Below are 449,526 nucleotides of genomic sequence, written 5' to 3'. Positions count from 1 at the left end.
TATTTGAACTCTGCTGCTCTTGTAGTAGGATCAACACATTACAGTATTTTTGTTTCTGTGTGTGCTTCTGAATCCGACTTTACAACATATAATATATAGATTGTTCCATAAAACAGTTAAAAAAAAAACAGCTATGATATCTTCATTGTAGCTTGTAAAGTGGAAGGGATCCTAATTAGTTATAGTTATTTAAAATAATAATAATGCTTTTTATAAAAAAACAAAAAAAAACAACAAAACCCCCCCCCAAAAAACAAGCAAACAAAAAAAAATAATGGTATCATGCCATGGAGACTTCAGGATTTTATACAGTACCGTGCAAGTCTTAAATGAGTCCTCAAGTCTTTATATTTTGCTTCCAGAGAGCTGGTCTTTCTTAAAATTTTCTGTGATTTAATCTGTGTATCTGTGAAATAATTCTCCAGAGCAGGCAGAATTCAGAAATTGAGAGCAACAGCGGTTGAAAGTGTGCAGGTAGGTATTCCAGAAGCCAAACAGAGAGACAATGTAAGGAAACTGGAAACAGGATTGCAGGTTATTAGTAAGGTAAGCCCGATGATCTCAACGGAGAAGAAGATGATCTGGTGGAGATCTGCTGCTCATCCTGCCTTCAAATATTTCAGGGGTTGTTTGTTATCATTTAGAGCAGGTGTGAGAAGGATAAATCCCAGAGCAATTATGCGGCCAAAGGCGGGTCCATAACTCCACCTGAAACTCAGAGATTCATTAGAGGAAAAAGAAAACATAAGGCAAAAAATACCCCAGCCTGCCTCAGCCTTGACACGACATATGACAGATTCAAGCATCTCAAAACAGCTTCTCAAAGGATGAACCAGTGTGTGGCTACACATAACAGACAATTTGACAAAGAACCAATTTAATATTTTTAGGCATTTAGTGCAACAGCCTGCAAGTAACAAATGCTTTTTTAATTTTGTTCAAAATTTAAAAAATTCAAAAAAACACTGTTTTACAGCCGTAAGGTTGCATTTTTGCACCAACAAGGCAATTCACAAAGAAAACTTGGCATATCTTAGGATGGTGTGCAGTCTGTGTGTAAAAGAGTTTTAGGAAATTGGACAAAAAAATGTCTACAGCAGATGAACAGTACAGTGAGTGTTCACAGCCATCTGTAAAGCAGGGTGGAGGTTTTGTCAGGTTTAGTGTTTCAGACGGTGGTTTTGAGGTATCTTGTCAAAATCGATGGAATTACGAATGCAGTAAAGTACCATCAGATTTCGATCCATCATGCAATACCCACTGGAAAACATCTGATTAGCTATGGTTTCAGTTTTCACGATGATTCCAAACACACTGTCAATACAGCAAAAGCATGCGTGGATTTAAAAAAAAAAGAAGAAGAAAAAGAAGCCTGAAAACTATTCCTAAAGATTATGTCAAGAAAATACCAAAAGCCTGTTCTAAAGACAGTTAGGACTATCTTTGTGTTGGAGAATAAAGTCATACCAAATAGAATAAAACGTTACAATTTTCTATTATTGCCTTATACAGTGCTGTTGATGGAGCTCTGTATGTTTTAATAATCAACTGCACCTACTTACAATTATCCTAGCAATATATTTGCCAAAGAAATAAGGGTTGGCTCAAATCTTTTGCAAAGTCTACATAACAGCCTCAGTTGAATCTCTGCAAGCTGGTCTACAGAAAACTTGAGGGCCTCACAAAAGTCTCTCAATGTAAGGTTGTAATAAGGCTGTAATAATTTAGGAGATACTTAGTGTTGTGTTTATGTTTAACCCTGCTTTAGTTTCTAAATCTTGTGAACAGACGCAGATGCAGAAAAATATATTTATGAAGCATTTCCTTCAGCAGTACTCATCTGTACCTCTTGCCGTCCCAGATGTGCACTTAACATGAAGCAGAGGGACAGGAAGTGTCATAAACGATTCACGGACAGTGCACTGAAGGTAACTGAGACAGAATCTGCAGTAAAGCACTTTTGAGACCTGGGAACATGAGAATTATTCCCAGATTTCAGATTTAAAAATATTCACTTAAAAGAATACTCCACTGAATCATCTTCTGAAAAGTTTGAAGCACGCTGCTCTGTGGGGACTGCTGCCTTCCCTTTAGATTCGATTTATAGAAGTTTCATTGGATTTAAAGGGCAGCCAAGAGGCATTTGTTTAAATCAGACATAGGGCTGTTGATTATAGCAAAAATCATAATGATCATTATATTGGAAATCTGTATTTTATTTAATTACTGATTGTTTAATGCCATTATGCTCATATACTGATGACATTACATGGATATGCTCAAAAACAATCTTGGAACAATGGTTTTTATTAGAACTTTTAATATTATTTAACACAAAATCAAACTGAGGGTTGTGGGGAAGACATGACTGTAGATAGAAGAGTGAGAACCAAACCACTTCATCCTTCACTACTGGAGGTCTGCAGGTGTATGGAGGCAGTGAGAGGCCCACATGGCAGTGGATTTGCACATCTCAGAGAACCTGCATGTTAGCCAGAGATTTAGAGTGTGATCCACAGAAACTATGTGGCAACTTTTTTTAAGTTTCAAGTTGTTGTTTTTCTTTAAGAAGTTGGCTACACAAGAAAAAGTTAATTGTCTTTCATTTTAGCAAATGCCACAAAGAAACATATGTTTACATTATAACAAGATGACCTCCAGCAGATATGCTAATTATGATTCTTGCTGTTGGCAGCAGTGAAAGTATGATGTTTTTCATCATACAGAGGAGGAGGTCAGTGGAGTTGAATGAATGTTTTATTGACCCATCTAGCCACCCCACCCTTTTAGACTTTGTGTCTCCACAAACAAGCACTAGTAAGAAACTAGTATATACTGTATGTATATGTGCATATAAACACTAAGTCTTTGACTATTTCTTTTATTGGCTCTTACCCCCCTGTAGTTACTATGAAGAGCAGCCAATCGGGGGAAGGAAAGGGTAGTAAACTGATAGGCTGCACCAAGGCCCAGTATAAGGTAATATCAAGTATCAATTCAAAGCTAACCCTAATGAAGTAGCTTTAGAAGAGAAAGATTTAAAAATAAGCAAAATACATCCCCTTTAAAGTAAAGATAGAATTCTCGTTTAAAATGAGAAAGACCTTCGACTTGAATCCTCATAATGCTGCAGTTCTTGCTCGGCACAGAAAACATTCAAAATTAGGTAAATAGCATCATGCACAACAACTATATTCAAAAAGATTCAGGGAACACTTGTCATCCTTAAATTTCATAGTCAAGGTAATCTAATTGCAGACACACAATAAAAAAAATGCCTGAAGGTGTCGTAGAAATAGCTGTCGCGCTTTTAGGTACATAAACAATTCATTGTGTGTGTATACTTCAGGAGCCTGCGGTGTATTTATGTGAGCGAGTACACAAGAGTACGATAACAAGAGCCCACGCCGTGAGCAGTAATCTGCTAACACAGTGGATTGAGTTGACTCTGCAGGATTAGCAGTGGTGTGTAACACAACACACTCTTAATTACTGCTATACAGTCATGTTCAATGTAGAGGAAGAGACAGAGATTGAAGAAGAGGGGGCACCCTTTTAATTGCTGTAATACATTCATGCACAAGCAAAGGAAAATTAAAAAGATGAAAGAGGAGCAGAGGGTGTGCTTTTTTTCTCTCTACTGTCTGAGTTTGGATATTAATTCAGACTGTACAGCCGCCTGTATGTGCACACAGAACTCAGAGCTGTACTAACCTGGCACACACAAAATACACACATACGTCACCAAACTATCTGTGATCGAGTTGTTCTGTACTGCAGCCACAAGTGGATGAGGCTGTTCTGTCATTGTCATCGCCCTCGTCCTATCAGCGTGTCAGTGTGTGTGGGTGTGGGTGTGTGTCAGGGGCGGACGGAGAGAGAGGCTGCCAGTTGTGGCAGATCGATATCACTGACTGAGAGATCACAGGAATGCTTAGTGCCCATCAATGACTGCAGTGTGTGTGTGTGTGTGTGTGTGTGTGTGTGTGTGTGTGTGTGTGTGTTATGCAGTATCCCACAACAGAGGGGGGCAAACGGGTGAAGGATGAATGGTTTAACAGACAGATGAGTTGATGAATCCTTTTTTCTTTCCTAAGTTTCCTCATCTCTCTCTCTCTCTCTCTGTGTCTCCCTCTCTTTCTGTCTGCCTACCTTGTTCTCTGTCTGAGTATCTGATCCAGCTCACGATGATGCAGTTGCAAGAGTGACAGAGATTTTACGTCTTTATTCAGTTGTTCATATTGTCTCTTTCTTTTGTGCCTATTGTTTGTGTCTTGTGTTCTGACCCTTCTCTGCTCATCACATCTCAGTTTCCACTAGCTTTGCATTTCTGATTCATCTTAGAGTTGAATGAGAGAACGTGCCAGTTCATTGTTATTTTTTTAATTCAAAATGTGATATCCATCATTCTTTTAAGCATCTGCTATGACGTATTCCCATTCTTGGCTGACTGTGCAGAAACAACGGTACACTGCACAAGTGTGCAGCTACATTAGCGGCATTAATAGCTGTCAAAAAAAGGGCATATGTGTGCCTGAGGTAAATGCTAAATGCTAATATGAGAACATAATTACACTGCAATGTTAACATCCTGGTGCTCAGCAGGGTACAAAGTTTCACCATTGTACTTTAATGTGTTAGCAAGCAAATATTTGCTAATTAGTTCCAAGAGTACAGCAGAGGCTAACACACTGGGCTAATTAAAATTCCAACCTGCTTGCTAAATCAAACATAGGATTTTGTGCCCGTCCATCTAATGGATAGAGACTGGTTGAATGAAACTATGAAACTCGCAGTACAAGCATTAAGACTTTAATGTAAATACATAAATATTATCCAATAATATCTGTTATTGTTCTGCCAAGATGCAGTTAGAGCAATATATGTTTTGATATAAACACTTTTCCCCCCCTTTGTACCAAATATAACTGTGTCACACCGATGTGATAGCTACATCGGTGTCCAGACCCTCAGGTTTAACTGGAGGAATTAATGATTAAGGATTAACAACTGTTTTCATAGACAGGGTCTACAAACATATTCATAACTATGTACAAATGAGAGAATCAATCCCAGCATTTCTGGGATCTGTTTAGTTTGGAATCACCACTCAAACCCCGGGAGGAACTCGGCCTATACCCATAAAGAATCCACACAGAGAACATGTCCAGTCTGGACTTCTTGCAGTTAGGCAATAGTGCTAACGACCACACCAATGTAGTAGTAGCAGTACATGCTTTTCACAAAGATTAAGTCATGCAGGTCTAAGTACATGCAGCCGGTACAGTGAAACTGTAAAACACCTCAAGTACAATTGGAATTGTTTCTTAAAAGCTATTTCTTTGACATATTTCTTCAGAATTTAAGCAGACAAAAATCTGGAGATGAATGTGGTTAAAGCACCACATGGAGTCCTGAGAGATCTCAGAAAATAAAACAGCTAATCCTTAGGCTCCAAATACAAAACTGATCTATCAAAGACAAAGTAAAAACTTTTTGAGTCACTAAAAGGTAGTGTGGTTTATTCTGAAAGAGCAATAGGGAATGGCGTAGTCATCCACAGAAGAAAAATAGTGGCGGCTTATCACAGGATCCTTTCCATGGTGAAAACCCCTAAAATTCAGCCAGATGAAAAACACTCTCCAGGAGGTAAGGATATCAAATCCAGGTCCATCATAATGAGACGATTTCACATGAGAAAATAAAGCAGGTTCACCACACGGTGTAAAGTAGTGATTAGACTTGAGAACAGAAAAGCCACATTAGACTTTGCCAAAAAAACATCTTTAAAAAAAATGCAGGTCTATTCCATATAGTGGAACTCAGAGCAGCCAAGCTTTGAATGGCTTATGGTCAGAAACAGTAAGTATTTAAAAACGCAACTTTTAAAAGTAATCTGATGTGGGAATACATGGTTCCAAGTCCCGCTGAGACACTGCGGTTTGTTGACGTCTGAAGAGAGAGAAATCACAAAGACGTTTCCTCACATTGATGACTGAACAGGCATCAAGTCAGGATTATAGATTTTTTTTCTAACTACATATAACCCCATGAAAACAGGGGAGTGTTTTGAAAAACAACAACAGTAAGTCTTTATTCTAAGCACATACTATTAAATAATTTTCATTTAATAAACAGCTAAAACAGCACACGTGTAAGTAGTAGTAGCTGCTTTCTCTGTCTGTTTATCGAACATCCCGACAAACTAGCAAGTTAGCTTAGCTAAAAAATAAAAATAAAAACAGATTAACTGTGTCCCAAAGCCAAGGCTGATAGTACACTCTTTCAGATATTATCAAGTGCAACACTATGTCTCTTTTCTGCTGTCGATACTTCACTTCAACCCACCTCGTGTTTGGGTTACTCAGTGATACGATGAGCCAGAGATCAAGAGCTGCTCATCTACAAATCAAGACTGAAGTACAGAACATTTTCTGGCTATTGAATACATTACCTGCCGGGGGGAAAGCTGGTGATGGTGGTAGGGGAAGTGCTTAATGTTCTTTTTGCCTGAACTGTTGTTAATAATTACGGTTGATATATTTGATGTGCTTAAAACAAATGTGAAACAAAATTAATATCCTAGAAGGACAGTGAGCTAATTCATCTGCTTAGAGCAGCTGAAGATTAAAGGCTTCAAGTGCTCTTTAAGGAAGTGACACAAGAATGCTTTATTGCCTTTCACTGGAGAGTTAGAGAGCTCTGAACCTTAGAAACTTTTTATTTTTTGATAAAGTCAGCAAGAATACACAATATTAACTACCTATGGCCTCAGTCCAGATCCTGCACATCCATCAAACTCTGAGTTCTTTGTCTCTCTATTTTACATTCTGTCTGTCATGCCTCTTCCTCATTTACTTCCTTTTTTGTGCCACTTTGCATCGTCGGACTACATCCTCTCATCATTGATCTCCTGTCCACCATCCTACAGCCAGAGGTGTCTTTCTCTTTGTCTGTTGCTCTTTTTTCATTTCTCTCCCATTTTCTCTCTTGCCTTTAGTCCACCCTGCCCCAAACTGGTTGCAATCGAATCCATCTCAATTCCAAAATGAACTCTGCTAAATAATTGAAAGTTCAATTCCAATATTGTGAATGAATACCTGCTACGCAACAATAGGCTGTTCAAATTTCTCTCCATCCAGCCCGTCGCTTTTACCCCCACTGTGATTAGGTTGTTTCCCATCCTCGGTGCAGAGTGTACCGCTCTGTGGCTAATTGGCGAGTTCAATCAGAGAGACAAATGAAGACAGGAGACACTGACCTTTGAGAGGTAGTCACTGCTCTCCTGTCTTTTCACCTCTCTGCACTTTTCTCCTCTTCTTTTTCCACTCATTTTCTGCTACATTTTGGACTCTGCTTTTTGCATCTTTCTGCTTTGCTTCTTCTCTCTTATAATTTCCATCTCCTCTCTCTTGTAACCTTTCCTTCATCTCTCATCGCCTTCTTGTCTTCTGCCCTCCTTTTCTTTTCTTCTATCCTCTTCCCTCAGCGGGAAATGAGTTGGCAGTCATTCCAATTTATTTTGACAACTTATTCTCCAGCTTGTCAGAAGAAAATTACAGTGCATACATGCTCGCAGACATTTTTCTGTGTGTGCTCATACTGTATGTGTCTGTTTTCACTGCCACATATAGCTAAAAACCCACTGCTTCCCACACCCAGCTATTCAAGGAGGGAAAGAAAGGCAATGGTCCAGAGCAGAACAATGGTTGCCTCCATGGTGTGGCGGAGTCGTTTATCTGTTTGAGGCCCGAGTATGTCCCACTTGTTTTCCATCTGACCCGCCAACCGTGACTGATGGTGCAACCACACCACGTGGGGGTCTACATTACAGCATGACCTCTCTGTGTCAGGCACACTTGCTAATGGCTGCTGTGCTGTCGTTCATCACAGCAATGGCCTGGGAGATGTGAATGATCGGGCAGAGGCGTGAGCATATTTATGCATGTACGCACATGCAGACGCACCACACCGCTATAAACGCAACACCATGAAATTCCAGCAACGGATGAATCATTTCCGAGTTCTCACATATTCACTGTTACAGTTGCAGTGTTCTTGTAGGACAAGGAAAGACTTTGTTTTCTTTTGTTTGTTCGTTTGTTTCTTTGGTAAACCATGGATTTTGCTGCAGAGATTTAAATTCACTCAATGCTTTTTCATAGTGTTCAGTGATTCAGCTTTGTTATGTGATTTTGCTATTTTGACCACTTGCAAGTTGAAAGTTCATAAGAAAGCCTTTTAACACTTGCCTCTTCATATTTTTAAATTAACCTGTCTCTGCCTGTAAAAACTTCTGATGAGGCGACAAGGTGACCCCAAGCACACAAACAAACAGGCGCATGCCAGTAAAACACTGAATCTGCTCCTTTCAAGAATGTTTCAAAGACGTCTAAAAAGAAATTTTATGTCTGATGGCGTTTCGCTCAGGCCTTCTGCTTTTAGCTGATGAATCTGAAAACAGCCTTTTAACGTCAGACTCTGAATATACAGCATCTATCATTCTTGAAGCTCCAAGAAAAGTAGCATTGTCCAAAAAATACTTGAGACATGAGCGACTTTCAAGAACTGTCAGCTACAAGACATCCCACTTTTACCATTAAGCAGTTCTCTCCTGTTTTGAAATGTTCAGAAGCAAAAAAAATACAGACAGAATTCAATTAAAGGGATACCTTTACATCTCATCTGCATATTACAATATCTTAAACAGACAACCAAAGAACTCATACCGCCACAATCACCTCCCTCACTCACTCTTTTGTGGGATGCCAATGTTCACATTTTGGACAGAGTAGATAGATGGTTTGAAAGAGGAGTGAAAAGAAGAACATCTATGTTCACTGTGAACGACCAGCTTTGAACAGAGGCGGTGGCTTACAACACCAACTGTCTGCCATCTATAATCCACTCATATCCTGGGCCATTTGACCTCAATAAATCACATGACATGCTGGGGCTAGGTGTCACAAAAAAAACCCTCAAAAACCTTGGCTGATTGTGACCCACACCAGTTTCCACACCTCGCCTAGCGTGATTAGTTAGAGGATCAATAGGTCCATGTCCCTCTTTGGGGACAGTCCCATAGGGCTTAAAATCTGGCACTCTCTACCGTTTGCTCTTAGAACTGAAACTTAAAGAAGTCCAGATGCTTTTCTTTCCAAGCTCCTTAGGCTCCGATGGCCTGGATGACTGGGAACCTTCACACCTCCCTAGCATCTCCAAAATGACTTTTCAAGCTGGGGTAGTCTGTTGCCATCAGGAAGTGCCTATACCATGGACGAGTGCATGCCCTGGAACAATTTTTAGTTGGGTGGTACACATAAAATTAATATCCAGATAAATGCCAGACTCTAGAGTTTCCCAGCAGTATTGCAGCGAGATAGTAACTTGGTCTTAGGTTCTTTCCTCTTTCTTTCACCTTTGTTCTCCTCAGCATCTCTAGTTTTTCCCATCATTATATCAATCTAGATAGCTAGGTCTGTTTTCCATTGTTAAGCTTGCACTCACTGAGTGTAAATAATTAATTAATGTTTTAAATATCTGAAATATGCAGTTATTAAATAAGGTTTTATTTAAAATAAGAGAAATAAGACAGTTTGTGTTAAAATGCTTCTTTGTCAAGCATGCAGCCCTTTAACCTGACAGCAACACTAGCCTGTATCTGTGCTCCTCTCACACTAGGTCTGCTTGAATTGATACCATTAAATGTTTTTTACTTTGACCTTGAGCTGACACTGGCAGTGATTATAAGTATTTTCTTGTAGTGTCAAGCAAGTTGCAAGGGTAAATCGAAGTTTCACTTGCAATGGTCCCAATGTACCTCTTTTTCACAGTTTAAGAAAAAAATACAGTCCTTGATCCCTGATCCAGCCTCCCAGAAACACCAAGTTGAGACACTTAATGGCCTCGCATGAGGGGATAAATCCATGCTTCTGTGTGTGTGTGTGGGTGTGCATGTGCTTGTGCATGTGTGTGTGCATGTGCTTGTGCGTGTGTGTGATGAGTTCAAAGCCTTTAGTCGCACAGGGATAAAGAGTCAATTTGGTCAGGGGGACATCGAACCGTTTGCCCTGTAGATTGCCTTGTTAAACAGCACTTGTCTACCTGTCAAAATCTCTCCAGACCTTTTATCTGTCTACTCCAATAATATCAGCCACTACTAGAACAGCATATTAGCAGAACAGTCGCCTCTGAACTTCAAAGTGCTGTGCTCTTTTTTGGCTAGACATCACATTGCTTAAGAGCCCCAGGTGCCATCGGTTGAGTTTTTGCTTCCTTTTTTTCCCCTCTCACGTTTGAAGTGCGTTCAGTTGGTCCCACAGCATTTTGCATCTATTGTCAGATTGCACCGAGTCTCTCGCTGCTTTCTAACGTTGGCCTTTTCTCACTGATTGCTTCCCTTCTACCATGAGATATCTTGTCTAAGGAGCAATCAGGGGAGACAAACTCGGCACTGGATTTCACGGAAGCTCAGTTCTTCAAGGTGCATCAGTTTTTCTGATTTTATTTGATTTTTAATCCATTTTGTTTTCACACTTTCTTCCTTCATCCAGTCACATCAGTTACATTTACATATTCTCTTGCGCTGAATGTCTGTCTGAAGTGTAGGTGGCATGTGTGCGTGAGTGTGTCTGTCTTGTGAATGTAAATGTGTGATATCCTGTTCCTCTAAATACACCGCTAAAGCTATTGCTCATCATCTCTGGAAAAATGAGCTGAATAAATATGATAATGAAAAGAATGGCGAGATAAAATGCTGCAATAGATCTCACTTTATTACAGACACTGACTTGTTAGTCTCTTGCTGCACTACAAAATAACAAATGTGTGTATGTTTGATGTGAGATCTAATTAAATTATTTCTTTCTTGACTGTTTATGGCTCCATTTTCTGTTTTCTTAAATTTTCATCATTGTTTTTCCTTTTCTTCCACACTCTGTCTTTACTCTGGAATCTATTATACTTGTAAACTTAATGTGTATTGAATCGACGTCTTCTTATCCTTGACTGGCGTCCAGTCAGATGCCACTGGTGTCGTGCACATTCACAGTATCCTTTGGAGTCTCTGCAATGACACATCGACTGCAGGGGATATTGGAGCCAAGAGATAACAGTAGGATTTTTGAGTGCTGGCAGTGAAGTAGTACATTGGAAGTTTGTCGGCCAGGGGGTTGTGGTTAATGTCCCGTTTGGGAGTGCATATTTGTGTCGCTGATTAATTTGGTTTTCATCCACCTTTCTTTCTCTTTTCCTTGGTGGTTAGGATTAGATGCCAGTTGCTACTTGATTAGGTATAGGCATCCAAAATGAGGGATGCATCGATATAATATTTGAATTGAATATTGGCCTGATCCTGGCTCTAAATGTTGCTCTGTAAAGCACCTTGAGGCAACTGTAGTTGATATTTGGCATAATAAAATAAATAAAGTTATGACTGAATTATGTACAATGCTTCGGCAGTAGTGCACTTCTTGCTAGCAGTAGAGCTAGTATAGCAGTACATAACATGTTATGTTATATCAGAATTCATAAATAAAATGAATTGGGACATCTTTAATGAAAAGTTTCCAGTTAGGTTTAAGAAATGGTTTGGGTTTTAATTAAAATGACCTCCATTCAATTCAATTCAGTTTTTAAAGGTAAAGGTAGAGTTAAATGAAAGTCTTTGCTAGAGGCCATATACAAAGCCAGAATGGCAGCCCTTATTCTGAAGAGCTAATATTGCACACAAAAATTTCCTGTTTCTGTTGTCAGAGTGGACCGACACAAGACGTTGTTCTCTGCACTGCCGTCTCATTTTTGTATCAAACCAAAGAGCCAAGCAGGAGGAGAAGGCATTTTTTTTTATTGGCAGAATATAATACGAATCCCTGCATGGTATTTTGAAAATGCCTCATACAGCAAGTGATGTCTGAACACTCACTGTACCTCTTCACAATGCACGTACCAACAAGAACAAATTGATTCTCAGGTGCCTTCCAGATAGAAAGCAAACCATTTTTCACTCCATATGTAGCACAGATTGTTATTCAGCTTCCATTATAGTACAGTACAGAGTGTAATCAGTGAAAATAGCCATATTCTGGCAAGCTGAAATCCATTCCATTTTTGCACCAACAGCTGTCTATGGCCTAAGCAGCTGGCACCTTTTGATCACTCCTGATTTGCGTTCCTCTGTGAAATGAGACGTGACCATTACTCTTGTCTGTCTGCTGTGGACTGCCAGCAATATTACCTCTCATATTTGCTAAAAGCTCTGTGTAAAAGTACATTTATGCGACAAGGTCCTGGCTATCACCTGCTTTGCACTTCAGAGCCATGGCTTCCCACGAGAGAGATATCAAAGTTATGCACATTATTATTATTATTATTATTATTATTAATAATAATAATAATAATAATAATAATAATAATAATAATAATAAGATTATTATATCTTTTGTAGGATATACTCAGAAGTGCTCATTTAAAAATGTGTTCACTTTGTCTTATTTATTTATTTTTTAAGCACAAAACCTAGTGAACCTAGTCAAGAAAGAATCATGATTCTGGTTAAATAGGCCTAACAATGAGTTCATTTTCAAAAGCTTGTCTGCAAATGTACTAAGATTGATGAAGCATCAGATGACACAAAGACCAATTTGGAAAAATATCAAAACAGGTGAACCTTGAAATCTGGGCTCACGAGTCCCATTTGCAACACAATGATGATGCTGCACACAGACAATGTTTTTCTGTTGCGCTATTGACTTGTGGACATTTAAACAGAGTTTTTTTTGGAAAGCACTCAAGAGGAAAGGAAATATACTGACACGATTGTTCAAATATTTACAAATGAGCTCAGTATACTGTACCTTTGTTACACTATTCTGAGCCAAGCAATGTATTTTCACACTGATGTGCACTGTTTGGTGTATGCACTGACATGAACTTGTAAGTCAATATTTTGTATGACTACATTCAACACAATCTTAACTCCCTCAAGGAAGCTTTCTGGTAAGTAGTCTTCAGGAATAGTCCAGCTGCTTGAAGGGCCTTCCAAAGCTCTTCTTTGGATATTGGCTCCATTTTTGTTCCTTTCCTGGTCAAGATGATCCCACACTGTTTCAATAATGTTGAGGTCCAGGTGCTGGGGAGACAAGTCCATGACTGCTTGTGCTCCACTGTGTGTGTTTGGGTTTTTTCTTCTATCCAAGTATGTTTTACTGCATTAACAGTGTGTGCTTAAAAAATAAAGCCATGCCAGTCAGACACTTTCCAAATGGTAGTGCATTGTGGCTCAAAGTCGTAGGTTTCTGCATTCATAATTTCATCAATTTTGACAAGATCCCCAACACCAATAGCTGAACGAAGCCCCAGATATCACAGAGGATTTGGCTAGTCTGCCAAATCTATGATTTAGTGTTAATAGTTCAGAATATTTTCTGTTTGTCACAGTTAATTGGTCCTTAAATACAAAATGAATTCAAAATATTTATTATGCACATATTTTAGACATATTTGAATTCATTTGTTAGTATATTGACTAAGTATTTTTTAAAACCTCTATTGAATAAGACATTTGACAGTTTGGAATTGTGGTTGGATTCAATGAAAGACTTTCAACCCTGATCCATGTCAGCACAAAAAATAAGAGTTTTTGAGATTTACCTCTGATAGGCTTTTGATTCATGCTAAAAGTAACTTTAGGAGACATTTCAGCTTTGGAAATGATCTACTTGTGAAGTTATTGGAAAATTCCCCTTGGACATCATCGTCTCTTATCTGCTGTTGGAAACAAAACTTTGAAAGGCCCCACAAGCCGTGTTTAAAAAAAAAAAAAAAATGTTACAGTCACTTTTGGTTTAGCACCTCTAATGGTCCCCCCATTGTGCAGAATAATTAGAGGCTTTTTAAATGTCATAGAGCCATCAGCATGATGCTGTAATTAAAAAAGAAAACCCTTTATGAGTGTCATAATGAATTGGCAAAGTCATTATCATCATCGCTAAACAGGCTTTGTTCTTCCACTGGCTGCGTGTGTGCGAACATTCTGTCATTTGTTTAATGAATCACATTGGACTGTCTGTCCTTGGATAAAGTATAATGATAGTTTGATACATTAAATTGTGAATATTTGGTGACATGTTTTTGGTTCATGTCGTTCCCCATATTCTTTGCCCTTCATTCGCTGTTTGATAGTTATTTTGTTGCATTCTCTGAAAAATTTGCAAATTTTAGCAAAGTCACATAAATTCTTTTGTAAATTACTGAATCTTCCTCTTCTCCTTCCTTTGAATGTTCCCTTTAAGATTCACCATGGAGCTTCATCTGCTTTCATCTCACCCCGTTCTTAGCATTCTCCTCTGTCACATCACCCCTCTGTATGTCCTCTTTCACTACATCCATGAATCTTCTCTGAGGTCTTCTTCTTTTCCTCCTGCCCAGTAGTTCCATCTTCAACAACTCATGTCCAGTAAATATCCACTATCCCTCCTCTGCACATGCCCAAAACATCTCAACCTTGCTTCTCTAACTTCTTCAGACATCTCAAGTTGTGCTGCCACTCTGCTATGCTCACTTATAATCTTGACCATGCGGGTCACTTCCAACAAAAATCTTTCCATCTTCACCTCTGCCACCTCCAGCTTGGCCTACTGTCTTTATGTCAGTACCACCATCTCAAAACACCATCTCGAAGCAGGCCTTGCTTCCATCTTGAAAGTTTTCCTTTCTCTTGTTGCTATCCCTCTTTCACAAATCACCCCAAAAATCATTTCCACCATTTCCACCCCGCCTGCGTCTTGCACACGGCCCCTGGCTTTGGATGTTGTCGACCTGAGGTATGTAAATTCATCCACCGTCACTACATCTACGTCTCGTTGCATCTCTGTCTCCCTCTCATCCACACAAGTGTATCCTGTCTTGTTTAAATGCATTCCTCTTCTCTCCAGTGAATACCTCCACCTCTTCAGGCTCTCTTCCACATCGATATACGTAGACCAGGTTAATTTACATTTATCTTTACTGCTCCAGAAAGCAAATGCATTGTTTCTCCTTAGCAGCTAACCATCTGTTCCCCAGTGCCCCAGAGTGGATTACTGAAGAACATATATGAGTAAAGTATGCACAGGGTATGTAAAGTACTCTCGAGAGTGCACATTAAGTCAGTACATGCACCACTTCAACACCCTGGAGAAATTTTTGTTGTTTTAATTAGTGAACACTGCTCCTCCTCATCAGCCCTTACATCTTGATGTTGATCATGAGATCTTATCTTGCCTCGTTTGAGCTTTGATAGAAAGATAAACAACAGTGAGTGCTTTAGCCTGCTGAAAAGAAATTATCATCAGTAGAAAAAATAAGATTTTTAGAAACATCTATGAATTATATCATTTCATAAATGGCAAATGCTACAAGCATTTCTTAAAAGTTGTATACAAGTTGTATATATCTGTGTATCTTTTATTCTAAAGTCATTTTAATGTAAAAATCTACATATTGCTAATGAAGAGATCCCATACTGTCTTTCAATGTTCTTGTAACAGTGACAATAAAGGTCTGTCTGTCTGTCTGTCAATAGCTCAGTGTCTCTTATATAAATGCCCGTCAAGTGGTAACCCAATGAAGCCAAAGCAAAAGCACCAAAACCCTCAAATTCTCACTTAAGACTGGCTTCAAAAACAGGTTATGTTTACAGTCCTTCATGTTCTTTAGATTAGGAGGAAAAAATGATTGAGTGTGCTGCTATTTTCATTATTATTCATCACTTGGTCACTCTGACTTACAGGGACATATAGCCTGTAGCTGTTGATCTATCTGACATTTCATATAATTTGCAGTGTATAACAGATGGTCCAAAAAGTCTGTAGAAATGCAATGCTAGACTTTATTGTTTTTTATTTTCAGTATCATAAAGAAGAAATTTGCAGGGTTTTTTTGCAATACATCCATGTATGCATCTTTCTATTTAGGGTTTTGCGTTTTAGTTGATAACTTTAGCTGCCTCTCATCCAAAGATGATATAATGACACAGAAAGATGGCCAGAAAGCTAAAGTTGAAGCTTCAAATCAGGGACTCCACAGATCAGTGGGTGATATTGTGGTGGTGACACTCATCTTATACTTCAATTTAAGTAAAATTATAAAATAAATTTCGTGTGCACTGGAAGGTTAAAAGTCCTTTTATAAATGGCAAAATATATCAGTCATGAGATTTGATAGTGTTATTTTATAAATATGCCTACATTGTACTGTATTATTTGAGGAACCGCTTCTGAATTGTGTGAAACGCACATAATGAAGAGCAACAGAATGCATTAAAATTCAACAATGTAATGCCTCATTTCGTCACGTTGCCTTGTTAGTCCACTTTAATGCTCCAAAAGGAAAGGCATGATAGAAATTTCAGCCATTTAAGAGAGCCATTGTATGAGTCCTTTTCATCACTGTTCTCATTCTGTCACAACAAAACTTTTAAATCTTTATGCTTATAATCTTTGGAACCTATGAAGCTATTCATAGCTATCAAGGTTTTCCTTGTATGATGAACACCATACCAACCATCAGCAGCCCAACACAATGTCTTTCACTAAAACCAGAAGTAAATTTTTTACCCTCTCATAAGAAAAAAGAAATGATAATTTTTACCTTATTCTTTCTCTCCCTAGGTAAAAGGCTGGCCTTGATGTTCTTAGAATAATAGGCTTGTCCCCTGAGCTGGAATGCAATCTCCTTTCAATACAACATTTAAGATTTTTTTTTTCCTTAAACATTCAGATAATTTTGACAAGCATTAATCTAGCTTTGAACTTGGTTTGAAGTTTTCTGTAATTGATTTCTGTGGGCAAGTACTGAACTTGCCTACAGACAACTTTCCAGAGAGAGGATCGCCCAATACAAACCAAAAAAACCCAGCTTTCTACGATTGCACAGTGTGGTTGTTAGTTAAAGTGAGTTATCTAGATTCACTCTTACATGGATGTCATGGGTGAAGTATTGCACTATTTTGAAATTACAATAGAGAATATTTGTATGTGTTCAATTGTGCACAGAAGCTTTGTGTTATAGGTAATGGCCTCTGAGCAGTTGTAAAGCTGGATAATTATGACACACTTTTTGAATGAATTTTAATTTGTTAATGGCTAAAGGCTCTCAATCACCTGTAAATGACTTATAATGAAGTTTAGAACAAAAGCGTTTTAGTGCCTGCCAGAGTAATTAGTTTGCTTAAAATGAAATATACGTCCAAAGGCTTTAATACCCTTTAAAGTCTCCATCAGATGTTCAAGGTTGCTAACCTATCTCAGTCGCAGTACAGTAGGTTGAAATGACCGGAATGTGACAACATTATGTTCACCTATGTCATTTATTAAATACACATAGACAGGAAAGATGTAATAACATTGGTGAGGTGACTCTTGAAATTGTATTTGATGGTAAAAATGTTCAGTTCCAAAAAGGACGATAATGGCCTGTAATAATACAATACAATACAATGCAAACACTGACATTTTTGTCCATCAACAATCACTGAATTTTGCAGTAATTTAGGGTATAAACACACTAAATTACCCTTTAGGGTAATAACACATTTCAGTAGTGTAGGCTTTGTTATTATGATATAGTATTTATCAGATTGTAAGAATAACACTAATATATCCCAGTTCCAGCAAGCATATGTACCAACACCTCCTCGTGCTGGCTGTATTGACAACCAGTTACAAATTTCGTTCGACTAACAAAGACCAAAACTAAATATATTTCCTGCAGCAGGGCCATGGCCAGGCTTTAGAAATTGATGAGGTCCAGAATTTTTTCTCTTAATGTATATTTAAGGTGTAGTACCTGTGCTCCAGTGACCAGCAGAGACTAGGTCCTAAAGTTGCAATGCAATAAAAAACAGAAATTTTAAAAACTTCTTTTGCAGGAGCAACTGTGTATACAGAAATATGGAGAATGTGGTGCCTGAAGCAATGAAATACAACAAAATAACAAACAGCAAAATAAAGAAAATTTAGAATTATCTTTGTACTTCTGAAATCACTTTTACTGTCTTTTTTTTTTTTAATGACTAAGATCCAGACGAATGCTATTTTGATTATTTGGATGTTGGTCAAATAACGTAGAGTCTTGGGACGAGGGGGGAAAACTAGGAGGGGGACCTAGAAAACATGGCTATTCACAAATTGGTAGAGCAAGAAGACAAATTCCTGGCTTGTAGCTTATCTTCATATTATCAAACCAGCTCTTTTAAGCACGCCAGTACATACTGTACTTTCATACATACAGATGTTAGGCCTTTTACTGGTTTCAGTCGAGCACAGCTGTGTGTTCATGGGTCTTTTCAAGTTTATGAATGCTAGAGGTGTGAGTAACTATAGTTGAATATGGGTATTTGGACCCAAATTTCATTAGATATAGTTTTGGTTTTAATTGTCACAATTATGTACTGTATGTTGGTATTCCTATATATATAACAGCATAAATTCCAAAAATATATGTCTGGCTGAACTGATTAATCTCTTCCTGGACTGCCTCACCCGAATGCATTACTGTATGTTTTTAACCAGATGGCAGTTTAAGAAATAAATAAATAAATAAAAGGATTTTGCTTTCCTGTGGATGGTGAATTGAAAAAATATGATATTCTAGAATATAAGTCTGCTTCCATTATTTAACTCCGTCATTACAACCTTCATTCATCATCTCTTGCATCTTTGTCAGTACTTTGATCTATTGCTATTTTCACTTACGATGCCATTAAGTGTTGTTGAGAGATCAGTTGGACACAAACAAAAAGTCTCTATCTTGAGAGTGATAACAAAGCCTGCAAGTAGATGGGTTCAAAAATGAATATCTGTGTGCAAAGAGGAAATTAGCAATCAAATTAACTGGTTGCCAGCAGTCATGTAAAAATGTGTAAGTATAGTCAGACGCATCAACACAGTACTTACTGTACTCATATTATTTTAGGACACAGGAGGTCTATCGAGAAAGAAATTTTAAAAAAGAAAGGAACTTATATTGCACAATTTACATTCATTTGTATGACTCACGTCTTTTGTTACAGAACCAGTTATTTAATATATCAGTGAGATATAAAGGTTTTCATGCCAAAGAAGCTGGAAATGTAAGCATATGCTGAGAGGAGACCGAGCGTTCTCTATCGTGGCTCCTAAGCTTTGGAATAATCTTCCTCTTCACGTTAGGCAATCGACATCAGTGCTGGTTTTTAAATCCAGATTGAAAATGCATTTTTATTCACTGGCTTTTGACTCAGTGGTTGACTGACTTGTATTTTATTGTTTTCGCTATGTTTATTATTTTATCGTATTTATTATTCTTATGGTATCTATTATGTTTCTATTGTTCAGCACTTTGGTCAGCCTTGTGTGTTTTTAAAGTGCTATATAAATAAACAATGATGATGATGATGATGATAAGCAACATGTAACCTAAATTGTACTATACCACCATACTCACCTTAATTAATGCTGCAGTATTTTATTTAATGATGGTTAATCTTGTTTTTTAAACACAGTTTTGAAATAAAATTAATTGCATATATGGCATTACATTTTCCTGTTTAGCGCTTAAAATAACACTTATACAGTCTCATTTTACATCATCATTTTGCAGTTCTTAAGAATTGAAAATAAAAGCACACTGGGGAAATTTGATAATAAAATTAAAGTTTATGATATATTACAGAGATGAACTAATTAAATAGAAATCCAAGCAATTTTTCTGATTTCTGTACAATATTTAAGAGAAATTCTTGGGTGGATTTTAGTGGTTACTTCAAAAGTTACACATTTGAACAAATTTGTCTCGTAAAAGGCTTTTGACATTTCTGTTATTTCTGGTATCATGACGACGAAAAACATGCCACTATGGTTCATACCGTCAGAAATGATGACAGTTTTGTTTTCATGGCATATTTTGTCTTCCTTCAGTAATTTTCTTTATTCCTTTAAAAAAAAGTAACAGCAAAAACAGACAACAGCAAATAGCCTGGGAATATACATGCACGCGCACGTGGCTCGTCACTGTGTGAGTTATGGAGGTAGATTATCTGTGTGCTGCGTGCGTGTTTGCATCAGTGACCATGTGATGGATAAGTCTCGTTAAACTTTGATTGTACTGGATGCCTTCCTGGCAGGGACACGATAAGAGTGCAGATGTGCTACTTGTTGTTATTATTATGTGTGATTCTGTGCAGGTATCTGTGTTTGTGTGTGAAAGTAACCCTCGTGTCATGCATTGACTGGATAACAGATGTGTGAACAACACTCACAAACAGACACTTCAAAGGATCTGTGGAAGTCAATGAATCAGTCTGTGTTTGTGTAGCACAGTCTTGTGAAGCATTTCTGATCTTTCAATAGAATAGAAAAGAATAGAATAGAATAGAATAGAGGCGTTATAGGCATGATTTGTGACTTGTTAAGTCGGGTGTAGTATAAAAAACAATATCATAGGCTACGTCCTAGCATTTCTCCTGTGAAAAGCACTGCTTGTCTCCACAGATATTTGAGTTCTTGCTGCTCAGTTTATTTGATGTGCACACTGACAGTATTTGTTGTGCCAAGCTAGGGTTTGTTCAGAATTTTCACATCCGTTTTCCGCTTCACACAGATGAGTCTAGGTAAGGGTTGATTGCCTTCTCCATCTGATGCCAGTGAGAGAGTTCATTTCTCTGATATATTATTTCTGCTTTGAACCTCCAGTTTTTTATTCTCTGACCAGGAAAAGTGGGTGCAGAGTACCAAGATCACACTTATCAGCTGTGAGAATTTTTGTTGACATATTTGTCTGATTTATTGGTGTATTGAATGGCATGCCATTTATGTGGATGTAAGACTGAAATTAAATGAAATAATTTTGTAAACTAATATTATTGTGAACAACATGAAGGACAACTTCACTTTGTTTGACTTCTTTTTGGTAAATCGCTGAAGATGAAATGAAAAACAAATTCATTCACGTAAATACTGCATTGTACTTAAAAAATATATCGCACGCTGCAGAGAAAATTAAAAGAAAATGACAATGTAGAAGAGTTACCCCCAAAAAGGGTATAAATTGCAACCATGTTTTCATTATTTAAACAGGAGACAAACACAGTTTTAATATATTATTATATTATTTAAGATAATATCTTAATATCTAAGATACTACCACTACCCATCACCTCTGGCAGGGTCTGGGCTGCCAGTTGGCCTTTCTACAGCAGTTAAGGTTTTTCTGGGCTGCGGTTGCTAACGCCACACCCAACCCTCCTCCTTTTTCATCCAGGCTTGGGACCAGCAATGGTGGAGTTAAGATAAACATAAACCCTGAAGTTCCTTTGACAGAGTATATCAAAACGATTTACCTCAACTGTTTCATGTAAACATCCCTCAATTTTACTCAGTCATAAACAGTGTTGTGTTAACTGCATTGTAATGTTTTACTTATTAACCCACTGCAATAACTGATTACTTTTGAATTGTGTAATGGATTACATTAAATTTGAATTTCAAAACGTACACAACAGTGGCTTTTGGGGGTCAAGTTGTTCATTGTATTAGGAGGAGGGTTGATATCAGTTTGATCTCTGTACATCCAGGAGAGCGGAATGTGGTTGGCGCAGGTGAAGGTGTATGTGGAGGTCAGCCTCTGCCAGAGGAGAGCTGCATCTCTAGGGACCTTAAAAGTTGTCTAATTCATATTGTGTCTTTGTTGCTGTCTTGTTAATGCAAGCCATTTGCAAGCCATTCAGGAATGAGTTACTTTTGTTCAGAGTTGCAAGACATGTCTTCACTATGAAGACTCTATAGAGTGCTACATACGTTTAACCAGGGCAAACACTGGCTCATTTGAATAGTTAGGAAAGTAATTTAAGTAATTTATACATTTTCTTACATTTTCTTGCAGTCCCTCAGAGTTGATGTAAGTCAGGTGGTGTAAGGCAGGCCTTACATCTACTGTGGGAGTTGTGTAGTCGTGTCAGATTTTTTTTTTGTTGTTGTTAGTGATTTACTTTGGTGATCAATGCATATGATTATAATCATTTAATAATGGCCAAACTGTAATTAAAATACAACTTTGCACCATTTTGTTGTGACAAAAAATTTGAACTAAGAAATTAAGGTTTACTTAATGAAATCTTACTGTGCTAAACATGTCTCACTCTGTGGATGATGCACTGAGGCAATGAGAGAAAGTAACTACAACTGTAAGTAGGGATGAGAATCGAGAATCTATTCCTAGTATTCAAATTGTTAGTCTACTTGCTAGTGGTGTGCAATACTGCAAATTTTGGCATCGATGCGATACTAAATAAATACAGGGCCTGTATTGCCGATACCAATACTTTTAACTTACAAAGGCAGCTTATTTAGGGAAGAGCAATGTGTGATGATTTATGAGATGAATCACCATGAAATTGCAAATTCTGATTTTAACAACCACTAAATCACTGTGATTTTTAATTTCCACAATAATTAGTTAACACAACAAAAGACACCCTTCAGCTTTTCAAGTGTTTTGAAACAGTTTTTTTTGTTGTTGTTTTTTTGCAAAACGGGGGGGGGTTGTAAATATAAATATGGTAATTCCTGTTTATAAAGCACTTTGGATCAACTTCTGTTGTTTAAATATGCTATAGGATATAAATAAAATAGACATGACAGTCAACACAAAAAGATTCAAATATTTTTCATAGTACATGTGAGAATAATTTATTTAAATCAGTTCAGTGGGCTTCATGCTGAACTTAGAGGCTAGAAACAAAGTATGGATCCTATCACGATAGTATCGATCCAATACCAATACCAGCGTTGGTATCGATACTATCGATATCTGCATGCTTGCCTATCGATCCTGCTTATGGATTCTTGCACATGCGCTACAATCAGCTGATTTCAGTTGTCAGAGGAGGAAAACAGTAAGGGATTTTACAGTGTTGAAATGGACATAACTTTTATTTTAATAGCACAAAAGAACGAGGCTGCGATGTGCAGACTGGATCCAGGACAGAAACAACTGCATTATGTTGCTAACACAACTTCAACTCTTTGCAAGCCCTGCACAGCCAGCATGCTAACGCTAAGTTAGGCAAGAACCCAGAGTCACGCTAAAGCTGAGTGACAGCCCAGGACCGAGGTCAGGTGAGCTGAGGTGAAGCCAGCTCCCGCTGAACTTCATCAGGTAACAAACGGAGCAGTCAGGCTGCAGCCTCCGCTTCAATCTGTTTTTTTTTTTCTATTTATATATCTAAATTGTAGAGTAAGGCGCTACAATAATACAATCTTGTTCATGTTTCTAAAGTAGAATCACCTTGGAGATCTCTTTAAAGTCTCTTTGTGCTGGTTTTATTTTTGCTTTGTGCTCATACCTAAATATCAGAAGGAGCATCTGTGTCCTCATAGGTTAGAGATTTGTGTTGGTATGTGGGACTGTAGCTTTGGGTTTATATTGTTAAATGGTAATTATGAGACTTCCTCTTGGGAGTAATTAAGTAATGTACTGCATTACTTTTATGAAAAGTGTTAGTTTTTTTCTGAGTAATGACCTCTCTCTATGTCGAGTCTGCGTCTTAGTGTGATGGTTTCTTGTTCCTGTTTTATTGTGAAGGTCTGCGTCTCATGTGAGTGTGTTCAGTTTTACCTCTGTCTCGTCTTGTTGATTATTCCCAGCTGTGTCCACCACCTGTGTGTAATTCCCCTGTGTTTCTCTGTGTGTATTTAAGTCGTGTCCTCTGTCATTGTAGTTGCTGGTCTGTCTGCGTATCCACCATGTTTCATCCGTGTGTTCCCTGCCGTCATCATCATGTACCATCGTCTTCCTTCCTTCCTTCCTTTATGTTCAGGTTCGTGCTCAGTAGTTTAGTTGTCCCAGTATAGTTTAGTTCTCCGTTTTGCCGTTTGCCTCTTTTTGTGTTCAATAAATCACCTTTACACCGTCACGACTGCCTGCGTTTGGATCCTCCTTTTCCTTTTCTACACGGCTCTTTTCACTCGCCATGACAGTTTGTTAATTTCCTTCTTTTGCCTTGTTCTCACTTCCTGTTAATTTTGATAATTAACTTTTGCGTCTTACTTTTTTACTTCCTGTTTTTGTTCTTTTCCTGCCTTTCTGGTTGCTATTTCTCATTAGTTTTCCCAGTATTCTCTCATTTAGTTTCCTGTCTCTGCCTCAGTCTTTTGTCTTCTGTTTTTTCACGTTCTCTGTTTTTTTGCTTCTTACTTTATTCCTCCTCTGTTTGAACCACATTACTGGATTTTTGTCATTTCCTGAACTGTCAGTTTATTGCAGCTCCAACGATTTGCTCCAACCATCTTTGTCATTTGTGACAATGTCCTGCATTCAGGTCGTCACTTTCATAAAAAAATATGTCAACACGTATCTCGGATCCAAGTTTCATAAACATGCGTGATAGAATCTGTCCTATCTGAAAGACAGTGTGACGAAAGGGCGATTTTAAAACTGTTGTTTTTAGCACAAAGCAGAATCCTTACCTTCCCACACACAAAAAGGGGAATAACAAAAAAAAAAATGTTACAGTCTGTGCATTACTGAAAATTATTGCCTGTCTTGTGATGGGATCACATTAGAACTACATATGACAAAGTTTTATGAGTATATCTTGGAGCGCTGTGTGCTACCACTTTGTCTAAATCTATATAAAAATATTCCAAAGCATTTAAGACCACTCATGTGGTAGCTCCAACTGCAATAGGTGTCCCAGAACGTTTTACTATAATAACACCCCAAATCCCCTGAACAACAAACCGCTACACTATTATGGCCGGTAAAAAATCTGCTTAGGCCTGCCTCTGGAGAAAACGCACAAAAACTAATCAGGAAATATTATACAGCTCATAAAATAGTTAATTTTACTGGATACATTGATGGCTTTTTGTACCACAGCCCATGCCTTATCACAAAGCTTTCATTAAATATCCTTTTGAATAGTTACACAATTTTCTTCCCTTTTCAATAAAGCACATCAGAAGGGAAATGGCCTGTTAAAGTGTGACAAAGAGCACATAATGATAAAAAATAGAAGAAAACTAAATGGAATAAAAGTGCTGAGCAGTAAGAAGTGCTAAGGAGAGTTTTTCTGAGCACAGGGGACATCTGCAGGGTTAAAGAAACAATAGAGTTTATTTGGAGAAGGAACGCAACAGTGAGACACCCAAATGGGAGAAAGGGTAATGGATAAAATGTTGTATTGCATCAGTGTGGCGTCACCTATAGTAAAAACAGTGCAGTGAGATTCATTGAGGTTCTTTTAAATGACAGGTTGCCCAAAGCTACCCATAGATATTTGTTTGAAATCTAGATAGACCTGTATGTCTGTGAAGGTTCTCAGTCATCCAGGTCATCCTAGTCAAAGGAGCTTGGAAAGAAAAGCGTCTGGACTTCTTTAAGTTGCTTGAAGACGTTTCACCTCTCATCCGAGAAGCTTCTTCAGTTCTAAGGTCAAATGGTGGAGAGTCCCAGATATAAACCTAGTGGGAGAAACCCCCCACAGAGGGACAAAAGGACCCCCTGATGATCCTCTAATCGCCTGAGCCAAGGTGCTCAGACAGAAACTGGTTCACCCGAAAGACAAAACGCCAAAACACAGACTTAACAATGTGGTGTATGCTGTACAGTGCAGCGAGGAATGCTCAGACCTCTACATTGGAGAGACCAAACAGCCACTTCACAAGCGCATGGCACAACACAGAAGAGCCACCTCCACAGGACAAGACTCAGCAGTCCATCTGCATCTTAAGGATAAAGGACACTCTTTCGAGGATGCCAATGTTCACATTTTGGACAGAGAGGACAGATGGTTCGAAAGAGGAGTGAAAGAAGCCATCTATGTCCACTGTGAGTGACCATCTTTGAACAGAGGCGGGGGTTTACGACACCAACTCTCTGCCATCTATAATCCAGTTTTGAGATCCCTTCCCAGACGCCTTAACGCCCACTCACATCCTGGGCCATCTGACCTCAGGAATTCGCATGATAAGGTGGGGCCAGGTTTCACAATGAACACACCCGAAACTCTGGCTGATTGGGACCCACACCCAGTTTCACACCTTGGCTCAGGCGATTAGAGGATCATCAGGGGGTCCTTTTGTCCCTCTGTGGGGGGTTTCTCCCACTAGGTTTATATCTGGGACTCTCCACCATTTGACCTTAGAACTGAAGAAGCTTCTCAGATGAGAGGTGAAACGTCTTCAAGCAACTTAAAGAAGTCCAGACGCTTTTCTTTCCAAGCTCCTTTGACTAGATAGACCTGATTGGTATGCTAGTTAAGCAAGTAGCTTGCTAGGCCCACAAGCAAGCAGTTAAAAAATTACCTTGTTTTTTTGTTTGTTTGTTTTCTTTCTTTCTTTTTGTCAAGCCCTCTATAACTGTGAGAGGATTATTGAATCAAAGAACAGAATGAATTTCTGTCTCACTTTCACTTAAGGAAATGATAAACCATGCAATATGCAGAACTTATTGGTAAGTTAGACTCAATATTATTGTTTTAGACGCTTACACGCTTAAAATTTATTAAAATTAATTAAATGAATTTGATATTTAATTTATCATCCAAATACATATACTGTCTTTTGTCTCTCCCTGACACATGTTTTCTCTGTGTGGTTAGTCATGCTTGCAAGTTCCTTTATATTTAAAAGAAACGTATGACTCATGAACTCTAAACTATTTACTGCAATCCATAAGCTTGATATTGCTAATCATGTCTGATCTTATCTATTAGGTGACTGTGCATTAGGTGACTCATGCCAAGATAGATAAACAGCATAATTAGATTTTTTTTCTTTCTCTCCCACTCTGCAACCGTTTGCTTTAACCAAACTTCAAACAGCAAGTACAACAGTACAAAAAATGCAGTTGAATATCGGGCATGAACATTGTAAACATGTACTTCCCGACTCAGTTGTTTCCACTTAACCAATCAAGTCAGATGAATCCACTAATAGCAGCAATGTAAACAGGAGACAGAGAAAGGAAACGCCAAATCTGTGGCACACATGGGTTTACAGATAGCCTCTATGATCATGAACTCGAATGGACTAGAAAAGTAGAATGTTCTGGTGTCGATAAATGTGCTTGCCCAATCATGCGGATAAACACACAGCCCTAGCCTAACCCTGAACAGGTTGCTGGAAGTCCAGAAAACCTTTGGCATGTAATGTCAACTCTCATTGAACAGTGAGAAAATGTAAATGTGAACTATAATAGCTACTTTTTTATTAGCGTTATCATGCCTTGATACTAGGTCTACAGCAATTTAAACATCAAACCAGCAAGTAGTGTTAAAGCGATTGTTTGAATATAAAGGTATTTCTCAGGGTGTAAGTGCTCAATAGTTACAACAATCCACCAGTGCTATGTCAAATGGCAGTTTTGGCAGCATTGTTTCATTTAAAGTGGAAAAGAGAGGACAGGCAGTTTTGAGATCATTTTAACCGGGCATTGGGCAAATTACACCGGGGCCCTGCACTGACATACACACACATGCATGAGCACACTGTGGGAGACAGTTCCATCTACAGTTTCTTCCAACTCGTTTCAACTTTGTAACAAGAAAAGATTCAGCTTGCCCTGTTCTGTGGCTGAGTTACAAATAACCCAACCACACAACCAGCACATGCCACATGTGCACGCGGTGTTCTGCACTCGTGTTGAATCTTGAAGCTAAACTTAAATCTTCAGCTTCTTTACCTTTAAAACCAAAAATCAACTTTTTGCATTGTACTTGAAAAAAAAAATGTAATAATACAAGTGAACAAAAGTGAACAAAGACACGCATAAAGGGAAAATTTGTACATAATTGCACATACTCAAATATACTTTAAACACCTTTGAATGTGTACAACCTGTGTAATCTCTAGCGCCTTATACGATCTGCATTTTTACTTACAGTAGATTTTCTCGCTGATCTCAATACAAAGGTCAATGATATTACAACATGAGTCTTTTTTTATGATGAACAGGTCTCCACAATTGGAGAGATTATCATTAGCGCATCTATATTCACATCTATTTTCTCAAAATTATGGTCACTAGTTTTTGAAAAAGGACCCAAATACCAATATAAATAATTAAGACAAAACATAAGACGATATGAGTTGAGCTATAGGATACAACATCACTTAAAATGGGTGAAGACAGGAGATAAAGGTAACTGGTTTATAATCCTTCATTTAAATAAATAAATAAGTCGAAAAGTTTGCAAGAGATTCAGTTTTTCAATTTAATTCAAATCATTTTTGTTTATATTGCACCAAATCGCAACAACAGTTGTGTTGTGCATTGGAAAGAGTTCCTGGTTTAAACTTGTAACTTGCTGTGATAGCCAGTCATTTGACTTGAGTTTAATATGGCCTAAAAGTACAGTTTAGCATAGATGGTGGCAGAAATAGACCAGGTCAGTAAATGACTTTAATGTTGCGCCTAAAACCCAGTTTTCAGCATTGAAGCTTTGTTCAGTAGAGGTTCTTTTAACTTGAAATTTGACCAAATTCTCTATGAAGTTACTGTGGCTGACCTCCTGCCCTATTCATCTGCTCCGTGGAGCTTCATGTGGCTTCTGCAGTATGTTGCATTTGATTCAATTAAGTATTTTCTTGAGTGTTTGCAGTCACATCTACCAACCTACTAAGAATATTAAGTAAATAATAAGATACCATCGTATTTTTTGGACTCTGACCACTAGGTAAAGAGGATGAAATGTGTGCTGACCACACTGATAAAGAGATCAGCTCACTGCTTGAGTTTTTCATCCATCCATTCGCTTCCGCTTCTCCTTTTCAGGATCGCGGGGGGCGCTGGAGCCTATCCCAGCTGTCATAGGGCGAGAGGCGGGGTACACCCTGGACAGGTCGCCAGTCTGTCGCAGGGCTAACACACAGGGACAGACAACCATTCACGCTCACATTCACACCTAATGGCAATTTGAGTTATCCAATTAACCTATCCCCACAAGCTGCATGTCTTTGGACGGTGGGAGGAAACCGGAGTACCCGGAGGGAACCCACACAAACACGGGGAGAACATGCAAACTCCACACAGAAAGACCCCGGCCTGATGTTGGAATTGAACTCAGAACCTTCTTCCTGTGCGGCAACAGTGCTAACCACCGTGCCACCGTGCTGTATGAGTTTTTCATAAATTATATGTATGTCATGTGTCTGACAAATTTGGTTGCAGAAAAATAATCAGAAAGAACATCTATAATCCCGTTTTTGATATCTCAAAAAAGACATGAGGTTATCATCAAACAGAGCAAGAATAACAAGCTCACTCATAATTACTGAGGGAGTTTGATCAATCTGATGAAGCATCTTGAGGAAATTATCATGTTTACCACATGGTAATTACCAAGTGGCTGTTTTGATGCTTATGTAAATTAATTTATTAAAAACTGATTAACAAAACTGATTGAACAAGTAGACTCCAGCTTACATCCTTTAATCATATCCTTGATGAACTCTGAATCATTACATAACATTGCAGCTTCAGAGGACTCAGATAATGAAACTGCCATCAGTGCACCAACTTGTACTCTTTCAGTGAGCAAGCTGTGGCATTTGAGGAGTTATTTAAAAACTGCTGAAAAGTAACTGACATGCAAAAACTTATTTCGACATTAGAAGCAATAAGAAGCATATTAAAGCCTTACTCTGTCATAGCTCACCCACACGTTTTATCCCTAAATGTGCCACATTGGGCTTCCTTGTAAGACTGTGTGGTACATAAAGGCCACTTTGTCCTTTCATCCACAGAAATATTTCAGTTTTATTTTACTGAAAAGATACATTTGTAAAAGAAAAAACCTTACAGGGTTAAGACGCAGTATTCAGGAATTTTGAATTACAGTATTTACATGTAGAGACTCAAAGGAGATACCCACATTTCTTTTCTGACAAGGTCTTATCAGTCACTGAATATCCTTTCTTACTCGGCTGAGCAACCAGTCACTGTGTACATGTGATTTTATGTCAGCATGGACTTGGACAAAACACTATTTTGTAATAAAATGCATTAGTGTGATGGTGACCACATATTAATACCCTTCTCCTTGTCTTTTATTCCCTTTTCTTTACCATTGTCATTGGGTCTGGTAGTTCAGAGACATTATTTGAAAATTCGGTAGAGCTCCAGCCACCTTCCACTTAATCAGCGCTCTGTTTACACATATAACACCTGTGTGCGAGTGCAGGTTCCTCACAAAATATGAAGCTTATTGAATCATTAGTCATGAATTATTACTTTATTTAATACGATTGCCATTTTAATTTACAAAGCTTGTTTCAACCTTAGTGGGTGGGAGTTGTTCATGTTTCGGAAGTAGAAGATAATCATTTTTTAAAACCAAAATTATGGTTAGGGAGTTATTAAAGTCAAGGCAGTTGGAAAAATGAAAGTTTTTTTGGGGGGGGGAAGAATGAAACCACCTTGTTATAATGGCCATTTGGATATTTGCTGTGTTGTCATGAGTCAGATGTACTTTCGGTGGCTAATATAAAAATAAACTGCTGCTAATGGGTGCTTGAATACTTGCTTTTGATGTTGTTTCCCCCTGACTTTAAGTAGACCTTTTATGCTATTTAGACTTGTTTTTCCTTTTCTTTTTGATGGAGCTGAGAGTTGTTTGTGTGCGTGTGGGAGTGTGTCAGTAATTTTAGGATTAGAATCCAATCTGTTTCTTTCCACAAGCCCCATGGCTGATGGGAGGTCCCTGTTGCTGAGCTAAATACAATGATTGTTCAAGAAGATAAAATGACATGCTGTCTGAACCTCCCACTGATAATGTCCTAAAAACACCCTCTCTGCCTATCATTAAGTCCACTTCCCAGAGATTAACAGGGGTAAAACAGATGATTTCCCCACTGCAATCCTGTGCTAAATGTTAAAAACACATTTTATTCTTTTAGTGTGGTCTCTCAAAGTGACCGGTGTTATTCATGTGAAAGCGATTGTGAGTGAACGCTGTACCCAAACATCCGACTGGTTGCATATTCATCATATTCATCGAGTGAGTAGAGATTCAGTTTTGGGATTGGGAACTTTTGGTTAAAAATGTGGAAATATAAACCATCTCAGCTTCTCAGGCTGACAGCCCTCTCGCTCACAGCGGTGATCATCACGCTTGAGTACAGCTCGCTGTTACTAACTACTTTTCATACCCCTTAAGCTGATTTTTGTTTCTTAAAAAAGGCCTAGCACAAAAATCTATGGGCAGTTTCCCACTGCTCTGAGGCGACATCTTGCTTTCCTGGCACAGGAAGAGCAAGAGTCTCTCTCTCTCTGTCTCTCTCAGCTGTGTTCATTTAGAGAGCAAGCAGCGAGGCTTCAAAGAGACGGGGAAGAAGTAAGAAACGCTCTGTTGCTTCAAACTTTTCTGGGTGAACATTATACATGTAAATGCACCACCACTGTCTTAATGTGTGGTGATTTTTGTCGCTGTTTTCAAAATGCGATTGTGCTTGCTGAGTGAAATTTCAGTGATTCGCTTTTGATTACTGCCGAAGCAAAGGACTGCAGTCGGGGCAGCCCCAGGGACGATAAGATTATCCTTTAAAGTATGTGTGGAAGTTGTAGTCTTACTCTATCCATCTAATCAGTATCATCCTCATCAGTCATAATAATTATCATCATCATCATCATCGTCATTGTCATAATGATTTTTATTATTATTCTAGTCGACTCTGGGATCACTATATGCACCAGCAGTGCAGTCATTATCATCTTCATCGTCTTCATTCTGTTCCATTTGTTTTGCATCTTCCGCGCACACGTTTCCTCCCACCCCGTTCCTGTTCCCAGCTCACAAATCCCTTTATTAAATCAAATCCTGTGGCTCCTGGAAGCTGCAATACAACCAAGGAGTGGCTAAACCCCCAAAGGTCACAAAACTCTGTGCATCCCTGTTCGCTGCCTGCTCGGTTGTTTGTCAGTGTGTATGCATGTGTGTGCCTGTCCGTTAGCTGCACACAAGCCAACTGAATTTCCCATGGCACCTGCATACTACTTAGCCAGAGGGAAAATGCTGTGTGCATTTATGCTTGTGCAGGAAGAGGTTATAAGCTCAGACCTATAACAGATTAAGGCTGCATGGTGCAATGGTTAGAGAAATGAGAGATACACAATCCGGCAACACTAAGATGCCATATGCCTAGCAGCCATGCTGAGTCTACCCTGACACAAGTGTGTAAACATAATGTCTTTAAGGTGCCATATTTCAAATGTGCGGTCATTTCTCTTTTCCCATCCAGCCTTACTTTTTGAAGATGCTTCTTCCTTGTTTGTTTTCATCTTCCTTTTTTTAATCCCTTGGTTCTCCTTTCTTCCCCTCTCCTGTCCCTTCCTTCTCTTCCTTCCTTTGCTTTTCATGTCTATTTCTTGCTCTCTTTCCTTTTCATCATTTTTTCCTTCAGCTCTCTGGCCTCAGGGTGGTGAGGGTGGCGGGTATCTTATTACTCTGTCTTATACACTAGTTCATCCAGCAGCAGACAAACGCACACATGCACATTCTCTCACACAAACACACACTGTCCTGAGGCTTGAAGGCTGGTCGTCTTTGATTGAGACTAATGGTGAAATTACACAGACTGCTGTTCTAAACAATAGTCTTCACTCACACTTATCTGGGGCGATGGTACGAAAATTGGAGGCTGGTGGGGGGTTGTGTTGCGATCAGTAGTGCCAACGGTTGCTGGAGAAAATTGGTGCTGAGGAAGGGGGATGACATGCATAACATGTTCCCTCCAACTGTGGTGCATCACTCCAATCACGTCTTCCCTTTCTTGAGGTCATACATACGTTTAGTTTAGTTTGTTAATCAAAAAGCAGTCTGGAGTAGCTGCATGACATCTAACAAATTCCAGCCTCCTTACATATTCCTCTAAAATGCCACATGTAAATACGATGGCACGGTGCGGCAGTGGTTAGCGCTGTCATCTCTGATGATTTAACAAGGTGTGCCCTGCCTCTCACCTCTCTGACTTTAACCTTTTTTTTAAACTCAGCTAATCTACTTAACCAGGGCTATTTGTTGGTGACTGATTTTGTTGATTTGACTGATTGACTGAGACTGTAATCAAACCCCCAGCTCTCATCAGATTTTATGTGAAATATTGTGGAATTCTGATTGGCTCTCTGAGTCATTCATATCCCATTTCCCCAGCACTTTAGTCAATTATAGGAGCAGAGAGGGAAAAAAACAAACAAAAACCTTTATTTAAAATTAACAAAACAGCTGCAACTTTGGCAGGGATGATGGGCCACATCACTCAAAGTTAGAGGCTGAATGAGGGGGGAAAAAAGGAAAAAAATGGATTTCAGGACCTTTAAAGTACATCACGGCCTGGCTCAGAGCCATAGTGCTGAATTGCTGGTCCCCCGTGAGCCGGAGTTCAAACTCAGATGCTCACGCTGGGATCTTCGAAGTATTTGGTAAATCCTGGTTCAAGAATAAAAGTGATTGGGTTTTTGCACTCATGGGCTCTGAGCTCTGCAGCGCCCCGCCAGAGGATATGAAGCTCACAGAATCTGTAACATTTTTTAAATGACCTTTCAAAATCCATCTTAAAAAATGACACCCTTGGTTGCTTGTTGAAATGCCCAAAAGCAAATCTAATAAATTTACATTTGACTGAGCAGGCAAATACTGACTGTGAGCGCAAAGAACGGACAAATATACGTGTAAGACACAATGGTCATCATCCAGTTTCTTTTTTGTTTCATCAAGGATTGTACGTATCCTTATCTTAACTTTTGCTTCCTGTAAGTACTGTCCATACTGGCTTAGCATGATGTTAAGGAGAATGCACACAGTCCACAGTCATCATTCTGTACAGAAATACTTACACCATCTGTATATATACCACATTTCATTTGATGCTTCAGTGGTCTAGGCCCGTCAAAATAAATTAGATATACTGAAAATGTGACCTATAGTTTTTGTTCTCATACTGAATTTCAAGCATGGAGCAGAAAGAAAACATTATATTATTAATAGCAGTAATCGATGAGGTGGTTTGGCCGTGTTCAACCAATGAGAGGCTCTGGGGAAGAGCCCAGTGAGACTGACCTGGGTACACCTCAATATCACTCTAAAATGGCTAATGTGTCTGGGTATGGGCGTCCAGGTACACACCGGCTCACTCCTTGGTGGCTGTTTATCGGGGCCTGGAGCCTGGGGCTCGCTCGGGCCACTTCGGGGGTGGGGTGCCCTCGGCCTCTCGGCCTGGGGCTCGGTCGCTCTGGCGCTGCTGGCTGCCGGCGGAGCTCCCGGGTATGTCACTGCACCCCCCCCCTGGCTTCTGCTCCGCGGCTGCTGAGTGACCCCTCATCTGGGACTCTCCTCAGCTCTTACTGGGACAGTGGCGCGGCTGCCCCTCTGTTAGTCTTCCTTGGTCTCTTGTGTTCTGGGGGCCTCTGGATGTCTGGAGTCTTGATCTCCTCCATACCTGCTTCATGCCCTGGAGGACGGGGCTGTGCCCCCCCCACACCCTCTAGCAGATCATTACATGAAGGAACCTTTTAAAAACAAGCGCGCTCATGCTCACAGGTGTACACACGGGTGCTCACACACAAACTACACCCTTTTTGGCTCCTACCTCAAAGCACACTGTGCGCTGTCGATATTACGTGCTGCACAATAATGTTTAACACATAATAATGTCTCTCTTCTCTGCTGTTTTTCTTTCCCTCTTTCTTTCTCCCTTTTCTTTTCCTCATTCAAGTCTGTCCCGTATCTATTAAGTGAAAATAAAAAATAAAATAAACAATAAAAGGTGAATCAAATAGACCATTACGGCAAGGCTGGGATGGTCCATTTGGTAAAGTAAATCCGTTGGGCATCTTTCTTCGCCTTTAGACAATAATTCTGATGGCAAAAGAGCCAAACGGGACAGGAATAAATAAATAAATAAAATAAAATGGCTAAAGAATGTTGTCAGCGGCCTTGGCATCTTTGCTGGATCCAAATAAGTGTTGATGGATATTCCTAATGTTGTTTTGAATCACTACAATAGACATCAGCATATGCGCATCATAACTATTTAACAGAAACTATGTAACAGTGGTAACATGAAAGGAGAAAACAAAGAACAACAAAAGAGGGAGAAGAAAGGAGAAGAACAGATAGACGAGCATTTTCACCTGGCTCAATGCCCTGTACACGTGTGTGTGTGTGTGTGTGTGTGTGTGTGTGTGTGTGTGTGTGTGTGTGTGTGTGTGTGTGTTACAGTGAAGCAGGAGGGGATGTGATCCATCCAATAGACACTCCCAAACATTTTTTTTCGTTTCCTACAAAGACTTCCTCTCCCTTCCTCTCGGTCCTTGTTTTGCTGTCATGATTTCACAGTCTTCACTGTGTATTTACTTACCAACTGGAAAACACACACACACATACTCATATATACACAGAGGCATGGTGTTTTGTGTGTTTACTCCCTGCCCTTCTCTCAGAGGGAGAAGTGCAGACTGAGAGTTTGTGTGTTTGTGTGTGTGTGTGTTTTCAGTGGGTGGGCGACAGACAGATGAAAAAGGGAGGTGACAAAAAAGAGGGAGAGAAAGAGAGAGACGTGTCAGGGAAAAGAAAGCATTGCGGAGTGTGAAGACGGCAAGAACAATGATGCGGTTTGTGGCTATGTTTAACTCTGTGTGCGTGTACGTGTGTTTGCGTGTGTGTTTGTGTGTGTGTGTGTGTTTGACAGTCCGTTTTTTCTTCCCAAGCAGGCATGGCCCTTTGCCTGACAGCCTCTCTCCTTCTCTCGCCCTCTCTTTTCTCCTTCTGTTTGACCACTTGTCTGACATTCTTGTAAATTCTTTGTCAGCTATAATTACAGCAACCCTGAATTAACAATGCAGTTTTTTATCAGAGCTGCAATGGATTGAACGCCATTCACAGGACGCTGTGTAAAAACAAATAAATTAAAATACATCATATAATATTTAGATTTAAATTAACATGTCAAAGACTTATTTGAAGCATCATATAACCAGTGAGATATAGCATTGAATAATCATATTTGACATCATAGTTAAAAATGTTTAATGTGACCAGCTTTGTGTGTCTGCAAATGGCCTGTTCCTTCCAAATGTTATAAGATGCAAATATAATGTACAGCATAAACTTGTAAATGTTTTCAAAATCCAGCTTTTGCCATTTGAATTAGATTCAGCGCTTGATTACAGCAATTATGAAAATTTGTTTCTTTTTTTTTTTTGCAATACTTAATCATTCACAAATGAAACTACGAAATGAAAGTGGGCAGCATCGCCTGCTTTGAACAGAGATCTCTCATCTCTATTTTAATTTTTCATTGCAAGCAGTTTGCCATTTTCTCTAGTATTGATTGAGGCACCAGTTCTTGCTTGCAGAGTTTGAGTTTTCACCCCATGCAGTGCCCATGCTGCTTCTGCCTTTGTCTCTCTCTCACTCACACTCACACACACACACACACACAAACACACACACACACACACGTGTGTTCTAGAGTTTCCACAGCAAAATTTTGAAGTGAAAGATTTGACCTGCATGTCGCCTTATTTTGGTTTCGGTCATCAACTAAAGGAAAGCTCATTTCCTTTATTCATTTCCAATAGAATAGCTTTGCATGAGTCACCCATTCAGACCATTTACAGTCTGAACCTAGCCTTTTACTTCCTCTACATTTAAGTGGCACGTCAGCATGATTGTGACTGGCTGCCCCTCATAAACAGAACATGTTTATGTTTATGGCGTGTGTGCTCACAACAAGTGCGATGTACCTGAGATGATCATGTTAGGCATGTCCACTTTTGCTGACATCACACAGACACAAAAGTGGAAAAAAATGTCAAATGTAGGATATAGAGCACCCATAATCCCATGCCTTTGATTCACTTATACGTGTACATAGAATGAGCTTATTATTCAATCTTAAGTGGTCATAGGTACACACTGTGACATACTTGTGACTTATAACACCCACGCACATGTAGCTTTGTGAATAAATGAATTCTCCAAAGATTACTTTGACGAATTTGCTATGTGAGATTTATACTGCCACTTTGGAAGAATGACATTTCAGAGTGTATTAGCCAACACTTTGATACTGTGTTTTAGAGATCAAGCGAGGAGTGTGAGGAACAGGATGTGTCAGTAACGAGCAAATAGGACATTGAGACTAAGCCACTCTTCAAACAGTTTCAGGAGATAGAGACAAGAAGCAGCTCGCACGGTGGTGAGTCCATCTTTCAGTGGAAGGAGCAACAGTCAGACACCAGATATCTGTCTCTGCAAATATAGTGAATCATCAGAGTTTGCGCGTATGTGTTTCTGACTGCTGGAGTGACTTAGGTCATGAGTTACGATGGCTGTATCATTACATGAAATCTTGCTTTCACGCAGTTTGAATGCAAGTGTATCTAACCAGGTCTTTATTTTCAGGGTCCAGAAGTGACTGGGGTTCACTGTTGTCACAATCGAATTGAAAATGTATTAAAGTGCCTCGGGTGTCTCGCACAGCACTCTGCTAAACAGAGATATGCTGCACATCTCCCTGGGTAGACTGGATGCTAGGCTGTGAGTGTGTGTGTGTGCACATGTAGGTCTGTTTGTGTGATTATGTGTGTGTGTTTGCACATCCTTATGTCTTTGTTTAAAGAGTCTGTTTGTGTGCATGTATGTGTGTGTGTCTGTCTGCGTCTCCAGAGTTTTAAGTGCCTGTAAACCATCCTCCGTCTCAGTGGAATTGTAATGGGCTGTCAGTGGCTCAACATCCCACGAGGTTTATGTGTGTATTATTATTATTTTCCTTCTGTGTATGAGAGTGACAGAGAAAGAGGAAAGCAAAGAGGGAGAGGGTTCTTTGTAGAGAAGTACACTGGCCACCCTGCAGAATGATCCTAATTGACAGTGATGGCCATTTCCTCGGGGACACAGAGCGAGAGACTCGGTATGTGTGTGTGTGATTGAGTGTACTGTGTGCTGATTTGTATGTGTTTGCACTTTGCACTGTCTCAGATGTTTAAAGTGTTGACTGTATGCAGGTTATGTCATATTGTGTATATGTTTAATGGCAGTTTAAAGTATTCTTAAGTGCTTAATATAAATCATCATCTTTTCAGTGCCATTAAAAACAGGAGGCAAATTGGAATCATTGTATGCCTGTAGACACCAATAGTATTTTCTGATAAGGATCATTCAAAAGCTTTTGTTCTTTGTATATAATTGTTTTATGGTTTTCATTTTTAGTCTTTTGTAATTTAGTTCTTTTATTTCCTCTTTAAAGCTGAAGTTCACTCACACACACACACTTATGTTTGTACTTCATCACTTTTGAGGGCTATTAAATGGCTGCAGGAGTTTAGAAGTGATGGATGGATGGATTTGCTAGCCTTTTTCTATGATTCAGAATTGAGAAAAACAATCCTGATGTGCATGTACTAGGACTGTCATGGAAACGCACTACATGGGGTTAAATCAAAGCATCTTTGCTTATTTGCTCCTAATCCCCAGTTTTATTTATAAGCACACGCTTATATAAATGCATTTGATCCATTATAAGACCCAATTCCAGTGTTCCAGTGGGACTCCATGGTTCAGTTAAACCTAATTCCTAGATTAAAAGTGAAACAAAACTAGACCCTTAGACGGCCCTTTGAAACAAAACAACTTATTCGTTTTTTTCAATGTCCCAGTTCTTAAACAAGAAGACAAAAGCATGCACAAAGAAAAGCCAAGCTTCAACCTGCTCTACTCGACTGCAAAGCTGCAGGATTAGTTATCTGGAAGCTGAAGAGAAAGTGAGAAAGAGAGAAAGGTTGTGATTGGAGTGAAATGACTGAGAGTAGATTACAAGCCACAGCGGGTGAAAAGCTGTTCACACCACTTCTGTCTTTCATCATTAATTCGGTGGAGGTGAAATCAATGCTGCTGTTTGTTTTCACCTGTGTAGTTCACTCTGTTCCTAGACTTTTTAAGAGTATGGCTATCTGTCCTAGGACATAATGATAAAAATGTAGTGTTTTGATGGCTCATTAAGAACCCTCAGAATGTCCTGGGTTTGAGTGTTCATCAGTTGGCATCAGGCTAAGAATATCAAGCACAACCTGGTATAGAACAAACACAGAGAAATAAATGATTACCTCTGCATGAGCAAATCTTTTATGTGGCAACAAGGAAAAACACTGGAGAGAACTACTTATCTGTCCCAAAGTGGCCCCGGATTGTGTTTCTGACAACAGATTTACATTTGCTAATCTCTTTTAGGATCCTCGTCTTCACTCTCCTCTCTGTCATCCTGAGTATCTTCTCTGTAGCTATGATGTGCAACATGGTGTGTGGGCTACTTTTACGTTTACTGCCAATTCCATTCTGTTTGCTTGTATCCTCATTGTCATTGTTTGTTTTTTTTGGGGTTTTTTGTCCCGTTTGGATCTTTAGCCATCAGAATTGTTGTCTTAAGGCCAAGAAAGATGCCAAGCGGATTTATTTTACCAAGTGGATCATCATGGCCTTGCCATATTGGTCCATTTGATTGACCTTTATTATAATTATGTATTTATTTTATTTTCGGTTGCTACAAACAGGACAGACATGACTGGGGGATAGGACAGGGAGAAAGAATGAAAGAAAGAGAGGGAGAGAAAGAAAACCAAAGGGGAGAAGAGACGGTGAGAAAGGGGGGAAGAAAGAAAGAAAAACAAACAAAACACCTGGATCACCTGTATGGAGAAAAAAACAGAAGAGAAAGCAAACAAAAAAAAGAGCAACATAATAAAAAACAGCACCATTACAATAAACTAGCTAGCAGTAGATAACAGTAGATACTAAATATTAAACGATATTGTCATTTTTCCCTTAAATCTACAAGAACTTTATTGTTGTTGTTTCCTATTCTTTAAAGTCATGTTTTTTAAAAATCTGTTTTCATATATCCCCCCTCCCTGTTCTGTCTCCAGTTGATTTTTTTGTCTACGTTGTTATATAGAGATTGATAGAGATGTGATATAAGATTGTGAATTCTTTGCCACCTGCATGAACACACCTGCATGATCTGTAAATGATCCTCCTATTGCGAAAGCTAATTGGAACTGTCACCCTGTGATTTCAGGCTTAATTTGTGCTTAAGAGCTTGATGTCTGTGCTTAATGTCTTACTCAGAACAACCACATCAGTCAAGCCACACATTTGTACGTCTATTGTCGCCGAGGAATGTGTGCATCTTGAAATCCCGAAATACTGACGTCACTCTGTAATGAGCAGGCCTGCTTTTCAGCACCACGGACAGTGACACAGTCTTTATAAGACGCTGTTTGGAGTTTTCTAGTGAAACTCCAAAACTGTTTGTGTCACATTAATTCTTGAGCTTTAAAAAGCATCTCTCTAATAAAATGTTTGCAAAACAAACTGTACACGTGCCTAGTTGTCATATTATTCCATATATGGCATGGTATTCAAACTCAAACTTTTTTTATATAAATATATATATTCACAGCAGGAAGCAGATTTGACTGTGAGGGTAATGCTATTCCACAGTTTTGGAGGCAGCCACAGTTTAACTCTAGAGCGACAGACAGTCAGAAGGATCTGAACAGCTTCTAACTGGAAGCTGAAGTTGGATATGTAGGAAGGAGCCAAACCATACAGGGCTTTTTAGATAAATGGGAGGATCTTGTATTACTACTGATAGACCAGTGAATTGATGTGATGTGTTTTATATACTGATTGAGTGAAACACAAGCAAATTTAGTGTTGCATTATGTAACACGGACTATTTTAGAAGTCACAAGGAGATATTTTACCTATAGTTTACTTTGTCAGTGCATGCTGGGAAAGTCTACAGCAAGGTGGCATAAGAGGGAACCGAGAGACAATTAAAATGAAATGCAAATGTAAATGCTAATTTTATTATTTGGAACTTTGGAGTGAAGTTTGGATTAAAGCTACATGACACGTCCAATCCACAATGTAAGTCATAAGAATAAATCATGTAATAATAAACAAGATATACTATGTTCCTTTGTTGTTGGGCCAATCTTTTTCTGGCACCTGTGCCTTCAGCTCAGCACTGGTTTCAAATACTCTATATTAAAAACATTGGCATTCAAAAAGTGAATCAAAATACCTAATAAACGTGGGTTGTGAGTTGTCACTGCTCCTCCACAGCATCATATTATGTAAGTTAAATATATATATGACACTTTTAATAACTAAGTGGCATTCAAGTCTCAAGCTTAGTCCCAGGTTAAGTTAGGTTGATATAATTTCTCAGTTTCCAGAGATACATTTGCCACTTTAAATATTTAATTCTTAAAACACAATTCAGCTGTTGACATTTTTTTAATGTACCATGTATCACGGTCAATTAAAATGAGATGGGCTTCCTTAGTGTTAATGCAATCATACATTTGTCTTGTATGTGCATACCTTAACACTGGCAGATAGCCATATGATCTCAAATTGAAACCACGGATTTACTCAACAGACACATGCTTTGACTGACAGGTAATCCTCTGAAGTGCAGTGGAGAACAGGAAAAAGCTCAAGAGCAAAAGGCACTCAGCCAAAGCAAGCAATGATTCAGTGCATGGAGTAAGCAAACCCACTGAAGAAAAGACAAACAAATGATTAGATTAGATAAAAGTGCATCTTGTTATAAAATAGAATCACCAAATGAATGACTTGGCAAGTGATTAAAGATGAGCAACAACTTCTAACCCAGATCAAAATAAGTGTAGTGGATGGTCACACGTAGATTGATTGTTCTTAAATATGAATGCAGAAAACTGTTGTGTGAGTAGGTTTTGTTTGGGCCGTGAGTTTGGTAAGAGAACCTGCAAAAATGTGCAGTTTAAGCAAGCTAGATTTCATTCTTTGAATAAGTTGTTGGCTTTGTATTTAAATGTATTGCGTTGTTGCAGTCATAAATATGGATGAACTAGTTAGAGACTGTGCCTGTGTACACCAGCTGCTTTGGTATACTTTGCTCTGCGTGTGTGCATGTGTGTGTGTGTTTGAGTGCGCTAGAGGGTGCCAGCTGTGCCAGCAGTTATAGTTTGCACTTGAGCTTTGTTGGATAAAACTGAACCCTGTTGTCCTCACATCCACTTAAATGTACACAAATTCATGTACACTCCCACAAACAAGCTTTCCTTGGCAAAACACACAAACAACACACACACACTGAGGGTTCCTCCATGATGACAGATACTCATCGCCCACAGCGGAGTGTCGGTCTGACGACTTGCCATTTCACATCACTCTGCAGAGATGAGTGGGACACAAAAATAAAATTGCTCCAAACCATGCAGATGGAGAGGCAGATAGACCCACTGACATGGATGTAGATGTTTATAATAAAACAAGTTTCATGATTTGAGTGATGCTGATGCTATGACACAGCACATCTATTCTAGGCAGATACTGTGGGAATGGAGACATAGATCCCTGTAGTCTCTGTGAGGATGTCAAAGCTGGAGGCAAAAGCAGGATCATAGCATGCTGAAGATACGAGTCAGCATCAGAAAAAAAGGATACTAAATACTGAGGGCGCTTTACCCTGTCAGCACCAGTCACATTGTAAATTCGCAGCACGGTCTCTCTGTTTGGCTCAAGGCTGCTAAATAAGCCCCCTTCTTCAGTGCCGGTTAGCCCGGGGTTAAGTGGGTTAAATTCTAAAATAGTCTTAACTCTGCAAGGTGGCTAATCTTGGATCACAGCAGGGTGAGCTAAGCTGAAGTGGACTTGAATCTCGGTTATCCACTTTCAGATGTGCCAGGTAGACACAATAGTCAAGTGCTTTAATCTCCGTCAGCGGCGGATGGAACCTTTTTTGTGAATTCGGTGCTGCGAGAAGGCTTTAAGACGCGCCTCCATCTAACACTCAGTGAGTGATGAGTAATAAAATCAACTCCAAGCCAAAACGGACTAACGAGTGTAAACAAAGCCTGACCTTCTTCAAGCGCTGAGACATCTGATACAGTGGGTTAATTGGATACGTAACCTGGTTCTGGAAACACTTAGTTAATCCATTCCCTGAAATAATTTCACACATACTGTAAGACTCGTTTTTCTCATTTCATTCTCACACTTATATATTTAAAGATTATTTTTTAATATGTAAACATACAGTATATATATTAATATGTGATATTTGGTTTTGTTATGAAAAATAGGTTCACAATAAAAAAAAATACTTTAAATTTTTTTTTTAAAGTGAAAGTTCAACAGTCATTTCAAGGTTCTGTATACTGTAAGGTAAAGACTCTACAAAGTGAGAGAGTCCCCAAGGATCAGGCAATCACCTGTAAGCAGCACTTTGCTTTTTACAGGAGGAGACCTAACGCAGAACAAAGCTCAGGGAGGACCGGCCATCTGGTGCCAGCAGTTGGGGTGAGAGCGGAGAGAAAAGGGAGACAAACAACAAAAGGAACAAAAGACAAACTTAGAGGAGAGCAGACAAAAGTAATGGCAGCAGTTAATACACAACACACGGGGAGAGAAAAGAGCAAAGAGGCGAGGGGCGCAGTGCAATGTTTGAGGTCTCCCAGCTTGAGGCTAGATGAACTAAGAGAAGGTTCAAGATCATCTGGTCCAGCTATAACTATAAGCTTTATAAAAAAGAAACATTTCAAGTCAAACCTTAAAAGTAGAGATGATGCCTCTATCCACAAATCAAGCTGGGAGCTAGTTACACAGGAGAGGAGCCTCATAGCTGATGGTACTTCTACTTCTATTGTACTTCTACAAACACTAGGAATCATAACAATAAATGACTGGTTGTTGTTGGGAAAATGTTATGCCTAAACTAATTGTGCAGAATATTGTCATATTGTCACTATCAGTGTCTTTACCTTTTTAGCTTTAACTTTAGATATCCGCTGTGAGTCATCATTTTATATAATGAACATTAGAACCTACTGTAGTGCATAAGTGATCTAAGGTCGTGTTTCATGTTTAGATGCCCCGAAAATACATTTTAAATCTCTTTTTTTCCCCCAATACTTTTAACATTTCTTTTGAAACACTGCCTGAATAGTTTGCCAGTGTCACATTATAAAAGCCTTAAAGAATACTTATTGGAGTTGCAGGAAATTCAAATGTGTTTATGTGCATTTGTATTAAGGTATATAACATAATATATACACTGTTATGATGTTCATAGAGATCTGCACTGGTTGCAGGTCAGATACAAATTAGAAGAACAGAAAGTCTATTGTTATATAATCAGATGAACATTAACTGCAGGTGTTTCATATTTTATATATTAGATTTCTTAAGCAAATGTTGTGGTGTGATAAATAATCTTTATTGGATGGTTTGGATGGGATCGTCTGTGGCTCACTTGATGTTTACTCATGCTTTTAGGTATTTTAAACTTCAGTGAGAGGTTGAATGGCATGCAGTAACCCTTACCTTGCTTTACTGGGCTCCCCTCAGACTGATACAGTCAACATGGAGCCCTGAGGCTTCAGGATAGATTAGGATGACCTACAAACACTAGAAATTGCTCCTGAAACACGCACAAACATGGCAAATACACACTCAGTAACCTCAAAGTGCTGATTAGCGTCAATGTTAGAGTAACGAGAACAGGGCTTTGTGGAAAAAAATAATTAAAATGTGCTTCTAATTAGTGACAAGGATATGCTTGAAAATCATGGTTAGAGAGGATTATATTCTTATATACCTTCACCCTGAACAGAAGAGAGAAAAAGAAAAGGCATACTGAGCTAGAACTACTTGTGATATATTGTGACCTCATAAGTCATTAGCTGGATGATGGGCAAAAAAAGAAGTCCACAAATGTTCTGGATTCCTTAACCCTCTGTGGCAAACCACATTTTTGGTTATTATACTGTCTCTTTTTAAAATGTATTATTTAATAACATCAGAAGCATAATTGTTGAATAAAATTAAGAGTTGAAGATGGTTTGACCCCTGACGAGCACTCATCTCAGGAATCAAATTCACAGGACGAGATTTTTTTTTCCTTTTTTAAGACTAATCTTATTTTTACACATATTTAACCTGAAATAGCTATTATGAAAAATGTCTACTTAAAAATATGAATATCCAAAAGAGTTTATTTAGCTGAGTTTGATTTAATTTATTTACTAAAACAGCATTTTTTACTTTGTTGGGCAATGATGGTAAAACAGTGGGACTGCTTATTTGAGATTTTTTTAGTGCCTTCCTGCTCCAAAACACTTTATTAAAATGATCAGTTTTTATCAGGCAGTCGCAGAATTTGATAACCAGCTTATCATTTTGAGTCAGAAATGACCCCAAAAATCACAGAAATGTGATATTTACCTGACAGATTAATCAGTGTCACATGATTCATTCAGACACACAAAGTCACCTGTGCATGGATGAGCGCATGCGCTTACACAAACACACACAGTTATGGTTAAAATCACCCCCACCACCAAATAAATAAATGATACCAATGGGACAGAGGGCCAAAGTTATGTGGATAACATTTTGAGGCAGCGCATGAAACTTAAATTGTTTTTCCCACTTGAACTCTGGACACTGTCTGGAGGATAAGGTCTGCGCTTTTATCGAAGTAGCCCTTTTTCAAATCTAGCAGATTTTCTCAGATATGTTCTCAATACTATAAATACAGCAGAAGTAGAACACGGGACACATGACACCCACTCGCTTGCTGTGATTTCTCTGGCCAACATGAGGTCAGTCAGACATTACACAGTCTTTGTGGAGGAGGTGCAAGGAGGTGACAGCGGGGAAAAAAGTTCGAGTTAAATGTCCAGTGTAACTGATGCGGTCATTCACATACAGCTCGGCTGGATAATGGCCTTATTTGTTTAAGGCTGCAGTGCATGTGGATAGTGCAGATTTCACTCCCACTCGCTCAGATGCTGCTAAGAGACCTTAACAAAGCAGATGAAATCCCGGCGTCTGGTATGGTCACCTCTTTGTGAGGAGGGAGATGACACTTTGAAGCCTGCAGCAACAAAATTCACCAACAATGTGTTTTTCAACTTCTCAAGTCATCTTGTTATTTGTTTTTTCTTACACAGTTACAGCTGAAATAAGACAGAATAAAAGAAATGGATCATTTGAAAGGATTCTCAAACATGTTTTTGGATCATTTTTGCACTGACTGACTGGATTGGACCCAAACTGCAAACTAGAGGAACAGCTAAAATTAAAACGAGGAAAATATTTTTCTTTGTTTGTTGCTAGGGGCTAGAAAGATAACATTTGTCTAGTTGTCTGGAGATGAGGTAAATAGAGGTAGAGGACAGAGGTAAATATGTTGCATTTCTTATGAAAATAAAAGCAGAACTTTGTATGCTGAACTCCACATTTTCCTCAGTAAAGGAACCGATGAATAAATACTTTGTTCAGTCTGTACAATGCTGCATGTGCAGGAACATTTTCTTGATTTGAATAGTCTTGCCACCTCTGTAAAGCAGCATAATTAATAGAACTAGAAAATGAACTATATAGAGGGTGCTTTACCGATAATGAATACCTCCCACTTTTCCACATTTCAAGTGTTGAAGAAGGAGTGTTGGTTTGTCTTCATAGCTCAAGCATCTATAGGTCTGCTGCCAAGGTGTGGGTTTGTGACTGAACTATCCCTCCCCCACCCCCCTTCATTTACTCAAAAATAGAAAAGGGATAGAAAGAAAAAGGTGAAGGGAGAGAACGGAACTGTAGTGTGTTCCAAGTCAATTTCTCCTTCCTCAGATTGACTTCAAAGCAACATGACTAATCCTCTCACGCTTGCTCGTTAATAATCCGTTTAATAATCCGTTTAGCAGCTTTTCATGCTGTGCTGTTTGTTGGCATTATGGGGCTGTATAAAATGAGGAGAGCAGTCGTGGCGTTTCACTCAAAGGTGCTCTCTCCACCCCCACCCCTACTGCGCTTAATGACACACTTTTAGTTTTTTTATAACTGCGACTGTGCACCAACACAACATGGGGTCTCAGCTAAGCTACATATAACTGACTTATACCTGCAGTCACTGGGCAGGAAGATTTTATGATCAGGGCATAAATGTTAAAATCTACACTAGTAGTAAACATTCATACAAAGGATAATAGATAATTGAGATAATTGATTACATAGTTAAGCTATAACTAGTTAAGCTTAACCAGTCAGCTCCATTTCTCTGCTGTCTGACTGAGAACGTTGGTGGACCAAAACCTTCATCCCACACTGAAGGCCTGCACCATCTGACTTAAATGTCACCAGCTCATTTAATAACATTTAATCCCATACATCTCCTCAGTAGGTGCCCTCCTCTACCCTCTGGTAGAGTTGTTATTTAGCAGAGACCAAGACAGAGATCATTGAATGTCCCAATACTTTGTGAAAATCTGTTTTGAAAGCCTAATGTTTACATTTTGCACCTCTGTCATCAAAAAGTCTTTGGAGTAAAAGTGCGTCTGTGGGCCAGCAGTGTAGGTTGCTATATTATCAGCTATTACCAAACTGCATTGCACAAAATTTCACTCACCAAAATAATACTTTTTGGATGGGCTGTTCGAAGTACAATTAATCACGTAAGCCATATTATTTTAATTACTTGAAAATGTTTCGTTGGGCACCAAAACCTTCATCGAGAACACCCATTTGGCAACTTTGATTAGTGAAGATAAAGGCAAGCAGAAATCTCGTTGTAGCAATGGAAAGAAAAAACAACTCAAAACTTAGCTATATACAACGAAATGATTTTTTGTGCCAGGCGATATATTTTAACATGGAAATCTAAGGGGATTGATAACTTTTAGAGTAGCAAGTGGCCACGTGAGGAACCTTCATACTGTCATCTTTTTTCAGCCCTGGAAGAGTGCGTGTGAAGTAGTGCGCATAGCGACCGCAGCGGTAACTGTTGTTGACACTTTGTAACATCAAATAACCTGTGAAAATGAAGGTAAACGTTGTGACAAAATGAAAGTTAAGCTGAAAGATGGGTTTCAAACTTACAGCTCCATCATCACTCAAGCATCCAAGCGTAGAGTTTTGTTGTTTTTCTAACTTGGAATACACTGCTTGTTACTTCCATTCAGCAGGGTGGAACGATCACAGCTGACTGAGATGACACCTACAGTAGTAGGCAGAGGATGCTGCCTAGTTTATCAAACTGAGTACAACTGATGACCTTTCACCAGGCTCATATAATTCGAAACAAGGTGCCCGATCTCACTATCGCTCCCTCATTGAATAAGTGGAGGTGCAAGACTATGAAACAGTTTACATCAATTAATCATAAGGTGCTTATCTGCAAAATAAAAACGTCAGTGTGTTATGTTCAGTCAGTTGCTTATCCTGCGATGACCTCACAGAACTCACAAATAAAACAGTAGCCTCCATTTAAAGTTAGGGGAAGGATGTGATATTTTTTTAAATGCATGTATACAAAATGTTTTGTCACCTAATACTCGTAATTTTGTCAGAATCATAGAGATGGTCTTGGGAAAGCTGGTGAACATTTATACGTGAATAAACCCACATTCATTTGCTTTCTGTTTTTTTCTCAATTGAGCTGTCTCCCAGTTTTCTTCCTTTTTCTGCTATTCTTTCCTCTGCTCTCCCTCTCCATTTATTTTTCTCACAGATGGAACTAAGCCAGCCTCAAGGTTTTGGACTGGAGTCCATATTTTCATAGAGTACGCTTTCAACTGCCATTCCCAGTGAGCCCAAACAAGTGGGTTGCCAGATCCATCATGGTTTTATCTCTCATTATCTGTGAGACTCCCGGCCCCCTCCACTAGCCTTCTGCAACTGCTGGAACTGAGTGTAGATGAGAGATGAAACGATTAACTCCCATTTTCTGTAATCAGCAGAGAGAACTTGACAGAAGAACCAGTGCAGAAGAGAGAGAATATGGAAATATGTAGCTCGTCCTCCCAATTTCTGTTCTCTCGCTTTGCCCAAAGACCAAAAAACAAAAAGTCTACAGCCACACATGGTGAAGCAGGAAGACAGATGGAGGGATGGATTATAATGTCTGTATAACTCGTGGCTATCAGAAGTCTTCTGTTGCCATTTTAATTGGAATCCACATGATCCATGCAGCATCTTGATTTCCACTCTTAATTTACAGAGAAAAACACGAAATTATTACCAGACAAAATGGACTTGCAATGGTGAGTTCATTAATAGATTAGCTGGCAAGTACTTTGATAATAAATTCATATTTTTTGTGTTTTTTGCAGTTTGTTATGTGTAATTAATTGGAAACCTTTGGATGGGAGCTGCTCTTTTAGCTCTCTGTGTAAATTTATAATAATCATTTTATTATTTCTGTGATTGTATTAGTTGAGCAATTAATTCATTTATCAATGAAATGATCAATACCTCGTAATAGTGTATTAGATGTGATAGTTAACTGTTGGCATGACAAAGACCTATTTGTGAGAGAAATGAATAGTAATTGCCCAATTTGTTTTCATTTAAAATTAATTTGTTTTAACAGCTTTCAGATTAATTAGGCTACGTGCTGGAAGACTGCTACAGATTGTATAGATGAAACCGCTCGTCTCTTTTGCTGATGACTACAGGATATGTAGGGGAAAATAATATATTACCTGTCAAATTTATAAATTATGCTCAGTGGATTATCCTGTGGAAACTTTGCAGACTGCCCATTGAAACTGATTTCTGTTTTTTATTCTGGGCTCTGCTTTAGAGAGAGGGTGAGAAGTTCAGCCATCTGAGAGGGGCTCAGAGTAGAGCTGGTACTCCTTCACATTGAAAGGAGCCAGTTGAGATGGTTTGGGCATCTGACTAGGATGCCTCCTAGACGCCTTCTGGGTTTGGAGTTCTGTGCATGTCCTACCTGCAGGAGGCCAACCCAGGACACGTTGGAGAGATTATTTCCCTCAGCTGTTCTGGGAACATCTCGACGTTTCCCAGACAAACTTAAGAAAATGGATAATGGCAAGTCTTTATTGACGTCGGAATTCAGACAAAAACAAAAGCAAAAAAGATAGTACTTGTTTTTGTTTTGGTCTCTGCTGTGCATGGATCCAAGGCAGGTCTGTTTAATGAAATGGTTGATTTAGTGACAACTGGAAAGCAGGTTTGTGTTGAGTGATGGCGAGCAGAGGACATGCATTGTCTTTGACTGAAGTTCTGCAGTAGGGCCAAGCTATATTAAAACCTTGTCTGCTGAAATAGCAGTACTTCAGATATAAATTAAGTTGCTTAGGGGCTTGAAAACTCATTTACTGACTTTATGGTGTGTCTTCAAGGGACATGATAGATTAGGTTGATGACAGCAGTTGATTCTTCCGTTCAGTCACTAAGTAAGGTGTTGGGCCACCACATCCTGCAGAACAGTTTCAGTGAGACTCGGCATTGACTTTACAAACCTCTCGATTGGGGGTCGAGGACTTAGGATTGACTTGAAAGTAAATATCTGCTTCTTTTGATTTTGTTGCCATCAACACATAAAAAAGCTAAAACATGAATGAATAAATGAATAAAGTTTTTGATAGGTGAATTAAAATACAGGAAAAGAGATTTGTACACTGCCCTAAAGAAGTTGTAGCCGTTTGCTGTCAGCAGGGGGCAGTGTCAAAAGCAACCAATCTGTTGGCTAATTTTCATGTTTGTGCTCTTGTCCGTCCAATAAAAGGATCCAAGATGAAAGCAGCTGTTGTGACATGACAAGTTCCCTTTTGAAGCCTCAACGCAGGCATTTCCGCTGTAGTTTTTGAAACCACGATTTGGCAAACAAGGTGCAAATTAGACTGTGAAATTTTACACTCACTGGCTAATGACTTTCAATCACAAATCCACTAGACTTCTATAGGGCTGAAAATCTTCTCGCCCCCACAAGTATTGCCCCCTGGTGGCCATGGAAAAGAATGCAGGTTTAGGGCACCTGCAGATTGGCTTCACTTTTCAGACCTGGAAGTTACATCCATCTTTTATACAATCCATGCAGAGCCTCTGCTGCAGAGAAGGACAAAGTTATCACAAAAACAATAGAAAATAGCACAGATCTCACAATACCCTTACATGGAAATCACCCCCAAAACACACAAATTCAAAAGACACGGACAGAATTCCAGAGATGTGCTATCAATTGTCCCTGATTTTTGTTAATTTCAGTTGAAAGTACCAACTGCTCCAGTTACTGCTGTTATAACCAAACTTTTAGCAAAAGTTTACCTCTGAATTTATTTTAATTCTCTTACTCTCATAAATATGTTTCCATTTTAGAAAAAAAAAAAGGACATTCATTTTCAAGAAACTGTACAAACAAAAATGCAAAACTTTGATTAAGTAAGCTCTGTGGTAAGGAAAAAGACACTGCTTTGGTTTAAGGCTAGGGTTAAGATTTTCTCTGTCAGCTGACATTTTGCTTTTAGCAAAAATAACTGGAATAACATGAGGCTTGAGCTGTGTGTTTGGGACCGACGGCAACTGCATTAGCAAGCTTTCCTCCGAGCACTTGGCTCTGTCTGAACAGCTGTTGCTTAAACTTTTACCGAATAAATGCAGTGACTTTGATATCAGTCCATTTTTTGTGCTAAATGGTGAGGCAAAGGCAAGATGCAAGAGAGACAAGAGGCTGAAGGTTGTAATACCTTCTGAATCCCAGTGCACCTTAATAGGACTTAATAAAGCCAAAGATCACAGACATTACCTCAGCTGAACTGTAAATCGAGCTCTGACGCTTAAACACACACAAACATCTGCACACATCCAGTGTTTTGGCTTGCACGTGTCTGCCCTTAAGTTAATTAAAGGATTTAGTAGGCTAATTAGTAGATTGTTAAATAGGGGACACATGGTCTTCCTATTGTGCTCCGAGGTTTGCGTCACCTGAGGTATCAAGACTAATCCCTTCTAACTGGAGCAATAGAGAGTAGGTTGTAAACAATAGCTGGTATCACAGTTGGTAAGACAGTCTTAGATCCAGATGGTAAGTAGAGTAATCTCAGGAAGGGATTGACCAATTATTGGCTTTGGGAGGATAATGCTAAGCTTGTGTACTTAATGGAAAATTCATTGAAACAACCCTTTGAACTCTTTAACTAACTTAATTTGATTTATGGTGTGTTATGGAACTATAGTGAGAAAAGCTCTTCACTCATGTAGCAGTAACCTTTCAGGTGTGAAATGTAAAATAAGAATGCATTAATTATACAAAAGCTGAACGTATGAAGACCATAGATGAGAATACATGTTACAGATGGTATGGTTGTCAGTTCCAAAGTGTATCCTTTTGCAGCAAGTTTTATTTATATCACCTTTTAACTTTACCCTTAGGTCCAGGTAAAGAGACACTGTGATGTTCTGTACTATCTGTTCAATTAGGTAATGAGCAGCCAAGCCATCTTTGAGGACTGTGCAGTGGCATAAAATGAGACTTGAAATAGAAGACTCGGTCAGGTTATCCTGCCCCAAAAAGGCTCTGAGCGTAACCTTTCAGACCTCTCTGAAGTAGTGAGACCTCATCCAGCACAGGGATTTATTAAAAAAAAAAACAAAGGCCTCTCTATAGTGTGCGACAAATATCTTTACATTGGCCTCGCTGTGGGTAATGAACACCAATTATTTCTTCAGTAACCTGAAAAACAATTTGACCACAGGATGGATAATCTCTATGAACAGATGTCTGCATATGAATGTCCAGAATCTAAAGGAAGAGGATAAGATTTCAATTGTAGTCCGTATATAGCCCATATGCTACTGGTGGATCATGTTTATGCAGGTTGAAAGAAGGTAAAGACTCTTTGGCAAACAAAAAGGGATTACAGTTTCCCAAAATGAAATTTGACAAATACATTTGTTAGTAGAAGAAGAGAAAGTCTTGACCTGGATTTTGATGATATCAGAGTGCATAAGAAGATAATTATGTCCCCCTTATATACATGTTTATCACTCTCCATAGGTAACAAAGCCATGCATTTGTTATAAGAATCTGTGTATAATGTTTGCAATCGTACTTATATTTAGGTTAGATAAATGCGTTAATGTGTTTTCTTTGCCTTTATATATTTCTTTCAGATTTTGGTCACTGAGGAGGAAGTGTGGGTTTATCAGAACAGACGTTTCCTTGGATGCGCATTGCTGATAAGATCAGCGAGACTAAACCTAACCAGTAAATTTATTAAAGTAAAGCCATAAAACTAAATCAGTAAGTTCAAAGATGATAAAGTGCCATTTATAGAGTTCGGGGGAAGTTTTCACTGGGTTGTAAACTGTGATCAATTGCCAGAACATTAGTCCAGCAACATATTTTTAATCTATTTTTATTGATGTAAATATGACAATTAACTGTGATATTGATTCCAATTGACATTGGCCAGCATTAGATAATAGCATTGGTTTTCAAATTAGCTGTTGCACTTCTCTGAATGTGTAGTCACTCTAAGTGTTCGTGCAAGCTCATGTGTGCATTTGTTTGAGCTCAGTATTGGCAGTGTGTAGATTTTCAATTATGAGTAGCTTTGCTGGAAGAATAAACAGCGAAACTATTGGCTAACCATTTGTATCATTTGCAATTAGTGTAAGAACTAAAGCGTGCTTTTCCTCACTGTCTTGCTCTGTCTCTGTCTCTCATCCCTGGCTTTAATTGGCGTTTTTGTGCAAAAATGTAAAAAGTCACTAAGATGGCAACAGCTTTCCATTCAAGGAGATTATGGATGGAACAGTTACCAGTGAGAGCAAATAGCCTTTTGTAATCCTCGGAGGACATTTAATTAACTGGCCTTCCTTTCAGTTACTTTTTTTTTTCTGTCTTGCTTTCTTAGTCTCTCTCAATCTGTTTCTCCTTTCCTTTTTCTTGCTTATTTTTTTGTCTTACACCATTTGTCTCTTCTTTTTTTTTTTTCAAAGATGTGAAGGCACAGCGCTCATGCTTGCAGACACACACTCACAGGTATACCAAAACTCTTTTCTTCAGTGGGTTGAAGGCTGGAGTAGTTAGTTCAGCATGTTAGCACTAAATGAGAGAAAGCGAGAGCGAGAGGAGGGGTAAACTCCACATTATGCTATCAGTACTGTCAGCATAATGTAGAGCAGGAGGGGGAGAAGGATGGGGAGAAAATGAGGTAGCAGAGTTAGAAAGGTGCTGATTGAGGTCACCGGAGGAGTGCAGATGAGAAAGGAGGGCTCTCTTTCATTCTTCGGCTGTTAAATTAAGTACCTTCACATTCATATTGACATCTCCAAGCTCACTCATTTATGTAGTGATGTAACATATTTACATATAGACTTAACCTGATTCATCAGTTGCATCATATCCACTTAAAAAAGCCTCTCTGGCTGGTGCTGTACCTTGGCACTTTAAGGCTTCATATGAGTCATAACTGTGTTCTTGTTTCACAGAGATATTAAAGGCTTTTCGACACATTTTATTATGACAGTTTGGTTCCCGTGATGCACTGTTTATCCTTGGTAAGTCGATGTGCTGAAGACATGTGCTTTGCAGTGAATTGGTGTAATTTTTTCATGTAATTGACTTCATAGTGCACCCCGCTGCAAAGCAATTCCCCAACAGAAATTTCAGAAGTGTCCCAAGTTGATCCCAAGGATGAGTATTGAGGCTGATCAAGGCATATTTCAGTGATCAGGTCATCCTCAAATAAAGCAGATCTTAATGTGATCCCTTCTTTTTTTTTATTTCGGCGTATGTTTTCCACCTCTGCCTGCTAGTCTTTCTCTACTGCTCTATATCTAAGTAATAGCCAGTCTCTACACTGCAAGCACTTTACTTAGAGAGTGAAAACTGTGGTGTGAGTCTGAAAAATTATTTTCTCACAGTGCCCACATTCAGTTGGCATTATATCTACTAGATCAGGAAGTAACAAAACCTGCCTACTCATTAGCCTATTACAACCCGGTGTTTTTAAACGAAAAGCCACCTGGTCTTTGCAATGGTGGCAGGCATTGGAGCAGTATTGCAAAGGTATCTGTATGGCCATCTCTGAGAATGCTCCATCGTCTGTTTTCAACAATAATAGGAAGGATTAAAACATTTTTTCATAGTCCTTTGTACCAGAATCTGCCAGAACAGGGTGAAGAGTCCAAATCTGTGAATATTTAGAGTGTTAAATAATGTCATCATTTGATCTGCTGTCAAGGTTACTTGTTAATTTAGTATTTGCCTCGTTTGAAAATAACTCATCCAGGGTAGGAGGCAGACACCAGTTCTAGTGTTAGTCCCAACCTTGGATGAATGGGAAGTGTTGCATCAGGAAGATCATCTGGTATAAAATCTTGGCCAAATAAAACATGCAGATCTAGTGAAAGCATAAGATTGGGTGCCAATCTTGGAACTGTGGTAGTGGTAGTATGTGAGGGTGGTGCAGGACATGTATGAGGACAGACAGACAGTGGTGACGTGTGTGGTTGTGAGTAACAGATGGTTTAAGTTGGGGTGTGATTACGTTATGAACTTGCTCTGCTTGTTTGTAATGATGATGGTCAGGTTAACAGATGAAGAAAGGGCAAGAGTCTCTTTGGACTGTAATGTTTGCAGACAACATTGTGATCTGTAAATAGAATAGGGAGCAAGTGGAAGAGAGCCTTTAGAGGTGGAGGTATACTCTGGAGAGGGCAGGATACATGTATTCATGTTTATTCATTCGTAGTTCTTGTTCTGCTCTTTAGCCTACGTGAGCTCACAGCTCCAGCACATGAACTAGTTTAACTCTTCAGTTTGCCCCACCTGACCAATATTAGCTAGTTACTGATATATTAGTATTTGTAAGGAACAGTTTACATGATTTTAACCACCCTTTCATTGTGTTATGAGTTTTGATGTTCCATAGTCTGTCCACCAGAGCACATTATGAAACTTCCATGTTTCCAGTGCCATAAACACAACAACCTGCTGACTACCAGCTAACTACACAGTAAAATCAGTATCTGTATATGTGAATCGACCGTAAAAGTCCTCAATCGGTGGAGCTTGACCTGAATCATATCACGGACTGACGCAACAGCTGTCCACACTCTCAAAAGGGAAGCGGAAATGGCAGTCAGTGCTCATTAGCAGTGATCGAACTTTGAAAATAAGAGCACGGTGATTTTATGCTTTGGTATTTTTTGTCTGTAAATATAAAGTGATTGTGGGAGTAACTTTAACTTGCCACAGACATAACATTAGTATGAATTTGAGTCCATTTTTTAATGAAGCCATCACTAATGATGCTGTTTTGCCTTTTCTTTTGTATGCCAATTTGTGTGTTTTTTTGTTTTGGGGTTTTTTTTTTTTTTTTGTCCTTTTTAAGCTTCAAAAGTCAAATAGTGAAAAGGGCTGCACGACATTACAGCAGGGGATCGCAACTTTTGTTCAACTTTGACCACAGTTTCTGATTTTGGTTCATGTTAATTGAGTCGTGTTATGATCAGAAGACAAACACACACAGCTACCATTTTTCATTAGGGGGTGACTGACTCTACATATTCTGTATGTGGTCTGAGAACAAGATGAGATGAAAGCACTGTGGCAGAATGAAATTTAGAAATCCTTGGACTAGGTTGGTGGGCATGGAAAAGCCTTCTATGGCACTGTTAGTAATTGCAGGTCCCACTGTTTCTAGGAATTGCAACATGTCATTAGATCCACTAAGATGCATCAGTGATGGGGATGGCAATAGCACCATGCTGTATCTCCCAATGTTCTCCTTTAGCCACTAATCCACTGATGATTGTTATTAGTGAGAAAGGCGTGTGCATGTGTAAGATGCATTCAGGCACAATGCTCTGTATATTAGCTTGGTGATTTATTGTCTTGGATGTGCTATCCCTTTTTCTCAAAGCTGCATTGTCCTTTTTCCAATTAATTTTGAATCTGTTATGGCCTCAAAGACGAAGGAAGAGAGAGAGATTATCAACAAATACACCGATTGAACCACAAAGTCAAGTGGTATGCTATATATTTTGGGGGGCGATATGGCTGCTTAATTCTGCTCTTCTGTCTTCTTTTGATGTCTTCTTATATTTTTCTTTGTAACACCCCCCGTCATCTCTAATGCCACTGATTTATGCAATTGCTTTTTCGTGCTTTTCTTTTTTCTGTCTCTACTTAATTCTTCCATCTTCCACTTTTCGTTGTTCTGCTGTTTCTATAACAACCGCAGGGTCATTTTTCAGTCTCTGCGCTTCACTCATAATCCTGTTCATGCGACACTCGGCTCTTATTTTCTTGCTGCTTTTTCCTGCTGCGCTCTATATATTGCTTGATTACACCCTCTCGTTCTGAAAATATATTTATGTCTTAATGTCTTTTTCTCTGTATCTTCTGTCTGTCCACTTTGCATTATTCGGTGCACAGTCATACGCGCAAAGGACTTTTCTCACCTCGCTACTTGTTTTTGTGACGCCAAATAGGAATTAGAATTTTTTTACAGCAGGTATCAAAGCAGACACAAATGAGACCAAGTCTTTGGCTCCAGCCCTGAAATTACTCCTCTGCTTCCCTGCTGTGACCAGCTAGCACTGATGTGTGCTGTGCGTTTGTGGGTGGAAGGGTGGGTGTATTGATGAGGACTGTACGGGGCCTCGCTGTGTTTTACCACTGTCACTATGATTGCTGTTTACTGTGGATGCAGATTGCACGGCACTGATTATGATTACTAGTTGAAATGTGAAGATGGCCTCTGCAGTTTCTTTTGGATTACATTTCCATTGTCTGTTGTTCACATGGGACATTCAAGAAGGGAACAGAGGGAGATGACAGCTTAATATAAGAAAGTGTAACTGAATAAGATGATTTTTGTATTTATTTGTTTGATTTATGTGTCTGAACATGGCTTTTGCTTAAGCCTTAGTTACACCAATCTGAAATGTATAAGCTTCAAACCTCTTAATTATAACTGTAAGTACAATATAAATAGTTTATAATAGTATGGGGTGTCTATGAAGAAGTCACTATTAAAGAAATAAAGCCAAGAGACAAGGCTAAAATATTCCAGATTAGACAAGAACAGGATTGAAAATGAGTGACAACAAGTGTCATTGAGTAATGAATCCAAATTGTGGCATTTTTGTGTCAAATTGTCATCAGTATGTGCAGAGGACGTCAGGACAGAGGTATACCAGTGAGAGTCTGCCAGCTTTGGAGGCTTGGACATGATTACAAATAAAATTGAATTGAATTGTTTGGATCTTGATTTTGGTTAGTGGTGTTAGGGAGCTTTTCAAAATTGGAAGAATTACGAGAACAGACGACGATGATACCAAACACCCTTCAATGCAGTAAAAGCATACTTGGATACACAGCCATGGATTGGCCGCCCCAGAGCCTGGACCTCAATATTTCTGAAGCTGTATGAGGTCATTATGACAGAGAACAAAACAAAAGGCAGAAACATCCAAAGAACATCTTTGAATGTTCTTCAAGAAGCCTGGAGAACTCTTCCTGAAGACTACTAAGTCTAAGACTACTAAGAACTTGTAAGAAAGCTTGTCTCAGAAATTTCAGGCCGTGATGAAGAATCAAAGTGGTCATAACAAAAATATATTGTTTTTGCCTTACATCTCCATAAATGTGTCTACATATATTTTAATAATTAGATGCACCTGTTTCTCATGTTCTTAGCAACATATAGAGAAATCAGTGCTATCTCGAGACTGTAGTATTATAGTATTATGAAGTATTACTGATTAATCTATACCTTTTTTTGTTTGTTTTGTAAAGAAAAAGAAAAAAGAAAAAAGTTTAATTCCATTTAAATAAATAATACTAAAAACACATGCTGATGATTTCTGGATATCAATCTTCTGGATATCCATTAAGTGCATCAACATGCTGGTCAGCAGAGGTTGGGCAAGAAAATGAATGAGCTAGATTGATGATGACAGAATAGATTTTAACAGCGTGGGAAAGTGGACATAACCTAGCAGCCTTAACACCAAGAAAGCAGATCAGTGAACACAGATCTTCCTTACTGACTATATACAAGAACCTTATTAAATTAAGTTAATAATGAGTTTACTTTTGTGTTTTTACATAAAATGATTCATACTTTAAGTAATGCCATTTAATTATACATTTAATAAATTGTGCATATATGTCTGGTTCTAATTAAATAACAAATCATTTAATCAATTTATTTTTGGCACTTTTGGCGTTCATTAGTCCAAATTGATAAAGTGAAATTGATTGAATTTGACCTGAGCCAGTTAGTCTGCAGCACTTATTGGAAAGACAACTGTGTTTCCGTCTGAGTTATTAGTGGTTGGTAAAACAGAAGGCTGAATGTCTGGTTTTCTTTGGAGTCAGTGGTTATGAAAGAAAAGAGCAGCAGTCAGAAGACAGAAAGGAACTAAATAAATACATACTAATGAAGGAACCTAGCCAATGGCTGCGCCTTCGTGGCGTAAGACTACATGAAACATTAACCTAAAAGAAGTAAATTATAATATGTAAATGTAACCAACAAAAAAATGAGATAAAATGGGACAAGCTCTGAAAAGATTTTATAATGCTCAATTATTCATCTTTTTGTGTGTTTCTCACGTTTAGTCTTTAGTGTTTCATCTAGGCTAACAGATGGGTAATGAGGTCAGCTGCCCTTCTTCTGTTTTAGATATACGTGTACATATGTGTGTGAGAGAGAGCCTCAGTGTGATCATTTTAAATCATTCAGCTATCAATAACATTGCAAGCTGCATTCATAAACTGTGTGTGATGCACAGGCACAGCTACCTGCTAATTAGTGCTAAGTAACTAGCTCGGTTTCACTCTCCAAAACTGAAGCACATACTTTTTGGATGCTTTGTACCCCACAGCAAATTATATTATTTGTCACATACTTCTGTTAAAAATGCTCCACAAATCACCACAACCAGAGGACCAGTTCACTGGAGGTGAGACCCAGCAGACAGCTACCTGGTTCTGTCGTCTATGTTACCTCATCTGACAATCAAAATTTTATCAGTATCTAAATAAATAAATTGCTGTAGTAATAGAGCCAGAAACTGTTTTCTGTACCAACCCGTATACTTGCTTTTAATTCTGTTACTCTAAGTTGGGCATTTTAACATGGGAGTCATTTTTTGGCAATTTTTCAGCCCCAGAGGTTGGTTTTAGATTAATTAACACTTCCTGGAAGGCGTCATCACACTTACACCAGGATAATAAGTTGTCATAAACACTCTTCTTCTCTCCAGTCTGTCTTCTGCTGTTCATCTCCATGGTCATCGCTACCCGTTACCTCTCTCACACACAGACACACACACACAGTGACAGTAGAGGATGCGCAACCATAGCTGAGTGTAAAATGCAGCTGAGACACTCAGATTGAGCTGCAATGAAACAAGGGCAAATAAATTACATAAATGTATGTTTATGCTTGTTGCCCTTTGTTCGTTACAGGGAGCTTCTTGGTATGGAAATACTCCGCTGCATATTTTAAACCTAGTATTTGACTTCAACTAAAACTGCCTTCTTATTTTCCTTGTTCTCTAGGTCCAGAGTGGTACTTGGTCAGAGTGGAGTTAACGGTGACGGATGTAAATGACAACATCCCAGATTGGAGCATGGTTCCTGCTCCCTACCTTGCTGTGGTTTCCCCTGATGCCTCTGCAGGTTCCCTGGTCTACAAGCTCTTTGCTGAGGATGGAGATGAAGGCAACAATGGTGAAGTGGAGTACTTTTTGTCTGACGGTAGGTTAAATTGCTTCTTCTTTTTTTGCCTGCATAGTGTGTTAAAGATCGGGTTGACTGTTTACAGCGTCACAACAATCACAAAACAGGGAGGCAATAATGTGACGGAGGAGCTATGGAAGTGACAAGCTAACAGTAAGCAGCTAATAGCAAACATACAACTGCATTATTATATGAATCTTGTGTTTTTGTGTACTTTTGCAGTTTTTATATTTGATGGTTTTCTTAAGGTCCAGTGCATTTGACCTCGCAAGGCCACCATAGCCGACAGCTATGAGGGATTTCCGTAGTAGACAGCAAACCGCAGAGCATTTGGCTTTTCACTAATCACACTGAAAAAAGTAGACAAATTATATGCAAAACCTTTGAACAAAGAGACATTTGTTGGTGTTGGTATTTTTAATAAAACAAAAGTCTCAGTTGCATAAATCATTTGCTTGATTTAAAATGTTTTGTTGTTTTGATCAGTGCTTTTTTTTTTTAATGTTCTGTATGGTGCAGACTCAAGTATACACTCTCTTTGAGCTGTTGCCCTCTGCAGTGCTGAGTTTTATGCGCACACGATTCTCCAGTGTCTTGTCTGTTTTTTTTCCACTGTGCAAAATAATTGCTTTTGTTATTGTCTGCTTTGTAATGATTTCTTGTCTCTGTTTTAGAATCTGTTTAAAAAGATGATTTTTCAATTTTCCTCATGGGGATGCATTGGAATAACCTGACTGAAAAATTATAAGAAAAAACATAGACATATTATTGTTAATATCTATGCTAAACCTTTCAATTTAAATGCTCAATCCCACCTCTCAAAGTTTAACTTCTAAAAATGCAGTATATTTTGGATCAAGGTCTTATTGAATCCTGTTATTCTGAATGCAGGTCATGAATTTTAACACCCCAGTTCCTGTGGTTTTTGCATTTTCCTCTCAGCAACTTTGAATACTGATTGTCCAGTCATCTTTTTTTATTGGTGAATGCTTAGCATGCACTTAAATATTTCTGACAACTTTTGAAAGCAACTTTTGTGCAAAGTGTTTTGCCCTGTGGTCCTTTTCACTGGATGATCTCTGTTGTTGTGTGTTGCCTTATTTGCTTATCTTGTCTTTGGTGTATTACCCTTCTGTATATGATCAAACAAATCGTCCCCAGGTGGTGATGGTCGTTTTGAAGTGGACAGGAAGACTGGCCAGGTACGAACTACGGGCCTTCCCCTGCAGCGGGACAGGGAATACCTGCTGACAGTGGTGGCTGCTGACCGGCTGGGCAGCCGCAGTGCTCCTGCTGTCATCTCTGTGGTTGCTGGACCCCGGCCACCACAGTTTACCAATGCCTCCTTCACTATTGCAATACCAGAAAACACCCCTGAAGGACAACCGTGAGTTTACACACATTCATCCACTGAAATCCCTTACAGGACATCTACATGAAACAATATACATGACATTAACTACACACACACACATCTGCTGTTTTCCTTTTACTATATCATGATTAATATTCATGATGAAAAATATTACTATGTGTCTAAAACGACACAATCATGATGGGCATTTAATGTGTACACTTTTATTTATTTATTCTTAGATACTCGTGTTTTACAGACTAAATCCATACTGTGGCTCATTTAGCCTTTAGCATGTGTAGCACAGTAATAGGATTACCTTTAAATATTTATTTGCATACACAGTAAGAATAGGTAGTCATCGACATTTCTGCAGTCGCATTCTTAGCAGAAAGCTCTCTCTGGTGCCACATAGGGCTGTAACTTTTTCCATCATCTATCATCATCAGTGAGCATTAAACTTGTCATTGTACCAATCACAAAATAGAAATAGTATCTTCTGTGCAACTCAGTGATGAAAAATATAGCTTTGCTAAATATATGTTTAGATAAACTTAAATAATATCCTTAAAATTAAAAAATGTCGACCATGGCATTAGTTGAGTTGAGTTGAGCTCAGCTGCAATCCTGACAGATCAGCTCATCTCGATGCCAGCCAACATCAGCTTTTCTCAGCTAATACCCTTCAATACATCCACTTATAAAGGGCTCTCGATTAATGTTTCTTTAGCCTGGCTTGAGGTAATGTCCATCTGTAAGCTGCTTTGCAACCCAACTTAAGGCAGTGGGTAGGACTAAAGGTATCTTAACCCTGTAATGCCCTTTGTATGAGTTTCTGAGACCTCTATCTCATCAACATGATCAATACTTGCCATAATTTCAAAATGTTATGGACAAAACTCTCTTTTTTTTGTCTAAAATTTACATTGTTGTTAACAAAAAGTTGCCAAAAACATCCAATGTGTCAAGTCCATATAACATCTGTGGACAGACTTTAAGGTGGCACTTCAGTCATTTCCCTTTCAACCTGGGAGAGACAGACAGGCTCTAACAGAGTCCAAATGACTGTAAACTACAGTGGATCAAAAATACAACTGGAAATAAAAGATTTCAGTTTCTGATTTTTTAATACGCTTAAAAAAGACTCATAGAAACATATTTTAATATTCTGATTTTTATCTGATTAAAAATAAGGCAAGAATAAAAAAAGCACACAAAGAGCTTATGTTCTGACTTTCATTGATCAAATTAGCACTAATGTCCTTATTTTGGCTTCAGGGTCCACCTGCAGTCTCTTTACAGGGACTGACATATTTCTTCCTTCCTTCATCGGGGAAATGAGCACATTTATAATAAATACAGTGGTGTGAAAAAGTATTGCCCGTTTCCAGATTTTTGGCACATTTTTCACATTTACATGTTTACATGTTACATGTTACATCAAACATATAATATTCAAAGATAGCTTGAGTAAATACTAAATGCAGTTTTTGGATGATTTTGAAAGATATCCAAATCTACTTGCCCCTGTGTGAAAAAGTAATTACCCCCTAAACATAATAACTGGTTGTTCCACCCTTGGCTACAAGAACTGCAATCAAGCATTTGTGATAACTGGCAATGAGTCTTTCACATCGTTATGGAGGAATTTTGGCCCACTGTTCTTTGCAGAATTGTTTCACTTCAGCCACGCTGGATTGTTTTGAAGCATGAACGGCCTGCGTAAGGTTATGCCAAAGCACCTCAATGGAATTTAAGTCCAGACTTTGGCGAGGTCACTCCAAAACCTTCATTTTGTTTCATTCTTTTGAGTCATTCTGAGCTGGACTTGCCTCAGTGTTTCAAATCATTCTCCTGCTGCATAACCTGAATACAGTGGAGCTTTGAAACTGATGGCTAAATTGTCCTTCTGGGTTTTTTGGTAAAGTGCAAAATTCCAGACGAAGCAATGGTTTTCTAACTGGAACTCTCCGAGGAAGCCATATTTGCCCTGTATCTTTCTCATTGTTGAATCATGAACACTGACCTTAACTGAGGCAAATGAGGCCTGCGGTTCTGCATCTGCCTGCAGATGTTGTTCTGAGTCGTCTATGTACTATTGGAGTAATTTTGGTAGCCCAGTTACTCGTGCAAAGTTTTCCTCATTTGTGGACAACCGCTCTCATTGTGGTTCATTGGAGTCCCAAAGCCTTAGAAATGGCCTTGTAACCCTTTTTTTCACTGATAGATGAAATGAAAGTGACTCAGTTTCTCATCTGTTCTTGAGTTTCTTTAGAATGTGGGATGATGTGGGTAGCAAATACTAGCATTTTTATAGCTGTATGTCTCCTAATACCTCTCTTAGCCTTTTCAGGAAAAGGGCCGCCTTATCTATGGAAAACTATTCATCACTCAAAAATAAAAAACACATATTTTGAATACATTATTTCAAACAGCTTATCTACCTGATAATTTTGCAGGTTTTGCACATGAAGTCAACTGTGTTCTTTTTCTCCATGTCTTTCCAGCTTCTTGGCAACACCTGCTGTGTCCTTCCAGAAGAAACCAATCAGCTACAGTCTGCTTATCAATCCCAGTAGTCTCTTCTCCATCTCAGCAGAGACCGGTGAAATCAGCCTGACGCGCCCTATTGACTACGAGAGCGACCAACATCGCTACTTGCTATTGGTGCGAGCCAGTGAGGGGATAGAGAGCATGAGCAGTGCAGCCGAGGTTTGTGTCTATATATATATATTTATATATGTATGGGTTTGTGTGTGTGTATGTTGGTGAGTTTGAGATGTAAATTTCAAGAAAAAAAAGTCACATTTTCGATGCCAAATTCCTTGACTTCATGGTCTCAGAAGATTGGAGGCATTTCACATCTGCTTGTCAAGTCTTAGAAAGTCTGTAAACAATACTTCAATAAATATTTAATTAAAAAAATTGAAAAATCTGCTGTCAAAAAAATGATGTAATATCAGTAATTGTCTTCACACAGTATTGCTTTCTTTGAGCTGCTAATATACAAGCCACAGCCACCAGAATTGTACACCCTGTGCACTGATAGTTTGTAAGACAGCAGTTGAATTGTGGTGATTGTGATTTGTGTAATACTTTTGCAGACAGTCAAAATCATCACACATGTTCATAAGCTGTCAGAAGCATCCTTGAGCAGAAATACTTGATTCGTGCTGTGAAAATGTGGCCATAGTTATTGATTCCCAGTTGCTTCATAGATGGTAATCATTGTGAATGCTCCACTTGAAATAATAGTGTGCTTCGATGTTTCCTGATTTACACCTTTTTTAATTAAAGGTTTTTTTCTTTATGTGGCATCAGCAGTAATGTAGAATATATACCAGACTGTCTCATGAAAATCCTATCTGGAAAGGGAAGCTTTTGAATTTATCAGTTGATGTATGTTCTAACCTTTGACTCTGGTCGTTAATACTGGGTAACGACCACGAGCATAAGGTTGGGAATAAAAGCAGCAGGTGGGTGGCTGGGCTCAGCCTTACAGATGGGTGTGAAGGCTCAGACATCTAAAGGGGGTTCGCAAAAGAGTTTGTGCTGCTGCGTTTCAACAAGAGACAGCTGAGACGCTTCTGCTCAGGATCCCTCCTCGGTGCCTCCCTTTGAAATTTTCTGGGCATGGTCAACTGGAAAGAGACCCAGGAACACCTAGGCATCCCCCAGGAAAAACTTCAAATAGTAGCAAGGAAGTTTAGCCCGCTGCCACCTCAACCCGACTTGGAGAAAATGGGTACAGATGGACGCACTGACAGATGGGCAGATGGCCTCCACCTGAATTTATCAAAAAAGTTATCTTCACCTTGAGAGACATGTCTCTGTTTTTGTGAACACTGTTTCCTGTAAAACGCGAATAGATTTGTCTGGCTGCAGTGACTGCTTTGGGATTCCCGATGACTTCCTCACGTTGTCAGGAAGTGAGACAAAACAGCGGCTGACCGCTGCAGGCGCTGATGCATCTGGTCTGGTTTCCATCATTACTCTGGCCTCAGGCTAAAAGATGTCCTGCTGAACCAATCTGTCCTAAACTGCTCCACTTTGGGCCTCTTTGGCCTACAGAGCAACAAAAGCCTGTGTGGAGAAGGAGAGCGAGGAAAAAGAGTGGGTGAAGATGAGAGGATTTTTACCGAGAAGAAAAATACAGTTGGAAAGAAAAAAGGGAAGAAAATGGCAGGTAGTTTTGTATTGTACCACAGCCTTCTTAGCCCCATGTCTGCCCAAGAGCTCTCCCTGTGTTCAGTTTGATCAGCACTCAAAAGGCTTCGCCTTCTAGACGCTGCAACAGCCGCTTCTTTGTCTCTGCAGTTTAACGGAGCCAGACAGAAACTATGCTTTGTGTGATAAATGGTGAACATAATGCCGGTGATGTGCCCACATTTGATTCAATTTCCGTTTTAAGACAGTTTGGCTTGTTGTCTGGCATTTGAAGTTAGAAATATGTCTCAGAGCATGCCTTTTGATACAGAAAAATTGTTGGTACTGCTTTGAATTTTCTCTCATACATTTTTGTCGGAAATACTTTATGTGATGGTAATCGGTACAAGGATTTTCCTGGCCAGTACTGGGTGCTTAGCAGTCTGTATCAGCAGCGGAAAACTGGTGTTGTGTAGGCTAATCTTGTTGACAGTGTAAACCTTTTACAGATCCTCAGTGCTTTATATGAGCTATAATTCATCTACGCTTGCCTCCTGAACAAAATTACATTATCACTCTTACATCACAGTTGGATAATGGAGGGCTCAATACATACAGCTTAAGTTGTTTTTTGAGGTGTGATTATTCCAGACAGTGTTTTTCTGACAATAAGCTGCATGGTACTTCAGGATGTTTTTTGCCATCTCACTTGTTAGACAGACAGCGGGCCTCTGAATCAGTACGCTGGCCCCCGTGCACCGTCCTGTGACATTATTGAGGGCGGTGCTGATTGATAGTAGTTTAAACATTAATGTTTTAACAAAGCAGGGTTAAGCAGAGACTTCATTCCAGTTAGACTTTAAAAAGCTCTTCAAAAGCATGTTAAGTATAGAAAAAATTCTGCTTTTGCTACTTAAGGCATTTGAATTTAAGATTAAAAGACAGCAAGTACTTTTGAAGGCCACTACATGTGGGATTTGTCGTTATATTTTGTCCTTTTTAAAGGATCTGGAGCTTTTGTAGTGAAATGATCATTTGTTTATAGCTTATGGGGTTTGACTTAATCCAAATCTAGATCCAGGAATTTGCTGAAGGAACTTTTTTCATCGCAAGAACAAATTTCTTGCCACCCCCCAGATCCAATAGGTTATCTAATGTATGAAAGTAGCCTATTATTGAAAAACGATATATTATATATTATATTATAAAGTAAAGCTCTTACAATAATACTGAGGAAGTCTTCTTTTGCTAACTATCTGAGTCAAAGTTTTTTTTGAAGAAAGCGCCATCTCTTGGTGGCACCGTGCAATTAAATGAAGGGGGCGTGTTTAGAGCGAAGCTAGGCGGGGCTCTGAGTGGCTGAGTGTTGGCTGACAGTAGCTGTCAGAATTATTTTTTTTAAAAACTTATCAAAAGTTCCAGAGTTATAAAATGAAGTTATGCAAACACCATCTAGTGATCGCGGCTGTCAATTACAAGCCAATTATTTTTGATCCAACACTGGAGTGGATGTTTTGTACATTCTGAGGGGGGAACCCCAATTCATCTGATGCTGTATCTGTTTACATACGGTTAAACTCGGGTATATTGTAGTATACCACATATATACTACCACATATCACACCACATATGTTCATGTGCTCATTTTTGTCAAGTGCTGCACAAGAGAGGAATTTGCTGTTGACATTGAATGCATGCCTGGATGTGATACCACAGTGACTCTCCCCACACTGGCAAACATGCAGCAGTCAGCATCTTCAAAGGATGCACTCATGTGGAAAGGGAAAAAAAAGTGAAAACAGCTAAAATGGCAAAGGGCAGACAAACGGTTTCAGGGCGAGTTCAGGGTTTGTGTTACAGACTGCTAAATGTAACTGTCACTTTTTATTATAGTGGAACATGTAATCAAAATATTTTCACTAACCTGTCACTATGTGTCTGTTTATTTAGTTTATCACAGAGATGCAGACAAAAACTAACCAAAGTTCATCACGAGCGTCACCATGCAGTGGCTGTCATGGTCTCAGTGATAAACTCCAACTCACTGGATTCATCTGCAGCATGTCAATTTTAGAGGTTCATAATATACTCTTGCTCTTTCTCCCTGCCATCTGCCTCGGGAAGGCCCATATTGGATTTTGCATTAATTAAGACATGTTCTCTTGAGATAAGTAACCAATCGAATGGCATACGGCTACTTGTGACCATGCCAAAATAAACATATTCTGATGGCATTTTGGTTGTAAGCCTTCTGTTTGATTTTAGACAAGTATGAAGCTGTCCTGAGATTGCAGACATGTGTTGTACTTGCAAAAATAGTGCCTAGCAACTCAAATACTTATCCACAGAAAGGCATCTGTTAGTCAAAAAATTTCATGTGTATAAAGTATAGAACTTTATGATGGAAGTTGTTCTTTTTTTAATCTTTTTCTGTGACACTGTTTCCCAGTAGCAGGTTAAAAAAATCACCTATTAATTTGTTTTCCATAGAGGACTGCCAAATAACGCACCTCTTTTCTGCTTTTGATTTTATTCTACTTTTCAGAAATCTGCCGCCCTCTATCAAAATAAGAAACAGACGTGCCGTATTTTTGTGCACTGGAGTCACTGAGCATGACTTTAATTTGCAGGTAGTTTCCAAGTTTCTCCCTGCAGGAGTGATAGCTCATCGGCACCATTAGTTACCTAACCAGCCTGAGACCTGCCTGCAGCTTCCCAAGTGTGTGCACGTGTGCACATTCCTGTGTGCGTGCGTTTGAGCCCATCTTGCTTTATTACAGCTGACTTCCTCTCTCTTCTCATTCAATCTTGCCTTTCCTCAGCCTTGTATGCACATATACTCTACCATTGTATATCCTGCTTATTTCCTGTCCAGCTAGGGCATAGATTTGCTCATTAGGACATGCAAACGCACACATCGAAACACCCAAAAAAAAGGTTGACAGTTATTGGTAAATGCGCACAAATCACCTCAGGGAGTTGACATGGGCAGATTTTATTTTGTTGTTCATTGCTTTGCGGCTGATCTTTGCTGAAGGATTAACTGATATTACAGAATTTCATCTTACCTACCAGGACTTAATACCAGTGGTATTTACAAAGCACTCACTGTGTGTATGCGATTGTGTCTGTAGGGTGAGTGTGTATACGTACAGCTTTGTTTGGGGAAAAACACAAGAGGGACTGAGGGTCAGAGGCTTGCCTGCCAGCCCATGTCTATTTATTGCTCTTGGACTTGAAGCAGGCAGTCAACATCTGGAAGGAGATGCTTTGTTTGCCTTTATATCCCAAACGAACTGAGCAGTATTACAGTGCAAGGCAAACGCCTTCATGCTCACGCTAAATAAATTCATCCTTGCACACTACTCATTTGTTAGCTCAGTGCTTACAAGAAACTCCACGGGGTTCCGCTCTCCACTGACCAACAAGAGGGACCACAACGCTAGTTCACTTGCAGCTTCTTCCCTGTGGCGAGGTCAATAAACCACAGGAATCAGGGTCAGGGCATGGATTTGGAGGAGGTTGAGATGAAGCTTCCTTTTGGTTGGAGATGGGGTTAATTTGGGTCACTCACACATGAAAATGACTCTGAATGCAAAGAAAACCAATTTTGGACAGTGCCTGAAGTAGTAATCCCAGATTTCAAATTTTCATGACACTGTGCCAGTATGACTTTGAATCTGCAGCATTTCTGCTGATTGGCTGAGCAGCTTTTACATGTTCCTAGACAGAAGCAGTCTGAGATTAGAAATGCAAATGCTTCATTGTTTTAATTATGTTGTATTATTTTGTATTTCATGAATTTATTTTTTTTTACCAGAATGCTTGAAAGGAATTTCAACATAAATAGCAGAAAATACACGAATAATAACAAACTGTCTGACCCAGTTCATGTGGACATGCTAACTTGCTTTAGGACTTGACTTGTACTTTTTCCCTGAGAGTATTTAACATGCCACACACATTTTACTGGCCCGATGCCTACTAGAGAAGATGTAAGATGTGCAAGGCATTCTTTTTCTTTTCTTTTCTTTTTTGTTCAGTTATGAACAAAAGAGCTTACAGGAGCATAAGAATTTGTTACATATGACCAGTCGTGAGTAAAACGGGGAATTCTGTACAAGAAATAAAAACAAGAAGAACTGTTTCATTTCTTTAAAATGTGTTATTGACTGTTTAAATGTTCAGAAACAATTTGAACACATAAATTAATTTAATCTTAGCCTCTTTTTCCTTCTTTTCCTCTTCCCTCATCGTCACCCTCTCAGGTACGGGTAGTTATTACTGATGAAAACGACTGCGTTCCTGAGTTCCTCCAGTCAATTTACAGCAAGGATGGTGTACCAGAGACTGTGACAACAGCAACCTCCCTGCTGCAAGGTAAGACAAGTCTCAAATACCTGTTTGAGTACCATTTATAACCCACCAGCTTCACTGAGTGCATTCTTTATTTTTAGATTCACATTATTAATTTAAAGCTCAACTTACTACTCTGTATCAGTTTCTTATATGCAAAGGAAATGTAACATTGCACTGCCTTCCCTGACCTACAGAAGTAGGTTCATCTTATTTTTTAATTCATCTTCACTGATAAACAGCTCCCGGTAATGTAATTTCTGATGCACTAATCACAATGTTATTAATCTTTAATGTTATTAAAGAAATCCTGCAATGGTGTTTGTGCATTTTTTTTCACTGGGCTGAATTAAATATTTCCAAGTAAAACTCTCAGAATTGCAAGGACCTTTATTACGTGTGCCTGTATTTGGTGACTTTTAAAAGAAAAAAAGTGAAAGAAAAAAATAACAATCCGTGTTTTACTTCTTGTGTTACCAGTTAAATTTAAGCCAGGTGCAGCTCAGTGGGCAAACACGTGCCTCTGTGGGAGCTGTGATATGCAAATGTTTGAGAAGCTTTGCTGTAGCGGCTTTCAGAACAAAACAAGAGTGCCTGCGCTTCTTTAACATTCATGTATTTTGACTGGTCAGGAAACAGAGTAGGTACTTGTCAGCACCGGCATCACTGCTACTTTCATCAGTGCAGCTGCTGCAGCCTCTCCGTTCCTGTAATAACCCAAAGGGAACGCTTATGTTTCATCTCTTTGTGAAGAAATGGTGATGCCAACTGTTGTGGGTATGTCACAGTGACACTTTTACTCTGCCAACACAACTGACAACAGAGTTTTTCCGTCTTCTCTCGGAGACTGTTACTTACTGTCTCCTCTAAAACATTGCTGCTTTTTTATTAAAACTTAGACATCTGTTTGTTTATAGCGCTAAACAGATCAATCTTTAGCTTTTTGAACAGGTAAACTTTAAACAGGGCAAGAATGAAAATGCAAGTATATTTTAATTGCTTACAAGAACTGTGTGAAAATGACTGTAGGTATGACACCGTTTTGGAAATGTCCATTAGCTGTGAATGCAGGCGGGAAGACTTTGGATTGAATTCATATTAAAGAAAAAACAAACAAACACAAGACTGTGTGTGTTTTAGTGTTTTTTCTAAACATCTAAGAACAGCTAAGACCTGTAAAATCATGCCGTATTCTGAGAAAAGTTACTTGTTTTCAGGTGAAAGTTAACAGCAAACATGGTTTTTGTATGAATAAACAAAAGAGGTGTTAAAATTGTTTACATTGCTTGGATATTTTGCTCCTATGCTTCAATTTGCAACATTGTCCTGGAGAAAATAAGCTGAATTTTACATGTAACTAAAACAATAATATAGCCTTTACAACTTTAATCTGTTTTCCAGCTAGCATACTGAAATGCAGTCTCAAAGGTTATAATGATATTAATTTGTTAACCTGTTGCTTACTTGTCATCTTGAGGCAATGGGCAATTTTTAAATTTTGCCGCTCCCCGGCTGATATCCAGGCCAAAGAATCCTGTTCCATTTTCTGATTTATGAGTGTAAATATAATTTTAAAAGCTAATAAAAAGTTGAGTCATTGTTAAAAATACATTTTGACAAATGCAATCCCAACTTTGGTCTTCAGATTAATTTACTTACCCACATGCAGCTGAGATCTCCGACACCACTGGCTGGAATGCAACCCCAAACCATGACACAGCCTCCACCGTGTTTTACAGATGGCTGTACTCACTGCTGTACCTCTCACCTGACCTCCATGTACATATTGATGACATTTTAAACCAAAAATGTCAGATTTAGATTCTTCGCTTCATTAGATAAGTTATCACTGACTTTCAGTCTAGTTCTTGTGTAACCTGGCCTACTTCAGCCTTTCCTCCCTGCTTTAGTTCCTTAAGAATGGCTTCTTGATAATCACATTTCCCCTGGCACCCTTTCTGATCTTGTAGGTCTTGTGTCAGATCATTGCTGAATTTTTTTTCCTGGTTCTTGAGGACGCGACTTTCTCCTTGTCTGCTTCACTTGTCCAGTTTCCTGAGATCACCACAAGTTTTATATGAAATATTATGGCAGTTGGGAAGGAGCCCCACAAGAAAATAGCTGAGGCAACAACTGGAGCACATGTGAAAGATGTCCAAAGTGGTCCCAGTGATTATACAGTAGGAGCACTGGGAGCTGTAACCCTGAAAATGGAAGAGCGGTGTAGAAAACATGCAGTCCAGCTCAGAAAATGTACAGAATCCTGAAACTCACAGGACCAGAGCTTGAGAATTACTTAGACAGTGTTTTTATTTATTTATTTATTTATTTTTAATGCTTTTAAACATGCAGATGTGCTTTGTCATTATTGAATGTGAGCAAGTGAGAGATGAGTGTCCTTGCAGCACACCAGTTTGCTATGCTTTGCAGCATTTTGTCACATGATGAAAATATGCTGTATATGAAAAAAGTGCAAACAAACACAAAGTGAGAAGCTACGGAGCATTGTTCGACTTTACTACATCACCAGTGTTTGTGTGCAAGAAGTCCACAAATTAGATCTTTGGTTTTCTGCTCAGCGTTGGAGCGATTCAGTCCAACAAGGCACTTGATCAGTAGAGCTTCTCTGACCAAGGTCTTAAGAGTAATTCAGATTTATTCACAAAAATAAATAAATGTTATTTATTTCTAGCGAACATGGAGAAAGTAAATGAGTGAATGGGGGAGTGAGGTGCGCACTGTGGGAGAGACGCAGCAGGCCCTTAGCTCGCTGCCATTAACAGGTGCACCAAGGGAGGCGAGAAGTTTCCTCCTGCTGTGCTGCTGTGTTCCCACCCATTTCCATGCTTGTTTGAACACTTGTCAATATTTCCGTGAGTGGGAAAAAAAAAACTCCACAAAAACAGTTATCACATTTCTGCACAGAGATTCCAGTGATTTCAAAATGCTTCAGGATTATGATATAGCAAACCATCTATGTGACCTGTGCAATTTTCAGTCGTAAAAATAGACTGTTGCTGCCTAAATTTAGTGGGATGAAAAATGTGTCGTACAAATTGTAGCTTTCCCAAAATAATGAACAAAATTGCCCTAATACATGGTATAATTAATACAGTTAATTTTACCCAATCCACTTCTGAGTACATCTAAGACTGAGCAGCCCAACTTCCTGAAATAAAGACATTTTTCCCCCTTCACTTAATTAAGTGGGTTAAAAGGCATAGTATAAATTAAATGAGCAGGGAGAAATGGGCATCCAGCATCGTTTTGCTAAATCATGTGCTAGTAATCCCATAATCACTTCCATCGTGAGAGTGGACAAATGTGTACTTTGCCAAGTTGGAAATCAACTGCAGCACAGTGTACCAAGCAAGCCAATTATCTTGCTTTCCATAGAGATCTGAGGATCCCGCTGTCTCCATCTTCTGTACAAAATCATAATATGCCAGAAAGACACGAGGGATGCAGTTAAGAATGTATAGAGGCCTGTTAAACAGTGCAGCGATGCTAGTGCAACAATGCTGATTCAAGATTACAGAGGACTTACTGATAAATAGATGCTTAAATGTTTTCCTGAAGAATAGAAATCTCTACTTAGTAAATTAAATATTGACTCATATGTGACATGTGTTTGGCTACTAGTGTTGCAGTTCATTTTCAACCCACCATCACTGAATGAGAGGCTGCTCAAAAAGCAAAACAGCTGTGTTTCAGTTTTTCTTCAGAAGACTGCGCTACAGAACCAGGTGCAGGAAAAACACACATTTATTTTTATCCAACTTGTAAAGCGTAGAGAAATCTAAATAAAAGACTAACATTTTGGTAAAAGGAACAATATTAACAACAATAAGAAGAAGAAGAATTGTAGAATTTGTCTGGACAGAAATGTTTTTTTCCCACACTTGATTCAGCTGTGTATCAAAGATTATTCCTAGAAATCAATCTGACATAAAACAAAACACAAGAAACCACTAATGATGAATACTGACTATGCTAAAATGTGACACAATCATCCATTTAGTGTTAAATCTATACGGGGCCATCTGTAAGTGAAAACTCATCTCTAGGTATTTACAATTTTTGTGTAATGTTTATTGTATTATTTATTTCTCCGTGTGTGAAGTAATAAGAATGAAAGTATATACGAAGACCCATTCATGTATTAAGCGATTTCTCTTTTGACCATTATTTTCTTTATCAGACTTCAATCTTGTTCTCTCAACAGTGGCCTTAGTGATATTATCATTTACCTGAATCCATAAACTTTGCTCAGATAGCAAGATTAATGCTATCTAATGGTAGTTTGATTTTACACTTTCAAAGTCATAGTGCATTTGTAATGAAATGAAACTGAAATGATTGACAGATATATCAAACTTAATGGGAAAATATAGCAAAACCAAAAACACAAACAGGATGGTGTAAATGGAACCTCATGGCTGATTTTCTTTGCCTATAGTACTCTCATTGTTAAATTTACTTTAACTGTACCAAAGAATCACATTTCCCATTTGTGTTTTGTGGCTTTTGTTTTTTTTAATGGAACTGAAATATTTTTCATTGAGTTTAGCGCTTGTTCAACATAAGGACACATTGAAGGCCACAGCCCACAAACATTTTGAATATTACCACAGCACTTTGAAAATTCAGCGAATCTCGTGTACTCACACACGAAATGTCTCTGCTGAAAAAATGATATAAAACGAATCCTGCAAATAAACACTGACAAAGTTTATATACCTCCTTAACGAACCCAGATACTTTGTTTTGCAGGCATTTTGTTAATTGAACGCACTTCAAACTGTTAATTTGAAGCTAGTTAGAGTTCCCCGAGGCTTTATAGCAATAAAGAATTATGGTTTGTTAGTGGAAGCAAACAGTGGCATTGTTTTTATGTATGTGTGCATCTATTATTCATGTGAGCATATGTGTGTGCGCACGCATGTGTGCGTGCACTTCTGTATGGGCCCTTGAGCCAAATGCAATGTAAGGTGAATTGGGGAATTGAGCTTTTGATGGTGAATGTTCTTGTTAGTGTAAAATATGCTTATTCAAATCCCTGGTGGTCTTTTCAGTTTTAGCAAGGCAGTCAATTTGTGGCTAGGCGAGTCCTGGCTCCATGGATTCCCAATATGTGATGTGGAAGCAGAAATGTTGCAAAATGACAGTCCTTTCAGTGCATTCTGGGCAAATAACGCTTACTCCCGTGGCTTAAAATTGTGGCACTGGAAGCGTCAGTTTGAACACATAGTGTAGCATGAGAATTGAGATATCAAGTGCATATGGTTTGGATGAAATACCAGAAACAAACTTTTAAATAATTAGAGAACTCGTTCTGCACAAACAGTTTCTCTGGCGACTTAATTCAATATGGTACATTAGCTAAAGATAGTTTGTTATAAGTAGTAGTTTCGATGGAAGTTTCTACTTTCATCAAAAAAAACATGAAAAAAGCTAAAGCATAGTGATGTGACGTTACCATCTGTGTTGGTTTCCACAGGACAGCTCAGGCAGTATGTCCGTCTTTATTTTTAAGGCAGTACAGACAAACTTGGGGCAATAGCAACATATGCAAGCACCTGCTCCTCCTGCACAACTTTCATTATAAACGTGTGCACTAATACTGCAGACTTAGTAAAGGCCTTCATCTTTTAACTTTTCGCTTTTGCACAACTTTTATTTGTGAAATAAATCTTCTGCAAGTCCTCATATTTTTACATTTGAATATACAGTGTATTCAGAAAGTGTTTCTGCCCTTTCAAGGTTTCCACATTTTGTTGTTTCGGGCACATCTCCAAAGTGATTCACTGTATTTTTTTCCCATTAGCAATAGAAGTGCAGAACTTCTAAATCACACAGCAGTTTTTTCTTTATGTGTTGTACTAATGAATTAAAACATGAAATATTGAAATAATCCAGTTATATATATATATAACATCACAGATGAACTCTTATGCATCCTGCTTCTGAAGGTTATTGAATTCAATAAACCTGGTGAACAAAGTCAGACATCTGCTGATATGCTATGTTGTATTTCTTGAAAACTTGCAGAAAAAATAGAGCAATCCTGAGTAAACCTTTTTCACGGTCTCAGAATGGAGCTGGATCTTAACAAATTAAATTAAAGACCTGAAGCGTATCAACAAGAAAACACAGGAGGAGCTTTGGGAAGATGCTGTGAAGTTCCTGCAGTGGCCCAGCTAGAGTCCTGACCTGAACCCGGTAGTGAGAATATCATTGTAGAGACCTGAAGGTAGCAGTACAATCCTTTTAGGATCATAAACAAACCGACTAAGATGATTAAGATACTTTAACCACTTGCTGGTAATGAACAAAAACACAAATCTTCTTTCTTGTTCATTTTTATTGTGTATAAAGGAAGAAATTAACAACTGACTACTGCTTGAATCTCAAACATATATGCAGATACGTGAAAATGTAAGTTATACATATATGTCACAAAAAATGAGAAAGCAAGAAAACACAGTTTCCATCCAGCTTCCCTCCTTTCCTCTTGTGGATATTTAACAAATTGGTTTTCTAGTCTGCACGGTCAGTCTAGCTAAATCACCAGTGGTAAATCCAACCTTTGTCGTCTTTGTTTAGTCCTTCTGAACTCTGTTTTTTCTATTCTCCATCTCTGTGTTCTCATCTTTAGTTTCGGCCAATGACTGTGACTCGGAAGAGAATGCAGAGCTGACCTATTACACCCTGAGTCCAGACTTCACTATTTCCCCTCACGGAACAATCTTCCCCGCGGGACCTTTAGACTATGAGAGACCTAATCATCTGTATGAGTTTGTAGTCATGGCCATTGACAAGGGGGAGGTTCCTCGTACGGGCACGACTACGGTACGGATTAGGATGGCAAACGTCAACGATGAGGCACCTGAGTTCTCCCAACACGTGTAAGTAAGACTTGTGCTTTATTGTTTAAGAGAAAGAGAGATAAGCTCTATATTATTCTGTGGCTGATTCCTGCCTGCCTGCCAGTCAGGGTGAAGGCAGGAGAGGCTGACAGTCTTCTGGTGACAGCATGATGTTTGGTGCAGATACCGAAGGACCAACTTTGCTGTGTACTCATTTCTACATTGCCAAAGGCAAACAATCTCCTGCAGTGTCTCTTGGTTAAGTTGTTGAGTGTAGGCTGCTGCACATACACTTTAGGTGCAAGCTGCCATTCACTCTTTTGAGGTGCTGCATACAATTGAATTTTCAGTTGTATTGTTGGCACAGGGGCACAGAGTTTCTCTGCATTTTCTTTCTGCAACTTGTTCAACAGAGGATTTTATTTAGCGCTGAAATAAATAGTCAAAGAGTTGAACGTAGGAAAGGCTTGATGTTTGAACTGCTCTTTGCTCCCTGGTTCCATCCTCACGAATGCACAGATTTGCTTACTTTTCCTCTTTTTATGGCACCAAAGTGAATATCTCTGGGGCTTTAAAACAAGCAATTTCTAAACAATTATGCATTTAATTACATTTTTTAAAACTATGAGAAACAAACCTGTTGAAGCTCTTGGGGCCAAGACAAAAATATCGCCGTTATCTGAGGTTTTCTTTTCTCGGTTTAATTAAATGCAAGCATTCCTGTCCTCCTTTCTCTGATACACTTGAATTTACACTTCAGATTCAGTTAAACTGGTAACACCTGTTCAAAGTAGAATTAAATGAGGTGAACTAAAGAGCTGTGGGCTGAGGTTTTCAGTCAGCACTGATCCACCATCAGGTCCACATCTACAACATCTTCCTCTTAGAATAACTCTCCTCTCATGGTTGAGTTGCATTGATTCAGCTCCACAATTCCCTGCTGATTTCAAATAGAAATGGATCTATATGCAGTAATTCTTTGGCAAAAATATCTATTGCACATTCCTAAACATGCTGATTTGAAGCCATCTGTGATCAAGTCATTTTAGATTAAATCTGTCACCGGTGTTTCTGTTTGTGCACACAGTCCACTGATACCAAAGTAAATAAGGCAACCAGAACTACTTCTCTTAGAAGTTGAGTGAGCGGAGAGCTTCCCAGTTCAGCATCACAGCTGCTGTTAGCACACCCCCCCCCCCTCCCGCTCGTGCTGCTGTGGTGTCTGCATCTTTTAATTGGTTGATTTTTCTGGCAGAGAGCTGGGCAGATTGGTGAGGCAGGGTCAATCAACCATGCCCACCAGCACCCTCAGGAGGTCCTGAACCCTAACTCTGTGTGTGCGTATGCTTGCGCCTATATATGTGTGTATTTAGTAATTGAGAAGGTCCCAAGAAAGTGAGGTTTTTGTATGGACAGATTGATGTGGTTATAAAGTGCATTCATCCATCGTGCATCTGATATGCATGTGTTTATGTTGTTTATAGAGGAAAGGGACTAGTGTGTGTGTGTGTGTGTGTTTTGGGTTGTATTGACTTACTGTCAGCGACAGCCAAATAATCCATCAGTTCTTCCTCTGTAACCCTGAACCCTCTGTCACAACTGCCCTAAAAACAGTACTTGACAATCTATGATTCATCATTCAGGCACGAACAGAGCTCCAGAGTCATCCATGCAGGCAAACACACTGGTACAAATACACTTAAATGTGCACACGTGATGGCATCTGTTATGTGTTTGATGAAACAAATACAGTAAGGCTAGTTTAGTGGGATTATGCTTTTGATAAGATTGCTTACGTTCCCTCTGTTACTTATGTTTCATTTGCCTGTGTGCATGCAGGAAAAATGTGCATGTATGTTTAGTTACATGTGCTGAGCAGAAAGGAAAAAAAGCACAGAGAGGGGTCATTAAATATATCATTATCCAGGCAGAAAATGTGGCCTATTTATATTGATCCTCGGAGTCAAAGGGAAGCGATAATGAGCATTCATTTCTACACGTTTTGCCAGTCTATAATGAATCTAGGTTGCAGCTCTCGAAAAATGATGTGACCACTTAAGAGTGGAATTTATTTGAATTTCTTTTCTTAATTACACAATGTGTTGATCTTTGTTATTGACTTACTAAAACGAATGTGATATTTTTTTTCATGTTTATATATTAGACCTCAAGATCCTAATATACATATTCTATATGTAAAAGTGGCTGCAGCTTTATCATGTCACCCACTCAGTTTGAAGTCTTTAGTTTATTTTATTGAGCATATTTGGCTGAGCCGATGGAAAGTTATCAGCTCCACATGACTAAAAACTAGAATTTTACTCAAGAAAAACAGAGGCTTTGTGGAAAGGCTGGCAGTGTAATTAAATGCTAAATAAATCATATTTAGTCACAAAATGTCATTAAAAATGCTCTGAAAGACACTGCCGCTGTGGTGTAACTGACTCTGCTTTAGTAACTTGAATTAGCTCGGGTGAATTTTCATTCTCCTGGAAGGATAATCTAGTGTTGGTGATCTATGGAGCCAACCTGAATTGGCTAATAGAGAAACACTTTTTGGCACCAGAAGTTGCCGCTTGTAAAAATAAATATTCTTCTAGCTGATTTAGTTGAAGTAGTTGAGATTAGTTCAAGCAATCAATCAGCTAACACGTCTAAGATGTTAATTCAAAAAATGGTTTTTTGAGTTTTAGCTTGTATCTCATTGTTCAGCCTTCTTGATTTCCCCACTTACCGATACACTTGTAGATTGGCAGATCTTTATGTGGCACTGCTTTACCTCTTGCAAAGGAGAGTTTACATCAGAAGGACTTCCTGCGAAAATAAAAGTTTAAAAATTGAGTGCACTGTAGTGACAGCTTGCTCCAAACAGAAGCCAATACCGGTATCTGTTGGCTGCCAGGTAATGAGCCATAACACAAGGACATAATTGTAGCACATGGTGTCTGTATTTTATTGTCTCGTGTGCTGGTACTGTATCTCTTGCTTCGTCTGCATTGAACCTATCCCTGCACCCTCTGCTTTTTGGACTATATTACACTCTGCAGCATTGAACTGTTTACTTCATATTGGTTAGGGAATGTATGGAATGTATTACACACCACCAGTGGTTGAACAAAAAAAGAGTAATTTGTGGCTATAGGAGATAGGGCTGTTCGATATAACGATATATATCGGATGACGATATAAAAACATCTATCGTTTCATTTTACGCTATCGTTTGTTTCGTGGTGTCGCAAAATAAGCTGTTTATGGCAATATTTTTTATGGTTTTGATGTCACTGTAGTGGCTATATTAATTTCTTAAAGTTCTCTCTTTCTCTTATATTTAATATAACCACACTACAGACGGACAAGTGTCTGTTTTTATGTGTTGTGGTTAGCAACAACGACGGTAACAGCATCACGTGTCCGCTTGTTTATGTTCCACGTAAACCTTTCACAATAAAGCTCAAGATCATGTTGAGACTTTTCAAAATAAACTGAACCACGTGAAAGAGCAGATTATTTACAGATGAGAAGTAAAAAAAAAGAGGCCAGGTGCTAAAAATAAACCTTAGACTCAAACGTTAGAACAGGCTGTTCCCCGCAGCACGCCGTGTAATAAATGCTCACAAAGAAAACGGCGGCCGTTACAACTTATGTCTAAAAATGCATCGTTTCATGCATCGGTTAAAACACTCGACTCCAGCTACATGACGCGCAGCAGGAAACACTTCACGCAAGTCGAGCTGCCCGAGATTCACAGAATTTACAGAAAAGTCAAGTCAAGTCAAGTCAACTTTATTTGTCAATTCTGCCACATGTACAGGACATACAGAGAATAGAAATTTCGTTACTCTCAAACCCTAGTGATTAAAAAATGCAAATAAAATAATTAAAAAGTAAAAATTTAAATAAATACAATACAATTTTACGTATAACAAAAAAAAAGCTATGCAATATACAATATACAATATTCAAGTAAGGAGGCATAGTAGTGCAATGTTACATTGCACTACTGTTACATTGTTACATTTACAAATGTTACATTTACATACAAATGTTACATACAAATGTTACATTTTTGTGATTTATATCGTTATCGGACGATAGAATTCTTATATCGGGATATGAGATTTTGGTCATATCGCACAGCCCTAATAGGAGATCATGTGGACGGTCCTCACAATGTCCACACGCAAATTTGCTTAATAGAGTCCCAAGTGCTAAAGAGACTCCCCATAGACTTCCCTCATGATTAAAAACTCCTCCACATAAGTTCCAAGTGATGAGTCAATGTGCATACACAGTAGACAGTCATTCAGCAAAGAATGAAAAGCGAGCAAACTGCTACCATTTTATATTTCCTAAAGAGATAATTAGACAGAACTGAGAGTGAACAGAAAGGGTGTGAGATGTATGCAAAGTTTTTTTTTTTCACCATGTTAATTTTATTGAATGATGAGATAAACGTCTAAGAAAAAGTCAATAACACGGAGAGCAGAAAAAAGTGTTGTAATTTCCCCTTAATATAAAGTTGCTGTAATGACTGAAGTAACTGATATACTGCTAATTTATCTCCTTTTTAAAATGCACTTGCTGTTTTTTTCTTGTTATGATATATTGATGTGTCTCTCTGGTGCCATCTCTTTATAACTTCTGCTCAGGCGTCACCTGTTATTGTTCTGGGAGATTTCTCCCTCCAAATTAGATTTCTCTTATACAAACTTATTTCTCATTCTGCCTTTTGATTTCCCCTATTGAATTAGTAGAAATGATGATAGAGTCTCCACAGAGCAAGAACAGTGCTTCCTTGGAGTTGAGGTCATGTTGAATTTAAAGCAGACATTCACTGTAGGTTGTATGAAATAAAGTGTTACCGTGAAGGTCAACATGAAGACACATTGTTTTTGCTGTTTAAGCATCCAGTGGGAATTCTGTATTTAAAATAACAGCAATTCATGATTAAATCCTATATGTAGTAATGTTATTCTTTCCCTCATCTTTTTGTTACTTAGTCATGCTCATTTCAAAATAATGAAAAGACAATAAAATGTATAAATAAAATTGAATTGAATAAAACATGTCGAGGAAAGCACTCAGAAAGGGAGCATTTGCAATAGAACAAATATACGCTCATCAACCACTTTATTAAGGAAGTTCAAACTGAGCATCAGAATGGAGAAGAAAGGTGATTTAAGTGGTGCCAAAAACAGGCTAGTCTGATTATTTCAGAAACTGCTGATCTGCTGGGATTTTCCCACACAGTCATCTCTTGGGATTAGAGAGAATGAAAAACAGAAAACATCTGGTGAGCGGCAGTTCCTTAGGTGAAAATTCGCTGTTGATGCCAGAGGTCAGAGAATAATGATGAACCGATGAGTCTTGATTTAGATGGTAGGGTCAGAATTTAATGTAAACAAGATGACATCATGGATCCATTACCCAGTGGTGACACTTTTGGGCTCTTAATATGTTAAGAGCCCAAAAGAGTAATGTTTTATTCCTTTATTTATCCAGGTAAAAATCTTATTAAGATTAAAAACCTCATTTCCAACAGAGACATCAAGGCAAGAAAAGTCAAAAAAGTTGCCGGCCACGTCCACATCCCGTTTATGAAGAAAATGTAAATGTCTCCTTGAAGGAGGGTAACATACCATGTCTCAGTTCTCATTGTGTTCAAATGGCCTCCACAGTCACCAGATCTCAATCCAATAGAGCACCTTTTAGCATGTGTTGGAACAGGAGATTCACATCGTGGATGTGTAGCCAGCAATTCTACAGCAACTATGTGACGCTACCAAAATCTCTGATGAATGTTTTCAATACCTCACTGACTCTATGCCATGAATAATTAAGGCAGTTCATAAAGCAAATGTAGTTTCTATCCCATTACTAGCAAGATATATCTAACTGAATGGGCACCGAGTATAAACATTTCTACTTTCAGATTCAAAATCAGCTTATCAAGCTGAGAGATCTGAATATGCCCCTAAAGCATGTGGGGTACCAGGAAATCACTTAAACAGGTTTCAGATCATTGTCAGTCACCAGTGTAAGTAGGCTTTGATATCAGGTATCTTTTTTTAAAAGTCCCCCTGTAATTATACCTATACATTACATTTTCACAGTTGCCTTTCATCACTGTTTTTCCCCCTAACTCTAAAATGTAGTAAGAATGGAGCTAAGTGTGCTTTCAAACACTGGACCACAACACAGCAAATGTGAGGAATATTAATACAACATATTCCCATTTCTAATCCACCACTTTTATATTTATTAAAAAACAGAATCTTTGTATCAGCAGTTGGAGATCCTGCTTACATCATGTTATTACAAACCCAGTAGGATTGCAACAGACCATCAGCCATGCATTCAACACTGCTTTCCTCTGAGGTTCTGACTGGAAATCAGCTTTTTGTTGTTGCTGTCAGAACTCAGGTATCAGCTCTGCTCATCTTTGCATTTCTATACAGCAGTATGACAGAGTGGTTATTAATATAATTACGTACAGATGAATGGGAATTTATACAGTGGGCTAAATAAACACAGCAAGCAGCAGTTGGAGGGATCAGCGCACCCACACACACACACACACACACAAACTCTCCATTATCCCGATGTCCCCCTTCCTTTCTTCGTCTACGATTTATCTGGATAAACTAAACTAAAACTTCAGAATTAAATTCTGTAATTAATTTACACAAGTGACATCAGGCATCAGCCTAAGGGACGCCAACTATTCTCCCCAGATCAACACAATAAAAACAAACCACATTGTAAAACAAAAAGTTTAAAAAGTAATTAGTGTGTCGGTGTGTGTGTGTGTGTGAGGCCTTTTTCATTTAATTGAAACATCGATTGGGCCAAATTGGAGTTGCGGTAGAGCCCCAGCATGATTGCAAAATGCATCTTATTGTAGTATAACTGCTTCTCTTTGTATTCCCTTGCAGTGATCTGGCCTCTCCTTTCTCTGCCCTATATTTTTTACAACACTCACAGAGGCAGTTGTTCATGCAGTGGACGAGCATCTGCATGAAAGCGTTTAGGGTTAGACTGATTTAAGTGTCACCAAAGATCAGCTTAGAATTTGTCCTGAAAAGAAAACTCAGAAATTGCCATAACAGTGGAATATTACTTCTATATGTATTTATGAACTTTACATCATTCTTAGCTCAATATATTAACTTTAATGGCTAGCAATGTACATATAGGTCATTCTTTAATCCTGTCCAGGAGGAAAGGGATATGCATTGTTTAGTGATGATCACTGTCTCATCAAAAACCTCTGTACAAGTTTTCAATATATGTAAAATAATCATCAAAAGCTAAGAAATAACTACTGAATAAACTTACTCATGAGATTACTTTCTCAAGTTCCATTTGCAAATGATAATTGACAAAGTTTAAAAGTCACTTAATCTCTTCTCAATAAAGGTTGAACCCTATAAACATATTCAGTTTTGCACTAGAAACAATAAAATCCTTTGTGGAGAGTGTTTAAAGGAAAACCAAAGGAATAGTTCAGTGCTTTTTTTAAGGCAAGAAATGTACTCCTGTTTGTCTGTACTAATACTAACTTCTTAGCATGAAAAGAAATGTTGCCGAATTGAAGATTTGCACAGTTGTTTACATTGTTTTTCTTCTAATCCAAATGATTATTTAATTCCTCCAAAATCATTTGGTCTACTTTATTCTAATTTAGATGTATTTATAGAGTATTCTTGTTTTGTTAGTGCTTTTAAACTGATTGCGATTGGAAGGTTGGCTCTATGGAAATGTAGCCACAGATGGTTGAAGTTTCAAAAAGCTGATGTGCTGTGCTGTCAAATACACACCGACATCAGCTATTGTAACCATTTCGGCCTTGTTGTAATCATAAACCTGATTGTAAGCTGCCTACATTTGAATCCATAATGGTTACTCTGTCTGTATCTGAAATGCAGAAGTCGAGTTCATGTAGGGAGTCAGGACAAAAGAGGTTTACTAGACTCTGTGAAGGAGTCATGCATAAATTCAGCTGCACAGACATCAGCTGTAATTTTGACATCAAATTGCAGACAGAATTGCACAAGTAGGCCTCAGTTCTTTCCGGCTTTCAGGTGAGATAAATACAAGCAATTATCTAATGATCTTTCAAATAGCTTCCTTAGACCACAAGTGGAAGCCAGTTGATCAATGTGGCCTATGTGCTCTTAGAGACTGCATAATAAAGAAACAAAGCACAGCATCTCCCCTTACCTGACTTGAGTATTGATCTGTAGGGAAGTGCACGGCTTGTAGAGTATGAGCTGAAATTACTCAGAAGCTGCAACAACACTTTACAAACGAGCAAATGAGTGGCACATCAGATATCTCCCCAGGCAGAACTAGTCCAACAGAGGCAGAAAGACTGCACTGACAGAATATGATCAGTGTTCATCTCCAAATAAAAGTACCTTGTTTTCAGTGAAAAATAAATAGTCCACCACTAGAGTGACAGGCGGATATATTTTTAAATCAGCCTGTCACAGTTACTAGACCTGCATTTTGAATGTGCACACTCATGTGGGCAGGCAATGAGTCATTGATGAATGACAGCAGAAATAGCAGATCTTTGAGTCTTGCCTTTAAGTGCACACACAGATGAGGCAGTAGCTGTTGGTTAGCAGTCTGTGGTGATAAGGACTTCTCCTTAGTCTGCTCCTTTCTGGCAGAGATGGTGCCCTGTGGGGAAAAGTGTATGTCAAATATCCCGAGTGAGTAAATAATATATGAAAGGACTTCACAATGTGACGTAATGTCATTTTTTGTGCTGCAGGTAGTCTGGGATGCTATTATTTCATACCTTCCTAAAACAAGGGTCCACCAGTTCACTCACTAACTTTAAGTTGGCCAGGTGTATGGACTTCTTTAAGAGACAAGCTCTAGCTGTTACAGTAAGTTAGCTAATGCAAGCTAATACATTTGATTAAGCAATCATTTTGCTCATTTTGGGCAACTTGTAAAAAATCAATTTAAATGGCGTCAGACTTAAATTGTGACTTTATACTGTTTTACTTGTTGTCCACTAATGCCCACTAATTAAGGTAACTTTAAACATCCATTGCTACATATGAGTAAATATGATTTGATGCATGTCACAGTGCCCATCTCCCTCCTCTCGCCTCTCTTTTGCACACACGCAGCTCTACTGTTTTGTCAGAGCCACCGCACAATTAGCGACTGCAACTGGTTGGACGACATTAATCGAGTGCAACAATAAAACTACTAAATCATAATGCTATTTAACCTTTCTGCTGCACAGCAACCTGTCACTAGCTGGATCTGCAGCCCAGACAGTCTATGCTACACTGGAGCTAAAACAGACCCTTGACTAATTCCCTGAGGTGTACAGCAGCTGCGTGAAAGTGGGACAGATGGCATCTTGTAAAGCCAGAGTGGCTTTTTAGTAATCTTGAAGTTCTAGAAAATGAAAATATGGTTGTATTTTAATATGACTGGCATATAACCCAGTCACCTTAGCATGTGTGTGTGTTAACCTGCAACAAAACAAGGCTACGCCCATATTGTTTCTGAATACTTCTGTTTAGCTGAATAGGAAATAATTTGCTAGGAACACTCGTCTTCTTTCATAGATTCTCTGAAGACCTGTAGATAGCTGATACTGCAGCTGACACAACCGGATGAATGGAGATCCAGTTTAAACGTTACTCTTCTAAGACGCAACTTGGAAATGCTGCTGTGCTCTGTATTTGCAAGTTGTAGACAAACAGGATGAACACGGATGAAGCTGTTTGCAAATACTGCATCTCATCTTTCCTTTCCTAGAAAGAGAAGTGTCTATATGAAAATCACACCATCTGGATTTCCAAATACCATGTTGGTATTTTGGTTGTGACAGAAGTCACACAAATTAATATCTGAAAATACTTAAACAATTAAAACAAAACTGTCTGCATGCCAGAACACCAGTAAAACTCAACAACCAAGTACTTTGTCAGATTTTTCACACATTATCGGCTGCGATTTTCAGACAGATTAAAGGCTGAGATTATGATTTTTTAAATTATCACTATTATTTCTAGTCAGTTAAATGAAAAGTGCATATTTCTCCCATTTTTATTTTTATTGTATTGTTTTAATCTGAGTTCAGCAAGCTGCCAAGCCTGTAAACTCACATGTGAAAAATGTAACTCATCTTTGAAAATTTGCTTGAGACTCATCGTCTTCATTTAACCACCAGTATGGTTAATTTTTATAATAATCATGAGGTCTTCCATTAAATATTTGCAGTTTTATTTATTCAGATGTTTCTAGTCTTGATGCCAAGGCAGTTCTTTATGTAGCACTAACCATCCAGAGAAGGTGGCATACACTATGTAATGATCAGCTATTTACATAAAGGCAGCTGAAATATGTTTAAAGAATGTAGAGGGTCAGTTTCATCTTAACAAGTTGAAAGGGTCAACCTTTCAAGAAAAGTTTTGCTTTCAAGCACATCGAGTGGTTCAGAGATGTATGAGCAAGGCCATAGAAGGGTTCAAAGCTGAAGTTCAAAGTGTTACACAAAGCTACAAAGATAAAACTGAAGCAGAATTTCATAGCAAAAAGCTGCACTGAGCTTGGTATGTGAAGCCTGTTAGCAAATATACATCAAATCAAATTAATAACTTATACATGCACATGCAAATATACGCTTTAAACTGATTCAAATGCCTTGACTTGCATCAGTGTTTCCTTAAAAGGATTGCTCCTTTGTGGGGATGAGCGGTCTGAGGCAGTCATCACGTGCACTATAAAGCAGATTTTTTTGCTTTCTCAGTGACTGTGTCCAAGAGAAGCACCGCTACGGTGTCATACCACTTTTCACAGTAAAGACATTATCAGCCAGACACCAAGCCCAAAAAGTTTTTGATTCATCAGACCAGAGAATCATTTCTATTGTGTTCAGAGTCCTTTAAATTCATTCGGAAACTCCACACAGTCTGTCATGTGGCTTTAACGCAGAGTGGCTTCCGTCTAGCTGCTTCACCACAAAGGCCCGAGTGATGGAGTGCTGCTGAGACGGTTATCCTTCCAGCAAGGTCTCTCATCTCTGTAGAGGACTTATGAAGCTCTGTTAGAGTGACTGTTGGGTCCCTGGTCACCTCTGAACAAGGACCTAATTTTCAGAGTTTGGCCAGATGGCCATCTCTGTAGAGTCCTGGTGGTTTTTCCATTTCACAATTATTGAGACCAGAGTGTTCTTGAGAACACTCTGAGCTATAGAGATGGTCTCATACTATTGCACTGATCTGTGTTTTGCCTCAATTTGTCACGGACGTGTAAATAGAGTTCTTTGGACTTCATAGCTTAGGTGTTGGCCCTAACATGCAGGTCAGACTGCGGGAGCTTATACAGATGTGCAGTAGAGATGGACTCTAGGAGAGTTTTCAACATCTCAGGGATTAATCATGCAAATGGGATGTGTCTAGGCCAGATTCTGAAGTGCCACAGCAAAGGCACAGTATTTGTAAAAGAGAGACCCTTTTTTGAGTTTTTCCATTAATCACATCCCTGTATGATATTAATTGATATGTTAGATGAGGCCTTTGTCTTTGACCTCATGGTTAGATATGCACACTTGCTTATAAGGGATGCACCCTTAAATGTTTAAAAGCTTTAAGCAGAACTGTGAAAGCATTTCTGTCTAAGGTGATATTTATCCTTCACCTCTGCAAGAATCTCTTCTTTGCCATTTCCCTTGAGCGACAGACGTGCAGACCTTTGAAATTTGATTAGTGTTCAGTCACGAGTGTCCTCTGCAGTGTTGAAGAATTTGTGAGTACTGTGCTGACAGCTACTCATGCCTGCTCAGTCTTGTTTTATTGTAGGAATAATCATAAGATTACTTTCTATATGTAAGTTGCTATATGATTCTTTTTTTTATGCGAGTTGCATCTAAAAGTGAATTTCTGAGTTATTTCTCCTCCCCTGTATGCTGCTGCTCAGGAATCTGCTGGCTTACATATTTGCATCTGCTCAGGGACTGATTAACACCTGGGGCTCAAGGAGGAAGCAATTAACTATCTGGTATGACATGGAATGTGCAAAGCTGCATTCAGAAAATAGATTTCTCTCATTAAACAAGTGGCCTTTAACACACCTCTGTTACATGTTGTTGATTCACTGTGTTTGAGAGTGGCTCCAGATATGTTCCACTGTTATTACTGCTGACTTAAAACTGAGAACCACTTACACAGTCAGGCCCTTTATGGATGTAGCTGTAAACATGTGATGAAGCCCTCTTTGGTGACAGTAGGCAACACATGGTGACGTAATGCCGGGCAGGAGGAATGAGCCATTTTTGCTTATTATACAGTCGAATATAGACAAAATGTTTTGAATGCTTAACCTGAAAAAAATGGAAAATGCACTTTTTCCTTAACTTCACATTCTTCCAATTGTTGCTCTAATTTTATCTCCATTCTTTAAACAACAATGTAGCAAACCTGCGAGCAACAATGTAGCAAACCTTTTTAGTGTTTCCTCAGCAGTTATGGCAAGTAGGGCTCATCATTTTCACAACTAAATTGCAAATACAATAAGAGATCTATGATATGTAGAGAAGGTGGTGCATTTGGTTGATAATACAGACCGTGTGTGACACAGTTACAATTCATATGAGTCAATATTTTTTATGAGCTTCCTTATGAACTGTTTTTTTCTACGTGGCGGATTGAACTGCTGGTCCTGTATGGATTAGATGAAATAGATTTGAAAATTGACAATGCAGCTGTTGAATGTATCTCATTTTCACCATGTGTGTAGTTGAGGTGCTTATTGTGCTCTTGTTTTTGTGCGTTTTATCAGATATCGGACGTTTGTCTCAGAGGACGCAGGCCCCAACACATTGGTTGCTACGGTGCTGGCAAAGGACCCCGATGGTGATGGGATCACGTATAAGATCACCACAGGAAATGAGGAGGGCAACTTTGTCATTGACAACCAAAAAGGTTTGATAACTGGACTGTTTGTAGTTTTCATTCGATCATTAATGTTGGATATTCTTTTAACAACTGCTTGTTTCCAAACTCCATATTTGTATTTTTGAAAACTGCTACATGATTCATCCTTCAAAAGCAATCCTTATTTGTCCTACACTGGGCCGTCTTGCAGCCCCTCAGTTCATCTTCTGTCTGAGCAAAATGGTTTATTCATCTTGCCCCTCCCCTTTCTTCTGATAGGCTGCAGCTAGAAAAGAGGAGGTTGGAACTGGAAGTGGGTGGGGCTTCTGTGCTGACCGACAGAGCTGTCTAAGGATATCTGCCTTGCAGTTTAAGTTTAACAGTTTTTACCTCACAGAGATGCCTTACTCTTGTAAACTTTCAAACTATCTATGTTTAAAAGCAGACACATAACAGAAAATAAGGAAAAGCAGAATATTTTTTTTCTTCTACATGTAGATTATGTACAGAGAAGAATTAAGAACTTATGTGCAAACACTCCGCCCTTCAAATATGTGTTTCATATGAGTTTTCTCAGCACGGTGGCACGGTGGTTAGCACTGTTGCCGCACAGCAAGAAGGTCCTGAGTTCAATTCCAACATCAGGCCGGGATCTTTCTGTGTAGAGTTTGCATGTGCTCCCCGTGTTTGTGTGGGTTCCCTCCGGATACTCCGGCTTCCTCCCACCATCCAAAGACATGCAGCTTGTGGGAAAATCCAAATTGCCATTAGGTGTGAATGTGAGCGCAAATGGTTGTCTGTCCCTGTGTGTTGGCCCTGCGACAGACTGGCAATCTGTCCAGGGTGTACCCCGCCTCCCGCCCTATGACAGCTGGGATAGGCTCCAGCGCCCCCCGCGACCCTGAAAAAGGAGAAGCGGAAGTGGATGGATGGATATGAGTTTTCTGTCCCTCCTCTGTGGCACTGTATTTGAGACGGTTTCATTGCCTGTCTTTTTTTTGTTTTTTTAAAGCTCAAGGAGACTACATGTTTGAGATAAATTTACCTGCTCCATGGTGGTGCATGATGAATTATTTTTATCTTGCTGCTTAAGATTTTAGGGGAAGAATCCTAGAACCTCAGGCTGCTTGGGGCTCTGTTATTATTTTGCTCTTCACCCATTTAGCACAAACCCTGAAACATCCACAAAGTGTTCTCTTTCCACAGTTATTTTCACCTTGCTTTGCAGTGTTTCTTCCCTGCTCTACACTGAAAAAAGAAAATAGTTGAACCAACTTAATTGAATTATTTCAATTGGTAACACCAAATTTAATTAAGTTCTTTGAAATTAAGTTAATACATTAAATTAACACAACTGATTTAAGTTACATGTACTTAATAAATTAATTGTTGTCAAATAAACATTTTGCATTAATCCAACTTAAAATTAAGACATTTCAACTTAAAGTTTTCAGTTTTTCCAACCCAATAATTTGCATAACCCAAAAGTAAAATATTGCTCTTTGCTAACCTAATAATGTGGTTTAGTGTAAATTACTTTTTGTAGTGACTCTAAAATGAAATTTTAGTTTGTATAATAAAGCTTAAATCAAAATTTTAAGTTGGCTGAAAATATTTTTCAAAAATTCAAAATCCAATGTTTTTTTTTTTTTTAAATGCTTTATTGTATAAATGTAATAAAGTATTACCTTTATGGCAACCAACACAGCTTTTGGTCAAATACATTACACATTTGTCCTTTTTGAAACACATATGCACAAAATGCAAGTAACGCTTAGTAGGACCACAAAGTTGTCAACAAAGTGTAAAGTGCAACACAGTATTACACAAATATCAATCTTAACACATACAGTGTCAACTATGAAAAAGTGCCCCAAGAGTATACAGAAACTACTCTTCAGCTATAGCCAATGAATAAATATCTGAACAGTGTAGCTGACCAATGGGGATGAAAAAATATAAACACTCCTTTAGAGTTTTAGAATGTCACAACAGTTTGTTGTATAACTGAGCACATCAAACCTGAAATTCAACCTTTCCCTTGAAACGAAGGCAAATATGTCTGAAAAAAAAAATAAAAAAATAAATAAAATACCATACAAAGTATGTATAAAAGCACATTAAATTGGGGTTTGAGGTCTCTTGGAGCATAAAAAAGGCCCAACATCCAAAAGAGACTACATATTTTACATGCTATATGTCCAAACACAGTTGTTCCTTCGCATTATGGCACAAGGCCATTTGTCGGTCATTGTTCTGTGCCATTACTGGGAGCTTTGAAGTTTGATATACAGATTTTGGACTTTGGGGGACATCTTGTGCTGATCAAGCTGCATGAAGATTTTTTGGAGCACTTCAAAAGTGAAGCGAAAGGGTTTTGGATAAGCTAGGTTGAGTGCATAGATCAAACCTAGAAGCAGGGCACAAGCTGAGGCAACTGAAGTTAGTTCATGCAACACTTCCACACCCTCAATGACAATGCCAATGTCTTCAGGTGGCTCCTGCAGTCCCTCCCCCTCCTTCCGAATCACATACACTGCCATGGTGACCTCGTCCAGGTCCCTCTGAACATCATCTGCTCCACAGTCCTACAGAGGGGTACAAGACACAAACACAAATCATCATTAGCCTCACTTCTTACTGTGATTAAGTGTTTGGGTGATGTACCAATATGTGTTATGTGCTGGGCTATTTCTTGGCTGGGTGTCATCACACACCAGAAACAGCAGAGAGAGGTGTATCAATCTGACTCTAATCAAATTGTAAGCAAGAAAGATAAGATTTCCCAACATGTCAAACTATTCCTTTGAACTTGAATAATCAAGTAAGCCCGTCTTACTTAAAACAAAGTCAATCCAATATGTAATGTGTTGTTGCTGGGAATTACATAATGTCCAATATGGTCATGATAATAAATACATGTCAGCAATCCCACTATGGTTCACGTGTTATGTTTGTTCTAACAGTTAACTTTTTTTGTGTCCCTTTGACAAGATGTGCTGACAAACTGTTGAAACTTACAAGGTATTCCTTGATCAGGCCATCTGCATCTTCTCCCAGGAAGATGGTGAGGGCTTTCAGCACACATTCCCTCCGATGATTAATGTCCACAGTCTAGAACAACAAATGTTGATTAATTTTAAACTCTAAATTTCATAAGACAGACATCCTTACTCTTATTGCTTAACTTACATGTACTTTATTTAAAAACAGTAATTCACAAGCCCAGAGATTCATTACAGAAAGAAAAGGGGATGAGTTCAGTGGTGTATTTTTTGAGTCGCTAAAAACATTCATGCATATGAAAGCCATGATTAGCATTGGCCTGCCCATATTGTCTTTATGAAGGATTCAGATATATTTTGACAGCCCTCTTAGTTACGAAGCATCTTGTTTGATGGTACAGATTTACCTGGTCCAATGTGTCCAAGATGTTCGCAATCTTTTGGCGTGTTGCTCCTCCTTTGGCACGTATGACTTTGATCAGCTGACTTGAGTGCATGTCTAACTGGGCCATGAACTTCCACTCAAGAGGAACAGCCATGAGCCTCTGGAACTCTGTATTTATCTAAAAACAAAACACAAATGACAGTAGATATTGTATTATGGAACAAAATGCTGAAACTGATTGTATGCCAAAATGTCTATATCCCAAAAAGTATAACATATATGGAAATTCAAAATGTAAATTCTTTCATTAAGTTCAGTGTTATAAAATCTCAACCAAATCAAGTTATGACCGATTCATGAAAGTTAACTGCAATAAATCCTGAAGCATACAGACTTCGATCACTTCAGTTCCATTCTTACCTCTTTCTGTGTGAAGAGTGCAGGCCATCTGTCCTTCAGTTCCTGAATGCTTGGTTCTTGGTTTACCACCTCATGTCGTCTGTAGGCAAACGTGTTAGCCATTTTGTCTGCGATGACCCTTTCATTGTCCCTTATCCCGATCTCTGTCAGAAGTTCTAGTCTCACTTTTTCCATGCTGTCCAGAGTCTCACCAGTAGGAAAGGATGGATAAAAGTTAGCTTCAGAACGTTTTGGCTTCTTCACTTTTTTAGCAGGGAAAGCATCTGTAGTAGCTTTAGATTTCCGTGAGTTTACACACAGCTCTGGACACCCCTGTAATTTGAGCTGGGTCCTGTAGTTTGCCATTTTGTACTTCAGTCGTTGTTTCCAACCGTAGCAGCCATTGAATGATCCAGGTTCTTTCAAACATGGGTGCTTTTTGATAAGGGCCTCTGCAGCTGCGCAGAAATGTGCATCCTCTGGATAGGCCTTGTAACGGTAAATTTCTTCTGCAACTCTTTTCAGGATATCAGACAGCATTCGGGCGCTTAAAGTCAACATTTTTTGGCTCACACGGTACTCAGTATTCCCCCTCTCTAGCTGTAGCTCTGTGTCATATGAAAATTGGGGAATTGCAAAGTCTTCTGGCCACTGTTGTGTTCGAGATGACATAGATTCAGGGGATGAGAGGATAATTGTGTCATTTGATGCCACCGAAATACCGTCATCAGACTCAAATGAAAGAGACAGAGATGAAGTGGACTGATCGGCACTGATCAAAGGTGGATTTGTTTGCTGGTGGATCACTTTGATTGTCCCCAAATTCCGAAGTTCGGTGGTAGAATTCAGATTAAAGAAGTCGTTGCCAAAGTCTTGGTCCATGTATTGCAGTCTGAAGTTACCTTTTAACCCAAAGGTAGTCTTTATCGTGCTGAGAAGGTCTTCAAGTGACTCTGGGATGCCATTTGGAAGAGTCAGCTTTTCAATGTTGTTCTCTCCTAAAATCACCTTCAGTCTTGCAGGTGTTGAACCAGCCATGGTGGTCTGAGAACAAAGCACAAGCACAGTTAGTGAGGATCAACATGTAAACCACTGACATTTCCAATTAGGAGAATTTAATGTCAAACTAAAGGAAAAGAGAGAAGGCAAAGAGAGGAGGAAAGGGGAGGAGAAAATGAAGAGGAGAGGTGGAGATCAGCTGAGGCAGCGAGGAGAGAAGGCAAACCGAAGAGGAGAAGAGAGATGGCGAGAATATGGGAGACATTGAAGAGAAGAGAGAAGGAGAGGAGGTGAGGAGAATATAGGAGACAACAAGGAGAGGAAAGAAGAAAAAGAGAAGAGAAGCAGAAGGGGGGAGAGCATAGGATTAGCATTCACTGACTGGAATCCAGCAACCTGCATTAAAAAAATGACATAACTGATGAATTGCCAATGACATCATCACACCACTTTGGCTTGCAGTATAAAATAAATATGTTCTGAGAACACATTAGTATTGTATGGGTCTGGGTTTTGTTTTCCCACTTAAGAAAATACTTTATCATATTTTGAGGCCTCACCATTTAAACATGGACATATCTTTTCAAGGTGACAAGACGCATTCCTCTAATTTTGTAGTCTGCCAGTGGGTAGGTATCATGCAGTTCTTGTGGCTCAACAAGTTCCACTTCTTTGCTTGGTGATGTTTTGAGATCATAAGCTCTGTAGTGTTCCATATACCATCCGCTAAGCTTTTTCAGAATGAAGATTAGTTTGTCCTGCAGTATCACCATTTGGATGATTTCACCAAACTCTGGCAGTCCTCCCAGTGAGCCGTGGATCAAGATCATCCCACACTTGTAGATTATTCCATTATATGCTACACTTTTAGCCAAGCACACATTGTCCATATCTGGAGACTTCTGTCTCAGTGCATTTGAGATGTCCTTGTTAAGAACATCAATGTGAACAGTGGAAACATCTGTTACTTCCAGTGGGGGTTTGGCAAAGCTAATTGCATGCAAATGATATGCAATCTGATACTGATGTCTCTGTGAAAGGGAAAGAAGTACATTTTTGAAGCATCTGATGTTCCTTGCAACTCTTTTAAAAAAACTATGCTTTGCTTCGAATCGCATAGTCCATAGTGCAACCAGTGGCCCAAACTTACGGATCAAGTATGGATAATGTTCCAAGTAGTGGTGCTTTGGTTTAAGATTAACATCTGGGAAAACCTCTTGAAACTTGATTCTGTGCTCGGAGATCTTAAAACCAAGATATGCAATGGAGTCCTCAGTATGAACAGGACTGACAACAAGATCAACAATGTCCTTCAAGTCTGTTAAGATGTGCCAAGCAGGCTCCTCACAGGGTACACTCTGCCCAACGAACAAAGGCAAAAATCTGATAAGACTCCAGTTCTCGTGTGCATTCCCTCCTACACTTTTTTTGGATGCAAAACTGAGAGCCACAGGATGAGGTTGATTTGTTTTGTCAGCCCACTTAAAGTTGAAAGATGATATTGCTTCATTCAATGTACATAATGTGAAATACTTTTTTTTGATTAACAAATTGAGGCAAAGCGCAAGTTCAAAAGGAACAATTCCCTCAAAAAGATCATGTACAACATCAGGTGGAAACCCAGTGGTAACATCAAAATGTGAGAGGTGCTTTGACAAAATACACTTTGATTTCACACCATAATAACTGGGCCATTTGTTTTCCTCAATAATTCGTAAATGATCTGCATGAATGTCTTTTGTTCTTAAAGTAAAGACTTCACTTCTGACTTCAATAGTCTGGAACTCTGATGTTTCTGCAGTGCAAAATCTACATACATATGTCCCTGAGAAATTTTCAAAGAATCCAGCAATACTGTGTGCACCAAGGTTGTCGGCAACAACACACTGAACAGTGCCTTTTACTGTTCTGCCCAACTTTGACAGAAATATCCCACTCTGTTCCAAAATGACAAGATCATTAATTACAGGTTTTAACACTTTCTCATACCCATAGCACTTCAGATCATTACTTTTGATTAAAGCAGCCAAATAGATTGAGGTTAAAGCAGAATTACAGCCTGGTGGCAAATTACCCAAAACCCAGTACAATCCACAAATTTTATGTTTCCTCCGTGATGTACCAAGGGGATTACATATTTCGAATTCATCAATGTATAATATCAATGAAATGCTTTCCTGCTTGGACAACAGTCCATTTTCATGGAAGAAGTCACCATCGAAGATAGTTTTGTAGTGCACAGAAGTTTTTTGAGGCTGATTATCTACAATATTCAAATTAACAGCCTGATCCAAGATTGTCTGGCAGTCAAGAATATGCTGCAAAGACTTTAAAATTGAAATATATTGGAATGACTTGTTATTTTTTCGGTCAAGTATATATTCCACTGGTTCCACTACTTTAAAGTGGCTCTTATAGTATGCTTTTCGTCTCCAAGGACTGGAAAGTGGACCTTTATCTCCAATTGCTTTTTTTACAGGGTTTGTCTCACAGAGTACACTGGCTAGCTTTTCAACAACTGACTGGTCAAATTGGCATCCGTTGTCTTGTAATACTTGGCTAATAGTCTTTTGGGTAATCGCCACAGAAACAGAACCAATCAAATAGTTTAACTCCTGCAAAAGCTCATCTACAGCTGCATTAGACACAAGAAAGATGTGTTCCAACTTAAGGAGCACTGAAGCAATTTTAAGCTCAATATCCTTCTCTAAGTTTTCAGAATACCCATTGTCAAAAGCAGAATTTAAATTTACATCACTCTCTATAATTTCCACATCTGAAATATCACTGGCAACACTGGCACAAGATTCATCAACAGAACTTATTCCAGGCTTAAATGTGTTCACTGTACCAGAGTGTTTTCTGTATTTATGACTTTTGAAGTTCTCATAGACATTGGTTTTATATTCACAGTTTTGGAACACACATGTTACAGTCTCCTTATTTTTAAGATGCTGATAGATATGTTGAAAATATTCTCTTTCTGTGGAGAGTTGATTATGGCCACAAATATGGCAAGTGAATGTGGACGCAGCTTTGGAGACTGCTTGTTGGGCAGGGTGATTTCTTGATAGATGGCTCAGTAGGGCGTTCCAAGTCTTGAACCTACATGCACAATTTAAATAAGTGCATGGATATGAGTGGCCTCGTCCGTAATGCCTATGAATCAGTTTGTAGTGTTTGAGCAATTCAGATCTTTTTGTTAATGTTGTCCCACAGTCCTTGCATCTCCACATGAAGCATAGCACTGGAGAAACAAAGAGACACACTTTACTGGGTGTATATAAATAATTTGAGAAAACACAGAGGGAGAGTTGGGCAATATTACAATGGTGATATGAGACTAGATCTCATCTCAGCTTTTTGCCACATTGCCCAACACAAAGCGAATCATTTAAACACAAAATGTATTCATCAAATGTAGCCAGCCCTCTCTAATTAGATTTTAAAGGGATAAGTTCAAAACAAAAGTTTAAAAACAAAACCCTAATGCCCATAGGTACATTTTTTTTTTGCAATTGTTTTATATATATAAAGCCGATTCCTGTTCAGTGTAAAACTGAATTAAGTTTAAATGAGCAGTATTGGGAAGGTTACTTTTAAAATGTATTCCATTACAGATTACAGAATACATGCCCCAAAATGTATTTTGTAACGTATTCCGTTACATTACTCAATGAGAGTAACGTATTCTGAATACTTCGGATTACTTAATATATTATCATGCTGTTTACAACTACATGAATGTGATTTATTACTATTACTGAAGGTCCGCGGCTCCGAACAGTAGTAAAGGAACCTCTGGCTAATACGTGGGTTCCGTGTCGGGCTCGTAGCCGAAAAATAGCTTTACTTTGTTGTCTAGGCCAACTTTGCTAGCGAGAGACAGAGAGAGGCGTTGAAAGGCTGCTCCAACAGAACTTATTGTTTCGGAGGAAAACACGAACACGGTGTACAGTCGAGTCTTAATAGCTTACTTACAACTGGGCTCGTCAGGCACTCTTCTTGGCTGCAGTGGTTATTATTATATTTACATGCTTCCAGCTCCCGTTTCTGCTTGATGATAACTCGTACTTTTCCACTCTCCCTTTTCTCCCTCCTCGCGCTCACAGACCCATAACGTGTATGGCAGTCCATTCTCCCTGCAGCACGGACTACACTACCCATGAGGCTACATTCTTTAGGGCTATGTCTGTAACACTCTACCTTTTAGCTTAGCACAACAACAACAACAACAACAAAAAGGTGCTCTCTCACCCAGGAAACACAGTCGCAAAGAGAGCGCGTCACCCTGTAACCATGGTAACCGTAACGCTGCAGCCTGGAACAACAGAACGTAGCTGTCAAACAAAACCCAAACAGTCCTGACCCGCGACAATATGAAACAGGAAAGTACCGCAGTGTAATCCATTTATTTCAACAAAGTAAATGTACTCTAAATACCACCTTTTTAAACGGTAACTGTAACGGAATACAGTTACTCATATTTTGTATTTTAAATACGTAACGGCGGTACATGTATTCCGTTACTCCCCAACACTGTAAATGAGACATTACTATTTTGAACTTGCATACCTTTGTTGTTGATGAAGTGAAAATACGCAAGTTCACAGGTAAAACGAGCTGCCTGGCACGCCTCCACACAGGAATGCCCCTCTTGAAGTAGTCACTGAGCTGAGAAGAAGTTAGGTCAGAAGGTGGCGATGGGGCATCACATTGGACACCAAGCCAAAGGTTGTGGCACTGTTCAGGGTTCCAACCAGAGGTGATGTAATCTTTCTGCCATCAGCAGACACCCCTCTGGAGAGGTTGACAGGAAGGAAAGGAAGCGCTACCCAAAGTCCTAAAGATTAAAGATATGTTCGAGTTAGTCTGTCGATCTTTCATCATGTTTACAGTGTTCATCTGCATCTATGTACTTATATATGTATTCAGACACAGACCAGAAGTGTGCTAGGTCTACAAGAAATCTGATGGCTGTATTTTCTGTGTTCAATAGCGTAATACTTTCTTCTATGATTTCTAATTTTGATTTTCTGCCGCACACCATCTCCCTCTCACACGGCTGATCCGTGCGTGTACGAGCGCCGCACGCACCCTTTCTCCTCGCCTTCTTAACGTCATGTACATTGAAAGCAATGCAAGCGGCAGTAAATGCATGCTTCCTGGAGCCACCACAGCTAAACTTTACCTCCTACATCACCCGTGGCCGTGACCGCATGAACTATTCGCGCCGACAGGCATACTGCGAACAACCACTCGTGTATAAATGCGCGCGCCCGAAGTAACGTAGTCTGAAGAGAACCGCGGTCCAGCTTGCCGCTATAATGTGCTAATGCTAATGAATAACTAACAGTAAGCCAACACCGACACACTGCATGAATACACAACTTTAAGCTAGCATTACGATATTAAAACAAGAGAGTACCGCCGGCAAACTACTAACTTAACCTACATGTCCAAGCACAAACTACCAACAGGTCTGACATTTCGCTAATGTTAGCAGGGCTGAATGATAGCGGTTTGGTCAGGTCAATTTACTAAACACTTAACAATACAGTTGGAATATTTTTATATCTAATATATTAAAATATGTGTTCTACATTTGACTTACCTTCAAGGACTATGGAAAAAGTAATATCTTCGTTACCTTATTGACCAAATTGTTCACGAGGTCCTGCCTGCAGCCAAGTGCCTCTCAAATTGTTGTTCTCAACCGCAGGTAGAAAATTCTGGAGAAGGCGGAGACGTCATGACATCAGACGCACTGCGTCACGAGAAACCTAATTGATGCAGGTTGACTCTAATGAGAATAGCAGGTTACATGTGTACTGAGGGAACAACACGTAATAACAAGTTGATATACTCCACAAATTTAGACTGGCTCCACTAAAGCAGAAATCTTAATGAAACTGACTCTTAACTTTACGTAACTTCAACTACTGCTGAAATACACTTTTTAGAGTGTATTTACATACACCATATAAATATAAAAGCTCTGTATTTTGTCAAGTGTGGCCCCAGGGGGTCTTGAAAATATGCTTTATAGTGTGTGTTTTGGTTTAATGTCCTTCACCACAGCTACTGTTCAGTGGATGAGGATGCTTCACTGGCGCTCCTCTTACTGCTAGCAGCTTTGTAAAAGATATTGAAATTCTGACAGGTCGTGTCATAAAGACATTAGAATTACCAGCCAAAGTGTGAAGACCATTTTCACAGTCCCTCAGTAACAAAATACCATCTGAAGTTTATAGTCACACATCTCAACTTCCTCCGAGGCAGGTGCAGTAATGCCAGGAGCAATATGAAATGGGAAACTGTGTTAATGACACAGTGTGTGTTTTGTGTGTGTCCGGGAGCTGTAATAGTGGCAATTTCATTGCGGTTCGACCCTTTTTGTAAATTGAAACCCCCTTTGAATCTGCATTTCACATCACAGGCTAATACGATGACTTTTACAAATTCAATTACTCAACTTCAAGGCGCAATTTCCTCTGTTCACCTGCAATGACATTCACTGTCAGCTGATAGAAGCGGCCATTTTATCAAGCAAAGAAAAGATTTGTAGCAATAACTCGATTTCGTCACCTATCAGAAGATGACTCTTTGCCATTTAGATTGTTGGCTCTGCTCGGGTTTTGTCACACTGACCTAATTTTTGCCGTCATCAAAAGTTCACTTTTTAATTCAAGTTTCTTTCAGGCTTTCTCAAACTGACAGCGTGCGAGGTTTGCTATATGGGAAAAGTTAATGTTGACACCTCGCAAAAACTAATTGAGCCAAATTCATGACACTTGGTGAAGACGTGCTAGACGTGCATGGACAGTGGAAGTCTCTAGACCGGGATCACGTTCCTTAAAACTGACAAAAAGGGGTGTTAGCTGAATTTCATTCCCAAGTGCCCTTCAAGCTAACCTGTTTTCATGTAAAATAGATGCCAATGTCTCATATACACATTATTTATAGTTGGCATATACTGATCAATTTAGCCGTTATCAATTTCTTCATTTTCATCTCTTCTCTTAAGGTCATTCTGATCAGAGGCTGCTCACTGACCTACTCGGCACAGCACACATTTATACTTGTCACTGTAAACCAGCACAAGCAGTTTCAGGACCTTCAGCTGAAGAGATGAAGCGATAGCTGTCATTTTCAGTCTTCTCTTTTTTGTTTTTAGCTTCTTTTCAGATTTCAGATTTAATTTCAGACGTATCAAAATGTTTTTCTAGAAAAGGCTAGGGTTTGGATCTTTATCTGAATTTGAGTTTATGGCACATTGGGCTTCTGCTCAGGCTAAAGGTGGGGAGAGTTGAGAAATATGATACGATCAAAGGATAAAGTTACAAAAATAAATCAAACACATTAAGATGAGATTAAGATAACTCTTTATTGTCATTGCACAGTCATACATAGTACAATAGTACAATAAAATTGGAAAACTGTCCCACGTCGGCACTACATACAACACAACACGACACGACACATCACAACACAGTAACTTAAATTAGTGATCAAATGACGAATAAGTGTATGTGTATTGCACACTGTTATTATTCCATACTTCCACGTTCCTAAAATAACCAGTAAAATGATAGAAATCATGTTGTTTATTATAAGTGTGCACTTATACTCCGAGGGATACAACTAACTTACACTACCAACATTTTTACTCTAGTACAAAGATGCATTGACTTGTTCGTGGATGTGAAGATGTTTTGCTTTGCTTTTTTTGTTTTTGTGATTTAGAAATACAGTATGGTATCGGTTTTACTTTTTATTTCAGTCCTTCTCAAAGCTTGTTTCTTTGCAATTTGCAAGTTGTGCTAATATTAGCATCATAGGTAAAAAAGGAAATCTTTGGAAAATGCACATGCATTTTCACAGTATGATGATGGTGTTTGGTGTGTCCACCTTTTGGCTTTTACTGGTTGAAAGCATCAACTCGGTAGGCATTAAATTTCACTGAATATGTTCATGTTAAGCTAGGATTATTTTGCAATGTTCCAGAAGCTTCTCTGATGTTAGGAGTGCTTGGCTTCCCCAGTTTTCAGGCATCGCTGAAAACGTTAAGTGGAGTTGAGTTCAGGTGAATGTGGAAAAAAGTCCATAATGGTCGGCACTCTCTAGTTTTCTTTGGCCTTCAAGTAGTGAAGCAAAGCGATTTGGGGCATTTGGGCTCATTATCCTGCTGCAGTATCAATCCCTTTCCACAAGTATGAGGTGTATGGCTTGAGAGAGACTTCTCCTTGGTCTGCATGGAACTGATTTGGTGCAGGAGTCCTAGTGTAGCCAAGCACACCCAGATTCTGAACATTCCTACTACAAAATTTCACTGTGGATTTACTTTAGTCTCCTTCTGTCTCCTTTATATATCCTTTTATGCATGGTTACATATTTTTTTTTTTCCTTTTTTTTTCTTCTTTAATTTTATTCAAATGCTGTGACATGCTGGCACATCTTAACCCACCTCAAGCATCTGGCCTTATTTCCCCGAGTGGTTTAGAGCTGCTACTCATCTTCTCCCTTTGAGAGAACTTTTACTGATGCATTCTTTTAATTTCCTCAAGTACAAACATATTTTAAGTAGTGTTGTCAGCGTTAATCTCGTTAAAATGACGTTAATGCCATAACCGCATTAACGTGGCAAATCACCGTTAGTGAGTTAATGCGGATCGCCCCGTGCGTGGGGCTGCATGGCGTCAACGTGTTAGCGCAGTCAGTTCGTTGACAGTGCCGTCCAGCCCCATGCACGTCATTTTAACGAGATTAACGCTGACAGCACTAACTTTAAGTCAAAGTGACTGATTGTGACAAGGTCCTGATGAGTGTATCATGCCCACTTCAAAGTCTAAATTTGAAACTCTGCTTTAGTTTAATTACATATTTAACTGATTTTCAATGCAGACAAATTGGATGAGTTAAAAAAAGAAAAAATAATGTATTACACATTACTCATTATGTTTCTTAAAAGTAATGCACTATTTTTCTTAATTACTCATCAAAGAAAGTAATTTATTAGTCTGCTCATTACATTACTTTCACGTTACTGCAAATGAGCTGAAATACTTGCCGACAGTGCTAAGTTAAAGTTAAAATCCATCTGAGATGTACAGGTAGAAATGGAGCCTACAAGCCTGACTACAAACTTTGTCACTGATTTTGTTACCTGTGGAAAATCAGGCTTTGGCTGCTGCGCTGGAGTAAACACTCAGCTTTAACAACATTCTGGGTTCTTGGCTAGCTTTGCATTAGCATGCTGTCTGTACAAATGCTTGCAAAGAGCTGATATTGTGTTAACAGCGATAATGTAGTTGTTCCTTTCTGGAGGCAGTTTGCAATTTACAATTGTGCTCTAGTTCTTCTGTGCATTTAAAAAAAATGTCCATATCACCTCTGCTGAAAAGTTGCAGACGGATTCTTTTCTTCCTCCCGCACACAAACTCAAATCAGCTGATTGTAGCATGTCTGTTACATTTTTTTCCCTTTCTATCCACCTAGCATGCAGATAACATAAGAACCTTTGTAACGCAAAGACAGTATTGTAACTGTAATGTAATTACTGGATTTAGTAATTCATTACTTTGGAATGTGTTTTCAGTGTCTAGCATTCTTTTTTTGCTTGCTTCAAACCAGTTTAGTGGCTGGAATAAATGAGACTTTGGGACATTAAGGATGGGGATGCTATTTGGCGAGTGTAGCTGGAGCAGGAAGACAGTGTTTGACTTCATATCCATGCTAAAACCACGCTTTAAATTGTTTCAGAAAATCTTTAGTTTATGTTTGACGTCATTATTTCAAGTTTAGTTCTGATCTTCAGAATGCCATATTCAGCATCATTCTGCAAATCTTTGAGGGGATGTGGAGAATCAGATTGTTTGTAAGGTGTTACCAGAAGGAATCAATTACCTGGATCGCATATACAAAAAAATCGAAAAATGCATTCTGCATCAGTAAACTAACTAGACAGTTGGCTAACATATAAATGATGTAAAAAAAAAAAGTCAGTATACATGGAATCTCTGTGAACATATTTCTCCATATGAATATGATGAAATTATAGGCAAGAGGCAAGACTTTTGTTACTGGAAGATTTCAGGACTGTGTTCTATTTCTAGTCAGGGTAGCACTGACATTTAAGTTGCCATATGGGCTATGTGGAAACAGAAGAAGCACAATGTGATGTCAGCTGTTGTCTGAAAAGTATTTAGCTCTTTAAATTTATCTGCATTCATAAATGGTGACCAGCAGACAGAGCAGGAAACCTCAAGTGGAAATGGGCTTAAAAAATGGGCCTATTCGCCCAGAAGCTCACACATCTGACAATAGCCAATGGGTTGTAAGATTGGGATAGGTGTAACATACGTTTTCTTCTGCAGAAATCCAACTCGCTTTGAGCCTGCTGCAGTGTCCGTCCTCTGTGTCACTATCATATTACATTCCTTTAATAAGCCCATCTTTAGCTGTGATGGATTTACAGTAGATCCACACTATGACATTACACAGTTTGTCTGCACCAAAGTGTGTGAGCCAAAGTGTGAAACCATAATGCTTGTAATATGATCCAATATCTAGTTTCAAAGAGCCCAATATTTGGTCATTAAAAGTATTTTATGATTCTTATAATGGAAGGCGAGCACATTGGATTCCGCCCACCCTCTCCAGCCCATCTCATTCTCCCTCGGCTACTGATGAAAATCGTTTATTGCCTCTTCTCCCCTCTTGTTGCCAGCTCCCCCCTCTCACCACCTATCCTAAATGTCCGACAATCATTCAAGTGATTATTTTCCTCCCTTCCGGCAGGAGCAGCCTTGGCGGACTCCCTCTTCATGTTAATTTGCCTGTAACTCACCCCAGAATACAGTGTGTTTCCCTGAGATTTAAGACACCCATTAGGATGTGAGCAGGCCGGTCAATATGATGATCACGCTCTTCCTATTAAAACCCATAAATACTAAAACACCCGCTCTGTTGGATGGGAGGAACTATTTATTGACAACTGAGGGGAAATGCTGCAGCCAATAAACATGCTTCTATCATTTCCCTTTTCCCCTCACAAGTTTTATGGCATTTTGGAAGACAGTATTTCCTACAGAAGGAAACTCAGTAGCTGAGTTTGTTTTCAGTGAAGCCTCTTAGGTAAGTGTGTCATAGTGTTGTCTTGTTTTATATCTGTTATTTATTCTTTCCTCTTGAACCGCTTGCCTTCTGTCTATTGTGTTGGGTCTGATTCGCTGACCTGTGTGTGATCCCAGCTTTATGTAACAAACCCACATACTTTTGCCCTCATTCTTCTCCCTGGTCCCCCCCGGCAAATATATTGTTATTCTCTCCCTCGCTATTCCACATCTGACTCTTCTTTAAAGCTTCTACGCTTTTCATCTCTCCTGGCTCCAGCCTGGATTTTGTTGCATGATGCCGAATGGAGGAAGTGCTTCCACTCTCCCTCTGTCCTCCATTCCCCACCCCACTGTGTCCTTTGTCTGCTGTGTCTCACTCACCCCTTGCTTCGTCCTCATCCTTCCTCCCTCCTGGCTGCCTTCATGTGAAGTGACGGATGCTTACTGACCCACAAGGAAACATCTTCTCCATCTCCAGTAGGCTATGATATGTGCTGGCCCTGTTAACGGCAGCAAACACACACACATGCAGAGAGTGTCAAACCCATTGTAGTTTTTTGAGTAATACACATGCACATGTACATAAAAATTTTGTGTATATGTACAACAATATATAAAATAAATAAGCTCCAAATCTGACAAACATATACTTGCATGGTAAAATCCATAACTGCAATATAAGCAAACCTGAACATGGACTCAGAAAATCATGTGCAGATGTTTACATGTATGAATGTTCAGGATGTGTAGATCTACATACAGGCCAGTGAACACTACCAGACACACACATGCACACCCTGCCATTACCCATAATGGCACAGGGACACAGATCTCATAGATTAGAACAGACGCTCACTGTATGTTTTGTTCTTAGAATGTCCTAAAACCTTTTCCATGTCCCATTTTCAACCACTTACCCAGCATGTGTTTCTCTCATCTGAGGCTTTTAGGCCCTATTAGATGTTTATGCCAACCCGAAGCAGAGTAAAGCAGGGATGAGACTAAGGGGCGCCTCCGGTGATCCCTATACGTGTAACATGGTGAGCGAGCTATAGCCTCTCTCTGTGTCTGCCCGCTGCCTTTACTGAACTGGTCACATTTATCTGGCCCTCTGTCTCAATTCATTAAGCATGAGTGCACTACGCAGCACTGTTGGAGCAGTGTGGGTGGAAAGAGAGACAGAAGAGTGGACTAGTGCTTACACTCTTAATGCATCCTTCGCATTGGTATACATGTTTTTGAAATGTTTACTTCACGGTCTGAAAGAGTCCCACTTTCTGATATCAGGAATCTGCATACATACATACATACGCCATTTCTGCTGTTAGTATGTTTGCCTTTACCACTGCAAAGCAAGGGTTTATTTAAGGACATTAGCAAATTTGGGGGGAAATGCTCAGATTGTAAGACATGAAGATGTCTTTCAACAATGAAAAACAATTGATGTAAAATCATGTCTAAGGGTTTCTTTGAATATGTCCAAAGCTTGTAAAGTCAACCAAATCTGGTTTTAACCTCTTGGCTATTCTGAGTGCCATGGCCAATTAACAGGAATTCGGGGTCTCCAGAGGATGAATTGTAATGACTTTGGTGATTGCTGGGGCTCTACTTAACGAAAAAAATATGTCAGCCTTTGCCAGCTAAATTGGCACTCTTAAGTGTTATATTAACAGAATTAGCATTTAAATAGATATATGCTTTATTTATCCTTTGTGCCCAGTTTTCATCAACCCCAGTTGGTTGCTCTTTTTGTAACAAACAATTGTTCTAATTTTAGTCTCATTGTACCTCATTTTTCTTTATTTTCTTTGTATTTCAGTCTCTCGTAAGCCAATTCTACAATGCAACCCCTATCAGCCCCAGCCACGCACCGTACAATAGCCTATTTGGGTTGGAATAATGAGAAATTCAGAGAAAACCATCTAGGTTACTGTCTTTTTAGAGTATGAGCAAATTGCTTCTTCTTTTTTTTTTTTTTTTTTTTGTCCCACACAGTAAAGGTGTTCATATGACAAGGTGGAAGGTTTAGCCATGAATACATTTAACTTCTGAAATGGCCAAACTTCAGCTGGCAGTCAGAAATACAAGCATCGGATAACCTGCCTATAATTAAAACACTTTTGCTGGTCTTGAACTACAAGACCAGCAAAAGTTGGGCTTGGAATACAAGGAAACAACCTTTCCTGTAATAATTGTGAGGGACTCCCAACTCATACAATACTATACTAAAGGCTTGCCTCATTGTTGGGTTTGTCCATGTCAGTATGAATATTTAACTTCATAGTAAGATGGAGAATTTCCTCCTTTCCCAACGTTTTTCTTTCTTTTTTTTTTTACAACATGAAAAAAGGGGGACAGTTAAATGCTTTTTATTGTAATTACCAGAAATATTGGCATAAAGGTATGGCCTTTTTCAAGAAAATTCACTGCCCAATCAAAAAGCCTGACTGTTCAGTTTGTTGCTGTGCAGCTCCGTGACAATATAATGGCTGGTTGTAAACGATGCCCTTATCAGTTCGTGAATTAATTCAAACGAAATAATAGCTAAGGGAAGAGCTGGAGAGGTGAAGACTCATTGAAGTACCCTTTAATTACCAACCAAGTGCAAATGTGTGTACAATGAAGTATGTATTACTGTTGTGTATTTCTCATTAATTAACGGATTGAGTTGGAGCTAGTTTTCTGACACTAGTTTAATTAATCTTTAACAAGTTAACATATTTATATACATTTCTTGAGCAAACACACTGAATGCACTGTTCTTAAAATGAAAATCCGATGCATGTGGGAAGTTTTTAGAAAAATAGTCACAATTCTCGTGGGATTCGTCTGTGGGATTTTGTTTTGTGGTCAGTTTGTTTTACATGGTTATTGAATTATAGTTTCAACTTGGTCTGTTGTTGTTTTGCTTCCTGTTAGTTGTGTGTTTACTTCAGGGTGTTAAGTTTGCAGTCGGGTCCTTGTACTTTTCTTCTTTTAGTATTTAGTCAGCTTGTCTTTCACTGTTTCATTGTTTTGGTTTCATTATGTCCTGAGTGTCATTCATTCCATTATATATGCAGACTTCACTTCTGGTTATGGACGTTACTTAGTTCCTTCAGTGTGTTGTTCTGTTCCTTTTTTTGTCTTCTCCCTCTAATTTCCTTCATGTTTTCATGTTTTCCTGTTTCTGTAATTGTCACTTCCCGTTTTACTTTGGTAGCTATTTGTCCCTGTGTCTTACATTTAGCTTTTCTTCCTCTACTGTGATTGTGTTGATTGTGTGCACCTGTGCCTCACTTCAGCTCTGTGTAATCATCATTAGCCATTAGCATGTGAGCGTTAATATGCCTTCTCACATGTGCTTTCTTTGGAGTTTGTTCCCCGTTTGTTTATCAGCTTGAGTTTGTCACTCCCCTCTGGGCTTTGTGCTTGCTCTGAACTTCACATTGACAGAATAAAAGGTTTTCTTTTTCTTTATTAAGTCTAAGCCTGCACTCACTGGCATTTCAACATAATTCCAGCATTATTAGTTTGATTTTGACATTTCTGCATGTACCTCTGTCCCCCCTCTTCTCTTTTTATATGAGCCATTTCTTACTTGGCTTAAAGCGTAAAACTTTCCTTTTAGATAAAACATGTAATTAGGGCTGGATCAGGTGACCCTGAATCCTCCCCTAGTTATGATGCAATAGGTCTAGGCCGCTGATGGCGTCCCATGATGCAGTGTGAGTGGTTTTGTTTTCACTCACTATGTGTTTATACAAGTAGGATTGTTGTTGTTTTTTCTCTGTTTTCTCTGTATTGTTATAGGATCTACCTTACAATATAAAGCGCCTTGATTATTAAAATATAATCATATATTATATGATATATTAAAATTGAATTAAATATATTTCTGTTACAGGTAAAAAAAATCTAAAAAATCTTGTCAAAATTACATATTAAATGCTTTTTGGTATTTGCATCGTATTTGCACTGGTAAAAACAAAGGAAGCTAAATGTTGCTTGTCTGACACTAGGTTAGTTTATCTTCTGATGGGGTTTTTTCAGTGCTTTTGAAAAGATATTTTACAACAATGCAGTCTCTTTACCATTTCTGCACTGACAGGAACCCATTTTGCAGTGTAAGGTGTTTATTACACACATAATTAGAGTGAAAGCTTTGTTTTTCTTTATCTCTGAGTAATCGTTTTCCATTTCATTTCATTTTTCCCTACATTTTCTTTCCTGACTATTGTTATCTCTTTTCTGCACACACACACACACACACAGGCACTTGCAGACACATGCACCTACATGTAGCCTTAAACATGAACATCCATGCCAGGGAACCAGCTATTGTGACAGAGACCTCCTCCATGGAAATCTTTTGTGAAACAGCACGCACACAAAGACAAACAGAAGCGACATACTGTACATGTGCAAAAATCAGCTTGTATGGCATTAACTCTGATAGAAAAGAACACTTTCTCCTCTTGTTCATGATTTGTTTCTGGTGCCATTCATTTCCAGAGAGTGTTCTAGAAATCACTTAGTGCAATTCTTCATTCTACATGTCATACATGTCTGCGTACTTCGAACACACACTCACACAGACACACACAAAATAAAATATACTAAAATGAAAATCGCACATCTCCTGTGCACATCTCCATTTCATCTGTCCTGTTGGTCTGGTAAACACACAAGGTTGTATGGTGCACATACATGTACATGTGTGTCTATTATAAGTGTGTATATATGATTCCAATTGCAGTCTCTCTTGGGAAATCGCAATCAAATAAACACATGCCTGCGATAGCACCTGCCCCTGCCTCTGAAGATAAGAAGGATGTAATAAGTGTGTCCACATTTTGAGCCCACACACTCGCACATAAACACACACACAAAGTAAACAGAGCACCAAAGGGTGAGATGAATACAGAGTGGAAGAGAGTCATTCAGAGCAGAGAGTGGGATGCAGATGAGACGCCTACGCCGGACTGAAAGAGAGGGTCAGTAAGAGAAGGAAAGACAGAGGATGAAATGGAACGCCAGAACCAAGGTGCTAGAAGGGAATACCAATCAATCCGACTATTCATATGTTGTGTAACCATAATTAATGAAATATCCCTGAGCTCAAAAGTGAAATTAGACAGTCTTTGTTCACTAGTGACGTCTTTCCCCTCACGATTTGGCTACTGTTGCGTTACTGTTTTTATTTTGATTTTTTGCGAAGATTTTTAAATGATGTTCTCGGCTGTTTTACTTCGGTGCCCAGTATGATTTGATTACTCATTCATATCACTTTCCTGCAATATTGTTCGAACTCCCAGCCATCTAATGTAGTTTAGCATTTTTCTAAATAAAGTGCTCATTTGTTTAAAGACTATAATATCAGGCAGCAAATGTTATTTTGGTGAGTCTATTGAAAGTCTATTAAAACCTCAGGGAACGCTCTGTGTCTGGTTAAAAAATACTGCTGTTGAGATGAAGTGTCATTTGTGCGAGCGAGAGGCAGGACAGAGTTATTTTGTTCTGTCATCGTCCACAGTTGACCTTTCTTATATCGGACAACAGATATTGACTACTTGTGGTGGTGTGTGCTGGTTGCCATGTGCAGCTTTCTTGGGTGATGTGAGCTGGTTGCATTGCATGTGTTAGAAACGATTTATGTTGTAAGCTTACGTTAACATTCGCTGTTTGTGTTGGGTATAAAAATGCAATTGTCAAGCTACACTCTTAATGCCAAGTGGTAACTTAGGTTAACACGTTTCTTAGTCATGCACATGTCCGTGCCACGGTGTTGTTGTTTTTTTTGCACAGTTGGCTGTGAAATGAAAATTATACAACACATTTGTAAGATGTTTTAGTTTAAGATGTTTAGGCCATCATATTTTCTAACCATTGCAAGGTTAGAAAATATGATGGCATAATCATAATCAACTGTTGTGGATATTAATGAGATGTTATTATTGTGAAATGTAAAACAGATGATGCTTTTGTTGGTGTTGTAGGTGCATAATGGCTGAAAACTGAGTCATTTTAGCCCACTGGCTTTTTAATTGACACCTCCGTAAAGCTCTTTGTGATTGGTATGAAAAAGCACTACATAAATACATTTTGCTTAGTTATTTATATTGCAAAGTAGCTGCCAGGCAGCCCAAAGACGACATAATATATTGTTTTGTGGATAAAAATTAGATGTTACTGTCATGGAATGAAAATGATGCTTTTATAAGGCCTTGTGAACGCTAAAAGCACGTCATTATAGCCTGTTGCTAGATGGTTGCTAGGTAACATGATGACATTATAATATCTGATACAGATAAAAACCTTCAGGGGCCTAAGACCTACCTATGTGCCATGTTTGGTTGCTCAACTCCAGATTGTGTAGGGGGAGAAAGCAACAAAGACAGAGAATTTGTCTGTAAAGTGTCACCTAAAGCTTCTCAATGTTGCTTTCAAATGTACTGCTATAAAAACGAAAAGCTGAAATCAAATGTGTCTGTCCTAAGAAAGTTTTTGAGTTTACCTCCAATCAAGCTGGCTCACTGTATCACCCAAAACAAGGAACATACAAACTTTGTGCCTTTGTTTGGTCTCCAAAAATGTTTCTCCGTCAGTTCAGCCTTGATTATCATTTTAAGCCTGCGTGACATATATATTGCATTAGAAATGTTAACCCAAAATTTGGGGTCAGCCTGGTAAAATCTGTTCTGTTAAGTTTACATTAAAATCTAAAAGAAAGCTAACTTATAGTTGTTGCTAATAAGATGATATGTTTACACTCATTTAGGCTCATTTGTAGCCTGAAACAAATTCCATCACTGTTATTTAATAGCTCTCACTCACTGCCAGTAAAAAGTTGCCACAGTGATTTGGCCACTCGTGCCAGCAAACAATGGCTCGCTTAACAACTAACACATCAGAGACCTTGATGTGTGTCTTTGTTACAATATAATTATTTGCACTGTAAGTGGTCTTAATGTTTAGTTCTGCGAAGTAATGGAGACAGAGCACAATTACGTCTCACCCACACTGGAGAGAAACTCATCTCTAGAATGTGTTTTTCTATTGCACGAAGCAGAAGAAGCTGTTACAGTTTTTATAAGCCCTGGTTTTTGTAGTGCATAATGGTGAGGCCAAAGAAAGAAAAGGAAAGCAAAGTAGGAAAGGAAATGAGGAAAGGTGATAGGTAAAAAAGCATTAAGTACTGTCCATTAAATCCTGTCGTGCTGTCAAACATGCCATGTTGTGTAATAACTTAATTACCTTCCCTGATATGTGGCAGCCGTTCTTTGTATAATTAATCTATTATGCAAATAGAATTTATTACATTTTAGCTCCAGGAGAAAATAAATTAAAAAACAAACATGTTACCAGTTTGGGTGCTATAATGACTTTATACTTTTTCAAACTCAAAATTGAACCAGCTGAGTGTAATGAGTGTGACTGTGTGTGTGTGTGTGTGTGTGTTAACCACTGTCATCGTTATGTTTGGTTGCAGGCTTGATCCGGCTGCGCTCCAGCCCACCACCTCGCCTCCAGGGTGTTGAATATGTCCTCAATGTTACAGCCACGGATGACAATGCCTCAGGCGGACCTCAGGCCTTGTCATCCACGGCTCAGGTCATAGTTGGAGTGGACGACGTGAATAATAACAAGCCTGTCTTTGAGAAGGTAAGATGATCCCTCACCCACAGTCGCCTCATTAAATGTTGTTTAGTCTTTCTCTTTCTACTGGTTTGATAACAGCAGTGGGAGGGGCTCTCCCAAATCATACCACTAACCTAGGACAATGGCAGGAGAAAGAGTAGTCACTATGCAAGGTTTTCTTTTACTTTCTTCTAAATATATCTCTGTCTCACTCTTTTCTTGTTGCGCCTGCCTATCCCCTGTAGCTCTCCTCCACTCCTGTTTCCCTGTCTTTGTCTTTCTATCTCCTCTATTCATTAGCCTCTATCTCTCCTCTCTGGAGGAGCGATTAGTGAGCTTGACCCTCATATCTGCTCTCTCATCTCTCTCCTACATCATCATGGTCTTTTAATTAAAGCTTCAAGGGACGTGGGAGAAATCCCGACCGAGCCACTCTCGAAGTGCTACATCTCCTCCTGCTTTTTTTTTACTTCACTAGCCATGTTTCAGTTTTAAATGGGATGACTTTTCAAGGCCCTTGAGGTATCGCGAGCCAAGATTAGGAGTGGGGCCATGCTGAATAAACCTGGCTCACTCTGTCATGGGTGGGGGTGGAGGCATTTTTCGTTCCACTTCAAGAAGAAACAGAGGGACAGGCAACAAAATGAGAGCCAAGAGAGACGACAGAAAAGAAGAGAGGGATTCCTGGTCTGCATTTTTTTTTCATGTGCACTGTATGCTCAATTGTCTCTCTCAGGAATCTTCTGCTGGCATCATACCGTAGTCTATGATTCATTCTTTTTTCCCTGCTGGCAGAAAGCTGTGAGCAATGGACAGACAATCCCCAGACACACCCCCAAACGACTCTTCTAAGTCAAAAAGAATTGAAATGATGAAAGCACACAAACCTGGAGTTAAAAGAAAAGAAAATGTAGCAAATAAAAATTAATGATCACAGAAAAAAAACATTTTAGTGTCTAAAAATAGAGAAAAATAAAAGGAAATTCTGGGAAAAACCCTGCTGTACATTAGCGTTTCAGTTAGTGAAGACATCCGAGGTTCGCTGGTGGTTCCTGTGTCACTAGAAGCCAGCAGCAGGACACTGAAGCAGAAAGGCCCTTTTATCTTGTTTTGATGCCCAATCTTATGACATGCTGTAGCCTCTGTGGAACTCAGGGCTGGATCAGTGGACCAAGACAGAGGCAGCAAGAGGCTCGCAGAGAGGTAGTGAAACAGAGAAGCAAGATCTCACAGAGTGGAGGCTCCAGCATTTCCCAGGAGCAGAAAGTTACATAAGCTGATTAGATTTATTTTTAAAGCTTTAGTACTTCTCTGATCTGCACTCATATACAGTGTTTTATAGAAGCAGAACATATTGAGTAAAACTGAATAAAACACAGGACAGTGCCTGTCTCAAAGGGCACGGTTTTAAAAACAACAATAAAAAAAGGAACTCTGGAGCAGCGTGGTCAAAAACAACCAGCCAACAAGCCAACTTTGAAAGTGCTGATTAAGCAACTTTTTCCTCCGTAAGCACATACCAAATCCCATCCCACTGTCATCTATTCACCCGCCCACCCGTTCTACGCTTCTGCTGGGTCACGCAGCAGCACACTAAGTCTTCCACTTTTTCCTGCTATATCCCAAGTTCCCACTGCCCACACCTCCACTGTCTCCTTTTATTGTAAGGGAGCAGAAGCTCAAAGGAAGAAGTCTGCCACATCCATAGCAGCCTTCATGTCAGTACTGCAGTTTTATTTCCTTCAGTGTCATTACAGAATTTAGTGTGTGCTTTTATATTCATCCAGTCCTCGATGGCCAATGCCTTGCCTTCTTGGTCAGTACGTATTTAGTAGCTTAAATATGGACTCCATAATGAAACAGAGAGAACAAAAAGTGTGAGTGGTTCAGAGAAGCAGTTCATTAGCTTCAGGGCTCAGGACACACAAGGTTTAAAACAGTTTTATTCTGATGATCATTACAGTTACTTATGTAATTGCTTATAACAAACAAGTGACTTTTTTATTTGTGATATTCTGAAGTATACATGTTACATGTATTTACAGAGCTGAAACCTCACGTAAATGCAACAGAAACTAAGTCCTGTTACGAAGGTCTCACAGTATGGTCTTAAATGATGGTCATTCACAAGTACTGGCTCACGACTAACCTAATTCTGATTTCTCAAATACAAATCTTAGCTAAAAATGTAGGGTGGCCCGACAGCCGGTCGGGCATAGCGGAAGGCTTCGCTGCTGCTTGCGTTTGATGAATAAACTGACTCACCTCTACAGGCTGTTGGGTTTGTTTTTGTAGCCAAATCTTCCTTTTCAGTGATTTTTTTTTTAACTATTTGTATCTCATTTCCTCTTAAGCAAACAAAGCCTGCTTGTCACTCACAATAAATTGTGGTAGTTTGAAAAAGCTAAAGAAAAAAAGTTGCACATTTCAGTGCATTTTTTGACATCTCTTTTTTGTGTTTAGGCTTATTTTTGTGTTTTTCCATACGAAGTCTCTCATCTGACCTCCTGAGGATTCGTTTCTTGTCGGCTAACAACTTTTTAACTAATGACACTTTGACCCTTGTGATAAATTAGATGCTTGTAGCCAGACCTTCTTATCTTCCTCAAAGTCCCAAAACAACCTATGTAAGCAAACAAATTTGGAAGAACAATGAAAAAAAGCTGGATGATGGAAAAATGGGTGGCAGTGGAGATGAGCTAGAAAGAATGAGAGTAGGCATGGAGTAAAGGTAACAGGAGACAACTTTAACAAAGCCCTCCTGTAATTAATTAGGTGTCAAAGGAACACATCAGCCAGCAGCACTGAGGTATTTCTCTCTTTCCTCTGTCTCTGTAGTACATCAACATCAATGCTCCAGTGAAACAGGTAAAAAAAAAAAAAAAGAATTTTTGATGGATAAAGAATAAGCGAGAAAGTTAAAAGACCACAGAAAAAGATACAATAAAGATAAATTGAGCAAAGCAGAAATGGTGCTTAAATTGAGATACTAAAGCTCCTTATGTGTCTGACAAGTTCTGTGATTAACAAAATCTTTGAGCTAGCCAACAGGGAGCAGCTACCTTACAACACGCAAAGAACTGACAGCACTGAATAAATCTCTATGATGACTCCAAGAATGCATGCGGTGTTAAACAGGGAGTAGTGTTAATGTTTTAGAGTTGAATTTTAAAGTATTCACTTCCTGGGTATATACAGTATATCACCCTTCCCTCGGGAAACTCCAGATCCTCCAACACTTAAAACCTAGGACAGCAAATGATTCATAATTTAAGTGTATTCTCTGTTTTTCTTTCATATTTAGCAGATCCTGCACATTTTATAGCAAAAAGACATGTCTCTAAAAGCATTTTGAGAGGAAAAAAGAACACAGTGCCATAAATGTTATGCACAAACTCTTCTGCTGTTCCTCTTGGCAGTTTTATCTGCAGGGAATTATTGCTGTAATAGCTTCGACATGGGTGTCATAACTGTTTCTGTTTAGTTGCCTGCTATTTTATTTTCAGATCTCTGTTTGTCACGACATATGGTTGAATAGTCCAAAAAATTACCTCCTACCTCTTTTTCCTAATCACATTACCTTGATCTCAGTGCAAAACATCAAGGTGACAGGGAATCTATAAGTTGTACCTTGGGAAAAGAGAAGTGTGCTGTGCAGAGAATCCAACAGCAATTATAATAGAATCTTTAGAAATATAATGTTGGAGCTTGTCTACATTGAAAGCAAATGTTCGGAATATTTTTATGTCCATCTTTGATCCAGTTCAGTTCATCTCTCTTTCAAAAGATACTCCAAACACACAGGCACACAGATGATGTGCAATCAAAAAGTTCTGTTACTGTAACAAAAGAAAGCCTTATTAAAATTCCCTCTTTGTTCTTAAAGGTCTAAAGTCTTTTGAAACCATACACCACCCTCGGAATTTCTGCTACGTTTGCATCGATCCTGAAGTCCTATTTGGACTTACACATGTGTCTTTTCAGTTTCTTTTCATTGATCTCAAGCTTGCACGGAAACATTAACTTTGGTATCAAACCGACCTGTCTTTCATATTATGACTCATACATTTGTTGTCAGAAGTTTACATCCATTCATCGTGGGCATCAATGTCATGGTAATGTGTGGCTAATTTTAATCTCTTTGAACTCTTCTTTTTCCAAGGTGGAATGATTTTATAGCATACATCTTTAACGAGTTGCACAAGTTTTGGGGATTTTCAACAATGGGAAAGTCCATGGAACTCAGTGAAGATTAGGAACTGTAGATTTATACAAGTCGGGAAGGTTTCTTTGAGTCATTTCTAAACAACTGCGGATTCCAAGATCATAATCTCAAACAACTGTTCAACAGTACAAATTTTTGGGATGTGTCACTACTTTGCCAATATATGGACGAAAACCATAACTGCCAGCCTCAGATGAAAGGAAAATGGTTAGGATGTTCAGGAACAACCCAGAAGCCACTAAGGCTCAAGCCTGCCATGGTCTGAAAACTGCTGGAAGGTTTCACCAAGTTTTCAGCGACCCACATGGACAACCAAATGCCTGTACATATTCTACCAAGAAGAGGGGTCAAATATCCAGGCAGAATTATCTCAATAGCTTGCTTGTAGCTACAAAAAGTGTGTGGTTGAGGCCTGTCTTCCTAAAGGCCATTTAACCAAAGATTAGTGTTGGTGTATGTACATATTTGAGCCTTTATGTATACTTTTGTCCCATTTTATACGTAAGTACATCCAATTTTTGTTGTCTTAAAGTAATTTAAGATGCATGCTGAACAATTATTTCACCCCGGAAAAAGAAAAGTTCAAAGAAATCACCATAAGTCCCAAATAGCCGTGACGTTCCCCCCCAGTGTATGTAAACCTTTATTGCAACTTAGTCTAAAGAGCTTAGAAAGAAAGCGACTTAGACTGCCATGATGGATAACTGAGAACCTACACAGACATCTTATGATTTCTTGTTCCCTGAAAGTCTTTAGTGCATGAGTCCCATGTCCAAGCCCAAAGAATTCCCTTTCAGATTAGCAGCATGATGGCACATCTTCCCCAGAACCCACTGGGTGTTTTTTTGTTTTGTTTTTTTGTTTTTTCACCCCACCATGAATGTGTCGTCAAGGGTCAGACTGTCAGGCCTACAGAGCATTTAAAACACATTTGTTGTTGTTGTTTTTTAATTCACATTGTAGGGTCAGTGTTTTGATAGACCGTAGGATATCTAGGGCACTCCTGGCGTTGGTCACTACGAGGCTTCCAGGGCGTGATCCACACATGTTGGGAGTGCTGGGTTCTCCGTATATGGACGTTTTTTGTGTTTTCTGTTTCCTTGAACGCTGCTGAAGGCTCTTAGCAGTAAACATGCACACTGTACACCAAAAAAAATCACATTTTTTCAAAACACAAAAGCAACAACCAACACATTGCTAAACTGCTTTTGAGAGCGTTTGCCTAATGGCATCTGAGATTTGTTCCACCACCCCGGTATCAACCACTTCCGCTTTAAACAGGTTAAGCAAAAGCTGATATTTTTTAAAGAAAAAGAAAACTTGCTGGGCACAGGCTTCCCACTTTCTTTCCTGTGGTTATTTTCAACATTACACTTTTTGTCCCCCAGTAAAAGACCACTGTAGTAATTTTAAATCTGTCCTTTCAACATTTAACTTCCCACACACTTTTGCTGACTGTTTGGATGGAATGGCGTATTGATCTAAGTTTCTTCACACTTTCACTCCTGTGGTCTTCTCTTCCTCCCACCTGTCCTCCCTGCCTCACTCATTCTCAGTGTCAGCAGTACCGTGAGAGCACATCCGTCCTGGAGAACCAGCCAGCGGGGACGTTTGTTCTGCAGGTTCATGCTGTGGATGCTGACGAAGGCTCCAATGGCAGGGTCACATATGGCTTCATGCACAAAGACTCTACTGTGCCTGCATTTAGTATACACCCAGAAACCGGTACGGAAACACACAAGCACTCGTGTGCACACACATACACATGCAGGACAACACATATGCTTTTATCCCACGTGGATAATATTTTACAACATGTTCCTTTCAGTCTGTCAGTCTGTGGTCGATATTGTGCAGGGAATAAATGGGAAAAGTGCTGGACACGAGCCACTTTGGGTTTTTGATTATTAAGCTTATTTCAGGCATGTTTCAGCTTGATTCATTATATATATAAAAATAGTATCTGCAGATTGGACTGAATTGTTATGCAGCTTTACCTGTTGTTGAGTAAAAGTTATCGTGCATTAATATGTTTATATATTATGGAGCTTTTTATTCAGTAGCAACAGTAGAGCATGAGATATTGTAAATTACATTGCTAAAAATTATTTCTAAAATAAATAATAAAGACAATTCTCTTTGGACTTGACGATAACTACTCTTGAAAAAGTCTCATTTTCTTTCATAATGTGCCTCTCATCTTCCCTACTGTGTTTAAAGTTTAGCTTCGAGGCAGGCAGAGGCAATCATTTTAGCGTTAAATTACAAGTACTCTGGGGGACACGAGACCAAGCAGTGTTTGCTATGATTCAGCTATCTGATCGACCTTGTTATCTCTGTCTTTCTAGGAGTAATTGTGACGGCCAGGAAATTTGACCGCGAACGGCAAAGGGAGTACGCGGTGACAGTGACTGCCACTGACCAGGCGGCTGACCCGCTGATTGGCATTTGTCAGCTGAACATTCTCATTCTGGACCAGAATGACAACAGTCCCAAGTTTGAGAACCTCAGATACGAGTGTCAGTAGATATTAGCTCGACCTGCTGCATCGCAGAATGAAAGCACATGCATATAGATTAAAAACAAGATTTTTTTTTTTTTTAAAAAAAACATTCTCCCTATTTTGACAAGAAAAACTGACGCTAATGAGCTAACAGTGTTGGTGTTAGTATTCCTATGATGGCAGAATTTTTAGTATTACAGAGATACTGCTACTCAGAATTGGAGCTCTTTACTAATTGCTCATGTATTCAGTTTTTCATGTCACTGGGGAATTTCTTTTGTCTTTGTTTTCTGCTTTCTGTTGTTGGTTGTTTAAGCTTCATATTTGTTGTCAAATTGCTGAATCCCTTTCTTAATTAGTTTTGTTTACTAAAGTTTGTCTACAGTTTTTATTGTTTTTTTGTTTTTTTATTGTTTCAAGTTCGAGCTTCTCTCTTGCCTCTGTGCTGATGGATGCAATATCAAAGACTACAAATTAAGGTCTCTTGAGCCACTGAATTGCAAAGCACTCTTCTTCTTCTTCTTCTTCTCCTACAGACTTCCTCCGTGAGGATACTATGATTGGAACTAGTTTCTTACGGGTGGCGGCTCATGACGATGACTTTGGGACCAATGCAGCCATCACATACTCCATGTCTAATGAGCAGCCAGAGTACCTAAGGGTCAACCCACTGACAGGCTGGGTGTACGTTAACCAACCCATCTCGCAGGTACACTTTAGCTATGTTCTGGATACCATTTGCTCTTTTTAAAAGGCTTAACTCGTACAGTTTTCCGTTCCTATGGAAGTCCATAATGAGATTCCAGATGCATAGCAAACACATGAATAACCTATGCAGCTACTTATCTTGCAGGATTCCTTCGAGCTTCAAGCTCAAGCTATTCTAAATGATAGAAAAACTCTGAAATTGTGAGACTTCCTTTAATAATTCTACTGGAGAACTATAAAAAAGGCAGCAGGGAACTTCAGATTTTAACTAAACTAAGCTACTTCTCCCAGTATCCAAGTACATTTGCATTCCAGCCCTTTATTTGTTGACCGTGAGGGGGCAGAAGTCCTGTGGCCAGCAGCAGACCGCAGCCCGCGAATGTGATAATGTCTTCACTAAGGCCTTTTTCTTTGCCTGCAGGAGAATTTCTGTTATTTCTCTCACTTCACTGCTTCTGCCTGCTTCACTGCCAACAAGAAAAACAATCTTGGTGGGAACATGAACAAGCAATAGAGGAAATTGCCACGTAGCCTGTGCAAAACAAGTCTGCACCTCAGATGAGTGCTGTAGTGATAAAAGCCCCAAAATCAGCGGCGCACCATCTTCCAGTGCCAAGACGAATGAATGTTTGTAACCTCTGCACCTTGCATCTTATACTGACCTCTGGAGCCAAGCCAGTATTTTTGGTTTCACTGGATTGTTCGCCAGAACATGGCTCTGTTTGAAAATATAAACTTCTTTTCCTACTAATGAGTACAAATGAACAGATCATTTCCTCTGATTGCAGTGGATAAAGCTAATTGCTCTTGTAAGGGTTGCAAAACTCCATTCCCCTCCGTTGCTCGACAATGAGCCATGCCCTTCAATCAATACACTTATCTTTAAGTATGTTTACCCGAATGCAGCTTACCGTCGATTTCATCCTGCACTGAAGTGTGGAAAATGGATTGGTTGCTGAAATCAGTTTGATCTAGTTTCACATTGTTCTTCCGTCTGTAAGGAAGCCACGATTACGCACCCCTCGGTCACACTGAATACAACATCTTGTGACTTTCTCTCCCCCTTCTCGTCTTTTTGCCTGTGTGGACTTCTTTCCGCAGAGGACCTACATTACCAGAGACATTGTGGCTACAGATGGAGGAAACAGGAGCAGTTCAGTGGAGCTGGCTGTCACCATCACCAATGTGAAGAACCAGCCTCCACAGTGGGAAAAAGACAACTACAACGTAGTCATACCAGAAAACACCGTCCGGGACACACCCATCGTGGTATGTTGCTCCGGGGTTGCACAGAAACATGTGGGTTTGAATTCAGTTCAGTGCAAATTTATTTATACATTAGCAATTCTCACCAGTTGCTTTGGGGCTCTCTATATGTAAGGTAAAGATGAAGAGGTGAAGACGAGCTAATATCGGAGAAACATGATCTCTCTTTCTAGTCTCTGGTACAGCACAACAGATAAATCGGCCTTAAGCTTGGAGAAGTGTGCTCTGCTCTTCAACCAGTGTGGATAAAGCTGAATGAGGGAATGCAGTCTTTGCCCCTCCCTCATTACCACTATAAAATGCCCTTGATTTCTTGAGATATGAATGTGTGTAGCTGTGTCATGCACTTCCTACAAAAGACAACTTAAATGAAAAAATGAACGTTAAAGAGATGGTTGTCTTTATTTGTGGTGAAAGAATGCACCAGAATAAACAGTTGCAGCATTAAGCTTGAGAGAGATTTAATGAATGAAGCTATAACCAGACATACAATATGCAAAATAAATTAGTTGATACTGTGTAATCTAATCACTAAAAAGTAATGGACTGGCTTTTATATAGTTTTATAGTTTTCTACTCTTACTGAATAATAAAAGCACTTTCTACTACTCGCTTTATCACACATGTATTCATACTGAGCTTTATTCTGTTCCTCTAAACACACACAGACACACACACACTCATTCTGATGGATGCCCAAGGAGACTTGCACATGCAGAACGGAGGAGTCAGGCTTCCTCCAGAGCACACAAATAGATTAGATATCAGTACTTACACAGTATGTTTTTATATATATGAATTGTGTTGTGTTTATGTCAAGTACATGTGAAGTGGGATATGTACATGTATGTAAAAGATGCGCTTGACATGCCATGAATCCATATTTATACGTTAATCATTTTATTTTTCTTTGTTTGAAGGAGTACTTACTTTGATTTTAAAATTCAACGTTTTGTTTTTTGTCTTTTTTTGTTTTAAACTCATCTAGTGTCTAATTGGCAGTCGGGCTTTTCCTGCTCGTTTTTCGGGGGCAATTATCACATGTATAATGCTTGTGTTTTCAGATTCTTTCTGTACACAAAGCCCTGCTACACTGTAATCCATTTTTCATGGTAACAATTTTTTTTTTTTTCAAAAAGTTTTAGTGGGGATTTTCTCAGCGGGCTTTTTACTTTGGTCTTCAATAATAAAGGAGTTATGTGGAAATACTGCTTTTATGCACAAGTATAAACTGGAGAAACTGGAGAAAAAAAGGCCCAGTTTTAGTAAAAATAAAGATAAAAGATTGTACAGACTATGAAACAACATTAAAAAAAAATCATTGTTTGGCATCGTGGCATCGAGCTTAAAAACATATTATGCAAAGTTTGTGGATTATTGCTGACCAAAGATGTTTGTTGCATGTTAATCCTGATGTTATCCCTTCCTAAACGTGTCTGAAGAGAAGAGCAGAGGCCCGTTTTGTGTCGGTCTTCCCTCACAATCTTTTTACAGCTTTGATGTGTTTTTAAGGCATTCAGTCGGTCTTAATGGCGAGCAACAACAAAAGAGTGTAACTGTGTAGGAAGTGTGTGGGATGCCAGTGCAGCTACAGGTTTAGGAACCGCAGCTACAGAAAAATGCAGACATTCAAAAGACCCTTAAATCTGTTGATTCATTGCTTGTGTGGTTCAGATGTATCCTGTCAACGGCACTTTGTTATTTATGGACATGGCTTTTCATGCCATTAACAGTATTTTCTAAGAGTCTCTTGGAAGCAGTTTAATCCATTAAAGTTTATGATGAATATTCAAACTCAAAGGGTTGAAATAAAAAGACATGGGAGAATACTTTATACGGCACTGTGTGTGTTTAATTGTGTTTGTTCGAGATGCTGATAAAGGGAAGCACACAGAGCGCGGTCCCTGCGGTATGGAGTATAAATTGAGATGGCAGATCAGTGTTGATTTGACCGTTGAGCAAAGATAAAATGACTCTCGGTGGGTTGTTAAATCTCTGCCATGGACATTTTGAGTTTTTATGTCCTAAATCGGGGCATATAGTAGTCAGACATGTTTGCTAGTTCCGCATGCCTCGCAGGGTGTCTCATTATTGTAGCTGCCATGCTCTGCAGGTTGAATGGATACAGCTAGGTCACCCATAGGCAAGCCGCATCGTGCCCGAAATGGCATTTTTGATTTTAATTGGGGTGTATGTGGCATCAGCTTTGAATAGTTTCTCCTTAATTAGTTTATGGAGAAAGCAGAATGAAGAGCAGAGTGTTTCCCTTTCATCCCACAACATTTCAGCGGGTTGTTGTCTAGTGTAACAGTTTGAGACTTTCTATTATTTTAGTGTTCATTATTATGGGCCGTAAAAGGCTTTTTTCCCATTTGGGCAGATCGTTTTCCCCCTATTTGTAATGCACCCTTCAATTGGAGCTCAGCAGTAGCTCTTTACACTTCCCTTCCTGTCCTGAGGGTCACTGCTGGAATTTAGCATTTTTCCAGCTCTCAGAGTTCATAATTGGAAACATGTAAAAAATTTGCCAAATGCAAATTGCTGTTGGTTTTCTGGATTTCTGTGCTGTTGGTCATCTCTCAGGTAGAATCGTTATGGGTGATTTCCAAATATGAGAAAATGAGAACGACACGTGGAGGCAAATAAACCCAAACCTTGTTGTGGGTATTAAATGTGAATTCAGTCGTTTATTTGGTAAGACAACTTCCAGGGAGTCAGAGTAACTCATTTATAGTGACACTTTATCTAATGGGAACAAGGAGGAAAAAAAGAAGTTCATTAAATCATTTATTGTGCAGTTTATTGAGTTTTCTGAGGAACCACTAGTGGACTTTGACCATTTCAAAGGCTACACTAAACTTCCTTCTGTGGAGATTTTAATATTTATGTGACAGCCCCTCTGTGGTGGTGTCACGCAGACAAAAAAGTGAGGTATCCCATTGTTTTGATATTTTTGCCTTTATTGTTTCCCTCTTTTCTTATCTTTGTTCCAAAAAGACCATCAAAGCCACTTCACCTCTTGGAGATCCCAGAGTAACGTATAATTTGGAGGATGGCATGGTCCCAGAGACCAACATGCCAGTTCGCTTTTACTTGACCCCCAACCGAGAGGATGGTTCGGCATCTATCCTGGTGGCAGAGCCCCTGGACTTTGAGACCACCAAGAACTTCATGCTGAGGGTTCGAGCTCAGAATGTTGCTGCTGTACCACTGGCTGCCTTCACGACAGTCTATGTCAATGTCACTGGTAAGCCCTCTTTTATTCACGCTTTCTTTTTTTAATTTAGAATCTCCAAATGTAACATGTTTCATTTGATATCTCATGGAAATTGTCACAACAGTCGCCCTGTGGAATAATTTAGCCTTCCATGTGTCACATTTTATTTATTAAAACTTACTGTTTTATCAATAGATGCCTTTAATAAATGCCCGTTAAGTGAACAGTAAACATAAGCAAAACAATGTTGTTAAAACATGGTATGATTAAAGGTACAAGGACAATGTCACACAGATGCATTAAATCAGAAGCAGGTAAGAATTTAGCGAGAGGAAGTTCAGCAAAGGAATGAATTTCTGTTCTGTGACAAAACAAAAAAATGTCAGTCGAGTCGTTTTTTTGGTCGGGCTGCGTAAAATAAGCTCCAAACAGAATTAATTTCTCGAGTTTTCGAGTTTTCGAGATATAGAAAAATAAAATCAAGAAAATACTTGATAATAAGCGTCATTATGCATCTTTGGGAAATAAGTCCAAATAACTCCAAAAGTATCATATTTTCTAACTTACCATCAACACAATTGGTAACATTACTAGTAATTTCATCAGTTATTAGTTACACAGTCATTTGTTTGCAATAAAATAACTTAAGTTGAATTTAAGATCGCGCATGATGCCATTTAAATATCACACAGTTAGGTAATGTATACTATACTCCTCACAGTACAGTGTGCAATGAGACAACTTGATAACTTGTAAATACAGATAGATCCTCAGCACAGTCTTTGTTTTTAAAATCATGTCAATGTAGATTTTGTCAGTCAGCATTGCACTTCCAAAAATCCCAATTTGAGCGGTGCAGGGCAGCGACCTCGTTAACGTCAACATTTCATTGTCAATTGTTATCTGACAGTAAAAAAAAAAGAAAAATAGAATAGAATAGAATAATACTTTAATTGTCCCACAAGGGGAGATTTGGTTGTAACAGCAGCCAGAAATAATATGTATAAATAATAAATATGTCCATAGGAACAAATGTGTTATGAAAAAATGCAGCAGAGGGAAGGGAGAGAGTAGCAAACACACATAAACAGCTTGCACAAAGCCAGCGGTGGCACATAAAGAAATATGAGCAGCACACACCTAGTACTGCACTTAAAAATGAGTTCATGACTACTTTGCCCACACTCTGTGGCTATAGAGTCAGCACAGAACAACATGAAGGTGATGGTTTGGTCATTTGTTGGTTAAATAAGAGTTTTTATTGTTTTACTTGCTGTCACAGTGACCTTTTTTATAATTTACCAGAGCCATAATGTTTCTGTTAAACCCAGCAGGCTCTTTTAACACTAAAAACGTGAAGAATGCAGTGTCGCTGCATGACTCTGATGTTTAGTTAATGTGTTACAATACCAGTCGCACAAACTAAACTTAGGCGGAAACAGGTTGTGTATTTGATAGTGAAAACAGTTATTTGCAGCTCTACATGCATGTTGCTGATAAAAACATTGTTTCTTTTGAGCATTCTCATCTTCTGTGGTATGCTTTGACTCGGTACAGTAGAAAAGTTCAGTTCAGATTATTATTGTTGTCTTGTTATTCAGCATTGATCTGTTGTTGTATTGGTCCTTTCTAAATTGAGGCCACAGAAGAAAATAAAGACTGAATAGAGATGGCAGGGCAGCCGAAGTCTGCCAATTAAGCTCCAATTTTCCAGTAGAGTTGTTTAAAACTACACAAATCCAAATTATTTTGAAGAATTCGACAGCTTTTGGGAGTGAGCATAGATATATACATATATATGCTTAACCCCAGTGCCTCGCTGCCACTGCAGATCTCACCCTGTCACTCAAAGCTCACATTTTCCAATGAAAGGTCACTCTTCTCTATCATTTTTATTCTACCATTATTAGTTTGGTCTGTTGCAGTTAATAGTAATGCCCTGCTGACCAGACACGAGCTATGAATTCCCTTGTAACATGCATGCATGAACACACACACACATATACACACATACACATTCTCCATTTCGAACTGGTCTTAATCCAGTAAGAAATAATTAATTCTCACAGACCCTCTCTTTCTTTTTCCCGACTTTCCTCTTCTGTTTTCGCTCACCCCTCCTTCCCCTTATCTGTCTTAATAAGAAAGCTCTTTGACTTCTCCAGAGGCAGTCAGTCTGAGGAAGTGAGGGAGGTCTAATGGATTTAAGGCCCCATTTTTAATTCATAGATTAAGACATTTGCTGAGAAGAAAGGAGAAAGAAAAAAGGTATATGAAGCAGCATTAGATTTAATGTGTGGCTCTGTTCAAGTCATTTCTGTAATGCTTTTGGTCTTAAATCAGCTGTGTTAAAATCTGGCTTCCGCTGTTGAGGAAAACGTAAGCTCTCGTCCTCCTCACTGGTTCTTGGTACTGCCTGCGTTTCAACTTTTGGCTTATAACTTTCTGTCTTTCTTTTTGTTATGGTTCAAGGTAAGTGATGCGAAAAAAAAGCCCAGTTTTTTTGTCCAGTATTGAACGCTCTAATGCACGCTTTGATCCTCATTTTGTCCCAAACTGGGGAAAAATTGTTGCGATATCGAAAACTGTGCAAAGACATAATTGGTTGCTGTTACAGTAAATATAAAGACTAGCATGATTACGCCACTTTATGTCCCACTGTGCTGATACTCATCCCTTATGATGATGAGAATTGGTTGAAAGCAGTTACTTTGCAAACCAGTTGTTTCATTTTTGTTTTTTAGAAGATTTTATGGCATCATAATCATGCGAGATTTGCCCGTCTTTAAGCTGTGAGCTTACAGTGAGCTTACAGAGAAACCACAGATGGTTTGGGTAAATTGGCATACTTGACTCGTAATTTGCTTACTTTCAAAGCCCCTCAGACTGCAGCTTGTTTTTCCTTTTCAGTGCTTTCTGTGTTTTGTGTTTCATTGATCCAGTAGGTTGAAGTTAGTCTGTGGTGGACAGTAACAGACAGCTGGTTCATCTAGTCACCTGTCAGATATTGCTTGCCCTTTTCCATTTTCCAGATGGTCTTTTGTAAGAAAACACTTGGCACCAAAGGGCAGTCAAACCAAATCCTCATCTGACTGGTTTTTGGGTTTTTTCAGTTTTCATGACTTTATATTATGTTTGCATTATAAAGTGGAAAAGAGCCACTTTGGTGAGATGCTTCAGGTAACAAACCAAACAGCACTGCACAGAGGTTTCTAATACTCTGATAGAAGTTATCACAGATGCACTTATTTTAGATTTGTCACAATGATTAAAATGTGTTTTATTTAATTTATTTCTTTTTACAGATGTTTAAAAACAAAGTGACCTTTTTCTCTTCACTTTTGTCTACAGCAGCAGTGCTTTGCAGCAGCCTGTTAATAGCAATGCGAATTGTGGAAAAAAATCAAGCTAATTACAGAGCAAAATAAAATGAAGTTCTAATTACAAACAGATTGTTTGAAAGTTTGTTGCATGTGGCTCCATGTGACCTGACACTGACACGAAGGCTGCTTTATTGTGCTGGAGCTAAAGTGGTTCTAACACAAATTCCATTTACAAATGATCAAAATTTATAGAGTATTTCTGAACATCTGGGGGTTTTTTTTGTTTTATTAAAAAAAGAAGTATATAAGTGTAGGTTTAAAAGATCTTAATTGTGCAAATAAATGTAAAGCAACCAGGAGAGGAAGAATATGCTCTGTGCATTTGGTGCTGCCCAGAAACACTGCTGCCAAACTGCAGTCAAACGCTAACATGTGGAAAGTAGGTAACGAAAAGTAGTGAAAGAAGCCATCTATGTCCACTGTGAGCGACCATCTTTGAACAGAGGCGGTGGTTTACGACACCAACTCTCTGCCATCTATAATCCAGTTTTGAGTTCCCTCCCCAGACGCCTTAACGCCCACTCACATCCTGGGCCATCTGACCTCAGGAATTCGCATGATAAGGTGGGGCCAGGTTTCACAATGAACTCACCCGAAACCCTGGCTGATTGGGACCCACACCCAGTTTCACACCTTGGCTCAGGCGGGATCAGGAGGATCATGAGGGGGTCCTTTTGTCCCTCTGTGGGGGGGAAACTCCCACTAGGTTTAAATCTGGGACTCCCCACCATTTGACCTTAGAACTGAAGAAGCTTCTCGGATGAGAAGTGAAACGTCTTCAAGCAACTTAAAGAAGTCCAGACGCTTTTCTTTGCAAGCTCCTTTGACTACGATGACCTGGATGACTGAGAACCTTCACAGACATGAAACGAAAAGTATTTTTGCCAGTGAATCACCAGTTGAATAAACATAATTAGAATAAAATTACTGTTGTTTCTTTAGTTGTTTTTGAAGGAGAAAAGGGAGCTTAAGTTATTGTAAGCAGGTGAGGATGTCAGAGGTCTGTTGTGCTCATTTCCAGCTCTACATTTCCTTTTTTTAGACTCAAGTAGCTTTGCATGACTTGCTGTACATAATAAACATAGTTTATCTTACACTGAGCGCTGCTGTAGCAGTTCATCTTGTTTGAACCAAGATTTTTTTGTTTTGTTTTGTTTTAAACTTCTGTGACTTTTATGCTATACATAGATATTGTTATACCCAGGGCTGCACATAAGTGGTCCGCAAGTGCGCGTTCGCTGTCAAAATAAAAGACGAGCACCAGATAAGAAGTTGCAACGCGCATTTGCGTACATAAGATTTTCTGGAGGAGGACGGACATTTGCTCAGAACTCTTAAAGCTCTGTAAGCAATTACTTTGGTGTTCCTCCACCGCAAAAGAAGAGCGTATTCCCGGAAATTCAGAGAATATGCGCTTCTTTTGCGGTTTGAACTCCTTCTGACGTTTCTTTGGCGGTTGTTGCAACTTCTTATCTGGTGCGCGTCTTTTATTTTGACAGCGAACGCGCACCTGTGGAAACACTTATGTGCAGCCCTGGTTATACCTTCTTTCTTCCTCTGAAGCAGCAGTGATAATCAGTGTGAAAAGTAAGACTAGCTTGTCCCCTTCAGAAAGCCCATCGCTTATCTGTGACATTTCTGTTAAATCCAGTAGATCTCAAATGGAGAAGCATTTTTATTTAACTCTGAGCACTATCTGTATTTCTTCCCTCTCCAGATGTAAATGACAACGTCCCTTTTTTTACTTCATCCATCTATGAGGCCTCGGTCACTGAAGGAGCAGAGTCGGGAGCTTTGGTTTTCCAGGTTTCAGCTAATGACCTGGATTTGGGCCCCAATGGCAAGGTGAAAACAAATCCACACGTTTCCACACAAATCATTGTAAAGAGTAATGATGCATCCTTGGTTGAAATGAATGTTTTTGAATTTCTGCTCTGTATTATTTTCATTCTGCTTTTCATTATTCAAGAGGTCTTCTTCCTTGCTGTGCAAATTTGCACTAATTAACTCAGTTTTAGCATCTGGCCTTCTGTATAATTGTGTCTGCCCCCACCTCCCAGATCTCTTACTCCCTGCTGGAGGATCGCAGTGGGGACCATCAGTATTTCCGTATCGACCCAGAGCTGGGGTTCATCTACACTCAGGCCGTATTTGACCGTGAGACCAAAAGCTCGTACCTGTTGGAGGTTCAGTCTGTAGATGGATGGGAGTCAGCGCGGCCCGGCAAGCATGGGCAGCCCAACTCTGGTAAATAAGACCAACACTACACAGAACATCTTGTAACTGGATCTATAACTAAGTTGTGATTCCTGTTGTGTTTTTGCTAAGTTTCTTCAGCTGACTCTTAATAACAACAATTATATAAAGCTGCCAGGTAGGACCTAGGTTTAATTCCTTCAGCTGTCCACTAGTCTAGTTATGATATGCACAAAGGAGAAAATCATTTGAATGTAATATTTTGCAGGTTTTAGTTAAATTGTTAGTATGTGTGACAATTTCATTTTGGAGAAAGAAAAGTGTGCATTTTTTTTTTATTGGATAAAATGGATATTAACAAAGTTTATCTTTGAGGAAATAATTTGCAGTTGAAAAGAGGTGATAAATCGCAATCTATGGTATTGCAATACTCAACATATTGCAAAATGTTAAGAATCACAATAATATTGTACTGAAGTGACAATATCACATCATTCGGGGTCTGTTTAGTCCCACCTGTACTGTTAGCATTGACTGTAATACTGCTAAGAAATGTTTGTTGCACTGAGTGAAGAGCAGGTGAAACAACATTACACCAGGAAAAGTGTTTAGTCAGAACCTATTTATGCTAATGACTTTTATATAACCTGCGTGAGCTCAGACTGTAGAAATGCAAACCTATCGATGTAATGGATATGAGTCGTAATCTACTTTGTGTTTGTGTAGCGATGGTGGCTCCTCATATAGTGACTGCAAAATAGAGCGAGCACAGAGGAGGAGACGGCTGCAGATAGCTGCTCCGTACTCTTCAGTCTGAAGCTCCAAATCTTCATTGAAGGCAGCAGTAATCTCTGTTTTCCTTTCTGTCGCTTTCCCACATCTGCTCATCTCTCTCTTCGAAAGGACCAAAGGCCATCTTTCTCTTTCCATCTTTCTCTCTTGCACCCCGTCTCCCTCCATCTCTCTATTTCTCTCTCATTTGCTGCCAGATGAAATGCATACATGCGCTGGCTGAATATAGACGCGAAGAAACGAACAGATGTTGAGACAGATGGGTGGATGGAGAGAGGTGTTGAAAAACAGCAAAAACACACCAGGATGTATTTTTAATAAATATGATCGTAGATTATTAACAGACCCTCTCTCTCGGTCTGACTCACTGACATTTGTGGCAACGTAAACAGAAGTTAAATATTAAGAAGAGGAGAGGCGGCAGGAAAGCTGCCAGAGTTATTTATTTGTTTCTGTCATATTAATAATAAATGAGGTGGCATGAAGGAGGATGGATGACAGGCAAATTAACAGATACTTATCACTGATGCAAACACCCACAAGTGAATGTAACAGAGATGTAAAGTGGGAGGAGCTCTGGTTCCACATGATTTTCATGCGACTGACAGTGGAAGCACTTCTCGCCATCAAAATTCTGGAGGCGCCACGAGTGTTGGTCTACTTACTTTTTCTCTAAAAAAGTAATCCTGTTACTTTACTGATTACTTATTTTCAAAAGCAATTAGTTACTTAGTTACTTTTTAAAAACATTATACACAACCTGAATGCGTAATAAAGCAACAGGCCTTTCAGCCCAATTCTATTTTTTCATCATATAAAATTGAATCAAATGGAAAGCCTCTTTTTAGAAATTGTTTTATGAGTTTTAATCTTTTAATTTTATGCACATAGCATTAAGCAAAAATTGCATCATATGCAACAGTCTTTGACTTGAAGAAATTCTATAACTTTTAATCCTATTTTCTGCATATTCCAGCATATAAAATAAAATAATGTTTTGTGTTTACACTCTTTCAAATAGATGCAAGTAAAACACAGCGAAAAATAAATAAAATCAAAGACTCAGCGGCACGAAGTCCTGTTGCTCTTAAATTTATTTTCACTTGTTTAGCAGGAGTGGGGCAGGTGGAGCTTTGCCCAGTCCAGCAGCGGTCTGTCAGTGGGGGGGATCCGGGGTGTTTCTCTGTGAATTTCACATTCCCGTGGCAGCGTGCTCGGTACTTGCTCGGATTTGAAGTTTAAATTTTCACTGTAGAAAGAAGTTTTCTTCCCATGCAGGCTGTACAGCGGATGCTAATGTTTTGGTCACTTTTTATGGACTAAAACTTAAATTAATGTAAGTACATCCACGCTTTGGATTACAGTAACGCTTTACTTGTAACTGCCAGCAAGGCAGGTTTTTATTTGGATAGACATATGCAAAATGAAAGATACATTTCTCAGTAGCAAAGATGGTTTAAACCAGGGGTGTCCCACTCCAGGCCTTGAGGGCCGGTGTCCTGCAGGTTTTAGATGTGTCCTTAATCCAACACAAAATTATAAATGGCTAAATTACCTTCTCAACATGTCTTGAAGTTCTCCAGAGGCCTGAAACTAATCATTTGCTTCAGGTGTGTTGACCCAGGGTGATATCTAAAACCTGCAGGACACCGGCCCTTGAGGCCTGGAGTTGGACACACCTGGTTTAAATGAAAATTGTCACATTAGTGATCATATTGGACATTATTTAACGGATAAAGGTTCATTCTCACAGAAAATATAGACTTGAGAAAAGTATTTGGTCCCGAATAAATAAATAAATAGTGTAGGCTCTTGTACAATCATATTTTGGGAAAATCTAGAAAAGTGTGGAAGTGCCTTTAGCTAACTTGATCTCTGACCTCAGTAAACATTTTACTGATGATTTTATTGCCTTTATTATGAGTTTTAAGTGCAACTGAAGACAGCATGATGTTCATTTCATAATTTTAGATCTCAATTAGATTAAAAGCAGGCTATGTTTTAGGGAACAGGTAGCTTTGAGTTTCAGGCCCATACATTGCTTATCCTGTCCTTTGGTAGTTCAGTCCCTGGCTGTTCCAGTCTGCATGCCAAAGTATGCAGACTGTTTGCTGTCTGATGCAGCCATCAGAGTGTGCGTATTGGATAGAAAGCACTTAGGTAGAGCATAGGTAAAAAAAAAAAGAGCTTAAATGAATGGGTGAAAGAGGCAAGTTGTATAAAGTTCTTTGAGTGCTCAAGTAGAATATGCATTTTTATACATTCAGTAGTCAAAAAAGTCAATTTATGACTGCTGAAAAGACAAGAGCATTAACAAGCCTTAATGTGGACTCAGTGTAACTCATCTCAACTGGAATTACAAGGAATTACAGTGCTTCCTCTGGTCCTCAGAGAAATTCAGCCATAGTCACAAGTACAATCTATGGCTTACAGCAAAAAGCAGCTTTGAATGATTAGATTGGTGGATGTTCGGAATAAGCTTTATATAAGATAGAAAAAGGAGCTTATATTGCTTCCCCCTCTAAATTGTGGCTTTGGTGTAGTAGTACATCATCCATCCATCCATCCGTCTTCTTCCACTTGTTCCATTCAGGGTCTCTGCTGGTCTGGAGTCTGTCCAGCTGTCATTGGCTAACAAATGGGATGCTATGTTATGTTATGTTTCGTAAAAGAGTTTTATCACTTTTATACCAGTGAAGACTTTTAGCATTTCAGGTAAGCAAGGTCAGCATATCGGGTAGCAACATCATCCCAGCACACATAAATTGCTTTGCAACACCAAGAGATGTTGCAAACTAGAGACAACAGACAGTCAATTAGTCAGAAGGGATAATTCTGATTAACACTGTTTTCACAGGCACAAAGCTGCTACTCGCAACTCGTGTTGGGGTGGATTTGGGTTCATAGTTTTAACACATGCATGGCACGAAAGTGTGAAAACGTGGATGAGTGGGCATCATTAACAGATGAGAGGGAGGATAAGGGGATGACTGCTACATCTGCTTTTCCACTTCCTGTATTCATGTTTCGCCTCTTCTTACCTTTTTCTCTCCGACAGACTCCGACACTTGAAAAGCTCTGGCATCTGTGACTTGCTTTGTTATAGCTCCAAGGGCTGCATTAGCTTGCTATTTGTGCCACGAACTGTATACCAACTCTTCCACCCTGGTTTAAATATTTTATCTCATCTTAAAGCTGTATTGCAAATTATGCTCGTTTTGATACAGATATCAAAGGAAATATGGTGTGTTGGGTTGCTCAACTGCTGAGCGTTACACTGATCCCCCCAGGGTGCTTCATACTCTGCTTCAGCCTGTGGTTGCATGCTGTAAAGAAGCAGAACCAGCTGAATTTACCAGTAACACAGAGTGAAAATGTGGAGACAGATGGCAGATATAAAAGCACCGGAAAGACAACAATTATATATATATATATTGTGAATGCATGAAGAAAAGTCTACCTTTTTATCTGCATCACTGCAAATGATAGTTTCCTTTTAAAAAGGTGATGGAATAAGAACAGCCTCATCTTAATAATAGTGTCTCTGTCTTACTTTTTTTTCCAGACACAGCATACGTACGCATTTTTATTAGCGACGTCAACGATAACAAGCCGGAGTTTGCACAGGCCTCCTATGAAGTCGATGTGGATGAGGACGCTGATGTGGGCTTTGCCATTCTCACAGTCAGCGCCAACGACGGGGATGAAGGTGGGTGGCACGGATAAAGGATTCTGTATGTACTTGTGCATTTCGGAATTTTGGGATATGTAGGAGTGATGATGGCGATGGCACTGTATGTTCAATATTGAGCACATTTTCTCCAGCTCATTGCTGAAGTGTTTTGCTTTCCCTTCACCAAAGAAAAACTTTCACCCTTCACTGCTTTTGTGTAACCCCCTATTACTTTGAGGAAAGGTTTGCAGTGTAAAACATGTAATAAAAAAAAACTGCAATACGAGAGTTTGAAACAGAAAACTGAACTCTTTTAATAAAACCTTTCAATGGTTTCAAAAAAAACAACATCTTTACTGTAGTCAAGGATTCTTATTCTTACTACAGCCTTTAAATTCCATGAAGTCTGCTATTAATCTTGTCATTTTTTAAAAGTCATCAGTGGCAAATGGGTTTTATTCTAAAATAAACACTGTTTTCATTTGAGAAGGTGGTCCTGAGTTGATGTACCAGGTACTTTTAATTCCAGACATCTTAAAGACTGGTTCATCCTTTCACTGAACTTCCCTAATTAAAAACACTAATTATGGAGCCATGTTAGGATATAAGAGCTTTCCAAAGTCCCAAAATGAAAAAATTTATCTTTGTGGGGGAACACGCCAAGATACTCAGCTGTCATGGCCAGAGGCAAATGTCAGCTCATGACAGAAAAGACAAGACCATAATTGCACTCAGGAAGAACACACATCTCTAACAGCTAATATTTAATGCATGTTTCCTGAAGTGGTAGTGACAGCAAGGAACAAAATGTACAGATTGTAAATAAAATAAAATATTAAATGCTCACTATAAACAGCCAAAGCTATTTACAGTGGTGGGTGACTGAAACCGAGCTGAAAGAGAGTCTACGAGTCACGTTTGGACTTACTTGGGCAGAGAGAGGCGTGTGGGAAACAGCTCTTTTTTGGCTATCAAAGCAGAGTGAATTAATGCCTTTGAGATAAAGAAACTGAACTGGAGTTTAAAAAATTTATAAAAAGAGCTTGTATGTAATACCGGAAAGATTCCCTCTATATTTATTTAACACTGTTTCATTTGACTTTTGAACATGAAAAGTTGAAAACTGATACATGTTCATCATCATAAGGTCAAAGGGGACCTAATTATGTTCATTTCTAGCTCCATATTTTTATTCCTGGATTCTTGGACTAGAATAGGTTTACATATCACAACCCCTCAGTTCTGAAATAAACTGTAGTCATGGTAAAAAGTAGTAGTACACCTGCTTTCACTTCAGGTTTCATATCGGGGGGAAATAAAAATGATCTAGTCTTACCTGGTCTGTCTCTCTCCATGTGTTTGCTCCATGTGTTGTCCAATTATTTGGATTTTCTCTGTATTATTGTAGGGTCCGTACCATACAGTATAAAGTGCTTTGATGCACTTTGGTGCTATATAAATAAAACTGAATTGAATTAATAAAAACTAAGCCAAAATGCAGAAGCAGTGTGTGAAAAACTGAGTACGCCTCTTGATATAACAGCTTGTTCGAAACACTTTTAGTAGCAATAACTTAGAAGTGATCATCTTCTGTGTAACCACAGCATTTCAGTCGGGTTGATGTCTGGACTGGGCCTTTGCAGCACCTTGATTCATTTCTTTTTCAGCCATCCAGTTTGGATTTGCTGGTTTTTGGGATTATTGGCCCATGGCATGAGCCAACTCGGGCCAAGCTTCAGCTGTCGGCCAGGTGGCCTAACATTTGACTCTAGAAGACTTTGGTATACAGATGAGTTCATGCTCAACTCAATGACTGCAAGGTGCCCAGGTCTCTGGCTGCAACACAAACCCAAATCATCACCCCTCGACCACTGTTCTTGATGTTCTTGTTGGTATGAGATGTTTATGCTGATATGCTGTGACTGCAAACATGGTACTGTGCATTATGTGTACTTTGGCATGCAGACCGGAACGGGCAACGATCGAATCCAACAACCTTCCCTTTAGTAGATAACTTGCTCTGCTTCCCAAACTACAGCTGCCCCAATATGATAGGGTTGTGCTGTTCCTCTGAAGTTGTATTTACCTAATTTTCCGACCTGCAAAGAAGTAGATTATTTTTATTATGTCCTGAAGAACAGAGAGAGCTGTGTATAATAGGTCCTCATTAGAGTAATAAATGCAGTTTTTGCAACCAACATGAATTTTCAGCCAACACAGGCCAACTGTATTGATTTATTTCCATATGATGAGATTAACATTGACTTTTCTTTTGTGTCCATATGTAGGGTTTCAGTTCTTTACACGTTATTTAATTCAGTTTTTACTAATGTATTAATAAGTGACTAAACTTAGTAAATACATTAGAAACATGGATATAACATAACCAACAAGACAATAAAAGCAAGCTGGCTGACTTGCTACAGTGTGACCGGTTAAACCAAGAAGAGCATAGTACTTTTAAAAAATACCTCTCATGTAACTTGCATAAAGCCCTATTTTATAACTCGGTGTATTCAGTTTTGATATCTCTTTTCTGTGATAAAACTTTAATACCAGATTTACAAATATGCCCCTGTTCATGTTACTTTTAAACAAAAAATAGTTGTTTTGAACTTTTTGAAAGGCAGAAAAATATCATCCGTCTGAGAAAAAGAAATAGAAACACAGATGCTAGAAGCTCTTTATAGCTCGTAGCAGCTATATAATAAATTTAACTTTCTTCCTTTTTAAGATCTATTGAATGACAAAGAAGATTCAAAAAATTAAAAAGGAAACCTTCAAACGAAAATGTAGCAAGAGGTGTTTATGAATATAGTATATAAACTTACCTGCGTCTGGTTTCATTTGGCCTGGAATTTGCACAGATTTATTTCTAGTGTTATTCATCAAAGAGCTTTTCACTTACAAGCCACACCCACACATTGACTCACATTTCCTGCAGTTTTATTTGTGTTAGTCTGATCACTGCTCATTTGTCAGCAAGCTTCCAGCAATCTGCCACTGTTGACTCAAACAGGAAACACAACTGCTGCAACTGAACTTGCGTGCAGTGATTTTTTTTTTTTTTCACCGCAATCCAGATGTTGTAGCCAGTCTTCTGCCTTAACTGTCGTTTATAATTGCACCTGTAATTCAAATTGAATTCATAAAATGTTTCTGCCTACACTGACAGGCCCCACTTTTCACTTCTAGGCTTTTTTTATAAACATTGTGCACATCTGGAACATATTACGTGCCAGTTAGGGATCGCCCAGGAATCTGAAGCAGTGCCTGTGTTACAGACAAGAGAGGAAAATTAACTGTCAGGGCTGCATTAAAAAGGGGGGGGCTGACTCTTTGGGCTTCCATCATGATTCAGACCACTTCAGTTTCACTCAGCGCAGAAATGGTGTTCGTGTATTTACCAGTGGTAGTGTTTTTGCCGATAAAACGTCCAGTGAATTAAACCTGTAAGCAAGTCGCTCACAATCCTTTTTAAAAACCAAAGCTATTCACTATTTAGATTTATTTATCATTAAATAAATTTTTCTTTTCCAAAACGGTAAAAATAAGCTTTAGAGAAGTAATTTTAAATTTCTGCTCATCAGTGCTTGCCTTAATACACACACACACACACACACACACACAGAGCAACAGACTGCTGGAGTTCAGAATAAAGTTACCACCACAGGGAGCTGTAATGTGTGTGCATGCTTGATTTTTCTTCTTTCCTTGCGAGGAGTGCAGAATGTTAAGTTAATGAAGAAGGAAAAGAAGGAGATTGTTGAAGTGATTTCTACACTGCTGCCAGTAATGAGGACAGAACGATGCCTGTTCATATCACACAGCTAATATATAGTAGTTAGCCACAGTCATTAACAGTCCATGTAAAATAATTGCTGAAACCACTAGAGACAAGTGCAGTTTAAAGATGTAAAATGTTTGCATAGTTTCAAATGGCAATTTTGAACCTCTAGCGCACACTCTAGTTAATGACTCCTTTGATTGTCTGACATCTTTAAGAATGTTTAATTTCACTAAATAGCAAATCAAAAAGAAATAATAGCTACAAAAGTTCTTAGTGACACAAGCCCACTGGCAGTAGTACCCCCTTTTCTCACTCCACTGCAAGAACTTGAGACATCATAGTCCCTAAACTGTTTTTAAGGCCTCTTTTAGTAATTGCAGTTTTTTAGGTACTTTCCCAGACTAAGAGGAAGTAATACAGTGTACGATGGCTGGTCAAATACTTGACTGCAGCAGCAGCAACTTCCATTAAATAAAGTGTTAAACTTGACTGAAACACTGGCCATGTTAACAAGAGCACTTACCATTCTTGGGGAAATGAAGAGGAGGAGGAAACAGGATTACAGAGAAATAAAGGTGAACGACAAAAGGTGGCGTTTCATTACCAGCTGCAGAGTTTCTGTTTGCAGTGCAAAAGCAAAGAGAATCAAAAGCTGTAGTTTAAGGAGAACCTCCCCAGCAGTTACTTACCCCCAACGCTAGTTTCACCAAGGTTGATGTTTTTCTCTCTCCATGAAAGCTGAGTGCTGTTTACCTGGTGACTCGTGTCGCTGAATGTTCAATACAGCATAATTGAATATTTACTTTGATACTATTTTGTCTACATTACAATGACTTGAAAAGTTTGTTAGATCAAATATCAATTTAAAAAATCTCAAAACAAATCCCAAAATGGAAAATACTTTAAATTTGACTTTATGTTTTGATTATTGTATTTGTCTAGCATAAGATTACATAACAATAACAATAAAAATAGAAGTAGTTATGGTAGTCTATGGTATTAGACAGTGAAAAACTGTAAAAAGGCATTCATTTGAACTGCCAATAGGTCAAAAGTCAAAGTCAGCTGTATTGTCAAAGACCATATGTACAGTCATACACACAGAATTTGAAATTGCAATGCTCCCATGGCCCTCAGTGTACACTAAAACAATAAAAAGATAAAAATAAAATAGGAGTCTTATGTACAACACAATGAAAAGCTACATTTCTACATGATCTTCTTTGTTTTTACTTCCTTAATTAACAAATTAAGTGAATGAATTATAATAAGATGATAACATTTTGAGTAATTTAATGTTTTAAGTGACCGTGAACACTTTGCTTTCAATTGTAGGGTTTATTTATACCATAAATGGTTAAGTTTAAACAGGACTGCTTAACATAACTTGTAGTATTATATATGCAACTAAAATGATTTTAACAAACATATGTACTGCAATTTTAATCTGCTGTGGAAAATTGTATGAAAATGAAATAATGTTTTTAACAGCGACATATTATTTTTGTTGAATTCTGAATACGTCGGCGCTCCAAGTCTAAAATCTTTTTGTTCTTATTTCCAAAATTCTTTCTCTACCTCATTTAATCAATGCAAAGCATTTTTAATGAAAATCTATTAGAAGCTGATCAACAAACGTTCCCCTAAATGCAATTACGGATAAAGCCAAGGTCTCAACATCGCAATCGCTGTTGCATCTACCACCCTAATGTTAATATGAAAGGGAAAGGAGCACCCTCTGAAGACGAGATGGGATTCACAGCTTATTAATGAGATGAAAGTCAAGGAAGAGGAGAGGAGAATGCTCTAATCCAGATCGTTTTGTACCGTCTGTCTGTTTTCATTTTAAATGAGACATTAGGGGATGTACGTAATTGCATCCTTTCGGTTCACTCGCATTCTCTGTTTTTTTTAGTTTGTCTGAATCTCTTAAGTATTTAGGAAACCGCTGAGACCTAAAGGGGGAAAAAACACAGCAGAGGGAGTGATACAGCGGTTAAAACAAACAAACAAATGGAGAGAAAATTAATGTTTTTCCCAGCTGTGCCAATTTTAAAACTCCCATCTCCCTAGGTGCTGTATTTCACTTAAACTGTAATATACAGACAACAAAACACAAATCGAGGAGAGACAGACGCACAAATCTGTGACTCCAGAGGATGTTTTCTGGACTTATCTTAACCTTAACTGCTTATTCCCTGATCCAAGCCTAAACCTTAAAACACATATTAACCTTGATTTAATCATTTAAATGAGATGGATTTGTTTTTGTCCCCTATTAGGAAGAAACGTATTCATAATTTAACCTAGTAAAATGATTTACGCCCCCACAAAGTGAGAAATACTTGGAGCACACAAAAAAAACACAAAGACGAGTGTCAGGCCATTTTACCTGATTTGAATCCAATAGAACACCATTGGGGCAATTTGGAGAATTCCCTTATGAAGAAAGTAAAAGAGCATCAGAGAGAAGAAAAAAATGCCTCTAAGGAACAGCAAAACATCTCTCCATAAATCAGTGAAACCCCTGAAAACACAAGAAAAAAATGGAACATCCACAAAGAGGACTGAGATATTTCACCGCAAATAAAGATATAAACTAATTTCTTTTGTATCTTATATTCAACGCAACATGGGACACATCATGTAGATCATATTGTGCAAGACTCTGTGTAATATCCACATAAGATTATCAGCGACGTGGTAAACAACCAAAGAAAGTCCAAAACACTTAGTGGCGACTGGTGAAATAACCCCTTGTACACTCTTCTTAACTTAAAAGCAAGCAGCAGGGTATGGCTGATAGACATATGACAAGATGGTCATTACATTAGAGGGTTACCAAGGCAACCCGAGCCTGAGACATCTGCTAACAACAAGCTATCAGCTACAAAGTGATGTGCGATGGGCAAAATGCTGCCTGCATAGACATCCCTTTGGTTAAAACTCTAGTTAAGGCCCTCCTGTGTTACATAGTTCTACATGTGGAATACTCTCTGGTTTCCTGAATTTTGAGATGTTTTTAAGTAAGTTTCTATAATTATCAATTTAACAGTGTAAAGCTTTTTGCAGACTGTCAGGACAGACACTGTGTTTGTGTGTTTTTTGTGTTTGTTTGTTTTTTGTGTGGTCCAGATACTGTGATTGTCATAGAGACCTAAATCTGTTTACGAGATTTCATCATGGGAGTGTTTCTTCCTCATGAGGGGGAACTCTTTAGAAACCTCATGTGATACTGGCAGTGTGTTATGAATTAGCATCATGCACTTATCTTGCTGGTTTCTGAAGACTAGAAATTAATCCTGTTACACAATATTCTGGGACACACACACAGCGATCCACTATTTTGTATTCATGAAATGCAACCTAGTAATGCTACAACCTCTGTGCATTGCTATCTGGACTTTGCAGTCAGCAGGTTCTCCTGGCCGGGTTTAGGCCAAAATCTGGACTCCAACACAACAAATGTATCTTGGTGTAATCTAGTAGTTCTCAAACTTTTTACATTGTTCCCCACGTGGCAGGAAGAAATATTTTCACGCCCCATCTAAACAAAACAATAACAGAAAAGAGCGGATCCAGCTGACTCTGCCTCCGTTACAACATACTACATACTAGACGTGGGAGTAATAAACCGTTGTGGTGAAAAATAAGTGTTGTTACATTACCGTTCAGTTTGTGGGGTTACAACAGAAAATGGTACATTGATTGTTGTCACGTATTATCAGACGGGATTATTTCAATAAACCAAACACATTTTGTCTGATAATTATTTGTATTCTTCTTTAACTGTACAGAACTAAAACCTCCAAAATTTCAGGAGTAGTTAGTCATTATCAGAGGTGTTTGTGAACTAAAAATCAAGAATGTGGGATACTGTTTGTCCGTGATTTGGACAGCCCAGTGCGTGCTCCCGACGAAGGGGAAACAAATTCTGTCGTGGATACCTACTTTGGCACGACCTCGGACCACAGATTCGCACCTTTCAGTACACTCTGCAGCTATCTGTTGCAGCAGATCCACATAACGTAACTGATGCAAATGTCTTTATTCTGCCGTAAAAGTGATTCTGATGTTAAACATTAGTTCCGCATGACTTTTCTGCCAGGTGATTTGCGCCCCACCTGTCAAAACTCTGGTCAAACTCTTTGAGAACCACTGGTGTAATCTGACCAGAGAATGTGCTCCCGATATTCATCAGGCTTCTTTTCATTTTCTTTGGCAATATTTAGTATTGAAGTATTACATCAAAGCACTAGAGAGGGTTTATTTCTCAGACTATTAAGATATTACGCAGTGTCATTTAAACTCTGCAAGCTGCCAGAAACATTCATGTTAGGTCAATGTTTGATTCTAAATTGACAGTGAGATCGTTTATAGATTAGAGCTTGATTGAATGTGGGTTGTACTCTGAATTGTACAAGCCATGTTTGTGGTCAATACGAACTCTTATTTGCACTCGTTGACCTGGTAAGTCTGAAGTTATTGTTTTATGTATTGTTTTTTTAAATGATTGAACAAGTAGCAGACTGCCCATAACGTTATTTATTTGGAGGAAATCACTTTTGATTAGTGGTACTAAAGCTCTTTCCGGACCTCGTGATTGCTGCCGCAAATATTTTGCTCAGATTGTGGCAGTTCTTTCCAGTGTGGAAACATAATGTAGGTCCATTGGGTTAAAACTGAGAAAATTCTGAAGTTCAGAGGTAATTTTTACAATGCAGATTTGTAGGGTTTCTGTCTATACAGGTTTTCTACTTATTGTCTCCTGTGTGTACGACCTGTGAGCACAGTTAGAACTCTGTTTAAAAGAGACATAAAAAAGTACTTTATATATTGATAAATGGCATTTTATGTGATCTTGAACTGGGTGCACTCACTTTTGTTGTATTTTGCTACCTTTATATGAATTCCCACATGCGTCTTTGTTAATATAAACACCACTGTCTGAATTCTGTTCACATTCCTCTGACAATAAGTTTACTTTGACTTCAGTAAGTCTGCTAACGGTGAAAGGTTTTATTCTTGGCTGCACAATAGGTGTTCTTTAGGACACAACTTTTCCGAAACCATCGGTATCATGGAAATCATTCATCTTCAGTTGAAAAGAGAGCTTAGTGTCATTTCCTTGAGAGTTATGATATTAAGAAAATATCCACAATTCGGCATTTATACAAAACCACTAAACATCTTTCAGTGCAATGTTACTTGAATGGCCTGTAAATGGTAAAAGGCCTGTATTTGTATAGTGCTTTACACGACCAGTCATCCACCCATTCACACACTGGTGATGGCAGCTACATGTAGCCACAGCCACCCTGGGGCGCACTGACAGAGGCGAGCACCCAAGTCCTAACACTTACTTTGATGTCTTGTGCAGTTTGTTCCCATCCACGCTCACAAGCAATACACACTACTTCTACCAAAGACTGCGCCCGACATAGAAAGTTAATAGATAACATTAACAACAACAATTAGGAGATGGATTGTATTTATTGGTATTTTTTGCAGTTTTCTGGCTTTGTAACAATGTTAACGCCCTTAAAAGCAATTTAAATCCCACTGTTGTCAGATTTAATAGCTTAAAAGGCTGGATTGCTATAATCTTCTGATTGATAATTGATGTTTTGTGATCAAGTATCTGGGATCCATCCAGGAATAATTGGTAGTACATTTGCATGCTGCACTTTTTAATTATTTTTAGTGAACAAGTGTATTTTTTAAATATCCCATAAAGAAGAACAAGTATTTGATTTAAAGTCTTCAGTTTGAAGAATAAACAGTATGCATAAATTTCTCTTCTTAAAAATGAGTGAATTTCTTTGTAGTTTGGAAGGATTGGTAGAAATAATTGGCACGTATCTATTTGTATTGTTGGTAAAGGTCATAATTTATTTTGTGATCAAATTGTTAGAATCAGAGGTAACCGTAAAGCCTTTTTCTTTTCTGTGAATGGCTCTAAAATATCTGATTTTTACTTTTTAAGAGATTTCTTGTCACGTGGATGAAATTCTTACATGTTAGGCAATGGCAATCACCTCTGTAAGGACGGACGCTGGCTCCTTTTCAGATCTAAGACTTAGTATCTGAATTCTGTTCTGTCAGCTAAAGCAGGCTGCTGTCTGTCCCTGTTAACTGAGACAGATCTTGGGTCTAGCAGAAACCAGCAGTACCGAATGAAATGGGTACTGCTAGCCCGTGGGGGATCAAGTCTTCACCAAAGCTCTTTCTTTTTACAAATACAAAAACTAAACTCCATAACTTTTCTGCTCTACAGCTCCAAAAAGATTTACTTACTATACTTTGGTTTATTTCTACTGTCACTGTTAATTTGTCTTCATCCTCACACTGGTTTGCAGGTGGAAACGCTAAGCTGCGGTACCAGATCACATCAGGAAACACAGGAGGGGTGTTTGATGTGGAACCAGAGGTGGGCACTATCTTTATAGCCCAGCCTCTGGACTACGAACAGAACAAACGGTAGGAACACACTCAGAGAAGAATCCTCCAAGCCTGCTGAACGATTGTCCATCCCTGACAAAGTTGAAACTTGTGTTCAGGTACAAGCTTCATCTTCTGGCTTCAGATGGGAAGTGGGAAGATTACACGACTGTGACAGTAAACGTGGTCAACAAGAATGACGAGGCTCCGGTGTTTACTGTTAACGAGTACTACGGCAGCGTAACAGAGGAGCTGGATGGTTCTCCAGTGTTTGTGTTGCAGGTACAGTCCAAGCTTACTAGTATTGTTTCTTTATCTATACATGACTAGTAAGAGAAGGAATAAACTATATTCCACATAAATATGTTCACTGATGCATTGCTGCTGAGTTTTGTCAGTTTATTTATTTGCCACTTTGAGCTACAAACATGAACATAAATAGCACTACAGGCCAACAGAGAAGACAGTATTTAAGTTTGAGGTGAACTCTCCTTTAAACCTCTCACGCTTCTCAAAAAAAGAGTAGAGGCTATGCAGCAAATAATGTCACAAAGGTTGTTTAAACAATGCTGTGTTGGTACTAAGAGACCCAAGATAATATGCCCCACAACATCACAGCACCAGCACCACCCTTACCCACTCATACAAGACAGGATGGATCCATGTGAAAACTGACTCATCGGATCAGGCTATAGCTTTTCAGGTTTCTGTTGTCCAATTCTGGTGAGCCTCAGTTTCCTGTTCTTAGCTGACAGGAGTGGCTCCCGGTGTCTTCTGCTGCTGTTGACCAATCAGAGATGCACTTCTGCATATCCTGGTTGATAAAATGAGTTGTTGCGAGTTGCTGTTACCTTCCTATGAGCTCATATCTATCTAGTCAATTTGCTTTGAGCTCTGGCTGCTCTAGACTAAGTTTTCTTTATTTATTTATTTAGTTATTGTTTGTGGATCTGCATGATGTCACAGAGAGAAGATATCTTCATACAACCTTTGATTGTTAGCACCGAAGCCCCACCAACCATGTCAATCAGTAGAAAGTTGGCTTAAAGAGAGATGAGCCAAAGCAGCTTGTTTTAGACGCAGGGTGAACTTAAGGGGGTGAATAAGTGAGGGTTATTTTAAACAATGAATTATACAGAGTTACTCTGGTACAGCCCAAGCATAAAAATATGCAGCTGATACTGATCATAACAGGTTCTCTTCAAAGAAGCAACCGGAGACATTTTTTAACCAGCTCCTGTAGCTAATATTAAGCAGTGTTTTTAATTTAATAACATTTAACAGCTGCCAGAAGAAAAACTGAATTTTATTTTCTACTGCTCTCTGGTCCTCGGAGGAGTAAGATGTCTAAATAGAAAGTCTTAGGTAGACCACAACAGTAACACAGGTAAATCTGATGTCATTTCCCTTTTACAAACCCACGTAAAACTCAAACTGTTTCTTTTGTTTAACTGCATATTTGTTGATTATGTTGAAGGAGGTATTTGAGTTTTGTTGACTATGTGAGTTATTAAATTGTACATGTGTAAACATCAAGTTTGGGTTTCACAAATGTCTCTAATATGTGGATTTAATACTCGTCTGCAGAAGCACACATACATTTTTGCTCTCAGTCATTCTGCAATTACTGTGTTAAGTTAAAGCAACTTTGGCCTGACCTGATGTTACTGCTGCTAATGTGTTGAAGATGAGCAAAATGTGCAGACAGAAGAGGGGGAGGAAAGGTGAGGCTTGGGGTTAAAAAGATGGCCCTTTGCCAGATTTAAATGCCAGAGAGTACAAAGCTGCACAGGGCACTTATGGAGTGCTGTGAGTCGTGATATCACAACCAAGTCAGCAACGGTGTAAAAGCTCCGTGATTGTAAGATTGTTGCCTCGCCTGGCTCACTGTGCCTTTCACATTGTAGGTAACGGCAACTGACCCAGATAAGGACGCTGACCAGGAGGCCCTGCGTTACTCTCTCCACGGCCAAGGTGCAGACAGTGAATTCATAATTGATGAGGTCACAGGGAAGATCTATGCCCAGCGGACGCTTGACCGCGAGGAGCGCGCTGTCTGGCGTTTCGTTGTCCTGGCCACAGATGAGGGCGGCGAAGGTCTGACGGGTTTCACAGATGTCATCATCAATGTATGGGACATAAATGACAACGCGCCCATCTTCACGTGCGCTCCCAGCTGTCACGGAGAAGTAGCAGAGAACTCAGCAGCAGGGACATCGGTGATGGAAATGACGGCGACCGACCTGGATGACTCAGCTGTGGGGCAGAACGCTGTGCTCTCTTACAGGATTGTGGGTAGTTTAGATGCCACTAATGCGGAGCTGGGCGGAGTCCCCACCTTCTCAGAAATGTTTACCATCAATCCCACCACAGGCACCATCACTGTAGGCATAGGTGGGCTAGACCGGGAACAAGTTGAGTCCTACCTCCTGGTGGTAGAAGCCAGGGATGGGGGAGGGATGGCAGGAACGGGAACTGCTACTATTCTGATCAAAGATGTGAACGACCACGCTCCGAGGTTCACTGATCACTCCTGCCTGGCAAGGATTTCTGAGAACGCAGAGCCCAATGCAGAGGTGGGTGGCTGGTGTTGCTATCACAAAAACAATACTCCTTAAGACAGCTCAGTGTTCGTTTTCTTATTGGTGGAGTTGTTGCAAAGCAGCATTCCCAGTATATGCTATCAGTTATTTTTCTAACTAGTCTCACACCGTTTGTCATAGATAGGCCATTCATACCTCAGAACAGCTGTCTTGATTGTGTTCTGTGTGCTTCAACTCAGAATAGACAGCCAGCTATCTCTTACTTCTTTCATGTTGGCTTAGTGTCAGAATTACCACTCGCTCACCACTCTCTTGTATGTTGAAGGACCTGAGTTCAAGTACAACATGAAGCATTTTTCATAATGGCTTTTCTTTATTGTGTTTACACACTAACACGTTTTTCAGAAATCATTTTTTCCTCTCCTTTTAATTTCAGACAGAAAACGAAATATTTTCCTGTGCAGAAAATTTTTGCAGCTTTAATACAGCAAGAAAAATGTCCCTGAGCAGTGAAAGGGACAAAAATTATTACAACCACTCAGTTTATGAGTGTGTTTCAAAGCCAACCTCCTTCAACTTTGTTTGGCAGGTTCTATACTTTTATACTTTTTGGCCACACCAGGGGCAAGCCGCACATCGAGTCCAACAGCAGCAACAATCCCAACAATTCCTATTGTTGGAATAGTTGCTGGTGCAATTCCTATATTTAACATCTGCAACAAAAGCATCCCAGATCTTTTAGTGTCGCCTTTTTTAGCTGACACTAAAAGATCTGAAACAATAAAACCAAAGGCATCAACAAGCACTGAACTACAACATTGTGGTAATTTGTTTCTTAGTGTGTTTGAAAAACAAAAATAAATAACAAGAAAACATGCAAGTTTGGCTGCATTCCATTGTGACCAGATATAATTATTTTTTGGAATCAAACTTGCTGAATGGCTCGTGCATTATGAGAATGATTGGATTCTGGTATCTTCACAAATCTTGAAATTAAATTCACATTAAAACTTAACACCTAATATTCATCTGACAAGCTGCAGGTTTCATTCGTGTTTCTTACAGAAGATTATTTAACCAGCCATGACTTTTAATCAGACCTCAAAATTCATAGGTTCAGAGGTGAGTTCTTTGTTTTCCTAAGTGGAACTAGTTTGCAGTAGGGTTGTCTTAGAAAAGCAAGAAACTCTTGATCACCAGTTTTACATGAGAGATAGATGCTCAGAGGAGGGAACTGCTATTCCATTGTTAAATGGGCCTTTATATCAACGTTTTCAGTACAATTCAGTTTTATACTGCACTGCATTATGGGAAGTCCTCTGTGGGGATGGGGCAGGGATATTGATAATCCTATTCTTAACAAATTAACACAGTCGGGAGTTATTTTTGCAACCTTTCCTGTATCATATTGAAAATGATGGATAATTTGCTCTTGTCAGAAATGTGCAGAGACAGTCATATCCATGTTTATCGTAACTACATTCAGAAAACCTGGGTTATCTTTATTGTTCGGAGATTTAGCACTTTGCTTTTTATTTTTTTATTGTCAAAAATGTAAATAGCCAGTTCCCTTAACACAATGTAATTGCTGGTTGTAACTTGTTCTAAGGTCTTGGATCTTGCAGCAGAGGACAGGGACATTGGTGAAAATGCCCAGCTGACCTTTAGTGTTGTGTCTGGAGACCAAGAGCAAAAGTTCTATATGGTCAGTCACAAGCAGGAGCAGCGCGGCACCTTGCGGCTTAAGAAACGTCTGGACTACGAACGGCACAGCGAGCAGAGGTTCAACCTGACACTGAAGGTACGTGGAAGGCATTTCAATTACAAAGGCTTTCACTATTGAAAATGACTTTGATTCAGATTTCTCTCTAATTCATTGGATTCCTTTTCATAATAGTCATGTGAACCTTCAGCTGACAGTATGAAACATGTGAATGGAAGATGGAAAATTACATATTTAAGGTTTTAGAAATAAATTGATTTTTAATCAGCGTTTAAAGTTTGGCTGCATTCACATGCAGAACAATCCTGGAAAGTTTTGAGCTTTGTCAAAACTGATGGGAGGACAGGCTTTTAGAATTTTGTAAGCAATGATCATAAATCTCTTAAACCAACCTGTCAGCCCTTCCATCAACAGCTAACGCAAAGAGTTGTGAAGGTGAAGACAATAGCATAAAGGCAGTCTGACAGTGTCAGTGTCATATGTCAGTTACAGATAAGAATGAGAAAAGTCCCCCAGGCAAGTTTTTATACTGGTAGAACTGACAGAAAGTTGCTGGAAAGTAACCTCGAATTCTAAAAGGATATAAATGGATATAAGTGTTGCACACCCAGAGGAACCCAGAGGAACCCAGAGGAACCCTCTATCTGCTTTTTTATATTTGATGATTTAAAAAAAATTCACCAATGCTTTCGAACTGGCCATTTTGAAGACAACTTAAGCTGCTCTTCCTTTATGATATGAGCCAATCCAAACACTTCCTCCTACATATAGTAGTCTTAATTCTTTTCTTTGATTCTTAGAAGTTACAAAAATACAACCAAATTACACTGGTTGTGTCACATAAAGCCTTTTTACTGTTAACATTGCGGTTTTTGTGTGTTTTCTTCGATATTTGCAGTCAAGCTTCTCACAGAAACTACTGCAACATGCTAATTAATGTTTTTAACTTTCCCAATGGTGAATAATTGGCTTCATACTCTGATTTATTATTTTTCTTTTTACGCCTCCTTAACCTCTTAAAATTAAATTAAAATTAAACTCTACTCTTGTTTGGTTACCTCGTTAAGGGCAGCAACATTTTTGTTGTCCTAAACAAACAATCCATAAGCCACATCCCAATAACAACTTTGTCAAAGTGATGCAAAAATCTCGTGGCATGACACTTCTTCTGTAAAAAAATGAATGTCTTTATTTGCTTTTGTCTGATTATTTTTGGTAAACTGTTGGCTCTGGAAACTTGGAAATCTGCTCGGGAAAATAATTGCAATAACAATAACTGTTTAGTGCACTGTGAAATTATTTTGGCTCTAATTACAAGAAGTATCGAGTTCATGATCTTTGTTATTATGCATGTGTGTGATATTTGTGCGCTTCCTGTTTTAGGTTGAAGACCTGGACTTCTCCAGCCTTCTGCACTGTGTGGTGGAGGTGGAGGACTATAACGATCACGCTCCTGTCTTCATTCCACACTTCATGTCACTTGCTCCACTACCTGAGGACATTGTTGTGGGAACCAGTGTGGCCCATTTGGTAGCCAGCGACTCTGATTCAGGCCAGAACCGTGACATCACCTATAGCTTGTCAGAGGACTCAGACCCTGAGGGTCTGTTCACCATTGATCAGTCCGGTCTGCTGTCAGTGGCTCGGCCTCTGGATCGGGAAAGGATACCCCAGCATCACTTAGTTGTCATTGCGACTGATCACGGTGTTCCAGCTCTGACAGGCAGCGCCACAGTTCAGCTGCCTCTGTTGGATGTGAATGATAACGGGCCAGAGTTTGAAGCAGCGTACTCTCCAATAGTCTTTGAGAATGTGTCTGGACCGCAGGTAGGTTTAATCCCGTATAGCATACTGTACTATTATGTATAGATTTTCATAAAGACGAAGCAAATGATAATGATTGACTGTGTGGTTAAAAAATCTTCAGTGAACAAAGCTACAACCCCTCATCCTTTTTCATCTTGTTTAGGTAGTAAGGTTGAACCAAACGTCGACCCTCCTTCAAGCTGTGGATCACGACTCGCCTGAGAATGGCCCTCCTTTCCACTTTGCCGTCCCCCCAGAATATCGCTACAGCAACGATTTCTACCTTCAGGACAATCTCAACGGCACAGCCACGCTAACAGCTTTGAGGACATTTGACCGCGAGCGCCAGAAAGAGTTTCTCATTCCTATTATTATGAGTGACAGTGGAAGTCCAGCCAAGACGGTGACCAGCACCCTGACTGTGACCATCGGTGACCAAAATGATCATGCACACGTGGCAGGGGAGAAGAAAATTTTCATTAATAGTCACAGGGGTGAGTAGGCGGTGGTGAAAAAGTAAAACTGAATGCATAAATGTACTTGTTTTTCACCAATTAGTGTGTTTTCATAATATTTGGAAGTCATTATAATTCACATTTAAATCCAGGTATCTGCCCAGCCCGACTCTGTGCTATCAACAATCAGCTTGGGTGTCCTTGAGGCAAAACCACCTTTTTCTGGCATTCACAGATTAGCTGCACGACACCGATTGGAGGGTTTATTTGAAAATTCCCTTTTGTCTTTAGGGTGTTTTGTTTTACTTTGTCAAATTAAAAGTCTGTCTCTTTGTGAATTTAACATTATTTGACAGACGGAGGTCGGTGGGAAAGTTTTAAAATGTCGCTCAACCAGCATCTACTTAATAAAACAGCCTTTATCTACTTTTTAAAGCACATTTTGAACTTTGCCCTCAAACTTTTCTCTCTCTGTAGGTGACTCTCTTAGTGCCAGCTAATTAATTCCTAATCAGTGAGCAGTAATTAAAACACACAAACAGACACACACACTGTGTTTATTGTGTTTTTCACCTCCGCCTCAACTCTTCCATTGTCACTACATCATCATTCCCCACATGACCACTATTTAGTTGCCGTGACTCCCACGGTGCCGTTCTAAGGGTCACAAAGGCAAAAAGTGCTCGATTTGACACACAGTTAATTACACTTTAAATGTTTATTCTCTGACAGCGTACTGCGTTTCTGGTCTGTCTGAACTCAGGCAGTGAATCTCAGTCCATGTAGTTTTCAGACTTACACAGGCTTCACGGCACACTGCGTTGTCAGTTAGGTTGAGTTATGCATTAGAAGTACACGTCAGGCAGTTAAGGCCTTGCTGCCTCTCTGTTGATAGGTACAGTACGTCGCTTTTGTTTATATGCTTGCACTTGGATTAGCAATGCTTCATCTTCTTTTGCCATTCAGAGCTACAAATGCACATTTCAGTGGTGTTGAACTCTTCTCAAAAGTTAAGTTTCACAAAGGCAATACAGCTAAAATTCAACATGTCAAGGTCTGCCTTTTAAATTTTGAAGGGTACCCTGTGAATAATTCCCACATGGTACAGTGTGAGGAATTGGAGGAGAAAGAGTAATGACAACAACACTTCTTTCTACTTGATTATAATCATTATGCATTCAAACAGCATTTTCTCTTTTGCATTTCTTTCTCCCAGTGTCACCTGCAATGTCACTTCTCAGTTTTGCTGAGACCTGAGTGTCTTTGGATATTTTGCTGTTTCTGCTGTTTTTCACTATGTTTGTACATTGTTGATTTTGTTTTCCTGTGTTTGAAAAGCTACTGTTTGTAGTGTTGTGATTTCAAGGCTTTTCCGCTTTTTCTTTATTCTAATGAATGTAAAACACATGAAGCACACACACTTAAACACATGTATATATCAATGCAAAAGCAAAAACAGAGGGTTATCCTCTAATTCTGCGACATATTTAGTGCTGCTGAATCATTCTCACGCAGACTGATTAACGGATGCATTTTCTCTTTTCAGGCCGTATGCCAACTACAGTGCTCGGAAAGGTCTACTCTCCTGACCCAGATGATTGGGACAACAAGACGTATGTCTTTGAAGGACATGTGCCAAGGTAAATTAAAACAAATTAATTCAATGGGTCAGCAGTTTCTAATCAGAAATGTGTCATAAGCTATTTTAAATGAGTGCGAATGATGGCAGGGCATCTACTCTTTCCAAGAAATGTCTAACATCCTGACGTCAGTGATGCAGGAGTTTCTGTGTGCCAGATTACTTCTTTCATACCCTGAACCAAGTTGCCTTTTACGGCTAATCGGCGGCACCTCCTTGTTTTTTAGTCGTTAGATTGATTTAGACATTTAAATAGTGCAAAGCAACAACTCCCGGAGCGAAATATCCATCTTTGTTTATTACCATCCTATTTTTCTATTACCATTACCATCCTGTCCAATTTTCTTCCTCTGATTCTATTTCCTCAATGCTTCTTCTCAATTTCTCTTTCCATTTTTGTTGTTAATGCATGTGTGTTTTCCTGCCGTCGGATGACGATGTTCTGTTTGTGCCAATACTCTGCTTGAGAGTTTTACTTGCTAAAAGTGACACTGAGCCACAACGCTTCGCACTTTGACAATCTCCCACACACATGCACAGACGAGTCCCGAAGTGACACTCCGGTACCCTGTGACACCTTCGTCTTCATCTTTCATGCTGTGTTGAACTCAAAATGACAAACTTTGCTACTTTTTCTCTCAAAGTCAGAGTTCAGGCTTTATGAAGGACTGGGTGCAATATAAGGTATCAGAACTTCACGACAGCTCTCATCTCTTCATGGTTCAAACCCGACTTAAGTTCAGAACACACCGTTGTGCTTTTCTTAATACATATCATACTATAGTGCACTCACCTCTGCTTTTAGAGTTCTGTGCAAAATTCTTATATTTTGCTTAAAATTAGACAGGCTAACATTGGACACTGGTTGCTTTTTCACTCATTTTTAGTCCAGTCCTTGTACCTGACCACATAAAAGTGGCTCCTAACTTAAGGGATGAATTGATGTTGTGTCTACATGTTGTGTCTCTTAGAAAACTAAGCAGAGGACTCACTTTGTGAATAGCAGCCTGTTGCAAAAATGCATAATTTGTTCCCATTTTCTTTGTTGTCTAAAGAAAATGCCAAATGTAACACAGTTTGACAGGTGTAAAAGAATATTTTTGCAGCAATAAAGTGATTCCCAAAAAGCTATAAGCTGAAAACTTCACGTCTTGGCAGTCTGTCAGTTTATCCTTAAGATGGGTGAAGAGTTGCAGGCGTAAAAAACATCTGCAGCAGATGAACATTATCTGACAGTCATGTTGATTATACCAAATACCGACTTTTAAGCTTGTTAGAATTGTGCAAACTCTGTTTTTGCCTTATACATGTATGTTTGCAGACTAAATCTGTTTGCCATTTTTCCAAGCAAAATGTGGTGGAGATGAGAGGAGGTTCAAGACCTCTGCAGAATACTGTGTGTTTCTATTTCAGTTCACCAAACAGTATTTTCAGTGTTTGGGTGTGGATGTTCTACTGTTTTCTACTGCGTTGTTTAGCTAAACAGTGCGGGGTAAAAAATAAATGTTCTGGTGGAACAATGTTTTCCACAAAGTGGAGGAGTACAAACATACTCTGGACGGGGGTACCAACATATATGCAATCACATGTTTGTCTAACAAGCAATAACTAATAGGACGATGTGTTAGATAAACAAAAAAGTTGAAATCCAGTCGCTACTTTAGCATGATTTCTAAATAAAAACTCACTTTTTTGCCAAATGTATGGCCAGTGGTTAAAATGTTTTGAATTTCTAAAATAAACAGATGATAAAACAAGATAATAGTTTAAATCGTTAGCCAAACAGAACAAACAGAACCAATAAAATAAGTCTTAAAGCTGTGAATAGATGATTGAAATTGAAAGCTAGGGCTGGTTAAAGTGTTTTTTGATGAAACAATACAAAGTATGCTGAGTAAGGCTGTCGAAGCTGTTTGTGTTATACTTTGTCAATGGTCCTGGCACACGTTTTGCACAGCCGGCTACACAGAGAGACCTGTGCTGTTTGTGCAGCTTGGAGGATTACTTGTTTTGATTAAATTTTAGTTGTTAGTTGTGATTTTCTTTCATTTTCATGAAACATTAAGGACACCTGAAGTGGTGATGCAAGCACTAAGATATCAAACTAATTCCAGCATACAGCTGGTCTGCCTGCCAGTCCAGGGATGATTCAGTTTTGCTCGTTTGAGTTGGGTTAATGATCTCTAGGTGAGAGATGGGGTGACGTTTTATGTAATGTGTGTGTAGACACAGTCATCTGGGGTAGCATTGTGCAAAATGGTAAGACACCAGAAGAAAGACAAGTGTTGGCACCAGAAACAACCTGTAACAAAATAGTTCACATAAGGGTCAATGGAATCAGGTTTCAGCAAATTCAGATGTACTAAATGAGGAACCACTGATAGTTAAACCAGTTAAAACAGTAAAATTGTCTTTCAGTGATGTCAATCCTGGAATTAAGTGCTAGACCTAAGACGTGATGAATGCCACAGCATGTGCTGTAAAATGAGTTAAAACAGCTCTTGTCTCCACAAGTGGTTTATTATTTGATTTGCCAAGGTTCTGCTTTGGATTTCCTCTCTAATTAAACTTGAATGAGCTCATTTACTGTACAAAGGGAGCATGGAGACAAGGACCAAGCAAAATTGCTTCCTTGCATGTCTTTGTGCCTATTAGTCAGTCTCATTTTCCCCCTTGCCTCCCTCTCCCTAATGCAACGTCTCTGCTCACTTTCTATTATTGTCCCAGAGGGCAATTGATTAACAGAGTAAACACTAAAATCCAGAATAAAAGTCCAGGCTGAAAGGGATGAAAGAATATTTATTTTGGACTGTCTTCAGCTTGGACAGTTGTATCAGAAGTGCAGCCAACTGAAAGAGGAAAAAGTGTGCATATAATTTGAGCTTTTATGTTAGGTAACATATTCATAAACTGTTTCATTAATTCACACTTTTTACGTAATATTAGAGTAACAGTTTTGTATACAGGAGATCACAGTTTGGTATGCTGATCCGTGTGCCAGCAGCATACCAAAACAATCATGTTGGAAGAATCAGTGAAATTCCAGATTATGTTTACTTGCAACATTTCTGTAAATTGAATACCATTGTCATCGATGTTCCCTCTAAGCTGCGCGGGTGCGCAATTGCGCATTGCTGGCACAGTCTCTGCGCACAGAAAATCTGCGTTGCGCACAAAAAAAATCGAACCTGAATTGAAATTAAAATTAATACATTAACATATCACAACAATAACATCATCACTTCTGTTTGGTATGATGACATTAAATGTCTTTAACAGCGTGTGTTGTTGCAAATGCCTTCTCCGTGACATGTTATTTACAATTTAGAAAACCTTAAATTTTCTAAAGCTTTTACTAAAGTCTGACTTTTCTTTCTAATAACTCCTTTTTGGAGTATTACCTCTTATCATAGCAAATAAACATGTTAGAAATTTGTATATGGCCCAGTCACACTCAAGTAAAAACGAGGACAATGACTGGGAAAAATCAGTAGTTGTGTGGTATTTAATATTTCTACGTTCAGTGACAATTTGCAAGCAGTTACGATGACACACTGGATGCCCAGAGGGTGACTATCCGACTCCCTCAATCAGAAGGAGGTTCCACTGTTGACGATTTATCTCGGTTAACTGCTTAATTTGCAACTTAAAACCATTCAATCATGAACTGATAGCAGGGTGACTTTGTCTTAACGCTGGTTCGTTTTGTTTTCACCATTTCAAAAACAACAAGGTCACAAGTTTAGTTGTGTGTTCCCTCCAGCCACTGTTTTCCCCAGTGTGATTGTAGCATTAGCCAGCCTGCAACGAGTCTGCAAGTATTTAAAATAAAGAATCCAACTTCCAGTTCCTGCTATTTGATATATGTGCCATTCCATCGGATTAAAGCTACCGTACCTAAGGGCATGAACTACAACATAATTCTTTAAATACTGTGCTGTACACTATACAAACCATAGACATTAGGCATTCAGTCATACTTTCCAGTTAGATATTTAACCCACTGATAAGTGAAAATTACAGTTCTTTACAAACTCTCAAAGACATAAAGCCATGTGATCAGTGCCTCTCCATTGGTGAATCATATAGATTCAGCAGCTTGACCCTCTCAGACTCTAAGCCATTAGAGAATAGTTGAGACTGTGTAGCGCAGTCAATGCACCGTGTTTACCTGCACTGAAATGTAATGCTGCAAACACATCATTCAGTCTTAGGTGATTGTCTCAGCTGTAGCTAGGAGGTTGGTGCATTTGTTAGCTACTTGAATGACCTCCACCTTCACAGAATGCATTATATTACTAGTAATTACTTCTTATTTAACTGCACCGGTTAGCAGCTTGCTTTTGAGGGATGTTGGCTGAATACATGAAAGACAGGTTTCAATGTGCAGTTAAATGAGGGTGACAAACTTCATCACCCCTGTTGAGCGCTCGTCTTATGTGAAATGGCAGAAAAGCATCTGAATGGGTTCCTTTTCTGATTTGGGTGCTTGTGTTTTATTTCTTTCCATCAGTTACTTTATTCTGAACAAGCGAACTGGTTTCCTGATCATCAAAGAGAACGCCCCACCAGGCACCTACCAGTTCCAGGTTCGTGTGTCAGATGGAATTTGGCCAGATGCTGTCTCCACTGTTACCGTACACGTGAGGGAACTCCGAGATGACGCCATCTACAACTCGGGGTCACTTCGCCTGGCAGGTAAGATTAACTCTGCAGTGACACGTGAACATGCTCCCTGCTGTCTGAGCCTCCAAATGAGTAGTTCACTAGTTCTCGTAGTGTCTGAAAGTAACTTTCTGACCAAAACATATTGTAAAAGGAAAAAAGATCTACCAACCTACCATGTAGCCAAAGCAAGAACATGTGTTTTTGTATCATATTCAGTACATTTGTTTGAGAAATAAAAGATGAAATTCTCAGGTACAAATTTATTGCATGCTTTAATTCTCTAATCAGCTTGTTTAGGTTAGGGGTGTGGATTGATTTGCTAGGATTAGGCAAACATGTTAGACTTTGGTAATGGCTGTGACTCATGAGATAGAGTGAGTTGTCCACCATTTGGAATGTTGGGGGATCAAGTTCCCCACTTACTCCAGCCACAAACTCTATATGTTGTCTTTTATCTGGTTTTTAATTAATGTAACTGTGGCCTGAAGATAAAAAAGTTTGTTGGATTGGTGCTGTTGGTCAAATAAATCTTGTAATGACCAGATATTTAAATATCTATGGGTTTTTTGTTATTTGTAAGGTACAAATGACTTCTGTCACTGTCTCTGGAGCTAATAGTTCACTAATTATGCAGTATATAAAACAGTAAATATGCATCTTTCGGCTTGGTACAGCAACTTATTTACCGATCAGAAAGTCAGGGGATCAGTCCTCGACTCCTCCAATCCACATGCTGAAGTATCTTTGTGCTGGATACTGAACCCTGAGTTGCTCCCAATGCATCCATTGAAGAGCGAGTGTGTGTGAATGTTAGAAAGCACTTAGGCATAGAAGCAATGTATTAGGGCTGCCACGATTAGTCGACTAGTCACGATTACGTCGACTGTCAAAATCGTCAACGAGTGATTTAATAGTTAAAGCGTCATTTGAAGCTTTGTAAGATCCCAAAAGACGCAGGAATAAGTAGTAGGATTTAAGAGTGTAATAACGGACTGAAACAGAAGATGGCAGCACTGCATGTACAAGGATGCCAGCTGCCGTTAAACCCCGAAGAAGAAGAAGAAGCAGCTCTGTCCCAGAATTCATAGCGCAGCCCAGCTCAGTTGTCAACAATGGCGGCAGCTAGTTAGTTTTAATATTACTCTTATTATTCTTTCTGGGTCACAAAATAAACGTTTAACATATTTTCAAAGAATGTAGCTGTGTAAACCTCAAATATCTGCTCAGTTTATCAAGACACCACATATTTTCAAAAGCGCTCTGACGTTTTCGGAGACGTCTGTTACCCACTAGCTCGATAGCTAGCCAGGGGCTAGGCTCACTAGAGCCGTGAGAACACCGGACTCCCAGCAAATCGTTTTCAAACCCACCGCCGTCTTTCGCTACTCAGGTTAAACATATATGAGTCACTTAGATAACTTCAAAATGTTATTGTTTGCCTTTTTTTAGTATTTTATTTGTTCCTGAGTAAATCGGTTTGGTTGAGATTAAAGTTATAGTTTTTACACAGCTGAATAAACGTCAAGCAGACAGCTGATTATCAGAAGTGTGAGATGCTGGAGAATTTACTCCGGTGTCCTGTTATATTTTAGATAGCAAGGAGTTTATTAAACTTCACCGAAACAATCTGCAAATTTCATTCAAATTTAATAAACTATCATCTTGTCTTTATTTTTAGTTAGCACAAACCTTAAACGCTTAAAGCTGTAAGATAATGATAGTTATATAAGAGCAGATGCTGCTGGTGCAATAAGCTGTACGTTTTACGTCCAATGGATGATGATCTGATTAGTCGACTAATCGCAAAAATAATCGGTGACTAGTCGACTATCAAAATAATCTTTTGTGGCAGCCCTACAATGTATGAATGTGTATGAATGTGTGTAACTGCGTGAATGAGACCTGCAGTAGAAAGAGCTTTGAGTGCTCAGCAGAGTAGAAAGGTGCTATCTAAGTCCCAGTCCAGCACCATACTTCCTGTCTTGAATAAATTCAGTGAAGATGAGACAATGTGTGCAGAATGCTGTAAATCACAATTAAGTTAGAGCTGTGAACATTATACCCTGGAGAGTATTAACTTGATCTCCCCCTAAAGAGACTATAAATCCATATGCTTCTGAGTCTGCAAAAACCTGTACTTGACTAATTTACACTTGAGCTTTGGGGTTTTTAATTTTCCACTAAGTTGCATCAGTTTTGTTACAACATATCAAAGTACGTGACACATTTCGTTATGACCTACCAAGCTCACATTTCCATCTTCGTACTTGTCATCAGCCTGCATTCTTTCTCGCTCTGATTGATGGTCTGTGACAGTCACACTCTACATTACCTACAGTAACAGGTAAAACCTATACTAATACCAACTAAATAATATTTTGGGGAATATGCTCATTATTTGTAGACTCATCTCCAGGCATACAAAATGAATGCAGGCTGATTACTGTTTGTTTCCAGTGTTTCCAAAAATTCCAACGCTCCAAGGTAAAGATGTTTTTTTTAAGTGAAAGATTACGCCCATTATTAATTCCTCTCGTCTGACTCGTGGGATCTCAGTTGTTGTCAGTGCTCGCACAGAGAAGCCTATTTCCATTACTTATGCTGGTAAAATAATTAGTCGAGGTTTTGCTCAGCCAGCACATTCTCTTCACATGTTCAGCAGCATCCATCATTACCTGATGTACGGCACATCGGCTGTCTGCTCAGAATTAAATTCGCTTTAGAGAAATGGGACATGGCTGAAGGATTTTTATGATTTCCGAGATATTGAAATAGAAGCAGACAGAGAGGCCAGCGGATGCTCTCCGAAGATGAGAGGAGAGCAGAGGGAGAGAAGGAAGAAAAGTGTGGAAGCGAGAGTCGAGCATAAAAGGATTTTCTTCTCATTCTAAAAGAAGGTTGAGATAAATTAATGTGCACAGAGAAGGCACGGTGGAGAACAGCTGGCACACGCATTCCAATATTTGTAGAAACGTAGACTGTGTGTTTTTTAAGATGAATAATGGAAACTGAAATGAAATAATTGCACAATTAAAGTCTCCATGTAGTTATTTGTTTTTGTAATTTTCACTCGTTTAATTTAGAAAAATACACTTAGATTTGTCAGCAACTTCTCCCTGTAGGGTGCGCCTTCACTGAAGATTTTTAAATGGTTCCACTGTCATCAAAGGGCTCTTAGCTGTAGAGTGCATTGATTTAATAGACCCTGGTTCTATCATAGGGACTTGAATTGAGAGCCAGAGAGCACCAGTGTCAAACACCACTCTGAATACTCTGTCAAAACTACTCAAATGCTTTTAACCTGCAGTTCAGCAAGGAGCAAACTCACGAAACATGCAAGTTAGTGGTTTCATAACAAAATGTAATACAGGGATTAATGACTCTGAGATCATCTCGAGTTGCAGACTGCACACTGGCAACACAGGTGTGTGCGCGCGCGTGTGTGTGTGTAGGATATGCAACAGTAATTTCCAGGTTTTTTTTGGCGCTTTGAAGTAAACACTCTCATTGATTCACAGTCTCAAGGATTATGAAAATATTCTACTTATAGCATTACTTACACCCTCCTTGACATTTTAAATCCCATTTCAAGAACAAATGTGGAATTCAATAAGGGTGCACAAAGAAAGGACTAGTTAAATCTGCCTTGCTGAGATTAAGGCTCCCTCTCAGTCCCCCTGCTCCATTTCTCAATATTGATGGAAAGGTAAAAAATGTAGTAAACAAAAAGTCCTTGAAATGTCCACATAACACAAGCAGAGAGTAAAATGCACGGTGCTCAGGGGGGAGCAGAGTGCGAAACACACGATGAGTAACTGCTTAAAACCAGCTGATGCAGTTTTCCAAACATGAGGACTTTATAAACTATTCCTGCCAGGAGAGTTGTCCTGTGGCAGATGCGTTGTTGAGAAGTGCGAAAGTCCTCGCTCTCTCTCTTCTCACGTCTGTCTACGCTCCAGGGTGCCTGTATTGTGGGATCAATATGCAGAAATTGGGAAGATATATTATTTTGTTATTATATGTGAGATTCTGGAGACTTCCTTCACTGATCACACTGTAGTCATCTAATGCTGCCCCAGTGAATGGAGGTTGTTGTTCCACGAAAAAATAACTAAAATTCAATCATGAAAGTGCATTTTCTGTTTAATGAACCAGATAAGTAGGATAGGGAAGGTGACGAGGTCTCATACAGCAGGCTGTTACGCTAACAACACTTCCACATCCATTTTCTGAATTAACTCATGACTTTTTTTTTCCCAATTAAAGGGTCTGAAGAGCTGATAAACCTGATGTCATTAGATTGGCTCTACTTATGCTGGAAGAATTTAAATTTAAAAACTGAAAATGCTATTACACATTAAGTGTTTAGATGTTTAGCATTTAAAGATGAAAAATGAAGAAAAAGTACAGTCGATTCAGACAGAGTGTAGTGAGATGATTGCACGTGAGAGATAGTTGCAACTGACCCTCTTGCATATGCATATATAGATGCAAAATAAAGGGAGGAAAATATTTAAATCAATCTAGCAAATTGCTTCACTAACATTTGCAAAATGTTTTACTAATTGCACCGGCATTTACCGCCCTTAAAAAAACGGGGGAGGCATAGCAGAGATTTAGATGTGTGTGCTTGAAGAGGCATTTCTCCACTCGGGTCAATTTATTTGGAATGCCAGACAGAGATGTGATAGAAATGTAGAGATTACCAAGCCATCTAATTGCAAGTTTGCTCAGTGAAGTCAGGAATGACCTGGAAGCTCCAACCAAAAGGAGCCATGCAATAGCAGTAGCAAGAAACATCCAAATCTTCGTTTTTTTGGCATCGTGTTCTTCTCAACATACTGTGGCTTCTGTGACAGGAATTTCACAGCCTGTACGATGACATTCAGAGCAAGATGGCTAAACAACAGAGAGAAAATGTTGACGTTGGACCCTGAAAAAAAAATTCAGGCCCTGGATGGACATCAGGCATAGGAAGTCTAAATAGCAGCCCTGTTAGGTATTGAAATAGTTTGAGGTTGTTGTTTTTTGTTTGTTATCATCAAACCTGTCTGATCAATCCATTTACATTTATAATCTCAAAGATATTTCTCCTTAATAAAGTTTTGTTACACTTAAATAAACAGCAGAATGTTAAATTAATAAAATGCTTATAATTTCAGGACCATGGACAGCGCAAAAGCTGTGCTCACTCAGAGTATAGAAATAAACGTTTGTCTGTCAGACATTTCCAATTTGTTTTGTCCCTTGAAGGATATATGTTGTCCTAATACAAGAATGCTACAGAGCCCAATGTCCAAATATTGTCATAGATCTTACAGTCCTACATTGAAGCCTGTTTCTATTATAACAACTCTTTCTGCCAGAATATCTAAATATCATCTCTTAGTTTTCAACCTCGTGCTAAATTGCGGGATTCTTGGCAGATTTGACATGTCATTGGAATGAACTGACTGCACCTTTGTTTAGAACACAAAACTTTTGTCAATCACCATGAAACTATTTGGGGATTGCACTCACACGCTATTTTGCACCGCTTAGTAAATGTGACCCTTGGGCATTTACCAGGCAGTGAGTGGAATGAAAATCCTTTTCGAAGCAAGTCTCACCACTCAGCATTCTGAAATGCATTTGTGTGTTTATTTTGGTCGTTATTCTGAATCATTATCTATTTTATTTTACTTTTAAGCTGAACATTTATTACGTTTCTTATAAGACAGGAAAACTGTATATTATAGGTAATAAATTTGCACACTACACTGCAGCCCTAATCAGCACGTTCCCAGAAAAGTGCACACTGTACAGCACCATACATACACACCAGTATACAAGTATAAATGCAGTGACGTTGCCCACTATGGCATGGGCTGTATGGCAGCTCAACACAGGACTATACATCAGGCTTCAGACATATCTGCAGCACCTTAATAAGCCCTGTCAGCATGTACTCCGCAGCGGCTGTGGCTGCTTGCTGCTATTATTAATTCTTACATACTTCAAGAGTCTCGCTTCCCAGAAAACTAGACCTGCGTCACACATAGGTTCCCTAAAATGAAAAGAGGATTACTCCACCTCTGATTTCAGCCTTTCTCATCAATTAACCAAGAGCACAGTCGAAACAAGGATCTAGCTGATGCTTCAAAGCATCAGCTGTGAGAGGAAGCTCTGTTCAGTCAATTGCATGCTTTGTCTGATGTTTGAGCAGGAAGCGGCAAACATTTCTCTGCTGATTGTTCATCATATAGTCATTTGATAACGGAGATTGTTATTTTCTTCCCATAGGTCAGTCGGATAAGCCGCGCACTGTAATCTTGTGGTCAAATGGAAAAGTCTGGCTTGCTAGAGATTAAACTCAACCTTGTTGTTCTGATCCTGGGAAAGATAGTGTGAAAGTTTACCTTCTGTTCCCTTCAGCTGCTCCTCTAATCACTGAAAGGAGTCCTGAACTGAAACTGGTTTAGAATTCATGAAATCATTTGAACTTTTTGTCAGTCATCCACAAGAAGTTTTGATTTTTCATATACGGTATGAGAGCTTGAAGTTAATCGTGTATTTCAGTGGCTATGATAAAGACAAATAATGACTTTGAGTACAATGAAGCCAACAAAGAATTATGTTTAAATGTGCTTAAATAACAATATGCTTTTTTTGTCCTTATTAATACTTTGTGTGTTATTATGTTTGAAAGAAAAACCGGTAAATCTAGTAATTATATAAAAAGTGGTGTGTTTTTATATAATTACTAGATTTAATCAGGATTTCCAAAACATTTACAGCATTTGTCTTTTATGGAAGATACAATGCCACCAGCCTCTCCTTGGTGTTTTGCTTTATCAAAGCATTTTGTTAAAGAAAACATTCTTGGAATCTTACAAGTAATCATGAGGGCTTCAGAAAATCCTCATTTGTTTGACCTCTTCTGAAGGACTGCAAAAAAGACAAAGCCACAGTTAGTTCTCACTCTTTTGTCTCAGTTATTCATATAAAACTTCATCATATAAAGTAAGTATTTGGCCCTTTTGTGTCTATTTAAGGGACAGCTGTGGCTCAGAAGTTAGAGCGTCTGGCTCCCTCCCCGCATATCAAAGTGTCCTTGGGCGAGATACTGAATCTCGTATAAACGCCTCAGATCCAGCCAAATATGTGATAGAATAAACTGTGTGAGTGTGTGTGTGCGCGAATGTGGCATGTAGTGCAAAGCGCTTTGAGTGGTTGATAAGACTAGGATAGTGCCATATAAACGCAGTCCATTTACCATTTATTTGTGTAAAATCACAAGCCTTGAGGCAGGAGGGCATCTGTGCACCGCCTCCAATGAAGCCTCTGGGAAGGAGAAAGCAGAAGTCAGTTGTGAGGTTGGATCAAAGCCAGGTGCAAAGGCTGCCACACTGCGTTAGGAGTTACTACCCTCTCCCCCCGCCAGCCCCTATCCCTCCTGACTGTCTCTCTGTCTGCCTGTGTCCTTGTTTCTCCCTCTGGACTGACTGATGGGAGCTGACATTAGCCTCGATCCCTCACGTTGTATCCGCTGAGCCCATTCTGAGCCCCCTGTCTTGTCTCTTAATGCCTAGGCTCTGTCTCCTTCTCTACGCTCACAAACCTAATCACCCTGCCCACCCCTTTTTATATATATGTGTGTGTGTGTGCGTTCTTTTACTTCGTTCTCTGTGAGATGAACTTTGAGTCTCGTAGTGCTGATAACAATGAAATTAGTTTGGGTTTTCTTACGTAGAGCAGTTTGTTAGTCCTGGTCCTTTGTGTATTGGCTCCCATCTACATGTTAACTTGCACAATTGAAATGTTTTTGTTAACAGCTCTACCTGCTTAGACTCTGGCCTCAAAGATATTCCTTCCTTTTAAGCATTTGCCTTCTTAAGCTCAAAATTCTCTGGAAAATACCCACTTGATCTAAGAGTTAACCAAAGTCTGAAATATATTTTTGCAGTTCTCTGAGATCTTAAGCTGAAATTCCATTAGTAAAGGTTAAACACATTGAGACTGACTGAGATTACATATATGAAACGGCCTTTACATTTAAAAGCTATTTCATGTGGTAATATTTCAAAGTAATCTAAACTAACCAAAGCCTTGAGTTTTGTGTAACCAAACAGCCCAAACCCATCACATTTTGGTGACTATTACTATTATTATTATTATTAGTTATAATCCGAATCTGCTAGATTAGAAAATTGTTAACAAAAGGACTTCTGGGATGTCATGCTAGGAGAAGCAGCCTGATTCTCCTGCTGTGGGAGAGAAACCTTTCAACAAACAGCCAAACAATTAATGCAAACTGCCTTTGAGAAAACCTACCATGTCTGCTCAAACCAAACAGGCGGGAAAAGAAAGCAAAGCCACAAGAAAAGGATGATAAACAAGACCAAATGGACACCGGTGAGACATGGATTGAAGAAAACATGGCTGCTGTGCTAACTGAGTTGCACAGCTCATGAAAGAGCACACTCAGGCCTCCCTAGACACAGAGGCCACTTTATTGAGGGTGGAAGCCACTCTATGCGATGTGGAGTGTACTGGAGTGTACAACAAAACTAGAACAAGAAGTTGTGAATATTGAACAGAGACTGAGTGAAGTAGAGGACAAAATACTCCAACATGTAAGAGCTGTTTGTTATTTAGGACACAGATAAGAGAAGTTATGGGTCAAGTATGATGACCTGGAGTCAAGATCAAGATGGGACAACCTACACACGCTGTGAAAGAAGACGGGGAATATGAGAATGAAATGAGTGATCTCTTAACAAACCTCCTGCTCACATCACTCGAACTAATGGAGGATGTAGACCAGTGTCAAAACAGGTCTCACATCCCAAACCACGAAGCTGAAGCACTTTGCCCCTCCAAGATCCATTACAGTGAGATATTTCTGACTACAGAGCTGAAGAAAAGATACTCGACTAAGCTTGGAGAACACGGTGGCTGACATATCAAGAGTTTTTGTACAAAACCTTGACTGTTATGGGAATGTGGACTGGATAATGGTTATACGTATAACGTCAGACTCACATGTCAAAGGGAAGGGTTGTTGTTCAGAGAGGGGTCAGCCAAGGTGGTCGACTCCAGTTCTCTGCTTTAAATATTAAACCTAAATTAAATATGGCAGAATTACAACATTAAAGCTGTAAATGATGATCCCTATTCCCTAACTTAGAAAGGTTATCGGATCAGTCAATCGAAATCTCAGACACTGATGTTGGTGGGACACTGGCCTACATTTAGATTTCTGGTGTCATCGTGAGTTCAGATAGGGATCGTCATAACCTCTGACATGTTTCAAAGCTAACTATCGAAAGCTGATGGGTGAAATAAAAGCCAGCCTAAAAACATGTGGGACAAGTAGAAACGGTACACATGAATGGATTACCTAGATTACTCGTTTTGTTTCGGTCTTTATCTGACCTACATTTAAAATAATAAATAAATGACTATCTAAAGTCATTTAGAAAAAAAACAAACAAACTGGAATTGAATTTGAATACCTGAGAAAAAAAAAATTGGGCAGCCCAGCTCAAGTCAGTGGTTACATGAATATCTCAAGATAACGAAACCAACTGGGTCAGGATGGAAAAGAGTGAGGGCTCCACATATTTTGGATATAATCCCATTCAAGAGTGAAGATATCGGGAGAGGAAATAATTCATGACAAGGTAAAAAAAACATCCCCACTGTGAGAAAAAACTAAGATTCTCAACTTCAGCTTCCAGCAGGTGAGGATTGCACATAACTCTCACTTTATTCCCTCCCGACTAGAAGCAGGGTTTAGAAAGTGGGAATAAAACAGCTCGATACTCTTGGACCAGATGTTTGAAGCAGAAGACCTGGTGTTCTTTGAGCAGCTTCAGCACAAATATAATAAATATGATCGTCCACCACATTATTTTTCAGCTGTAGAGAAAGGCAAAAAATGGGTCAAGCTGCATGCCGTGCCATTAAAATATGAAGCAATTTGTTACCATTAACACCCCCCACCCGCTCCAAGCCCTTGTCACACATCACACATTTGTGAACATCTCAGGTCAGTGGTGGAGGGACTGTGGCTTGGTAAGAGAACACACACAAAACTATCAGACTACTGCCAACATATACAAAATGAATTCATAAAGAGAAGTGTCCTTAAACCATCTTACTCTGTATGTAATGGGCCAACTGCCAGAAGGATTAAAAGGCGACAATAGGATATTCCTACTGAGAGTCTTTTTATTAGTTGATAAGAAGATGATCACAATCTCATGGATGCGGCCGCAGCCTCCCACAGTGGATCGATGGAGGGAGAAGGTTAAGAAGGTTTGCTGCATGGACAGCATACTACGAGATAACAACTAAAACTGGATATATTCTCAATAAAATGGGTCCCAGTTGTCTCTTGTTTCCTCATTTGAGAATATTTTTTTCCTCTTCTGTTTTTGGTGCTAGTGTTGTTAGGATTGTTGAATGCCATAATTTGTTTGTTTAGGTTTCATTTCTCTCATGTCATGTGACTACGGAGCTAAATATGGACATTACACTCTGTTGCACTTATGCTGTGTGTGTGAAAAAGAGACGTGATTGGTTGGACGGTCTGATTTCACTTGATGAATGGAAATAAAAAGTTCAAAAAGAGAACAGAAAGTTGTTATCTACCCAGCAGGAGTGCCACACGGAGCTATCTCTCTGACTCTTTTACTCCTTTATTTCATCCAAGCTGTCTAAGCTGTGTTTCTCAGGCATTTGCAGCATCCTTTAAACCTGTGGGCTCCATGAACCTCATCATTCCCATCATTGTTCATTGTTGATCTGCTCTTTCTCTACGTACAGGATGAGGTTATTACTTTATAAAACATCACAAGTGTTTAGATGCATAAAAACTGTCCATATTTTGAATAGAACATTGGTATGAACATGGATCTGAGTTAGAGTTTAGCTCAGTGGAGCAAAAAATTCAAGTTATTTAACACAAGATTTTCATTTTGTTGATTTCAGTCCTGACACATAGGATCTGTCCATAACCTTCAAAAAGTATATTTTGCTTATTCTAGCTCTGTATTAATTTGTGTATTGTCTGTTATCAATATCCAGTGTTTTTCTACACACAGACTTTAATTGGCTGCACACTGGCTGCCAAAGTATATTTTGTAAGTCATATTTTAGCTGTTACTTTCTTGGTCTCATTTTGAATGTTGAAGGTTCACTGGATTGTGAATAATATATGTGAATGTTTGATAGAGTGCACTGAAGTGTAGAAGTGCTTGTATGAATAGGTGAATGAGGCTCAAACAGAGTAGAAAAGCGCTATATAAGAACTAATCCATAAAGTTGCTGTTGTTCGTCTGCTGGTTTGTTTGGCTGTGGATATGATTTGGCTGTTAAGGCTGGTTGGAACAAGCTAAACTGATACCAATCTGGGCTTTTTTTAGTCTGTGTGTCGAATTATTTCTTGACTTTCTACTGCATTTGTTGTTCTTTCCATCCATTATCAATTAGTCGCAGTGAATTCCTGTACACTGAAAATTCTGCAGAGATAATTTTATTCTGTACTGTTGGATAACATTGGTACTCTGCTGAATTCTCACTGACTAATGCTGACTGCTTTTTGCAGGTGCGTACAACAACACCTGGGTGTTAACATTAAAAAACAAATAATTTTAACTTCAACTTTCCCAATTATAATGCTGTATGGGAAGCTTTAAATGCGGTGCTCATTTAATCTCTATAAAGGCAAAATTGTCCGTGCCACTCCTTCAATTATTTGCATATACACAGTGCCAGCTTCTGGTTATTATTCATGATTGTTTTGATCCAAAATCTGATGATAAGTGGTGTCTCATGGGAGTTGCAGGGCCATCTACTGCCAGAGATTTGGTTACTGCTGCCCAGATATTCACTGTGTTGGCCAGGTTAATGCTCCTACCTGACAGACTAAACGTCTGTGTCGGTGGAATAATCTGCTAGGATCGCCTGTCCAGTCTTTGAACATTTGTACGAGTCTTTGGGGTAATTTTTACATTTTGAACAACTGGAGTCAGACTGGCACTGAGAAGCAAAAGAAGAGTAACATTTTTCCCTCAAAAGTTCACAGCATTTTATGATTAGAACCGAATACAAAATGAGCAAATCCGTTTATTGACAGGAACTGAAATCGAACTCCTGAGCTCTTTCTTCACCAACAAACATACTGCAGGCGCACTGAAACAAACACACAGGAAAACAGACGCAAAATAACTTACAAACAAGTGATTTTATCAGATACAGTAAGCCTTTTGAAATAATTTATCATCATAGCTCTAGTCTGGAGTGCTGTGGACTATTTTTTACTTTAGCAGTTTGAAAATAATTGGATTTATCCTTGAGCAGGGGCGGAAATAATGAGGCCACTTACAGTTCCAATTCTCTGTGTGTGTATGTATGTATTGCTCAGACATCACAGCGAAGGAGTTCATTGAACTGAGGGGGAAGCAGCGGAGCCGCTACGAGCTGCTGGTGGACTTCCTGTCTGAGATGCTCTCGGTCCCACCTGATGATGTCAACATCTTTAGCCTCATGGACGTGAAGGAGCGAATGCTGGATGTTCGCTTTGCTGTGCATAGTGGCCCATCTTTCCTTCAGCCCGAGAAAATGCATGGTTACCTGGCCGCTCACAAGCAAAAGGTAGGTTATTCTTTGTCTATTTTAGGCTTTTCTCGACACTGACACTCAGTTTTCTCATAATAAAGGCCACTCAGCCTGATTATTGGCCGATCTGTTGACAACACAACCTCTCGAATGGCGCTCAGGTAATCTAACCAAGTGTACGTCAGTGAGCAAGTGCACTGCAACGCCACTTGAAGGGTAAGACACTCTGACATCTCACATGCACGTGAGTAAGCCTCCCAAAATTGGGCTGTGCTCTCTCACTGTATGGCTGCAGTTGTTGGTTGCAAGCACAAGTTTTGCCTCTGGCAGTGTTTTGGCTGACGTCTACATTAAAATCTAACATATCAGGTAGCAGTCAAAATCTGTGACGTTTCCTCAGTTTGCTGGATGCATGATGCGGGCCTGACAGTCACAATTCTAGACAATACAAAGAAACCAACCAACCAACCTAACTGCAGCAGAGATAAAACAAGTGGTGTGTCAGATTTGTCAGATGAATTCACCCGGAGCCGCAGATGGTGACTAACAAAACAACCAGCTACCTAAAGTACAGTACTGCATATAAAACACTCCCCCTAAGCCTGTCGCACAGGTGCTGTCACCAGATCTCCACACCACTGATCTGTCATCGGGTTTAGTTTAGATTAGGTTTATATAATAACATATTGTGTTAAGATAACCAAAATATCACTGCTTAGACCTAGTATTCTTACTGTGCCTGGAACTGGAAATATATCCAGGTCAACATTAGATAGCTAGCAAATGTTAGCTAATTAGCCCTAATTAGCACTGACTTCTTATTCATTTCCAAAATGCCAGCATAACTGACACACCCAGTTCAAAAACACACGTAATTTTCTGTACTTTTGTATGTTTCCACCTTGCTGGCGGTGTAACTGGAGAGACTTTGCACAAAATGTATTTAAAGCATCACCGAAGTCGGCACACTTGTCTCCTGCTTTGGAAAAACACATTTGACCTGATTTCTATGCTCAAAGCCTTTATGAGAGAAAAACATATAGTTTATCTTCTATGCCTCTGTAACTATACCTGACTGTGGTTTTCCCTCCCCTGACCCACCAAATGCCAGAGTGTGGCTGTGTTGTGTACAGCTGTGTCATTTGACACCTGTAGCACACACTGTGCCCCTGAGACAGAAGGACCTGTCACGGTACAGCAGCTGCCAATCCAGGAAGCAAAATGATAACATTGCTGCTTGATGGCCATGTAGGTGCTGAGAGAAAGCACGGTGTATTCTGACTTGGTGATGCTCATCAGGCTACCTATCGAAACTGCTAGTTGTTGTCTGTAAACAATAAGCTGTCATAAATGGGGGGAACCTGTCTCACCTGCTTCCACAGCAGTGTAGGCGGTGCTGACATGCAGCAGTAATATTCACCAAATACTGCTTTCTGCTGTGATCTCTATTGCTTGAAAACAACTCCACTTTGCAGCCCTGACAGGCCAATTGACCTACAAAAAACAGCCCCAGTGCAGCAGTTGTCTGTATTTCCCACATACAGTTTAAGTGAAATAAGCTGCTTTCTGTGGGTTGTGATTTTCTGCCTACAGCTGGTTCCAATCATAAATTCCTCATAACCATTATTAACCCACTGATAGTCTGTACATAGGTAATATTCATTTTTATAATCCTGATTTTTATGCTGATGATACCTTTGTATATGTGTTGACTCCACCACAAAACTGTACTCCCCCAAATGAAAGCTGCTTTTCAGGGCAGCACACCTCCAGTTGAGTCCATAATATTTGGGCTTTTTTTTTTCATTTTGCACATTTTTAAATGAACCTTTTTAAAGACCAAGAGCGACAGTGTTCACAATCCTATCTATATTGGACAACATTACAAAAAATAGTAAACTGGGAAAAAAAATATTATGCTTGCTTATTTTAGAGACAGAAAGATAAAGAAATTAATCTTTATGCTTGTACCGCCTTTAAATGACTGAATACTGTCCAATATGGTGCATTTTGATTAATTACGCAGCTATCACCCCGACCTGTTAAATGAAAAAGACGAATGGTCTTAATTGGCAGCAGTATATCTGTGTTTTTATTTATTAGAACACAGATGCTCACTAATCAGTTCAGATATTCAACTTTCTTAGTTGAGGTCAGAGGCAATTATCCAATAAAGGGAGAGTTTGGACTCACATTAAGACTGATAACTGGGGAATACTGGTTTCTGCTATGCACCTAAATATTGTGAAAGCTGAAAATATTTCTCCCTGTTTAAGTTAAGGTGGGTTTTGTGTGGAGCGGAAATAACAGTTTTAAGTAAATGAATTTTCTTGAGTCTGCGTTGATGTAATTTGTTCAGGTCTCTCTAGCAAAAGAAATCTCGATTTTTGGCACAAATGAACTTAACCAAGTAACAAGTAAAAACAGATGCTCATTTGTACTGACAACTTCATTTATTTACTCTGCAGCACATTAGTGGTTGTGCATGACAAGAAAACAGGCTGGCACAGCCAAGTGAGCATCAAACGTGTCTGAGAAATTGATGGATTTAGGTCATTTTCATCTACATCATGTCTCATTAAAGTGAAAGCAAACCTCGTAGGGAAAGACACCAGCCTTGACATCCAAACTCTTCAACTTAATTTCTTTTGCACAACACGTCTGTAAAGGATGTTTTTGACTGGCAGTTTTTATAAGTGCAGGGTTATAAGATTGATGCCCTTTTTATTTATCGTACATTAGCCTGGAAATAAATATGTGACAAGGCTGATGATACAAATGGTGTGGCAGCATCTGTTGGGCATTAGTTAGACATATGATTTAAAATGCTGAGTGAAGTTAACATTTGGTTCCTCCCATGAGTGACCTGTTGGTTATACGTTTTTACCCACTAAAGCACCATTAAAAAATTTAATCTGGTTCCACCCAGTTGCTGTAGCTCAACAACACACGTTCCCATTCGAAACTATATGAATCAATACATGCATATTGTTTATAAGCAACAACTTAGGCTGCTGTTGTTCATGAAAGCTTTGCTGCTTTTAATAATTTATAGTTTAGTCCAATCACTCCCTGACAGATATAAGCAGCAGTGATTCATAAAGCAGTGCTATAATTAGCAGTCCAATATTAAATGCATTTGAACAGATTCTGCAGTTCACATGCTCAGAAAGCTTGTGTTATTCAACACACTAGTAAGTGACAGAGTGGTGACTCGAACAGAGTAGCTGTACTGAGTGATGCTTTAAAAAGGTGTCTGATACGTTTTGTTTTGATGACATAATAATTAAAAAATGATTTCAATAGCAGAGATGAAGTATTTGAACCAACCTTCATCTCCACAACCATCCAATCCAACAACATTCTCAGGGCTATGTGGATGACACATAGTCCTGTCTTACTTTATAAAAGTCAGACATGAAGCTGTTTGTTACCTTTTTTTATTTGGTATTGTCATTTGGTATCTGAGTCTAAGGTTCTCCCTAGAACGTGAAATTAAAAGGTTTCCAGTGGAGTTTTCACAAAGAAATGAGTTATTAGATTGTTGTATCCTTGACAGGTTTTCTTCTTCTCCGTTGTCATATTTTTGCAAGGTATTGAGCTTACGGTGTATTCTTCCCTGAAAAGATTGTTGAGGGTAGTTGGTGCTATGTAATCCATCCATTCTTAACTGCTTATCCAATTCAGGGTCGCTGGGGGACCAGAGGCTGTCACAGCTGTCAAAGGGTGAGAGGTGGGCTACAGTCTATCAGAGGGCTAACACAGGAAGACGGACAATCATTCAAGCTCACATTCACACCCACAGCCGATTCAGAATCACCCATTAAATTAACATGCATGTCTTTGGACTGTGGGAAGAAGCCTGAAAACAAAAAGCAGAGAATATTAAGTAATATTTGGCCTTATCACTAGGCTCCATTACAAGGTTCATGAGGTGATTAGCAGTTTTACTTAGCTCCTGAATGTCTGATTGACAGTGGCATGCTGAGATTTCACTCAGTCTGTTCATGTCAAAATTTGCCTTTAATAGTTTAAGAAAACAGTTCATATATTTTTTGAAACCTTAACGAAATCAAGATTGAAAGCAAAAAGCCCATGATACTGTTGTGCAGGTGCCAGCACTGAGTCTGACATGGACCTGATTCGAGAACAAATTTTTAGGCTGGAATCAGCTGGTAATTCAACACAAGTGTTTGGTCGAACCGTTCTCGTGTATCCAAATGAACCAGATCCGCTGTGAACAATGTAGAGTTTAATTTAACCACTCTGTGCGCAGCAGGCGTGAAAACACCTCGGGGTGTGATCACATCTTGCGTGTTTCTCAAAAGGGCGTTCAGTGTTTGCACTTTTCTCCAGCAGATTGCTTTTCAACTGTTTTTAACTTGTGTACTGATCACATGGACTGTGAAGAAGTTACAGCTAAATACTGGAGTCAACCTTCCTATAGGCATTTGATTTCTATATAGTGGCTTCCTGAAACATCATAAATCTTTGTCTCAGTAAAGAGGGCAACGCTTGCTAATTGCGAGAAGTTATTATTTAGTTACATGTTTCTATTAAACTCACTAATGTCATAAATGTGGTTGTGTGGTTGCCATCTTTCCTTCATGATCATTTTTAATTTAACCTTTATTTATAAAAGTAGTCCCATACCACATCCACATCATTGTGGAGGTATTTTGGCTCACTCTTGTTTAGCAGCTTCGCTTTACTGCTTGCTTAGTGTTGCATGGTCGGAGCTCGGGGTGAATTCATCGGAACGTCCACTCCTGGAAAGACTTCTGTTTTTATAAAAGTGGTCACACTTATTCACAATTACTTATTAAGCTGCGTTTGATTAGGCTGATACCTGTCCACATATAGAAGAGGGGAAAGGTGTATTTAATTTCTCACACACCACATCGAGTCCTGTGAAAACCTTTTATTGTGCCTGTAAATGCTGGGATGTTGCAAAGCATTATGCTAAATCTCCACTGTTTGTGTGAATCAGAAAGAAATGCTGTTGTTTTGTTCTAAAATGCTTTGCCCGTAAGCGTATTTTTGTCTTTGTTTGTTTCACTGTGATCTGTAAATTGTAAAGCACGCGTGATTGAAGTAGACTGACTGAATGTGGAAAAGCCGCTGAGCCATCATCTCAGGTTGTTCGTCATCTGCTTTGTGAACGGGCGGTGAGCTTCGTGATTACACTTGTGCTTATTTACATGAAAAGGAAATGAAAAGGGAATGTAGTGTTTTTAATGGTCAGGCTGTATGTTTCTAGAATGAGGTTTATGTCCTTACTTTAAACTATCTCGTTAATTTAAATAGAAAAAATGATACAAAAACGTTGTTAGTGGTTCATTTAGAACAGATGTTGCTTTCCTGAGCTCAAGGTCATCTTGTCCTCTTGTTTGACATTTCTATAAACATGATTTCATGACAGAGATTTCATTCCAGAATGTTATTGCATTCCATTTTATTTTGCTTATACTCGACCCTATCTTAGCCTTTTGGACCAAATAAACATGCATAATTATGTTGCATTTGGCCTCCCGTACTAATGTACTGAACAGCATGTCAGTGTGTTGGATATACACATGTACATTTTAACCAGTTCAGCACTAGGACTTGACTTGCTGCATCAGCCTTCCCAGTTTGTAACGCCAGGGATGAGTATATTTATCCAAACAATCCACTTCTGGTTTAAAGCCCTTTTTTGTGTGATGCCATTTATGGTGTCCAAAGTTTTACCTCAGCCTTGTGTAAGAATTCAAATCATTTCTGGTATGTGGGACACGGGAAGGTGAGACCTGATTTTGACTGTTGTACTGGATTATTTCTGGGCCAACCAGGAAAAGAAAATATATTATACTTCATGGTCCATGAGTATGGAAAATCCATTTAAATCCAGCTTAATTTGACTCTAACAGAAATACACAGTGTGTAATATGCTTGTAATTCAGTACTCTGGCTATTGCACAAAAGAGAGGAAGAGGGGGGAAACAACAAAAAGAGAAAAGGAAACAGAGCTGTACTTTGTTGTGTACAGTTATATTTCTGTATTTAATCGTATATTGTATTTCTAAATTACATTTATAGAAAGGAAAGGTTGTATTAAAAAAATGCATTCCACCACTGCAGAAAAGGAGGTGGTAAAAAACAAACATTTTACTATATCACACTAATGCCCCCTGGTCGCTAGCTTCAGTCAGACCTCATTTCACGTTTCAGAAGTCTGAATGGAAGTAGGGGACCTGTGTGTGTGCATGTGTGTGTTTGAGAGAGCCTGAACCATAGACGTTGAATTGTATGCATTTCACAGCACAGAGAGCTGAACTGGTGTCCTCGGAGGGAAAGATGAGCTAGTTTGGATTTGCATGTGTGTGTCTGTCAGGGAGAAAACCGTGAGAATCCAGCTGTGGTCACGGTGGTCAGCTCAGGTCATTCGCCACACTCAGCCCTCAGCCACGTTCTTTTCATTTAACCTCTTGTTGTTTCACGTGACTATCAAAGGATGGAAAGATTTGCAAGTGTACTAATAAGTTTCCAGGATGAGGAAAGCAGAGAGGGAGAGAAAGATGTGTAAGTGGTGAGGTAGCCGGGGCTTTCAGGTGTGATTTGTGAGGAGAGCGCGGAGCTTTTCATCTGAATTCAGCCAGGTTCTCCGGAGAAGACATTGATCAGAATGAGATGTGAAGCGTGGCGAGAGAGGATGAACGAGAGTCGGAGAGATTGGGGAGGGTGGGGGAGATTGTGAGGGGGTGGAGCTGGATGAGAAAGAAAGAGGGAAAGGAGGGGGGGTGTAGAAGATGAAGCAGTTCTTATTATTAATGTTCTCAATTCTCCTGTAATGCCTCAGAAGTAGGAGGGTTTTTTAAAAAAAAAAAGTCTTTATACCCTCTCTATTTCTGCTTGCTCTACCTCCATAATGGAAGTTATCCGTCAGTGTTTTCAATCCATCACGCTCTACTTGACTGCTAATGATACTACACTGGTTTTTGACTTTTTTAAAAAAATCATCGGTATGGTGCTCAGATACCAAGGTTCATGTTGTCATTATAGTAATGTGGCCCCGAGGGCAGGGGAGAGGACTGAGGGAACTTCTTAATGCAGTGGAACAATAGTCCAAGGAACAATAGATCCCTTTGGTCCTTTATTCCTTGCTATACACACTGTTCTGCCTTTGAAATTCAGTGCATGTCTCAATGGAGACCAGATACAAAAGATGGAGCACGCTCATGTCTGTGCAGCCATTTAGGCTCCTGGGGATGCAAACTCCAATGGAGAGTACAGTAGTGTTCTTTTAAAATAAAATGTCTTTCAAAGTAAAATGATTTAAAAAAGAATGACAGATCGGCGCACGCTGCAACTGCAAAGAAGTTTAAAAAGTTGTGCATTATGTATAAATAAGAAATATTGGATGAGAGAGAGGGAAACATCAAATCTCTTCTTCTTTTGTGAGTATTTTGAAATGCCTTGTTGGTGTGCCAGAGTAACAAGAAATACTAGAATGAGCAAAGCCCTCCATCTGGTGCCGCTGAATAGGACGAGACCAATGTAGTGATTTCCTGCACACATGGCTGTGTAAGACGCTAGCAGACAAAAATTATTATAAAGTTATTTTCAGCTCACCCACTGCTTTAAGAACCAACTGACAGCCAGCATGACTCTGACTCCACCGCAAAGCACCTTATCCCCAGATATCTTACTCCTCCTCATACTCCCTGTGTCTGGCATTCCCCTCTCCATTGTACCCCTTCCTCTCCTTTCCCTGCGGCATAGTCTGCCTCTCACAATTTGATTTATGCGCTCAGTGTGTCGCAAACACTTTTGCTAAACTGAATACATACAAACATACAGTCTCTGTCTCGCACCTCCATTTATACCGCTCTCCACCAAGTTCAAACCATGTCATCTTAACCGTTTGTAAAAATGTTTGAACATCTAAGCTGTAGAAACCAGCACATGTAGTTCTCTTATGCAGGTCACGTTTCAGTCTACTGCAAAGGATGACGTTTGCCCTCCAGTTCCAGCAAATATTCAAGACAATTAGAACTTTTTAGCAGCTACACTCAAAAACGTCCGCCCCTGCTGGATTCCATTACGATGTCACGATGGTACACAGTACACAGCAGATGCCGTTTTGTTCAATCCGAGTTGCATGCTGTGTTTCAGATATATTTTTTGAGATCAAAGGCACAGCTTGAAACATAAAATTTTGTAAAGCTTAAATTGTTTTCACTTATTACTCTAACAGAAACCTTGGAGAGGACAAAAAAACAATAGCTACTTTATCCTCATTACTGTACTAACTACATTCATTTCAGTGGAGGAATATGTCAGTTGTTTATCTTGTCAAGATATGATGACTGATATGGTACACCATTGTACACATTCTGCTATTTTTGTAAATGTTGAGCATACAGAGCCAACAGCTCTTCCACCAGTGTCCAGAAGTTGCATACGTATGTCTTGTTTAATTAAATATACATAACAACTTGAGTCTCGAGTCACTCGAAAGTTTTCCTTTAAAGCCAGGCTGCTATTTTTTTTTAGCCTTAACAAGGTGCTGCACATCGCTCAACATAAACATACAAATGGATATTGTACACTTAAAATTTGAGAGTGTGCCTGGAGGAAAACAACACTGGAACCATTGATAAGTTCAGCTTTAATATATTTGCTACATGCCAACAGGTTAATTAAAAACATTTCCTCATGTTGATTGAAAACCTGCATAATGTTTCCTGCAAACCAAATGAGCTTTTGCAAATTTTGTATATAGAAATTACATTTCTTATATGATTTCCTGGCAGATAGATAGGGTTGCCAAACCATGTTTGGCTAATAGTCTGTCATGATACAGTGCACAGTGACACAGACCAAGGGCACAGGAAATGGGATTCAGATATCCATAGCTATATATATGTGTGTGATCATCTATAGGCCCCTTTTATTGAGCTCTCATGCAGCCAGCCTCCTTTCAAATTAATTTGCTGTAAGAATGCATATACCTTCAGCAGCATTAGATGAGAGAAACCAATGAAGAGAAGCATTTGTGTCTGAGTTGCTATGAAGTACAAAAATTAATGACACAGGTAGTTTAAATGAAAGAAGCGAGTTTTGAATGGGAGGACATTACTGCTAATAATGTCAGATGTTATGAGACATCAGTCAGAAGTATAACTGATCCATAAAACAAAATCCTTATCAAAGTTACAGTCCCTGCAGCACCGCCTGGTTAATCAGTGCGATCGATTCACACTGACTAAAGTCCAGCCAGCCTGGAATATTGAGCATAAAGCGACCCGCGTTCATATTCAGTACCATCTACCCCCAGTATGTCTGTATGTGTGTGCTCGCCCCTCTTCATGAGCACACAAATGTGTGCACAAACTCAGTTGACCTTTGTCAGCTTTACCAGTGAAGGTCGACTCATCCAAAAGCATACAAACAACATACAGTTTCCATTTAATTTTCTTTCACATCACTTTATCAAATTGCTCAACCTGGAGAGTCATAGTTTCCCCTCTGCTTCATCACCGTTTAGCCCACTTTTCCAGGAGCCAGCGCAGGAAAAATAACTCAATTTCTTAGAAATGAACTGCCGTCGGTAATCCGAACACACTCACACACCGAGTTTGCTCTTATCAACATTGTTCCCAACTGGTTGTGCATCCAGTCAGACATCAGATGTCCAACTTACATCTACATGAAAATGAAAAAAAATAACTTGATCAGAAAATTATATATAACTACAATTATTTCACTGAAAAGATTCAATCAGGACTTTTTGGTCTAGACAGTAAACATAATACACATTGAAATACTTTAACGGGTACACAGGCTGCAGCATAATTCGATCGGTTATGGCAAAAGAGTCCAAACACTTTAACGTTAAAGCTGGTTTGGAATCAGTTCATTTTCTCTTGCAAGTCGAGGGATTTGCAGCCAGCGTGGCATAACAGATAAGCTTAATTTTACTCATCTGTTTCCAAGGAAATCAGTTTTTACATTCTTGATGTTTTTTATTTCAATTGGCACGCAGCTCCACAAATACATCTAGCTGTCAATCAAAGTAGATTATCAGGTAATCAGGGTGCAGCTGAATGTATGAGACCCCTTCACTCATCTGGTGTTACACAGATTTTGCTTCCCGATTTGGGCTGACATCTAACGACTAAACTTGGGTTACATTTACCCGTGTAATTACTTTAATTACTTCTCACCTACATAATAGTGAGTGTTACTGAGAGCTAAAGTTTGTCAAACTAACTTTAAACTTTACTTCAAATTATAAATAGCTCACTTTATACAAAAGTCAGGCCAACATTATCCCACACACACACTCAAAGGATTTAGTCAAACCTGACCTCAGCCACATGTTATTCTTGAGTGTGGCTGATGTGATCGTCACTGCAGCTGCTTCATTGTGAAAGCTGTCAACACTGTCAGTACTTACCATACAATTTAAGCGCTTGGATGGGTGTGCAGAAAGTGCAAGCATATTCTCAGAAAAGTAGGCATATTCTGTGAGGAACTATTAAAGAGACCAAGTGGTGTTTCAGTATGTAGCTGTTAATGTTTTTGTGTTACATCGTAGATGGCAAAGTGCAGAGGTCTGGGTTCATTACCAGACAAAGGTCCATGTTACTCGTCTTTGTCCATTGATTCAGCCCAGTCGGCACTGTTTATGTGCGGGAAGTGGGTGAGGTTTTGTTGCCTCTCTAAAGCGTCCCCTACCACTTCATGTCTGTGCAAAGGGAAATGCACCCTGTTGTGCTATTTACAGACTCAGAAGTAGATGTCCAAAAAAAATCCATACCATTACGATGCCTGCTGTGCTTGGAGAGATAAAAGTTCGACTAAAATTTTACCCTGTGCTTTTACCGTGACATGACAGTCTGCCTGATAAGTGCTCTCTTCTTCTCTTTCCATCCAGCTCCAGTCTTTCCTGCAGGTCAGCGTGTTCCAGGTCCGGGTGGATGAGTGTCCCAGCTCCGAGTGTGGCGGGACAGGTGGCTGCTCCAACACTTTGAACGTGCGGGACACGCCCACAGTGGTGGATTGTGGGACTATGAGTCTTGTGTCTGTGACAGTTGAATCCACAGCGGTGTGCTCCTGCCCAGGCAGAGAACAGTCCCATCAGCCCTGTGCCACATATCCCAGAAACCCCTGCTACAACGGTGGAGTGTGCATGGACACTCAGCATGGCTACAGGTGAGTTGTTTTCCTCTGCTTTGTTTTTAATCTTCTTTTCCTACCTCATCCCAGCTGTCACTGCAATGATCTACGAAAGGTAGACCATTGCAATGCTCCTCATATGGGATCATTACACTGCTGGGATTTCAATCTGCAGTGTTGTATAGTCTGTAGTTTAAAATATTAAGTACACTGAGATTACTGAGCATGTTGAAAATTAACTTCAAAATGCAACAAATTGTTCAACCTTCACAGTTTCATTATGACACTCACAAAATCTTGTTGCTGAGTGTCCTAATGTAGCAGCGTACGAACTTTAGCAGGTTGTTTTTAGTTGTTTAGAAATATGTTCAGGTTAGTAATAAATTCCCTTTAATTTCACTCAGAAGTAAAAATGATAAATTATTACATCCGTGCAGTACTTGTAAAAATCGAAATGGGCTGCACAGTGTGCACATCATTACTGACCTTATGCTAGTGCAATTTTTCTCCTATCACTACATTTGTGCCTAAATATAAAGTGTAATTAGATGAAAAGCTTTTCTGACTGTGCCCTCATCCATGTCACTTAATGACCTTTATTTCTCATCAATCTCAAATTTTCGTTTTGGAAGGTGGCAAAGTGAGATGTTCACTGTCATTTGGAATAACTGGAGACGTGATTTGGAAATGAAAAAAAAAACATTGTGTTTTTAAAGATGATTTCGCTGTAGAGGAGCATTTTGTTTGTTTTTATGCATGTGTATTTTCATGATATTTTTCATATTTTGCGACCAAAAGGGTTTATTGTTATTAATTTTACCGTTCATTTTCTCTTCCAGCTCACGTCCTTATATTTGTGCAGATTTTCACCGCTTTGTTGAAATGGAAGTATTGATATAAAAACTACAGAGATAATGTCCTACTGTCTTTACAACATTTCAGAGGTGTAACAGAAAATGACTGACAGTAACAGAAAAATATTAATAATAAAAATAAAATAATAGTTAAAATTAGCATAGCTTTAGGGGACCTATCAGGACAAAACCCAGCAGACGTTCTTTAAATTGTATCTTATGTTTTGTTGGGTTTTGCCAACTGCTGATACACTGTGACTAATCAAGTGCAAAGAGATTCAGTTCTTGTTGGTGATTTTTTTTTAAATTGCATTGTGAAAGTTAATTATTCTTTGAAAGTTAACTTCTCAGGAAGGAAGGCCACTAACTGAACTAAATAATGATAAATCAATAAGATGCTTGCATAAAACTGCATAAAACAAAAAAAAAACATGGCGATGGAGGATCAGACAGAGTCATATATATTTGTCCAGTTGCTCTGCGGTATTGTATACATCCTCCTACTTAGGGCGATCGTGGCTCAAGAGTTGGCAGTTCGTCTTGTAATCGGAAGGTTGCCGGTCCGGTCGTTGTGTCCTTGGGCAAGACACTTCACCTGCCGCCTACTGGTGATGCTCAGAGGGGCCGATGGCGCGACATGGCAGCCTCGCCTCTGTCAGTGCGCCCCAGGGCAGCTGTGGCTACAACTGTAGCTGCCTCCACCAGTGTGTAAATGTTAGAGTGAATGAATAGTGGAATTGTAAAAGCGCTTTGAGGGTTTCGAAAAGCGCTATATAAATGCAATCCATTATTATTATTACGTCCTCCTACTTGCTATATAGGCCAAACATCCTACTTATGATCTCAGAACAAGAGGACAAACAGGTTCTGGGTAAACGGTTTACCTGGTTGCTTTGATTCTGACAGTTTTCAGTCTTGTGGATTGAGGGAAATGGTGAAAAATCTTTTGATGGACCAATGTTGTAAATTTCAGCAAGGAGACTTAAAGATGTAAATATTGAAACCAGCGCACAAATTTGTAGTGTCATTTTAAAAACTGATTTTTTACACCTAAATAATGCATTCAGAGGGAACTTTAGCAGCTGTGGTATATCACACCTGGGTATGCTATGTATTCATGTCAGGATGGGTTGTATTAGAGACTAACTAACCACATGTGACTCACTGTGTAATTTTTTTTTAACAGGTCAAACTCTATGGCATAGGTTGTGCGGAGGTTTTGGACACACAAGCATAGAGACCTAACGCATTGTTGGTTCTGGTCTTTGAATTTGATGTTTGTTCGTTTTGTTTTTTTGGTCATCCCTTTCTTTCTAACATTTCTACTGATTGGACCGTCATTATGAAGAGCTCGCATTATAAACCTTAAAGTTATCGTTTGACAGATAAGGTCGGGTCACGTTGTACTTCCATGTGATTTTCAGTGACATCGGAACAATGATTCTTCCAAGCATGAACTATTGGAAAGGCATTCAAGAATGACTAATCTCAGAAAATTAGAAATGCGATCACATGGCTAATACACAGGTGTGGTTGTAAGCCTCTCCACTGCTTTGCTAATCCCCCTGTTTGTTGAGGGTCAGCCTGGAGAGCAGACATCACAGATATAAAGAAATCCCAAGCATCTCGGGTTGTCATTGAAAAGCGAGTGCACCGCAAGTAAGCCTGTTCTGAGGTTTGATTGCTCTCTCCTGGCATTGAGATCAGTCAACATCTTGTAGGGTTGCTTTATTTTTTGCCAAGGTTTTACTTCTGCCAGACATGAAGAAGTCCCAGTGCTGCAGCTTTTCTACTACCTGAACTACAGACTAAATAAGTTGTAGAGTGTGGGATGTATGGCAGGAAGTCAGGTTCCAGTTTGGCTGCTGTCTTGTCTACAAAGAAGTTGAAATGCCAAGAGAAAGACAGTGATCACTTATTACATTCAGTCAGCATAAAATCAGTAACTGATTAATTTCCAGCTTTCAGTGATGTCTTGCCACAGTGCAAGAAAACAAGAGCTTTTATGAGGGGAGAAGATGGAAGCTGGATGGAAATTAAAGGCTTGATAATAACCTATAAACATATGCTTTTGAGACTGTGATGGAGAGATGAAGGCAGAGCTCCTGTGGTGTGTGTATAACTACATTCACTCATGCAGTCCTGACTTTAGACGCTAACTCGCAAAGGACGGTGATTAAAAATGTAAAGGAAATTATCATATCAAAATAAACGCCTTGCCCGGTGCCACGGAAGGAAATCTTTATTTTGCACAATGGCAGCAAATGTTCCAATAATCCCATAACTCCTGAGCTCTTAATTTAAACTCCCAGCCCTTTTCTCACTGAATTTCCCCATTAAGAGTGTGCTGTTCCTCACTGGTGGGTTGCAACAGTAGGTCATGCTGAATTAAAATGAATTTGCACATAGTGTTTTTATTCATGCTAAAGGGAATTCTTGAACCTTGTAACAGCTGTTAGAACTAACATACATCTGCTGGAGGAATTTTAATTTTGAGTGGGTATGTGTTGGCAGGGTTGCCAACAGCAGCTACAGTACGAGGCAAAGAGACTTACACCGAACATGTTTGAGGCCTTTCATTTCCTTGACCTTAATTTCTCATCTACCAGTTTGAATCTACTCTGTAATATTTTGTTATTTTTGTTATTTTTACATCATTGTTGTGGTTCTTTCTACATGTAGTTGTTTCTGTGACTGAAAAGCGTGCTTCATTGGGCCGAGATGAGGTGACTGGCTTGATCATCGAAGAATATCCCTTTTCTTTGCCTTGAGAAACTCTTGGGTTGCTTTTGCAGTATCCTTTGGCTCATTATACATTTGCACATCATCAGATCAGTTTGGCAGCATTTGGCCCAATCTAAGCAGAGACTACAGCCCAGTACACTTCAGAAACTATCCAGCTACCATCAGCAGTTACATCATCAGTACAAACTAGTGACATAGTTCACTGGCAGCCATGTTTGACAGATGATGTGGTATGTTTAAAATCATGAGCATTTGCTTATTCCATCATTCTGGTACAACTTCATCTTAGTTTCTTCTTAACAAATGTTTTGTTAGAGCTGAGCAGCACATGTTTTCTGGTCTAATCTGCCTTCCTTCTTGACTGTAACGAGTGGTTTGCACCTTTTTGTGAGCCCTCTGAAGACGTGTCTTAAATTCTAGACTTTGACATTGATATAGTTAAGTCTTCGAGCGTGTAATTAACTTGGCTAGATGTTGCAGAGAGTTTTCCTGAGCAAAGCGATCGTCCACTTTTCTTGTTCTGTAGTCTTCCAGACTTAAGATGTTGCTGAGTTGGTCAGTGCGTTCCTTCTTTTTAAGAATGTAATAGATTTTATTTTGACGCTCCTAAAGCTCTTACTCTCTCTTTGATAGGTTTAATTGGTTTTTTCAGCCTAATGACAGCCTCGTTCATTTGCATTGACCTCTCTTTGGGCCTCATATTGACAGTTCTGGTGAACGGTTGCCAAATGCAAGTTCAACATTTAACATCAACTTCAGGTCTTTTGTCATCTTAATTTGTTATGGATTAACAAGAGAACCAACCTCACTTAGCCATAAATCTCCTTTTCAGTCAATTGTGGGGGCCGAGTATAAAAATGTCTGTTTTCCTTAACAGTTGACACAAAATTTGTGTTGAATTCCTTGAATTTAAGCTGAAAGTCTTCAGTCACATCTTGATTATCAACTGTGGAGCTCAACAGAGACAAAGTTATTAAAATGTCATAGTATTTATAGGCCTATAGGTTAAAATACATTTAATGCAGAATAGCTGCAATGGCATATGATGCTTCCTTCCAACCACAACCAGATCTCACTTTGGCCCAGGTGGACCTTGTCTGTCAAAACTATAATATTAGTGTTTTTCCTAAACATGCTTAGCGATTATGTGGTATATGCAAAGAAAAACGTTATATAGACTAAGGTGGATGTGAAAAGTGATCTAGATTGTTAGAACTCTGTTGTTTTTGACTGCTCCCTAATTGGTGGGGCATCATGCTGTTACCTGGGTACTACACCACGGAGCTTAAGTGGAGCAACGAACAATGATGTGTCAAGGTTTCTTGTTAATTAAGCAAAGTCTGTGAACTCGTTCAGGCTGGCAACTCTGCCAAACACACTAATATTCCTCACTCTTCATGTCATATGTCAAAGCACACCCCTCCCACCTTGCATCGCTGCCTGCTGTTTCAACCCCTCCACTACCCCAACACCCACTTGTACCTTCCAGAGGGGATATTTACTCATCATTCCCCCTATTTATATGGACTATATTTGCAGTGAGTGATGAGCTCAGAGCTTTTACAGCAAACTCAAACTGCATCCTCCTGCTCTAATAATTAGTTATCTAAAACACGAGTTGTCTGAGTGAACTGTTATTGCTGATGTGCCACCCAATTTGCTATCAGTGATTCTTTGGCAGAAAAATAATCTCTACCAACACTTCACTTTTACATTGCAGAGCACGATTAAGGCATATTAGCCTGTCAAAACCTTCCTTGATGGCTCTGCCATGTGATCAGGTACAACACTACGGTTTTTCTAAAAGTTTTGCTCTCTTTATCCGTGCATTCAGCCTGCTTTAAGCAATCACACTGTATTGAACTGCTCATTTTCTCTAAATATTCATACGCTTCCCACACACTTTCTAAATATCCTGCTATATTCTTGGGTTTAAAGAATTTGAGTGAAAAGGACTTGGGACAGCAGGAGACAGTTTGACAATTTCGACTACACAAAATAACCTTATTAGCACCAAAAGGCTCCAACATGACGCTCTAGTCTGTATGTGTCTGTCTTGCTTGCGGCAACAGTTCAACACTTGAATGACTGCTGCATTCATCCTTTCATACAAATGTCAGCGCCCAGCTATACAGCATCTAATTTTGCATACGGGCACTCACAGCAACAGCAAAATGGAAATCATCCAGATTTGAGCACGAGTAGCAATTGGAGTAAGACAGGAAATGATGTGAAAATAGAGCAATGGTTTTCTGTTTTGACGTGTTGACAGGGAAGCCACTGTCATGGGATGACACCACAATGTCAAGCAGATGTACAAGGGATAAGGTGATGGGAGATTGCTTGAAATTCCATCTGTCTGGGTGAGATAAATCTTCCACACCTTCTGTTCCATAACTGTTAAGATGGGTCAGAATCAGAGGACAAATTTCCCCATGAGGAATATTAAAATATACCTCAAATGAAACCCTGGGTGAATGCGTGGACATCTTAAGAATTTAGAGTTCATTAAACTGCCTTTCTCTTATCAGAAGGTTTTATAATATGACCATTTAATCCAAAGCCCGAGTATGTGACAATAAAAAACAACTAACCCACACTGAATATACTTGAGCTTGAGTTTTTCAAATATAGAATCACTTTCTCAAATTTAGCATAAACCGCCATGTTTTGCAACATTTTGGTTAATAATATTTAGTTTATACTACTTCCCTACATGCTTAGAGGTTTAGCTATGTGGCCTTTCCCCCAAGCCACAAGAAAAAACGATTTTCAGAGTATTTTTGCGGAGCACCAGCTCCTGTGTGCTCCTGCATCGCTTGCCGTTATAAATAGAAACAAACCTTTCACAACCTCCTGCTAGATGAAAGATCTTGCATGTTAGCTGTCACATGCTGCCAGTTCTTGTTTCGAATCCCCAGCAAACAAGTGAACTGAAGGAGAGGGTCTTCATTAGCATAAATCACTCTGTAAACAAGGCCAAAAGCAGGGCGAGAACATTTCAGCAAATCCTTTCAACTACAAACACCGATGACGAAATAAGCTCGTTGGTGCGTCTGTGGTAGAAGAAACATGATGACCCTGTTTAAACTTCGCGTAATTCAGCCTGATGCCGTGCGTAGCCTCAGACTCGACTCTTTAATGGTGGAAGTGAAGAGCTACGTGCAACCAATTAAATACAACACCAGTGTGTGCCTAAGATTTTATCACTGTCTCAACTGTGCCTCCGTGCAGACTTTGAGTTTTGTGATGAAATTAGCAGTCAGTTCGCGCTGTTGACCTCTGTAATGGTTAGATGTTAACAAAATAAGTCACATCTAATTGTTTATCAAGGGTTAAAATGATGTCAGCAGCACACTCCTCCTGGCACATGCTTGTTGTGTTACCATATTCCACAAGCAAAGGTGCAGCACATCAGAAAGGATAATGAATGTTGCGCTTCAGTGTGTTTTTTATTCACTATGCTGGAGTGATAATTAGGAGCAGGAATTTCCAGCAAAAATACTGTACACTTTTAATTCATTGTTGCTATTCTTCAAAAGTCACATCCATCCATCTTCTCTGGCTTACTCGAAGTTGAATTATAGTAGCGAAATAATCAGGATATTTCCGATGTCTGTTTGACCAGCAGGTCCTCGTGTATGATCCAGAGAGGATTCCAGGTGGGGTGAGATTAATAATCATGGCAACAAGTAGTAGGTGTACACCAGGATCTCCTCCAAGTTGGGTGCATTCGAAAACTCTCCAGGAGAAATGCACAACCTGATCAGATGGCCAGACCACCTCAGCTGACTCTGTTTGATGGGAATGAGCAGTAGCTCTTCTCATCGCAATGACTGGAAAATCAAACCTTTTCCGTCTGCCTCACCTCTCTGCTCACATTAGCTCACATGCATTACTGCTACACTCTTCCTGTCGCTAGTCGACAACATCCCAGAGACTCTAAAACTTTTTCTCTTCGGTCAGCAGCTCTTACCCAGCGTAGTGGGAGCAGCCACAGTTTTCCAGTAGCCTCAGAGGTGAAAACTACCATTCTGACTGTTGCACACTTGGCCACAGACTTTCCTGTCGTATGCTAAAGATCATGTTTTGATGAAGCAAAGTGGAATCACGCCCATGAATAATACAAAGTGAATACTTTGGTTTTAGTCTTGTATAGAGAGCTTAATTCTAACATCTGACAGTGCTCTAGAATAAAATTATAATGATCAGCAAAATAGATTACAGATGTTGCACACTGATGACATACATATGTGCATGTATTTGACCTTTGGACATCACATAAAACAAAACCATAGCAGCTGCTGTTACACATGTTCTCTGCTTTAGAAAAACACAACACAAATATTCAGGTACAGCCATATGAAAACACACAAATCTATGTGCTCTGAACATACGTGACGGCAGACGAACATAAAGCCTCATCACACACGTGTCCTCTAAGCTTTCTTGCTGTGATTTGTGGAAGTTAATTTTACCCTTCAGCTTCATTTAATTAGAAGCAGCGAGTGAAAAGGGCAGGATTTGAGTCTGGCTGGCTCGAGCCAGCATGTAATGTGGCTCACCGCTGGACCCGAGCAGGATGCCTGGCTGGATCCCTGTTAGGCGTAATCCCTGGATTACTCACATGCACACAGACACGCACACACGCTTACACAATTATTAGCTATTCCTCTCACTCTTAGTGTTAATCTAATCCACAAATAATGCTGCAACCATTCACATATGAAGAAACCTGTATTTTTACTGCTCAAACAAATAGTTTTGTCTTGTGGGTCAGAAACAGTCAAATTAAGGTTTTAATCAGGTTCATTAAGAATCAAAACATTTTCTGATATTACGTTTTTTAATGCCTGGCTGCAGGTGTCCAATCTTTGGCCAGGTCCAAACCAAAGCATCACTGAACACTGATTTTTCATTTGTACTGTTATCACACAGCGAGAAAGTTCCTGGTTCAGTAGCAGTTGGATATATTTTCTTTCATGCGTCACTTTTGTAATATTCCAATGAGTTTCCAACCCTTTAAAATACAAACAAATGATCAATGTTGCAGAATTGCATAGATTCAAACATTAAGCATTCACTGTAATCTTTCAAAATCTCTGAAACTCAAGAGAACCTGTCTGGGAGGGTATACTGTAGGTTCCTTGAGTAATCCTGGTTCTCAGAGTAGTACGAGTGAGATGTCATGCTATGGGATATGCCTGTTTATTCCATTTAGCTCATCATCAGTCCTGATTGGCTGGTGAGTGCGATGACCACAACAGGCAGAACCCCCACTCTTAGGTAGTTACTATGTTACTATGAAGACATTATTCGAGATAAGCACCTCTTCTCACTTTGCCCAGCAAGATTTAGTCAGTTTGATTAGTCAGACATCTCACTCGTGCTGGTCTGAGAACCGGGGTTATGCAAGTAACCTAACATTTTCATTCCTAGCATTGTTTCAGTGTCTTACTAAGAGATATGGAAATGAGGAAAAAAGAGACAAACAGGTCACAGCTTCTGCAAACTTAATCTTCAGATGAAGTAAAAGGAGGTGTGGAGCATGTTGTCAAGATATTAGGCATGCATGAACCAACCATCTTAGGTGCAGAGACTGGCCTGGGCTTCAGTGACACCACAGCCTGCATAAGTGCCTGAATATCACTGACACGTAGTATGCCAGAGGCGATTTAGAACACATTTCAAAAGTGATTATTTGAAGCTTTAGCCATATGAGAGTCTGTCATTGTCATGGTGTATAAGACAAATAATACGGTGAAGCATAAAAGGTTCAGCTTTTCAGATTGCAATCACAATAAAAGGGTTTAAATTATTGCCCCCAGATCTGGGTTTGCATTGCATATTTACATCAGCTGTAGATGCCAAGAAGTTCACAGCTTCTTTAGAGAGCCTATAAACATGATTTCAGTCATGTTTGAAAGCTGAACAACAACAACAAATCTTTAATTCTCACCTGATTTGCAGTCACAAAAAGTCCACCATATTTAACGTTTCATATCACATCTTCTTGCATTTTTTATTTTTTTATTTTTTTGGGCTCCCCTTCACACATATACTGTCAGAAAAAACACATTTCTTCAAACTATCTCTTATTATTTCTTATTGTCTTCAGATGATAACCTTTGACATACTGACATGCAGTAAAATTAAGAGTTATACACGACAATTCCAGCAGTCACGAGGGGTCACTGAAAGGTTCAAGAACAGTTTTGTATTCCACAAGCTGTGAACTGTCTGAATACATATGGGATTCAGGAAGCACTCTCCACAAGCATCATCAATACACCAAATGAGAAAATATCTAATGTTGTTTGTTCCTCCAGTAATGTTCCACACGTCGATTTTCCTCCTGTGTACATTTGTGTTGAAGCGTAGCAGCACTGACTGCTTGATGAGCTGTGTATACCTTTTTGTAGTTGTGCTTCGTTAGGCTTGTGCTTTCCCACTCTGGACATATTATGGACTTATAGAACTTTCAGTTGAGTAAACGTGCTTTACATCCAAACCTGGATACATAATTCATGTTCTATGACTAAACATACTTTAATCAAGTGTAAACAGCGCGTTTCCTGGTATTCTGGAGACTTTTAGACTCTGAAAAGACGACCTTTTGTAACTGTGATGCACATGTAGACTTTCTATTTGGTGTAACAGCAATGGTGGATTTAGTGGATCTGTCATAAGGCTGAGGGGAGTGAGCAAGAACTGTTCCATAACTTGGTGATCAAGGCTTAAAACTGAGTGCATGATTAAATGCTGGCTCTAAAGTAACACGTTCTGCATCTGTTTTATGAAAACTGAATGCAAGCCAATGCAGAAATGCAGGAATTGCTTCTTTGTGAAGTATCAGCCAAATAGATGACAGAGAGAGAACAAGGCAAAGCAGCTGAAGCTGCCAACCCAGAGATGCAGATGATTGTCGCATTTTCAATCACGTTAGAGTACCTGAGCTCTGTAACATCTGATGTGTGATTCTGCTGGTTCAGAAGTGGGAGCAGCAAGACAGTGGATGTCAGGAAATGAAGATAGAAAGGAGAAGAGAATAGAAAGGAAAAGGGGGATTTGGGAAAGGCTGGGGAAATGAGACAGAGTTGGATAAAGGTGAAGGGAATTAGGGGGAAATGGGAACACATGAGAGAGGGAACAGTGGTAAAGAAAAGGAGACTAGAGGATCAAAAATGGGAAAGGAAGTGCAATGTAGCAAGGAGAGGAAAGAGGAAATGATAAAAGAGCACGATAATGAAAATGGGAGCAAGGACAGAAAAGAAGAAAAGTGAAGGGGGAAGAAATAACACATGCAGATAAGATAAGAGTTAATAAAAGATAGAGTGGCTGTAGGATAGTTTTCTGCTCTTGGGGCTTTGAGATATGACCCCAACGCATACACACACACACACAAAAAGATTACAGTCCAAGATTGAAGGAAGAACATGCAGATAATCGAGGCACTGGGATTAATAATGAGATCTGGGAAGTGAGGGGGTTGAGTGGAGGAGTGGGATTACGGCTCCCGGCCCAGCGTTAACAAACGCAATTCCCAGCAGACAACGAATGAGCAAAACAAAGCTGCCTTAAGAGGATTGGAGAGCTTCGCAATTGTGTCTAAAACTATGCCTCGGATTGTCTTGTGCTCAGAGAATTAGCGTGACATCACCAAAATGAAAATGCAGGCGTGAATGTTTTCCTGGTACCTCCAGTCTTACACGCCAACAAAACTTTTGAGTATGAGTGACTTTTTAAAGCCTAAGGGGAAAAAACCAATAAGCAACAAATAAATAAAAAGGTATAAAATCACAGGTAGCTTCTTCCTTCTCTTATTTACTTTTCTTACAAGTGTTTCTTACCAGTGAAGTGTTGCAGAATCCTTATTGGTCCGTGGAGTAAACTGTTCTTCCACAGAACATGACACCATAGGGTGTTAGTGCGACCTGCTGTTATAAGCAGTAACCTCAGGGGCTGAAAAACCAAACAAATGTGCCAAAAACTGCATTTCCTCTGATGGCATTTTGAAGCTGGCTCTATAAGTAGAGAAGTCTCCTTAGACTGCCGTGTAAAAGTGGCCAACGTTACAGCAGAAATGAAAATGTTTTCTGCTCGGCACTAAAAATAAACAAATGTTTGGCTTCTGAAGTTTACGCTGCCTTGATTGACAGGTGTCCTGTTACAGGGAGGAGGAGCTGGTCGCTCTCCGATTGGCCTTGTAGCCACTAAACTGAGTCACAAGACGTGACTTCTGCACTGGGCTTGTGGAGGATTTTATGAACCACCTGCATTGTATAATTGTAGCACTTCGAATTGTCCACGCTAGCATTTCCTGATAACGTAGAACTTCACCCCCTCATCACCTGATTCCAAATTCCTTTTACCCTGGAAGTTGGATCATTTATCAGTGAGTGATGGCAAACCAGAGTTGACCACATTCCAGTTGTAAAAGTCAGAAAAATTCTTGTTCAGACTCAAACCCGTACAGACGTGTTTGAAGGTAGCATTTTCAAATAAGAATGTCAAACTGTGTTTTTCAGTAAGTGTACAGAATGTTCTCTTGATAAATCATACAAAGCTACTCTAGTGATAAATATGTAGGTAGAAAGCACATGATCGGACCCCATTAAAATGGCAAAATTGGGCGTTCTTTGGTGAAGATGTGCACTTTTAGAGTGGAGAAAGCCATTGCATTGCTTTAATGTGGCATTTAATGTTCGATAGCTAGAACTGTAAGGGAGATACATTCAGGCTTCATACTTGGACTATAATAAAATGCATATGTATTTGCACTTATAAACAGTGCTGCAGCACCGTCACAGATAGAGCATGATTTTTGTTCAGTGTATTTAACAAGTCACAAAAAAGCTACATTTGTAGTACATCTTAAAACTTCTGTTGTAAGTTTATGCGTGCTGCTGGTACGCGACTGCCCCGACTTTCCAAGTGGGGGAGTTTAGCTGAAAGATTTCGACTGTGAACTCGGAATTTCTGACTTCCGGCTCAAAACACAGCACAGCATTGATATTGTAATTTGGTTTGGTTTGATCAAAATGCATATAGAACTCATGGTCATACCCATCTTTTCTATAGCATGTGGCTTTAAAGTGGAAGCTGAAGTGTTTTTGTGAAGAGTAGATGTGTGCTAGTGCTGTCACCTTTAGGTGGATCAGAGCTTGTCACCTGATTTGAAATCAAGCTTTACACAGATGTGTTTGAACAGCTGGCATTTCCAATTAAGAATGGCAAATTGTGTTTTCAGTCGGTTTTCACTCTGTTTTCAAAATCTTTCTCGAGATGAATCATTCAAAGCTATTATAGTGATAAATACAGTGGAAAGAGCATAATCGGTCTCCCTTAACATTACAAAATTCGGCACTAGCTTCAGTGAAGACATGTTCTGTCAGAGTGCCCTTCGAGTTGAAAAAGCTATTACATCACCTTAAAAAGGCATTTTATGTTTCATAGCTATGATGGTTCTGATTCTGCGCCGCTTATAGTGAATTCAAGCATCCTTTTCTCAAACTGTGAAGAAAACCAGGGCCCGGATGAATAAAACTCTGCATACAACTGACACTATTTACCCACAAAGGCTCAAATGTGCGTGCACCTTTTTGCATTTGCATTTCACACAAACATACACGTGTGCGGGAAAAGGTGTATGAATAGCATTTGTGCATCTGGCTCTTGGTGATTCATGGAGATTTCTTGTACTTTAAGGTTGGCCAATGTTCAAGTCAGGCAAGTCAGCACTACCCGTCTTGCGGCAGAGTGTAACATCTTGTCGTATATTACATTAGCATTCGTCTAAAGTGTTTGTTTGCCTGCTTGTGTTCCTGCATCTGAAGGCAGTGAAGTGACACATGCCTCCTGTATTTGTACAGGTGTCATTTATTGTATGTGGGCTGCTTGATTTCTGAGTCTGCATTTGTTTGTTTGCGTGCACATGCATTCACGTGTCCTCTTTCAATTCTGGAGAAGAGCAGAGGCAGAAAAATGAGCAAGAGAACGAAGGAACATTTGGATGAGAAATGAGCTGTCTGCGGAACACTAAGGAGATGTGTGAATGCAAACACATAATGGTGGAAATACACATCCTGTGTGGGCTTGTAGGATCCACCAGGCTCAGACTCAGAATATCTTGAGAGGCAGCTGAAGTGTGAATAACATAAACCAATGAAAAACTCACTTATTAGGAGGAAGAGAATTCCCCTGGAGAAAGGCATTGTTGTTCTGTTTGTGTTTGTGTGTGTGCGCAAATTTGGAAGGCAAGCTGGGTGTACAATTTTTATATTTCTTAATTGCTGGCAACATGTGGATTGAAAGAAGGGAATTTTTATTTTGCTGAAAAATCCATGACTTTCCCGTGAGATTTATTTCCAGCTACTAAACATGAAAAGATGAAAGCTTTTAAAAAAAAAAAAAATCAGATAAATAAGAGAAATTGATTCAGGAATATGTCGAGTTTAGATGGTAAAATGCACACTCTGAAAAGGCGGGGGAAACAGATGGCTGCGATAATATAGTCCCATTGTTGTTTGGGTGTATGCTTTTTTTTTACATTTCACTGGTGATTACAGAGAGTAATCACCACTCAACAGAGTTGGACATGTTTTTATGTCAGAGGAAAAATTCCTGATTATTTCGTACTCATTTTATGTATTTATAAGATTGTTCATGTAGACAAAGAAGATGCATATAAGTGACATTTGCAATTTACAGGCTAAAGTGCTCCCAGAGAGAGAAGGTGAGAGGTGACATTTTGACAGGAAGCAGTGGTACAAATGAGTACTTGAATATGTGGAAACACAGAGAGAGGAGTTTCGTAGCGATGTTGTGATTCTCCCTGTGGTTTTGCCACTAATGAGAACATCTGCATCAGTGAAACATACGAAATGAGAGAGCGAGATAGCCGAAGGGGAGCTTAGTCTGAGAGGGGAAAACAACTAGACTTGGAGACACGGAGAGCAGACGTGGTGCAAAAATACTTGAAAGAGCTAAATATGGTAAAAGGTTCAAAAAGGGGTTGAGAAAGATCGGGGTAGTGTTTTAACTGAATTTTCACAAAGCGGGGAAAAAAATCGGAGCCATCTCTTTATTGCATTCACTAACTCGTGTCATTTCGCCTCTTGATTTCCTCTTTGTCCCAAGGTGCCAGTGCCCAGCTCAGTTCGAGGGGCCTGAATGCCAGCAGAACAAGCACAGTTTCCATGGCAACGGCTATGCCTGGTTTCCTCCCATGATGCCCTGTTTCGAGAGCCATGTGTCGCTGGAGTTCATCACGGACGTGGCTGATGGCCTGGTGTTGTACAGCGGCCCCTTAGCGCAGCTGCAAGCCTGGGACCACGAGGACTTCATGGCTATAGGTAGGAAATGTGTTTATTTCGTGTTCTGTGTTTTCATTACTGGGGTCCAGTAAAGGAAAAATATTGATGCCTGAGATGACTATATTAGGGATCTCATTGGCTGACATCATACATAGCTAAGAGTAGAAAAAACTGCTGGGAACTCACTAAGAGCAGCTGAAACCTGGAGGGATTATTCGTACAAGTGCCGGCCTCATTATTTGACCATATTTAAAATGAATATCACAAACAATACAGAAAAAATAATATGTCCTGCCACATTCTGAGATGAGGAAGACATTACTTTTGCCTTTTATCATTACTTTATCATTTCTGGAGCAGCAGATAAATCCTGCAGATTGAGCTTCAGAACAAAGAGCGACTGTTTTATTCTTCCGCATTCTCCCCATCTTATGAACTGTGGTATTAAAAGTGCATAAATCATATATACTTCTCACCTTTTAGCATTATTTCAGACTCCCAAGGTTGCATTTCAGCAATTCTTGAAATAATGATGGCACTTTCAGCTTTGCAGTAATAAAAACTGTTTTGCTTAAGGGGGGCTTAAAAGTTAAGGTAATAGACATTTTTAGATGAGGTAAATAATGGAGGGATTTAGTGTGGGAGGATTAAGAAGAGGAGGTATCGTTTTTGTGTAGCTTTACTCTAAACAAACAAAACAGAATCCAGACTATGACTGTGAAACCCAAATGGAGGTGCTTTTCCCCCAGGTGGTACGTCTGTGGTTGCCAGCGGTACGTGAGAAATGTGAACTAATTAAAAAGAAATAGAAATAGAAACACCTAAGTGCATTTATTTTTTTATTTTTCCTTATGTAAATCATTGATATACTATCCTAAGAACAAAATACCTCTTGGGTAAACGGCGTGGTGCGGGGAAAAAACTAGAGACAAGCATCAGCATGTTCTCGTCTAGATGCTGTGTTGAGTTGAATATTTCAACTTGTGTGGTTGAATTTTACTGTTCATCAAGGCAAGTTGGATATGCACTCATCATTAGGTATGGCAGGAATGCTCAGTGCAAGTAAACAAGCGTCTCCAATTTCTGGTTTAATTCCCTGTGTATTAACTTGCAGTGCACTCAGGATTAGACAGTGACAGTCATGCATACACAATCCTGCTGTTCACTGCAGTGATGTATAGCGTGAATATTGGTAAGAAACTTTTGAAAATAAGTGTAAATTGAGCTTTATCAAGGTTTCATCTCTTAAGGGAAAATTGTGTCCCTTTGTTTTGTTGCAGTGGCAATATTCTTAAACTTTGAAGACAATAAATCTTCTTGACTAGAGGGCAGTAGGCAGGGATTATAGACAGATGGAAACAAAGAACAAATATCTTGTACATGTTGGTATATTTAGTGTTTTAATCTGAGAGACTAACACCTCCTTGTCTCTCTTGCTACTCCTTTCGCCTCGTATTGCTCCTCTCTCTTGGGAGAGATGCTGCTGTTCCATCACTGCCAAAGTAATATGTGTGGGAGGTGAAGTCCGCCTGGAGAGCCGGATGAGTTGTGTGTCTGTGTATTTGTGTGTGTGTCGAGTGTGTATTTGATGAGCAGGTTTGCAGTGTAAATCCTGAATTATTTCTTTAGCCTTTGTTGGTGTCAGAGGATCTGTGTGCGTTTGAAAGCCAGCCAGTTTGTGGGTCCTAAAGACTTAGGATTAGGTTAGTTGAGTTGTTAGTGGAGTCGGTGCACAGTGTGTAATTAGAGTCAGGCTGTACATATTTAGAGCTCTAATTAACTTGGGTCAAGGTTGACCTACTGCATGTAACTAATCCATGGGCAAGATTAGACTGTGCTGAAGCTTAATATTCCTGCATCACAGTATGCACCAAACTGCGTTATGGTAAAGAGCGTTCTTTACGGGGGGTTATTTACAGTATTTGTAGATGCACTGATGATCAAGATGGCGCCGCGGATGGCAGCCTCGGTACTGCGCTCTCTCGCACTTTTCTTGTTTCTGTTTATTTTCTGCGCTTTTGGTCACTCAGACCACATCACTTTCTCCAGAGATCAACTGCTAAACATCAGCCAGTCGTCTCACGATAGTTCTTATCCATTTTTCACAAACCTGGAAAAGTTTTAATTTTAGTTGGAGTTGGAGGCGCAGCAGCTCTCTGTGGCTCCTGGAGAAGACGTAGACGGGGGAGTCGCGCTGGTGAAACTACGTCGGCGAGGATTCGGCACGGCACTCCCCTCCATTCACCTCGCGAATCTCCGCTCTCTTCCAAACAAAGTCGACGAATTACTGCTAACAAGGACTTTGCACGCTCTGCTGCCCTCTGCTTCACTGAAACCTGGCTCAGTGAGCGAGTCCCAGACGCTGTCTTAAATCTGCCGGGCTTCCAACTCCACCGGGCGGACCGCGAAACGGCGCTCTCAGGGAAAACAAAGGGTGGTGGAGTCTGCTTCTACATTAATGAAGGTTGGTGTACTGATGTCACAGTGTTACAGAAACACTGCAGCCCACACTTGGAAAGTTTTTTCATCAATTGTAAACCGTTTTATTCACCGCGGGATTTTTCTTCCTTCATGCTGGTCGGAGTTTACATCCCTCCTCAGGCCAACCCGAATAACGCACTGTGCGAGCTGGCTGACCAGATTACCACCCTGGAAAGGAATTCCCGGCTCTCAGCCAACGACCCAGCGTCAGTGTGGAGGGGCCTGCAGTAAATCACCAGCTACAGCCGCCCCCCACCCACTGTTGAAGCAAACAAAGACCTGGCCAACGAGTTAAACACTTTCTACTGCAGGTTTGAGACGGACAGACTCCCATGCCTCACCCTCCCCTCCCCAGAGACATTGCTTCAGACATTGACCCCCAACACACCTTCCACCTCTCCCCCCTTCACCCTCCCCAATCCAGACTCAACGACCTCCATCACACCTCTCACCCCCCTTTCCTCCTCCCTGAAACTCAGAATACACACTGAGGATGTGAGCCGACTATTTCAGAAACAGAAGCCCAGGAAAGCCCCTGACCAGACGGTGTCTAACCCTCCTGCCTCAAAACCTGTGCTGAACAGCTGGCTCCCATCTTTACTTGCATCTTCAACAGATCCCTGGAGCTGTGTGAAGTTCCCTCCTGCTTCAAACGCTCCACCATCATCCCTGTTCCCAAGAAACCCACCATCACAGGACTGAATGACTACAGACCTGTCGCCTTGACGTCTGTGGTCATGAAATCCTTCGAACGACTGGTGTTAGCCCATCTGAAGGACATTACAGGCCACCAGCTGGACCCTCTGCAGTTTGCCTACCGGGCAAACAGGTCGGTGGATGATGCAGTGAACATCAGGCTGCATTACATCCTGCAACACCTCGACAGCCCGGACACTTATGCCAGGGTCCTGTTTGTGGACTTTAGTTCGGCTTTTAACACCATCGTGCCTGAACTTCTCTCCTCCAAACTCTCCCAGCTCAGCGTGTCACCAGCTACCTGTCAGTGGATCACCAGCTTCCTGACAGACAGAAAGCAACAAGTGAGGCTGGGGGAGATCACCTCTGAAACCCGGTCCCTCAGTATTGGTGCCCCTCAAGGATGTGTCCTCTCACCAGTACTGTTCTCCCTCTACACTAACGACTGCACCTCCAAGAACTCGGCTGTTACACTCCTAAAGTTTGCAGATGACACCACTGTCATTGGCCTCATTCAAGATGGTGATGAGTCTGCATACCGGCAGGAAGTTGAGCGGCTGGTACTCTGGTGCAGTCAGCACAATCTGGAGCTGAACACTCTTAAGACTGTAGAGATGACAGTGGACTTCAGGAGACATCCCTCAACTCTGCCCCCCCCTTACCATATAAGACAGCCCTGTGTCGACTGTGAAGACCTTCAAGTTCCTGGGTACCACCATCTCCCAGGACCTGAAGTGGGAGACCAACATCAACTCCATCCTCAAAAAGACCCAGCAGAGGATGTACTTCCTGAGACAACTGGGGAAGTACAGTCTCCCACAGGAGCTGCTGGTCCAGTTCTACACTGCGGTCATTGAGTCTGTCCTGTGCTCCTCCATCACAGTCTGGTATGGAGCAGCCACTAAACAGTACAGGAGCAGACTGCAGCGGACTGTACGGGCAGCAGAAAGGATCATCGGCGCCCCCCTGCCCTCCATCCAGGACCTGTACCTCTCAAGAACCAGGAAACGGGCAGGGAAAATCATCACAGACCCCTCACACCCTGGACACAGACTTTTTGATCTGCTGCCCTCTGACAGACGGTACAGAAGCCTGCAGACCAGGACCACCCGACACAGGAACAGTTTCTTTCCCCTCGCCATCTCCCTCCTAAACAGTTGACCTGTCACACTGCTCCCACTGCCAGACTGCAACTGCACCTTATGTACATTCTGTAGTATTCATTCCACCTCCTTTCTGTATTTTATGTATATAAGTTTAGATTGATTATTTATAGTTGGTTTACACAGCTTTGTGTATGTATGTGTAATGTATATATAGACACGTGTGTGTGATTTACATTGCTGTGCTTGAGAGCCACCATCTACCGGAACCAAATTCCTTGTATGTGTCTGCACATATACTTGGCCAATAAACACGATTCTGATTCTGATGCGAGCTAGATATGTGATCATTTTGCCTGTAATCTCCACGCTGGATTTTGAATTGATACTAATAATAATGTCAGTGTTACCATTAAAAGTATAAATCCAAGTTCAATAGAATGCGGGTCTCACCTTCATGAGTTTGGGCATCGTTTCTTTTGGTTTTTGTTTGAAAGAAGTTGCTGATACTGTTGTTTTTTTTGGGTGGGGGGTTAGTTAGTGAAAGTTGTACTCAGACGCTGACGGACATTTAAACCATGTATAACTGGCGAGTGTAGAGTAGCAGAGGTCTTGTGTCTGGCAGATTTCTGAGGGTGTTTTCACACATGTAATACATTTACTCTGGTCCGATTCAGTTGAGGAGTAGCTTAACTCGTAGCTTTTTGCCACGCTTTGGTTTATTTTCCAAGTGGACGATATTGCATCATAAACCATGTGAGAATGTTGCGTCTGCTCAGTGGCCCCATGTGTCTGGGGCAGAAGCAACAAAAGTAAATACAGGAAGAACGTGCTGTGTTCTGCACTATTGGAGAACACAGAGAATTTATGTTAGTCGCTAGCTTGTACAGACCTTTGCACATCTATAGGGCCTTACCGCATTGAGAATACAAAGCATATATGGCTAAGGGACATTTTTTTTAGCTCACACCTGTAATGTACACCAGGTTGTTTTTCTGTGGACCAGAGTTGGATCACATTCACACCATAAACGCACCGCGCTGGAGTTCATCCAAAGGGTGTGGTTGTTTTTGTCCGCACCCGACTGCAGTTATTGTGTTCACACCTGTACAAATGAACCACTTCAAGTGGAAAAACAAACCAGAGTTCGATTTAAACGCACTAAACTCTGCGGGTGTGAAAAAACACCCTGAGGTATTCGAGAGCTAGACAGCCAGGAGGTAGTGGAACCGAGGAATATATTGTCAAAGCTAGTTGTTGGACTGGCCTTGGTCATTTTCAAAATTTTAAAATACCACCCAACCACAGTTCACGTAGTATGTACCTGTACCTGTCGCCTCATATTATGTAGAGAGCTTGCAGCAAATTCTCCTTGGCAGCTTCATTATTTGCTCTGAGAACAGACTTCTCCATCTGCAAACTTTCCATTTAGATTCATGCACCATGTAAGGGAAATGTAACATTGTAGAAGTCAAGATAATATTTTGAGGGCTACAAAACAGGTTTGCAACCACGATACAGGATCCTTCAACCACCACTAAGTTAAACCGCTGTTGATGCACATATCCAAACAGATTTGTACTGTCATTCATCAAATTTCCCAAACCGAGTGAAAGTCATTAAAGCTTTTCAAGTCTGGGCTGTATTTCTGAAGGAGGTGGCCTTGTTCGTCTACTCGTAGCTTGCATATTTCAGTTGTGGTTGCTCTACGCAGCTGAACCAAGTAATGGGTGATGTTTTTCTAGTTTAAAGCAAAGGTTCTCAAAACCTTTGACAGTTTTCTACCAAACTTTGTCTTCCACAATGTCTGACACTTTACTGCAGATCTGACATTCACTCTTTTACACAACTGCTAGAAACCTCCTGTTAAGGTAAGGAGAGCGAATACTGACGCTATACATTGATTGATAGCAACTGATGATTGGCATTCAGTGGGCTGTTTATATTCCAAATGTGATGCCCAGTGTTGACTAATATAAGCCACTGTATTTCTATTTCTATACACATCCTTTCCAACCTTTTGTTTTCTCCCACTCTGACCCCAATTTTTTTTATCAATCACTTACAATACACTAACATCCAGGTTTAATTTTAATGAAACGAAATCCTCAAATGAAGAGCAACAACAAGCTGTTCTGTGTTCTCCATGTAAAAATCCCATTCAGCTCCATGTTCTTGCAGCACTGGCTCTGTGGCTCCCCAGTGGAACCCCCTTATCACTTTGAAAACCTGTTTGAAACAGTCCTTGATGTTTATATCAGCACATTTATTCTAAAAAGGGGCCTTCAATTAACATTTAACATTTTGTCTTTCAGACAAGTTTGGGAGTTTACAGCCATTTTCAGATAGTAGTGGATGATTTTCCAGATAAACACAATTTATCCTTTTAGCTTTTGCAAAATAAACATTCATAAAACGACCACTTCCTGAACTATTATCGATAATACTTAATAATCCACCCACACCGAAAACACAAAGAACACATTTACCAGCTGCAGTCGGGGGAAAAACCTCAATAAAATCTGATATAATGATCATTGAATTGGCATTGCAGGATTTTTAATAAAAAGGATCACCATATATAGTAATAGCCAGCCTTTCATACACAAACTGTGTACAGATGTTTTTTCTTCAGCATCACCTACATATCAGACAGAAATGAAGGAAGTGAGAATAATGTCCAAAAATGCATGTCTATATACCATGAAAATTATTATTTCGATGACTTCACTGTCCTTGTGTAAATTAACTGCACTCAAAATAGGAAATCTAACGTCCAAAAGTAAAGGAAGCTTGCATTGAAATATAATAAACAATGAGCTGCCATGAGCACATTAACATAAAGCACAAAGCTGATGAGAAGAAAGGGACAAAAAAAAAGCACCATTTTAAGGTGACACAAACTCGCTGACTGCACTATGAACCTGATTTCTCGAAACAAAAAAAACTTGTTTTGTTCAAATATAATTGAAAGAACAGCTTCGAGCATCCGCTTCTCCCGCTGATGCTCAAAGCGCTAAACTGGATTGATGCTTAATTACGAGAGGAATCAGAGAAAATGGGATGATTCACTCCCAAATCGGATGCGCTGTGGACTGAATGCTGAAGGTCTCATTCTGACATGAATCCATTATGAGTTCAAGAGCTGCTCAGAAAATTACATCGTAAGGTTGGAGGGATTCACGCCAACTAATGCAGGACTGAAAATGTAGTTTGAAAAGAGAATTACAATAATAAGAAAAGAATTGGAAGAAAGAGGGGAAATGTGCATTTGAAGGATCAAAGCGAGGACAATATGAAATGTCAGGTGGATTCAAAGGAGAGTGCTGCATAGCCTCGTTTTTCTACTCATGACTTTGTATCGCGCTAATATAAAGCCAGGATTTTCATTTTGAATGTATTGCTTTTGTATGTGTGAAACAGGCTTGTTATTAAGCCTTGTTAGGGCTGCTGTCCATCGCGGTTGATCAAATTTGCCAGTGCTTCACAGAGACACACACGCAAACTTCCACTTCAGCTTTTTATTGAGATGCTGGTTTGCTGTTCCAAAGCCACCCACTCATCCGCCCTTTATCCCGCCGGAGGGCAGCTGTAGCAAGCCAGCCCTGCTGTGTAGGCCAGAGAAGGTGTAAGGCACTCACACACATAAATGCACACTGGGAACATCGCCGTGTACTACATCCAATCTTTGGCCACTCAGGGAGAAGAGATTACATGGTTATAACACAGAGTTGGTGGAGTTAGTGCGTGTACGTGTGCAGGGCTGAATAATACCCATACCTAAGCTGACCTCTTCTGTTCTAGCTAAGACCAGAACATTGGATGTTCCATTAAATCCATTTACCTTTGCTGGCATGTGAGCTTAAAATGTACATAAAGGCATTTTAAGCTTAGGACGACCATGTTGAATAGCAGCTCAGGGTCAGTTTGTTCTACGCTAAGCTCCGGTTGCACGTTTTCATGCGTGGAGCTCATCCAGATTTCCAGCACAAAAGAGCAGCAGTCAGAGAACAATATTTAGTTTTGCTTAACAATGCTTTACAGATACTGTATTCAGGAATAACCTTTTCAAATAATTAGTCAAGAGGTGCTTCTCGTGCCACGAACAAACACCAGCTGTGCGGCGCTGCTTTTGCGTGAAAACAATTTTTCTGGTTATTTTAGGACCTGCTTCGGGGATGCTAGTTAATCAGTTATTTAGATTGCAGTGCATGTTAGAGCGTGCTGTAAAAACAACATAACGAGATGCAAACATAAAGCCGGTCCCTACGGTAAACTTTATTTGCACACTGTTGAGTTGAACTGCTGAGCTGAATTTAATTTCTAAGCATTAAAACTATACCATTAGCAAATAACAGCACAGGGCAGACACAGAAGACTTGCATCAGTATATCAAACACATAAATGGTTGTCACTTTGTATCTATCTATCCATATATACTTCTGGTTCATGGGGTGCTGGAGCCTATCCCAGCTTTCGTAGGGCGAGAGGCAGGTGCACCCTGTCACATAGAGACAGGCAACCCTCACATTCACACCTGTCTCCAGTTAACTGAACCCCATGTATGTTTTTTGGACTGTGGAGGAAGCTCGGGTACCCGGAGAGAGCCCACACATATGCAGGGTTGTAATGCGAACTCTACAATAAATGCCTCAGGCTGGATTCAAACCCAGGACCTTCTCACTGTGATGCGATAACATGCCGCTTTCTCCATGAAAGCCTGACTGGGAAGCTGAAAAAACAAAACACAAATCTATGTCCCAGCTGTGAAAGAAGAAAAAAAGATTTGGGTGAGCGAAAATTGATATGAATCGTTTTCTGTGTGTGTATTTATAGGCTGGCTTCCTATTATTTCCATTTGACATTACAGATTTGACAAGTGTGGCACTGTCCTCGCTGCCCCTCCACCTGTCTGACTGACATTTACTTTGACATTGTCTGTACCGCTTGTCACCGCTTCACAGCGTGACCCCGCGGTTATCCAATCTCTAATATACTTATTTACCTCAATGCACCTCTGTTACACACGGCTACAATGGTTGCGTCAAAGGCAGATTATGTGCCCTATTTTAATCAAGCACAACAAGTGCAAAGCAGTAGGTTCTCGGCACGACTGTGTGAGCATCTCTAAGCACACCTGCTATTTTGGTTCCCGTATGTGCAGCAGCTCAAAGCTCATATTGCTGAAAGAGTTGTGCCAATCACAGTGATGCATGGCAGCAACAGCTCAACAAATAAAGAAACAGCCTTTCCAGGAAATCATATTTTGAAATGTGCTTATTTGCTTTCTTGTATAAGGACTGGAAGCTACTCTGGCTCTCCAGAGAGAGACTGAACTATTTCTCGATGGGTTCACCGAGTGAGTTTTGGAGTCGCCGCTAGATTGACAGGCAAGTGAGAGGAACCAGGAAATCACTGCACCTGCCAAGATATTGTCCCACGCAAAACCCCAAGAAAACTACAATTACAGTCTCGACATTACAGGTGACACGAGTGGTATCAATCATCTGGCTCAAAACACAAAAAGAGTATTTTCCGAAATGTCAAACCATCCGTTTAACGACCCACGTTGCGTTTCTATATGTTGCTTGAAAGTCCATAAAATTTAATGTAATGTGCCTTCGAGTCTGGCAGCTTGACAGTTTTATTAGCGCTGCACATATAGCGGCTCTCTTAGCATCAGGATCCGGCGTGATCAGCAGTGCCGCAGTTTGACCTCGGCTGTTATTAGGAGATTGTTTGTTGCGGTAATGATTTGTGCCCAGTGAGATCAACAGTAAATGACAAACATGACTGCAAGCGTCTGAGGTGCTCAGACAAACACACAAAACTGCTCTCCCACTCACAGACACACAAAGTGTTCCAGCCAGGGGGCTGCGCTTGTCCAATCGATAGACAAATTAACAACACAAATTAAATGTGTGCAATTACAATGCCCTTGCGGAATGAGCAAAGTTGGCCGGCAGGGAGTCAGATAAGGCTTGCCGAGAGTTTGTGTTTATTTCAACTTTTCTCTTGAACCAAGAGGAGCATATTGTCTCGACTTAATATAGATGTGTATTTGTTGATATTGTGCTGCTATACCAAAGGAGGTCTGCATGATGAATTAAAGCCATAAATACAAAAGAAAATGGATTGAGCGAACAGCAGCACACATAAATACACAGATTCGCTTTGGCATTACCTTCAATTTCCACAGCTATGTAGCAGCACCCCCCAGCCTAGCTCTACTGTGGCTTTCAAATGGGAACTGCTGCTGGATGTGGAGATCCAATATGCGTCGGCTGTGGGGCTAGCTAGCTAGCTGACAGATCGTTTATACAAGACGTTCTGTGCTATATTCTCGCTGTTTCGCCTGCTGATTTGTACACAGACTGACTTCTGTGGGAACTTGTGTACATGCGACTGCGTTTGTGTGTTTGTGTGTGTGCGCGCCTTTTAGGAGGGGGGTTATGTGTGTAGCGGTGTGATTTGTAATGCTGTTTATGCAGTCCATATGCTCTCGCTGTGACTCCTGTGTATCCTCGGGCCGTCAGACGAGGAGGACATTTTTCATATTTAAGAGCCCCCCCCCTCCACCTCTGTGGGAGTTCAAACCCGACTTGCACACAAAGCATACACTTTCTCGCCCTCTTAGTCTTTCTTTCTCTCACTCTCTTTGCCTCTTGTCGCTCTCAGAGTAGGAGGTAATGAATTACGTATGAGTAGCAGAAACGAAGCACGGTTATGTGGATGAGCCCTTTAAGAGCAAAGTCTTGTCTTAACCCCTGGTACACCCAGAGCATTTAAAAAGAACGCTGGTCCCTATGAAGATGTTCCCATCTGGCCTGCCAGCCCGCTGCACTTCCTGCTAACCTCTCAATCCTTTTCTTCTTTTCCTAACCGGCTCTGTTTGTTTGTCTCTGTGTTACTCTTTCACTCAGTGGGCTTCTGTTTGCCAGAGCACCAAAGGAGAAGTTCAACAGTAGTTCTTATGCTACAATTATGTTGGGAACAATAAAGATTTTTATTACTATGTTATTTTATCAGTGACAGATAAAATAGTAATAACTGCATATCCAGTGACTCTTTACTTAATATGCAGAAGACAGCTGAGGGATGGAGTGTCTTCTTCACCTTGGTAGGTATATTCCTGGAGACGAAAGTAATCACACAGTGTGGTGTCTCACATCATTCAAGTGACCCGTGGTCTAATTTTTTCAGTGTAGCAGCCGGGACATTTGTGACCTCATAGATGATATCATACTCTTCCGTCAGCTCGCAACAATATCACCAGTTCCTACAATGTAGTTTATAAATAAACCAATAAAAATGCTTTAACCTCCTAAGACCCGAACTCATTCATGGCATGCATTTTTAATTTCTCTTTGATATTTGGGCATATTGGGACCTGATGAATGCAAAAACTACGGAGCCCCGCAGGGGACATGGGAGAAAAAAAAATTAAGACTGACTTTTGCGAGATCTCGCAAAACTAACTCGGGATCTCGCAAAAGTTTTGCGAGATCTCGCAAAACTAACTCGGGATCTCGCAAAAGTTTTGCTAGATCTCGCAAAACTAACTCGGGATCTCGTAAAAGTTTTGCGAGATATCGCAAAACTAACTCGGGATCTCGCAAAAGTTTTGCGAGATCTCACAAAACTAACTCGGGATCTTGCAAAAGTTTTGCGAGATCTCGCAAAACTTTTAGCCGCATTCTTCGGACGCCGGCTCGAAGCTGACCGGGAGGTCGAGGCACGATGTGCCGGGAAAGCGGTATTCCTCCCGGCTGTAGTAGGTCAAGACCTACTACAGCCGACCTACAGAGGTCGAGACCTCCCGTTAGCTTCGAGCTAACGGGAAGAATGCAGCTAAAACTTTTGCGAGATCTCGCAAAAGTTTTGCGAGATCCCGAGTTTGTTTTGCGAGATCCCGAGATAATTTTGCCAGATCTCGCAAAAGTCCGTCTTAATTTTTTTTTCTCCCATGTCCCCTGCGGGGCTCCGTAAAAAACAAAGAATTACCAGATTTTTTTTTTACCTAATTTTTGTTTCTAAGAAAAATGAGAGCCACATATGAGGATATTTGTTTAAAATTTTGATAGAACAATAACAGTATAACGTCCTCGTAAGTGGATATCAGGCCCTTGTAGAGCAAAATTGAGTATTTGGTCTAAATAACCCAAAGTGTGGTGTCCACAAGGTTAAATGAGCTTCAGTTCAAAAAGCCAAGATTCGAGAATGTTGTCAGAGATCAAAGATCGCAGAGGTTAACCATGGAGTGAAGCATCCACCTGTGCTGAAGCTTGTACGCCTGTGACAGCGGGTGCTGCACTAGATTTCCTAATTGCTTTTCCTGTTCAGGCTCCAGCTTTTCTCACATCCAGTCGGCAAGAGGAACGGCAGACTGTATATAAAAGACAGTTGTAGCCTCCAGGTCTCCAAATTGAAGTCAGTGGAAAAGTGCACTAAAATTTCGATTCTCTTTAATGGCATCCATGGGGTGACTCCTCTGGTTGCAAAAAAGAAATGTAATTGTTTGAAAGTCTGTGAGAAAACAAAACTATTACTCACTTCTGACATTTTGAGTATATGGGATCAAACTAGTATGTCCTTTTTAGCAGCAAAAAGAATGCAAGGTGAAGGTGCTTTTATTGTGAAAGCGGTCTAGGAAGTGAGGACAGTGGCACAGGTTTGTAGCAGATTTTGGGAAACATCAGTGGTGAATAATCCTGACGTTCTGTGGTAGAAATAAACAAAAGGTATTCACACGCGCTTTGATTGATGTTAGTTGCTCATTAACAAAAACAAAGAATAATTCAATCAAATAAAAATCTTGACTTCTGTGATGATTTTAAAAGATTAAAGCATTTTTTTGTCTGTTTTCTCTGCTCATTACTTTCTTCTCGCTGTTGTTTTGTTTGCATTTTCTGCCCATCTGTTGTCACCTTCTCTCATCTGCTACTTTCTCCCAGCTTTGTCCCTGCTGTCACTTCCCCCCTCCCACCATTACTTTTTCCTCGTGTCCTCTCCTTGCGTTTTTCCTCCTCCTTTCCCCTCCCGCTTCTCTCCCATCCATGCTTCTTATTCCTTCTTTCCTTGTGTTGCGTCTTCCCTGCGTTACTTTCTTGACACCTCTGAAGTTTGTTTTATTCTCCTGAGGAATGTCACGTCAGTCCTGACAGGTAGGCTTCTTGGCAGCGGCGGACAATCAGCTGGTCAATCTGCAGTTGAGCTTGTTTTGGGTGCCTGTTTGTGTGTGCACTTTTCTGCACCTGCCTCCACCTGTGTGTGTTTGTTTGTTTTTTAATACATTCACAAACTGTTTTTCTGTTAGGTTTATGCAGGTGCCCTTTTCTGGCTGTCACTGTATTACCAGCTTGGACTTATCTGGATGCTGCAGTGTTGGAGGGTTTGGGGTGAGCATTGGCATAAAGATAGATTCAAGATAAGAAGAAATTCCCCTGAGGGTGGGGATGGGGCAGTCTGAAGAATTGCAATTGAAAGACTTAGATATGCGAGATAAAGAAGAAAAAAAGTTGAAGGGTCCCAAGCAGGACAGTAAATGAGAAGGGAATGAATGAGGCAGCTTAAATGTCGGGGAATGAGCTGAGCCTAAAGAGAACAATGTACAAGTTAAACAAAGGAGGAAAGCTCTGACTTGAACTGATATATTGAATTTACACTGTTCTTTTTGGTGAATTGTCTGGCCTTGGCCAATGTATTAAAATTAATTGGATCATTCCTGAAGTGTTGCATCTACTCATCCTGCAGCTCAATGTCCAGGAAATTGAATGGGAGTTGAGAGGAAAAGAGAGGCCAGCAACAAACTTGCTCTAGCTGACTGCGGTTTGAAAAATGAAAGTGCCAGGGCTTTGTTTTTCTTTTTTCCTATATGAGAGGTAGCGTAATGAAGAATGGGGCTCTCATCACAAAGCCACATCTCAGGCTTGGCAAAGCAATTATAAAAGACCAGCTTATCATGTGCTCACTAGGACCGAATTTCAACAAGTCCTCCAAATAAATAATGATATTGGTCGTTCAGAATGGCCTGCGCAAGCGTTCCACTTTAAACATGTGGAAAGGCCAGTGTGGCTATGGCTGACCTACAGGAAGCTGAAAAGGAGAGTTTGACTCTCTCTTGGTATGTATGTGTTTCTTTAGGTTTCACTTTCAGCAGCTGGTTTTACCCACTGTTAAGGTGACCTAACGGAGACAGGTACTATAGACTGAAATGTTAATACAGCTAAACTACAAAAATAAATAGGTTACTTTATTTGCATCTATTATGTGGAAGACAAATGTTGTATACAGTATTTTATTTTGAATGCCAGCTTTCCAATCTTTTTCATTAAGCAGTCTATACAATAAGCCAAATGCATCTTCATTAATTCCTTTTTAAAAACTGTTATTTAAGCAGCTCTGTCTGGTAATGATGGTGTTCAGCAGGGATGCAACTGTAGATCAGGACTTCTTTTTATGAGCTGGACAATTCTTTAGATGTTGACCGCAAACTGGAGTCATTCTCCGGTGGTGAGGGACATGCTGTGCAGAACCCATATAAAGTGAGATATCAGGTCACCTCTTGCACTCTTTAGGTTTAGGAAAAGATTTGTAGAGAGAAAAAGACACTTTTAGAAGGGAGCTGACAACACACTGAAAAACAAACCTATTGAATCTCCTCAGTAAAATTGGTAAAACCGTTTGCATTTGATTGTTTTTTAGTATATTTTGGACCATGTTTTCAGTAAAGAGTACCCAGACCTAACAGCTAAAATACATGCTAATGTCAAATGTAATGTCTAACATTCCTCAATAAATTACACAACTAATAACATTAGCTCTTAATCTCTTTGCAGTGATAACTGAGGAAACGTCCTTCTTGTCACAATGGCCGCGGGCCGATAGCTAAATTGGACTCGATTGCAGATAACCACAAACAGAGACGGCTCAAACGTTTTGCAGTGTTTATTATTTAGTCAACCAGTGAATTCGTGACAAGGAGTTGCAAACGAAGTAGCCGTGGGTCAGTAGGGGGGATGAATGGGGATTTAGCAGGTTGCGACGGTTAAGAAGCTGTTGCGTTGGTGATTGGCGTGAATCTCGCTTTGAGGGAGAGGCGGTGGTAGTCCAGGGGAGTAGTGGAAAGGCTGGCAGACCTGAGTTCCGCTGTGTCCAAGGCAAGGTGGTGAGTGAGGCTGGAGGGCAGGCAGGTGAGGGTCCTCGTATTCCTTATGAATATGAAGATAATCCAAGGCGAGCTGGGGTTGAGGGTGATGACAACGAAGGTCCAGGAAATCTGAAGCACACGAAACCAAGGTTAACAATGAAAAAGTGGCACGCGCATAAAAAGCCGCAGAGTCAATACCAACGTGAGATCGTTGATGAACTGGCAGTGAAGGAGAGTCTGAGGGGACCTTAAATCCTCAACCTGATTGCCCTGAATCAGTCTCAGGTGTGCAGGACTGCAGCAGGGAGATGGCTCCGCCCAGGGGTGGAGACCAAGGAACTCAGGTGCCTGATAGCACTTTCCAGTCGAGTCTCCAGATCCTGACACTTCTTAATTATTTTGACTATTTTTTCTTCATTACACCGTAACAATGTGGCAAGTTGGTGCAGGTGAAAAGCAAATGTTAAAAGTTGCTATACCGGGAATTTAACCAAGAACTAATAGTTCAATTCCCAATGCTGTTGGCTTTTGTGCCCATGTGACATACACTGTAACCAATTAGCTATCTGGTTACTCCCAGAGTTTATTTTTAACACTACAGTTAATGAGTCTCACTATATTAATGCAAGGATGGTCATCAACACACCGCCACTCTACATTCATGGTGTCAGACACGTGGCTACTCAAGAAAGCCATCGTCTATCATTGTTCATCAGCATTGCTAATAACTTTACTTATTTAAGGAGAAATTTAGGTTTGTTGCAAAAAATCAGACACAGGCTCCAGATGTAGATGTAAAATGTATTTACACTTATTAAATATTTTATGTCATTTTCTGACAAACATTACTTGTGTTAAAAAGAAGAAGAAGAATCTGCATGGGTTGCATTGAACTCTCTGGCATCTTTTCAGTGATAATGTTTTTGCACACAAACATTAAAATAATCACATCTGAATACATGTCATAAGTGAGGCTGATAAAAAAATAATAAAATAAAAACAGTGCTGCACAAAAGCACGGTAAAAAGTGAAAGCTGTCAGTAGAAAGCAATGGTGACTTATTTGAAAGTGGCACAATGTAAAATGTCAGTTACCGTGAAGAAGTTAATGAAAGAGTGAAGCAAGTCAGGAGGTAAAAGACACAGACAGGAGATGAAAGAGTGCTGATAGGCAGACTGACATCGCAAGAAATGCAGCAAGAGGGATGACGAAAGCAGAGCTGAAGTCAGACACACACGGCGGATTGAAGAGCGCTAAGAAGGGAATTTGATTTTTGTCAGCCTCTTTTGACTTCAAACTTCAACTGACTGCAGCGTGAAGACAAATGTCAGAGTGCAGAAGTTGTGAAATTGATGCCAGAGTTTTTTCTGTCTTAATTATAATCCTAACATATACTGAAAGTACTTCACTTCGCCAGACTCGGAGTTAACAGAGAAAAGCCAAATGGGAGTATTCTAAATGAACCCTAAGAACAAATGCTTTAGTTTAAATTAAATACCTAATTCTGGCAGTGGGTGTGTGGGATTGTAGCTTAAGGGGGAGGGGGGGGGGCAGTGGGTAAAACTGGGAATAATAAGTTGTTGGACATGAACTGTGACGGCCTATTATTATTTTTAATTGAATATAGCCAACAGAGACATGCTGCCGTATTGACATGAGCCATAATTTCAAAACATAATTACGACATATTTTGTGAAGTCGCTGCAGTCACATTTGTAACTCTTTTCACTAATTTCTAATTGGATCGTACTCTTCATAAGTTTTTTTTCTCACCGCTGGAAAGTGGAAGTGCAGACTGTGGACTAATGGGACAGTAAAAAAGTTCTTAATGTGATGATCAGCTTCATAAGAGTCATGCACGAACGTGACCTACTTTTCACGAGCAATGTCAGAGACAGTATATAAAAGAAGGAGGTAGCTATGGTGGCATCACCCTCTGGTTTAAATGTGTTATGATCAGCAACATCCTGGATTTCTTAGAGCCAGAAGTGACCATATCAGCCAAGTGTAGCGAGTTTTATAGTGTTCCATATAACTTGTACACAGTTTAGTGATTCATATTAGGTGGTGGGGGGACGTCTAGCTGATGACACCAGCTATAGCTATCTGTATCAGGAGCTACCTGCCAGTCAACACAGCCACACCTCTGTGAATTCAAACTTTACAACTGGATTGGTTATATATGTAATTTAGTGTATTTTTAAATGAACCTCTAGTGCTCATTTCAGGAAATGTAGTTTTGGATACTGCTTCACCCAGAAGTTGCCATTTGAACATTAGAAGTGATAGGAACGACGATGAAATGACCCAGATTTATCCGTTTGCCTTAATGAAAACAGACCCCGGAGACTCTTTGAACACTGTTGGAACCATTAGAGGCCTAAAAATACTTCAATGAGTGGATATATCGGAGACCTTTTTCCACTGAGTCAATAAATTGACATTTAGAAAGTTGTGGGTGAGAGTTCTGATGCAGACTAAGTACAAGCTGCTGTTACGTGAACTAAGAAGTCCCTTCAGTCCCACAGTATAAGCAGATGTTTAGTGTTCACTGTTATGTGTCAGCATGAACTTTTGAAGTTCGGCACGCGTGATGATGGATTGCCAATGCCGGTCGGTCTCTTATTTCCTTACACATGGTGCAAAGCACACAGGCAGTCTTAACCACTTCATTAACTTTTAATTTCCCATTTGAGTAAGTCAGAAAATAGAATGTAATAACTTTTGTCTGATGTTTGTTGACTGCCATGAAGAAAAAAACTAGATCACAGCAGCCTCTGTGCAATAATCCTCATTAGAGCAAATATACAGAGACAATATTGGCAATTTGGTACATTATGTTGGGGTGCATTCTTTAATAAATAACTTTTCATACACCACTTAATTCTTTGGCATACATTATCCTGTTACAGTGGTTTTGCTGCTGTTTTCGAGACTTCAGTACCACCACCAGATTGGTTGTCAACAGAGCTAAAAAGTGCTCATATTGCAGCTCTGAAAACTAATTTCTCAACTCACCCCTCACCTATCATCCCTCTCGTTTTCTTTCTCTGTCTAGAGCTAATAGACGGGACCCCCACCTTGAAAATCAACCATGGCTCGGGCACAGTGGTGCTACAGTTGCCAGGCAACGTGAACGTGGCAGACAGGCGGTGGCATCGGCTGGATGTCCGCAGCAACAGCAAGGTGGGTCGCTCTCTCCATTTAACAGCAGCCATCATCTATTTAGCAAATAAGTTCAAATAAATTCACATCGCACTGAAAAAATATTTTTTTTATCCAGTTTTAATGAGATTGTTTTTGTTTTGTTTGTTTTTTTTACTTTTAAAGGCACATCTAATATTGTCATGCACATGAAACACGTGAATTTGTAAATATGGATTTTTCTTTCTTGAATATAATTTGTTCTTACCTTTACCATACATTGCATTCACCTTCTGCAATCATGTATAAATGTCACTGTCTTTGCATTAGGGGATATGATGCAGTAAGTAAGCTGCTCCTTTAGTTGTGCAGATTGTGAGTAACAAGCCTACAGTTCATTTATTTAAGTAACATTAGCACCAGAGTGATTCTGGGTTTTTGGCCCACGTGCTAAGTGATGAATCAACCCAATGTTGGTTGAAATATACTGGCTGCTTTACTTTGTATATACATATAAATGCATGCGATGTGTTATTAATCTTGGATAAAACGACAGTAGTGCGGTAATTTTTTAAAAACTTACCAGAAATGTATTGCACAAGATAGTTAGCAGTTTTACAGGAACACCCCGCGCTCTTCTGGTCGCTCTTCTGGTTAAAATATATGATGCACACTTTTGAAATTACCCCAAACATCAGATAACAGCCCAGAATAGTCCACTAATATTCCTTCAAAATGTCCTTGTATTCAGAAGATTTAAATTGGCAATTTCTTGGGAATACTTGTTAATTTCTTAACATATAAATGCACATGACAAGTGCCATTCAAGTTGGAATTATTGTTAATTGTTTGACAGTCCAAAATAAAGACTACATGGCCAGCAGGAAGGGGATGGTCATAGCTGGACCACTGATTGTGCCAGAGTCTATAAGAGAGTGACTCTCTGGCTCCCCTGAATAGTAACCTCAGTAAACACTTATACATTTATGGTCTCATTTGCTAGTTTAAAGTTTTATTTTATAGAGCATTAGTGCTCATCGGGTAAATTATTCCCCCATTTAAAAATAAAATACATAACAAAAGAGTGTCCCCATATCTCATCGAGAGGGAGAGACCAAAAATATTGACACTGAAGCTCTAACACGGGAGTTCATTGTTTTATAGACCATGTCTCTTTTTTATTTACAGTCTTTGGGCCAAAAAATTTACACCATGTCTTTTGAACTGAATGTTCTTTCTGGTATATTTGATAAAGCTGCTGATTTGTATGTATGATCTCAGAGATGAGGTTATATATTTAGTATATGTCCTAGACTTTAAGCATCGCCCATTCGGCTCCACGCAAACCTTTTTAATATTGTTATTTTCCAGGAATCTAAATGGGGAAGACGTCGTGATTAAGTATTATAAAACTGTCTGCAGTGTAGAGTACAAAGGAGGATAATTGCAGACAGATGATTGCAGTAGCCCTCTTGCAACATCTTCTGCCCCAAATAATTGCAAGTTAATTAAATTAGTGTGAAATTGGACTAAATCTTTATGTTGTTAAGATTATTCCGCATATTATTTGCCTGTCGTATATCAATGACAGTTCCTGCTTCTATTATTAGATGCTGTGACATAATGAAAGCTGCAGTGTCACTGTAGGCTTTGGGCGCCTGGCTGCATCTCAGCCTTCTTTCATCCCAGCATCCCACTTCAGTACCACTTTAGAGCACTTCAGTAAAAGCACAGGACTGAGTCACATTTTTTTACACACACGGCCAGTGTGAAGCCTTTTCATATTCAGCTCCATCAGAGGCCTCTCGAAAACCTAAAATTGAATAATTACACTTATGTCACCCTTAATTTATAAATGGCTTAATTTAGCTCATTACTCAAAGACCTGCAATGTTCCACAGACCGCCCTTCAAAAACACACTTATTACGCTGCCTTGAGTTCAGATTATAAGAAAGGAGACGCCGTCAGAGAGCGTTCACTCTCGCTACTCACTAGTGTGACTAAAATTTGTGTCTCATTTATGGCTTTTGCCAAACTATTCAATTTGGTAGAAAACACCAATTTTGTTCACTGTTTTTTTTATTTCTTTTGAATGAAAGGAAAACAGCTTCAGGCTCAGCTTCCCATCACCACACGTACAAACACAGGGAAATTTGTTCAATATTGAGAATGAGAGCAGCCAAACGAAAGCATGCAGTGAGACTTTCGGGTAATGCGATAGCATTATTCGGAATCGCGTGAACACTAGAATGCATTCAGACTTTTGTTATTACAGCGAGGATTATTCTGCACCACAATGGTATTATTCTAAATCACATGTGAATCTATTCATTTGTCCTGAATAGTCAGCTGCGGCTTATCCAACCTGGTTGTGTGACAGCATGAGATCCAAAGCAGGAAGGACAGTGCTGTTGTTGGGAGATTTACTCTGTGATTCAGCAGCCAAGAACCAAGAGCAGTGTTTTTGTTTTTTTGTTTTCTTCAAATTAAGTAACATTTGTGAAAATGATAGATCCAAAGAACCATTGTCTCGCTGTCCTTCATTAAGAATCACATTGATAAATAAGTAAACCACGGTCTGCTAACAGGAACATGACTTGATTAAAGTAAAATAAATTATTTACATAAAATCTGCAGCGTTAGCTGTTGATACAGAGTTTGTATTAATGTTTAATCATGCAAACACGTGCTGTTTACGTTACTTTATCGCTGCATGTAAATCCTGTTTTAAAGTGAAATTATTATTATTATTATTAATGATGTAAATATGAGAAAAAACGTGCCAAAATCGTACTGGAATGAATGATGTAGGCATCATATTTGGAATCTGTTTTCACACAGAGGTGATACCAGCAGGTGTAGAAACAAAACAACACATAAATGCTGTTCTATGCTGCCTGGTGTGTTTGTTAATCATCTGTAGTGAGTGTTATCCAAATCACAGAGTATTCTTCTTTTAACTGATTTATAACTTTCAATATCTGACAGAAAATAGAATTGGTATTACCAAGCATAATGACATTTTTTCTGTGTGTTCCTGACGTATGTCTGAAAGCTTTTATCGTGGATGTGTGAAAAGTAAGTTAAAGGTGTTGTTTTAGCACACTGATGACTGAAACTGTGCTGGCACATACTGGCTTTTTATCCAGCCGAGTAATTATAATGATTTCAGCGCCAACTTTTTTGGAAGGTTAAGGCAATGGACCAGATTTCCCCCAAAAAATTATTTTCAGCCCTCTTACATGCTTTATTCTTTTTTTTCCTGTGATGTGAGCCATCGGGTAGCGTGTGTGTTTGGGTTAAAACTTTACTAATTACCACAGGAAGGAGGAGGCATGTTTACTGAGAGGTAAACAGCAGATGGAATAAAGAGTCTAGTTAACTGGAATAAGCTGCTGTGGCTTCTGCTTAATCGCATTCTTGTTAAGGCAAGTCCACATGTTTAAGTTGTCATGCAGCAGAGCAGTGCAGCATGCACTAATGAAAGAAATATGAGTCAGATGCCCTTCTCACCATGGTAATAATGCTGAAAGTACGCTCGTTACAGTTCAGAGAAATGACTTATTTGTGATTTATTGAAGCATTATTTGAGTACATCGTGCGCTGGTTTGTTTTCTCTGCAGGAAGTACGTTTCACCCTGGATCGATGCTCAGGGGCAGCGGTGAAGGAACTGGTGGGTAGCTGGTTGACCTCTCAAGACCACTCTTCCTGTGAAGTGATGGGTGTTACGCCTAACACCGACAGGTAAAAAGAAGCACCTGAACAGATGCGTGCACACCACAGACTTTCTCACTGCCTCAGACTTGGTTTGCTTGTAATTTGGCCCATGTGTTAGCAGGCTCCCATTTTTCAACAAGACTGCAAAAAAGAAAAAAGTGTCCTTCAAAGTTCGATTCTGCTGCTTTCATGGTGGCTTGATTCTACTTCTGAATGCTCCCCAGCAGTGGTTGGTTGTTAGTGCTGGGTGACCGTCTCCACCGAAGAAAAAGCTAAATCGCAAACATTTGCAGTTTCTTTAAGTCTTGTCACTTTGCATGGTGAAAGTTACAGCTGCGTTGGTCATTTATTTTATAATGAGAACTAAATATTACGCTGTAAAATGAACGTATAGCCGGATGAGACTGTATGCTCTCTCTCTGCCATAAAACCTCAGAATTATTTTTGCAAAAGTAACAACGAATTTAACCCAAAAAGAAATTATACACCAGATTTAATAGAAACTGTTTGTGTTGTCTTTTATGAGTTTATATACAGAACATGTGATTAAAAAAACAAAAACATATTTGTTTCATGATAAAAAGTATGAAAATCTACCAGTAAGCTTTACTGTAATTGTAAAAATGATAATTATTCAAAACTATTTGGCTCAGTGTCACAAAATCTACAACATTTACATTTGAGAAAATGCGACATCCCATTGTTTATATGGGATGTCATATGCATATATACATTTAAGCCAACGGCCCCCAACCTTTTTTGTGCCACAGACCAGTTTAATGTCAGACAATATTTTCACGGACCGGCCTTTAAGGTGTCGGCGATAAATATAACAAAATAAAATGATACGACCAAGACAAAAATTGTGGTATTTTGTAAATATAATAATAAACGTGAATTCACTTTATTAGCAGCGTCCTCCTGAAATGCGGCAACAACATTGAGAGTAACATCCTCCTCTCTGCCCCTTAATGCTCTCTGGTCGCTATGGTAACGCCTAAATATTTCTTTAAAAAGACACAACTACAACACGGGAAAACACCCAGAGAAACCGAGTTAACGATAAAAACCCTGAAAACCATAAATTTCACACCCGAGCCTCAACTCTCGTGGCCTGGGATCAGTCCGTGGCCTGAGGGTTGGGGACCGCTGATTTAAGGAACTGCAAATGTAAAGAACTGTCCAAAGTTTTGCAGTTAGCGTTGCAGCCCCATAGACCATCGAAGTATGGTATTAATATTAACAACTAATTTTACTGTTTGGCTGTAATTGTAGTGCTCTTATCAGCGTTCTGTGTTTACCAAATGATTGTTGCCATTCCCCTGCGTCTGCCTGCTGTTTGGACGGGGTTGTAGCCCCAGAAACATTAACTTAGATGAAAAATACTCTTGCTGCTGGACAACGAACGTCTTGCTGTGGATACTCGTGACAACACCGACAATCAGAGATGGAGAATAAGACTGTTGTTGTTGTTTTAGAGCAGCAACTTCTCTTTCATAAAGAGACAGAAAAAGAAAATAAGGGGCATCCAGAAAAGTAAAAAGAAGATTTACGCCACATTTTAATTAGGCGACTTAGCAGAATGAACCAGCAGATTTTGTTTGCTGATAACATGTTCGATTTCCTATTTTGAACTGCAAACGGCTGATTAAAATAAGACTGTTAAGTGCTAAAGCAGCAGGTTCAGGCTCTTTCTCATTGCTGCAAAGTCTTATAGTTTTCTGTTTCATCCTTCCTTGCTTTTTGAATGCTTCTGTCCCGCTGTGTGTTTCAGACACCTGAACATGAGTCAGGTGCTTCAGCTCGGCGGTGTGAACGAGGACATCCCATACATCTACCCCCAGCTTCAGCACAAACACTTCACCGGCTGCGTCCGTAACCTCATCGTGGACAGCAAGGTAACACACTTTATAATACAATGGCACGCACGCACACCCATACATAACCACACAACCATTAGCACACCAGTATGCAAGCAAAGTTAAACTCACACCTGCACTCCAGCTGATAAATGGATTAATAACAGGCTTCGACATTCACAGTCCCCTTGTGCCATGTGAGAGATGGGTTTTTATGCTTTTAACTGTAATCTCAAAGAAATTTCAAATGTTACACACGTGCACTTTAAGAGTGAAATGGAATATGAACCTTTCCTCTCCTGCCCAGTCTGACATCAAATCGAGACTTTCAAGTAACCAGCTCTGCCGGAGTTAAAAAGTCAAGGACTCTATACTCAGCCATGACAATCTGAGCCCAGCCCCAACAAAATCCAAATCATTTCTGTATGAACACAGGCTTCTCTTATGACAGCCTCGTGTGAACCTGCAGTCTTCTGAAGCCTGAAATTTTGGTTAAAATTGCACGTTTTGCTACAGTTTTTGGTTATGAATCAAATAAAGCTGTGACTGCTAAATTTTGCCCCTGTCTATCTAAAACTGCTGAGCCTCGGCTGCTTTAACTGGTATTTAGACATAAATGTCAGGCTTTTCAGACTGGATTGCCAAAGATTGTGTGAGATGTGGGTTCCCTGATAATCAAAACTCACATGGCAGAAAATTAGAAATTAAATGGGTCTGCTTGGAAGATATTTGACTTTCAGCTCCAAATAGGTTATGTGTTACCTATTAAACTTTTTTAAATTACCTTTGTTACTCGCTGCTTGTGATAATGTCACATTCTCACTCTGCATCTGTTCAATAGTGGCATTTACTGTATGATTTAGACTTTGTTTAAACTGTCCTCCACAGTTAGATGTGTTTTCAATCTGGTGGAAAAGTGTCATCAGAATTTTGGGCAATATTGTCTTAATATCTGAAGGTAACGGGGGGCATAGGATACTTGGGTAGGGTGGTGCAGACAAGGATTGTGGAGTGTGTCTCACATGTGCAACTGTTGGGTAGTGCTAGTCCATCTCTACCATGGCATGTCTTCAGGTGCTGAAGGGTGCCCCAGGTTGTAGATGGCTTGTTTACCTTGGGAGGCCTGTGTGGTATTCAAAGGGTGAGCAACTAAACTCTTAACACCAACCGACATCTTCGTTGCGCCCTGCTGGAAGCAGGTGGGCCAATCTGATCCAGAGACGAGCACAACTAGAGGCATCTGTTAATAACCACCACAGTTAAACTTCCTCTGTATAGATTTTGTTGGTAGCAGACCTTTCATCATCTTTCCTGGAGGTGAAGCTAACTTGGATTGAGTTTGGGGTTAATGGAGGTAAAGCTGTAAAGAAAAGGTGTGCACTTGATTTCTAACATTGTATAGATTTACACAGGCAACGTGTTCTCTCATATTGGTTTCTGTGGTATGCAATAATGTGAGGGTGTCGGCTGCCACCTTGTTAGTGGTCAGATGTTACCATATTTAGATAATACGGTAGCTATGGTTGCTGGCTAATGTAGCTAGTGCAGCTAGCTAATGTAGCTAGTGCGGTTAGCAAGTTGCATCACACAGACAGACAGCCATGTTATTTGTCAGATAGCTCTCAGTCAGTTCAGTGACTCCAGTAAAAAGAAGCAATCCCTAAAAATAGCCATTCACCTATAGCAGCCAATCAAATCATAGCTTTGTAACAGGGAAGTCTGCAGGTAGACTCACTTTTGTAGGCAGTTTCAATGTCCATTAGGGGAACTTTGCAGTTGTGGCACTTTGGCGTGTGCGTCAGAGGTTACCGTTTGGACAAAAGGAAAGACTCACTTTAAAAACAAAGGAAATAGTAATTTCTTTATTCCAATTATCCTTTTTATCATTTTTTCATGATTGCTGGAAGCCAACAGTGTTTTTAAAATCAAATAAAAATCACCCAGTTCTGTTTTGACTGCATGTTGCAATCTGCTGCAGCTACTAATTTAAATTAAGTGAGAGAAGTGAACAACGGGTAGTAGCGTATTTTTGCTGGACCATTTCAGGGAAGTTATTCAAATGTTGGAGTGGAAGATTTTGACTAAATGCACACTTTTATTAAAAAAAACATCACAGGAAATTTATGTGGACAGGCCTGATGTGCTTTTAAATGCAGATGAGCAAAATAGTTTTTCTCCTGCTGATTCCGCTTCCATCGCATTATGCCAGCACTGCGTATGATGGATTTCTTTCTTAGAGTTAAAGCACATAAGCCCCACATAATGGACGTGGAGGAGATCATATTTCTAGGTATAAAACGGAGATTGGTTTGTACAGTTTAAGATTATATTCTAAATAATTTATGAAATTATATTTCACTAGTCATAACAGAGTATATTATATGGCTCAGTGTTGAGAGAATTACTGTGAGACTGCTGTTCATCATTGTCTGGATTATGGTCACTCTCTAATGTGCGTGCGTGTGTGTGCGTGTGTGCATGTGTGTGTGTGTGTGTGTATAGAAGTAGTGAGGACCGGGAAAACACTGAAAGCTGGCTCAGAGTGGGTTATTTGTGGCTTGCCTTCAGCCGGGTACACATGAGCATTTAATGCGCTAGGACCGCTGAGTTAATTGATTAGCCCGACCAGCCAACCAATAAAAACAGTCAATAATGTGAGCCTAATATCATGAGCCAACTACTACACAACCTCTCTGTCACTTTAGTCCAATACATGTTCCGTTTAATGAGGTCAGTGTCAGCACAAACGGGTTCATTACCAGGCATATGTCGCTCTCTCGGTGTCCTGCAGACACATCCTCTGTTTCCAGCATTAAATAGTAATTGGTTGTTTGCTAAAAAAAAAACAGTCATGATGCAGAAGTTTTAAACACATAAAACTGTGCAACTGACAAGTTTCCATCATTTAGTGTGTGTGTGTGTGTGTGTTTCCTTCTTTTTTCTTGTGGTCCACTCATATTCTAAGGACTCCTCTTCAGTCTACTAATAAGGCATTTCTGTGTATGCAGGTGTGTCTGTGTGTTGCTAAGTAATAACCCAGGTGTTTTGTGGGAAAGAGCAGTTATTATTCTGCACACTTATGTTTAAATGAAAAACAACCTTGGCCAGTCAATTCAAACATCCTTTCGTTCAGCACTCCGGTTAGGTGTGAGGAGCCACGAGGCCTCTAGGGGTGGCTTTTAGAACTGTTGTCTCTATAAACACAATTTATTTGTATCCATTCAGTAGACAATTTAAAAGCTCTGTTAAGATGTTGAATCTCAAGAGCGGCGATATTAAAGGATATAAGTCTGTCTTTCTGCAGTGCTGAAGGCTTGGAGTTAGTGTGGTTTACCTTAGCCAGGGATGTAGCAGGAGGCTGCACAAACACTGTGTACTAATGAGAGAAATCTGCATGATGTGTGTGGGCGGACATGAGTATAATAAATCCCCAAAAGCATGCAACAGTAGGCGTGCTGATGATTAATAATGTTGATGGACATGTTCCGGCATTGTATGATTTTTATTTTTTTCCTTTTCCTCTGGTGTTGTTGTTCCTTTCCTTGCAAAAATGTTCCAGTGTGTCATGTTTGTTGCTATAGCAACATCATCTGTTTCTGCATGGGTGTGAGTGCCTGTCGATGAGGTAAAAAGGTAGCTGATGTTGATATGTCCTCCTCACCGGCAGTAGGGGTGGGAATCACAGACGAGCTCACTGCCGCGGCACGATGTGAACAAAAGCAACGTTATCATGACTTTTAGTTTTTATGTACGAATCCAAAACTAACAACACAAAGCAGGGATTAAGAAAAACAGCCCAAAGACAGTAAATGCAATTGCCACAGTGAAGTGAAGGCTACAGCGCTACAGGCCTGACTGCTCACCACTGCCTATTAAAATTTGGTGTCTCGGTAGCTTTAACGTCACTTGTGTTAGCTCAGCGTTGGCATACTGTCTGCACAGATGTTTACAGAGAGCTGATGTTGTGTTAGCAGCATATTATTGGGGTAATCGTGGCTCAAGAGTTGGGAGTTCGCCTTGTAATCGGAAGGTTGCCGGTTCGAGCCCCGGCTTGGACAGTCTCGGTCGTTGTGTCCTTGGGCAAGACACTTCACCCGTTGCCTACTGGTGGTGGTCAGAGCGCCACATTGGCGGTGGCGCCAGTGTCCGGCAACCTCGCCTCTGTCAGTGCGCCCCAGGGTGGCTGTGGCTACAATGTAGCTGCCATCACCAGTGTGTGAATGGGTGGATGACAGGTTGTGTAAAACGCTTTGGGGTCCTTAGGGACTAGAAAAGCGATAAACAAATACAGGCCATTTACCATTATTGTTTCCGTTTTGGATGCAGTTGCATTTCACCATTGTGCTCTTGCCCATTCATTAAATAAAAACAAAAGTAATGTCTGTACCTCCAGTCCTCAAAGCTGTAAGATCACGTCACCATTTTCCTCTGTATCCACCCGCTATAAGGCTAATTGCTCATACAGAAAAGCAGAGCTACATGTTTGAATCTTTGTACACAGGCGGAGTGAAGGCAGCATCAGGAACTATATACTAATTGTCCTTTATAAGTTATTTATTTAGAGAAATTAATAATGTATTTACAGAAATAACACTTTATTCCAAAAACACCTGCCTGCAACCTGGAATTGGCTAATCAGTCAAGCCTTAATTGGAACAAAATCACAGTTGACCATGGTCAGCTAGCATTAGCATTAGCTTTGCCAAAGCTGCACAGTTATTTCTACTGAAGAGTAGCAGCTCATCCATAACATCATTCTTTCAGTTGTTCTCTAAAACCCTGTCTGGGTTTAGTTTGAGTAGATGGGTTGATGTATTCTTCAGTATTTTGGGAAAATCTAAAGAACATCTTGCCTGCCTATATGTATGTTAGCTACAGTCTGCGGTAATGTGCACACAGGTTTAGTTCATATGTATAAAACTCTCAGATCACATTGCTAACAGACTCAGTGTTACTGAAAGTAAGGAGCTTCTTATGAAACCAAGCTAGTAAACCAGTAGAGAGATTTTGGGAGCCAGAAAAAGCTATTCAGAAGCTGCTGAATTTTTCCACAGAATCTGCAAGGCCGCTGAGCAAAGCAAACGTGGTTCATTCTCATGTCTTGAACATTTTTTATGATAGTTTTAGTATGAAAATCTACCAGTACAAAGGTACAAATTTAAGTAAGTTTTTGGCATGAAAAATTCTCATCGCAGTTCCCATTGACTAAATTAACACTGCATACCATGTTGTCTTAATTAAAACCAGTGAAGTGTGGTGCATGGCTGCATGTAACCTAAACAGGAAAAGGTGAATGAATTAAAAGGATAAATGAGACTGGAGTAAGCCCGGTGGTAATAGTGAGGTTGCGTCCAGGTAAAAAGGCAGGAAATGATTTCCTTTTAATATGCTTCTATTCTGGAGCTACCTCTCTGCCTCTCTTACCCCTGCTGTCACTCACCTTTGTCCGTTTTCCACTTTCTCCATCCTCGTCTTATCATTATTCTGCTTTCCTTTCTCCCTTCAGCTCTCAGAGTAGCATTACAGCTTTAAGGTTTTCTGTGCTTTTGACATATCTGTCACTACATTGTTAAGTAGGGAGGTGTGCAGTTACAGCACACTGACTAATAGCTTTTTGAGTGCTACTAGCTATGATTCGAAACTTGATTTACAGAGTTTCTCAGCAAAAAGTTTACCTCAAAACAGAAGTTACAGAACACCGTGGACAGATGATGTTTTCTCATTTCACCAAAATATATATTCAGCAAAAAAAGTTCTGTATGTTTTTAGGAAATCATAGTCTAGATGTTGCCTTGTATTGCATTGCATTTTGCTTTTGGCAGGCATGGACACTGGGAGCAATTTAAAGTAGCTAAAATATCTTCTTTCAGACAAGTGAGGGAGTGAAATAAAACCAACATGTAGATGGCGAACTAATAAAAAAAAAAAAAGAATTTTTAACGATATTAAACGACATCATCTTACCACATGTTGTAAATTTGAATTCAATACTTATAAAGACTCATTTCATGCTGTTTAGGTGACATTATGCTTGACTTCTGCATGTCATTGTCAGTCATCTTCATTATCACTTCCTCCAAGGTGTGACTGAAGTGCTTCAAGGTTCAGACATTTTGGGTGAAACTTCACTCTTTGCACAGCACACTCCAGCTGCATGCTTTTTCATTTAGAATGTATTTTCACTTTGTGTAGGTTGAGACATTTTTATACCAAACACCTGAAATTAATCGTGGCAAATATGGCATCCTGCTGCGTCTCTTTGTGGGGGTGTGACACTGTTCTCAGCTCACGCCGTAATTTGTTATTCATGAAGAAGCAGCTGTATTTTTAAGTTGAGCTCATGTATCAGCCAGTGCTGTGCTCAGAGACACACGCATGCACACATACTGGAGCGACACCGATGCTCAGTCGAATCAATGGCAGACACGCCAACATGTCTTTCTGCTTTAGAATGCAGATGTTTGTCTTTCAGTCCTTGGCGATCAACATGATCAGCTCAACCCCAGAAAATTGTGGAGCTGTAGCATTTAAAGGTCAACAACCAATAAGAGCCCTCTTTGCTGGAGGTCAGAACCAATCAGCAGCTCCCTGATGGCATGATTCATTTCACTTTACAATCTTTCACATTCCTGCATCCTCTCTGCAGCACAAACACTCATAAAGTTTGGTCCTGGCAGGGAGGTGACTGAACATATTAATGTATTTTATGACATCCGATTGTAAGCGTTCAAGGTTCCTCTGTCCTTTCAGCTCTCCCTGTAGGTGGCCATGCTGTTTCTCTGGTCAAGAGTTTGGTTTCATCATTGTGACGAGAGACTCTGAGAGACAAAGAGATGACAATTTAAAGAAAGAGACTGTCTGAGTTTATGTCTTTCAGTGTATTTTAGAGTTTTCTTCCTCAATCGATTCATTTTCATTCTCTTTGACTTTACTTACCTCTTTCGAATATTCCGACTCTCCCTCTGGCTGCTGACCCTCTTATACGTCTGTCCCGTGTCTTCCCTAATCCCATTTTCTCTGCTGTCACTTTGCCTTTTTGCCTTCTGTATGTAAGCTACTTACTTCTTGGCACCTCTCCCTATTGCCTTCCTCGCATCTCAACTTTTCCACTTTTTCTTCCCTCCTATTTCCGCCTCGTTTTCCTTTTTGCTTTCTTGTTGTTTTTCTTTGTTTATATTTTTCCAATTTCACTTCATATCCAGTTTCTCCTTTCTTCAACTTTACCTTCTCTAAATTTACTAATCCTCCCATCTCCTCCCCTGTATCTCTTCCGTTCAGCTGTATGATTTGGGCTCCCCGGCCGACTCGCAGTCCAGCTCTCCAGGCTGCCTGACCACAGATAGCAGCTGTGTCAACATGGGCTATCCATCCTGTGGCCACCGGGGTCGCTGTCACGGTGAGTGGGGCTCCTTCAGCTGCCAGTGTATACCCGGATACACAGGACACCAGTGTGAAGAAGGTATGCCAATTTTTTATTATTTTTGTTTTACATTATGCAATAAAATGTTGTTCTTGACTGTAACATTAAAAAGAAAAGAAAATCATCCATGTGGCCTCAAAGATCATTTACTCCCTGTTGACTATGTCAGATTACAGTATGTGAAACGAACACATATTTGGTCATTGTCGGACAAGGAGTTTGTGCTATCACAAAATCGCTCTAAATGCTAAAATGCACACGTCCTTCCCAGCTTATCACTTCAGCTGTGTCACATGGTACAGGCTGTTTCCTCCAACAGCTTCAAGGGATCCTGAGCAGCTTTATTTTCAGTGTAATGTTTTGGTCTTCAAGGCTATAGTAAACATGGCTGTCAGAAATTTTACGGTTAACATTCCCATAAATATTGTTGACGAGAACCCCCTGTTTTGTTACCGGGTAACCTAGACTGTAAAACAGAATAAAAGCTGTGTGGCTCCAAGGCCACAACAACTATGGCAAAGGACGCAGCAGCTGAGGGTGAACCAAAGCATTTAATAAATTAGCTGAGGATGCAACTACAAACATGGAGCACTTCAGTTAAGCTGTTTTCACACAAGCAGCCCTGAACTTTTCCAAGAGCTATCCAGGGGAGCTGGATATGTGAACAAATACATCCAGGCTAGACGTTTTCTTTAACCTGCCAACTCCCGTATACAAGGTTTGTGTTAATGTCAGTTTGTGCCTGTGTGTGTGCTGTGCAATTAACACTAACAAGTGGGTATGATGTGTGGCACCTACCACGTGCTGCATCCTGGCAGCGCCACGACACATCACATTTCTAGATGTCTGAACACATGTGAAAGCGGACTATTTCCTGCTGCGTGTTGCATGTGTGAAAGCGCAACTGTGGAAAATAACCCAACTTTATTCACCCGGAAATGCCAGAAGTTAATGTTTTAAAATAGTTTTAGTGGCATTCAGTTCATTTCAGTTTTATTTGCACAGCACCAAATCACAACAGTCTCCTGAAGATACTTTATTGTAAGGTAAAGAGCCTAAAATAGCAGAGAGAGACTCCAACTATCAAGTGACCCCCTTTTATCAAGCACTTGAGACAGTGGGAAGGAACAACTCTATTTAAGAGGGACATAAGACCAGCTGAGAAACATAATCTCTCTCCAACATGTCCTACGGGCCTCTTTAGGTTAGACATGCCCGAAACACATCTGTAATCCAGGAGGCATCCTGGGGAGATCCCTATATCACCTCCTGAATGACTGAGCTCTTGACCCTAACTTTACGGTTCAACCCAGACACCTATCAGAATGAGGTCTGTCTGCTCTCTTGTACGTTGTTCTTATTCTTTCAGTCACTCCCAGCAGCCTGTGGCTTTAGGTGAGGGTCAGAAAGTCAACAAGTAAATCGACAGCTTTAGCTTCACACTCAGCTTTCTCTTCACCGTAATGAACAGCGTGCCAAAGCATCTGTTAATCTCCTGCTCTGCTTTACTCCACTCTCACTTGTGAGCAAGACCCTGATATACTTGAACTCCTCCACTTAATGTGTCAACTAATCCTTAACCTGAAGTAGGCAGTTAACCCTTTTCTGTCTGAGAACCACAGCCTCAAACTTGTAGTTCCCGATTCTCAGTCCGACTACACTCAGCACAGCAAATTGTCCCAGGCTGAGCTGGAGGTCACTACTGAATAAACCCAGCAGGGTCACACCATCTGCAAAAAGTAGAGACGAGATCCTGAGACTACCAGACCTCACTGCTGTCACTCATTGGCAGCGTCTATGAATTCTTCCATAAAAATTAGGATGTGCTGCGTTGACTTTTAGGGTTTAAACTAAACAAATTGAATAATGGGGGTAAGTAGCTTTGTGAAGCGATACCCGGGACATCGCCAACTAGCCATGACAATGCTCCAAGTGTATCGCAGATATATAAATGCAGGCAAGGATGACTCAAGAAGACGCTAACGGCACTCCATCAGTTTCCAATCTCAGAAGTACACTGCAGTGTAATTTTTGTTTTACTCACCAAGCAACCTACCCTGCCCCTTGGCCTAAAGAAGATGGCTTCTTCTGAGCCTCTCTGTGCTGGTCGTGTGGTTGTGGAGACAATTGGCTTATTGCAGACTTTTATTGGACTGAGATTGGCTCTTTAATGGCTCAGGTCCTACGTGGCCTCTCGCACACATCCTTGGAGTTGAGGAGGACACCTTCAGTCATGCTTTCTGCTGATCGCAGCACACTAGTCCAGGCTTTACGGTCTTGTTTGGTTTCTGCCTCCTATTTCACAGTGAGACTCAGACACGACTCGAATGTAGAATCTGAAATCGTAACAGGCCAAGATTTGGTGTGCAGTCTGTACAAATGGTTCTTTTTTTCTGTTATGTCTTATATGACAAATAGCGCTCCGGTCCTTAACAGATTAAACCATCTGTGTTTAACATGCAGCCCAGTTCCAATTTACCCCGGTGGATTGCTTTGCAAAGTAAGAAAATTACAAGGAAGTCTCTTTTTTTTGGAATAAATCTGCAATGCGATGCAGTATTAACTGAACTGAACGAATGATAGTGAGTCACTCTCATCTTGTAAAACAAAAACTTGCAAAATTCACTATTAATTCTTTTACTCTTTAATTTAAGTATTTGCCCTGTACTCTGTTGGAGTCTACATGGAAAATAAAAAAAGAAGAGGAAAGGAAAACAAATACCCTCACTTCTACTTCAAAGTATTTTGTGTATTTGACAAGCCATCGTTGAATAACGTGAGACTGTTGGTGTAAAATTGATGGTGTTGTTATGTTTTTATATAAACAGCCTGTGGCCTTGAGAGGCAAAGTAAAATTTGAGATGGAGTTTTGGGAGCTTCAAGAGGACATGGCTGATCAGCTGCATATTCCATGCCTAGAAGCACCCCAAAAAAAAAAATTGATTTGACATTGCCTTCAAGTGAGCTCTCATGAACCACTCGACTTTGTCAAAGTTACAAGGGAAGGAGACAAAGAAAAGGAAGAGGTGTGAAAGCGATAGAAGAAAATTTCACTTGCGTACGCCGTGAGATGGAAGAATGGCTTTGAGAGTTTTAGGTGTGCTTGGTTTATTCTGAGAGGCACGCACAAAATCCACTTCTGTGAAAACTTCAAACTCTTAGACAGAAGAACCCGAGCTAAACCAAACATGCATATTCTATCTTGTGCATTTAACATATTCTTTCTGTCCCCAGCACCGGACTTTTTAAAACTGATTTAGCTGAAGTGACTTGTGGTGTCTTCTCTGTGGAGGAAAGCAGCATCCAGACTGTCTAAGAATTATGTTTTGCACTTGAAATCCTGTTTAAACACAGCACTATGTGGCTGACCTCTGTGTGTGGTTATGTGTTTGTATCCACCAACACCAGAGGTCCCAGAGTACTCCTTTGATGGCCACAGTCACGTGCGTTACCAGTTGGCGTCCCCGCTGCCTGCCCGGAGGACATGGATCCAAGTCCTGGTTCGAACCCGTAAACACAGCAGTGTCCTTTTCAGTCTGATCTCAAAGGAGCAAAGTGAATACTTACGTCTGGAGGTGAGTGCAGGAAGATGGAGTCATCACTTTTCCTCACTTTCAGAATTTTTTCATAGCAGGTTGTGAGTTTAGGTTTGGCTTTGTTGTGTGGAAAGCAATTTTATTTTACGTTCTCGCTTCATGAACAGTTTCAGATTCTGCTCTACTCTTTATCCTGTAGCAACTGCAGGCATTTTCTTTATCCACCCACTGCTCTTATGACATGCACTTTCTCTTGCTATAATGATACCTATGCAACAGACACTTTTTGAAAAGAGGTAAAAGCAACAAAAGTAACAGTTAACATAATTTGTTTCTGTAGCCATGTGTGAATTCATCGTAGTCTAAAGAGCTTGGAAAGAAAAGCGTCTGGACTTTCTTGAAGATGTTTCATCTCTCGTCCAAGAAGTTTCTTCAGTTCTAAGAGCAAATGGTGGAGAGTCATGACCATCTGTCTTCTCTGTCCAAAATGTGAACGTTGGCATCCTCAAAGGAGTGACCTTTGTCCTTAAGATGCAACATCCGAGTCTTGTGCCGTTGAGGTGGCTCTTGTATGCTGTGCCATGCATTCATGAAGTGGCTGTTTGGTCTCTCCAATGTAGACACTGTACAGCATACATTAAGTTTGCTTTTTTTTTTGTCTTTTGGATGAACTGGTTTTTGTCTGAGTGTATGGCTGGGTCTGAAGTACACTGGGAAGTACATTGAAGTCTAAGGAGCTTGGAAAGAAAAGCATCTGGACTTCTTTAAGTTGCTTGAAGACCTCTCATCCGAGAAGCTTCTTCAGCACACTGAAGTACAATCCCAGCACTACTCCTTCGAGGATTCCAACGTTCACATTTTGGACAGAGAAGACAGATGGTTTGAAAGAGGAGTGAAAGAAGCGTCTATGTCCACTGTGAACAACCATCTTTGAACAGAGGCAGCGGCTTACAATCCAGTTTCCTTCCCAGACGCCTTAACGCTCACTCACACCCTGGGCCATTTGACCTCAGTAAATCACATGATAGGGGGGTAGGTTTCACAGTTGGTTCACCCGAAACCTCGGCTGATTGTGACCCACACCCGTTTTCACATGTGATTAGGTAGAGGATCAATAGGGGGTCCATGACACTCTTGGGGGCCCTCCCATAGGGCTTAAAATCTGGGACTCTCCACCAGTTGATCTTAGAACTGAAGAAGCTTCTCGGATGAGAGGGCAAACATCTTCAAGAAACTTAAAGAAGTCCAGACGCTTTTCTCTCCAAGCTCCTTAGATTCCCAGTGAAGTTTGGTAGGACAATGAATCTATTTGCATTTTATACAAAGCTATCACCTGAATTTGTACACTGTAGGGACAACTCACGTAGGATCAGACTGATTAAATATTTAAAAGTAAATAGACATTTATGCTCATTTATCATGGTCACTTATGTGAATTCAAGACCTAATGAGCCAGACAAGTCAACAAAAAGTGAATGAATAAATTAAAGGAGGCACACAGCTTTCAGTGAGACGCTTTGGCCAACCACACAGATGTGACAGGAGTAAACAAAGTAAACAACTTTTTGTTTTTTACCTTTGACTTCTTGGGGCCCCCACCTAAGGCAGTGAGAGGGAAATCATCACAGGTGTACATCTCCTGTTTCCAAACAACATTTCCTTTCAGGGGCAGATAAAAGACATTCGAAACAACCAGAAACAGATGTATGTCTTTACTTTACTGTTTTTGGTTTCTCAACAGTTTTTTTTCCAGCTGTTAATATCCAGATGTTCACTTGTTGTTGTTGTTTTGTGTTGTTGCATGTCTTCTTTTTAATTAATGTTTTCCATCCATCAGTTTATAAAATGAAAACAGTCACATCATTGCACTACGCTAATCTTAATCATCGATGGAACATATTAAACCTTGGCCGGGCCTGTAGCGGCTTACCAGTATATACAGAGGACGTCTGACTTCTGACACTTGTTTAGAATAATTGGTTTGTGTGCAAACAACTGCAAATTATTATTATTATTGAATAATGTGAATAATTATTATTATTTGTCAGGAAAATGGGAAAGAAGTGCAGCATCTGATTAAAACACTTGGAAACATACACAGAAATACAGCATATAAAGTAAAGCCAGACAGAAACAGCCTGAATTCTCTTACACAAGCGTTATTTAGTCTCTTAAATAGTCTTTAGGAATCGTTCTCCAGCCTTCAAAAGGCTTCTTTGGGTGATCACACACTGCTTCAGTAATGTTGAGCTGCAGGCTCTGGGGAGGCCAGTCCAGGACTGATAGTGTTCTGTTGTGTGTTTGGCATCATTGTCATGCAAGAAAATAACGCTGTTGCCAATCAGATGCTTTCCAGATGTTATTACTGTACATGGTGGATCAACATCTGATTTCTCTGTATGCATTTTCCACCGTGTTTTACAAACGAGTATAGATGCTCACCGCGCACCTTCCCAGTTCTTTACTCGTGCCTTTCCCTGTCTTTTGCCCCACACTCAAACCACACGTATTGATCAAACATCTGTGTCTTAAATGATGATGATTATCCATACCATGGCAGCCGTTTAAATCTCCTCTGATCTCCATCTGCCTATCCTTTCTATTCATCCATTCCCACACTCCCTCCTAAATATCACATTGCTCCATCAGCACAGCCACATGGGGAGCGAGTGCACATCGTTTATCTACCATAAATAGTGCATTTATTCCTGAGTGCAGAGCAGTGAAACATTGGAAACCCTGCTGAGTTCTTGGTGGAAACATAACCGTTTACTGCCTGCTAAGATTATATTTTTCACTGTAATAGTTTTGATTGCTTTTAATCAGAGGAAGAAATTAGTATGTGTTACTCTTGGTTGGATACACTGTTACATTGTGAGGAGCCCCTTCTGTTTGTGTATGGCTTCACATCCAACAGTATGCTTAGTAAAAGATATTACAAAACATATTAGGCTCTCTTCTTTAAATGACTTTAGTCTCTCTGATTACTGATAAAGTTCCTGTTTTTTGAACCACTGTTTTTTGTGCTGTAACAATTTTACGTGCATGAAATTCAATTGAATTTACAACAGTAGCCTCAAGGCACTTCATACTGTGAGGTAAGGGCCTTACAATATTAAAGAGAAATATCAGACGAGCCCAATGAGCAAGCACTTGGCGACAGTGGGAAGAAACAATGCCTCTGACAGAACCAGGCTCGTGGAGTGACAGCCATCTGCGGTGCAAACTGGATGCCCTGGTGTTGTGTGTGCAGTACCGTCAACTTCCGTGTGACCGCTTTCAACCGGAGGACAGTTGCATAGGTCACCTGGTGGTGGAGGGGAATCTGCCTCCAAACAATCTTGGTCTGACTTGGACTGACTGCAATCACTCTCAGGCAGACTAATGAAGGTGTGCTATTAATTCATGTTTAATTTATAAACATAGACAGGTTTCCAACACTGCACCGATGAGCACAACTCATCTGCAATGTGTCTCGATAATCGCGATAGGTGGATAGGGGATCAGCTCTGTTGGTTTCCAACTGGTTCTGTTCTGGTTGTATTGCTGTATAAAAGCTGTCTATGTAATTTTGACGTTCTGCAGCAACTTCCTTCAGGAGTTTCTTTTCATAGATGGCAACAGATTTGCAGCTTTTTGACGAGTTTACACGGTTAATCGCTGCATTATCACAAACACGTTGCGTGTAATTGGCAGTATGACTCAATTATTGCTGATCTTTTGCCATTTTGATGCACCAAAGTCATTTTGTAGACTAGAGCTGATTGCAGGTGGTCACGGGACTGGCCCCCGTCTTTTAAGCCATTGTTTCTCAACCTTTTGGAGCCATGGCACATATTTCACATTGGAAAAATCACGTGGCACAGCACCAAACAAAAATGTCACAAAAAGCATGATCATTTTTCCCCATAGACCAGGCACAGCGGAATTGGCTCGGTTTGTCCCCAGTATACCTTTGTTGCCTTCTTCTGACCACTACTCATGCTAGGAATTTTCTCCGGGACCAGGTCAGACTGACTACTTTTCCTTTTCACATATTTATCTATTGCTATTACGCGCTGTGTCGTCTCACAGCATGACTATTATGTAATTTCCTCTCTGTCTTCTTCTGTTTTACCTGCAGTTGGCAACACATTTAATTAGAGCAGGTAGTTGTACTGCCCTCTGGTGGAAGAGAATGTAATTGTTCTCCCCGTTACTCACGCCGATCGCTTAGAGTACTAATCAGGTGGAACCAGATAATCTTCCACGGCAGACCTGATCATTTCTTGGGAAACACTGTTCTAAGCAATGATTTCAAAGGCAACGAGGTTGCACATCCATTGGACACTGTCAATAATAATTTTGGTCATACCACAGTCTCCAACCAGTGTTTGCCCCAGTGTGACTGTAGTGTGATGAGGATGGTTCAGGGTCACCTGATCGAACCCTATCAGATTGTCAAAATGGAAAGTTTTAAGCCTAATGTTAAAAGTAGGGAGAGTGTCGACCCCTCCAATCCAAGTTGAGAACTATTAGCAGCTCTAGGAACCACGAGTGAGCCTGCAGTCTGAGAGTGAAGTGCTCTGTTAGGATGAAGTGATACTATGAGGTCTTCAAAATATGATGTGGCCAAATTATTGGAGACTTTGTATGTGAGTTGAAAGATTTTAAGTTCAATTCTGGATTCAACAGGGAGCCAATAAAGGGAAGATAATGATGTTACTCTCTTCGGTACTCTTGCTGCAGCGTTTTGCTACCTGAAGGCTTTATAGAGAGATCTGAAAACAAACTGATAATACTGAATTATCATTTATAATATAGTTCAGCCTAGGAGTAATACATGCATGAATTCACTTTTCAGCATCGTTCTTTTCACTACTTTTAGTGATACTGTCCAGATTAAAGAAAGCAGTGCTGCGTATTTGTTTAACGTGCATGTTGAAGGACACATCCTGATCACAAATGACTGCAACCTTCCTTTAGTGCTACTATAGGCCAAGGAAATGTCATCCAGAGAAGGTATCTGCTTCACAGATAAATATTATTTAATAAAATCTACATTGCAATGAAAATGTATAATATTCCTTTAAAAAAGCGCACATAAAATAAAAAGGGTGTAATAAAAAGTATTCAGTGACTAAGTTTGTGCGTGAGGAAATCATCTTGCAAATATTAACACACATAAGTTATTTTAAAGCTTCACTTACTTGTTTCCCATGTTTTGAATTTCTCATGGTGAATAGAGCAACAGGGAACATCAGAAGTATCTGAGGTAGTTTGCAGCCCTGCCCTGAGTGAAGGAGGATCTTTAGGAAAGGATAGCCACAGCCTCTCTGTTCTCTACCTAACTGTTGCATTTGGGATCCATTCGTGATGTTCATAATGTTGAAATTCAAACCTAGAAGACAGCCAAGCATCTCTTATTACTCAAACAACATCGGACGTTAGAATCCAAAAGGAAGAGTCACCGTGAAAAAGCTTTACTCTTTTCTTTTCATGTAGAAGCTTCAGTCAGCGCTGACCATGGTCACAGAGACAGCTTTATATCAAATATATAGATGTATGTTATTTAAATATACAAAAAGTAGGTATAATAGTTTGCAGCCCAAGAATTTTAAGAATTGGAACTAACTTTGATACATGCAGATATTTCACATAGACGTAGTCAAGATATTAGCTTATTTGCTGATATTGATTATGACCACACTGTTACTTAAGTACTAATTTATACTGCAATTAAACAAAAACACACAAGAATTATCTTGTGGGTTTTATATAAAAACATTATATTAAATTATTCCGTGGCAAATTTAGTCATTTCGAATCTTTCATATAAAAAGAAAAGTATGAACCATTACACTAAGTAATTATTTTTGAATTAGCTCACGAGCTCCAGCATGATTTTTGGACCATCGGCCTCGACTTAACCAACCAGGAAATTCCTGCGCTCAGTGTTTGTGTTCGTGTCTTCAGAATTAATATTCATCGTAAAGGGAGCGTTGCTCCTCTCTTCAGTCTCATTACCTCGCAGTGAGAATGACCCATATTTTGGCTCACTGGGATCTTTGCTTTCTGTCACAGTGAGTGAATGCACACGAACACACCGATTCTATGGCACTAATCTTCTATTGACTACTGAGATAAAATGAAGTAGACGGGAGCTGAATTTCACTCGGTCGTACTACATTACGCATAGCAGTCTTTTGCTGTATATCACAAAGTGGGTTCATATCACAATTACTACGGTAAGGAAATAGTCTGAAAACTTTAAACTTATTTATTTTTAGCTCTTTTTTTGCAATTTAAAACTAAAAGACTGATGTAGATTTTACCCTTTCACCGCTTTAATTTTCACTTTTTGCCAGCTTTGTTAGATATGCTTAAATTTAATTATACCTAACCATGGACATAATTAAAGATGTTATTATTGGATTCTGTAGTACAGTGCAGATTTTATCCTGCACATTTTCTTTCCTGACTACTAATGTCTCAAAGGTAGATGAAATATTTATTATTCTTTTCAAACTTTGCTTTTGTGACCAGCACGATGACATTTGCAAATGTGATTACAAATTAATCACAGGTTATAAAAACAAACTTTAAAAAGACCTTTGAGGCAATAAGGCAAAAACTTTTATTACCCAGGAATGAGGAAAAAAATGTGTATGTGCTTCCTGAGTAACAGCTTGGGGAAAAGTGCTGACACCTTAGCCTCTCGCAATTTATTTTTTAACATAAGTAATTGTTATTGAGAAAGTATTGGAGGGCCGTGGTGGAGCTCGAGTTGCAATCACACTATAAGCGTAGTCCAGTGAACCATGCACGCCTGCTTTTTCAGGTGGGCCCACCCACGTCGCACAGCAATCTGGACATTGGATTTCAAATGCACTCTGGCTTAGTATAAGTGCTCCATGAGATGTTTGAACCAGGCATTAACAGCTCAACATGACTGATTAGCGTACCATCACAATAAGTGGCTCAGCCACTGTTATTCATCATATAATTACACATGTAGTTGCTCTTAATAAAAAAGTTTTCATAGATATTCATCAGACTTTGTATTTTACCACAAAGCTCGGTTACCATGTCAGTAGTGTGGCTGCAGAAAGCTGCACCACTCGAGCAGTCACTCTGTCATCCAATCATCCTGCTTTGTCTCTGGTTATATTCACGCACTGAGTTGCTGCACGAAACTTTATAGGATCAGCCCGTCTCATTGACGGGTCTATTATTAACATATTGAGCTCTCAAGTGGGGTGGTAGCAGAACCGAAAGGGGGTAAAGGGCAGGTATTACGACATGGGAAGACAGAACCAGCATGAGATCATTGATGTTTGTATGACATCCCTAGCAGTTCCTTTCAGATTAAGGAAAGAAGGAGCTCATAAATGACAATCAAAGGTCATGTCCTTGTTGTAAAAACCAAAAGCTGCTTTTTCTACACAGTCCATGCTGCATAGTATCAAATTTGCATCAACTTGCAGTTTATTTCTAAATGACAGGCTATTCCTTACTGCTTGATGGCTTGATGACTGATTAAATAAGACATTAAAATCTTGCTGGGCAAGAAGATGCTTTGCAGTTTTAATGCTTCATTAAGTTCACGCTGTTTGGCTCATTTATTTTTACAAGGCAGATTACCTTGACCGCAGGATGACAGACAGAATGACATCCTGAACTAAACTCATCAGTTGCACAGCCAGTCACTTTCACATATGAAGAATTTGTGATTGATCACGTTATAAAGAATAGAATATGCACTTCTGTTTAAAATGACCTCGTTTAGTGAAGATCATGTAGATTTTTTCCTAAAATTGACACCAAACTGGAGCTCGTGGTGTTCGTGGAGAGTATTAAACATAAATTAAAGTGATCTGCCTTTAAGCTGGTAAAAATGCAAAACGATGCCATTTGCTCAACAGTTTTTATTTTTAATGGCAAAGTTGATGTGTAGTCCCGAAAGCATCTGACTGCAGATTAGGTCTCTGCAGACAAGCAGATATGGGTGCAGAAGGGCAATAACAATTGTACGAATGCAAAGTGGAAGCTGGTATTGAGCATCGAATTTCCTTCTATTCCCCAGTATAAATAAAGTTGAAGAAAAAATGCCTTCACTAGTCATATATGCACACAATCTACCTTCACACACCATTATTTAATCATGAGAACTGGGGAGATTAATGCATCATCTGCACATGTCTGCAATACTAAAGGCTGCGGCGCTGAGAGCAGTCTGTCGCAGGAAGCATCTGTGGGGAATGGAAGGGTCCCTGCAGTGGGACTGTTTACTGAAAAATGGAGTTGCACACCTTCACACACACCTAGTGCAAAAACACAAAGACACACTATCAAATGCACTCAGTCACATACCACCCAGGGAGCGGAGCAGGAGCCAAATTGCACCACTCCGTTCAGCTTTAATTGGGGGTAAAATCAGGTGGCAGTGAGTGTGTCTGGTTAGAAAGCTCTGCCCCAGTGGATTCTGAATATAATTAATACTTCATCACAGAGCCTTGAAATGAGCCACGGTCCTCCAACTAAACAACCTTGGAGCCATCCAACACTTTATCCAACTGAAGAAACGACCGTGGGATTGATGGAAAATCCAAAGATGGGCAGAGGAGGAAGGACTGACGTGACAAAGGGAAAAGGAGGAAAAAGAAAGAAGACTGCGAGATCAGTAGACAGCTACAGAGGGAGCTGGCAAGCGATGGCTGTTTTCTTTTTGACAAAGTTTTCCTCCCCAAAAACACTTGTTAAATCTTTATTTGTCGAGAATGAATGAGAGCGTTAATGGTAGCCACCCACTTCTCCTTCACATCTCACTTTCTTTGTCTCAGTTCCTCTGCCCTTTTCATCTCAGTCCTCTGTTTATGTGGCAGCAGTGGCAGACAAAGATGGAGGGGAGAAAATTATGCTCAGTGGGACACTTGGAGGAAACAGTTTGAAATTGAAATGAGGACAACCCACCCACCGCCCAATCCCTCTTAACACTGCATATGGACATGTTCTATCCTGGTTTTCTTCTCCTTCTAGCTGAGTTTCATACACACACACATGCAGACACACAGCTTCCTGGACTGAATATTGCTCTGTGATAGACATGTGGTGAGCATCACAGCCGAGCCAAAATCTTCATCTCGAGATCTGAGCCTTGAAGAGAACAGCTTGTTGTGTAAACACGGGGGAAAGTGCTGGTGTTCTCCCTTATTCTCCTCTCATCCATGAAGTCGCTTTCTCCTTTTGTCTCTCCCATTCCTCACAAGATTGTACTGGACAATCTTGTGTGTGTGTGTGTGTGTGTGTGTGTGTGTGTGTGTGTGTGTGCGTGTGTGCGTGTGTCTGTGTGTGTCAGTGCTACAAATCAACAAATTGCAAGTTTAAATGCCAGCTTTCAATGTTCTCTCATTTAATATTTATTCTAGGCCCAGAGCAAAAGCAGAAATGACAATTACCTTTTTCCCAGGGTGTTTGTAATTAAATGGTAAGACACATGTTGTCACTGCTTAGGGAGTAAAACTGGCCGTAGGCGTTCTTGTGGTAGAATCCGATTGCTTGATATGAGAAAGGTTTACCTGAATGCACGTTCTGGTCATACAGTCATTAAACTGTGTTGGGAAATTTCTGTTTTGGGAATTATTTATTTTCCCCACGTCTAACCGCCATGGAATCGATCTGGCTTATTGGCCTACTGGCCAAATTGTCCTATTGATCCAATCTTTTAACATCCTTGTGGAATCTTTTCTTTCTTTTGATCCATTAGCTTTAAAACCTGAAATTTGAACTCAGGTCAGCGCAACATATTTTCCCTCTAATGGCATCCTGCCATTAAGAGAGTTCCTCTGCCAAGGAAAGATCTCTTTGTTTCTTTGTCTGCAAGAGTACACAAAAACCAGGCTGAATTTCATGACCTCCCATGAGGAAAAAAGCCATTAAATTTTGGTTTCTTGGCCTCAGTTTCAATTTGTTTACTGGGATTTTGAAATCCATGCTGCTCAGACTTCTGCCAATGCCCCAAAACAAAGAGGCTCTATGTCATTTAGTTTATGCCCACTAAGCACTGAAAAGTACACTTGAAAGGTGCTCGAAGATAGACAAACGTCAGCTTTGCTTTGCAAGAAAACTGTTTTCAGAGGAATCGTTTCGCAGGGAGGTTGACTGATAATCCCTTGAGAGCAGGTCTCTGTAAGGAGAGATATACTTAGTGTTTTCACATTAATTACCTCCCCCAAGCAGGTTTTGTTTTTGATAGCGTGTGTGTGCGTGCGCCATTCTATCTGTAAACGTGATCGCTCAAAAAGCTTTAATTGAGGTGCAGAGTGGTCATGGTAACAATCCATTAAACTTTTGCTAATATCCACCGATTTTTTTGCTCAAAAATTGACAAAAAGTGTAAAAAGGCCAGAGTATGACCTCTGACCTCTCCTTCAAGGCCAAAGTGATAATAATGGTAGACAGATCTATTTATTTAAGTTCTGTTTCTTACTGTGATTGTTTGTATTGACAGCATATAAGCAGGGAATGATATATGGGGATTCTAAATATCACATTACTTTGATCTCTGACATCTTCTTTAAGGTCAAATAAGTCCAAACGTTGATACAATGTTTTTTATCCAAAATTGTACTTAAAATGCTACATCGTCTGTTTTATTGGCAACATTTAGGACAATATGCTCTTATATAGGGATTCTAAATATGAAATTATAGTTTACATCCACATTTTATGTCACATTTGCACTTCACATCTGCGTTCCTTTCAAGCTGACCTCAATATATGTCATGTCCTTAAACAAAGTGTCATGAGAATTAGTTAGAAACATGCTGCAGTATAATGTTATGTATGAAGCTCAAGTTATTCATGTCCAGTTATTTACAAACCACTGGCTACTATCCATTTCCTACTCCGACAGTACTCCTATGTAATCAAAGTAAAAATCCGTCATGTTAGTCTGATTTTAATGCACTAAAAACTTACCTTTGAGAAGAACAAGAAAACCCCAAATGAATATGTAGTACAAAATATAATCCTGTTTGCTTAAAAATCAGAGAGTTCCGAGGCAAAAACTGCTGCTGACTGAAAAGAAGGACTTGTTTCATTTGCCAGAAATCATCTTTATAATCCCCAAGACTGATTCTGTGGACAGATGAGACGAATTTGAACTTTTCTGACAGTTACATTTGACATAAAACTAACCTCATTGGATTTGCTGCTTCAGAGCCTGGACGAATTCCAGTAATCGATGAAACAGTTAATAGTGATCGGTTCTGAATTCTCGGGGTAAATGTTGACATGTTCTAGCTTTCTCATAGTTGCGAATCAACTGGCAGCTACACTTTTGTGGAAACAGTTCAGATCAGAAGATGAGGCTCGAGCTGAGCAGGAAGAGGATAACATTTTAGCCACATGCTGGTGGCGCTGTGTCTTTCCTTCACGTGTTTGCTTCTTTGGTGAAAGGAACTCATCTCATCGTTATTTTTGTTCAAGATGGCAAATCAGCATGCTGGCTTCCACAAACCAGAGCCTGCTCCTGTGTATAATTATTGGAATTAGTGTAATTTTACAATACAATACAAGTTTATTTGTATAGCACCTTTAAAAGACCAGCGGTACACCAAAGTGCTTTACAATAAAAACAGGAAATTTAAGACAATAAATAAAAGACTATTAACAAAGTACCACATGTGTCATCAGGTTAAGGGCACTAATTATACAACAATAAAAGGGAATATAAGAACAAAGTTACTAAGAACAGATATAGCTAAAAGATAAAGTACATAGATAAGAAATTGAACCAAATATAAAACAGGGACGCTAACTAGATGGAAAGCTATGTTGAATAAATGAGTTTTTAAACGGGATTTAAAAGATAAAACGGAGTCTGACGCAGCGATAGGAAGCTTGTTCCACAGATTCGGTGCAACCAGGGCAAAAGCACGGTCACCCCTCGATTTAAGTCTAGATCTAGGCTGAGCCAGGAGTAATTGGGCTGAAGACCTGAGGGCTCGCCCAGGGACATATAGACTAAGAAGATCGACAAGATAACGAGGGGCTAAATTATTTATAATTTTAAAAGTGAGCAACAATATTTTAAATTCAATGCGATATTTTATGGGTAACCAATGCAACTCAATAAGAACTGAGGTGATAGAGGCATGCTTTCTAGTGCCAGTCAGGAGGCGAGCCGCAGCATTCTGGACAAGCTGAAGTCTGTGAAGGAGAGCGGAGTGAAGACCAAAGTAGAGGGAGTTACAGTAATCCAATCTAGAAGTCACCAAAGCATGAATGAGCTTTTCAAGATCTTTATGAGGGACATAGTGCTTAGCCTTAGCAATAAGGCGAAGTTGGTAAAAGCTAGATTTGATTACTGAAGACACTTGTTTGTTAAATTTGAAAGAGCTGTCCAGCAGAACCCCTAGGTCACTAACTGAGTCAGGGAAAGAAGTGGCAAAGGAACCAAAGGTATCAGCTGATTTTACACCAATTAGTGCAGATTTATGAATGAAGTATTCTTTTTTCTAATAAGTAATCTCAAAAAAATGATTGACTGTACCTTTAAACGCTGAATTCATGAATATTCAAGTACTTTTCAGTTATATGCATCCCTGTGAAAATCTACGTACACCACATGATTGACCAACTTGTTGAACCACCTTTAAAAGCAATCATTTGAAGTGTTATTCTTTGTGCGGCTTTGTCAGTCTCTCATATTGTTGTGAAGGAATTTTGGCCCACTCTTCCTCACAGTGTTGCTTTAGATCACTGGCTTGTTGCGTGAACCAGTTTCCACCAAGCTTTGGTTGTTAGATGGTTGCTACTTCCTCTCTTACGTCCTGTGGAAACAGTAATGGCGTCCTTAGTTTTTCAGTCTCCTGCTGGATTTGTAAGGCTTATATTAATCCTCCTGTTTTCCCATTGCAGATCTTTCAGGGCCTTCTATGTGTTTTCTACAACCTTGGGGACGGGGACTACAACCTAACACTGCCCACTTATCGACTCGACAATGGTGAGTGGCACGAGGTCTTCCTAGATCGCCATGACAATGAGATGACACTACGAATGGATGGCGGCGGAGGACAGCGTGAGGTTTCAGGACTGCAGGGCCGGAGCCGAGAAATCATCATTGACCCCACTGTGGTGATGCTGGGAAACACCTTCCCTTCAGGCATCAACAAGAGCTTCCAGGGTAGGTGGTTACAGCATTAATCTAATAATACTGTCTCTCGGTGTCTGTCAGTCATGTAGATTTTGGATTTGTAACTTTTTTACGAGCAGAAAAAAAAATGTCTCCAGACACCAGGGGCTGAATATGTACGTATATAAAAACATGCATGTATTTTTTTTTCTACACAGACTGACATTTGTGAAACTAGAGCATGTGTGCACACTGGAAGAAATAAGTTTACCCATGCTTTCTCAGTTTAGCTGCACCACCTCTGAGCTTGAAAAGATTCAATTTTCCAGAGAAATCTTTGGGGGAAAAAAAATCAGCTTTTATTTGTGCCCTCCATCGACTTCTTTTACTCCTACAACAGTGCTGATGTGCAGGTTTTCTTAGTAGCAACACGTATCATTCAGAAGAAGACAGCAGTGTATAAATGTTGACAAGGCTGTGGCGACATATACAACCAATGTGGCGACCACACACCAGTAAAAACACTAGATGAGAAGGACCAGAGCTTCACTATATGGCCCCACCTCCTAATCTTAATCACCTCGCCACACCGGCTGCCTTTACAAACAATTGTGAAAGAACGGGCTGTTTTAAAGAGCTCTGGGAACTTGATGGTATGGGCCTCCATAGCCTACAGCACCTGTAGGTGTAATGTGCAGGTGGCTAAGAACGTTTGGTCATACAGTGTAGCTGGTTACCAGCAACTGAAGCTTCAAAACAAAAGTGAAGGGATTGTACTACAGTAAATTAATTATATCGTCTTTTTGATGGATGAAAAAATACAACATAAATAGCAAAATATACTTGACTGTCATTAAGAGGACACGGCTTTAGAAGATAACATAGAAAATAGTGCATGGACACATTTCTGCCTTTGTGCCTGCAGAGGATTTTAGATGTGAATTTACATTATTTTATGGGTCTGGCCCCAGGTGTTAAGAAATGAAAATCTGAAATTATTTTGTATCTTTGTAATATGAGCTCCTAAGTAGCACTTCCCAGCCAGGCTTATAGTAGTTACTTTGGATTCAAACTCAGGAGCTGTGGGGTACGTCTGCTCGGGAGAGACCGAAGCACAGCATTCTGCAAGGACAACAAGAATATTTTTTGAGTGACCCTTAGAGCAAATCGATACCGATATCTCAGTAATCACTCGGGTCGGCGTTGGCATTTCTAACAAACCTGCTCAGCGCAGACTCTCAGAGACTGATTCTCCAGATGTGGACAGATGCCCGACGGTTACAGTCTGTTACTTTCTGCTCTCCCTCCGTGTATTTATAAATTGTCACGTTTTACGACCTCATTTCTATGAGTAACAACTGTAAAATATGCTTTGATGATTTGATGGATGAAAATATTTAGCTGATAGGTTTTGTTTGTACTGAATAATGGACCTATATTTCATTTTATAACACTAAATTAATGGCTTCACTCTTCTTGAATTGAACTGCAGTAGTGAGATTTTCTGAACTGCGGCACGCTAATGACTAAATATTTAAATGTCATTTTTTTCTCATTTCTGTAAAGCTGCTGCTTTTTCCTGCCATCCTAAAAATGAAATAGCAGTAAAACAGTGTTTGCTCTTTCAGGGTGATTTATTACTCTGAGTTAAAGAAACCATACATAGTCTGAGTGAAAGAGCAGCATATTGATGTCGTGCAGATTTGTGCAAAGTTGGTGGTTCTGTCACAGTTAAATAGACTGTGATTAAATTGTCTTTGGTCATAATACAAATTAAATAGGTGATATTCTTCCAGTGTATCCATATGTGTTCAGCAATGGCACAGTCCCAACACTGTTAATGAGGGAAAGATGTCTATTCCCCAACCAGTTGGTGAGTGGTTGCTGGAGGTCAATGGCAGTCGAGCAGACCTAAAGACTGGTCAGTGACGCTCACCAGGAAATGCAAGTTGCAAATGTTTATCCCCCAAATAGTTACAATATAACACTACTATAAGTATAATTGTGCTACAGCAAAGCTGGTGATACAAGTCAAAGTTGCAGAGGAAAAAGTTTTTAAAACCTCTCTGTGGTACAAAAATTAGCAAACCTTTAAAGAAGTTGAAATTAATCTGCGCATTTTGTCGAGTCTTACTTCTAGAACTAATTTGTTTGAGTTGAGGTGTTGTTGTTTCCGTCCCAAGTGGGTTGTTGTTATAGCGTAGCTGCATTCCTTGTCCCATCAGTAAACTGCTCAGTGTTATTCCAAATCCTGAAAATAATTAAAAACATTTTTTAATTGCTAAGGTGGTAAACACAGAAAAAGAAAAATGTAAAACTTTAAAGAAATGTAACCATTAATTTTGCCTTTTTCTCAATAAATAGTTATTGTGAAAAGTTTGAGGAGAAAGTAAAATTCCCCCAGGTTACAGAGTCCTTTTTCACAACACTAACTGGGCTGTGTAAACTGGATTGTTGAGTACCATTAACTAACCTAGTAATTGCTTGTTTCTACTTTTTTGTAGGGATGTTTCTCTGTACAGAAAACAATATATATTTATGTTCTGCAGAAAACAAAAGTCAGTCATAAATTTGCCCACAGAGTTTACACAAATCTAAGGCAGATGGATGTGAGCAGGGCTGAATCATTAAGGGTTAACATCTTCTTCTGGGAATGGAGGAAAAGGTTATGGCATACAACAATATAAATCTTCCAGAATTTCTCTGATGGATCGCACCGTGGCAAAATAACACAGAAGAATTGTTGTTGCTCGACACCATCTAAACACCATCCAGGCTCTGGTGTATATAATTTGTCTGAGTGTGTGGAAGAAAGAGATAATGTGATGTGTTTGATGTGTCACAGGGTAAGGTGAAAGGGGTGGTGTTTCATTCAGGCAGTTTAGCAAGTATTTCTTCTGAGGAGTGCTGCCAAAAATAGGTTGTTTTATCTATTCATACGTGCTCTTTTCAAGAGAGAATTGTGACATTTTTATGTATTACTGAATGATTGATATGACACTTTAATGGTTAATTCATCCAAATGCAGTTTTATTGTTAGCTGGGACGATGGCCATGGTCCCTACAGCTGTGTGTGTGTGTGTGTTGTAGTTTTTCCTGTGTATGTGCTATAGTGTGCGCGAGTGGGTGTGTCAGATTACATTGATGTTATTCTTACAGCTATTTAAGGTCCACTTTTCCAAAAAGCTTCAAGACTTCTAAACACAACTAGTCAGATGTCTGTATATATAATATATTAAATTACATCAGGTTCAGAACTGGACTCAGGATAACTTACTTAAACCATAAAGCAGCAACGAGCTGAACTCAACAAACTGTTTTTAATGCTGATAAAGGGAAAAATATATATGCTGGACAAGGATTTAATCCAGAGGACTACACAGAACAGGACAAGGAAACACAGTGCCATGTGGGAAAGAGGCAACAAACACAATAAGTACACATCAGGTAATTAAGAAGATGGAAAACACCAGAGAACACAGCTGCAACAAATCAAGTAAAATAGACAAGGAAGGTTAAACTCAATACCAGGCACACGAGACGCTATTAAAATAGAACAGGAACTAAGAAGCTGTCATCAACTGAAACAAGTATGGAACTAAAGGCACAGAAAACAGGAAACTCATAAGTGTAAGTAAGATAAACATAGCACTTCAAACAGAAGGCTATGGAGCTCACACATAATCCCATCATAAAACCAAAAACTCAGAGTGAACCTTCTGAGCTGGAGCACTTAACTAAAGGCATGCAATTCAACAAAAGAACTCACATCAAGCAAGGAAATAATGAGAACTGCAGACACAAAGAAAGAACAAAAAGCTAAATGTGAACACTAAAAAATACAGGATCATAAATAGGATAAACGAAAGCACAAAACTAGATACTAGAAACTCAAAACCTGGGATCCACGCCGCAGGGACCCTGACAGGAACAGCTTTTTAAGTTAGCTAAGGACATGACAGCAACGTTTTACAGCGCAAAACTCCAAAGGATTTCACCACTGACGGTATACGTATGATATCATTAAAAGACTGAGAAATCTCTATGCACGTGGTCCAAGGACACAAACTGCATGGCATCGTTTTTGATTCAGTTCAGTTCACTTTTATTTATACAGCACTTAATGACAACAACAGTCGCCTCGAGGCACCTTAGCCCTTCATGCTGTGTTTCAGTAAAAGCAGGGATGGTTCTATCGTGGAAAACACTGAATGGCCTCAGGGACGTGTATGGAAAACCATTGCAAGTGAACACAGTTCAGTGCTGCATTCAAAAAGTAAAGTTAAAAAAATTACTATTCAAAAAATATATACTATGAAAATCTTAATCTGAAACTGTATATGGAAATGATGGATGCTTTCAGTGTTGAGTTCAAAATACAGGTGGAATAAAGTGCCCATGGGATGGGTGAGCATCACATGTGGGACGGCTTCATTAGCACTAAACAGTACACACACTTTTTTTGTTATATTTGTTACACTTTTGTTCCATTTTTCTCAAAGTTCCTGTTTTCAGGCTCAGCCGTCCAGGCGCTCTTTTAATTTTAACCTCATTTGTGCCATACGAACATGCTAACAGTTTGAATAAGCTGAAACTGCTTTGTGCTGTTTGTTTATTTTACATGGAACAATATCAGCTCACCTTCAGTGTTATGAATTCCCACACAAAAGGGGGCATTTATTTATTTTTTAACGTGGCCTCATTCTGAACAAACAGATCTGAGTTTTTTGTGCCATTTGTCTAAATTCAGTGTCTGGCCATGACTTTGCAGAGACGTGCTGGCAGATGTCGTTAAAAGTGGTTCTTCACATGCTGAAATTTTATATGAAATCTGTCTCAGTGAGGTCACAAGTCATCATCTAATCACTCCCGGCTTTGACGTCGCATCCTCGTCTATCTCCCTGCAAAAGCAGCAGCAGGCATTTCTTCTTGAAAAGTGGAGTCCGATTTACTCTGCTGCATGTTAGCTTGAAGCTGTAAGAAATACAACTGTAGACGCTGACTCCAGCGGTCTCCATGATTACTTCAGCACAACAACATCGTCCATTGTTCCTATTTGGATCAGTTGAGGACCGTAACCCGTTCGTACTGGAACCTGATGTTGGCACAAAGGAATAATGTGAACAAAGTAGAATTAGACACTAAGGTTTGCATTGTTAACTGAGACCTACGAGAGACAACAGACTGACTCATGCACATACCGTACTGTACGAACACAAATGTTGGCAGATTCAGTTGAAATGTCGAGAGAGAGAAAATAAGCGTGGGTACGGATGGAAAAAGGAAAGATGCTATATGAGAGAGGAAGAGGTCAGAACCAAGAGCCACAGACACAAAGTGAAAGAGAGGCAGAGAACTCCCAGATATTAGACAGTGAGAGATGTAGACAGCTTTGCTTCGGGCAATAAAAGACAATGCATGAGTTTATTAAACGGATTTTAAAAGCACTTCCCTTCAGAAGAGGTACACTTGATAGATGATGGCAGGCCAAGTGAATATCTGTGCACGACTGTTTGCTTTTGGGGGATGTCTCTCTTCAAACAACGACAGGGGAGATGAATTGATAGCTGAATATGCCAGCTTAGCAATTAAGGGATGAAAACACAAATACCATAAATATATGTTGTCACATAGACAAACAGGAGTAGACCTAATAAGATAATGTAGAATGCCCGAATCGGATGTTGCTGTTAAATAAGAGCATTGCCATTTTATTGAACTTTTTCAAGCAGTCAATTTTAAACTGCTCCTACACTAACTTGACATCTTTGCTGCCCAATAACTGAATAAAACAGAACAAAAAACGGCTAATAGAGATTTGCTTACTCTCAATTTGGGGTCTCCTAAATAATATATAGGCTCAATTAGACCTCCACAGTTTTCTTTCCTCTGTACCATTGTCTTTAAATCTTAAGTAATTTTAATTTGTTTGAGTTCTTCATGTTTCTCTCTCCGTTGTTCCCTCCTGGGTTTCTCCATCTCTTGTGCTCCCCTGTAGAAATTTAATAAGACTCCTTTAAACATCAAGCAGTGCTCACACAGTTCTAATTACAGCGATTGTGGATTCTAAACTTGCTGTGTGATACAGTCTCTCAGCAGTGGGGTTACTTTCGAGCTAACTCAAACCATAAAGCAGCAACAAGCTGATAGTTTGACCACTGGTGTCAAACTAGCTTTAGCTCATGGACTGCATCCAGCTCAGTTTGATCTCATCAAATAGTAACTTCCACAAAAACTTAAGAATTTTGTATGTTTTTTTTTTTTAGAATAAAAGTTTCATGTTAAATGAACCGTAAATATTTAGATTATAAATTACTTATGATTTATTTTCCCATGTTCATTACAAAGAAACTCAATTGCCCTAAATTTAACCTCCTAAGACCCGAACTCTTCCACGGCAGCATTTTTAATTTCTCTTTGATATTTGGGCTGATTGGGACCTGATGAATGTAAAAACAAAGAATTACCAGATTTTTTTACCTTATTTTTTTTTTTAAGAAAAATGAGAGCTACATATGAGGATATTTGTTTAAAATTTCGATAGAACAGTAGCAGCATAATGTCCTCGTAAGTGGATATCAGGCCCTTGTAGAGCAAAATTGAGTATTTTGGTCTAAATAACCCAAAATGTGATGTCCACATATGTGGACGCAGGTCCTAGGAGGTTAAAGAAACAAATCACCTTTGCTCCTTGTTTTAAAGGTTTAATGTCAGTGTGTTATGGCAGGCCATCAGTACTGGCTGTGATAACTGAGAATCATTCAGATGTGTGGATTTAACAGTTTGAAAAGATCATCTTATTGCATGATACAGTTCCTAAAGACTTACCATAATACTTCCTGGTCCACCCATCCATCCACTGTACCCTGTACCAGCTCTTGGGTACATGGTGTGTTCTCACCTGAATGTCCCAGGTCTGCCACAGGGACTCCACACAGTCGGACATGCCCGAAACAATTCACCAAAAAGCTGGGCAAGAGGCTTCCTAGTCAAGTGCTGAAGCTGCTTCAGGTATTCTTGAGCGGTTATACTCTGAGCCCCTGAAGAATACCTGAGCTCCTCGTCTTGTCTGGTTGTTTCTTGTAGTGTTAATTGATATAAATCCTATTGAGTTCTTACCTACACGTTCTTTTATTTGCTTCTTTGCTTGGTAAATATGTTTTACAGTCGGTCTGGGAGCCTCATTGTGAAGGGTGTTTGCTTTAATTCTGATATAGGAAAAAGGAGTGGGGGATTACAAACAGTTGCCAAAATCCAAAAAACAAACTGTAATAAACCAGAAGTAGGAGTAGAATAAAAATGAGCCTTTCAAACGTATTTACTCCCTTTTAGCACAGTTTAGCAGGTGTTTGCCCGAGTGACACATCTAAGTTGTCAGCGCATCGCGGAGAACATAATAAAGTATCCAACACAAATATTTTCCTGTTATCCACAACATTATGAATGACGGATTATTAGATTCTGCTCTAAATACCTGACACTCAAAAGCTCACTAGACATTGTTGCAGCAAAAGAGGAATTTTGCTAAATCTTGGAGACGTCAAAATGTGAGTGGGTGGATTTATGCCTCAAGTGGTAGAACTGGAGCCAGCAGTTTATTTGTTACCAGGTACACGAGCAGAGCTCTGCTCTCATTTTGTGTCCGTGTACATAAATGCAAATAAAAAGTCTGTTTGTTGTTCCGCTGAACCCTCGTTTCCATTCTTCTCTCTGCAGGCTGCATGAGGGATCTACGCCTCAATGGTCGCTACATGCCGCTGGACAGCCAGCCACGAGATGGGGTTTCCCAGGTCAGCGTACAAGGCCTGTCTGTTGGGTGCTCATCTGACTCCTGCAAAAGGAACCAATGTAGCCCCCCTTTTACCTGCGTTGACTTGTGGAGAGTGCACGAATGCAGGTACGCGCACAAACCCACGCATACCGAATGCAATTGCACAGTCGAGCACACACGCTCTTCCTTGTGAGTCAAAAGCATGAAAACACTTGCGTTTAAACCCATTTGCTCCCTTTGAAACCACTTCTCAGCCTCTGACATGGATATTATTTTTGTTCATAGGCATATAAAGATGCTTTGAAATAACCCAGCCCTGACCCACTTAAGACTGCAAAAGAAAAAGCATCCCTGAGCTTTTATTTACTGTAAAGCTAAAATGTCTGTGCAAATTCTATGGAAACCATTTTCTAACAAAACACACATTTGCTCGTGCGTACAAACACAAAGGATGTTTGAATGCACGGCAGCCAATTCAAAGCAAATAGTAAAGGAAGACCAGAAAAGGTCCACACTGGCATCCTGTACAACAACTTGCAAAACTGGAACAAGAAGGACAGCAGACTGACTGTGTTGGAATCTGTAACAGTTTCAACATGGTCTGAAATGTGTGGGAGTGGAGCAGAGCAGTTTTAAACATCCACCAGGTCATGAGCTCTTTGTTTCTTGTAGTATAAATGGTGGCATACGTGCTAAAAAAAAAAAAAAGCACATTAACCTCGTGCATTTTGAAATTACAATCAATCCAGAATTCCCCATTTGGATGTCCCAAACATGAAAATTACATTAAAATGAGCAATAATCCATCCCAAACCCTGAACAGATCTCAGGTGATCTAATGATATAATGAGAGCTATAATCTGACCACATTCCTCGTGTCTTTTTTACTTTTTAATCATGTTATGAATAAATTAATGCCAGTCATTCAGTGCACAGGCAACAGAATCCCTAAGCAACGTGCGTGCAGCCATGCCCATCCATCACTATATACAGTGATAGATAGACGAGGTAGTAAATGTTGGGTATTTCTTGTCTAAAAATGATTTTACACAATGAGCACTTTTCTTGTTTGACTCTCAGACTCTGAAAAGGGTTCTGTAATATCTTTCTATGACTTCGGGGCATGTCTGAAATCTCAGTTGGGCCTGCAATAAAACCGTGTGTGTATGAGAGCGGGAGCTGTGGTCATTCATCAGGTCTAACAAAATTATAGCAGGGAGCTGCATTATGGGAATTGTAGGATCCAGACGTAAAAGTCAAGATACGTCAGCCTCTGCTGCACCAGTTCGGATCATTCTTCATTAAGTTTGGAGTTATAGAAATGCAGGATTACTGAATGTGACTCTGATTGCTTTGGTGGTTTAAACATTGAAAGAAATCACAAACTACCTCCAGCTAATTCTCAGCAATTCCTTCTGAATTTACTCTTTTGCTTTCTCTCTACAGGCCCAATTAACAAATCCTTTCAGGGATGTGGAATTTTATTTTACACACAGTCTCAATTAACTCAGTTTTTTCGTGATGCTTCTTCTTATTAAATTTTAAAAAAAAAATCAGGAGGAATAAATGCAAGGCGACTGACTACCAGGCAGCCTCCAAGTGCCAAAGTGGTTGAAGGCCATTGCAAATTATTTGCTCATTTAGTTTCCTGTTGAAAATGCTATCTTCTCCATGAATGAGAAATAAAGTTACTGAGTTCCTTAGCCACAGGCTCAGAGCAGCTGCTAAACCTGTGACAGTGAAATCATCTTATATCTGTCTCAAATACTGATCCGTAGACTTTTATGACATGAAAGTCATGTAAAATAATCCAGTACAGTGAAATGTATACACTATTATCAGAGAAAAGCTTCCTCCCATCCATCCGTTGACTTCCCTTCATCCAGGGCCGGGTCACGGGGGTGGCAGCCTAAGCGGAGAAGCCCAGACCTCCCTGTCCCAGGCCACGCCCTCCAGCTTATCTGGGGGAACATCAATGCATTCGCAGCCCAGCTGATTGATATAATCTCTCCAGCATGTTCTGGGTAAGGTGCCCTGCTGAGAGGTAGGACGTGCCCAGAACACCTTACCCAGGAGTAGGGCTGGGCCATATCATACTGTTCACAGTAATACCGGTGTAATGTTGGGCAACGATAAGAAAATGAAATATGGCGATAGAATATGGGTAAAACGCGCATGCGCAGTGCCTTTGTTTACATACGCACATGGCGGCGACGCAGAATGAGAAGGGCGAAAGCGAATCGTTGAATGAAATGGATGAACCAGAACTGGTTTGTAAAAATGCTGCAGCTTCACTGGTGTGGAACTGGTTTAACTTTCGTCCGTCAGATACACAACAAAGCACTATTTTTGGTAGCGCATGCTAGCGGGCCGTCATTATTACCGTGTTGTTTGGAAAATACGGCACACTTAAAATCAATCCTCTGATTTTTCTGAAAGTCAACAGTACCCCTTATAACCCCGTGTGCCTTATGTATGAATTCTGGTTGTGTTTACTGACCTCGAAAGGATTTTATGTGCACGGCGCTCGAAAATCTGTCAAATGTTTCAGTACGACTTTGCTAAGCTACGAAGCCGCACCGCTTGATGCATTGTCGGAGCATTACGGCTATCGTAGGCAGGCGCCTCGCAGAGTGATACGTACTGTGCGTGTATAACCTCTTTTTAAGTTTTGTGGATATTATACATGGTTATGCTGAGGATATGTCGGCCAGTTTCCACTGGAAATGCCTTTTGGTTAAACTGTCAGCAAGGAATTTGCATTTGAACTGTTAAATTTTTATATAACTTTAATGCACTTAAAAAAAGCTGCTTGTTTAAGTGAAAATACAATGATGTTTTGGGGTTTTTTTGCACTAATAAAGTTGAGGAGTTGTAAAGTATTTTGTCTAGTGTCAGTTATATCGTTATCGCAAATTTTCAAATCTATATCGTGATAAATATTTTTGGTCATATCGCCCTGCTCTACCCAGGAGGCATCCTTGTCAGATGCCTGAACCAAATCAACCGACTTTTCTCTGAGCCTCTCTCAAGTGACGGCACTCATCACCTTGTCTCTAAACTTTCTCTGGATCATTAATTTATGCAACAGAAATTCACTCAAAATTATCCACCGTTCAAGCTAATCTACTTGTGCATCTTTGGACCACTTCTAGCGTGGCTTGACCGTATGCACCATGGAAATCAGACGTGTGCAGAGAGCAAGCATCAACTTCAATATCAAGCCGACTTTACTTTAGTTTCAAGGATTATTGCTGGTGATTTGAGCAGGGTCTCTCGGACCCAGAGACTAAAACAGTTTATTTCTAGTCAGTACAACAGGCCGTGAGTGTGCATGTCTTTTTGAATTTCATGGACATGAAACTATCCCTACATGGTCTGCTGTAACGTGCATGCCTGAGCTGTACTTTTGGACATGCTGGAGGAGGTTCAGTGAGCATCACTGATTAGTGCTCTCTGAAAGTCGGGTTCAGACTCAAAACAGGAGAGGTCCTGGAAGAACTCCTTCCCAAGGAAAACTACATTGAGGGGAAAATCAACCAAATCTAAATATGATACTTTTTTCTAATGTGGTAAAAGGCATTTTAATATGATCACATCATCACATTAATATACTCACTACAATTTGCCTAAAATAAATGCTTGCACAGAAAGAATGTTTGCTATTAATACATTTGTGAAAATTCATGTATATTTACCGGCCCAAATGCCTTTGAACTCTGGGCACCGTTATTTTCTGTCTGAAGTTGGCATCAGACAGACTTTCAAAAGTTGAAACCCACAGAAAGCTGCAGTCCTGTCCCCCTTTCAAACATAACGCACAATGCAGCGAACCCACCTGCTCGGCCACTAAATGTGGTAAAAACAACATTAATTTTTTCAACCCCTCTCACCCTGATCGGATTCACCCATTTGCTTGATCAACGTTTCACACGCACTACTGCATTAATTTCTCTAAAAGGCTTAGTTTGTCGGTGGGAAATGGGAAATGTCGTGCAACGAAAAGCTGCGGCGCGCTAACAACCCTCTCCTGTGGCACAGAGCGAATCAAACACGGAGAGCTCTTAGCCACATCCACTAATCTCAGCTATTTTTCTGCCATTGGAAACATCAGCCTCTATTCAGTGTGTGCAGCCTCCTAGCTTTTAATCTGGCCTTTCCCCTTTTTCCCACTCCTCTCATCCACTCATCCACTCACCCACATCATCTATCCACCAATTTATTTTTTCTTCTTTTACAATGGCTCTCATTCTTGCACTGTGCCCCTCCTATCCCTCCATTTCTTGGGTTGTATGGTTCTCATCTCGCTTTAACCTCCCTAGCGCGGCCACACACACAGACACACACATAGTCCGACTCTCTATTCTCCTAGTGCTTATTTGTTCGCCTTGTTCTCTTTCCAGTACTTGACCTGAACCTTGGAACATGATTAAAGGGTAGTAAATGTTGGCAGTGAGCACTCCATGCCCAAGTGTTTGAAGCTAACTGGAGGGCCACCGTCAAATAGTCAAGTAATTGCTGTTAATGCTGCATTTGGGCTCAAATAAATAGGGACGCAGTCAGATTTGTCCGATCCTTTTTTTTTTTTTCATTTAAGAAAAGAGAAAATATGACAAATTCACTGTTTGCAGTCAGGTTATCATAAACGTAAATGGAGACAGGGAGAGTATAACTGTTTCACATCTAAGCGGGGATAGTCGAGGGGATCAAAAAGTTGAAACGGTGTTTAATTGAAGCTTATTGTGGCGTCAGATCAGACCTCCAGTTGTGGAGGCGAAGCATCTGTCAGAGCACCGACTGCTTCACGAGGGGAAACAGAGACAGTACTATATCAAAGCCTATATTAAACTAAGCCTCTAACAGATATTACAAGAAAAAATTAAAGGCTTAGCACTCAGTGTGAAATTTAGGTCTGTAGCAAGTTTCATATCTTCATATCTGTTTCATAATTAATTTGTCATTGTGTGGAAAAAGGGGCTATGGGAGTCTGTTGAGGAAATAAAAGAGGCTGCTGATAATTGCACGTCTTCTGCCAAATCCACACATTAATGCATGCGCACATTAACAGCCAGCGTTTAATGACGAATAAAGAAAGCACTCTGCACATGCCCAGTTCATTCAGCGCTGACTGACAGGTAAAGTCAGGCACAGAGCACATCTGCATACATACATTTACACTGACAGGTGAGCTGGACCTTTATTATTCATTGTAGCTTTAGAAGTATGAGCTTTTCTGATACCTCACAAACTTTTGTTGTTACTTCTTGGAAATCTTTGCACTTAGCTCAACAGGAATTTAAACTGTGGGATTATATCAGAGGTTATATTAGAAAATTCCACCTACTTGTTGGACTCCTTCAGTCTGTTCATATCAGAATTTATTTTCTCCTTTTTCCACTTATACTGTTACCTGGAAAAGTTTATGTTCAATAACTACAGCTCAGCGTTCACTGCATTCTTTTTTTAGATTAAAAAATAAATAAAAAACGTTGATTTTACATTTGCCACGTCTCTGTTTCTCAGCCATGCAGGCACAGGAAGGATGGCAAGTAGTTTGCAAAAGCTTTAAATTAATGATATTTTAGACGAACCCTATCATTCTGACCACTTGCCTTCTGCAAAGCCCACTGCTGCTCATCCATTATGTTAAAATAAAAGCTCTAAAATCTAAACATAATTCTGAGGATGGGCGATGTTGGTGAGTAGGACAGCTAACAATATACTAGAAGTTATAGACAGACACTTTGACCCTAAGGAATAAATTCATGCTGTTTCTAACATAATGTGCCACCTTCAGTGTCGCACACTCGCTGGTTTCCGGGTGATCGAAGCCAAAGACCCAGCTCTCATCACCAACTGTAAGAGAGTCGGTTTCATGCAGAAGTGTCGGTATTCCTCAAAAGATTTCCAGGAGCTCAAACAGATGTGGTCAGAAGTGGACTCCAGTAAGTGATCAAAAAATGGGTTCAGTCGTGGAGAGACGCACAAAGAGATGATCGTGAAGCAGAGATCAGCAGAATAAAAAACAATATTTTGGGTTTTTCTTTAAATTTATAGACAGAGTTGTGGAACTTTGAGCACATTTCATATTTTAAGTTCTATTTTTAACTTTACTATTTATTTACCGGAGCACATTATTAAGAAAAGCAACAGAATTCCCAAGCTGCATGACAGCATAACATTGAGATGAAAAACATCTCTATCACCAGAGATATAAAAAAAATATTATTAATCATGCTTCAGAAAGTCTAACAGCTCCACACCTGTCACTGATTACAGTGCACACAGGCTCCATGTTATGATAAGGCACTCTTCATAGCACCAACTGCAGTCATGGCTAATGACAGGTAATGATAAGAGAAGCTGTGTTTTCTGTTAGACAGTCAGGTGTCCTGTATTCAACACCTACACAGGCTCCAACCGCGCTACAATTATTCCCGAGTGCTTGGCTATGATTGTGGCATAATAATCCTCTGCACAAATTAATTTTCTTTTTAAAATGTCTAACAGATCGATAGGAACGTGGTCATTTTAAAAACTGATATTTACATCTGCAATAACAAACAAAAACAAATAAACTGAACAGTGAAAATGGTTTAATGGTGATGCTGACTTCAGTTGGTTTGGACAAGTAATTCCACTTTGCGTTTGTTCTTAGGATGGTTCTCCTGAGTTCTGGGGTAGGAGCCCCGACTGAAAACTCTCGTGGGGTGAATGTGCGGTAGCTCGTGCTGAAATGCTGCTATATGAGATGACAGTTTAGAAAAGTCCTGCAGAACATAAAAGGTAAAAGAAAGTGGTGCATCTACTTGTTTTGGCACTGGTTAGAGCTCCTCACAGCTGCATCCTCTACAAGATGGACATTAGAGGAAAACGAGAGCGAGTTGCATAAATAATTATCCTCCCCAGCCGGCAACAGAATCATTTTCTCAGAATCATAGAGAGTAAAAGTTAGTCTATCCTCGCATATATTTAAGGTTTGTGTGTGTGATCACTCTATCTGTACTAAAGACTAGTTTTTTGTATACAGCTATATTGTATATCAGACTAGTATCACCTCATGCTGTCAGATGCCACCTGTGTCCTTTGCTCACTGCTCCTGGTTTTATTAGCCAGAGAAAATTAGAAACCTACCAAGTCCACTTTAGAAGATTAGAAGGGGACCGTGGCATAAATCGCTGGTTTTTGTATTTCTACTTTATGCTTGATTAGGATTAAGAAAAATGTGCCCCTCGTCAACAGCAGTCCTTCATGTTAAAGACAAACGTTACGCCCCTCTGCAGCCCCTAATCTCCACAGTGTGGTCACCTGTTGCTAATTGGCCACACCCAGTCAGGTGTGGATAAAAGCATACCAGAGGCGGGCTTTCGAGAAGCTCACTAGTCTTTGCCTTGGTGGCACCAGCTATTTTAGCCAAACCTCTTCTCACTAACACTCTGGTATTCATCTCCTTTTTTATGTTGCGGCTTTTGAGCCGAGTCGTAACACAAATTAGAACATCGTATCTGTTCTGATATTTGTCCTGTGAACATAAACTGCTGTCTGAAAATAAAGAATTTCTAAAAATTAACCAAAAGGTGACGAGACTGACACCACACCCAGCGATCACCTGGTTCACACCTGTCTGGGGCATTTAACCAAACGATTAATGGTAAAGTATAAGCCATGGCCCATGCAGGTATTCCAGATATTCTTATCCCCAGCAGGTTTTCCCAGTTACTCCTTGGGAATCCTGACGCCCAGCTCATAGATGTATATTCACCACAAGTTCCCTGCCTACCCTGGGGTAAGACCCAGTTGGGCATGCCTGGAAAACCTCCACATCAGCTGACACAATGAAAAAGCTTCTCTTAAAAGCCACATCTGTTAGCGCCCCATGTTTGACCTGGCAGGGTTTCATGCCGGATGCCCTTCATGACAAAGAGAATTCGGGTCTTTGCCTGGAATTAAACAAGCAACCTTTTTCTCGCCAAGCAAACGTGTTAAAGACGACACCATCGGAGGCACTGGAGGACAGAGGATGTCCAACGTCTTAACTGTCTCGATTAAATGAGATTTTTACATTAAACGTTTTCATTTCGTTTCGTCATAAGCTGAACGGTTTTGACTGACCGCCACCATCACACTGAAGCCAACAAAAAAATAATAATCTACCAACTTTTGGTTGAAGAAAATAAACTTATTTCAGCTTTTTTTCATTTCAAAGGTGCTGCAGATGTTAGAGAGGCTTTTCTTCACTGCTGGAAACAGCACAGCAGCAACAACACCGCAGAGAGCTCGGCCTTATTTACTTCTTAGTACAAACACACACATAAACGTCCATTGTTTACCAAAAAATTAGCCCATGATGTTGGTCTATAAGTTTGCCTTTGATCTCATAACCTTGTGCTTTCTAAGTTAATGCCTTTAAATAAATGACTGGGTGAAATGAAAGCCTGCTTGTTCTCACACGTCTTCTCCCCTCTTCTTTTGGTCTGAATTCTTATATTTCATGACAGAAGGAATCAAAGGTGTTGGTACACAATGTACTAAAATAAAAGCCAAAGCACAGTTCCTGCCTTTCTTTCATATCGAATCAAAAATGGATTTTGAATCGAACTGTGTCCTCAAGGAATTGCATTTAAAAACGAACGTTGAGATTTCCTGAGACTCTCACCCACACAGTGAGTTTAAATAGCTAAGCAGATAAGAACATAATTCAGAGACAGATTCTGGGAGAAGATACAGGAAATTAACCCTTTACTGCCTCGTCTGGGTTAGTTTCTGTAGCTGAGAAAGAGCAGTTACGAGATGAATTACAGCAGCGATTTGGATTTAGCGTCGCTCTTTCATGGTAAAGTTAAGTCAATATTTATAAGGACGAGCATATCTGCGGAGAGCAGAGGTACGACTCTGATGTCATCGAAATGTTCAGCCTGGAGCTTTTCCATAGACTTTGAATGGGATGGTGAATTAATGGGCTCATAAAATGTTTGTTTGAACTGTTACACCCAAATGAGCTTTTAATTATAGTAGTGCTTTCTGAAGTGAGGCAGAAAATGTGCCCCTGTCTGCATAAAACCATCCTAGTTACTGCCAGTGCCACTGTCAGCACTTTCATCCCCTGCAGTCCAGTTCTCTGTTCAAGTGTACATCTGTGTAAGATCACCTATTAAAGTAGTAAATAACTCCGTTAAGACCAGAGGGAGATAATGACAAGCCAGCTTTACATCTCAGATGTACTTCAGTAACTTTTTAGTCAATTGCATTTGTTCAACTATTTTTTTTGCACACTTTCTTTGCTCAAGTATGTTTTAGAGAAACATCATTTGAATACAATAATTGCGCTACATGCATTTATTTATAGTTTTAAGTATTTACACACATTCCTAAAATTCCCAGTCTTCCGGTGCCTTGTCCTGTCTTATCGCCCTCGATTTCAGAATAATAGCTGAAGCAGAGCGTTCATGCTGCCGTTGTTTCCTCTTCCCTGAGGTCAGGACATCAGAGAACTGACAGAGAGGAACAAGTGTGTTAATACTGCAGCATTTCAGCCTCGCTCTGTGATGTCATAAAGGTCTACAGATCCACCAATGGAGAAAAAATGGTCTGAAACCTGAGCTTTTGGCTCACCAGTTATTGTAAACTCGCCACACTGTCACGTTTGACTTTCACAACTACATAATATAGGAGGAGTTTATATTCTGATGAGGTAACAGTAACAGTTCTCTTTTTATTCTCATGTTGTTCACCTTATCAAATGTCACGAACATGTCTAATGTTAATCTACATGAAATATACAGGTGGGGTTTTTTTGCTTGTTTTCTCTGTTCCTGACCGCCTGCTGTCTCTATCCAACTCTTGTCTTTTGCAGATGTCCTCCTGGTCACATGATCAGTGTAAACGGGACCAAAAAGTCTTGCGTGTACACCCTTTGCGCTATGCGGCCCTGTCACCGCGGGACCTGCGTGGCCCAGTCGCCCTCCAAATTCACCTGCCACTGCCCGGAGGGTTACCGAGGACACCGCTGTGAGACGACACTGGCCATATACAGGGAGGACGTGGGCCTCAGCTTCAGCTCCCTCTTTGCCATCTGTATCTGCTTCATGGCCTTACTGGGTAAGTCCTGTAAATGTACTGCGTGTTACGCACATCTGTCAGACTGTATTACTGTCGTGTTTCTACGGCAATACTTCCCATCCTAACTATAAGCAGTTTAGAAACGATAATGATGCTTAATATAGTGTTTAAAGCTATAACTCTGTATGAATGCAGCCCTGATAGCGTTATCGTGAACGTACTGCAGCGAGGCGGGAGGAGCACGGAGGTGAATCTTCTTCGTGTGCAGGCTGACAAATGCTGCAATTTTCATTAAAGTACTGATGAGTACAAAATTACTATTATGTGACAGTGGAGTGCACGATAGATTTGAAACTGACACTTGAAAAAATTGAAGCTTTCATTCATAAAGTTCGTGCACTCTAAAGTGGTACGACGGTAGAGCGCCAGGTGTTTGTAATTAGCTAATCAAGGGCGTTTTTTTTTTTATTATGTGTGAGTTAATGTGTTTATAAGTCTCAGTGTGGAAACAAACAGAGACCCCACGAAGATGGTGCGCTCCGTTTTATCGATCAGTGTTTTCAAAATGACAGCCTGATTTTCATGAGGTCAGTAACTCTAAAATAACTTTTTATGTCACTCTACATCTAAAGCAACTAATACTTACTGCGTTTAATATACTCTAACAAACAAAAATGAAGTTGTACGACAGCTAATCAAGAATGAATGTTTCTGCGGACGTGATCTCAAGAAGTTTCCAAGTCTTGCACTGAAGTTTTCAGGCAGTTATTAATCAGACTTCTCAAGTCATTTGTGTGAATTTTACCAGATGGGAATTCTTTTTAATGATTATTCAGATTCTGCATGAATGTGCTCGTTTACTTCGTTGGATCTGTTGTACAGAGTTGAGGGTACATTAAGATCCTCGCTGACCTAAATCTTAAGAACGTCTGTGAAAGCTTTTTAATATCACATCTCTCCCTTCCTAATGAAGGTTATTCCAAAGCTTGGAGCAGGACCTTTTATACTCCCCCATGATGCCATATTTATTCTCAGACTGTACTAAAGTAGCTTTACATTCATAGTTCAGAAAAAAAAAATTTTTTTATGTAGGTCCTCTGTGAATCCTGCTTGTTTCATGAGCGCATGAGGATATCTGCTCTCATTGACATCATACAGATAAGAGTAGAAAAAACTGTTTAGAAAAGTGTGTGTTCTGAACTTTTGGTTAACAAAAAGACGTCCAAGCTTGTAACTGTGTATGTGTAACATGACAAATCCTATTTAGGCTTACCTTCTTTATCTGCAGATGTAATTACAGTTCAGTTATTTAGCTCATCTGACCGAAGCTTGTGGCGTCCGTTGCCTGTTTGTTCATTCATCTCTCTGTTCGTTCAGTTCACAAGATTTGCTACTCCTACAGTGTTGGTCAGATTTAATCAAAATTGTACACAATTGTGGTCAAAGTCAAGGTCACAGTAATATATGGTCATTTTATGGTCACCGTTCCCTTTTTGCAAAAACTGCTGCTCAAAGTGTTGGTTCGGATTATAATTTTCATGAAATGAGTGTTTGCATGGACTAATCTGTGTACCTAGGTTATCCTGTTATGATGACGATGATGGTCATAACCTTGTGTGTCATAATGGTGGAGGGAGTGGTCTCACTGGTTGACTCCCACATTAGGAAAGCTTAGTTGGATCCTTACTACCACCATTATGTCAACATTATTAATATGCCCAATGCTTTTTATGACCGTGGTTACAGCTGACCACGAAGCTTCTGAACTCAAACACTTTTGTTTGGTGGTAAATGGGATCAAGTTGTCCTGGATATGACTGTGAGCCTCTCTGATGTCTCAATGGATGTTAATTCTCATTGCTTTGTGCAGTACAGCCGACCCCTCTGTGCTTTACATATTACAGTAGCCTGTAAATTGTGATGGATTGTGAGCGAGATTAGCTATTATGATCTGGTTTGTATACGTTTTAAAAGGTAGATGGAGGGCTTCAGTGAAACATTGGATTAACAGGATGCCTCACTGCATTAGCAGAGTAAATGATCCAAATCCAGGGATCTCCTTTCAGCACATTAAATTACATCAACCTGAATCCCTATACAGTAACTGTTTGTACTGCTGTGTAAAACTGTACTATACACAGTGCATATATATATATATAATGTAGTCCTGTAAATTAAGTACATTCTTAATATTTTTAAGAGGGTAAAGAGCAGCCAGGTTCTGCTAATCAAACACTTCTTTAATGGATCATTAGCACGTGTCTGCACCTCTATAAAAGTGTAGTTTTGTCAGTTTGTGGCTCTGGAGCTTTCTGGTGTGTGTTAATACAATGATGCAAACTTCCCAGAAGTGGTCGGTCTCCCCAAGGTCAGACTGGGCAACACTCAGAGAAACTGCAAAAAGCCCAAGAGCTGCATCCCAGACTCTACAGTCCACAGTTAGCATGGTAAATGTTAAAGCTGTTGGACTGAGTAAGCAGGGCTTGGTTGGAAGGGTTACCAGGGGAAAAACTCCCGTACTGTTACTTGAAGTTATTGGTGTTAAAGGTGGTCTTACAAGCTACTGGATCATGTGGTGACCTCCGATATCGCTCCTTTGTTCTTCATGCATGGCATAAAGTCATTGTCCAAGAGTGATGCAGAGTTCTTCTGTCTCCTACCACCTTAAAACAGAGCTGGCCTTCCTGATCAGCTTATCCAACCGCTTCAGCTTCCTTTCAGCAATAGATTAGCTGCTGTTCCAACAGACAACACCATTAGAGATGGCTGCCACTCCAAAAGATCTCGGTCTCCTCAGAGTCTGATCAGGAGATGGTTCCACTGGCACCAGTCCACAAAGTCCTGACTCCACTGTCTGTACTCTGACATATCTTCACCCTAATGAGGCTAGCGATGGGAGAATCATCAGAGAACCTTTGTAGATGGCAGCCTGGGTAGTTGATGGAGAAGTCTGAGGTGTAGAGGGTGTCCTCACCTACTGTGGGCGACCAGTGAGGTAGTCCAGTATCCACTAGGACAGGTGGTGGTCCACTCCTGACAGCTCCAGCTTGTCCCTCAGAGGTCGGATGGTGTTAAAAGCACTGGAGAAATCTTCCAGGCTTCTCCGGGTGGGTCAGAGCTTGGTGCAGGAGGTAGATGATGGCATCATCCACCCTGATGCCAGGCTGGTAGGCAAACTGCAACTGATCCAATGAAGAGCTAAACAGGGTGCGATATTTTAGGACCCGCCTCTCAAGGGTCTTTATGAGATGCACGATCAGTGCTACCGGCCTGTAGCTGATGAGGTCCTTTGGATGTGTAGTCTATTGCACTGGTACCACACCGGAGGTCTTCCACAGCTGTGCTACTTTCCCCAGCTTCAGGCTCATATTGAACATGTATCCCATGATGCCACACAGTTGGTCTGCGCAGCACCTCCGGGGGCTGATGCCATCAGGACCTGAAGCCTTTCGCACCTCGATCTTTGGCAGCTCGTTCCTCACCTGAAGTGTTGAATGTGACAGGATGGTGGTGAGGGAGGGGGGCTGTGGGATGGAGTCTTTGGGTTGGACTTTAGGCAGTGAATTTCAAAGGTAAAGCTGTATACCAGCCCTTTGTCTCGCCTGTGAGCGGATCAACTGAAACATTCTGGTGTTTGATTTTCTGTTGTTAAAATCCACATTTTTCTTTCTTTCCTTTATGTTTTTGCTTGTTGAATATTCATCCACCTGTACCTTTTAGCTTTGTATTCCAATCCCTGAAGGATCCTCTGCTGAGAAAGCGCCTCGGGCTCAGTCGTACTCAGAGAGCTGTCAGTACAATGACATGTTCCCGTTGTTTAATTGAGGACAATACAACAGAACAGTGAAGAGCAGTATGAGACGAGCACAGCCCAAGAAGAGAAAGCAGATCAGAGGAGTGCAAAATAAAACAGGACGACGCACAATACCAAAAGAAAACAAGAGGGAGCTGAATAGATGGCAGAGGCTGCGCGCAGCACGGCGAGAGAAAGAAAAAGTGGGAGATGTGTGGTGAGGAAGATGGTGTTGGTGTCACACTGCTGCTGGCCATGTCTGATTGTCTCATTGGTGATTCACAGGGCACCTCTTTCACACCCGGAGACCAGCCAGACACTCAAATGATCATTTCTCCTTTTCTTTTCTCCTCCATTCCAACATCTTCCTTCAAATTTGGCTCCGGGCTTATATTAAATGCGACATCCAACCTTGATCCTGTTGAGGCTCAGCGCTGTTTTAAGTGTTAATTACTTGATTTGTAGGCGTATAAGGTGCTGTTTACCCAAACCTGCAGAAATTGAGATCAATGCTCCGGGGGCTTTGGTAGTAATTTCAATCGGTAGAGCATCCTGCGCTCGATCGGTCAAGCATTCCTCACTCTGAAATTTAAGTAGCAGCGAGAGAGACTTCTTTTTTTTTTTCTTTTTTTTAAGCCTTCATCAAATATTTCTTGTGCACACTCCAAATGTTTGAATAGCAAGAACAAAAGAAGGGCAGCAACTCTCAAAAGCAGTTCTCTGAGAATGTTGTGATTAAAGACAAATTCTACTCCCAAAAACGTTCATATTCGCTCGTTCCCTTTGATCCTGATCTGTTGTGTGGTTTGATATGGTCAGCTATGAGCTTTCCCTTGTCTGCTGGTACTGAGGTTCCTACAACATGAAGGCTTCATAGTTGGTGGGGTGTGTGTGTGCATGTATTCTAGCACCTCCAGCACATAAGTCATTTTAACGTGTGTGATACTTGGAGGATGAATCTTTAATAAGTGGGGTGATCCTTGACTTTACTTTCCATTTGTACCAAGTTGACATTTGTAGTTCGAATGAGACATTTCAACAGCTGTTTGCTAGATTGCTATCAATTTTCAAGAGGCGGTGGTGTCAGAAACACACTTGACTGAGAGGCTGCTATTGGAGGATTGACTGGGAACATTTTTAAAGGCTTCCTTTTATTTCCTGTTTGACTGGTTTAACCTGCAAAAGTTTGGAAAAATGGTTTAGGCTAAAACAAATCCAGCCACCCATTAGTAAAGTCCTGTTATAAAGCCTTGAGGTCAGTGTAGGGTTAGAGATGTGTAATAGCAGATTATATTAGTCGCAGCCACTTTAGAATTTCTCCATCCATCCATTCGCTTCTGCTTATCCTTTTTCAGGGTCGTGGGGGGCGCTGGAGCCCATCCCAGCTGTCATAGGGCGAGAGACAGGGTACACACAGAGACAAACAACTATTCACACTCACATTCACTCCCGCATTCACACCTATGGGCCCCTATCCCCACTAACTGCATGTCGTTGGCCTGTGGGAGGAAGCTGGAGTACCTGGGGAGAACCCACGCAAACACGGGGAGAACATGCAAACTCCACACAGAAAGACCCCTGATGGTGGAATTGAACTCGGGACCTTCTTGCTGTGCAGCAACAGTGCTAACAACCGTGCTTTAGAATTTCTAACGAACCCTTATCTTAACAGCATACACTCGCCAGCAGCTGCTGGTATTTGGTGGGATTTTGCCTGAATTTTCATGGCATAATTTCAACAAGGTGCTGGAGAAAAAGAGATTTTGGTCCATATTGATTTGATAGCATGTTAGCTGCACATCCATGATGTGAATCTCCTGTTCTACCACATCCCAAATTTGCTACTATCCTGATATCACAGCAGAAATCAAGACTGCTGAGACCAGGCCGGGCTAATTTTCTGTTGTCTAGTTTCTGGTGAGCCCATGTTAGCTGACAGGATCCAGTGTGGTCTCCTGCTTCTCTGACCCATCCGGTTCAGCGTACTGTGCGTTCAGAGATGCTCTTCTACAAGTAGTTATTTAAGTTATTGTTACCTATTCATATGATGAAGGAAATGTGAGTACAGAAAGTCAGTATTTTACAAAAAAAATCTGCTAATACTTATTAACTTAAAATTTCGAGTAAATATCATTTGTTTTATATCACAGTAAAAACAGATCAGGTCATTTTGATATAAACAGCTGGATTACCAGCTGGAAACCAGCTTCATTATTAAAACTTCAGCTGGGTTTTTCTTCCTTCATCTCTCTGTAGAAAAATAGACCAGTGACTCATCATGACCTGTGGAAAAAAAAATAATGGATGTAAATCCACTTGAATTTTTAGCATCATTTATATGTAAGGAAATGCATGATTTTGTGCCTGATTTCATCTTGAAAGAAATTATACATTCATGCAAAACCTCATGAAGATGAAATAATGCATGACCTCATTCATGCCTCAATGCATGAACAATGCAAAACCTAATGTGGTCACAAGGGCTAGATGTTAGGACGATTCCTGATGTCATTAAAACATTGAAATGATATTTTTAGCTTGAACATCCACGGAGCAGTCTTAGAGGAGTCATGTTTCTCCTCCACTGATTGGACTGTGAGACCAGCAGCACTGACACAGTCAGTCCCCGGGGTGCTCCTCGGGGGTTCTGAGTTCAGAGCAAAGTTTCTAGTTCAGAAATGTCAGCACGGCTCCAAACCGAGTCAAAGTCCAATTGGCAATCTCTTGAGTATTTTAATGATTAATGGCATAGTCCTCTGAATGTATCATGTAGCTGGAATATTGATTCTGCACAGCGCAATGCAAATTAATTTATTCTTTTTGCTTCTTCGGGCTTTTACGTGTGTGGAGCTTTGCGTAGATATCATCCTTTCTTTGCACGCACCTCTATGCCCTCATGTTGTGTTTCAGCAGCTGTTTTTCTCTCAGGATTATGTTGTTATTGCATTATTAACTTGTCTTATTACTGTTGGCTTGACACTGACATCCAATACTTGCTTGTTTTTCTGAACACTTTTTCTCTTTAACTCATTCCAAGTTTTTTCCTTTGGAAAAAAAAAACATAAAGGACTTTTTTATAGCAACAAAGAGCTGCTCAGGGTAAACGACAGTAATGCTACTTTTACCGTTTCATTCAATTCAATTCAATTTTATTTATATCGCGCCAAATCACAACAGTCGCCTCAAGGAGCTTTATATTGTACAGTAGATTGTACAACAATAAATATTCAAAAGTTTGCATTTGACTACAGAAAAGCAGTCAAATGCAAACTTATCTTTTTTAAACAGTCATGTCAGAACATCAATAACGTAGGCTCTATGTAAAAGATGGACATAGACAGCATGGTTTGTAAAGCGATGATGGCTATTATCTTCAAACCTTGGGAAGATTCAGCGTTACATTTTTTCCACCATGTTAATCTAAAGAAATTCAGTTACCTTCTTTTTAAGTTTTCAGGACTACTGTGACTTGGATGATTGCGAATCTACACAGACATGCTGCCACCATGTTTTTGTTTTTGGAACCAGAAGGGACTTATCAACCAATACTAGCAATCAGGTGCAACGCACTGATGCATATACATGATAATTAGCTCTAAGTAACAGAATAGTTAAAGACTAGAATGTCACACTCTGAGCCTGGTTCTGCCGGAGGTTTCTTCCTGTTAAAAGGGAGTTTTTCCTTCCCACTGTTGCCAAAGTGCTTGCTCATAGGGGGTCATACGATTGTTGGTTTTTCTCTGTATGTATTATTGTAGGGTCTACCTTACAGTATAAAGCACCTTGAGGCGACTGTTGTTGTGATTTGGCGCTGTATAAATAAAATTGAATTGAACTGAATTTCTGTCTTCTCTGTTAGTACAATTAATCAAACCCCGTTTTCTATTATTTTTAAAATCTCCTTTAAACATCTTTATTTTTGCTGTAAATTTGTATTTTTATTTGGACATTGCTTCCAGCTCTGAAAAAGCCAGTGCCTTAAATCTGCATTCTTTCTGCTGGCCAGCAGGGGGCGACTGTGGTTACACAGTCGTAGTTGCAGTGATACAACATACATTTAATTCTCTTAGCCAATCAGCAATGCAGCAGCTACTATGACAAATATACTAATGAACAATACAGACGTCTGTGGATGATAGCAGCAGGTCTGAGACACGTACTCAGTTCGGGGCTAAGAGTCCATAACTGAGTATTGTTTTTAAAACAAATCTTAAAAACTGAAGTTTATTGTTTACACCCTTCTCTCAGAGGTTTGTAGAAATCCCAGGGAAGCAGATGCAGCTTCAGGTCATTTGAAACTCTCTTAAATTAGGCTGGTTTTGCCATTTTTTTTTCTTGGCAGATCCTTTCAAGTTCTTTATATTAGATTGGAAGAATCTGTTAGCTGCCATTAGAGCTCTACAGAAATGCTTTAATCTGTTTTTATTTTTCTATGATACAGCAGAGGAGCTGCTGAGCATTCTTGGGAATTAGACCCTCCTCTGCCTTTTTCACCTGAGGTGATACTCTGGCTTCCTGCGAACTTAAAGCTGGGTGCTCGATCCGCTCTGTATCTGTCGATGAATAATGGAATGGGTTCCTGATCTTGCCCTCTGATGTTCTGAGGGGTTGAGTACCAGGCTGTAGTAGCAGCACCATGCTGTTAGTTTGCAGACCTCCACCCTGTAGGGAGACTCAGTCCAACCACTGTAGTGTCGTCTGGAGGCTTAATAATGGTGTTTTGCTGTGGCTGGCTGGAACGCGAATGTTGAGTACCTGGAGTTCTGCCCGAAGCGTTCAATTTTTTTCTCATCAGACCAGACCTTTTGTTTCATCAGACTTTTTTTTCTTATGCTTTCAGAGTCCTTTAAATGCAGTCTGGCAAACTTTAGACGAGCTGTCGTGTGTCTTTTACTCAGGAGTGGCTTCCATCTAGCCACTCTACTCTAAGTGTCTGATTGAAGGACTGCTACTGAGTCAGTTACTTTTGGCCGAACAACCAACTCTCGGAAAAGTCCTGGTGGTTCCAAATTCCCTTTTCTCTGAAACACTCCAGCACTCCTCAGATCTACTTCTTTCCCCTTTTTAAAAAAATCACAGATGAGTTTCCATGAATTTATGGCTTGGCGCTTGTTTTGACATCCACTGTGAATTGTGGGGTGTTAGATACACAGATGTGGGCCTTTGACAACTAAGTGCAATCTATTCAATTTGCCTCAGGAGGACTCTGGTTTTATCCTTGTCAAATGAAATGAGTTACTATTATACAGATGCATTGCTAGCCATAAAAATCCACCTGGACATGAAGTCCTTTACTCGAATCAGAGTTTGGGGTTTTATTGTGTATTAAATTTGCTACACAGTGTCTTATATGAACTAATTAATACTTCCATTACCATGCTGCTGCATGGTAAATGTACAAATTGTATTACTTTTTATTAGAATACCTATTTTTAATACTCTCTGAATATTTTCAGTATGTTTTAGGCTTAGAAGTGATACCATGCACATGCTAAAAATAAGTGTTTATTATAAAATGAACATATAGTCTGAAAGTACACAAAGTATGTCCCAAAGGTCAAGAGTTCCTCTTTAAACTCCAGTGGCTATTTCTTTAGCATTAAATGTGATATTTTTGTATTATGGTGAATCTGTTCATCATTGTCAGGTGGTGTTATTGTCATAGATGAGCGGTTCTCAGACTGTGGTGTGGGCCCCAGTGGTGGGTCGTGGAGTTTTTTGATGTTTAGGAAAAATTAATAAGCCAGAATTTAGTGGTGCAGTCACACTCATGTTTATTTAAGCAACATTCAGTGTTGATTATTGACTAAAGCTTCAGATTCTGAGGTGGGGAAAGCCAGAAAAGGTTGGAGAACCGGTTTCATAAATATTTATTTTGTGTTCACACACAGAGCCAATCCATGTTCACAGCATGCCACAAAAATACATTCTTCAATCCACGTCATAACTCAAACTGAACTCTTTACTGGGCCACAGCAGATCGGTTCTAGGACATTTGCAGCAGTATAAGGGGGCAGATGGTTTTACGCTGGGAGGTTGCTCCTGCTCCAGTGCACTAGTTTCATCATGTGTGGATAAAATAGCAACATCAAGACCAAATGTATGCTTACAAAAAAATAGATAAATAATCAGACAATACTGCTCAATGCTCAAAAGCCAAATAGTTATTTTGTCTTAAATAATAAACCAATCTATCGTCTAAGTGCCCCACACAGCAGTGGTCTGACAGCACAGATGCAGACTCTCTTAATCTTCCCTAAACACAGCATGGACTGCTTTTTATTGAACGCACCACCAGATATGTCTTTATATGCCATAGAATATCCCACTGAAATAGCACGAGCACCTACTTAAATCATGTAGAGATGGATTTTCCGATCCATCTAAATGATGTAAATTAAGGCTAATTAGTGTGACAGAGACGTTCTTCGCTGCACTGTTTCATGTATGCATTGGCAGAGCTTGCAGTCTGTGCTGAAGGTGCGTGTTGATGACCCTTTGTCTTACCGCCTCCTCACGCAGGAACACTGAGTATTATTCAGCTTCATGTAAATACATATTGAAACTCAAAGCCACAAACAAACACACACTCGCAAAAACCTCACAATAATCTACAGTTTGATTTACTATATTTAGATGAGGCGTTTTATTTAGAGACCATAACACCAAATGTGCCAAATCATCACAGTCACAAGAAAACTGTTTTGGGGGGGGTTCATCCATATTAGTTTATATTTGTTGTCTTGACTGTGTTTTAGGGATCTTTGCAGCAAATTCCATGTGCACGCATTTGGGCGTAGTCTAAGGAGCTTGGAAAGAAAAGCATCTGGACTTCTTTAGGTTTCTTGAAGACATTTCATCCAAGAAGCTTCTTCAGTTCTAAGTACTATTGGTGGAGAGTCCCAAATTTTAAGTCTCCCAGAGGGCCATGGACCCCCTATTGATCCTCTGCCTAATCACACAAACCAAGGTGTGAAAACGGGTGTGGGCCACAGTCAGCCAAGGTTTCGGGTGATCCCATTGTGAAACCTAGCCTCACCCTATCTATCATGTGACTTGCTAAGTTTATAAATGGCCCAGGATGTGAGGGAGCGTGAAGGCGTCTGGGAAGGGACCTCAAAACTGGATTATAGATGGCAGACAATTGGATGTCCCGGATGACTGAGAACCTACACAGACACATTTGGGCATACTTGACTTTTGAGTAGTGACCAGCTGGAAAAGTTCGGCACCAAACAATCAACTTCATTTATGCTTGCAGTAACATTTTAGGTCTACAACTTTTGGAGAAAGCCATCGAACAAAAACAAGCTGTTTAGGTCATCAGCTGATGTCAGATAAAAATGCCTTAAATGGCATTTAAATGCATTTTCACACATATACTTTAATTTCTCTGTTCCAAAATCAGTTGATGGTTTGGTTTCTTTTCACTCTGAGCAAACTTCAATCAAACCAGCATGCGTCACTACAGAATGCTTATTAGCCAGATGTATCTGGGACAGGACCAAGAAATTGACAGCATTTCTAGCACACAATGGCAGATGGTGTAAGCTGTGGTTTGAGGAAGGAGTCAGAGGGGACTGGTGCAGCTCCAGAACCAGACAGAACACCGTGTACTAATGGGAGGTGAATGATTTGAAAGAGGGAGCGAGGTTGGGGCATGTAAATTAGAACAAACAAGCTTGTAGTGCAGTGGGGTCATATATACAATGTGAACTGGAAGGGCAGTCTATGAGGCTCATGGAATTCAGATATGGAGAGTGGGCAATGAACCCTGGACGCTGTGGAGGGTTCATGGTTTCAGTCTTAGGTCTTTGTTTCCCCCGCTGTAAAGAACATGCCAGGCTAGTTCTCCCATCATTCAGTCCTTGTTCCTGCCTTACACCTGGAGCCGGTCCCTGGAAGCTGCAAACAGAGGATGAGATTCCCTGCAGAGATCAATAAATAAAAAAAATAACAATAATAATCAATAAGAATTGATTATTGTGATTTACCTGCAACTCTAATCTTTGGCTGGTTAGATGCATGTGTAACCCTCATTTTTCAATATCACGGTTAACAGCACATTTCCATGTAGACTTTAGTGCTAGTTTGTTTACCTACTCTTGTTTGCCTGCCGGGGCTCAGCCTGCCAGCATCTGTGGATCAAACGCAGACACGTCCCTCCAGCCATCTGAGATGAAAAGGAGCTTTTATATTATAAAAAGCCATTAAAGATACAATGATGGTGACAGTGTTTCAGGGTGGAAAATTACTTAACATGATTTCAATTCGACTTGAAGGCATTTAGGTTCAAAGAGAAAGACTTGAAAGTGCACCTTGGCCCAAAACACAAAATCATTAACTTTCAATTACATATATATATTACTAAATCACCATGATTGTCATCCCAAGGCACTTTTCACAGTAAGGTAAATACCTTTCAGTATTTTAGATGGAAACCTCTATGACATAACTATTCTCTATGAGCAGAAGGAACCTTTTAACAGTAGGACGTCTCCGGTAGAAGCAGACTCTGGGAGGGCAGCCATCTGCCGTGACTGCTTAGAAAGACCAGACAGAAAAGAAGATCTTAGAGAGACAAGAAACAATACAACAATAAACGCTCGACAGGTTGCATCATAAGTACAGAACATGCAGTTCTCCATATACCTGCAGAAAGTGAAGGAGGAGAGAACACAGCACAAGCAGGAGGGAGACGATATATAGGTGCACCTTTGTAGGGACTTTGCTAACAGTTTTCAGATTAAAGCGTGCTGTTTAAGGCAGCAGTGGCTGCTGTCACCTGTAGAGCTGGATGATTGTTCAAATACTTTGGGGACCGACACTGAACTCGGTCCATCACAGGGGAAATTTGCCTGCTGATTTTTTTATTTTATTTTTTGATGATGAAATTTCCTCAAGGCAAAAAAGTGCACAAAGTAATTTAAAATTCATTTAGAGTCAAAGCCAGCACAATGTTCCTGAGCTGCTTTTTGTCCCTCACGAGTGCCATTAAACCTGCTTCTCACTGGGACTCAACCAGCTCCTCACATGGGCCATTAAAACCTGCATCGCCTCAACCAGCAGGCTCAGCCGGAGTCCCCTCAGTCCTTCTGAAAAATAACATTTTATTTTTATTTATGTTTATCTTTCCTGCAAAACTCAAAAGTGATGCATGATTTATTAAAAGCACTACAGAGAATAAACTGCTGATCGGTATTTGTATGTTTGTTTTGTGGCTTTTTATGTTTGCGTTCTTTGTCTTTTTCTTTGTTTGTTTATAGTTCTTTGTTTTGAAGGAAAACTCACTGCCCAAGATAAGTGGGTCAACCCAGCACTGCATAAAAGAAACCATCTATGTGAGGCAGTATCGCGTATCCTCACTGGCTTTGTTTTATGTTACTTTACTGACCCTGTATTTAAATTCGGGTCCAAAAATGCAAATGATGATGCAGTTTCTGTAATTGTGCCTTTGCATGTCACAGCATTGAGTTTTAAATCAAACAGTCAAGATGTGACTGAAGTACAGGCTTTCAGCTTCAATTCAAGGGGTTTAACAAAAGTATTGCATTAACTGTTGAGGAATTATAGACATACACAGTCCCCCTGTTTTTCAGAGACTCTAAAGTAATTGGACAATTGACTGACAGCAGTTTCATGACCAATTGAGGTCTGTTGCCTTGTTATTCCATGACAAGTTAATCCAAACGTTGTATTTTGTAGCTGTTCACAGGAAATTTCAGAATGAGGTGCAGTGAGATGTTGATGCAAGCAGTGTTGCCAACTCCTCAGTAAGGAAAATCGCTATTGGCTGTCCTAGAAGTCGCTAGAAGTCGCTAAATGACGTCATCGCCTAATTTGCATAATTGGTCATGCTAATGTAATTGTAACCAACATTGTAGGCGAGAAAAATAACATCGTGGAAGAGACATAAAGGGAGTAAAAAACGTCCTAAATGCATTTAGAATTTATTTAGAACTACAAATTAAATTTCTTTTAGCAATTATTGTTTTTTTTTAATGTCACAATTCCAACCCTGATCCTCTATCCGGGCTTGGAACCGGCAAAAGTGACCCGATATAGGCGCTCTGGTGGAGTTACTTTGTGTGTGTGTTTATAAGTAGTTTTAAACCTTGTGATCCACAAAACAACATAACAGTAAAAGAAGAACTGACTGCGTTACAGTCAGTGCGGGAGCAGCGGCTTCGCTCATGCGCGATTCATTTGCAGTTCGGACGCACAGGTGTGAACATCTCCTGCCCTGATAGCAGCTGGGGGAGGACTATCCTCCGCCTGTGAGCGCTTTGGCACGGGCGAGGTGCCCACGGCAGCACCGCTGCTTGTTGAGAGTAAGGGCGATACGCGCTTTCACGTCAAAAAGTTGCCATAAATAAGCCTCCAATAACACCAGAAAAAGGCGCCAGATTTGTCGCTAGTCGCTTTTTAGAAAAAAAAGTCGCTAAGGGGTCTGAAAACTCGCTAAATATAGCGACAAAGTCGCTAAGTTGGCAACACTGGATGCAAGTGAAGGAGAACATGTTTAGGCTCGAAAACCAAAGTAAACCCATCAGAGAGAGAGAGCAAAAGCTTTAGGAATGGACAGATTTTACTGGACTACTGTTGGTCTCAGTCTTTTAACTTCAAATATTTACTGTTGTTAATTTTCACCTGGTCTTTAAGTCAGACGTCATTAGCCGTGTCTGGGCCCAAACTTTGCCGCAGAGTTGAGAAACTGTCTAAATTTTTTCATCTGTAACAAAATGATCAGCGTTGCTGCATTACCAGGTGTAAGAATTAAGTTTAACATCCAGGCATCCACGAAAACACAATTTATTAAATTTAACAGAGTTAGAAGTTAGCAGGAAGTTAGCTCGCTAGTTTCCATCTAAATATAATATAGCATGTTCTGACTGAGAGATTTCTGAAACAAATTAAAACTTACAGCTCTGCTATCACTTCCAACATAAATGAAGACAGAAAACTAAACAGCAGTGACATTTGTAGGGTTACTGAAGTTGGGCTAGCTGGTATATAATGATGTGCTACGTGATCGCTAGCAACACAGCTATGTTAGCATAGCATAAACACAGTGAAGCTGGAGGATGAACGCTAACTTTTTTTTCCACTCGATAAAAGTTAACGTGAAGGTTCCCGATGGTTAGAGACAAATGCAATCGCATAGCAGGATGCTGTAAACGGACCAAACTTCAGTCAGGAGAACAACTGAGATAATCCATCCACAATACGAGGTAAGTTTTAAAAACTGAGCTTTAAAATAAACAGTGGTAATAAAAACTGAGAGAGGCCGACAGTGATCACTGACTGTTTTTAGGAGCTTGTAGATTAAATAGAACAAGATGCAAAGCAATAAAACATGTTAAAAACACAACATCCTTATTAAACGCAGAGTAGTTTGGGCCCGGAAGCAGGATTCATCACGTCATCACTTAAAGACTGGATTACGATCTTTTCAAATTTGGATTAGTTTGATTGTTCTTACCTCTCAGCCATAAAAGGGTGATGGGGTATTGTCGTCACCCTGCTGGGCAGACACCTAACCATAATTATATCTGCTGAAAATCTAGACCTTGTATTCCAGTGATGTTCACCTCTAGGTCAGAGGTCAAGTTTTCCGAAACTCTTCTGAATGCAACAAGTAGAGAACGAGGTGTGTCTGTCTATCAGTGCGCATCATTAGCAGCCTGTTTATCTGCAGTGCATTCTCACAGTTAATGTCTGCGCCGACTGTTTGTGGACAAAACGCTGATTGCATTTATATTTTAACGGTACGTGGATCTGAACGCCCCCCAGGCCGCTTCGGATGATCTGAAATTCCACACTCGATGAAAGTGAACACTTCAACCCAACAAGAACAGAGTTCAGCGATCCAAGGTGCATGCTGATGTGTTGGAAAACTCGCCAGAATGCGCACAGAATTAAAAGTACTGAATGAAGCAAGAAAAAAAATCTATTTTTAATTCTTACGTCTCCACCGCAAACATTCGCTGTAGCTTCTCTGTCTGTTTGTACCCCGTGCTCCAAAATGTCCCAGTGTGAGGGTCTATTCATAGCCGCATCTTTATCAGAGCGCAGCTGAGATACGACTGCACCTCTACGACACTACTGGCACAATTTTTTTTTGACAACAGGAGGTGGAGGATTAAAGAAAGGACACATTTGGATCAATAACAAGAGCAGTGGAGAGTGCAAAAGATACAAAGACTCGCTGAGCACAGTTACCTTGAGAAAGCGAACAATACAGAAAACTAAGCTAAGACATTGGACAGATACTGGCCTTGGATTAAGTGTTTTATTAACTTTCCATGCAGGGCTTTACTGCCCTGTGAGCTAAATGAATTACATTCAATAAGTAATAAGAATAACTTTGGGGGCCAATTTACTTAGTTTTTTATGCATGAATATAGTCAGTGTGGGAAGATTTGTATTACTACAACTGAGGGGCAGTTTGGCTTCCCAAACAGTGCCTGGAAATTCAGCGCCTGCAAGGAATCCATTATTAATGTTCAACCCTATCATTTTCCGGTACATGTAGTCATTTAACTCCAGGAACCAGAGGAAAAAACAAAAAGAACTCATTGCACCTGTGAATGTGTAGAGACGTTGTCTGCTGCATATTGGTACTGACCTTAAAATCCTGTTTAAAATATAGCACAACAAAAAAAGCAGCGAGAAGAAGAGTAGTGATAGATCAAGCCCACTGAGACAGATGGCTCCAGTAAGCAGAATTATAGTTTGATGAGGTAAAATCCATACTATATTATTGACCTGTGTTGACGTTCTCATAGACACTGATCTCATTGCAGGGCAGCTCGGATATTGATTGTCTGACTGGAAATCCCATTACGCACTCGCTCATTCAGTGCCATTTGAACTGCTGAAGGTACGATGGATATCCCTGCTCATCGCAGAGAGTAGCGGCATGCCACCTCGCTGCACGCAGTCTTATAAAGAAAGTCGAGTTTTAAGGGTCTCTATGCCCGACATTTACTTGTTAGCAGCGCTTGTAACACTCATCGTGAAGCGAACGACGGGCTGGAAGTGAAGTGGTTTAGGCGAGGTTTTAAGGAGCGTGCGCGAATAGCCCAGGGCGTCTGTTGAAGAGCCAGAAATAGCTGAAGGGTTTGACCTAACGTAGCGCTTGTTGTTAAAGTCCAATGGAATCAATAGACACAAACTTTAAAGAAGGGGTGGAGCGGCTGAGTGGAGGAAGAGAACCGTTAGAGGAGTTTGGACGGAGGGAGGGCGAGTTGAAGGCAGGAGTAAGAGTTAAGCAGAGAGAGTGAGAAAGGAGTGATGGTCAAAGACAGCACAGGACCTTGGAGGCAGTGTAAACAAATAAACACATAATCTTTCTTTTCAGGCTCGCTCTTTACTTTCTCCAGCACACACACACACACACACACACACACACACACACACACACACACACACACAGTCAGAAATACCGATCAAATTCTCCATTTCTTTGTTTGCCCTCTGGAGAAGACTTTGAACAGAGCAGATTCTTCTTGTACACCCTGACCTCCAGCTTCCTTGCTCACCTCCCCGTGGAGCTCACTCCAGCCACCTCTTCATACATACACACACACACACACACACACACACACACACACACACACACACACACACACACACACACACACACACTTGCTTCTCAGCAGAGGGGAGCAGGAGAAACATAAACACATAAAGGCATAAACTCCGCCGTCATAAACTAAGCAGTAACACACCTCTTATATTTCCAGATTATTTGCTTCAGTCTATAGAGGTTGTATTTTCTCTTCGTATAGGCCTGTGCCATAATGCGAAGGATATTGATTCATGCGGTGGAGCACAGCAATCTCACGTCAGCTTAGGATCACATTTCTTTGTGTGCTTTGTCACATCTTTTCTTTTGTGCTGTGAGAAAAAGAAATGCTTAATGAAGCGTTGGTTAGCCTGCACAAATGTACGTGTAACTCATAGTGAAACTGGATTTCTAGTCGTTCATTAACCGCTCACTGTTTAAAAGCCTTAAAGCCTCTGAAAATGTGGGGGTTGGAAAAAGAGGCAGTACACTGTGAGTAACCATAACAAGCAAATTTCTTTTTCAAGGTCATCTCCTTCTGTAACGCTGGACCCCGTTTAGCTCTCTTACTACACTTGGATCACTTGCAGTCCAATGCACTGCCAATTTCAGCATGGTCCTCTAACGTGTGCAGAGAAATAATCTGACAGACGATCATCACAGGCGATGGGAGCTGGTCCCAGCACAAAGTTTAGGACTGTGCTCAAGGTTGTTTTCTTTTTGTATTTCACAGGTTTGTGCAACATGAATTTGTCTTTCAGGCTCAATCTGTCAACATTCATTCACCAGCTATTTAATTTTGTAACTATATATATATAATCCACCCATTTCATGGCAGCAACACAATGCATTTTAGCATCTAGGCAACAAGGTTAAACTGAGTATCAGAATGAGGGGAAAAAAGATGACTTAGGCAACTTTAAATATAGTGTGGTCGTTGGTGCTAGATTCTGAGTATATCAGAAAGAAAATAACCAGTGGGCAGCAGTTCTCTGAGTGGAAATGTCTCGTTGATGTCAGAGGATGACGCTTTAAGCTAATGGGAAGGCAACATTCATCAAATGACCTCTACAGTCGCCAAATCTCAATTGAATGGAGAACCTCTGGGATGTGGTGGAGCAGGAGATTCACATCATGGAAGTACAGCCAACAGGTCTGGGCCACATTTGTGATGCTGTCATGTTAATGTGGAGCAAAATCTTTGAGGAATGTTTCCAGAACATTTCCTGGCTACATAATGAAGCATTAGGTAGTTCTGGGCTTCACAAATGCATCCTCTGTCGTTACATTGTAACACCCAGGGTATCTCAGGATATAAAGGGCTGTGTTTAGTCATAGTATAAAGTAAATGTCATTTCACAGATATAATACCATCACATGCCCCAATCGTTTATAAAATGCTCCCATTAATATTGATTGATGTTGTCGTTAAAGTATCTATGAGCTCTGCTTTGTTTACATTCTGCTTCTACTACCAAACTAATGTCGGTTATATAAAAATATATATAAAATTCCAGCCTTGCAGTTGGTGTATTTATCTTTATTAACTGCAATACTGACTCTGCTTTTGTGTGTGTGATAAACGGTGAAGTGAAACCTTGGAAAGTGGAAAATGCACAGCAGAGAGAGTAAATGGTCTGTATTTGTATAGCGCTTTACTAGTCCCTATGGACCCCAAAGCGCTTTACACATCCAGTCATCCACCCATTCACACACTGGTGATGGCAGCTACATGTAGCCACAGCCACCCTGGGGCGCACTGACAGAGGCGGGGCTGCCGGACACTGGCGCCACCGGGCCCTCTGACCACCACCAGTAGGCAACGGGTGAAGTGTCTCGCCCAAGGAAACAACGACCGAGACTGTCCAAGCCGGGGCTCGAACCGGCAACCTTCCGATTACAAGGTGAACTCCCAACTCTTGAGCCACGAGTGCCTGTTTAAACGTCTGTACCTGGAAATGTTTGTGTTTGGCTTCAAAGGTCTACTTCCATGATGGTATTCTATAAAAGGACATCTTTTTTCTTTTTACGTTGCAATTCTGATGTCCATCTGTGCAAAAATATGTTTTTTCCTCTTTCCAAAAACTTCCTGCCACCAGGGTTCCACAGCCCACCCCTGTGTGGCCCCCTCAGTGCATTAAAAGCAAATGTTTTAGGTCCACAAGAAGAAAACCATCTCTCACTACAAGGTCAGCTTTCAGAATTGGCTGCCTGCAACTTTGCCGTTACCCCAAAGTTACATTTCAGCTTTTGGGCTCAAAGCACAAGTGTTCAAAACAGGACTTCCAGGGAACTATCTGGAAAAGCTGCAGCACCAAACACATTGCAGATATGCAGCAGGAGTCTACCTTGAAGGGGAGATGTTCAGCCTGGTTCTGTAAGAGGTTTCTTCCTGTTAAAAAAAGGAGTTTTTCCTTCCCACCGTCACCAGTGCTTGCTCTTTTCAATGTATTATGGTGGAGTCTTTATCTTACAAAATAAAGGCTTCGGAGTGACCGTTGCTCTGATTTGACGCTGTATAAATAGAACAGAATTGAATTAAATTGCATTGAATTGAAGCATAGCTCCACCGTGCTGCTGTGCCACAGGTGGTCAGAGTCCACAGGGCACCCTTATATTGTAAATCTTTAAAAACACTATCTATTATTTTGTCCCGGCTCTTGCTATTGTGCATTTTCCTCTCAATGGCCTTAAATCCTCCAGCCGTGTAATCTCATTGGCTCTGGGCACCTCCGGGCTGCTGGACCAGCTGCTTCTCCACATTGTTTCGACTCATTTATTGTTTCTGTCTTGGGGAAGCTCAGGGCACCTCACAGTAAATGAGGCTCATTGCAGTCAGGGCAGGGGGACTGAACCTGTGACCTTGTTTTTGCCAGTTCACTGTCTCTCGAACATGAAAGCAGCCACTGCAGCAGTCAGACACACGTGGGCTCTCCTGAAACAAAAGTCTTTTTTCTTTTAGCCCCTTTCCCCCTTGTTCTTGTTCACTCGCCATTAAAAGCCATAATGCCCATCTTAAAATGAAACAGCAAATCTCTTGAAACAATTTCGTCTTATATATCTGCCAGGCGCTGGAGTTGTGGTGAGGGGGGACAAGATGACAGTAAATGAATATTGATTTTTCCTCTCGTACTGTGCAGCTGGTTTCTGGCTGAGTGAATTTACTCTTACAGAGTTGTCAGAGGGTGGGCTGTTTAATGGGGTGTTATCAATTCACAGAGCGTTTGAGTGCTTTCTGTTGGTGTGCTTACATGATGCAGTGGCTGCTGGGTTTTAGTTATGATGTAAGAGAAAGACATTCAGAGTTAAAACGCAGGGGTTGATGCAGAAGAAGAGACCGTGCACGTTCAGATGTGTTTGAGTTGTTTAAGATTCCAGATTTTTCACGCTCGTGTCTTACCTCGGATTAATCGGATTTGAGCAGCTCGGGTATTTATAATGCTGCCAGTTGTTGTATGTGATTGCTGCTGTTCTCAAATGTGATTAAACACAGCTTTCTGCTGCTTTTGAAAAAAAGAGAAGCAGATTTGAAGATAGCATATGTCTCTGTGAGTAATTCACTCAGTTAATGACGTCTGCTTGTAAATTATTAAATATTATTTAAACGCTGCACTCCAGATTCTACAAGTTGCCTCTTTTGCAGGAAACATGTGTTTTGATTCGGTTGTTTGATTTGAGAGTGGCGGGAAGTGCAGCTGAATTAAAGGGAAAAAATTAAAGCTTTTGTGTGGGTGTAAAGCAGGTTAATATTATGGAGAGGCTTAGAGTAGTATTATCAAAGGCGAGAGGTGATAGGTATGAGACAACATACGAGGGATTTGTTAGACATTTGAAAAGGTCACAGCAACACTACAGTGAGAAAGACGCAGAGACTGTTTGAGCAGAAAATCCGTGTGTGTGTGTGTGTGTGTGTGTGTGTGTGTGTTTTGTGTCTACAATCTGCTTTTTAGGATAACGTTGAATCGCCTCAATGGGAGGTAGCCCTGTGGAGTATTTAAGAGGACCGGCTCCATACTTTTATTCTTGCACTCTTTGCGTGACACCCAGTTCGTAATAATCTTTATTTATCTTTGACCGGGCCCAGGTGAAGCTGCTCAGTTCGCTCTCTGCGTGAAACGAGCCCTTTCAGCGCCCCTCCCTTTAAGCCCACTAGCTAATTGGCTGCCCCTCATAAACAAAAGGGTCAAACAGCAGGTGGGTGGGGTTGATGTTCTCATAGCTATGGTATCTGGCAGGCATGCCCGGGATATTTAGGACAGCTCGAAGCTTGTGTTTCTGGCTTACAGCATTAGTTTCAAACTTGTTCTGGCATGCTCCTCGTCAGAAGCCAGAGAAAGGTCACAGCCCACAGTTTTCATCCATTATTAACAATGAAAAAAGGGTCTACAGTGAAACGCGGCATACGTTGAATTTTACTTAGAAGTGCAAATTTTACAGCACGATAGCAGGACCGTCACCTCACAACAAGGTGCTGGGTCGGAATCCACCTTTCTGGGCGGGGTTGTGATGTTCTTCCTGTGTCGGTGCAGGTTCTCTCTGGCCTCCTCACACACAGTCCAAAAAATGCTGTTTAAGTTCATTTGTGATTAGAAATAGGCTGTATGTGACTGTGTTGGCCCTGTGATAGACAGGCGCCCATTCCAGGATGTACCCTGACTGGTCCCCCAATACCAGCTGGGACAGGTTGAATTGGATAACTGGAAGCCTGACCCTGACTGTGGTGGCTCTGGGGCCCACTCCACAGTTTGACAATCAGTGGTTTACAGGCAGTACCTCAAGCAGCGAGCACGAACAACTGACAGCACCTGCAGTTCTTCTATTGGCCACTAGGGGCTGTTCAAGCAAGTGAATTCCCATAAGCTGCCATGTTAAAATGTCCAGTGTAACAGCATTAAATGTTACAGTGTTAACACCTTAAATGTGATCAATTCTGGTTCCAAAACACTAATGACCAGAGACCAGAAAGCTAAAACCAGTGAGTGTGATTACGTCTGTCTTTTATATACAGTCTGTGGATTATTTTTATGCAGGCTGAGCTCACGAGCACCCATCATGACAGAAAAGCATAGTAGGTTCCCTTCAAGGTTAAATGTGTCAATAATGGGAGTGTAATTAATTCCAATAAGACATCAGGCGGCTAATTTTCCTCCCTCCCATTATCGAGGCCGGTATCAGTACCCTCTTAATGCCGTTTACAGTCAAACACTGTCAGCACCAAGTGAGCCGCCTATAATCCGAAGCATGTTCAGTGTCTACAAAGCCTGTCAGTCACATGGCTATAATTACCTCTAACTACAGTGATACTGGCAGATGTAAAGGAATGAGGTTGTGAATAATTTTAAATTAGCATTTTAATTAGGTTCACATGTTTATTAGTCTTTAATTGAAAATCTGATTGTGGCCAGATGTGTCAGCCACTGATATGATGTTTAATTTCATACTTAATAACTATTTAACATGATAGAGGCGACGCTTCGAGTCAGCGCTGTAACTGATATGATTGTAATGATCCAGTTTCTCAGAGGTGCAGAATCAGGGAGTTTGTAAAATGTGGTTAAAGAAAAACATCAAATGAAATTAACGTGCCCATGAAATAAAGTACGGCATTCATTGGGGGGGGAAAAGGTCAGCTGTTGCATTTTTATTTCATTCAGCGAATAGAAAATACGGTCAAGACATTGGTGAGGAAATTAAAATTGTGTCCTTCAAGCTTTTCATCAAAGAATCGAAAAGTTCCAGCAATCGCAGCCGTGCTTACCTTGGACCTTGTTAAGGTAATCTGCTTCTCAAAGCTCCTCCTGTGTTGGTTTAGTCTGACGGTATTTTCTTACTCACTGTACGGTCCAGCTGTTACTACAACAGCTTTATGAGGAAATCAGTAAGGCCACGTTGTTATCCATCCAATGGATGACGAGATAAACAAACAGCCTCGCTTGGTTAAGATCCCTTTCACTCTGAGCAAATCAACTTCTTTGGCAGATGGTGTCCAGCATCTTTTATTTGTTCTATGTCTCATAAATGTTCTTTTTGACCCGGACTTTGATTTGTCCGTCCATCACGCTTAGCCGCTCTCTAATCTTTGCAGCTCTACCTGGAACGTCTCGTCCCTGTTGACACGGAGAGTAGTGTTTTGTTGCCTGTAATGAAGGCGCCACCTGAAGACCTATGAGGTGTTTGTTTCTCAGCCTAGAGGCCGACCTGCCTTCTAGCTCAGTTGGTCATGTGACCTCCTTTGTTTCTGTTTAAAGACATTTTTCGTGTGAAAATATTTTCATGAAATATGCCTAATTTTTCAGAAAGAGAATGTAATACCCGAACTCGGAAAGGCCAAAGTTCAACAACCAAACAGCCAAATTCATCACCGTTTTCAGCAGCAGATCAGGCTTTTATCATGATAAACATCCAGCCTGCTCTGAAGCAGGTAACCATAGTGATCTAGCCAGGTGAGAAGAAGTACCTCACTAACCCATTAATCTCACTTTGTTCTGCACCCCCGAGGTTTCCCAAGGATGCACGAACTCACTCATGGCATTTTTGCCAATCTCGAGAAAGATTTTGACTGTCACAGAGATTTTTGCCAGTCCTTGAAATATATTTTGTTAAACACCAGCAGCAGAACACTCGTTAGCTCAAACTCCGAAGCGTCATCGTCACTTGATTCCTAACACGTATCACGTCTCTGCTCGCACTTTTCTCAAATGATGCTCAAGGCCATCTCCATCAAGAGCGCCCGTCTCTGAGGGCATATCTTGATTGAAGGATTTTAATCATTCAATTTGTAATGCTAATGCCTTCAACACCGTCTTGTCTCAACTGCAGTGCTGCTACTGGGCATTTTCCTCTACACTCGCTGGAGGTCCTACAAAGGGCTGAAAGAGGGCGTTTACCACGTCTCGGCGCATCACGACGGCTGGGAGGACATCCGGGAGAACGTCCTCAACTACGATGAGGAGGGCGGTGGGGAGGAGGACCAGGTACACCCCTCGCACGCTCACATGCATGCAGACTGTACCCTTTGCTGTGAAAGTTATCAAAGCAAATCAGAAAGAAACCTTTGTGCACACATACGCAACTGTTAAAAGTGATGTTCAGTATGTAACTGCTACATCGCCACGTGCTTGCTTGAAGTTGAGATGTTTTAATTTTGATTTCAAAGACTTTTATTTTGGAAATTCTTAGCAGTGGATGTATGGCAGCAGCTCTATAATGGATTCTGTCAATTCAATTTGGAATAAAATCCTGCAGTGTGTGTGCTAGCGTTTTAATTAGGCCCACGCAAAATCCTTATCTCCTCTCCACCAGCCAATGTAACCCACAAGCACTCAACGGTACTTAAGAGCTTGCATAATATCACAGCTTTGATCGCAACAAACACATGTGGCTGCTGAAATCATTGCTGAAACACACACAAAGAGGAGGAAAAAAAACACTTTCATATAGAGATCCTTGTCTGGCCTTATCAGTACCCCAAAACCTTCAAGATTCTGTCCGTTACCTGCAGTCAAACACACACACACACACACAGTATTGATCCCCTACACACAGCAGCCACCGTGGTTAATTCTCTGGAGTCTTGTTTCAAATCGCTCTAGAGGAATAAAAACAGCACTCATCACATAATCAGTTTCACAAAGCGACCCACGCCTCCTCCTTGTGCATCATTTCTTCCGCCGCCTCCTCCTCCTACATCTTTTTGCATCTCTGCCACCCTGGTTACAGTTCTGGTGGAATCACATTAGTACCAAAGTGGCTGCTGCTGCGCTACATGACAAAGTAATGGCAGCTGTCTGCAGTGGAGAGAGGGAGAGAAATGTCCCTCATCTTGCTCTTCTTCTTCTTGGTCTCTCACATGCATACAGAGATATTTTGAATTACAAGTTTTCTGCAACAGTAAATGGAGACAGATTGGAAACTTAAATAGGTGGAACATTCACAGTAAACGTTGTGGGGCGAGCTGATTGTTTTTCTGCTCTCTTTTCATTTTTCTGCTTTCTCACTGTCACATTTCATTTTTTTCTGCCTCGTCTTTCTCCCCCAGACAATCAGTCCCTCTCTGTTTTTACAGCTCCTGTGCTAACTCAGACTTTTCATCTGCTTTTGTGTAAATGTGTGTGTGTGAGACCAGAATGCTTACGACATGGCAGAGCTGCAGAAGTCCCTCCAGCCGAGCCCGGCCCAGTCAGTGCAGTACTGCCGCTCTAGAGCCTTGCACCACCCTCCTCCTCCCCACCATCATCACCACCATCACCTCCTCCACCAGGCGCCCCCCGTCCCACCCTCTTCCCAGCCGCTGGACGCCCTGAGCCGGACAACCAGCTCCACAACCTTGCCTCCCTCTGCAGCTTCCACTTCCTCCACGGCCACCACAACGACCAGTCTCCGCAGGGACGTCCCCCCCACCAGGCTGCCGGCCCAGGGCCAGGCCCGTCCCTCGCAGCTAGCCCGTCGTTCCCTGTCCTTCTCCAGCCAGGATCTGGCCCGCTACCTGTGCGAGATCATCCGCGATGCTGACCAGCATCCAGACACGGGACCTTTCGACTCCCTGCAGGTCTTCTCCACCGAGGGTGGGGGCTCGCCTGCCGGCTCCCTCAGCTCCTTCAGTTCAGCAGGGCTGGATGGAGGCAGCAGCGGAGAAGGGGGAGTGGAGGCGAGGAGGGAGGAGACGCTCGGGGAGTGGGGGCCTCGCTTTGAGAAGCTTCGGGCGCTGTACGAGCGAGCCGAGGCCAGCGACCTCTGAGCTCCAACACAAACTGATTGGACCCTGATAACGGGGCCGCCCAAAACAATCAATTAGCAGACGCTTGGCGGCGACTCAGGCTGGAAAAGCGAGAGACTGGCCGACAGAGAGAGTCGCTCCACGCGCAGCACTTTGCTGACAGCTGACACGAACTGTGTTGTATTTACTGGATGATGAGACCCGTCAATCAAAGCGGGGGCCTAAGAGACAGATGAAAGTGTCCCAATGAAAAGAGCCTGTTGCTCTGCACTCACTCTACCTTGGACGGCAATTTTGCAGGAGCAGACGTTATCAAACCTACAAGTCAGGTTAAATGCTTCAGAACGTCAGCCTGCACTCGGGCTACTCATCATGATGGAGCTTAGCTTCACTGTCGGAAAAATCTGTTCCAGTCACAGACACTAAAACCCCAAATTTCCTCGTGTGTGGATGAGCTGCCAGCTGAAGGCAGAGAATATGAAAATGTTTTGGCCAGGATTTTTTTAATACATACATATATATATATATATATATATACCTGAGCAAATCAATGCCACTAAATGTATTTTTAGCACCTTGCTGCTCTGTAAATAAATGTCATATATTTCACACGGTACTGTTACACGATAAGACAGTGAAGATGAGGTGGATCATACTGAGTAGCCCATCCAATGCAGTTTCACTGTAGTGGACACGTCGTGTTCTCGCTGCCTGGCTGTAAACAGCTTCTGTCAATGTTTGTATGAGAAAAAAACAAAAAGAAGTGCTTCGACCATCACTGGTTTCCAGGGTGAGATTTTTTTTCTGGTAATGTGTCTTTTGCTAGGTTGAGTAATTCTGTATTGGTTGGGTGTTTCAAGTTTCAACGCTCCATGGGTTGTAAGACATCAAGCTTTCTACTTAGTACCGTGCCCGCGTCTTCATTTGATTTCCTATTCTCATTTGCGCTCCGCCGCTGCTCGTTCCTCCTCACCCGGGGGAGGGTGCACAAAAATTCAAACATCTTTGTAACAAAGAAATGCGAGTGGACGTGTGGACTGCGGGAGGGAGGAAATGCTCGCTCTGTTGCTCTGTTCCGTGCACGCTGTTCCTCTGGCATACCAAATGTGGCGGCTGCGAGAGACTATTTTAACAGATGCTCGGCAGAATACAAAGTACACAGAGCTGCCTTTCAAGGTGACTACTCAATAAACATAAATGGAGGGAAGAGGGTAAGAGATATTTATAAGGATTATATATATATATATAAATATATATATGCTTGTGAGCTGTGATAGCTGTGCCATATGCAGTTCACGCATCCATCTATTGTGTCTTGCTAAATTAGCACATATTTCTTGGCTGAAACATTAGGAGGATTGTGGGTAAGAGAACTGCAGGAACATGTCATTGTGCTTTTGTTTTTGTTTTTTAATGTCGAAACTGTGAATTATCCCTCCAGCTTCTCTCTCTCTCTCTCTCTCAGCTCTGCAAAAAACTAAACACTTTGTCTTAAAAGAACAAAAAGGCAAATAAGAATAATAACCCAGCGAACGAGAGTCTAAAAAGGGCACACTTCCTTTCACATTTTTAAAACAAGAGAGAGGATTGCAGGGTAGGGGGCTGAATCAGAGAGCAAATGAGGGAAGGGAGTGAAGCGGAGGGAGCCCAGCCCTGTGGAGAGATGTCTCACCAGTGCACCACGGAGCACAGCGGCCCTGTGGGGGAGCCGCCGAGGGAAGAGATGCTGCAAGCAACAGTTTTCTGCATAACAGTTTGCTGCACTGCAAATGGGATGAACTTAAAAAGTCGTGTGCCCCCACCCACATGACCCCACAACCTACGATTCTCCCCAAAGTTCCAGCGTGGCTTCTTCTGGCGTTTCAGCCGCTGGATTCTGCTGGAAGCAGCAGCATCAGCAGCGCTCCCTTCATGCCTTTTTTTCCTTCTATTTGTCTTCACGCTGGCAGAGCTGAGCCTGTCGGCAGAGAGCAGTCAAAGGGTAGTAGAGTGTGAAAACATGTCAGGCCACTAATCCTAATAGGAGCTGATGGCCCGCTGTCATGCTGGAAAAACCAAAGGAATGTGAGGAGTTTCCAAAAAAGAAATGAGTTGACAGAGGAGTCGATCCCCACATTGCAGCTTCTTTTTCAGACAAACGCTTTCCGAGCAGCGGAGGCAACAATGCAGCTTTTATAAATAAGAGCATTTCCAGTCAATGATGCCTAAAAGTAAAAGACAGGCTTATCTTTCAGGCAGTGGGGAGTTCCTCGAGAGTGATGCTTGTATGTTGCTCTCTGGAGAGCGTCCGAGCCTGAGCCCCACACACAAGGATGAAAACACTTCATGCTTCACTACAGCTGTAAGGAGCGGAGATTCACTTCCCACCATTCATTTGTAGCATACGACGGCTTCTTCAGTGTTGTGTTCTGGGTGCAGACATGTTGTGAACAATGTTTTTACCTCATTTGTAAGTACAGAGATAGATACATTCAAATTATTGCTTTTTTTTTTGCCAAGAAGAGCAGCATAGATTTAAAATGTGCCGCTTCAGAGAGAAAAAAGAAATCAAACGAACATATTTTTTATCAACATGATGGTGATCAGCTTTTGACGGTTATATAAGTGTTTTGTATTTGCTTTGATCTTTTTTTTCCTCCCCTCAATAAATTCATTTGCACCAGTGCTGAATCGTGACTGCGTCTGTAAAGAGAAACCGATGAACTGAAATGTGAAAAATAAATATTCCTGGCTTTGAGTGACTGACAGGGAAACAGCATTGTTGGGGGGGGGGAATTGTTTTATTGACACACTGCCTAATAATATGTGAAACTTCACGTATCCCTCCACCAGCATGTCTGGCATGAGAAAGACTTTTAACGGCAGAGTAAACATTTACAAGTTTGGATGATTTTTGTGGCTTTACAGTAGAAAATGACAGCACAGAATCACTTTAGTGGATTTTTTTTTTTTAAAGGAACATCAAGCAAAAAGGAAAAATGACCAAAAGGCACCCAGATACATATTACAGTATTTTCTTTTTTCAAATAAACACAAAGAAACAGTTTCCACAATGAACGAGTTCAATGTTGGTTTAAATGAAGGTGTGAGGACTCTTTAGGATTACCAGGATGTCTCCAATTATTACTGAAGAAGAGTTCTTCATCCAAATAGTGATTATTCAATGTAATTCTAACTCTAAAGGCTGGAAAACAAGTTAACTCTTGACTTTAGGGACTTCAGCAGCAACAGCCTCCATCAGACACAGTAAGTCCTCCTACCAGGGTATCAGTATGTCCTGGATGCTGCGTGCAGGTCATACTTGCAGCACGTCACTTGAATTAAGGTCAGGACTCAGACTTTCAAAACCTGAAATCTACTCTCCTTCAGCCTTTAAGTTGATCTACTCGGCTCAGTCCCAAAATTGAACCCTCAAAAACTGAAAATGACATCACCTGAGTTCACGAGGGCTCAAACTGATAGAAAACACTTTGTAACATCGCGTGATGTTGCCTTGACAAAGCCAACAGACGTTTCTTAAAAATTCCCAAACTTATGTTATTTCACTTATTTAAATGTTCTTTACAACTAATGAATTTTAAGGTCCAGTCTCATCTTAACATCTTTCAGGATCTTGTCCTAAAAAAGGTGAAGAGAGGTCAAACAATAGATCTGCTTTTTATGTCAGCCGTTAAAAGTAAACTAATTCGGTGTCAAAGCGCAGACTTCATTCCTCCTCGTTTCACGTGAACTTCTGTTTCCTGTACTTTTTGGGTTGTTTGCTCCACCCGAGACACGTTTAATGTCATACTGCATGAAGGGGAGGTTCTTGCCTTAGACAAAGTTTGCATGTGTCCTTAGGCAAACTGGAGATAAAGGGTTGAAAATGTCAGCCAGAGTCTTCATGAACAGCAGAGCGGCCCTGTGTCCTTGCTGAATCAGCAGTAATCAAAGACTGAGTGCGGGCAAAGGGATCAAACCATCCTCTCATAACTGCCTGACACTCTGCTCGATGTCCAGCTACCGAGGTGGTAAAGCGATCCCAAACCATGATGCTCCCTCTACCATGCTTCCCAGCTGGGCTGAGGTTTTGGTATGAGAGCCTAACCTGGTCAAGCACGTCAAGCATTAACCAGTGTTATTTCCCACACTGTTCTAATTCAGGTTCCAGCAAGGCAGAGACATTTCTGATCAATCCCCAACCAACATCATTACATAGCCAGGAGATTAACATCTCAGTCAGTTAAATTCTGCCAGAGGCTGCTGCTGCACACACCTCTCTTTCACAGAAGTGATGCTGGCGTTCAATCTAGAACAGGTTCCACAAAAACAACAGTAGTTCCCAAAGTGAGAACCCATGAATGACAGATGAAGTCGATATTTCTTCTCATTAAAACACTAAATAGTTCTCCAGCTTCTCCTAGTAACGCTTAATGTTTCACTTCTGTTCAAGGTAGAGCTGGCTCTGCTGGGACTACACCAGTTAAAAAGAGGTAACTAATGTGCACAAGGTTTACTTTGGCATTGGTGAGCTGGTGCAACAGTCAAAGTAATAGCTGGACTCAGAAACTGGACTGTGAGCTCAAAGATGGGCAAAGTTTGCACAAGCAGGTGGCTTAACGTGCAGCTTCTTAGCCAGGAGATCAGATTTTTGACAGCACTGAATTTCATCTTTGATTGAAAAAGTTCAGATTTCATTTATTTTGTACATTTTGTGGCTGTTTAAGAAGCTTCAACACCAAAAACTACTGAGATGGAAGTAGAAATAAAACGGTTAAAATAGCACAACATCCCAAACAAGCAACCCTTGGGTGACTTGGGTCACCGTGGCATCACAGCACCAATGCCAAAGGATGCTAATCGCATTCAGGCTCCAAAATATCTGCACGATTATGATTCAGGCGAGTGCTGCTTGGGTTTCATCTACGACAGATGATAATTTTATCTCATCTAGCTTCAGACCAATAGATGAAAACCAATCCTGCATCTGGGAGCAATCCCAACATCTCGTTTGATTTTTTTAAGATTGGGATTAAAGTTCTTTGACTTCTAAAATCACGTGGAAAGACCTTCAAGAATAAAGTTGTCCGCCTGCTGCTCTAACATGACCTGTTCAGCAAACAATCACGGTCTCATCACGGTTCAGGGCCGAGGCCAGGTTTTAAATCGGTTGTCCCAAAAGCAGACTGTTCAAACTAAACCTGGATCCAAACAAGCCGTCTAGTGAGCATCTTACATGTATTTCACAAACATCTACTTTAAACCACAGCAGACTGTACAGGTTAATGACCGCCTTCATCGCCTCTTCATTAAGAAAACCATAGTCAGCAGCGGCCCGCTACTAAACCCAATATGTATGGAAATTAACAATGCTGAAAAAATATTACATTACTAGACTCTTATTAGGCAAACCTAATGGAATCACTTCGCTCTCAAATAAAGCAATCAGACATCGCCTAAATTAAACATCCAATATGGAGGCGGGAGGAACAAGCATTCTCGTTCCGCTCATCCGATTGATATGCATCACGACGAGGCCTCGCCTTTAACGAACACCGTGTTTTCAAAAGCCCTGCAACAACCGTGTGCAGGAGTGCTCACGCATCTGCGAGAGCGTGGATTATCAAAGACAGAGGTCCTTATTAACAAGTGTACAAATACAGGCAAACTGAGCTGAGATGAAGGGGAAGGGACGGAGGGAGGGTGCTAATTGTCCAACCACTAATTACCTACGCAGCTCCAGCCTTTCAGTCACCTCCTCGCCTTTGGTGTGAAAGAAGAAAATGAAGAAGATCACTGAGAATTCATGTTTTCACGCGCTCTCATTTCTCCTGCGCTGCTGTTTAAACATGAGCATCGTCTGTCATCCCCTCTCCTCCTCCCCGCTTTCTCGTCTAACCACAAAGCCTCGGTTTGATATGCAAGTGTTGGCCCCTCTTTCTCTCTCTATTTTGGATTGTGGCTCAGAATCAGCCCCGTTGTCAGGCTGCTGCAATTTCCTCGCTACTTACATTATTCATGTGTGTGTGTGTGTGTGTGTGTGTGTGTGTGTGTGTGTGTGTGTCAGAGAGACAAAAATGAAAAGGTTGAGAATGCTGCTGACGACAATCACAGAAAGAGAAAAAACATGACAGCAATCACAACAACAACAACACCGTCACAAATACCACTTGGTACCAACTCTGACCTCAGTTTTACAGCAAAAGCACATTTAAGTAGCCGGCAGAAAGCGAAACTAACGTAATTATCCTTCCTTTTCTGGGGTAACTGGTAACATTTATCACAGCGGCCACATGTGCCCCACCACAGAGGGGCCACATCTGAGCTCTGCTAGTGGTCTGACCTACTCTGTGGGGCTACAGCCGAGTATGACTAAACAATCACTGAACGAACAACTCTCAGCATTTCCTGTTTGTGGGCAACGATACACAGACTGCATATAAAAGATGGCTGTATCCCAATTCAGGGTCTGCAGCCTTAAAGGCCGCATTTTAAGGCCGATTACGTCACAGCGACGCCACGAAGGCTGTCCCGATTCAAAGGCTGCTCGAAATGCGGCCCTCAAATGCGTCCTTCATTTCCCTGAATTTTAAGGATGTGGCGGTGTAGACTTCGTGGCCTAACATATCCCAGAATGCATAGCGCGGCGGTGGGTGTGGATAATTTTGCCGGAAAAAAACCTGTCTTTGAGTGAAGATTTAAGGTGACAGGAAATATAAATAAATGCAGCTTGAATCTTTACTGAAGCTCAGTATTTGAAACAGAGTCATTCACTGCTGTAATAACTAATACTGGCTGAAATAATAACTTTAATATTGGCCATATTATATTTACATTACCAAAGTGAGATGACTTTAGCCTCATGAGCAACATCAGCTAATTGTTATTTACTAGCTAATCTTAAATGACTGTTCAGTACAGAAATGAAGCCCAACAATCATGTTTCACAGTCCCGTGGTCTCAGCCTCAGATACTTATCAAATCACACAGCGCTCGTGTAGAAACAAACAAACAAATGAACAAAATATGTTCTCCTTCATTTCTGTCAAACACAGCTGTATGACACGTTTCCAGCTGTTAGTATCACGATTGCTAGGCAACCTGGGCAGCGCGACGGAGGCTAGACCGTCCCATTTCACAAGCTTCGCACTTCTGGCCTTAGCGGTCTTTGAGGACGCGGCCCTTGAGGACCGTTAAGGCCGCGTACTTTAAGGCTGCAGACCCTGAATTGGGATACAGCCCAGTCCTGCACTCTTCCCACAGCAGGTCCACCTGTGTAGTAGCTGTACAGGGGCCCGATAGTGGATACCAGAAATTTGGCAGTTAAAGTAATTCATGGTAGAAGCAATAAATTGTCAATTTAATGAGCCTGCAACAGCTTATGATTATCTCTGTAACACCATAAACTCTACTGATCTGCTCTTATAGCAAGAGGCATGTTATGCTGACAGTTAGTGGAAGCTGACGAGACAGTTAGCAAACTTTTTCTTAAATCTTCTTTTCAATAATTTCAATCATTTATTTTTATGTACAATCCTGAGGAAAAAAATACCACGGTACAGTAACATGAAGAGAAAGCGGTGGGAGCTAAACTGAGCTCATCAGCTAGCAGCTCTCAGACTGATCATCAGAGTAGAAAACCACAAAAATCCTGCAAACAGAGAAGCTACACAGCTTAACAGATTTATTAGACCACCGCCAGACCAAAGAAAGAGTATTGGTTATTACCAAAATACATTTTTATGATTGTGTAATGGTTAATTCGACAGCATCTGCAAGCTCTGACGCGCAAGCTTTTAATATAGTTATTGTCTTGATCCATGAATTTTCAAATTTTACTTTTACAAAAAGGCAGAAAAGATTAATAAAAAAATAATAATAACACATTAAAGTTACAGAAGAATCAATTTTAGTGGCTGAATGTTTGATGAAATTCAGACTTCTGTGAAAAGTCCGGTGTCTCGGCTCAGATTTGGACACAGTTTATTTGCCTAATAAATAAAAATACATTTTTTGGACAGATTTCTAAAACATTTGTGTGCTTTGTTTTTATAACAGGTGGTCTAACAAAGTCCATTACCCGCCGTGTATCTGGTACACGGCCTCTCCTGGGACTGATGTTCTGGTGATAAGACAGTAATTTAAATAGTGTGTATGTTCAAAGAGTGTGTGATCCAGGTTATTCTGAAGCTACCATGTAGAAATGTCTCCCAGACACATCATAGGAAGGTAATTATAAAGATGACAGCTGTAAGGACACACTGACTAAATGTGTGTGTGTGTGTGTTTGTCTAAAAGCTAGCTGTGCAGAACAGGCAGACTGCAGCTTTCTCAAGAACAACTTCCCCAACCTGCATCACAGTGACTGCAGTCACGCTCACAGACCACAAATAAAAATTAAATTAAAGCCTAAATTTAAGTTTGTGTTTAGTTTGAGACATTTTGTAGAGAAGATCAAAGACCTGTTTGAGGGTTACGACTTTGTTTTAGGCTTAAAGTAGGTTCAGAGTGAGGATAAGTTGGGGTTTGGCACGTAGTTGTTAGGCTTGTGGGTAGAAGAGCTTAGGATGACAGGATGACAGCAGTGATGCTAGAAGTAATACAAGTAACAGTAAGATTAAACAGTCGCACGAGTTTCCACTGGGACTATGGCAACCTGTTTAAGCATGATTTTATGTTCAGGATGTTTAATGAATCAAATTCAAGCACAGTTCAATTATTAATATGAGAACATGTAATGAGGCCGATGACCAGCTTCCTTTACACTAACATGGCTGAAACATACTGACCGGAGCTGCTCGCTGCCCATCTGAAAGAACCAACACGTCGGTCAGTTCTGAAAAATAAATCATCTCCTAACTGACTTTAATCTTTTCAGTTGTATCATTTTTGGGGTTATTTATGAAACTTTATAAACTAGACATTTACACTTAATGTCGGCTGATGTCTACTCCTAAAACAACTGAACTACAGTGGAAACTGAACCTTTTAGATCTTATGTTGTTTTTTTTTTAAGTCAGTTTAAATCCCTACAAATGAAGAGCTCAACAAATCTTCGATTTCTGCCCCTACTTTCATTGGCAAAGAAGAACTCGGCTGCAAATACATACGACTTCTCTGTATTTCAATCTTTAAGTTTCACTTAGTCATCTAAACTTTTTTGGGGGTGGACGGCGGCTGAATGAGTGGACGTAGAACAGCCCGAAGCAGGAATCCTACATTTGCACACTCCACCCGAAGTGCAGACCGGCCCCGCTGTTCTAATAGCACGTCCAAAGAGCCACGTGTTGAAGAAATAATGGCCATGATCACAGCTGGGCGCAGTGCACAGAGGAGACAGAGGAACAGCAAGGATTCAGCACTTTTATTTCATCCTCTCCTCCTCTCTCCCCTCTGGCCTCTGCTGGGGTTGTCTTGCAGCCCTGGTCCTGCTACTGAGTCACGCTGGGCTGTGATGAGCCCTTCGTATTTTTCTTGCGTTTCTTCTTGAGCCGGTAGACATGGAAGGTTTTATTCTGGAATGTTCTGGTAAAGAGAGCGTTGTAAGCTGCCGCGTCCGTCTTGATGGCATCGCAAAAACGAGGGTGGGTGGCAGGGACGAGGTCGGGGTCATCCTCTCCAGGTCCGTCCATGATCTGATAAGAGAACAAACGCGTCACCATTAACAGCAACGAGAATGACGGCAGGCTGAAGCCAGCACAATCGAGATAAAGTCCACCGGCAGCAGCCTCTGATTTCACTTTGCTCTGCCAGTTAGATCTGCCATAAAATCTGTATGGATGCTTTAGTCTAGTGCATTAAGGGCTAAAGTGAGTCTAAATTAATAAATATTCTGCTTTGGGATTATTGATTGCAACATTGATAAAACAGCAGCCAAAGAAGGCTGAACCCAAAGAAAAAAAAGAGGCAGTGCAGGACATGTGGAGATGCTGGCTTCAAGGACGGATTTTCTTGGATGGAATAAGATACTCATTAGCAGCACTGAAGGCCATTAACAAAAAATATCAGCTTCTAAAAAGGATCCCACAGAACGGCACTGTTTGCTGGCGAGATGCAACACTTCCAGTTTTAAAAGGTGGTGGGTGGGACTGTGAAAGCTTCTGAATGATAAACTTTTAATGAAAAAAAAAAAGAAAAGGGATATTAACTTTTTGTCAAATATTCAGTCATGAATATTTTACGGTTTCACACACTTGAATTCTGAAAGTGTCACGTTTAAAAACACTAAATAAGCCGCAACATGAAAAGCACTGAGCCATGTTAGAGTGGAGCTACGAAAACTATTTTGAGGCTTATAGTGAAACTGTACAGTGTATTAAGGCAGCGGCCCCCAACCCCCGGGCCATGGACCGGTACCGGCTCGGGTGTGAAATTGACGGTTTTCAGGGTTTTTATTGTTAACTCTGTTTCCCGGGGTCTTGTGTTATGAATTCATTTTCTATATATTTTCATGTACTTTGTTTTGTAGCCGTGTCTTATTTTGAAAGGAATGTTTATGCTGCATTAAGGGACAGTGAGTACAAATTAGCTTCTGAGCAATATGTATAAATATTTAGGTTCATAATCACATGCAAACACTCTGCAGTGGGTATTTGTAATTATTTGGTGATTTCACTTTGCATTTTCATTGGAGTAAGATCATCATCATCATCATCATCGCTGGAAACCAAAGTAAGGTTTTCCAGCTGTAAACGACGCCCCACAGGTCATGTGGCTTTGGCCCGGTGAGTTTGAAATGTCTTGATGGCACACGGGGAGATTTTAATGTGGTGGCTGCCTGGTGTGTACAGTAAAGATGCAAACAGACAAAACTTAAAGTTTACAGGAGAACCATCACATTTTATAGTTTGTTATAGTCATTAACACTCGGGGTGTTACAGGGAAAGCACTGGATCACTGAGCAGGAAAAAAAGGAAGGCATCCTTAAAAATGAAAGCAAAAAAAAGATGAAAAGATGCAAAGAAGGAAAAACAAAAGCAGGCAGACAGAAAGACCAGAGGTGATAAAAAAAAAAAAAGTAAGAGCTAAATAAAAGAAAGTATGAGAGGAAGCGAAGGACAGACAGAAAGAGACGTAAATCCAGCATTCCTTCAATAAAGCTGTCTAGATGTCAGATGTTGTGTACGCTGCGTGACATTTACGGCGTCGCGAGCACACCCCGACTCTGCGTTTCATGTGTCTTACACGATTCTGGGCCAGACCGAAGCTCGCCTCGCTTCTGGTAATCCAAATAGCCGGCGAGCCGCATCTGACATCAAAATAAAGAGTCTGGGGGAGTGGGGGTGAGCGGCGGCAAAAGAGTGAGAGACAGTGACGCGCAGATAAGAAGTGGGACTATTGATCTGTCTGCAGAGGCTGAGAGCTTTCACCGAGTCGCAGGAGTCGGCGCATGCTGACACACACACACACACACACACACACACACACACACACACACACACACACAGTGAGTCACATTAAATTAAAGCCACCCACATGTCCGTTGGCCAGGTCGAGCAGGTCCCGCAGTCTGCAGCCCCGCCTGTGCCTCCGCTCGTAGCAGATGCTGTTTTCCAACACCACATAGTCGGCTCCAATAGCCTTCAGGATATCGTATACTTCCTCTGGGGAGCGGCGAGCGTACACTTGATACACCTGTTCTCACACACACACACACACACACACACACACACACACACACATATAAGTATTTCCTGAAAGGAAGCCAATATTAACTTGATATTGCTGGGAGGGGGAAACTCAATTACCCGACACATTTGTTTTCTGAATTACACTTTATGAAACTTAGGTTTATTCCAATTAGGAAACGTTTACTTTGAAAAACAAAAAAAATAGAATGAAAACAATTATGACTCAAACAAAACCCGCAGGGGAACAAGAACTAAAGCTGAAAACATAAATCCCAGCTTCCAGGAAAACTCTCATGGTTCATCTTTTATTTGTAGCAGGCAAAAGATTTAAATGGACAAATTATGCAGCCCATAAATACTGCAAGAACTGGCTAAGAGCTGATTTATTGTAAGGCTAAAACGCAGTGAAACAGCAACTTTTAGAAAGGTTCAAATAAGCTGTAAAAAAAAAGCATCAATCCAACTGAATCTCACCTGTGACTGAAATCACACTAATTTAACCACTAAGTGCTGTTTTAGTTTGTTTGTTGGTGTTTTTGGATCATCTTAACGGTGAATATCACATATACTCACTACATTGTGCTTTCAGTGATTAACCACAATGACACAAGCATGAGCATCTTCCTTTGCAAACGAGCCTAAATCTGTCGGCGATGATGCAAACATGACGAGCGTTCGCTGGAGCCATTTGGAGAGCCCTTCTGTGGCTGGTGATGAAATATGGTGGAAAATCACAATGGAAATAAAGTGACAACTAAATATTAGATATTAAAAATAGTCAAGAACTGACAGAATCTGATACTAAGTGAGGGATGACTCTAAAAGTACTACAGCGTAGTATCATTGTCACAGTTTATCCTCTCGAGATGATCTCATGAAAAGCTCCAAATCAATATTTAACTGATCCAGCTCTCAGTGTATTTTAAAAAATATATATATATATATATGTCAACTGCTGTAAATAACCAGCTTAGAACAATTCACTGAACCACACTGTGTCACTGAGATGAAGTTAAGCACTGCACGGCCTGGCGGACAAAGTCCTGGCAGCATTATTGTAAAACCCCAGCAGGTTTTCCAGGCAGAGTGTCAGTAAGCATTTTATATTCGAGCATTTGATAAACAAAAATGTGTATTGCGCTCGAGTAAATAAAGAAGTCAACTAACAAAACTGAATCTAAATCGCTGCTGATTTTTTCTTGACTTTTCTTCCTCCGTCTGAACCACAAACGAATTCAAGGAGTCGTTCACGTAGCTGTAGCCTGCAAACACCTGCAACCTACCAAGCTAACGCAGTCTGGACAGTTCAGACGGGGAGGGGGTCGATATCAAACCAATGTCTTGCCAGAGGGCAGTGTTAACAGAAGAAAACGTTAATCGTTTCTCTTGAACTCACAGATTGGTGCTGAGTGAAAGTCCGCTGATGCCAACCCTACAAGCTCCATTTGATCAGCTATGAAAACATGATGCCAAGTCACCAGACACTCGGGAAATAATCAGGGCTGTAGCTGAATATAATAGACCAATACTGGTCTTATCTCCAGTTTTTAAAGAAGAGATGCCTCTTCATTTTTTTGTCGTTTTCCCCTGTGGTGTTAAAAATGGCGTCGACCATTTTGCTTGACTAAGTGGAGTCGTGGCAACTTTTTACGTTGACTGCACGAGAGCTTTTCTGTGGATCAAGATGTATGTAAGAAAGTAATGAGGATGGAACCCTTATGATCAACAACTGCAGTCCTAAAACCTCTGAGTGGGTGCCAAAAGATTCTTGAAGTACCTAAGTCGCAGAATTTTATCAGAAGTGTAAAATAAATTAAAATAAAGAAGCAATCAACCTTCCTTTATTGGTCTTCGAATGCATTTTAATGTTTGAAACGGCTTTGTTCTGCTGATTGAGCCCTACTATTGTCCGTCCATGATTTAAAGTGCACTGACATGAAGTCGGTTATGAATTGCTGCACATAAAGTGAACTGAATTGTGCACTATTATCTGTTGAGATTGCAATAGGAGCCAGAAGGCGAACACGATGCAAAGACCACAGAACTGATTATGACTGAAAAGCAGCTCATGTGTGAGCAAAAACGAAGCTATTGTAACAACACGACAAAAGGATATAATCGACTACAGCAGTGTGGATTTCTCTGAAGAAAAAAAGACATGTTTGACTTGATGGTTTAGCAAAAGGGTTATAATAAAATCAAGTTTTCCTAATTGAGGTTTAATTTACTTAGATGTAATACAATTTTCCAATCAGATGGTCATAAAAGAGGAAAATAAACCAATTTCTGTCAAATGATGAAATTTCAATTCTGCTTTATGGCTATAGCACCAGTTCACAGCGGCTTTCTCTGAGTGCTGTAAATCTTTAAGACCCCAGAATATTAGAAAAGAGAACCCCAACAGTAAGATGATCCCTTAGCAGTAAGCATTTGTGGGGAGGAAGTTGAGGAGAGGGTAGACAAATATACAGGATATCAACACATGGGGATGACAAAGTTCTCGAAGCATCATAGGAAGTTCCCGAGCAGCTTGAGGTTGAGGTTATATGTAGATTGTATAAAAGGAAACACTTTTAAAGCACCAACACCTTTAATCTCCATTTTCAGTGACCAAAAACGCCGTTTACGTGTGGACGAAAGGTGCGAACGCATAGAAAAACCTGCGTTTTCAAAAATACCCGGGTACGTGTGGACGTAGCCTCAGACTGGAATTTGCTAGTAAGAGTAACTTCAAAGACAAATTTAAAAAAAAAGTTTACAAAAGTAAAGGAAACCCCAAAGTGTGTATGAAAAGCAGTGAGTACACATGGAAATCCCATCAGTATATCTGTGAAACATGGAGGTCATGTCATGGTTGGTGGTGTGCTGCTGGCTGTGGCACCTGCTCGCTCTTTATTGATGATGTATTGCATGAATTCAGAAGTAATCCGTAAACGAACCGCACTTATAGAAAGCCTCTTCTGTCCTTATTGACCGCTTAAAGTGCTTTACTACGGTGGCCCTGAGAGGCCAAACGGACTGCAACTTCAGAAAACACTTGCAAAAAGAAAAATGCTGCAAAAAGAAAAAAATGCTGTTTTCTGAAGTTGCAGTCCGTTTGGCCTCTCAGGGCCACCGTACTTTACTCTCCAAACTACATCCATCACATAGTTTAGGATGTTGCCCGTGGTTACTTGAACATGCAGGCTGAGGATGCTGGAGATCAAACCACTGACCTTCTCATTAGTGGACTACCTACCATTGTGTGCTGTAAAGAAAGAAAAACTATGGCTATATAAAAGGACCCCCTCAAATCTCATTAGCTCGTTCTTTATCCTGCAGCAACCACATAATAGATTTTATTGCTTTTTATTTCCACTGACATGTCTGGAAAAAGAGACTGAAACTTGCTTTTCCTAAAAATGTTTTTGTGTGAGAACTAAGTCAAAATCAGTATCGCCCCATCAGCTCAGATTTGTTAAAGAATACACTCTGTAGTTTTTTTTGTACAAAAAAGGTGATTCCCAAAAATTCCCAATTAGAGGACAAAAGAAGACGTGGCAGACCTAAAGGACTATCTACAACAGATGAACAGCATCTGAGGAGAGAGACACCACAGTGAGTGTCTACAGGTTCTGGATTTTAGTCAGTGATGTTGTGCATCTTGTCAAACTTATGAATACAGAGAAGGACCATCAGATTGCTGAAACTGAAAGCAAGCATGCAAGGCAAAGGCTTCATTTTCAGCTGCCAATTCAGCAAAAGCATATCCGGACAGAAAACACACAGATAAACATCATCAGTCATGGACTGACCTCCTCAACATCACCGAAGCACTGTGGGATCCACTTGACCGAGAACGGGAAAAAGGGCAGAAACATCCAAAGAAAAGCTCTGGGTGTCTATGTCTGCTATTTCTGAAGAGTACTTAAAGGAATTACAAGAGAGTGTGCCTAAGAGAGTTTGTCTGTCTTAAAGGTAAAGGTGGTCGTTAGTATTGCATAAACTCTGTTTTGCTTTATATACTGTTTCCAGTATTTTGCCATGTTACGATAAATCACTATAAAACTCTTTATCCCATTTTTCTAGTAAAATACAAAGACTTGAGGGGTGGCTCAAGACTTTTGCACAATACTATAGGTATGCAAATTAATATAGAACGGACTACAGCGGGTGATGGGAATACCTATACCTGTTGTCCATTAATGAATAATGTTGCAGTGACATTTATCTTGCACAAGAAGTGGGACCATGTTTTAAAAGACATTTATGCAGTTTTCTTCCATAATAACAAAGAAAACAGAGCCACGTTTGCACAGCTGTCTTCATGAGGACATTCACTTCTAACACCTTACCTAAACCTAAACAAACTCTAATCCTAAAACGGAGTCTTAACCCTAAAACAGCCTTTTCATAAGGACCAAAATGTCTTCACTCTTCCAAAATATTCTCACTCCAGTGGTCTAAAACTCAGCCTGGTCCTCATAAAGATAGCTGGACACAGATAAAGCCCAGTAGGCCTGAAGCAGTGTCGTGGTCCATTAATGAGCTCCATACTAGGCTCGAGCCTCGCCAGCGGCTCAGCATGGCTGACTTCCCGCTGGGAGGCAAATCACAGGCTCAGCTACCCGAGAAATGACCCACACATTACTTTCCGCTCATTGCAAAGAAGACACACCGCATGCAGAAGCAGAAAAAAAGTCATAATAAAGGTAATTCTCCATTGTGTTTGGTCATTAGCTGCATGTGGTTTGCAGCATGTTTGGGAAAAAGTGATATTTGTCATGTTTTCTATTTCACTGTCTGAATTCAGTCAATATGGGAGTGACAACCAGTTATTTAAGTGCATTGGCAGGGCATGTAATAACAGGCCAAAGGGAAAAATATACTAATGAAAACACAATACAATGAGAATTCATGAATAATACACAGAAGTAAAGTGAAACGCTGCCTTTGCTGCTTTAAACCTGATTTCAGCAGGAAAAAAAACACTCATGGAAAAAGGGAAAAAGAAAACAATGCCTCCGCAGCATTCCTCACATACATTACAATACTAATATGCACTCAGTACATGCGCCACCATTCATCTCTCCTTTACTGGAACACAGCACTTTTAGGCTCCATTCTTCCTACGTTACCATTCATCCCACTGTAATGGATGCACAATGTACTCAGTGCATCTTCTGATCCCATATTCATTCAGACAATCACTGCAGGTCAATGGCCCCCATCTACAGACAATTCCCTGGTCTCTCACGCAAGACATTAGCACAGAGCTGAGTGAGATGGATGGGTGGGGATGTTGTACAAAACAGATTTCACTGTGTAGAGGAGGGCGGGAAAAGCGCAACCACGAGATCTGGAAATAGCCTGAAAATTCTGACACTGACTGCGGCACCAAAATAATGTATAAAGGTTAAATATTACTTAAATAAAATTGAATCAAAACAAGGGAAATGCAATAAATGGTGTGCAGATACACTCGCACTCAGTTACTGAGGCTTTAGTCTAACTGTGGACTCAGACTGTGGCTGGTAACACAAACATATCTCAGTTCACTTCATTTCCAGTTTCACTGTTCATTTTTTGGATTTTTAAAGAACATAATTCAAAATGCAAATCAGCAAAACTGAAAAATATATAGCATAGCATCTTTATTTATAACGCACTTTACAATGTTGGCCAAAGTGCTACAAATACAAAGTAAAGAGAAAACAGCTTAAATTACATTAGAATATCTTAAAATTAAATATAATTAATAACAAGCATATTAAGAGGCAGTCCCGCTGTGCTGAAAGGTAAATAGACGTGTTTTAAGATGTGATTTAAAAGCAGATAAGGAAGGTTGCACACAATGAGGTTTTAAATATTTTTTCTAGTGTTTGAAAATAACTTTAAATGGTAAATGGCCTGTATTTGTATATTTATATAGCGCTTTACTAGTCCCTAAGGACCCCAAAGCGCTTTACATATCCAGTCATCCACCCATTCACGCACACATTCACACAAATGGTGTATTAATGACATTTTGGACCCCCCCAAAAAAGTGAGGGACAAAAAAAATGCTAGAAAAAAAAGAGGGGGAGGGGGTTTGGAGGGGTAATGGGTTTTAGGGGGTTTTCATTATAGAATTAAATTGTTTCACTTCGCACGTTTACAAGAAGCAAAGAAAAAAAGGAATCCACACTGACTGGGGTTAGTTGAGCATTTGTGCACTGAGAACTACAAAGCAATAGATGCATCTGCACAGCAGCCCTTCCTGACTGATGTGAAAGCAGTCCAGCATCTGAGTGTGAGCAGGTTGGTTCTACCCAGCAACTAGGGCTGTTCGATATAACCATATATATCGGATGACGATATAAAAACGTCTATCGTTTCATTTTACGCTATCGTTTGTTTCGCGGTGTCGCAAAATAAGCTGTTTACGGCAATATTTCTTCATCGTTTTGATGTCACTGTAGTGGCTAAATTCATTTCTTAAAGTTCTCTCTTTCTCTTATATTTAATATAACCACACTACAGACGGACAAGCGCCTGTTTTTATGTGTTGTGGTTAGAAACAACGACGGTAACAGCATCACGTGTCCGCTTGTTTATGTTCCACATAAACCTTTCACACTAAAGCTCAAGATCCTGTTGAGACTTTTCAAAATAAACTGAACCACGTGAAAGAGCAGATTATTTACGGATGACAAGTAAAAAAGAGCCGCCAGGTGCTAAAAAATAAAGCTTAGACTCAAACGTTAGAACAGGCTGTTCCCCCGCAGCACGCCGTGTAATAAATACTCACAAAGAAAACGGCGGCCGTTACAACTTATGTCTAAAAATGTATCGTTTCATGCGTCAGTTCATGCAACACTCGACTCCAGCTACATGACGCGCGAGATTCACAGAATTTACAGAAAATGTTACATTTTTGTGATTTATATCGTTATCGTGATGATAGAATTCTTATATCGGGATATGAGATTTTGGTCATATCGCACAGCCCTACCCTCAACACAAAGCTATTACAGGGCTCTAGACTAACTTTTTGCCATGGGCGTACCGGCACAAAAGTTAGGCGCACACAAATTTTATAATAATTTACATAATCTAATGTGTTTTTCTGGATACACTGTGCTTTTTCAGCATTCAAATATTGATGACACCGTGTCAGAGCACTGGCTATGAATTTCAGAAGGATCAGGCCTTAACTTAACAGAAAAGTTAGCAATAGTTCTTTTCCTATTACAGCTACATCCACTTCTGTCGTGCCTAGGCTGCTCACTAGGGCTGGGTATCATCACTGATTTCTATAATCCAATCGATTCCGGTTTTCAAAGTCCCGATTCGATTCAACTTAGCCTCAGAGAGTCAGAAATATTATAATTCTGATCATTTATCAGTACTGACTTCATCAGAATTGTGAACATCACAGCAGAGGCCTTTGTGTGAAAGTAACTGAGAATAAAACACAGAAAAACATGAAGGAGATTTTCCTGGTCTGGCTTTTTATAGCAGATAACCTTAAAAATATTCTACAATGTTCTGCATATGAAGTTTAAATTTCTTCAGTATTGAACAACAGAAAAAATAGGCTTTCTTGTCCGAGGTCATTTAAGTGAAAAAAAGAAAAGAAAAAGACAGCAGCTGACAGCGCTGTAAACAACGGTAGACTGGTGGGTAATAAGCGAATGAATAATACAGAAAACAGAGATTGGAGACGAGAAACTGTTCTTGAAGTACAGAGAGAGAGAGAGAGGTAGCTGTGCATGAAGTGTGATTTTAATTGTCGTGGAAGCAAAACAGCAAAATTCATCAAGACATTGATCAAATGTGAAGCGCAGTTTGCTGCTTCTTTTGCTGCTGGCTCGGCAAATTTTGGTTGGAGAGAAACAAAACCTGCAGCTCAGAATCAGCACAAAAAGATGTAAACACAGCGCGGACCGGACGCATCAGAATCCCTAAGCTCCGACAGCGTGTCCGTCTGCGGGCCGTCGGGTGGGAAAGCCGAGAAAGACAAAGCTGATTCTGATGCGTCGGGTCTGTGTTTACGTCTTTGTGTGGAGTCCGTGTACCTGCTCTCATCTGCTGTTTGGTTGTTGTTGAAATGGTTTTGTGAGCTTTAATCTGAGAATCTGGCGTTTCTGGCAAAACACAGTTATATTTAAAAGTCGATTCAGGATTTAATGAATCGATGTCGCTTTATTCAAGCTACTCACCTCCCACTTCCACCTGCACTTTCAACTGGACCACGGCCAATCAGAGAGGTCCCGCCCCTTACTATCTCTGATTGGTTTAGTCCACGATAGGGGCATAATGTGTGTCTGTTGTTGACCACAGGGAAGGTTGCAGATTTTTTTTCGCTACCCGAACAGTTGGTCGCACAGGTGCAACCAAATATTTTTTTTTTTTAGTCGCACCACTGAAAAATTTGGTCGTATTTGCGACCAAATTGGTCGCACTCTAGAGCCCTGTATTATGTTCCATGACAGAAACAAAAAACTGTTTTTCTAATTGTACATATAAATTTTAAACTTGAGTTTCAACTGCTCGTTTTTCCCCTTACCTACCCACAATGGGCCTAGTGCACCGTTTCAATGAACAAGGGTAGGGATAGCTCAGCAGGTAGAGTGGTCACCCCTTGATTGGAAGGTCGGGGGTTTGAATCCACTGAACGGCTACCCTGAGGTACCCCTGAGCAAGGTACTGTCCGTACACACTGCTCCCCAAGCGACTGATTGGTGGCTGTCCATTGCTTCACTGAGTGAACGGGTTAAATGCAGAGTAATTTCCCTACAGGGATTAATAAAGTATACATTATTATTATACATTCCATTACAGATGACCCAAAGTTGTCACTCATCCATTTCCTTAACTGTGTATCCATTTCAGGGTCGAGGTGCGTTGACATTGGGCGAGATGTGAATATTTCACCAGTTTCGCACAAACAGCGTTTGTGTACTAACGTGACCCATGTCTCTGGGAAGCCACGCAGTAACAACACTAACACACAAACTCAGCTATATGAGCGGGACTTTCACAGATACTTACAAACCTGTGATTATATTTGTAAGAACAAGAACTGTCAGATAATATTCAGATAGTTATTGATGTATATAATTCCAGAAAGACCCAAAGGTTAAAAACCAAAACAACTATCATTTCTTTGAACAAGGATAACACAGAGCACGTGATACCTTTGTGATACCTAAGTAACAAGTAATAACTGGAAGTGGAGGGGCTTCTTTGTTACTCTTAAACTGAAATCTAAATTAACTGGAACTCAACCGGTGTGCTGGAGAGAAGATGGAGAAAAGACGGCAGATCACGGTCACATTTCTGCATTTTCTAACTTTACATGTCTTTACCTTGGACGCTTTCCAGATGAATTACATCACACAGACAAATATCTTTTAAAGGTCCTACTGGCAGCGAACAAAAAAGCCATGACTAAGCGTTGGCTCTAGAAGCATCGCCACACAATAACTTGGTTATTACAAGTGTTAACAATCTACACACTGGGGAAGAGCTGACATATGCATAAGACTTCAAAACAAAAGTGGGAGAGAAAAGGTGGGAGAAATCGCACCGTTATTTAGCCTCTGAAACAGACTTGATCGCGTGAGGTGGAAGAAGTGGGTTTTTTCTTTTTCTCGACCATTCTGTTTAATTGTGAAAATGAATAAAAACAAAGACTCCAGGTAGAATCTTTACGACATAAAACATTTTGAGAAAATTGCTGTTGTGAACTGATGAATATCCACTGAAGTGAACTGAATTCCGCTTTAAAAGATATCACTGGCTCGTAAAGCTTTGTCAGATCTCACACCTCTTTCAAAACACAAATATTACAGCTGTGATTATTCTTAAAGCGAATCCAAGCAGCTAATTGGCATTCAAATCCACCTGACTCGGTGTTATGAAGCTGACACTGTAATTACCATCAATTTACTTCAGATTTTCCATTTATTGTGTTCGTGTTATCTTGCAGCCCCTCTGGCAGTTTCGTTTTATTGCAGCCTACAGTACCTGTCTGGTCCGCTCCCGCAGGTCTTTATCTTCATAATGGGGGTGGTTGGTGAGAACTCTGCCTGTGCACAGCTTGATACCCGCCAGCAGCTGCATGCTTCCAGCAAATACTGCCTGTTTGGGTGTCTTTGTGCTGTGGACAAACACAGAGAAACGAGACAGACAAATCAGTCACCTTTCTAAACATTTTCATAGTATATTGCATGACTAGGCTAATATAATACAGTATATGTTTAGAAGTTAAAGCAACAGAGAGATGGAAAAAGTTTTTAGGCTATCCACACAAACATCGAGTCATCAGAAAAGTTTGATTGAATTTTACTTTATTTTATGGTCTCCTGTTGTTATTCACTGCACACGTTTTTGCCTTTTGAGCTGCTGCAATAATTGGAACATACTACTGATGGCATTTAAAAGTTTCTTTCAGAGACGGATGAATTAAATTAGAAAAAGATGCCAAATGATGTGCAGTTACAGTGCTACGGAAAACTCTACATCGCCAAGGACGAGCTTTGTAAAGCCGTGGCGTGTTAACGTGTTAATACAACTTAGTTTGTTGTGTGCGTGCATGAAAATGTGTGTGTATTCAAATCTTTTGCTGTGCCCCTGCAAACTGTGGTCAGGTACATCCTGGTTGCATTAATAATTCTCCAGATAAACATCAAATTGACTGCAGTGCTATTGTGGCAGACAGATCAACACCGCTGTGCATGTATCACTCAGAAAGACATTTAAAAGTTTCAGTGCAGCGATGGAAGGACCAGGGAACGACACCCACTGCAGTGGAACTTCACCAATTAGGCTTTTATGGTAAACTAGGCAGACGGCAGCCATAAGAAGACAAACCTCTCAGCGCTTATTATCTGTGTTAAGTGGTTAGCACTGTCACCTCACAGCAAGAGTCCTAAATATGAGCTCGAGATGTTCCAAGAGACAAATTTGCTGCTCGTTTACATAAGGAAAAGTAGACGAATTAAATATGTAAAAAGTATGAAGCTCCCAAATTGAACAGATAATTATTATCTGCATTATCTGTGCAAATTTCATATGTGCATTTCAAAGCTGAAAATCATATTCTTTGACAAATCTCACCGAAATATGTGGCCGTTTGAGCCATTTATGAACACAAACACAATGTCAGTCGAGGCTAAAGTTAGCAGTGCTAGCAGTGCCTCATTTCCCTGCAGGTTAAAGCCTGCACACCTGGGCAGCCTGTGGTTGCTCACTGCTGTGGTGGAGTGGTTATGTGCGACCCAACAGTTAACAGCATTCATGCATTAGTTCAGTCCCTGGGTTTAAAGACCAATATTTCTGGTTCAAACATTTTAATAGTCTAGTTTACTAGTTGTGCGAATCCTTAAACCCAAAAGCACCTTTCTTTGAGCAGCTGCTTGTGAAGGTTTTTTTCTTGAACCGAATCTAATAAAATTTAATGAATGGTGGCATCAGAGCTGAAATAAGAATGAAAATGGTCCTTGAAGAAAATCTGAAGAGGCCTGCAGACCTGAAGCTTCAATGGAAAAGAAGCATCTAAAAAGTCTGGAGTTACCTTTGGAGATCAGAGATGTCAGTTTCTGACTTAACTGACCAGCAGAAAACTCGTCATTAATGTTTAGTAAGTGCAGATCGAAGGTTACTTTTTTTGTTCTTTCAATTAAATGTTTAAGACTAAAGAACATCAACATTGGTGACTTTTCCTGAAATGAATTCACCAAAGAAAACTGAAGAATGCTGAGAACGCTGTGCGCACTGCAAGCTCTCTGTACAGTATATACTGTACGCGTGTAGCACCGTAATGACCGGCTGGCTGTTTCTCATGTGGATGTGCACATATGCATGAGTCTCGTAGGCGGAGCGGAGTGGAGGGTATTCAAACATGTTCCAAGGTGGACGTGTGGGTTGATGCTTTGGCCTCCTGACCTTCAGCAGGAACGCGTCGTTGTCCTTTCTGTCCATTTTGCTTCTTTGCTGCCCTTAAGCCAACATTTTCTTTCCTTCCATGTTGATTACATTTAATTTGATGTTTATATTCTTTTATGTAAATGGCAGAAAGGAACAGCCAGGAACCCTTTGACATTATAAAAATGAAATAATGATGTTCTTGGCTGAAAGAGACTCTCTACTGTGGCCAAGCACAGATCCTGCCTTGCTTCTATTTTCTCTTTGTGTGCTTAAACGTGTATTTGAGCGTGTTCATTAGTACCTGTTGCTCAAATTCTAGAGCACCATTAAGAAGATAATGATCTCGATTGTCACTCGAATGCAGTTTCTAACAGCTTGACAAGCATTTTAGCTTCTTCTTACCAGCCTTGTTTACCACCACAGCAGGGAGCTGTCGCTCAGCTATACTCTTCCTGCCCACCAGCGCCAGAAAGAAGTTACCAGCTAGCTGAGGATTTGGCTTCTAAAGAGTCAGTTTGCTTTAAGTTGGTGGAGACAACAGGCTGACTTCCTGTTTGTTTCCTGCCCCCCTAAAATCTCAAGTTGAATATTTAATCAATCCAACGAACTATGAATCAAAAATCAGGATTAACATACACCACATGACCTAACTGTAAACTGAGTCAGACCAAAAATAGCTTCATGTTAATAGGTTTGGACATAATCTATTGATATCGAGCTACTTTTCTACAGTTTTACATTTACCAGTTGTTAAAAGTAGTTCTTTCAGAAATTCGTAGTGATGGAGCTAAAGACCACGAAAACAAAAAGGTCTGAGTAAGTAATGGCCAGGCGCACCTCAGGAGAGTAGTTCTATTAATGTTATGAATTATATCTGTGGTTTTGCTGCTGTCATGAAAAAAGAGAGGGCAAAAAAAACTACATTAATACACCAAGAAAAGTCTCGACCTTGTCTGGAAAAACATATCTGGACCAATTCACCTGCTCGTGCTTTTATGATTTTGGTATAAAGATTTGTGAGAACTGTCAAAGGCTTTTTAAGAGTCATGCCAGCATTTGCCTTCAGAACAGATTAACTTATCACCCGCAGTCACAAAGGACTGAAAGCACTCTTTGACCTCTTTGCAAACAATTCAAATTCAACATAAAGCTCAGCAACACAGCCGCAACCCACTTTTGTCTGACCGGATCAGCTTTTTGTTACACTGAGCATTCGTTCTTTTTACAGTTTTCCAGAAGAGGAGAGAAAATGTAAAGACATAAACCTGAACAATAATTTTTAAACATCCCTAAATTACAAACGTCTGATGACATGATTTTGATTAGACTCCAGATTTTTTAAAGACCGTAGGCTCAAACATCGACACTGCATGAAGATTTTAAGAGGTGATGACGGCCTGTTTTATCGCACCGACTGCGCATCACTGCATTATTGGTGGAAATTCATGGCGTTTGGTAACTTCGCACTTTTTTCCAGCACAGCTTTGAACCTCAGCGGTGGTCTCAGCATTGAGCAGAACTGAAAGCGCCTCTGTGGGCACGCGGGGTCTGAGCAGCTGCTTTTCTGATGATTACTTTGGTAACTTCCAAAACACTCTTAAAATTTTCTTGCCTTTTATATAAATCTTATGTTCCACCTGCAGAGAGTGCAGCTAACACTCCGCCTGCACACAAAGGGTTACTGAGTGGAAGTGATGATGATGATGACTGATAGTGAGACAGAGGACGTGACTCCAAGTGTTTTTATAGAAATGCCAGGATGGCCATGGATTTTCTGCTGGTCTCACTTCTGATTGAGAAGTGTTCAATCAGGGACGTCGCTCTGACTCTGTCTCTAAACTGCCTCTGGATTAGCTAGAAAGCAGAGGAAGACACGCACACACACACAAGCACAGATCACAGACACCACTTTCCCCATTTAAGGATGAAGCCAAATGCTTCTAATTTAGACAATTTAAAGCACGACAAGGAGGAGGATGACAGGAAGACAATTAAGGGAGCAAGAGCGGGAATGAGAGTAAGAGGAAGCAGAGTATTTAAAGAATAGTGAAGATACAGTCACACCGACAGAGCAGAAACACACATTGTTGCTGAAAGACTGATATACAAATGAGTAGTGGCACATATTTCTTAAGCATGGATCAAGCAATTTGTTTTAATTAGACAAACACAATGACACAGATCCACAAAACAAGGAGAGAGAATCCCACGAGGACTGGACAAGAATTATCTGGGGACCGTCAGAGTTAGGAGCTTAGCTTTTGTCTGGACAGGATGAACAATTGCAACTCTTCTTCTTCTTCTTCTTCTCCTTCTTCTTCTTCTTCTTCAGATGACCCCTGTAAGGGTTGCCACAGCAGACCCCCCAATCTCCCAGCATCCTCCTCTGTCACATCAACCCCCTGCATGTCCACCTTCACCACATCCATGAACCTTCCCCTTTTCCTTCATCCTGGCAGCTCCATCTTCAACATGCTTCGTTCATAAGTGAGACTGTACAGGTTTTAACTAAATGCTGAAGATAAAAATGACTGACATTGGATTATTGCGATAATCCTCATCTCTATGAAAACAAATTAACCAGTCTACATTCAGACTGCAGCTCTTAGTGAGGGTAAAAGGAGGAAATTCTGCAGCTCAAACTCCACATTATTATTCATCTCGTCTGTATTCTCCACCACTTGTAGAAAGAGATGTCAAAGCTGAATTGTCTGAAGTGTTTTCTTAAGACTGGAATTTATTCTGCGGTGCTCACATTCACCTCATTTGTGTTAAACGGGGCAAAAATCTCAGGGACAAATATCTCAAGACCTTGAAAGATGGATACACGCCACCAGAGTTTAAGTGAGATGATATCTTAGCAACATTAAAACTACTTCAATGAATAACATCTTGTTGCAGTGCATCTATGTATCCATTTTCTTAACCGTTTATCCTTCAAACCATTCCTGAACCACTTCTGCTTTGTGGCAGGATGCTTTAACCTGCTGAAAGAGGCCACAGCCATCGGGGAATACAGTTTTCATGAAAGGGTGTACGTGGTTTGCAACAGTGCTTAGGTAGGTGTCAAAGTAACATTTCGGCAGCAGACGAGGGTCAGCATGGGCACCTTGATTGGTTCTTCTTATTAGCTCGTGCGTTGGATCGGACCTCACGAGCCACTTTTCGCGCCGCACATGCATCAGCGAGCCTCGGCCACCCGGGACTCTGTCGCTGCTTCACCACTGTTCCCTCGTTGGACAACCTTTGATTGATACCGACCAGTGCAGACTGGGAACGCCCCACAAGAGCTGGAGTTGTGGACATGTTCTGATGCATTCATCAGGCAAAATGTTCACCCACCCACTAACAGGTGCCACGATGAGGAGATAATCAGCGTTATTCACCACCTGTCAGTGATTCTATGCCTGATCAGTGCATGTATGTGTGTATATGCATTTCTGTTTGACTTTAATATTTTGTAACATAATCACTTCATTTTTGTTTTGTTGTGTCAGTTTTTATTGGCAGAGCTAATTAACCGACGCGTCAGTGTGAATCAGCGCTCCGCTGCATCAGTTGTATTGAGTAGGTAGAAATTCCTGACATGCAGAATGTTTGGTTCTCACTGAATGCGTCTCTCTCTGCTCAGACATGAAAGTCGATTAAATTAAAAAAAAAATTGGAGGAATTCTGAGGCAGAGAAAAGCTTCTATTTTCACTTATACTGAAGAATAAATGGTGGTAAAGTGAAAGAAAAATATTTTCTTTTGCAACCATTTACAGATTTGGGATCAAATGTATGCCTGTTCACACTCGGTCATGAAAAAAAATAACGTAGTGATGTATGCTTTAACATTTTTTGACTTGTCTGAAACAATTGTTGGGAGTTACCAACCTCACTCAGAGAGCTCAGACCAGAACAAGCTGGGGAAATGGTCACTAAAAACGCTGGACGACATCATTTCATGGGTTTTGAAACATTTTAATGAATATATGTTTGGTGTTTAAGATTTTAAACGGTCTGGCAGCTCCTCCACTGCTGCTTCATTTTATTAGCTTTTGCCCATGAGAATCTTTACAATCTACGAGCATATCGTCAACTAAAGACCGTACTGTAGCGTTTTGTCATTCTGCTTTTGGGCGATCAGCACTCTCTGCGAAAGCTTGAACTCAATGGAAGTTGAAGTCCTGCCTGATACCATTAGGTACTGCAGCGCTTTCACCAGCTTTATTAAAATATTTGCTGAAAGACTCAGACTTGTAATCTTTCTTTTTTTATGGATGTGAGAATCTTTTATGTGACATTTTTCACATCCAACCTGCTGAGGGACTGTAGATGTAAATTAGCTTTAAGCTAACTTCTGGCACAGTGCATCAAATGGCAAACACTGATGTTAATATTGCACATGTACAAATATGAATAAATAAAATCAAATAAAAACATGCTTACTGGTCACTTTGGGAGTGGTTGTAATGGTCTTTAAGAAGAAACTGAGACACAATGTGTTTTCCTGTTTAAGCGTGTGGACTTGCTGTATAAACACATCAGGGTTTATGCTGACTTTTCCAGTGGAGTCGTTTTCCTTCACTGAATGGGTCTCCATGCTGAGTAGCTAGATGAGCCTCCTGAATTTGCAGCAAAACTGCTGTCAAAGCTCTCATTAATAATTTCCACTGCAGCCTTCATAATTCTCGAAAACAGCCTGTATATCTTACACCCGAAGGGCGGGGGTGAGCTGGAGGGGGATGGGGGGGAAAGCAAGGTAGCTTTCAAAATAAAAGCATATTAAATGGTAAATGGTTTGAATTAAAGCTCGTGAGATTTGTGCCAGGAGCGAGAAGGATGGACAGGAATAGCAGAGAGTATATCAGAGGGACAGCTCAGAGACCAGGCAAGAGAGGCCAGATTGAATTGGTTTATGTGAAAGAGCAGTGAGCTCCTCCTGTGTCCTGTGAGCAGGATAATGACGACGGAGCTGCCAGGAAAAGAGAAAGGCCGAGGAGGAAATTTCTGGATGTACCGAGAGCGGACATTCAGGAAGTAAAATATGGAAATCAATGATTTGCTGTGTGATCTGAGGAAAAGTTAAAATGCAATTTGTCTGCACTTTTAACCTTAGCTGTTCTACACAGCTCTTTAAAATGCATTTCTTATTCAGTCATTCACATGCACGCACATGCACACACACATGCACACACAGAGCTGCAATGCAAAGCTGCTACTGGTGCAACTTCAGCGTTTGGCCTTCATGTTTTCAGCATGCAGAGCAGCTGGGGATCAAAACACCAATCCACCACAATCCAGAAGCTGATTCACAGGAGGCTGGCATTATCACTCGGCCTCTCTATGCGGTGGAATATGCACGGTGAGCGGTGTGTGTCAGGAGAAAAATAAGAGGGAGGGAATTGTATGACGCAAAAATATAGAAATCACTAAATCAGAGTCGTGACACTGACATCAAAATCCAAGTCCAACAAATAACCTCATTCAAAATGTAATAGATCCCACTTCTGACTCATCTGTGCTGTGAAATGCGAGGTGAACTTTGTTCCCTGTTGGAGCGACGGTGCAGTGACAGCAGTGAGAATGGACTGAGGGGCCTAGAATCTGCTGTATTAAACATGTCTGGCTTTCCGCTGCTCCTCTCTCTGCTGCACGTTAACATTTGCACTGCCTTGAATACTTCATGCAGAGCAGCAAAACTACCTCGAATTTTCCCTTCATTTTTTCAGTAACCTCCTTTGACTGACACTGTACTGCTTTTGCAAAAACCAGCGTGGAAACATGAATCTGAGAAAAGCAAAGTTGCACCGGATTCAGGAGGAAGCGGAGAGAGAGCACACCGGCTAGATGGAGGTGATGTTTGTGACTTTAAAAACTGCTCACTCTCAACTATAACTCAAAGTTGGAGGCAGTTGAACATCCAGGCAGTGCTATTGATTTATCGACTGCCCATTTAGAACACAGTATCAGCCTACAGCGGAGCTGTGGAGCCAACTCTGTTATCAAGTGCAAACTTGTGAATTATGGCTGCACCTTAGTTCTTCAAACTCATAAAGTCACGGGTCATGAAAGAGAGTCTTGGGAATTATGATAATCTCCTCATCAGCCTGTCTTAACTCACACACTTCTATACTAATGAGGGCCTCAAGCATGCGTCATTAGCCCTGACGAGGGCCCTCTTATCTCTGATCTAATAATCCTAATCTCATCTCTGAATCCATCGTTATCAAACAAACATCTTTATCCTTTCCCTAATCTAATCCTAATTCTAGCTGGAGAGATTGTAAAGATAAAGACTTTCTCAGACCTTGTATCCTTTGACAAACTCTTCATTTTAGATCAACCAAAGTCAAACAAATGCAGCTACAATCATCACAACGAATCTGCGACAGCTTACGCACGCAAGCTGTTCACGAAATATACTTTCCTCCACACGCTGCACGTACGCTCGTCCTACCCTTTACTGTGCCGCAGTCTGAATATCTGCTTCTTGCATATAAAACGAAATAGCCTCGGCCTCAGTCACCTAGAGAATACAGCGTAACATGAACCTCCTTCCCCATCTTAACACTTTCATCTGGAATGTAATTAGCGCAGCAAGAAGCTTAGCACTCCGCCCTGCTCTCAGCCCCAACCAAGGTAACTCTAGGCAGCCCCTAATCCTCACCGCCTAATGGGATTAGCTCCGGAGGGAAGGGAACCCATGTCACACACACAAATACATTCAAAATCCAAACCTCTCCTCTGCTGTCTCACTATCCATATCTCTCTCGTTCTCCCTGTGCCATTCCACTAAGTGTTTAATAGGATTATACCAAAATTGTCCATTTCTTAGAAATAGAAATCACATCTGGTCCACTCGGTGTCATCGCGCTGAAGATGATAGGATGGAAATAAGAAGCCTTAAATTATCATTCACCGAGTCTATAAGTGAACTACAGGGAAAACCTATGTTAAGTCATTCTAAACTGGTTTTAATGTATTGAGGATAGGCTGGCGTGTTTGCATGGCAACGGGATTATCTGAGTGGACAAAAACTATCATTTTTCCTCACAGAGCTTGTAAAGAAGATTTTGCAGCATCCAAGTTTTGTGTGGGGGGGTCTGAGACCGTTCCCCTGTGAAAAACAAAACAGTTAAAAGCAGATTTATCGTGTGCATTTCCATGTTGAAGTCAAAAGAGAAACCGTTTGGGTTTAAATTTTCAGTAGTAGCCCAAGCAGGACAATAAAATGTACACTATTGGTCTTAGGTGAAACGATTTAATCATCTCCATCCATGTTTTATTACTCTCACTGAGTGGCAGAAGCCCAAACAGAGATTCCCAGACTTCCAGGCCTCTAGCTCTTCTATGAGGCATTCCCTAAGCAGCTGGAGTGTCTGTAGTGTGTCATGGAGCTGCCTTGAGGTCTCCTTCCAGTTAGAAAAGCTGAAACACCTCAGCGAGGAGTCTTGCGTTTCGATATGGAGGAGCAGGGCTACTATCAGGGTGACCCAAAAAACTCTTTGGAGGCTAGTTTGTGGCCACTGGTGACAGCAGGAATGTAAAAACACAAAAAGTGTCAAGTTTCCCTTCTTCCTGCCAAAAGAGATCACAATCGTGCAGACAACGTGTCCTGTAACTTGCCTTTTCCCTCCACAAACTCGTATTCTCAGCAAACCAAATCGACTAGCTAACAACAAATCAGCTATAGCTAACCAAGAGCTGGTTAATCCTAAATTAACGACCTTTAAAGACGCTGTTAACTTAAACGGAGGAACACAGTCTGCAAATCGTGCAAACTTAACTGTGAATCCATACAAGACTACCAATATATCTGCACATAACATTAAAGAATGAACAGAATTCATGGACATTAACACTTTTAATTGGACTGCTTAGAGCAGCAGATGTGTGGAAGTGTTGTAAAAAAAATGTAAAATGCAAAAATGTAAAGTGGGAACACTGACTAAGCCCTGCGCTCTCACAATGGCCGACAGGAAGGCAAAATTACAGAAAACCGGAGGCTTAAAAACAGCTGTAAATGTGGTTCTTGCAGTTTTCCTTCAGCATGCCTACAAACACACCCACAGCCCTGATGTGAGCAACAAAAGAAAACACTCAAGTTTTAGGAAAAAGGTGCTTTGGTGTCATAATATTTCTAATAGCAGCCCCTCTGGAAAAACCATAAGTCACTTTTTCTAATTTATTCTAGACCGAAGATTCAAAATACATAAGTTAGCATATGGTTCTTGTTATGTTACAATATCAGCGATAAGGATGAAAATCTTAATGACGAAGCACACGATCAGCTTCAGTTTGCACCACTACTGCATCCCACTTCATTCCTGACACTCAGCCGTAATGTTTCATCATCTCTCGCTTCTTAATTTGAATGCCTAACGAGTCCAGCAGCACTGCGCAGCGTCTGACCAGCGTTCAGCCTCAGGTCTGCGAGAGAGCTGCAAACCCAGCTGATAACTACTGACCTTGCCAACAATCCCAGTTAAACCAACTTGTCTGTGCTGGTGTAAGTGGAACATAAATGGGAAATTTAACAGGCACTAAGCAGAGAGCTGAGAGTTGTGTCTTTGGCCAGATGTTATAGTTGCACAGATGTAGGATATGCACTACGGGCGGCCAATCGAGCGCTGTGCATCCAACATGACGACCAGAAAATGACAGGCGCGCACAGATGTGCAAACACACAGCAGCATCAGCGACAGTTCGGAGCATTTCCAAATCACAGCTCCATCTCTGATCCCATCAGGGTGATGCTCTTGATCGGAAGCCCAGCAACAGAGACCCTGAGGTGGGTTAGAGCTCTGCCAACAGCTGGGTCCTTTCCAGCACTCCCATGTCTTATTCATGGATATCCATCAGCTCTCATCACTCATCAGACAGACTCTCCGACAAACAAGCGCCGAGACACACGCATGCACGCACACGGACACGCTCACACGCGGACTAATCAAGGACACGAGGCACGGTGAAACTCGATCTGCAGGAACAAGCGAATCTAATTTGCTTCAATATGATGTGCGCTCCGGATTTGTGAACGCGGGTGTATGCGCCTACCTAATCCAGGTCATGAGCTCCACGGTGTCTGGATCATAAAACTCCCTCAGTTCTGATAACTCCTCCATCAGCTTAGGCCAGAACTAAAGGGAAAAAAGACAAAGACAAGTGATGGAAAATTCGGTTTATGAAGCCCATAAGCAGAGTATCAAACCCACTGATATATCTTTGATAACATCTTATTGCTTCACTGAACATAACAGGGAATACGACAGCTATTTAGATTCCTCCAACAGTAAAATAAATAAAGGGGAAGCAATCGTTTTAGTATCCTGTTAGGCTCCAATTGCTTTTCATCATTTTCTTCCGTAACTTCCATTTAGCCCATTTTCTTTCCCTCATATCGTTCCACGTGGTTCCAGAAGTAAAACTCCAATAAAAGGTATGAGCACAAACCACCAAGAAAATGGCCTACCTTGTAATACAGGAAACCGATCATCACAACAGGAACGACATATCTGACAAGCCTCAACTGCAAAATGACAGAAAGAAAACAACTTTAATGAAATGAAGGAAAATAATTGTATCAGAAGCAGAGGAAAGTAAAGAGTCACACAGAGATATACCAAAAATGAGCACGGAGTGAGATAACAGACAGATAGAGCAGCTTTGTTCCCGACCATCGTTTATCTGATTCCTGCTGCCGTCCTGTTGTGACCACACTGACACCTAGTGGCCTCACTGGCAATGCCGGCACCCGCTCAGAGTGCAGGCTGTGGATTCAGCAGCATAATGGTTCACCGTCACATCAATACAGGAAATCATAAAAGATAGAAAAATCTTTCAAGAGCGCCTCGCAGTGAGCTTTAAAAGAGATCAATGTCACTCACACTGGAGGGTGGTGACAGGCATAATGTGCAGTGTTACTAGAACTGGGAATCAAACCTCAGTACGTTCAGAGACATGTTTAAGAACAAAGTACACACTTCAAATTTCTCTTAAACGACAGTTAGAAGTCGCTCAGTGACTGGAAAGCTGTTCGGTCCAATCGCCCGGCCAGAAACGATCTAATCCGTCGTCTTTTTTTCCCCCTGCTTGCTCGAAACTACTCTGATGAAGAGAATTTGAACTGGCTGTGCTGTAGTGTGCTTATCCAGTGGCCAGCAGCACAGCACTGTGGTTACACACGACCTTTGGCACTGGGTAATAGCTAAAACAGCTCTTTACTCATCTGTGGAAGCGCGATATAACGTAGCGCTCCGAGCATGTGCACTTTCATCTAGCAGGTCAAGAACATGTCGTCAGCCACGCAGTGTGTATGTAAAGTTACTACATCAAACAGGTTAGCAACCAGTTAAACACATCTAACAGACTCTGAGCCACATCAGCAACCATTGGAAGTCACATTTACAGGTAACGACACCTAAACGGCACCGTGGGATCAACGTGGGACTGCAATCACTCTTAATGTGACACAGACGAGAGAAGAGCTACTGATCAGTGCAGTAAATGCAGTGAATGCGTTCGATTTGGGAAGAACGAGCTGGTCAGATCCTGGATGTTTGGCAGCCGCTCACAAGACGAGCCTGAAGAGCCTGTTAGCAACTGTATCCACACACAATATCTCCTCATGCACAAGCAAATACCTCGCTCCCATGGGACATTAGCATAATGCGTTTTAATTGGTCAGTGGCAACAGTGGAGCATTTGAATAAACACGATCTGATTGGTAGAAATTCACCTCTTCCTCAACTCAGCGGCAAGCAAAATCGGGCCATTTAATTGCAAAGTGCATTTACAGTTTTAGTCACTGTAACGCTGGAATTTCCCAACATTTGGGATAAATATAGTTATCCTTTTTATATTTTATGTTGTCTTTAGTTCACAAATGAATAATTTCTCCCATCTAAATGGAACAAGATCTGAGATTACTCAACCCTGACTAGCCTGGATGGTGAAGCACATTTTGTTCTGCAATTGCAGATTAGGTTTTTTAATATTTGAATTCTAGCTTTGATGACTGTATTTATGCTTCAGAGGACATAAAGTAGTGTAGTAAGTAGTTTTTGGAGATTATCGTAAACAAAGATCCTACCACCCATCCTCCCTGCAGCACTATTTGGAGCCAGAAGTGAAAATGTGAGCTCGTACCAGAAGTTTCGTGTTGCATCGGAGAGCGCTGAGAAGCACAGTCCACAGCTCGGTCCCACAGACACCGTAGGCTGCGACCGCACACATGTGGCCAGTCCATATATACTTCATTCTGGGCAGAAAGAGAGAAGGAGAAGCCACATCAAGCAGCGCTCGTGTCTCAACAGTCTTCCTCTTAGGAGAAAAAAGAAAACAGATCCCAGCCTCCATGACACAGACAAATTATACAGCTTGGACTGGAGGACGTTCCCTCAGCACACACACAGAATTCAAACAAGACGACCAACTCGTCTGCAGCTTAGCGCACGAGTTAGTGAAATGGTTTCGCTGTGGTTGAGTTTGATTTGGTGCCAAAAACACTGCATTATTTTTAAGTTCTGATCCAAAGCACATGAAGTCTAAAGCAAAGAGTTCTAAACAAATGAGAAAAAGATTAAACAGAGAGCAGCGAGCAGAAGACTGAAGACGGGGAGAATGAAATGAGCTGAAAAATTGTTGACAGGTGCGGAGATGGAGCCGTGCGAGGGGGGAGGGAAGGGGGGAGGCATAAAGAAGTGCAGCCTCACTGAAATAAATCTCAATACTTTTTTAATGCAAAGGAGCCGTCTGACAGAAACAAATGGCTTTCTGCACTTTTGGCTTTTCTCTCTTAATCAGCATTTTAGAGAAAGTGCTGAAATCAAACGTGTCACTTTCTGCCCTACCTGACTCTGTGCTAAAAGCTTTCAGGACTTTTTTTTTCTTTTGCTCCTTTTGTGGGAATTTAATCAGTACTTTAAATTACCAACTGTGACAGCAAAGCACTGTGTGAACTATAAGTGTTAAAAGTACTGCATAGCCCTGCTTTTCTGAATCCTGCTAACCACATAAATTCAATTATTATCAACATTTCCCTACACAGAGAATAACCCAGCTACTGACAGACTCTTATTTAAATGAAGCTACTTATGTGAACCTATAAAACCCTCATAGCCAAGTTGCTATAAACAACACACCAGAAAACTCCTGTTTCTTTTTTAACAGAGTAATTGCAGGTTTCTTTTACTACAGGGACAGGAAGTAGTAATTCCACTGGTGATCTCGATGGTTTTCCTGACACTCCTCACAAAGAGCCTAAAGTTAAAACACAATTATACTTTCCTAGTGATAAATCGTACATGTCAGCGTGTGTTTGCAGCCTGAAACGCGTTCAGGCCGGAAAATTTACTAATGATGGTGGCGATGAAAACCACTTGACAATTACAAATACACGACTGGAGTCAGGTCTGGGAGGCTTGTTGTGCTCAAGGTTATAGATGCGAAATGGGGAGAGAAAAAAAATTCAAGCCACAGGGTGTATTAGTCACACTGTCTGACGCTGCAGAGCTACTGATACGGCAAAAAGCGTCGTTGTTTTTTATAGAACCAAAACTTTAAAGCAAGGAGATAAAAATAGGTGACAAAGGGAATTTTCCATGCATGTGAAATTAACCACTAATGAGTAGACAGAACTATCCAAACATGTTTGCTAACAGGACAGAAACAGCTGTGCAGAGACTGCTGACGATCAGGTATTTTACCTTCCTACAGAAGATATTAATGAGTAAATAAATGGTCATGATAAACCCCACACGGGGCCTTTAGGAGCACCATATGCTCACATTATAGATGCTATAAGTAAAAACTAAAGTGAGTCATATCATGTTTGATCTCAACTTCAAATGAAAACGTAGCAAAAACCATCTGTTTGACTTCATCGTTCACCTATATTTGCATTTTATATATGATTAAAAGTCAGGCATGCTAGTTTGTGGATTATATGCAAATAAAGTAAACTCAAGGCAAATGTCTTTACTGAGAATAAAACTTGTTCCAGGTACAAGAAGCATTCTGCTGGGAAATGAACTTTTGTGCTAGCACACAATATCCATCTTTTAGAAATCGATTGAAACTGACTGAACAACATCACTAATGATATACCCACTGTAGCTCCTGATATTAATAATTTCACCTGATTAAACACACACAGACACACACAAACCGATAAAAGAAAAACTGAATAAAAATGTTTGTTCATCCAAAAAATGACTTAAATAAGAACAAACTGTAAATGCCAACGAGAGCCGACACCAAACTGAAAACTGCAGTAGTCGGTGTAGAGGCCGATGCCGGTCAAACCAATCATATCTGGTGGTCACAGTGCTGATATTATAAGAGCAAATATCTCATGTCGCAGCAGCAAAGGCTGCCAGCCGGGCAAGCCAAAACATTCAGGAAATTAAGAAGAAGAGGCTGAATATGAAAGTCGACCACAAGAAAGACGGCGGTAAAGCGAGGTGCCAGCACTGGTGTCGGGCCTCTGAGTCTGGCACCTGCAAGCCGAGACACCCTCAGAGGTGTTGCTGCTCCACGGTGGGAACCTGCCAGTGGATTGTGCCATAATATTAACCAGAGAAACAGACCACTGCACGTCTGTGTGCCACCAGAAAACAGGAGAGGAAGAAGCAGCAAAGAAGGCTCTTAGTATCCGACTCCGAACATATGTACAAACAGCATTTGTACAAATATCGCACAAGAGCACAGTAAATACAGTAAACAAATGTATCTCAAAGAAGAAGGTTTTCAAAGCCAGCGCACATGTAAACAGTATGCCTCCTATATCTTATCTTATTTCTGGAACCATTTCTCTCCGTCTTTCCAGAGAAAGGTTGCAACATGGTTGCCTGAGACACACACCGACTGCAAAAACAAACCAAACGAGCCTTCTTACTCTCACCGGCACATAAATAAATGTATACTTGAGCCACAGTGGAAAACTAAAAACTACAAGAAGGAGTTGAAAGCCAGTGAAAAATCCTTATTGAAAAAAAAACTGCTTGCTGAAATAGTATTGTGTACTTACAAGGCGAAATGAAATAAAAAGTTCTAAGTTATAACCTTTCTGAGCCACACAGCCGTGAGACTCTTCCCGACAGTGGCCTGCTCTGGACGTCTTTACAGCATAAACAAGCTGAAACAGCAGTAAAGTAACTTAAAATGAGCAACTTAACTGAAACTATTTACCTTATAAATAAGAAAATTTAATGATTCTTTTTAAAAAACATAATTTATGGTAAGTGTAAAGACGGCAGATGGAGCTTCGTTAGCCGTTTGTTTGCACCAGGTCTTCGTTAAAATTCCGAAGGGGGGGGGTCAGAGTATTAATTATCGATTGTTCAGCTGTATCGACTCTTTTTGCGTCTGCTGTGAGTGGCGCTGGATGGTGCTTGGCGCTGAGGGCTGATCAAGGCTAAAGCGGACCATTCAGACACTTTGTGAGAGGCGTTTAAGAGGCACTCGGATTTTAGCATCTGCTCGCGACTTTGCATAATCAACTCACCAAGAGGAAAAGTACATTTGGAGAGTCCCCGTCTCAGAATGCGACTACTTGGGGACGTCTGCATGTAGATGATGCTAGAATTACGAGGTCTCACCTCATTGTGCTGAAAGCCAGGAGGCCGTAGAACAGCGTGTGCAGCAGATTGTAGGCCACATCTGGACGAAATGCCGCCACTTGCCCCTCTCTGGCTCCTTTCTTTTCCTCGGTGGAACCTCTGTTAGGCCTGCTGAGAAACCGAAAAACACAGCGACACAAAAGACAACAGTGATACATAAAACATTACATCCAGACGCTCGAGACGAGAGGCAGAAGGGAAGGTGGGTGGAATTGATATTATTCAGATTTCATTAGTAGTTTGAACACAAGTGGACACGCAACGATACACACACCCACGACCGTTTCTGTCTGCGGGAGTCGGCACGCAGACAAACAGACGAAGGCTCGAGGGCATGATGTCACTCCCCCGAATTGGCCTCCTGCACCGAATCAGACGGACACTGGCTTCCATTTGAATACAAATCCAATCCGGCTCTTCCTCCTACGTGAGCTGGGCTAAACTGGATTAAATTAATTCCCGAATTGGCAAATAGCCCTTTGTTCTATGAGGTTAGTATTCCAAGCCTCCAACGGCAGAGTGCGAGTTGATATGCTAATGTGATTAGTTCGATATGGCCCCTCACCTTGCACCACAGGCGCACGAGGCTTCGAGAGGCAGAGCGGCTTTGCAGAGCGTGAAGAAACAATGTGGAGCAGACACGGGGACTGTGACTACCACGACTGGGCTTCTGCCTCCTAATAAACATCTTGTCTCTTCTATTTTCTGAAGGAGCCGAAACCTTCGATTCATTTATACTTCACTAATTTTTCTCCAAAGATATCTGCATATGAAAAAGAGAATCTGTGGGCAAGGGAAAGAGTTTCAGTACTGGAAGCCTTCTGGTTTCCTTTGTAGTTTAATTTTAATGCATGAATGTATGACAAGCAAAAGAGAAACAGAGCTGATGAAATGTAACTCCAAAGCAATGGGCTCTTGTTTATTTTTGCCTGATTTATCACTAGTTGCTGTAAAGAAATACTCATCAGAGGGTTCATCAGTTACCTGTCATCAGGGTACCTGCTAACTGCACCTTCTTCAAACTTTCCTTTTTGATAAAGTTTATAATTTAGTTAGAGCTGGATCAGCTGACCCCAAGCCATCCATTACTTAAAGCTCAGGCTGCTGGAGCAACCTCCAATAAAGCAGAGCACTTTGGAAAATATGCACGAAAACTGTTCCTGCTGAAGGTGAAAACAACAAACGTGTTTCACTGCACGAGGCAAAAATACGCCGTCAAGTACAGCTGCTAAGAAGGAGATGCTAGCAGCTGGTGACGTGCCACCCAAACGTAAACAAATGAGCGAGGATCGCTGGAGCCCTCGCTAGCTGCAGACGGGAAGAACAAATGGATGGAAACTACTCCTGCACAGTGCTTTAAGCAGCTGGCCAAGATACAATAACCAGATTTATTATGTGAAAATATTGTTTAACTTAAGCTAGTTTAGTTCTTTTTTTTTGTCCTGTCTGCTTCTCCAACCAGCCATGACAGATGTCTGCCCCTCCCCGAGCCTGTCAGAAGTTTCTTCCTATTAAACGGGAGTTTTTCGTTCCCACTGTCACCAAGTGACAGTGTTTGTCATGTGATTGTTGTTTTTTTTTCCTGTTATTGTAGAGTCTTTACCTTCAATATAAAGCGACTTAAGGTGACTGCTGTTGTCTGACGTTATAACTAAAACTGAACTGAATTTGTTATCATTAAACTAAAGTGTTAAGCAGTAACTTTATACTTTTACATTAAATTTCCAGGCTCTTCTATGACTCTCCTAATGTGTCTCCTGTGCTAACGCCCTTGTAATCATTATCCTAATGATTCCTCTGGAGCTGAAGAGTGCTTTCAAACCAGTCTTTGTCAAGCTGGTCTGACAGAGACGGCCACTCTGCTCATTACTTTGCCGCTCACCCATACTGTGGACTGGATTTAACCCCCATCTCTTTTCTCTCAGGGTTGCTGTCCCGAGTTGCCAGAGTTTCATTCCAGTGTTCATCCTGTTTTAACATTCCCTTTGAGAAACTTCCCTTTGTGACAATAAAACCTGTGAACTTTAAGCTGTTGTCTCTCAGGTCCTGCTTAAGAGTCCGTTTCATAGCTACACCTTTCATGGTCGTGGCACTGGGATACTTTCGTGCATACATTTGACTTGTGCTGCGTCACTACTATTGCACCACCATGCTGCTGCTGCTGGTACCTTGGTGTAATTAGTTCACACTTTGAATTAGCTAACGTTTCATCAATGACAGAAGCTGACTGGAAAATACAGAAAATGGCCTTCATTTACTGGCTTTATTTACTTCTAAATGTTGCTGCCTGCAAAGGTCAATAAAACTGTTCAGTACGTTTTTTCTTTCATCGTCAGAAATACTGTTAGCACAAATTTGAATTACCATGATATCATTTGAAGCTATATCACTTTCCTCTACTTTAAATGTGTCGTCCTCTCCTGTCTACTCTCCTTGTTCTTTGTAGTTTCTCTCTTCTCTTTCCCCTCAACCCCAACCAGACAGCGCGAGGCTCTGCTGGATATGTTTCTGTTCGTTCTTTCTTCCCTCTATCGCCAAGTGCTGCGGGGGGAACGTGTCTTCGGTGTTCTCTCTCTTATACTGTCGGGTCTTATATAAAGCACCTCGAGACGACAGCTGTTGTGAGCTGGTGATATGTATATTTAAATAAAGTGAACCGACACAAAGTTTATAATTGATTGTTCCAATGCAGAGAAACATCTGGATTTTACTTTAACACAAACCACCCACCTAAGCATTGCTGCAGACCAGGCATGACTTTCTTGGTAACTGAACTTTCTGGCAGAGGCGTCTTTCCTCAGCTCAACATGCCCCGCCCACACCACAAAAACTGCCCATGAATGGGTCAAAAAATATGGAGTAGAGTAACAAAATATTAATTTAATGTTGTTTTGCTTTGTGGGTTTTTTTTTTAATTTTATTTTGTGACTGATCAGAGTAATCTGGAGCTGCTTCGTCTTATATAACCCTCTCCACTTCCTGTTGAGTCATCACCTACCTCAGGTTTTGGAGTGCTGCCGTCACCAACATGCCACAGAGCAGAAGCAGCGTGAGGACGTAGGGGTACAGCAGCAGGGTACCGGCCAGGCGCTCGAGCGTGTCCAGGGGAAGCAGGCCAAAGGCCTCCTCACACAGATACAGACTGGCATCAAAATCCCTGCAGGGGAGGCGAGAGGCGGTCATCTGTTTGTTTTTCACTGAGAATAAATAAACACTGCAACGTCGAGTTAAATGGAAACCCGGTGAGGAGGAAGCTATAAAAGTTTGGCGCAGATCCAAATTACACTCTTTAAAATTATGAAATAGGGCCATAAATTGGCCTTGACAGAGACCGCACTTTCTGAGGGCCCTTCAGTTACTGATGCAAGCAGCATTTTACTGCTGCAGCTGGTCCAAGTGGAGCCTGTCATACGATAAGTCTGAGTGACTGTGAGGCGACTGGATGGAGCAGGATGCTTCTTGGATTAAATGATTTCACTTTGAAATATTAGTGGCAGAGTGACTTAACACAAAATTGTGTATTTTAATGTAAATAAAACAATTTTAATGCATGTGAATAAACATATTTGCCTCTGAAATGCAGTAAAACAGAAGCAACAAATAATAATAAAAATATATTAAACTTATGTGCGACTACCTGATCAACACCACAAACTCGATTTTTTTTTCTACACGTGTGCAAAAATATTTTATTTTTTTATAGCGTTTAACTGAAATTACTGTTACCTGGCAACTGTACGTTATTTTCACATCAATGTCAATGATATCAAATGTAACACTATATATTTTTGCTGGTTTTTAAAAAGAGATCTTTTACCCATTAAAGTTGATTTCTACTATTGCAATAACCTCCTCTTCTCTATACACAGTGTATATGTCCAGGACTTTTATTGTGAAAGGAACAGGAACTTTCCCTTTAAATCGAGTTTCTGGAGCTTAAAAATGAAGCCGATGTGTAATTTTGTAAAAACTGCAGTTACTGTAATTGCCACCTGCGGGTCCACCCCAACAGACTCCCATGTAAAAACGTGCATGCATTATTTCCTTAAACTGCATGTTTACAGCGTGGCACAACAAAATGTTTTGGGCTCTATGAATACGTTTCCCTTTCATAACAACTCTGGGTGGGGGGAATTTTCTTAAGAGGGGGCGTGGCTACTTTAGCAGGTGTCCTGATACAGGGAGCTAGGATTCTGCTAGGTCCCACTCAAGTGGACTTCCCCACAGTTTTAATGCCTTTTGGGCATTTTCAGTGGGTTATCTGACTAATGTTAGACAATGAAGCTTGAAATTGCAGAGACCAAAAATCTTTTATACTGTCTATAGCAGGGACACCAACTCCTTTAGTTCATACAATCTAGGAACAATAAGAACTCTGAAGCACTAAAAGAAATAAACCTTCAGGCTGCTAAAAACCTCCAATCAAATCAGGATAAGTTAGTAATCCACGTTAAAAGACCCAATCCACAATCTGGAAACACAACTTGTGCACTTAAAAGGACAGTTGCAAAAATGTGCATGAATTGTATGTTTTTTACATTACTTTTAAATCACTATGGAAAAATAAATAACACGACCACTTCTTCCTGTTTTGGCTGCTCCCTTTAGGGGCCGCCACAGTGGATCATCTGCCTGCATCTCACCCCGCTCCTACCACCCTCCGCTGTCACTAAAACCCTCTGTGTGTCCTCGTTCATGACATCCATGAACCTCCTCTAAGCTCCTCCTCTTTCCCTCATGTCGTTAACATCCTTTGTCTGGTATTTGCAGCATCCTTCCTCTGCGCTCGACCAAAAAGGCTCCAAAAGAAGGCCAAAGAAGAAAAAAAGAAAGAAAACTATGAGATTGCATCAACCCTGACATGTCTGTACAATATAAACTTTTTTTTTTAGGTCAATATTTTGCACGTTGGACTTCTGATATATGAAAGATACAAACTGACAAAATAAATGAAAACCTATATAACATTAAGTACATCAACATTATGCAAAAACAAAAAGTGGGAATTCAACACAACATTAAACAAATATGACATGAACTGATATTTTGGTTTTAATTTTATTCTTGGCAGTTACAATCCTCCACATGCTGATAAACCACCACGAGGATAAATAACTAAACAGAGTTGATATAAACGCAAACGCGGTGCAAGACTCCAGGGATTAAAAAAAGAAACACTTGGAGAGACGAAATAAGTCAACGCAAGTGAGAGAAACAGGAACAGAGAGAGGCAGCGATAGAGTATGCACTGCATTTTCCACAGACTCCTGAATAATTGAAGCGCCAGTTGTGTAGCACCAAGTTGTGAGCTGTGTTATCTGCCACCCTGGAGCAGCCATCCAGTGGCTGAACTGTTCCCCACACACACACACACACACACACACACACACACACACACACACACACAGTATCTGATCAATGGGAGGTCTGCTAGTGTTACCCGGCCATCTATTATTCACACACCATAACACTCCAGGTGCTACAATACTGGTGCTTAGTGAATAATACAGTCACTCTGGATCAAGTCAGGAGTTATGTACCAGTGCACACAATACAGACTTTGTATATGCAGTTTGCACTACTGTTTGGGAGCGAGCCCGTATTTCACATGTGGTCAGGACTAGAGGAGGTGTTCATACCTGGTCGAACCCAGAGCAAACTTTGACTTGATGAATTTAAAGATGTGCTCGTCTGATTGGAGCTGGAGGGCTTTCTGTAAGCACACACGCAAAGAGAAGATCATCAGGTCAGGACTAAAGATCAGCATGTTAATCCTGATGAGGATAAGAAGGAAGGAGTGTGTTGTGAAATAAGGGACAGATCACAAGATAATGAGCATATGATGAGAGAGAAAAAAAAGAGGAAAATGGAGAGAAAGTGTATTAAAAGATGAGCGAGGGAGGAAGAGAACGCCGCACCTTGGCCAGGTAGTTGATGGTGACGGTGAGGAGGAGAACCAGGGCACTGTGGAGAAGAACTTTGCTCAAACGAACCACCAGGCTTCCAGTCTTTACACCAGGCTACATGCACACACACAGAATAACAAGAGGTTAGTCAGTGCATCTGTTATGGTCTCACTGCAGTTTTTTGAAATTAAAAATGTAAGGAAAGCAGACATCTTTCCATACACACAGTATATATATATGGGTACATGCATCAGACCACTAACCCCTAACAGCATGGGTCATTTCTCTGTAAATATCTAAGCACATATTAAAATCATCAATCATGCATAAATATATTTTTTTTGCTTGTTATTTTTGCACATTGCACATTTTGCAATCATTTATAGATGTCAGAAAAACGTCCTCGTTATTTCCCAAAATTCTTTCATACTTTAATTGCAAACTGTTAAGATTTCAGGTCTATATTGTCTCATCCTGCGCACAGTCTGCTGCAACTTCTCACAGAGTGACCCCTACCAAACTAATTAGTCAGCACAGTAATTACTGATCGTGTTCAAATGCCCGTGGTTATTTACAACACGGATACTGCGCAGAGCACAGAGCACTCCACTGCTTCACAGATGGACATCTCAGTGGTTTTTGTGGGAGTTTTTCCATCTGAAGCCGTTCTGATGATTCTGGACACAAAATGTGAGAATCTATCAGCTTTTCCACTGAATTAGAAATAGTCTCACAGCACGCCTCTGAGATCTTCCGCCTCTGTAAACTGGAGATTTGCCCTGGAATACTATTTGTGTGTTTCCGACAGCAGGGTTAGGCAGCGGAGGTGACTGTAGGGAAACTATCAGCCCTAACTTAACAACCTCTAATTGGATGTATTTTGCCAGTTGTGCTACTGAATGCCACTATTAGCATGTCGACTCATCATCAGTATGCCAGGTGCATCTTTTTTGCAGACCTGCTGTCATCAAAACCATCCAACATCAAAGGTATGCATTTAAAGCTTAATCCAGCCATTAAATGAGAACGCTGTCTGCCAAGGCTAAATCAACATTTGCAGAGGACAGAATACCTGTTTCACAAACTAATATGCCTCAAGTTTCAAACCAGAAGTTGGATAAAATCATTATTTCATAAGTCACAAATAAGTCTGACGCAAATGCTGTAAAGGTTTAAGTAGTTCTTTGAGTAACACCATCACTGAAAATCGGCCAAGCCACAGAGGGTATGAAATATAGGTTAATACTGCATTTAACAAGCTGTGGTCAACTGAGAGATTCCTAAAAATGTTGGAAAGGTGCAAGTCAATGCTTAAGTCTTAAATATGATTACCCCATCTCTAATAATCAGTTATGTACCACAGGCCTTCAAGCTGGCAGTAATTAAACCGTTACTCAAAAAGCCATCTCTTGACCCAGCAGTCTTAGCTAATTATAGGCCAATCTCCAACCTGCCTTTCATTTCAAAAACTCTTGTAAAACAGATCATCTGCAGAGGCTTATTTGAAGAGTTTCAGTCAGGTTTCAGAGCTCATCACAGCACAGAAACAGCTTTAGTGAAGGTTACAAACGATCTTCTTATGGCCTCTGACAGTGGACTCATCTCTGTGCTTGTCCTGCTAGACCTCAGTGCAGCGTTCGATACTGTCGACCATAATATCCTATTAGAGCGATTAGAGCACGCTGTAGTAGGGCTGTGCAATATGACCAAAATCTCATATCCCGATATAAGAATTCTATCGTCCGATAACGATATAAATCACAAAAATGTAACATTTTCTGTAAATTCTGCGAATCTCGGGCAGCTCGACTTGCGGGAACGTTTGAGTCTAAGGTTTATTTTTTAGCACCTGGCGGCTCTTTTTTAATTCTCATCCGTAAATAATCTCCTCTTTCGCGTGATTCAGTTTATTTTGAAAAGTCTTAACAGGATCTTGAGCTTTATTGTGAAAGGTTTATGTGGAACATAAACAAGCGGACACGCGATGCTGTTACCGTCGTTGTTGCTAACCACAACGCATAAAAACAGGCGCTTGTCCGTCTGTAGTGTGGTTATATTAAATATAAGAGAAAGAGAACTTTAAGAAATGAATATAGCCACTACGGTGACATCAAAACGATGAAAAAATATTGCCATAAACAGCTTATTTTGCGACACCACGAAACAAACGATAGCGTAAAATGAAACGATAGACGTTTAACACCAAGTAGTTAAACTGCAGGAATGTCTTAAAGACATAAAGACGAAATGCACAAAAAATGAAGTTATTGTACTCGGCCCTAAAAATCTTAGAAATATGGTATCTAAGCAGATTCTTACTCTGGATGGCATTACCTTGGCCTCCAGTAACACTGTGAAGAACCTTGGAGTCATTTTTGACCAGGACATGTCCTTCAATGCACATATTAAACAAAAATTAGGAATGCTTTCTTCCACTTGCGCAATCTCTCTAAAATTAGAAATATCCTGTCTCAGATGTCTTGATGCACGCTCAATCATCCAGGAAAGGAAATCCCAAAAAGTTAATTCTGTTCATCTGGATGTAACGTTTTCAGAGGGAGAAACGTTTCGTGACTCATCCAAGTGACTTCTTCAGTCTCAGCTGACTGCAGGTTTACCCAACCTTATAAACAGTACCTTTGAACAATGACTGAAACCAGCACCACTGATGAACAGTGGGGCTGTGAGGTCAGTTTCTTGACCATTAATATTGATCATTATTTTTGCAAATTGTCATCACCATTGATCAACAACCACTGATCAATGACCATTGATAATAGATTAGGGTACTGTTTATAAGGTTGGTGTTACACTGCAATAGGTGTAGGCTGCTGGGGGATTCCCATGAGTCTTCAGTCACATTTTCCACTCACTATGTGTTTATACACCTCTCTGCATTTAATCATTAGTTATTATTAATCTTTGGTTCTCTTCCACAGCATGTCTTTATCCTGTCTTCCTTCTCTCACCCAACCCGTCGCAGCAGATGGCCCCGCCCCTCCCCGAGCCTGGTTCTGCCAGAAGTTTCTTCCTGTTAAAAGGGAGTTTTTCCTTCCCACTGTCGCCAACACACCTGCTTATAGGTATGATGGTTTGGGTTTTCTCTGCTGTATTATTGTAGGGTCTGCCTTACAATATAAAGCGCCTTGAGGCGACTGTTGTTGTGTTGCTGTATAAACAAAATTGAATTGAAGTCCAAATAGAATTTTACAGTTTTAACATTAAAAATAAACTGACTATCATAGTAGAAAAAAGCAACAAAGAAACAGCAGGGCCTGGAGCAAGGAAAGGTCCCTGCAGCTCCTACTTTGATTCTAAAAACATGATGATGAAGGAGGAAATCACAACAGTTTCTGAAAGAAAGTCTAATTGTTTCCAAATGTGAATCACTGTGTTAAACTGAAAAATCCATTTGGCCAAAATACGCACTACCCTGCTGGCGTGTCAGGGTCGACAACAATACACTGGACATGGCAATTTCATCCAAGTACAAGCAGAAACATCAAAGCCATAAAAAGATTCAATCTACTTTCTTTTGAAACCTTTCTGCACCTCTGTTGGTGTCCCAGCAGTTTATGCATGTTATCAAATGACTGCCAAATTTGTCCAGAAGATTAGGGCAATGCTATGAAAACACAAGGAACAGCCCATGTACAGCAGTGCACAGGCACGTGGTATTTAGTTCTTACTTCACTCACAGAAATAAAATCCTTTATATTCTTGATAGCTTTGCTTAACTAAGAATATTTCCCTAAAAATATGCATTTTCTGAATCTAAAACACCCCGAGCCTGAACTGCAGCACAGTGCCAGTGAGTACAGACACCTGCCTGCCAAATAACCAGACTGCAGCCAAAAATCTGGACATTATCATTCATTAGTTACAGCTGAGATTTTTCTTCAATCCACCAAAACATTACATTAATTTGCTGACCGTAGATGTGCTTATGATGTCGAGAGGCTGGTGTTTAGTCCAAGGTAAGCTGCATGTTCAGTGTAAAGCCACCAGATTCATCATCTAAGCATGACTTAAGTCCAAGACATGTGAGCACAGATCTGTGAAAGACTGCTAAAAGCAAAGCTTTTGCAATTAGAGCATGTCATTACTAAAATAACATTTATTTTAGGAATTTAAATACTTATCTCCCTACTCCTGAATCTCAGCCTTTCATCCTGTCACATTAAATGTTTGTGCAAAAGTTACTGTGATAAGACTGAACTAAATTACATTCAGACCTGACAGGAAACTGTTTCTCCAGCATACAAATTATCTTCTGCAAACACCATCTGCAGCACGCAGATTTCAACCAAAACGTAAAAGATAATCTTCTACCTGTGTGTCAACAAGTTTCCACCACCACGACTCTTTTAGTGTCAGCGCTCTGTTTTTTCCAAATCCTTACCCTCTCTAATCTCAGACTTTTCTTCTTCGTACCCATCACTCATAACGCTTACCTGGCAATGTCTGATGAAGAGCGCGGCTACTATGAAGCTCAGGACCAGTGATCCCAGTATCATGGAGTTGCAGAACTGGAGGAACCACACGCTCAGCAGGCTGCTCACTTGAACGAGGTACAGCGTAGTCACCTGGAGAAACACACCAACAACGTAAAGAAGAAGCGAGTGAGTGTTGACTTGACAGCCTGGTCCAAAAGTGGACCAATGAAAGAAGACTGTAGACTGTGTGTATGGTTGAAATCATTTGTTTTTAAATAAAACAGCAGCATGCTATGGAGTCTAACAAGGTTGCAAAAAAATCAAAGAACATGTTAATATTATAAAGACATTATAATCTCATCCTTAAAGAGCACCTCACACTCCGACTGCCGACTTATTTGTGACAGCTAGAATTTCCAAAAGAATGGGAGTCAGAGCCTTCAGATATCTGAATTCTCATTTGGATTCAGGAGACAGACACCCTCTGATAAAAATGACAAAGCTTATGGTTAAGGCTGGATCAGGTGACCCTGACCCATCCCTTCGTTTTGCTGCTGGAGGCCTTCCTGTGACGCACTGAGCATTTATTTTCCACTCCTCTCATTTCCCTCCTGGTGTGTCCTTTTCACTGCTGTCACAGTTCTTTTAGCCCGTCCTTTATTTCCGAAGCAGCAGATACATCTGCGTATTTGATTTGGCAAAGGATTCACTACCTGATGTAACCCTCCCATTTAAACTGGCCTCCCATTAGATCCTGTGGCCCGCTGAGGTTGGGTTTGTGTTTCCTCTCAGAATTAAAACAGGAATCTGTCCTAAATCACACGTTAGATGAATGTGTCAACCACTACACCTTGTTCTGCCAGTTAAAAACTAGTTATTTTTTCCTCGAGCTTTTCACCTCCAGCCACCGTACTCGACACACTCTTTAAATAATGACGGGGCCAACATGAGGCTTGGGGAATGCTAGCAAGTAAAGGCCACACAGTATACCGAGGCTACATCAGCCCAGACGTAAAATGAATGTTAATCTACCATAAATATCTGGAAAGGTGTAACAATAGAAAAGTTGGAGGATGAAAAACTTTAAGGTGCACAGCTTTGGCTCCGCTCTCCTCTCTCTGAGGTTTTTGAAGCTAATTGACCTGGTGATGCAGAAACTGGCATAAACCCTGAAGCCAGCAAAACGCCATGAATCCATGGAGCTGGTCACCTCAGACATGTCCAGCCTCTAACATATCAATCAGCCAAGAATAGGACCACCATCCTGACTGGAAATTGGAAGGAAGAGATGCACATATGGAGACCTGCATGTTACTGGAGTTTCCCCGAGTTAAGTTAAAGAAGGCCAGAAAGCAGCTGGCAGAGAACGCAGAGGAGGAGAAACAATGTGGAGGGAAAAAGTATCACAGAGCCAGCTGCAGGGATAATAGGGTGATGTCCCTGCTGCTGCCCGTCCACTTGGAGATGTTCTGGAAACAAGGCTGAAAACACTGCTTTCCTCAACTGTGCAAGACTCGCATCTGAAAATATCCCAGACACAAATGGATGTAGCCTAAATATTATTTAATAGTTATTTGCACATTTGGATGTTAAAAAGAAGAGGGTGGAGGAAAGTCAGAAAGTCAGCAGAACTTTGTGAGAAAGCCGACTTTTTTCCAAGTGCACTCTCTCTCTGTGTGCTGGCAATAGCAGCAGCAGCAGCTCTGTCTCTATGAATACCACACGCAGAGGTATGCAGCATGCTCCGGGCCTAACACAGCAAAACATCAGTGAGAAGTGGCTTCCAGCTGGTGACCTTACAGCAGGCCCTAGGCCACCACCTGAGATTCAACAAGCAGGAACTCTCCATAGGTGTTCCAGCTACCTGTACAACTACCTGAGTTAAGCTGCATAAAAGCAAGGCTGTGGGATACGTTTTAAAACACGAGATAAAACAAACAAAAACACACCTGGTGTGTTGCAATAAACGTTCCACTTATTGTTCTTTTTCTTACAAACAAAGTAAGAATTCCAATTTCAGTTGGACATCATGGTTTTTTAATGAGGCGAGCGCCACAAATCAAATCCTACTCACCTCCACTGCACACGAGTGAAAATGTATAAGAGAGGGATAGTTTGAGCAAATAAGACAGAAACTATCTGCATTGCAAACACAGCTGCGAGCAAGTGAGGAATAGAAAATTCTGGTGTTTGTAAAGCGGGTGAACTGTGCGTGAACATATGTCTGTCCTTCCAACGCTCAGGAATAGATTCCCAGGAAAGTAACATTTCTTGTTTTCCAATCAATGCAAGTGTTTTGATTATTTGAGCTTCTCTTCACCTTTTCTCACCTCTCATGATGCAAAACCTGACCTCAACCTCAATCTAACCCCAACAACTCTGTTATCTCTGCCTACTCTTCAGACTTTAGATAACATATCTACTATGAGTACAGAAAGATAGCTCAATATGAGTCTCACTAACTCAGCTCTGCAACAAATTACTTGCAGACCGAAAGGATTTTTCTCATAGCTCAACAATGGAAAAACAGACAATTGTTGCCAGGACACCTAAAGTCAGCTGTTACACTTTATAACATATTAGTGTTTAATATATGTCAAATTTTTTAGCACCTATACAAGCTCAGTGCCCCTGATCGGGACACATGAAACTATAACCAGAAGCTAGAAACCTGTAAATATCTGGTCCTTCTTACCTGTGTAGTTGTTAAGAAGTCACCGCAGTCCAGGGTGTAAATGACGAGAGCCTGAACCAGTAGAATGAACTGGTTGAACTGCCAGGTCAGACAGAAACAGAACGTCGTCACATACATCAGCCACACCATCACCTTCTGAGGAGGAAACACAAACATACGCGCGCACACAGGGTTAGATGCTTAATCTGCATAACTACAGCCACACTGCCTGATCACATTTCTTCTGTGCTGCTTGTACTTCTAAATTATTGAGTGGCTCGCCTCATCAGGCTGATCTATGTGGCGAGCTTGGGCTATAGCTCTGCGCTTACCTGCTGTAATGTGGTGAGCTGGGGTCTGAGGTAACAGGTGATAGCGGTGACCTGCAGCGCTAAGAAGGGCAAAGACCAGTTCTCTCTGAGGGAGATGGTGAACTCTACACGAGTAGTATCTACCCTGAAAGGAGAATGATTGATGAAGCGATGGAGAGATGGTGTTAAACCGTTTCAGCTAAACACCGTGAAGGAAACCTAACAGAAGTCTGGAACTTCTGGTGGCTTTGAGAAAAAGAAAAAAAATTAAATCCTGAGATCATGGCGGCAGTTTTCAAAGCGCTCTGAGGTCGTACAGCGTTTACAGCTCCAAATGGACAGCAGAGAAAACGCCAGGAGGGTTTTTGAGACCGTTTAAACTTTAGTGCGCTTCCAACAGTACAGAAAAGTAGGCAAATCCACACACCAGTAACACAAACTAACAAAAGAAGAATTTAGATCTGCTTGTCCCGTACATGCACCGTGTCTGTTTGGTTTGTCAGTGGATTAGCTACACAACCTGGAAGGTCCACTAGCGACCAACTTTCAGCTACGAAGCAAAGTGCTTTATTTATGGCAGTCAGTCACTTCTTCCACTCACTGTACCCTCATTCTCGTGATACGCACCAAGCAGACATGAGTGAGCACCTGTGCAACATCAAGTCAACTCCTTGTGTGAATTTAAAGCCTTTATTGATTATACTGATGACTATGAGTGCATTCACTCTCAAATGATAGCTTAATTTTTATTACACTTAATTTTAGTGCTAATTGCTACTTTTAAGTCTTTGTTCATATAGCAGGGATTTTAATTTTGACATCATTAAATTCTCATTTAGACTGAAATAGACCACAAAGTAGAGTTCAGAGTGCTTCAAAGCTTGGCTGCGTGGTGACTGAGAAGTTGCTGAGTGTGCACTGAGCTAATCACCCCCTCGATCAACAAATTAAACAACTAACTAAAGAAATTAGGAAAATAAAATTTGTTCTTGAAATGCTTAAAAACATTCAGGGAAATTAAAAACTCTCCTGGAAACTTTTCTTTGACCAATAACGCCAAATATGTCAGAAGCCACATGATGTCACTGACATAACTTAATGTTTGGACCCAAACTTGAAATCTCTCACCGCTGGTGTTTTTGGGTGTAGGCCAGCTTGAAGGCCGTCTATTAGGCACAACCAGCTGGTAGGAAGCTAAAAACAAGGATGAAATATTTTGTCAATATTCCAAATCTATTAAGAAGTCCGCTGCTGATGTGCAGTGCATCTAACACAGTGTTTAAAACTCTGCTCACACTACAGTAAAGAGCAGAAGTTTAGAGGAGACTCTGCGGGACACGACTCTCACATAACCTGAAATTTCTTAAGCTTTTCTGACCCTTCGTGCTCACACCGCTGCTAAAAATCATGTGTGAGTAACCAGATTATTGATGTTCCCTGCAAACATCTGTAGTATGACCCCCACTGATCACTTGCATAATGTATATGCTCAGGTGTTGAAGTCACGGATCTAAGAAATGAAGACGATAGATGCTTCAAGCTAACAAACACCCAGGGTTTGGGATTTACAGCCCATCACTTCTAAATCCAGATGATTGGTCTAAAGTGAATGCAAAATACGAACTTAAGTCTTCTCTTCCATCTGTGGGAGATTTTTAACTGAAACCTAGTAGGATGGACTCTGGGTTTGACAAAAATTTCAAGGTTTGCTACACAAGGTTTGTTATATAACATAAACAATGAGACCTTCCCATCTCTCTCGGTTGCCTTTCACAGCCTGTGGATTGATTTGCACAGTATGTGAGACACTCGGGATAAACATTCCACAAAAATACAAATAATGTGACATTTATGCTCACTCCCAAGTGGCGGTCCAGCGTCCCAGCATCAACAGTGAGCAACACAAAGCAATCGCTTAAGTTTACTTCAATGTCAACAAACGACTGGTTCAGACCAAAGAAATTGATTTTAACTTCACATAAGGAAAGAAAAGAAAAAACTTTTGGGGCTTTAAATGGCATTTTACTACTGACAGCATATGTGAAGAAACAAATGAGCTACTGCTTTCAGCATTCAACAATGTGTCATGATTAAGTAGGCGGGTAAGCCAAGATCAGCTAGAAGAAACCCATCTAATGAAGGATCAACATCAGCAGGGAATTGGACTCACAGAGAGCTTCATCCAAACTCAAGGAGGGGAGCTAACCTACTTTGTCAACTTAACCGACTAACCATCACCAGGTGGCTAAAGCCTCAGTCACACTTAGTCATGTGAAGCTAAAAGTTACATAGTACTGACTTTTTTAACCCTCTTAATTCAAGAGCATAATCCTAGCTATGGTGGTCGCTGTAGGACAAACATGTTGTGGCCACCTAAGAGTGATGCTAGGTGTCAATGAGTCAGTAACATCCCTTCTTACCAATGACACTGATATTGAGGTGTGTTTCTGAGAATAGCATACCTGCCAGTAAGGCTTCTGTTTTTGCCACCGTTACTAGCTGTTGTTAGCTATTATTAGCCGCTGTTAGCTACTGCTGTTAGCTGCTGCTGCTAGCTGCTGTTAGCTGCTGCTGTTAGCTACTGCTGTTAGCTGCTGTTAGCTGCTACTGTTAGCTGCTGTTAGCTGCTGTTTGATGTCTTTTAAGTAGATATAATATGGTTGGACTCTTGGTAAATAAACTCTCAGATGATGTCAGAATGTAATCAAACTGTTATTAGAGAAAGTGTGATTTTTAGGACTTTCAAGCCTAACGTTAGCTAGGATGATGTTAGCTTATAAACAGCTACTGCTTTTTGTTGTTTGGGTGGTTCGTTTATGAAAACATCAATTTGCTGGAAGATATAAATATAAATATAAATAGATTAGTGTGTAAGTACAATATCTTTTCTTTGTGTTACCTAACCTTAAAAAAAATTACCAACTGCACCTTTAAGAGTTGATCCATAAAAGAAAAAAAAAATAAAAGAAAAGAAAAAAAGGACTCTTTGTTATATTGAGAGAAAAACTGCCATGACAGAGTCAAGTGCGAGAAGAGAGGAACTAACTCTCTCCTCCTTCACTGTGTCACGCACACAGATAGTTATTACTCACCTGTTAAGGATGTACCAGACCCCGGTGAGCGCACCAGCAAGCCAGGAGCCAGACAGAAGCCACGCTGTGAGGTACAAAGCGATCACATACACAGCTTGGAGCGAGAACACTGTGTAAATATAAAAGTACACGGGCTCCAAATATGACTGGGCCACACACACAAAAACACAGACACACACATACACAAAAGGGAAGCCATTAGTTCATTAGGCAGCGCGATTGAATGCACAGAGTTGACAACAGTGACAGCGACTGACTCGGGCACTCGAGAACACTGTGGCATTTTCAGAGTTGTGTCTGATATTTCACTCCCTGACATTCTTGTCTCTCGGTGAGACAGCTGATGAAGCTTAGTCGCGGTTTCTCGGTTAATTGTTATGCCAATACAGAAACCTTTTCCTCCAGTGTGACAAGTGTAAGGGCTCCGAGTCATGTCAGCTAAAAAGACAGAAAAACAAAGGAACGCCACTGCGCCTCAAACACCTCCTCATTTGACTACGATCATTACAGTAATAATGCCAAAAGAAAATAAATTTTTCAAAACACTGGAGAGTGACTTTACTTTCTCCCCCCACCCCTACACATAAAAAGGATGTGTTAATTAACAGAATAAATGACAAAAGTCCCAGACAGTCTAGCTGGTGTAGCTGAGGTCTTTAATCTTTTGTGTGTTACCAGCCGAGATGACAGGTGAGTGTTGTATTACCTGTATGGGCAACAATCTGTAGAGAACACTGAGAAAGACCTCTTGGTAGATATTCATTCGCTGCAAGAGGTTAATGGTCCTCTTGGATTCTGTCAAGTTGTCATGGATCATTTCTTTGAGCCCTGCAAACACAAAATTCACACACACAAACACACCAGTTCTTTAATTTTTTTTTTTTTTTACAAACTGATAATAATTATTGGCTTTATGACAGCCAGGGAGGAAGGGGTGTTAATGTTTCTCGAAGCTCACCTGGCTCATTTATTTAGCTCAGACTCGTGCCATTAGAGAAAAAACAGGGTCGGAAATTTGCATCGACCACTAAAAAACGCAGCGTGTTCTGTTTGAAGTTAAATTCCTGCATTGCTCAAAGCACACTCGGAACGCTTCAAACTTCACTTCATTTCCTGAATTTTAGCAAACTAAATGTAGTTTGTTCTGTTTTTCTCCAAAAGAAAAATCCCCTAAATGACCCAAACATCAATCTAATAAATAAAGCATGTGAAAATTTCCTGCAGTGCTTTATTGGAGATGGGTTGTGGGGCAACTTCATCCCCCATGAAATAATAAAAACAACCTTTGAGGGAAAAAAAGATTTTTGGTTTAAAACATTAAAAATGTAACAAATGCGCCCCGTGTACAGACGGGTGTGTCCTCACCGCAGAGGCCTGGATGCTAGTCAGCCCTCATCTCACCACCAAAAAAAACGGCAAAAAGCCAAAAATATAAATCTTCTTTTTAAGCGAGTTGATTTGACAACTCTTAAAGTTTTTGTTATTTCTCGGATACGTTGATTTAGGTTTCTCAACCTTCTTCATTTGCATCGACATCTCTTTGGGCCTTAAATTGAGACTTAATGGCCAAGACCACGCACCTCGTCTGTGCATGAAGATGAAAAATGTGCCATTTTTGACAGAACTATTCATTATTCTGCTTATAAATTGTTACAAACTAGGACTCGAGTTTCCACTAACTCAGTAATAAAAACACAAAAGCACGTGTGCATCTTTACAAAGCACATCATGACAAAGTGACCCGGTTTTACAAACTGCACCTTTAAGGACTGCTGGATTTCCACTGTATGTAACCGATCGATTTCCTCTGACTGAGTGTGTGGCTGATGTGGCTCATAAATACAAACCCGCAGAGCGTTATCATCACCTCTGCTTTAGTGCATTTCAAGTGCTCTCGCTTTTTGGGCTCGATGGTCTGCAACTTTACTGTTTCAGTCCACTCTCACCTCCCGTCAGTGCGGTTTTCAGCAGACAAAGACAGGCAAAGTTAATGACTTGCTGTGGAACATAGACGAGCTCTTAGCAGCTTTTTACAGCCAGATATTTTGCTGTGATGCTGGTGGGAACACATCAAAGAGGAAAAGAAGGTAAATATTGGACTTAGATTTGCTAAGCTGCCAAAAACATTACTCCAAATGAATGCTAATGTGGGATGCTGGATGTGTCAACGGGGAAATATTTAAAAGGACATATTACATCATTGTTTTGCACACAGCTGGTTTCTTCTCCATTAAATGGGAAAAAAGCCTCTGTTTTCCAGTAATTGAGGTTTAAACTATAATTTAGGTTTATTACTATTTAGCTGCCAAGGGCATCAAAAGTGGAGAGGCAAGGGGCCCTCGTCCCCCCTCACTTTATGCCCCGCTCTCACATCCTTCAAAAAGATTTAAAGTTTAGGTCTTCTTGCTCATTTTTAACCAAATCTTTTCTTTTTTCATGCTTTAGCTGGTCAGACGCGTCTCCCTAATATTTGTTTTTTGGTTTTATTATTGTGGACTCGCCACACGATTTAAAGCTACTGTACTACATTACCTCTGCACATTTTAAATTCATCTTTAGACTATGCTGGGAATGGCAAAGCTCCTCGGTTCATCCACTGACTGGAATGAGCTGTTTTTGCTCCTCCCCCGTTAAACCAACTTTCTCTTTCTACTGATTGGATGCCTCACATGAAAAATTATAGAAGGCAAATGGGTGGGTGGGGCTTCCTGGGACAGGCAACGTAAGACCACCGTATTAGGTATATCCCCGCTCCATGACATGACATCATACATATTCAAGAGAAGAAACATAGACCTATTTATGAGGGGCAGCCAATCAGAAGAAAGCTGGTTGAACAGGAAGCGAACTAATCTGGCTTCTTTCAGACAGAAAAAAAAAAAAAAGTACAACATAATTAATAATTATTTATACTCTAGTGAAAGTAAAAGCTCCACTTTAACATGAAAAACTCAAAGGGAATACACCTGGAATGATCTTTCACTACATACCTGGATCACTAATACCACCACAGGAGGTCAGAATGAAAGCACAACGTGTTGGTGATTATGTTAGGCTGTGTCTTGTTCTTTTTTCCTCTTCCAAATGAGATTGACGAAGTGGTGTTTTGTCTCTTGCCTCGTCTGACTTTTAAAGCTATGCTGCTACATGTTCTAAATCGCTTTGGTCCAATGGCATTATTACAGAAGGGAATGATGGCAAGAATTACCAAAATAACACTAACATAAAAAAGAATGACATTTTAACATTACTCTGTCACAGAAAACACTGCTGCTGGTGTTATATGAGCTGATGCGCGCACTGATAGCATTAATCCATATTGGTTACTCCGTGCAGTATCATCACCATGTACTGGGTTTGACTGAAACAGAGCGTGACATGGAGCGAGGAGCGAGGGCTGACTTTCTGCTGCAGGCTGGGATGTGTCAGCCTGATTTCCGCTGTGTTCTTGATCCATGGAAAACCATAAAAACCAGCACGGTTTTGCATAAACAAAGTGCACATTACCACCCACACGCATGACCCACTCGACTTTGTTCATTCATTTACGCCATTTGCTGTCATGCCTTTCTTTTTCCACCTGACTCTGTGTCCTGCCTTGCTCGCTCATCTGGATTCTTTCTCCTATTTTAGCTCATTTATTCATTACATCTTTCCTTCACATATCCCTCCTTCTTCCATTACCTGCCGTCACTTCAGCGCTTCATCCATAACACCAAAAACCTACAGTAGTTTGTGCATAACGAGCTGCTGTGCTGTGACAGAAAAACAAGGGAACATAGAAAGGGACGGGAAGGGAGGTCAGCCAGTTCCTCAACTGATTAGACTACAGCTCAATTATTTGCCTTAGTGGAAAATTAGGCACATTTCCAACAAGGAATTTCACATGGTAATGGGAACAAAATAATTAGGCTAATTTTCCTCAGACCAGACTGTGCATCATGAGAAAAGTGCAGTGATTTGTTTGGTCGGGTGGAAATAATGGAGTGAAAAACAGTTTTTCCTTACAAGTATGGATAGAGAGAGCCACCTGGTGTTGGCAACCATGTACAAAGGAAGGTGCTAACAAAAGCTAGCTTCCTAAAACAAGAAGTTACAGAAAAACTGTAGGTCCCGGGTGATGCTATGCTGTAGTGACACAAGACTCGGCGGTATCGACCACGGCAGCACGGCACTGGTTACCGGCATTTCAGACAGTTTATTTCTAGAGAGCTTTAAAGATAATAAAAATACATTCTTTATTTCCACAAAGTTCAGCTCTCTGGAGGACCGTGACGAAGATCTGGAGAGTTTGCAAATTTATACTGAAGAACGTTTGGAGCGAGTTGTTATGTGGAAGCCGAACCAGCAGCGAGAGGAGCCTGAGGACTCCCCCGAAGAGACCTCTACACATTTGGCTGGACTCTAACCTGTGTGTGTGTTTCTGTGATATATACTCTCCCACCCACATCCACTTCTGACTCTTTAAGTGAAATCAAGGTCTGGTTTGCTCACAACCTTCTGAAGCTTAATGGCAATAAAACAGAATTCATTTTAAGGCACCAGATCCAAACTGACTACAGTTCCAACCAGTCTTTCGTTATCCATTGAAACTCTGTCACACCCTCCCCTCAGGTTAAGAGTCTTGGTCTCATCCTCGATAGCGCTCTGTCCTTCACAGCACATGTAAATAATATCACTCGGTCTTCCTACTTTCATCTCCGTAATATTAACCGCCTTCGTCCCTCGCTCACTCCAAACAGTACCTCCATACTCATCAATGCTCTTGTCACATCTCGTTTAGATTACTGTAATTCTCCTCTCTGTGGTCTACCTCATAAATCCCTCCATAAATTGCAGTTAGTTCAAAACACAGCTGCTCGTATTATCTCCAGAACTAGATCCACTGAACATAGAACAGCTCTTCTTAAACAGCTCCATTGGCTCCCAGTTCACCTCCGTGTCAATTTCGAGATCCTGCTTCTCACTTTCAAAGCGCTTCATAAGCTCGCTCCTCCATATCTATCCGATCTTCTCCACACATACTCACCCCACCGTACACGCCGCTCTTCTTCAGCTTCCCTTCTGTCTGTTCCACCTTGTGTTATTGTAAGGTGACCTTGAGGGTCTTAAAGGCGCCTATAAATAAAATGTATCATTATTATTATGACCGAGGAGCTCGGTGGAAGCTTGACTTTACCTGCATACATCGTTCTCACTGTGTCACCTGTTGACCGCCTGCTGCTGGTTTGGACACACTGACTGGTGATAGTCACAGTTTTGTACAAAAAAGGCAAATGTGCCTCATCGTTGATCAGCTCAGAGAGCTGGGCTGCTGGGAGCTTGTGTTTCCCTTCAGAGTGACTCCAACTATTTAAAATGAATAGACGGGATTTAAGAGGAAGGAGCGAAGGACACCGAGCAGCAGATCAGGCATGATGGAAACAGGCCAAAAGTTTATTAAGGAACCAAATTGGAATAATCTGTTTCCAGCAGGCTGGATAAGTAAGTGCTGTTTATTTCAGTATGAAATTTATTTCAAAATTGCTAAAATAACTCTCTGAATGAAACTGTCAATGGCCTGAATTCATTTATTGAATAAACTTTTTTCTTTTTATTTAAAACAAACTTACATAGCAATGGAAACACTTGTATATTCCTCATTTCTCTGTATGTATTATTGGTAAATGGTAAATGGCCTGTATTTATATAGCGCTTTACTAGTCCCTAAGGACCCCAAAGCGCTTTACATATCCAGTCATCCACCCATTCACGCACACATTCACACACTGGTGATGGCAAGCTACATTGTAGCCACTGCTTTATGTTGTAAGGTAGAGTCCACCTTACAACATAAAGCAGCTTGAGGCAACTGTTGTTGTGATTTGGCGAATAAGAGAAGGAGATATTAATAAGTGAGGAGATGGGACGGAACGGGGTGTGATAATGAGGGAAAAGTGAAGGGAGGAAGACAGAGCGATGGAGGGAGTGAGGTGGATGAGAATTGGTGGAGGGAGTAATAGAAGACAAGAAGAAAGGGAATTACTTCAGGGAGGGAGTCAGGGAACAAAATATGGAACAAGAGGAGATACTTTGCAGGTCTTATGTGTGAGACTTGCAGTAGTTAAAAAAAACACTACTTCAGATATCAATTTATAATGATTTTAGAGATTTTAAAGTTGTCTTATGCTACCTGCTCCACGCTGTCTATTTATCATCATCATCATCATCAGGAGCATCCCTTTGCATCATGATGTGCAGCCGAGGCAGCAATCTGCAGTTAATGCTGATGTTTTTATGCTTGAATGATTCTCAGGAAATTGGTAAATGGCTAAATAGATTAAAAAAATACCGGCGGCCACCAGCGCTGCCCCTCCGCCTCCAAGTAGATACACGTATGGTATCCATTTAAAAATTCCACGTCAGCTTGTACTCAAGTTACTGCACTCACAAGATTCAGGAAACGTGACCTCTGACCTTGAGGTCACCGGGATTCAAACCCGACTGATTTTTTTGTAGATGAACCAATGGTATCCCCCCCCACTCACTCACTCAACCCACTTTTCGATTAACACCTGGACACTACAGCTTCTTGTAACATCCACTCCAGCTTTTCTTTCCACACACTATTTTGTTGGAGTGGAAAGATCTTGGATCATTTTGACCCTCAAAGTTGTGTTTGTGAAGAAATGACAACTGTCATGAATACAAACCTGCGATCACAGTGCATACCTTCTTGTATTGATGGGGCGTGCAGCATTTGTTTATAGTAGGAGTAGTATAGTCCACACTCTGTCCGAAAGGAGATCTCCCTCTCCACTTCCTGAAAATAAAAAGAAGGATTTTAGTTTCATGAAAGCAAACACTTCTGTTCTCTGTAATATGGAAAACAGATATCCTGGCAAGACATGACAGAAACATGGAGGATAAAGGCAAAGCAGCTAATACACTCATAATCCTCTCCAGTAATAATCAGACAGGTAACACAGTGTGTGAGTGCGTGCTTGGAGGATGTCTTCCCAAGAGACTTCCTGCTCATCATGCGTGATTACTGCTCCTCGGGGGGGTAAGAGGAGAGAGCAAACAGCGAACAACCAGCTGTGGAATATTAAGCCAATCATTAATCTATCATATTTAGTCTGCAAATTGTTTTTGCAACTGTGCTTGACAAAAAGAAACGCTTTGATTTTAGCTTCTCATTTCTTCTAAAACTCACTGAAAGTCTGTCAAATTGTTTCTCCAGATTTACTGCAGCCAAATCCGGTCCGAGCAATCTCCAAATCCTCCGCTTGTTAAAAACCAAAGCATGTTTCCGAGTATTGCTGCAAAGCATTTTATCTGATATTTTTCCAGTAACAACTTCCAGTAATAACTAAAACCTCACAAAAAGACTATAAAATTAGAAATGTATATAACATCTGTCCATTAAAACCAATTCATCAATAGAAAGGATTTTCCAATAACAACGTTCAATTTCTAACATTCATACAAACTTGTACATAAAATGTTCTGTATTCTGAACATATTTCACGCATTTCAGAGGAGAAAGATCCTAATTTAAACAGCCCGGCTCATTCTGCGGCCCTTATATCTGACAAATCATCATAACCAGTCTGTGGAAACCTGAGAGCAGTTATTTGTTCTGTAGCCGTCAGGGAGCAACAGGACAGGGGATCCCAATCAGATCGCCCACCGAGGCAGGTGTTCCCACCAGTTAATTAATGTCATTTACTTGGTTGAAACCATTAGCTGATTAACAGAGTGTAAATCAGCATGAGTCTGCCTCCTGAGCAGAACAACAGAAAACCACTGGTTCATGCAGATATGATCAGCTGCAAAAAATTAAATCCGCATTTGGACGAGCCTCTGGAAGAAAAGACGAGACTGATTCTACGAGCACAGGGACGGCCCGGAGCGCAAGAACGATGAGGAGGGCAGCGAGCGCTTTTAACCTCGGGACTCTCTGCAGCCACAGGCGCTCGGTTATTGTGTTCTTGTTGCTCCGTCAGAAAAACAAGACTACATCTGGAAAAACTATCAAAGTTACTGACATCATACAAAAACATGGCAGATTAAAATAAATATTTTGATCATGTTAAGAGCATTTTGATTAACAACGGGAAACCACGTTAGCTGCTCCACGTGTGAACTGATCCCGATACGTCACAGACGTATCAGCTACGAGCCTCAAAAGGAGGTCAAGTATATTACTGGCACCGTCTATGAAGAAGCTGTTTCAACACTATCTGCAAATGAGTTCACCACATCATCTTTGTATGATTTAGAAGCAAATAAACACCCCAAAATTGAAAGAATGAGTTCACAGCTCGAGAAATGGGAACATCCAGGAAGCACTTGGAGTCACAGATTTGACCTTTTGCAGGAAGATGGATGGCATCTACATCCTGTGTTTAAATGAAAGCTAACAGACCGTCTGAGAAGTTGATGGAGTGGCAGCACGTCGAGAGAGCGAGCCTCCCAGGACTCATCCATACACTGAATGGATGCACGACATTTCCACAAATACATGTGGATTAATAGACATGTATATAGAAATTAAACAAACATAATGTTAAAAGTTGACAAATAGACACCTTCATAAAAACTTCCTACACATGAAGAGAAAAATTAGCTATAGAGATCCAACATTTTCGTACCAGGGTCTGCATGTGACCTTCTGTGAAGTCAGACGTTTTAACATTGGCGTCTACAGAGGCTGACTCGAGTTTGGAGACGGCCTCTAGTGGCCATTCCAGGAACTGCACTGATTTGGCATTGAGTTGCATCTTGGTTGAAGAGATATTTCTTGGTGTTTAAGATCATTTCTAACATTTCTGAATTATGCAGCACTTTTCCAACTGAGCAGGCGAAACTTTATCTCTAACTTCAGAAAAGAAAAAAAGCAACAGACAGAAAAAAATAAATCTATGCCACTTCAACTATAAAGGAGTTTGTTCATTTTGTAGATAATAACAGCATCAGATGCCTGTTGCTTGCTGGATCTTTGTACCGTGATCTCACCGTTATTGGGGCCACTCTGTAACGACCTAACAACACAGAAGGGGCGGGAGCTCTGACTGTGGTTGCAGATTGGACTACGGTGTGCTGTGATGGTTTTCATTAGCACCGTGCTGCAGACTGAACCCAGGAAGCAGACTGAACCTGCCCCCGAGGCGGTCACATCGAAGCAGAGCTCGTTTGTAATGTGTTTGGTTTATCAATCGCTCACATTGAAACACTTTCTATAAACACGTAATAACTCCTACCGTGAGCTGCGAGAACCACAGCAGATTCTCATGTAAGCCGTTCACACACCAGGCCTGAGTCACTGCCAGCAGCACAGCCGCTAACAGCCCTGCTGCCATGAAAACGCACTGTTGCCAAGGCCGCAGGGGTGAAACGCCTGAACCGGAATGGGAACGTGAACCGGATCGCCCAAGCAGAGAAACCCCTCCTTCACCCCCCTCCTGTGTTCCCGACAGAGCGTTATGGTTACATCTGCCTTCAGACGGCGCATCTTGTGAAAGGCCACGTTTTGGCTTCACCCTCTTACGGAGCTCCATTGCCTGGGAACGCAGAGATTATCAATAAATTCTTGGATCCTTTGATGAGCTGAATCCAGGTAGATAAACAGGACGCTCCCGGGTTAAGGTACAGAACTGATCCAAATCCATTACGGGAAAAAAATGTAACTGTGGTGTGTTTTTCTCTTCTTGAAGTCAATCCAAATAAATTCGCTTTTTAATCGCTTCAAGTTCCCTGCCAAAGGAAATATGCAAAAGCTTCCTCTGAGGGATGAGCAGCTACTTTCCTTCCCAATCCTCCTTTTGAGTTTTGCCCAAGGCAAAACAAGCCTTGGCTTTCCACCAAGAACTCTGATGAGATGGCTAATCCTCAATTTAAATTAAGGTCAAAGAGAATAGGCCTAGTTAACAAGTTCACACATTGCTCATTACGCTGGAAGCCAGTACACTTCTCAGAAGGCACCGATCCTCTTCTCTCTGTGTGTCTGTGTTACCATTTCCTCCTTATGGGTCTTTGAATAACTCCCATCTCTGTTATGTGATGCACGAAAAATCCAAGCCAGGGTCCATCCAGCATTTCCTCTGCTCTATGTCTGCCAAAGCCTAAATACGAAGTGGCCTCTGCCTCCATCGAACGCAGCCGGCAACTTCAGAACAAAAAGCAAACAGAAAGACTAAACCCTGCGAACAACAGGACAGGCTGTGGATAACTGCAGCAGCCAGAGGGAGGGAGGGAGAAGCGAGTTGACTACTGGTGACCCCTCGTCTATAAAAGCACACGTGCTTACAGGAAAAGAATAAGAAGAATAAGTGGGGGTGGGGAAACATGGGAACATCGTTCGGAAAATGCAGGGAACAGTTGTCGGAAGGTTTGTGGATCTGTGCGCGCGTCTGAAATAAACCGAGGCGCTGCGGCCGGCACGGATGTGACCTCACACCTGATGAATTCAAGAGGCCAGATTAAGCCAGCTGTCTCGCTACATAAGAGGACAAGAGATAATAAGCACTGTAAGGGTATGAGCGTGAACGAGGGAGAAAAAAATCCTCCAGACCCTTTCACCTCAGGCTAACTCTGATAATACATTCCCTCAACAGCATGCTGGGTGAGGAAACCACATATGAGATTATTAAAAGCAGTCCCCTTTCTGTGAAGCTTTTCCCCCAGGCCGCCGTGCTCCGATACCATCAGTCACGTAGGGTCAGGTCGGGTCAGGCAGCAGCACTGATCAGGCGGGACTCCCAAATCCACAAATTACTTTCCAGCATGTTTCACAGTTCTTTCCAGCCTACTTGACCTGAAGACACTTCAGACAACGTGTGTGCGCGTGTGTGTGCGTGTGCATGAAACAGTAAATGGGAGAATAAAAGTGAGAGAGATGGGTGGCGTCTCTGAAGGCAGGAAATTAAATATATCCATCCAGACGGCCCAGAGAGCAACAGGAAGCAGTTCAGGGTAAAACCAGGTGCACAAAACACACTTTTCTGTGTCTTGGAAACTTCTTTTGGATAATTCAGCATGTTCTTCTGTCCGCACAGCTAAATTTAAACATTTGAATTTGAAAGTCATTTCCCTCTGTTTGGGTCTCCACGCAAACTGAGCTGGTAGTTTTTGTGGTTTTCTTTCATTTCACAACCACAATCAGGGTTCAACAAAACGAGCAGTAATGATTAAAAAGAACAAACGCTGGCTGATGGATCTTAGTTTTCATTTCTTTGCCATAATCTTTACATTTGGCAGATTTCTTTTAGCAGCAATACCTGCAGCACAGTGAGTGTTTAGTCCACTTCACTTAAATGAAAGCCTTAGTTCCTAATTATCTTTCTGATAGAAACAAAAATAAATCTACTAATCTTACTGGTATACATTAACATTAAAAGGCCAATCCTGCTGCATAACATGCAGTGCAATAGTGAGAAGACTACATGAGTCCATGACTATACGTGTGACAGTACACAGATATACAAAACACAATCAGCAAAGAGACATGTGATGCATAACGCCGTAAGGTCATAGGCTACCATCACCACCTGCAGCCTGAGACAGGTGAGTCTGAGTCTGTCAAACTTTGTCACAACATCGACCTGATCAGTCTACCGACAGAGGAACAGAGTATGGGAGGGACTGAGCGAGGAAACTACTAAATTTCATTCCCTGAGACAGATTAAAAAATTTAAACAAATCAAAAAAATATATCTGAACAAGTCACCCAACTAAAAAGCTCTGGAGATGAAAATGAAAGCCAAAGCAAAAGTTTTTAGAACAAACAAACAAACAAAAACTGCAGTTCCCCTGATGGCCACCTGAGGTTGGCTCCTACAGCGAGTCCATCCTCATGCACTCTCATTTTAAAATATCCAACTTTAGAGGATTGAAAGGTATATCTGCAGCATGGGACCAAAACAGTTTTGGACATAGTTGACAGCTTCCTATTTTATAACACCTCTGAATGGGGTGATTTTCAACTGGACAAGGTAGTTAGGGGCGTGGCCACATTGATTTATAGCACAGGAAGCTGTAACTGATCAGCGTCGACTAGGCCTCATTCACTAATTCTAGTGATTGAACCAGAACTCTTCACTGTGTTTCAGCTATTGGTATTTTTTAGCATGTTTGCTGATATATTTTTGATGAGATTCTAGTATTTTACAGGGAGTGCAGAATTATTAGGCAGATGAGTATTTTGTCCACATCATCCTCTTCATGCATGTTGTCTTACTCCAAGCTGTATAGGCTCGAAAGCCTACTACCAATTAAGCATATTAGGTGATGTGCATCTCTGTAATGAGAAGGGGTGTGGTCTAATGACATCAACACCTTATATCAGGTGTGCATAATTATTAGGCAACGTCCTTTCCTTTGGCAAAATGGGTCAAAAGAAGGACTTGACAGGCTCAGAAAAGTCAAAAATAGTGAGAAATCTTGCAGAGGGATGCAGCAGTCTCAAAATTGCAAAGCTTCTGAAGCGTGATTATCGAACAATCAAGCGTTTCATTCAAAATAGTCAACAGGGTCGCAAGAAGCGTGTGGAAAAACCAAGGCGCAAAATAACTGCCCATGAACTGAGAAAAGTCAAGCGTGCAGCTGCCAAGATGCCACTTGCCACCAGTTTGGCCATATTTCAGAGCTGCAACATCACTGGAGTGCCCAAAAGCACAAGGTGTGCAATACTCAGAGACATGGCCAAGGTAAGAAAGGCTGAAAGACGACCACCACTGAACAAGACACACAAGCTGAAACGTCAAGACTGGGCCAAGAAATATCTCAAGACTGGTTTTTCTAAGGTTTTATGGACTGATGAAATGAGAGTGAGTCTTGATGGGCCAGATGGATGGGCCCGTGGCTGGATTGGTAAAGGGCAGAGAGCTCCAGTCCGACTCAGACGCCAGCAAGGTGGAGGTGGAGTACTGGTTTGGGCTGGTATCATCAAAGATGAGCTTGTGGGGCCTTTTCGGGTTGAGGATGGAGTCAAGCTCAACTCCCAGTCCTACTGCCAGTTTCTGGAAGACACCTTCTTCAAGCAGTGGTACAGGAAGAAGTCTGCATCCTTCAAGAAAAACATGATTTTCATGCAGGACAATGCTCCATCACACGCGTCCAAGTACTCCACAGCGTGGCTGGCAAGAAAGGGTATAAAAGAAGAAAAACTAATGACATGGCCTCCTTGTTCACCTGATCTGAACCCCATTGAGAACCTGTGGTCCATCATCAAATGTGAGATTTACAAGGAGGGAAAACAGTACACCTCTCTGAACAGTGTCTGGGAGGCTGTGGTTGCTGCTGCACGCAATGTTGATGGTGAACAGATCAAAACACTGACAGAATCCATGGATGGCAGGCTTTTGAGTGTCCTTGCAAAGAAAGGTGGCTATATTGGTCGCTGATTTGTTTTTGTTTTGTTTTTGAATGTCAGAAATGTATATTTGTGAATGTGGAGATGTTATATTGGTTTCACTGGTAAAAATAAATAATTGAAATGGGTATATATTTGTTTTTTGTTAAGTTGCCTAATAATTCTGCACAGTAATAGTCACCTGCACACACAGATATCCCCCTAAAATAGCTAAAACTAAAAACAAACTAAAAACTACTTCCAAAAACATTCAGCTTTGATATTAATGAGTTTTTTGGGTTCATTGAGAACATGGTTGTTGTTCAATAATAAAATTATTCCTCAAAAATACAACTTGCCTCCCTGTATTACTGTAGCTTAAAGTAAGCTACATCTGGGCACCAGTTTAGCTCGCAGGTGACCACATGCCGCAGGGCTAAATGCAGCAGCGCAGGTTCAACTCCAACCCAAGGGCCTTTGCTGTTGTTCTCTCCCCATTTTTTCTATCTAATGTTCAATTTATTACATAATAAAGGCCAAACATTTACTGATATATGGTGAAGCTTACCATCTCCTCTATCATCTATTGATACTTTGTAGGCGTTACTTTCTCTGAGTGATTGCTGGATAACCTTTTAAGCTATATCTATCATTTTGTCAGATGTCCGTTATAAAATCTGCATCGCTCGGACTGAGTTAGTTGAAAATGGCATTCACACCTGTGTGTCCAGTGTGGACAGATCTGTTAATGCTGGCTGTGAACACTGCCCGAGGGCATTTTTATACAAAAAAGAACACCAGAGATGGAAAGTGTGTATACCAGCGAGTCAAAAGCCAGCAGTCCTATTGAATGGAGATATTTAATATCATACATCATCATAAATACGAGGCCAACAGAATATCATTGATGGTCTCCTCCAAAAAAAGGCCCAAGTTGTTCAAAGTTTGTTGCAGAGACAGATGTGTAGAGTGTGAAGAGCAGAGCTTGAAAGAAAATATCCAGGGTAGGTTTTCACCTCCACACAAGCGAGAGATGATTCGGGTTTCTCACGACATGCTACGGGACTAGCCGCTTAAAATTCCAAAGTGCTGCTAAAACGGCCAAAGCGTCCTTCTTGTCCAAAATCATCCTGGCCAATGACCATAACCCCCGTACCTTATTTAAAATGTTTAACTCTGTGGTTAACCCTTCCCCGGACATGCCTTTAATTTATTCTCAGGCTCTTTGTGAGCGATTTCAAATTCACTTTTTAGATAAGATCACATCTCTTAAGTCCTCCCTTCCCCCTGTTTTATATCCTCTCCCCATTCCTGAGTGCATTTCAACTTTCCACCAGTTTGAGCCTGTGTCACTTTTGTCTCTTAAGCGTCTAGTTGTTCAAATGAATAACACCAATACTGTGCTTGACATTCTTCCATCTCGCTTAGCGAAGGACTGTTTTGATGTAATTGGACCTAGTATCCTATTTCTTATGAACCTTTCCTTGCTCTCAGGCTGTGTTCCTTTGGCCTTTAAGCATGCTGTAGTCCACCCGATTCTTAAAAAAAGAAACTCTGACTGTTATGACCTTTCAAACTACAGACCGATCACTAAGCTTTCGTTCTTGTCCAAGATCCTGGAGGGACTAGTTCTCTCCCAGCTCCAGGCGTACTTGGACACGAACAATATTGCTGAGACATTATGTTCCGCATGAGGACCTGGAGAAGCTTATTCACACTTTTGTGACCTCCAGGTTGGATTATTGTAACTCCTTGTACTACGGTTTTCCCTCTTCTCTTCTTCTTAGACTGGAAACAGTCCAAAATGCAGCAGCCCGCCTCTTGACTGGTACCAGGAAATTTTGCCCTATTACTCCTGTTCTAGCTAGCTTGCATTGGCTAATAAGTACCGTATTCAATTTAAAATATTACTCCTTACATTCAAAACTATTAATAAATTAGTGCCGATTATCCCTGTGAACTTCTCAAACCTGCTAGAACACTCAGATCTGCCACTCAATTACTTCTGACTCAACCCAGATCTCGGCTGAAGTCTCGAGGTGACCGTGCGTTTGCTCTGGCTGCCCCGGTACTGTGGAATACCCTTCCTCTCGACCTCCGCGCATCTGATTCCATTGCACTGTTCAAATCACGACTAAAAACCCACTTATTCAATCTTGCCTTTCCCTCTAGTTAATATTTCTTTCATGATTTTATATTATGCACTTTTATGCTCATTTAATTTCTTGTTTGCTCTGTACCTGCTGCTTTCCTATGTATCAGTGACAGCTACCTGCTTGCATACTTAGTACTTGCTTTGGTCCTATTTCTATTATCTTCTTTCTATTCTCTATGTTACTTGTTAAGCACCTTGGCATACCCTTGGTTTTTAAGTGTGCTTTATAAATAAAGTTTATTATTATTATTATTATTATTATTATGACTGTGAATGTTAGACTGTTGGTTTCAGAAAGTTAGAGAAACTGTTGGACATCAGCAGCAGAGACTGCTTATGCATTTTCATGTTCCCAGACAGTCTCCCTAAAAAAAACACTGAATGTTTTAATGCTGAGCCACAGCCACGTTTTTAATGTAACCGAGCAGATTCGGCCTGCTCTGTGCGAACACAGACTCAGGCGCAGGCTTTGATTGCATTAACAGAAGGAAACAGTTCACATATGCATGCAGTGTGCGATGATGTCAGCCAGGAGCCCACTTATTTGTGGGAACATTTCAGGGAGATGTTCTCCAGGCCTGTAAAGTGACCTGCATTTATTATGAATGAACACATCTGTCTGCTCCCCTTCACACACACACATAAACAGAAAAAAAGCCCGCGCTGGACCGCAAACTGTGTCCACACGGATTCCGATCAATTAACTCAAAGTGCCGCTTTGTGTCCCTGTGACAGAAGCTCACAAATTACCGTGAGCACGACGGCGCTATACGCGGGCAAGATGCATTTCACATTTTCATGAGAAACAGAATAAGCACCTGGCTGCCCATGCAGGCAACCAAGAGGAAGTAAACTGATGACGCAGTCTCGTCTGTTCTACACAAAGAGATGAGTCGTCCTGTGATTGGGATAGAGCTTCAGAACCAGACGTGTCTCTGGTGTCAGGTTATGATTCAGTAGTCCCTGTGGGAAGCTCCCACTCTAAAGAGATTTACAGAAAACCAAACTGTGCTTTATCTTCAGCCTTCTCTTAATACCTTCCATATGCACATAACAGTCGGCTTTCCTGCAAACCAACCTGCAACTTTAGTCAAAGGAAGGCAATAAATTCATGAACCAAACATTTATCTCCAATTTGTTTTCATGGGTAAGTATAAAGATATTTCTAACAATGTTTCAAAAGTCCACATTACTCTTTGCATTTTTGTCTTTAATGCTTAGTTATGAATAAAATGCATTTGGACATTTTTGTAGTTTACAAGTAGCATCATGACAGAGTTGAATGTGGGAACCTTTATTATTGACAGTATTACACTGAGGGGACTCTGAACACTGAAGTCTGTCAGACACAGACAGCTGGAGGCACCGTGGACAATTACTGGTTTCCATTATACTTCTTTGAAGTCCACCTGAGAGGCACATGTGTACTTGATACAGTGCTTAACAAATTTATTAGACCACCACCCAATGTAAGGTCTGTGCCACAGCCGCCCTAAATTACCAGTACCGGTAACTGGGTCATTCCATCTCAAAACAACACGGGCCTTAAACCTCCAACTGTTATGGTCCAAAGACTAGACATTTATAATGACTGCTGCAAAATGTTGGCTTCATGTATCAAATAATTTACAAGATTTTTTTTTTTTTTTAAAGGTTTTTGACCCACTTTAAGGTCTTCAACATCTGGCAATGTATCAACATCTCAAAAACTCAAAAAAAAGCCCCCCTCCTCGAGTTTGGTTCTGTCTGAGGTTTCTTCCTGTTAAAAGGGAGTTTTTCCTTCCCACTTTCACCAAGTAATGCTCTGTTTGAATGTTGTCCCGTATTGAGCCTCTTATTAAGGTCTTTAACCTTGAGTATAAAGGACCTTGAAGGGACTGCTGTTGTCCCGTCACTGTCCCGAATCCGATAGTGAAATTTAGATCACCTGGACTACAGCGAGCTCGCCCTGTGATCGCTGAATCAATTCATTCTTGAGTCCAGATGCCAGATTTGCAGAGATTTCATCAGCGTGTTCAACACATTTTACCTTCATTTGTTTTCCTCCTCTGCTATGTCAAAAATGTATAATTACACACATAATGGCCTCGTTAATGTCACCAATTACTGCAATAATAGAATTTCCTACAAGTATCCTGTAGCTAACCACAAGCAGATGCTAACGTTACACCACATTCTACAATGTAGAATCCTCTTTTTTCCTCTTTGCTATTTTCCAGTAATGAACACTCAAAGGTTACTTAGAAACAATGAGCTTGTTAGGAGAAACAATGTCTCAGATTGTGGTTTTGACTTACATAGCTGCGCATCTGGTTGTTCAACTTTCCATCCCTCCCTGTGATAAACAACTTCAGAGCAATTTTCACACAAAATATTAACCTGCAGTGTTTTCACTTCATATGTAAAAGTAGATTACAAAACCACAAAACACCAAAACAAACCACTCCAAAAAAATATAATGTTCTTGCGTCAGTTGCTGCAGGAAAACAAATGATTCATACTGCATCACTTAATGATGCAAAGACAATTTATGGCAGCAGCATTGATTCACACTTTGCCCCAGTTTTAGTACTAATGCAGACATCTTTTCTGCCATGTCACCCAGTTTGAAATCTGCTATGTATATCTCAGCCAGAACCAGAGTGCTGCTGACGCTCTAAAGGGGGGCAATTATAAATGACATCACATTTGGCAGAGCACAATGTTCTGTTGCTGTACAACAATGAACAAACCCTGAAAGGCCTGAAACAACCGCGATGATTCAGGATCTCATGTGGTTCACATAACAGCCCTGAAAAATTCATCCCATGAAGCGCGTGGAAAAGCAATCATCACGTTTTAGGATGAAGTGTTTATGACGTGTTTGAAGACCATTTTAGGAAGAAAACTGGACGAGGGGATGTCCCTGGCACTGATGTCGAAGCTACGTTAGATAAGCGCAAAGCGCGTGTGGAAATTTTTAGCTTAACGGTCACACCGTGTGACACTTTTCCATCAGTTAATATCCACATCTGTGATGTGGTTAATGAATCGTGCACATGGATGTCAAATCCTCAGATAACTTTGTTAGACAAGTGCCAAATACATCAATCCAGGCAGCTTTACTGCTTTTTAACAAGAGCTTTATAAAATTTAAACAGCGCCACATATTTCCAACTTTTCCAGCTCACTGGCAGTACTTTAAGATAAGCTGTCACTAAGACATACAGCCACCGAGAGGCTAATTCTTATTGAGACATCTACAATTCCCTATCTCTAAAAAAGTTCGGACATTGTAGAAAACATAGATGAAAACATAAAGAGGTGATCTGCAAAGCCTTTAAATTCCCACGCTCGACTTGAATCTGATTCCAGCAGCACATTTCAAAGAAGCAGTGTTTACCACAGGGTTGCATCACCTCTTATTTTTAAAACTCTCGGTAAGTGTCTGGGAACTCAAACCAGAGGCTGAAAGTGAACTTCTTTCCTGCAGTTGCTAATAAACAGTATAAAAGATGGATGTAGTTTCCAGATATGCCAAGCAGCAAGGTCTAAACCCGTATTTTCTTTTCAATGACCAGCAGGGGGCGACAATTGTAGCTGCAAAAAACAAATCTATGAGACAGGGTCCCTCAGTCCCCTCCTGCTGGGACCTCAGTAAACATTTCCCTGATTACTTTCTGCATAATGCATAAAACAGGAAGTTTATTCTGTAAATCACAGTCATTCTTTAGAAAGGATTTGCTCTTTCATTAATGGCTTGTTTCGTCTTTCCCCTTCCACAGTGTCGGGTCTGTGACCGTAAACAGTCTTTACCTTTATGTTGGAAAACCACAGGTCGTTCTCATGTAGCGTCGCCACGTAGATGCAGCAAAGCAGGCCAAGACCAACAGAGACAGACCAACCAACTGAAGTCCAGATTATAGCTCCCCATGACCAATCACCTGCAAGAACATTAGCATGTTAGTTTTCACTGTAGGGTAAAATTTAACGTGAAACAGTAACACTTTTCTTTTTTTACTGATGGCTGGATTTCATTTAGCTGCTTGGGCTTCAGGGTCATGTTGCTGTGCATGTTGGCAGATTCAGCTGCGTACAACCTTCTCAGAGAGTGCACACCTGCTGCAGACACTTCACCGGGAAAGGCGAGAGGTTCAGTATTCTAAAATATGTCGAAAACAGCACACATTTTCAGACAGTCTCTTCTAAAAGGCACTTGTGGCGTTCTATTCGGACACCCGCGTGTAAAATGACAAAAATGAGTCGAGTATGAAAAAAAAGAAGAAGCTTCAGCCCCTTTGCCACCTCTGCACAGCTGGCCAACCACTGTGTGAAGTGGGTGTGAATGCTAGATTGTTGGTTTCACAGAGTTATAGAAGCAGCTCTCTCTAATGTGACTCCAGAAAGGTGTGCAGGGAGTCGTTTCCTGTTCGACCCTCCAACATGCACTTCATGACTGCAGCTTACTGGGAAACTTGACTAGAACAGAGCTACTTTTAGTCTTTTAAAAGGTTTTAATAACACCCACTGTGACGAGTGAAAATATGTGCTGTGTGTTCCTCGTGCAGTTTCTGCAGAAACTGACTTTTTGCACAACATTGTAAATGTTTTGAATTGTCATAAAAGTGCACATCGTGATGCACGTAAGTGCGACACCCGCTAGTTTTCATTCAGTGGACACTTGTGAAATGAAGGTTACAAATATAATATGACACCAGAGTCAATCATTTAAATGTTGAAATGAAGAAAAAAGCTTATCAAGCTTCAGTCTCCTTTAGGGATGAGACACAAGAAAACATGACTGTGCATGCATAAATACAACAAAGGTGTACGATTGTAGGCTTGAACCCGCAGAGTGATTTATGAAGGCGTCAATAAAAATCACACTGAGCAGACCTGCAGAGGGTCAAAGTCGAGGCCAGATATTGACCACCATCTCCCAGGAGATGGCTCTGACCCAAAAAAAAACCCTGCAGCAAAGTGCTTTGTTTCCAGCCAGTCTCCGCCCCCTTCTAATCGCCCATCGCCACCTAATCTGCACAGGTACTGGTACTCAATCAAGAACTTGCATTTGAGAACCGGCCCACATGAGAAGCTAACATTTTGGGTGGCTTCAAAGTGTCCTTGAGCAAGACACTGAACGTCAAATTGCCTCCACTGATGTGTGAGTGTGTGTGAGAGGGGTAACAAATAAATCACAATAAAGTCCTGTGTGAATGTGCACTGCGGGCTAAGTGTGAGCAGAATAGAGTGATCTAACTATCAGCCCAGGCATTCATGTGTTGTTTACGTGCAAATTTGATGGCCGCAGCTGCAAATAATGATTTCAGCGTTTTTCATTTGACACAAAAGCATCGCACACATAACAATGTCTCTTCTTTGAATGCAGAAATGCACAAAAGGTGTAAGATATCAGGCTTTAACCAGCAGAGCAATTTATGAAAACATCAGTAAAGCCACACTGAGAACACCTGTAGCAGGTTAAAGTCAGGGTCAGATCCTGAACACTATCCCTGGAGCTCGAGCTGGCTTTGGCTCAAAAAGCCCGCAGCAGGTGCTTGGTTTTTAGCCAGTCACAACCCGATGTGACTTTCTACCCAGTGCAACACCAGTGCCCAATCTGGAAATACTTCTACTCATTTCCACCACAAAAAAAAAAGTTTTAAAATGCCTGGATTGCACTGACGCAGTGCCAGCACTGCTGCAAAGCCAGTTCTGCTTTGGTGCCTTGAGAATCAGCTTTAAAGTCAACAGATTTGAGAACCAAACACTACAGGTGGAAATTGGGGATGCTTCATGTGGGAACAAAATAACAGCAGACTGCAAATCAAACCCACTGACAAGTCCTCAACTACTTTGGCAGAGGTAAAAAGCCTGGTACTGCTGCCAAAAAGCTGGCACCAGAACAGCACCAAGAACTTCACCAGTGATCGGCTCAAACCTGCTGAAATGTGTGGTAGAACTGGCACTTGCAGCTTGTTGGTGGGAAACATCTATGTGTGGCTCAAGCCTGAGATGGGAGTGCGGGGTGTCTCACTCACCATGCAGGATCTTCTCCGGATGGTGTTCAGAGCAACAGTTGTGCTGCTGGGACTGAAGCTCTGCAGCAGGAGAGGGCTCCTTCCCCTTGCTGCCCTTCCTCTGACGCAGGGTTGTCATGTTGAAATGCTGCCAGCAGAGCGCACACACAGGGGAGGGGGTCTGATTATCCACACTGATACACATGTACACACAGGCAAAGAGCAAACATGTGCCCCAAAATTACTGCGCTCAGAGCCAAAGCAAACAGGTCTTTCATTCAGTTCACGATGGATGGATGGGTGGATGGATGGGTGGATGGATGGATGGATGGGTGGGTGGATGGATGGATGGGGGGTGGACAGGCCTGCTTACAGCATTTCCTGGTCACGCTGACGCCAGAATAACGTGCAAATAAATAAAATAAATAAATAAATGAGATCAGCCTATCGACAACAGATTATCAGAGAGCTCTATTCATTCTACCGTTTTTAAACCGGACCAAATGTCGCGCCAAACATAACCGCAGATGCGCTCCAGCAGAGGATCATGAGGGATGTGGGGCGAACAGGGAGCCACATAAGACGGTAAAGTAGATGAGGCGGGTTTGAACCGCCACTGGGAAGCACAGACACGCAACCACAGCCTCGTTATGGTGAATGTGCGTTTCACAACACAGAGGCGCGCTCCCGCGGTGGACGAAGGACTTTGTTTCTGCCTTGACATCAACAAAAGACGAAAACGAGTCGAGCCAACGGAACATTTAGCGAAGCCTCACCCTCCTCCACAGCAGCGGCTGGCAGGATGCTCCGACAGCTCTCTCTCCCCCTCTCTCTTTCTCTACGCCTCTCTACCTCCCTCGCTCTTTCATTTTTCTCTCATTCTTTTTTTTCACCTGCTGTTAAAATTCAGCGGTCAGCCTCGTACCGCACGGGGTTTAACGGAGGGGACAGCACCGGAACACGAGAGGACCCGCCTTCAAAATAAAAGCGTGAGGTGAGGGGGGAGGTAGGTGTTTCGGAGATTAACTAAATAATTACAAAACTAAAAAAAATCTAAAATTAAAAAAATAAATATGGAACAGGGGCCGCGTAAGTTAGTGAATATTTTTACTAAAGAAAAACAAAAATCACTAAAATTATTTGGAGACAGTTTTTACAAACTAAGTGTAACAGATTTGCAGACAGTCCATACACTCAAAAATGCCATGATGCTCAATTTAATTTAATTTAATTTAATTTAATTTAATTACAAGTTTTCGGTGTAATTTTGCTACATAAGTAAAATGAAAAATGTCAACTTTAATGCAATTTTATTAAATAAAATCCCAGTTAATCCCAAGCACAATTTCCTTTTAAAAAATTAGCATAAATAATTATTTGATTTCATCAGTTTCATTTTACTCTGAATTATTGCTTCGTGTTCAATAAGAAGGAAAATCACTCATCTTAATGACACCGAGTCTGCAGTTTGTTTGGCTGCCTTAATAATACAATTTCAAAGTTATTGCTGATGTTCTACTGTTTCTTATGAGATAATGATCCTAGGAGCTCAAATAAAGAACGTATTTGAATGAATGAACGCATGAATTCCTTGACTGAATTTTACTGCTGTTTTTTCTGTATTTTGTTCTGTGTTTCTCTAAATTTTCCAGTCTTTTCTTCTCACAAATTCGTGAGATATTTTTGCATTAAATTGGACAGATTTGACAGATGACCTCAGTAAATGCTCTCTTCACTATTTGTTACTTGAGTGGTTGTTCAGCCAAAAACAACCTGAACAAAGAAAAATGTATCTGAATTATTTTACAATAAGTGTTTGTGTTTTACTGTATTATGCTGTTTTACTGTGTTAATGTGAGGAGGTGTGGTGAGCTTTATGTGCATGAGCAGCACAAATCCAGTATTACTAAGGTTTGGATAAAAAGAAACACCTTTCTCTGCCTTTAGGGTGTCATGCAAAAACAAGGTTATAGTCTTTAGCCTGAGTGGCTTTGACATTTGGGAAACTCCAGCACTGCTTCTGCAGGTTGATCTGTAACATCTCCACATAGCAGTAGCCCAATAGTCCAGAGGTTTCCACAGTATTTTGGACTTTGTTGGTTGGATGCTTCTTTTCTCCATCAGCAGAAGCTGGAGAACCTGATGATCTTGTTGTTTTAGTTGGAACCTATATCTACCAAACATTTAGGGTTATGCAAATGATTCTCATCCATGACAGGTGTTGACTGGTTGGCAGACTCTTCTTCATCCTGCTGGAGACTATGACATTTTCCTGTCATATTGAAGGTTTTCCTTTGCCTTTCTCATGCACTCATGCACAGTTGATACCGCTCTAATTATAGCGATGCTCCCAAATGCGTGCCACATTACCCAACCCGGTGGTTCTGTGGAATTATAATGAAGGCTGCTGCATCTGTTGGTTCTCAGGAGGTATTTGATTTCCTTCCTACCTCTCATATTTGAGAAGCATATTTGCCACCTGGGGATGCCTCCCTAAGGAGGGAGTCACAGGTTCCCCGGAGGGAGAAAAGTGTGAATGTGTGATGGCATTCAGGGCACTCTTCAGACTGAGGATGATAGGATTGAGAGTACCATCATATTTCTCGCACGAAGTCAGATGTGACACTGAACAGGCTGGAGTTTCTTTCAGGAAAATGAGAAAAGTTCTGAGAGGAAGACACTTAAAGATCCCTGTTCAAATCGCGCTGAGGTTGTACACTAACCAGTGCTCTGTGTAAGAGATTAGAGGAGTCTGAGATATGGGTGTACAGAGAGATACTTTAGATACCTTGTAGAGTCAAAGTTTTGTGTCATATGAGCAAAAAGACAATAATTCTCACTTCATCAAGAGAAGGAGGCTAGAATATTTTGCTTATATGATGCAAAACAACAAATACCGTCTACTGCACGTTATACCCAAAGAGACAACTGATGACAGAAAAATGTCCTGACTCAAGAACTTTCACCAGCGGTTTAGACTAAACACGCTGATATTGTTCAGAAACACTACAGATAATAAAGTTCACGGTGATCACAGCGTCGCTGGTTTGCTAACACTTTTTCTAGTTTGACAGAGATTAATGAGAAATCGGTCAGACTCAAGAGGAATGGATTTGAGATTAACATTTAAGGGCAGAAGGTTGAATCTGATGCTGTTTGTGGGTTTTTTTTAAAGAACGATCATAGTGACTTAAGTCATACACAACTGTGTGACTGAGACGTTTTCTAAACTGAAACCTTCTGCTTTAAAAGGTCGGTTCAGATGAGGCCGTGTCTATCTGCTGCTATCAGGCACATACGTTTTCTTTCAAATGTGTCCGTCATTGACATTTCTGCCCTCACCTCTGTCCACTGGAAGTGAGTGGAATTAGCTAAAGGACTTAAAACCGTGTGTTTCCATGACTATGTCCTTCTTTTCAGTTTTCTATGGTTCAAGTGGTCAAAGTGGTCAAACCAGAAGGTTATTGATGTGGTAGCTCATCCAGCTCATGATCCGTCACAGTTCACAGGTTATTAATAAGCTAATATGTTACTATGGTCATGTGTGAAGTACAGAAAGAAACATATACAGTAAGTATTGGTGTTGCTTGCAACAAGCTTGCAAACAGTCATACCTCGGGCAAATGTATCTAATTTCACTCAAATCTGACTAAAAAGTACCAGTAAAACAACAAATATGACCTTGACATTGAGCAAAATTGAGTGAGGACCCATCACTGTGTGCAGGTTTCATTAAAGTTGGCGGGTTGTAGCTGGAGCCTCACTATTACATAAGGTCCTTTGGCTGGATGAGGCCGACATAGAAATGCCATGAAGTTCAGTTACCTCCATGTATCTTCACTTGAAACTCACTACACAAAGGAAACACTTCTCCCAGACTCCCATTTTAATTAAACAGCATTAGAAAGCATCATGGGCGTAACTTTGTGCTGAACATTGGGGGGTCATGATCTCTTTCTAAATAAATAAATAAATCTGGGTAAATTCCCAGATGATTAAACATGCAACTACTGTATTTAGCTGGTAATAACTGAAATGAGTAAAGAAAATGAGCAGCCTATTTGTGCAAGATAATTCATAATTTTATTGGGGGCATTATATTGGCTGGGTCTGATTATTGGGGGTGTCACAGCCCCCCTAACCCCCCTGGAAATTACGCCCCTGGAAAGCAGTTTGCAGCCTGGTTTGTCACTATGGATAGTTTTTTTTACATAATTTATCCCGGTGTTATTCTGGTAAGGGTTCGAGGTGCGGGTGCACCTGCTTGGCCACACAGGTGTGCTAACGCTACACTTCAGCTAATATGAGTGAGTTAAATTGAACAGTTTGCCCCGCTGTGCAGAACAGGCTGTCTAAAAAGTGTGTGCTTCAGTTTTGGTGAGTGAAACTTGAGGATTTTATCTGTTTGTTAGGCCACATTAATTAGTAGGTGCATGTGTCTGTGCATAAGTACAGGTTATGAGTCCAGCTCAGTAAAAAAGCTCGAGCGCTCCATTCTGTCATCCAAATATGGCCACTTTTAGCTCCATAAAAACAGCCTCCACATTGAGACTTTAAAATGCAAAGTTCAAAACTGATGGGTGACATCACTGGTGCCAAGGTCCGGACTTTAACTGTTTACATTGTGATGTGTGATGTGTGAGTTATCCTTTAAATGTCGCTTTTTATCTCCTACACAGCCATAAGAACTGGAGGCTCGACACAAAGAAACCAAAAACATTCACAGACAGCACTGCCAGGCGCTCCCTGAAGACAGCGGGCAGGTCTAGTGGGAGAGTGCTGAGGGCATTCAGATGGAACGGAGAGCGTGTTTGTGCATGGGCTAACTTGAAAGACCTGAAGATTATCAAAGAGATTTAGGAAAATAAATTGGCTGGATTCTTATGGGTAAGGAGGATTATTGGAGAAGAAAACAGATTGTTTAATGACCACGCTCTCTGACTCTGGCCCTTTAGCTCCTGGATCATTTCCTTCCGTGGGTACACATACACGAGTCCAAATTTGCCCTTTCCTCCCTCTCTGCTCCTTTCATTTCTCAAAGTCCTGTCATCCAAAGCGAGGGAGTGCGACTGCAGGAAGATGGCCCATTAAAGATAACCCTCGTCTCTCTCCCACTGTGGCCAATCTGACTCTCTTTAGCCAGCTTGGGATTGAAAATCCTCTTCCTTTTTACTCACTGGAACACAAAACAAGGTTCATAGAGCAAGGAAATCTGAGAATGATCCATTAAACAAGTTGAAAAGCAGAGCGGTGCAAGAGTCTTTTCAACTGATTCCACAGTATCTCCGACTACTTGCTCCATCTTCACCCTTGTTTCTTTCTTTGCCTCATTTCAATTTCTTTTTTTTCTTTGCCTTGATCTCCACTTTCATGCTGGGCACTTAAAAGGTTTATGTAGAAAACTTGATCCAGTAAAGAAATGAATAGACTGGAAGGGTTTTTTTCCCCATGTTTGTATGGTCAGACTTCCATGTTAAAGCCAAAGGGATTACAGAAATAGACTTTTTCCCTTTAAAGTAGAAGAGGTCGATGTCTGCAATTCTGCAAAGTGATGAGAGACACTAGCAAAGCTCATCACTGCACTGTTGAACCTTGAGGTACTGTATTTCGCAGTGCATCTCGTACAGTATACATAAAAGCGAGCAAGAGTGATTTTGTTTATGGCTGGAATACGGCTCGGTCACACCGAGGTATGCAACCAGCTGCGTACCTCAGCTGACTTCTAAAGTTGTTTTCGAGAAGGCTTGCAAAAGCTCTGCTTCAGCTGCTTTTGAATTTTTCTCCCATGTGTCCAACAGATTTAATTAAATGGTAACCTTTTGAACAGACTTGCATAACATTGTAATGAGGTGTCCTCTGGGTTACTTTAATACATTTTTTAAGCAAAATGCAAAACAAAAACGATGCTCATCTATAATGCTGTGCGAAGAAATGTTCATGAAAAGGACGCACACACACACCGTAGGAGAAAGTTTAAAAACACGACCCTGTGTGAATGTTGTGCACATCTTTAACGTGTTATTCACACTTTATTAGGTACACCAGTTTGGCTGCACGTTAATGCAAGTGTCTAAACAGCCAATTACATGGCAGCAACATACATTTAGACACTGAGGTGTTGTCTAGACGACCTGCTCAAGTTCAGATGGAGCATCGAGATGGAGAAGAAAGGCGGTTTAAGTGATTTTGAGCATGGCATGGTTGTTGGTTGAGGCTACAATTCACACAGGGTCACCAAAACTGTACAATAGTAGTTTTAGGAAATCGTTGTCATCCTGCCTTATATCAGTGGGAATTTTATGGCAAACGCTGAGACCCTTAGTACCTAATCAGCATTTTTAAACCCCAAACCCCACCAGAGTGCTGTTGCTGACCATGTCCATCCCTTTATGACCAAAGTGTACCCATTTCTGATGGCCGCTTCCAGCAGGATAACACTGGAATGATAACCATATTTTAAACCATTTAAAATTCCCTCAAGCTGTCAGTAGAATGTGAAGAAGCAACCGTTATGGCTCAGTGTTCAACACATTCATGTGCTGTGCCGATAAGATAAAACTGGTGAATGAAGGCGGATTTATGCTTCTGCGCTAAATCTGCGCTGTAGGTATGTTTACTGTTAATTATTCTTCTGCTGCTATTTTTTCTTAGTGGAAGAGAGCGGCTCTACTTGAAACTCTACAGCACAGATGTCAAACTCCAGGCCTCGAGGGCCGGTGTCCTGCAGGTTTTAGATGTGTCCTTGATCCATCACAGCTGATCTAAATGGCTAAATTACCTCCTCAACATGTCTTGAAGTTCTCCAGAGGCCTGGTAATGAGCTCATCATTTGTTTCAGGAGTGCTGATCCAGGTTGAGATCTAAAACTTGCAGGACACCGGCCCTCGATGACTGGAGTTCGATACCCCTGCTCTACAGGCAACTAGATTTTTGCAGCAGAGCAACAGAAACACACCAGCGCAGGTTTAAATGCTCGCAGCATTGGCCATTTGAATCGGCTTTGTCATTGGCTGCACGGGAACATCACACAAGTCAAAATTAAGCCACAGGACTAGGCTGTGTCTTTCTGCAATACTGATATGTACCACAAGATGGTGTAGTGAGTCAAGTTAACCTATTTTAACAATAAGAACATTTTCCTATTTACACGGGTAGGCAGGGAAAAGGAAAAGCCTCGAGGAACCAACGATAGAAGGAAAAGAAATCAAAAAACAAAAAAAGAGCAGTAAACACCTAAAAACACCCCTGTGGCCACCCACTGGTAACATGATGCCACCTGGTGGTGAAAGGTTTAAAGTCCGAACATTTGAAAGCCCCCAAAAAAAGAACTTTAACTTTACATGGCTTTAAAATATATGAAACAAAGTTGCCTCCACATTACAACATGTAGGATGGAACAGGTGAGGTTCAAACTCCAAACTTCAAACGGATCATGAAGCGATGGACTCTTGACTACTTGGATGTGCAAGTAAGGGTCCTTTTCACAGACACAACAAAAATCTTTTTTTAAAATTTTTATTTCTACTGTTACCAAATTATTACCAAAAATACAAATTCAAGTTGATGCAATACTGCAGATGACGTCCTATAAAATAAAGAAACGGCATGTTAATACTTTTAAAATTACAAAGTTGAATATGAGCAAAAACATCCACCAGTCACAGCAGGCATCTGATATCTCCTCCTCCTCCTTGGGTTAAACTGTATGCTGGTCGTTTTGCAGCGTTTAGATTAGAACAATCACTTCCCTTACACAGACTGTTAGTAAGTGAGAAGAGATATGACAATCAGTCTTGAAATTTTTTAAACGTCATAAATTTTTTTTAAATTTTACCTTAAAAAAAAAAGTCAGAATCTGCAGTATGTGCACTCTTAGTAACCAAGAGTGCACATACTGCAGATGAAAGGACCTAAAAAAAAAGGACAAAATAATATGGTGGTGTTACCCTGATCATATAGAGCACAGACACATTTGGCTCCACTTTAGTGTCATTAACTCACTTATTATGAACCCAAATCACAGATGGATTAATTACAAGAAAAGTTTAATATTCAACTAACGTTTTGGGAGCGAGGTCAGGATGTTGGGACGCCTTAAACCAAGAGGCACAGAAAAATAAAACAAAGAAGAGTCTCTGCTTTGGAAATATGAACGTGGCACACGCAGACGAATGCTCCTGTGGTGGAAATGTAACTGTAGTCAGGGCGAGATGTTCTCTGTCAGGGATAACCACTCGCTTGCTTTTAAACTTGCAGTGTCTGCTGCCTGTGCTGACACACTTTCGCAATTTGTGACACCAAATGGGATCGACGACTGCCTGACAAAGTCCCACATGACCTACATGCATTACCACCCACAGGGAGTGACCTCAGATACATTTCTCAGCTGTTAGCTTTGCAGCTTTCAGACGCAATTAATAAAGTTGGAGTAAAACAAAAAAAACTTCAAAAATGTCATCATGTGCAACTTTGCAGCTCTGTTACAAAACTGTCTAGCTGACACCACAGAGCTGTCTAGTGTCTATGGTGTGTCTAGTTATGCTGTTGTTCACTCTGACTGCAGATAAAAAGAAAACTTGCTAACAGGCCAGTGATTGAAATCAAGACCGCTATCATCAAAAGAAGATGAGGTTTTCCATCTGGACTAATTTATATTTAGTGGTTTATTAGGCGGACCCCACCACAGAACAGAGCAGGCGTCAGTGACAACAGGCAAGAGGCTGATTAAGCCAGACACAGCGTGAAAAGGAGGAAATGAAAGTGAGGTGGGTTGCAAAGCTGCTTGCAGTTGGAGAGGTTTTGGGCAGGCTAAAGCAACTTAAACTTGGCTGCTACTGAGGTCAGCTGATCTGCCAGGTCAAATAGCGCAGTGCACTATCTGCATGTTCCTTGATTAATATTGGCTGAGAAACAAAATTAGCTTTTGTTGCATTTTTAAAAATTGCACTTTTTTTCATAGCGGTATGCGTTAGCAGTAGCAGCTAGCATATTTGTGCTGCTGATAGAATAGGGAAGCTAGTAACAGTTGGCACATGGTTGCATTGATATTGTTTTTTTATGGGATGTGAAGGTGATCAGACAAATTCTGAACCCAAAGTATCGACGATCATCAGTTACACTGAAAAAGCTGAGCAGTTAAACCGAGTCAGGCCTGATGTTCACACTGCTGCTTTTCACGTCTGTTTTCACTTCCTGATCAATCTGTCCGACCAATAGGAAGCACTAACAGCTTCTACAGTAATATTGTTTTCTGTCCACAATATGGACATGCGCTGCGCTGCAGGACACCAAAACCATCTGAGAAAATGTCACAGAGAGAGTTTTTCAGATTTGACACTAATGGGAAGAAATAGTAAAAAGTAAGGCGTCATGAGAAAGTAATGGAAGGTGAAGTAATGTGGGCGTGATGACACAAATCAGCTTGACAGAATATTTTTACATGGGCCGTTTTCAAATTCTTACATCTTTGCGATAAAGGATGTCGGGAGTTGGACTCTGTTCTGGATTCTGTTCATAACTTTTATGGACACCACTTGACGCCGCCAAAGATTTTGAAGTTTCCGATTTAGTGGCGTAAGACTCAAGTCTTTGCTTTTTACGGCTCCCAATGGGATTTCATACAAAGTGCAGAGAGGGATAGGGGCTTGGAGCCAAGCTGGAAAAAGTGTGAGGCTGGGCAGCAATAGGGTTCAATTATCTTGAAGTCTTGCTCACACATGGGGGCAGACTTGAGCAGGAGATTGAGTGATGCACCATGATGCCATACCGCTATAGTGAAGATAGAGCCAAGCATAAAGGCTAAGAAGTCGCCTCTCACCTAAAGGCAAAGCTGTGAGTAATAACCAAATGAATAAGTTCATGCATACACGCTGCTTCCTCCAAAGAGTGTCCTCAATCCATCCCATCCCTTTGAGATGGATTGAGGAGCCACGTGATCCGGGCAACTCTTCTTACATTCTTGCCCTACCGCCCCAGACCCAGATAAGTAGTAGAAAATGGATGGAAGAATCAATGGACCCAAGTCCTACCTAATTTCCTGCAGAGTAAACTGTTAGAGGTGCATGGAAAATGTAAGAAAAGCACCTGGAATGAGCCTTTTACTTAACTAAAAACAGGCTGCTGAGAGCATGCGGTTGGTCCGGTCCTTTAAAGACACGAGACAGGAGTAAAATCCCACTTTTCCTTTTTTGAATTGCCCATCATTTTTAATCCTGCCACGTAAAAAGGTAAATTAAAAGTCAGCCAATAATTATCTCCTATGATAATGAGAATTCCAGGTGAGGCAACAGGTCTTTGAGATAGAGATTTAATTTTCTTTCATCCTCTGCGCTGCACACGCATGCCGACAGAATTTCAAGCTGTTCTGTAAGGTGAGGTGGGGGGTGAGAGGAAGAGAGTTATGGATATGCCATTTTATCTTAATTTCCTCAGTCTGTGTGCATGTAAGAAACAAGGAGACATACTGATGAATTAACAGGAGATCTTGTCACCGAGCTCCCGGTTAGTAAGCATCATCTTCTTAATCACTCTTAATTTTCCGTTAACTTTTATTTTCCTGTAATCTTGATGTGTTTTTGGACGACTCCAGCAGGAATGGGGATGTTATCCCTCAAGGCTCTGAGGTGAGCAACGCAAGACAAATAAGCTGTGAAATGCTGGGTGTCAAATAAATGAACCAAAATCACTGCAGTCACAGCCAAACAGACTAGAAAACACCAATCTGCATGCTGCTCATATCCTTTATTACTCCAACCTCACTCATTACTCAGGATCTGTCCCCTCGACTGAACTGCAAGGCCCACCAAAGTGAACTCCTTGTGCGAGTTTCTTTCTGACCACTTGCATCTGTGCCGTGGATCTTCTCCAAAGTGAATTATTTTTAGAAAGAGGAGGAACAAGGAGCCAAATTTGCTGAGTGGAACGACTACTAGGATGGCATGGGATGATTGCGCCTTACTTGAACCTCATGAATGGACAGCGAGGGTCAGTGAGTGACACCCAGGTAAATATCATCTCCTCCAGATGTTTCTTGCACACTCTGAGCAACATTTAAAATACCAGGTTTCAATTTTTTTATGCTCAAAAGATGTCAGTGAATACTATTGCTGCCATTCATCGTTTGAAAGAGCTGGGCTGAGGTCTGCAATGTCTGCCCTCCTGCCGGTGAGAGGACATGAGACTTCGCCAGAAACACCCAAAACACGTTGACTTAAAAACTTTATTTTCACATCCACGTCTTCTCATTTCAGGCATGTTCAAGCTGGGACAGCGGCCGCTTCAAGCCGATACTAGAAAGTTTATATTTTTAAAAACACTGACAAAAAGTGGAAATGTCCTTATAAAAATGTTATTATATACATCATAAACAGCATGAGCTATAAAAATACCTTCATTGACAAGTCTTAAAGTGAACCTAGCACCATAATCACAATCGAGTGATAATTGTGTCGCATTCAATATGACATAAACCGGCTTTGAAACATCGTTGTATTACAACACGAGCCCCGCCAATCCCAGCTTCCCTTTTTGTTATTCCTTTTGTCGACATGCTTTTACACCAACTGAACACTGGTGACGATCCAAAGGCCACTTCCTGCTTTGCTCCAGTCAACTTACGCTCCACCTTTGAGAACTATCAGGGTCTCTGCTAAAGAAGCTACTTAACAAACAGTAAAACTACAATAAGAGCCACAAAGAGCAGAAAGAAAATATAACAAACATAGTCGTTTAAATTGGCATAACGGAACTTAACATGCATTAAAATAAACAGATAAATATTGAAAGGTTTTTTTAAGCTGTGGTAAACGCCTTTGTAGGCATCGGCGAGTCTGCACCTCCACTACTTGGCTAGAGCTTCAACTCTGTCAGATTAAATACATTAAATACACTAGCAATAAAAGAGCTGCCTTAGAATCAAAAATATATGGATTAGACTTGAAAATATGGAAATCTTTTGTGGTTGAGGGATCGCGTGGTTTTGTGAGGTATGAACACGTCCCTGTAGAGTGGAAAAAAAAAAAAACGGACTTGAGTCGAGAGCTCGGGCTCCTCCCTTGAAAGCAAAATCGCTTCCCTACAGACACATTTTGCGTCATTTATTGTGTAATTATTTGACACAAATATTAACGGCTTACAGCCCTGTCAATCGTTTTTTAAACATTCCTTTCGAAAGAACATCGTCAATAAAACATTTCATCGTTTGTTCTGAAATGTGTGGACACGAGTCATCGCAGCCTTACGAACGTAACCTTTTGATGCAACAACCGAACCAATCAGAGTACCGCCACTGAAATGACTGGACTACTGTGATGCAGTAGATCGTTTCCTCCGCCGCCTCGCTGACGGACAGAAACCTCATGAAAAGCTTGTGAAAGCACAGGGTGGGCGTCAAAGTCAGGATGGGGAGGGGGGAAAGTGCATGTGTCACTCTGCTGTTTGGAGGCTTGCTTGTGCTTCTGACTGCTGCTGCTCTTTGTTCAGGATGATGCTGATGATGTCTCCCTCGTGCTCCTTCATGTGCTCCATCAGTCGCTCTTTGCTGGTGGACTCGAAGCCGCAGATGCAGCAGCAGAACAGGAGCACGCAGTACTCCATGCCGGGGCCTGGCGGGGGGAGCTGGCCCGTGCGTGGATGGCTCTGGGACTGAGACTGAAGCTGTGCAGGGTCCTTCCCCTGGGGGCTTACGGACTCGGGGGACCACTTTGAAGGATCTGTGGGAGGTGTGGAGAAGCCCGCTGGGCTGTCAGCTGACAGAGCAGCTTTAGTTGCTGATGTGGGTGTTAGCGGTGGATCCGCTGTGCTCTTTGCTTTGTCCTTTGAGTGCGGGGACACTGCCGGGCGCTCTGCCGCAGACTCTACCACCGCAGATAACTTCTGAGGAGCTCTGAAAGAAGCAGAGGGTAAAATCATGAGAAGAAAAATGTCACCCTCAGCGTTTGTATATATTGTACTTAAACAGCACAATACACAGCACACTTGTGAGACTCATAGTTTCCAAGTTAAAAGGCTTTTTGCCAATTTTCCACCAATCATCATCAGTCACTGAGCACCTTCGTGGATGCAAAGCAAATTTTAAATGGGACTCAGAGGTATACAATATTTACAAATTAAAAATAATTACATTAAAATGGCTCATAACACTGTAAACAATCCAGCAACATTTCCAAACAAACTTGCTCAGTGCTTTTATTATTGTACTGTCATGAACTTTAACCTTTAACACGCTAACTGAGGCCTGCAGAGTCAGAGGTGGGACGTCCAATCCTAGCAAGACTGTGGCATTGTGTTAACACACCTGAATTCTCCAGATCATCTCATTTTTATTCATCAGGTATATCTGATCGGCAGCAACACCCACCCTCTTAATTCCTATGGAAGCAGTAAGGACTGCATAAAAGTTCAGGAAACGTTTCCCCAGTGCAGTGCTTGCATGTGCATGCATTGCCAGAGCAGCATATTCAGCATGTTTTGCACGAAACCCTGCACACTACATCCTTATAACATGAAATTTAGAGTACAAATGATGAAGGCAAGTAGCAGAAAGTCATATATTCTTACAAAAAACAGAAATATAAGCGAGATATATCATTATTATTACTATTATGAGTTTTTCTGCAGCCAAATGTTCACAGAAAAACTTGTGACAGCTACCTGCTGAAAGAGGCTTCAGAAACAAACCAGAAACAATAAATAAAATGTTTTTCTTCGTTTACATGACCACTCCATTAGACTACCTTTAAAACCATTATAACCTGTATAATCCCAGGACATGAAGAGCACTGCCAGTTGATTTACTGTTGACATTTACAAACACTGAGATAAAACTTGAAAGAAGGCTGAAGGAACTGCAGTTTGTGTGCTTACCGGCTGCTCTGGGAGATTGCCTCGTTAATGGCTTTGTTAACCTGCTCGTAGTTGTAGTTCTGGTCTCCGGCGTGCTTCCACATGTGGGATTTGAGCGATGGCGGGTGACTGCACACATAGCCGCACAGAGAGCACCTGAAAGAGAGGAGGAGGAAAAAAATAAGTAAATAAATAAATAAATAATGGAGGGAATATGAGAAAGGAGTGAGAGGGGCTCAAGCTGAAGATGATTTAATGTGTGTACTGAGGTTTTACTAATCCTTCTCCTACTTTCTATCAAGAGGAATCATCCTGACTGAACACTCCACGGGGGACACCGAGCTTGAGAGACGGAGACAAAGAGGGGAGAGAGGAAATCGGATTTGCAGCACGCTGCTGGACTCATTTGTCAAAATTAAAAAGAATTATGGAGTTTTAGATCTATTCAAACGCTTTCACTTGCAAATATCATTAAGGATAAAGACATCATGCACCCTCCCCCCCGAACAGCTGACTGAACACGCTCAGAACATGTTATTTATAAAACAAGCCACGATGTCGTTAAAATGAAATCACATCGCAGTAGACTAGTGTGTGATAATGGCCCGTTTCTTTCTCCCAGTTACTGACTCACTTTAGAAAACGTACACTTCGGCTCCATCGTCGTCTTGAAGACGCGATGAGAGGCCAGTTTATTCCGGAAGCAGCAGATGCTTTTTGACACCACCAAGAAAAAAAAAAAACCCCGCGATCTTTTTGGAGCTGACAGATGGTTTTGATGGTGCATTTAAAAATTCTCTCTTCTGCTCCATTTCACAGCGTTGTGCTTTTGTGTTGCTTCGCATCACGCTTGACGCCTCGAGGCCTCAAAGAGTAATGAGAAATTTAAAACTAAATAAAATAACAATCTCCACAAAAGGATTGGGGAAAATCTATAGCCAATTAATCCAGCCCGTCAGCATCCCACAAAGACTGAACCAACAGCCGTCAAACAGCTGCCTCTGACAGGCAAAGTCAATCAAACTCTGCCGTGTTCATTTGTTTGCTTTGCTTCCTTTCTGCTGCTGAGAAAACTGACAGCACGGAGCCAACGACTGGAACCAGATCCACCTTCTACAGGTGAAAAGGAATTTTAAATGGAAATGGAGTAATGTGACACACACACACACACGCACACACAGGTCACCAGCAAAGGTACCGTCATACCAAGTCTACCTCACAACTCTGTAAATGTGACAGTACTTGCTTTTTCTGTGGTGCCGTAAAAATCACAGACTTTAGTTTCAAGTCTTGAGTCACTCGTGGTTTCTTTATACTTTGTTTTCAAGGAGTCACACTTTCTTTTATTTGTATAGCGACCAAATCACACCAGTCGCCTCAAAGTGCTTTATACTGTAAGGTAGAGACTCTACAGTAATACAGAGAAAACCCGAAAGAGGCGACCCGCCGCATGAACAAGCGCTCGGTGACAGTGGGAAGGAAGAAACCTCCGGCAGCACCAGGCTCAGGGAGGGGCGGCCATCTGCTGCGCCCGGTTGGGGGTGAGGAGAGGAAGCCAGTGGTTTAGGTTTGTTTTTGAAGGTGCAACCCTAGAATAAGCGTGTCCCCCGAGGGGGGAGTGGTGACTGGAGCAGACTTCACTCGACATGTAGGTGAAGGAAACAGAGGTGATGAGGAGGTGCCGTGTAGAAATGCAGAGATGGAGCAGTTTTTGCAAACAGGACAGAAAAGGCTGCGGGGAACGAAGAGGTAGTCCACCTGTGTGGAGGAAGGTGCACACAGGTGGACTACAACAGGTTGTGTGCGCCCAGTTCCATTCATGATGTAAACAGGCTCCTGTTACCGCAAAATCTAATAATGCATCACTTTTGCTGCTTGTACAAACCTGGGACATTTTATTTGTCAATGCTTGGTTACATCTGTGGCAGATCTCTCTCCATCCTCCCTCCACGTTGGGCGTGGCTCCCTGTGATTGGCCCTCTGCTCTCGACAGTGAGCCAGCATTTAAATCTGTGCAGCGTCACGAGAGATTTGCTCCAGTGTGATAATCCCTGAAACCCTGAGATCCTCGACAGAAACCCGTTAACTGATCGAGGGCTTTGCGTTTGGGCTCCTCGGTGTGGAATGACCTGCCCGAGGACATCCAGTGGCTTCCTTTTAGATCACTGATAAAGACTCATATCCTCCATTTTTGGTCATTTTTAGTATAGATTTTTTTATTTTAACATTAATTTTAAGTGTGGAATCACATTATTATCTTATTTTGATGCTGCACTTCAGTCATTTATAACAAATATGTAAATTTCTTTGGTAATTTCTCCCAGTTTGTTCTTTTATTCTGTGTTACTGCGAAGCCCTCTGTTACCCTGCTATACAAATTATTATTATTATAAATCGGAAACTGAAAATTCAGACTGTGTCTTGTTAGTTTTAATTGAACATTTGCAAAAAGGACACTGTAAGTAACGAGCACCAGCAGTCGCAGCATGTTATGTCTAGCGTTCTCCAAGACTCGCTGGGACGCCTCGCTTCAGACCAAACAAAAGGTGTGAAAGTCACCCGAAAAGTCAAGATATCTCATCCTCTGCTACTTTACTTTTAAAGCAGTCCGTCTCCCTCAAGTCCCTCCTCGTTATGAAAGTGCTGCGCTAAAGAGAAAGAAGGCAGCGTCTGTGCCATTTTGAATGTATGGAAACGAGCGTTGAAGCCTCGCAGGTACCGAGGACAAGTGCTCAGTGAAGTGGAAATCAGCAATCAGAGTCTCGCTCGGGGTTGAGGATTTAACATTTTAAGGAGAGTCGAGTGTTGACTGCCATTCACTTTCTCCACCCGCCATCCACTAAACTTGCAATCAGAAGCCCACTTCTTAAATCTCCGGACTGAGAGTGCACGCACGTGGTCACAAACAGGTTCTGACCCACACAGGTAACCTACAGACCTTTCAAATAACACTTTAAAGAAAATCTAAGGTCATATGTTCCCAAGTAAACACAATGCTGATTCAAAATCAACACTAGTGTAAAAGTCTGAATGTGTTTATTAACGTGCAAAGGACACAAAACATTCAACTTGATTTTCTATACCGGCGGGCTTCTTTAGGGTTTCCTGCTGGAGTCAACTGATTAATCTCATCCTACTAACATATTTAAAAAAATAAAGGCTGAAAGGGCCGAACGTGGGCGATGACACATTTTAAACTGATCCAAACTAAATTTAAGACGATTTCACCAGTGAAACTCTGGGCCGACCGATAAGATGAGCTGGACAACGATTGGTGATAAGGAGCATCAGTCCTCCTAACCACAGACTGGATTTTCGGGCTGGAGAGTGATCGCTAACAACTGAATAAAGGAAACTGAATTTATGCATCCAGCTGCATAAATTTTATGTTTTATCGACTGCACTGTTTCCACCCACCTACAGACTGCCGTCTTTGTCTCTGTGAGTTTTGCCTCGACACTGGTTGAAACTACAGACTGTGGAGTTTGGAGGGAATTCGATTAGAGCACGTGTTCGTAACGCAGCCCGCAGCTTCTTCTGGACACACACAGCTCTTCCTTCTCACCTCAGAAGTGCAGCGGTCATTGTTATCATCGCTCCCTGCGGTGGGAGCGTGTTTGAAGTGTCTCACCTGTACTGCTCCAGCAGCTGCACGGCCTGGTGCTCCTGAGGGTGCCTCCTCATGTGGCTCTTTAAACTGTTCATGTTGGTGGTGGCAAAATCGCAGCTGCAGCACCTGCCGGGGGCATTTAGAAAGAAAAAAGAGAGATGGAGACAGAGCAGCTTATTTAACTGGGAAATGCAGTTACAGAAGCAGCATTTTGATGTCAGTGCGTTGAGATAAAGGACTTGGAGCAAAGCAGGCAGGACATTCCTACTTTAACAAAAGAAATAAATCAGTGTTTTCTATTTCCTTACACTTGCACTGTGGCTGAGCGATGAAACTGGCACTTCTAGTAGCTTAGAGGCAGATACGGCACTGTACAAGGGTTGCAGGAAGAGGATACACTCGACTCGCTGCCATCAGCCGCACAGCATTAAAGTCTCACACACACAGACACACACACTTCATTTTTAGGTTAATTTGGCTCAAGCTACAAACTGGTTTCTCCTGTAACTACAACAACTGCAACATGTGGGCTGGATTAATTGCACATATTAATATTCCAGCAACTGTAATTCAAGGAGAGAACAAACTGAGTTTATCATAAATTATTTATGGAGCTTTGGTTTATTGTGTGCTACATGGAAATGAATGTGGCCTTGCCCCGAGAAACTTAAACTTGTAGAAAGGTATCGCTTCCCAGTTTGGAGCTTTTGAGAAAGCAACAGGGTAACTGTAAATTCAAATGAAAGCAGCTTTCAGAGTATTTTTGTTTCCTTTTCCTACCAAACTTATTTAAACATCTTTTTTTTAACAAATTATTTAACTTTACAGATGCTGAGAGGCAGGTTTTGACACATTAGGTCAGAGTCTAGAAAATTGCTTCCCCTGTCTTCTGACTTTATGCTAAACTAGGCTAAGCTACGCTATGGTTGCTAACACCCAGGTGTTGACAGTATGCGGGTCACCTAGCATATAAAAGGGTAGTTATATTGCTGGGTAATGATTTGTGCAACTAGTTACATGAGAAATGAGAACAGAAAAGTACTTATAGGCTGCTAACGCTACTAGAAATAAGAGCATTTAGGAACCGAATAAATGATTATAAGCTTACAGCAGAATATCAGAAGGTTTTCAGTCAAACCATTTCTTCCCCATAAACAGATAAGATAAGTACATTACATTTCCAGCTGTTTAATAATGGTAATATTATGGGCAGACCCCGGAACGACCAGCAGGGCTCTGCAGCACATCTAACAGGGATCCTAATAAACTACAGTATGTAGCGGGCACTATGTTTTCATACTCGTGTTGAACGGTTTGACGAATGAATACTAAGAAGAGTTTCAGGCATGATAATGGGCATCTTTGCACTCTGCTGTTTCCCTTCAAGTCCTTCTGTAATGCCATCAGATGATAGCAGCGATGGTATTACTGTCAGTGTTACTGTATAACGTTCAGACCTCATACTCAATTCCAATTATGTATCCCAACTCCTAACTGCACGGATTTCCTCTAACAGCCGACGGCCTGGTGAGTTAGAGGGGACCCATTGTGCTCATTTGTAGATTCATAGTTTTATTCTTGGACTCCATGAAAGTATTTTCTCAGAATTTATAAAGTTCAAATTAATTCCTTTTTATTTTTTTACTAGGCCTTTGTGCAGGTAGATGCTTATCTCCCTTTGCACTACCCTAATGCAACTTTCTCTTCATTTGATACCCCAAAATGTTTAAGTGGTTGGATCTTCTGGGGGATGAGATGAACACATGCCGACTTTCAATCAAGTCAAGGGTTAGAAAAGACAAAACTGCCAGAACCTGAGAGCCTACGTGGCCCAAACGTAACATTCCCTTCATACTGACCACATTATTTGAAACATTGACCATGTTTAACAGGAATACAATGTATTGTCATGTAAATAAAGGTTTTCCCTGGACTCTAAGACGTGCACCCTTTGATTCAGAAGGCTGTGGAAGCAGGAATAACTGAAGTATGGCTCGACTGACATGTAGCGTATACTTTGGTACACTGAGGAGTTCATGTTTGACTCAGTGACTGGAAGGTGCTCAGGTCCAGGGGATGCAAAACAAGCCCAAACCATCACTCCTCCGAAAACTGTGATTGGAAGTTTGCACGAGTCGTGTCTGCAAACCTGAGCCGTGCTGCCATGTTTAGAGAAACGAGGCTTTCTCCTGGGAACCCTTCTAAACAAGCCATACTTGCTGTGCTGCAATGAACCTGAAAATTCGACATGCCAACTGAGGCTTGTAGAGTCTGGGATGGAGCTCTGGGGTTTTCTGCAGCTTCTCTGACCTTGGGTCTGACCTTGGGTTCATTTGCTGGGACTTCCACTCCTGCCAAGAGTGCAGCTATGTATTAACACGCATCAGGGTGCTTCAGACCAGCAAACTGGTGAAACATCTGCTTTTATAGCAGGTGCTGATGATTAACCAAGCACATCTGATTAGCAGCACCTGGCTGCTACTTGCCTTTACAATCCTATGGAGGGAGTAAACATTTACTTCACTTTCACATGACTGTATGCAGCAGAAAATAAAACTAGGCAGACCGAGCCTGCTTTAACGGTGATGTAATCATACCCAAAAACAAAGGAGCAAATTTAAACCAGTGTACGATACTTCGGTGAAACACTGCATACATCAGAGCGCACAGCGGCCGTGCACACAGCACAGTGTTTGATTACGTGTAAAAACATCGCAGCCTGTGCATATTTTTACAGTGACAGTCTTCTGTGTGACTGATGTGCTGACTTTCAGCTTTTATTGGAGGATGTTTACTTCCAGCTTGGGTGTTGAACAGCACAGAACTGTAGCCCTGTCATTATCCTTCTGCGCTGCACTCGAAGCTGAAAGTCAGCACTTCAACCTCCAGTGTGCTGGAGCACAGAGCCAAAGCCACAGAGAACGTGGCAGCCCACACTGTACTGCTGTGACATGACACACGTTCAGGTGCAGGAGTTTCTTTCTGATATTAGACACTTTAAATGTGCAGTATGTGCATGTGAGCAGGCAGAAATGTGAGTTTTGCCAGTTTAAGTGTAAAAGTAAAGGGGTTGACCTTTACGTGTTGACATTTAATTTAGGCCTTTAATTAACAGTATTCTCATTATGGATTAATCTGCCCATTGACTTCTTGTTTAATCGAGGATTTGCTTTGGTTATCAAATGTCATAAAAAAGTGAAAAAGTCAGGGTACAGTTTTCTATCGCACATCTGAAAGAGAAAAGTGGAAGCCTGACATTTGAGAAGCTGGAAACATTTAAAAAATTAAAAAAAAAAAAAAAAGGAAGTCCAAATTGATTTCTGTGGACTGACTAGTCACTGCAGGTTCACTTTAATTTCAGGTGTAATTTGATCTGTCCTCATGAAAGCACGAGGATAAGGGCATAACAAGCATGCAGGGACCTGCTTCATCCAGCCACTCATTTTCCTCACTGCCAAAATATTAAAAAAATCTCTCGTTTCCACCTGTTTACTTTGTGCTTTCCTCAATATTCCCACCTGCATGAGCCAGCAACACCCAACTCGGCATTCTCACACTGACTCTAAACTAAATTGGAAGCTGCCTGACCTTTACAAGAGCGAAAAGAAATCAGGCGAATATAATTCTGACTTTAGAGCACAAACGTCAGCGCTCTGTTAAGAAACCAACCTAAAGTTGGTGCTTTGAGTTAAATCTGTGCTAACAGAGAGACAAAGTGAGGGCACTGTGTGACAGAGTGTGCCTGTGCCCACACTGAGATCGCTGTGCTGCTGGGAGCATTTCTAGGTGATTACTGCCCTCTAAAGGACCAATTTAAAATGACATGCAGAGCTCAAGTATCTCTTAAAGTAATAGGACATGAATGAGAATTAGCAAATAGAATTTAAATAGCTCAGTGTGCCTCAAAGGGGAACTCAAAACTAAAAAAAAAAAAAAGGCTGTCGCCATGCAGAAGTCACAGTGAGCTCTAAAAGTCCTCTTTTCACTTACAGTGGACACCAACAAACCCTTCACTATACACTCATGCAGAGTTTTATTTCTGACATGCAGGAAACGCCAATTTTATGCAACTTGCATCAAACGAGACATGCAATGAACCTGAGAAACTGGAGCGCTTTCAGTCTACTTCCTGATGTATCAGCATCTTGCTAAAGGTCGTATAGCATTCCTGCAACCAGCATTATTCTGTACATTCAAATAAACAAACACAGCATGACGGCAAACACGAAGAAATGGAAAACTTTCCAAGCATGAAGAGCAGAACGTGAACAGTTTCAATGAAAAAGCCGCAGCATTTGTTCCCCACCGAACCTGCTGTCTCAACACGGGGGGTCAATTTTAACCCAACACACCCCCTACAAACACACACACACACACACAATTAATCAACGATATCTGCAAAAGATCTTAGGTGGTTTTAGGAACTTTAATATTCATTATGAAGATCAACTTTATCTCTTATGACAATGCCATACTAGAGGTTTTCAGTTTCACACCACTACGAAGGATCCTCACTGAACAGAGGGCGTGGCTTATGACGCCTAGAGTCAACAATGCAGCTTTTAGAAACCTTCCAAGGCACCTCAACGCCCACTCACATCTTGCTTCTGGTTACTACAATAAGTCACATGATAGGGCGAGGCAAGGTCTCACAGTAGTTCCACCCAAAACCTCTGATGGTATTGACCCAAGCCTTTTTTCACACCACGTGAGGCTCATGATTAATAGTAGGTCAATGATCCTCTTAAGGGACGACCCTCCACTGGGGTTTAAATACCTGATTTTAGATCTGAAGAAGCTACTTGGATGAGAGGTGAATGTCTTCACCAAACTTTCTGTCCAAGCTCCTTACACTACCATGATGTGGACACCTACGTGAAACACAGAAAATGTGTTTTGCTTTACTCAGAGACAAACTATTTGACCCTGAGGGGAAAAAGCCACTAAGGCTACGTCCACACTAATCGTTTTCTCTCCGTTTTGGCCTCCCGTCCACACTGAGACGGCGTTTTGGCTCAAGGAAAACGCATACATTGGAAAACGGTGCTTTCATGGAGCAGTGTGGACAGCGAACCCGGAGCCTTTTCAAAAACGATGACACATTTTAGTCATGTGATGCAGTCATGTGACCAATTAAACTAAGACAGCAGAGGGCATTAAACAGCAGTTGTTTTGTTTGCCCTCAATTTTGACTATTAAAGATTAATATCAGTCTGTACGTGCTCCAGAGAGCTTTTCTTCAAATTCTTTAATTCTCACTCGCTTTTGCGACTTTGTACTTTTGTGTTACTCGCAGCAACAGCTCCACCTCATTGTTAGTCAACTGAAAAAACTTCAAAGAGCCTGAAACTAAGCAAACGGCAGACAGAAATGAGGCAGGTCGTATCCTCTTGCGTTTCACGCATGTGCAGGACTGGAACGTAAGCGTTTTTCGGCCGTTTCAATGTGGACGCACAACTCTGTGAAAACGACTGAAAACACTGCTGCCTGCAGGCTGCCTTCGCGCTACCACCACTAAAGTATAAAACAGGCATAAAACATGTTTTACACATTTTTTTTCAATAATGTATGAAATATGGGCACTTTTATAAGATAATTTGATAATTTACTGCTTTAATTCTCCTGGAGAAAAGCAGAATCTGACTGTGAAAACCAAACAGTCTGATAAACTGTTTGCTGTTCTCTGGTCGAGGGATGCATCTTCAGCTAAGACGACAGCATTCAGATTTGATCGGCTTTCACGGTTGGTGAAGTTTTGCTGTTTCCACTCTTTTTTCCATCACTACATTAATCTCTACAAACACTTATCATCTGGCGCTGAACTGTGAGAACAACAGAAAGCATTACACTGGTGCTAGCTTCCTGTTAAATCCAAAAATTATTTTAGGATCCACAGACTTATGTGTTCTCAGTTTCTCTGCCCTAATGTACTGCTTGACTTTAATGTTTCTGTCCCACGAGGTCAGTGGAGGTTAATAAAGAAGATCGTGCCGTTGCTCCAAAAATCCAGAAAAACCTTCCTCACGCCATCAAATGTTCAGCTTCCACTGACAGATGGAAATGTCTTCAACTACTCAAACATCTTAACACTTGCTACTTATTTTAACAATTTTTATTTTAATAATTAATCCTCGTATCTTTTAAAAAGAATCCTGTTGACTTGAGATTTTTGTGTATATCATGTTTATCTTAATAATCTTATACGTATTCATCTGCACACACGCAATGAAGCAAGGCTTAAGTCTGAAACAGGAAACAGAATAAATGTATCCAACTTTGCTTATTTTCTATTAATTTTTAAGCTGAAAATGTCAAACTGTGCGCGTTCTTTGAATCATTGTAGCTTAGTAATGTTTCAAATGAATACTCACTTCACTGCGCTCATAAATGATTAAACATCTAATAAAACCTCCTCTAGGTTTACAAGAAACCATCAATCACATTTCACCCAGCGTTACCGCCACAGGCTAAAGGCATCGCAGGCATCACTAAGGGGCTACATTTCACTGGGAATGGGTCACACCCCCGGGAAGCTAAGATGAGAATTGGGAGCAACAATCTTATGCTATTTTTTTGTTTGCACTCTATGCATCAGAAACTGTTAAACTATGATTCTGAAAGCTTTGAAAGACATTTGCAGACAGATACATTCAGATAAATAGTGGAGATATTGGAAGGTCTGCTGGTTTTGGCTTGCATGACGTTCTGAGCAAGATCTTACTGGAGCCTGAATTTCAAACAGGACACGTATGAAACAAAGGCAGGACCACAGAACTTTATGACGTTTGGAAAGGGTGTGGTATTGTTCCATATCGCTTTATAACTTATTTACTATCTTTTTCTCACTCGCTATCACTCATTCTCATACATGTTCTGCTGTTAGACTTGGGGTTGTGCAACAGCTCGCTCAAAGTTCAGTTTGCGCAGACTGACATGAACAGGAACCTTTACAACCAATATTTTGTAAAACTAAAAATGATCAAGTTCAAGGTCATTCTGAAGAAGCTGCTCTGATCCTTCTCTAGCTCTCCACACACAAAAATATCATTAAATACACTCACAGACAGATCACTGTCAAAAACCAAAGGGGGAAAAAAGGCAACTATGTGTTTTACCACTTAAACAATGTGTCACACTGCAGGAAACCTCAAACAGATAACAGAAAAGCGATCATTCAGCTCTGCAGGCCGTTTGCAGCTGTTGATTCACCATCTTACCCTTTAGTAACGATTTGTTGTTATCATCAATCACTCGCAGATATTTCCCAAGACTGTCTGTTTCAAATTCACTGCCGACGACGTGGCTGACGTTCTGATTTGTTTTTTCACACCCAGCGGGTCCAATTTCCATAGAAATGTAACATTTCTGGGGAAATTGGAGAATCTGTAGTGATTTGCTGAGAAAACCCTTCAAATCTACAATCTTCATACACATAAGACCTCAGCATTAATGCTGGTAGCCGTGCTGTCTGAACGGCCACGATCATTAGTCATGTAGACAAACTGTATTGTTCGAGTGAAATATGTACAGTGTACCGTTTCACCCTTACAACAGCCAGTCACACATATTTTTCTTCTATCTTTAGTTCAACATTTAGTAAAAAAGGTGAAATTCTATGAAAATAATCTTTTTAAATGTTCCCAGTAACATTAAGTGCTGCACAGAGTGCATCATAACGAAGCTGCTCCCAGCGCGCTGTTGTTAGTGACTGTGCAAAAGACCTTTTAGGTCCTTTAACCCTTTAAGACCTACCATAGAACCAAGTCTGCCAGAGCTTATATTATATTTTTACATGCTGTGGAGCCATTTTTGGGAGCATTTCAAGTTCCTATACATCAATACAACCATTATAGCCCAAATTTTAATAATATGTATTCATTAAGTGCATAGAAATTACATAAATTGCAAAAAAGTGTAATAAACTACAAAAAAAAATTGAAAATCGTTTTTGTTTTTTTAACATATATTTCTAGTTAGAGAAATTTAAGAGGCTTATCCCTCAAAACTGTAAATACAAAAAAGTTGCACAAAATAGTTTCCCACCACAGGAAATTTATTTTGAGTGTCTTCATAGTTTTGTTTTTGAAATACACCAATTTTTATACACTGCAGGAAAAACGAAAATAAATATTATAGTGCAAATTTGCAAAAAAGCAGCATATGCATCAAAATAAACTATTTCCAGCAGTGCAATATGAGTCCTAAGCATCCCAGAAACGACACAGAAAGTCATAAAGTCAAAGATAACTTTTAAAAACACCAGTATAGGCTCATGAGGCCCTGATGGCAAAAAACTACATTTCCGCAAAAATGACACCACTTCCGGTTTCGGGCAGGTAATGGCGGACATGCGAAAGTTCGCTCTGACGTCTATTCCAACGTAGGAAGTGTTACGAACAGCTGATTGGATCGGCAAAGCCATGTTTTTGTTGCTGCTAGCGCTTTTTATGCAGTTTTTGCAAAGCTATATGTGGAAGGAAACTGTGACCTAGGACAAGCTGATGGCATAAGATGTAAGTACAACTCCGGTTTCATATGCAAAAAAAATTATTGCGCTAGCTTATGTGGTTGCAGAGCTACCGCGATTTAAAAATTGTTACGCAAAACAGAGCGTGCCCGCTCCGACCGGTTTTAAAGGGTTAAAATAACCCTCAGCAATCCAAGTGCTCATCAATGGTAACGCTAAACTAACACAATATGCATTTATTCATCTCTACGCATATCCCATTTATTCATTTGTATCCATCCCTCCCTCCCTGGAGTTACCTCAGGTGTCATGGGGCAAGAGGCGGGGCATTTTTTGTTCCTTTCTTTAAAAACAAACAAACAAACTCAAATCTTGGCAATCAGGCGACAAAGAAAGTAAAATGCACGACCGGCCGAAGCACCACAAAGACTGTGGGTGTTAACACAAGGCCACTAATTTTACTGTTACTAAGATTACATAAAAGGTTGGTTCTTACCACAATGATTAGCTTCATTTTGTAGACAAAGTGCAATTTAAAAACTGCTAAAACTTGGCTAGTGGGAGGTGAAATGAGCAGATGGCGCGGGTTTTCGTTCACAACTCACCGATAAGGTTTGTCAGAGTTATGAATGCGCCGGTGGTTCCTCACCCCGACGTACGTAGAGCTGGTGTAGTTGCACACGTCGCACTTAAACATCTTCTGTGGACTACCTTCTGTAAGAGAAGGCAACGCAAACACACCTTTACAACTTGTTGAGAACAACACCGAGCCGTCAGCCAAATATCGTAACAATTAATGGTGCCATAAAAACATAAACCACGTCTTACCTTCATCTGTGACCCGCTCCGTTTCCTCCATTGCGGCCGCCGTCTCAGCGACTGGTGTGAGCATTTCCACATCACTGCTGAAGCTGTGGTGCTCTCTTTCATGGTTTCTTAACTGGCTCTAAAAATGAATAGAAACAGCGATACTGTGAGATTTCTAAGTAATTATGATACACTGAATGGATTAAAAACAGCTGGCAGATTTCCCCAATGATGCACTTTGTGGTCTTTATTAGGCATTTTACCTCACACCTCAGGCACAGATATGAGAATAGGGGGCCTGCTTTCACACCTCCCAATTAGCAACTCTTAGCGTAACTCCCAGATCTGCTGGAAAATATGATGAACTTAATAATCTCTGCTGCAGAGAGGCAGCGGAGCCCGATGATACCAGTGGAATCAATACTTTTATCCTTTGCCTGCATCCGACTGCTGCAAACTTTCCTTGCTAATTTATCAACTCAAGCTTTAATCTATTATTACCGTTTGATGACCGACAAGAAGAGATGCTGACAACAGCGACTCGGTGAATGTTGCAGTGTTGGGTGAAGATAAAACCAGAGGCATTATAAGCAGGAGGAACACTCAACAAGTCTTGAATAAAACAGACAGCTGACCCAGCACTGCCAGCATTGAACTAATCAACAGTCAAACTTAGAAACATGCCAGCTAAATATGAGCAGCCTGACACTATTCTAGCTAACTATTGGATGTTCAGTACCCTCAATTCCTCCTGTGCATTTCAGGATGCTTTTAAGCTGCAGTTGTTGTTTTTTTAAATCAGTGAAACAACAACAATATTTATCTCAATAAAAGGAATAAAAATCACAGCATCAACATAAGGACTTGAAAGTTCATAAGGAAGCTCCTGGAGGGAGATGAATGAAACAAGTGGAGCGGACATGAGGGATTGTACAAAAACTAGAAGGACAAATGTGTTTGTCCCAGCAAAAAAAAAAAAAACTGACCAAGACAAAGAACCAGGACCCAGGAGGGCAGAAGTACCAGCCTCTTATTTGTTTCTACCAGCTGACACCGCATATAAAACACAGGGACACGACCACGAGGTAATAAACACACGATGCACCAGCACAAGCATAAATGCTGCCAACGACGGCGGCCACTCGTGAAGGTTACGTCGCAGGCTCTACAAAGATTATCCGAGTCTAAATCAGGCCTTACCTCCAGAAGACTCGATAAAACACACCCAGTACACACAACTGTTTGCGTTGGTGGCAACAAAATATCAAGGTGACAAGCCAAGCATCAATAAATGCTGGCTATGATTATCACAGTGCCATGATACAGCTATTGTGTGATAGCCAATACTAGACAATTATTATTGATTATCTGTGTAACTGTGTTCCCCTGCTGTCCATAATTTCCCTTTAAGGAGACATAAAATAGTAACTCTGACAAAACATGACAGTAAAATAGTTTGGAGTCTCTGAATACAAATATATATGTATTGTATTTACACCTGAATACGTCTTTATAACTGCCTCACTACGAGAACAAAAGCGAAACACAAACATACCATAATCACACATGCATGCTTTCAGTCAGTCACATGGAGAAGATCGCCCACCATGCCAAGTATGTGCGACACATTCAACTGTAGCGCTGTGTAGTTCATCATTCATATAAGTCAGCGGTCCCCAACCCCCGGGCCTCGGACCGGTACCGGTCCGTGAGTCGTTTGGCTCCGGGCCGCGAGAGTTGAGGCTCAGGCGTGAAATGTATAGTTTTCAGGGTTTTTATCAGTTTTCAGCGTTATTTTGTTATCATTTTTATCGTTAACTCGGTTTTCCTGGGTCTTTTCACGTGTGTTACGAATAAATCTTCTTTTTTTCGGTACCGGTACTAGTTTTATTTTGTTGTATTTATCCGCGACACCTTAAAGGCCGGTCCGTGAAAATATTGTCGGCCATAAACCGGTCCGTGGCGCAAAAAAGGTTGGGGACCGCTGATGTAAGTGATTATTGTGCTCCATTTGTTCAACACTGATGCTCTTGATACCCCTTTTACACCCTGTTCTTTGTGATAGCTTTACCTCACATTTCATCCCTTCTGAATAAAGTAAGATAAAGTCACTCCTACAACTACAACAATGTCTTCTATAACTGAGGAGTCCTGGTCATTTGCACGTTCTCTTCCACAAATCCTCATCAGAAAATCCTCACATGTGAGATGTTGGAAAGAAGGAGGTTAGATTAAAACATGTTTCAAATGAAAGGGCCGCACTCACCTTGTAGTGGAAGGCATCTGGACACTGCTTGCACTGGTACATCCGGCTCTTGCAGTGGTGGATCATGTGGTTTTCCAGGTCTTTGCTGTCTGAGGCGATGTGCTCACAGATGGGACACTGATACGGCTCCCTCTGCCTGTGCACCCGCAGGTGCTGTTTAATGTAGCCCTTGTTGCCACTGCTGTAGCGACACAGGCGGCAGCGATACGGCCTATCGCTGCCGGGGATGTAATCCACCAGACCGCTGTCAGGAGAGCCGACCAACCCGTCCATCCCTGGAACACTGGAGCACACGTAACTGCCCGCTCCGTTCGCCGCGACCACTCCAGCTCCATTTTGGAACTGTGCGTTATCTTGAAGCTCTTTCAAGATGTCTTCGTCCGAGGTGTTCTGGTCTGAGCGCTCCCTCAGTCTTTCAATGACCGTGAGCAGGGAAAGGCTGATCCCGCCATTAGCTGCAGGCCCGTCGTCGTCTCCTTTGCCCAGGCCCAGAGATCCTAGAGTTTCCTCTCTGCCCTCATTACAGTTCAGCATAGCTGCTGCCGTTCCCACGTCAGAGGCCTTCTGTCCGGCTGCAGCCCCCTCTGTGGGTTTCTGGGCTGCTTGCGGGCTCTGCGCCTGTGCCGGAACGGTCTTCAGAGCTACCTTGGCGCCAGAGTTGGGCAGCTCGGGCGTCCTCATAGGCATAGCCACGAGGACCTCGGCAGCCAGCGAGTGGAGGCGGAGAGACTCCGAGTGCGTCCTCTTGCGACCAGCTGGGGGGACGTTTTCATCCCGTGGAAGGTCGTTACTTTTAGTGATGGAGGATTTGATATCGGCTCCTAAATGCTGGCTTTTGTTAGTGTTCCCCGGACTGTAGCAGAGGACCACCTCATCTTTCACACCTTCCACATGCTCCTGCTCTTCTGCTTTTTTCTCCAGTAAGCTCTTATCCCCGTCCACATCTGGGCTGAGAAGAAGTGGGTTAGAGGCCATGACTGAGTCCTCAGCTGAAGGAAGCCGCTCTACGATCACATTGATATGGCCGGCGCTGTTGGGGCTTCTGTTGATGATCTTCTGAGCCGATGACAGCAAGCTGTCGCTCACAGAGGTGCTTTCATGGTGACCGCCTAGCTCCACCTCCGTCGCTGCCTCAGTGGTCACCTGCACCTCCACCACGGGCTCCTCAGAGGTCAGGTCTTTGATGGGGTACTCGTCCTCTTCCTCTACTGTTTTTGGACTTTCACTGAGATGAGAGCCTTGTAGATTCAGCACTTCCTGTTTGTCCTCGACAGCCACGGGCATGCAGAGCTGCAGCTTGAAGCCGGTAGGGAGCTTTTGCAGGCTTTTATCTTGAAGAACAACTATTTCCTCTCTGGCTGACGCATTGTTAGGAGCAGCTTGCACCTCTCTCTTTGCAGAACCTCCGTCTTCATCCTCAAAGATTGGATAGGAGCAGTCGACGAGGCCGGCGTGCTTCCAGGCGTGGGTTTTGAGCATTCGCTGCTGACTGCAAACATAGCTGCAGATCAGGCAGCGGTACAGGCCATACTCCTCATAGCTGTACCACTTCTTCTTCTGTGGTAACTCCTTAGCACTGCTCACTGAGCTTTTCTTCACTTCGGTTCCTGCGCTGCAGTCGTCACCTGTTAGATCCACATCCTGCTTTTTTAAAACCTCTTCCTTCGCCTCACTCACCGGGTACTTTCTCTTCTGGTTGTCTCCATTGTCAAAGTGCATCCTGACGTGCGCCTCCAGCTGCTCGTGGTCTCTGGAGGTAAAGTGGCACTCGGAGCACATGAGGATGAGGTCACTGTGCTGCTCGTTGTGCTGCTTCAGGTGTTCTTTCAGCAGGGGCAGTGTTTGGGAGAGATGGGGGCACAGGCTGCACTGATAGCACGTCACCGTCCGCTTGAGGTCGCTGCTGTTGGGGTTGGCAGCTACCTCTGCCACCGTGGTGGTCACATTGTTGTTATCATCACCTGACCAAGGTGAGGGAAGACTGCTGTCATCTGTGCTGTGCTCTACTCCCACCTCATCCTTATGGTTCCTTTTAATTTTCTTACATATAGAGCCGCCCCCCTGCTCAGCTCCCCTTTCCCCCACTTGCAGCGCTCTTTTCTGTCCCCCTGATGTGCAGCGACGCTGGGGCCGCTTCTCCACAATCTTGCTGAGCTTCTTTATGACCCGGATGAGAGAATCATCTGCCGTTTTCTGCTGAAAACCCTGGGAGGATTGCTTCTCTTTGGTTTGCCGTGTGTGGGAGCCCAGTGCCGCCGATGTGGAGGAGGAAGACGAGGCAGCGGATGAGTGTGTGATGACATTAGTGATCTCCTCCATGACCTGGAAGACAGCAGAGAACAAAGTAATGAGTGAGGAATCTGATTGGTGTTACACAGTAAACCTTTTAAGTAGATGACCTCATTCATAATATAAATACATTTTTAAAAAATTAGAGCAAAGAAGTGCGGCCAAAAATGTTAGACATAAAAGACGGAAATAGCTTCAACATCTGAAAAGTGAAACCAATGTGAAAGAACATCCAAAGTGCATTATTTTTAGTGGTAGACAGAATTAGCAGGACAGCTACTATTCAAGGCCGCTGCTGGTTATTAGACGTAGGAATCCCCAGATATGAAACTGCTATAGTTTGAACTGGGGAAAGACATGGTGCTGGTCAAGGCTCCACATCCATCATCCTGCCCTCAGTGCAGTTTTTCACTTTCTCACTCTGCAATGCAGTGTTTCTCTAACTGTGGGGCACAGACTCAGTGCAGGTCAGTGCAAGATAGGAAAATTTAAAGAACCACCGTTTAAAGCTCCATCTCTGACCTCCTGCTACCCACAAAACCCTCGGGCAGAGGTCTTTTGTCTGTTCCAGGGACCGCGCCGAAAACAGTGCAGAGTGTTTGAAGTTGAGGCCTGGAGGATGTGGAACAGCCTGCCCGGGGAAATCCCGATCTTCAAGTCGTGTCTTAAAACATAGTTTTACAAGAAGGCCTTTCCTTTGCATTTCTCACAACAGTTATTTTTGGTTTATTCTGATACTCATGTAAAGCACTTAGTAACATGAAATTTGAAAAGTTGTACATGAATACAGTTATCATGTAACACAGTTAAAACACAGAGTCATACATTCAGTTTAAGAGATCTAAGACAAGAAGACACGACCAGCATCTGTCATGTTTTTCAGTTCGTTCCACACGATGATCTTATTTTATTTTACTGCGCTTTCATGAAGCCCTTTTTTGTCCTTTTCCCTTGTTTCATTGTTGCGAAGTTTTTCTGCAACGAACAGAAACTGGCTCATTCAAATTTTTACTAACAGGCCACAGCTGAACGTACACCAGGCAGTCACGACGGTTGACTGGTTCGATTTTACTCGACTTGCAGCTGTTGCAAAGTCAGTTTCACTTTCTTCTTCTGGACAAAGTCCCAAAGTGCAGAAAAACAGCTTCATTCCAGCACCAATCACTCAGAGGATCAAATCATAGCTCGACCATTATTTTTTCCTTCATTATGTTTTGCAATGCTTACCCGTTCTTAGCGTTTCCTCTGCAGAGTGTACATATGATGAAGGACGACTTACCTTCCTCAGACCAAATCTACCTACAAGTACAAATAAAGCAACCTGTAGCTGTGTGTTTGGAAAGAAGAAACAGGTTTGCGGTGCTGCGTGTCTTTGACGGTTTGCAAAGAGTAAACAGTTAAAACGATCTCCGAACTACTGAAGATGATGTCATTCTTCGTTTCGGAGCTTGATGAACATCATGTAGCAGGTGTTGGTGTAGTGAAACGCTGTGGACAACAGTGGACCATAACTTCAGGACTTCTTAGGTGGACGATGATGAAAATCTGACACGTATCTACAAAACAATGTTTCTGTGGCCTGAATGTTGAACCGCTCGCTGTTGCGAAGCGTCCATGTTGCTCGCTACAGCTCTCCCTCATCGCTTCTGCTGTATGAAATCAGTCTGAATCAACACACTGTTTGGATTCCTCCATCAGCTGACTGTGGCTGTGGTGAATGGCTATGGATAATTAATGGGCTGTGACCACACTCTGCGACACTTACTGGCTTCACTGCCAAGAAGACAGACACAGAAGATCTGTATCAAACCGCCTCATATCACGATTTCTGGGGGACTTTCGCCTTTACTGGAAAGGACAACTGCAGAGAGCAGCCTTTTGGCACGTGGGTCACCTGATCAACACCTGTGACACTCAGAGGGTCAATCCTCATTTATATATTGTACATATAGTAACTTGTTATCCATCCCTTATTTCATAATTTACTCCAACATCTTCACACTCTGCACAACAAACATGCTGTGTTGTTGTCAGCACTGTCTGTTGTCTATCTACACTCTCACTTCCTCACATGTGTACACATACTTACTCAATAAAGCTGATTCTGATCCCACATTTCAGGCTTAAGCTCCATATTGGATCACATCTACGTTTTTATTTATTGAATCACTTTTTTAAACATTCAGTTTAACTGACCTCCTTCTTGTATAGTATTTATTTTATTGAACAAAAACATTTTTTGTGTTGTTGGATCCGACATATCCTGTTGATTCATCATATAAATGCGAATTTTATGCTTTTTAGAAGGATTAAATTGTATGATGCATTCCTAGCTAGCTATAAATCGGATGATCTTGTAATTAAAAAAAGGTGTTAACTATTAAAAAAACCTCTTGTGTGGCACACTTTGAGAATCACTGCCACACAGACTGCAAAATCATTTTGATCTTTCTCCGTCTTTTAAAATAAATCTGTACTAATGACATTTATCACTTGAGTATTTACCAAGAAGTTAGTGAGAGGAAATCAGTCAATCGACTAATGGGATAAGTGTGACAGCTTAACTCATTCCTGATAAGTCCTGTCCCTGCACAGTCAATACAGACCTTGTGCACCATGTGCATTTGTTTACATGGGAAGCTGAAGAGGAAACGGGCACAACTGCTGTGGCTGAATTCCTTCCATCTCCACATGACATAACACTGCCCTCCTTCTCACTTTCTGACCACAAACTTCCTCTTTCTCCTACTTCTGCTTCTGTGTGAAAACATCAAAACATGTGGAACAGACACATGTTTTGATGTTTTGATTTCGCCGTGGTTTCCGATGGGAAGGAAAACCACGGCGGGATGTTGTAGTGTATTCATCCATCCAGCTGAATTTTGAATTCTGTGATGAGGAGGGATTCAAAATAAGCTGCATCCGACTCCTTTTTATGCGCCTGCGATCCGTCAGCTTCTCTCTGGACTCCATCATGTGCTTTAACCCGTCTCAGATGAGCACCTGTTATGTCAGGATCTAAAAATATTCCATCCACTTCCACTCCCCTGTAGGACGAAGTTGCACACAGCCTCTCGGTGTGAGCTCTCACACAAAAAGCAGCCTTTTACCCGCTGATGTGAGCCAACACACTGCTGCTGCCTTCACGCTACAAAAACACTTTCACGTTTAAAAAAAATGGGAAAAGTCAAAAGGATCCTGGCACACGCTGTTAGCTCCGCTGTTAGCCTCACAGCCTGCTAGTCAAACACACACACACACACACACACGAGTCTCACACACTGCTAGCAGAGAAACACATGAATGTACAAGGACGCGTCCGTGCTGCTGGTGGTTAATGGGTAACGGAGGAGCGCGAAGGTGTGTGGAAATAAAAATATACTCACGGACACGGAGAAGTTTGGCGCTCTTTGTCCTCAGCACATAAACCGCTTTCTTTTATTCGTTAGCCATAAAAAGTGGCCCCTCTCTCTCTCTCTCTCTCTCCCACATTGCAAAATGGCGAGGATGGAATAACAGTCACGTGACTCGGAGTTTGAGTCAGGTGACCGACGCCGACCGACGATTGACAGGCTGTCTTGCTGTTGCCTTCAAGTGCCCCTCGTAAAAAGCAATGCTTTTAATTTTTCTTACAACTTAACCAACCAGTGCGGTAATTTCCACAATAAAGAGCATTATATTTTTAACTCCTTAAATTAAGACGATAACCAGAGGCGTTGCTTGAGGCCCAGGCCAGTGGGGGGGCCCCTAAAAGCTGACAAACTTTATATTTTTACCACCCCAAGGGGCCCCTAGCTGCCTTTACTCAATCTAGCTGTCAGGGGTGTGCATAAAATAAATGCTGTTTGTCTGAACTGTGGAAAACTAGCATCACATTATTTATTTTATTTACTGTGATATTTAATATTAAAGCCACATTTTTGGTTTAATTGATGTCAGATTATGGTAACAAACGTAAGGCCCCTTGGGGCCAGAACCATCGGCAAAGACTGATATCCGGCCCACTGCATAGGTTTGGAAAAGAAGAAAACTCTTCTTTCTTACCCAGCAGATTAACTCAGCATCAGCCACTTAATTGAAGTGAAGTCCAAACAGCTCTGAAATGAGCATAACCTCCTCACTTCCTCTGTCAATCTGGTTGGGTCTAAGTTTAGATTAATATCTGCCACATTTTTAAAAATTGTCACCTATTTGGTACACCGGGGCCAAATTACATATGTGCAACTTCAATGGAAAGTTAGATCTGAAATCCTAAATAAAACATTTCCAAAGTTTGTGACACCTTAAGAGTTTCTGCCCAAGGCTGTGTGTGGAGAGGGGTTAAATTTTGGTCATCTCAGGCACGCAGCTCTTGCTATGAACACAGAGGCTCCACACTCCTGTTATCCAAGCCTTCATCTTGGCAGAGGCAGCCAATCAGAAGAAAGTTAGTTCAAAGGGAGAGGGCACAGAGCTGCTTGTTTCAGACAGAGCATGAAGTGAGGGGGTGCACCAAGACCCAGTGTAACTGAACTCTGAATTATGCAAATCAACTCTGAGCAGAATATGCAGAAAACATGAACATGCACCGGCAGTTTGTGCCTCTCACTCAAAACATTCACTCACTAGTTGATGGAAGAGATGTTGAGAGGGCATAACAACCTCTATAACCCAAACCAACAGGAACAACCTGGTGCTTTTTTATTGTTAGGTAGTTATAATACACAGTCATACATGGGCAATGCTTCTACCACTTACAGTCTGAGAGAACCAGAATGGTGACTGTTTAATCATTGCAGATATTGTCCATAACCTTGCATTGTACATGTACATGTATGTATTAAAATCGTGCTTATCAAAATGCACCTCGTTCAACTCACAGTTGTCTTTTCCTCCGTCTTTTTCTTATGATTAAGTTTTACAACAACACCAAGACATTCCAATAATGGTGCAGTTTATTTGTGCTTTCCACCAAAGTCCTGGTAGAAGAATTCAGCACAGTAAAATTAAATGCAAATCACAGCATGCAGGAAACAAATCAGGCCACTTCATTTCAATATAGTCAAATTTGCAATGTGTGTTTACGTTCGTGATTTTGCTTTGACAAATGTTTTTATTGCCTAAATGTATTTTTATATCTGTGTTTATTGCGTTTGGTGAGTGAGAAACCCATAGGCTATAAATTCTGCACACTAAAGGACTAGTTTGATTCCTGCCTCTGGCAAAACTCTGATTTACAATTATTTACATTAATGCCGGCAAAACATGGCTTCATATATTATGCATTTAACGACACCACTGTTAGTATCTTTTTATATTTTACTTACAGTAGCTCAAAAGTGATATAACTTTATTCTTTCAGTTTAAAAACACTTGTTTGTTTGTTTGTTTGGTGGTTTTTTTTAGCTGAAACAACAAAGTAAAATGTGATTTTTATTTATTTATTTATTTTTGGATTCTTTATGCTGCTGCTGTTGTTCGGCTGTAGAACAAATTTAGAATAATCTGATGTCTTCCTGACTGCAGTGGTGTGATGGATAAGAGTTTTCTAAGAATGGAGACCTCTAATTCTGCCCGAATCACCAAAATGCAGTCACAGAAGTGCAGCCTGAACTGTGCAGGAAGCTCCATTCTGCCTCGCTGCTGCTTGCAGATGATTATCGTTGTGTCTCTCAGTCCTTTAAAGTTAAAATGCCCTATGAAGACACAGATTTTTGATTCTGTTATTTGTCTGTGCTGTTGCACACAGACTGCGGCTGCACAGACTCTAGAGCTCACTGGTTTCTGGGCTGATAACAGCTCTGGTTCATCTCGAGGAGTCTCGTTGTCTGCTGCAACCTTCACCGTTTCTTCGTTATTCTTCAGGAGAACTCTGACAGCACATCTGGAAACACCTGTCTGCAGCAGAAGTCTACCCATAAGACCCTGCTGAGTTTTGTTCTGTGCTGGGAACAAAGCTGCAGAGGAATACCACTCAAAGCACTTTTGACAACAACACAATGTACTGTGTTACTTCTTCCATTGCTATGACTACTGCTATTTTTGTAAATATCATCTGCAATTTTAACTGAAGCTTTCATTACCCAGGGGCAGCGTGTTACCAGTGCCGAAATAGTTTCCAAAGTGCACTGCTGTTGTTTTGATTCTTTTTCAGCCCTTTCCCATATTTCCTCAGGAAGCCTTGCCGTTAGGTTGTAAATAAAAATGTGATTTTAATGACTTCCCTTAAAGGCGGATTCATCTTGTGGTACAAATTACTGAATGACATGACCCCAGTTCAACCTCACTGGAAGTTTCTTCGGCACAAAACACAGATGGGTAGTTACAAATGTTTAATAATATCCCTTTTCTTTGAAGGTAACAATGTGATTATGATATGTTCGATTCTTTAATGTAATAACTGCAAACATTTGTGGTAATTTCTCTGTAATAACCAAGAATCAGGGCTATAACCTGTTCTGATACTACTAATACTAACCTAATGAATAGTAATACGGAAGTAATCCAAGAATCCAAGAGGTATAATGTTTAGTTGGTAACAATTTTAGGAATTTTTATATCTTAACCAAAAAATAGGGTTGTAAACTAGAAACCTTCATATAGAAAAAATGGTAATTGTATGCTAATTAAATAGTTTTTACTTCTGCAATGCACTGTCTGTGTAGGATCTCAGTAATCCCGGTCATGGCAGCCTTGAGATGTTAAAGAAAGAGGGCAGCTGGACTTCTTTAGGTTCTGGTCAACACTGAAGCTGACACTCCGTTTACGGAGGAAGGAACAGGTTTTGAATGTGTTTTAAGTAAATTCCCAACTGGGCCTTCATCAAATCAGTGAGGATTCTCAGGAAACAAGATCAGACACCAACCTGGGAGAAACCGAAAGACAAACAGAACAACACTGTCAAAAAAAGTTTTTCAGAGAAAGTTGAATTTTGTTGAATCCCGGAGGACTCCGACCCAGCGACGCCTTCAGACAGAAACTAAACAGCTCCACAGTGCAGCAACGAGTCCTCGGGTCTCTACGCAGGAAAAACAAAAGGCACAAAATAGAAGAATCACCTCAACAGGACTCAGCTGTACATCTGCATCAGAAGGTCAAAGGTCACTCTTTTAAGGATGCTAGTGTTTACATTTTGGACCGAGAAGACAGATGGTTTGAAAGACGAGTAAAGGAGGCCATCTATATCTATTGTGAACTATCACCGTTGAACAGAGTGGGTGACTTAAGACAGCAGCTATCAGCCAGTCCGGAAATCTGTTCCCAGGAACTTCAACCCCGCTCAGGCGAACTCAACAGGTCACATATTGGGGCGAGGCCAGGCTTAGAAGTTTCACCTTTAATCCAAGTGATAGTAATGACCCACGTCTTTACTCACACCTAAGCTCATGTGATGACCCACACATCTAATCTAACCTAATATGACATTTCTAACGACAATTTTGGATATGAAGGTTATTCTTTAAATTCCTGTGATAGGTTTAACTCGTAAGGTTTGTCACTATTTTAAAACAGAGGAATTTGTATATTTTAACATATATCACTGCTGTTTTTAATATCTTACTACACTGGTCACTTCATTATGTTTCTTTACACTCTTGGAGAACCTGAACTAATTTTTATTCCAACCACAGAGTGAGACATTTCAGCCTCACGGTCTGCGCAGCATGCCACTGAATTACCAAACTGTGAGAATTAAAAACAGACACTGTAAAGATGCTGATCTGTGTATCTGGTATTCATGTGTTAGACTTGGATTCAATGCTGCATTTCTTCTAATGACAGCGCAGAAGCCAAACCTGCTGGGTTTTCAGAAATATAGACTGTGGATTTAATAGTTTCTTTTAACGACAGAAGAAATTATTCATCAGTAGACGAGTGTGACAAATACCCACCAGAGAAGGACATTTCTAAACCCACTGAGGGAAAAAAGACTGCTGTGAAGAAGGTGGGAACCAGCGTATGGTGATATAAATATCTGCTGTCAGCTCCTCTGTGGGCTGTGGAGATGAACAGGTTACCGCTGTGAATCACATCATATTCAGTGACCAATGACGCTCAGATGAAGCTGTTCAACAAAGTGTTATTGATCTGCTGAGAGGTCAAAGATTCAAGGACAGGTGAAACATGTAACAGTGCGTGCTGTCCACACAGACTGTATATAAATAACGGGCACATCCTCCAAGGTCTCTCCAGGTCAAAAGTGAAGCTGCTACAAAACCTGCATTCTTCATAATGTGCAGCAGGGGGCGACTCCTCTGGTTGGAAAAACATTTCAGTTGCTAATTGACCGTCAGCTGGCGGGATGCGGGGATCATGACAATTATCCACATCTCTGTCTTTCTTTCACAGCGTTTATAACTCTGAGAATAACCAAAACTTACACAATGAACTTCATGTTTTATTCAGGATGATCTGAAACAATGAAACCATCAGGAAGGTGTTTAGCCAGGAGCTGTTCTCTCATAGACTGATACTGGAAGTCTTTGTACAACCCCAGGTATCAGCCTCTGATGGCCTTTAAAACAAACACAGGTTTAAGACACATGTGGCCTTTACAGTTAGGAGCTGGACAATACACCCATCTTTTATACTTTATATGATTACAACTCATGACTCAGCCCCACTGTTGAACTGACTGCCATGTTCCTTCCTCACCAGTGGTTTACTGGATCCAGTGACACATAGATGTCCTTCTCAGGAACCGGGCCTGAGAGACTTACAGTATGTCACCCCACACAACCAAGGGTGAACAGATTCAGGGCTATGCACATACTCATAGAGCTGGGGTTACCTCCGCTAACAGCTACTGTTTTGAGGAGGAGTTTCTCTACAGGAGGGGTCTCAAACTTAAGCGAGCAGCAGGCCACGGCCACTTTTGTTTTCAAGTAGTACAAAAAAACAAACAAACAAATGAGAAAACACCCACAAATATTTCTGAAAATGTAGTGTTTTGTTTAAATTTCAAATATTGTCTAACCTGACAAAATTAAAATGCAGACATAAGCGTACACATTAGTTTTTGACTCTCACTGAACTAACACAGCCAGTCCCTCAACATGTTTGTGCTCTCTGATCATGTTGCCATCATATTACATCATTTTTTGCTTTTTAAAGAACTTATTTTAACATTGCACTCAACAACAAACAAATCCTCCCTCACAAAAAAAGTAACTTCGACGGCCAAATTAAATTTCTTCAGGTCAAAATACGGGCCGCGAAGTAGGGGTGACATGGGCTACAGTGGCCACCGGGCTGCGAGTTTGAGACCCCTGCTCTACAGTCTTCCTGGATGGGCATGTTTTACCAGTGCATCTGCCCATTTATGTTTTAGTAATCTTAAAAGCTTTATCAGAAATTAAGCATTGCTCACTAAACAACTGTTCAACCGAAGGTAACATAAACAAGCTTATTATATATACGTTCCTCGTAGCATTCTTCTATATATCAGCCATGTCTGCATAAGCAAACGATAAGAGCAAGAGACCAAAAAATATGTTATCCTAATGTAAACAATGATCTCATGCCTGTAATACATGTCTGGTTCTTTCACTGCCACAAATACAAAGTACAGAACCAAATGTGGATTATACTCGTAATAATGAATTTATTTCCTTCTGTGTGTCGAAGAAAAAACAGATCGTGCATCTGTAAGAGTTTGCTTGGTTTCTGGGTTTTAAAGCAAACAATATCTGTCTGCTGACAGTTAATGCTGTTTACTGAAATAACATTTAGACTGCAGGACTCGTTAATAGTAATTCTTTATTTTTACAAGTGGTGTTACTCTCTTTACTTAAGTACAGTACAATGTGGTATTATTACTTAGTAAAGGATCAAAATATTTCTTCCACCACTGTGCTTTTATGGTATTTCTTGACAGTAAGAAAATACGGAGTATTTCCATCCTTTAACGTTTGTCCATAAATGTGAAATTCTGTGATAAATATTTGTTAGAACATAAAAATTACAATAAAAACAAGAAAAAGTGCTGTTTAATATAAAAACATTCACAATGTGAACTCATCTCAGTTTAAAAAGAAAATCCACACAGATTGAAAATAGATAAACATTCTGCTGTTAGAAAGCATCAGAGCAAAAAAGCTTTCTTTGGTTTTCTTTCATCGTATGTAAAGTCACAACGTCTCATGTTGCCATGACGACCACTGACCTGTGAGGGTAGGGCATGGGGGTGGCGATGGGATATATCCCACCATCAGTAATAACAGATATCCAAAGATTCACCAGTCACAGGCACAGCCGTACGGAAAAGTCTGAGCAGTTTGTTTCTCTGTAATTAAGAATTTTGCATGTTAAGAGGCTTATTTTCAGTCTTTGTTTTGTTCCTTTTAAGGACTAAATCTACCTGGTTGCAGCAATGAAAAATATATTTCAAAGAGCGTGCTAGAAAAATTTCCGTTTTCCACTTTCTGTTTTCGCCCCTCTTAAGGTAACAGCACGTATCCTTTCATTTTCTGGGGGATGACATTTTTCAATTTCCACTTAAAAACGATGAAGATCAAGAAAAAGAATCAACAGCACATCTGCTCAACAGAAAAGACGACGGAAACCCCCATCAGGGGGCAGGAGTGAAGGCTCATAAATCACTATTCAGCACTAAACATCATCCTCGTGGAAAACCTGACCCACCACCTGATTACATCTGTCAGCATCTAATGCCTGCAGAGCAACATCTGGACAAGACGGAGCGGTTGTGGCAGGAAGCGCTTCACAGGGGGAGTGGACTGAGTGGTGGGTACGAGTAACAGTGCATTAACATTTAAAGTCATGCTCATTTGCCCAGGAGGGGGCTTACATTTGATAAACATCCACTTTATCTCAACATCTACCGCTCTAATGATCGTTAACTGATATCTTTAATAGCATTTTTGTGACTTCACAAACTTTCTGTAGCACCGCCCTCAGTAAAAACTTTATGTGGCAGCCAATCATCTATAAATCATCAGAATGCTTGTTCACATTATTGCTGTAATGAGCTCTGCGGCCTATAGAGGGCACTAACAGCACGTTACACGGTTAAATCTGGAACTCTTCACCACATGCGTCGGTGTGTTTCCAGAGGCTTTCTAGTAGGAGGAAGCAGGTCTGGCAGGCATCAGCTTATCCTGGTTTACAGGGACGTCAGTTCTCACAGCGCTGCTCTGAGGTCAGACCATGTGACTACATCAGATCAGCTGACTGGGTTTATAGTAAATCCACTCTGGCATCCACATGAGAGGTGACGTAAAGCCTCCTCTGAAGAAAAAGTTTTCTGTGCAGTCTGTGTGATCTGTTAAAAACACGTTATACTGATGCTGAAATCAACCAGGAAGCTTCATCGAAAAACACTCTGTCATCAGTTCTCGATCACTCCCAAATTAGGAAGTGACATCATACTTTATGGACCCGTCTCCTGTGGGTTTGTCATGAATCTTAAACAGCGCTGTTCAGGTCCTCAGGCCTTTTTGTTCACCATAAATCGATATAAATGCTCACTTGTCTTCATACAGCAGCATGCCGTTGAAGATGGTGAGCGGCTCCACAGAGTGAGCCAGTTTGCCCATCACCAGGTCGATGCACACCGTGTCCTGAGTCTGCAGAGGCAGAATGATGCTGAAGACGGCCAGAGAGCCCGGGTTAACTTTAGCCTCGGCCACGGGGTTGTTCTCCAGGCCCTCAGGTTGATAGCCTCCAGAGTCCACGCGGGCCATGCCGTAGTTCGACTTTGACAGGACTGCCTCGATCTTTTCGTTCCTATGACCTGTCAGGACGGCGCTGAAGTAGTAATTTCCATCTACAGGTGCAGTGAAGATACCTGCAGGGAACCGGTTCACAGTATATTAAAGCAGAGATCAACCAGGAAATGTATGCATTAGTTTAATATGTAACAGGTTGTTTTTTTACATTCATTAAGCTGCAGATGGCTTCAGTTCTGATCAAAACTAGGAAACTGTTTCTAAACTGGAGTTCAGTGATCATCAAACAACATCCTAATTTTTGACCTTTAAATATATCACTTTACTTCAGTTATTACAAACAGGAAGTAAATATGGACATAAAATAACATCAAAGTAATTTATAGGTTAATTATCGACATCAACACAATGCCAGGAGAAGATTAGAGTCCGAACTCTTAACCCTGTGATTAGTGGACAACCTGCAGATGCAAGCCTCTGTTCGTGCTCACCTGTTCTCGGGTTGTAGAAATTTCCTTCGTTGACAAAGATCTTGTCAAAGACGATGGTTCCTGCTCTGTCCATGGGGGCAGTTAAAGCAGCAGAGAACGACAATTTGGGGATTTGAGCATCAGCGCCAGGAAGGCCTGAGAAGATACAAAGACACAGTGAGAAACACACACCGCTCTGCAGAGAGAAACAAACAAAAGCCGGATCACAGTGAAAATACTGCACACAACTGTTCTTCTACTTCAGCCGGTTTTTCTCTTAATTAAAGACGTACCTGTTTCCCCTTTGGGACCTGCAAGAAACCAGAGGACATGTTTAGTGGAATAATAAAAAGGTGCAACAATAAAACCCAAAGCAACCAGTTAACAGTGTGTTTAACTTCAAATAGAAGTGAGAAAGGAAACAACAGAAACATGTCGGCTGTTTGCTTTGCTGAAGATGAACATTCATCAGCCTCCAATGATGCCTCTGACTTACTCAAGAATTTTCAGGTTACAGTAAAACAAATGTTACGTCCAAAATGCTGACTTTAACTAATTTTATTACAAGCAAATTATCTTGTACAAAGTACTTGATGGTAAATTTAAATTTACTTGATTGGTGCCCATTCAGTTTATACCAAACCCATTTTTCCTCATGATAATTTGTTTGTATAAATAAACATTTGATTTGATATACTTTTTATTATTTTATATATTTCAGTTGCTTTTTGCTCAAAATTATTGCTTACTGTTTACTAAGGGTGAAAATCATTGTTTTTGAGTGTAGTGAGCTTTTAGCCTGTACTTTTAATGTGAAAAAACAAACAGGAAGTAGTGAAAAAAATATGATTTTAGGTATGTTAGCTGGCTTAGTAATAGCTTTACTCACGACTTTTAGTCTTCCTGTATATCACACACTCTATAAATGTAAAATATCCATCTCACCGGGTGTGCCAATTTCTCCTCGTGGTCCTGGAAATCCAGGGGGCCCTGGGAGGCCAGGCAGCCCATTGAAGCCTCGTTCTCCTGGGTGTCCTTGAGGTCCTGGTGGGCCTGGTGGGCCTGTGCAATGACACAAACCTTCAGCTTTGTTGTAACATTTTAGTCATCCTGAAATTTTAGATTTCTCCTGGACTTGACTGGATATGAAGCCAACAGACTTTAAAATGTTAGAAAGCTTCGTTATATTCACCCAGTAATTCAAGCGCAATCATTCGTTACTGTTCATTAAGTTCACTGGAGAAAGGGAAGCTGAAGGGTTTAGTTTCAAAACAGTTTTTTACAGCTCACTTGGCATTAATATTTAATGACACGGAACAACAGACGACACACTGAAGACACAATCTGCAGGTTTAGTTCAAGCTGTTGTTTGTTGGCTGCTGATGCATCATCAAACAGATCCACAGTGAAATAAAATAAATGTTACGAGTTGCAAAGTGCAATAATAAAGTTCTACTGCTCTGTCTATAAAAGTAAAAATAAAAACCTCGCAGCCTCTTCCAACCTAGCAATCTTTCCTTCAAGGTCCTCTCCTTGAGCAGCCGTGCACCGCCTCCAACATGACTGCTATTTTTAGATTTCACAGCAACCCTTCAACCTGAATTTTATTTGGGGAAAAGAGGATGAAGTCATAGGCAAATAGGGTAGGTGGTGGGCAAAAGTCACTTTACCTTCTGCCTTCTTGCGCGCTACACAAAGTCAATTCACAACATTACAGATGAACTCTGCTTTGGAGGTTTCACTCTGGGGGATAAATTCATGCTGCACAAGTCCACGAATGTGAAGAAAGAAGCCAACAAAACAAGAGCACAGTCCTGGCGGATCTTCTTGTTAATATAAAAATTACAAATGTGCTCTCTAAATACGTTCAATGTGAAATTGCACTAGGAATGAGGTCAAAATGAGCCTTCAGGAGGAAAATTTAAAAATAGAAGCTGAGCAGGAAGCGGTCCAGAGGTGCAGAAAGAGGTGACCTTTGAAGGAAAAGATGCCACATTTAAGTTTTTATTTTTTCATACGTGGAGCTGTGGATACTATTATTATTATTATTACTATTATTATTAGTTTTCACAATCCAGGCACATATTCCAAGTGGAAACAGAGAACAACAAACAACATGTACATCTGACAAACTCTGGAGTTTCCTCTGGATCTGATGACATCACAAACTCCCTTTTAGCTTTGCAGTTAGTGAGTAAATCAAAAGAGCATTCAAACCTCTGCTGAGCAGTGCCGGGCCTAGAAAACAAAACACCGTGAACACACTTTCTCACAGTTTTGGCTTACGTGCGTTGTGTTTTTTTTCTGAATCATTATTGTGAAACCCTCCAGTTTATTCTGAGTACTGCTTGATTCGTCCTGCAGAGGGCAGAAAGTTACTGAAAACGTTTACTGTACTTCAGGAACTTCATCAAACGTCTCTGACAAATATCTTTGCGCTTTATATTAATAACATAACTGAGCAGCTCATCCTGTACATTTACTTTCACATGTGGTAAACTGTAGTAAACACGGAGAAGCTTCACCTTTCATCAGTCTATCTATATCAGATATCCTTGTGAGGATTTCAGCACATCAGGATGTTAATAAATATCTAATCTAAGAGATCTAAGTCTGTCTGAGAGCACTGTTGTAATGATTGGTGGTCCCCAAGACAAAGTCAGTACATCAAGCCAATAAAAACCCTGCAACCCTCTTTTCATGTTATTCAGATCAGAGTGGAGCTGTGCTGAGAAATCACACTGTAGCTGAAAACCCCCCAAACAGAATCAGAGGAAGGAGCAGCTCACCCGTCAGGTCATGCTCTGACAAACCCTGCAGGTCTCTGGAGACCTGGTTCAAGCTCGAGTTCAGGTTCTTCACTCTGCTGTGGATGTCGTCCTGGCCGTTCTGGATAAAGTCCAGCAGACCTCCATGACGGATAACGGTGTCATTCAGACCAGAAACACACGTCCACAAACTCGAAACGTGTTTGTTCAGTCCTAAACACGGAAAACATCAAAACACCAAAATCAGCACGAGGAACATATGTTCGTCTTTCTCGTGTAACATGACACACTGGGTACGCGGCAGTACCCTCAACTTTTTCCTCACGTCATCCAGTTGAAGACGTCAGGACAGAAAAAACACAGTGAAAGATGTTTCCAGAGAAATGAGAAGCTCACTTTCTCCGAATTTCAGCTGAAGAACTCACTTTCTGACCACAGCAACACAGCTGGAGCACAGCTGCATCAGCTGTCGGTCCGCAGCACGATTGGAGTTTTGATTTGCACATATTGGGCACTGTAGTGTCCCAGTAAGGACACGGTGCCAGCACGGTGTTGCAAATATATCCTGCAACATGTAAGTACATAGAGTGTACACAAAGATGAACTACTGTTGCATCCATCTGGTTTATTATGTTTAGCAAAAAGTAGTTACTTTAATTAGCGGAAGTGATAACTAGCAGACAGGTAAACATTCTAGCTGACCTGCAACTCAGAGTAGTATCTATACCAGGGAAAGATGGAGTAAACATCCTTTCTAACAGATGCACGGGTTAGAAAAAACCCAACATAATCTCCTCTTCCTGAATTATTGTCCTGCTTATTGACAATGCAAGTCTACATGGAAAAACAATTTCTCATGAACGATGAAACTGTTTTTATTTTTCCTTGATTGATTTCTTTTTATACCCGATTTCAATATGTTCTCCATGTTGAATCATCTGAACCTCAGTGAGGCACGGAGACACCGGCACACATGTTGTGTTTGTTACCAGCTCAAATACAAATTTGCATGTCCAAGATGAAAACACATGATAGGCTTTTTAAAGGAAGAGTAAACATAGTAGTAAACATCGGGGCGATCGTGGCTCAAGAGTTGGCAGTTTGTCTTGTAATCGGAAGGTTGCCGGTTCGAGCCCCGGGTCGGATAGTCTTGGTCGTTGTGTCCTTGGGCAAGACACTTCACCTGCCGCCTACTGGTGACGGCCAGAGGGGCCGATAGTGTCAGTCTGCCCCAGGGCAGCTGTGGCTACAACTGTAGCTTGAATGAATAGTGGAAGTGTAAAGTGCTTTGAGGGTCTCGAAAAGCGCTATATAAATGCAATCCATTATTATAGACATGACCATCAAAATGAACCATACCTTCCTTGATTTTGAGGATGGAGTCAGAGACCCCATCCAGCCGTCCGCAAACTCCCTCCAGCTTCGACAGCCTCTTCTCAAGCCCGTCCCCAGACCTCTTACAGTCTCCCATCTCAAGCACTGTACTCTCAAATCGCCGAATGTCCCTGTCCATCTTATCCAGACGATTCCGGTTGTCTTCGATGTGCTCTGTCAGCTCCTGCTGGACTTTGTCTATCTCAGAGATGATCTTATCCTTAGTATTTCCTGTCAGGATTTAGAGGGTGACAGAGTGAACACTAGCTGGAGGCATTTAATGCAAAGCTATGTTTGTTCCCGAGCTCGGCTCACCGAGGTCCGTGATGACGCTGTCGTGTTTCTGCACCGTGTGCTCCAGACCCTTCAGGGTGTCGTTGATGGAGCTGAAGGTGAGGATGACATTGGACAGTTCGCCCTGCAGCGTTTTCAGGTGGTTATTGTTGATGCCTTCATTCACGCTATGGCCATCTAAAGGCTTCGCAGGATCCAGCGGTCCACTGTTGTCATCTGTGCCACCAGGTCTAGCATGATCAACACCTATTGGGGATTGAATTTCCCTATGAATTATGTGTTCAAGTGGTAAAAACAAAAATATCTATTTAATTAAACTTTGCTTTACAGGATTTTTTTCCCCCTTAAAATATGTTGATGCTTGAAAAAAGCAGTATCAGAAATGACTGTATTTTGGTCAGGTAGCACTCAGGAGCTCACTATCAGCTCATCACAGCAGCTCCACCATCAGAGCGAACCATGCAAATAACATGTCTTCAGACGCAAATAAAAGAGGCTTCTGCAGTTCAACACGTTGAAATAAGAAGATGCATTTAATCTTTGTAGATTATTCAAATGCAGATGATTCGACATAGCTCAAACACATGTTAGATCATCTCCTCTCTACAGTTCTGAATCCTCTTAATTCATCTTTTATTTAGTTAGCTGTAGTTTTCACACTGAAACAGCAGTGCTTGGCCACATACTGAAAAGACTCCAGAATATTCCTTCTGCAGACTCATCTCTGCGGTCACAGGATTATGAATACGGGGTGGAAATCAGTTTTGGATGTGACTGTGCTGTAGACAGTTTCAAGATGCAGTGCTAAAAATCACAGCGGGGGATAAATGTTTATATTTTTATATCTCCACCAGGGATAGAAATAATTTAACACAGGGACAGAAATGTAGTGAGGAAAATCCCCCATTCCACCCAGCAAATCCCTGAGTATTACATCAGAAGAAACTTTGAGCAGACATAATAGACTAATACAAGCTGTTCATGGACATCCTGTTAGAGCTCTGTCTGCCCTGTGTGAAAAACAGACAATTAAAACTGCCCACAGGATTCTCCAAGATCCCTCACATATTTTACATTCTGTGTTCGAGTGGCTCCCATCTGTGTCCAGGATTTAGGACACGGAGAAAGAGAGGCAATTTTGTCCCTACAGCGATTCAGACTCTGAACTCTGACCCTTTCCTGCCCCAGTATTACATCCCTACCAGTTCTACCAGGAGATGAGGTTAAGTTAAAAAAACAAAAAACAGATCTGACCTGTGGTCATGTCCGGGTTGCTCTTGCATTGGTTGGTGCACCTCCTGACATCATCCCTCAGAACACTGACTTCACTCTGCAGGACTGAGCACATCTGGAAGCAGCTGTCTCCCTCTGAATCCAGTCTGTTCTGGATTCTGTCGATGTGGTTCTGAATATTGGATAGCGCATTCTGGGAATAATTCTTCATCTTCTGCAGCTCTTCCTCCACCTTCCCGCACAGCTCGCAGTCCTCGCCCAGCATCTCCACCACCGTCACGATTCGGTTAAAGTGTTCTCCGTGATCACCGGTCAGGGCTTTGATTTTACCGACGTCATCGGTCAGGTGCAAAACCTGGTTATTGATTTAAATATTAACAAATGAGATGACTGCATAGTCACAAAATCTGAGCTTCTTTGACACAAAAAGTCAGTTTATAATCCACACATCACAGTTTTAATTTAAGTGCGTTGATTAATATTACAAACTTTGTGAAATAAGATTATTGAAAAGGTGAAGATAAAAAACATCCAACCAAGCAGCAACTTTTAGGAATAAAAAAACGACACAAAATAAAATCTGCCAAAAAACTGCAGTTTCTCGAAATGGCCACTGGAGACAATGTTAAAATTCCCAACTCTACAGCAGAAAAACATGTCTACAGCCCGGTTTGATAAATCCGGTCGTTAAGTCTGACGTCACTAGCCGTGTCTGGGCCTAAACTCCGCTGCAGGTCCATATATCAAACGATCACTATGGCATTACTGAGAGTTGAAAAACTGTCTAAAGTCTTTTATCTTTAATAAAATGATCAGCGTTCTGCTCTACCAGGTGTAACAATTGAGTTTAACATCCAGGCATCCATGAAAACGGAATTTATGACATTTAACGGAGTTAGAAGTTAGCAGGGAGTTAGCTCGCTAGCTTCTATCTAAATACAATATAGCATGTCCTGACTGCGGGGTTTTGGAAACAAATTCAAACGTACAGCTCTGTTATCAATTCCAGCATAAATGAAGACAGAAAACTAAACAGCAGTGACGTTTGTAGGGTTACTGAAGTTTGGCTAGCTGGTATATAATGATGTGCTACGTGACCGCTAGCGACACAGCTATGTTAGCATAATATAAACAAGCTAACTTTTTTTTCACTCGATAAAAGTTAACGTGAGTGTTCTCGGTGGTCAGGAACAAATGTAATCGCATGGCAGGATGCTGTAAAAGGACCAAACTTCAGCCAGGAGAACAACTGAGATAATCCATCCACAATACGAGGTTAGTCATTCATATACTGCTGCATGGGCTGGGCTGTAGTTACATCCTAAGGTTTTAAAAACTGAGCTTAAATAAATGATTAGCGGTAATAAAAGCCGAGGGAGGTCAACAGTGATCACTGACTGTTTTAGGAGCTTTTTGAGATTAAATAGAAGAAAATACAACACATTAAACATGTTAACAACACAAAAGCCATATTAAACGCAGACTACTTTAGGCCCGGAAGTAGGATTCGTCACGTCATCACTTAACGACCGGATAGTGTCAGTCTATACAGCTAGCTTACTTCTTCGTAACATCTCTGTGGGGTCTTTTTTTAATGAATAACCCCTTTAAAGTTTAAAGTTTAAAGCATTTTGGGTGGGACCACTTCAACTAGCACAGAAATGCTAACAGAGGTGACCGTGAAAGCTAGCTGTCTGCTAAACTTCATGTCAGCTAATTGAGGTCACTAAACCCACCCTCTCAATCCTGTTCGAGCTGTTGGTGCCTTTTGGAGCTTTTAAAATAACATTATTTTGAATAATAAGACTTTCTGTTGCACATCAAGAGTCTTTGAGTTATTGTGAAAAATTATTTTCTTTGGCTCAGGAGTCCAATCTAGTCGATGCGCTATAATGTTAAGGTGTTTATACAGAGGACATTTATTTGAACATGCAAGGAATTCTTAATCTGTCCTGTAATTATTTGTTGTGCTGAGCCAGATGTATGACTCACCTTGTCATACAGAGAGTCTCCGGACATCGACAGGTCTTTGAGTTGAGTGTTGAAATGTCGAATCTGATTCTCGTTAGCCACCACTCTCCACTCCAGAGACTTCTTGGTTGAATTGTCTCTTTCTCCTCCCGTTCCCGGTAATCCTCCCCCGGTACCTCCCCAGCGTCCTCCTCCCCCTGTACTTCCTCCTCCTCCTCCGGCTCCCCACGTCCCACCCCCATCCCCTCTGTTACCCCCCTCTTTTCCTTCTCCTGTTGATCCACCCCCTCCTGCTCCCCAACTTCCACCTCCATATCCCCCGTCACTTCTCCCTCCTCCTTCTCCTCCTCCTCCTTGTTCAGACGCTACACAGTCACACTTCTCCAGCCTCCAGTTCATTTGGGAGGTGGTGTTTTCTAGTTTCGACAGCCGCTTGTCATGATCACGTGTGCTGTTCTTGACCTGCTCCACGTCCAGCTCCACGTCTGCGATCCTGTAGGCCTGGTCATCAAACCGCTCCAGAAACACGGACCTCAGCTCGTCCAGTTCTCTGTGGAAGTAGTCTTTCACGTCGTTCTCCAGGTATGAGCAGCTCTCTTCGGTTTTCTGCATAGTGCTGTTGACCCGTCGCTCCAGATCCTTCAATCGGTTGTTCAGGCGTTCCTCTGTTATCATGGCATCCCTACCATGCCCGCCAGTTTCACCACCAACAGGTAACCCTTGTCCTGTGGACCCAGTGTTTTCGCTGCTACTGGTGCCACCTTGTCCGCTGAGCTCCCTGTCCAGGCGGTTCTGCAGAATATCAAAGTTCTCAGAGGCCGTGCTGATCTTGCGTTCAGCATCAGTTACGCGATCTTGGAGGTCACTGATGATGTCGCAACATCCCTGCGAACGCACTACGTCCCGCCGCAGCCCGTCCAGGCTCTGCCGATACTGGACGTCCATGGCGTTCATCTGCTTCTCCAGAGCTCGAATCCTCTCACGGTCCTGCTGCTGCTGTTTGCGCAGATCCTCCACACCGGCCTGAAAACATCCAGCAGTGAATTTAATCTTACTGAAAAACACCGGCTAGAAAGATTTTGGAATATCGGCTTATTAAAGTTGTCTGATACCTGGCAGGAGGAGCAGGACAGCGACACTCTCCTCTCCAGCTCGCTCAGGATCTCCTCCTTCAGTGAGTTCAGCCGTCCTTCACTTAACGATCCTCCAGACACACCTCCCTCCAACTCATTACCTTTCCCGTTCACCAGGTGGTTGTTGATGCTGACCAGGGTTTTATCGTGAGCCTGTTGAAGGTGATACAGTCTCTGATTAAAACACCAGCACAAACACAAACAGCATAACACATCTTTTCCTGTTTTAGCTTCTTTACTCAGTCCACATAACCTCCCAGTAAAGCTGAAAACCAGCTCACCTGTGTGCGGTTGTCCAGCTGGTCCAGTTTGGTCTGAATGCTGTGAATCGTCTCTTTAATCTCGGGCTGAGCGGCATCCGCAGGGTTTCTCCCTCCTGAGCTTCCTCCACCAAGTCCATTCCTGCCGCCCTCCTCCTGTAAGCGCTCATTCATGGTGCTCATGGTGGACTGAAGGTCCTGGAGATTTTTTGTAAGACTGCGGATCTTCTCCTCCAGCTGTCTCATCTTCTCGTTGTCTGCTCGTTAAGGAAAGAAATGAAGCAGCGGTTACAGAAACTCTTAATAAAATAAAAGAGTTTCTCTTTTATTTCCATTTTTATCATTCTTTAGAATAGACAGAATCCTGTCGCAGCACCAAGAGACACTTTCAGTCATAGTTTTTATTTCACACATTAAACAAACAGCTGCGGAGAATTTCTAGCAGTAGCTTCCTGACAGCAGTCAACACTGTCACACACAACCAGCTGCTTCTTTTACACAAATGCAAGCTTTGGTTTGGTTTCACACTTCTCACATCTCTTGGAAAAAGATGCTTCTGCATGAAGACATCATATCATAAGTCTTTTACTGACTAATTAGATGATGGTGTTTCACTGGCAAAGCTAGTGCCCCTGTTTGAAAAACAAAGGAGACGTGTGGTCAGCACTTTGTTACTGAGAACCGAGTTCCATTTTCTCCTTTTTGCGAGCAGCTTTTAGCCGTTTGGTTGAATAGTGATTGATTTACGAAGTGAACTGGCTCTCACCAGAAGAAGTGAGCAAAGGCTGCAGATTAGTTTTGATTGACTAATATCGGATGCTACTGTTTGCTGCAGTTTGCTGATGATTACTGAGATGACAGCAAAGAGAGAAAATAAAGAACGATTCAGTGGACGATTGAGTTCCTGCTTCAGCTCTGGTTTTTATTGAGTCCATCTGGGTCTGGTGTCGAATGTTAAGCCGTGTTAGATCCTAAGAACAGGGAGAATCTCACTGGGAATTCTCATAAAAGGAATCACCGCCGGTTTTTAAAGTGTCTACATTCAGTCCCATCTCATGGTGCAGCAGATGGACTGAGGATGTGCGTCTTTGTCTTCATGCACTCCAGCCACAGCTTTTCTTTAAACTGCCGAACTTCATGTGAATAAAAAAACAAAATGAAAATTCACTCACCCGCGTTTCCTCCAGACTGTCCAGATCCAGAACTGCCTCCCCCATAACTATGCCCTCCTCCACCTTGTCCACTGGTCGTCCCCCCTCCCTGTCCGGGCTGAGGTCTGGTGGTGGATATCTGAGTCCCTCCTCCACCAACTGGACCAATGTTGCAGTCTGCTCCACTGTAACCATGGCAACACTTCCAGTCCATCTCTGTCACCATTTTGTAGGCGACTTTGTAGCGCGGCCTCATGTAGGTCCGATAACTGCAGAGAACCAGGACGAGCACAAACTGATGACTCTGATTCACACACTATATGTGTGTGTGTGATTGTGTGAGTGTGTGTGAGGGTGTGTACTCACACCACCACCCGGCTGCACTGTCCACTCCCCCAGCTGCAGGGATGATAATCAGGCTTCACGTAGGTTTCAACTCCATCCTCAACCACACAACTCACCGTCTTTGTGACCACAAACGCACACCAGTTCCTGTTAGACGCACAAATATAACAGTAGAATCACAAAATGAGACAATCCCAACTTACACACAGAATACAAAACTCAGGAGTGAGAAGACAAAAGTCAGTGACATGCAGTAGTGGATGTAACATGAGTAGAGATGGAGAAAAGCTCAGTGAATCATGATAAGTCCCTCAGCAGCCTGAGCCTATAGCAGGATAAGGGAGGGTTCAGTATCACCCGATCCAGCCCCGACTATAAGCTTTATCAAAAAGATCTTAAAGCGGAGATGTCTGTCTCCTGAACCCAAACTGGGAGCTGGTCCCACAGGAGAGGAGCCTGATCTCTGTTTTACTTCTGGAAACTCTAGAAACCAAAACGAAGCTCGCACTCTGAGAGTGAAGTGCTGTGACATCCTTAAGACCTCACAGCACATAACACAGTGTTACACTTTCATACATAAATGCTATGTTTAACAGTAAACCCACAAGCAGAATCTTAATAGAGCTTTGTAAAGGAGGTACTACACGTAATATTTACCCATGATTTGGGCAACCGTTAATGAAGCAAAATCTTACAGCCAACATGAGCGATGCAACATCAAAAGCATAAAAATAACATGCACTCCCTTGAAATACCGTTATCATAAAATAAAATAAAGGGAAACGTTCCTAAATGTCATAGTTTAGAGAACTCAAGTCAGACATAGAACAAAAGGTGAGCCTTTAATTCAGACTGAACACAAAGTAACAAAGTCCAAAATTTGAAACCATCAAAAATCCCCAAACCAACAACAGCAGATATGCTGACGAGCAGAAGAAAGGACTGTGTAAAAGCAGAGGGCTGATTCGGCGACTGGAGACCGGAGGCACAGCTCAACACAGAAAAATCAGGCAGAGCAAGGAAGTAAAACCAACACAGGAAACAGACGATAACTAACCTTTAAAGTTAAACTGGGATCCAAAAGTCACACACTATACATGGAAATGAGAAGATTCACATGAAACATGAAAACAGAGACAAGAGAACGCTGGAGGACGAAGACACAGAAAGATAAGACAACGAGAGAGGAACAGATAGGGAAGACTGAAGACACAAACCAGAAGCTGGTAGCCAAATGCCACAGAAACTCAAATAACACAACAAGAACTAAAGCTCAAAATTATTAGAATGATAATGAAACAAAACAGGACTCGCAAACTCTATAAGACATTAATTAAAAACTACAATTTCATGCTGGAGGGTTTGTGAATCCAAACAGAAACCAAAACCACCGCGACAGTAATGTGACGATCAGATAATCAGTTTTTGGCTTCTTTAAGTTAAACTTAAAATGTTAGTTTGAGTAATACAGTGGGGCAAAAAAGTATTTAGTCAGCCACCGATTGTGCAAGTTCCCCCACCTAAAATGATGACAGAGGTCAGTAATTTGCACCAGAGGTACACTTCAACTGTGAGAGACAGAATGTGAAAAAAAAAATCCATGAATCCACATGGTAGGATTTGTAAAGAATTTATTCGTAAATCAGGGTGGAAAATAAGTATTTGGTCAATAACAAAAATACAACTCAATACTTTGTAACATAACCTTTGTTGGCAATAACAGAGGTCAAACGTTTACTATAGGTCTTTACCAGGTTTGCACACACAGTAGCTGGTATTTTGGCCCATTCCTCCATGCAGATCTTCTCGAGAGCAGTGATGTTTTGGGGCTGTCGCCGAGCAACACGGACTTTCAACTCCCGCCACAGATTTTCTATGGGGTTGAGGTCTGGAGACTGGCTAGGCCACTCCAGGACTTTCAAATGCTTCTTACGGAGCCACTCCTTTGTTGCCCGGGCGGTGTGTTTTGGATCATTGTCATGTTGGAAGACCCAGCCTCGTTTCATCTTCAAAGTTCTCACTGATGGAAGGAGGTTTTGGCTCAAAATCTCACGATACATGGCCCCATTCATTCTGTCCTTAACACGGATCAGTCGTCCTGTCCCCTTGGCAGAAAAACAGCCCCATAGCATGATGTTTCCACCCCCATGCTTCACAGTAGGTATGGTGTTCTTGGGATGCAACTCAGTATTCTTCTTCCTCCAAACACGACGAGTTGAGTTTATACCAAAAAGTTCTACTTTGGTTTCATCTGACCACATGACATTCTCCCAATCCTCTGCTGTATCATCCATGTGCTCTCTGGCAAACTTCAGACGGGCCTGGACATGCACTGGCTTCAGCAGCGGAACACGTCTGGCACTGCGGGATTTGATTCCCTGCCGTTGTAGTGTGTTACTGATGGTGACCTTTGTTACTTTGGTCCCAGCTCTCTGCAGGTCATTCACCAGGTCCCCCCGTGTGGTTCTGGGATCTTTGCTCACCGTTCTCATGATCACTTTGACCCCACGGGATGAGATCTTGCGTGGAGCCCCAGATCGAGGGAGATTATCAGTGGTCTTGTATGTCTTCCATTTTCTGATGATTGCTCCCACAGTTGATTTTTTCACACCAAGCTGCTTGCCTATTGTAGATTCACTCTTCCCAGTCTGGTGCAGGTCTACAATACTTTTCCTGGTGTCCTTCGAAAGCTCTTTGGTCTTGGCCATGGCGGAGTTTGGAGTCTGACTGTTTGAGGCTGTGGACAGGTGTCTTTTATACAGATGATGAGTTCAAACAGGTGCCATTCATACAGGTAACGAGTGGGGGACAGAAAAGCTTCTTACAGAAGACGTTACAGGTCTGTGAGAGCCAGAGATTTTCCTTGTTTGAGGTGACCAAATACTTATTTTCCACCCTGATTTACGTATAAATTCTTTACAAATCCTACCATGTGGATTCATGGATTTTTTTTCACATTTTGTCTCTCACAGTTGAAGTGTACCTCTGGTGCAAATTACTGACCTCTGTCATCATTTTAAGTGGGGGAACTTGCACAATCGGTGGCTGACTAAATACTTTTTTGCCCCACTGTATTTTATATCCAAGCATATGATAAAAGAATAGTTTCTCTTGAAGCTGTGTACACTTGCCACTCACACACACACACACACACACACACACACACTGGTTTATATCGAGCAGGTCTCTGTAACCTCACGTCTTTACAAGTGTGTCTTTAAAACTGAGACATGTTTCAGGGGGCAGAGTGGGTTGCCCACTAATCACAGGGTTGGCAGTTTAAACCCAATCTAGCCCAACCACATGCATGGCAGCTCCGCCACCATGACTATGGGAGCAAATGGGTGAAAGAGAAAAACCTTGAAAAACTGTTAACTTCACACTGATGGCGTATGTAAACGGACAACATTTAAAAAGTGCAAACATAATGAACCATAAAAGGAAAACTTTCCAATCACTTTCCTGTGGTAACTTCATTCATACTTCAAATATACCCTGTGACCTCTTACTGTTTGAGCTACAGAGGAGTTTTTGATATATTACGTTGCCTTATTCGACTATACTTTGATGTTAATGTTCTCATTGCACCGCTGAGGGTGGATTACTCTTTATGTTTCTGAAGGAACCTTTTTTAAAAGTTTTTTTTCACTTGGTCAGCTGCAGCATAGAGGCTTAACCACAAACATCTGTTTAAGGTCGAGCGAGGTCAGCACTGAGCATGTGCAGATGTTTCTTGATGGTTGTGGTGCAGCACGGTAGCAGACTATTCTAAAACAAACTATCTTTAAACCTGCACACTGAGTAACCTGTGAAGCGTCTCGTTTTTTTCCAGCACGGCTGACTTCCCACCGTTTAAGGACTTTTATTTTGAAAATACAGCTTTCTCCCATAGATCCATTTATTTTGAAGGCTACGGTTGACTCTGCGGTCTGCATTCTTGGCCATCTCGGCTGATTGAAAACATGTGAAGCGAAGCTGAAAAACCATCAAATGAAAATGTGAGTGCTGCCGCTCAAACACCTGCAGACCCTCTGAAGAATATAAACACGTTGGATCGCTTTCTGTCTGTTTCTGTTCCCATGCGGGTTATAAGTCAAACATCCTGCCCGGCATCTGACAGCTTCAGTCATCGAATCCAGTGACACGCTCATTGTTCACATGGCATTGTGGGTAAAATCTCATGACAAGTTAAGCGCGTGGTGCTGATGTCATTAGCGTGTGGTGGCGATGAGTTTCCATCCGTCTCGTTCATGTCGGATCAGCAGCAGAAAGACTCGCTGTGTTGTGTGTTTGCGTGTAATTAGGTTGAATTGTTGTCTCTGGAATCCAGAACGATGAGCAGAAACAATCATCTCATGAACCATAATCATGCTGTTTCACTGCTGAGGTTGCATTCGTTGAAATATTTGGAGGACATAAGGAGGGGGCTCAATATACACCAAATATATAAAAAAGTAACGCAAAGTTTACTGTTTACAAAGTTTCAGTTTAATGTGTAATTTAAATATTCTATCATTCATTCAGTGTAACTACGAGAAAGAAATGACCTCCACCTTCACCATACGAGGTGCAATGAAAGAGCCGAATGACTCCACCCGCGAGAGCAGAAACCTAAACAGATCCTTCGAGGTCGCCTCTTTGAGCACCTCCTTTGTGCTGCTGTTTTTGGATTGCTCACTTGCACATACTTGCAGCTTTGTGGTTTTGCTACGGACCCAAACTTGCACAGTTTTGGTTTTGCTTTGATTTCTCTTTTGATGACAGTTGTTGAAAAGCCCCACAATGTGGTTCCGGGCTTCTTTGTTATTCTTGCCTTGAGATTTGGACACAGATGGTGACAGTGTCATCGCAGCAAGACTTTCCACTGTATTGTTCTTACTAAGTGTTGAAGTCTGTATTTCCATCTCCATCGCATTTCTGAGCTAAAAAGCTATCCTGGAGCTGAGTGTAGGTAAAATCAGGCATTTTTCCCTGACGCTATCTCACATTACAGGTTAAACATATCAATCCATTTCAATAAATCCTATCTAGTTCCTTCAACTTATCTCTCCTTCGTGGAATAATATTGCAAAGACCTCCAAATTTTCAAACAATGAAGTTGAAGGTGTTCAACTTCAACTTCATCCAACAAATTATTCCAATAAGATGCTTCTCCCACTGAAAACGCTACGTCCAGATGAACAGAATCAACCTTTGGGAGTACAAAGAGATTCATTCATTTTAACCAGATCTCCAATACCACTGCCACTTTAGGCCTGCCACCTGTGCAGTTTCCTATTTTGTCTTTTGAGGCCAAACTGCACACCATATTGAAATATGCCAGGTGTTGGTGAGGAAAAAAACTATTTTGTGCTGTGAAATTTTGTTACCTTTGGAATTTTTCATAGACAACTAAAGAAACAGGCTGTGACAGGCTGCTAGCTGTTTGTTGTCAGTTCATCAATTGAGTTAGAAGCCCCTTTTTAAAGTGGCTTAACTAACAAACAAACAAAACAAAAAGTTCACTGAAAACGGTAACGTACAAGGACAGGACTGTAAATGAGCGAAAAGGCAGCCAGTGCCCAAAGAAAAACTTTGAAAGGTGTCAGGAAAGGCAGGAAAGGAATTGCTAAAGAAACTAAATATAAAGGACTTTTGCAGAAACCTACTGAGGGGAAGCTAACTCATATCAGCTCAGCTATTATGTTACAGCAGTGCAAACTGTGTCGCTCTGCCCAATGAATTTACATGCTTCAGTTGGTGATTGTGTATAAATGCATATTCATGCTTGACCTTAATCTGATGCTAAGTCTTCAAGTCTTCATTCCTGGAATTGCAGCTATAGAAGATAAGATTTTAAGCACTGATTAGGTGACAAAAAGTTAGTTATCTTCACGTCTTATTGAGCAGGATGTGAGACAGTATCAGACCTGTGTGACAACAATGTGAAGCTTTGAAAGTTTCAATGTATGCAGGCTAATGCCTTTCTTATGCTAGAAAGCGGAGCGCTGATTGAAGTCGACGGCATCCGGTTGATTCATGTTGTATGTGAGCGTGCACAGAGCTGGAGAGTTAACAGATAGCGCTCTCACAGATGGTGGTTATCTGAGTGCCGTTTTAGGATTTGTTGAGCCAGCCAAGTTTGGCTATGTCAAACTTTCCTTAAGAACCAGTCTCAACACACAAAAGCACCAAACTTACAGACAAGTCCTCGGTAGATGAACATATTGCTAAAACAAAAAAACGTTCAGCTCTCTGAACCCTGGCCAGCAAAAATGGGCTGTTATGTAATTCTAAAAATATGTGTTTATTTTCTTATTTACACTTCTGTATTTCTACAACATTATTAATTAGTGTATGGGAACACAACAGATGGTGCATGTCTATCTGATTCACTGTTAAAGAATTCTGGCGAGAATAAATAAATAAACCACATCAGTAAGAAAGACAGTCATCTTCTTAAATGTCAAATCTGAGACACTGTTTAACATTGTGGTTTACAATAACAAGATCCTGATGGTGGCTATTATTGCAGTGAGATTCTATCAGCAGATATAAGTTCACAGAGGGCATTTAAATAAATGTTACACAGCAGAAGTCTGTATGAATGCGTTTTACTGAAAGTTTGAGTTGCAAACATACTCATATATCAATCTTAAATTGGACGAACGGGAATTCGAGTCACTTGGGGAATGATAAAACACAGCTTCCCTTGTTTGGACATTTTCAAGTTGAAATTAAAAAACATTGTACATACAGACAAAAACACCAGACAAACTGTTAACCCCCCACCCACAATAAAACAACATGTAATGTTAAAGGCATGAGTGACGCCAGCACACAAACCCAACCCAAACTAAATATTTCCTGCACGTCTACAGTCGACTCAGAGATCCGACTGTATTTAAATATTGCAAAGATGAATAAAGCTTCAGATTTCTCACTGCACAGAATATTCCCATCTTTACAAGAAGACGTAAAGCCGAAGAAGAGACAAAGGCTCCTTTCACCAACTGACAGCCAATCAGAGAGCGTCACAGTAACAGTGACCTAAAGTTAAAGCGGGGCTGCTGACATGTTTTCAGTCAGTGTGAGCATGACTCCTGACAGTGAGTTTATACTATCAGCAATGATCAGAATCAAAACAGCAAGTGACCTTTGACCTACAGCAGGCTGAAAGCAGGACAGAGTTAAGTGGAGGCTGATAAAGAAAACGCTGCCCCTGACAGAGTTTCTCTTAAAACAGAAACAACATCTTCTAAAAACACAACGGGCCTGACTTGGCTGATTTATGGTTACATTGAAAATGAATAAATATAAGAAAAATATAAGATAAGCAGGAAACATGAGCCTCACATCCATTCCTCTGATCAGTTAATAGCTCCATCCATCCATCCATACATACATCCATCCATCCATACATCCATACATCCATACATCCATACATACATACATCCATCCATCCATCCATCCATACATACATCCATCCATCCATACATCCATCCTTCCCTCCATCCATCCATCCTCCATCCTCCATCCATCCTTCCCTCCATCCATCCATACATCCTTCCCTCCATCCATCCTTCCCTCCATCCATCCATCCATCCATCCATCCTTCTCTCCATCCATCCATACATCCATATACATTCCATACATCCCTCCATCAATCCATCCATTGATCCATCCATTCATCCATCCATCCATCCATACATACATCCCTCCATCGCCATCCATCCATCCATCCTTCCTTCCTTCCTTCCCTCCATCCATCCATCCATCCATCCATACATACATACATAAATACATTCATCCATCCATCCATCCATCCATCCATCCTTCCCTCCATCCATCCATCCATCCATCCATCCATCCATACATACATACATACATACATACATCCCTCCATCCATCATCCATCCTTCCTTCCTTCCCTCCATCCATCCATCCATCCATACATCCATACATCCATACATCCATCCATACATCCATACATCCATACATAAATACATTCATCCATCCATCCATCCATCCTTCCCTCCATCCATCCATCCATCCATCCATCCATCCATCCATACATACATACATACGTACATACATTTTCTTAATCACTTTATCCAATTCACCGTTGCAGGGGTTGGAGTCTACCCCACTGGGTAAAAGGTGGTGTACACCCCGGACAGATCGGCAGTGTTAAATGGCAGCACCAACGGAATCTTGTCCGAACATTTCTACAGATAGATTTTCATGTTTTTCATCACGTTTTATCTCCACACTGCCGAAAAAAACAACTGCAGCCTCCACAGCTAACTTTGAACCACAGAGTCCACAGAGAAAAGCAGACACACACACACACACACACACACACAGAATGATGTCACATTCTACGGAAATGAGTAATTCGGGTGTTTTTTCGCTCCGTTTTTCCAGTTTTTTGCTGATGACATCAGAGCTGTTGCTGCCAAAAGGAGGGGGCTGAATGTGTGCACGTGTGTCTGTGTGTTGCAATTTGTGCAAATGTTAAAGGCTTTACAGCTGGACCTTTGCCTTATTTTAGCTTTAGCCCAGGGAGTTTTTCTTTAAACTTGTGAAAGACCTCAGTCTTCATTGTCCCAGAGGATGACACAGAATGAGAAAGTGTGGGGAAAGTTTACAGAGGAGTCCCTAGTTTTTCAATGTGAATGTGTGAATGTTTCCTCTGGAAACTCATATTTGTCCTGCCATGGAAAAACTTGCCAGAATACATGCCCTAAAAGGGAATTTGGTTACTGCCTATGACAATGGTCAAGATGAGTGGTTGCAGCTGGATGTACGCTTCTGACAGGCTCTGTGTGATCACAAATGATTGTGTGTGATCAATTTAAACGTGCAGTCACATGTGTTAATCAACAACAGCAGTATGCTGCCTCTGCCAAGGCTGAAAATCCCCTCCACGCCACACATGAGCTGATTTCTTGGATCCAGATATTATTTTAAGAACATCAAGATGATGTCCCTGTTTTTTCTTATTTCAATGTGACATTTATTTATGAAGATATTACAAAAAATGACCACTTTTACTAATCCATGCATGACTTTTGAATAATCTGGATAACAGGCAAACCAATTACATCATTGCCATGTTGAAGGTAATCATAAATCATTATAGCATATGTCCATTTACTATGTGAGAAATCAGGGGGTGTAAATCAGACTGCTTGGTTGAAATAAATACAACAGCCAATCATCAATCAATACCATGGTTCATCTCAACGATCCCCAGTAAGATCTCCATTAAGACTTCAGTTACAGTAATTAGAAATTCAGATGAGACTCGGTGTGATAAACACATGCTCACAATATTAACGGCCAAACTGTGGCTCTGATTGGTTCATCGTGAATCTAAGGTGATCCAGACATATTTGCTCCAACTGTTAGGCGAGTCAGCAGAAGGTAAATCCCCGCAGTATGAGGAAGAAGTGGTAGTCGTGGGTTTTAGCACTTCTGGTTAATCTCATCTGATCTGATACCAAGTAAATACAGGCCCAGTACTGCCAATACCAATACTTTCAGCTTTTAAAGGCATCAATCTAAGATTAATTTTTGTGTATTTTGAAACAGGGTTTTATTTTAAAGCTGGCAGGTAAATGTGCCCGTCTTTAAAGCACTGGGTCACCTTCTGTTGTTAAATGTGCTGGTAGGCTTTTAAATAAATAAATAAAACTTAAAAAAGCCAAGAATGTGACACTCAACACTATCAGTCAACACTTTTATTTTTCACAGTGCATGTTTGAGGTATATTTCTTCATCTTAAAAAAAAATTATTTAACACAATTCGGCGATTTACATGCATAGAAACAAAGCATTGATCCTATCGCGCTAGCATCGATATCAATACCTGCGTTGGGTTCGATACTTTCGATATTTGGATCGATCCACCCATCGATTTAGTGGATTATCGGTGCAACAGTTTGGCTCTGTTAGTTTATAAATGACTTTTTAATGAGCTATTTTGGTTAAAGGGTGTACATATGTCTTTAAATCATAGCACTCTTTTCAAAACTAGTAGAAGGATTTAATACAGTGCAAAAGTGGGGTTATGGAAGTGTGGTTAGTTGCTGTTAATTACCACGAAGAGCTAAACTACCAAGGATAAGGACGGATTATGGCTTAGTGCACATATAAATTAGAGTGCAGCTGAAACATTCCTGTCAGGGCTGGATATTACAAGCACATTTCAGAAATAGTTGGGACGCTGAGCAGTTTCCAACAGCTTTTCACGGGCTGCAAAAGTTGTGCGGCGCTAAAAACAAATATGTGCTAGAACATCTCAAAGTTAATAAGGTCAACTAGTAACATGACTGTGCATACAAAAGAGCATCTCAGAGAGGCTGAATCTGTCAGAAACAAAGATCAGCAACTGAGCAACAGCTGTGAATGTTTGGGGATCGCGGTATTGGTGACGTTCACATGTGTGAAGGCCCTGTTTATGCTGAACAATATATAGCATGAAGAGCAACATGGTTCAGAGAAGGGCTTTCTTATTTCAGCAAGAGGATGGAAAACTATTCCACAAGTTTTCCAACAGCATGGTTTTGTAATAAAATAATCTGGGTGCTAAATTGGCCCTCCTGCAGTCCAGACCCGTCACCCATTGAAAACAGATGGAGCATTATAAAATGAAAAGTACGACAAAGGAGGTCCTGTTGAACAACTGAAATCCCAGCAAGAATGGGAAAACATCTGGCTTCTAAAACAGCAGTTGGCCTCTCAGCTCCCAAAAGCATGCAGTGTTGTTGTTTTTTTTTAGAGAAGAGATGATGCAACACGCCGTTAAACGTGCTTCTGTCACAGCTTCTTTGGAAAAGTGTTGCATTAAATATACAAATGAGCATGCATCATTCAAAAACACAACGACACTACACGTGCTGTCTTTGTGCGACATATGGTTACCAAACACATACTTCCATTGGGTAAAAAAAGCTTCTTGTTACTTTCATTTCTTGTGATTTTTGACTGTTTGCTTGGAATTTAACTGAACTTAGGACTAAAGCGCAGACGGGATTTTTCTAAAGCTTCAAGCTTTTGGAAAAAGCCGATAACAACAGTCAGACAGCCACAGGGAACACGGAGCACAGGAAGCTGATGGAGGACTAGAGAAGATAAGGAGATGATCCGACTAAGGGAGATGCAAGGCTGTCAAACACAGGTGACACAGCAAACAATCACAAAGAAGAGGAAAGGAAAGCAGGAAGTAAAACAAAAAAAGACACATGAGGAAAACTGATTCTCAGAGCAATACAAACAGTGAGAAAGGCTGAAGAACAACTGAGGGCGATGACGGAGACCCGGAAACACTGAACACACAAGAAGAAAACACAACAAAGACAACGAGAAACTGACAGAAACCGCACAAACCAGAACCCTGCAGTGGTTTCATGTGCCGCTCATGTTTATTCGTGACCACATCACTACACTCCCACACCTTCAGTGGTAAAAATCTGAATAAACGTCTGCATCTGTCATTTAAGTATTTAATAAATAAACAGTGACTGTGCGGCTTCTAATGAGAGCACTGATCTCAGCACTGATAGAAAACCTGAAACACTTTATAGCCACTGATCAGTTTAGTTTACTACCACAAAAACCCACTGATGTTCCATTCATGTGCTCATTTTATCCTCAACTGAAACACACTTGATTTATGAGCTCCACATGCTGACTCGCTGATCACATCTCTGGTACTGATTAATGAAGATTGAGTTATCGGCACTGATAATAGATTACAGCAGTCAGGATTACAGTAATCTGGCAGCCAGAGCTGATGTCACTAGGATGGTTTTTATGAAGCACAACGCTAAACACAAAGTCTTCAGTGTACAGAGTTTAGCTTGAATCTCTGAGCTCGAATCTTGCAGACAGGATGTCCGGACGTCTGTCTCCGAGCTGCTCAGATCAGTCTCAGCTGTTTCCCCTCTTTTTTAAAATTTTTTTAGATTCCCAATGCTCCGTGACACTGCTCGCTTTCTGGCTTTTCGTCGTCTATAAATCTGCTGAGTGAAACAAACAGAGATGTATGAATCTACACGTCTCTGCAAAGATGCACGCACAAGTAAAAACAAAAGTAAAACTTGGTATAAAGAAGGACGGGGAGGGGAACGAGGGGAAACTGGAGCTGATGTCGTGTTATCTCTGCATCTGCAGGTCAGTGAATGCTGCTCGTGTCAGGACAGACGCCACCTCTGACCTTTTTATTCCTGCCTCAGAGTGGGTTGGTTTAATTTCTGCCCCCGTGCGTCTCAGCTCTACAGGCCGGACAGAAAAAAGCTGATTTATCAGCTTTACAAACTCCACAGGAGAGATTCAGAGTTTGCGCTTCACGTTGGTGTTTTTTTAGCAGCCGACATCAAACTGAGGGTTTAACTGCCTGTTTCGCTGGGCAGAATGCTTTTTACTGTGCTCTATTGTGTGTTTATTGCACTTTTATGTGGTGTATTGTGTGTTTAGTTTTATAGTGTTTCAGCTTACAGGACTGACCCCAGTAAAAAGTTCACCAAATCGGAGCTTCATACTCAACACTGCTTTCACCTCGCTGAGCGGATCCTGTGATTCCCGTGGAAGAAAACGACTTTAAGAAGAAGAGGAAGAAGCTAACACGTGAGCTTTCAGGCAGCCGTGACATCTGAGTCAGGATCGCTCCAGATGGAAACTTATTTATCCTTTTTCCATTAGTCCTGGAGACACTTGTGTGAGCTGCTAACACTCACGGCCAATGAAACCATGCTGACAGTTAAATAAACAGTTCACCTGGAAGACGAAAAACATTTGAAAACAGGAATCCTGCAGCTCGAGGCAGATTAGATTTAAGACCTCTTTAACACCCCTCAGAATTAAATTTAAGACCAGCTCTCCTGCAAGTAAGATTTAGGAATGAGAAAGTGACATCATCCCACAGATATGTTTGTTTTTCTACGATTTCGTCAAAGCTCTTAGCATCCACAATAAGCTGATGGGATCCCAGACTTTGGCTTAAATATTAAAAAACATGGTTTTATATCAAAAAACAAACTATAAATGTTGTTGCTTCTCCCATTGTGATCTGTGTCATTAATGCAAGGCACGTTCTGATAATTATAGCTATTACAAATCATTTAGAGATCTTAATTTCACTGATAAAAAAAAATACTCATAGAATTCAACTGTTCCCACATCTTCAAATGTTGATTTAAGACATTTTGGAAAAAATGAAGGCGTCTTTTTTTAGATGAATGAATTCACTCAGCTTTATGACTATTTAAGAATCCACGGGAAACATGCCCAGCCGCTCAGTTCATAACTAAAGTGAAAAGGATTGAGCAGAAAGACTTCTTCACCCTTCTCCTGCTTCATTAGTTGTTTTTCCATCTAAAATTTTCTCCCTCAAGAAGTTTTTTTTTTTCAGGGAGCTGAAAGTTTCCTTCAGAGTATTGTTTGTCTGCATTTCCACTCCACTGAAGACAAAAGATCTGGCAGAATGAGTCCAGTGACGTAGCGAGAGCTGCTTTTAAACACCAGGCTTTATAAGAACGTAGTTAGCAGGCTACATCTCAGCTGTCTCTCGTTGTTGTTGTGCGACTGCTTTGGTTACAAAAGCTAACAGTGTGGCACCTTTTAAAAATAATACAGCTTTAAAACAATAAAACATCTGATTTCTTTTTTTAAGCCCACTCAGCCACAAATGTTTGCCTCGATCTCTCTTCCACTTTCCTTGGTTAGTAACACTATCCCCACCAATGACAAAATATTTCAGCAATTATTGTTTCACATCAAGCGCCGGTGTTAAAAATCGATCTTTCTACTCACTCTTTTGATCGATATTTATGTATATAAACAACACTCTGATGTGGAAAGTGTTACATGTGACATTTGTTGTGCTCACACTCTCCAACTTTAACTGATGAGCATCAAGATCCAACCCAAGAACCCACAACAAGTGGGTACGCCTTCCTCCACTGACCCTAAAATGAGTGGGGAAGTTACCATCATACAAAATGATACACATGAAAACCAGACAAGGGCCCCAGTGTCACACCCGCAGGTTATTTTCCACTAAAATTCATGCAAATGCTGTTGTGGATGTGGTTTGAGGTTCCAAGAGCTCCTGTGAAGAGGTGCAGTGGTATAAAAAAAACTCTTCTCCACACTAGAAGAGATTCACATTGACCAAAAACTATTGAAAGTCAATGTCACATGTCACAAACTGTTCTCAACTTCCAGGTGATTGAAGCCTCAGCCAATGAGAGCGCAGGACACCGTTAACTGACATCAGCTGCTGATTGACATAAAACCTGTCCGAGTCTGGAATGTCCATCAGCCATCACCTTTGTGTTGCTTTCAGTGTGAACGCAGCTGAAAGAAGCTCAGTTTAAAGTCCTGCCACACTTAAACCCAACATCATCTTCAGACACACTGACCACGAAGAGCCTCACACACACTCAGGGCACATACTCTGAACTATTTAAAGCACAGCTGTCAGCATGCATGTGCGTGAAGTGACAGTCAGCAGCTCTGAGAGGATGTGCCAGTTAAACCTCTCTGCCGGGAAGGTCACGAAAGGCCCGGCTGTATAAACCACACATAAAGTGTTATTTATAAAGGAAGAATGTGCAGTGCAAGTTCAGCCTGATATGGTGAAATCGAAATGAAAATGAGGCGAGACAGAATTTCGCCTAAAAAGTTTATTAATAGCTTTTATTTATGTGTTCTGTGCAGCTGTGTTAAATGGCCATGTGTAAGGATGGATGCTCTGGTGCTCTTTTGTGCCTTGTTTACCGTCCTTTCCTCGGAATTTACAGAGACGGTGTCCTCAGTAACTTCTTCCTTCAGTAGTTATTTTGTTCCCTTCGGTATTCCATACCTGATGCCGCCAAATAAAACACTTCCTTTTATCACTTTTTCGACAAGTGTGACAGTTTCTAATTATTGTGTTTTTGATTGACATGTCTGATAACATGCGGTACAAACATCCATCCATGAATGGAGATGAGAGTGGAAATGAAGCACAGTGACTGAGATCATCACAGAAGCACTATGACAACAATGTGTGTTAATGGCTTTTAAAGAAAAGTGTTTCCAGCCTTTGGGGCTGAAAGATGAAGACAAAGTGACAAAACACTGCAGTTCCTCTAATGACCACTTGGCTCCTAAAGCGAGTCGACCCATTGCCTTGGATTTAAAAAACAGACTTTACAACAGAAATAAACAGGATACAAAAAACATCTGTAGGCTGTAAAGCCATTTTCCCTGTTTGTGATAACTGTTTGGGGTTTTTTTTTTTAACAAGATGACACATTTGAACCATGTTAATGCTTAAAGTTGACATTATTATAACCCTGGAAGCTTTGAGTGTCAGGTGGATGGAGAGAAAGCAGGCCAGTGCTTCACCTCAGCTACTCAGAGCCAGTGAAAAAACTTTGTGACTGTTTTTGAAAACTTTTGGAGCATTTAAAATCCAATAATAAGACAGCCAATCACAGAAGATTGTGCTCCACCTCAAGAGAGTGAACTTCTAATATTTTTATGCTCCGTAGACTTAATTACCTGTATCTGTGCGATGTAGTTGCACCCATACTGTCTTTACGTATGCAGCTTGCTAGCTTTAGCTGATAACTCCACTCCACCCTAAATGTGGTCACTTCTGTGTCCAAAACACCAACACGGCGATCGTAAACCAGTGGGTGATGTCAGTTTGTTTGCACATCTCTGCCTTTGTGGATATACAGTGTTAGTAATGATGACGCTATAGAGTTTGATTTCCTCATGCATGTCAGTTTATATTCAAGTTAAACACTTTTTTCCAGGGGAAAACAGAAAACGGATGAAGGTGGACAGAAATCCAGAAACTGCTTTGAGCTTGTTTGTCATCTGAAGCAGTGACTGTAATGAAAGGACGGCAGGAAGAGACAGAATGAAGCTGTCTGTGCAAATTAAATGTTTTAAGTCCAAACATCTCAGATGTCTAAACCAAACATTTCACAGAGACGTGTCATAAACAGAAAATTAAGTTATCAGCTTACACTAAACTTCAGGTGCTCATTGACCTGAAATATCAAAAACAGGCTTAAATTCACCTTTAATTACAGCTGTTACTATAGAAACAATGTAAAAAGAGGTGCATGATGTCATCGGATCCTGACATCAGCAGAGGGGCTCACTCTTAAATATCAGACCTGCAGAACTGAACCAGGAATCAAACTAGCAACCTGTAAGCACTTCCTGTCAGAGTAAAACACACACACATAAAACTCTGTGGTGAGGTCATAACACCTTGACGTCACCACCTTATCCTTTCTTCATTTCCAACCTCATCATCATCACCATCACCATCCTTTCCGCGCACGTGTCATCTTACCTGTGCCTGCTGGCAGCGCGGGCTCCGTGCGCGTGTCCATTGGTGTACAGGTTGTAGGACTGTCGCAGCGGGAACGCGCCTTTGGCGTGTCCGCAGGTCCAAAGCACGAGCAGCAACAGTAGCGGGAGCGCGGCCATCCCTCCGATCAATACGCGATCAATACAGAGTATCGATACCTTATCGGAGTCTAATCAGCTTCCTCAGCTGGAAGGGAAGACTCCCATCTCCATGGAAACGCCACAAAAAAAGTTTCCTCAGAAGTCCGTCAGTCCCACCGACCCATGGTCCGGACCCGATCAGACCTGAAGACCTGAAGCCGAGTCCAATCCCCCCTGACCCGCTGCGGGTCCCGCTGCTCCCAGCCTTTAATCCGCCTTTAATGCCACTTTAATCCGGCTCGGCGCGGTCCCGGCTGGCCCATCAGAACTTTACTTGAGAAACAAAGAGAAGAAAACGTTGCGACAGACTGAACCGAGACCAGCTGCTCCTCCTCTTCATCACACCGCCCCACCGAACTGTCTCCGCCCCTGCCGGAGGAGAAACCAGACCCGCACCCACACCTGAACCAGGACTGGGATCAGTGATGAAAACGTGAAACCGCACGGAGCCACAGAGAGGCTTTAAAGGACCAGACTGCGCTTTTTAAACTTCTCTGCCCCGTTTTTCCTTTCTTTGTATGTGTGTGTGTGAGAGAGAGACTGTGTGTGTGTGTGTGTGTGTGTTTTAAGCACTCTCTCTCTCACAGACACACAGACACACACACACAGACACACACACACACACACACACACACATATAAAGTTAATGTAAATCAGCTGAATCTGATTCTTTCTTTCCGGATTTTGTTGCCAGTTTAATGAGTTATCATTCCGAACACTTGTTTGCTTGTTTGAATGTTATTTTGATCTGCACTGGATCCTTTGAAGCTCTTAAAGAACATCTAAGAGTTTAATCTCAGCTGACAGTCAAGTCACTGCAGTTTGTCTCAGCTGGTTTCGGATTAGTGAGACTTCCTGAAGGCGTCACAGTCACTACAGAATGTAAAAAGTCTGTTTTTACTTGGTAAATGTAAAGTGCAGTTAGCTGGTAATGAGGCGACTTGTGGATGTGGGGCCACTTTTTGAGGTGTGGTTCACTGGCTGATGCTTTATTCTGACAGGTTTTTGGTCACATTTCAGTGGATAAAGTCAGTGATTCCTAAGTTTCTGCAGGGGAGCCTTCAGAGTAATCACAGCTGTTCTTCACATCTGTAAAGTTCAACAATCCAAAGTGTCCGAATACTTCTTATTTTAGGATTAAGTTCATGTGTTCTCATTCAGGTTTATTTATTTTAGGAGCAAATTAGTGTTCCGAGTAAATGTTTGATTTTCTGGATTGGATACCGAGCCTTACGATGGTCCTCGTGCACACCTGCATATGTGTCTGTGATTCATTCATTTATGTGATGAGGCAGAGGAACAGAAACGTGTTTTAAAATGTTAAAAAGTTGCATCCTGTAACGTGACGCCGAAGACGTTAATGAGCGTTTGATGACACTCGGAGCAGAAAACATCCTGCAGACTTCCTGAGGTTAAAGGATGTTTTACATCTGCTCTCCTCAAAATAGACAAACATGCCACTAACTTTCACTACGCGATAACCCTTTATATCAGTGTTGTTTGGACCATTGTTGTACTGTTTTTCCACACATCCTGCCCTTCAGTAGACCCCAGTGTGGTCATCTAACGTCTTATAATTTTGTCATTTATCATAAGGTTTGTTTGGTTTTTTAAATTTTAGTTGAGTTTAGTTTCCTTTGTTTGCAGAATGGCTTTACTCCTTACACTTGTTGTTTACACGTGTTTCGTTCCTGTAGGAGTTTTTCTCTTTTTCTTCTTATTTTTATTATATGGGGGTATTTTTCAGGGAAAGGGGTTTCAGAAGTGGTATTACAACACAGTCACAGCAGTTTGCGCAGGCAGCTGACTCACAGTCATGTCGACATTCAGAGTAAACATGTGTACCACAGCTGTCTCATGCTGGTTCTGTTGACAAATGAACATGGACTAAACCAAAAACCATTTCCTTTTTTTTAAGCATTTTTCTTTTATTAGAGTTTAGTTGGTTTGCAAGCACACTATATGAATTTACATTACAATGCACCAGCTACACATGGGCCCGTCCTTCAAGCGTACTTCAGTTGTCCGTGTTCGTAACCAAGTATAATCCAGACTTGAGCGTGGCGTCTGTGAAGTCATCGCTTGTTTATGTGTCGCGTGCCAGCTGTGACATCACTTCGTCAACATTTGTCCTGGTCCTTGAGATGGACCAACCTCGCTGCTGCGCTGGTACATGTGTAGAAGATGTCAAAACAGGAAGCAAAGCTATCTCACAGCTTTTTTTCCAGAAAGTCTTTAGAAACTTTTGCAGCATCTCTGTATAATCTGACAAACTCCGAGCTTCCTGTAGAAATGTTTATATAAATAACAGCAAAGCAAAGATGATCATACAGCATGAAGGTGACAAGGGTCAGCATATATACCAGGTGTTACACTGCACTCTCCTTGCTAATGGTTTATGATTAACAAGTTATTAGATGAACACATCTTCTCTGAGCATCCTTTCTGGCTCCAACAATGAACATAATTTACAAAATAAACTTCCTGTTTCATTCCAGACGACCTGAAACTGGTGATCGAGCTCATGAGCTCATGAGAACAAAGTTTGCACGGGTAAAGCAGCAGAGACAACAAAGAAAAGTCTCTACAAAAGCAACTTTATTTCAAACAGGAGCTTGACTTCTGTGACCTGCCAGATCCCCCAGTGAGCTGATTTTACATGAAGTGAGCTGAAAATCATTTTCCTCAGTTCATCTAAAATAAATCTCCCCAAATAGAGTGACTGTACGCTGACATCGAGTTTGGTAAAGACACACAGGCTGAGAACAAGACTGCGTTTATTCAAGTATAACCACCATTAGTTTCATTTTTTTTTCATAGCCACAGAGTTTTGAATTTCTTAAACAATCACTAAAAGCTTGAATCTTACAGCATGTTAAGTCAACACTGATGCATGGCCTTGTCAACATTTTGGTTTTGCTGGGTATTTAAGAGTTGGGCAGAACAATGTAAAAACAAAGTAAGATACTGAGCTCTGCAGAGATCCTTTTCTGTGTCTTTTTTCCTCATTCAGCCTGCTCAGATCTACTCTTCATCAGCGATGAGTGCATCTGAGAAACTGAGGGCACCCACATTCTCAAAGTAACGACTGCTCCCTCACACAGCAGCCACACCCAAAATTATAACCTGCTTTACTGTCTGCATTATTCTAAATGAGGCCCTCATTGGCTAAGTAAGCATCACGCTGTACTAAAAATGACATAAAACTATTGTTTGAATCGATTAACTCATTAGGGAAATGTTTACTGCAGGCACAGGGGGGTGGGAGCTGTAGGTTGTTTTTCTCATAGACATACATATACAGCCCAAGGTCGTGTTTTTGCAATGAGAGAAGTTGCCCCCTGCTGGCCATTAAAAAGAATGCACGTTTGAGGCACTTTGCAGTTGTTATCTTTAGTCCACAGTCTGAGGTCATGCAGTAAATATCAAAGACACAAAGACATAACATCACCACACTGACATCTTTAGAGACTCACGTGAAGTGTCAAAAACAATGATCATCAAACAGAAACGATGACAACAGATGCAGCAGACCTGTTCTTTCTGCAGGAGCCTACAGTACCCATGATGCACCAGCGATAGTCGGCTGTTAGACTGGGGTGTGTGCTGGTGGTAGCTAATGTAGCCCGAAGCAGAGTTTGTAAGCTCCCTGCTTTCTAACCTCACACTGAGTTTTCAGATCAGACAGCAAATTCACACGTCTCCGTCTGACTGTAAAACCAGCGGCAGCACTGACCAACGCTGGCTCAAGACAGGAATACTGACGGTAAGCATACGGAAAAATATCTGTTTAGCTGAACGCCGACGAGCCACCACCTGCCCAGACTGTGATACAGACTGTTTTCCCTAATAGGAACAACAGAGAGAGAGAGCTAAAACAGGACTCTACAATGGAAAACACTTTATCAGATCTCATAAATCATGTGGTGACCCCCCTCTTCCTCAGGCTCTACCCTCTCCGGGTGGAGAGGCGGACCACCCAGACTCCATCACTCACACTAACCACTGTTTTCAGTTTTATGAGTCTCTTTTTAAATGGAGTTTTGTATTAAACACAGAGTCACATTCCTGGGCGAAAGCCTCAGGTGAGACACAGAAACAGAGAACCGCATTACCAGCCAGACAAGAGCCAATCTGAAAGCTTTTCCTTTTGAATAATCGAGTAGCTCATGAAAGTTAATAATGTCCCTGGTTTGTTCTTTATTTCCTTTAAATGTTCACTATGTGAAGGAAACCAAATAAAAGTTAATTTACCTCTTTAGCTGTTTAACTGATCTGAGCATGTACAATCAGACTGTAAGTGGTTTTAACAGGAAAGTCCCAGCTGACCTTTAAAATGCTCAACCATTAAGACCTCCATCTCTCCTGAACATTTGGAGTTGTCTCTGGACAAAAGCACTAAGATTCTTCCTCATCTTCTTCTTATTATTATTACAACCACTACAACCATACAGGAAACCCAGATGGTGACTAATCAGAGAAGTGCTTGCTAACTTTCCTCAACTTTTAGTCTTGAAATATAAAATATAAGTGAAAGTTGTGCCGACGTTACCTGGATGTTGTAGGGCTTTATGTTCAGGAATCATTTTATATTATAGAGTAAGAATGCCAAGAAAAACAGTACACCCAGAAACTCCTGATCTTATGCTTGGATGACCAGCTCTGTTCACACTGAGCTAGCTGTGAGATACCTGAGCAGACGGAGCCACCATGATGTCACCAACTCTGCAATTTGTAGCCTCTGTGCTAGCACTTTGTAGCCTCTGTGCTAGCACTTTGTAGCCTCTGTGCTAGCACTTTGGTCAACAACTTTTGTTTCTTGGAGACAGAAGTGACCATATGTGGACAAGAAGGCGGTGTCCCGGTTTATTGGCTAAGTCTCGTTAGCTTTATTAATACGAATGATGCAGTTTAACATAGTGCCAATCAGTGTTGGTCAAGTTACTTAAAAAAAAGTAATCAGTAACTAATTATTGATTACGGCCCCCAAAAAGTAATCCCATTACTTTACTGATTACTTATTTTCAAAAGTAATTAGTTACTTAGTTACTTTTTAAAAACATGATTTACAACCTGAATAGGTGATAAAGCGATAGATCTTTCAGCCCAATTCTACTTTCTGCATAATCCATCATATAAAATGTAATCAAATGGAAAAGTCTCTTTTTAAAATTTGTTTTATTAGTTTTAATCTTTTCACTTTATGCATCAAGCAAAAATTACATTATATGCAACATTCTGACTGGAAGAAATTAGTTTAACATTGAAACCTATTTTCTGCACATTCCAGCACATAAAATAAAATATTTTTTTGTGTTTACACTCAGTCTTTCAAATAGATGCAAGTAAAACACAGCAGAAAATAAATAAAGTCAAAGACTCAGCGGTCCTGTTGCTCTATTTTCACCTGTTTACCCTGGTGCAGGTGTGCCGCAGCGGTCAGTGGAAGAATCCGCGAGTTTCTCTGTGAGTTTCCCATTACGTCGTAGCTACTCGGTGCTTGCTTGGAAGTTTAGGGGTTTTTTCGCTGTAAAGAGAAGTTTTCTTCCCACGCAGTGAGCAGCGGACGCTAATGTTTTTGTCACTTTTTACGGAATCAAACTCAAAGTAAGGTCAGTACTTCCACGCTTTAAACGCTGCACGCTCATACTCTCTCCTGCACTCGATATATGATCCATTGTTGATCTGCACACAGCTGTTGCCACGAACGTTGCACTCGCTTACGTCACTGTCATGAGACATTCACAAAAGAATCACGGCTTTAGTAACGCAGTAACGCAACCTGCTTTCGGGAAAGTAACGGTAATCTGATTACCTTTTTTGCAATAGTAATCCCTTACTTTACTCATTACCTGAAAAAAGTAATCGGATTACGCGTTACTGCCCATCTCTGGGTGAAACTGATGTGCTGCTCAGAGAGAGTTTATGGTGCCATCCATTCAATCATCCATCTTCCTCTGCTTATCGGGGCTTTGGTAGGATTGGAGCCTATGCCAGCTGTCCTTAGGTGAGAAGCTGGGTCCACACTGGTTTCCATTGCAAACTGGTTCCATAAACTATACAGGTACAACACACAGGTTCCAGATAATTAGTGGGAAGTAAGTCTAACTGTCAATGAAATGAGGTTTGTTGTTGTTTGCGTTTAAGTTTTTCATTGAAATGTTCTGATCAGCAGTTCTTGCTTCAGCTCCATTGTAGGTGGAAACAACATCAACATCTGCAGAAGGTTTGGCGTAAGTTAAATGTACTTTAACAAACGTAAAAAATAAAACATGTAAATGTGACTTTTTTACCTGTTCAACTTATGTCTGTCCACTAATTAAGGTGGGCTAATTATTCTTATTGTTGCATGTCCATAAGCTTAAATGGGATTCACGGGATGCTCTGAGCAATTGTTTTCCAGGTCAATACCATAGCTTTCTTTGGGTATCTTCCAGGTACCCAGTGCCTGAAATGAATTAAATGGAGCAGGACAAATAACCAGTTATTGTACTGGACCCCAGTAATTCATTCCTCTCACGCTACTATATGTAATTACTTGTTTTTCGTGATAAAAGTAGGAGGAAACTGCCCTCAGACTTGCACATAAGCAGCTCCACTGTTCTCTCTGTGGCACCACACAAATAGCAAATAGAGTTATAGTGTAAGAATAGCACAGCATGAATTAAGGGCAACATTAAATTGTACCAAATCTGTCATCCCATCTTCCTGGCAGAAGCTCTGCATTTATTTATACATTTAGTGTGATGTATGATTAGAGCTGCAGTTAATAGACCTGCTCTTAGCATCTATTCTCAGCTTTTACTTTGTTTTCCACTTAACTCCACCTTCAGTCAGAACACAGCCGGACAACATCCAGATCCGCTGGACCTGCTTTAACAGTCTTTAATGCGATTGTGGTTTCGCAGCTTCTTTGTAACTGAACGGAGAACAGAGAGGTGTGTTTGTGTTGGTATGCAGCAGATGTGAGCAGAGATGGAAAATAGAAAAAAACTTGACAGACCACAGAATGGAAAACTAAACAAGAACACGTGGACACACACACACACACACACTTGGAGTGTGTGTTTTAGGTGAGAAACACAGTCACTGTGTTGCAGGATAGGTGTCAGCGCCTGTTGGTTTCTCAACTGAAGAAACAAAACACTTAAAAGCAAAGAGACCAAAGACCACAATAACTAGCAGACCAACAACAAAGCAACCACACCAAAAAATTTAAATTAAATAAAAAAAAAAAAGCCACAATATAAGAGCAACAGAGCAGTGCCAACCACCACGGCCACTGCAGACCTCTTCCCCTTTCTCTCTTGCACAGATCTAAACTCTGATATATTTGTTTATTCAATGGATGCACAAATAAAACTCAAGCTGAAGTTCATCTGCAGACTGAACAGCCCAGCGTGCTGCTCCTCAACCTGCACGGGAATCAAACCAGCACCTTAACGCCACAAGGACAACTCGGCATCTGAAATGTGCACTTTACATTTCAGCTCCTCATTTAGCTGTCAGCAGGCTGAATGTGTTGCTGCAGGGCACTGCGGCAGTAAATACAAGCGTTTACAGCTGTTTGCATAAGATGGACTAAGTGTGTTTGTCTTCAAAGAGAATAAAATTGGAAATGGATGAGAGCACTGTTAACATTCTTGAAGTTTCTGTAAACACCTGACCCTGAAGGCAGCGCCATGTCAGCTTCATTTTTTCAAAACTCACTTCGAGAGTCTCGAAGCTGGAAAGCTGGAAAAGTGTAGTCGCTGTTTGCTGTGTTTGTGAGGACCCAGCAGATACTTGTGAGTCCAAGTTGAGGGAAGACAGTGAAACAGTTAGGCAGTGAAATTATTTCCAGATAAGCCCTTTAATACTTTCAGAAAGCTGCTCATACAATCATCTGTCAATTCACTTTGTATACGACACGAAAAGTGCCTTAATCCTGCATTCTATGTTGTGGCCAGCAGGGGGCGAGTACTCTGAATGCAAAACGAGGTCCCGTTATCAAAAGTTTATGAGAAAATGACCCTGCGTTGGTTTAATTTATGACCTCAGGAAACACTGCCCTGCTGAGTTTATGGTCTCAGTCACTAGTTTTATGTCTTATTTAATGCCACTTAAATTTCTTTTGCTAAATTATGACCTTATTTTGCATAAAAATCATCAGTAACGGTCAGGACAAGCGTTCAGTGTGCTCCGCTTCTCAGTCAGAGCCAATTGAAAAGTGGATCTGAGCAGTGTAACAAAAGAAGAGCAGAAGAAGATCCCAGTATCGTGTTTCTCTGCGTTCTAATGCCCGGGAAAACCAACATGTTGACAAGGCGATGCATCAGTGTCTACTTAAAATTATGTTACACTGAGACAGACTCTTTGGTATTTAGTTAATGGTTTGAGAAATTCAAATCTCTGTGGCTATGAAAAAATGAAACTAATGTTGGTTATACTTAAATAAACCCAATGTTTCTCTTGCTGTGCTGACACAGAGACACATCGTTATCAAACCTCATTAATGCCTCAGCAATCACTGAAAGAAACTGAACTTTAAATGTCAGAAAACATGCTGCTCCGCTTGGTGAAGCTTGTTTTAGACCGAGTGAAGAAAGCAGAGTTTGACCAAGAAATACAATCATTAGGATTTGAAAAGATTCTTGAGCTGTACCATCTTGTTTTCCGGGGGTCCTGGAATGAAAAGCATTCAAGCTGCTTTTAAAATAAAGAGAACTTTCTTTCTGTGTCTGCAGCCTCAGCGTGACTCATTTTGTTAACCTCCTGGCTTTCAGACAGACTGGATGATGATCCTGCGCTCTCTCACCTATCACCTGTCCTGCAGGCAATCACCTGGCAGTCAGTGCTTGGGGTCAAGCCATAAACCAGCCAGTTATCAGCCGTCATCATCTTCACTGTGGCTACAATAAAGAAATAAACAAAGAAGAAAATGCCTACAGACCAAACCCTGGGCAGCGGCGACTCCATTGCCTGGAACAATAAAGTTTCCTGTAATAGTGCAGCTGTAAAACCAGAAAACCTCCTGAGGTGTTCTACTATTGACCTCTATGAGTCAGGTCAAAGGTCATAGAAAAAAGAGTGTAAGACATGTTTTAGCGAGACGTGTGTTTGATCTGACCTTTCACAGTGTTTCTTCTTCACATGTGTTTACATTGTTGACTGTATATAATAACTAATGGTCTGGCTAAACAACAGGACCATTAGTGTTTGGCTTTTCTTTGTGAAATGTCAGCTTTAGCATGTTGTTTCAATATTTGGGTGAGAAGCTCGCTAAACAAACTGTACAAATGCCTGATAATCAATGCTGAGTAACAAACTACTGTCAGTCAAAGAATCATCACAATATAACTCAAAGCTTTAATAACATTTACATGAGGGCATTATATTAAAATGACGCTGTGCAGCTATTATGAACTGGTAAATTACCTCTACCAGGCTGTAAAGTCAGACATTTTAACATGGGAGTCTACGGGGACTGACTCACTGGAAACAGCCTAAAGTGGCCGCTCAACAAACTGCACTTTTTTTGCACTTCTTTGTTGCCTTCAGCCGGCTTATTGGAACTCAAACAACAATCGTTATCATTTCATGAAATACGTTTTATTTTTATTTTTTAAATTGAGAATAGACGGTGGAGAGAAGGCAGGAAAGCTGAGCGTGAGAGAGAGGGGGAGGAAGAGATCCAGTAACTGGCCTCGGGGTGGATCTGAACCTCTGCAATGTCCTTACTGCTCGACTCGAGCTATACCGGCGCCACAGATGTTGTTACTGAGAAATCAGGAGAAAAGAGGTTTTCAGCTTATCAAAATAAAAGCATCAGAAACCAATTCAGCTCAAAGTCCCATTAACAATGAGTTGGTTATGATGTGTAGAGCAACACTGTGACTACTATAAACGAACTTTAACACGTGAAGCAGGGCTTCCTGTGGATCCAGAATCACTGAAAGTGACATACACGGATCCATCTTCCACCCGTGTAGACGACCGATGTGCTTTTAGCTGTGCGACAGTGAATTATCAGAACTGATTTTCTTTACATGAGGACAGTTTCTGAATTGAATGTTCAGCTCAGCGTGTATCATCTAAACACCTTTGGTATGCAGCGCGAATCCAGCTCTCCGTCCTCTGCTTCAGATTGATCGTTGACTGATATCAATCATGGCTTTCTGGAATGCTTGGGAATGTTGGGGAATGTGCGGCAGTGGAAAGTGGGTCAGGAATTCCAAGCTTCGCTGCTTTGCCAGAAACACGACCACCACAAATTAACCAAATTTCAACAGCGGAGGTGGAAACATTTGTGTGTGACTGACAGATTTCAGCAGGAGGAGGAGTGAAGTGGGGGGCACTGACAAAGAGGAACGTGAACATACTCAGCTGCAGTGAGGACAGAAACCACCAAACAGCTGTTGGCACATACATACTGTACATACACAATGTACATACTCTTTCTCATGTGTGCTCTTCTCCAAAAACATTCCTTAGCTGACAAAGAGCTCTTTCTAAAGTCATGTTTTAGGATTTGGTGTGCAGGAATTTCACTGTCATATAAAAAAACCCAAACATTTTCACAGGACTCTATGCAGTCGTGTGAAAAATTAACAACATCCTTTTTGCTTCCAGAGGTATTAAGTGGAATTAAGAGGCAGATGCTGCTGGTCAGATGCACTTGTTTAACTGATGATCGGCAGGTGAGCATCTCTATAAATGCAGAAGTGGATGTACCAGAAATTCACCCCGAGGTCAGACGAGGCAGCTCAGAGAAACTGCATATCAGACTCTACAGGCGTCAGTTCGCATTTTAAACGTTAAAGTTAATGTCAGCGCGGTTGGAGAAAGACTTGTTCAGAGTGGTTGCCACGAGAAAACCTCTTCTGTCTAAAAAGAAGTGCAGCGTCGCGTCTGAAAAAAACTCTTCTGGAACAACATCCTTTGGATAGACGAAACTAACTTAGAGATGCGCAGCACCATGCTTGGATGATATCTGCACTAATGCCACATACCAACTGTCAGCACGGTGGTGGAAGGGTGAAGAGTTGGGGTTGTTTCACAGCCACAGGACCTGAACACCCTGCAGTCACTGAGTGAACCATGGACTCCTTTGTATACCAAAGTGTTTAACTTGAATAAAATAAAGGCGGTTTGACAAACTACTCAATCATGGGGTTTACTTTTTCATATGACTGTAAGTATTCTACTTGTGTTATGAGCAGTAATTTCCTAGTACTGAAAGTATATTTATCCGTCAAGATTGAGTCTGTTGACCAGTTTTGGAGATATTCAAAGAGACGGCCTAACTCTGGATGTGTGATGGGCTGGTAACCTGTCCAGGGTCTAACTCATCTTTTACATGACAGCTGGAATCGACTGCAGTCCCCCTGCAACCACAAGCTGTTAGAAAAGCGGATGGAGGCATGTCTATATAATAGAACTACGTGGCTTTGACTTGCAGTGCTCAAAGTGCTAAAAGATTAACAAATTAAAGAAATAATACTTACTGAGCAGTAACATTTCTTCCAAGAAATTATTACTCAATTCCTAAAAAGAAATGCCTGATGGACAGCGTTAGCCAGCTGCACACTTCTTTTTGTTGGCGGATGTAGTCAGTAAGATCTCTGCGTTTCAAAAACTCACACCAAGCAACTGACACAGAACTCATCGAAGTAGATAAACAGCTCTGCAGACCAGAGCACATATCTGATTTTAGGGTGAACTGTTCAGTAAAACAGATGATCTGCTTTGAATTTAAGCACAATGTCCTTGAAAGCTGAGATGCAACTTGAGCTCTTGTTTATCTGTCTCTTTGTACGTCTCCTTCTGGTTTCTAAGGCTGGTTTCCGCAGTTTAAAACTGAATTTTCTAAGACTGTCATCATCCTGCTTTCTGCCCTATTTCAGTTTTTTTTCTTCTGATATTTGACTTATTAGCTATGCAGTGAAAAGTGAATCAATCAGCTTGTTTCCTGTTTAATTAAGAATCAGACGTGTGTTTGTCTTCATCGGTATCAGGATCAGCGAGCGTGTTAATCTGACACCAGAAACAGGCATCAGTCCGTCCAGGAGAACAGCTGACTACCTGATGAGGCAAACACCAATCAGAAGCTCTTTGTTGTTTTTAACTGAAGTGTTCAGCAAACCGACGAGTCTCCGCTCTGTCTGATCTCCCTTAAATTCGGTGCCAATGTTTGGAGGTGTTTATGAAGTTTGCTGTGAGCTGCAGGTTTCTGTGAATGTGCAGGATGTTTCTAAGAGGCTGATTCAGTTCAAGCTGAATCAACCTCTTAACCGAAATAGCTGCATATTTAGTCTGAGTCTGCTGCAGGGCTGCTAATCTAAACTGAGCTAACAGTGCTGGGGGTGGAGAACATACCTGGGGCCCCAGTTAACCCTCACCCTGCTTTTCCACTCAGCTCTGCACCTCCACCCCCACCCTCTGCTTTCCCTTTGTTTATTTTACTTCCTTCAGGATCTTTTCTTTTCAGCAGCTGCAGAGGTTAAGATGGAAGAATCAATGCAGAAACAGAGCAGCGGAGATTCTGAACCAAGCAGATGATTCTCCTCCTCCTCGTCATTAGCATCATATTCATCAGTCCAGAAAAGATCCAGGGAACATTAATCACCTTCAGTTTGTGGAAAAGAAACTATGTAGGCTTCATGTTCTGGTTATTGCATCCAGATCAGACCTCAACCACAAACCAAACCACAAAACCAAACCACCACATCACCAAACTAAACTTTTCAGACCTCATCACACATTGTGTTTGTCATTTAGAAAGAAGAAGCCCTAAAACCCATAGAGTCCCAGCAGAAAGCTTTGAAATACAGAAATGTCACAGACTTGGTTCACCCAGCAGCCCAGAGTCTAGAAAAACACTTTCTGTGCTGGCTGTGAAAGATCACAACCTCCTCACTCCAACGTATGATTGAACATCACGTTTTCTGATGTGTTGTAACAGCTTTAACTAACTTAATACTTTTATTAACTCTCTGGTAAGGAATGAAGCCATGGGCAACAAATATTCTCTCATAATTCACACAGATGTGACAAACTGTGTGACTTTAAAAACAGTATTTATATTGAATAAAATTAGGAAAAGAATGTAAAGAAATAGCAGCGTTACAGTTGTGTCAGTAATTGGAGGCCATGTGCTAGTTCATCAGCTCCTCACCCAGGCCTGGCTTCAGAGCGGGACCAAAGTGTCCCTATTCTGACGTTTCTAGGTAGATATTTTCATCAAAGGCTTTTTTGCCTTGGGAGACCCGACCAGGATTGAAAACATAAACTATCTCGTGGGATCACTCAGGCCCACAAACCGCTCCACTGATAAGATCATGGATGCAAACAGTACTGAGCTTCCTTTGACGGGTGCCTGGGTTCAACTTTGAATTTTCGTAGGAGGACAGAGTAGAGTTTCTATTCTCCACACTGGAAGAAGTCAGTTAAAGTGCTTCAGGCGTCTGTCTAGGAGGCCTCTTGATACATT

The 449,526-nt window shown here is 40.7% G+C and overlaps 5 protein-coding genes and 1 long non-coding RNA gene across 15 annotated transcripts; 1 reads left to right on the top strand and 5 right to left on the bottom strand.

Annotated features, from left to right (window-relative positions):
* Positions 1 to 59,072: 59,072 nt before the first annotated feature.
* Positions 59,073 to 292,558, top strand: LOC120720911 (neural-cadherin-like). Its single transcript, XM_040010769.1, has 36 exons — positions 59,073 to 60,599; positions 61,743 to 61,968; positions 64,443 to 64,647; positions 70,350 to 70,461; positions 77,096 to 77,345; positions 90,123 to 90,265; positions 113,594 to 113,766; positions 119,524 to 119,692; positions 120,316 to 120,486; positions 121,007 to 121,179; positions 122,280 to 122,447; positions 125,442 to 125,691; positions 130,762 to 130,889; positions 131,105 to 131,291; positions 135,598 to 135,741; positions 145,855 to 145,975; positions 146,056 to 146,218; positions 147,844 to 148,512; positions 150,089 to 150,280; positions 151,586 to 152,029; positions 152,172 to 152,502; positions 154,010 to 154,103; positions 158,616 to 158,800; positions 171,183 to 171,412; positions 182,298 to 182,575; positions 197,278 to 197,492; positions 215,941 to 216,068; positions 219,651 to 219,772; positions 221,520 to 221,643; positions 228,883 to 229,063; positions 232,433 to 232,599; positions 245,464 to 245,728; positions 253,394 to 253,574; positions 263,302 to 263,546; positions 287,690 to 287,844; positions 288,996 to 292,558. The coding sequence occupies exons 1-36, from the start codon at positions 60,473 to 60,475 to the stop codon at positions 289,605 to 289,607; spliced, it is 7,728 nt and encodes a 2,575-aa protein (XP_039866703.1). The 5' UTR covers positions 59,073 to 60,472; the 3' UTR covers positions 289,608 to 292,558.
* Positions 92,320 to 100,981, bottom strand: LOC120720912. Of its 6 annotated transcripts, none has more exons than XM_040010773.1 (5): positions 99,581 to 100,981; positions 94,028 to 95,050; positions 93,630 to 93,785; positions 93,239 to 93,331; positions 92,320 to 92,805 (listed from the first exon to the last, which is right to left on the bottom strand). In XM_040010773.1, exons 2-5 carry the CDS (start codon positions 95,042 to 95,044, stop codon positions 92,482 to 92,484), a joined length of 1,590 nt encoding a protein of 529 aa, XP_039866707.1. In that variant the 5' UTR covers positions 95,045 to 95,050; positions 99,581 to 100,981; the 3' UTR covers positions 92,320 to 92,481. The 6 variants fall into 6 exon arrangements, 5 of the variants coding, with proteins under 5 accessions (XP_039866707.1, XP_039866706.1, XP_039866708.1 ...); XM_040010772.1 differs by lacking the exon at positions 99,581 to 100,981 and adding an exon at positions 95,566 to 96,274; XM_040010774.1 differs by lacking the exon at positions 99,581 to 100,981 and having other exon boundaries at positions 94,028 to 95,153.
* LOC120720913 lies at positions 273,008 to 276,193 on the bottom strand. The gene is made up of 3 exons (XR_005693092.1): positions 275,720 to 276,193; positions 275,404 to 275,473; positions 273,008 to 275,228 (listed from the first exon to the last, which is right to left on the bottom strand). It is a non-coding gene; the product is annotated as an uncharacterized LOC120720913 (long non-coding RNA).
* Positions 292,559 to 298,224: 5,666 nt separating the features above from the next.
* On the bottom strand, positions 298,225 to 366,585 carry dpy19l3 (dpy-19 like C-mannosyltransferase 3). 4 transcript variants are annotated; one of them, XM_040011214.1, is made up of 19 exons: positions 366,088 to 366,585; positions 365,625 to 365,751; positions 363,400 to 363,527; positions 350,828 to 350,918; positions 344,823 to 344,944; positions 344,117 to 344,262; positions 341,046 to 341,169; positions 340,735 to 340,869; positions 338,058 to 338,189; positions 333,616 to 333,717; positions 333,337 to 333,410; positions 330,696 to 330,854; positions 327,677 to 327,808; positions 324,225 to 324,336; positions 322,549 to 322,605; positions 322,134 to 322,216; positions 311,189 to 311,321; positions 301,041 to 301,199; positions 298,225 to 299,200 (listed from the first exon to the last, which is right to left on the bottom strand). In XM_040011214.1, the coding sequence occupies exons 1-19, from the start codon at positions 366,325 to 366,327 to the stop codon at positions 298,997 to 298,999; spliced, it is 2,460 nt and encodes an 819-aa protein (XP_039867148.1). In that variant the 5' UTR covers positions 366,328 to 366,585; the 3' UTR covers positions 298,225 to 298,996. The 4 variants fall into 4 exon arrangements, with proteins under 4 accessions (XP_039867148.1, XP_039867149.1, XP_039867151.1 ...); XM_040011215.1 differs by having other exon boundaries at positions 327,677 to 327,805; XM_040011217.1 differs by having other exon boundaries at positions 366,380 to 366,585.
* Positions 366,586 to 376,807: 10,222 nt separating this feature from the next.
* Positions 376,808 to 400,430, bottom strand: znf507 (zinc finger protein 507). Its single transcript, XM_040011446.1, has 7 exons — positions 400,271 to 400,430; positions 394,596 to 396,917; positions 392,351 to 392,468; positions 392,128 to 392,236; positions 383,077 to 383,181; positions 379,467 to 379,601; positions 376,808 to 378,486 (listed from the first exon to the last, which is right to left on the bottom strand). Exons 2-7 carry the CDS (start codon positions 396,912 to 396,914, stop codon positions 378,027 to 378,029), a joined length of 3,246 nt encoding a protein of 1,081 aa, XP_039867380.1. The 5' UTR covers positions 396,915 to 396,917; positions 400,271 to 400,430; the 3' UTR covers positions 376,808 to 378,026.
* A 4,818-nt stretch (positions 400,431 to 405,248) lies between these two features.
* LOC120721168 (EMILIN-1-like) lies at positions 405,249 to 436,493 on the bottom strand. 2 transcript variants are annotated; one of them, XM_040011281.1, is made up of 14 exons: positions 435,898 to 436,493; positions 419,574 to 419,699; positions 419,229 to 419,476; positions 418,078 to 418,313; positions 417,776 to 417,949; positions 416,685 to 417,686; positions 414,714 to 415,047; positions 413,481 to 413,705; positions 413,151 to 413,396; positions 411,813 to 412,004; positions 409,969 to 410,076; positions 409,317 to 409,334; positions 409,045 to 409,179; positions 405,249 to 408,672 (listed from the first exon to the last, which is right to left on the bottom strand). In XM_040011281.1, the coding sequence occupies exons 1-14, from the start codon at positions 436,032 to 436,034 to the stop codon at positions 408,350 to 408,352; spliced, it is 3,504 nt and encodes a 1,167-aa protein (XP_039867215.1). In that variant the 5' UTR covers positions 436,035 to 436,493; the 3' UTR covers positions 405,249 to 408,349. The 2 variants fall into 2 exon arrangements, with proteins under 2 accessions (XP_039867215.1, XP_039867214.1); XM_040011280.1 differs by having other exon boundaries at positions 409,969 to 410,085; positions 435,898 to 436,489.
* Positions 436,494 to 449,526: the final 13,033 nt, after the last annotated feature.

The sequence above is a fragment of the Simochromis diagramma genome, unplaced genomic scaffold (genome assembly GCF_900408965.1).
Source record: "Simochromis diagramma unplaced genomic scaffold, fSimDia1.1 OVJJ01000603.1, whole genome shotgun sequence".
In the NCBI taxonomy this organism is placed as follows: Eukaryota; Metazoa; Chordata; class Actinopteri; order Cichliformes; family Cichlidae; genus Simochromis; species Simochromis diagramma.
The sequence above is the reverse complement of the archived record's forward strand: the minus strand, read 5'-3'. Positions and strand labels throughout refer to the sequence as shown.

Bases quoted from the DNA above. Each gene is read 5' to 3' on its own strand.
- LOC120720911 (XM_040010769.1), top strand. From the start codon at position 60,473: ATGGTTCCTGCTCCCTACCTTGCTGTGGTTTCCCCTGATGCCTCTGCA. The intron at 90,266-113,593 runs GTTTGATAACTG...GTTTGGTTGCAG, and splicing joins TGTCATTGACAACCAAAAAG to GCTTGATCCGGCTGCGCTCC. The intron at 182,576-197,277 runs GTGAGTTGTTTT...CTTTGTCCCAAG, and splicing joins GACACTCAGCATGGCTACAG to GTGCCAGTGCCCAGCTCAGT.
- LOC120720912 (XM_040010770.1), bottom strand. From the start codon at position 98,241: ATGTGGAGATGCAAGGACTGTGGGACAACATTAACAAAAAGATCTGAA.
- dpy19l3 (XM_040011214.1), bottom strand. From the start codon at position 366,327: ATGTCAAGGCAGAAACAAAGTCCTTCGTCCACCGCGGGAGCGCGCCTC. The intron at 322,606-324,224 runs GTACGAGCTCAC...GTCATTTTGCAG, and splicing joins GATGCAACACGAAACTTCTG to TTGAGGCTTGTCAGATATGT. The intron at 311,322-322,133 runs GTAGGCGCATAC...GTTTGTCCACAG, and splicing joins GAGCTCATGACCTGGATTAG to CACAAAGACACCCAAACAGG.
- znf507 (XM_040011446.1), bottom strand. From the start codon at position 396,914: ATGGAGGAGATCACTAATGTCATCACACACTCATCCGCTGCCTCGTCT. The intron at 383,182-392,127 runs GTGAGTTGTGAA...TGCCCCCGGCAG, and splicing joins AACTCTGACAAACCTTATCG to GTGCTGCAGCTGCGATTTTG. The intron at 378,487-379,466 runs GTAAGCACACAA...TGCTTCTTTCAG, and splicing joins GCAATCTCCCAGAGCAGCCG to AGCTCCTCAGAAGTTATCTG.
- LOC120721168 (XM_040011280.1), bottom strand. From the start codon at position 436,034: ATGGCCGCGCTCCCGCTACTGTTGCTGCTCGTGCTTTGGACCTGCGGA. The intron at 418,314-419,228 runs GTGAGTGAATTT...CTTAACGAGCAG, and splicing joins ACAGTCTGGAGGAAACGCGG to ACAACGAGAAGATGAGACAG. The intron at 415,048-416,684 runs GTGAGTCATACA...ATCAATAACCAG, and splicing joins GAGACTCTCTGTATGACAAG to GTTTTGCACCTGACCGATGA.